Source organism: Acinonyx jubatus, chromosome B4 (genome assembly GCF_027475565.1).
Source record: "Acinonyx jubatus isolate Ajub_Pintada_27869175 chromosome B4, VMU_Ajub_asm_v1.0, whole genome shotgun sequence".
Classification (NCBI taxonomy): Eukaryota; Metazoa; Chordata; class Mammalia; order Carnivora; family Felidae; genus Acinonyx; species Acinonyx jubatus.
Genome location: NC_069387.1, coordinates 118,830,929 through 119,407,644, shown reverse-complemented (window position 1 = coordinate 119,407,644; position 576,716 = coordinate 118,830,929). Strand labels below are relative to the sequence as shown.

Below are 576,716 nucleotides of genomic sequence, written 5' to 3'. Positions count from 1 at the left end.
GAACAGGGTCTAGCATATAATAGAAACTATATGTTAACTACTATCATTCTACTAGAATTCTAACAGGACTGGCAGTTTCCTAAGTGCCATGTTTCGCTCATTCATTACTCAAATAACACATGGTATTATGGATGCCTGGATACATCAGGTACTATGCGAGCTTCTGGGAAACAACAAAACAAAATGCCCATTTTCCATTTCCTTAAACAAAAACACAACCCTAATACACACATCTTCTAAAACATCTTTGTGGCTGGGGTTGGAGAGATCCCTTTATGTAAAGCAGGAATCCTGGGAGCATGACCATGCTCTGTGACTCACCTGTAAAGAACTCTGTCACTTTGCAAGAGTGAATAATGCAGGGAGTGCGTTGAGGTTCCCAATGCCAGCTCTTCCTGAATATGCATCTGTGTAGCTGTCAGAGCTGCCAACATTGTCAGCGTATGGTGACACCAGGATGGGGCTTGGTGTGGGAACATACGGTTCCTAGAGTTTGCCCTGTTGGCCTCCTATGGGGTGGCCTCTGTCCTACTTTCCAAAAATCTTCCTCCTGCTAGTCTGAAGCCAGGGTAATGAGGCTACAATTATTTACTTTGAAAATTTTGACTCTATTCCAGTTAAATCTTTTTTTTTTTTTAAGTTTATTTATTTATTTTGAGAGAGAGAGAGAGAGCGCGCGCGATGCAGGGCTCAAACTCACCGTGAGATCACGACCTGAGCTGACGTTGGATGCTTAACTGACTGAGCCACCCAGTGGACCCCCCAGTTAAATCTTTTGTACATGTTGATAAGTCGTTTACATTATTAGAAGGGCCAAGGGGCTCCTGCAGTATATTCCTTTTCATTTTATTTTTAATTTATTTTATTAATTTTTTCCTTTTCATTTTATTTAAAAGGAATTGATGGGAACTTTTTCACTTTGCATTAAGGAGGAGAATGTGGAAGGGGGAGAGGAGGGTAAAAGAACTAACATTTATTTAGCACTTTCTCTATGTCTGGAAGTTTATGTATGTTGTCTTTGGGGGAACTCAGACTAGACTAAGGTCTGTGAGGCCAAGGCCACGTCTTTACCTATCTATACATGTACTGCAGCAACGAGCACACTGTCTTGTCTATAGTAGATGCTCCATGTGCTGAATGATATGAACATATACACATGACATATGCACATGTCTGTCAGTCTATCTACCTAATCTTTGCTAAAGCTTATGTCACTTAAAATTATAATTACCTTGGTCTCAGTGAAAGACCATCCCATCATTTCCATGTCAAGTAATTGATTTTATACTTAACTACCATGTGATAGCTGCAGAGCTAATTAACTCATTATTATAGTCCTTTGAGCATTTAGATGTCTTCAGTGGTGTAGATTGAATTCATCTGTCGGTTTAATGAAACTAACTTTTTAATTAAAATGGTAACATTGACCTTATTATCATCCGTAAAACAGAACTTCCCTATCTTCTTATGTAAAATTTGGGCGTTGAAGAGCAGTTGGAGATGAAGCATGCATATTGGAAAGTTGAATGGGTGGAGAGGTAAAGTGTGGTCACATTAGGAAAGTGAATTGGCATCTCAGGTTTCACTTGTCTCTACATGTCTTAACTATTTTGGGTCAGGATTCAGAATTGAGATGAACTAATTGGAGAATGGTTTGATGGACCTGTCCCCAAACCTTGGCTCACAATCCTGATGACGTTTCTGGACTTAAGCATTCTTCTTCCTAGAGGTCTTCTAAGCTATTATCTGTAGCTGTCAGTGCATATTCCAAATAGGTCCTGGTAGTTCTTGATGCAACGCACGTCTCTTGTCTCTCTCCTTGCAGTTCACGGATGCTTCAAGTCAAGGGCTGCAGAAATTCATTTGATAAAGGATCGTAGAGTAGAAGATCTCGTTGTTGTATGCTAATAGTGAAGTTGCATTAAATGCATATTTAACTTGCATGAAGGAGAGTACAAATTGGAAACATGCCCAAATTGCCATGGTTGATCTCTAGCACGGCTTCTTCTGAGGCTGCCCTAAGTTCTATTACCTCTGAAAATTTGGGGCACTTTAAAATAAATAAATTATATCCCTTCTTCTCTTAAGTTTCATAGAATGGACAGTTTGTTAGGGGTTTGTGTGTGTATGTGTGTGTATGAATCTCTGTCACCGAATTCTTCCCCAGGTGGGGTTAGTTGAACCTTATTCCAACTCCATTGTTTTACCACCATCAGAATCCTGGTGGGAGGTCTCCATTCCCGAATGGACTAAAACTCTTCCAGTGCTGGCAATGCCAGAATATGCCCTGCATATTCTCTAGTTTATTACTATGTAAGAACATAAATGTACATTCTTATCCATATGTATCTATACCTGACCTCATAAATATGACATCTAGGAGTCAGAAATTTTTTTTTCTTAAATGGGCTTATAAGTGCATTGGTGCATATCATATTCTAATTAAATGCTTTCTAGATGCAATTTTAGATATCAGTTATGGGTTTCCTTTCATGTGCAAAAATTAAAGTGTAGATTACACACTAGCAGAAATAAGAGCTCTTTATCAAACACTTAGAAAGCACTTACATGTCCTAGACTCTTCTAAATTGCTTTATAACTCATTTCAAATTTATCGCAAACTTATGAGCACTTACTATGTGATTATAAAGACTGTTCTTTATTACCTTATTTCTTATTCTCACAATAATCCTTGAAGATACTTAGCATTATTCCCAATGTTGTGACTACTCCTAAGAAACAGGACCTCCACCCCAAGTCGGGTTTGCATGTCAAGACTAATGATGGCACATACATACCAAGAGTGTATGAAAAAAGTTTATTACTCACATAATGAGGCTTTCTGGGGGAAATCAGTGTGACCCCCAAGGAGATTTTTAAAATGGTTTGAGAGAGAGCAAGGAAATGAGACTGGCCTGGGTGTTTTTGTTTTTTGTTGTCCTTGTTGTTGTTGTTTGTTTTTTGGTGGTTAGGGGGTTGGGCCAGGGTGAGAGTAATTTTTCATCAACATCAAAAGAGGGAGTATCTCAGCTTTGTTACCAGTTGTCCCAGATGTAGGGCAGATGGGGAAGAAGGAGTGAGGCTTAAAAGCTGTCAGTAGTCAAACTTCAAAAAAATGGAGTCAGATTGACTATACCAATTTTACCAATGAAGAAACTGGGATTCTATGATATGTTTTGAATTAGGCATGACATTAGATTAATCCTTATATGTGTAATTTAGTCCACATTATTCTGTGGTCACATACTAGGTGCTCATCTTGAAAATGCACACCCCTGATCATTGAAGGGGAGTGAGAGACATAGGAAAGCCAAAACACCATTGCAAATCTATCCATACCAGAGATACTGGAAAAATAATGTAGCTTGGCATGGTGGAAGGAGCGTGGCCTTTTCAATTAGGTTACTGTTTGGCTTTGCCTTGCTTTGCTTTGGTTTTATTCACCTTGATGAGTCTTCGTGATACAGAATACCTCCAGTGACATGGAACTCTAGGAGGCATCTCATTCCATTTTAGGGAGTTTTCTTGGGAAGTTCCTTCTTAAATAATGGCACTTTGCTACCTTACGTTTGGTCTGTATACACATTCTTTGAACACTGGCATATCAAGGAAGGTTGTCAGGAATTCTAAAGTATGAAGACACACTGGCCATCTGGAAAAAATATTGAAGGGGGTTTGGGTGATAGAGAGTAGATACAGGGACAGTAATCAAGCTCTATAGCAAAAGGTGAGAGGAAAGCATCATCAGCCTCTTAAAAATCCAAAACACACTGGAAACTACCTTAAGTGAGGAAAAAGTTGAAGTACCTACGACATTCATTAATTACTAGCAATAGTTTTGGTACAATACTGGGATTTGCTATTCAAATGTTGCTTCAATCCTGTCCCAGGAGAGTTTAATTCTCAGACTGGCTCTACATCCTACGATTTTATAAGCCCTAAAGTAAATGTCTCTTTTGTAATTGTTCTGGCAAAAGTCCCAGGGCTGCCTCTCATTGATCCAAATTGGGTCATGTATGCACATACCTGTCCATGAACCAATCACAGTTTGAATCATAGAACAATCACTCTGACTTGTTAGGCCTGAGCCGCTCATTTGTTCACTCCTGGTGTGTTGTGGTCAGCTTACCTGAACTGCATGGACTGAGAGCATGGGAGAGTAGATGCCAAGTTTGAAAACCAAACTGCTGTTCCCAAAAGAGTGAGAAGGTGATGCTGAGCAGGTACAGCAGCAGAGGCTTATGACAGGTCTCCAAAGAGTGACCTCACTCTTCCAGTTTTCATATATTTCTAACTGCGTGAAAACTCAGCATCTTCCTCAGGTGCCAAATTCACTTGGACTATGATGGAAATGGAGACCCTGGATTTTTGCAATGCTTTGCTCTGCTTCCCCTCTCCCCGCTACAAAATTTTCCCACAAACTTTCTTCAGCTTCTGGTCTTAATAGGTTTTCAATAGATGGAAGGGAGATAGGGCTCAAAGCACAGGCTTCCACAGAGATACTGGGACTTCAGGTATGTCACACTGTTAATGAGTCCCAGTGCATAGACCCTGGTGTCAAGGTCTTTAGGCTGTTGATTCAGACCTTCCAGCACATAAACATGCTTTCTCTATGACAGAAAACTGCTACTAACTATATCTTCAGAATTGTTTCATATTTATCATAGGTCATGTGTGTCTCTGATAATAATAGCAGTCATCATTTAATGAATGCTTACAAATGAGTTTTTGGAACATTGCCTATGCATAAGCTGAAAATTGCCTGTGAAAGGCAGGGTAACATCTAAACTGGAGGTAAGATGGAGATAAAGGTAGAATTTTTAAGCTACAGGGAAAATGATGTGTTCTACCTGTTCGTCATATAGTAAATAATGTAGTATGTATACTATATAAAATATAAAAATCACACACATGCATAAATATACATTATATATGTTATATATTATATATAATGTCCTTTGCTTCCAAGCTTTAAGTTTGTGGTGTGTCTGTGATTTTAACCAATTTATCTTGCCTTTTCTGATGTATCTCTTAAGAACTTACAGGGGAATCCAAATAGATGACTAGTGTAAAGTAAATTTAAAGTGCTTAATGGAAAAAAAACAAAGTACTTGACCATCAGTATTCTTTTTTTTTTTTTAATTCAAAGGGCAAATTATTTTTTAAATTGTATTTATTTATATTCAAGTTAGTTAGCATACAGTGTAGTATTGGTTTCAGGAGTAGAACCCAGTGATTCATCACTTACGTATAACACCCAGGGCTCATCCCAACAAGTGCCCTCCTTAATGCCCATCATCCATTTACCCCCTCCCCCCACCTTCCCTCCAGCAACCCTCAGTTTGTTCTTTGTATTAAGAGTCTCTTATGGTTTTCCTCCCTCTCCATTTATATCTTATTTTTCCTTCCCTTCCCCTATGTTCATCTGCTGTTTCTCAAATTCCACATATGAGTGAAAGCATATGATATTTGTCTTTATCTTACTGACTTATTTCACTTAGCATAATATCCTCTGGTTCCATCCATGTTGTTGCAAATGGCAAGAGTTCATTCTTTTTGATTGCTGAATAATAACCATTGTATGTATATACCACATCTTCTTTATCCATTCATCAGTCGATTGACATTTGGGCTCTTCCCATACTTTGACTATTGTTGGCAGCATTGCTTTAAACATTGGGGTGCATGTGCCCCTTCAAATCAGCATTTTTGTATCCTTTGGATAAATACCTAGTAGTGCAATTGCTGGGTCATAGGGTAATATTATTTTTAATTTTTTGAGGAAACTCCATACTGTTTTCCAGAGTGGCTGCACCAGTGTGCATTTCCACCAACAGTGCAAAAGGGTTCCCCTTTCTCCTCATCCTCTCCAACATCTGTTGTTTTCTGAGTTAATTTTAGCCATTCTGATAGGTGTGAGGTGGTATCTCATTGTGATTTTGATTTGTATTTCTCTGATGATGAATGATTTTGAGCATCTTTTCATGTGTCTGTTAGCCACCTGGATATCTTCATTAGAAAAGTGTGTATTCATGTCTTCTGCCTATTTCTTCACTATTGTCTTTTTTTTTTTAAACATTTATTTATTATTGAGAGACAGAGAAAGATAGAGCATGAGCATGGGAGGGGCAGAGAGAGGGGTAGACGTAGAACCCAAAGCAGGTTCCAGGCTCTGAGCTGTCAGCACAGAGCCCGATGTGGGGCTTGAACTCACAAACCGTGAGATCATGACCCAAGCCAAAGTCGGACGCTTAACCCACTGAGCCACCCGGGCGCCCCTCTTCACTATCCTTATAGCCAAATTTTCATATGGTTTATGATATCTCTTTGATTTCTCAAGGTTTAAGAAGCACAGAGGTATCATTACAGAGTGATTTTGCACTTTGGTTTAGAGATTTATTTTAATTTACTATGTATCATTTCCAAGCTCTTTCACCTTCTAGACCCCCTAGACCATTCTTTTTTTTTTTTTAATTTTTTTTTCAACGTTTATTTATTTTTGGGACAGAGAGAGACAGAGCATGAACGGGGGAGGGGCAGAGAGAGAGGGAGACACAGAATCGGAAACAGGCTCCAGGCTCCGAGCCATCAGCCCAGAGCCTGACGCGGGGCTCGAACTCACGGACCGCGAGATCGTGACCTGGCCGAAGTCGGACGCTTAACCGACTGCGCCACCCAGACGTCCCTCCCCTAGACCATTCTTAATGAATACCAGCTGTGCATACATACCAGGGCAAACAGAGGTGCAGGCAAGCTAATAATTTGGTGCCATTTCAAACTGATGTTATTCAAATTTGTATTCATTTCCCCAGTAAAGCTTTCAGAGGAGATCCCAGCTCTGGCTGACACTTGATCGCAGCCTTGTGTGAAACCATGAAGCAGAATACCAAGGTAAGCCATGCGATTCCTGACTCAATGAAACAGAGAGATAATAAGCGTGCTGTTTTAAGGCACTACATTTGTGGTAATTTGTTACACAGCAGTAGATTAATAAAGTACTGAGGAGGGAAGTTTGCCTATACCTAGCCAGAAGCTCCAGTGTTAACTAGAACTACCCTTCTCACAACAAAATGTGGAAATCAACTGTGTTAACAGAACATCTTTTAGAGTCCTTACCACTCTTTGGGCTGCAAGCAACAGAAACCCCCTCTGACAAGCTTACGTAAAAGTGTGACTTATTGACTGACATACTGAGTGTCTAAGGGTATGCCAAGCACCTTTAACCTCAGATCTACTAAATGATTGACTATTTGGGGTATATATGCCACTATTGGACCAATTACTATGTCTAGATGGATAGGGTTCTCTAAGTAGGTGGCTTGAGTTGTATATGTACACCTGTTAGTGGGGAAGTGTGGTGGAAGGAACACTGCATCTGAAAGTCTCATAATGTAAAAATAGTTATCCAAAGACAAATTGAAATTCCATTTTTAGAAGTGTTGGCCACACAGCAGCTATCTACCATACTGCCTTCTACCCAGCCTCTCACGAAAATATGGCTTCCAAATACATACAAACTTAACTCCAAGAGAAATTTTGGTAAATATGGAATATTAGATCTCTTTATAATTTCAGTGATTTTAAAAAACTTTTTGGAAAGCCTGGGTGGCTCAGTCAGTTATTAAGTGTCTGGCTCTTGATTTTGTCTCAGGTCATGATCTCACGGTTTGGGTTCATGGATTCAAGCACCACATCAGGCTTTGTCTTGACAGCATGGAGCCTGCTTGGGATTCTCTCTTTATCCTTCTCTGTCTGCTCCTCCCCCACTCACATGTTCTTTCTCCCTCTCAAATAAATAAACATTTTTTAAAAAATAACTTTTTACCAAACTATAATATGCATTGTAATATGCACATACATAAAGAGAACAGATGGATGAATTTTCATTAACTGAGTGTGCCCTTATAACCAGCACCCAGATCTAGAAATATTAGCTACACTTCCCTTGCCCTGTCAAAAAGAACCACTGCCACTTCTAACAACATTGATTAGTTTTGCCTATTTTAATATTTTATATAAAAGGAACAATGGGGGCACCTGGGTGACTCAGTCAGTTAAACATCCAATGTTGGCTCAGGTTCATGATCTCACAGTTCATGAGTTCAAGCCCTGCGTTGGGCTCTGTGCTGACAGCTCAGAGCCTGGAGCCTGCTTTGGATTCTGTGTCTCCCGCTCTCTCTGCACCCTCTCCTGCTCTCTCTCTCAAAAATAAATCAACGTTAAAAAAAAAAAAGAACAATAGTATATGCTCCCTTTTGGGTTCAGCTTCTTTTCCCAACATTATGTTTCTAAGATTCATTTATATTGCTATTGTATTTCTAAATTATTCATTAATATTTCTGTATAGAATTTCATTGTGTGACTATATTAGAACTTATTTATCCATTCTACCATTGATGGGCACTTGGAAAATTTCCATTTGGGGACTACTATTTAGAGTGCTGCTACAACATGCTAGTGCATGTCTTTTGGTGAACATGTATGAACTTTGGTAGGTATATACATAGGAATAGAATTGCATATGTTAACTTTAGTGCCAAACAGTTTTCTGGGAAGTGTTGTCAGTTTACACGCCCGCTATTGGTGTTTATGGATTCTGGTTGCTGCAAATCTTTGCCAAGTTTTAGTATTTTTCATCATTTTCATTCTAGCCATTCTGGTGGGCTAGCTGTAATATCATATTATGGTTTTAATTTCTAATTCCCTGGTGACTTATGAAGATGTACACTTTTTAATATGCTTATTAGGTAGCTGTTTGCATATCCTTTTTTTAAAAAGTAAATCTGCTCACTGTACTATTGTCTTTTTCTTATTAATTTGTAGTTCCTTACATATTCTGGATAGAAGCCATTTGTCCAAATGTGAGAACTGAAACCATAAAATTCCAGAAGAGAACACAGGCAGTAATTTGTCTGACATTGGCCATAGAAATATCTTTATAGATATGTCTCCTCAGGCAAGGGAAATAAAAGCAAAAATGAACTATTGGGACTACACCAAGATAAAAAAGCTTTTGTGCAGTGAGGGAGACCATCAACAAAACAAAAAGTCAACCTGCGGAATTGGAGAAGATATTTGCAGATTATATATCTGGTAAGGGGTTAATATCCAAAATATATAAAGAACTTACATAACTCAATGTCCACTCCCCAATAATCTGATTAGAAAATGGACAGAGGACTTGAATAGATTTTTCTTTTTTTTTCAATATATGAAATTTATTGTCAAATTGGTTTCCATACAACACCCAGTGCTCATCCCAAAAGGTGCCCTCCTCAATACCCCTCACCCACCCTCCCCCCCCCCACCCCCCATCAACCCTCAGTTTGTTCTCAGTTGTTTTTTTTTAAATTTTTTTTGAACGTTTATTTATTTTTGAGACAGAGAGAGACAGAGCATGAACGGGGGAGGGGCAGAGAGAGAGGGAGACACAGAATCGGAAGCAGGCTCCAGGCTCTGAGCCATCAGCCCAGAGCCCGACGTGGGGCTTGAACTCACGGACCGCGAGATCATGACCTGAGCTGAAGTCGGACGCTCAACCGACTGAGCCACCCAGGTGCCCCTGTTCTCAGTTTTTAAGAGTCTCTTATGCTTTGGCTCTCTCCCACTCTAACCTCTTTTTTTTGTTTTCCTTCCCCTCCCCCATGGGTTTCTGTTAAGTTTCTCAGGATCCACATAAGAGTGAAACCATATGGTATCTGTCTTTGTCTGTATGGCTTATTTCACTTAGCATCACACTCTCCAGTTCCATCCATGTTGCTACAAAGGGCCATATTTCATTCTTTCTCATTGCCACGTAGTACTCCATTGTGTATATAAACCACAATTTCTTTATCCATTCGTCAGTTGATGGACATTTAGGCTCTTTCCATAATTTGGCTATTGTTGAGAGTGCTGCTATAAACATTGGGGTACAAGTGCCCCTATGCATCAGTACTCCTGTAGCCCTTGGGTAAATTCCTAGCAGTGCTATTGCTGGGTCATAGGGTAGGTCTATTTTTAATTTTTTGAGGAACCTCCACACTGTTTTCCAGAGTGGCTGCACCAATTTGCATTCCCACCAACAGTGCAAGAGGGTTCCCATTTCTCCACCTCCTCTCCAGCATCTATAGTCTCCTGATTTATTCATTTTGGCCACTCTGACCGGCGTGAGGTGATATCTGAGTGTGGTTTTGATTTGTATTTCCCTGATGAGGAGTGACGTTGAGCATCTTTTCATGTGCCTGTTGGCCATCCGGATGTCTTCTGAATAGATTTTTCTAAAGAAGATGCACAGAGAGCTAATAGACACATGAAAAGATGTTCAACATCGCTAATCATTATGGAAATGCAAAACCACAATGAGATATCACCTTACACCTGTCAGAATAACTAGTATAAAAAAGACAAAAAATAATAAGTGTTGGTGAGGATGTGGAGAAAAAGGAACTATCATGCACTATTGGTGGGAATGTAAATTGGTATAGCCACTGTGGAAAACAGTATGGAGGTTCATCAAAAATTAAAAATAGAATTACCATACAATCCAGTAATTCCACACTGGATACTAACCCATAGATAACAAAAACACTATTTTGAAAAGATTCATGCACCGTTATGTTTATTGCAACATCATTTACAATAGTCAAGATAAGGAAGCAACTCAAGTGTCCATCCATGGATGAATGGAAAAGAAGATGTGGTGTGTGTGTGTGTGTGTGTGTGTGTGTGTGTGTGTGTGTGTATACATATATATGTATATATAGAATATTACTCAGCCATTAAAAAGCATGAAATCTTGGGGGGGGGGGAAGTTATGAAACCCTTTGCAACAACATGGAAGGATCTAGGGGGTATAATGCTAAGTGAAATAAGAGAAAGATGGCTACCATATGATTTCATACACATAGAATTTAAAAAGCAAAACAAATAAACAAAAAAAAACCTCAAACAAACAAATATAAAACCAGGCTCTTAAATACAGAGAACAAAGTGGTGGCTGCCAGAAAGGAGGTGGGTGGGGGTGGGTGGGTGAAATAAATCAAGGGGATTAAGAGAACACTATCTTGATGAGCACTGAACAATGTGTAGAATTGTTGGTCATTATATTGTGCACTTAAGACTAATATAAAATTGTAAATTATACTTCAATAGTAAAAAAAGTATTAGAAAATAAAAGAAAGCAGGAAAAGACTATATAGAGAAAGGAGTCAGTGATTTTGTTTTGTTTTGTTTTGCTTGCCAACAGCCTTTATTATTCTGTGGAGTTCTGTTCAAATACCTCCCTATTTCCATAAACTCTGATCTTTTAAAAAAATTTTTAAGTATTTATTTTGAAGGAGAGAGAGAGAGAGAATGCTTGAGCAGGGAATGGGCAGAGAGAGGGAGAGAGAGAGAATTCCATAGCCCAGTTCAGGGCTTGAACTCAGGAGCCATAAGATCGTGACCTGAGCCTAAACCAAGAGCCAGAAGCTTAACTGACTGTCCTACCCAGGAGCCCCAACCTAGAGCTTTCTCAGAAAAAGAAGAAAAAAAAAAGATTGCAATTTTTCAAGGAGAAAGTGAATTTATCAGGGAGTAAACTCATTTGTATCTCTCTAGAGAAATCTTTTTCATATACTTCTTTCCAAAGAACAGCAAAAGACTTTATAGAGTTATATGCAAATGATAAAACTAAGCCAAATATTGAGCCAAATATATAAGAGGTTTAGCAGTTGAATGCAAATCTTTAATCTGACACAAACTTTTGATACTTTATACAAACATGTGGCTCTGTTTTGTTAGTTTCTGCTCAGAATCTGGCTTTCTCATTGATTATTTTGGAAGGCTAAATACTTTTTTCAAAGACTGCCATTGATTATAGCCATTTTGGAAAACTCTAAGCAGAGAGCCAGTTTACAAGGCCTAATTAGAAAATCTTTCTGCTTACTTTTTAATGTTATTTTAAACCAAAAGTGGCATTACCCTTCTTGGCATCACTGACTTTGAAAGACTTTAGACTGTGTCTGAAATCACAATTACCTTTCATGGAAGACTGTCATCAGTTAAGTTGTTTACACAGCAGTGCCCTTGCTGTAGGCTTGTCAGAGTTAGCAAATAAAAATACAGGATGCCCAGTTAAATTTGAACTTCAGATGAATAACAAATACTTTTTAATATAAGTATGTTCCATGCTTATACTAAATTCAGATTTAACTGAGTGCCTCGTAATTTATGTGTTACCCCTACATAGGTGTTGAACATAATTCAAAGAAAAGGATTTTTAAAGCTGTTTTGTACAACAGTGGCATTACAGAACGAGAATATGCATCTAAATTCAAGATATTTTTAAAAAGGGATCACCTTATCTTATTAGACTTCATAATATTATAGCCACGAAAAACAAGTGGCAGGAGGTAACAAATCACAAAAAGTATGTGGATTTCTTTTTTTTTAATGTTTGTTTTATTTATTTTTCGAGAGAAAGATTGACAGAGTGTGAGTGGGGGAGGGGCAGAGAGAGAGTGGAAGACACAGAATCCAAAGCAGGCTCCAGGCTCTGAGCTGTCAGCACAGAGCCTGACGTGGGGCTTGAACCCACAAACCGTGAGATCATGACTTGAACTGAAGTCGGGCACTCAACCAACTGAGCCACCCAGGCACCCCAACAAAAAGTATGTGGATTTCATTAGTGTATGTTGTTTATTACATCTTGACCAGTCTCTTAAATTAATAAACAGTTCCTTGTAACCTCTCTGAAGTCAACCTAAGCTTATTTAATGAGTCAGATTGACTGCTTTTTTTAAAACCATGTTATTGAGGTATGATTGACATGTAAAAAGTCATACATGTTTACTGTATACAATGTAATGAGTTTGGGTAGCTCAACCGGTTTTGTCCCAATATCATAGGGAATAATGAATAAAACAAATAGAAAAGTTGTATTAGCATGACAGTAAATGAAATGGGGAATTCCCCACTGAAGATTGGCTTTAACTTTGACTAGTTCCTGGTCTCAACTGTATCCTCTGACTTCAGTGGTAGAGAGGTACAAGAATTTGTAAGGGAGCGCCCTAATACTTCATGCTTTGTTTAACCATTATCTAGTAATAGCAACTTGTCATTACATAACCCAAGCAGTAAAAAACACCACCAGCACACAAAAGACTTATAGAAATGAGAGGGCTGGTGCTGTGATGTATGAGGCGTACCTTCAGGTATTTTGTATCAAGTATTTTAATAATGCTTTTTGTACAGTCATTGTTTTCCTGACACAATATGCCTTCTGTACTCAACATGAGTTTCCTTTGAATTACATTTCTTTGTGCTTTCAGTAGTTTCCAGTTTTATTTTTAAAAGTGAAAAGTTCCTTTTCTGCAGAAAGAAATCAATAGAAGAATTTTGCCAGAAAGCAGGAAAGGCAATGAAGAGTCTTTTCTTTTTCTGTCAATAGGAAGTGTTTTTTTTAAAAACTTAGACTTTCTTTTGATTAGCCAATTATTTCTCTCAAGAACTGTATCTCACAGAGTACAAAGTGAGATTACTAAAAGTTAGAAAAAGTTGAAGATCGTTACTTCTTTGGCAAATCTGAGTCTTGCAAATCTAAATCTTGCCTGAGGACAGAAAGTAATTGGGACATTAAAGATAAAAGAATTGCTAAGAGGTTTAAAGGAAATAAAGAAATGAAAAAAAAGAGAGAAGCAATTATTAATTCTAGGAAAAGCGAAAGTTTACATAAAAAAGTCAGTTTCTTCTTAATACACTATGTGACTTGGCTATGAATAATTATATAGTTATAATAAAATATATGTTGAATTTTTCTCTAACAAAAAAATTATGATGTTTATCTATTGGGAAAACTTGGGACAGGAAGTGTTGTCTGTGTATGTGAAGATGCAGAAAGGAGGGACCTGATAAGGGCACTAAATCCTCAGATTCCCTGGTTGGAAGGTTATAGAACACACTCAGGCCTTAAAATATCAAGAAATAGCTATAGTACATAGCTACTTAGAAACCTGGGGGTCAGTAATAGAAGAAAGAGCTAAAAGAATATAAAGTGGTTTTTCAGGAATGAGGAGTTGTGGGAGGGGGTATTGCTGTTTTAGTTATAAGCCTTGTAGTCCCGTTTGATTTTTTTTTTTTTACCATATACATGTATTAGCTTAATTAAATTAAAATTTTAATAAAATCAAGGGCCCTTCCCAAATAAAACTAATACCAAATTATAAGAATAATAAAACAAAAGAAGGGGACTGTTTCAGGGCGGGGTGTGGAATATATTCTTAGTTCCAAACAAGTTTTGTAAGTAAATAAGACTTTGGTCCATCGATAGATTATGGATGGCTAGATATAATGTAGATATCCAGATATATCTAGATAGAGAGAGAGAGAGAGAGAGAGAGCGCGAGAGGAATATTATTCAGCCACAAAAAGGAATGAAATCTTGCCATTTGTGACAAGGTGGATGGACCTAGAGGGTATTACGCTAAGTAAACTAAGTCAGACAACAACAAATACTGTATGATATGTTTATATGTGGAACCTAAAAAATAAAACAAACAAAAAGCAAAATTAGAACCATAAATACAGAGAACACATTGATTGCTGCCAGAGGGAAGGGGGTGGGAGGATGGGTAAAATGGGTGAAGGGGAGTGGGAGGTACAAGCTTCCGGTTAGGGAATGAATGGGTCGTAGGGATAAAAGGTGGATCATAGGGAATATAGTCAATTGTATTATGATAGGGTTGTATGGTGACAGATGGCAGCTACATTTGTGGTGAGCACAGCATAATGTATTGACTTGTTGAATCACTATGTTGTACGCCTGAAACTGATGTCACATTGTGTGTCAACTATACTTTAATTTTTAAAAATACAAAAGAAATAGACTTTAGGGACATAACCTGCTCCTGAGGATGGTATTTTCTACCTTTCAAACTCAATAATGGTATGAGATCTGCCTTAGGAGAGTCTAGATACAGCCTGGCTTCCCCCACTCTTGCTCCTTTGTTCAATCTTTTCCAATTACACATTGCCAGTGAATAGCATTGCTTTTTGAGGATTGCAAAGCATCAGTCTTAGCAAAGCTAATGTTTCTAGGACCATCTAACTCAGCTTTCCTAGAAATAAGGATGGGAATGAAGTTTTGAGGCCTAATGGGCCCTTTTCTGATCTGAGAATGAATAGGAAAATTCAAACCTCCTTCCTTTCTTTGCTCTTTTCAAGGAAGTGAAGGGCCTTGTTATGTCATTTCAGGGGGAAAGCTTTTGCCAGATTAAGCACACAGGGTGCTATGGAAAATAAGTAAAACTGACAATAGATTCAGCTTAATGAGACTTTGACAACTTCCAGAATTCTCCAGCCAATCTTCAAATTTGGGGGGACAAGACTCTACTAGATTTACACTTTGGGGTTTAGATTGGGGTGCAGGTGTTTTCCACTTGGCTAGCAAAATTCCTCCAACTGCTAGGGTTAGATTAAGCATCCAGGGCTGAGCTGGGAGTATTTCTCACAACGTGCTAAGCCAAGTCTCCCCCCAGGAACCAATTATCCTTTGGCATCAAATAACCATTGGCCAGTGAAAGTTCCAACACACAACCTGGTCCAGGTGGCTGCACTTTTGGAGAAGAAAGGGGCAGAGGGGATACTCACAGTGCCAGTGAACAAGGCTCTTGTGATGTGGGGAGACATTCCTTCTCTTCTCCATTTATAAGAAAGGAAATTTGGAGTGTTGTTTCTCTGCTGTTGGCCCTTCTCCTCATCATTGAGGCTCTGGGCCCATTTGCTATAGTAAGTTGTTCTGTGCTTGTTCTGTTGCTGAGAGGACAACTATCCTTATAGATGATTTTCTGCTATTATAGATTTTTTTACTTTTTTCTGAAGTCCTAGCTCCACAGTGAGAATATAAGGTCCTTGAAGTCAAGGATTGTGTGATGCATTTCCTTTCTATCTGTTTCTATCCTAGATCTTACACAGTATAGATATTCAATATATGCTGTGTGTTGATGATGACATTTACAAATACTTTCCTCTATTTATACAACATATGGAAGAATACCCATCATAAAAACCTGGATTAGACTGTGAGTATAAGTCTTCTTTTTGCTTATCTGCATTTTCTAATTTTTCTACAATGATCGGGGGGTGGGGGATAAACCTCCACCCTCAACAGCATTCTTCCCTCCTAGAGGAAAAGGGGCCACAAATGTATTTGAATGTCAAACTAACTAAATACATACATATATACATTAAAAACAAACAAACAAACAAACAAACAAACAAACAGCCAAAGGTAGCTTTTATTGAGCCCTTACTATATGCCCGGAACTGCTTTACATGTTACATTTAACACTACATGTGTTAGCTCATTTCATCCTAAAAATGATTCTTCTAATCGCAGATGTCTCACATTGTCTTAAACATCCTGTGCTCCAAAGCTGGGTTATTTCCTGATTTTATGCAAGCCAGGTTATTTCCTGACATACTTACTTTATAATCCTGGTCATCATGATGCGGTAACAACTGTATATTCATTTGAAAGACTTTAGGGAAATGGTCAATACATTGCCACAAAGGTGTGCCTTCACTTCATCATGAAATTGGGACTTGTATGTGTCACAAGTATAAATGCAAACGAACTAAAGAAATTATTTCTAATCATTAGAAATTTGAAACCGAGAGTCTACCAGGTCCCACATCACTGCCGCATGACATCATGAGAGCTTGCTCACCAGATGAGAATTCTCCAAGTATCACTGTGCTTAGCTAATTCATCTTAAGAAGCATGGAATGACCCAATGTGCCTTAAGGTGATTCTTTTAAAGTGAAATACAGCCTATAACATACAGAGTTTTCATGGTTGGCCTTCTAGCTCTGAAGATTCCCCCATCAGATGGGCAGTGGAAGCTACCTGAGATTCTCTAATGTTTCCAGGGAAGCAAAAACCATATGTAATGAAAGCAGAGAAGGGCCAACCCATCACCCCACCCAAACCAGAAAAGCAGGAGCTTGATGCCATGTAATGTGCTAATTCCTCTTGCCAACCACCAGCTGGACTCAGGGTTTCCTGATGTGTTCCTGGAACTTAGGGTAAATGGAATTGAGAGAATAAGTCACACCACCACTGTCAGAAACTGGAACTGTCACTGCAAGCATAACAGAATCTATCACTTTAAAGAAAAAAATAATCATAAAAAGTATTAGTAACGAAAACAATCCTAACTGTTTAGATTGGCCTACTGACATTCTAAAACATTTCTATGCTCCGTCCCAGAGCGAAGAACAGACACTACAGAGGGAGGAAGTAGGAGTAGCTATTGGCAGAAAGCACAATCAGAATTTTGAAGCTGGGAAGCCCTCAGACCTTTCATTTCCCAAAGAAGAAACAAAGGCACAGAGAGATTCAGAGACTTACCTAAGAACACACAGCACAGTCAGTACTAGAATACAGATTTCCAGACTTCTAGTTCAGTGTGCTTTCACTTCAGATATTACCTTTTTTTTTTTAAATAAAGCAGTGTAACGTTTCAGAAAATGCAAAGTTTAGCAAAGAAAAAAACAAAAATTACCCATAATCACAACTTTCCAATAACTATTGTCATTTTTATTTTCTCCTAACATGTTACTATTTTCATTTCTTTAACATAACTATAATCATTAATCATATGTTTCTATTTTTTCAAAACAAAAGAATAAGTGTTTTCTCACTTAAAATTTAAGTGAATTTTTGGGGCACCTGGATGGTTCAGTTGGTTAAGCATCTGACTCTTGATTTCGGCTTAGGTCACAGTCTCACGGTTGTGAGATTGAGCCCCGTGTCAGGCTCCATGCGAGTGTGGAGCCTGCTTGGGATTCTCTCTTGCTCTCTCTCTGCCCCTCTCCCACTTGCATGTGTTCTCTCTTTCTCAAAATAAATAAACATTTAAAAAAATTTTAAGTGAATTTTTTATGTTCATTCATGTCTATTTTATTTTTTTGTTCCAAGTTTTTATTTAAATTCCAATTAGTTAACATAGAGTGTAATATTAGTTTCAGGAGTAGGATTTAGTGACTCATCACTTCCATACAACACCCAGTGCTCATCACAAGTGCCCTCCTTAATCCCCATCACCTATTTAGCCCATCCCCCCATCCACTTCCCTTCCAGCAACCTCAGTTTGTTCCCTATAGTTCAGAGTCTGTTTTTATGGTTTGCCACTTTCTCTCTTTTTCTTCCTTTCCTTATTTTCATCTGTTTTGTTTCTTAAATTCCACATATGAGTGAAATCATTTATTTATTGCTGAATGTCTACATGCACCAATGTACTGTTGTAAATAACACAATCCCTGTGCCACAGGACTAACACTCTAGTGGCATAGATACAGTATACATAAATAAGCGAGTAATGTACAATATTCCTCAACCAATGAGGATAATTTGTTTCTGAATAAAGGCCCCTGCGGGGAAAAATACAGCTGATTTTCTCATAGGCTGAAATGGTAACTAGCATCACTTTCAACAGGAAAAACATTTTTTCTCTGGAGCCCCCCAAATGAACTCCCACTAATGCTAAAAACAAAGCCAATCCCCTTAAAATAGACACAATTCTATCGTAAGTAAATAACTCGCATAGGACGGTGCTCACAAAGCATTCATATGCTACCCAGTGTTTATGTAATTAAATGTTTAAGAAAAAATGAGCATTAAAAATAAAGATGTGGATTAAGAATGGTGCACAAAATGAATACTTCCATAAGTACTTTAAAAGGAGAAACTTAAGGGGCACCTGGGTGGCTCAGTTGGTTAAGCGTCTGACTCTTGATTTTGGCTCAGGTCATGATCTGACGGTTCATGACTTTGAGCCCCACATAGGGCTCAGGGCTGACAGCACGGAACCTGCTTGGGGTTCTCTCTCTCCCTCTCTCTCTCTTTTTGCCCCTCTCCCACTCTCTCTTTTTCTCTCTCTCTCTCAAGATAAATAAATAAACATTAAAAATAAATGAATAAAAGGAGAAACTTAAGACAACCCACACCATTTTCAAGACAGCAAGGATGACACACGGGTGCTTATGCTAAATGTACCCAGTGGCTTCCTAACCCAGGAAGTTCAAATACATCTTCCCCAATGTGAAGAATGATTCATAAGCTTAAATGAAGATATTATGTCTTGTAACACTCCCTCACCCCTATCACAAACACAGTTCTATCCAGGCCAGCAGGACTGAATAAGTGATAGGTAGTGATAAGTGATAAAGAAACAAAAAACAAAAAAATATTTTTAATATATTTAAATAAATAAATAAGTATATATGTGACTTAAGTTTCACTCAGGAAGCGAGCAGATGGTGTGCGCAGCCAAGACAAAGGCATGTACCAAAGAAGAAACATGAGATTCAGGTAATAAGAGATCAACTGGATAAAGACTGGAAAAATCCCTGGAGTATGATACACTGAGATCCCAGGGCAGTAACTGTGTAGCAGTTCTAGAGAGCAAACAGTTCACAGTGATTACCTGATACACTGAGACATATTGAGTGAAGATTTTTACTCTTGGGGAAGAGTTTGGGAAAGACATGAATAGGGGAAGGATGCAGAGGGTCTTCTTTTTTTGAGTATGTAGACATTCCCTTAGTCCCCCAGTTTTCAGTATAAAAGCTAGAATACAGTTGTATACAGTGTCCTCTGTTTAGAGTCTCTCTAGTTTAACTTCTGGGAGTGAAATTCAGTTTTCTGCTGGGGTTGGGGAGGGACTGTTGCCCACCTGTCCAGGGTAAAGATAAAATGTACATATGTAGATTTTCTTGTCTTTTGTGTGTGTGTGAGAGAGAGAGATAGCATGAGTGGAGAAAGGGGACAGAGGGAGAGAGAGAGAGACAGAGCGAGAATCTTAAGCAGGCTCCACACTCAGCACTCAACAGAATGAGCCACCCAGTGGTGCCCCCTCATATACATACTTTCAACCAATTCTATTTTCAGCCAGCATCCTCTTCTCTTCAAGAACTATTACTATCTCCAATTTCTGATCTTTGGGGCTTCAGAGGGACAAATCAGCCTGTGTCCAGGCTGCCTACTCTGTCAGCCTGAATTTCAGCTTCCTTTGGTTTTCTAAGTAAGTGTCTACTTATTCATGTGCTTTCTAGCTTCCAAAAGTTTATTCCTGTTCTTTTGTCTTTCACTCTGTTTATCTTTTATGGTTTGTGTTGTTTTTATTCCACTAAAGTCATGTCAGTAATGTTTGAGAGGGAACAAAATGTGAATATGTGTTCAATCAGTCATGCTGTTTAAAACCCAGTTTTCTTTTAAATTGTAAAATATTTGCATATAGTTTAATGAATAATTATAAAGTGAACAATCATTGACCAATACTCAAATCAAAAATAAAACATTGCCAACACCCTAAAAGCTCTCTATGTGTCCCTTCCTGGTGGCAACTAGCCATCTCTCTCCAGAAATAACACTTCTCTACCTTTTATGATTACAGCTTCCTCCTCCTCCTCCTCCTTTTTTTTTTTTTTAATCGTTTTAACCACTACTTACAATTATTGTGAAACAACACAGTCTAGTTTAGTTTGTTTTGGAATTTTATATAAATAGAGTCATACAGTGCATATTCTTTTGTGTCTGACTTCTTTTGGACAATTCTGTAAAATTCAACCATATTATTGCACACGTCCATTTTGATGATATGGGGATACCACAAACTGTTTATCCATGTTACCATGGATGTACTTTTGGGTTGTTTCCAGTTTGAAATAAGTCTTATTGCTACAGACATTCTTGTGCATACTCCTTGGTGCGCAGATACACAAATTTCATTTGGTATACAACAGGAAGTGAAAATTTGGGATCACAGTGCATGAATATCTTCAACCTTGTATTACCAATCCTTTCCAATGTACTTATATCAATATTTTATGCAAGTTCCCACTGCTCCACATTCTCACCAATACTCAGTATTATGACTTTAGTTTTTGCCAGTTTGGTAGCTGTGCAACCAAACATATTTAGCAGGAAATACTGTTGACCCTTGAACACCATGGATTTAAACTGTGCATGTCCACTTAAATGCAGATTTTTTTCAATAAATATAGAACAGTACTGTAAATGTATTTTCTCTCCTTTATGATTTTCTTAATAACATTTTCTTTTCTCTAGCTTACTGTTTTGTAAAAATACAGTATATAATACATATACCATGCAAACTATGTATTAGTTGACTGTTTATGTTATTGGTAAGGCCCCCTGTCAACAGTAGGCTATTACTCAAAAATTATCTGTGGATTCCCACTGTGCAGGGGGGCAGCACCCCTAACCCCCACATTGTTCAAGGGTCAACTGTATTTTGCTTAGTTTTCCATGTACCTGCCATCACTTTATCACCCTATGTTTTGAAAAAATTTTTAAAACTCCTCTCTCATAAAGTTCAAATTGTAAGGCAGTTTATATATTCCATTGTTTTCTCTTGGATATGTTCCACATGGAACTTCCTTGTCTCCCTGGATCTCCTGTTTCCTTGCTCCCATGTCTTCCTCTTTCTTCATTTTCTTGCTGTTTTCATAGAGCACATTCTCCAGAAGCTACTTAAGAAATGGTGTTTAGAGAATACAGTTTGATCTTGCATATTTAAAAACAGCTTTATTTTCCCCTCACACTTGCTTGATAGTTTGATTGGGTTAGAATTTTAGGTTGGACATAATTTTCTAAAGAATTTTGTAGGTACTTTATTGTCCTCCAGTTTACAATGCTGCTGTTGAGAGGTCTGATGCCATTCTGATTTCTGATAGTTGTATATGACTTTTTTTTTTTTTTTTAAATCTCTGGAAGCATTTAGAATGGTCTATGTATGGAGTTCTGACATTTCAGAATGTTGGGTCTTGAGGTGGGTCTTTTTAAATTCAGTTTCTATACATTTGGTGAGCAGTTTCAATCTGAAGAATCATGTTCTTAACATTTTGGGAAGTTTTCTTGAATTTTCCTTTGATAATTTCTCCCTTCTCTCTCTAGAATTCCTATAGTCATGTTTTTGACTTCCACGATTGAACTTCTATATTTCTTTTCTTTTAGCTCTGACTTTTCATCTCTATGTATTTCTGTTCTGCTTTATAGGAGGTTTCTTCAACTTTATCTTCTGACCTTGCACCAATTGTTAATTTCTGCTTCTATATTTTTTTCATGTCTGAAAGCACCTTCTCATCCTCTGTGAAATTTAATAGCAAACTCCTCAAATTTCACATCATGCAGAAATTTCCTTGTTTTCTCAGAAAATAATAACTCTAGATTTTTAGGGTTTCCCTTTGCTTCCTGCTTTGACTCTGGTTTTGTTGTTGTTGTTTTTTTTTGTTTTGTTTTTAATTTATTTTCTAGTTTTTAATGGGAGGCCTTCACGTTAGGATGTTCAGGTGGGGGCTCTGCTTTTTTATGGAACCCCTAAATGCCAGCATTTTCTTGGGCTACTTGGTTTCTTCAGAAAAAAATTCTCTCCAGTCCTGCCTGAGAAAGTATACAAATCTGGGAATCCACATGCTGGGAGCCTAGTAGGGAAAAGCATGGGGAGGGTGTCTCACCATTCATTAGACAAACTTTCTCTAATCCCTATCTTCTAGGAAAATGCCTCACTCTAGCCCTTAGCCATGATTGGTGTCCTTAGGCAGAGGGTTTTTTTTTTTTGTTTTTTGTTTGTTTTTGTTTTTGTTTTTTTTTACTTTAACCTCTCCAGATGGTATCTGTAGTTTTCTACCAAGGAGAAGGGAGAGGCACTATTGCCAGTCCCCAAACACTCCTTATATGTCTTCTGGTTTTTCTTTCTACCTCATATCCCTACCTTTAGAAGTATATGGCCCCTCTGATTTCTGACTTTTTCTGGGGGTATTATTGCACAAATTGCTTTGTTCTTGTCGACTTCCTTACCTTAAGGTATTTCACAAGTGAAGAAAGCTGAAACCTAAGTCACTTTCCACTTGTCTGTTTGCACTCATTCTTCTAAAACTGTGGTAAGCCTTTTATTGGCAGTCATCCCATCTTGCCTTCTGTCTGTCCTTCTGGGCTGACACCTTTGTTTACTCCTTTGATGCCATTTCAGTGGTGATTTAAGATGTACTGGGGGGATATGTGCAATGAATAGATTTTATTGCATTTTTTCTTTCTTTGGGTGTAACTTTCTGTATCCAAAAGAAGGTTTGAGATTACTTGCAATGAAAGAGACATATGCAGAAAAGGTTGAGATTTGGGGAAAACAACAAAAATCAAGTAGCAAAAGGAGGGAAATCTCTGTGCCAGAGAACCAGGCTAAGGATCTGGGCTGAGATAGCACAAAAGTTGGCCTTACTAAGGTGCTGTGGCAGTTTTGCTAGTAGGAGATATGAGGAGTTTAATAGACCTTATTACTTAGCAGGAAGCAGGCTAGGACATTAGCTAAAACTTTTCCTACTAAATTTATTGGGTTGGTTGATTCCATTATTTGATAAAAGTACCTAGTACTGCAACTCAGAATTGATTACATTGAATTGGTTAGGGTGACACCCAGTTAAGAAAGGAACAAAAGAAGATGTGTGTGCAGGTAGAGATGCTAAGTACTGACTCATATACATCTGTCCTAACTCAAGCCGTGTGATGACAATGGCAATTGTACTCACCTGAAATTTCCAACTTTACTCAGTGCTCCCAAGTGGAAGGATGTTAAGAAAGTACTCTGAAGAGGAATTTGTGTGCTCTTATCTTCCTTTGCCATTTCAGAAGGATATTCTCATGGCCTCCTAGTAACTGTGATCGTGATTTCAAGGTAAAGAATGGGCAGACAGTAAAGACTTGTGTTGGTAGTACCCTTTCCTTTACTTTTCCTCTCAAAAACAAGAGAAAAGAACCCACCCCCCCCAACCTCCTATGGGTAAGCATATGAGTAAATCTAGATTCAGGATCCAAGAAGATCACTCTCAGATTTCCAGATTTCACTTTTAGAAATTTGGGTGAAATTCTCATGCCAACAAGCATTGTCAAGTGTGATCAATACAATAGGTTTAGCATTTTCTTTAAGCAATAAACAGTGCGAGGGTCTGGAGGTTTATAAAGATGAGCAAGCACAGTCCCTTTTTCCAAGGAGTTTATCTTCCACCCACAGGAGATAATAAAATGACACAGACATTTAATAAAGGAGACACCTTTCAGAATTTACCATCCTCCTATGTGGAGAACTAGTCCCCCTTCCCTACCCTCAAGGTGAATCTGTGCAGCCTACAGTGAGAATCTCTCCCTTCTGGCCAGAGATGATTGGATTAAAGGTCTAGGAACATGTAACCAAAACTGCACCAATTGGATTTCTTCTCCCAGTAATTTAAAATTAGAATTCAAAGGTGCTAATGGGTCTCTGCTGTCTACTGAATTAAGTGTAGATAAGCACTGGGTTGGACATTTTTGACCATGTACCTGTGGCAATGCAGAGAAGGCATCTGGAGAAAGAGGAAAAACTGAGGCAGGCATGTAGATGGCTTTCCAGTTCCTGCTTTTGGACTCATGCAATCCTTAAGATATTCCTGCATTAAGAGCCTTGGTCCAAACAACTGCAATACTGTACCACCATAAAGGCCAACAAATGAGTATAAACATGCTAAGAGGGCTAAAGAAGGAAAGATAGCTGGTTGTGAAACAGGTAGGATTAGGAGTAGTAAAACATTTCATGAAAAACTTTGACAATTTGAGTCCACCTTAAATTATGGGTATGATTATAATATGAAGAAACGGGATAAGATCATTTGCAAGTGAAAGGAATCATAGAGGGGAGAGAAAAATTGGGGGCCGTGTTGCAAGATGCACAGGAATGGTTATGTCTTCTTGTGAAAATTCAGGAACTCTTTGACCGGCTTCTATCCTCACATGAGCTATAACAAATAGTGCATTCAAGGTCCTTTATCCACTTGAAAATAATTCATGTATCAGTCCATTCTCGTTGGCTTCCCTCTAGCTATTTTTCTTTAAAAAAAAATTACAGAGGCCATTCAGAAAAATTCCTATATTCGATAACATTACTCCAAAAGCCGTAAAGTAACTAATCATGCAATGCTGTAATTTTCAATATAAATTCCATTCTTGTTTCCTTATTTTAGGATAGGTGGCAAATAAACATTTCCCAGTCGCATGAGGTGAATCATATACAGTTCATTCCCAGGGTGCCTGGGTGGCTCAGTTGGTTGCTTAAGCATCAGATTCTTGATTTCAGCTCAGGTCATGATCTCATGTTTGAGCTCCCCATTGGGCTCTGTGCTGACAGTGCAGAGCCTGCTTGGGATTCTCTCTCTCCTCCCCTCTTTCTGTCCCTCCTGTGCATTTCCTCTCTCTCTCTCTCTCTCTCAAAATAAATAAATAAACTAAAAAAAAAAATTCCATCCTAACTTCAGTCTGGGGAAATCTGTTTGGCTCTGTTGGCCCACTTCTCAATATCTATGTCTATGGCCTTCAGATGTAGCAGGTGACCGATTTTGAGGGCCACCAAATGATTTTCTGGGAGAAAAGATATTTTGATAAATTTTAAAAAACACTAAAAAGGGGATTGGGGGGGAGTATATATGTACCTATTGTGGTTTAAACTACCATTTTTCACAAAATATTAAATGTGAATATACTTATAAAACTTTTATGAACTGTGCAGTTGCAAGGCATTACATAAATAGGCATATTATACACTTTTATGTGTTTATAAGTACAGGTAACTCTTGAACAACACAGGTTTGAACTTTGTGGGTCCTCTTATACATGGATTTTTTTTTCAATAAATGCAGTACAGAACTACAAATGTATTTTATCTTTCTATTGATTTCCTTAATAACATTTTCTTTTCCCTAGCTTACTTTATTGTAAGAATATGGTATATAATGTGTACAACATCCAAAATATGTGTTGATAAACTTTATGTTATCTGTTAAGGCTTCTGTTCAATAGTAATCTATTAGTAGTTAAGTTTGGGGGGAGTCAAAGTTATACGTGGATTTTTCACTACGTGTGTGTAGAGGGGTCTGCACCACAACCTCCTCCAAATGTCTTTGAAAACATAGAAAAAGATGAAATTTGAAACATTAAAAATAGGCCTGAGTCAATATATTTGAGAGGATTTTCTAATAATCCTTTCCTTCGTCTATTCATATATTCAACAATTTTCTAGATGACTATTATGTACCAGACTGTTCTACACCCAGGGAATATAGTGATGAACAAAGCAGATAAAGTCCCTGCCTTCATGGAGCGTCTATTCCAGTGCGAGAAGACAAAGTAAAGACAGAACAATTTCAGAGTGCACAAAGTATTTGGAGAATAAGCAAGGTGAAGGAGTAGAAGGTGATAGATACACTTTTCAGATGGAGTGGTCAAGGAAGACTTCTTGGAGGAGGTGACATCTGAACAGATGCCTGAATGAAGTGAGGGTGGGAGTCATGATAATATCTGAAGGAAGAACATTAAAGGCAGAGGATGAAACACATGCAAAGGTCCTGAGATAGAAACAGGCTTGGCATGTTCCAGGAACAGTGAAAAGATAGTAGACCAAGTAGGGGGGAAAAAAGTGATAGGAAAAGATGCCTGAGAGCTAGTCAAGGGCTAGATAGTGTAGGCTGAGTTGCTAGGAGGTCACATTTAACTGGATTAAAAACATACTTTGTGATCCACTTGAAAAGGAAATGCCTAAAAAGTAGATGGGAAGACTTCTTGTCTCTCCACTACTACCAGAGCACCTCTTTATGTAAGCAGAGCCCATCACCTCTAGAGACCATGTCATCTCAGTCCTCTGGCAGGACACTAACTGGGGTGAGGTGCACTGGTGGTGTTCAGTAAGTCTTGATAGGAGCTGTCCTTGCAAGTAAAGCACCGTAGTTCTGGGCGGAGATGGAAGAGCCCTAGATACAGTGGCTGCTGTACCTTAAAGCTTGTGAGATGCTGTTTCGTGATGAGTTTGAGTGCCAGGCAGTGAGAACAGGAGAAAATCATAAGTGCAAAGACAGTAAATTTCACCCAGTTGGGACATAAGTCCAAGCCACATATTTGTGTAAGTGATTGAATTACTTGGATTTAGCTTCCATTTCCTTCTTTATTTCCCTTTAAAAATATTATACAAACAATGCCAGTTCACAAAAAATAAAACCTGGTATTTTCTTTACATTCTGGGCTGGGCTAAATGCATTTTGTGGATTGCTTATGAAGGATCACCTGGTAAATTATAAAGATGTATGACAATGAACAAGGTTGGCCTGAAATAGACCTATGCCAGGGCACACTTGACTGGAGGGTCTATTTCAGAGGAAAAACCTGGGAGTCATGTTGCTTTACAAGCATGAGTCATGTATTGTTAGTAATATTTCAAGGGAAGCCACTTAAAATATATCCTGAGTACTGATACTGGAAATGACCTTGTTTTCCATATGCTTTCAGGTGTCTTCACCTAAGTGTACATATTTATGCCTATATTTAACACCTATCTACATTTGGGTTCTACAATGCATAGCATTGCAATTAAAAGAACGAATTCTGATATGAGACCTTGAATAAAAATCTTAGTCCCCACCACTTCCTGGCAAGTGTTTTGTTTTTTTTTTTTTTAATTTTTTTTAACGTTTATTTATTTTTGAGACAGAGAGAGACAGAGCATGAACGGGGGAGGAGCAGAGAGAGAGGGAGACACAGAATGGGAACCAGGCTCCAGGCTCTGGGCCATCAGCCCAGAGCCCGAAGCGGGGCTCGAACTCATGGACCGTGAGATCGTGACCTGAGCTGAAGTCAGACGCTTAACCGACTGAGCCACCCAGGCGCCCCCCCTGGCAAGTGTTTTAATCTAACTAAGCCAGTTTCCTCCTTTAAGAAATGGAGATGATTGCTACCTCAAGAGTAATTGTAAGAATTACATTAGTTAATGTATAAAGTACCAAGCATGTTATATGTCACAGGGTTTAAGTCTTCCTTAAACCATTAATACAACAGAAACTATCATATTTAGGAGAGACTGTAGGGATCAGAGATGTTTATTGAATGAAAAGGCACCCGAAACCAATAATATTGCACTGTATGTTAACTAAAATTTAAATGATATTTTCTTTAAAGGAGAAAAAAAAGGAACCAATAGCACAGATTTCTTCCTCTCCTTTGTAATTGCTTACCTGCATAAGGACTGGAACCTCAGCTCACTGCACACTGTCACCTGAAACGCCCATCAAGTTATCAAAGAAGGCAATGTAAAAACCCCAGGTATATCTTCTTGTAAGGACCCGAACTGTTGAACCGGAAAGCGAAAAGTACAAGTGTTACAACTGACCTTCGACCCGCGCTCCCCCATCGGTCGCCTGTTTATTTAAATGGTGCGTCCCCTCGGGTGCCACCTGGTAACATTTAGGCCCAGCGCTCCGGGCGGATTCGCGGGACGCGGCTGGAGGCGCCAGTTCTCCCAGGTGTCCGCGGCGCTGGGCGACCCCGGCCACCCCGAGCCCGGCACCCCGGTGAGGGCTTGGCGTGGCTAGACGAGCTCGGCCGGCTGCGGTGGGTGCAGAGGCCTCCGCGCCTAGCCACGTCCCCCCCTTCGCGGGGCGCTCGGAGCCGGCGGGGACCGATACCTGGAGGACGCCTCCAATCCTCGCGGGCGCCACGCCTGCCGCGCCTGCGGCGCGGGGAATAAGAAGTGAGAGCCCGGCCGCAGAGGTAAAGCTCGGGCTCGGGCTGTGCGCCGCGGGGCCACGGTTGGAACGCAGGACCCGGGAGACCGAGCGACCATGGACGTGCCGCGGGGCATCGGCACCTTCGTGGTGTGGGACTACGTGGTGTTCGCCGCGATGCTGCTCATCTCCGCCGCCATCGGCATCTACTACGCCTTCGCGGGGGGCGGCCAGCAGACCTCCAAGGACTTCTTGATGGGCGGCCGCAGCATGACAGCCGTGCCCGTGGCGCTGTCCCTCACCGCCAGCTTCATGTCGGCAGTCACCGTCCTGGGCACCCCCTCGGAGGTCTACCGTTTTGGGGCCATATTCAGCATCTTTGCCATCACTTACTTCTTTGTGGTGGCCATCAGCGCGGAGGTCTTCCTCCCGGTGTTCTACAAACTGGGAATTACCAGCACCTACGAGGTAAAGGGTGAGGGTGGGTTAGGGGGGGAGCGGAGGGGGCAGGACTTTTCAGGCTCTTGGATTTTTCCTGGGGGCAGACTCACCACCACATCGAAATATCTCCCTGTCCAGGTCCATTACCTCCCCTGTCCTCCCCTTTTGGGGAGAGGTGTCCTGTGAAGGCCACAAAAATCTTGGAATTTACTCTCAGGAGCTCACTGACAAAGAGAGGCTTCCAAAGTAAACGGAGTGATTTGGATTAGTGCTCACTAAGGCGCTTTCTGCTTTAACATCTTTGATTCTGAGTCAAGGAGAAAGATTTAAAAACTTTTTATCTGGGGGAGGGTAAGTTGTTCAAATCTCAGCCTCTCCTCCTTGAAAGGAATCCCCTTGTTCCAGGTCCATAGGCACCACTCACTTTCCCAGGATCGTCTGGGAAGAATTTGCGCACTCTCCCCTCCTTGCCCCTCCACACACACACACACACACACACACACACCCTCCAGAGGCACATGCCCAAGTGGGTAAGGTGCTGTAACTCCTGTCCCAGTACCTACATTTGAGATCAGAGTCTACCCCTTACTAGCTGGGTAACCTTGAATGATTTATTTAACCTTTTGTGCCCATTTCTTTCATCTCAAAATGAAAATAATAATACCAACTACCTCATCTAGTTGTTGGGAGGATTAAATGAGATGATGCAAGGGTAACATTCAGAATAGTGTCAGGGGCTGGGTGAGTGCTGGAAAAACGTGGGCCATAAATATTTGTGGTGACAGTAGCAGACATGGTTATCTTGGGATAGCTGGGAAGATTTGGCTGAAAGGTTCTTAAACAGTTCTGCCTTTTCTCTCAGTGGAAAAATGATTAAGGAAGGCACTTGTTGGGATGAGCACTGGGTATTATATGTAAGTGATGAATCACTGGGTTCTACTCCTGAAACCAATACTACACTGTATGTTAACTAACTCCAATTTAAATCAATAAATAAAACCATCTTTCCTGCTGCACAGCTCCATTGGTTATAGGTTTTCTCCAGTTGTCTGCAGGAAAGGGCTTTGGAGAGGGAGGGAATGTTTGGTTTAATTTAAAGAACTGTTGAATGTGAGCGGGGTGGGGGTGCAGTTCAGCACCCTTAGTGGTCTCTTTATCCAGGCACTAACCCATGAGGCACATGGGCAAACCTGCAGAAGTTTCCTCTTGCACAGGTCATTATCCAGAGGGCTCTGACACTCATTCTTAGCCTTAAGTTCAGGTACTTTTTGCTCCAGTCCAGAGCCACTGGAAGGTGGTTTCCTAGTGAGGCTGGTTCAACTGGTGCTGGCTGCGGGGCCTCAATGGCACAACAAGTGTTAGTGACAAACTGCCTGGGCTGTGGTGATGCCATCCAGGGCGAGGCACCCCTGGGGCAGCAATGCCTTCCACTCACTCTGGTCATTGTGTTTGGGAGAGTTCCGTCATCATCCCAGAAGGGAGCAGAATGGAATTTCTCTGTTTTGCTCAAAATTAACAAACTGGCTGCCTCAGGCCAATCTTAATTTTCTGTCTTTTTTTTTTTTTTGACCCTTAAAGTGTTTTGAAAGAAAATTAATTTAGCATTTATGATGTTGAGAAGTCAAATACAATTCCAGATTCTAGCTTCTTTTGAAAATTTAGAAGCCTGGTGACACTGGGCTCACATTCCCTGGGGTGAATTCCATGATCAATTCCCAGTTTTACAGCCATTGTTCTCACTTCCTGTTAATTCTCGTAGCTGCATGGTTACTTTCTCATGATAGAGAAATCTTTATCTGCATTTTTGTCTTTCTCAAAAATGCAAAAGGGAACATGGACAGGGTGAAGGGAGTACTTGGTTTTGAGAGAGATGTGAGAGGACATATTTCTTAGTGGATGTGAGGAATAGTCCAACATTTTAATATATGAACACCTGGCCAATCCACTTGTGTATATTACTTTATGAGTCCTTAGGCAGTTTGAGTCTGTGAGCTCTGATCTATAGTCAACCAACTCCAAAACTCAGAAAGGGTTTGAAGAACCTGGCAAGAGGACTTCAGTCCCCAGAGATGAATGCTCCTCTCATAAGCACTGACCCATGCCTCCTCGGGACAGCAGCATTAATTCAACCAGAAAGAGATTACCCATACGTTTCCAGCAGTGGAGGCTGTTAGCAGAGTTCCAGCTAAAAATGGCAAGAAGTTAATGTTTACTGAATGCTTAATACATGTGTGGCACTGGGCTGCATGGTTTACACACATACATTATCTGACTCAATACTAAAACAATCCTTATAAGGGAAGTGCTAAGAGAGCCCCATTTTGCAGACAGAGAGACTCAGAGTAAGTTAAGCTACATAAGAGTGTGAAGCAAAGTAGACACATGCCTAGAGGCTGTGCAGTGGTGCATACTGGCTGCTTCTGAAGCCTCTGGTGAGTCTGTTATAACCCTTAAGCAGGGCTTACAAGAGTACAGAGAGAACAAGGGAAGTAGAACAGAACACACAGAGTTGTGGGCACGCTGGCAGCTTGCATGACTGGTGGGTGCCCAGCAGCTGGGGTCAGGGAAGTTAAGATAACATGCTTTGTCCCTGACAATTGGCCATAGCAAACACTCTCCTGTAACTCTTTTCTATTTGTTTTTATATATGCCTCAGAGGGTACCACCTACACAGAATAAGAAGTCCAGCGCTGGGTGATATACCCTGGTATTCTTGCTCAAATATGAAATCTCTTCCTACTTATATTTCTTTAGCTAGAATTGGCTATTCAGAAGCATATCTGTTATCTATTTATCACTGCTTTTAAAGTATAGGCCTGATAGGTGTTAGCTACTTCCAGACCCACAGATAAGAATGTAATGCAGGAATACAATTTCGTTCACCACTTCTTCAGGATCTTTCTGGATCCACAAAATCTGTGTGTTGGAACTGAGTTGTCTAGGTATATATATATAACCTATAATCCCTAAATATATATGTATTTTTGTGAATTATATGTATTTATATATATTATTCATATGTATTTATTTCGAATACATATGTATGTTTATAATTATGCGTTATATTTATCTGTGGATTTGGATGCCAATTTTTAATGTCTTACTTTTGAATAACAAGTTACAATATTTCCCCATCCATTTATATCACTTGATAGTCTCCAAAGCCCTGCAAAGTAAGAGGGGAAAGAATTAGTACTGTGATCCTCATTTTCAAGAGGAGGAGCCTAAGATTTCCAGTGACTTCCCCGAGCTTGTGGAGTCATGATTGGGACTGGGTCAAGGGCTGGAACTCCTCCCCAAAACTATGCTGTGCTGTGTGTTTTTTACCTGTTAGTTGTTTTTTGAAGGTCCTACCATGCGTCAGTGCCACCCGCTCACTCTGAGTCTTAGAGACATGGTCAGTTTGCCTATTTATTTGGAATAATGTAGTGGTTCCCTGCCAAGATTTCGGCATCAAATGGTCCTAGACATGCATTGTGGCTGTGAGAATTGTTAGGTTGCAACTTTGGTGTTCTCTCTGAACCCCAGTGCCCTCTGCTCTGATGGGTAGTACTGGCCTCTGGGAATTGTTGGAAGGACAGTGTATATAGCAAGTACTCTACAACTGTCACCTGTGATTATGGAGCAAAAATATCTGGTGTCCTTGCCTCTGATTATTACTTAATGTCAATTTTTCCTTCCTCTTTATTTTCCCCTGCTCTACGAAAAGACTTGTTTTCAGCTTTAAAATTCTCTCTACATGAGTAATATTCAAGTTAGAGAATGAGAACCTAGCTTTCTTCCAGCTCTAAAATTCTATGACTCTAACTCTATAATATATTATGACATATACTATAGGAGATAAGCAGATTATATTTTAAGATGTCAAGGAAAGTAGGAAGAATTGGCAGTTGTTCATTGGCCCCGAATGGAAACTGACATAGACTGATTTAAATAAAAAATAATTTATTTGGGAGGATACAGGGGTAGCCCATCCGAGAGTGAAAAGATGAGCAAAGAGGCTGTGAAAAGGATGGAAGCCAGGATGGCCTCTTCAGGCCACTGTCAGGATCAGTCCTCTTTTGCTCCAGCCATTTTCTGTCTTTATATTATGCCTCTAAGATTTAAGTATCCATTGGAGAGAGAAGCTGATTGCCTGAACTTGGGTCATATGACCATCCCTTGGTCAGAAGAGGCAGGGCACCTTGATAGACAGTTCCATCACAATTTCCTGCAGTGGGAAAGGTTGATTCCCAAATGGATCAGGGAAATATCTAAAGTACATACCAAGACAAAGGGGAGAATGGCACTTTGCTCATTCTATAAATGCAGAATATAATCCACTTATATATATTCTTGAAAAGTCAAAACAAGGGATGGAGAACAGATCAGTGATTGCCAAGGTTTAGGGGTAGGGGGAGAGTTTGACTACAAAGGAACAACATAACAGAGTTTTCTGGTGGTGATGGAATTGTCCTGTATGTATTAGAACCTAATGGACTGCACTTGAAAACAAGAGTTAATTTTGCCGTATATAAATAAAAAGAGTAGTAAAGTAAGAATACAGAATACAAATCTTATGAGGTTGCTTTAAATTTCTAACCCCTTTACTTCTTGAGCAGCTGATGTTTCACAACAGTATAAAGTTTTCGCGTATTAACCATTTTTCACTTTTTTGGAAACAGTATTTAGAGCTTCGATTTAACAAATGTGTTCGTCTCTGTGGAACAGTCCTCTTCATTGTTCTAACGGTAAGTTACTCTCCATTAGTTTGTTTTACCTTTTGTCATCTGAAATGTTTGAACTAAGGCATCTGGGCCAAGCTTATTTGGTAAATGAATGAAACATAAGAAAGAGATGTTGAAAATAGGAGACAAAAAAGCAAAAACACTTGCTGTTATACAGCATCAACTCTTAAGATCATTAAACTGTGTTTCAGCAAATGCCCCACTTCTTGGAAAACAGAATGTTTCAAGTGAATGCTAAGTATTACATTAATCAACTAACAGTCATGTTGCTTCAGGAGCACATGCTTTTTCCTCTCCCATCTCTGCTTCTGCCCACCAAAGTGACTGAGATGTCATCATTACTGAAATGACAAAGATATTTGAAGGAGCTGTAGGAGCTGATGGTAGGAACTGTAACAAAGGGAAAACAAGTAGTATGTTTCATAGTGTTTTGCAGCTTGTTGAGTACAGGTTTGTAAAAATTAACTGACATAGGAAGACACGAGGAAATAATTTCATTTGCTTGAAAGCATGCTTACAAAAGTGAATCAGTGCTCTCTTTTAAAAAGCAGAAACTTATGCCCCAATTGAAGTGGTCATCGAGTATAAAACAACAGAACTATGCACTCTGGAGTTTTTAAAGCCAAGTACAAGTCAGGTAATATAAGTAAATGCAAATATAGATTTACTGATTGCCACAAATGGAAAGCAAAGATTTGCCAAGCAGTGAATGACAGATAACACTTCCCAGTCTTCATCCAGGTTGCTGGAGGCTTGTCATGATTATTGTCACATCATTTATATGGATCTTCCTCTTGACAGGTAAATGCTTTTTAGAGGGATGGGTTTGTTAATGGAGATCTAGGAAGGAGTTTTCATTCTCATCCCTATTGGTAATTCAATTCTCCAATCACAAGCAACCCTAAGCATTTGCTATAGCATAACAGAGTGCCTTTGTAAATTATTTAACTTGACTCCATTTTTTATCTCTGTAAATTGAATAACTTAGATTGGTCCTTAACACTTCCAGTGTAAAAGGAAGGAGCTCTTTGGGGTCTGGTAGAGATTCCGACAAAGAATTGAGGCCAGTATCTTGCATTTACCAACTGTTTAGTTCCTCTTTGGATCATTTTTAGAAATGCCTACAGAGATGAAAAGTGGGGAACAAGTGTCAAGAAGGTGGCCTGTGGTCATGTTTTCAAATTTTCAAGTTGGTCCGGATAATGACTGTGGAAAGTTCATTACTACAAAAAGAAGAAAGCTTTACCATCTCCCACTTGAAGGACTGACTTCCATTGACCTATCCATGTAGTATAATCAAACATTCAAATACTACATAATATGGCTTTTTTCATCATTTGTCTTTATAGAGTAAACATGGAATCACAGAGAATCATAGAACCATATGTTTTTATAAAATAAATCACATAGGATATATATGAATATACAGGATATGATATACAGTATTTGAAAAATCTAATGCAGTGAAAATAATATCCTGAGAAAAAAAGACCACATTTATCATACTACTGTGCCCCAGATTCATAAATATTTGTTAGATATATGAATGAAAAATAATATAGAATATCAAAAAGATGGAATATAGTTTTTGATGGCTTTCAGGGTTTTTTTAAGTTCAAATTTATAGTTTTGTTTAATTAATTAGCATGCAAACTTTTTGAAACCAGTTTCCAAAATTATTACTGTTTTTCCCAATTAAGTATGCAGTGATTAACAATAGTTTGAAGGCATATGAATGAGGAACCATCTTTTTTTTTTATTTTAGGTTTGTATTTTTTCTTTCCTTTTAATTGTTTAGGTCGAGGAAAATTGATTTCAAGCTTCAGTTGATGGATCAATGACTATCTGCACTGAGCACCATGTGAAAAGCCCATATTTTTACTTTATTTTTTTATTTTTTATTTTTTATTTTTTTATTTTTGAGAAGTCCGTATTTTTAACAAAATTGGCCATTAAAGATTTCCGTAATCTATGACCACATCACAAACGGTAAAGAAGAATCAGCTTCACTTAAATAACATTTTCAAGTTACAGATTTTATCATGTATACTGAAACTACTGTTTTAATTCATAATTGAGTTTATAAAAAATTAATATTTTATTTTATAATTCATACAGTATATTTGGTTTTCTTTTTCCCCTAGATTCTCTATACTGGAATTGTTATTTATGCCCCTGCCCTGGCTTTGAATCAAGGTACATTTTAGAGTTAACAATTATGTCACCACATTTGGGGGTTCATTTTTAAATAGACTTTATTCTCTCCTTGGGGAGGGGGGAAGATGGAGGAATGCCTCCAGTAACCTGCATCAACTTGAGGGGAGCAAGATGGCTTTAAGTGTTTACTCTAGCAGCTTCTTTGAGTTCCTGGGTCAATAGCTCCAAAAGATCTATGATTAATAGGAGGGCAGACCTCCCTGAGGAGTGAATCTTGGATGTACCAACCAGCCACGCTCCATTCCTTCAGAATGAACGCCCCCTGTAGTCTAAGTCATGAATGGCTGCACTTTCTTCCTTGGTAGCTGTAACCAGGAGCCCATAGTCAAGAGGCTTCTGTGTTACTCAGCTCAGTTCCATCATGAAATCTGGCAGGGAGAGAAACTTTTCTTCTTCCCATTTCTAACATGGTCCAAAATTCAACAGAGGGAGATTTGTGTGACTTGAAATATCAAATCTTTCCTAGTGACACAATGAAAGATGGCTATAGTATCCTTTTAAACAAATGTATGAAGATGGTGCTGATCAACAAACTACCCTTTGGATTTGGGCAGATAAAAGCCATGGAACTGGAATAGTTTACTGAACCAAAGATGCCTGTTAGTTAGTCTTATCTGCAAAAGGCTTTTGGGGAACCCCATATCCTTTGAATTCTTATCAATCAGATGTGAATTTATCTCTAAAACTGCCTTGTAAAATGGACAAGTGGACTTTGATGGGAAAAATGTGATTCGGTTCCTGTGAGTTAATATAAAATGGAAGAACCCTGCTAAATCCACACTCTCATTTCTTGATTTCATGATAGACAGATAGTAATTATAACCTAAGTTTATAAAGTATATCATTACAAAGAAGAATTCCATGATATAATGTGCTCTTGAATTCTGAATGACAGGCATGTTCCATGTCAATATTACCAACATCACGAGTGGGTCAATTTCATGTATAAAGAGCTGACTATAAGCTTCATAAGTTACCTATTGGCCTTAAGTGTAACTAAGGATGTTGGCTTTAGGGTTTTAAAGTACAGTTATGGCAGTAAAAGAGTACTGCTTTCCATCTGTGAAGAAATTGAGAACTCAGATCTTATCAGGTTATTGTGCCATTCACTAGGGATTAGGACCCGAGACTGCATTTTGACCGCTTGAATATCAATTGTGTATTTTACTGTGACCAAAGCAGTATATACCAGCATAAATATAGTACTGGATGTGCAACAGATGCTCCAGAGAAACTTGTTTAACTGAAATGGATCTTAACATTCTTTGGGTCTGATCATTTTCTTTTTAATTTTTTTAAAAATTATAGAAAAATTCAAACATATACTGGAAAAAAGAGAATAGCATAGTAAACTCTAGTGTATCCTTAACTCCACTAAAAATGATCAACTTTTGGTTTAATTCACTCTGTTTCACTCACTAGATTATTTTCCTGTAAATCTGAGATATTTTATCATTTCATCTGAATTCAGGGTCTTTTAAAAATAAGGATATGCTTTTTTTTTCTCCACTGAGGTAAAATTGACATATAACATTGTATTATACTATAATGATTCAATATTAGTATGTATTGCAAAATGACCACCACAATGTCTAGTTGACATCTGTCTCCATACATAGTTAAAAAATTTCTTTTTCTTGTGATGAGAGCAAATTGGTATTTATTCTCTTAGCAACTTTCAAATATGCATTATAGGATTATTAACTATAGTCAGCATGGTGTACATTACACCTCCAGGACTTATGTATTTTATAACTGGAAGTTTGTACCAGCATGTGTTTTGCAAATACAACTATACCATTTTCATATCTAAAATATTAAAATCATTTTTTTGATATCATCAATATGAAGTCAGTGTTCAGATATCCCTGATTTTCCCCCCATTTTATTGTATTTCATCATATGCATCTCCAAAATCTGTTTATCCATTCTCTTATTGATGGGTATTGGATTGTTTCCAGTTTTAGGCTACTCTGAATTAGAGCTACTAAGATCACTCTTGTTCAGGTTTTGTTTTGTCTTGCTTTGTATTTGTTACAACCTCAAAGCAGAATGTGACTTGAGCACTACTTTTTCACTCACAAAACTTGCTGAGTTACTTTTTAACAGCTTTATAACATACCTACGTAGGCTTGTAATTTTGCTACCTCAAACAATGTTTTTCTTTGGAAAACAAGCTCTATAGATAGTGACTCTCATCAAGTCAGTTCAGTTTAACATACTAGTTTTTAGAGGCCTGTCACATGTAGTAGACAACCACAGGGGATAGAAGATTTAAAAAGTAGATCCTAGCAGGTGAAAGGTATTTGAACCAATATTTTTCTTTTAAACATCAAGGGATAGCTCAGAACACTTCAGTTACAAAAAGTTTGGTCTTACTAAGGAATCTGCTAGGTAGCCAAACACTTCAGACCATGCAGTTAACGCTAGGTTACTTACATCTTGCAACAAATGCTACCTTGTCCTGTTAAAATAAGCCAACATGGAACTAGATAGAAAAGGAAAACTAGCTGGGTTTTAGTTCCTACTTATCACAGCATCACCCTCAGAAAGTGGTTCTTGTCCTGCCATACAGATTTTTTAAATGTTAACAAAAATGAAGAAAAACATCCTTGGATGTATTATCAGGGGGAATGAAGATAAAGTATTGAATACCTGTACAAGTAATTCTTGGGGCAGCGCTTACTCCAGTTCTTCCATGGGTGACGTGTCACCATCCCCCAGGAGGAGCAGCATCTCTTTGGTTACAGCAGCATTGCCATCATCAGCAGTGGGGTCATTTTCATCAATAACCAAGACCGAGTTTGATCGTCTTGTAGAACCTGTTAGCATGTGTCTGGGGATTCTCTTTTGACACACATTTTTATTTCTAGTGGGTGAACACCTGGAAGCAGTATAGTTAAACATACACCTATTATGACCTAGCTCAGGGCAGGTTCATGTACAAAATTTAAGAGAAACTGGCAAATAGTTTTTCAAAATGATTGTACCATTTTACATGCCCACTCCACAATGAATGCATGTCTGAGTTACTCCAGTTGTGCTCCTGCCTTGGCTTTGAATCAAGGTACATCTTAAAGTTACCACATTTGAGGCTAACTTATTATATAGGAAAACATTGACTTTTGTATATTAACCTTGTGTCCTGCAAACTTGCTATAATCACTAGTTCCAGGAGGTTTTTTTTGATATCAATGATCATGTCATCTATGAACAAAGAGAGTTTTATTTCTTCTTTCCCAATCTATATACCATTTATTTCCTTTCTTGTACAATGTTGAGAAGAAATAGTGAGAGAGGGCATCCTTGTCTTGCACCTGATGTTAGTGGGAAAGCTTTGAGTCTGTCACCATTAAATAGGGTGTTAGCTGTAGGATTTTTGTAGACAGCCTTTATCAAGTTGAGAAAGTTCCCTTCTATTCTTAGTTTATTGAGAGTTTTTATCATGAATGGATATTGGATTTTGTCAAATGCTTTTTCTGCATCTTTTGATATGATCATGTGATATTCTTTTTCAGTCTGTTAATTTGATAGATTCCATTAATTGATTTGAAAATATCAAACGAGCCTTGCATACCGGGGATAAATCCCTCTTGGTCATGGTGTTTAATGCTTTTATACTTTTTTTGGATTCAATTTGCTGATCCTCAATTTGTTGAAGACTTTTGCATCGGTGTTCCTGGGAAATATTGGTTTGTAGTTTCTTTGTAATGTCTTACCTGGTTTTGGTATTAGGGAAATCCTGGCGTCATAGAGTGAGTTAGGAAGTATTCCCTCTGCTTCTATTCTCTGAAAGAGGTTGTAGACAATTGGTATAATTTCTTCCTTAAATTGTTAGAAGTTACCAGTCAGCCTGCCTCGCCTAGAGCTTTCTGTTTTGGAAGGTCTTTAATTACTGATTCAATTTCTTTAATAGATATAGACCCATTTAGATAATTTATTTCTTGTTGTATGACTTTTGGCCCATTGTGTCTTTCAAGGAGTGGGTCTATTGTATCTAGATTATCACATTTGTGGGTTGAGTTGTGATCCTTCCATTTAAAAAGAATACAGTATGCCTCTCCACTTCTTAGGTAAATGGTGGCAAATTATACAACTTTTCTCCTTCTTGGTTCCATCTTAGTAACATGCACAACTCATTTCGAGGAGTGGTAGAATAGTGTGTTTACTGAACCATGATGACCAATACTCTATGACCCCATTCAGTCTAGTTAACTTCCTCACAATACCAAGTTGTTTCTTAGCTTCATTACAATAGAAATGCTTTCTCATGTATTTTATTTAGCCAATGTTGGATCTAGGGATGCTGTCTGAGGGTAGAAACTAGGTCCATTTAACTCATCAAGTAAAATTTTAAACTCCACTTGTTTGGGGACATTTTATGAGATTTGGACCTAGTTTTAGGCAAGAGTAGAGAGGTAGGGAGAAGATAGGTGCTCTACAAATGATATAGACTCCTAATGATGATTTTTTTGAGAAGTATTTTTATTATACATGTTTCACAGTTACTCATGCATTTTCTTTTTTCCTTTCACAGTCACAGGATTTGATCTGTGGGGTGCAGTAGTGGCGACAGGTGTGGTCTGCACATTCTACTGCACACTGGTATGTCAAGGACATTATTTCTCTTTTCACTTTATCCGCTTGCTTTGCAAAATGGAAAATTCCAGTAGTTGTGTTCTGCAAACTGCATTGTTCATGTGTAATATCCTACTCTTATCTCCCACAAGTGTAACTTTTTGTAAGAAATATTCAATCTGGGGAAAAATTTGATTCTTTATAGAACATTGATCATAACTGAAACTTCTTTCTTTTATCTGAACCATTATAGTGGTCCTGAATTTTGTCTTCTGATTCATCTTTACTGTTGCTAAATTATTATAGTTATGTTCATATTATTCCTAGGCTCCAAAACCTGAGGTAGTTTCTCATTGCCTATAGGTAGGAGTTACAGTAAAAATATATAACATCCATATAGTATGGACACTGGTATTATTATGGATGCTAGTTCTTAGCAGTGGTGCAACTCTCATGGCATCCCTGACATACTAGGTCTTAAGACTTTAGTTGCTGGATCTTCTACAAGATGGGGATCTCCGGGAAGGGATGTTTCAGCCAAGGACATAGGAACTGGAGAGAGACTCTTGGCAAGTTTTTGGTAGTGGCTAGTACAAAATGATTTTAGTACTTCAACAACTGGTATGACCTTCTATATGCATACTTGATTGGATATCAGCCCTGCGTATGGGATAAAGTCCATGAAAATGCCTCTTGCAATTTGACTCTGAATTTTCTTCCCAACAATCTACCTATACCATTCCACTTTGCTTCAAAATGTATACCTGGCTACACTCAACATGCTATGTACTTTGACTTTTTATGCTTTTACCCATGCTGTTTTCTCTTCTGGGATGACCTTTCATCTTTGCCTCTGCTTCTGTCTGAAGGCTTGGCTCAAATCTCACCTTCTCTTGAAGGTTCTCCCAAGCTTACAATCTACGTTGAATGTACCTCTTGGCCCAGATCCATGTTTTCATTATTTTTATCCAACATAGCATATAAGCATGTAGATTATTAATAATGTCTGATAAAAGCATTAATCCTAATATACTTTTCTCCTCAAAGGGTGGTCTTAAAGCAGTTGTCTGGACAGATGTTTTTCAAGTTGGGATCATGGTAGCTGGATTTGCATCTGTGATTATACAGGCTGTAGTGATTCAAGGTGGGATCAGCACTATTCTAAAGGATGCCTATAATGGTGGAAGATTGAACTTCTGGAAGTGAGTTGCTATTTACCTCCTGATCAATAGAATTCTCCTTTTTTTTTCTATAAAAATAATCTTTTTATTGAAACAGTAAGTTTATATTAGACCTCTAACAAATAGACCTCTAAGAACATAGTACAAAAAATTGAAGCTGACAAGTTAATGTGTGAGGGGTTTCCACCAAGTCTTTAAGGGGTTGAAACAGTCAGTTGGTTAGTTACATGGTACTTAGAATGGTCCTTCTTCCTGAGAAAGGACTGATAGCAAAAGAGTAATTTTCTTCCAGATATTTAAATCTGGAATTGGTTAAAGGGTAGGGTAGGGTAATTAGAGAAGAAATTGGGAAATAAGAAAAGGAAACCTTTCTTAAGATAAAAACACCAGAAGACCATGCTGCCATTTTCATAGTTTTTTGTTTCAAGCAGCCTAGAGAATTTTTCTATTGATACTGCCCCAACAATATATAGTATATTATTATTATATTTCATAATTGTATATATGTATTAAATGTTATATAAAATTATATGTTATTTCTAGAAAATTTACTAGAAAATTTATGACTAATGTTTCAAGTGTCAGTAGATTGTGTAATATAGCATATCTTAAGCAGTTATTCATGTTTCCTGGAGAAAGACCAGTGGGAAAACTAGACATTTCATCGCAAATATATCACACAACTTAAAACAATATTTAAAATACCTTCCATTGTGGTTCAGTAGTGTCATTCTTGTTATCATGTTCAATGTGGAAAGGGGCTTATTTTGACTTGGACCAGCATATTTCCTCTTTAAGAAGCCCTACTTTGAGACACACAAGCTGAAATCACCGGCAAGAAGAAAAAAAGAAAAGCATTTCTTTCTTGGTGGCTCTCTTCTAGTTTTTGAAAATGGCACTAACGTTTGAGAAGAGATTTTTCAGAAATTGGACAGGGACAGAATGTTAATTTTCAGAGATGAGTTGAATTATGACAAATCAATTTCAACTATTTTCTATTATTACTATGACTACTTCAACATTCAGATTCCAAGGAAGAGTACCTCCAATTGTCCTAGCTTGGGCATGATTCCATACCTTAGTTGGGGCAGAGCAGGACTTTGTATTGACAACCACTTAGACTATTTTATGGGGCAATGGTTGTTTACCAAAGCGTATTTGGGTTGCCATTACTAGAGGATGGGAGAATGGATGCCAAGAAGCAGAAACAATCAGTGGCCACGCAGAAGATCTTGATTATTCCCAAATCTCTTCCTAGTAGGCTTAGATTGAGGGGAGAAGGTTTGGAACCAATAATTTTTTCTGCAAGTTAATTGTCACTGTGTATAAAGGCAACCCATATTGCTGCATTGAAGTGACACCTTTTACATTGATGAGAGATTATTGAAAGTAAAAGATTAGACATTTTCATGATGTTTACTTTGGAGGCTGCCAAGCATTAAATAATAAGAAAAGCATTATTGTGTATCCTTGTTATTCAGATATGTTTGAGAATATGGTGGGCAAAATATCTGCTCTGGTGATGATAAGAGAAGGATTCTGTGTTGGTATTTTCTGTATGATCTATAGTTGTCATATATATTGTATATGGCCTAAAACCACTAAATTGTCTATTCTAAATATTGTCTTACTTCCCTCAAGTAGCTCGCTGAGTCCTTTTGGCTCTTGATTTCCATTAGCTAATATAGTAGTTGCTTTCTCTGTAGGATAAAGGGTCAACACCCTTGAAACTCTTAAACTTTAATATGAAAGTTAGAGAATGGAATAGAGGCTCTTGTATTTCCATAAGAATGCCAGGATATGTATAAAATTAGAATACTTTCTTCAACTAATCTTAAATATAAGATTTGAGATGGATTTGCAGAACTTCACAATTTTTAGAAAGTTTCTTTGAAAGTCAATTTTGCAGAAATTTGTCAAGCTCATATTGTATATCATAGATGAATAGAATTATTCCTTCTAACATAACACATTAAGAAAAGTTAAAAGGCATATCAAATGTGGAAGTTGAGCTTTCTTTGTGACAATAGTTTGGGCTTAAGTATATGTCATAAAGTGACTTTTCACTATTAGCATTTAGCTTGTGCACACAGCATTTTAAGAAAGGATGATTACACTGACATAGTAATTTTAGAATGCAAAAGCCTTTAAACTGCATTATCTAACTGAGTTCTTGATCTTGAATATAAATTAGAAGTCTGACTGTACATGTGCTAGGAGAAGAATTACGTATGCATTGTATAACAAAAAATTTTGTTAATTTTGTGTTCATTTCAGTACCATATCTATTGCTAGGGTGCACTTAGGAAATTCCCTCTCTTTATTGCTTTCTCTTTTTAGTTTTGTATTTTTCTCTAATTACAGCATGGCAGACTTGTTTAAATAACAATTTACTAAAGCTACAGGAGAAAATTTTTATAAAATCTCAGAATAATTAGAACATTCATTTTTCCTCAGTCCCACCCAGAGTTTCCAATTCTCTGAAATTATCCACTTTTATTTCACGGAACTTAAGCTAGAAATATTTCTACCTTTTTTATTACTTAATAAATTTGTACATATTTATGTATGTATCCATATTTACATAGGTATACATTGCTTGCTTCCAAAAACTATTCTAGGATAATTTTCTATAGTTTTTTTTTTCCTGATAGCTCAGATTTGTTTTCTGTTTCTTTTCATTTAGTTTTAATCCTAACCCTTTGCAAAGACATACATTCTGGACAATTGTTATAGGAGGGACCTTCACATGGACCAGCATCTATGGTGTCAACCAATCCCAAGTGCAGAGATATATTGCCTGTAAAAGCAGATTCCAGGCAAAAATGTAAGTCAAACTATGGTATAGAAATCATTAATAACCATCAGTTGTCTTTATTGAAATTCTTTCATTAGTCACACTTTGCTCAGGTTTAAGTCTTATGTATCATGAAATTCCAAGAGATAAATGATACTTAGTTATAAAAGGATCAAGTAAAACAAAGTGGTACTGTATATTTTAAACCAGATAATTTGAAATATTTATATGAATTATTTACTAAAACAAATACTATCAAATAATGCATTTATTGTGTATCTATTTGTATAAGGAATTATGGAGGATAAAAAATTATAAATATATGGCTCTTATCATGAAGGAGCCTTAATATCTAGTTAGGAAGATATATGCAAATATGCAAAAAAGTGAAATAACACTAGAAAAGTATAACAGTTCCATGGAAGGATAAAATGCTAGAAGAAATGGTCAAGGACATTATATTGATGGATGTGTTGGTGTGTTTTATTTTCAGACATAGTCATGGATTTATACCTCTGCTCTAACACTTACTATTTGAGTGATCATGGGAAAGTTACTTAGTCTCCCTGAGTCTCAGTTTCTGAACTTACAAAATGAGCATAAGAAATATTATATATTTCATGAGAGGTATTGTAAAATGCTGTGTTCAGCACACACATGGTAGGGGGCCAGTAAATGTGAATTCCATTTTCTATCTCAGATTATAGGATGTGAAAGCAGAGGATGGGTGAGAGATTCCTCTCAAGCAGGCAGATCCTGAATAATGACCATATGTGGGCGGGTAGAGAATAGTGGGAGAGCATTCCAGATAGACATTGATTTGAACATAGCCCAGAAGTCAGAAGGATAACATGATCAGGGAACTCTCAAGCCCATCATGGCTTGAAAAAAGAGTACAAATGGTGGCTGGTTCTTTCTCAGGAAGCCTCAGATCAGTGTGGTGACCACCATTCCCCATGCTGATAAATAAGGCTAACTGGACCCACATGCATTTAGGAACTTAAAAATTCCAAATAGCTTAAGAGTAGCAGCATGATTAAAGTAGGATGAGGAATGGCAATTCTATTTCTATTCAAAGGAAAACATGAAAATATTGTGATGTCACATGTCAGAACTCAATATATTGAGGGTAAATTGGTGTAAACATGATCTGTCTTTGGAACATTCTGTAATAAAAGATCTACAAGAAAATCAACACAGTAACTGGATATAGAATACCCCAAAAGTGAGCTTAGGGGTTCTGGTATTTTTAGGAACTTTGAAGGAATGTAATTTATACTTCCAGTAATCCACTGGACTTTAAATCTATGCTAGAGCTGATGCCTCTCCCAAATTAATTGTGCACATACTCTTCTGTTTCTTTGGGAACATGAAACTCAAAAAGCCGAATTTTATAACTAAAATACCAGAATTGGAGCTTTAGAGCTTTCTTAATAAAAAACAATTTCCTTTGGAACGGCCCAGTGGGTCTCCTTAACAAGGCAGAATCCCTGAGCTCAGAGGAATCATTTTCTCCTACTTCTTTTTTTCTTTTTTTTATTAATTTGTTTTATTTTTTATTTTTTAAATGTACATCCAAATTAGTTAGCATATAGTGCAACAATGATTTCAGGAGTAGATTCCTTAGTGCCCCTTACCCATTTAGCCCATTCCCCCCTCTCAGAACCCCTCTTGTAACCCTCAGTTTGTTCTCCATATTTATGAGTCTCTTCTGTTTTGTCCCCCTCCGTTTTTATATTATTTTTGTTTCCCCTCCCTTATGTTCATCTGTGTTGTCTCTTAAAGTCCTCATATGAGTGAAGTCATATGATTTTTGTCTTTCTCTGACTGACTCATTTCACTTAGCATAATACCTTCCAGTTCCATCCATGTAGTTGCAAATGCATTTTCTCTTACTTTTTAACACTGACTCCTTGGTAAGAATGAATCCTAGCCAGAAAGTTAAGACCTACTGACATTGATTGACCAGGGGCAGTATTAAATGTTGTTGATAAGAAATCTATTTGAATGGCACTAAAGTCAAATAAGACTATATAGTAAAGTATTAAACCCATGTATGAGCAAGGGTGTTAGAGCAGGAAAGCATCTGTGTAGATTTTCTGATGATTTGGAGATGAGATACACTTATTACACTATTTTTAGACAATAACAAAACATAGAATAAATTTAGTCAATCAAGGGAAAAGGTTAGCAATCTGTGTTTTGGCACCTGTTGAAGGTGGCTTCTCCTGAAACAGACTCTGAGATGGAGGCTGGCATGCTACAGTCTGTTAGGAAATCACCACCTGTAGAAGAAAATGGAAAGGAAGCAGGGTTGACTGGAGGGAGAATTTGGATTGTTATGCATTCTCAGCCAAGGCCTTAGGGGAAGCTCTAAATTTGGGCTGACTCATCAGATTTGTCCCAAATTAGGATGAGGGGACTTGTCCTTTAAACCTCTGAATCCACTAGTCATTGGACACAGGTGCCCCAGGGAAGGAGGCATGATATTGGGTGTTGTACTTCTCTTCAGCCTAGGGCAGCTTGTATCAGTATCCAGTACAGCACCCCTGGGAGAACAATATAGTCACCTTCTGAGAGAGAGAAATGTTAACTATTCAACTGATTATTAAGATATAGAACTCAATGACATTAATATTCATAATATCAATAATTACCATTTAACAAATGTTATTACATGCCAAGCTCTATGATATGTACTATTTCATTTAGTCTTATAACTCTGTGAGGTAGGCGTTGTTATCTGTAGGTATAAATGAAGAAACTGAAGTTCACAGAGGCTAAGTTACTTGCCTAGGGTCACATATGATAGATCGAACTAGCGTTTATGTTCAGGTTTGACTCCAGTGATGTTATATAAGCCTTTATAATCTCCCAGAGCGGTGAACATTGTTTGGGAAGGTACCTGTTCAAGGAATGCAGATTTGCCTTTCACATTTATTAGATGATATTACAAATCACACTTAAACAAGTTTGATGAGTTGCAATGTAGATGCTAACAATGTTTAGCAGTTTAGAATTGCATTACTTTCAAAAGGAAAGTGAGTAATGGTTACTGGTCTGTTGACTATTAAAAATCTTTATTTCATGATAAGAAGTTCTGAAGTAATATATTTACATATGATTATAAAGCTGATAATGCCCATGGAACTCTGACCAGGAGAATATAGTTATTTAATAGAGAAACCCCCATCTATTCCATGTATTTCCAAATATATTGTTGATTGAGAGCTTAAAGAGAAGGTTAGGCTAGAATAAAATAGATAGCAGTTTTGATAACCAAAAGATAATGTACATTTATTGAGTAATCATGAAGGTCTTTTCTGTTTATGTTACAAGTTTCCTAATCTTTAGGATGGAAATTACAATTGTCATTTGCTGACTTCTTTAGGTCTCTCTACATCAATCTTCTGGGACTCTGGGCAATCCTCACCTGCTCAGTGCTTTGTGGGCTCGCCCTATATTCCAGGTACCATGACTGTGATCCTTGGACAGCCAAGAAAGTGTCTGCACCAGACCAGGTTCAGTACCATGTCTTTCTTACATGTGCATTAAGGATACCCAGAAAGCTTATTAGCTGGGAGGAAAGAGTGTTCCTGTTTTTGTAGAGAAATAGCAAATGAATACAATGTAATTGTCTTTAATTTCTATAAAGCATTTGACAAAAACTTATTTTAGCAAATATAGTAATGAAGAATGCTGTATCCAAGATTAAAATAGTGAAACACCTGGAAAAATTTCAAGCCAAGGGATCAATAGAAATAGCTCAAGGCTGGGAATAGAAATGTAAACACAGTTCAAGAAAAAAAAAAATCCATGCACAAACCATGGTAGTGTAGAATATTTTACGGTTATTCTCATATCACTTATTTATCAATGGCTTACCTTCCAGTTTTTAAATGATAGATAAACAGATCTAATGAGTGAACATTTACTAAGTACCAACTATGCGATGAGATTCTATGCTCAGAGCTTTGCATGCTTTATCTCTTTTAATTCTCACAACCCTATAATTCTAATTTTAGAGATGAGGAAATGAGTAGCTCTCAGAGAGGTTATATAACTTGCTCAAGGTTGCATAGCTAATAAATAAGAATAGCTGCAAGCACTTATCATACTGTTATAAGTGCTTTATATAGACTTCAACTCTGAATCCTTACAGCCACACTCTGAGGTAGGTGCTATGATTATCTCTCTTTCAAAGATGAGGAAACTGAGAAACAGACAAATCATGTAACCAGCTAGTAAACCTGGAACCAAAATTCAAACTCAGGCAGGCTGCGACCAGAGTCCTAACTTTGAACCTCTGTGCCATATACAACCTTTCAGAAAGTGTAGCTAGAATTCAAATCCAGGGCGCTAGACTCTAAAGCTTGAGTTCTTGTTCTCAGAGTTCTTGCCAAAAATCTTTTTTCTTTTAAATGTTTATTTTTGAGAGACAGAGTGTGCATGAGCAGGGGAAGGGCAGAGAGAAAGGGGGACAGAAGATCCAGATCAGGCTTTGCGCTGACAGCAGAGAGCCTGATGTGGGGCTCAAACTCACGAACCATGAGATCATGACCTGAGCCAAAGTTGTCAGGAGCTTAACCAACTGAGCCACCTAGACACCCCCACCCCCGCAAATTATTTTCTAAGACTAGTTTGTAAATCAAGTGCCCAGGGGACTCATGAGAAAGAAGATAGACCTGCATTCTATGTTGGTGTAAATGCATCACATACTCCTAGAAAAATGCAACTTTGTGGGATTAGAAAATGACAGCCTCAATGAGCTGTGCATCTCAACCCTATCTTCACGTGTGTCCTCCTGTTAATAAATAGATCTTTCCTATTTGCTCAGAGAATCTAAGAAGCATGTTTCCTCTGAAGATGGAGGCACTCTTCCCTTATGTTCTCTCTAGTGAAGAATATTTTGTTCTTTTTGTCAATGTTTATTGTTTGTAGTTTATATAATGAGGACAGTAAGGATGTTAAAAATGTTTTTCATTTATCTTATCCTACCCCTGGACAATCACAACAGAAAATGTCTACAATCTCCTAACCTTGAGACTCGTTATAGAATGACAATGGGGGTGGAGTGGGGTCTTGCATGCATGCACCTGTCATTTTGAGAGCCTGTGCTGATTTTTTTTTTTTTTTAAGAAAGCTTTCCTCCGAATTGGATGATTCCAGTGTTGTGTTGATTGTTAAGGAGTTAATCCAATTAACAGTTCCCTGGGGATACAATGCACTTAGGCACAGTCAGTAGAAAGTCAGGTCAAAATCTTAACCTGAGGAGAGCAAAGATATATTTCTGTGACACTCTGCTGGACCTCACCGTGAGGAAGCAAGATTAGTGTTTAGATATAGTTTTACTACTTTTCTATCTGTCGGTCTTGCTAGTTCTACCTATACCTGAGGGGGTCATTCAGAATATGAAATATCACCCCAAAAACTTTTGAGAAAGTTGATGATAGGGTAGAGGATTTCAGATCTTGTTATAGCAGTAACAGTGGAAACTTGACTTTTGCTTTATATGGAATACTGCTTAAAGTGACACTTTAAAGATATCTTGGGAAAATTTGGTCTTGATTTCATAGAGAGATAACTGCTATTCTCTCTTTCTGAGAATAAAAATTTAGTAAGCTTTGGATAAAGTGGAGAAATTCTTAAAACAACTCAACACAGACCCTTGTAACAGTGGGTTAATAGTAACAAACTATTGTTAAATGAAATCAAAGAGGCTGATAAGATAGGATATGCCATCCACTCTATACTATCAGAGAAGGAATCAAGAATGTTTCAATGCAAATGAAGGGAATTTTTCCTAGAAAATTATCCTCTTAGTACCCTTTTGATTTAAAAATTAGTGTTGCCAAAAGACTGGCATGTAACATAGTACTGAAGTAATACACTTTCCCAACCTTATTTAATATTTATTTTTTTTAAGTAACTTATCGAAAAGTAAGTTGATATCAGGAACTTTTCAAAAAGAAGCAAGTTTCAGAAACTTCCTGAGGGTACTCTCCACTTGTCACTATTTCTCATACTATATGCAGCTGTAATTACACTTTCAGTTCTGGGTAGTGATTGAAGTTCACAAAGATATCTTTGAGTCATCAAGTCAAGTTAAATTAATTTAACTATGCTGTTTGCTTAAGCATAGAGGTATATAAAGTATTTCCTTTAAATTGTTTTATTATTCTAAAGAATGAGAACAGCTACTTTAAAAAAAATTTTTTTTAATGTTTTTATTTATTTTTGAGACAGAGAGAGAGCATGAGCAGGGGAGGAGCAGAGAGAGAGGGAGACATACAATCCAAAGCAGGCTCCAGGCTCTGAGCTGTCAGCACAGAGCCTGACGCAGGGCTCAAACTCACGGACTGTGAGATCATGACCTGAGCTGAAGTTGGACGCTTAGCCAACTGAGCCACCCAGGTGTCCTGAGAACAGCTGCTTTTTAATCAAGCATTTACCGTATTCCATGTACTATACTAACAGCTCTACATTTAACTTTTATAGCAAGTATATGGGATTCGTATTATTACCCCTCATTTACAGATGAGGATACTGAGTCTTAGAGAAATTAAGTAACAAAAACCACTTCTGTCTGAATCTAGAATCTGTATCCTTAACTACTGTGCTATTCTTTTAAGTGTTAGCAGTTAAATAATATAATTTTTCATATTTAGAAATTTCAATTATGTGGAATAAGTTCCATTAGTTCTTGAAGAACACAAGATAAATGATACATTAATAATTTTATTTGGTAGCAAATAGCACTCAGGAGTAAATTTTGGAATTTTTCAGCTCATGCCTTATTTGGTACTGGACATTCTACAAGATTATCCGGGTCTTCCTGGACTTTTTGTGGCCTGTGCTTACAGTGGAACATTAAGGTATGAACTATGACTCTAACAGTACATGGTTTCCCTATTGGGATCTTTCTTTTGTTATTGGATATTTTGGGGGATAAAGCTGAATTCTGAAAATGAGCACAAATAGGGCCAAGGGAGTAATCTACTCTGTGTATCCTGTTGTTCTCAGTTTCAGTCTTACCTCTGTGGACTAGCAGTCTATTATCCTCAGTCTCCACTTTTAACTTGGTCCCTGCTGTCTAACACATCATCACCTACCCTGGAGGGTCACTATAATAATGATCAGTTGGTGGTAGTTTTCACTGATTATCAAAAATGGTACCTATGGTCTCAGTTTAAAATATATGGATAGATAAAGCATGGTCAAATGGAAAATTAGAATTAAAATCTCCTGTTACATGCTGAATAATATGCACTGCCCAAAGACTCTTGTTCTGTGTTTGAACTTACTTATTGCACTTTCTTCTAGTGTTTGTGCCAGGGATTTTTTTTTTTTTTTTTTGACAGAGAGAGTGAGAGAGCATGAGCAGAGGAGAGGAACAGAGGGAGAGAGAGAGAATCCTAAGTAGGCTCCACGCACAGAGCCCAGCACACGGGCCTTGATCCCATGACCCCAGGATCATAACCTGAGCCGAAATCAAGAGTTGGACGCTCAACCAACTAAGCTACCCAGGTGCCCCTGTGCCAGGAAATTCTTGATTGACATGTACAGTGTATGTTAGTAAGGATCCAGGAAATTAATATTATTGATATTTATGGCATATGTTAGTGAGGATTTATGATAGTCCTTTCTCTGCACAAAGAAAAATAAGTTTTAAAGTCACTATATAACAGTATTGTGTAGTCTGTAGATTGTTTCCATAGACACTGAGAATTTATTGCAAAATGGAAGCAACATAAAATTGTCCTTTCTCACTATTAAGCCTATGGATGTTGACTGAATCATTCTTGGATGATATCAGTTTCCAGAAAGAAGATGTTGTGATCATGAAAAATATAGTAGAAATCTGGTTATATTTCAGCAATGACAGTTTGTTTCCCCCTTTCTTATTCCTACTTAAAGTATTATTAAAGTTAAAATATTATAAATCAAAAGTTTGATTTTCTCTTACAGCACAGTGTCCTCCAGTATTAATGCCTTAGCGGCAGTAACTGTGGAAGATCTAGTTAAACCTCACTTCAGATCACTCTCAGAAAGGTCTCTCTCTTGGATTTCCCAAGGACTGAGTAAGTTTCCATGTTCACAATTCTATTTTAGCCCTGGGAGATGATTTTTAGAGATACCAGAAATTCCTTTCCCTGGAAGACACAGAGTAAGAACCTCTGAGTGTAAGTGTATCTATGCATATGCATGCCTGTCACTAAACACAGTCATCCCATATTTGCAATCAAGATTTGGGAGACCCTTCAAGCGATTAATTGTCAGGGGGCCACAAAGAACAATTTCCTTATTTGGCTGTCCTTCTTTTTGAACTTCTTCTTAGCTACAGAAAAAAATCCAACCCTTTTCCTTTCCAAACTTTAGCCCACGGTTTTAAGAAATACCCTTAGTTTGGAGGCAAGAGCCCACATTTTATTACCTAAGAGCTCACTGTCAGTTTAAAGTACATAGTCTGTGTGTATGAATTGAAGATAAACAGAGTGTTATGATTTTTGAACCATCTTCATTGTCTATTCTGTCTGTACATGTAGACTGCTCTAGAGATAGTCAATAAAATTGTACAGGGAAGGCTCATCTTCTATTTATAGATGTAGGACCTTATGAGGGGTTAAATATCAGTTGAATGGAAAGGTTTAAAGACTCCAGTTCCCAGATGTCCCAAATGTAACAATCTGACTCAAAGAAATCTGGCTAGTGTACTTCATTTTTTGTTTTTGACGTTTTGGTTATATGTGTTCTGGAATGAATGACTAACAAACTTGTTTTTTCAAAAGAATCTTTAACTTCAACCCAATAACACTAATAGACTGCCAAAGAAATAGTAAATAATATTCTATTTTGAACCATAATTCTATATGTAATTGTGTTGACTATCATCTGGAATAAGTACTTAGTTTATATTTTTCAGTGTCCCTTACATTTTTAAAAAAAAATTTTTTTTAATGTTTATTTATTTTTGAGAGAGACAGAGACAGAATGCAAATGGGTTAGGGGCAGAGACAGAGGGAGACACAGAATCCGAAACAGGCTCCAGGCTCCAAGTTGTTAGCACAGAACCCGATGTGGGTCTCGAACTCAGGAGCTGTGAGATCATGACCTGAGCCAAAGTTGGACGCTCAACCGACTGAGCCACCCAGGCGCCTGAGTGTGCCTTACATTTAAATAACATTGCATAATTTTATTAGGTGCCCAATTTTAATCCTGCAGCATAATTTCAGAATGGTACAATGCTTCCCAAAGAGCATTTAGATTGGTTTGTTATAGGATTATCAAAACTGTGTGGTTTTCAATAGAAGCTTTTGAAGGCAGACAGACCTAATCTTGCTCACCAATTTATTAGCCTTAAGCAAACCCAATAACCCAATACAGCTTGAATTTCTTTATATGGAAAATGAAACAAAATGTGTTCACCTTGCGGGTACAATGAGGTTTAGAGATAATGCATATAAAACAAGAGGCACTAGCTTGTGCTCAAGGAAGGATGTTGATAATGATTAATAACAAATCAACTCTGCTAGTGTAGATGAGGTTTTTGTTTACTTTGAAGGGTTATATAAAGTCATTATCTTGAGATATGTACAGTAAAGGTATCATAGAGAAGAACATGGCAAATGATTTGAATGTGTTTCCAGTAACTTTGATACCAAAACCCATAATGGTGACCACCCATGAGCAATCAGATAGAGAAGAATCAAGCTAAATATGTTAGAAATATCATTTACATTAGGATTAAGAGGTATAAAAATGATTGTATCTCAAGCTCTTTGCAAAAACTTAATGTAAGGTTTCCATTCAGGTGCAGAAAGGTCATTTACCCAATATAATTAACAAAGGTGTGAATGCTAGGGTAAGTCAGATAGATATAAGGAATGCACTAATTTTATGATGAGCAAAGCTATCATTCATTTTTTTTGTTTTGAATTTTATGCGTGGGAAATTATATTGACTGATTTCAGGTGATTTGTGCTGAATGGAAGTCTTCAAAAATAAAAATCTGGGTGTGTGTGTGTAAATTTTAATTTAATTTCAAAAGTAAAACATGTACTTGGAGAAAATCTGGAAAATATTGAAAGCCAAAAGAGAAAAAAAAATCCCATAATCTATATTCTGACCAGCAGTGGTGGCTTGAGAATTTCTATAAAGTTGTGGGGAAACAATTTGGTAGAAGGGGTAATATCATACTTGTTCTTTGATGCTATCTTTCTTGGCTAGTTTAACAAGAAAGGGTTGGGTATGTTGATTGAGATAACAAGAGGGCTAAAGGTCCTAAACCACCCCTTGGTGTGGATGAACACTTCCTGGGAGAAATGGACACTTCAAATCAGAACACTCTAATTTCTGATGTTTATTAATCCTCTCCCCCATCATGCTGTACACAGCAGAGCTGGATTGTGTCCTGTTTCTGGCAAACTGAAAACAGAGACCTAAGCCTTCCTTTATAAACAAATGTTTATAGAGGATTAGATTAATAACACAATAGTTCTTAGCTTTAAAGTCCCCATAGTTAATGCTAGGGATTTTTCACTTATATAATCTAATGTAATTAATCCTGAGACACAATATCAGTGTTTTCTTTCCTCTTTGCACTCTGCTGATCTTGTAAGAAAACACCCCTTCCTTTTTTTTTTTTTGTCTGGCTTTGATGTATGTGGCCATTTTTCACCACAATCATCACAATCATATTAATTACTTTGAATCAAAGGTGTGGTAGCTTATTCTATTGAGAATTCAAATCCTCTGGGTCTGAATTTTATACTGGCTTTTATATCATCCATCTAGGTGTGATGTTTGGAGCTCTGTGTATTGGAATGGCTGCACTGGCATCACTAATGGGAGCTTTGCTGCAGGTAAGAGCTGATTCTGGAAGCTTTGAATCCTAATCACTGAATTCTTGTTTTTTAAATGTTGATGTGACCATCCTTCCAGACTTCTCTATTCATCTATGTGTACACATATCAAGGAACAGAGATGACTAAATTCTTTAATTTTTTTAAAATTAAACTTTCTATTTTCATATAATTTTAGATTTACATGCAATTTTAAGAAATAATACAGAAATATCTCATATACCCTTTACCTAGTTTTTCTCAATGGCATGAGATTTAGAATGATGTTCTTTTTTTCCCCATTCCCCATGGATGTCCAGTTGTAAAGGCTATCTTTCTTCCATTGACTTACACCTATATTAAAAATCGGTTAGGGGGCGCCTGGGTGGCTCAGTTGGTTGAGCATCCAACTTTGGCCCAGGTCATGTTCTCACTGCTTGTGAATTCAAGCCCCGCCCTGCATCAGGCACTGTGCTGACAGCTCAGAGCCTGGAGCCTGCTTCAGATTCTGTGCCTCCCTCTCTCTCTTTACCCCTCCTCTGCTTGCGCTGTGTCTCTGTCTCTCTCTCAAAAATAAATAAAACATTAAAATTTTTTTTAAAAAAACAGGCATATTTGTGTGGGTCTATTTCTGGTTTCTTTATTTTGTTCTATTGATCTGTGTGTCTATCCCTCTGTCAATACTACACAGTCTTGATTTGTATGGCTTTATAATAAGTCTAGAATCAGGTAAACTAATTTCCACTTTATTCTTATTTTTAAAAATTGTTTTAGCCATTCTAGTTCCTTTGCCTTTCCATATAAAGTTTAGAATAATCTTCTCTATATCTAAAAATATGTTATTTAGATTGTGATAGGATTGCATTAAATCTGTATATCATTTTGGGGAGAATTGACATCTTTATTATGCTGAATCTTTGAATCCATGAATGTAGTATATTTCTTCATTTAATTAGATCCCTGGTTTTTCTCATCACCATTGTGTAATTTTCAGTATACAAGTTGTGTATGTATTTAGTGATATTTACACCTCAGTATTTCATTTTAAGAATTTTAAAAAAGTTTTTATTTTAATTTCAGTTAGTTAACATACAGTGGTATATTAGTTTCAGGTATACAGTATAGTGATTCAACAATTCCATACATTACCTGGTGCTCATCATGACAAGTGGATACCATAATCCCCATTACCTACTTAATCTATCCTCCTACCCACCTCCCCTCTGGTAGCCATCAGTTTGTTCCCTATAGTTAAGAATCTGTTTCTTGGTTCATTTCTCTCTCTCTCTCTCTCTCTCTCTCTCCCTCTTTCCCTTTGCTTGTTTGTTTTGTTTTAAATTCCACATATGGGTGAAGTCATATGGTATTTACCTTCCTCTGACTGGCTTTTTTCACATAGCATTATACTCTCTGGCTCCATCCACATCATTGCAACTGGCAAGATTTCATTCTTTTTATGGTTGGCTAATATTCCACTACACATACATGCAAATACACACACAACACATATTTATCCTTTCAATGGACACTTGGGCTACTTCCATATCTTGGCTATTATAAACAATGGTGCTATAAACATAGGGGTACAGGTATCTCTTTGAATTAGTGTTCTTGTGTTCTTTGGGTAAATACCCAGTAGTACAATTACTGGATCATAGGGTAGTTCTATTTTTAACTTTTTGAGGAACCTCCATACTGTTTGCCAGTATGCATGCCCAACAACAGTAGAATGCACCAGTTTCCATTCCCACCAATTGTTCATGATGGTTCCTTTTTCTCCACATCCTCATCAATACTTAGTGTTTCTTGTGTTGTTTTTAGCCATTCTGATAGGTGTGAGGTGATATTTTATTGTAGTTTTGGTTTGTATTTCCCTGATGATAAGTGATGATGAGCATCTTTTCATGTGTCTGTTGGCCAATGTCTTTGGAGAAGTGTCTGTCCATGTCTTCCGCCCATTTTTTATTGGGTTATTTGTTTTTTGGGTGTTGACTTTTAGAAGTTCTTTAAATATTTTGTATACTAATCCTTTATCAATATGTCATTTGCAAATATCTTTTCCCATTCAGTAAGTTGCCTTTTAGATTTGTGCATTGATTTCTTCACTCTGCAGAAGCTTTTTATTTTGAGGTAGTCTCAATAGTTTATTTTTGCTTTTGTTTCCCTTGCCTCAGGGGACCTATGTAGAAACAAATTACTACAGCCATTGTTATCAAAATTAACTACCTGTGCACTCTTCTAAGATTTTTATTGTTTAAGGACTCACATTTAAGTCTTTAATCCAGTTTGAATTTATTTTTCTGTATTGTGTAATAAAGTGGTCCAGTTTCATTCTTTTGCATGTAGCTGTCCAGTTTTCCCAACACCATTTGTTGAAGAAAGAGACTGTCTTTTTCCCACTGGATATTCTTTCCTGCTTTGTTGAAGATTAATTGAGCACATAATTGTGGGTTTATTTCTGTGGTTTCTATTGTGTTTCATTTATCTTTTGTCTACTTTTGTGCCAGTACCATATATACTGTTTTGATTACTACAGCTTTGTAATATAACTTGAAGTCTGGAGTTGTGATTCCTCCAGCTTTGCTTTGCTTTTCTAAGATTGCTTTGACTATTTGGGGGTCTTTTGTGGTTCCATATAAATTTTAGAACTGTTTGTTGTAGTTCTGTGAAAAATGCTATTGGTATTTTGATAGGGATTGCATTAAATGTGTAGATTGCTAGGATAGTCTAGACGTTTTAACAATATTTGTTCTTCCAATCCATAAGCATGGAATGTCTTTCTGTTTCTTTGTCTTTCTTTTATCACTTTTTTATAGTTTTCAGAGAACAGGTCTTTTACTTCTTTGGTTAGGTTTATTCCTAGTATCTTATTATTTTTGGTGCAATTGTAAGTGGGACTGTTTTCTTAATTTCTCTTTCTGCTGCTTCATTATGGCTGTATAGAAATGCAACAGATTTCTGTACATTGATTTTTGTATCCTGTAACCTTACTGAATTTGTTTATCAGTTCTAGGAGTTTTTGGGTGGAGTCTTTCAGGTTTCTATATATAAAATCACGTTATCTGCAAATATTGAAAGTTTTACTTTTTCCTTATCAATTTGGATGCCTTTTATTTCTTTTTGTTATCTGGTTCCTGTGGCGAGGACTTCCAGTACTACGTTGAATCAAGTGGTGAGAATGGACATCCTTGCCTTGTTCCTGACCTGAAACAGTTTTTCCCCAGTAGATATGATATTAGCTATGGGTATATGGCCTTTATCTTGTTGAGGTGTGTTCTTTCTAAACCCACTTTGCTCAGGGTTTTTTTTTTTATCATGAACAGATGCTGTATTTTGTGAAATATTTTTCCTGCATCTATTGAAATTATTATGTGGTTCTTATTCTTTCTTTTAAAAAAATTTTTTTTTATGTTTTTATTTTATTTTAGAGAGAGAGAGAGAGAGAGAGACAGAGTGAGAGTGGGGGAGGGGCAGAGAGAGAGGGAGACATAGAATCCGAAACAGGCTCCAGGCTCTGAGCCATCAGCACAGAGCCTGACATGGGGCTTGAACGCAAGGACTGTGAGATCATGACCTGAGCCAAAGTCGGATGCTTAACCGACTGAGCCACCCAGGCACCCCAACTTATTCTTTATTGATGTGACTTACCACATTGATTGATTTACAAATATTGAACCACCCTTGCAATCTAGTAATAAATTCCACTTGATTGTGGTGAATGTTTTTTTTTCAATATATGAAATTTATTGTCAAATTGGTTTCCATACAACACCCAGTGCTCATCCCAAAAGGTGCCCTCCTCAATACCCATCACCCACCCTCCCCTCCCTCCCACCCCCCATCAACCCTCAGTTTGTTCTCAGTTTTTAAGAGTCTCTTATGCTTTGGCTCTCTCCCACTCTAACCTCTTTTTTTTTTTTTCCTTCCCCTCCCCCATGGGTTTCTGTTAAGTTTCTCAGGATCCACATAAGAGTGAAAACATATGGTATCTGTCTTTCTCTGTATGGCTTATTTCACTTAGCATCACACTCTCCAGTTCCATCCACGTTGCTACAAAGGGCCATATTTCATTCTTTCTCATTGCCCTGTAGTACTCCATTGTGTATGTAAACCACAATTTCTTTATCCATTCATCAGTTGATGGACATTTAGGCTCTTTTCATAATTTGGCTATTGTTGAGAGTGCTGCTATAAACATTGGGGTACAAGTGCCCCTATGCATCAGTACTCCTGTAGCCCTATGGGTAAATTCCTAGCAGTGCTATTGCTGGGTCATAGGGTAGGTCTATTTTTAATTTTCTGAGGAACCTCCACACTGTTTTCCAGAGTGGCTGCACCAGTTTGCAATCCCACCAACAGTGCAAGAGGGTTCCCATTTCTCCACCTCCTCTCCAGCATCTATAGTCTCCTGATTTGTTCATTTTGGCCACTCTGACTGGCATGAGGTGATATCTGAGTGTGGTTTTGATTTGTATTTCCCTGATGAGGAGTGACGTTGAGCATCTTTTCATGTGCCTGTTGGCCATCCGGATGTCTTCTTTAGAGAAGTGTCTGTTCATGTTTTCTGCCCATTTCTTCACTGGGTTATTTGTTTTTCGGGTGTGGAGTTTGGTGAGCTCTTTATAGATTTTGGATACTGGCCCTTTGTCCGATATGTCATTTGCAAATATCTTTTCCCATTCCGTTGGTTGCCTTTTAGTTCTGTTGGTTGTTTCCTTTGCTGTGCAGAAGCTTTTTATCTTCATAAGGTCCCAGTAATTCATTTTTGCTTTTAATTCCCTTGCCTTTGGGGATGTGTCGAGTAAGAGATTGCTACAGCTGAGGTCAGAGAGGTCTTTTCCTGCGCTCTCTTCTAGTGTTTTGATGGTTTCCTGTCTCACATTCAGGTCCTTTATCCATTTTGAGTTTATTTTTGTGAATGGTGTGAGAAAGTGGTCTAGTTTCAACCTTCTGCATGTTGCTGTCCAGTTCTCCCAGCACCATTTGTTAAAGAGACTGTCTTTTTTCCATTGGATGTTCTTTCCTGCTTTGTCAAAGATTAGTTGGCCATACATTTGTGGGTCTAGTTCTGGGGTTTCTATCCTATTCCATTGGTCTATGTGTCTGTTTTTGTGCCAGGTGAATGGTTTTTTAAAATGTATTGTTGGATTCAGTTTGCTAGCATTTTGTTGAGAATTTTTGCATCTATGTTTATCAAAGATATTGATTGGCCTGTAGTTCTCTTTATTATGGTGTCTTTATTTGGTTTTGGTATCAGAGTAATGCTGGCCCGAAAGAATGAAATTAGAAGTTTTCCTTCCTCTTCTATTTTTTGGAATAGTTTGAAAAAAATAGGTATTAATTCCTCTTTAAATGTTTGGTAGAATTCACCTGTGAAGTCATCTGGTCCTGACTTTCTATTTGTTGGCATTTTTGATTGCTGATTCAATTTCTTTGCTGATAATTGGTTTGTTCAAATTTTCTATTTCTCCCTGTTTCAGTTTTCATAGATTATGTTTCTAGGAATTTTTCCATTTCTTCTAGGTTGTCCAATTTGTTGGCATATAGTTTTTCATAATATTCTAATTGTTTGTATTTCTGTGGTGTTGGTTGTTATTTCCCTCTTTCGTTTGTAATATTATTTATTTGAATCCTTTCTCTTTTTTTCTTGATACTTCTGGCTAGAGGCTTAGCAATTTTATTAATTTTTTCAAAGAACCAGCTTCTAGTTTCATTGATGAGTTCTATTTTTTTTTTTTTAGTTTTTATATAGTTTATTTATTCTCTAATCCTTATTATTTCCTTTATTCTTCTGGTTTTAGGCTTTGTTTGTTGTTTGCAGGTGTAAGGTTAAGTTGTTTATTTGAGACTTTTCTTGTTTCTTGATATAGGCCTGTATTGCTATAAACTTCCCTCTTAGAACCACTTTTGCTGTATCCCAAAGGTTTTGAACTGTTGTGTTTCGTATTCATTAGTTTCCATGTACTTTTTGATTTTTTCTTTTATTTTCTGGTTGACACATTCATTGTTTAGTTGCATGGTATTTAACCTCCATGTATTTGTGGTCTTCCAGATTTTTTCTTGTGGTTGACTTCTAGTTTCATAGTGTTGTGGTTGGAAAAGATGCATGGTATGATTTCTATCTTTTTGAATGTGTTGAGGTTTGTTTCGTGGGTTAATATGTGATCTGTTTTGGAGGATGTTCCACGTGTACTCAGAAAGAATGAGTATTCTTTTGTTTTAGGATGGAATTATTTGAATATATCTGTTAAATCCATCTGGTAGTGTATCATTCAAAGCCATTGTTTGCTTGTTAATTTTCTGTTTAGATGAACTGTCTATTGATGTAAGTGGAGTGTTAAAGTTTTGTACTATTATTGTATTGCTATTGATTATTTCCTTTATGTTTGTTAATAGCTGCTTTATTTATTTGGGTGCACCTCCAACTGTCTAAGTCTTATTTATTCTTCAAGTTTCTTTTTTTCTTTATTTTTTTTCTTGTCTGTGTATGTTATAATTTTTTTAATATGAAATATATTGTCAAATTGGTTTCCATACAACACCCAGTGCTCATCCCAACAGGTGCCCTCCTTAATGCCCATCACCTACTTTCCCCTCCCTTCCACCCCCCATCAACCCTCAGTTTATTCTCAGTTTTTAAGAGTCTCTTACGGTTTGCCTCATTCTTCTCTGTAACTTTTTTTCCCCTTCCCGTCCCTCATGGTCTTCTGAAAACATGTGGTATCTGTCTTTCTCTGTATGACTTATTTCACTTAGCATAACACTTTCCAGTTCCATCCACATTGCTACAAAAGGCCATATTTCATTCTTTCTAGTTGCCAAGTAGTATTCCATTGTATATATAAACCTCAACTTCTTTATCCATAAATCAGTTGATGGACATTTAAGCTCTTTCCATAATTTGGCTATTGTTGAGAGTGCTGCTATAAACATTGGGGTACAAGTGCCCCTATGCATCAGTACTCCTGTAGCCCTTGGGTAAATTCCTAGCAGTGCTATTGCTGGGTCATAGAGTAGATCTATTTTCAATTTTTTGAGGAACCTCCACACTGTTTTCCAGAGTGGCTGCACCAGTTTGCATTCCCACCAACAGTGCAAGAGGGTTCCCGTTTCTCCACATCTTCCCAGCATCTATAGTCTCCTGATTTGTTCATTTTAGCCACTCTGACTGGCGTGAGGTGATATCTGAGTGTGGTTTTGGTTTGTATTTCCCTGATGAGGAGTGACGTTGAGCATCTTTTCATGTGCCTGTTGGCCATCTGGATGTCTTCTTTAGAGAAGTGTCTATTCATGTTTTCTGCCCATATCTTCATTGGATTATTTGTTTTTTGGGTGTGGAGTTTGGAGAGTTCTTTATAGATTTTGGATACTAGCTCTTTGATATGTCATGTGCAAATATCTTCTCCCATTCCGTTGGTTGCCTTTTAGTTTTGTTGGTTGTTTCCTTTGCAGTGCAGAAGCTTTTTATCTTCATGAGGTTCCAATAGTTCATTTTTGCTTTTAATTCCCTTGTCTTTGGGGACATGTCAAGTAAGAAATTGCTGTGGCTGAGGTCAGAGAGGTTTTTTCCTGCTTTCTCCTCTAGGGTTTTGATGGTTTCCTGTCTCACATTCAGGTCCTTCATCCATTTTGAGTTTATTTTTGTAACTGGTATAAGAAGTGGTCTAGTTTCATTCTTCTGCGTGTTGCTGTCCAGTTCTCCCAGCACCATTTATTAAAGAGACTGTCTTTTTTCCACTGGATATTCTTTCCTGCTTTGTCAAAGATTAGTTGGTCATACTTTTGTGGGTCCAATTCTGGACTCTCTGTTCTATTCCATTGGTCTATGTGTCTGTTTTTGTGCCAATACCATGCTGTCTTGATGATTACAGCTTTGTAGTAGAGGCTAAAGTCGGGGATTGTGATACCTCCCACTTTGGTCTTCTTCAATATTCCTTTGGCTATTCGGGGTCTTTTGTGGTTCCATACAAATTTTAGGATTGCTTGTTCTAGCTTCAAGAAGAATGCTGGTGTATTTTGATTGGGATTACATTGAATGTGTAGATTGCTTTGGGTAATATTGACATTTTAACAATATTTATTCTTCCAATCCACGAGCACGGAATGTTTTTCCATTTTTTTTGTATCTTCTTCAATTTCCTTCATAAGCTTTCTATAGTTTTCAGCATACAGCTCTTTTACATATTTGGTTAGGTTTATTCCTAGGTATTTTATGCTTCTTGGTGCAACTGTGAATGGGATCAGTTTCTTTATTTGTCCTGCTGTTACTTCATTATTACTGTGTAATAATGTAACTGATTTCTGTACCTTAATTTTGTATCCTGCGACTTTGCTGAACTCATGTATCAGTTCTAGCAGACTTTTGGTGGAGTCTGTTGGATTTTCCATGTACATTATCATGTCATCTGCAAAAAGTGAAAGTTTAACTTCACCTTTGCCAATTTTGATGCCTTTGATTTCCTTTTGTTGTCTGATTGCTGATGCTAGAACTTCCAACACTATGTGAAACAACAGCGGTGAGAGTGGACATCCCTGTTGTGTTCCCGATCTCCGGGGGAAAGCTCTCAATTTTTCCCCATTGAGGTTGATATTAGCTGTGGGCTTTTCATAAATGGCTTTTATGATGTTTAAGTATGTTCCTTCTATCCCGACTTTCTCGAGGGTTTTTTTAAGAAAGGATGCTGAATTTTGTCAAATGCTTTTTCTGCATCGATTGACAGGATCATATGGTTCTTATCTTTTCTTTTATTAATGTGATGTATCACATTGATTTGTGAATGTTGAACCAGACCTGCAGCCCAGGAATGAATTCCACTTGATCATGTTGAATAATTCTTTTTATATGCTGTTGAATTCAATTTGCTAGTATCTTGTTGAGAATTTTTGCATCCATATTCCTCAGGGATATTGGCCTGTAGTTCTCTTTTTTTGCTGGCTCTCTGCCTGGTTTGGGAGTCAAAGTAATGCTGGCTTCATAGAATGAGTCTGGAAGTTTTCCTTCCCTTTCTGTTTTTTGGAACAGCTTGAGAAGGATAGGTATTATCTCTGCTTTAAATGTCTGGTAGAATTCCCCAGGGAAGCCATCTGGTCCTGGACTCTTATTTGTTGGGAGATTTTTGGTAACTGATTCCATTTCTTCGCTGGTTATTGGGTCTATTCAAGCTTTCTATTTCTTCCTGTTTGAATTTTGGAAGTGTGTGGATGCTTAGGAATTTGTCCATTTCTTCCAGGTTGTCCAGTTTGTTGGCATATAATTTTTCATAGTATTCCCTGATCATTGCTTGTATTTCTGAGGGATTGGTTGTAATAATTCCATTTTCATTCATGATTTTATCTGTTTGGGTCCTCTCCCTTTTCTTTTTGAGAAGCCTGGCTAGAGGTTTGTCAATTTTGTGTCTTTTTTCGAAAAACCAACTCTTGATTTCATTGATGTGCTCTACTGTTTTTTTAGATTCTATATTATTTATTTCTGCTCTGATCTTTATTATCTCTCTTCTTCTGCTGGGTTTGGGGTGTCTTTGCTGTTCTGCTTCTATTTCCTTTAGGTGTGTTGTTAGATTTTGTATTTGGGATTTTTCTTGTTTCTTGAGGTAGGCCTGGATTGCAATGTATTTTCCTCTCAGGACTAGCTTCGCTGCATCCCAAAGCATTTGGATTGTTGTATTTTCATTTTCATTTGTTTCCATATATTTTTTAATTTCTTCTCTAATTGCCTGGTTGACCCATTCATTCTTTAGTAGGGTGTTCCTTAACCTCCATGCTTTTGGAGGTTTGCCAGATTTTTCCTGTGGTTGATTTCAAGTTTCATAGCATTGTGGTCTGCAAGTGTGCATGGTATGATCTCAATTCTTGTATACTTATGAAGGGCTGTTTTGTGACCCAGAATATGATCTATCTTGGAGAATGTTCCATGTGCACTCGAGAAGAAAGTATATTCTGTTGCTTTGGGATGAAGAGTTCTAAATGTATCTGTCAAGTCCATCTGATCCAATGTATCATTCAGGGCCCTTGTTTCTTTATTGCTCCTGTGTCTAGATGATCTATCCATTGTTGTCAGTGGAGTATTAAAGTTCCCTGAAATTACCACATTGTTATCAATAAGGTTGCTTATGTTTGTGATTAATTGTTTTATATATTTGGGGGCTCCCATATTCGGTGCATAGACATATATAATTGTTAGCTCTTCCTGATGGATAGACCCTGTAATTTTTATGTAATTCCCTTCTTCATCTCTTGTTATAACCTTTAATTTAAAGTCTAGTTTGTCTGATATAAGTATGGCTACTCCAACTTTCTTTTGACTTCCAGTAACATGATAGATAGTTCTCCATCCCCTCACTTTCAATCTGAAGGTGTCCTCAGGTCTAAAATGAGTCTCTTGTAGACAGCAAATAGATGGGTCTTGTTTTTTTATCCATTCTGATACCCTATGTTTTTTGGTTGGAGCATTTAGTCCATTTACATTCAGTGTTATTAATTGAAATATATGGGTTTAGAGTCATCGTGATATCTGTAGGTTTCATGCTTGTAGTGATGTCTCTGGTACTTTGTGGTCCTTGCAACATTTCACTCACAGAGTCCCCCTTAGGATCTCTTGTAGGGCTGGTTTAGTGGTGATGAAGTCCTTCAGTTTTTGTTTGGGAAAACCTTTATCTCTCCTTCTATTCTGAATGACAGACTTGCTGGATAAAGGATTCTTGGCTGCATATTTTTTCTGTTCATCACATTGAAGATTTCCTGCCATTCCTTTCTGGCCTGCCAAGTTTCAGTAGATAGACCTGCTACTACCCTTATGTGTCTACCTTTGTATGTTAGGGCTCATTTATCCTTAGCTGCTTTAAGAATTCTCTCTTATCCTTGTATTTTGCCAGTTTCACTATGATATGTCGTGCAGAAGATCGATTCATGTTACGACTGAAGGGAGTTCTCTGTGCCTCTTGGATTTCAGTGCCTGTTTCCTTCCCCAATCAGGGAAGTTCTCAGCTATGATTTGTTCAAGTATACCGTCAGCCCCTTTCTCTCTCTCTCTTCTTCTTCTGGAATACCTAGGATACGGATATTGTTCTGTTTGATTGCATCACTTAGTTCTCCAGTTCTCCCCTCATACTCCTGGATTTTTTTAAATCTTTTTCTCAGCCTCCTCTTTTCCCATAGTTTTATCTCCTAGTTCACCTATTCTCTCCTCTGCCTTTTCAATCTGTGCTATTGCCGTCTCCATTTTATTTTGCACCTCATTCATAGCATTTTTTAATTCCTCATGACTATTTTTTAGTCCCTTGATCTCTGTGGCAATAGATTCTCTGCTGTCCTCTATGCTTTTTTCAAGACCAGGGATTAATTTTATGACTATTATTCTAAATTCTTGTTGTTATATTGCTTAAATTGGTTTTGATCAATTTGTTAGCTGTCACTACTTCCTGGAGTTTCTTTTGAGGAGAATTCTTCCGTTTCATCATTTTGGCAAGTCCCTGTGGTAGCTCCAAACTGCAGGGCACTTCCCCTGTGCTGTCCAGAGAAACTTGTGTTGGTGGGTGGGGCCTCAGTCAGACCTGATGTCTGCCCCCAGCCCACTGCTGGGGCCACAGTCAGACTGGTGTGTACCTTATCTTCTTCCCCTCTCCCAGGGGCAGGACTCACTGTGGAGTGGCATGGCCCCTGTCTGGGCTGCTTGCACACTGCCAGGCTTATGGTGCTGCTTTGATGGGATCTGGCCAAGGGTGTGTTAGCCCAGGTGGATCCGCAAGGTGAACAGGGGAGGGAGGGGCAGGCTTAGCTTGCTTTGCCCTCCGTGGTCCCCTGTGGGAGGGGCCCTGCAGCATCGGGAGGGAGGCAGGTCCATCCCAGGGATAGATCCACAGAAGCACAGTGTTGGGCGTTTGCGCGGTGCAAGCAAGCAAGTTTGGTGACAGGAACTGGTTCCCTCTGGCATTTCGGCTGGGGGATAGGAGAGGGAAATGGTGCTTGCCAGTGCCTTTGTTCCCCCGCTGAGCTGTGTCCTTCTGGGGCTCAACAACTCTCCCTCCAGGTGTCCTCTCGCCCTCCCCACTCTCTGAGAGTAGAGCTGTTGACTTTTAACATTCCAGATGTTAAGTCCCGCTGGCTTTCAGAACTCAGGCAGTCCGGCCCCTCCACTTTTGCAAGCCAGACTTTGGGGGCTCTGCCATCCTGTGGGCTGCCCCTCCACCGCCACGGCTCCCTCCCACCAGTCCGTGTAGCACACTCCGCCTCTCCGCCCTTCCTACCCTCTTCCGTGGGCCTCTTGTCTACACTTGGCTCCGGAGAGTCCATTCTGCTAGTCTTGTGGCAGTTTTCTGGGTTATTTAGGCTTATGTGGGTGGAGTCTAAGCAATCAACAGGACGAGGTGAGTCCAGCGTCCTCCTACACTGCCATCTCTATTCTTCAAGTTTCAACTTAAACATCCTTTCTGTTCCCTGCATACGTTTAAGTTTCCCTCTGCCACATATTCTTAGAACACTTTGTGTTTCTCTTACCGTATTCTTATTTCCATTATCGTATTATATTGTAGTGATTTACTTCATGTCTGTTTTACTAAATAGTGTATAATTCCATGAAAAAATTTTGACATTGTTGTCTAACACTGTATCAAATATCTGGTGTCTACTGCAGTGTTCAAGACATTTAATAAATTCAGCTTGAATGTACCTATTTTGTACTTGTTCATAAATATCCACTTATCAGATCACCCCAAATGCTCCCTGGACCTTCTCTGGGCACCTAGGCTCCCTGTCTGGGACTCCTGGACCTCCCCATGTTCCAGAAAGTTGAAGATCAATGCTGGACAAAGCAGGTCGTCCAGACTCCTTCTTTAGACCTAAGGCGTGGGTCCATTCTGGTTGATTATTGCTTAAGGCATACCAGTTGTTAAAATAGCTTAATCTCATCTTGACTATATGAGTGAATGAATTATGTCCAGATGCACCAAGCTTATCTAGTACAGTTAAGCCATAACCAGCAAAAGTCCTCTGAATGTGCTTTCCTCCATAGTCTGCTTTATTGCTTATTCTTCTGTAGTCTGCATTATTGCTTATAGCTCTTAATTTCCCTTTTTATCATATATCAACTCTGGCCTGGGTATATACAGTGGGGTGTTCTAGGTATGTCATCATAACTCTAAGCCAGTTTTTGCTTGCTTCCTCTCTAACTTAAGTATTATTTCCTGAGATAGATCTTTTTGGGGATATATTCCTTGTGTCTCCAAAACTGGCTCACAGGTCACACTGTCATAGCCTGATTCGTGGGCCATGTGACTTATTTCACATTATGCACTGAAGTCTATCTCCCTTCCTCCTGGGCTCTGGTTCAAGAGAAGTTGTGAAATGACTCCTTAGGATGATATTCTGAGCCCATATTCTCCTCAAACAATAGTTCTTTGTCATCTGTATCCACACTCCCTTCTATAGTCCAAAAGGTAGGCTTTGTAATTGTTGTTAACCTAAGACTGCCGTCTGTATCCTATAAGATTTTTCTTGACTCAATGTTTTTTCTTTGATTTGCTCATTCTGTTTTATCAAGCCCCTTTACTCTGTAGACAAACTAATGTTTTCCCTAATTCTTCTTATATGGTTCTGTCCACTATTAAAAATTAGCCATTGGATTATTGGGAACTCACATCTCTTGGAATTTTTAGCTATTTGCATATCTCCATTGTTCACATTGTAATTTCTTTTGACATCTATACATCAAAACAAAGGTTACAGTTAGCCAATTACATTTTAAATCTTTCTACATGATTTGATCAATCTTTTTTTTTTTTTTTTAAATCCTGGTTTTCATTCTAATTCCATTCTTAGGGAACCAAAGATGGTGTTGGGTTTCATTGCCATCTCTGTTCACTTAGGAGTACTTATCCACAGTCTTGTTTTGCAGAAGATTTTGAGAATCAAAGCACAAAGGAGTAATGTGATTGATTATTAACACCTGCAAAAACAGTTGGGAGGAGTAGTGTCCCTCTTGTCTTATGCATTCATATAGGTGCTCCCATTGTCTCATGACTCTCTACCTTCTTTATGTTTTGCTTCTTTTATTGAGGTACCTGAATGAACAGATTAATAACTGAGACTGAGAAACAGAAGCTTCTAAGTTCTGATGACCTATTTGCCAATGATAAGGCTGCCATGATTTTCTGGAAGAGGCTGACTAAGTTCTCATTCTGATGAAATTTATTTGAAACTTTTTAACTTGGTATTTGAGATTACTAGTTGTTGACTTTTTGTTATTTTTGTAGGCAGCCCTCAGTATATTTGGCATGATTGGTGGACCACTTCTGGGCTTGTTTGCTTTGGGCATTTTGGTTCCCTTTGCCAACTCAATTGTAAGTATAAAGAGTGAATATGTGTAAAGCTTAATTTCCCAAATATAGTAGTGGCTCAATTTTTTGTCAGTTGTAAAGATATAGTTCCTTTGATATCTGTCATTAGTGACTTGATGACTTAATTACTCATATTGACTTTGCTGGGGTGTACAATAAATTACTATGCACTGGGATTGTGCATATGTATAGCTAAATGGAAATTGCCAAAACAACATATATTATGTAACTAAATATTTATATAATTAATAATATATAATATATTCTATAATTATATAATTAAAATATAATATAGAATATTATATAATATAACTAAAGTATATATGTTATGAAACATATTATATGTAATATATTATGAATATTATATAACTAAAGGAGCAACTTTTTTGTGCATTTATCTTTTTGCCCTTCTTGAAAATTAATCACTAGGCTTTAAAGAAAGGAGATCAACAGGCTCAGATATGAAAGATTTAAGGGCAATAGAGCTGAGGATACTTGTGACTAGCCAGAGTATAGCAAAGAGAAGCAATAAGATAAGATATTCACCACCTTGACCAGAGAGTTTATATTCCTGATATTTAAAGCTATAGCTCCAACACCATGGTTCTGGCCCCAAAGGGGTGATCATAATTGGGAATAGTATCCAGAATAAGGTAATATCTCTCTTCTACATAGACATATCTGTGCTTTGAAGTACTAGATTTTGTTTGGAGTAAATGAAATTGAAATTATTTCTCTGAAAGCCAAGGGAAACTCCATCTAATCAGGCCTGCTATAGGCTGACATTCAGGAAAAACTGATAATGCATGTTTTGTTGTTTCAGACAGATGTAGAATAACCACAAAACTATGACTTTACATTTAGAATTACATTTTCTTCATGAGGCATTAGGGATTGGTAAGGCAGCTACTAATAAAGGCTGTTACCATTATTACTAATAATTCTCAGAGAAATAATTCTCAACAGATGGTAGCTGTACTTGTGGTGAGCATAACATAATATATATAGACATTAAATCACTGTGTTTCAGTACCCCTGAAACTAATGTAACATTGTGTGTCAAGTGTACACAAATAAAAACTTTACAAAAATAATAATTCTAACTAATAATAATAATTCTCAGTGAAATATCATATGAAGCGCAAGTTTTGTAGAAATTAATCACAGTGAAAGAGAATGGTTCATATCAACCTCAGAATGTTGAAGCTTTGGTTAGCCTCTTTGCATTTTGAAATGCACAGTGCTTTTTGAGTGTTTCAAACATTAAAACAGGATTGACTTTTGGTTTTTGACATTTACTGCCACCATGGGGTGCCTCCAGAAAAGCTGTAGCAGACAAGGTCCCACATATCCTTTTTTCAAGAGAAGTATGATATTATTCCTGTCATAGGAGGTACCTCTTTTTACTGCATCCACATTTTTCACCAGAATATCTACCCTTACCTTGGAGTGGACTTCCTGCCTCCCTCTCTTCCTCCTACCTTCTCACCCTTTCTCCCCTTCTCCTTTTCTCCTTCTCTTCCTTTGCTTCTCTTCTTCCTTCCCTTTTCTCCCTTGTTCCCTCCCCTCTTCTTATTCATTCATTGAACATTTATGAGCTGAGTACTGTCCTGGGAATAAAGAGCACTGAATATTTCTGCTTTCACAGGTTTTATAATTTTGCGGATCTTTGAACAAACCGTATACAATGCTGAGAATAAGCAAGTCTGGCCTGTCAACAGATGGCCACACTACTATTCCAATCTCATAATATTGAAAAAATATTTATTGCACTCCTGTATATGTCCAGCACTGTCATAAGTGTCATAAGTTTTGGGGTACCAAAAACAAAGAAATCTAATTCTGCTTTCAAGGTTCACAGCCTAATGAAGGAGCTCACAGTCTTCGTCCCTAACACAAATCCTCTGATCTGGTCATCAGCCTTTATTTTCTCCCATCAGCACACCATTCTTTTTTCCTACCCTATGATTTTGCTTATGTTTTCCCCCTGACTTCAAATATTCTACCCTGTCCTTTCTATGGGGATCCTGAGGCACAAGCTGCATTGTCTGGTCAGTATTATTTTTTTTAAGTTTATTTATTTATTTTTGAGCGAGAAAGAAAGTAAGAGTGGTGGAGGGGCAGAGAGAGAGGGAAAGAGAGAGAATCCCAAGCAGGCTCCACACTGTTAGCATGGATCCTGATGTGGGGCTTGAAACTCCTAGCTGTGACATCATGACCTGAGCCAAAGTCAGACGGTTAACTGACTGAGCCAACCAGGCGCCCTTGGTCAGTATTCTTAAAGGAAGGGGCAAAATTTCACCACAGGGGAAGAGGCTTCCTAGCTCAAGTTTTGCTTTTGTCCCCATCATTTGGAACTAGGGCTTAAATCATTCAAAGTCCAGCAGAACATCTGGATTACTGATGAAAAGCAGAAGTGGGGACTCCCAAGTTTTCCAAGGACTGGGAAACCAGCTGTCTTCAGAGAGGACATCCCTACCTGTCTTTAGAAATACTAAGTGTGGTTATATGCACCATGGCAGTCATTTGTGAAAACTGCTTCCTGGTTTCCCCTAATTACCCTGAAGCACAATTATAATCGTGCATGTTGTTAAGTATAGGAATAAACTCTGTGTATGATTTCTCCTTCATAATCTGTTGTTCATATGGCATACCATTTGTTTACAGACTAAATAAAAATATAGAGGGCAATTGGTCTGGGGTCAGTGGTGTGACTGTTGTAGTTATTTGGGTGTGAAGAAAGCAGGAGGCCAGAGCAGAGTGCTAGCTATGGAACAGAGTAGAAGAAATGGAATTATGAGATCAACTAAAAGAAAAATGGGCAGGAATTGGTGATTGGCTAGGTAGGGTTATGGAAAAGGGAATGGGGTTACAGACTCCCCAGGGCTCTGGGCTAAAGGACTAGTGGCCCCTGCCACTCTTGACAAGAGGCAGGGATCTTGGGAGAAGGATGATTTTAGGAGAAAAGCTGGTAAATCTGACTTGGACCACATTGAGCTTAACCTTCTAATGTTAATTTCCATCTCAAAGCAAGCTGTGTTATTTTTTCTTTTAAAAGCACTCTTGTTTTGCAGGGAGCACTTGCTGGTCTTCTGGCTGGATTTGTTGTTTCTTTGTGGGTAGGAATTGGAGCTCAACTGTATCCTCCACTGCCTGAGAGAACTATGCCACTAAGCCTTGAAACCTATGGCTGTAACAGCACATACAATGTGACAAATTGGGTGACAACCACAGAAATGCCATTTTCTACTAGTGCTTTTCAAGTATATGGTGCTGAAAGGTATTGAATTAAACTTTGTAATGTCATATTTTTAAGAAATGTATGTGACAGGTAGAGAACAGTTGCTTTCTGTCTTGCCTGCAGTGCTGTGATTTTTCTCTGATGTGAAATGGGTAGAGCCCTTGTGGCTTGCTGGCTATGGTATTTTGCTCAGAAACAGCAAAAATTGCTATATGTTCTTAATTTTGATACACTTCTGTCATGCTTACAGATCTGGAGAAGACTTGAATTGTAACAAAAAAAATCTATTATGGGTAAATGCTACCAAATATCAGCTCTGGTTGAATAAAAAATTGTCTTTGTCAACTAAAAACCTTTTAAAATGAAAAGTACCATTATAAAAGAACATTGCTTCTATAGTCTTTGAGGTATAGCTTTTACAGACTAAAAGCTACAATCATCTAAATATGTTAGATTATTGCTATTTGTTTAGGTTTAAAGATTCCAAACCTTTAGAACATTAGCAATGAGTTGCAGCTGTGATATTCATACTAGAGTTTTCTGTATGTGGTATACTTTTAGGCTTGTGGATCCTTATGTTGTCTGATTTAATGAAATGTTGTGGGTCTGCTAATAGGTGAGTGTTTTATTATATAGTGGATGTGAGGGCAAGACTTTCTATAGTGGACAATTATATGTACAGCCTTAAAGCATAAACCCCAATAGAAATGTTCAAGGAGTATGGAGATAAGGTTGTTGCCCCCCAATTATTGCCCCCAGCTCCAGCTTTCTTGGAATGAAGCCATTAAGGACTCATGCCCACTTTAGCTGGACACCCTCCTGAGAGAAGGAATGTGACTGGTACAATTAGTGATTCATGTTCCAAAGAAAATATAACTATGAGAATGCCTGCCAATGGAAGTTCAAGGCTGGCAAATGCTTCATAAATAGAAAGAAAAGGTAGTTCCAGAGCCTGAGGCATATTTGGGGGAGGTCTGATTAGGTGGGGTGCTGTGGGGTGAGGGGCAAGGAAGTGCAAGGAGCAGTTTGGACAAGCATGAAAGCACTAATGTGCATGTGTAGAGGCAAGTTGTTACAGTCAGAAAGGGAGAAGAAAATAATGGAATGGTATGTGGGAGGACATTCAGGATGTACTTGTTTCACAGTTTTGCTTAGCATTTGTCCTGGTTGTGTAAATATCTCTCTTAATTTAAGAGTCTGAGGCAAAATAGTTATTTGGATTCTGAAACAAATAAATTAACTGAGGTTTAGTATACACCTGGTATCATAATAATTACTTTTATAGGTTAGCTTATTTATAAAATAACAGGTAATAAGCAAGAATTTTTAAGAATGAATACATACTCAACTCTGGGCTGGCCATTTCTGTGATATCCCTAGAAAGTCTTCCCCTTTCACTGTGGTTCCTGCCTTCCAGGAAATTATAATTTGGCTGGAGAGAGTATGCTAATGTACACAAAACAATCAATCCAGTAAGCACAGTAAGTATAAAATAAGTATAAAACTAGCAAATGATAAATAGTAATAACTACTTGATAAATACTTGTTAAAAGAATGAATATAAACAAGGTTGGAGTGAGTAGCAGGAAGACTTTGGAGAGGTAGGACTTGAAGGATGCGGAGGCTGGATAGACAGAGGTCTGGAAAGTCATTCTTACCACAGAAAATGACCAGAAGGGAAATTGGACAAGAAGATACACAAACAATGCTTGTGGGAAGGGGAATTCATAGGTGATCAAGAGAGCCAGCAGAAGGGAGAGCTTAACTCTTCCTGAGTGGAGTGAAGGAGACCTTCTTAGAGGATTACATAAATTGGAATTAGTCAGGTGAACAGGTTGGGCAGAGGGACCAAAGGAAGAAGAAAATTGCACAGTGAAGGAATAGTGTATGCAAAGGCATGAAGTTCTGAAGCCACGTGGCACCTTAGGAAATCACACCTAGTCAATGTTGCTAGAGGACAAGGGGAGTAAAGTTCACAGCTGAAGATGAAATAAAATACCCTTTGGTCATCTAGATTCTGCATTTCCATTACCCACAGTCAGTTTTTATTAAGTTCCCAATGCTTGATGTGTATATATTGATAGCTTGTAGTTTTAATTTGCATTTCCCTTATGATCAGTTACATTTGATACCTTTTAATATATTTATTGGCCATTTCCATTTGAATATTTACTTTAGTCACTTGTCTGTTGAAATCTTTGATCCATTTTTAAATGCATTCTCAGTTTTTTTCTTATTTATTTAGGAGTTATTTTTTAATGTTTATTTATTTTTGAGAGAGACAGAATGCGAGTGGGTTAGGGGCAGAGACAGAGGGAGACACAAAATCCGAAGCAGGCTCCAGGTTCCGAGCTGTCAGCACAGAGCCTAACAGGGCCTCAAACTCATGAGCTGTGGGATCATGACCTGAGCTGAAGTCGGACGCTGAACCCACTGAGCCACCCAGGTGCCCCTAGGAGTTCTTGATATATTCTAGATACAAAATATATTTTGAAAATATTTTTCTCCCACTTTGTGGATTGCCTTTTTACTCTTTTAGTGATACTTTTGGTGGCCAGAAATGTTTTCATTTTAATTATGTTCAACTTTATCAGTCTTTTTCCTATATGTTCAGTCTTCTGTGTATCCCAATTACATCTTTGCCTATCCTGAGGTCATAAAGAGATTCTTCAAATTTTTAATTTAAATGCTTTATTGTTAGTTAACTGTTTACATTTATGAATGTAATCTCCTTTGGAATTGATTTCTGTGGGTGCTGTGATCAAGACTCATTTTTTCCCATATGGATATTCGATTAACCAAGTACCACTTATTGGAAAGAACTTCCCTTTACCCCATTACAAAGTACTGTCAACTTTGACATAAACCAGATGATTATTTTCTTGTGGGTCTGTTTCTTGATTCTCTCTTCTGTTCTACTTTGTCTGTTTTTTGTTTTTCTTTTTGTTTTTTGTCTGTTTGTTTTTTCTCCCAGTAATACCACATCTTAATTTCAGTAGCTCACCTCAGTGTGTTTCCATCTTTCTGGGATCTTGGCCCCTCAAGTTCTAATTGTTGTGACTCTCTGGTATCTTAAAAAAAATCTGCCTGCTCTTTCCCCCAGTTTTTATACATTATTCTTGGCAGAATTGTTGGTCTAAATCAAGCTACTCTATTAAAGCTGAAAATGAGATCCTATAATAATCATTTTAGAAACAGATTAGATCATGTCACTCCTCCATTTAAAGTACTTCCCTGAGAGCCACTGTTCAGAGAGTAAAATCCAAACTTCATACAAGTCTAACAACAAAAAAGAAATCCGTCTTCCTCTTGTTTTGTGTAACTCTGTTGCTCACTATGCTTTAGTCAGCTGGTGTTTACCTCTCTCTAGGATGCTTTCCTCAGGAACTTTCCTCCAGGTCTCAGTTCAAATGTCACTTCTTCCTAAAGGGTTTCTCTGACTCCATGTTGGAGTGTAGTTCCTTCTTTCCACTCTGTTAATATCACATTACCTTGTTTTATTTTCCTTACAGCACTTTCCACCAGTGGAAATTATTATATTTATTAGTTTACTTGTTTATTTTATTTCTCTCCCCATTAGAATGTAAACCTTATGAAGGCAGGAACCCTGTCAGCCGTTTTTATGGTAGACTTTTTAATGACAAGAACAGTGCCTGGGACATAAAGCAAAGTTGCACGAATACACATGGACATTTAGCATTATACTGTATGGTCAAGGTTAAGCCAGGGTTTTAATATTTTTCCCTCAGGCTTTTAATTCTTGATCCAATAAGATAAAATTGGAACTGCAGATTATGACATTAAAAACATTATTAAATATTTTATTTTGATTTTGCCATGCATGAAGATTATTGAGACTGCTCTTAGTTGCTAGTAGCATTACATGAAATTTTACAGTTATGCTTTTGTTCTTTCTCAGGACTCCACTGATGGATAACTGGTATTCTTTATCATATCTCTACCTCAGCACTCTTGGAACTTTGGTAACATTATTCATGGGAATGCTAATCAGTTTACCAACAGGTAACTATCTAAACCTTAGTATTGTTGTATTTACCTCCATATCAGTTTTTACTATATCTCTTTTATAGCTGCTGATGTTATCTTACTATAGTCCTGTTAACAACTAATTTAATTACTTGTTCCATTTTCCTCATGGGAAATTTGAGGGCCTACACTTGAAAGCAGAAGATTCTCTTTGAACCTTTGCTCCACCATGTACCAGCTGCATGAACTTAGGGAAGACTGTATAGCTACTCTGAGGCTTAGCTTTCTTCCATGTAAATTGAGGTTAGTGGTGATTGACTTCCCTATCTCACAGGTTGCTGTAAGATAAAAATAAGGTCTTTAAAATATTATACGTAGTTACTACAATGCTAGGGATTTTACACATATTATTACAACAGTCCTGCATCAGATCTTTTCATTGTCCTATGCTGACTTTTTGTAAACTTTAAAGAAGTATACACAGGTAAGGAAAGATCGCTACAATTGTTATATCTAAACATAGTATGAAGCTTTTTTCAGATTCCATAAAGTTTAAAAACTTTATTTAAAAACTGTCAGTGAGGAGCCTGCTTGGGATTTCTCTCTCCCTTTCTTTCTGCCCCTCTTCCACTCATTCTCTCGCTCTCAAAATAGATAAATACACTTAAAAAAACATTATTTTTTAAAAACCAAACTGATAATACACGTGGTACATACACTGCTCTCTGGGATTGCTATAGAACTGTTTTTCTGGAACTTCATGTCCTTATTCTGCGAGTTCCATCTGTCTCCCTCCTGTGTTGTATTCCCTGCTGCCCGTATCCCATTATTCCTAATTCTTGTTTATCCCCTTAATTGAATGGAGCACACCCTTTTAGCATGTTCTTGAGAAAGTGTAGACAAGAGATTTTGAAAATGTGGTACCTCTGGAAAAAAAATGTCTTTAATTCTCCCTTATACTTGATTGATCATTTGTTTGAGTAGAGAATCCTAGGTTGAAAATAACTTTCTTGTTTCTGAAAAGATGTCTTTTTTTTTTAAGTTTGTTTTTTTTAATGTAATTTATTGTCAACTTGGCTAACATACAGTGTATACAGTGTGCTCTTGGTTTTGGGGGTAGATTTCCATGATTCATCACTTCCATACAACACTCATCCCAACAAGTATCCTCCTCAATGCCCACCACCAGTTTTCCCTCTCCCCCACAACCCTCCCACGAACCCTTAGTTTGTTCTCTGCATTTAAGAATTTCTTATGGTTTGCCTCCTTCCTTCTCTGTTTGTAACTATTTTTTTCCCCTTCCCTTCCCCCATGGTCTTCTGTTAAGTTTCTCAAGTTACACATGTGAGTGAAAACATATTATTTATTTATTTTGAGAGAGAAAGAGAGAGAGTGTGTGTGTGCACATGTGCAAGCAGGAGAGGGGCAGAGAGGGAGGGAGAGAATTGCAAGCAGGCTCTGTGCTGTCAGGGCCGACCCCGACGCAGGGCTCAATCTCATTCAGGACTCTGCTCTATCTCACAAACTATGAGATCATGACCTGAGTTGAAATCAAGAGTCAGACACTCAACTGACTGAACCACCCAGGTGCCCCTCTGAGAGGATGTCTTAACTTTCTTCTAGTTCATTGTGTTGTTATTAAGATGCCAGTGCCATGCTACCTGCTGGCCCTTTGTATGTGACCCATTTCACAATGATTGCTTTGCCCTAAGGCCTCGGTAGGATCTTTTCAATCTGAAGACTCATGCCCTTCAGTTCTAAGGCATTTCCCCATATTATTTCTTCTGTAATTTCTTGTGATTTTCTGTTTTCTCTTTATGGAAACTCTTGTTAGTCGAATGTTTGAGTCCCAGACAGTTATTCTAATTTTCTTCTCTTGTCTCTCCTATTTTCCATAACTGTGTCTTTTAGGTCTACTACATGGGATACTTTTTCAATTTACTTTTCCATAATTCTCAAAGGAGCATTCTGATCCAGTTTTGAGAATAATCTGTAAAGGAAGGAGGGCAGGTAGGAAGCTATTACAGTAAGTCAGGTGAACGATCTTGGTGGCTGAAAGGAGGATAGTAGGGTAGTTGGTGAGAAGTGCTGGGCTCCCTGATTTCCTACATTCCCTCACACATGTACTTCCATAGCAACCAGACTGGGGGAAGGCAGCTCACTGCCCCTTTCCTCAAATGTGCAATAACTAGTCAGAAATCCTATACTTTTGTCTTAGGACGTCTGATGTCTTTGTTTGCTTTATGCTGCAAGGCTACCATCACTGTGCCACTTGATAGTAGTAGAAGAAATTCTAAGTAGAAAGTAGTAGAAGAAATTCTACTATCAATTATGATTTTGTAACTCCTGAATAGCACTGCCTTTCAAGCTTCTGTGATACTTGTATTTATAATTAATAAATGATATCAAGTTAGTAGTAATATTAATATATCAACAATGATATTGCAATGTATAATTCTTATGCATTTATGATAAAGTTTGTAGCTATTTATTACCTTTCAAACAGCTGTTTTTAACTATTTTCTTTCTTTTCAAAAAGGAGTGTGGCTTTTTTCGTAAATAAATTTACCAGCACAGTAGATTTATTCTCTTTGTCTGTTTTGATATATTTTAAGACAGATTTTAAACTTTTCTCACAAATAGCTCAATTATTCAGATCAAGAATACACATCAACAGTCTCCTTGTGCTATTTGACGTTAGGTTCTTATTCAACCCATTCCTTTTTCTTTAAGAAAATGGAATATCAATATGATTTCACTCATTTGTAGAATTTAAGAAACAAAACAGATGAACATATGGAATGAAGAAAAAAAGAGAGGGAGAGAGGAAAGCAAACCATTAGAGACTCTTAAAGATAGAGAACAAACTGAGGGTTGATGGAGGGAGGTGTATGGGGGCTGGATTAGATGCGTGACAGGTGTTAAGGGGGGTGCTTGTTGTGATGACCACTGGGTGTTATATGTAAGTGATGAATCATGGAATTCTACTCCTGAAATCAATATTTCACTGTATGTTAACTAATTAGAATTTAAATAAATATTTGAAAAGAAAAAAAAAAAGAAAATGGAGTATCAGAATATTCCCTTTCAACATTCCCTTTTTTTTTTCCTTAAAAGTTTTTATTCTGATAACCATATACAACCATATCTTTTGTTTTATAAAGTAATGCTATACCCAGCTGAGCAGGCATCCAGTGATAAGAAGCAATACAACTTCGTTAATTTCATATGGCTTATTCCCATTTCACAACAGCAGTGAGCACCTTGAGAAAAACAAACAAACAAATTAGAAACACGAAATCCTAACACTTCTGGGGAAATAAATTTAAAGATCTACTGCAGGATACTAGGAATCTGTAACAATTCAGGCCATACAGACTTGGTTGGCATTTCAGTTTCACCTAACCATGTACCCACCATAAGTGGGTCTGTCTCTTCAGTAAGTGGGGTAAATAATACCCTAAGTAGACCGCGAGCTATGAGTACAGTAATTGTTTTACTCATCTCTGTCTCTCCAGCACCTAGTAGAGTCTCTAGCACATGGTGGTTACTCAACAATGTTGACTTGATTAGTTTAAAGTTGATCCCATTTCTGGAAGAGCAGAGGTTCCCATAATTAAAAGCCTAATATTTGTACCAAAGTGATGGCACTCAAATATTAGATAGCATAAAGATCACTTTGGAAATTTGGTAAAAATCAGGATTCAGTGGCCCTACCCCAGAGTTTCTGACTGGGTTAGTCCAGGTTGGAGTTCAGGAATCTGTGTTTTAAGTACATCTCCTAGTTGTACTTTGTACTAAAGTAGTTTGAGGAGCACACAGTTTTAAAAAGCTGTCTTTGATCTACAAATAAAATAATTTGTATCTACAAATAATTTTTGTAAAGCAAAATGTTAGGGAAGAGGAGTTGAATCCAACACAATCATCATACTGATTTTCATTTAACCAATTTATTTGACATTTCATAATTTCCTGCACTTCTTCACATACATCTACATTCACAGCCTTGAAACTGGAGGAGTGCAACTCCGCTGCCTGAAGCAGAGGCAGATGGTTTGATATTTTATTGGTAGATCAGAGAGGATGCTTTTAAACCAGTTTCCCTATGAGTACTGGGCTCTTTCTCAGGTTAAGCACCATATGAGTAGGCAGCTTGCATTTAAGAGCCATCTATTCATTTTTATTTTTTATTATTTAAAAAAAATTATGTTTTTATTTTATTTTTGAGAGAGAGAGTGCAAGCAGGGGAGGGGCAGAGAGAGAGGGAGACACAGAATTTGAAGCATGCTCCAGGCTCTGAGCTGTCGGCACAGAGCCTGACTTGGAGCTCAAACTCACGGACTGTGAGATCATGACCTGAGCTGAAGTCGGACACTTAATCGACTGAGTCACCCAGGCGCCCCATCTCATTTGTTTTTAAACACCAGACTCATATTTATCATAGTGAGAGGCTTGCAGAATCTGAGTGTGACTAAGGGAAGGGAAATGGTGAGCCAAGTCTCCAGCACTGCTTAAAAGATTCTCTTTCTCTTTGTGTTTTATAAGTGCATAGAGTTGAATGCACCCAAGTCAAATGCTTGTATGATGGGCCATCACTGGGTAGTTACAGTGATCTTTCTAACAATGTAAACAATGTAAATGTTTTTCAGGAGGAAGAAAACAAAACTTAGACCGCAGATTCCTACTAACCAAAGAGGACTTTCTTTCCAATTTTGACATTTTTAAGAAAGTAAGTTGGCTTTCTTTCTCCTTCAATTAGTAAGACTGTGCTTTTACCCCCAAGATAGAATACTAGTTAGTCCTTAGACTCTCTTTTGAATTCTGATAGACAAGGAACATATTTGACCTATTCTTTGATGATGTATTTCTGTTATATATCTCGTCCTCAGTAGACTACCAAGCTGATTTAGAGAAAGAAAAACAGTAACAATTATTTAGAATTGAATAGTTACTTTTTTCTAATCACTGTATTAACATTTTCTTTTAGAAGAAGCATACTTTAAGCTATAAATCTCATCCGATAGAAGATGGTGGAACTGATAACCCTGCCTTCAACCATATTGAATTGAACTTCACAGACCAAAGTGGCAAGCTCAATGGGACTCGTTTGTGAAGCAGCTGTGATATTAGATGATCTTAAACAGTGTCCCAATTTGATATATTTTCTAAGAAAATTGGGTCGGGTTTAGATTTTTTTTGAAGGGGTGGTTCTATAATGAGTAAAGTTTGGGGGGAAATTTTTGTTAAAGCAAAGTCTTGACTCTTCAGTTCCTAGACTCAATAATGGATGCTACTCTGGAGTTAAGAGTTTCAGTGTCAGTGTTTTCCTCTATTTCTCTTTTATTTTAATGAGGCTGCAGTTGTGAAAATTATGACCACATATGTGCTGATAGATTAATACGCACATAGTTAATGGTCAAAAGCATATTCTTAAATTTGGTCATTCATAAAAGTATTTTCCATGCATTTGGTGCTAGCATATCAGTTTTAGGATTTACCAAAATCATAAGTAATACTGAAAAGAGCTTTCTCTCTTCTACTACATACTCTATTTTTTAGAAAACAATGGGGTGACAGATCTATGTTATCTAGATCTTTGCTTCACATTGATCCATATCAGCTCTATCAGGGAATGTATTAACCTTGGAACCAATTCTGGCTCAGGAAGGTGATAATCAAGAAGCATCCTGTTTGGGATGGAACGATGATCAAGGTCTTCTTGGTGTTGTGTATCTATTCTTGTGCCTTTCAGCTAATTATCTAGAGCTCCTAACCATTGGGGGCTTATATTGCCTTAGACTCTGGTTCTTTTTTTTTTTTTTTTTTTAATGTTTATTTACTTTTGAGAGAAAAAGAGAGACAGAAGCATGAGCAAGGGAGTGGCGGAGAGAGGGAGACACAGAATCCAAAGCAGACTCCAGGCTCTCAGCTGTCAGCACAGAGACTGTCATGGGGTTCTAATTCACAGACTGCGAGATCATAACCTGAGCTGAAGATGGAAGCTTAACCGACTGAGCCACCCAGGCGCCCTAGACTCTGGTTCTTATATGCAATCCTAGTTTTGGACCCAACTGTGGTTTTGTTGTACAACTTTACTTTGCTTGCCTTCCTAATTTCCTGTTTACTCAGTTACCTTGGGCTTGGGTATATCTTTAGACACCCAATATGAATCATGCTACCCCGGGTTTAGAACCATGCTACTCCTGGTTCACTAAGTCCCAGACTATAAATTATAAACTCCTATGAGCCTGATACTGACTAAAGTACTTTCACTATAGGTACTTAAGGATTTGGTGACCCAAGAACATTTACATGATTAAAATGGTTAAGCTGCATGGAATTACATGATTATGTTGAATGATATTAATTTGAATATCAACTAATTTGCAATCAATTAAATTTAAAAGTAAATATGCTTAGAAGTCTTGTATTGTAGTGTATTCATCTATTTGAAGAGCTAAATTACATAGGCAAACACTACAATTTTTTTTTAATGTTCTGGAATTACTAACTGTATGCTTTGTTCCATGGTTTAAAACTTCAAGTAGCAATCTCAAAATTTATTTTGCTTATGTTGCTATGTTTCTAGCTAAGAGTTTGGTCACAGGCTTTTATCAATAACTTATATTTTTCTACAGTTCCCCCATTAGATCCTGTATAGATTTTTTTTCTTTACAGTGTTTTCAAATAATGTGAGAAACATTTAGGTACATTAAAAATGTTTTATATTTAAATACTTTTTTCTTATTTTCTGATACTTAGGTGAGCATGCTCTGTACGTTTAGAGATTGTCAATTGAAAACATTAAGAAATAAAATAAATAGGAAGTAGCATTTATCTAAAGCAAAGAGATTTATATAACATTTAAATTAATGATGTGTTCATATATTTCATACATGTATAGATGTTATTTTTTCATCAATATATTTGTCAGCATACATCAAACTTTATAAATCTTTCTACAATTTTTTAATGAGTAGTTAGATATGATCTTATTTATTTTATGCAAGTGTGATTTGAACTACTGTTAATTATTTAATAAGTGAAAGTGCATATGTGTGTAGAATGCTTCAAATTTGGAAATCAAAGTCTACTTTTTAAATAATTTTTTCTCTTATCTAACTGCCAAGGGATTATGCAGTATATATTTTTTAATTTTTTTGATGTTTTTATTTATTTTTGAGAGAGAGAGAGCATGAGCAGGGGAGGGCAGAGAGAGAGAGAGAGAGGGAGACACAGAATCTAAAGCAGGCTCCAGGCTCCGAGCTGGCAGCACAGAGCCCGATGTGAAGCTTGAACTCACAAACCACGAGATCATGACTTGAGCCGAAGTCTGACCTCAACCGACTGAGTCACCCAGGCGCCCTTATGCAGTGTATTCTTCATGAGAGATATGGTACTTCCATTCTTGTCCACTTTCTTTAACAAAGTATATCTTTGTGACATTGGGAACTGTTAATATTTTACCTTTATAAATACATCACAGTGACAGACAGGACTCTTAAGAAATCAAAGTACTGTTACTAATTATAAAAAATGTTTTATCTTATCTGAATATTTGGGCAAAACCAAATAGGGGTAAAATGTTAATATAATGTAAATAAAATCACCTAATGTTCTTAATTATTTTGAAACACAACAATCCTAACAGGAGGGAAAAGCCACATAAGTTGTCTATTTTCATTTTGCCACTGACAAGTTGTATATGACCTTGAATTTATCCTTAATCTCCTCTAATGATGGAATTTAACACTAAACTTAACTACCTCACGAAATAATGTGAGTATAAAAGATCAGATAGCACTTTATTAGCTTAAATAGTGTTACTTAAAATGTCAATATGATTGGAAATCAAAATTTGAGACAAAGGTCACTTGCTAGTTTTAAAAAAAGGTGAACTGTTAATAATGTGGAGATAGTTCTTTCTCTAAAAAACGTGTGTCGTTGGAATAAGCAGGATTATTTGAACAGAAGAATGGAAACTTTAAAGAATGCTATGGATCAATCATATTCACTTCATAAAGAAATGAAAATGTTATATGTAAGATGTGAAATGGTACAAGTGTATATGCACCTGTTTGATTGCTTATGCTTTAAAATCCTCTCTAGACCAGTGGTTCTAATGGGGCAATTTGGTATCGGAGGGGACATTTGGAAATATCTAGATACATTTTTGGTTGTCACAGCTGGTGATGAGATGCTACTGGCATCTAGTGGATAGAACTCAGGGACTCTGCTAAATATTCTACGATACGTTGGACAGCCCCTCTCCATGACAAAAAAATGATCCTGCCCCAGATATCAATAGTGCTGAGTCTGAGAATTCTTGCCCTAGAGGCTAAGATTGTAATCTTGATTTTCCCAAAGTCACACATGCTGGTTGTGTTCCTTTAGGGAAATTGCCTTGACTCTTCTATCTGATCATTCTTATCTACAGATGAGGTTTAAAGTGTCACTAGCTTGCAGAATGTTATGATAGAGAGTAATGACCATGTGTTTTCATAGCATTTAAAAAATATTAAGGAATATAAAATTGTGAATAATTGTGAGAATAACTCTTAAGAAAGTTTCATTTAGCAACATGATTTCCAACATTAACACACATTAACGTGAAGGAAATATTAAATCATAAATATAAAGATTTCATAATTTTGTTTTATTTATAAAAACACCAGAAAGTATAGCTTATTTGTTAACAACTTGATATCTGTCCATGATGTAGACACAAGGGACAGGGATAGGCTTGAGGTCAGGGGAGTGACTCCTTATGTTGATTCTTATAGGAGATTCTGAGTTTTTTTCCAGTAACAGTTATTAATAACAGAATCAACTGAGTGCATGCACAGGTACTGAAAATTCACTGCACAATTTAGTTATTATAAAATTTACTTTTATATTTAAGTTGTATGCTATTGTGAAAAATCTTGAGGGAATTGAATATTGCAATGTATAACATGTTTGCATTTCTGATTTTTCAACTTGCTGATTAAATTGTCTACAAGTGTCTTTGCAGTTGTGTATTCTTGGGGAAGAAAATGTCAAATTGAATATAATTAAGTTTATCAACTTTTACAGAGAGTTATTTCCACTCTACCACATAAAGGACTCTCTCTGTATATAACACATAGATTATAAAAGTGTAAGCAAATAAACATGCAGAACTTTTCACTGAAAAATATTTTGTTTTAAGTAATTAACACTGTATTTGAAAATAAAAAGTAACGTCTTTAATACTGAAAATTTCTTAGCCATTATTTCCTTGAATATTCCCCCACTTCCCCAGCTCCTGTTCTGTAACTCTTTAACTCCCATTAGATGAATGGTATACCTCTTTATCCTGTCCTCCAGGTCTCCTAATCTGGTTCATATTTTCTATATTTAAAAATTTCAGGATGTATCACATAAATATAAACAAAAGGACATTGCATTTTATTTTCTTTTCAGCTGTTTCTAATTTGCTATTTAATCTGTCCATTTAATCTTCCGTTTCAGTGACTACTTTCTTCATTTTCTGAGTTGGGTGTGCTTTTTCAAATTTTTCAAAACTTCTTTCATTCCTAATGTTGGATTTTTTTCATTAAGATTCCCAATTATTCTTTTATCTCTAATAATTTTTTTTAATTTTTATTTTTGAGAGAGAGAGAGAGACAGAGTGCAAGCAGGAGAGGGGCAGAGAGAAAAGGAGACACAGAATCTGAAGCATCACAGAGCTATCATCACAGAGCCTGACGCAGGGCTTGAACTCACAAACTGTGAGATCATGATCTGAGCCAAAGCTGGGTACTTAACCGACTGAGCCACCCACGCACCCCTTATCTCTAGTAATTTTAACCATATTTATTGCTCCTTTATGTTAACTGAAATTCTTGATGTGCTAATTCTTCTTCTTGTTCATTTACTTACTCTCCATCAGGGTAGTTTCTTTCCTTGTGTAGTTGACCTTTAACAACGTTTATTTTCAGTAGGGTTTTTGTTTCTTGTTTTTTTTTTTTTTTTTGAGAGAGAGACAGCATGAGAACAAGCTAGGGAGAGAGAGAATCTTAAGCAGGTTTCATGCTGTGCACAGAGCCTGACATGTGCTGAGCCCAATGTGAGCTTGATCCCATGACCCTGGGATCATGACCTGAGCCAAAATCAAGAGTCAGATGCTTAACCAACTGAGCCACCCAGGCACCCCAGTAGGGATTGTTTTTTTTTTCTAGTGAGAGTTTCCTGGGCTCCAGTTAGTGGAAGAGTATTTACAGAGAAGTTTTAAATTAGTTTGGGCTGTGCCCTTGTTTTAATTGCCTTCTACCAATTTACATCATTATCTTAGGTTAGGGCTTCTCTCTTAGGTTCACAGTATCAATTTTCATCCTGTATCCATGCATGGCACAGAGTTTAGGGTTGGAGCCTCAGCTACTTTGTTCTCCATCAAAGACTTGGAGAGAAAGACTTTAAAATTCCCTTTTAAATAATGGAGCAGTTCTTCAAGGCTTCAGGCTTTCAGTGATTTTGGAATAGAGTTCTTACTCTTCTACATTCTGGAAGTGGAAATCTCATCTTTGTCCCCATGAGGACCTAAGAACTCATCAAGAACTATACCTCCAAAGGTTATTCAACATCTGCTGGTACCATTGCTATGGTTTAGAGTTTTTTTTTAATTGAGTAAAATTGGGGGCCGTCTGGGTGGTTCAGTAGGTTAAGCATCCGACTTTGGTTCAGGTCATGATCTCACGGTTCGTGGGTTTGAGCCCTGTGTCCGGCTCTGTGCTGACAGCTCAGAGCCTGGAGCCTGCTTCAGATTCTCTTTGTCTGTCTCTCTCTCTCTGTCCCTTCCCCACTCATGCTCTGTCTCTGTCTCTCTCTCAAAAATAAAATAAACATTAAAAAATTAATTGAGGGATGCCTGGGCGGCTAAGTCACTTGAGTGTCTGACTTCAGTTTGGATCATGATCTCACAGTCCCATGAGTTCAAGCCCCAAGTCAGGTTCTGTGCTGTTAGCTCAGAGCCTGGAGTCTGCTTCAGATTGTGTCTCCCTCGCTCTCTGCCCCTCCCCCACTCATGCTGTCTCTCTGTCTCAAAAATAAACATTAAAAAAATATTAATTGAGGTAAAATTGGTATATATTTTAGGTGTATATCATAACTTTAAATTTGCATACAATTAAAGTGATCACCATAATTAGTTACCATCCATCACCATAAGACTGCCCCTCTTCACCCTTTTTGCCCACCTCCCAACCCCCTTCCCCTCTGACAACCATCAATCATTTTTCTTTCCAATATTGGGACTGGTGTTTCCCTTTTTTTGTTTTTTAAGTTTCTATATTTTGAGAGAGAGAGAGAGAGAGAGAGAGAGACAGCTTGAGTGGGGGAGGGGCAGAGAGGGAAAGAAAGAGAATTCCAAGCAGGCTCCACATTGTCAGCACAGAGCCCAATGCGGGGCTCGAGCTCACGAACTGTGAGATCATGACCTGAGCTGAAATCAAGAGTCAGATCATTAACCAACTAAGCCATCCAGGTGCTCCCCAAGTTTGACTATGTATTAAAATTTTTGTTTTGTGAATTTTATCCAGAATTTCTGTGTGTTTAGAGCAGATTTGTATCAGTATGAACCACAAATTTTTGAAAGTTCTGTTGTTATTATTTTCATTTGCTTAATCTTGGGCTATGGAGACATAAGGAGATATTCATGACACATGGCAATTTCAAAACAAAGTGCAAAATAGGATAGTCTAGTATAAACTGAACAATTGAGTGGTGAGGCACATATTTTTATATAAAACCTTTATCGAGATATAATTCACATACCATACAATCAACCAATTTGAAATGTACAATTCAATGGTTATTATATTTCCAGAGTTATACAACACTTACCACAATCTTAGAACATTTCATCACCTACAAAAAAGCCCCACATCCACTGTAGTCTCTCTCCATTTTCTCCCAGCCCTCTTAGCCCTAAGTGACCACAGATTGTCTGTGTCTACAGATTATTCTGGACATTTCATGTGAGTGAAATTACATAATATGCTATCTTTTGTGACTGGCTTCTTTCATATTGCAGGTTTTCAGTGTTAATCCATGTTGTAGCATATATCAGTATTTCCTTCATTTTTATGGCCTTGTAATAACCCATTGTTTGGCTATACCACATTTTATTTATCTGCTTCTCAGTTGAAAGACATTTCTATTTTTCCACTTTTAGGCTGTTATGAATAATGGTGCTTTGAACACTGTGTACAAGTTTTTGTATGGACATTTGTTTTCATTTCTCTTGAGTGTGTGCCTATCGGTGTAATTGCTGGGTCCTATGATAATTCTATGCTTAATCATTTGCAAAACTGCCAGACTGTTTTCCAAAATGGTTGCACCATTTTACATTTCTTATTTTAGTATATGTGCTGCCGAAGTGAGCACTCCATTTTACATTTCTACCAGCAGTATATAAGGGTTCTAATGTCTCCACATCCTGACCAATGCTTAGCATTAACTATATTTTTTATTATAGCCATTCTAGTGGGTATGAAGTAGTATCTCCTCATGGTTTTGATCTGCATTTCCCTGATAGCTAATAATGTTGAGCATCTTTTTATTTTTATGGGTCATCTCTTTGGAGACATGTCTGTTTAGCTCCTTTGCCCATTTTTAATTGACTTGTGTTTTTATTATTGAGTTGTAAGAGGTTTTTGATATTCAAGATATAAGTCCCTTATCAGATATATAATCTGCAAACATGTTCTTCCATTCTGAGGGTTGGAGAGTTTTCTTTTGATTGGGAGTGTCTGAGTTACAGAGAAAAGTCATGTGAGAACTGAACAGAAGAAAAATACAGTATGATTTTGAAGTAGAAAAACATAAAGACTCCTATTCCCATACTTAAGGCAGAGTAGGAAACATGAAATTTCAATAAATAAGGCATGCAAAATACTGTACCATTTTTAACAAGTGCAGTTGTGAAGGCAGATGGAGGGCAAAAAAGGAGAGAGATGGAGAGACAAAAGATAGGACAAGAGAGATAAATACCTAAATTTACCTTCCTGCTGAGGCCATACATGGCATCATTATGTAACACTGGGTGGAAGCCAAGATACTTAGGCAAAGGCAAGGCTGCAAAAACGTGGTAGGAGTTAAGGAGTTCCTTGATTTACACTGTTGGAGAGACAAGGGGCTGGCTCAAGGAGATTGTCTACAAGGGAAGTGATCAAGTAGAGAAGACAAGCATGTGCAGAAGTTCCAAGGAAAGTATAATAGTGAGATATTTAGAAGATTTAACCAATGACCTCCCACACTCCTTGGAGCAATCTGTTGCCTCCTTAGCTCTTCTTCACATTCAAATAATCAGGTCTTTGATATTTATAGCTCAGGAATGGGAGGGGAACAATCAGAGTCAATACATTGGTGAGTCTTGGAGGAAGGGCCTCCTTGTTCTACTTTACGTGCTGAGCCCTGGATGGCGAGAGCAAACCACCATTGGCTTGTATAGCTTGAAAACCAACACAACCTGTGCTGCAGCTCCTGGAAAGAGCTTAGAGCCACAGGACCCCCGTAAGTACACAGCTGAGTGGTGTGTCTGGGCAGGCATGGGCCTTGGGCTGTTCGAGAAATTTTGCCATGTTCTGTGAGCACCGAAGCAGAAATTGCTGCATGAGGTGTCCAGATGAACTGGACTTTAAATAGCCTCACAATTTCCTACAATCTAATGTAGCAGAAGAGCAACATAATGATTTCTAAGCTCCCAAGGGCACCATGGAGGTAAGGAAGGAACCCCTTATGGGAATTAGGCTCCAACAGGCTGAGATCTGCTTAGACTAGCAATCAAGGATTTTATAGTTTTTGAACAGATCATGAATTTTATAAGCTTAGACAATTTAAAAATTAGACAGGTGAAGCAGTGGTAATGGGAAGCAGACATACCTTTCTCTTTTTATAGTAAGTAGCCCATCAATGCTGTAGCTAAAAATGGATTTCAACCTCTTAATGCTTTTCATGATCTCTTTTCTTAAATTTAGTTATCTGTGTTCATTGCTGTATTGTTAGCATCCAGAACAGAGTCTGGCCCAATAAATGCTTGTTGGATGAATGAATTCATACAATTCCCGCCTCTTAGAGCTTTCATCCACCTTTTGGCATGTTTGTTTGTTAAATGAGTGTTACTTGTTTGATTCCCTGGGAAGGAGAGTCTGAGATAGAGTTTAGTATGTTTAATGTTTATTAAGGAGAGCCTTTAGGAGCAACACCTGTGGAGGGAAGACTAAAGAAGAAGGTTTGGACAGAGGTGGAGGTTGAGCTACAGTGCTGATCCAAGGACAGTTTCCCCAGAGATTCGGAAGTAAGAGGAGCCCTTTAGAGATATCCTGAGTTCGGCCAAGATCATATTCCTGCATCAATTAGTCACAGATGAGGGCTGTCACAGGAAGGGGTGTGGTCAGGGACCAGGTGATCCCCTGCAACGAGGCAATTAAAAAGGGGCCAAGAGATGAAGGCTGTCTGACTTTACCACTCCCAAAGCCGCGTCAAGAAGTCCTTCATTGAAGGAGGAGCTCAGCAGTGTACTATAGTGTCCACTTCATGAGGTAACTGTATCTTAGAGAGGTTAAATCACTTGTCCATGGTCATACACCTTGGATCTGAATTTAGTTTTGTCTGACACCGGAGTGTATAATCTTAATATTTTCACTCTATTGTATATGTTAATGTAAGCTGATTCTTAAATTGGTGTGGTTGAGGGGTTGGAGTTAGGAGAACTTACTCTCAGGCTCCTGGGTTGATACAGAGTGCCGGTCAAGGTGAACGACATTTTGTGGCACACAGCAATCCTTTAAGAGATGCCCAGTGCTCAGCTGGGAACCTGTAGTTGCAGTGTCTTGTAACGAATGATTTGATTAACTTATAACTGTACTAAGATCACAGTTTGAAATTGCTACCCACCTACCTTTCCACCATGGTGATGTTCTCTAAAATATTACACAGACAAAACTCATTTGGTTCAGCTTGAATTGTAGAGTATATTAAAGTAATTAAAAATCCAGCAACATATTGATTAGATCAGCAGTTTTCAAAGTATTAACACCACCTGGGTGCTTGTAACAAAATTTTTGGGCTCAACTTAGATCTACGGAATCAGAAATGGTGGTGGTAAGGTCCAGGTGATTCTAATGCATGCTAGAATTAGTTTGAGAACTTCTGGGCTAGATGATAATGACAATTAGGAAAAACAAACTGGGTTTATGACTAGCAAATAAACTATATATAAATGATTCCTTTAAAAATGGTTCAAATATTTACTCTATTTTGTTCATAGTATTTGCTTTGCATATTTGACCTCAGCCCTTCCATATGATTATAACTTCTTAATTAGCAAGGTCTGAGTCAATGAAAATTAAAGATTACCCCCTTAGGGGCTTACATCTAGGCACACTGAGTGCAGCTATACAGAGGGTACTACTAATAACAGTTTTAATATTTACCCTTCCCTACTAGAAGGTTAATGGAATCCAAACTGAATAGATCAAGTATTTAAAACCACTCATGTAATGAATGTGTTGTTAAGCAAGGCCACTTTGTTTTTGTTAAATATTATAAAATTGGTATTTGGACAATCAATGGGCAATCTGGAGAAATTACTCAATATCCCTGTTGGAAAACAATAGCTATCACTTAAATCAGAGTGACTTTAACTTCTTCACTAGAGGATTAAAGTTAATGTCTTATACTTGGCCATCTCATGATGAAATGTATTTACAGGAAAGTGAGTCGAAATTGATTGCATGCTGTAAACAACGTGTCACCCTTTCAGATTCATTTATTTTAAGAAGCACTGAATGCTTAACTATAGGCATTACACTCTGTCAGGCATTGGGGAAGGTGAAGAGGGGTTCTTGACCTCTATCACAAGCTATCTGAGGATATAAGACAGACATGTATACACTAGCTAAGGAAAAAGTCTAAGTGAGTGGGGCAGATTGTGTAATAGGAGGCTTCCGGCAGGAGGGGAACTCAGGAACAGGACTTGTTGAAAGATGGACGTGTTGAACAGCTAGAGTTTGAGCTAGTCCTTGAAGCTAGAACTGATTTGAACATGCAGAGAAGAAAGGGAGTATGTTTGGCCAGGAGTGTTGGTGCAGGAAGAGTATAAACAAATCTTCAGAAGGAGTGAAGGTGTCTGCTTTTCTGGAGAATGTGAGGAGGTGGACCTGGCTAGCATGGAGTTGGGACTAAGGTGAAGGAAGTTGTGTAAGTAGGGCAGCCAGCTCTGAAGGCCAAGATGCAAAGATAGGTTTTTCACCAACACTTTCCTGAGAATCATTTGAGGCTCTGGAGTGTTGAATCCAGAAGGATCTGCTGCCTGGCAGGGGTATATGCTATATTCTTCCTCTGTCTCTGCTGTACATTAGAATAATATATTTACAGTGCTGACACTGAATCAAGCAAAGGATAAATGGGTTTCAATTTCCTTTAAGAACCCCTAGAAAGTGTATGGTACATTTGCACAAAGATGTTCATTTAAAAAGTCAGCTAAAATAAAATTTTATCAGTTCCAAGATTGACCACCCTTGTGAACTATTTGGATAAATTTATTAAAATCACTACTTTCTTGAAAGACCCAGATGGCCGAAGTTTTAATGAATTACAGTGTTGAAGTAGGATATTTCTAGTATACTAGTCTTATGAAGACTCATAAGATTTGGTAGATCAGAAAATCCTCAAATTATGGCATATTCATTATGCATGATATTTAAAATATTCCACCATCAAGACTGGGAAGAAAGTTCATCATAAATATATGCTGATATTTTGATGGTTAGAGTATTTGCTTTTGTATGCATTCATCCAATAAACATTCGATTTCTTTTTAAATTTTTCATTTATTGAGATATAATTGATGCTGTACAAATTTAAGCCATACAGCATAATGATTTGACTTACATATATTGTTGAAATGATTTAAGTTTATTTAACATCCATCATCTTATATAGATACCAAAATCAATCAATCAATCAATCAATGTTGTTTTCCTTATGAGAACTTTTAAGATCTACTCTGTTAAAAATTGTCAAATATAATATAAGACGGTATTAACTGTAGGGATCATGTTGTGCATTACATCCCTAGTATTTATTTATCTTTGTTTTAAAATTTTTTATGTTTATTTATTCTTGAGAGAGAGACAGAGTATGAGTAGGGGAGGGGCAGAGAGAGAAGAAGACACAGAATCCAAAGCAGGCTCCAGGCTCTGATCTGTCAGCACAGAGTCCGATGCAGGGCTCGAACTCACAAACTTTGAGATCATGACCTGAGCTGAAGTCGGACACTTAACTGACTGAGCCACCCAGGCTCCCCATACTTATTTAATATCTTTTAAAAAATGAGATATACCATTATATTAGTTTTAGGTGTACTCCATAATAATTCAGTATTTGTATGCATTGTGAAATGATCAAAGTAAGTCTAGTTAACATCTATCTCCACATCTCATTATAGTTTTTTACTTATGTGGAAGACATTTAAGACGTCAACTTTGAAATATGCAACACAGTATTATTAACATTAATCACCACAATATCTTTATATTATATCTCCAGGACTTATTTTATATCTGGAAGTTTATACCTTTTGTTAATGTTTATTTATTTTTGAGAGAGAGAGACAGATAGAGTGCAAGCAGGAGAGGAGCAGAGAGAGAGGGAGACACAGAATCTAAAGCAGGCTCTAGGCTCTGAGCTGTCAGCACAGAGCCTGTTGTGGGGCTCAAACTCACAAACCATGAGATCATGACCTGAGCTAAAGTCAGATGTTCAGCCGACTGAGCCACCCAAGAGCCCCTGGAAGTTTGTACCTTTTGACCACCTTCAGTCATATCACCCATTCCCCACCTCTGACTACCATCAGTCTGTTCTCCTTGTCTATGAGTTTGGTTGTTGGGTTGTTTTTTTTTTTTTTGCATTTTTTTTTTTTTTGGATTCCACATTTGAAATCATATAGTATTTGTCTTTCCCTGTCTGACCTATTTTGCTTAGCCTAATGCCCTCAAGGTACACACATGTTGTTGCAAATGATGAGATTTCCTTCGTTTTACAGCTGAACAATATTCTATTGTGTGTGTGTATATATGTACACACATATGTATACATACCTATATATGTGTATATAGATATAGCTATCTCACATTTTCTTTATCTATTCATTCATCGATGGATACTTAGGTTGCTTCCATATCATGGCTATTATAAACAATTCCACAATAAACATGAACTTGCAGAGATCTTTTTGAGTTAGTGTTTTTGTTTCCTTTGGATGAAATCCCAGGAGTGGAATTGTTGGATTATATAGTAGTTGTATTTTTAATTTTTTGAGAAACCTCCCTACTGTTTTCCATAGTGGCTACAACAATTTTATTCCTGCCAACAGTGCACAAATGTTCTATTTTCTCTACATCCTCACCAACTCTTATTATTTCTCTTCTATGTGATAATAGCTATTCTAACAGGTCTAAGGTGATATCTTATTGTGGTTTTGATTTGCATTTCCCTCATAATTAGTGATGTTAAAAATCTTTTCATGTATCTGTTGGTCATCTGCATGTCCTCTTTGGGAAAATATCTATTCAGATCCTTGGCCCATTTTAATTAGATTCTTCATGGTATTCTTTTTTTAATGAAAGTATAAATAATATACACTATTATATTAGTTTCAGGTGTATAACATTATTTCAACAATTCTTTTTTTTAATTTTTTTTAATGTTTGTTTATTTTTGAGGGAGAGAGAGAGAGACAGACAGAGCACGAGTGGGGGAGGGGTAGATAGGGGGAGACAGAATCCGAAGCAAGCTCCAGGCTTTGAGCTGTCAGCATAGTCTGATGTGGGGCTCGAACCCACGATCTGTGAGATCATGACCTGAGCACAAGTCGGATGCTTAACCAACTGAGCCACCCAGACGCCCAGAATCAACAATTCTATACATTATTCAATATCATGATAATTGTGGTCACCATCTGTCCCCATACAGTGTTATTACAATAGTCCCTATGCTGTACTTTTTATCTCCATGACTTATTTATTTTAAAACTGGAAGATTGTACCTCTTAAGCTCTTTTATTTATTTTACCCATCTTTCTACCCACCTCCCCTCTGGCAACCACTAGTTTGTTCTCTGTATTTTGGAGTCTGTTTTTTTTTTTATTTGTTTCCTTGTTTGTTTTATTTTTAGAGTCTACATATAAGTGAAATCATATGGTAATTTATCTTTGACTTTTTTATTTAGCATAATATCCTCTAAGTCCATCCATGTTGTCACAAATGGAGAGATCTAATTGTTTTAATGGCTTAGTATTAGTCTATTGTATATATAACACTTCTTTTTAAAAATATTTTCTTTTTTCCCAAATGTTTTATTTATTTATTTATTTACTTACTTAGAGAGAGAGAGAGAGAGAGAGAGAGACAGACAGAGAGAGAGAGAGAGAGACAAAGAAAGAGAAAGAAAGAGGCAGAGAGAGAGAGAAAGCGGGAATCCCAAGCAGGCTCCATGCTCAGTGTGGAGCCTGACATGGGGTTCAATCTCATTACCACGAGGTCAAACCTGAGCTGATATCAACAGTCAGACACTTAACTGACTGAGCCACCCAGGTGTCCCCAACTTCTTTATCCATTCATCTATTGATGGACACTTGGGTTGCTTCCATATCTTGGCGATTGTAAATAATCCTGCAATAAACATAGGAATGAATATATTTTTTCAAATTAGTGTTTTTATTTTCTTCAGTAAACATTCAGTAGTGGGAATATTGGATCACATGGCATTTCTATTTTTAATTTTTAAAAGAACGTCCATACTATTTTCCACAGTGGTTGCACCAATTTACATTCTTATTAACAGTGCATGAAGCTTCCTTTTCCCCACATCCTTGCCAACATTTGTTATTTCTTGTCTTTTTGATTCTAGCCATTTTGACAGGTATAAGAGGGTATCTGAATGTGGTTTTGATTTGCATTTTCCTGATGATTAGTGATTGTAGTCCAATAGTTAATTTTCGTACTTGTTTCCCTTGCCTCAGGAGACATGTAGAAAAATGTTGCTAAAGCCTATGTCCAAAAGATTATCCCCTGTATTTTCTTATAGGAGTTTTATGCTTTATGGTTTCACATTTAGACCTTTAACTGATTTTGAGTTTATTTTTGTGTATGCCATTAAAAAGTTATCCAGCTTTAGTCTTTTGTATACAGCTATCCAGTTTTCCCAGACTGTCTTTTCCCCATTGTATATTATTGCCTCTTTTGTTATAGACTAATAGACCATATAAGCATGAGTTTATTTCTGGGCTCTCTATTCTGTTTCATGGATCAATGTGTCTGTTTTTGTGCCAGTACCATACTGTTTTGATTACTGTATCTTTGTAGTATATCTTGAAATCTGAGATTGTGATAGCTCCAGTTTTGGTTTTCCTCAAGATTGCTTTGACTATTCGGGATCTTTTGTGGTCCCATACAAATTTGAGTATTATTTGTTCTAGTTCTTTGAAAAGTGCTCTTGCTATTTTGATAGAGATTGCATCAAATCTGTAGATTGTTTTGGGTAGTACAGGCATTTTAAAGATATTGATACTTTCAAGCATGAGCATAGAATACCTTTCCATTTATGTGTGTCATCTTCAGTTTCTTTCATCAATGTTTTATAGTTGTCAGAGTATGGGTCTTTCACCTCCTTGGTTAGGTTTATTCCTTGGCATTTCATTACTTTTGATGTAATTGTAAATGGGATTGTTTTCTTAATTTCTCTTTTTGCTACTTCATTATTAGTGTATAGAAACACAGCAAATTTCTCTTTATTAGTTTTGTATCCTGCAACTTTACTAAGTTGATTTATCAGTTCTAATACTTTTTTGGTGTAGTCTTTAGGGTGATACACACACACTATATGTATATATATATATATATATATATATATATATATATATATATATATGGTATGTCATCTGCAAATGGTTCAGGTTTCTTTCTTCCTTACCAATTTGGATGCCTTTTATTTCTTGTCTTATTGTTGCTGCTAGGTCTTGCAGTACTACGTTAAATAAAAGTGGTGAGAGTGAACGTTCTCATCTTGTTCCTAATCTTAGAGGATAAGTGTTTAGTCTTCAATCATTGAGTATGATGTTAGCTGTGGGTTTTTCCATATATGGCCTTTATTACATTGAGGCATATTCCCTCTAAACCCACTTTGTTTAGAATTTTATTGTGAATGGATGTTGTATTTTGTCAACTGCTTTTTCTGTATCTATTGAGATAATTTTATGGTTTTTAAAATTTCTCTGGTGAATGTGATGTATCACATTGATTGATTGACAAATATTGAACCACCATTCTATCCCTGGAATAAATACCACTTTATTGTTGTGAATGATTTTTTTAAATGTATTGTTTTTTTTGTTTTTTTTTTTCAATATATGAAGTTTATTGTCAAATTGGTTTCCATACAACACCCAGTGCTCATCCCAAAAGGTGCCCTTCTCAATAGCCATCACCCACCCTCCCCTCCCTCCCACCCCCCATCAACCCTGAGTTTGTTCTCAGTTTTTAAGAGTCTCTTATGCTTTGGCTCTCTCCCACTCTAACCTCTTTTTTTTTTTCTTTCCCCTCCCCCATGGGTTTCTGTTAAGTTTCTCAGGATCCACATAAGAGTGAAAACATATGGTATCTGTCTTTCTCTGTATGGCTTATTTCACTTAGCATCACACTCTCCAGTTCCATCCACGTTGCTACAAAGGGCCATATTTCATTCTTTCTCATTGCCACGTAGTACTCCATTTAAATGTATTGTTGAATTCAGTTTGCTAATACTTTATTGAGTTTTGCATCTATTTCATTAGACATATTGATTTGTGTTTTCTTTTTTGTGGTGTTTTCATCTGCCTTTTGTTTGATTCCAGTATAGTAAGTTATACAGTGTTATATTAGTTTCAGGTACACAATACAGTGACTCAACAATTCTATACATTACTTAGTGCTCATCATGATAAGTGTACTCTTTAATCCCTATGGCCTATTTCACCCATTCCTCCACCCACCGCCCCTCTAGTAATCATCAGTTTGTTTCTATAATAGTATAATTCTTGGGGTGCCTGGGTGGCTCAGTCCATTAAGCATCTGACTTCAGCTCAGGTCATGATTCTTGTGGTTCATGAGTTCGAGCCCCACGTCGGGCTCTGTGCTGACAGCTCAGAGCCTAGAGCCTGCTTAGGATTCTATGTCTCCTCTCTCAGCCCCTTGCCCACTCATGCTGTTTCTCTTTGTCTCAAAAATAAATAAACATAAAAAAATTTTAAAAAGGAGTGCCATTCTTGGTTTGCCTCTTCATCTTTTTGTTTTTTATCTTCTTTGTTTCTTATATTCCATATGAGTGAGATCATATGGTATTTGTTTTTCTCTTATTTCACTTAGCATTATACTTTCTCGCTCCCTCGATGTTATTGCAAATGGCAAGATTTCATTCCTTTTTATGATATTTGTGTGTGTGTGTGTGTGTGTGTGTGTACATATGTATACCCCACATCTTCTTTATCCATTCACCTGTTGATGGACACTTGGGTTGCTTCCATAATTTGGCCATTGTAAATGGTGCTGCAATAAACATAGGAGTTCATGTCCCTTTTGGTTAATGTTTTTGTATTTTGGGGGTAAATAGTAGTGTGATTACTGGATTGTAGGGTAGTTCTATTTATAACTTTTTGAAGAACCTCCATACTATTTTCCACAGTGGCTGCACCAGTTTGCATTCCCACCAACTGTGTAAGAGAATTTGTTTTTCTCCACATTCTTACCAATATCTATCTGTTTCTTGTGTTGTTGATTCTAACCATTCAGAGAGGTATGAGGTGATATCTCATTCTGGTTTTGATTTGCATTTCCCTGATGGTGACTGATGTTGAACATCTTCCCATGTGTCCATTGACCATATGTATGCCCTCTTTAGAGAAATGTTTATTCATGTCTTCTGTCCATTTTAAAATTGGTTTATTTGCTTTTTGGGTATTGAGTTGTACCAGTTTTTTGTTTATTTTGGATACTAACCCTTTATCAGATATATTATTTGCAAATATCTCCTCCTATTCTGTAGGTTGTCTTTTAGTTTTGCTGATTATTTCCTTCATTGTGCAGAAGGTTTTTATTTTGATATAGTCCCAAGAGTTTATTTTTGCTTTTATTTCCCTCACCTCGAGACAAATTTTTTTGGCTCATATCATGGAAGTTACTACCTGTGCTCTTTTCTAGGACTTTTATGGTTTCAGGTCTTATATTTAGGACTTTAATCCATTTTGAATTTATTTTTGTGTATGATATAAGAAAGTGGCCCAGTTTCATTCCCTTGCATGCAGCTGTCCAGTTTTCTCAACACAATTTGTTGAAAAGATTGTCTGTCTTCTATTGGATATTCTTTCCTGCTTTGTTGAAGATTAGTTGGTCATACATTTGTGGGTCCATTTCTGGGTTCTGGGTTCTGTACCATTGATCTATGTGTCTGTTTTTGTGCCAGTGCCATACTGTCTTAATGATTACAGCTTTGTAATACAGCTTGAAGTCTGGAATTGTGATGCCTCCAGCTTTGGTTTGCTTTTTGAGGATTGCTTTGGCTATTCAGGGTCTTTTCTAGTTCCATATAAATTTTAGGACTGTTTGTTCTAGCTCTGTGAAGAATGCTGGTGTTCTTTTGATAGGGATTGCATTGAATATGTAGATTGCTTTGGGTAGTATCGATATTTTAGCAATATTTGTTCTTCCAATTCATGAGCATGGAATGTTTTTCCATTTTTTTTGTCTTCAATTTCTTTCATAAGTTTTGTATAGTTTTGGGTGTATAGATTTTTTACTTCTTTGGTTAGGTTTATTCCTAGATATTTTGGTGCAATTGTAAAGGGGATCAATTCCTCAATCTTTCTGTTGCGTCATTATTGGTGTATAGAAATGCAACTGATTTCTGTGCATTGATTTTATATCCTGTGACTTTGCTGAATTCATGTATCAGTTCTGGCAGGTTTTCCACATAGAGTATCATGTTGTCTGTGGAGAGTGAACGTTTGACTTCCTCCTTGCTGATTTGGATGCCTTTTATTTATTTATGTTGTCTGATTGCTGAGGCTAGGACTTCCAACACTATGTTGAATAACATCCTTGTTGAATGGACATCCTTGTCGTATTCCTGACTGTAGGGGAAAAGCTCTCAGTTTTTCCCCTTTGAGGATGATTTTAGCAGTGGGTCTTTGTATATGGCCTTTATGATCCTGAGGTATGATCCTTTTATCCCTACTTTCTTGAGGGTTTTTATCAAGAAACGATGCTGTATTTTGTCAAATGCTTTTCCCGCATTTGTTGAGAGGATCATGTGGTTCTGACCCTTTCTTTTATTAATATGATGTATCACATTGATTTGTGGATATTGAATCAGCCCTGCATCACAGGAATAAATCCCACTTGATTATGCTGAATAATTCTTTTAATGTATTGTTGGATCTGATTTGCTAGTATCTCATTGAGAATTTTTGCATATGATCATTACTTTAAATTTTGTATCAGGCATATTACTTATTTCTCTTTTGCTTAGATCTGTTGTAATTTTGTCCTATTCTTTCATTTGGGACATATTTCTCTGTCTCCTCATTTTGTCCACCTCACAGTGTCTGTTTCTGTGTGTTAAGAAGGTCAGATACATACATCTTCTCTTCAGAGTAGAAGACATATGAAGAAGAGGTCCTGTAGTGACCTCCAGTGCAATGTCTCCTGTTCATCAGAACCTGGCTCTTCAAAGGAGTCTCCTATGTTGCTTGCATCCTGCTATTGAATCTGAATCGCTTTCCTTTCACTCTAGACATCTGCACTGACTCTCTGCCTGTGATGGACTGTGCTTGCTCTCTGTGATACTAGTGAGCCCCAGGCAGGCTGGCTTTGAGGGGCTGTGACAGCAGAAGGGCTCAGGTGCTGGGTGGCACTGTTAGCAAGATTTGCACTGAGCCACTAGTCCTGCTCTATTCCTCACAGCCCAATGGCCACTGGGGGCATGAAATGCAGCAGCTGTAGTGGCCAGCGGTCTGCAGCATCTTCTCCTGCAGTGGCTGGGTGCAGCATCTATGCTCCCAGTGTCTATGTGCACATGGCTGGGTAAGAAGTATGGCAACTGTGGCGTGTCACATCTGTGCATACAGTAGCTGGGTAGGGTGTGCGGGCTTTAGCAAGATTTGCACTGAGCCCAGGGCCAAGGCCAGCAGGCTTGGAGTCCTCAGGGAGAACTCATGGGCAGGCACACTGCTAACAGGTTGAATAGCAAGTCTCTGTTCATTGTTGCCTCCCACACGTGGCTCTGTGTTCATGCTGAGGGGTGGGGGAGGAAAATGTCACCTGCCAGCTACTTTGTTCCCCTTCCCCCAACATGCTCCCAAATCAATATAAACAGAGCTCCTTCCCATTGTGTAAGCTGTTGTTTCTATGTTACTTCTCCTTGGACTACCATTTCTTTAAGGGTGGATACTGGCTATCACTCCCCCTCCTGGCTTGCCCAGTGCTGAGTCAGCTGGCTTGTTTTTCTAGAGATTTTAAAAAATGTTTTCATTATTTTTGAGAGAGGGAGATCGAGTGTGAGTGGGGGAGAGACAGAGAGAGAGGGAGACACAGGATCTGAAGCAGGCTCCAGGCTCGGAGCTGTCAGCACAGAGTCTGACATGGGGCTCCAACCCACAAGTCTTGAGATCATGACCTGAGGTGAAATCTGATGCTCAACGGACTGGGCCACACAGGTACCCCTCAGTCAGCTGACTTTTAAAGTCCCCTGAAAGCAGGGAATTCAGTCCCTTCTAGTTTCCAAGGCCAGACATGGGAATTCATTTTCCCCATGTGGCCTCCCTGGTGCTTTCCCCTCAGCATGACTGCATCCCCCTCCCTCCTGCAGGCAGATCCTAACCACTGTTTCTGCCCTTCCTAACCTCTCCAATGAGCTTCTTATCTACATTTAGTTGTAGAGTTTGTTCTGCCCGTCTTTGGATCACTCTTCAGTTTATTTACTTGGATGTGAGTGATAAATCTAGCTGTAAAGCTGGGATGAGGTGAGCTTAGGGTTCTCCTACTCCACCATCTTCCCAAGCCCCTCTCCAGCATGATGCCAGTTTTGTTTTGTTTTTTCAAGATTGCTTCGGCTATTCAGTGTCTTGTGGTTCTGTACAAATTTTAGGATTGTTTGTTCTAGTTCTGTGAAAAATGCTGTCAGTATTTTGATAGGGATTGCATTAAGTCTGTAGATTGCTTTGGGCAGTATGGACATTTTAACAATATTTGTTCTTCCAATGCATGAGAGTTGCTAGTGATTCTTTATGTTAATTTTGTTTCCTACAACTTTACTGAATTCATTGACTAGATCTAACAATTTTTTAGTAATTGTAGTCAGTCTTTATAGATTTTCTCTATATAAAATCATCTGTAAACAGAGACAATTTTACTTCTTCCTTTGCATTTCTGATGTCTTTTATTTCTTACCTGATTGCTCTGGATAGGACTTCAATTACTGTGTAGAATAGGAATGGTCAGAGTAGTCACCTTTGTTCTTGTTCTTAGAGGAAAAGTTTTTCAGCCTTTCACTATTGAATATGATATTAGCTGTGGGATAGTCATATGTGACCTTTATTATGTTGAAGTATGTTCCTTCTATACCTAATTTGTTAGGAGTTATTATGAACAAATGTTGAATTTTGTCAAAAACTTGGTGTTACCTACTGATATAATCATATGCTTTTTTTCTTTCATTCGATTAATGTGATGTATCATATTTATTGAATTGTGTATGTTGAATCATCATTGCACCCAGAGATAAATCCCACCAGATCCTGGTGAATGATAATACTCTTAACGTGCTGCCGAATTCAGCTTGCTAGTATGTTCTTGAGAATGTTTGCATCTTATTCATTAGAGACATTGGCCTCTAGTTTTCTTTCCCTTATAGTGTCCCTTTTCTGATTTTGGTATTAGAGTAACCCTGACCTTAAAAAATGAGTTTTGAAGTCTTCCATCGTCTTTGATTTTTTTTGGAAAGAAATGCGAAAGATTGGCATTAATGCTTGCTTAAATGTTTGGCAAAATATACCATTGAAGCCGTCGGGCCTGGAGCTTTTCTTTAGTGGGAAAATTTTGATTACTGGTTTAATCACCTTACTAGAAATTGTTCTGTTCACATTTTTTTTTCTTCAAGTTTATTTATTTATTTTGAGTGAGACACAGAGTGCAAGCACAGAAAGGGCAGAGAGAGAGGGGGACATAGGATCCATAGGCTCCACACTGACAGCAGACAGCCTGATGCAGGGCTTGAACTCATGAACCCCAAGATCATGACCTGAGCAGAAGTCAGATGCTTAACTGACTGAGCCACCCAGGCGGAGTCCCTAGTCTGTTCAGATTTTCTATTTCTTCCTGACTCAGTCTTGGTAAGTTGCATGTTTCTAGGAATTTTTTTCATTTATTTGAGGTATTCCAGTTTATTGGCATGTAATTTTTCTTAGTTGCCTCTTATGATCTTTGCATTTCTGTGGATTCAGTTGTAATGTCTCCTTTCTCATTTATAACTTTGCTGATTTGGGTCTTTTCTTTTTCCCTTGGTCAGCCTTGCTAAAAGTTTGTCAATTTTAACAAAACTAAGAGTTGATTTTATGAAAAGATAATCTTTTGAATTGTTTACTGTTCTCTTATTTCTGTTCTAATCTTTATGATTTTGTTCCTCTGTTAACTTTGGGCTCAGTTTGTTCTTCTGTTTCTAGTTCCTTAGGGTGTAGAATTAGGTTATTTGAGGTATTTCTTGTTTATTAATGTAGGCATTACTGTTGTGAACTTCCCTCTTAGAACTGCTTTGCTGCATTCCGTAAGTTCCAGTATGTTGTATTTCCACTTTCATTTGTCCCAAGATATTTTTAATTTCTTTTTTGATCCAGGCTGTTAAGGAGAGTGTTGTTTAATCTCTGTGCGTTCAAGAATTTTCCAGTTTCCCTTTTTTATGGATGTGTAGTTTCATACCACTATGGACAAAGAGAATACTTGGTATGATTTCAATCTTTCTGAACTTGCAAAGACTTATTGTGTAGTTTAACATAGGGTCTATCCTAGAAAAACTTCCATGCGCATTTGAGAAGAATGTGTATTCTGGTATTGTCAGATAGATGTTCTCCATAGGTCTGTTATGTCCATTTGGTCTATAGTGTTATTCAAATCTGCCATTTTCTTATTGATTTTCTGTCTGGATGATCTATCCATTATTGAAAGGGGTATTGAAGTCTCTAGTATTGTATTGCCATTCATTTCTCCTTTTAACTCTATTACCTTTGAGTTAAACTTTTTTTAATGTTTATTTTTGAGAGAGACAGAGACAGAACACAACTGGGTTAGGGGCAGAGAGAGAGGGAGGCACAGAATCCGAAGTAGGCTCCAGGCTCCGAGCTGTCAGCACAGAGCTTGATGCGGGGCTCGAACCCACGAGCTGGAAGATCATGACCTGAGCCGAAGTCGGACGCTTAACCAACTGAGCCACTTAGGCGCCCCTACATTACCTTTGGTTTATATGTTTAGGTGTTCTGATGCTGGGTGCAAATATTTACAATTATTATATTTTCTAGATGGGTTAACCCCTTTATCGTTATATAATGACTCCTTTGCCTCCTTTTACCATTTTAGTTTTTCTGATAAGTATAGCTACCTTTTGGGTTTTGTTTTGTTGGTTACCATTTAATTGAAATATCTTTTTCTTTCTCTTCAGTCAATGTGTGTCTTTTAGGCAGCATATAATTGGATTTTGTTTTTATTCAGCCATCCTGAATCAGGCATCCCACCAAGTTCCCTGGTCATGGCTCTGCAGATAAAGCCACTGGTTGGGATTATTTCTTGGGCATTGCAGCTAGGAACTCAATTTTCCAAGATCTGACTGCTGGTTGTTGCAAGCTCCTCCCTGTCCTCCATCACAATCAGGTTCCCAGTGGTCAAGTTCTGCATGTTCCCCTGCAATTCCTGTGGGGCAAAATTAGAATGAGGACTGCTAAGAAGTGACCCACAATACTGGGGGTGCTGGATGTTCACACTGAGCTCTCTTTTCCCCTTGAAGGAACTGCAGGCTCAGAGGAGACCTCTTGGCATAGCACTGTACCAGCCTGGAAGAGGGGCAATATGGTCAGCGAGTAGCTGCCCCTCTTACCCTTCTAATGTGGTCATTTTTGGTCCCCATAGTACAGGGGGTGCTTCAGCATCACTGTTGCATTCTAAGTTTCTCTCTGTGGTCTTATCCATGAATGGTTGTTAGTTTTCTTCTTGTGAGGGGGAACAAAGAGAGGAAACTATGTCTCCAATTTGGTGATGTTATTCCTAACACTTGATTTCTTATTAAGTACATCAGAAATTCTCTTCTCTTTCTTTGCCTTCCTCCTCCCTACAAGCCTAAAGACATCTTAAGATATTCACCACATTTTCCTTGTACCCCAAACAGGGAATCAGGAATTGTGATTGACAGAAACACTTGGAATAGCAAAGGCAGGACACCACAGGCAGAAAAAGGTTTTGGTCATGGAGTTAAGATCAGTTTATGCTCAGACCAGGGAGAAAGTTGCACTTAATAAATGTTTACTTCTTTATCCTGATCAGTGCCTTTGGTAATCCTCTACCTAGCTGTGACTGTTCATGGCCCATTCCAAACCCAAAGAGGGACTCACGATTCTTTGCCCCCACTGTTCTACCTGCCCCAAGGATTTATTGGGCCATGATGCTTGGGGTGGAGCTTCAGGCATACTGAACAAAAGTGACAAGCTGAGTCAGTATGGCAAGTTGTCTTATTGGAATCTCTTTGCATTTCATCTCTGGAGACTTTTCATGGAAATTCCTTTTCCTTGGGGCTGCTGTGAAAAAGTTCACACACTTCTCAGCCAGTGATTGAAAAGAAAACTCTTTCAATGGCTTTTTGTCTCAGTTTCCATAAAGTGCATCTCCTTAGTTTAGGCCCTGCTAGGGTTAGGACTTCACTCCCAGGAACATCAGGTCATAGAGAAAACTAAGAAATGGTTGACGTTCTACCCTGTCCAATGCCACTCTGACTGCTGGTACTATATAGGCTAAGAAAACACCTAAGGTCTTTGGGAATCAACCGGCTTATGTGAATACGTATCTAAACTAGGACAGTGTTTGATGGACCTGGTAATGGGAGCATTTCATCTCCTTAACTCACATAGGCAAGATGATAACATAGTTCAAGGGCAGGTTCTGCTCTCTTTAGAAAAGAGTAACCACAACAGGCATTGTTTAGAAACCTTTTTTTTTTAAACAGATGTATGGCCTCTTCCAAAGATTAGCAGACCAAACTAATCAGGGCAATTAAAACATCATACGTAAGTGTCATTGGCTATATTTCATATTTCCTCAACAAAGTTATGTCAATGACATTTTCCAAGTTCTTCTGAGACATCTCTAATTAGTTGGCTTGATATTCTAAAAAAGTAGCCTAGAAACAAGATGGAAAAAAAAATGTACTCTGTCTGAAGTGATTTCTCAGGAGTGTGTAGGAGTAATAAACCTTCCTTTAAAGATCTCACTCTAATTTCTCTTATTCTATGAGAAAAAAATATGACAGAATTTCAGAAGACCCAACTGAAAATATTCCATGTGCATAAATTTATTTTAAATTTTTGCATCACATTATACAAGCATTAAACATGGCTTCATGTTGATGACTATTTAAATGTGAAAATTTGTCATTCATGTCAGTACCCTTTGGCTATTTACAAGTAAGGAATTTCTATACTTTATATATCTCTGTATTTGTATGTACATATGTAAGAATACATGACTATACATATGTACACACAGAAATACATCTATGGCCATACACATAGCTATAGATATGTCATATATAATAATCTCCTCGGAAAGATCTGAAATTAAAAAAAAAGAAAAAGTTGTAAACAGGGTCTTGTCTGTATCGTTCAGTGACGTGGAATTAGGACCATATAATGACATTCTAGGAATGTGTGTCCAGGTGTCTGAATACCCTTATTAGCCCAGTGTCTGTAAAATTCACATGGGACAGAATGCAAAAAAGGTAGCAAACAGGCTGAAAAACAGGCCCAGTATACAAGTTCCCCTTGGTTTTAAAAACGTGAGAATGTAACTGCCCATGATGTGCATGCTTGCTTGGTCAAGAATGGTCTATGGATAGAGAGCAATTGTGTGCTGCAACGTGATTTCACAGCAGCATGATTTCCCAGGTAGTCCTTTAAGGGTGCTGACTCCCCTGCTGCTGCCAATGTCTGCGACATGCACTGCGGTTGCATTTTAGTCATTCACTTGAATGTGCTTTTGCACAGCTGGGAGAAGTAAACAGGTTTCAGGTCCTTGGCTTGGAAATGAACTGTTACCTAGAAAGAGGAAAGAAGGCATTGAAACCCCATGTACACACAATGGCTTAAGAACACGGTGTGCAATGGTTTATTTGTACTCACCATGAATCAAAGGCATTGAAAGAATTTGCAACCCCAAACTGAGTCAGGTATGGTATAAACATTATTGTGCCTGCTTTACAGATGAACAGACTGAGTCAGAAAGGCAGTCTGAAGCAAGGTGACATCCTGCCAACTGTTGGAAGAATAAGACAGACAAATACTATGCTTTCAAGCAAAAATTAGAAATGGCCTCTGGGGAGAAAGCAACCCATAATGATGAGGCCAGAAAAAACTCCCAATTGGTTACTAGCCTTATAGCCCAGTGCAGCCCCTAGAAGTGTAGGTAATGCCGCTTACTGCACCTTGGTCTTGGCTACTGGAGCTCCTGGGAGCAATTCTCTTCACTAATGTCTGCCTCCTACCCTAAACAAAGCCATCTGGATAGTCAGCCATTTTCCTTTGAAGGCTGACCAGAGCCAGAGAAGAGGTGATCAGAATGGGGCTTGGAACAAATTCTAGAATCCCAGAGCGTTAAAACTGGATAGGCTCTTGTTTTATTTTTATTTTCTTTTTAAGTTCTTAAATTAAATTCTAGTTAGTTAACATACAGTGTAATATTAAAAACTGGATAGACTCTTAAAGTATTGTTCAGTCCAACTTCTTTACTTCTGTAAATGTGGAAATCAAATCCACATGAATATTCCATTCCAGGTCGTACAGAGAATGGAAAAGCCAGGTCTAGAATCTGGTGGAGCATAACACAACGTTTAACAATACAAATCCCGTGTAGTGTTCTGTAGCACTTTATTGTTTCATACATGTCTCACATACATTGCCTTATTTGAGCTGCATGTTCTGTCAAATAAACAGGCTCAGAAAAAGCAGGCAATTTTCCCAAAGTCGCATAGTCAGATGGCAAATCTAGGAAATGGCAAAATTATTACGTTGCAAAAAACGTCTTACTTTTAGTGAAACCAAGACCTACTTTGGAATTGAGGGAGGGGCATTGTTCAATATCTATATACTATTATCCTTGTGGGCCTGGGGTCTGGGTCTAAGTCCTCCTAAGTCCTCCAAGGACTTAGTCCTTCCTCTAAGTCCACCTTCATATCCAACTCAAAATATGAGTCCTTCCTCTAAGTCCACCTTCATATCCAACTCAAAATAACCTCCTAGACTCTTAACACAGATCTGGGGCAACACAACTTCACTAGCTGAACAACAAATATCCCTGTAGATATTGTCTACATCGTAATCAATATGAAAAATGAAAAACATACTTTTTTCCCCCTGTATATCTCATTTTTCTTTGGAGGCAAAATTTTGAAAAATGTTTTCAAAGTTAGTCTTCAAACAAGTGGAGGGGGAGAAATGAGGGTGAGGAAGGAAAAAGGAATGCTATAATATTAGATTTACAGAGTACCAAAACTGAGAGCTCATCTAATCATTTGTGAGGAAACTGAGGCCCAGAGGTGAACTGAGTTGTCCAAGGACACACAGCCAATATTTGACTTACCTGAGAGAAGGTCTCAGGAAAACTTTCTGATAAGATATGTGGAAACATTATGAAACTGTCTTACAATGCTTTTAGCCTTGATCTACCTCCTTTATTCACTGAATTGCATTTAATGGGTGCCATGTGCTTAATGCTATGCTAACTAGTCGGAAGAATAAAATTACCATCCATAAAGATACCATTCCTAAAGATGCTTACAATTGTGCTGGGGAAGCCTGATAACTATTTGAAAATCATAAATAATACAGTTCAATATATAGGTCAATACACGTAGTAATGATGCAATAACCGGAGAAGTTTCTAAGAAGTGAGTCTCAGCAGGCTGGTAAGTCTGGGAAAAACTTATTAGAGGGTATGGTGTGACATGGACCATCCTGGAAGGAAACAATAAGTGGGTTATGGAGGGAGGGCCATCTTGGGTGAGATAAAAAGGTGACTGTAATATCCCCAAGGCAACAGGACTCTTTTCTGTTGAAAGAGAACTGCCAAACAGGAGTAGAAGGCAGAAAAGAAGGTTTATTTCAGGGAATAATAAGGCCAAGTCATAAAGACCTTGACTACCAGGCCAAGAGTGTCATGGAGGTAGAGAAGAGTTGCAGGAATTATGTGCAAATGGAAGATAAAGTTAAATTGTGCAATGAAGAAATAAGCTGGCTTGAGAAGCTTCTAAGGAGTTTGACTCATATCAGTAGAATGATGGCAAGCTTTGATTCAAGGAGTTTAAAGCACTAACTTCAACCCAAGGAGAGGTTTCAGACCATGGGCACACCTCTCACCTACCTGGTCATGGCCACTCATTGTGGTGTGCTTTTCCATTTTTCTTCCTCTCCTTTCGTTCCTTCTGGAGACGCTCCAGTTCTGCTTCGTACATCATCTCTTGAATCAAGTATTTCTCTCTTCTCATTCGATCCCTTAGATCTTTGGGGAGGTCTGGGATCAGATATGAAATGAGGTGCTTTATACAAAACACGAGATGCTAAAAACATAAAGGAGAATACAACAAGTTAGGTTTATTGCCCATCCTTAGTGGAAAGAGCTCTGGGAATTGGTGCAAGAATGCCTCTCACTCCAGGGACACGGAGCCTCTCAAGTGTCTGGAAAGTGGAATGAGGTCAAGGGAGGTGTGTGTGAGGAAAGAAGACCATAGGGATAGGTGAGGACCAAACTTGGTCTGATGACACTTCACAGGGAATGAGAAAAGGAATAAGGAAAGAATGTGGAGAACCAGTGGTCAGAGAATGCAAAGGAGAGCCAGAAGTACATATACTGTGGAATCAGAAAACCTAGGGTTGCATCTTGGCTCTGTAGCTTTTATTACTTAAGAGCTGTTTGTTTAGCTGAGAATAAGTCACTCTGAGCTTCAATTTACTCATGTGTAAGATGGGCATTATTGTGAAAATTATAAGAAAATGTTGCAAATACAGTTTGCTTTGCAAATTTTAATTGTAAGAATTATCAGTAGGCCTAAGGGAAGTGATCATTTCAGGAAGAAACTTTTTTCAGGTAAACTGCCACAAATTCTTTACCTGACTTACTAATAGCGGAAACTCTAGAATCACTGTCATTTCTATTTGCCTATATGAGGATTATCAGTAAAGTACCAGATGATAATTTAAAGGCTTTCATAATTCTAAAGTATTAAAAACTTTAAAGAGGGACTGAGTCATTGATAAGTGAATTCCCAGGGAAGGACAACTTGTCTTCTCTTAGTTTCCTGGAGTGAAGAAAAAAACAAATGAAAAAGAGGTATAGGAAACTTCCAGTCCAAGCCAAGAGGCAGTCTTGGTTTTTCTTTAATCTGGCTTTTAACATATACAAATGGGTATCAAATTTCCACTTATAAGTATAGTCATAGAAATACAAATGATTTGGGGCATCTGGGTGGCTCAGTTGGTTAAGTGTCTGACTTCGGCTCAGGTCATGATCTCACCATTTATGAGTTCGAGCCCCATGTTGGGCTTTGTGCTGACAGCTCAGAGCCTGGAGTCTGCTTTGGATTCTGTGTCTCCCTCTCTCTCTCTGCCCCTCAGTCCAAGTAATGAATACTTATTTGTGTCTTAAATATAATGTCATGATGACACACAACCAGAGGCTACCACTTGTATAATACCCAGTTCAATGTTTTCCAGACTATAGTCTTTGAACACCTACATCAGGAAGAATCATCTTGGAGAGCTTGTGAAAAGCAAATTACAGACCTGATGTATCTGAATCTCTGTGAGTAGTGATAATAAAACCTACAATTTTCCTAAAGTTGAAGAACAATGGCCCTAGAGTATTAGGACTAATGATTTCTGGTTTATCCATTAACAATCAACAATGGACTTTCAATTATTTCTTGAACAACTCAAGGTAAAAAAGATTTAAAAAAGAGGCTACATAATATTACTCTAATACTTCTGGACATATGTAATCACATTGAAAGTTCTCACAGTTGCATTTATGCATTATTCTCAGTTACTTCATTATGGCAAAGGTAGTAAAGGAATTGGTTAAGAGAAGATACCTCAAACACAATGATAAAAGCCAATCGAGCTGCTAGGACGTGCCAGAACTGCAGTGTGTAGCCATAGGGCACCAGTGAATGAGGAGGGTCACGGTAGTCTCGGTATCTATAAATATATAGGAGAATGAATGTTACATTCCAAGCTATGATTTTCCTGACTCCCATATCTCATCCATTCCCACTATGTAGTCCTCACTCATGACAGATGGTTTAAAAAGTTTCTCTCTTCTAGACATTTGTCACTTTACTTGTCCATCCTTTCTTCTTCTGGTAAAAGAATATCTCCTCTCCTCTGGGAAATTATCCATGTGGCTTAGGCAGGGTTCACCCCCTACCCTGACTCCAGCTCAAAAGATGATCAGTGAGCATCTTCACCAGGACTTCGGCTAGAATGGTCATTTAGCAAATTATCGCTACGTCCACAGAGGGTAAAAGCCCGGAGCTGCTGCTGGCTATCACAGACTATGTGGAGAGAGCTTCTTTGAGAATGGTAATTTGAACAACTCAGAGCCAGGAGAGAGGCATTGTGTTGGTTGACACTGCTGGAGGCTTGAGATTTAGCCATTACTAATGTATCATCCTGCCAACCTCCCAGTTACCTGAACCAATGACTTTTTAAAAGTCAGTTTATACTGGATTTCTCCCACTTGACAATAGAGTCCTTCCCAACATATGCTCCGACTATAACTTATGAATCAGCATCAAATTCCACAAATATATGTTGAGTACCTACTAGAAGCAAGGCACTGGTCCTAAGAACTTAAATCCATGTAACTCCACTTTATCTTTGCTGTAATGACAGGTGGGGAAACAGAAAAATGACTCTCAATATTACAGAGTTTTCATTAGTCTTGAGCCCAGTATTCTTTTCATTAGCTCTAGAAATGTGTAAAGATCTGGAAGTGCTAGTTCTTCTAACAGTTCTGTATGTAAACGTACCAAATTCCATTGTCTCAGTAAAAGTTATTATCATCCAGACTCCTAACCTGGATAGTACCTAACCTCAAGATCAGCACTAACTTATGTGTGAGAATACAAGATAATTCCTATGCAGGGTATCTGTTCTTTAAGTATAATTGACAGATGATGTTATATTAGTTTATATTAGATGTTATATTGATTTGACAATTCTATACATTACTCAGTGCTCATCACAATAAGTATTGTCACCATTTGTCATCATACAATGTTATTAAACATTGACGATATTCCCTGTGCTGTACTTTTCATCACAGGATTTATTTATTTTGTAACTGGAGGTCTATATCTCTTAATCTCCATTATCTATCCTACCCACCACCCCTCTGACAATCAGCAGTTTGTTCTCTGTTAGAGTCTGGTTTTTTGTTCATTTGTTTTGCTTTTTAAATTCCATGTATAAGTGAAATCATATGATATTTATCTTTTTCTGACTTATTTCACCTAGCATAATACCGTCTACGTCCATCTATGTTGCCGCAAATGGCAAGATCTTATTCTTTTTGTGGCTGATATTCCATTATACACATATAAACCACCTCTTCTTTCACCGTTTATCTATCGGTAGATACTTGGGTTGCTTCCATACCTTAGCTATTGTGAATAATGCTTCAATAAATATGGGAGTGCATGTATTTTTGTTGAATCTGCATTTTCATTTTCTTTAGGTAAATACATAGTAGTAGAATTACTGGATTATATCATATATCTAATTTTTTGAGGAACCTCCATAATGTTTCCCACAGTGATTGCACCAATTTACATTCCCACTAACAGTGCATGTGGATTCTCTTTTCTCCACATCCTCTGCCAACACTTGTTGTCTTTTTGATACTAGCCATTCTGGCTGATGTGAGGTGGTATCTCATTGTGATTTTGTTGTATTTCCCTGATAATTAGTACTATCTGTTGGCCACTGGTGTGTCTTCTTTGGGAAAATGGCTATTCAGGTACTCTATTTTTTAATATGATTGTTTTCTGGTGTTGAGTTACAGAAATTCTTTATATATTTTGGATATTAACCCCTTATCAGCTGTATCAATTGCAAATATCCACTCTCATTTACTAGGTTGCCTTTTAGTTTTGTTGATGATTTCTTTCGCTGTGCAGAAGCTTTTTATTTTGGTGTAGTCCCACTACTTTATTTTTGCTTTTGTTTCCCTTGCCTGAGGACACCTACCCATAAATATTTTGCTATTCCTGATGTCCAAGAGAATACTGCCCATGTTTTCCTCTAGGATTTTTATAGTTTCCAGTCTTACATTTAGGTCTTTAAAGCACTCTGAATTTATTTTTGTGTATGGTATAAGAAAGTGGTCCAGGGCACCTGGGTGGCTCAGTTGGTTGAGTGTCTGACTCTTGATTTCAACTCAGGTCATGATCCCAGTGTTGTGGGATCAAGCCCTCCATCAGGCTCCGTGCTGAGCATGGAGCCTGCTTAAGATATTCTCTCTCTCTCTCTCTCTCTCTCTCTCTCTCTCCCCCACCCTTTCTGCCCCCTTTCCCCTGCTCACACTCACACTCTTTAAAAAAAAAAGTAGTCCAGTTTTATTCTTTTGCATGTAGCTGTCCAATTTTCCCAACACCATTTGTTGAAAGGACTACCTTTTCCCTATTGTATATCTTGTCCCCTTTTTCATAGATTGACCATATAGGTGTGGGTTTATTTCTGGACTGTCTATCCTGTTCCATTGATCTATGTGTCTATTTTTGTTCTATGCAGAATATCTTTTTTTTCCAGAACCATATCATTTTATTCATAAATTTAATCATTTATAAACACATTTGGGCAGATTTGTCCATGAATTTCCTCATATTCATGTTGGCTTCCTGCACACTTTGGCGGTTCCATAATCTTTCCTTTTTTTTAATTTAAATATATTAAATTTATTGTCAAATTGGTTTCCATACAACACTCAGTGCTCATCCCGAAAGATGTATGCAGAATATCTTTGAAAAGAAGCAAAGACTACAAAAAATGAGCTGTCACTATTATCACAATTATCATATTAATTATCATTACTGTCTATGGTATATAATAATGTATTACAATTGTTTTGTCAGTAAAATTATGTTTATGATGAGTATCTGGTGCTGAACTTAAGAATGAATCTACTAGTGCCTTCAAGCTGTTGGTTCTCTCTGTAATGATGAGGATTGGTCATTGTCTAAAACACCTTTTTTCTAATATATGATTACATAAATGGTTTCTGTCAAAGGTCCAATTTATTGGGGACTAAAAGTTTGCATGGACTAATCTTTCTAGAAGAAAAATGGCATTATGCTTTTTATTATACATATGGTTGATTATTAGACAAAAGTATATTTATAAAAGGAGGGAAACTGAATTGTTTCAAGAATCACCCTAACTCCTTAAACCTTTTACACAGCAGCATTTGCTAAAACAAAATTCTTTTCAGAACCCACTGCTCCCCTTCCTATTTATGCCTCTGTTCTGCTCTTAACTGGTGCCCTTCATTGTGACTGCTCTATCTCCTGGCTTCTCAGACCTTGTTCAGCTTTTCATTTGAGGAATTTTAATAAATCTTTTTCTCCCCATATCTCTTGTAAATTCATTGTGTGGAAAATTATGGTTTTCCCTTGACTGTTCCCAAAACCACAATATAGATGTATCATTCTTAAATTTCTGCTACAAGTTTGGTAGTATTAAGTGAATTCATTTATACATCAAATATAACCATTCATTAAATATAAGCATGAAAACTAGAAAGATGAAATACTTTTTTATGACCCAAAGATGATTATCAAACATGACTATTTATAAAATTGTACATATATGCAAGTAGTTTTACCCCACCCCCATTCTGCTGTTTTGTTTTCCATGGTTTCAGTTACCACATCCTCCCTACCACAGTCAGGAGGGAGAGGATCCTGTTGCTGGCTATTGTCACAATAGCAATAGGAGCCTAATGCTAGGTCACAATGCCTATGTCATTTGCCTCAATTCATCTCATCACATAGGCATTTTTACTTCACATTATCACAAGAAGAATGGCAAGTACAATGTTGTATTTTCATAGAGACCACATTCACATAATTTTCCTTACAGTATATTGTGATAATTGTTATTAGTTATTCATCTTACTGTGACTAATTTATAAATTAAACTTTCTCATGTATGTATGTATGTATGTATGTATGTATATATAGGAAAAACATAGTGTATATAGGGTTTGGTACCATCCACAATTTCAGGCATCCGTTTGGGTCTTGGAATGTATCTCCCTCAGATAAGGGATGACTACTGCAATATGCAAAAATGAAAACACTTGTTTTTAGGTGGTGGTCTTAAATTTTAATTTGTAGATTTTTATATTTTAAAAATTAACATTCCTTACATTTTTTAATATTTAGAAAACACTTATACTCATGGCTAGGGTGAGTTGGGAATATTTGAGGTAATTTCTATATAGAGATCCAGTTGTTGAGAATATGCATCTATTTGCTCTGCCTCTGTCTAGGATACATCCATTTGTGGGTCTATCACAGAGCTCTGCTAATATGTGTCCAAAGGATTGCGATGTTCCTACATTGGCATTTAACTTCTGATTCTTGTTCTTAGGACCTATGAAATTTTTAAAAGTTTCACTTTTCAGAAGCAGCAGGTTTCTGGCCTTCCTACTCTTTTAAGCTATTGTATCACAGTCAAGTTTCTCTCTAGAAAATTCCTTATTGCTACCCTAAGGCAATTAAGATGCAGTGGTGCTAATGAATTTGGCTGTCATCTGCTTCACTGCCCACAGCTATCTCCAAAACTCTGTACTGGAAAGCACACTGAAACCAAGTTTGGGGTCTGCCTGACTTTATGATCTTGGCAAATTCAGGAAGCTTCTCTAGACATCAGTTTTCCCTGGTAACACAATTAGGGTCTCTTTATCTCACCAGGCCCTAATATTTTGGATTCTCCCTCTTTTCTGGTATGAGTTTGCAGATGACTGTTTCAAGGGGAGCTCTCAGTTGATGTGCCAGCCTACTCCTGATCCCACTGGTCTTTTCAATGAGGCAGAGGTCTGAGAGATGCTCAGATGTCATTTGTGCCCCATGTCTCTGTTTTTTGATGTAGTGCTGTTTATTTGATTTGCCAAATGACAGACTACATGTTTACTTGTGCAAAGAAAACACTTTCCTGGCCCTGCTGTAGAAACAGACAGAAAGCCAAGTTTCAAAGCTAATTGAATCAATGTTTTACTGCTCTAATCTTAATTTAGTATCTTCAAAGACATTAAGTGGTCCAGGAGCATTAATGTTTGGAGGAATTTTTTTGAGTGAGTCACGGTTGTTTTCAGAAAGTAACACTTGTAATTTCTTGGCTTCAGTTTTACATGTGGGAAAGGCAGGATGTTCCCTTTTGACAAGACAGTGCATTCTGTAAAGCTGCTTTTGTTTCTCAGGAAATGGATTATTGGCTTGCAAGCATATTTTTTTTCCTAGTGCCAGGTATAGTTAATTCGTTCCCATTTTTTAAAAATGTAAAAGTGTATGTACATTTGAAAGAATGATAGTGAACTTCACGTAACCCCATCCAAGGTAAGACCTAGAGCATGGTCAGGGGCTTACAAATGCCTCATTGTCAATCCCAGACACCCTGAAAGGTAACTGCTATTGAATTTTCTTCTTTTGTCTATAGTTGTACTACTTGTTCAAGTGTTCCTAAATAAAACAGTGCTTAGTTTTCGTCTGCTTTGAACTCTGTATAAATGAAATCATATAGTGTTATTTTGTGATTATACCTTTGAGTTCTCAATTCTATTCCATTTTCTATTTGATTCTGTAACACCACTACACTAATTACTAAAATTTTATACTATTTCTAATGTAAAGTACATCTCCCCTTCATTATTCAAAAGTATCTTGACTAGTCTTCATCCTTTGCGTTTCCATATAACATTATTTTTGACATTAGGTGCACAGAATTGTCCTACTCCTATATCTCAATTTATAAGTAAACTCATTGGCCCATTTGTGTTTTTTCTATATTTATTTAATACCTTAATAATATGATGAACTCTCATAAATCCACCATGCAACACAAGACTTAAAACATTATCAGGAACTTATCTTACCCTCTGTATTCCTCCTTTTCCTCATCCCCTTGCTTTCCTTATCCTGAATTTTATTCTTATCATGAACAAATGTTTGTATGTATATTCATTCATTCATATTTGTCTGAATATTATACTGTTTAGTTTTGGTATTGAATTTTCTAGAAAGGATAGTATACTGTATGCAGTCTTCTGAGGCTTTTTTTTCTTTTTTTACTACCATGGCTACTAAGATTCATCCATGCTGTTTCCTATTTATTTCCATTGCTATAAAACAGACCCTAGTATGAATATATTGTGGTTGTTCTATGTAGTGCATGTTCAGATATATTCTCACATATTGGTCATTGCTTTATTTTCTTTCAACTTGTCTAACCATGTAAGTTCTTGAAAAACAAAGCTCAAGTTTATTCAGTTTGGATAAAAGTACTTCTACATTCCATTCTGGGTTTCACCTTTTTTTATTGTGAAAAATTATTTTTTCCTATAATGAGAACTTTTAAGATCTACTCTTCTAGCAAATTTAAGATTTGAAATACAGTATTATTAACTATGGTCACCATGCTGTGTATTACATCTCGAGATTTATTTTATAACTGGAAGTTTGTATCTTTTGACTATGTTCACAAATTTTGCTTTGGTAATTACCAATATGTTCTTTGACTGTATGAGTTTCAGTTTTTTGTTTTGTTTTGATTCTACATATAAGTGAGATCATACAGTATTTGTTTTTCCCTATATGACTTATTTCATTTAGCATAATGTCCTCAGGGTCCATCCATGGTATCCATAAAAGTCAGGATTTCCTTCTATTTTATGGCTGAAGAATTTTTTTTTTTTTATTTAAAAAATTTTTTTTTCAACATTTATTTTTGGGACAGAGAGAGACAGAGCATGAAAGGGGGAGGGGCAGAGAGAGAGGGAGACACAGAATCGGAAACAGGCTCCAGGCTCTGAGCCATCAGCCCAGAGCCTGACGCGGGGCTCGAACTCACGGACCGCGAGATGGTGACCTGGCTGAAGTCGGCCGCTTAACCGACTGCGCCACCCAGGCGCCCCTGGCTGAAGAATATTCTTGTGTGTATATGTGTGTATCGTATTTTCTTTATTCATTCATGAATGGGCACTTAGGTTGTTTCTGTATTTCGGTATTGTCTTGACTATGCTACAATAAACATGAGGGAACAGGTATCTTTTTGAGTTAGTGTTTGGATAATACTTGGAAGAAGAATTGCTGGATCATATGAATTTCTATTTTTTGTTTTTTGAGGAACCTCCATATATTTCCATAGTAGCTGTACCAATTTACATTCTCACCGGCCCAGTGCACAAGGGTTCCTTTTCCTATACATGCATTCCAAAACTTATTTCTTATTAGAATGGCTATTATTAAAAAGACAACTGTGAAGTGCTATCTCATTGTGGTTTGGTTTGCATTTCCCTGATCGTTAGTGATGTTGACTGGCTTTTCATGTACCTTTTGGCCAGCTGTATGTATTCTCCAGAAAAATGTCTGTTTAGGTTCTCTACCCATTTTTAAGTTGAATTGTTCATTTTTTCCATTGTATGTGTTTTTTGTATATTTTGGATATTACCCCCTTATCAGATATGATTGGCAAATATTTTTCCAGTAAGTAGGTTGTCTTTTCATGTTGTTGATGATTTCCTTTGCTGTGAAGAAGCTTTCAGTTTGATTTATTCCCACTTATTTATTTTTGCTTTTGTTGCCTTTGCTTTTGATGTCAGATTCAAGAAATCACCACCACAACCACTGTCAAATAGCTTAATGCCCATGTTTTCTTCTAAGAGTTACATTGTTTCGGGTCTTATGTTCAAAGCTTTAATCTATTTTGAGTTAATTTTTGTGTATGATGTAAGGTGTTCGCCCAGTTTCATTCTTCAACATGGGGCTGTCCAGTTTTCCCAACACCATTTATTGAAGAGACCGTCCTTTCTCCATTGTCAATTCTTGGCTCTGTTAGAAATTAATTATGCATGGGCTTATTTCTGGGTTCTCTGTTCTGTTAATCTTTATGTTATGCTTTATGACAGTACCATACTGTTTTGATTACTATAGCTTTACAACATAGTTTGAAATCAGGAACATGATGCCTCCATTTTTGTTTTTCTTTCTCAAGATTGCTTTGGATATTTGAGGTCTTTGTGGTTCTGTGCAAATTTTAGGATTGTTTTTTTCTATTTCTGTGAAAAATGCTATTGGAATTAGGAATTGCACTGAATCTATAGATTAATTTGAGTAGTATGGACATTTTAACAATTCTTTAAAAATTTTTTTTTTTTTACATTTATAGTGTATTCTTGGCTTTAGGAGTAGAACCCAGTGATTCATCTCTTATATATGAGACCCAGTGCTCATCCCAACAAGTGCCCACCACCCATTTAACACATCCCCCTACTACCTCTTCTCCAGCAACCCTGTTCGTTCTCTGTATTTAAGAGTCTTTTATGGTTTGCCTCCCTCTCTGTTATTATTCTTCCTTCTCTTCCCCTATGTTCATCTGCTGTGTCTCTCAAATTCCACATAGGAGTGAAATCATATATCTGTCTTTCTCTGATTTATTTTGCTTAGCTTAATACACTCTAAATCCATCCTTACTGTTACAAATGGCAAGATGCCATTCTTTTTCATTGCCGAGTAGCATTCCATTGTGTGTGTGCGTGTGCGTGCACGTGTATACCACATCTTCTTTATTCATCAGTTGATGGACATCTGAACTCTGCATAATTTGGCTATTGTTGATAGTGCAGCTGTAAACACTGGGGGTGCATGTGCCCCTTCAAATCAGCATTTTTGTGTCCTTTAGATCAATACCCAGTTGTGCAACTGAAAAGATGCTCAACAACACTCATCATCAGGGAAAAAGAAATCAAAACCATACTGAGATACCACCTCACACTTGCCAGAATGGCAAAAAATAACAACTCAGGAAACAACAGATGTTGGTAAGGATGTGGAGAAAGGGGAATGCTTTGGACTTTGGTGGGAATGCAAATAGTGCAGCCACTCTGGAAAACAGTATGGAGTTTCCTCAAAAAATTAAAAATAGAACTATCCTAAAAATTGTTCTAAGCCATGAGCACAGATTATCTTTCCAATTGTTTGTATCTTCTATTTTTCTTTTATCATTGTCTTATAGTTTTTAGTATACAGGTAAGTATTTTACCTCCCTGGTTAAATTTATTCCTCGATACTTTATTCTTTTTGATGCAATGTAAATGGAATTGTTTTCTTAATTTCTCTGATAGTTTGTTATTAGTGTATAGAAAAACAAATGATTTCTGTGTATTGATATTGTATCCTACAAATTTACTTAATGTTTGTTAGTTCTAGCAGTTTTCTGTTGGAGTCTTAGGGTTGTCTATATATAATATAATGTCATCTGCAAATAATGATAATTTTACTTCATTTCCCATTTGGACGCATTTTACATCTTTTTCTTATCTAACTGCTCTAGTTAGGACCTACAATACTATGTTGGATAAAAGTGGCTAGACTGGGCATCCTTGTATTGCTCCTGATCTTAGATGAAAAGCTGTTAGCTTTTTGCCATTAAGTATGACATAGCCATGGGCTTGTCATATATCGTCTTTATTATTATGTTGAGGTACATTTCTTCTATACTCAGGTTGTTGAGAGTTGTTATTGTGAAAGGACGTTGAATTTTGTCAAATGATTCATCTGTTGAGACGATCATATCATTTTTATATTTTATTTTGTTAATGTGGCATATCACATTGATTGGTGGATGTGGAATCACCATCCTTGCATTCCTGGAATAAATCATTGATCGTGGTGTGTGGTCCTTCTAATGTATTGTTGAATTCAGTTTACTAATATTTTGTTGAAGAATTTTACACTTATATTCACCATGGATATTAGCCTGTAATTTATTTCCTTGAGGTGTCCTTGCCTGGTTTTGGAATTAGGGTAATGCCAGCCATGTAAAATGAGTTTGGAGGGGTTTCCTCCTTTTCTAGTGTTCGGAAGATTTTGAGAATTGGTATTAATTCTTTGAATGTGTGGTAGAACTCATCAGTGAAGCTGTCTGGTCCTGGACTTTTGTTTGTTGGGAGGTTTTTGTTTACTGATTCAATCTCTTTACTAGTAATTGGTATGTTCCAATTTCCTGTTTCTTCTAAATTTGGTCTTGGTAGTTTGTATGTTTCAAGAAATTTGTCCATTTCTTCTAGGTTGTCAAATTGTTGGTGTATAATTGTTCACTGGTCTCTTATGATCCATTGTTCTGTAGTGTCAGTTATAATGTATCTTGTTCCAGTTTTTTCCCCAGTCTTCTTTTTCTTGGTGAGTCTAGCTAAATGTTTGTCAATGTTGTCAATTTATTTATATTTTCAAGGAAGCACCTCCTGGTTTTATTGATCTTCTCTATTTGTTTTTAGTTTCATTTTTCCTCTGATCTTTGTTACTTTTTCCCTTCTACTAACTTGGGTCTTCATTTGTTCTTTTTTTTTTTTTAATTCCTTGAGGTATAGTTAGGTTGTTTGAGGTTTTTCTTGTTACTTGAGGTAGGCATTTAGTGCTATGAAATTCCCTCTTAGGATTGTTTTTGCTGCATTCCGTATGTTTTGGTATGTTGTAATAATTTCCAAATGTCTCAAGCTCTGATTACTCCTTGACTTCTTCTTTGATTCATTAGATGTTTAGTAGCATGTTTAATCTCCACATACTTGTGATTTTTTTCCAGTTTTCTTCTTGTAATTTATCATTTATACCATTGGGGTCAGAAAAGATGCTTGATGTGATTTCAATCTTAAATTTATTAAACTTGTTTTGTGGCATAACATGATCTGTCCTGGAGAATGTCTCATGTGCACTTGAGAAGGATGTATTCTGATGCTTTTGGATGGAAAGTTGTACATATGTCTGTAACATGTTGTCTGGGCCAATGTTACTTTATTGATTTTCTGCATGGATGATTTATCATTGATGTAAGTGGGGTATTAAAGTTCCCTACTATGGGTGAATTGCTATGCATTTTTCCCTTAGATTTATTAATATTTGTTTTATATATTAGGTACCCCTTTGTTGGGTACATTGGGAGAAATGTCCTATCTTTTTGTTGGATTGATTGACCCCTTTATCATTATGTAATGATCTTCTTTTGAAAGTCTATATTTAGAACAGACAATATATCCCAACTTTCATTAGGTTTTTATTTGCATGTGATTATCTTTTTCCATCCCTTTACATTCAGTCTGTTTGTGTCCTTACATCAGAAGTGAGCAGCGAATAGATAGGTCTTGTCTTTTTATCCATTCAGCCATTCTATGTCTTTTGATTGAAGAATTTATTTGTATTTAAAGTAGTTACTGATAGGTATGTACTTACTGCCATTTGTTAATTATTTTCTGGCTGTTTTGTAGTTACTCTCTGTTCATTTCTTTTCCAGCTCTCTCCCTTTATGATCTGATGGGGTTTTTTTAGTGGTATGCTTATATTTCTTACTCTTTCTCTTTTGTGTATCTATATATTTTTTGCTTTGTGGTTACCACAACCGTGGTATATGCTGTTACATATAATAACAGTCTATTTTAAGTTGATAATTATTAAAACTTGATCACGTTCTAAAGCTCTACATTTTTGTTCTCCCCCTAACATTTTTTCATGTCGCAATTTGTATATTTTATGTATCTCTTAACTGATTATTGTAGTTATAAGTATTTTTACTACTTTTGTCTTTTAACCTCATACTAGCGTTATAAGTGATCATTCCTCTTTTTTTCCTATATATTTACCATGAGATTTATACTTTCAACTGTTTCCTTGTTACTAATTAGCACCCCTTCATTTCAACTTAAAGAAGTCCCTTTACCATTTCTTGTTAGGCTGGTCTAGTGGTGATGAACTCCTTTCCGCTTTGCTTGTCTGGAAAACTCTTTATCTCTCCTTCAATTTTGAAGGACATTGTTGCTGGGCAGGGCATTCTTGGTTGGCAGATATGTTCCTTTCAGCACTTTGAATATATCATGCCACTCCCTTCTGGCCTATAAAATTTCTCCTGAGAAATCTGATAGTTTTACGGGGGTTTCCCTTGTATATAACAAGTTGCTTTTTTCTTCCTGCTTTTAATATTCTTGTCTTTAACTTTTGACCCTTTCATTATAATGTCTTGGCGTGGGTCTCTTTGGGTTCTCTTGTTTGGCTTCCTGGATCTGGACATCTCGGTTCCACCCCAGAGATTCTGTTTTAATTTTCTAGGTCACAGCCCTGGTCAAGAGGAGTTTTAAAATTCTCCAGTGGATGTTAATGCATGATCAAGATTGAGAACCACTGCTTTAAACTGCTCAGTCAGAAAGGACTGTCTGAGCAAAACCTCCCCATGGTAGAGTCAGCACAGGTTAGGCTGAGTGCTCACCTGCAGTACTTGAGAGGAGTCCCCGAGAACTCACTGCCATCAGACTCAGGCTCAGATCGGTTCTCAAAGTCAGAAATTCGAAACACAGATAAGCTGGCATTCACATAGCCAACCATGCACCTGAAAGAGAAAACAAATGCTATAATTAGATCTCTGATCACTTCTGCATCCAATTCAATAAAGGCTCTACTTCCTAGAAGCTCTTGCACTTGTAAATGCCTTTAGCTGGCTCTGCCTTGTCACAAGCACTCAGGGCACACCGAAAAATCCTGGGTATGTGAAATCAGGAACAAGTCATTCTTTTATTCTAGTACTTTTTGTTCAAAATCATCATATAGAACATCACTGCACCAATCACTACTTCAGCGAAATAGGTGAAAGACAGCATTGCATAATCAGTACAAATTATAGGCAAGTCACTGCTTCTTTCCTTGATGATATAAACACACATGCACATATTCCTTTATTAATGAATATCTATATTCTCTCATAATGTCATGAATGTGACTGGTGTGACCATGACTCCCTCCCAACTCACATCCCTTGCTACAGTCATGATAGACTACATTCTCTGTCATGCTTTTGTTCAGGTTGTCTTTTCTATTGGGATTCCCTATTCATTTCTTTATAAGTGGAAATAGTGCTCCTTTTCCAATGATCAACTTAAATAATTTTATTTATTTATTTTTACCTTGCAGGAGGTCAAAAAATAATCATAGCTTTCAAATTCCCTTCATTAACTTGTCTGGCATGATTACTCCAAGCTGCTGAACACCGAACCAAAACAATGACACAAACACAGTACTGAGACCACATGAGTTCTGTATGTTGTCTTGCTCAAGACAAATCACTGGGGTTTTATCATGGCCTTAAAAAAATGAACCAAGCAGAAAGACCCATTTGTCAAGTCACTCATGGATGAAACAAATGGTCAGTGGGTGTGTAACATGCCTTAATCCAACTGGCAGGAGGTCTCCCCTACAACTCATCAGAAGGACAATTTGGAACTGCCTAGAACATGACATGAAAGAAAATTAATGCCTTGATTATTAGCTGTTACAGAGAGGGAGCCAGCTTTTGTGAGCTATAGAATATAGCAGAGTCTTCTCAAGACCCAAACAGTGAGAAAGGAAAGTTCCTCTGGAAACTGGCAGAAAACAGACCCAACACTGAAATGAAATATTTACAACCCCTCCTGCACTCTTTCTTATCTCCCAAAGCAGCCCTGTGGCTTTATTAAGATTAAAGCTGCAGTTTGATGGCTGCTCTGTCAAAAACTCAATTGAGAAAAGTCTAAATTTAAATAAAATACTGGTCTCATGGACAATACCCAGCCTTCAAAATAAAGAGGCTGTATCTTTGAACTATTTATTAAGCATATTCATGTATTGCCAGTCATAAATCCAAGTTGAAAATATGCCTTTGGTGGTTCTGTACTCCTGTGTATAAAGCATCACACATGGACACAGTCCATGTATGTGTGTGTATATATACACACACATACATACCCCCCCCCCCCACACACACACATATACACAGCTAGTTATCAGCTGTGTAAGTCTCCCTTCCATATCCTTTCCATAATCAGGGAAGAAGAGGGACTGCTAATACTGAACTGGCTAGGCATTTCTCGAAGTCTTTTCACTGTGGTAGGATCTTCGCTATTGTCCATAATAAGTAGTTGAGGCAGTCATCAAATCAGGGAAATGAGATTTCCCACAGTTCACTGTATGAAGTTTAGCCAGTGGCATTCATGTGTCAACTCAGTGACCTACTGTTACAGCAGGGAGGCCACAGGCAGTGGCAGATCCCATCTGTCCCTGTTTGCTAGCAGGAGATCTCTATACCCTCACTGTGACACACTACCAGCTGCCAGTTAGAGGAACAATGAAGCACTGACGTTCAGGCAGAGGTTAAGAGATACAGAGAGGAAGGTATCAGACAAACAAAGAGTTTCTGTGAATATAAAATAATGAAGTTAATTTTCTTAAGGGGTTGGTAGATGGCCTCTGAAGGTACTTCCAAAAAAGGAGATTCAGAAAATATCTTTTTTTTTTTTAATTTTTTTTTCAACGTTTATTTATTTTTGGGACAGAGAGAGACAGAGCATGAACGGGGGAGGAGCAGAGAGAGAGGGAGACACAGAATCGGAAACAGGCTCCAGGCTCTGAGCCATCAGCCCAGAGCCTGACGCGGGGCTCGAACTCACGGACCACGAGATCGTGACCTGGCTGAAGTCGGACGCTGAACCGACTGCGCCACCCAGGCGCCCCAAGATTCAGAAAATATCTTACGTAAGGGTAGCATTATTTAAATTAGGATGCATACCTCTTCCAAGTAACTTCTGCAAAGACCACATTCATTTAAATGTGAGAATAATGGTTTTAAAACCATTCATGACTAATTGTTTCAATCCTTTACTACAAGGAAAAAGATGAGCGAGTAGTAATCACTAATAATCAGTTTTAAGGGAAAGAACAGAACCAGAAATTGACTTTTGAGTTTGTAGATTCCTGACCAAAATTACTGCAGAGTATCTTTGAGTTTTGCTATTCATTTGCCTTTGAGGTTTTACATATAGTGACACAAATGGCATGGGGATAGGACTCAAATGATGAAAAAGCTAGGAGAAATCAGATCTGGTTTACGCATTTCAAGTCAAATGTGCCTTATAGATAAATGACAAATTTATATATTAACTTATCTATAGATACTTAGGCTAATGAGATGATGACAGAGGAAAGTGGAATTCTGACTTATTGCAATAAAAATGCCAGACATCATGAAAAAGGAAGATTCAATCTCTGTACGGTAGGCTTTATGTTTTTAAATACAACTTTGCAATTGGTTATGATGTTGATCTATTGGATTATAATTTGCAAAAATATCTTGCAAACTAAGTAATGTATTTGTGATTCATTCTGTGACAATTTGAGAATTGTGTCCTTGATCAAGTCTCTAACTCCTTATGATACCACTATTTATACACGAAAATCAGCTTTGGTTTAGATCACTAAATCAGATCTATACCTCACAATAGTCCTAAGGCCTGCATATATCTTTAGAGAATGTTCCACAAGTCTAGCCTGATAACAACAGTAATTAGTTTCTCACATTCAATGGATGGGTAGGGGAGCTCAAAATGGTTATTTGTGCTATTTGAAAATAATTTTAGTTGATTAAAATTTAGTTCTGATTAACAGAACAATTTTATAGTATACAACTTCAACTGTCTTTGTAATTTCTGTCTTCCGATGCATACCTGGAGGAGATTTTAGTTCTCTAAGCACTTTTCTAAAAAGGTTTATATGAAGATCTCTTGAAAGAGACAGTGACTTCATTTTACAAACCATAAACAATCTGAGCAGGGGCATTGGTCCAGGAATCCACCTACTGTAGGCTGTAATCAAAAGGAGGGAATTTCTTGAGAGGAGAGATGAAATACTTGAAACATTCTCGTGTACCCACTGTGTGGAGAACATTGCCTCAAATTATGGCATTCCTTTCATGTTCAGATCTGGCTGGAAAAGGAGAATGTCTTCCCCTCTATGCCACTGACGATGCATTCCCTGAACACTCATGACAGTAGGAAGACTGTGGTTGGAGAGCACATCCAGGGAGCAGTTGAGATATCCTGCCATAGGGACAAGGGGCATGTGAACCGAGTGACTCTGGATATATGCATGAAATTATCCTTGGGGAAGCCAGGGAAAGCTGAAAAAATGGTGAGAATTCGGAGAAAGGTAGTTGGTTTGGTTGGAGTACTTTTGATTTAGAGTAAGTTTCAGTTGAAAGATGGCATTTCTACAGGTGCATGAAATCATAATAAGAAACTGGACATACTACCTCAAAAGCCTGTAACATTCTAAATTTTGACAATGTTGCTCCCCTATTAGTTAAATCATTTCTAAAGAATTTTTATCAGGAAAAAAACTTAAAAAGGATAATAGAGTAGTTGGTGGGGCAGAAAATAAGATTCATGAAGAAAACAGGGAAAATAAATGGATTAGAAGATAGAAGGTAGATCTATAAATATTGAAAGTGGCAGAAGACTCATAAGTGAAAGAGAAAAGTTATTTATAAAAAATAGCTCAGGGGAGCCTAAGAAAACTGAAACAAGGAGGCTATTAGGGAAATTTTAAACCCCATGAACACTGTCTTAAATCTAAATTGTCAACATTCTAAAGCTTTGATTCACTATCATAAATGTACATATATGTTTCCACTTTATTTCTGGGTTCCCCCAAACCAAGACAGGTTTCATTCTATTTGGGGGTGGAAAAGAATTTAAATAACCATTGGAATGTAAACCCCTGGGAGTTCTCTCCTGTTAGATGAGCTATTTGACAATTTATCGGCAATGGCCCCGAGGGCTGTTTTGTTCAGGATGGAGAGCACTGTATGAGTCTAGGCTTTGCCTTCATGTGGGTTCTCATAGGTACTCTGCCTTGATATTCTGGACTTAACCTCTAATCTCTTTCTGCTCTTCAAAGTGAGGGTAATAATGCATGTCCCACTCCTAGGGTTGTTTTGAGAGTCAAATGCAAAACAGATGGGAAAGTGGTTTAAACAAAAGCAAGCTTTTCCAGGCTCAGTCAAGCAGAGAATGTTGGCATCAGTTACAATTAGAAAGAATATGTGAGTAGTACAACATAAGTCTTTAAATCTCTTAAAATGGGATGGCATGTTCACTTAAAGTTGCTAGATAATTAGTGTCTAATGTCCACATGGTTATTATAGTAAAGAACTTTATAGAAGCTTCTTCAAATAGCTGGAATGTAGGTTTTATTACATTCAGCTGTCCATGCCTTAGAGTACTTATGTAGGATTAATAATGAAATTGGACCTAGACCAGGGGTGCATAAATTTGGCTGACTTGATTTGGTGGCACTTTACTCCTTGGGGCTAATTGAATCACAGTGGCTATACAGGATTAGTTTAGTTCTGAAAGTAAACCCAAAGGTAGGGCTGCCTGTGCAGGTAATCATAGCCCATGTGGGATGACTTCTGGGGCATTGAAAAGACTCCCAAACATATCCTACTCTGACCTACAAACCTCTAAATTCTACAATTAGAATTGATTATTTTTACTCTAGCCAAACAGGTATTTTTCTCCCACTAAAGTATGTTAAGAAATCTAGGAGCATGCTATAATTTTGCCTGGGCTCTACCTGACGAGAAATACCCAGAAAGCCCTGACTTTTGGGAATCACTTAGGTGATGCCATAGAATTGAATCTGCCTGGGATCATATATACATTGGTTAGGTCAGTAGCCAGGAAGGATTACTTATTCTACAAATACTTATTGAGTATCTATAGGGTATTTATCACGTGGTTGTATATTTCCCATGTAGAATTTGCAGAATCTCCATATGATGATACAAGAGTAATCAGATTATAACTGTCCTCTTAAAATAAAAATGGTATAACTATACTATATTATGTGCTATTTTTTTGTCTACACACATTAGCATACCACACATTTCTCAATTCATAGTGGGCATAGGTCATTGGTAGGGGAAATGATTAATTGCTGCTCTCGCACAGGATTCCACCTAAAACTTGTCTGACCTATATTGACCCCACCTCTTCAGGATGTGTTTTCTTTGGCTAAAAGCATCATCATAATTTCACCTCCCTCCCCTACTCCCCACCATTCTAATCCTGGGTTACTCCAGTGCAGAAGCTTCTGTCTGAGTGAACCAGCATCACACAGTGCATAGGAAATGGGATTTCATGATAGTTTTATGACAAACTTACTTTTGTCCAGCTTCTCCTTGACCTGCACAAGGTCCATACTTATAAGCATACACCAAGCGAGGAATGAAGTCAGATGTTATTGCTATGACAAATGCATTTGTAATAACAGAGAGAATTCCAATGCCTTCAAGAATTCCATACCAAATTCCTATTCAAGGAGAAGTGTTACATTAGTTCCAGACATAACAGTAGAGATAATAAACACAAAAAACAACTGGGGTAAGTAATTTCAATAGTCCTTTCCATGGATCCTTACATCCCAAATACTGACACTTGTAACCAACAGTAAGAATTTGTACTTGCAAATATCTTGTCACTGAAGGAGTTCCTGTGGAAGTACTAATGTTCATCACTTAACAACTCAGTCAGGATCAGACTTAAGTCAGAGAGTTCTGGTCAATGATGAGGCACCAATATGCTAGCCAGTAAGATGGGCACTCACACTGTCAAGCCAATACCAGCCTGGGAGCTCCTGAAGCATGCTGACATCTGTGTGGGCCCAGTCCCTGTTGCATTGGCCCAGGGTAGGTGCTCACTGAATGTGTGTTTGTTTCATATGGAAGTTAAAGAACACTGTGAGCCAAGTGTATCCACATTCAATTCTCTTCTGTACACATTGGCTAAGTGCCTGCTGCCTCTGTACTAAGAACTGGATGCAGAAATGAATCAAAGGTGGTCTCTGACCCCAGGCAGTTCTCAAGAGGCTGCATCTGATTCAACTCAGCTTTTCTCATCAAAGACCAAAGGCCATCTCTGTCTTTAGAAAAACTGGATCATGATTTCTGTGACTAAGGCAAACGTTTAAGGGAAGGGTAAAACAAAGTAAAGCAAATGGAGGATTACTTTAAAAAGGATGTAAGTGATAAGTCAATATTTTAGATTCCAAGTTCTTAAGATAGAAATAACCAAACAGAATCTATTTAAGCACAAATTCTCTAGTACCAGAAATAATAAATTTCTGAAAAGGTAGCTTTACTTGTCTAATATTATTTAAAGCTAACATAATTATTCTCTTGCAAGAATTATTAAGTCATCTTACATGGAAACCATAAGTAAAAATCTAAAGTTGGTATCTGATTTTATCCACTAGATGGTTAATATCTTAAAAAAATTCAAATCTAACTTACCTATGTCTTTGGCCCTTGAAGCTAAAGGTCGTCTCCACTGTGTGACAAATTTGTAAGCATCAAGTCGGATTTCAATTATGTTGTTCAGTAAGGCCAGAAGTGGTGCTAGGGGAAAAGCTGCCACAAAGATAGTTGTGAATCCAAACTGAAGAACTAGAGAATGGAAAAGGAAAAAGAACAAAGAGTATTGGTTTTCTATTACTATTTTCAAAAGGATAATAATCTGAATGTGTCCATGTCTTCACCCATATTTTTCCCAATAAAGAAGCACAGGAAACATCTCTACAGAAAAATGGCCAGGACACTGGAGAAACAGGCACTTCCTGGGCCTGAAAGTAATGACATCCTAGGAGAAATGACCACACCTAAGATGCAGATCTTGTTTTCTAAATACCATTTTCTAATAAATGGAACAGAGGTCCTTGAATAAATGTTTGATTCTAGAGCTACAACAGGGAAAATACAAGGGGAGTCTGGAATATCTCATGATGTTAGGAAGTCCTTGAAATAGAATGGGGAACATATCAGTAGAACACAGGACAAACTTGAAGAAGCTACCAATAGCCAAAGCTGGAACAATATATACAACAAAATAGATAATGATAGTATTGAGTTACAATCCAAAGACTAAGTATATAAGTCCATACTGATATAAATAACTGAATAAATGGGGGAGAAGGTATAGCTCGTCCTTATGGCAGAATTTTAATTAGCAAATTAGAAAACAAATGTGTAAAAATAAATCTAAAGGAATGTTAAAAATAGAAAATCACTAGTGGTCAAAAACATCACAATAGTAATTGTTGCAGGCAAGAATCACCAAAGAATGATAGTGAAAAAATAGGACATTTGTATATTCTCAAAGTATCTCCCTTCATGATAGTAATTACAAAGGGAAAAACATTATCCTTACCGTGGAAAAACCTGGTAGCCATCACCTTCACCAAGTAAATATTACCAATAATAAGACATATTGACATCCCATACCACTATATGATGTACTGAGGTGCGTACATCATTTCTGTGGTGTGGTATGGACATTTCCACCACATTAATTCTTCCAATCCATGAACACAGGATGTCTTCATTTGTGTTTTCTTCAGTTTCATTCAGCAAAGTCTTGTAGTTTTCATTGTACACATCTTTCACTTCCTTGGTTAAATTTATTCTTAGTTATTGATTTTGATGCTATTATAAATGGAACAGTTTTCTTTATTTCTCTTTCAGATGTTTCATTATTAGTGTATAGAAATGCAAATGATTTCAGTTGATTGTATATCCTACAACTTTACTGAAATTGTTTAGTGCTGACAGTTTTGTTTTTGTTTTGGTTGAGTCTTTGAAATTTCCTATATGCAAAATCATATCATCTGCAAATAGTGACAATTTTACTTCTTTTCTGATCTGGATCCCTTTTCTTTGTCTTGCCTAATTGTGCTAACTAGGACTTCCAGTACTATATTGAGTAAATGTAGGGAGAGTGGACATTCTTGTCTTCTTGATCTTAAAGAAAAGCTTTCAATTGTTCTCCACTGAGTATAACATTAGATTTAGGTTTATCATGTATGGCTTTTATTATTTTGAGGGATGTTCTTTCTATACCCAATATGTTGAAAGTTTTTATTTTTTTATTTTTATTTATTTTTAATTTTTTTTTTAACATTTATTTATTTTTGAGATAGAGAGAGACAGAGCATGAACGGGGGAGGGTCAGAGCGAGGGAGATGCAGAATCTGAAACAGGCTCCAGGCTCTGAGCTGTCAGCACAGAGCCTGACGCGGGGCTCGAACTCACGGACCGCGAGATCATGACCTGAGCCGAAGTCGGCCGCTTAACCGACTGAGCCACCCAGGCGCCCCTTGAAAGTTTTTATAATGAGAAGATAATGTATTTTATCCAATGCTTTTTCTGATGCTACTGAGATAATCATATGATTTGTATCTCTCATTCTATTAATGGATTACAGTTGACTTGCATATTTTCAACCAACCTGAATCCCAAAGATAAATCCCAGGTGGTCATGATTTTTGAAGTAAAGAATACATTAAGATGATTAGTTTGCTAATATTTTGTTGAGAATTTTTGCATTTATATTTACCCATTGGCCTTTAGTATCAGGGTAATGTTGGCCTCACAGAATGAGTTTGGAAGTTTTCTCTCTTCTATTTTTTGGAATAGTTGGAGAAGGATTGCTATTATTTTTCTTTACATGTTTAATAGAATCCATTAATGAAGCCATATGGTTCCAGGGTTTGCTGTGGTGGGATATTTTTTATTATCAGCTTATTCTTTACTTGCTAGTGGTCTGTTCAGATTTTCTATTCCTTCTTGATTTGCTCTTGAGGTTGTATTTTTAGAAATATATCCATTTCTTCTGGTTACCTAATTTGTCAGCATGTAATTTTTCATTAGAGCCTCTTATTATCCTATGTATTTCAAAGTACCTGTTGTATTATCTCCTTTTTCATTTCTAATTTTGAGTCTTCTCTTTTTCCTTAGTCTAGCTAAAGGTTTGTAAATTATGTTTACTTTTTCAGCACATCAGCTCTCAGTTTTGTTGATTTTGTCTATTGGTTTTCTGGTCTCTATTTCATTTATTTCAGCTCTGATATTTATTATTTCCTTCCTCCTGGTAACTCTGGGCATAGTTTGTTCTTTTTTCTAGTTTATTGAGGTATAAAGTTAGGTTATTTGAAATCTTTTTAATTTCTTAATATATGCATTTATTGCTATAAATTTTACTTTCAAAAACTGTCTTTGTTACTTCTGGGGAAGAGAGCAGAGTAAAAGGATCCTAAGCTCACCTTGTCCCCTGGATACACCTAGATAACACCCACATCAGCGTAAATAACTGAGAAAATGACCCAAAGATGGGCAGAACAGACTTTTCACAACTAATCATACAGAGGCCACATAAAAAATGGAAATCAAAGAGGAAATCAAAGAATACATGGAGACAAATGAAAATGAAAATACAATGATCCTAAATCTTTGGGATGTAGCAAAAACTGTTCTAAGAGGGAAGATTATAGTAATATAGACCTACCTCATGAAGTAAGAAAAATCTCAAACAAGCTAACCTTAAAATTAAAGGAGCTATAAAAAGAAGAACAAACAAAACCCCAAAACCAGTAGAAATAAAGAAAAAAGATTACAAAAGAAATAGAAAATTAAAACACATTAGGACAAATCAATGAAACCAGGAGGTAGTTCTTTGAAAAGATCAACATAAATGATAAACTTTTAGTCAGACTCACATAAACAAAATCAGTAAATGAGAAAGGAGAAACAATAACCAACATCACAGCTATACAAAAGATTATAAGAGAACATTATGTAAATTATATGCCAACAAATTGGACAACCTAGAAGAAAGGAATAATTTCCTAATATATAATCTCCTAAAACTAGATCAGGAAGAAATAGAAAATTTGAACAGATTGATTACCAGCAATGGAATTGAATCAGTAATCAAAAACTCCCAACAAACAAAAGTTCAGGACAGATAGACTCACAGAATTCTACCAAACATTTAAGGAAGAGTTAATTTCTATTCTTCTCAAACTACTCCTAAAGATAGAAGAGGAAGGAAAACTTCCAAATTAATTCTATGAGGCCAGAATTACCCTGATACCAAAACCAGATAAAGATATCACAAAAGTGAGAACTATAAGCCAGTATTTCTGATGAACACAAATGCAAAAATCCTCAACAAAATATTAGCTAATCAAATCAAATAATACACTAAAAAAAGCATTCACCATGATCAAGTGGGATTCCTGTGATACAAGGGTGGGCTCAAAATTCATAAATGAATCAACATAATTCGTCAGTAAGACACAGGGTAAGAACCATATGATCATTTCAATAGATACAGAAAAAGCATTCAACAAAATAAAATATCCATTCATGATAAAAAAAACCCTCAACAAAGTAGGTTTAGGGGGAACGTATTTCAATATAATAAAGGCTATATATGAAAAAACCACAACTAACATCATACTTAATGGGGAAAACTGAGACCTTTCCCCCTACAATCAGGAACAAGACGAAGATGTCCACTCTCACCAATTTTATTCAACATAGTCCTGGAAGTACTAGCCACAGCAATCAGACAAGAAAAAGAAATAAAAGGCATCCAAATTGCTAAGGAAGAAGTAAAACTTTCATTATTTGCAGATGACATGATACCATATAGGGGAAACCCTAAAAGCTTCACCAAAAAAACCCTACCAACCAACACTGATAAATGAGTTCAGTAAAGTTGTGGGATGTAATATCAATATACAGAAATCAGTTGCATTTCCATATACTAATAATGAAGTAGCAGAAAGAGAAATTAGGAAAATAATCTCATTTACAATTGCACCCCAAATAATAAAATATCTAGGAATAAACTTAACCAAGAACATGAAAAACCTGTACTCTGAAAACCATAAAACTTTGATCAAAGAAATTGAAGATGACACAAATGGAAATATAATCCATACTCATAGATTGGGAAAATTAATATTGTTAAAATGTCTATACTCCCCAAAGCAATCTACAGATTTAATGAAATCTCTATCAAAACACCAAGAGTATTTTTCCTAAAACTAAAACAAGTAATCCAAAAATTTGTATGGAATCACCAAAGACCCCCAAATAGCTAAAACAATCTTGAAACAGAAGAACAAAATTGGAGGCATCATAATCCCAGATTTCAAGATATACTTCAAAGGTACAGTGATCAAAACACTATGGTACTGGCACAAAAATAGACACATAGATCCATGGAACACAACAGAGAGTCCAGAAATAAACCACAATTACATGGTCAAATAATCTATGACAAAGGAAGAACGAATATGCAATGGGAAAAAGTCTCTTCAACAAATGCTGGGAAAATTGGACAGTACATGGAAAAGAATAAAACTGGACCACTTCGTCACTGCATACACAAAAATAAACTAAAAATGGATTAAAGATCTAAAGGTGAGACCTGAAACCATAAAAATCCTAGAAGAGAGCACACACAGTAACTTCTCTGACATTGGCTGTAGCAACATTTTTCTAGATATGTCTTCTAAGGCAAGGGAAACAAAAGCAAAAATAAACTATTGAGACTATATCAAAATAAAAAGCTTTTGCACAGCAAAAGAAACCATTCAAAAAACAAAGAGACAACCTGTTGAATGGAAGAAGATACTTGCAAATGATACATATGCTAAGGAGTTAATATCCAAAATAAATAAAGAACTTCACCAACCTCCCTCCCCCAAATAATGAAATTAAAAGTTGGGCAAAAGACATGAACATACAGTTCTTCAAAGAGGACATACAGATGGCCAACAGATACATTAAAGGGTGCTCAACATCATTCATCATCAGGGAAATGCAAATCAAAACCACAATAAGATATTACCTCACACCTATTGGAATAGCTAAAATCAAAAGCACAAGAAACAAGTGTTGGAGAGGATGTGGAAAAAAATGTACCCTTGTGCACTGCTGGTGGAAATGCAAATGGTGCAACCACTGTGGAAAAACAGTATGGAGGTTCCTCAAAAAACTGAAAATACTATTACCATATGATTCAGATACTCCACTGTTCAGTATTTACCCAAAGAATACAAAAACACTAATTAAAAAAAAATGCATCCCTATGTTTACTGCAGCATTATTTACAATAGCTAAGATATGGAAGCAACCCAGGAGTCCACTGATAGAGGTATGAATGGATAAAGAGGTGGTATTTATATACAATGGGATACTCAGTCATCAAAAAGGAAATGAAATCTTGACATTTGCAACAACATGAGTGGATCTAGAGTGTACAATGCTAAGTGAAATAAATCAGTGAGATAAAAACAAAAACCATATGGTTTCACTCCTATGTGGTATTTACGAAACAAAGCAAAAAAAAAAAAAAGACAAAAAAAATAATCCTGACTCTTAAATACAAAGAACAAACTGGTAATTAACAGAGGGGAGGAAGCTGGAGGGCATGGGTAAAAGAGGTGAAGGGGATGCTGAGTACACTTATCATGATGAGCCCTGAGTAATGTATAGAATAGTTGAATCACTATATTGTACACCTGAAATTAATATAACACTCTATGTTAATTACATTGAAATAAAAAAAACTATCTTTGTCCTATAAGTTTTGGTATGTTGTGTTTCATTTTTATTTGTTTTGGGATACTTTGTTTTCCTTTTGATTTCTACTTTGACCCATTAGTTGTTCAGAAGTATGTTTTTTAGTTTCCACACATTTGTAGATTAGAACTTTCTTCTTGTAACTTTCCAGTTTTATACCACTGTGGTTGGAATATTTAGTTGGTATGATTTCAATCTTCTTAAATTTGTTGATTTTATGTCCTACCATATGATCTATCATGGAGAATATTCCATGTACACAATGAGAAGAATATGTATTCTGCTGTTGGATGGACTGTTCTATATATGTTTAAGTCCATTTGGTCTAATGTTTGGTTCAGTTCCAATGTTTCCTTGGTGATTTTCTGTCTGGATGATTTATCCACTGCTGATAGTGGAGTATTGAAGTCCTCTAGTATTATTGTACTGTTGGTCTATTTTTCTCTTCAGATCTATTAGTATTCGCTTAATATATTTAGGTGCTCTGATGCTGAGTTCATATATATTTATGACTATTATATCTTCTGGATGTATTGCTTCCTTTATCATTCTATAATGACTTTGTCTTGTTACTGTTTTTGCCTGGAACTCTGTTTGACATAAGTATAGCTAATCCCACTTTCTTTTCATTTCTACTTGCATGGAGTATCTTCTTCCATTCCTTTACTTTGGGCCCATGTGTGTCTTTAGAATTGAAACAAGACTCCTGTAGGCAGCATATAGGTGACTCTTATTTTTTAATCCAGCCAGCCACCCTGTACCTTTTAATTGGTGAATTCAATTCATTTACATTTAGAGTGACTATGGATATATAGGAACTTACTACTGCCATCTTACCATAACCAATAACCTTTTGGCTATTTTGTATTTATTTTGTTTCTTTTCTCCTTTGTTTCTTTCTACCTCTGAAGCTGGTGTTTTCCATTGTAATATGCTCAGTCTTTTTTTTTTTTTTATGTTGCATGAATCTACTCCAGAATTTTGCTTTGTGGTTACCATCAGGGTTACATAAAATATCTCACGAATAAAACAGTCCATTTTATGCTGATAGCAATGTATCTTCATTTGCCTATAAAGCCTCCACACTTTTACACCTCCCTTTTTGTATTTTTGATGTTACAATTTACTTCTTTTTATGCTGTCAATTCATTAACAAATTATAGTAGTTATAATTATTTTTAATCCTCTTTTCTTTCAATCTTTATACTATATTAAGGGGTTAATACACCATCCTATTACAGTCTTCTATTTTGAATTTATTTTTTGCCTTTACCAAAGTTTTATGTACTCTCATATGTTTTTATGTCACCAATCAGCATCTTTTCATTTTTAGCTTGAAGAACTCATCAACATTACTTGCAAGGGAGGTACTGTGGTGGTAAACTCTTTTAGCTTTTGTTTGTCTGGGAAAGCCTTTATTTATTCTTCATATCAGAGGGAAAACTGCCAGGTAAAGTGTTCTTGGTGGGTAATTTTTATCTTTCAGTACTTTAAATATGTCATTCCATGCTTCCTGGCCTGTAGAGTTTCTGCTGAGAAATCTGCTGACAGCCTAATGAGGATTCTTCTTAGGTTACTTCCCCCCCCACCCCCCCCCCTCACCTCCTGTCCCTGTTTCCTTTAAAATTCATTATAACTGATTTCTAACAGTTTCATTATAATGTGTGTTGGAGAAGTTTGTTTGTTTTTTTGCATTGAGATAAGAGGGTGTTCAACTAGCTTTGTGCATTTGTGTGTCCAATTCCTTCCCATGATTTAAGAAGTTTTCAGCTATTATTTCTTTAAACAAACTCTCTGCCTCCTTATCCCTCTCTTCTCTTTCTGGTATAGCAGTTATTCTTATATTTGCCATTATAACTGAATCTGAGAGCTCTTATAGGGTTTCTTCAGTTTTTAAAAATCTAAATTCTTTATCCTTTATTTCTCTATTCCTATCCTCTAAATCATTTATTTTTTCTTCCATCTGACTTTCTCTAGTACCTAACTTATGCTCTCCATTGAATTCTTTATTTCATTTACTGAATTCTTCAGCTCCAGAATTTTTTTTTTTATAAATTCAATCTCTTTGGTAAAGAACTCCTTCTGTTCATTCATTTTATTCCTGAGTTATTGAATTGCCTGAGTTTTCTTGTAGCTCACTGAATTTCTTCATAACAGTTTTGAATTCTTTATCAGTTAAATTATAATATTATGTGCCTTAGAATTTTGTTGCTGGAGAATTATTTTCTTTTTGTAATACCATATTTCCTTGATTTTTTCATAGTATTTAATGGTAGGAACCTCCAATTTTGCATTTGAAGTAGCAGACATTTTCCTTTGTTATGAATTTATGTTTACATTTCTTATAACTCAACAGGCTACATGCCTAATAACTTTTATAGTTTGCCAAACATATGGAAACTCTAGATGAAGAAATAGTAAACTATTGCTTTCAGGCCAGTTCCGGCCAGATCCCTGGTTTTGTTTCTTTTTGAAAACCATCTCTGAACTAAACATGGTTTTTTATATGTGAAGTGCTTATATTTATAAGTACTTGTATAATATTTTTCCTCTTGACTCCAAAGCTTAAATTATTTACTATGTAGCAAGGTTCTTGATCTCTGTTATCAGTTATGTTTTTTTCTACAAGAAAATGTTCCTTGTGCTGCTGTTAAGGCAGATAAAGAGGGAGATGATCACTTCAAATATGGTCATTGATTAAGCTGGGCTGGTTTTAGATGGTAGTTTTTATAAAGTGTGGTTCACCTCTGTTTTTTTTTTCTTGTTCTTTGGCTGTGACTGAGAACCTGGTGAGTCTGTATTTTCTTAGTCCTGAAAGACTGTGAGAGGTTCAGTTCTGTCCTTTGGAAGATTTCAATGTTAGCTCCTTAGCTTCTTCCTCATCACATCTTCAAAATATTACATTATTAGAGACAAAAAGTGGTTTTACATAAAGCTAAAAAGGTCAATAGTAAACTAGGAAAATCCTAAACTGTTTACACATAACACATCTTCAAAATGCATAAAAGAAAAGGTGACAGTACTAAAAGGATAATAAATTCACGATCATATGTGGGAATTTTAATATACTTTTCTTAGTGAATAAAATAGTATCTTAGTAGATAATATCTAGTAGAGAAAATAGTAGAGAAAATAACTTAGTAGATAAAGTAGACGAAGTTTAATAAGACCACAGAAGATAAAGACAACACAAACAGTGTTGACTAACTGACATATGTAGAGCATTATATCAAATAATTGCAGGACACACTTGAAGCACTCACCAAAATAGACAATATACCAGGGCATAAAGCAAATCTCATCATATATCAAACAACTGAAATAATATAGAGAATATCCTCTGACCACAATGAAATTAAATTAGAAATCAGTGACAGAGGGATAACTAGAACTAGAAAATTCCCATCTTTTGATAGTAAGCAACTATCTAAACATGTAACATTACTAAAGCAACATTACTAAAGTTGCTTACTTTAGTAACATAAACATAAAAGTAAGCAACATTACTAAAAAAATACATAGATCAAATATGAATGTCAATGGAATATATCTTAACAATGAAAATAAAACATGCCAGAATTTATGGGATGCAGCTAAAGAAGTGTTCATAGAGAAAATTATAGCTCTAAATGCCTATATTGGATAAGAATAAAAGCTGAAAATCAGTGATTTAAGCTTCCCTCTTAAGATACTGGTAAAAGAGAAAATTAAGCCCAAATAACACATAAGAAAGGAAATAAAGATAAAAGCAGAAATGAATGAAATAGAAGGCAAATGAGTAATAGAGAAATAAAATCAACAAAGCACAAGTTGATTTTTTTTTTTGGAAAAGATTAACAAGTCTCTTGACAGACTGTTAAAGAGAAAAAAGAAAAGTACAAACTATAGAATTATAACTGAAAAAGAGAACAATATTACAGGCCTTATATAAACAAAAAGTTAAGAAGAGGGTATTTCAAACAATTTTGTTCCACTAAATCTGAATACTTACATGAAATGGATAAATTTGTTAAAAAACAACTAAGAAACAGCTCTTAAAATGGATACTCAAAATAGAAAATGGAAATAGTCCTATAGCTATTAAGTAAATTAAATATACAGTTAGAAATCTTCCCACAAAGAAAATTCCAAGTCTAGCTAACTTCACTGAGTTCTTCCAGATATGTATGTAAGAAATAATAATCTTACACAAGCTGTTTAAGAGAATAGGAAAAAAGGGGGAAAATTATCTGAATCAGAGGTCATCATAACAATGACACCAAATTCTGAAACATTACAAAAAAGAAAGTATAGTATATGTTTCATGAACTTACATACAAATATTAGCAAATTAAATTTGGCAATACAAGCAAAAAAAGGATGACCAAGTGATTATTTTTTCCAAGTCTGCTAGGTCAGTGGAACAACCAATAAAACTTTAACAACCAATAGAATCAATCAATGAAATTCGCCACATTAATAAAGAAGAAACACATGATTTTAGTAGATTTAGAAAAATGATTTGATAGAATTTAATTACAACTTACGATAACGCTTAGCAACCTAGGGATATAAGTAAAGTTCTTACACTTAACAAAAGGTATGTACATGGCAAGGTTGGGGGATAAATGAGTAGGCAGGGCACAGAGGATTTTTAGGACAGTGAAAATACTCTATATAATATTATAAGGATAGATATATGTCATAGTACATTTGTCCAAATCCATAGAATGTAAAACACCAAAAGTAAAGTAAACTATGGACTTAGGGTGATTATGATGTGTTAATGTAGGTTCATCCTTGGTAAGAAATGTGCCACTCTTCTCAATTTTGTGGTAAATCAAAAACTGCTCTAAAAACAAAGTCTTAAAAAATCAATCAGACTTCCCACCAACAGTGCAAGAGGGTTCCCCTTTCTGTGCATCCTCACCAACATCTGTTTTTTCCTGAGTTAATTTCAGCCATTCTGACAGGTGTGAGGTGGTATCTCATTATGGTTTTGATTTGTATTTCCATGATGACGAGTGATGTTGAGGATCTTTTCATGTGTCTGTTGGCCATCTGGATGTCTGCTTTGGAAAAGTGTCTATTCATGTCTTTTGCCCATTTCTTCACTAGATTATTTGTTTTTCGAGTGTTGAGTTTGGTAAGTTCTTTATAGATTTTGGATACTAACCCTTTATCTGATATGTCATTTGCAAATATCTTCTCTATTTCTGTTGGTTGCCTTTTAGTTTTGCTGATTGCTTCCTTTGCTGTGCAGAAGCTTTTTATCTTGATGAAGTCCTAATGGTTCATTTTTGCCTTTACTTTTCTTGCCTCTGGAGATATGTCAAGTAAGAAGTTGTTGCAACCGAGGTGGAAGAGGTTGCTGCTTATCATCTGTAGGATTTTGATTGTTTCCTGTCTCGCATTTAGGTGTTTCATCCATTTTGAGTTTATTTTTGTGTATGGTGTGAGAAAGTGGTCCAGGTTCATTCTTCTGCATGTTACTGTCCAGTTCTCCCAGCACTATGCTAAAGAGACTTTCTTTTTTCTATTGGATACTCTTTGCTGCTTTCTTGAAGATTAGTTGGCCATATATTTGTGGGCCCATTTTTGAGTTCTTTATTCTATACCATTGATCTATGTGTCTGTTTTTGTGCCAGTACCATACTATCTTGATGATTACAGCTTTGTAATATGCTTAAAGTCTAGAATTGTGATGTCTTCCACTTTGGTTTTCTTGTTCAGGACTGCTTTAGCTATCTGGGGCCTTTTGTGGTTCCATATAAATTTTAGGCTTGTTTGTTCTAGCTCTGTGAAGAAGCTGGTATCATTAAAAAAATTTTTTTAAGTTTATTTATTTATTGAGAGAGAGGGGCAGAGAGAAGGAGAGACAGAATCCCAAGCAGCCTTTGCATCATCAGCACACTGCTCAATGTGGGGCTCGAACTCACAAACCATAAAATCATGACCTGAGTTGAGACTGAGTTGGACACTCAACTGACTGCCACCAGGGGCCCTTGTTGGTGTTATTTTGATAGAGACTGCATTGAATGCAAACTGGTACAGCCACTCTGGAAAACAGTATGGAGGTTCCTCAAAAAATTAAAAATAGAACTACCTTATGACCCAGCAATTGCACTAGCATGAATTTATCCAAAGGATACAAAAATGCTGATTTGAAAGGGTATATGCATCCCAATGTTTATAGCAGCACTATCAACAATAGCCAAATTATGGAAGGAGCCCACATGTCCATCAGCTGGTGTGTGTGTGGGGGGGACACACACACACACACACACACACACACACAATGAAATACTACTTAGCAATGAAAAAGAATGAAATCTTGCCATTTGCAACAATGTGGATGGAATGAGAAGGTATTATGCTAAGCAAAATAAGTCAGAGAAAAACAGATATCATATGATTTCATTCATATTTGGAATTTGAGAAACGACAGATGAACATAGGGAATATAAAAGGAAACTGGACAGCACTGGACAGCAATATGCAGAAGAATGAACCTGGACCATTTTCTTATACCAAAGGAAAAATAAGATAAAAACAAAGAGGGAGGCAAACCATAAAAGACTCTTAAATACAGAGAACAAACTGAGGGTTGCTGGAGGGTGGGAGGGTGGGGGACATTATGGAGGGCACTTTTTGGGATGAGCAGTGGGTGTCATATATAAGAGATAATCACTGGGTTCTACTCATGAAGCCAAGACTACACTGTATGTTAACTATCTTGAACTTAAAATTTAAAAACATTTTAAAAAATCAATGAGAAAAGAAAATCCCAATATAAAAGTAAGCTAAGTGTAGAAATTATAAATCTGATTCTAAAAGTTACAGGGAACCAATTTTGAAGAAGAACAAAGTTGAAGTTTTTGTTCACTTTAATATATCAGCAAGAGAGTAAGAAGCCAAGTCACCAACTGGGAAAGGCTATTTGATTTACAACATAGATACCTGACAAAGGACCCATATCCAAAATAGGTTAATAACTTCTACAAATCACTAAGAAAAAGAAACAATAAGATCATGGATTTGAATGGGAATTCACACAAAAAAGCATAGCCTTATAGCCATAAACATATGAAAAGGTGCTCAGCGTTACTAGTCACCACGAAATTTCAAATTAAAACCATGACATACTACGACATACCAACCAGAGAGGCTAATATTTGCAAGGACTAACAAGTTTTAGTGAGTGTGTGGAATAACTAATACTCTAAGACTGCTAAGTTGTAAATTGGTACAACTTAGTTTTAAAAACTCAGTGTTTGCTGAAGATCAACAGGTGCCTATCTTATGGCCCAGTAACTCCACTCCTACATAAATTCCCTTCAGAAATATGTACATATGTTAACCAAAGCACAGGTACAAAACGTTCACAGCAGTATTATTTGTAAAAGCTCAAACCTGGAAATATCCCACATATCTATCCCCAGTAGAATGGATAGATAAATATTGCTATATTCCTATTTATTTCCAGGAGCCTAGAAGATCTGCAGACTCACAAAATAGTTCATCTATTGGCACAGTGACATCTGCATTTCCACAAGTAAATTTGACTTTTTTTTTTTATTCAAGCTTGACAGAGGCTTTTATTCCTATTAGAAAGCATTTATCTAGCATGTTTATCCTTAGCAGTGCTCATGAAGTTTCATACTCATAAAGTAAATTTTATGATATGGGAGAGGGTTGAAAGTTGGGGGTGGGGTCTATGTGATTTAGGGGAACAGAAGAGAAAATTGGGGACTATCTGGGAGTAGAAACGTAAAAAAAAACCCCACATATGCCTAAAGATGGAGGTGAGTATCAAAGAGAAATTCCACCTGCTTCATAATTTTCCTTCAGGTATACATTCTAAGAATACTATATGGTAACGAAAATAAAATTTTACTACCTGTAGCAACATAGAAGAATTTTATAAACATGGTGTTGAATGAAAGAACAGTATGTATTTTATAATTTCATTCATATGGGAATTTAAAAAAGCTACAATTAATCTATGGCATTAAAAACCAGAAAAGTAGTTAGTGAGGGTGTTATGATGTGGAAAGAAAACAAAGGAGCCTTCTTTGATAATGATAATATTCTGCTTCTTGATCTATCACAAAGAATGGCAAACATTTTCTTTAAGGAGTCAGTAAATATTTCAGACTTGATGGGCTGGGCTATACAGTGTCTGGCACAACTACTCAATTCTACTGTTGTGTAAAATGAACTATAGATAATATGTAACTAAATGGATATTGCTATGTACCAATAAAACTTTATTTATAAAAATAGGCAGTGGGCTCAATTTGGCCTGAGGGCTAGTAGTCTGTCAAACTCTTACTTACACAGATGGGAAAATTTGTAAAAATTTATGGATCTGTACACTTACTTGTATAGTTTTGCATTATCTGTTATACTTTAATGAACACATTTAAAAATATATAAAACAAAGCAGGGAAGTCATTAAGAAAATAAAATGACGAGAATAGAAGGAAGCAGTTAGGATTCTCTGGCCTGCTTGCGATGCTTCCAAGATTTGTTTCTTGTTACAGATACCGCAGTACTTGGAACTGTACTAATTCCAGCCACATAAAAGCTTCTTTTCAAGCACTCAATATACCAACATTATTGTTCATTTCCTTCTTTATGGGAGAAGAGTCCATTAAGAGACCTCAAAGGGGTTAGTTCTCTTAATGAATTCCCTTTATTAAGTTTTATTATTAATGCCCACATTGATTTCTTCTCTGAGTTATATCATTCTGCCCTTCTATAATTGAAACTCCAAAAACAACAGTAGATGCTTAAGACATAAGCAATCTAAAAAACGTTAAGCATCAATTCTGCTATTCCTTTAATTTTCAGATTTTTCCCAGAAAGAACTCCTTTCAGAAGTAATGCTTCTTGTCCATCCGTACCCTCACTTTTACCCCCATGTTACAGAGCATAAACATAATTGAAAAAAACAAACAAACCTATACACACTCAATATATCTGCTAAGAGATTTTGTTAGCTTTTCTCCCCTGGGAGATAAGAACAGGAAAATAATAATAATGATACAGATAACATGTACCAAGTATATACTATGAGCCAGTCATTGTTCTAAGCCCTTTCCATTCATTAACTCATTTAATCCACATAAAGACCTTATGAAGTGGTTACACTCATTATTATCCCCACTTTAGAGGTGAGCAAATTGAGACAGAGATTAAGTTATTATCCAAGATTTCATAGTTAATAAGTGATAGGGCTGGGATTTAAACCCAGGCAATCTGTTTCCATAGCCCATGCTCTTAAATAACATGCTAAGATAAATAAGTAGGGTTTGAATAATAGAGAAATCTAATTCCCTAAATGTAAGTTGCATAGTTTAAGCATTCCTGGCTTCCTGCCATCATCTCCAAGAGAAATGGCTGTTCCCCCTAAGTCTCCCCTGATGCATCCTGCAGCATCTATTATACTTTACTGCACTTATTTTTACATCTCTGACTTTCCCTCCACATAAGTTCTTTGAGAGCTGGGACTATGCCTTATTCCTTCTTGTAGTTCTAGTGCCAAGCATACGGTCTGTCTGGACATAACATGGCTCAATACATGTCTGCTAAATGAGAGAATCAATCATGCCATGAATGATAACTCCTTTTTCTTTGGCCCACCAAATTTTCCAACCCATTCTTGTTTTCTGGTGATTGATTATAAGGGACAGGACGCAATATCATGAGGAGTTTGAAGCGACCAGGCTTTTGGCACCATCTCTATGGATTGAACTTCTTAAAGCAAGAAACTCTCTCCTCTGAAGCACCTAAGAATCCCCACATGCTTCTGGCCTCAGTGATAATGGGTGCATGTCTAGCTGAATTATAGCTTGAGATCTAGAATTTGAATTTAGAGTTAATAGGATAAAATAGGATATTTCCATACTCATTTCTAAGTATTCATCGAAGAGTCCATAGGCATTCATGGGCTGAAGGTTGTAGTCCTTTTCCCACTGTGGGAAACTTATTTTTCTTTCAGGTCCACGTTCCTGTCGTACTTTCCTTCTGGTCCACCAATTCTGAATTAACCTGCACGACAAGATAAGTTCCTTTAAAAAAATATATGGCTGTTCGTAAGACATAAGTAATAAGACAGAATTCAAATATGGAACCATCATTTAAAACTTTTTAGGATCGGCTGCCAAGGACATAAAACCTTGGATTAGGAAGAAAATAACAATGGAGGCTATACTTCATGCATTTGTACTTGCAAGTGAACAGAATGTCTGATGAACTTATTTTAAATATTCATGAAATTGTTTCATGTTTAGTGTTGCCTTGGAGGGTTGGATAGAGGACAGAGAGCATCTATGAACTGATCCTCTGGCACGAAGGCAATACCCTGACCTTGGAGTAGAGGAAGGTTTGGCTTAGCTGATTTAACTCAGGACCCATGAGCAGTCTTAACCATGTGGGTGCTGATCTGCATATTCTGAGGGAGGTCCTGGAAGATCTGCAAACCCACTAAATGTTTCCTCTTTTTGGCACACTGAAGTCTGCATGCAGTTCCACAGTTGGACTTGCCTGCTTTTAGCTTGATCTTGAGACAGGGGCTCTGATTCCCAGTAAAATGCATCCTATACTGGTGAGGTTAGCACATTAATCCTTAGTAATGTTCAGGAGTGCATCTTATGATACGGAATGGGGTTAAGGAAATGGGTGGGGGGTCAGGTCTGTGTGCCGTAGGGGACAAGGAAAAATTGAAGGGTATCCAAGAGTAGAAATGCTCAAAAAACCCCCCTAAAACAAAACCAACCAACCAACCAACCCAACAAACAAAAAAACCCAACCAGAAACAAAATGTGAAATAAAAGAAAAAATGAGAGGGGGTATTGAAGACAAATGACCTATTTCACAATTTTGCTCTATGTCCATAATACTAGAAGATAAAATATAGTTCCCTTGGGGGCACCTAGGTGGCTCGGTCAGTTAAATAACTGACTTCAGCTCAGGTCATGATCTCACAGTATGTGGGTTTGAGCCCTGCATCAGGCTCTGTGCTGACAGCTCAGAGCCTAGAGCCTGCTTCAGATTCTGTGTCTCCCTCTCTCTCTGCCCCTCCCCTGCTTGTTCTCTGTCTCTCTCTCTCAAAAACAAATAAACGTTAAAAAATATATATATATATATATAGTTCCCTTGATGTCTCTGACATTTGATAAATTATGGTTTATACTTTAAAGAAGCATACAATGCTGTTAATTTTTAAACTTTATGCATTTAAAAAAGTTTTATAGAAAACATCAAGCACTTGGAATACGTTTTTTAAAAAGAATTCTAAGAATCGAAAACTACTGGCATTGGCTCCGACAAAGAGCCAAGAGGGGACTTTTTCAAAGCGATCCAAGTTCTAGATAATTGTTCTGGTTGAATGGTCCTCCCTGAAACCTGGAGTTCTCTATGGAGACACCAAGCTGCCATGAGAACCAATAGGTGTGGAAGGAATTAAAGCAGAAAGAGAGGGGCTCCTGGGTGGCTCAGTCAGTTAGCTGTACGACTCTTGATTTTGGATCAGGTCATGATCTCACAGATTGTGGGTTTGAACCCCATGTCGGACTCTGTGCTGACAATAGCTCTGAGCCTGCTTCAGATTCTCTGTCCCCTCTCTCTGCCCCTCCCCTGCTTGCACTCTTTCTTTCTCTCTCACAAATAAACATAAAAAAAAAAAGCAGAAAGAGAAGTTGCTGATTTATGTTCCTTTAAAACTTAACTGACCAGAGCTGAGCAAACACAGCAGAATTCAGTTATCCTTATAAAAGTGATGCATGTTTTTTGCCTATTGTCATCAACATAAACTCTTATCACCAGGTGAACATATTTTTGCTGGTTAGGATATGTTGACTTAGAAATACTCCAGTTTCTTTTCTGCATCTCTAAACTTTTTTTTCCCATAAGTTCCTTTTCTGTAGAGTTTGAATTTAAGATAGTTAAAAAAAAATTAATTCCTGATTTATCATGGGCGTGGGAGAGCAGAGCTCTAGTTAATGTGTCCTAACTAGTGAGAGCCTTGCAGTGCTATGGTATGAGGGTCAGAGGCATCATTTAAAGAAACTTCCAAGCAAGTGTTCAATATTTAGGGCCCCACAGAGACTTTTTAAAAGGATATTCACTATCATTCATACTTCTTATGCTAAATCTTCCTAAAGAGCTAATGTTTATTACTTTCATGACCGTCTTTGAATAACTGAGCACGAACGCTTAGCTCCAGGTACACGCCCTGGTGTAACTGCTGAGTCTGCATTGCTTATCTTACTTGCCACACCTAGAAAAGCCAATAATGAGCAATGCTGCATCTCTACTACACATGTCTAAGGTACTTACGGGTAGCCAAGTTCCATGAAATTATTCCAGGTCTGCTTTAGCACCATTATAATACCCATTTGCATACAGAGATCAATAAGGCATCCACTAGGGTGGCACTGCGAGGTAAGCAAACACAGAAATTCCAGAATCAATGGAGAGGAAGAAAGAGTGTCTCGTTTCTAATCTGCACAAAGTGGCCCTAGGCTGTTTAATAGAAGTCTGTAGCAAACAAGGAAATAGGGAAGAATACAGACCTCTTCTAGTCTCCATCTGTTTATCAGCCTCAAGTAGGCACCTGGGTGTCCTGTAAATCTTTAACACACAGAAAAACAGACTATTAGCATCCTGTAGGTCTAAGCTTTCGGTGACTATTATGTTCAGGGTAGCCTATCCTCCAGTGAAAATTATGGGTACAATCAGGTCTGAGAGAATTAGGAAACTCTCCAGAGCTGTCAAAACTGCAGCTTCTGGAATTCTCCGGGGGATATATCCCTTTCTGGACTGCCTGGCTGCTAACCACAGAGGCCAGCTCTTGTTGCTTGCTGTGACTTTGAACATTTTCTGCTAAGTATCAAGTGCTCTGGCCTGTGTAACAGCATGTTGGATTGAAACACATTCTGATCTTTTTGAATGAACGTTTAATTTAAAAAAATAACCAGCTTCACTATTTGACTAGAATTGCATGCTGAAGTAGCTCGAAACTGAGGAGAGGCTGCTGCATCCATCCCAGCAAAACCCAACGCTCCACCCTCCTCTGGTTCTCATCTCCTGGGAAACACTTCCTGGAGCAATGGAATCCATAGGACAGGACTTCTCCACACAGGAGCCTTTCCAAATCCTCATAACTGCTGGATTCGGAAGTTGCCTACTCTCCTCTGGAGTCCTACGTCAGCCCCTTTCCTGTCTGGATGCCTTTCCCTTTTCTGTGAAGGCCGGCATCCAGGATACACTGCAGATCACTGTCCCCATTACACCACCTGCTTGCATTGGTGTGAGACCCAGGGTCCTGATTCAGGTGTGCATGGAGCCCACAAGTTTTAAATTCATCCTTCACTTGTGCAAATGCTTCTCCTCTGTGTACCTTACACTGAGAAAAGGTGCACAGGTAATACTTGAGTGGAGTGACCATTCCCCACGAGGAGAATAGGAAGGGAAAGGAGGAGGCTGATCTTCTCTTTTTAGCCTTTGTAAAAATTACTCTAAAGGAGGTGCTTCTCTGTCACCCTGGTCAGCGACCTCTGAGCGCTCTGTCCTGGCCTCCAAAAGCGTGGAGAGATCAGGTTCTTACCTTCCAAGGAAGAATGCGATGTAAAATGTGGAGCTGTTCAGATTGACAAACTGAAAAAGAAACATTTTCAGGGTGAAGCTGTTCTCCCATTCAGACTCTGTGCGAGGCTGTTCTGTGGACAAAAGGGGAGTAGAATTTGATAGGCTGCATTTGACCCCTTCTCAACTCCCTCTGCCCTGCTCCCTATACACACAGGAGCAGAGGTGTTCTAAGGAAGCTGCAGGAGACCACAGTGCCTGTAGATGGTATGTGATGGAATGGACCACCCAGGGGATCGAGCCTTAAGCTTGCAGACCAGTCCCATCCAGGTTGTGGTGGAAAGCAGCTACTGACATGTCTGAAGGGATGGAATATCCAGTTTGTTCTGCTGTGACAGGATGCCCAGAGAGCCTGGAGTAGAGGCAGCCAAGCTTAAGGGGCCTCATTCCCAGGCCTGGCACCCTGCAGGAGTCTTTCCGTTGCTCTTAGTTTCCCCCTGTGAGGTAGGGTCTGTGTGGGGTCAGTTTCTCTTCCAGCTCCTAATAATTCCTTGTTCTCAATATCTATTCTGGTGAAATGTCAGGTGCTGTTGGGCAAGAGGGAGTCAGACCCCCCCCCTCCCAGAATGCTGAGTATCTGACTTCTTTGCCTGTCACCCTCATCCATCATTTTTCATTCCCGTGGACAAAAAGGAGACGACCTCATTTTTAGAGCTTTTACTGTATATCACCATCTGCATCTTATAATATCCTGACCTCAGTCATGTGCCAGTTCTCATCTCTTTATATTTTGACTTCCATAAAGCAAATGCTCTTTGGACACTGATATGAATCAAATATAAATCAAACTTCCAACTTGACATCTCATGTCAAATGCACCTATCCTTCCCTCGGAGCTTCAACCTCATCCCAAACAATGTCAAGGAAAATGTATTTAATACAATAGTACTTTTTCTGTTTCCACATTCCCTGAGCTTCTATTGCTCTTTACCATTTCACCCCATCAGTTCCTTTTCCACTAATTATAATTCAAAATGCTTGCTGGAGCATATCTGAGAAGGGAGGGGAGAATATAATTTAACAAGGGTGTACTGCTGATGAGGGAAGAAAATACAGGATTGATGTGGGGGTGGGGGAGAGGGGAAAGTGAGTGATGGGCATTGAGGAGGGCGCTTGTTGGGATGAGTGCTGGGTGTTGTATATAAGTGATGAACCATGGGAATCTACCCCAAAAACCAAGAGCACACTTTACACACTGTACGTTAGTCAATTTGACAATAAATCACATTAAAAAGATAAGGGTGCCTGGGTGGCTCAGTTGGTTAAGCGACTGACTTTGGCTCAGGTAGTGATCTTACAGCTCATGAGTTCAAGCCCTGCATCATCAGGCTCAGTGCTGACATCTCAGAGCTTGGAGCCTGCTTTGGATTCTGTGTCTCCCTCTCTCTCTGCCCCTCCCCCATTCATGCTCTCTCTCAAAAATAAATAAACATTAAAAATATTTTTTAAAAAGATAATAAAAGAGTTTTGGCTTTGTTTCACTTCTGCTACTGAACTACTGGTAACCTAGGAAGGTGTCCCACGTTGTTTGCCAGCTGGGTGGGTTCCCAGGTATCTCAACCACAGATGGACCAGGACTGTATCACCTCGGCATCTTTGCCAGCCTGGATCAAGGTGCCATTGGACACAATCTGCCAATGCAGTTACCTCTTCTGTGGATATGAACCTCTTTCTATCTTTTTGGGGAAGGAGAAGTAAGGATGGAGGTTTCAATGACATTAAAGGAGATATGCCACATGCCTACCCCTGTACCTGGTACATAGAAAAGCTCGATACATGGCATCTTGTATTATGATTATTATAAATGAAAGCGCTTTTGTGATTTTTCCCCCCTCTGGACAAGCTATATATGGGAATGTATTAAAATAGGTTACTTGTGGGAGCATGTAATTTTCTGAAATTGTATACAGTAAAATGACTGATGTTTCATTAACAAAATTGGGACAATTTTTATACCTTGAAAACATGGAAAATGCACAGTATATAGTAGGCTTCCAGATTGTTCTAATGCTTTATGGAGTCAGAGACATGTTCTTAAAGGTGACTTGTCCAGGTGAGTGTTATTTCTACAAACATCAGTAGTAGTGGTCACCTACATTCCTGGTAGAAGGCTCCCAGTCTCCAAAACAGCTAACCTTGCTGTGGTTTTATATATACCATGAAAAACTTGATACATTTTTATTTAAATGAAAATTGTACGCAATAGCAAGTGAACAATTTTCTAAATGATTCTGGGCACTTTATTCACATGTACTTTTGTGACGCTATATTTTTTGTGCATTAAGAGAAAACCTGTCTAAAATTACATTACCTCATGATAGATAATATTTATGACAAGCTTTAAAGCTTTAGACAGAAAAGATCCCTCAATTGCTAGACATACTTAAAATGTTCCATTGAAAGCAAAGAACTTATTGTATGCAATTTGAAATAAAAAGAATATTTCTTTTCAGCAGTATTTCATAAATGAATCTTTGAAAGGATGCTTTACAGACCACAGTACTGTACCATGAAATAAGAAGGGTCTCACTTACCTAAATTCGTCAGAAGAAGTGCAACTTTTTCATAGAGCTGTAAAACAAATTTCATACATTTAACAAAAAGACCCTAGATGCTACAAAATATGTAATTATAAAGGAAATAGGTAATCAAGTCATGAGTGAAAATAATTTCATTAACCGCCCATTACTTGAACAATGAAAACATTGTAAACAAACATTGTGTCCTTTCTGGGCAAGAAAGAAATGCACAAGGTCCCATTTTACTATTTTTAAAATTTCACTTCTTATGTTGGAGTGAATAATTCTGTGGCAACAAGACTAGCTGCCACTGATGACCAGCTTGCTATGTGATGGCGGGCAAATCACAACATTCTTGGACCTTAGGATCTCTAAGACTGATTCTGATGGTAAGATTCTATAATCTCAGGGCACCTGGGTGGCTCAGTTGGTTAAGCATCTGACTCTTGGTGTTGGCTCAGGTCATGATCTCAAGGCTTGTGAGTTTGAGTCCCCCATCGGTTTCTGTGCTGATAGCATGGAGTCTGCTTGGGATTCTCTCTCTCTCCCTGTCTCTCTGCCCTTCCTCTGCGTGTGCTCTCTCTCTCTCTCTCTCAAAATAAATAGATAAACTTAAAAAATGTAAAAAATTCTGTAATCTCACTGTTTATGGACTGCTGTATTTTCTAGATTAGAGCATTAATAAATACTAAAGTGATGAAACCTTACTGGGAACTCCTAAGTTTATACTCTGCTTTTCCATTAGTGGATTGGATGCATCCTTCACTTACCCAGCTGTTTGGTAAATAGAGGGTCCTAAGAGGGAAGGGATAGTGTGTGTGTGTGTGTGTGTGTGTGTGGTGTGTGGTGTGTGTGTGTGTGTGTGTGTGTGTGTGTGTGTGTGTGTGTACATGATTTATAAAAGTGCAGGGTACAGTTCAGGGTAAACCCAAGTTTGCATCCCCAGAGAGGGTATAAATTGAGAAAAAGAAAAAGTGCCTTCTCTAAAATAAAAGATGATAAAATGGAAATTTCAGAAAACTAGTGAAATATATTTGAACAACATGAAAATTAAGATCCTATTTAGACTGAAATGGTGAAAATGCACTGGTTAAAATTCCCCTGGCTGGAATTATAACTTTACCAGCTAGCAAGCTGTAGGGCTTGCGCATGTTACCTTATCTCTTCTTCAAACCATTGTTTTCATTTTATGTGGTTGAGAATGGGTATAGGACTCATTGATCTTAAGGTCCTTCAAGCTTCTCAATTCCCTTATTTGGGATTTTGGCTAACTACAGAAATAGATAAAATACTGGCTGTATGATTCTAAACTTTCAGCAATGACTATGCTTTGCTATAGTAAGATAATTAATATGGCCATAGTATCAAATTTTGTGTATAGAAACTTCAGACTCTTGGAATCCAGTGTTAAAAGAGATTGGTGCAGTTTTTCATAAGAAATCCTGTGGTGTAGTCATACATTTTAATTTTATCTTAAAAATACTGGTTAACCACAGATTAGGACAGGTGTTTTTTAATAAAATATATTTTACTGTTAACACATTTTATCATTAAAGTTAATTATGTAATTTTCAAGGAAAATTAGATTTGACTGAGACAACCTTTCTCAAAATACAACTTGAAAAAAAAAGTTTATTTGTTGATTTTGAAAGAGAGAGGAGGAGAGGGCAAGAGCGAGCAGGGGAGGGGCAGAGAGAGAAGAGAGAGAGAGACAGAGACAGAGAGAGAGAATATCCCAAGCAGGTTCCACACTGTCAGCGCAGAGGCTGATGCAGGGCTTGATCTCATAAACTGCAAGATCATGACCTTAGCCAAAATGAAGAGTTGGATGATTAACTGACTGAGCCACCCAGGTACCCCTCAAAATACAATTTCTGATTATCTAGTTTATCATTTGTATCTTTAATGTTTGTTCAAGTGCTGCACTTTGCACTCCTGTCTCAAAGGTCTTGATAGCTGGTGACATGCCAACATTATTTTGGTTTGGACACTGAAAAAAAAAAGGAACTTAGAGAAAGAACAATGCAGGAGTCAAAATATGATTAATATTAACCTTGTGAAAAATAAGGCAAAGTGTATGGGGACACAGTAGGGATCCATGGCATCTATGAACATTTATAAAACATTTATAAAATGTTCACAGATGCAAGGGGATGGACACTGAGGTTTTGAACAGGATGCAGCTGGAAAGGGCACATAAGCAGAGGGTGTGGCGACTAGCAAGAGACCTTCAGATGAGTGGTTTCTGGAAAAGGTCTGGTTTCTCATTAGGCAGTTGAGATAGAAATAATGGATGATTTGTTCCGATAAAAGCAGTAGAAAATCTCTTCTCAAACTGGATGCCACAAATTGGGAAAGTTAAAATCTGTAACTGACAGAAAGCTTTCTGACCTTAAGTATATTTCCAAAAGAAACTATGAGTGCTTCTAATTTGATCTTGTCCACCTGATCAATGTAGGTGGGCATGTTCTGATGCAAGCCATGTTTTATGGTTTACTTCTTTTTGGAACAAGACATTGTGGTTTTCACTGTTTAGAGTATAATGAAACATCTGATTCATATTGGTATGCCTGAGTAAAAAGGATGGCAATAACTTTTAGTCTCCTCCTGGGATATATTCTAATTGACATCTTTTGTTTGTAACCATATTAAGATGTTCTTTGGTCACAATAGAAACAGAATGAGAGTGAAACAGTATGACAAGGAGCAAGAAAACCCATCCTACTCACTCTATCGTTCAAGTATTTATTTTTCAAGAAGAAATAAAATGAAAACTAATAACTGCCACTTAAACAGTTAGTAAGAAGTAAATACATATCATAAAACCTAGAAAATAGACATCCCTTATACATCTGCTTCTTCAGTTAGGGTTGGAGAACTCTAGCATAAAGTCAGAAACAGGGTATGTGATCTATAACAATATTATTTAAAAATTAGAGGCTGTAATGAACATAAGATAAAAGCCAATCTAGCTCTCAAGATTTTTATATTCAATTAATGTAAAGTAGTAATGATTCATGACTAAATGATGATTTCTTTTTTGCAAGACAAGTATGGCCAAAATTTTAAGTAGTTGAAAATAACTTATGTAGCCATAAAAATGCATATGAAAATGTGCATGAAACTATCTTAAGTTGAATAATTTCAGAAGCCAGTAGATAGTTGAATTCTGAACTGGTCAAAGCTACGTTATAGTTATTAGTCTGTCATCTGTCCTTTAAGTGATATTTGCTTCTTAAGGACTTACTTGTTAATTTATTTTTTGATATTCTGATGAAAATCTTTCCAAACTATATTACACACTTGGTTGCCTTCATAATGGAATGTGCAAGGCTTCAGGGAATAAGATAGGACTGTAAATGTGTGTGCTCAGATGGGGATGTCATCAGAGATGGCTGAGGAGAGTAAGGCAACTGCTTCCTACACAAAAGGGTCTTGGATGCTGCTGCTTTGAGAGTTTTTACATATATATTTTTAAAATTTTCCTTCCTTCCCCTTGCTATGGCTTGTCATTTCTTGCTCTTGTCAGAATTCTTGCCTTAGTAACCTTCTGTTTTTCTAGTTTGATGTTGGTGAGAAATCAGAACATCAAAGGTGTTCACATGTACCTAAAATAAATGAAAATATACCTTAAAGGCATTATAAAAATACATATTACCTTTAGTGAGTGGACTCTACATCATCCATTTCAGTGACTCTGATGTGCTTGTTAGATAAAACATATAAATGCCTAGTAGTCTAGCTCCCAGCACATAGTAGGTGCTTTGCAATGTCCACAACTATATAGTTTTCCTACCTCCTATGCTCCCTCCTTCATTGTTTGTTTACTTCCTCTTTTCTTGGTGTGTCTCATGAAGTAGAGATTGCAGGGTAACTGATTTCTAGTTAAACAAAATGTTACACTGACAACATTGGTATCTGCTCAAAATGTATGAGCAACCATGTATTTATAGACTCATTACATGTATACAGGAATTTATTAAGATGTACAAATTAAATTTTAATAAGACATTAGAGAAAAGAGAGCTTTAAGTCATTGCAAACTACCTAGACATAGAATCTTTCACTGCCCTGGCTGTTTGTTTAATTTCACTATGAATCACTCCCCTTCACGATGTGTATGTTCCACAATTAACTTGGAGACCAGCTAAGTCCTAGAGGAGGGAGTGCCAGGGGGTACCACATATCTACTCTCAATCTCCAAGTTCCTGTTATTAATCAATAATAATAGTAATATTAGTAGCAGTAATAATACTAAATCACCTACATTTTATTAGCTCAGTGATTACTAATTCACTTAAGAATCATAAATGAAGTTTTTCAATATTGGGTGGGTTGAATTCTCTTAGGGATCACTCTGAGTATATTGGTTATAGAATTTAGAATTGTTTAAAGAACTAGAAACGATAATCCAAACAGATTAAACAATATTGGCAACAGTAGCAAATTGCTTGGCCTTTGGAAAACCCTTTTTTAATGATGAGAGCATTTCAGCATTATGGCCCAGATTTAAGATGCAATATAATTAAGGGTGAGGGCACCATAATTAATTGAACAGCTACTCCATGCCTAACACTGTGCTTGGCACTCCAAATACATTATCTTATTCACCCCCTGCCACAAATCTCTAATGTCAGGATTTTTATGTATAGGTTGACTTCAAATCTAACAATGTCAGCAAATAATATTATTCATTCTGCAAATAACAACAACAATTTACTGAGAGCCTACTATGTGCCAGGCCCTGATCCAGGCACTGGAAAATAAAAACAGTAAAAAAAAAACATAGACAAAAGTGTCTGCCCCCATAGGCCTACATTCTAATAGAGAAGACAGATAATAAAATAAGTTTTAAAAAGCATACTATGTGGTGATAAGCACCACAGAGAAAAACAGAGCAGGTAAGAAGATAGGAAATTGTCAGAAGCAGGAGTGGTTATAATTCTAAAACTGAGTGACCATGGAAGCCTTATATTAGAAGAGTGACATTGGAACAAATACCTGAAGCAGGTGAGGGAATAAGTCATGCAGACCCCATGGGGAAGAATATTCCAGGCAGAGAAAAGAGCGAATAAAAAGCCTAGGGTGAGAGCATGCCTGGCACATCCAGGGAACAAATGGAACAGGAGAAGCAGGGTGAGTAGGGAGAAGACAAGGTCAGAGATGTCACTGGGGCCAGAAGAAGAGTCCTGGAGGCCACATGAAGATGTGAACTTTTATTCTGAGCAAGAGGAAAGCCATCGGACATGGTGAACAGAGCAGTGACAGAAGCTGGCTTACAGGTAAGAAGCTCACTCCAGCTGCTGTGATGAGTCTAACTGAAGGAGCAGACCTAGCAGCCAGGAAGACCAGTTAGGAAGGCACTGCAATAGCCCAAGAGGGAGATATTGGGGTCTTGGACCAAGGTGGGACTTGGAAATGTGTGAAAAGCGATCAAATTCTGGAAGCAGTGAGAGAAACAGAGGAATCAAGGGTAATGCTGAAAGTCTTCAGCCTGAGCAGCTACATGGGGGAGATTGTGGAGGGGCTGATTCTGGAGGAAGGAGAGGGGGTTTGGGGAGGACAGTGGAGCAGACAGTTGGATGTATAAATTTGGGGTTTAAGGGAGACATCTGGGATGAAATACAGAACTGAAAAAAGCATGAAATTAACACAAGTTACATGTGCCATCCCCTTGCAGGGCTATTCCAAGGAATGCTTTGGAAACTGACCACTTTTCTATCATTCAGAATCAAAAGGAAATGGGAACCAACACTTCTGAGCTATGTTACAGATTCTAAGCTGGGCCTTTAAAGTATCTTCTTTCTTTAAGTTTCCCCAAGGCGTATATACACAGTGTTATCTTATTGGGTAAAGAAGGGAACTAAGATTCAGAGAGAGCAAGTGCCTTGCCTAATCTTACACTAAAAAATCCTGGAGCCTAGATTTGACTCAATCCTTCTCAATCCTCCTCATGCCAGGCAGTTTGCTGCCCAGCCATCAGCACCACGTGACAGGCTAGCCCTTCTGAAGCTGGGTCCCTTTTAGCAGCAGCAGAAAACTGCGGGCCACATATTTTAACCATTGGGCTAGTTACCGTGCAGCTCACTTACCACATTCAGCAGCATAATGATGCAGAAGTTGATGCACACGGCAGTCCCTGTTGTTGCAACCTGAGAGTTATTCCTGATTAACGCCCACTTAAAGGCAGCAAAAGTGCTGACCGTCACCACCCGGTAAATGACGATCCCGAACACGGCCGCGATCACCACGCAGATCTGGCAAGAAGACAGAGACCCCGTGAGCACCTCAGTAGAATGTCTCAGGAAAAGGGTTCCCACCACTGTAAAATCCCACCCCTGGAAAATGAGAAAAGGATATAAAACAATGGTGATACTGACTCAAGCAACCACAACAAAATGCTTGCTTTTTATTGTGATTATTACTTTCTCTTGCCTGTATTTTCTTTGTTATTCAAATAGAAAAATCATAGTGCTTTAAAGCTGATTAACTGTGTAAGCTATGGAGTAACATTAGCAGAATATCAGATTGAGCATATTTACTATGGAAATCTTATGATGTCACTCTTCTATGTAAATCTATTGGTTTCTTTCACTCTTAGAATAAAAGCAAAGTCTGCATGGTGGCCTGCAAGACTTTCTCCACCTTGTTGAAGGCCATTTTCCTTTCTGTCTAGGGACTCCAGAACCTCTTTCATTGTTTCAAATGGGCTAAGCACCCTTATTCTTCAAGACCATTTGCTTTGCCTAAAATGCTGACCCACCCCCTTCCCCTGCCAAACACACATATGTGCACACACACAAGCAACCTAGTTAACACCTACTCATTATTCACACCTCAGCTCAAGAACCACTTCATAACTAAAGCTTTTCATGCCCTCCAGACTTTTTTGTAATTGTTACATGGTACCTATACTCTTCTTTTAGTAGCCTATTTATAATTTCTAATAGTTTGTCAGTTTGATTATTGCCGGTTTCCACCACTTAGAAAGTACACTATCCACACCCCCCTTGTCTGTGGGGGATATTTCCAAGACCCCCAGTGAATGCTTGATACTTCAGACAGTATGGAATCCTGTATATATTGTGTTTTTTCCTATACACACATACCTATGAGAAAGTTTAATTCACAAATTAGGCACAGTAAGAGATTAACAACAGTAACTAATGATAAAATAATAATATACTGTAATAAAGGCTATATAAATGTTTCTCTCCCTCAAAATATCTTATTGTATTGTACTCTTCTTGTGATGATGTGAGATGTTAAAATGCCTGTGTGATGAGATGAAGTGAGGTGAATGATGTAGGCATTATACTGTTAGGCTACTATTGACCTTCTGAAGATATGTCAGGAAAAGGATTATCTGCTTCTGGCCTGGGGTTGACTGTAGGTAACTAAAACCCTAGAAAGCAAAACTGCAGATAAAGGGGTGGGGGGTGGGGGAACCACTGTAAGTTCCATTAGGGCAGGTATGGCATCTGTTTTGCATACCACGGTTTCCACGGCACCTTAACTTAATTACAGGTGCACAGTAAGTGTTCAGCTATTTGTTGCTGAATACACCAACTACGTGATAGGTACATAATCTTTTATTAATCATTTATAAACACTGAAATGAGGAATCTTTCTCTGAAGATTTCATTGTATTTGAGAAGAATATGACATGTCTTCTATCTACTGGGAATCTGAGATTCCAAAAGGTTTTTTGTCTTTCATTAGGTGATTCAATATATTAAAGACCTTAACCTACTTATTTATTAAAACTTTAAGCTGGGCCTCAGGATGGGCGTTGCTGAGTTACAGACTGCTTTCTTTATAAAAGCATTCCTCTGTTTTACTAAAACTTATTTTGGCTTCCTATAGGTGACATGCTCTAAAAGCTTGGGCATGAACCCTAGCTGCAACTGGCCAAAATACAACAACAACTGCCCACATCTTAATCCTCGAGCTATGGATGGGAACATAGGTGAAATCTACATTGACTTTCAGACAAGGGTGGCAATGTGGTGGAATGGAGAGCTTGTTGGACTCAGTCAGTCAGAAGTCAGGTCTGAGTCCTTACTCTACATCTATAGATCTTATAAGAAACTTAAAAAACAAGACGGTAAATATGACTTTGCTTATGGAAGGCAAGGCAGGCACAACTGCTTACAGAGCAGTGTCTGTAGAAAGATATGGATCTGAATCTTGGTCTGAGCCAAGAGATTCCTGGGCATGCTGCCTACCCTTTCATCTTCCCAGTTTATTTCCGGCTTAAAGGGGGTCAAGTGTCTAGATTTGCTGTCATCTTGTTCTTCCTGATATAATGATCTATGATACTTATTTACACACTTACTATTTGAAAAGAGGAGAGGAGAATCCTAATAACCCCTTACTGTTCTAAAATGACATTTCGGAAAATATGAGTAAGTTTTGTTCAGTAATTAACAGGGTCGAAGCTGATTACTGAATGACTTCTTTTCAGGAAAAGTCAACAATGCAGGTTCAAGTTAGTGTTTTTCAAATTGACAGAACCATTAGTGAATCTGGAAATCAATTTTAGGGGGTTATAGCTGGTATTTAAAAAAAAGACCATAGTAAAACAAACGAAAAATCAGTGTTCACTGCATATTGCAAAGGTGAGCATTGTTTCAGTTACTCTAGTTCTATACATCTACTGGCACAGAATATACTGGGTCATGACAGATAATGTATTTCTTACACAGGAATGAGAAGCAAAAAGCCTGACCAACACTGCTTCAGGTCCTATCTCAAATTTACTTCCTTTTGGCATGGAATAGGGAGGGGAGCAGAAAGAACTGGAGCTCTGGGTTATTTACTGCCTGACTCCGAACAAGCCCTTCACCTTCTGGAGTCTCAGTTGCTCCATCTGTGACTTGGGGACAGCAGTACCATCTCCGACTACTCACGGAGTCACTGTATTACACAGCAAGAATGTGTAAAAACGTTTTGTGGAATTATGCAAAGGCCTGCTATGATTATTGTTGTTACCACGCTATAGGTTTGTACTTTATGAAACAAAGAGTTTTGTAGAAAAATTTCGAACCATAAAAAATATCCCAGATGCAGAAACGATAAGTCGGCTGCATTTATCTGCAAATGCCTGATAGGGTTCTGGCTTTCCCGAAATGGGATTCATCCGCTCTTTCTTGGAGTACTTGGCTTCAAACTGGGGCCGTATTTCTTCCTAAAGAACAAACAGACATATTTTTATGCAATGGAGAGATATGCACACAATAAAAAACTTTTTTATTCTACTGTAAAACTGAATCAACAGCTACCACACTAATCAGTCAATCAGTGAGGTGAGCTCAGAGACCCAGGTTTAAATGTTTGGAAATTGGCCACCTGAAGAAAATCTAAAGGATGGTGATCTAGACTTATTATCATCAAGGCAGTGTAATTTATTTTATTTTTTTCAAGTTTATTTGAGAGAGACAGTGTGCATGTGAGTAGGGGAGGGGCAGAGAGAGAGGAAGAGGGAGAATCCCAAGCAGGCTCCATGGGGGCTCAATCTCATGAACCATGAGATCAGGACCTGAGCCAAGATCAAGAGCTGGAAGCTTAACTGACTGAGCTACCCAGGTTCCCCAAGGCAGTAAATTTAGACTAATAGTTAAGTGCCTCTGTTATCATATTAAGCTGTGCTAGAAGAAACAAACAGAATGAGAAAAGGGACCACTTCTCTTTGTCCCTAGTAGTATGAAATAACTATTAAGCTTTTACTTTTATTACCAGGGAATGAGACAGACACAGGACAAAGAAAATTTCTTAACATCAAAGTGTCCACAATCCATGTTGTGAGTTATAATGGCAATATAATTTTTAGTTTCCTCCTACAATTACAAAAACATTTTTGGGGGGGGGGGCTCCTGGCTGTCTCAGCTGGTGGATCATGCAACTCTTGAACTCAGTGTTGTAAGTTTGAGCCCCACATTGGGTATAGAGATTACCTAAAAATTTTTTTCAATTGAGGCAGCCCAAAACATGGTGAATCTATCTTTTAATAAGCTCCTATAAGAGTCATTCACCTTTAATCAGTAGATTTTAAATGTATTAATTGGTATTGAATAGCAGGTAAACATCTTTCAAATCCAGCTAAAATCAAGGCAACTCTAATTCGAAATCAAGCTGAGACTTTGTTTTATTTAGTTGAGACCCATCTAATGTGAAAAGCTTCTGACTAAAAAGCAATTATGGGATTAGAAACAGGAAATCAGCAAGAGGGTATCCTGAAGTGGTTCCAGTTAATTAAGTACCTGTTCTATTTGAATGTCTTGCAAGAGGAGGGAAAATGAGTGGCAAGTCTGATAAAATAGAGATTGAGTTAATCCAGAAAGAAATGCTCAAGACTCCGATGGAGGGAGAGACAGAAAGTGAAGAAGGAGCTGACAGAAGAGTGGTTATGGATACTGGGCAGAGTTTGGCAGTAGCCTACCTGTGTAGGAGGAAGGGCAGCCTTGCTCCTGCTGCAGAATAAGCCCAAGGCTGGCCTTCACTCAGGGGCAGGTAATGGGGAACGACAGGGGGAGATACAATGATAAATACGTTCTGCCTTCTTTTACTTATTTTAGGCAGTTACACTTGAGGATATAAACAGAACAGACCTAGAATCTTCTGCTTCTTTGGGAAACTCTGAGTTTATAAGTCTGTGTCATCTAAGAGTCACTGAGTTAATTATCCAGAGGCTGAGGCCAATCACTGAGCCAGACCTGTGTCTCTGGGTTTTATGGGCTAAATTGTGTCTCCACTCCCAACCCCTGCAAATTCATTTGTTGAAGCCATAACTTGCAATACCTCCGATTGTGACTGTATTTGGACAGAGTTCTTACGGAGGTAATTAAGGTCAAGTGAAGAGTGGCCCCCTAATCCAATAGGACTGGTTCTTTATAAAAAAAATTTTTAGACACAGACATGCACAGAGAGAGGACTATGTGAAGACATAGGGAGTATATGGCCATCTACAAGCCAAGGAGAGGAGCTTGCAACAGATCCTTCCCCCACAGCCCTCAGAAGAAATCAACTCTGCCAATGCTTTGATCTCAGACTTTTAGCTTCCAGAAATGTGAGCACCTAAATTTCTGTTGTTTAAGCCACTCAGTATGTGGTACTTTGTTATGGCAGCCCCAGCAAATGGTTACCCTGGGTTATCCATGAAGAAGTCATGTAGCAAGCTGGGGATTTTCTGCACAGCTATCTGAGCATGACAGGCTAGAATAAGAGGCATTTAGCCACTTCTACCCATGAGGCCTCTTGAGGAGTGGTTTCTGCTCAGTGTTCACCGACTTGAGGTAATATTTCTGAGTCTGTGCAGCTCTGGGCACTGTGCAGGGCTCTGGAGAGCTCAAAGAAACATTTCCTTGGAGTTCTCTTATGAGGGTTGCTTCCATGTACCTAGAGTTGTAAAACTAATACTCTCTGCTGAAGTAAAGAAAATGGATACTGTTTAAGAAAACTAAACAAATCTTACTACTAATTATTCTGATGTCTCTACCTACAAGTAATGCTTTGCAACCAAAATGTTTTCTTTCTTTCTTTAAGTTTATTTATTTATTTTGAAAGTGAGGGGGGAGGGGCAGAGAGAGAGAGAGAGAGAGAGAGAGGAAGAGAGAAAGAATCCCAAGCAGGCTCCATGCTGTCCGCTTGGAGCCCAATGCAGGGCTTGAACTCACAAACTGTGAGATCATGACCTGAGCCAAAACTAAGAGTCAGATGGTTAACCAACTGAGGCATCCAGGCACCGTGTCTTTTCTTTCTTTTAAATTCTGCTAGTTTTTATACTACCTGAAGTTTTTTGCAAAGACAGGTATTGAAATGCTTTGTGAAGAAACCTAACTTCTGTCAGCACAGAGTGATATACTCAGGGGGACTGTGTGTTTGTTGATTGGCTTTTTGAAAAATTCTGAGGTAAATAATACAAACCTCCTCTTCTTCCCAGTCTATCAAATCCCAGTCATAAGCAATTACTGCTCGCCTTCTTTTCCAAAACTCCAGGAAAACTGTTGCTGGAACAAGCAGAGAAAGACAAAGACGTTTTTGAATAAAACATTGCTGTTAACTGTCACTGAATAATGAAGTCATTGCAGAGAATGACAGTTGTTTGTGTAAGCATCCTTGAATATCAGAATTTCTAGCTAGCCCCCATTTAACAAGGACCACTTCTGAGAATTACTAAGTTTGTGTCAAACATAATGAAAAATTAGCTATTTCATTTAGAATTATATTAAGCTGATTTCCAAGTTGAGGCAGAACAGACTTATTAGAATGACAAAGCTCCTGGTATACAAGAATACAGAAAACTAGTTTACCAGCATCTCTTTTATTGATAAGAGTATTTATTTTTAAAAGTGAGGAGCAGGTAGGGGCATAAAAGCAAAAATAAAACTTAGCAGTTCACATGGATTTGACTGGCAGTGATTTCTTGTCTGCCAAATCATCCTCACCACAATAGCTATGTAAAATGTATTTTGCTGTTTTACTGAAAGAAGCTCTTTTACCCTTTTTCTCCAAACTATTTCTTGGTTGTCACATTAAAGGAAAAAGTGTGCAAATTCTAAGAACCTTTTTCAACAAGGTGTGGGGTAGCTGGCCTTTCCACCCAGGGAAATCTGGAGGTTATCCTCATTCAACCAAAGTAACTTTCTACTCAATTCAGTTAAAAATTATCTGCCAAAATCAATTATTGAGCATTATACAATGACAGAGAGGAAAGAAAAATAATCAAGACATAATCTTGCTGCCTTGTAAGTCATAAGCTAAATGATAGGAGACACACACACACACACACACACACACACACACACTCAAACTTTGAGGATGAATGCAACTAAGGATATTACAGAGACACCCAGGACACAGAATTGGTAGATCTCTCTCTCTCTCTCTCTCCCTCTCTCTCTCTCTCTCTCTCTCTCTCTCTCTCTCTCTCTCTCGCCTTGCTGTGTACTTAAGAATTACAGAGGCAAGGGCCAAGAGCCAAGCTGGTGAGCAGGATTTTCTAAAGCAGGCCTGTTATGTTAACTATTTTCTCTACACTTGTTCTGCCTTATACCAAATTATCTTGTCTTTGCATGGGGTCCCTGGGACAATTCTTTTATTAGGTCCTCTGGACTCTCAAGCAAATGGCACTGGCTAAAGACTTTATCTCTTTTTTTGTCTCCAGAGTGTCCCCTGGTCTTGAAGAGAAAAAGCAGCCAGTCCTTGAATATGTGGTTATTCTTCATTAAAAGTCAGGACTGTATTCTGTGGCCTCAGAGAGGCTTGATGGGGGACAATTCTGAAAAGCCTAAGGCCACAGGATACATATCCAATCTGTCTTCCTGGCTATTGCTACTCTCACCAAAACCTACCAACTCATCTGTGGTTCTCACCTAGAGGAACTGACTTCTAAGACACACCAGTGGCTGTCAGAAATATTCCACCACCTTTCTTCCCCCCAGTATGTGCTGAACTCTGCATGGAGGAGAGAGAAACTCTAACAAGGAATTCCCTTTTGTGGCTAATAATCCTCTCCTCCCTTCCATTCTAGAACTTGGGAGGATTAGAAGAAGTTAGTTGCTTGCACAATTGCCAATCTTTTGTGTTTTTGTGTGAAAATGAATCTGGGGAAGAATCTGCTTCTGCATTTGAGGAATCTGCATCTGAGGAAGAACTTCTTACCATGAACTACGTTATAATTGAATATTAGGTTGTCTCCTTCAAGGAAAAGCTTCAATTTCATAACGTCCCCCTCTTTTTTTAAATCCCATATCCTTACTATTCCATGATTTAAATCGCTTTGTCTAAATACTCACAGCCCTGGGAGCCCAATGTACTTTGATTGTGTCCAGTTATATGCTGCCTTACATCAGAGTGCACATTTTCCTCTTTGTCTCCTTTGAAGCTGGCTTGTTGTTAATATATCTCTTTTGTCTTATACTACTATAGCACTCAGTACTATATGTTTGATTAAGAAGTATTCTTGGAGGATACTCGGAAGATGGCGGCATAGGAGGACGCTGGGTTCACCGCGCTTCCTGCTGATCACTTAGATTCCACCTACACCTGCCTAAATAACCCAGAAAACCACCAGAAGACTAGCAGAATGGAGTCTCCAGAGCCAAGCGCAGACGAGAGGCCCACGGAAGAGGGTAGGAAGGGCGGCGAGGCGGTGCGGGCTGCATGGACTGGCGGGAGGGAGCCGGGGCAGAGGGGCTGCACGCAGGCCAAGTAGAGCCCCCGAGTCTGGCTTGCAAAAGCAGAGGGGCCAGATGGAGTGTGTTCTGACAGCAAGTGGGACTTAGCATCTGGGAGGTCATAAGTTAACAGCTCTGCTCGGAAAGCGGGAAGGCTGGAGGACAAAGGGAAGGAGAGTTGCTGAGCCCCAGGACGACAGAGCTCAGTTTGGCAGGGAACAAAGGCGCTAGCCAGCGCCATCTCCCTTGCCCATCCCCCAGCCAAAATCCCAAAGGGAACCAGTTCCTGCCAGGGAACTTGCTTGCTCCACGTAAACACCCAACGCTGTGCTTCTGCGGAGCCACCCCTCCAGCAGCGGGTCTGACTCCCTCCCGCTGCCACAGGGCCCCTCCTGAAGTGGATCACCTAAGGAGAAGAGAGCTAAGCCTGCCCCTCCTGCCCCCGTGCACCTTGCCTATCCACCCCAGCTAATACACCAGATCCCCAGCACCACAAGCCTGGCAGTGTGCAAGTAGCCCAGACGGGCCACCCCACCCCACAGTGAATCCCGCCCCTAGGAGAGGGGAAGAGAAGGCACACACCAGTCTGATTGTGGCCCCAGCGGTGGGCTGGGGGCAGACATCAGGGCTGACTGCGGCCCTGCCCACCAACTCCAGTTATACACCACAGCACAGGGGAAGTGCCCTGCAGGTCCTCACCACTCCAGGGACTATCCAAAATGACCAAACGGAAGAATTCCCCTCAAAAGAATCTCCAGGAAATAACAACAGCTAATGAACTGATCAAAAAGGATTTAAATAATATAACAGAAAGTGAATTTAGAAAAATAGTCATAAAATTAATCGCTGGGCTTGAAAACAGTATAGAGGACAGCAGAGAATCTCTTGCTACAGAGATCAAGGGACTAAGGAACAGTCAGGAGGAGCTGAAAAACGCTTTAAACGACATGCAAAATAAAATGGAAATGACCACGGCTTGGACTGAAGAGGCAGAGGAGAGAATAGGTGAACTAGAAGATAAAATTATGGAAAAAGAGGAAGCTGAGAAAAAGAGAGGTAAAAAAATCCAGGAGTATGAGGGGAAAATTAGAGAACTAAGTGATACACTAAAAAAAATAATGTACGCATAATTGGTATCCCAGAGGAGGAAGAGAGAGGGAAAGATGCTGAAGGGGTACTTGAAGAAATAATAGCTGAGAACTTCCCTGAACTGGGGAAGGAAAAAGGCATTGAAATCCAAGAGGCACAGAGAACTCCTTTCAGACGTAACTTGAATCGATCTTCTGCACGACATATCATAGTGAAACTGGCAAAATACAAGGATAAAGAGAAAATTCTGAAAGCAGCAAGGGATAAACGTGCCCTAACATATAAAGGGAGACCTATAAGACTCGTGACTGACCTCTCTACTGAAACTTGGCAGGCCAAAAAGGTATGGCAGGAGATCTTCAATGTGATGAACAGAAAAAAAATATGCAGCCGAGAATCCTTTATCCAGCAAGTCTGTCATTTAGAATAGAAGGAGAGATAAAGGTCTTCGCAAACAAACAAAAACTGAAGGAATTCGTCACCACTAAACCAGCCCTACAAGAGATCCTAAGGGGAATCTTGTGAGACAAAGTACCAGAGACATGGCTACAAGCATAAAACATACAGACATCACAATGACTCTAAACCCGTATCTTTCTATAATAACACTGAATGTAAACGGACTAAATGCACCAACCAAAAGACATAGGGTATCAGAATGGATAAAAAAAAACAAGACCCATCTATTTGCTGTCTACAAGAGACTTATTTTAGACCGGAGGACACCTTTAGATTGAGAGTGAGGGGATGGAGAACTATTTATCATGCTACTGGAAGCCAAAAGAAAGCTGGGGTAGCCATACTTATATCAGACAAACTAGACTTTAAATTAAAGGTTATAACAAGAGATGAAGAAGGGCATTCTATAATAATTACAGGGTCTATCCATCAGGAAGAGCTAACAGTTATAAATGTCTGTGTGCCAAATACGGGAGCCCCCAAATATATAAAACAATTACTCATAAACATAAGCAACCTTATTGATAAGAATGTGGTAATTGCAGGGGACTTTAACACTCCACTTACAGAAATGGATAGATCATCTAGACACACGGTCAATAAAGAAACAAGGGCCCTGAATGATACATTGGATCAGATGGACTTGACAGATATATTTAGAAGTCTGCATCCCAAAGCAACAGAATATAATTTCTTCTCAAGTGCACATGGAACATTCTCCAAGATAGATCATATACTAGGTCACAAAAGAGCCCTTCATAAGTATACAAGAATTGAAATCATACCATGCATACTTTCAGACCACAATGCTATGAAGCTTGAAATCAACCACAGGAAAAAGTCTGGAAAACCTCCAAAAGCATGGAGGTTAAGGAACACCCTACTAAAGAATGAGTGGGTCAACCAGGCAATTAGAGAAGATATCAAAAAATATATGGAAACAAACGAAAATGAAAATACAACAATCCAAATGCTTTGGGATGCAGCGAAGGCAGTCCTGAGAGGAAAATACATTGCAATCCAGGCCCATCTCAAGAAACAAGAAAAATCCCCAAAACAAAATCTAACAGTACACCTAAAGGAAATAGAAGCAGAACAGCAAAGGCAGCCTAAACCCACCAGAAGAAGAAAATAATAAAGATCAGAGCAGTAATAAACAATATAGAATCTAAAAAAACTGTAGAGAAGATCAACGAAACCAAGAGTTGGTTTTTTGAAAAAATAAACAAAATTGACAAACCTCTAGCCAGGCTTCTCAAAAACAAAAGGGAGATGACCCAAATAGATAAAATCATGAATGAAAATGGAATTATTACAACCAATCCCTCAGAGATACAAACAATTATCAGGGAATACTATGAAAAATTATATGCCAACAAATTGGACAACCTGGAAGAAATGGACAAATTCGTAAACACCCACATTCTTCCAAAACTCAATCAGGAGGAAATAGAAAGCTTGAACAGACCCATAACCAGCGAAGAAATTGAATCGGTTATCAAAAATCTCCCAACAAATAAGAGTCCAGGACCAGATGGCTTCCCAGGGGAGTTCTACCAGACATTTAAAGCAGAAATAATACCTATCCTTCTCAAGCTATTCCAAGAAATAGAAGGGGAAGGAAAACTTCCAGACTCATTCTATGAAGCCGGTATTACTTTGATTCCTAAACCAGACAGAGACCCAGTAAAAAAAGAGAACAACAGGCCAATATCCCTGATGAATATGGATGCAATAATTCTCAATAAGATACTAGCAAATTGAATTCAACAGCATATAAAAAGAATTATTCACCATGATCAAGTGGGATTCATTCCTGGGATGCAGGGCTGGTTCAACATTCGCAAATCAATCAACGTGATACATCACATTAATAAAATAAAAGATAAGAACCATATGATCTTGTCAATCGATGCAGAAAAGGCCTTTGACAAAAATTAGCAACGTTTCTTAATAAAAACCCTTGAGAAAGTCGGGATAGAAGGAACATACTTAAAGATCATAAAAGCCATTTATGAAAAGCCTACAGCTAACATCATCCTCAATGGGGAAAAACTGAGAACTTTTTCCCTGAGATCAGGAACACGACAGGGATGCCCACTCTCACCGCTGTTGTTTCACATAGTGTTGGAAGTTCTAGCATCAGTAATCAGACAACAAAAGGAAATCAAAGGCATCACTATTGGCAAAGATGAAGTCAAGCTTTCCCTTTTTGCAGATGACATGATACTATACATGGAAAATCCGATAGACTCCACCAAAAGTCTGCTAGAACTGATACATGAATTCAGCAAAGTTGCAGGATACAAAATCAATGTACAGAAATCAGTTGCATTCTTATACACTAACAATGAAGCAACAGAAAGACAAATAAAGAAACTGATCCCATTCACAAGTGCACCAAGAAGCATAAAATACCTGGGAATAGATCTAACCAAAGATGTAAAAGATCTGTATGCTGAAAACTATAGAAAGCTTATGAAGGTAGTTGAAGAAGATATAAAGAAATGGAAAGACATTCCCTGCTCATGGATTGGAAGAATAAATATTGTCAAAATGTCAATACTACCCAAAGCTATCTACACATTCAATGCAATCCCAATCAAAATTGCACCAGCATTCTTCTCGAAACTAGAACAAGCAATCCTAAAATTCATATGGAACCACAAAAGGCCCCGAATAGCCAAAGTAATTTTGAAGAAGAAGACCAAAGCAGGAGGCATCACAATCCCAGACTTTAGCCTCTACTACAAAGTGTAATCATCAGGACAGCATGGTATTGGCACAAAAACAGACACATAGACCAATGGAATAGAATAGAATCCCCAGAACTAGACCCACAAACATATGGCCAACTAATCTTTGACAAAGCAGGAAAGAACATCCAATGGAAAAAAGACAGCCTCTTTAACAAATGGTGCTGGGAGAACTGGACAGCAATATGCAGAAGGTTGAAACTAGACCACTTTCTCACACCATTCACAAAAATAAGCTCAAAATGGATAAAGTACCTGAATGTGAGACAGGAAACCATCAAAACCCTAGAGGAGAAAGCAGGAAAAGACCTCTCTGACCTCAGCTGTAGCAATCTCTTACTCGACACATCCCCAAACGCAAGGGAGTTAAAAGCAAAAATGAATTACTGGGACCTTATGAAGATAAAAAGCTTCTGCACAGCAAAGGAAACAACCAACAGAACTAAAAGGCAACCAACGGAATGGGAAAGATATTTGCAAATGACATATTGGACAAAGGGCTATTTTCCAAAATCTATAAAGAGCTCACCAAACTCCACACCCGAAAAACAAATAACCCAGTGAAGAAATGGGCAGAAAACATGAATAGACACTTCTCTAAAGAAGACATCCGGATGGCCAACAGGCACATGAAAAGATGCTCAACGTCGCCCTCATCAGGGAAATACAAATCAAAACCACACTCAGATATCACCTCACGCCAGTCAGAGTGGCCAAAATGAACAAATCATGAGACTATAGATGCTGGAGAGGATGTGGAGAAAAGGGAACACTCCTGCACTGTTGGTGGGATTGCAAATTGGTGCAGCCACTCTGGAAAACAGTGTGGAGGTTCCTCAGAAAATTAAGAATAGACCTACCCTATGACCCAGCAATAGCACTGCTAGGAATTTACCCAAGGGCTACAGGAGTACTGATGCATAGGGGCACTTGTACCCCAATGTTTATAGCAGCACTCTCAACAATAGCCAAATTATGGAAAGGGCCTAAATGTCCATCAACTGATGAATGGATAAAGAAATTGTGGTTTATATACACAATGGAGTACTACAGGGCAATGAGAAAGAACAAAATATGGTCCTTTGTAGCAACGTGGATGGAACTGGAGAGTGGGATGCTAAGTGAAATAAGCCATACAGAGAATGACAGATACCATATGTTTTCACTCTTATGTGGATCCTGAGAAACTTAACAGAAACCCATGGGGGAGGGGAAGGAAAAAAAAAAAGAGGTTAGAGTGGGAGAGAGCCAAAGCATAAGAGACTCTTAAAAACTGAGAACAAACTGAGGGTTGATGGGGGGTGGAGGGGAGGGGAGGGTGGGTGATGGGTATTGAGGAGGGCACCTTTTGGGATGAGCACTGGGTGTTGTATGGAAACCAATTTGACAATAAATTTGATATATTAAAAAAAAAGAGACTCTTAAAAACTGTGAACAAACTGAGGGTTGATGGGGAGGGAGGGGAGGGTGGGTGATGGGTATTGAGGAGGGCACCTTTTGGGATGAGCACTGGGTGTTGTATGGAAACCAATTTGACAATAAATTTCATATATTGAAAAAAAAAGAAGTATTATTTCTTTTATGGGTTGATCCTCAAAACACTTAAAACTCTGCTATACGGAATCCTTCCTATAAAAATTTGGTCTAAAAATATCTCTTTTTTTTCAAAGCATCAGAAGGCTTAACTTTACTTCTAGCATTTTGAACTCCTTAGATTCCTATCTATATTTCTATGGAGATAATGGTTTTTCTAAAACAAGGTATGACCAGTTTTCCTGGGTGTCAAGGAGTCACACCAACTATAGAAAAAGCCCCCAATACCAGCCCAGGATGCAAGGCTCCTAATGACCCTGCCTGTGCCTAACTCTCTCTGCCCTAACTTGCACCCTAGACTCCAGGGTAACTCACCAGCAGTTTTCACACCTGAGCTATTGCATAACCTTCTTAGCTTTGCCCACACTATTTCTTCAGCTTATAATGTTCTTCCCTATTTGAGTCTACTTAGCCAACTCCTACTCTTGCTTCCAGATTTGGCCCTATGTGTTCTGCAACCACTCCCTTTGAACCTTCTCTAAACCCATGCTGAGTTGTGCAGATAACTCTAGGTCAGTGCTGAGCACAGGATTCACCACTTAAAAAACAATAGAAAAATTGGATAGTTTCTACCACTAGCTTGTGGGCTTCTTGAGAATAAGGGCTAAATCTTTGCTGTCTTTATCTCTATATCCCCAGGGTTCATCACAGTAACTAAATCTACAGAGGCACAGTAAATGTACAGTTGACATGCTGTCATGAAAATGAGAATAATATGGCAAATTACTCTTATTTATCTAAACCTTTAAGGCATTATGGTATATGTTTGAAAAATATGCAACTATATCTTGTGAGTGTTTTTATACATCAGTGTCAGTTAAATAAATAATAACTTACTAAGATGAAAAGTTGAAACTTTTGTGTTTCTCTTTTGCCTTGAAATAAAATATCATTCTGTTCTAATTAGCACTCTCACTATTTGGTTGCATGGACCCTGTGGCAAAGACTACCTATTGTCCTCTAAGACGCATTCTTGCCTTGTTCCACAGTAAAAGGACTGCTGCTGATGTCATGGCTGCCCATTATACTGTATTTCCCAGATGTCCTTGCTGTTAGATATGGCCAGAGAACACTTCTCACTGGTGGAGTGTGAACAGAAGTAATGTGATGTATGTCACTTACCTGTCGATATCTTAAGATATTCTCTTTACCCTTTTGGATAGGTGGAACCCAAGAGACTCAGCTGAGACCATGCAAATGTTGCCAAGGCCTGGGGGATGACCAACAACTTGTGTGCAGGACTATGAGTCCCTGAGTGACCATGTAGAGCTATCTGCCAGCCTGGAATGCTTCTCCCATTTAATCACTGACATTGCATGAGGCACGAAGATGAAAAAAAAACTTATGAGTTACTTCCCTTACAGATTTTAGGTAGGGCAGTATCAAGCCACAATATCTGAAGCTTTATTAGTTTTAGTTATAAGACAGACTTTTGCATGCTCTCTTCTCTCTTCTACTCTGTAATACTCTGTACTACTATCTAACCTACCCACAAATGAAACTCATCTGAGATATTAACATCAATCCCAAATAACAATCTTCTCACAACATTAGTTGACACATTAGAAAAATCTGAGACTTCTGCCTTTTAAGTACCAGTAGGGTCAAGGTTAGTGTTCAGGTAGGTTTGTTTTCATATAGCAGAACACCATTGGCTTGGAATTGTACACAGTTGAGAAGGTTGTCACATGAGCCCATAAAGGACACAAAAAGGATGTAACAGTGTTCTGTGGGCCATGTTATGATCATTTCTTTAAATAGAATACTTATTATCAATTTCAAATCAATTTGTGTCAGACTTCTATGCATTTACCAAAAACCATTTCTTATCTTTCTAGGCATAGTTAGATTACATTTCCTGGCCTTTATTACAGTTAGATGTAGCCAAATTTTGGAAAATGGAAAGGAAGTAGAAGTGACATATGTCAGCTTGGGACTAAATAATTAGGAAGTAAGTTTATCATCTCTATGTTTCTTTACTCCTTTTGCGGGATGAATGGAGAGGACTCTAAGGATCCCACCCAGGATAGAGCCACAAAATAAAAGGAACCTGGGTACTTAAATGACCACATAGAAGGCTGACAACCAGAAACACCTGGTTGGGCTTCATGTGCATGGGTTCTATTAAACATCTAGGTTTTGTTTTTTTGTGTATTTTGGCAATTAACTTTAGTCATCCTGATACAGGTTTTTTTTGAAAGTATAACCATGGTAAACATTTTGCAAATAGGAAGAAAAAACCCACTGAGTTTCTATTTTTTGTCACCTTCTTAAGGCATTTAGAGAGTCTTATGCAGGAAAATCTCTCCTTTAAGCTGCATACCTTGGGTTCCATAACAGGGTTGAAATACTATACTATTTAGTCACTGTACAGTAAAAATTTATTACATGTTAGGTACTATGTTTTATTTTCTAAAAAGTCTGTCCAGGTTGGTATTATTTTCATCATCCTATGAATAAGAAATCTGAGGTTGAAGAGGAGTCACATGGCTAGTAAATGACAGAACTGGGATTTGGCCCTAATATGCCTTTTTTTTTGTGTGTGTGGGGGGGAGCTTAAAACAGCAAATTTATTCTGTTACAGTTCTAGAGGTTAGAAGTTCAAAATCAGGTGTTGTCAGGGTTAGTTCCTACTGGAGGCTCTGAGGGAGAGCATCTTCTATGCCTCTCTTCTTAGTGCCTGGGTAATCTTTGGCATCCCTTGGCTTGTGAAGGCACTGTTCCAATCTCCCTGCCTGTCTTCATATGGCATTCTACCCTGTGTCTGTCTTTACATTTTCTCTTCTTGTAAAGACACCAGTCATACTGGGAATCCATTATGGCCTTCTCTTAACTTGATTATATCTTCAAAGACCCTATTTCCAAGTAAAGTCACTTGCACAGGTTCTGGGGGCTAGGACTTAAATATATCTTTTTGGAGAACACAATTCAACCCATAGCAGGGTTATTTGGGCTATCACAATGACTAGGAGCAAGTGACATTTAGGGTAAGAGCCAGGGGTGCTATCTGGTCCGTTAGCTAGAAGGTCACAGTCTAATCTGGGACTTCTAATTTCTATTGAATCAAGAAGAGCCAAAAAGAAAGCACTTTGCTGAAACCATAGGATCACTTTGCTGAAACAGTTATAAAAACCAAAGTACCATACCTCGGGTTATAGCTTTACTGTGAGAGCCTGGCATTAATCTCTATCCTTCCTGTAGATCTATTTTTTTCTTCTGTAGACCTGAAAAAACCCACATTTATTCCCAAAGCTGCTAGGGAAACATGCTACCAGTATTTGCCCTTTGGTAACATAACAGGTATACAGAGGCATAATTTGATTCTTCATTTTGAAAATTTCTACCCTGGAAGTCCAGAGGAGAATTGTGTCTAATGCCACAATATAATTATAAAGGCATGTTTACTTCTTTTTTGAGAAAAACAAGGGCTTAAACATCCTAGAGTCTAACTTCCTTCCTTAACTTGTCAAAAGATTATTATATATTTGTATAAAAACAAGAAATGAACTGTGGTCAGCAATAAAATTGGCAGTAGATAGGGAAAGGAAAGAATTATTTTTTATTTCAGAAAAGCGACCTTCTGTCTGATGACTCAAAGCATTTTCAGAAACCTGGTTAACGTGATTCTCTTCCTAGGAAATTAGAATGAACTTCCTTCATACACATAGTCATTTTTCTCCAAATTCTAATTTCCTTCTTTTTAAAAAGTGAAGTGGATAATACTAACAGATTTAATTATCTCTGTCCTTTATAACTTTCTGAGAATGTTCATTTGAAGAAGGTACAGAGGAGTTACAAGGATGCTTCCCAAGAATTTAGAAGTAGAGGAATGAGGTCATCTCCTGAGAACTTAACTCGTAAAATCTACACATATTGAATGAGCTTAGTGAGGAGTCACAAACTCAAATGCTAAAATGACCAGACCATTACAAAACCTACAAGAGTAAACCACACAATTGGGAGTGGTAGGGAATGAGACCAGTTGGAGTGTGTGTGCACCATATGAAGTGGTAGGTGTTCTTCAGTTTCCATTGACTACACTGTGGCTAGATTTTCAAATTTTTCAAAAGTTCAAGGATCTGGCCACAATGTTTCTTCATGTGAACTATCTCAGTTTCAAAGTAATACTTAATTTGTATATTTTTAAAATTGGTGACCGACCAGAGTATTTTTATCGGTTGCTAATTTGCAACATCTGAGGTGGGTCATTGGCAATAATAATGCAAGTGAGTGTAAACAAGTGACTAGAGAATTTGTGAAACTCCCCAACATACAAGATAAGGTTAATCTCAGAATCCAGGAAAAACAGGAACGTGACTATATTTTAAGAAGTTGAAGTTTAATTATTGGTATTAGAACCTTTCTGGAGAAAGTCAATGTATCCAGATAGTCAACCTGTAAGTTAAGAAAAACAAGGGTCTAAGAATATAAATTTTGCAGAGTTTGATCTAATGGAGGACATTAGAAGGGTGTCCTGACATAAACCAGTCTCTAGGGGTGTTTTTTGAAATGGAATAAAGATGACTAATTCAGCAGAAAAAAATAGTTCTTGTGTCCCTCTTCCATTGATTTAACAGTTATTAATTGCACTCTTTTGATGTGCCAGGGATTTTGCCAGCTGCACTGATTTCCAAGCTCAAACACCATATAATGATTAATCTAGCTTCCTAAGTATCCTGATACAGGAAGAAAATGCCCTAGATGGTCATTATAAAATAATATTCTCTATAATATACTTGCATTTTCATATTCTGGATAATGTACTAGTGCTTGCAGAGTTTATAAGAGGTGTCTGTTTGTCCAAGTGCAATTAGCTCTGGGTAGTCCAACAGTGTTTCTGAACTGGTAAAAATGAGGAGACACCATGGATAATGGCAGTTTTCCAAAGTAACCAAAATTCTCTGACGCCCTGCCTGAGTGTATGCTTCCCTTCTATAAAAAGCCATCAAGCTACAGGTGACAGCGATTTTTTGTTTCTACCCATTGGACTAACTGCTTCAATATAAGAAACAACTTTTTTCAGCACTGGACAGCAGATAGTGCAGCACTGTGATCTCTGAGAAAAAAATAAATGAGGTAAGCTTTAGGATGGCACCAGCTCATTGTTTGGAGGCCATTTTCAGGTGGAGGAACCCAAACAAAGCCTAGTGGTCTTACTGAGCTTGAGAGATTAGAGTGGAGAAAGTGAAGTGGCACGAGTTTGTGGGGCACAGTACCAGAGAGAAAGGAGCTGATATTGAAAGAAAGATCAAGGTATCAGCAATGAAGTCCCTTCTGCTCTTGACATGCATGGGGTGAAACTACATGACGTGGCTTGTTGGTAGATAAAGAATCCTCAGAATTCACAGAGGGCTAAAAGAAGTTTACCATCTCACTAGTCAGAGTACAGAGATGTTGCAACACATAGAATTTTATGAGAGGCCTCATAAAGGCTGTCTCCTAGTAGTGGGTCTCTGGATCTATCCTAACAAGCTAAAAACAAATCTCAAGAGAATCTAACTGGGATGCAAGTAAGTTAACTACATACCTGAATAAAGTCCAACGCTAAAGAAACACAACAAAAAAACAAAATTCAACACTTCTCAGTATTTAATAAAACCAACAGACAGGGGTGCCTGGGTGGCTCAGTTGGTTAAAAGTCTGACTCCTTCATTTTGGCTCAGGTCACGATCTCATGGTTCATGAGTTGCAGCCCGGCATTATTCCATCAATGTGGAGCCTGCTTGGGATTTTCTGTCTCCTTCTCCCTCTCCCCCTCACCCACTCACATATTCTCTCTACCCCCTCCTTCCCTTCTCTCTCTCTCTCTCAAAAATAAATGAACATTTAAAAAAATTTACCAGACATACAAATAAGCAGGAAAATAAAACCTATAAGCAGGAGAATATTCAATCAATCCCAGGGAAACAGCCCAGAACTGACAGAAATGATAGAACAAAGATGATAAAACAACTGTTATAAGTATACTTTGTCAAGAAGGGAGATGAAAACATGAACACAATGAGGAGACTAATACCAGGCATACAAAGACCCAACTGACTGAGATATGGGATGGAGAATCTAAGTTATGGAAAGAAAAATACACTGGATAGAATTAACAGATTGGACCGTTCAGAAGATTCAGTGAATCTTAGGACAAACCAATAGGAACAATCCAAAAAGTATAGACAACACAAAGAGTAAAAAAGACTGGAATATGTGAACAACGCATTAAGTGACCTGTAGGACAGTATTGAGTGGTCTAGCATACATTCACATAATCGGAGACTGTGACAATATGATTCTGGAAAAATTTAAAAATTTGATAAAAATTACAAAATTACTGATCCAAATTAAATGAACCCTAATTATAAGAAAGACAAAGAAAATGACACCAAAACACATCTCAATCAAATTCCTGAGAATAAAAAATAAAAATCTTTAAAGCAAATACAAAGGAGGAAAATCTTTTATAGAAAAAAAAAAAAAAAAGAATGTCAGCGACATCTTATAAAAGACTATGCAAGCCTTCATACGATGGAAAGGCATCCCTTAAGGCAATGTTTTTCAATCTGGACACAACTGACACTGTGTCAACTGTTTTGAAAATGTAAGTCATTATTCTACATCAAAACATTCCATATGTTAGTGGTACTTTAATCTTCACTTGTAGATGAGAATGCTGAGATAGAAGTGTCAGATGACTTTCCAAAAGAAACTCAAATAGGCCATGTGACTTCAGAAAAAGAAAGATTATAAATTTAGCAGTGTTTCTCAAACTCACCATCAACGATGTCTTAGAACATTTAATTCCTCCTTGAGGGTGGGGATTGTTGTTCTGTGCATTGTATGATGTTTAGCAGCATCCCTGGCCTCTATGCATTAGATCAAAATGCCAGTAGCACTCCCTTCTGTCAGTTGTGACAACCAAAAATGTGTCTGCACATTGTCTAATGTCTCTTGAGAGGCAAAAATAACTCCTAATTGAGAACATGTGCTCTAATGTATTTAAAGGTAAAAAGAAAACCCTTCCAACTTAGAATTTTACATCCAGCAAAGTATCTTTAAAAAGTTAAAATGAAGCAAAGATATTTTTAGACCTTAAAAATCAGAGAAAATTCATCACTAACAGCCTTGCATTATAAGAAACTTTAAAGGAAGTTCTTCAAGCAGAAGGAAATGACACCAGATGGAAATCTGGATTGATACAAACATAGGAAGATCACATAAAACAAGTAGGGGCTCCTGGGTGGCTCAGCTGGTTAAGTGTCCTACTCATGAATTTGGCTGAGGTTACGATCTCATGGTGTGTGAAACTGAGCCCTACATCAGGCTCCATGCTAATAGCATGGAGCCTGCTTGGGATTCTCTGTCTCCCTCTCTCTCTGGCCCTCTCCCACTCTCTCTCTCTCTCTCTCTCTCTCTCAAAACAAAAAATAATAAAAAAAACAAATAACTATATGGGTAAATAGAATTTTTTCCTCATTTCAATATCTTTAATAACTACCTGATGAAAGCAAAAATAATAACAATGTATCAAGAGGTTTATAATATGTAGAAGAAAAAATATAACAAGAATAGCAATAAGATGTAGGACAAAAATAGAAGTAAAATATATAGCAATAATACAAGGGACAGAAAATAAAAGGTAAAGTATACCTTTTTACAGTTCTTATACCACATGTGAAATAGCATTATACTATTTGAAAGTAGGCTGCTATAAATTAAAGGTGTATATTATAAATCCTTGAATAACCATTATAAGATTAAAACAAGTATAGCTAATAAATCAACAGAGACAAAACTAAATCATGAAAATATCTAATTAATTAAAAAGGAGAGAAAAAGAAAATAAAACAAAGGCTCATTAAACACATATAAATCAAATAAAAAGAAGGCATATTTAAACTAAATGTATTCATAATTATATTAAATGTAAATGGCATTAAAACTCTAATGAAAAAGCTGAGATTATTGGATTGGATAAAAAGTAAGACCTGTCTATATTTGATTTGATTTTTTATTTTTTAAAATTTACATCCAAATTAGTTAGCATATAGTGCAACAATGATTTCAGGAGTAGATTCCTTAATGCCCCTTACCCATTTAGCCCATTCCCCCTCTCACAACCCCTCTAGTAACCCTCAGTTTATTCTCCATATTTATGGGTCTCTTCTGTTTTGTCCCCCTCCCTGTTTTTATATTATTTTTTTCCCTTCCCTTATGTTCATATGTTTTGTCTCTTAAAGTCCTCATATGAGTGAAGATTTTTGAGTAAGACCTGTCTGTAAAAATAACACTGCAAATATAAAGACAGAGATAGGTAAATGTAAAGAAAATAAAAATATACCATACAAACTCAATTTAAGAAAGCCTAGGATGGCAATATTAATAGCAAAGTATACTTGAAAATAAGAAATACTATCAGGAATAATGAGGGAAATTACATAATGACTACGGGGCTTCAAGTAAACATAAAAATCCTATATTTAAAACACATGAAACAAAATCTGATATAACTGAGAGGCAAACTAGATAAATCCACAAATAAATTTAGAATTAGTATAAATGTAGAAGACTAAAACAAGACTAATCACCCAAGTGGACCCAAACAAAACTTACAGAATGTACAACTTAACAACAGCATAAAATGTAGTCTTTTCAAATGTGCAGGGGACATTTGCTGAGATACTATACTGTGGGCTATAAAACAAATCTCAGTAAATGTAGAAGGATTTAAATAATACAAGATATGTTCTCTTAATTAAACTAGAAATCAATAGCAAGCAGATACCTAGAAAATCTCCCAAATATTTGGTAAGTAAACTATATACATCTATATAACTCATGGATCAAAGAGAAAGTCAGAAGGGAAATTAGAAAATATTCTTAATTCACAAAAAATGAAAATACAATGTGGAGGATGCAACTAAGGCAGTACTTAGAGGAAATTTATAGCATTAAACTCTTATATTTGAAAAGAAGAAAGGTCTTACATCAACAAACTAGGCATTCACCTTAAGAAATTAAAAAAGAAGAGGAAACTAAACCCAAAGTAAGCATGAGAAATGTAAGATAACAGCATAAATAAAAAAAAAATAAAAACAATATAAAGACATCACTAACATTGAAAAGGTTCATTAAAAGATGAATATAATTGATAAACTTCTACACAGAATGAACAGGAAAACAAAAAAGACATGAACTACAATTTCAGGAATGAACAAAATGTAGCACAAAAGATCCTACTGAAGGTAAAATATAAGAAATTATTAAGAACACATTTATGCCAATAAATTTGCAAGCTTAGATAAAATTACAGAGTCCTTGAAGACAGGAAGAAGTAGATAATCTAAAGAGCTCTCTATCTGTTAAGGAGATTACGTTCATATTAAACATTTTCCTGCAAAGAAAACTCTAGGCCCAAGTGGCTTTACTGGTGAATTCTATCAAACATATAAGAAGTATTATCATTTTTATATACACCTCTCCACAAACAGAAGAAAGGACACTTCTTAATTCACTCTTTGAGGCCAACATTACCTCAAAACTAAAAAATACACTGGAATAAAATTAAAGACAACACTTACAAAAATAGATGCAAAAATCTTAAAAATATTTTAGCAAATCAAATACAGTAATATAGAAAAAAAGATAATACAGTTGACCCTTGAACAATATGGATATGAACTGTGTGGGTTCACTTATACATGGGGTTTTTTTTTAATACCATACAGTACTCTAAATTTTTTTTCTATTGCTTATGATTTTTTTATTTGAAAAAAAATTTTTTAATGTTTATTTATTTTTGAGAGAGAGACAGAGTGCAAGCAGGGGAGAGGCAGAGAAGGAGGGAGACACAGAATCCGAAGCAGGCTCCAGGTTCTGAGCTCTCAGCACAGAGCCCAATGTGGGGTCCAAACTCATGAACCGTGAGATCATGACCTGGGCTGAAGTTGGAGGCTTAACCAACTGAGCCACCCAGGCACCTCATTTCCTTATGATTTTTAAATAATGTTTTCTTTCTCTAGCTTACATTATTGTAAGAATACAGTATATAACACATATAACATACAAAATTATTTATGTTTCTGTTATTGGTAAAGCTTCCAATCAACAGTAGCTATTAGTAAAGTTTTTGGGGAGTCAAAGATTTTCAACTGCATGGAGGTTGGTAAACCTAATCTCCACACTGTCAAGAGTCAACTATATATACAATAAAATAGGTTTATGCTAGGAATTCAATATCATTGTAGGTTTTGAAAGTGAATCAATTTAATGAATATATTAACTACCTTTTAAGAAACAGAATTATTGGGGCATCTGGGTGGCTCAGTCAGTTAAGCGGCCAACTTCTGCTCAGGCTTCATTATCTCATGGCTCAAAGGCTCATGAGTTCAAGCCCCACATCAGGCTCTGTGCTGACAGCCCAGAGCCTGGAGCCTGTTGCAGATTCTTTGTCCCCCTCTCTCTCTCTGCCCCTCTCCTGCTCATGCTGTGTGTGTCTCTCTCTCTCAAAAATAAATAAACATTAAAAAAATTTAAAAAAGGATTATCTTATTAATACAGATGACAACTTTTAACAAAACTCAATACCCATTCATGATAAAATTCTTCAGCTTGACAAAGGTATTTACAAAAACTTATATTTTCTAGCATACTTAATAGTATAACACTTAATGCTTTTCCCCCCAACACAGAACAAAAAAAGGGTGTCTGATATCACAACTTCTATCTAACATTATTCTGTCACTGTAATATGGCAAGAAAAAATTAAACCCATATGGGTTTGAAAAGAAGAAACAAAATTTTATTTATTTATAAATATCATAATCATCTATATTGAAAATCCTAAGGAATCTACAAAAAAGTAGCTTTACAAGTGAGTTTAGACAGGTCATAAGATATGAGATAAATATACAAAAGTCAATTGTATTTCTACAGAGTAGCAATGAACAACTGGAAATTAACATTATAGAAATGAAACTATTTATAAAAAATAAAGGAATATTAAATACATAGGGATAAATTTAACAAAATATCCAAAACCGCACATTGAAAACAGTACAAAATTGCAGAGAAATTACAGATCATTTAAATAAATAATGTTCACAGACAGACATATTTGATACTGAGTTTTTCAACCTTCCCAAAATGATCTCTTGATTCAACTCCACCACAGTCAAACTATCAGCATCTTTTCTGGTAGTAACCGACAAGTTGATTCTAAAATATAAATGGAAATGCACAGTCCCTAATATAGCCAGAACAATTTTTAAAAAGAATAACACTTCAAGGCTTACTATGCTATAATAAGTGTTATTGCCATTAAAGTACACATATTCCAACAAACAAAAGCCAAGGACTAGACAGAATTCTACCAGATATCTAAAGAAAAATACTACTCCTTTTCAAAATTCTTCCAAAAATAGAAGAGGAGATATCATTTCTAAATTCATTTTGTGAGGCTAGAATTATTATGATACCAAAACCAGACAAGGATGCCACAACAAAAGGCCAATATCCTGATAAATACAGATGCAAAAGTCCTCAACAAAATACATTTGTTCTGGAAACAAGCTTGTAATCCAAAGCACCTGTATTTCAACGCAAAGTTCAATAACCGTTGATTCAGTTGTGATCATGTGATGTTCCGCATCACGTACTATTTGTATTGCAACACCTCGCTCATTAATCAAGTTAAAATTTGTTAGAAATGCTTGCTTGTCTTGTGGAGCACTCGCAGAACAAGTTACTCGCAATCCAAGGTTTTAATGATTAGCAAACCACTGGTGTTATATATGTTAGTGATAAATCCCTAAATTCTACTCCTGAAACTGATATTACACTATATGTTAAGTAACTGGAATTTAAATAAAAACTTAAAAAAATAGAAAAAGTAAAAAAAATATATTAGAAAATTAAATTCAGTGTGACACTAAAATGATCATTCACTAGGATCAAGTGGGATTTATTCCAGGGATGCAAGGAGGTTCAACATCCATAAATCAGTCAACATGATAGACCACATTAACGAAATGAATGATACAAATCATATGATCCTCTCAATAGACACAGAGAAAGCATCTGAAAAAATTCAATATCAATTTATGATAAAAATTCTCAACAAAGTGGGTATAAAGGGAATGCACCTCAACATATTAAAGGTCATGTATGACAAGCCTACAACTAATATTATGCTCAGTGGTGAAAAGCTGGAAGCTTTTCCTCTAACACCAGGAACAAGACAAGGATGCCTACTCTCACCACTTCTATCAACACAGTACTGGAAGTCTTAGCCACAGCAGTTACGCAAGAAAGAGAAATACGAAGCATCCAAATTAAAAAGGAAGAAGTAAAACTGTCACTACTTGCAGATAACATGATGTAATGTATAGAAAACCCTAAAGACTCCAGTAAAACAACTGTTAACCAAAAACCATTAATAAACAAATTCAGTAAAGTTTCAGGACACAAAAAAAAGAAACATAAAAAATTTATATAATACATAATTGCATCAAAAAGAATAAAATAGCTAGAAATACATATATCCAAGGAGTTTGAAAGACCTATACACTGAAAACTATAAGACATTGATGAAATAAATTGAATAAGATACAATTAAATGGAAAGATATTCTGTGCCCATGGATTGGAAGAATATTGTTAAAATACCCATAACCTACAGATTCAGTGCAATTCATATCAAAATTCCAATGGCATTTTTTCACAAAAACAGAAAAAGCAATCCTAAAATTTTATGGAACCAAAATAGACCCTAAATTGTCAAAGCAATCTTGAGAAAGAAGAACAGTTATGGAGGCATCACTCTCCCTGACAGAACCACATAAAGAACCTTTGAATTTTCATTTAAATAAGTTTATGATCTCATTTATACATAGAGTCTAAACACAGACAAACAAACAAACAAAACCTCTAAGCTCAGAGATACAGAGACCAGAGTGTGGTGAGGTGGCGGCTGAGGCTGGGTGAAATGGGTGAATGTGGTCAAAAGGTACCTATTTCCAACTATAAAATAAATGTCAAATAAAAGAACAAACTACTTACGTATGCTGACATGTTGTTACATAAACTAATTTCAATCACATTAAGCTTAATGAACAAAGCCAGACACAAAATGCTAAATTGTGAATGATTCTATTTGCATGAGATTCTAAAACAGGTGAAAGTACAGTGGTAGAAAGCAGGTTAGAGGTTGCCAAGGGTCTCAATGCAAAGTCATGGGGAAACTTTCTGGAGGATGAGAATGTTCTATATCATCATTATGGTGATGGTTACTATATACATTTGACATAACTTGTCAAATTGTACACTTAAAATTGCTGGGGGGGTGCCTGGGTGGCTCAGTCTATTGTGTCTGACTCTTGATATCTGCTCAGGTTGTGATCACATAGTTTGTGGGTTTGGGCCCCATGTTGGGCTCTGTGCTGACAGCATGGAGCCGCTTGGGATTCTCTCTCTCCCTCTCTCTCTCTCATTGCTCCTCCCCCACTCTTTTGATCTTTCTCAAAAATAAATGAATAAACTTCAAAAAAAAGAAACGTGAAATGTCTGACCAATATTTAAAAAAACAAAATAAAACTGCTAGATTTTATGTAAATTATACCTAAACAAAAGCTGACAAAAACTTCTCATAATCCCGTCACATGGAGAAAATCACCATTACTATTATGACATAATTTGTTTTCATTAGTATTTAATATACCTGAAATCACATTTATCTGTATACTTAATATATATTTACCAGTTTTTAAAATATAATCTTTGTGCTCTATTACCTACTTTGAAAGACTAGTTTTTAGTGGCTGCTTATAATTTTGTAATTCATTCTTCTATCATTGGATATTTATTTTGCATATCATAAATAACTAAAACTAGGAAAACACATTTATGTATAAGGTTTTTACTCTGTAATTTAGATCTTTTCTAAAGACCAATTCTGCATAATATTTGGACTGAACACTGGAACAGCCTTCTAAGTGGCCTACCTGCTACCTACTGGTCCCCACTTTCACTCCTCCCATGCTGTTGCCAGGGTTACTTCCCAAATACAACTGATGACATCACTCTCCAGTTTATAACTTCAGTTGGCCTTCTGTTGCCTATAGGGTGAAGTCATGGTTCCCTGTTGCAGCACAAATGTCCTACAATAAGTAAACCTCAGCCCCCAACATACTGTCTGTTAGGGGTTGAATTGTGCCTTTCATAAAAGAGATGTTGATGTTTTAACCTCAAAATGTGACCTTATTTGGAAATAAGGTAACTGCAGACTAACTAGTTAAGATGAAATCATACTGGAGTAGGGTAGGCTCTTAATCCAATGCATTTTAGTGTCCTTATAAGAAGACTGCCCTGTGAAGACACAGAGACACAGGGAGAATACAGGTGAAAATGGAGACAGAGATTCAAGTGATGCATCTACAAACCAAGGAGTGTCAAGGATTGCTGGCTGTCACAAGAATTTAGGAGAAATACATGGGACAGATGCCCCCTCAGAGCCCTCGAAAAGAAATGACTCTTTTTATACCTTAATTTTTTACTTTGAGCCTGCAGAACAGTGAGAGAATAAATTTCAGTTGTTTTAAGCCATCCAGTTTGTGGCACTTTGTTACAGCACTCTAGGAAACTAATACATACTATATGTTCCTATCGCACTGAACATCCTCTCTTTTCAGAGCTTTGCCCACACTGTTCTCAGTTCAGAATATTTTCTACACCTCCCTCCAACCCCTCTCCTTTGCCTGGCAAATTTAAGACTTGGTTTCAGGATCTCCTTTTGTATAAAACCTTCTCTGCGCTTCCATTTTGCTTCAGGAAGTTGGCAGCATGGACCCTCATTGTCCGATTGTAAACTGTACTTAATATCGTACGTTATAATTACCAATCTCAATACACTATGAAATTTTTGACAGCTGAGATCACATTTTACTCATTTTTGTACTCCCATTGTCAAGTGATAGTGAGAATGTATTGTCTGGTGAGTAATGAAATCTTAATATATCCTATCAAAGGTACATGACATGATATACAAACTTTAGAATGACTTGAAATAGGCAGACCAGATCTGGTTTAAAATCTAGACTCCACCACTTAGCAGTTACTGGGTAATCTTGGTCAAGTTGCATAACCTCTCTGAACCTCAATATGTTCATCTATAAAACTGGAGCCGTAATTTCTTTCTGGTGGGTTAGGAGAAATTGATGAGGTGTCATAGGTGATTATACCTACACACCTAATAGGTATTCAGTAAATGTATACCATTTTTTTGAAAATGCAACCACTATTTTTTTTTGTTGGACATATAGGTAAGACTATAAAGATAAAATTGCTGTAAATATCTACAAATAAAAGGAAATTATTATAAAATTTATTTTAAAAATAAGACATACTTCACTAACAAATTTTTGACAGAAGCATTTATTTATTTTTTTTTAACTTTTTTTTTTTAACGTTTATTTATTTTTGGGACAGAGAGAGACAGAGCATGAACGGGGGAGGGGCAGAGAGAGAGGGCGACACAGAATCGGAAACAGGCTCCAGGCTCTGAGCCATCAGCCCAGAGCCTGACGCGGGGCTCGAACTCACGGACCACGAGATCGTGACCTGGCTAAAGTCGGACGCTTAACCGACTGCGCCACCCAGGCGCCCCTTGACAGAAGCATTTAAAGAATCTTTGAATTTCCATTAAAATAACCACAATTCCGGTATTCTGTTTTGGAGAACACTAAGGACCTTGATTTATTTACTGAGGGCAAATAAATTTTTGGCAATGAAAGTAAAAAGAAAAAAAAGAAAAATGATTTTAAAAAACCCAAAAATGAAGAAAAGAGAAATATAATCTGCTTCCTGACAAGTCTCTGCCAACATCTAGTTCCCTAGTGACTCATTTTCCCCCCTAGGGAGAGAAGCTAATTTAGGCCATAATTGTTCTGTTTCTTCAATCTTTCTGCACAAAAATGAGCACTGAGGAAAGAGCGACACTGTGGTTCAAGCCCAGAGCTGTAGGCTCACAGTGTACCTTGAGGGTCCCCGGGAGGCCCTGCTATCACAAAGGTAGTGGGGTTCTGTAAAGCTTTTTAACCCCACACAAAGGCCCTTCCCAGCTGCTGCAGAATGATTCTAAATGGAGCCCTATTGTTTCTGTCGTGAACACACAAAGCAAAGGGCAACAAAATAAACACATCAGCCCCATCCTTTACAGGTCTTGTAAACCACTTATATCTATTCTCAGCATCTCTGCATCTAGCAGTTTCCCAAAAATAAAGTGCATTTGTTTTCTTAAATGTAAGTTGTCAGTCATAAAGGATACGCCTGACACCACTAAGCTGAGCTCCATTAGAAGTGACACACTTTTATGGAACATCACCGTCTCAAAGCAGTATAAATGGGGCTTGGGAGGAGTTTAACAGTCCTTTATCATAAAGTTTATATCTCTGAAGCAGAAGCAAACAGGGCTACAAATAGTACATGATCTAGCAATAGACTGTAGAAGCTAAGAGTGCCCTGTTTAACTCCTGGGTTTGCCACTTTCTAGCTACTACCCCAGTTCCCTCATCTATCACATGAGGATAATAACAGTACCTTCCTCAAATGCTGCTATAAAAATTAACTGAGAGGATACTGTAAAATTCTTAGGATGGTGTCCAGCACATAGGAAACCAACAAGTGTGTGCTATTATTATAGCTGTTATTATTGGCCATTCCAGATTTCTGCGAAAAACATCTACAAAGAAACACCTGGGGTAAGTCATTCTTCTTCTCAAATGATTACATTTCTGGGAACCATCCAATATTTAAGCAGTAAGTTGTCAACTAAGACAAAGCAATTCAGACAATGAATTATTCCAGGCTTGCCTTGCCTGAAGTGGTCCTAAAATGTTCGCTTCTTCCCAAAGGTTATTACAATACATCTATCAGATTCTTACTGGGTACCCTCCAAAGCCCAAGGATTGTCAAATCTCCAATCCACCCACTTGGAACTCAGAAGTTTCTCAGCTTCGTGTTCCAGAAAGCCACCCCCAATCAACTGAAGTTAGTAGGGATAAAATACACATATTTGTTATCACCAGCATAAGGCATTCCAACTTGCAAAGAAGGGATGCAATCCCCTTTATAATGGTGGTACTGTGTGAGGGGTAGAGGAGATGACGACCTCTGCACTTTAGACAAACATTTTAATACCCCAGAACTTTACTTCTCTATAGTCTCAGTGGATAAACTAGGAGAAGAAAACATCATTTCAGTAAAAATTGGTGAAATACTAAAGTAGGTAATGTATATTTACGTATTAATTCTTCCAGAAAATTACTCTCTATGCAGAAGAATTAACTCATTACATAGTAGACTCATGGCCCAAAGCAGAGCAGACCAGTGGATATGCCAGGGACAGATTATAGGTGTGCATGAGGTAATAATCCCTTCAAACCTTCAGGCAGGTAAGGTGCTGAGGGAAGTATTATCCCTGGCCATGAGCAGACTCATTCATGTACATCAGGATGCTGTGCAAATAGTATTTCATATGTGTGCCACAACTGAAAAAGTTTGAGAACTCCTGGTTTAATAAATGAAGACATTTTGTAAAGTATCCTCATTTGTAACTATGGCATAGCTTAAGCACTGGATGGCTTATTATACTTCCTGATCATGGTTACCAATTCAAGTATATTCTAGAAAAACCAGATATACAATTCTTGATCTAAGAGTTCAGTCCCATAACCAAAATTCTGTTATGATTAGATTCTTTTGTTTGCAAGGGACAGAGATGTACTAAGGGGTAGAACAAATAATGAGGGCTTTTCACAAAGCCCTCCCTGTCAAGGGAGGCAGGAATCCCATGGGGATTAAAAGACTGAGCCTATTCAGAGACTGGATACAGAAGCCAGCAGTTCAAGAGACTTCAGCCATAGGAGATCCTAGGTCTTTACCCTGATACTCCACTAATAACACAGCTTGGCTATATTCTCCCTGTTTCTCTTTGGGGGATTGTCTTGCATTTCCTCCTAGTTGGCTACCAGTTAGCTTCTGGACTCTTTGCTTTCTATCGTTTCCTCTAGCACTTTGCTTTTGCTTATTCCAAGGTTCTGATTTCTCATAACTTCAACATGCTCATAATTCTTCCTACTTCCACCTTATGTTCAATCTCAATTTCCTTCTTCCTCCCTCCCCCCTGACCTTTCTGCACATTTCAGTGTCAATTCCTATAGCTAACTCCCTGTCTCTCTCCACATTTTTCAATCCATATTCTTTAGAATAAGACTGTGGGTGACCTTGCTAGTTCCTCTTTGGACAGAACTTCAGGTCTTCTGCCAGGCCACTTACTAACCTATGGGTTTTGGGTCCAATGCCCACTGACAGAGGGGCTAGAGTCACAGGTTTAAAAATATATCCCTTCAGGGGGCCTGGGTGGCTCAGTTGGTTAAGTGTCTGACTTTGGCTCAGGTCACAATCTCGCAGTTTGTGGGTTCAAGCCCTGTGTCAGGCTCTGTGCGGACAGCTTGGAGCCTGAAGCATGCTTCAGATTCTGTGTCCCCCCCCTCTCTGCCCCCCACCTGCTCTCTCTTTCAAAAATAAATAAACATTAAAAAATTTAAAAAAAAATATGTCCCTTCAACAGATATGTACTGGGAGAGACAATTTTTTCTTTGAATATCTCTAGGTAGGGAAAACAGAATATATCTAGAACAAGTCTCCTCAAGAGAACAAAGCTTTTGTATTTCCAGTTGTCAAAGAGACTATTTAAATACATTCCTTGTCTTATAAAGAAACTGTTTTGATAATTTGCTTCTCTTTCCCTTCTCTTTTCTTTTTCCCATCCATCCATCCATCCAACAAATATGAATCTCTGTCTTCAAAAGAAATGTATGAATCTTCAATCACTATAATGATCCTTGAGGAACATGAACCTACTAAGGGAAATAATGTGTGTATGCAGCTCATTTTAAGTGTCCAAAGAAGGCTAGAATTCAGTCAAATGTTGTGAAGTTCAAAGGAGGAAGATGACAATTCAGTTAGCCTCTGAAAGATGGAGAAGATCTGATATTCATTCCAGACACAAGGAACAACATGAGCCTAAGTCTTGAGTTAGCAGAGTTTTGTAACATCAAAACTGAGATTCTGGAATTTTAATTTCTAGAAGAAATGCATACAAATTGTGAAAAATTCAAACCAAATTGAAAACATATAGTGTAAAAACCTGTCTTTCATCACTGCTCACTTACCCTTTCCCTTACCCATCACTGCTCACTTAACCTCTCTCCAAAGATAACCACAATTGTTTATTATGAATCTGCCCAGACTCTTCTATACTACCAAATTAAAACTTTATAATGATTTCATGAGAAAGATACTATGAAACTCATTTTACAAAGAAGTAGGTAAAGTACTTTCTTTGGGTTAAGAAAATATTTAAGTGAATGTTCCATCACATCTTGTTATTATGGAGCTGTTGACTTAAACTGATATAGAAGGACTCAATTCAGCTTTATAAGGAGCTCCGTTTATAGGGGGTCTTTTTAACCAGAACTGAAAGAAACCCAGAGGTGGGTACTCATACATTAGCTGGATGAAATGATTCCACTCACAGCAGAAAGTCCGATATATACTTCTGCGAGTACTTAGATCTCACTAGAATTTTTGAATATTACAAGCTTTATTTTTGTCTCCAACAGAAGGTGAATTTTATGTTAATAATGAAATGTTGATGAAAATCTTGACGGTGTAAGAGAAATCAGACATATTTCTTCTCTATAACATTATTTTTTAAATAAATAAATGAATTATTTATCAGCTTGTGTCTAATAGAATGGCCAACTGAATTTATGCAAGCTTCTTCCTTTCACATCCACAGGACAAAGTCAGATTTCTGAAGGAACATATTATAAAGCATATAAGGGGAACTCAAGTTACATGGATGCAGGACACTTACCCCAGACTGCCATGAAAACAGCAAAGAATACAGTAGCTCCGTTGTCAAAGAGGTGAGTTACCTGGGAACATTATGAATCATAGTTAAACTAGTTTCTCATATACTATATTTCAATTCACATTTGTTTCAATCCTATACAAATAAATGAATTTTGCAGGGTTTCTTTGGGAGATACTCATTTTGGATCATAATCAAGAAGGGAGTTCCTCCTACTGAGAAGTAGTTTGGATATGCAAAAGAGAATCTGTACCCTGTATATGGGTATCATCTAGTTGGAAATTAATTAGCAGCCCCAAGAGTGCTAAGAATTTTCTTTTGTACACCATAAAAACTATTATATGTGCACATATGTATATGGAAAATTTATATTTAAGACCAGAAAGGTGTGATTATTGCTGCATTAAAGTCTTCTGATTTCTATTTTTAATGCCTCATTTATTCACTTTGGAAACATGGATATTTTGTTTGTGTAGTTTTGGGCAAACATTTTTCTGGGTTGCCCTCTGGATTTTAATATTACAAAGAAGAGAGAGCAGACCATTAACAAAATCCACTTCCACCTTTATTAAAGCCTTGGGTAATCATTGTATTTATCTATTACACACAACACAAATACTTTATCTAGCAAATACTTTATTGCTAGAATAATATATTCTATCACAAATACCACAGCACAAAGCAAAGATATTTGTCTTGCAAAACTGCTATGCTCATTTCCACCTCCAGGATAAATCACACCAATGTCATGCCAAATTGAAATGATGACTGATACATTCATAAAGCATAACCTTTTTTGGGGTGCTTTATAGCTCTGTATAAAATATAGTTTACTGTTCCTTGGAGAATGCCCCAACTATAAACAGGTCTTTTCCTGTTATATCATATTGTGAAGTATTTCAAAATTTTCCAAAAGTTTATGCTTTCTTTTTTCTTTGAACATAGGCGAGATGAGCAGCATTCAAATACTTAATGTAGACAAAAGGCAAAAGCCATTTTATTCATACACCAGAGGGACTGTTAAGTTGTATATTGCATATTGTATAATGCACTGAGAACTAAATCAAACTTGAGAGTTCCAGTTATATGCGGCTGGTCTGTGCTATTAGGGTATTTATAGGGAGTTGGTGGAAGTTGTAGCCTGCACCATCAGTGTAGATTCTGGAATGAATTGTGGTGGTCATTGTTTTTGGCTGCTCACATGATCTTTCCTCCCTTCTCCTGGTAATAGATCTTTCTCATGTAGGTCACTAGGGGGCATGTGGTTGAAACAGAACCAAATAGAGTCCCTCCCTGGGACTGGATGTACAAACATGTGGAGAGAGACATTTTTCGGCTGCAGTTATTTGGGAACATGTGAATCAGGAGGGGTGAGTTAATATCGACTTCTGGTTCCTACTAAAATATGTTAAGATAGACTGATGCCTCCCTCTGCCAAAATCAACCCTGGAGAAGCAAGATAGTAGATTCAGGGAACTAACAAAACACAAAAACAAACAAAGACTCTGAGAAACCCCAGGGGAGATGGAAAGTTGCCTTGAGTTGGCGTGTGTGTGTGTGTGTGTGTGTGTGTGTGTGTGTGTGTGTAGGTTGTAGTATATGGTGGTATATGGAGACAGTTAGTGGCAGTTCCCAAACAGCGTGGGAGCTCAGCTTGGAGAAATACATAATTTCTACTCCAGCCTCTCCCTTCACAGTCCCTGGACAGTTAGTTTCCCCCATCAAATCACCTGCAACAGGGAGGACAAGCTGCAGGTGTTGGTTCTTGGGGTAATATAAGGGTGCTCAGAGTTCTGCCTGGTTGAGGAGATGAGGAGGTGCTCCCTGGCCAGCTGTCCTTACGCATTCTCTCCTCAGTCCATTCCTCTTAAACTCCAGGGCTAGTGGATAACAATCAAGGGAGAGTGGCTCCGCCCAATTCTCTTTTGTTCTAGGAAGGCTTAAAAAAGAAACTCTGACCAAAAAGTCCTCTGGAAAAGTGCAGCGCATAGTGGTGCCTAGGACACATTGTCCTCTCCTTCTGTAAAATCGCCAGGACTGACAGCTGAGTGCTTGTCCTATGACCGTTACCCAAAGTAGTTGACACCTCCAAGAGACAAACATGCACAGGCCAAAACAATGAAGTATTTGGAGAAGACATCTGCCTCCAAAGAATTCCAAACTAGACAACATACAGGTTCTGAAAGAGACATTCTGTAATGGCAGACCAAGAATTTTTATAAAAATATGCCTAAGGAGATAAAGAAAGGAAGATATAGGCCTTGTGTTGTGGCAGTCAGCAGCCACCTTCTTGAGCATGTGATGAGAACTTGTCTGCAAAACGAACATGTAGACAGGTAGCTGAAAAGAGACATCTGGGGGCCTGGAGGCCAAGTTCTGGGCTGTGAGGGCTTTCTTCCCAGACAGTGTGGGCTTCCAGTATCTTTTCCAGTGAAACAAGCCAATAAGTCCTTTCTGCTGACCTTGCGAATGTAAAGGTTGAGAATGAAGCATTCCTGACCAGCAGAACAGCCATTGATTACATTGGATCGGGACTCTGATTTGATCCAATATTCCAGTGTATCCTCAGTTCTATGAAATCAGTTTGGCATTTCTAATAAGAATTTCTAAAGGAAACTCTAGTTATTTCATTCTGTAGTGTTTTAGCTTTCATTTTATTAAGTTTTTAAAGGCAAGACCAAATCTGAAATCCAGAATCTAAACATCTTGTAGCCTCAATATGGCACAATGATATGTTTTCCAGTCAGATAAACCAAGGCCTAGCTACTACTGCTGTGTGACCATGGAAAAGTAATTTTTACCTGAGTAAAATCAGAGTAATAACATCTACCTTGAAGTTGCTGTAAGAATTAGAAATAAAAATGTAGGTTGCCTACCTACTTTGATATCTATAGCCTAGCTGTTATTATAATTATTATTGTTCTAGATCTTATGTTCAGTAGGATAGCTGCTCACCTAGCTCCTATAAAATCTGAACACTCTAAACTGTCCATTATGATCCTTTTAAGGGATTGTCATGGATCTCCTAAAGAGAGAACTTCGCTCCAGTCATATTTTTCCATTTGTTTTCCATAGAAAACAAATACTCCCAAGCAACAACAACAAAATATTGCTTTCCTGAGACTCCCAAAAAGCAGACTTTTTACACCTGAGTCATTCAAGCTTAATTCATGATCTTTAAACAAATTATACTGCTGACAAACCTCTTTGGGCCTCAACAAATCTATATTTCCCAAGCTCATTCTGTTAAGTTTGTCTCACTTTCTGGGTCTATCTGTATGTTCTCCAAAGACAGGGAGAATATTTTGTGCTTTTTTGGTCCCTTGCAGCACTTAGCCAAATCTTCCTAAAATCACACCTCGCTGCTGTGGTTTGGGCTCCACCCACATGGACTGGCCACCTGCACTACTGATGACATCATGGATGGGCAGGCTCCTGGGCTGTCTATCAAAGGTTCTCGTTAAAAATGAACAAAACCCTGCCATGCCAACAGTATAATTAGATAGATCCAAGCTACAGGGATTGCAGACATTCAATAAAGTCTGCCAACCCTCTTTGTATCTGAAGTCTGGGCACGTTGACAGGCAGTGGTGTTTGGAAAGTCTTCAGCAGCCCATACTCCAGCTATTGCTTTGCATTAGTGAGACTGACCGTAAGTAAAAAATAAGGAATTCAATGAATGTGTCTAAAGTTTAAATAAAAGCATAACATGGGAAAGGGACATGCAATGATATATAATAGACATAATGATGCTATGTATTTGTTCTTTTCAAAGCACTTTTCCATATAAGACTATCTTCTTTGGTCTTCAGGACATTCCATGGGGCAGAAAAGGCAGCTATCACTGTGTGCATCTTAGAGATGAAAAAGTTCAGCTTCAAAGAGACTGTCCATGTGCAAGATCAAGGAGGTAAGTAGCTGAACTAGTCTTGAATCTAAAATTTATTTGACAATAATAATGATGAAGGAGGAAAATGACGGCGGCTCTCATTTACCAAGATCTTACCATTTGCCAAGCACATGGCTCAGTATACATTTCAGCTTATTTCTTATAACCATTGTATGAAACAAGCCTCATGTTCTCCCTTTTACAGATAAGAGAACTGCGGCTCAGAGAATTAAGTAACTTGTTCTTGGACTGACAGGTGGTAAAGAGCAGAGTCAAGATTTGAATCTTTCTCTGACTCTAACAACTGTACTCTTTGCAGTTTGCACACTGAAGCTTCTTGTGATGATAATCAGAGCTAATACATTTGAAATACATATACAGTAAAAAGCATATTTGAATTAGAATACCAAGTGATAGAGGTAACTCTCTCCTACAACATAAACTTGAGAATCAAGGTCCAGATATTACAAAGAGAATACAGTTACCCTCTGTTCCTCAGGAAAATGTATGAAAGATTCAATCCACCTAAAATGCTGCGGATGTGAAATTACCTTGGCATAAACACAGCTGTCTGACAGCCTCATGAATGGACAGTATTTATCACACACAGGACACATGATGATATCTGTAGCTTGGCAGACTTCTTTACTGGAAAAGAGAACAGAAAAGGACCACTTTTTAATGACATAAGAGCATGTTTTTCCATCCAATTTCACCAGAATATTCAACCACTAAATAAGACCCAGTAGACCAGATTTTTGTCCTGATTATATTCCTAGCCTTATCTGTTATTAATGTAAACAAATGCCTGAAGATTTTAGTAATTTGATAAACCTACTTATTTATGAGGCTGTTTCTTGGCTTTAAATATTAATAAGTTAAACTCTGAAAATACATGAAGCAAAACATTGGATGTTATACCCTAAATTACACAAAAGTCATTCACAACATTGCACAGATTTGAAACAGTTTTGTATTGAATTTTAGGAACAACAAGGTACCTAAAAGTGTCTGCCTCAAACTCTATGTGTATGGTAAGTGAAAACTAATAATGGAGTAATAAATAAAAATATGATGCATTAGTTCTGGGGGGAAACTACATACCCATTAACAATTTCACCAAAAAGTAAAATATTTTTATAGGCAGGAGAATCAATCCCTTTTACTTTTGTAATCACTTCTAAAAGGCACATTTATTATTTAGGATCACTGTTCAGCCTGGCAATAAACTCTGTACAAATACCTTAAACTATATTATGGTGAGAGAGCTAACAATCCTCAACATCAATCATTCTCAAGGCCCAACAAGTTGGTAAGATGTCTTTCTGGTTTAGGTTTAAAGGGTCCTTACAAAAACACAGAATTCATAAAAAGGGATTGTGAACCTGCCACTTTGCAATATTAGAAGAGAAAAAGTAAAAAGTCAGAAAGAGAGTAACTTTTAGCCAGTGAATGGAAGTGATATTTTCTGTGGATACAGAGTGGCTTATATGCCTACAAATGTAAACCCTGCTTCCCTTGTATATGAAGACTACAGCAGCATGGATAATGGATGGAAGATCTTGTGAACTGAGCCTTTTGATTTCTTTTAGGAGTGACTGAGAAGGAGGTTAGAAGGAAAAGTGGGCCCATGATCTGGGAACATCCCCAAAGTACTACCACCCATCTCTAAATAGAAGCAAAGGTAGGTTCACCCAGAGCTCCCCATACCTGACTTGGCAGTGATCCAGAGTAATGACTCCATACAAAAAGACAAACAATCCAATGAAGGCAGCTGGGAAGAGCATGCCGGTATACCAGCCCAACCAGGCAAAATACAACCCAATCTTCTCTCCAAAGTACCGCCTGTGTAAGACACAACAGCATTTTAACCACTTTACTCATTAAGTTTACTTTGTAGTGTCCTTGCTGATAAACATGCATCTAAGAGAATAGATACTTGCCCAGACCAAATTAAGGCTCTGGGCTTCAATTTCTTCTCCTATTATTATATATTGGAAATAGAATAAACTCTTCCATAAAGGAACATGATTATACACAAGCTTCTGTAAGAACACAGAGCAAAACCCATGTGCATTCAGGAAGATATGACATTTCTTACTACAGAACCAGGAGAACTTGAAGTGTTGGTGACAACACATCATCTCATCTTTGCCATTTCCAAGCGTATGCTTGTTTGTAGCACATGTATTATAATGACGTATATTTTTAAAAACAGGAAACAAAATTACTGTGAAAAACTTTAAACACCCCTCTCAATATTCTGTAGCCTTATAAGATGTTTACAATGCTAGAATTGCATGATATTATAAAGAAAAGAACTCTAATTACTGAGATTCAATATGAAGGGACACTGAGAGCAACTTTTCCTCTTAAGTGATGATTTTTCACAAGTTTCAACATGCACCTCTAAAAATGTTTTTCAGAGACTAACCAGTCTGCCTAGTGCCCTGCAGTCTGTGAAGTTCAGAGGTATCCAGGGAATTCCTTGTTTGTTTTTTATTTTATTTTCAAACACCATTAATAACATAATTGACATACACTAGAATACAACCCAAACTGTACTTTCTATGCCTCTCAAATGCTACATGCTATTAGTTAGAAGTTCATTATTTTGTTTAAAGTTTATTTTTATTTATTTTTGGAGATAGCAATTGGGGGAGGCACAGAGAGAGAGGGAGACAGAATCCCAAGCAGGCTCCATGCTGTTAGTGCAGAGCCTTATGTGAGGCTTGAACTCACAATCCGTGAGATCATGACCTGAGCTGAAATCAAGAGTCAGACACTTAACCAACTGAGCCATCCAAGTACCCCAGAAGTTCATTACTTTTTAGTTTAATATAAGAATATTCTAATTATTTTTTTATTCTCATTCTAAACAAATGTTGTTTACCACCTATTTCCAAATACTGGCTTCTGCTTTCCTCTTAGAATGTCCAATGGTTCCTAAAAGCTCCTAAAAGATGGAATAAAGATTATCCCTTTTATCCTATCTCCCACTGTTTTCCAACAGAAATTTTTCACTCCCTGAAGGCTTCTTTAACATACATTCAAATACACAGATAAATATTCTTTTATTCATTCAACAAATAGAAACTACCTTCCAGGTGGCAAATATTGTGCTATGAACTGAAGATAAAATGATGAACAAAATAAGCATGGTCCCTGCTCTTGTGCAGCTCACAGGCTGATAGAGTAGATATACATCAACCAATTAAAGAAATAAGTTTATAATTAGAACACTGGGAAAAGGGAGTGTTCTCCCTTTCCTTTTGTGGAGTCCTTTCCACAAAAGGAGAGGAACATAATTCCACAAGTATATAAACTAAGACCATGTGATCACCTTAATTAGGGAAGACTTCTCTGAGGAGGTGACTATTAGCTAGGAAGGACTGGGGACAGGATAGAGTATTTCCATCAGAGGAACCATAAGTACAAAGAACCTGTAGCAGAAGGAACCAGATAAAATAAGGGCAGTGTGTCTGGAACACTGATAACAAGAGGTGGGCTGGTAAGGTAGGTGGAGGCTGGACCTCAGAGGGTCTTGTAAACCATGCTAAATGCATTGATCCTTATCTTGGGAGAAAGGGAAAATCATAAGAGAGTTTTAACATTCGAGGGACATTATCAGATTCATATCCCAAAAATATCACTCTGTCTGCCGGTTAGAGAATGGACTGGAAGGGACCAGAGTGGGAAAAGGAAGACCAAGTGTGGGACAACAGCCATAGTCCAGGTTGTAAGGTGAAGGAGGCAGTATGGTAGAGGAGATACTAGGGTGTGGCCAGATTCAAGAGACATGGAAGAAGCAAAATTTATAGGACAAGAGCTATTTAAGAGATGAGATTTCCTAGATACTCCAAAACTTCATACTACTCAAATCTTGCTTGTGCTTTTCCTCTCCCTTCCTTTTGGGCAATACAAATCCCAATCTCTTCCAGGCTCAGCTCTACAGAGCTTTCCACAGAAGTACCTACCCATATCTATCCTTCCCATTTTTCCAAATTGTTGTAAAACTTATAATACATTTTACCTAACTGTGCATAGTCTTGTACTGTTTTCTAGTTGTTTCGAGTATGCAGAGCCTGTTTTTATGAAGGAAACTGAATTTCTTAGACATGGTGGCTTCCAACTGTCTTTGCCAAAGGTATTTAGCATCATACTAGAAACACAATGGGTTTAACACAATGATAAACTGCAAAGTCTTAACCAAAACAATGTCAAGGACAGATATTTTGCCTGCAGTACTTTTCTGTAATTTTTAATCAGTGTATTCCTGTAATATTGGGAGTGAGGCTGGGAAGAGCACTTACTTGTATCCTCCCCACCCCCACTGTTTTAGCATGTATTGAGACTGGTCAAAAGAAAATGATCTCATCTCAGAAAATATTTTCCCCTCATCCAGATCATCTGGTTTATTTGTTACTGATACATAGAATAGTACACAATTCGTCAGTGCCCTTGGGTCAATAGGAGTAAATACTTAGTAACAAGGACTCTGGCAGGAAGAATGGCTAATTGCCCAGGGAGACAAAAATATAAAGTGAGTTGTCTTATTATTTCATTTTCCTCTGGGCTCAATTTTTGAGGGCACTAGTCAGAGTAAATCAAATCAAGCTAATCTAGGAAATGAGACATGACTTTCTCTTTTATAAGGAATCCACAAAGTGTGGACTGTTGGTACCCAATGTTAATAATAACCAGTCTGTAAATAAATAATGAGATGTCAGAGAATAATGCTGCCATGAATGCTGAAAGTTGAACATACATAAACAGTTAAAAAAGCATACATTTCCAATGTCATCACAAGTTAAAAGCAGATGTACTGATTTGACTTGCAAAATCAAAACAATCTTTAAAATTTATCAGTTGAAAATTAAAATAAGCCTGAAATTTATTACAATGACAGAATCCATATTCCCTACTTACACAGTAACTAATATTCTATTTGTCACTAATATATGTAAGCATCTTTCTGCAGTCCTTATTGATAATTTGTCAATAACAGTCACATGGATGGGCTGCTCCTTATAAAGTCCTGTGGGAGGCCTGGCCAAGTTGCCTTTTTGAGATAAAGCCAGATTTGATCAAGAGCTATGTAATTCAGACTTTTCTCTTGTCCCAGCTGACAGTCTTCCCTAATCATTCTGTGCAAGCTTTATATTTGCAGCTGGTTAAAACTCACCTTACAAGATCCAAAGGCTGGTATTTATACCACACGCCCCAGGAGGCCCAGCATTCATAGAGCAGATGTCGGTGGTTTTCCGCTCCATGGGTTCTAATGGAGTTTTTACTTCTGTAACTTCCCTGGGATAAAAACACCACTGCCAGTGAGGTAATACCCAAAAAAAGTCATAAGGAAAATCTGACAGTAATACTAGTCTATTATGGCAAGAGTAGTGATAGGGGTCATATAGGAAAGAAATGGATACATATTATTGAAGGCAAAGCAGTTATTGTGGACATAATCTTGTTGATGGTGCTGTGTAGTAAAAAGCACATGCTTGTTAGAATCAGGCAGGTTTGAACTGAGTTCGAACTCAGTTCTGCTATTTTTTAGCTGGAAGACCTTAAATTCTCTGAGCCCTGGATTCCTAATTCATAATGGAACTAAAATATCTGCCTCATTAGATGTCTTTCATGGTTTGAATGAATAAAGTGTCTTGCCCAGAACACATGCCTAAGACTTAGTTCCACTTGTCTCAAGACAGGGTAGTTGGTAAACAGCCATAGCTGTTCCCTTGCCTTGTCCACACAAAACCCTAAAATATAAAATCTGGATATAACCTCAAAATTACAACAATTCAAATATAATTCAACCACTTCATGGAACAAATGACGAGACAAAGGGCCGGGACAGGTGCAGGTTTTTCTGAGTTCAGTTAATGGCAATGCTAGTTTCACAAACAGAAAAAGCATTTTCTGGAAGTGGACTAATTATTAACGTTAATCTGAGAAGTTCTTTCTTGTGGAAGGTGAACCAGGCTGAAAGACAAGAAACTCAGGTTCTAGTCTCAGGTCAACAAGCTCACACAGTGACTAGAGGTGGGTTAACCTTTCTCTAAACCGCTATTTAAAATTTTAACATGAAGCGTTGGCAACAATGTCTGCTCTTCCTGCTTTCCTGCCTTTAAAGGTTATTATGAGGTTAAATAATATAAGCTAAACTGAGAGTAAAGAGTCAAAAGAGCAATTATCTTATTGTTGTTGCTATTACTGATTTGGAAGTTCTCTTCTCATAGAATACAGGGCTTTACCAAGATATGGAAGCCACAAAGACACCTTGAGTTACTCCATGGGGTTTCAAAGCTGCATCTTCTTAGACCTCCTCATACCTGCCACCTACTCGCCTACACAGATACTTCTGCTCCCCTACTATTGCTCACTACGGACAAGGGCTTGGCTGTGGGAGAATGCAGTTGTCTTCGAAACCTTTTTGGGGCCATGCCAACTAATAACTACAGGAGGCCACATGATGTTTTCTGGGGAAATCTGTCTTTAGAGTTCAGAATCACCTGTGTGTGGCTCTAGAATACCTCTGGGTCAAAATGTTTGCTTTTGTCATACTGAAAGAATCATTCCTAAAATGTTTCATGGCAGTCTGTAAACAGGGTCTCAGACTAAAGCTTCTAGTTTTCTTAATGAATAAGATTTGTAAAATTCTGTATCACCTTTGTGTGCTTGTAGTATTTAAAACAACAGGGGCAGTACTCTAAGCCAAATAATAAAAGGTATGTTTTGGAAAGACTTGCCATTCATGAACTGTTGGAACAGTTCTCCAAAGTTTATTGGCAAACTGTTAACATCATTGCTAGTATAAGGCTTCTGGAAATCACTCCCAGGAGTTCCAGCCTGGCTAGTTTGTGAGGTCCTACAAGGCATGGGCTGTGATAGTCATCTTTCTGCTGTGTCACACCGTGACTGGTACAAAGTAGGGGCTCAATACCATGAAGATGAGAACCATCTTTCAACAATCATGAGGATTAAGTCCCTGTAAACCTATGTGTAAAAGAGAATTCTGGGTTAAATAACCCAAAACAGAGTTAAGGGTAATCACAATTACATTTACTAAAATCCTTATAGATGACAAAAACCATGAAGCAAATAAAGAGAATATCAAAATTTATGTAACTTAAATGAGCAATAATATGTACAATACTATTCATTTCCATTCATCACCCTCTGGTTACCAGAGACTTTTCAAAATGGCTCCCCCCCTACTCTCGAAGAAATAGCTATAAATTTCTTTGTTGCAGAGACTATATATTTCAGCAACATTTTCCCCATGGGTGTGGTGCCTCATGCAAATTTTCAATGCTTCTCTAATTTTATGACTTGGAGTCCCTCAGCGATTCCTCTGAACTCATGCTGAGTGACTCTTGACTCAAGTATTCTTACAATTACATAAAGATACATAAAATAAATCTGTGCTGGGGGAGAGACGTCACAAGGCAAGTAGGCCCTCCCTCATTATCCATTGAACAAATTAATTTCACTCTGAACAAATGTCGTATCAGCAAACTCAATTAATGACTATTCCCAGAAGGTGATTTAATAACAAGAAATTGACAGAGGAGGAGGAAAGGCAGGACAATACCTCGTGCAAAGGAAATGCAGCTTCATAGGAGCCATTGGTAAGCAAACGATTCAGACCTAAAATGATAAAAAAGTTGAGTTTGAACTAATACTGAGTTTGAATCCTCACAATGTTCAAGACTAATGTGAGGGTGGTACTTTTTTGGAGCAAGCAATCTAGGTTTTCAAAAATGATTTGAACCCAGTTGGGGACTCAGTTTGGAAAGTTTTGCTATGTGCTAGCAAATTGGAATCAAGGGCTGGGAAATCAGATTTTCAGATAGAAACCAAACAGTGACGCATACCTGGCACAGAGACAAGAATGTATTGAGAAAAGTGGATACATTTATCATACCAAAAAATGATTTTCTTCCAGGAGCTCTTTTTATATTTTGATCTAGAAGCTTCAATGTAGATAAATCTAACCCTTCTGCATTGGACTAGTGGTATGACTTTGAAAAAGTTCTCTTGCCCTCAGGCTTTAATTTTCTCATATATAAAATGGGGGAAGGGTGTTAGGTATGTGGATTATTTTAAAAATAGCTTTATTGAGGCATAACTGACATACGACAGATGACAGAGATGTAAAACACACAATCTGAGAAGATTTGACTTACATATGCACACCTGAAACCATCAGCACCAAGAGAGCAAATATATCCATTACCCCAAATACCCTAAAGTTTATCATGCCACTTTGGAACGGCACTCCTCCCTATGCCATCTCCAAGGCAACACTGATCTGCTTTCTGTCATTATTGGTTTGCATTTTCTAGAGTTTTGTATAAATGGAATCATCTAGCATTTACTCTTTTTTTGTCTGAATTCTTTCACTCAGGATAATTACTTTGAAATTCACCCATGTTGTAGCTCATTTTCATTGTTGAGTATTCCATCATACGGATATATAACTATTTGTTTCAATTTTGTGGAAGAGTTTTTTTAAATTGTTATTATTTCTTGAATGGCTCATAGAATTCATATATAAAATAATCTGGGCCTGCAGGGGTATTTTTGTGAGAAGATTCTAAAGTACAAATTCAATTTCTTTAATACATATGGGGCTAACTAGGTTATTTCTTCTTTTTTTAAGCTTATATACGTAAGTTTATTTTTTTGTTTTTATTTAAATTCCAGTTAACATATAGTGTTATGTTAGTTTCAGGTGTACAATACAGTGATTCAACATTTCCATACATCAGCTGGTGCTCATCACAAGTGCACTCCTTAATCCCATTTATTTAACCCATCCCCCACCCATCTCCCTTCTGGTAACCATCAGTTTATTCTCTATAGTTAAAAGTCTGTTTCTTGATTTGCCACTCTCACTTTTTGTTCCTTGGCTCATCTGTTTTGTTTCTTAAATTCCACATATGAGTGAAATCATATGGTATTTGCCTTTCCCTAAATTATTTTGCTTAGCATAATACTCTTTAGCTCCATTCATGTCATTGCAAATGGTGAGATTTCATTCCTATGGCCGAGTAATATTCCATTATGTATGTGTACCACATCTTCCTTACCCATTCATCAGCTTGTGGACACTTGGGTTGGTTACTGTAGATAATGCTGCTATAAACATTGGGATGCATGTCTTGTTTTGAGTTAGTATTTTTGTATTTTTTTGATAAATACCTAGCAGTGCAATTGCTGGATTGTAGGGTAGTTCTATTTTTAACTTTTGGGACAACCTCCATAATGTTTTCCATAGTGGCTGCACCAGTTTGCATTCTCACCAACAGTGTAAGGGGGTTCCCCTTTCTCCACATCTGTGCAATCTACACATTTAATGCAGTCCCTATCAAAATACCGACAGAATTTTTCACAGAAATAGAACAAAAAAAATTTGTATGGAACCACAGAAGAACCTAAAGAGCCAAACTAATCTTGAAAAAGAAGAGCAAAGCTGGAGGCATCACAATTTTGGACTTCAAGTTATATTACAAAGCTGTAGCGATCACAACAGTATGGTACTGGCACAAAAACAGACACAAAGATCAATGGAACAGAATAAAACACCCAGAAATGAGCCCACAATTATGGTCAATTAATCTTCAACAAAACAGGGAAGAATATCCAGTGGATAAAAGACAGTCTCTCTAACAAATGGTTTTGGGAAAACTGGACAGCAATATGCAAAAGAATGAAACTGGACCACTTTCTTACACCATACACAAAAATAAATTCAAAATGGATGAAAGACCTAAATGTGAGACAGGAAACCCAAAACTTCTTTGATATCAGCCATACACAGCAACTTCTTTCTAGATATGTCTCCTGAGGCAAGGGAAACAAAAGCAAAAATAAACTACTGGGACCACATCAAAATAAGAAGTTTCTTCACAGTTGAAGGAAACAATCCACCAAACTACAAGGCAACCTATGGAATGGGAGAAGATATATACAAATGACATATCTGAGATACACATTCGAGAATATATAAAGAACTTACACAACTCAACACCCAAAAAACAAATAACCCAATTTAAAAATGTGCAGAAGACATGAATAGACATTTTTCAAAAGACATCCAGATGGCCGAGAAACACATGAAAAGATGCTCAACATTACTGATCATCAGGAAAAGTGCAAATCAAAACTACAATGCGATATCACCCCACACCTGTCAGAATGGCCAAAATCAACAACACAAGGTTATTTCTTCTTGAATGGGTTTTGATTATTTTCATCTGTCAAGAAATTTGTCCCTTTAAGTTGTAAAATTTATTGACAAAAGATTATTCATAATAAAAGATTATTAAAAATATTCAGAAAATTTTTGGTGAGATCACCTTTCCTATTCCTAGAAATTTAGGAATTTGTGTTTTCTCTCTTTACTACCTGATAAGCCTGGCTAGAAGTTTGCATTAGTGTTCTATCACTGTGTAACAAATTATAAGATATATTGTAGCTAAAAACATTATTATCTCACAGCTTCTTTTAGTCAGAAGTCTGGATATGCTTCACCTAGGTTCTCTGTTTTGGGTCTCACAAAGCCAAAGCAAAAGTTTTGGCTATACTGCATTCTTACCTGGAAGTTCAGCTAGGAAAGGAGCCACTTCCAAGCTGCCTTACATGATTGACAGAATTGATTTCCTTGTGGCTACAATATTCATGGCAACTTGCTTGATCAAAACCAGCAAAGGAGAGAGGGAATCTGTGTCACTGCAAGTTTCTGAGCTGGGGACAGGCCTAAACCTGATTAGGTCAGGCCCACCCAGAATGATCTTCCTTTTGATTAAGTCAAAGTCAAACTGATTAAGAACTTTTCCACATCTGGAAGATCTCTTAAGCTTTGTAATGTAACATAATCACAGGAGTGACACAATCACCTTTTCAATATTCTATTGGTTAAATTTAAGCTACAGTTTCTGCTCACACTTAAGGAGAAGGAATTACACAGGGCATGACTCACTGGGAAGTCACCTTGGGTGTATCCACCACAAGGTTTATAAATTTTTTTGTTTATTTTATATTTTTCCCCAAAGAAACAGCTTTTGGTTTCAATGATTTTTTCTATTGTTTTTTCTGTTTTCTATTTCACTGATTTCTTCTCTTTTATTATTTCCTTTCACCTACCTACTTTAATTCCCTTTTCTTTTTGTTTCTTAAGGTGGAAGGGGAGATCATTAATTTGGGCATTTCTTTTCATATACAGCCATATAGTATTATAAATTTCTTCCTAAGTACTGCACACTTTTTCATATGTTGTTTTTTCATTGAATACAACACACTGACTTCTCTTTTGATTTCTTCTTCCACTGATGAGCTATTTAAAAGTGTATTAGTTTTAAATATTTGTAAAATTTCCAGAAATTATCTTATTAACATATAATCTACTTCCTCTGTGGTCAAAAAACATACTCTATAGGACTTGAATCCCTTTAAATCCATCAATCATGTTTTATTCCCCCCCAAATATGCCAATCTTGGTAATGTTCTAGGTGTACTTGAAAAAAAATACATATTCTGCTGTTGTTGGTAGTGGACTGATCTAAAAGATCAATTAAGTTCACTGGTAATGTTATTCAGGTCTTCTAACTCCTACTGATTTTCTGTCTATTTATTCTATTAATCACTGAGAAAGAAGTATTGGAAATACATGACTATAACTGTGAAGTTGTCTATTTCTCTTTGCATTTCTGTCAGTTTTTGCTTCGTGTCGTTTGAAGCTGTAGGCTTTTAGGATTGTTATGTCCTTCTGATGAATTGACTAAATTCATTTTTATCCCTGGTAATATTCTTTTCTCTGAAATCTATTTTTATCTGGTATCAGTATAGCCTCTTCAGCTTTCTTTTGGTTGGCATGGTATAACTTTTTTGAACCTTTTACTTTTAACCTATTTCTGTCTTTATATTTAAAGTGTGTTTCTTGCAGGCAGCAAAGAATTAGGCCTTGCTTTTTTTTTTTTTTTTTACTCGGTGTATTAACTTCTCGATTTTGGATTGAGCTCTTTAGAGCATTTATGTTCCATGCTCTGCGAATGATGAGGTGTTCCAATAACACTGGAAATCCTTTGTGGTTGTTCTTTCACTGACTTTGGATAGTTTCCTAATACATATCCACTAATCAGTAGTCAGCTAAATACTTGAGGGGGGACCTGCTGCTGATCTTCAGAGTTCTCTCTTGGTGGAACTTTCTACTTTATGGTACTCTGTTCTGTGAACTCTAACTGCCTTGGTCTCCTTGGACTCTCAGCAACATCTTCTCAACTCAGGCAGGCTACCAGGTTCTGCCTGGGTTCTCCTTCCCTAGACTGCTATCTAGAAACTATGTCAAAGTAGCAAGTGGAGACAATTATGGGGCTCACCTTATTTGTTTTCTGTTTCTCAGGGATCCCTATTCTTGGCTGCCCAACATTTGATGTCTTGAAAATAGTAGTCTCATACTTTTTTTTCTGTTTTCCCTTTGATCGTTTCAGGTGGGGGAGTAAATCTTGTGCCTGTCACTCCTTCTTGGCCATCAGTGGAAGTTGAATGTGTTGACCTTTGAAGTTTCTTTCAGATCAAGAATTATGCTACTTCCTAAAATGTACCTCAAAGAAGTTGACTAGAACAATGTCTCTCAAGTGACTAATAGGGGAATGCTCCCTATGCTTTAGATCCTGATTAGAGTGCATAGGCTTAGCCTCAGTGGGAGATAGAACATACACTGATTCACTTTTTACTGATGGAGGGTCAATCAATGTTCAGGTACTTTTAACCACCGTAACATAGTACTGTGTTTTAAGATGCTTGACATTAACACTAAATGTCTAAGGAAAACATGTGAAGTACAAGTATCTGTATTGCTTTTGTATTTTGTCTAGCAGGCAGGAGGCCCTCAATAAATACCTTTGCAACAAATGAATAAAAATGATTATGTGGAAAACTCTGATTCCCTGGAGTCTCTATTGAGAATTCCACATATCTCAGCAACCAACTTTCAAACATCCCAGATATTAGAAAAAACAGAATTGACAGGGACCTAATAAGAGACTCTGTTGATGACCTCTGTAAGCGTATCATAATTTATCAAAGTCCTGCAAAATGAGAAAATAGTTCCTACTTGAAGTCTGCTACTCCACTAACTTCCCCTTTGAGTACCAATTTTGAAAATACAAGTCAATTTCAAAAGTTATTTCATGTACTTATATTGTTAAAAAATCTTAGTTGATCTATTAATTGCTCTATTTTGAAAATGGATTTCAACAGGTTTGATTTTCACAGTTGTAACAAATTCAGAGTGAATCAGGAAAACTTACATAGTGTAGTTTACACTCCAGCAAAATATCCTTATGAATCATGTTTACAAATCAGTATTTTTGTATTATTTTTGGTCACTATTAGCTCATGGAAGATGTCACTTTCAGAAAGAGTTTAGGTAGAAAATAACATTAGATAAACATTCTATCAATAGATTAAAATTTCTTCTAATATGTTATTTCTTTTATTTACAAAACCAAAGATGACAATGAAACACTGAGTCAACCGAGCATTTGTACTTTTACTCCATGTTTTTTAGCACAATGCCTGACTCTGTGTTAATAATTTACTCTCTGATTGGTCATTTCTAAATTAGATACTTCTCCAGGTCATCATTACCAATTTTCAAAGCACTGACCTGATGAATGAATAAAGAGTATGTGAGATATATATGTGTGTACCACATACACACATATATATGTGTACACACACACACAATGGACTTTTTCCTCAGTCATAAAGAAGAATGAAATCTTGCTATTTGCAATGACATGGATAGAGTTAGTATTACGCTAAGCAATATAAGTCAGTCAGTCAAAGACAAATACCAAGTGATTTCACTCATGTGTGGAAGTTAAGAAACAAAACAAATGAGCAAAGGGGAAAAAAAGAGGGAGGGGCAAACCAAGAAACAGACTCTTAACTATAGAGAACAAATTGATAGTTACCAGATGGGGGGGGGGGGTGGCGATGGGTGAAACAGGTGATGGGGATTAAGGAGTGCACTTGTGATGAGCACTGGATGTTGGGTTGAAGCGTTGAATCACTATGTTGTACCCTTGAAACTATTATTACACACTATGTTAACTAACTGGAATTTAAATAAAAGCTTAAAAGATAAAAAGCATTGGGGTTCTTGAATAGAATTCTCCTTTTAACAAATGAGAAACTTTTACAAAGATCATTTATAACTGGTAACAATACATTTCCCACACTCCTCCAGAATATTTACAAATCACTGTCTCGGTCCTTTGGTCTTCATCTTGACTATTTGTAAAAATAGCTCACATTTTGAGATGCAAAAGTTAAGTTATTGATGAATGGCCTCATTGTACACAATTTTTTACTGTCTAAGGATGCTGATGATTAGACATTGTGTTTAAAACATTTTCAATTCAGTTCAAGAAGCACTCATACTATGTGCCAGAGAGTGTGCTAGGCAATGATGATACGAAGATGAATAAGGCAGCGTATTTACAACTAAAGAGCTTACTGTCCAGACTAGCAGTTTTTAGCTACAGTCTCAATACACTAGCATGTTATAATAAATTGTGAGATGTGTTGCAAGTTATAGCACCAATATTAGCGAAGGCACTGTTTTTAAAAATTTGTATTTTATGAAATAATTCAGAATAGCTACTATCATAATCATTTCACTTCTGCTCATTTCTTTCCTAGCATTTTTATGATACAATGTTAACTGAAAAAGTTATGATAAAAGGGAAGTGTAATATATCTTGTTTGTTAAAATTACATGAGCAAATAGGGGATACATATTTAAAAAGTAATTAATATTTATGTTGTTGAGTTTAGCCATTCTGACAGGTGTGAGGTGGTATCCCACTGTGGTTTTGATTTGCATTTCCCTGATGATGAGTGATGGTGAGCATCTTTTCATGTGTCTGCTGGCCATATGTATGTCTTCTTTGGAAAAGAGTCTATTCCTGTCTTCTGCCCATTTCTTCACTGGATTATTTGTTTTCTGGGTGATGAGTTTGAGGAGTTCTTTATGGATTTTGGATACTAACCTTTTATCTGATAGGTCATTTGCAAATATCTTCCCCTATTCCATAGGATGCCTTTTAGTTTTGTTGATTGTTTCCTTTGCTGGGCAGAAGCTTTTTATTTTGATGAAGTCCCAACAGTTCGTTTTTGCTTTTGTTTCCTTTGCCTTTGGAGATGTGTCTAGTAAGAAGTTGCTATAGCTGAGGTCAAAGAAGTTGCTGCCTGTATTCTCCCCTAGGATTTTGATAGTTTCTTGCCTCACATTTAGGTTTTTTAAATCTATTTTGAATTTATTTTTGTATATGGTATAAGAAAGTGGTTGATTTCATTCTTATGCATGTTGCTGTCCAGTTTTCCCAACACCATTTGTTGAAGACACGGCCTTTTTTCCATTGGAAATTCTTTCCTGCTTAGTCAAATATGAGTTGACCATATAATTGTGGGTCCATTTCTGAGTTTTCTAATTCTGTTCCATTGATCTGTTTTTGTGTCAGTACCATACTATCTTGATGACTACAGCTTTATAAAATAGCTTGAAATCTGGAATCATGATGCCTCCAGTTTCATTCTTTTTTGGGATTGCTTTGGCTATTTGGGGTCTTTTGTGGTTCTATACAAATTTCACAATTGTTTTTTTTTCTACCACTGTGGAAAATGCTGGTGGTATTTTGATGGGGATTGCAGTAGATGTGTAGACTGCTTTGGATAGTATAGACATTTTAACAATCTTTGTTCTTCCCAGCCATGTGCATGGAATGCATTTCCATTTCCTTGTACCCTCTTCAATTTCTTTCTGTAGTTTTCAGAGTACAGGTCTTTTACTTCTTTGGTTAGGTTTGTTCCTAGGTCTCTTGTTTTTGGTGCAGTTGCAAATGGGATTGATTCCTTGATTTCTTTTTCTGCTGCCTCATTACTGATGTATAGAAATGCAACAGATTTTTGTACATTGATTTTATAACCTGTGATTTTGTTGAATTCATGTATTAGTTCTAGCAATTTTTGGTGGAGTCTTTTGGGTTTTTTACATAGAGTATCATTTTGTTTGCAAATAGTAAAAGCTTGACTTCTTCCTTGCTGATTTAGCTGCCTTTTATTTCTTTTTGTGGTCTCATTGCTGAGGCTAAGACTTCCAGTACTATGTTAAATAGTAATGGTAAGAGTGGACATCCTTGTCTTGTTCCTGACCATAGGGAGAAGACTCTCAGTTTTTCCCCACTGAGGATGAGATTAGCATGGTCTTTTATATATGGCCTTTATGATGTTGAGGTATGTTCCATCTATCCCTACTTTGTTGAGAGTTTTTGTCAAGAATGGATGCTATACTTTGTCAAATGCTTTTTCTGCATCTATTGAGAAGATCATATGGTTCTTATCCTTTCTTTTAAGTTATTTAATACACCAAAATATTAATGGTGGTTCTTTTTGCATGGTAGAATTTTCACAATATCATTGAAAATAAAGAATTCAAGATAATGAAAGAAGAGTTGTACATGGTTGCTTATTAAATAAACATTCCAGAAGTAGTTGCCATAGGAATTCACAGGAAGAAGAAAGAATACCTTCAAGCTGGAATGGTCATGGAGGACTTTATGGAGAGGATGTGTCTCAAGGATGGTTGACTGTTGCAGAAAATATAAAGATGTGCTAACCCACAACCCCACTGAAGTTAATAAAGACCTAAATCAGGTTCAATTTTACGATACCCACCTACATGGACTCTCACTGAACTTATTATTTCAGGTGTTTTCAGATTTGGACTAGATAGCTCTCATTTTCTCTGTATTATATTTTAATTTATGCAGCTTGGGATCAAAGCAGTTTTTGGCAGCTTCACCATACTAATGACTCACTGAGCTTGCATTCAACTAAGCCTCTCAAGTCTGTTCCTCTCATGATGTTGTTGAGCAACATTTCTCCCACACTGTACCAGGGGAGTTGTTTTGCTGAATTCGAGTGTAGGACTTTACATTTACAAACTATTAAATGTCACCTTGTTGGATTTGGCTAAGATTTCCAGATCACTGAGATCTCTTATGCTCTGGACTCCAAAGACAAACATATTTAATGCATCCCTCCAGAGTCTACCCGACCTGAAAGCTTGATGGGTAGGCTGTTTAAGCCATATGCCAGGTATCAATTTATTTGCCTCTTAATTCCAAATATATTTTCATTGCCTACTTTGCAATAATGGAGCTGGACCTTGTAAATATTTTTTCTTTACCAGGCTGTACAATGTTAGGCTTTGTCAGTAAAGGGCACTGGAAGGACTCTGGAAGAGTAAGGAGTTTGCCTTCCTGGTACCAGTATGCTCCTCTCAGCAGGCTTCTGCAACACATGGCTTCTACGGCACCAACTTCCTGCAGTGCATGGTGGCCGGTAGCACATGGTACTGTCCCAAGCGCAGGTATTTCCTTAAACAGTTTCACAGAGCAGTGCTGTTGGTGCAACACCTCCCAATGAATGGCTTCCCTGGAGCCCCTCCAGGCAATTTCTGCCAGCAACTCCAGAACACTGCTCTGCCACCTAGTGAACCACAGCCGCACCATTTCCAGCAGAGTCTGAATCACAGCTTTGCTGGGGGGAGTCTTCCCAAAAGTGGCAGATGCTCTTAATATCTGCTATTTCTTTATCCTTTAGAGTTCTCTTTACCCTTTACTAGCCAATCCCTGATTACTCCAATCCTCTGTCATAGTTTTTATATTAAATTTTCCCTATAAAAATTATGTGTGATTTTTGTCTCCTGACTAGATCCTGAGTGATATAGGTCATTATTCAAACTACTGATAAAAAGCTTGTTTGGACAGAAATAAGGACAAAGCCACCCAAATCCTCCTGATAGATGATAATCTGTTTAATAATGTAGAAAATGTGATAAAATAATATGGAAAGATTCTCATAAAAAAGTCCCAAATATGAACTGTGAATGTCCATTGATAGATGAATGGACACAGATGCGTTGTGCGTTTATATATTTACACACACACACACACACACACACACACACTAGAATAATACTCAGCCATTAAAAAAGAATGAAATCATGCCATTTGCAACAACATAGATGGATCTAGAGGGTATAATACTAAGTGAAGTCAGAGAAAGACAAAAACCATATGATTTCACTTATATGTAGAATATAAGAAACAAAACAAAGAAATAAAGGAAACAAACCAAATGATAGACTCTTAATTACAGAGACAACTTAGTAGTTACTGGGTGTGTGTGTGTGTGTGTGTGTGTGTGTGTGTGTGTGTGAAATAGGCAAAGGGGATGAGCACTTATTATGATGAGCACTGTGCATAGAATTGTTGAATCACTATATTGTACACCTGAAATCAACACCACACTGTATATTAATTATAGTGGAATTTAAAAATGAAGTTAAATAAAATGAAAAATAAAATACATATATAAGAATATGCTAAGTGAAATAAGTCAAACAGAGAAAGACAGATACCATGTGTTTTCACTCTTACGTGGATCCTGAGAAACTTAACAGAAGACCATGGGGGAGGGGAAGGGAAAAAAAAGTTAGAGAGGGAGGGAGGTAAACCATAAGAGACGCTTAAAAACTGAGAATAAACTGAGGGTTTATGGGGGTGGGAGGGAGGGGAAAGTGGGTGATGGGTATTGAGGAGGGCACCTGCTGGTATGAGCACTGGGTGTTGTATGGAAACCAATCTGACAATAAATTTCATTTAAAAAAAAAGAATAATGGAAGTTATTTAATGGAGGAAGTGATTACTTGGAGAATTTCCTTATGTGTGACAGTTCATCTCTGCACTTGCCTAGAACAACTCCCCCGCTATCTTCCCATGTTGTCCCCTTCTTGTCATCAGGTATCAGTTCAAATCCTGGCTTCTCAGTGAAGCTTCCTTTGACCACTCCATCTCATCTTGATCTCCACCCTCCACCCCTTGCCAGTCTATCTCTGTAAGATCACCCATTTCAATTTCTTCATGTTATTCACTGTATTTACTTATTTGTTTATTGCTGGCTTTTAACTTCTTGAACATATGCTCCATAAGATAACCATGCCCATCTCCCCCAACATCTAGCCCACTGCCTGGCACATAATGGGAACACCATAAATATTTATTGAACTAAGAGAATTTTTCCCTGATCTTACATACATGAGATAACATGCTATTTTTAAAAGATCTAAGGGTGCTATCAAGGTTTTACACTTGTGAGTTATCCATCAGGGGAGTAGAGGTTTTATAAATCATGAGAAGTTATAGAATTGATATACACTTTATAAAACCAAAGGAAAAAAAGTCTGTAATCTCCCAAATCAAATGTAGCTTATTATACTAATATGCTACTTACCAATTTTGTTTTTTCCTTCTTCATACTTTATTCTTTGTAAAATGTGATGTACGATTCTACTTCTTGTGGCATTGTTGAAGAAAGTGTCTTTGTTGTGTATGATGAAGCTGCACACACATATTGAAAACACAAGCTGAAGGTTAATTGGAGGTGATGAATCTAATCTTTGACATAATTTGGTGTTACTCATACAGAGGTGTCTTCAATCAGTCACGGAGGGTGGGTCTGGAATAGCATGAGAGAGCCCAGAAATCACACCAGAGGTAGGAGGCTCACAATCTCAGTAGTTTCAGTTCTTAGTCTCCTGAGCATTAATATAATTATGTCAGGAAGGAGCTGGAGCTAAAAACAATTAAGAATACTTAAAATAAACTAGCAGTAAGTCTAGGCCTCATATCTTGTTTTTTTTGTTGTTGTTGTTTGTTGTCATCATTGTTTTTTTCCCCTCAGTAAGGTCATTAGATAAATTCAACCAAAAATTTATTTTGTTTTTATCTCCTCTTGTCTTCTAACCCACCTCCTTCCCTGTCAAGTCAACCACCTGATTTTTCAGAAATTTTAAGATCTCAAGCTGGTTTGGGTGGTAGATATGGAAGTTAGGTAATAAGCTCTGGTCTGGCTCAGGGCCTCTGTTCCATTCCCACACGCCTTGCTGGATGGGACTCCTCTCCTAAAGCAATACTTAAAATTGCTTTCTTTCTCAGCCAGTGGCTGACCCAGCCTCTAAAGTTTCTTACAGGCATCACACACCAAGACACTGGGTTTTCCAGATGTCCCTACCCTACTGAGAGGTTTTTCAGGTGACAGAGCTTCTAAAACCACATAATCCAGCACGAAGTGGCCATGTCCTCCCTTCCCAGGATGTGTTAAGTGATAAGTGGTACAATATTAGAGATACTATAAGTATAACTGCTTCATAAATTGTAAAGTTTATTAACTCAGAAAACTTTTATTGGGTACCTCCTCTGAGTCAGACACCATGCAAGGCATATCAAGGTTGGCAGCCATTACCTTCAGAACCAAGCTCAGAAGTCACCTCCCCCAGCAGGCCTCCTCACCCCTCCAACTCCACTGCTCCCCGGCAAGAGTTCAGTACTCCCTCCTCTGTGCTCCTTCTTCTCTTGTAAGCACATCAATTTACTGATTATTCTCTGTTGTAATTCATTTGTTTTCATTCATTTATTCACTCATTCATTCAACAAATGTTTATTGAGGGCACTATCCAGGGTACTGATTACACAGTAGTAAACAAAACAGATAAAAACTTAGTCTTTGAGAGGCTTACAGTCTAGGGGGGGGAGACAAACCATAAAGGAAATGAACATGATTGTATGGCTGAGATAGGCAGAATCAACCTCTCTTTGCAGGTCTGTATCTCACACAAGACTGTGAACTCATTCAGGACACAAGGCTTAATCATACTAATTTCTGTAGCCCCAGGATCTATTGAGTGGCTGGTACAAATACAGGTACAGGTTTCTGAATTGTAGTAACTGAGGGCCTTTGGGGTTAATGTTGGGGAAATTTGCCAATGTTTTTCTTCAAGTGGATAGATTTCCAAGAGTTGTTCAGATGGTGGAAGGAAAAAATAAAACTGGCCTACAGAAGATAGTCCGGGCATAGGGTTTAGTTTGGGAACAACTGGGAACATGAATTTGGGATAACATAAAAAGGGGAGAAAGGCCAAAGAATATGAAGATAAAATATAAATCATGTGAGCTGATTCCCTGGAGAAGTATTTTTCCTCTCACTTTCAACTCCCCAGGATTATGTTATAGAAAACTGTTCTCAGAAAAAGTAATTTGACTTGGTGGATGACAGATAAATGCTATGTGGGTGAATTAGAAAGCTGCAGAGCTTATCTTGTATTTTCTTCAAGGTTTTCTGAAAACATTTTATCGCATCAAAGAGGAAGAGAGGAAACCAAAAGTTACGTTGAATGCAGTTCCTTTTATCTTATCTTCCTCTGCTTTTCCACCTTCTTTAAGACAGACTATCTCATTTTAATACCAAATAAAGATGCCATAAAGAAATAGACAAATAAAAAAGCCCATTTTTGACTCACAATACTAGATGATAACTGAAAGCTGATAAGCATGACCATCCTTGACAGGACAATTCTGGCCTAAAAGCCCATGTCCCTCCTCCATTAAACAGTTTTCTACTTTCTCCTCCTTTTATAGTACCACATTACATTTTGTGAGCTCATGTAATAGTTCTCTATAATAAGCACCACAGATGAGCTTCAAAATTTTGTTTTCCTCTTCCTTATATCTAGGTTGTACCTGGAGCTTGGAGATTCTACAGTGGGAACAAATATATAGGGCATGTGCCAAGCACTATTCTAAATGTTCCAGGTACATTAACTCATTCAATCCTTACAATAACGCAGGACATAATATTTTATAGATCCATCTTACAGGTGAAGAATCAGAGAAGGTGAATGATGCACCCAAAGTCACTCAACTAAGGGGGAGAGCTAGGATTTAAACTCAGGCAGTGTGGCTCCAGAGGCTGCCCTCTTACCCACTCCACTCATCTCCCTTTGTCAGAAACCTCCTGATTCCTGAGGGCTGACTCTTGTGATCAGCCCAAGAGCTGCTTTGCCTGGAATGCTTTCCTTGCTTCTAGTCATTCTTTGAGCATCGATTCAGGACACATCTCCAAGGGTCTTCCTTGACCCCCTCCCCCCTCCCCTGAAAAGTAATTTGGTGTCATAACAAGAGAAAGGAGAAAAACATTTAATAGAAGAGGAAGATGAGCATTAAGTTCTAATATTACCCATTATTCCCTTTAAGACTTTGAAGTGAGACAGTCCACAGACTAAACCCTAGCTCTGTCACATACTATGTGGTATTGGGACTCTCCCTCAACTTCCCTGAATCTTGGTTTCCTCATCTGTGAAATGGGGATAACACCGTAATCACTCTCATGGCATTTCTGTAGAATCAGGTGAGATGACGAGCATTGGAGAACCTCACTGTCTGGTGCTTAATAAGCTCTCAGAGTTAGCTGTCATCATTGCTGTTGCTTCTATGACATCATAGAGAATTTGCCTGCCTACATGCCTGACTTCTCTGGATGAACTTGAGGGCAAGGACTAGCCATGCTCATCTCTATACTTCCAGCACTAATACAGGGGTTGACAACTGGCTCAAATGAGCTGACCTTCTGGAGAACACTTGTTAACATTGGGGGCTATGAGACTAATTATCACCTCTTTATAACTTGGCAGCTACTGACTGCTTCCTGGAAATATTTCCACCCATTTAATCTTTCCAGCTACCACCTGAACCATTCTCTCTATGCTGCAAAGGGTTTTCTTACAGGATGTGGAACAATCTCATTTTCTATGTCACCCTTTCAAACTGAAGGGCTAAGAGAAGGCACAATGATGTTTCTTGACATCATTGTTCTCAAGTCTTCCTTAGTAACTTAGCCAAAACAACTTTCTTCAAATAAAATCACACACATACATGCATGCACACATGCATGCATTATGTAAGCTGAGCTGTTACAGTAAACATAAAACTTGGGAGCTCAGTCTCAGAGGTATCAGGGATCCACAAAGGCTTAGAAACTCTGCTTTCATACATTACTGATGGGTCAGAAAACTAGTACAAATTCTACAAGGGTCATTTGACCACGTCTATCAAAATTATATATAGGCTAATTATATTAATAGCTATATAATTATGTTATATATAATATATACATATCTTCTGACCAGCAATTCTTTTAGAAATTTATTCTACAAATACACTTTACCCATGTGCAAAGTGACATATAACCAAAAACATTCATTATGGCATGGGTTATAACAGCAAAATTCTAAAAATGACCTAAACAATTCATCAGTGGGCGTTAAGATAAATAAGTTATTGTACAATTCTACAATGAAATACTCTGAATCTGTGAAGAGACTGAAGGTGTTCAGGGTAGATATAAAAAAATCTTCAAGATACTATAGGGGAAAATAAGATTTAAAATAGTCACACAGCTATTTGTATCAAAGAGAAAAACACATATATAAGGAAGATATAAGTGTAATGACGTATTTATTTGCTTGCACATGCACAGGATAATATGGAATGGACACATAGTCATCTGGAAATACTAGCTGCCTCTGGGAGAACTAGGTGCCTGGAAAGGAAGGAAACTTCACTGACACACTTAGGAAATTTTTATGTAAGCACCACCTATAAAAAACATGAAATATTTTTTATTAAAAATTTTTAACGTTTATTTATTTTTGAGAGACTGAGACAGAGCACGAACAGGGAGGGGACAGAGAGAGGGAAAGACAGAATTTGAAGCAGGCTCCAGGTTTGAGCTGTCAGCACAGAGCCTAAAACAGGGCTTGAACCTATGAATGGTGAGATCATGACCTGAGCCGAAGCTGGAAACTTAACTGACTAAGCCACCCAGGCACTCTTGTTAAAAAAATTCCAAAGGGAAAATACAATTTCTTTCTGGGTTTATTCTCCCCTTCACCCTAAAGGGTGAGAAGAGGAATAATTATGTGATCAAGGCTCTACACATACATCTCCTTCTCCTACTCTTTAGAGTGTTTATGTAATATACCTGAAGTCATACAACTGAGGAAGGATTCAAAACCCATCGTCGCTTCCAAATTTTCCCATTCATTTGTGAAAGGAACTGCTGAGAGCACATGCCTGCCTGTATGCATGTGGGTGTGAACGGGATTTTCTGGACACTTTCATCTTACCATGTGAGGAAGGCCCTGCTCACCTCTTCATCAAGTAATAGGCAAATCTCAAGTTCCCACCATCTCCCCTCCAAGGTCCCCACCCTCCAGAGATAAGCAGCCTTCAGTTTTACCTGATGAGCCTCCCAATCTCCTCCCTGCTAGAAAGGGCAAAAACTTGGAATAGAATATGCCATGAAATTAGGTTTTAGCTATAGACTCCCTAAAGCTGTGGTTATTTGCACTCTGTTTTATGTTCTCCTGAAGCCAACTGGCCACAGCAGTGGCTGGTTGTAAACATTCTGCTTGTTCTGTGCAAAGAACTGTTAGCTGAGGGTGTTATCTGTGAGGTGGGTGGTGGGTAGGAAGCGATGTGAATGTTATGCATGTATTTATTTTGAGTGAGGGTAATGCAAAGGTGGAAAGAACCTAGCTTCTCTCCTCAGAGAAGCCTCTATTCTTATTAGGAAAAATGAGAAATACACAAAGAATCAAGGGTGTGAATTGGGAAAAGGTGTTCATTACAGCTGTGTATGAAATTAAAGATTATCATGAAATGTGTTACTTTTAAAGCAAATGCCACCTCGTTTTTTAAAAAACTTTCTTCTTAGGCAATAGCTATTGGAATATGACTTTTTTCACAATTAACTTGGTATGAATTATGTAGAGTCTAGTATTATTGAATAGAAATTTCTGAGATGATGAAAAATATTCTTTAATTATGCTATCCAATATGGTAGCCACTAGTCACATGTAGCTACTGAACACTTAAACTGTGGATAAACAAAAAGGAAGGTAAATTTTTACTTTAACTTAATTTTAACTAAATAAAATCAAAATATAAATACTCACATGTGGCTAGTAGAATATTGCCTCAAATATGGATGACAATTTGAGCATGTGGGCAAAGCCTCAATAATGGTATCCTTATCTGGCATCTCCCTTTGACCACAAAAACTGGAGCAGGAGATTGGGCAAGGGATAAAAATGCCCTACAGGACTGTATACAGGTCTTGGGTTCAAGTCTTCATTTCAGCTGTGTGGCCTTGGGGAAGTCATTGAGTTTCTTTGGGACACAGTTACTTGTCAGGAAAATGAGGGTCATTATGTCTTAGTTGCCCAACGATGGGGTTAATCACAAAGCGACACTATAAAGTACTGAGGTAGATCATCAAACCTAGTTGGTAGATGACAGGACTCCATATGAGTCTAAGAGACAATTCAAACCCAATATATCCCAAAAAGAACTCTTGATCTATACCCTTTTAAGTAAAAATCTCCTTTCCTCCTCATCTTTTCCATCTTAAAAAATGGCACTGACACATCTAATTTCTCAAGTCACAAACTTGAGATGCATACTCTATCCTCTCTTTCTTTCATGTGCAATCTCCAATCAAGTTTTTGTTCTTCCCAAATGTCATCCTGAATCTGATCCTTTACCACCCTCACTGTGCTGAAGTTGTTTCTAAGACCACTGTGAGAGTTTCCTGACTATTCCAATTTCACTTCCTCCCCTTAGTTCATTCTCTACATAGCAAGGATATTTTAAAACATAAATAAAATCTCATCTCTCTTCTGCTTAAAACTCTTCACCAACTTCCCACAGATTTGATATAAAGCCTAACTACTTTCCAAGGTCTACTGCTTCTCCTATGGTCTGGTCCTCCCTATGCCAGTGTACTTATCTCTTCTCTTCCTCTTGTTCATTATAAACCGGCAACATTGTCTTTTCTTCTGCCCTTGAAAAAACTCAACTTGCCACTACCCGGGACTTTAGCTTATGTGACCCTTAGATTTTTGCACAACCTGTTTCTTTCCAACATTTGGGCCTCAACTTAAATGTCACCTCCTGAATATGTTAGCTAAGACAGTTACTCTCGTGCCCTGAAAGTCACACTCTCTCTTCCATTACCTTGTTTTATTTTTTTTTCTTGTTTTACTTTTTGAATTTTGGGGGGTGGGGTGAGGAGATGTATCTACATGTTCCTTGTCTAACTATCTTTCCTTACAGAATGACTGCAACCACATATTGACTCTAAATGGAACCAGTGGAAGAACTGACCAGCTTAACCCAGCATAATTGCTGAAACAAAAGAATCACGCACAAGTAAAATGGGTTTTAAGTTACTAAATTTTGGGTAGATTGTTATGTAGCAATCCGTGACCAATATGCCAGTCTTTTCCGATGGCTAGTTGTATTAATTCATAATACAAAAAGAAAAGTGAAAGCTAATGCCTTAAAATAAATATTTCAGAAAACTTTCTCAATTATACTTTTAAATAGAGATTTCTTTTTTAACAAGGAGATGCAAAGGTTATACAGTTAACTGTCACTTAAATTATGTCCTCAAATTAATGAAAATCTAAGTAGGAACAAAGAAACCAATTAATTTTTTTATGTGACAAGGCCTATTTTGAGAATTTTTTTTTTGGCTTTAGGCACCATAATGCAATAACTAACTTCTTAAGTGTAATTGTTAGGAGTAAAAGGAGGAGATAATTATCAGACCAAATATGTGATATACATAATATTCAGAGTTCTGACCATTTGGTGAAGATTTTAAAGCCTCTTTGTAGGATTAAGGTGATAAATGGGTGAAATCTAAAGCAATGTGAACACATTTTTCTTATTCCATTGGTCATTTCTAATTGTACTTCATAAAATCATTTTTTCTATTTGAACTTTAAACACCAATAAATATGAGACTTTCAGGTAAAATGGAAAATTAAACACTTGCATTTAATTTGGCTGTCTCTCAAAACCCCATGCAAATAACAGTAGCGTATGTGTATGTGTGTGTGTGTGTGTGTGTGTGTGTGTGTGCATTTACATACAGGTATAAATCCTCAAGGAACAAAGACAGCAGAAAGCAACAGCAACAAAATGCTGGAATGTGAAAAGCAGACAGACAGGTGGTAACAGAATCCTAAACCAGCTCTGGACAAGACCAAGAACAATCATATTTATACTCTACAAAATCTCATAAAATCTTAAGAACTGGGGCATCAGGGGCCTCTAGAAGTGGGGCGATGGGGGTGCTAAAATAAGTATTGGTTGAAAGCCATTTAGGAAGAAGGTAGATCCTCAGAGCTTCACTTGTATTTTCACAGGAACTTGGAGAGTTTTTTTTCTTTGCATAGGGTAATAATACAACCCTTGAACTGTAAGATACCAGAGATGGTTTGGTTAGGGGTAGGGGAGCCATCCTGACATCTAGAGGACCAAGTGAATACTTGCATCCTGGAAGCTGAGATTCCCAGCTGTCTTCATTCACTTAGGCTCCAGAACATTGGCAACCAGGTTTTGACTTTCCAGAGAGAACACTGGCAGAGACTTCTCTGGGGAATCTGACCAGCTTAAAGATGAAAGATCTGAAGAGGAATAGACTGCAGACTCCAAAATTGAAACGCCCCAGCCATTTCCCTACAACAAAGCTACAAGTTGATAGGCCCCACCCATTACTCTGAAATTCTACTCGAGTTTTGCATTTCCTATTCTTTAGCATGGACAGTCAGCGAAAGATAACTGGGTATCTATAAAAGATAGAGAATAATAAAGAAAGTAAAAATAATCAGAAAGTAATGTGTTAGAGTATATGAGGCTATGTGGAGTGAGGAAACATTGAAAATAATAATTATGCTCAGAAAGTTATTGTAATTCTGAAAAAATACTCAAGATATGACTGAAGCTCAGAGTCATACAGTTCGTGAGTTGCAGGGCTGGGATTTGGGACCCAGGTCTCACAGACTGCAGAGCCTATGTGGGCTCAGCCACTAAGCCTTAAGGACAGAAACTGGGATTCATTCATCCTCGTCCAACCCTACACAGTGCCTGTCACAGAACGAGTGCCTGATGCCGACTGAATGGAAATGGATAATTCAGAAGGAAAACATGAAAGCACTGCGGTATTTAAATTTATTAGAGATCACTGTTATTTCCCATTGAAAAGTGAGACAGAATGAAGAGGAAATCATTTGTTTTAAATCCATAAAAACAAGTTTGGAGACCTAGTGATTTCATAATTAATCCTCAGAGCAGAAAAATCCAATTTAGAATAACCCAGGCCTCAGCTTTATACTAATTAGGGTGCTACTGTAATTGAGTCGATAGTAAGGTTTTGCCTGAATTACTGAGGCAATTGTCACTGCATAAATTGATCATCCAGTGATTCATCTGTGGCCACTGTCTTAGTCTGGTCTTGGTGATGGGTCTTATTTTTATATTCCCTTATTAGAGCTGAGCAGGACTGAGTGCTGACCAAAGGGACAGATCTGTCTTTCTTGTGGTTCATCTATATTGCTGTAGTCAGCAAAGATCTAGAAACCTGCCAAGCATCCATAAAACTTCAAAGTTGGTAAAATTTATTTTCCATAATTCCCCAATCTTTTTTTCTTTTTTGACATTTTCCTCCCTCTCCCATCTTAGTGAGATCCTTTGTCTATTCCTGCTACAGCCAAAGTACCCCCTCTTAGCTCTTTCTTCCTCCCCTTCTTTATTTTTGGCTCTCTAAAAAAGAGTTGATAAGCTTACTCATTATGGGGTATAAATGAAGAATAACATTGAAACTTTTAATCTTTCCCAGGGACATTTAGTTAGTTAATTAATTTACCTACTTACACTTACTTATTTATATTTGAGAGAGAGAGAGACAGAGACAGAGAGAGAGTGGGGGGGGAGGGTTGGGTAGAGGGAGAGAGGGAATTCCAAGCAGGCTCCTCCCTGACAGTGCAGAGGTGGGGCTCGATCTCACAACTGTGAGATCATGACCTGAGTCGAAATTAAGAGTCAGATGCTTAACCCACTGAGCTACCCCCGCCAAAAGGTACATTTATTTCAAATACAGATGACTTTAGCCAAAGGATTAAAGTTCACACTGTAAAATTCCAGATATTAGGGAGATGTTCCAGTCCCTGAGTTCTCTCCTAGCTTCTCTCTTCTATACCCTCCTCTATAATGCTGGAGCAGGGACTCTGCCAACTACAGTCCTACTCTGTGGCTGGCTCTCTGATAAGGTTCTGCCAGTAGGGGGTCCTACGAGGAGACTGGAAGGGGAACAAATGGAGTGAAAGGATCTGGTCTTTCCTGTTTGCCCATTGTCCTGTCAATGTTGCTCCAGCAGTGATTCTTCAACCTCACAGTGGCAGTTGGTTCCAGTTTCCATCTTAAAAAATAAACACCCCAAACTGGACTCACTGCATTGCCCTGTACCCCAGAGGTACTAGCACAGGCAGGGCAGCATTTTCTCCTCAGAGGCATGGGGGGTCAGCTCCAGGGGGCAACCTTCTCTGAGCTTCAAGGTTCTGATAAACCCAACCTCTTCCTCTGGACCCTCTAGCCCTAGGGGCAATATGCTGCTTCCTGTACCTCCTGTAGTTAATATCTGTGTAGACTCAGTGCTCGCTTTGTGACATTTTAGTTCTCCAAGGCTTATGTAACAGATTCCCCACATTAATTTCTGCTAAAATAACTGCTGGGTTTCAGTTTTCCCGAGGGGAGCCTGAGAGGTCCAGGGAGCTAGAAAAAGAAAGATTCTTTGGGAAGGGACCCTCTCTCTCTCTCTTTCTCTATCTGAAATCACATACCACATAAACGACCACCCACCTATCCTGCTTGTTAATCTGACAGGAATATCACCTTGGTATCAACATGGTTTGTGAATTTATATTTCAAAATATTTAAATTCCAAGTCTGATTTCTACCCTACAGAATTTTTTCCCCTTTCTTCTGCTTGTCTTTGCTAATTTGTATGGAAACTTTCTTTCCTAAAAATATGGAAGGTATTTAAAACAAAGTAAAACAGTGCAAGATATCTGCACCCTAGAAGAGCTCATAGACTAAAGTGTTATATAGGTACAAAATACTATTAACATAAGGTATTCCTCGGTGGATTGCTTTATTATTTCCAATTTGCTGTTTTTCTTTGTGAAGATTATATATCACTACCCATTATCATGGACTTGCAGTCCCTTTTCCTGGGGAGAAGTCTAATTTCCCACCCCATTACCATGCTTGGCCATAAGACTTGTTTTGGCCAATGGAATATAAGCAGAAGTGATTATGGCATATGTGAGCAGAACTTTGAAGAGCTAATGTGTGGCTCTACCATTACCGTATCCCTCTTCCATGAGAATGCATGTCTTAGGTACAGGCTGCATCATCAGCCAATGTTCCATGAGAAGACATGGAAAGCAGAGCTTCAGCTGACCCACAGCTAGTATGCTATGTGAACAAGAAATAAATCAGCTGCTTTGAGTAAGACACTGGGATTTGAGAAATGTCAGTGCAGCAGAACCTAGTGTAATCTGACGGGCACAGTCTCTAACCCAACAAAGACAATCCTGTAATCTATGGCTTAATTTACTCTGTCCTGAAGAGGATGGATTTTTTTCCTCCCTTGTGAATAAGCTATGCCAGTCCACATAGCAAAGTGATGGCAGAGAGGGAGGAGGTTTGTGGGGAGGAGAGGAACTTTAGGCTGTGGAGGCTTCAGTGGAGGAGGGATGTTTCTGTCAGAGGGTGTGAAGACAGGGTATGAAGGAAGAAGAAATGATGATAGCCAATGGTTGCTGAGACCACGTACTTGGCTTCTTTCTTGTGTCCTTTGAGAAACTTGAGTAAAAACTGGAAATCCCTGCTAATTACTTCTGGCTGCTGAACTGTGCTTTGTGCAATATGGAAACAAATAGTTGTGGTACAATATAATCACTGCATAATCACAGTATTTACAAAGGCTAATGGGCCCAGAAGTCTAATGCCATCTGCATGAGACACGAGGGGTTTAATAAAAATGACAACATCCGGGGCACCAGGGTGGCTCAGTCAGTTAAGCATCCGACTCTTGATTTCGGTTCAGGTCATGGTTTCACAGTTTTTGAGTTCCAGCCCCACATTGGGTTCTGTGCTGACAGTTTGAAGCCTGCTTGGGATTCTTTCCCCCTTTTTCTCTGCTCCTCAACTGTGCTCTCTCTCTCTCTGAAAAATAAATAAACGTAAAAAGAAATGACAGCATCTGAACTAGATCCTGAGAGAAGAACTGGCTTTCACCAGATAGTGAGAGGAAGAGCACACTTTAGAAAGATAAAACATCAGTCATGGGATAGTTAGGTATCCTCCACTGCTACGTAGTAGAGCATTTGGCCCATTCAGCCTAGGAGACTGGTGGGGAGGGGGAAATAAAGCAGTTTTGTGTGCCACGTGCTAAGGACTTTGAACTTGATCCCAAAGGGCCTAGGGAATCTTTGAAGGCTCTTAAGCAAGGAAGCAATGCTACATGTGGCAGTGTGTTTTATTCACTGCTAAAGGTGCTTGGCAAAGGGATGAGGAAGGGTGGAAATCCACGATATTCTGCTTGTCAAACTGTGGGCTGTGAATTCTTAGAGGAAGGGTGTCCTTCTAAGGTGCCATGTAGGCCCATGGTAGGAGACTTGCATGTGACCCAGCTACATGGGTGTGATGGATAGATATGGGAGTAGGGAAAGATGAAGGAGTTGAGCAAACTTATAATTGTTTATGCAAGAGTTGGTGGCTGCTTTGACTAAGGCAGTGGCAGTGAGGTCAGAAAGGAGGAGCTAGGACCAAAAGGAGTGAGTGGTGATGGTGGGTGCTGAAAAAGATGGTAGTGTCAAGGCTGGTCAACATGTAGTGGAAAACACAAAGCTTATGGTGTTGGTGTAGTATTGGGGGTGAGTGAAGTGGGAAATGAGAAGAATCAAATTTATCTCCAGGGATAAAAACATTTCTAAGACATGGTTCTGAATTAGCAGTCATCTGAATAAAATACTATTCACAAAAGCCATAGATTTAACTCTGGTCGTTGCCCCTCGCCCAACCAGTACCATTCTCAGATATAAGATGCACCCTGCCCAGGTCCTGGATTTTAGAGGGCTCATAAATCAGCCTCCCAATGGGTTGCTTTCCACAGGGTGAGGTATTGGCCAGGCAAAGAGGAAGTGACCACCTAGAGTCTGACCCCAAAATCACCTAGGCTACTTTAGGGTCTTTGTGGGCCTCTCAGGTCTACCTGAGACAATTCTATGCCTACCAAGTATCCAAGCTGTTTTCAGGGGACGAATGACATGTGGACATGGGGCCAGGGTGTACACACACATGAGCCTGAGGCCCCTCAGGGCGGGATGGGGCTGGGGACAGGAAGAGAAGAGGGCAGGCCATGAGTGTGGGTGAAACCATTTTTCCACCAATGGAATGGGTTTCCAAGAATCCTGAGAACTTAGACATTCAGATCTTTATGCAGGTGTATTTGTCAAGATAGAAAATCTGTTGTACTTGTTAACATGATTTATTACTTCTAATTATTTAGACATATGGTCTATAGGCTTCACTTGTACTCTTGCCCCAAGCCTTACAATTCTTCTAAGCAGGTCTGCCCTTCCTTTAGATTTAAGAGTGTGGATTTAAAAGAGATAAATCTATTGTCTTTCATCCCCAAATCCTAATGAAGATAAATATGAGAGCCTGGGTTTGAGTGTGCTAGCAGAGTAAGAGTGAGCTTATGGAATCTGACTGTCCAGGAGGGTTTCCTGAACTGACTTATCTTCTCTGTTCCATTCCTCCATTTCTAAATGGATATAATACTACTACTGGTCTCATGAGTAACCTGATATCTAGTGATTGCTTGATGAGTGTTGGCTGTGTATCACGGAAGGGGCATGGGTTTGAAGTCAGGCACATTTGGGTTCTAAGCAGACCCCAAAGTCTGCTTGTTACTGTGTACCCTTGGACAAACTGTTTAACTTTTAGGACCCTGGATTCTACCTTCTGTAAAGCAAGGACAATGAAATGATGTTGCAGGGTTGTCGCAAAGGTCAAATGAGACAATGAATGAAGGAAGAACAGGCAGCACAGAGCTCCCCACTGATCTCCCTTGTTCCTACTGACCATTGTTCCAGATGATGTAATGCACAGTGTAATTACACAGTATGCAATCCATCCACAGATGCAGTCCTAGCTCCCTTTCTTCCCTTTATGTTAACCCTCGCTTATTTTATTGTATGTAAATTTGGCAAATCTTCCCTTTTCCTATAAATGCTTTACATTGCCTTTCTACCATTTTGTGTGTAAAATGGTGTCTTTCCCATCAAATTTAATATGCTCAAGTTAAAATTTTAAATTAAAAATATGCACACATAAATATATTTATGAACACAAAATCACATTCTCTACTAAAGTATTATACTTAGTACAAAATATATTAAAAGTATGTGTTGAATGAATTGATGAAAGAAATTGAACATGACACCAACAAGTGGAAAGATATTCCATGATGATGGACTGGAAGAATTAATACTGTTAAAATGTCCATACTACCCAAAGCAATCTACAGACTTGATGCAATTCCTATCTAAATACCAAGAGAATTTTTCACAGAACTAGAACAAATGATACTAAAACTGTATGGAGCCACAAAAGACCCTGAGTAGCCAAAGCAATCTTAAAAAAAGAAGAACAAAGCTGGAGGTATCACAATCTCAGATTTCAAGATATACTACAAAGCTGTAACAATCAAAACATTATGGTCCTGGCACAAAAACAGACACATAGATCCATAGAACAGAACAGAGTGTTCAGAAATAAGCCCATGCTTATATGGTCAATTAATCTACAATAAAGGAGGCAAGAATATACAATGGAAAAATGACAGTCTTTTTCAATAACTGATAATGGGAAAACTGGAAAGCTACATGCAAAAAAATGAAACTAGACCATTTTATTACACCATACAAAAAATGAACTCAAAATTGACTAAAGACCTAAATGTGAGATCTGAACCCATAAAAATCCTAGAAGAGAACATAGGCAGTAATCTCTGGATATCAGCCATAGCAACATTTTTCTAGATATGCCTCCTCAGGCAAGGAAAATGAGTATAAAAATAAACTATTGGGAATACCCCAAAATGAAAAGCTTTTGTACAGCAAAGGAAACCATCAAAAAAATGAAAGGACAACCTATTGAATGGAAGAAGCTATTTGTAAATGATATATCCAATAAGGAGTTAATATCCTAAAATATATAAAGAATGGATTCAACCTGACACCAAAAAACAACCAAAAAACCCCCAAAACCGAACCAAATAAAAAAACTCCCTAATCTCATTTAAAAATGGGCAAAGAACCTGAACAGACATTTTTCCAAAGAAGATATACAAATGGTCAACAGACACAATAAAGGGTGCTCAACATCACTCATCATCAAGGAAATGCAAATCAAAACCATAATGAGACATCACCTCACACTTATCAGAATGGCTAGAGTCAAATGGACAAGAAAAATACATGTTGGAGAAGATGTGAAGAAAAAGGAACCCTCATGCATTATTGGTGGGAATGTGGAAAATAGTATGAAGTTTCCTCAAAATATTAAAAATAGAAATACCAGATGACCCAGTAATCCCACTACTATTTAATAAAAATAAAAACACTAATTCAAAAGATATGTGCACCCCTATGTTTATTACAGCATTATTTACAATAGCCAAGATATGAAAACAACTCAAGTGCCTATCCATGGATGAATGGATAAAGAACAGGTAATAAATATATACAATAGACTATTACTCATCCATAAAAAAGAATGAAATCTTGCCATTTGTGACAACATAGATGGACCTAGAGGGTATTATGCTAAGTGAAATAAGTCAGACAGGAAAAGACAAACACTATATGACTTCTCTTATATGTGGAATCTAAAAAACAAAACAAATGAATGAAGAAACAATCCAAAAAACAGACTCTTAAATATGGAGAATAAACTGGTGGTTGCCATAGGACAGGAGATGAGGGAATAGGTAAAATAGGTGAAGAGGATTAGGAGGCACAAACTTCCAGTTATAAAATAAATATGTCACAGAAGTGTAAAATACAACATGGGGAATATAGTCAATAATATTGTAATAATGTTATATGATGACACATGGTGACTACACTTACCATGGTGAGCCCTGAGTAATGCATAGACTTGTTGAATCAACATGTTGTATACCTGAAACTAATATAACATTGTATGCTAATAATACTTCAATAAAAATTATTGAAATAATGAGTTAGTAAATGAAAAAAACTATTTACAGATGGATAAATGACAAAAAAATAAAAGGTTTCTAAGTAACTGAATTCATAGTTGGTCCTACAAGTACTAAGAGAACACAGCTAACTAACTACTGGGTCTCCAGACACCCAATGGTGCATTTTACCCACATGACTGGGTGCATCTTTTGCCTCTTAAACTAGATGCATTAAGTTATGTTCTATCTAAAAGAAGCCACATCATCTTCAGAAACACAAATCTCAGGCTGTGTGGCTGGTTTCATTTTCATTTCAGTATAAAACTTTCCAGGATATAGATGGGTTTCCCCTGACTTTACAGATCAATAGAAAACAACCTGCATATTGGGTATCCTAATGCTGAATAAGTGATTGCAATAAAAAAAATTGTTCTGAGACAGCTGTAAGTCATGGGGGCACTAAAAGAACATTAATCCTACCTAAATCAATATCAGTATCTCTGCCTAAAGGACTCTCTAAAGATTTCAGATCAATGAAAACACCAGAAAAACTTCAAACAGAAAATAAGAAAAAGGTACATGCTGGAAGAATGCATGGCTTTAGCTACCCATGTTGACAGGGTTTAGAAAACACATGTGCATACATTTCTGATAAATGTGAAATGGCAATGTGTCCTGCCTTTAGAGCTGCTGTAACAAATTACCATAGACTGGGTGGCTTCCCAACAACTGAAATTTATTTCCTGGAGACTGGAAATCTGAGACCAGGGTGTTCGTATGGTCAAGGTCTGGTGAGGGTCCTCTTCTGGTTGCAGACTTCTGATTGTATTCTCCTATGGTGGTCAGTTATCTAGCTCTCTGGTCTCTTCTTTAAGGCACTAATCCCATTCATGAGGGCTCCACCATCATGACCTAATCAGCAACCTGAGGTCTCACCTCCTAATACCATCACAGTAAGAATTGTCAACATATGAATTTGGAGGTGGGGAACATAAACATTCTGTCCATAACATACCCACAACACTGAACGACATTTAGCTTAAAAGGAATGCTATGCCAGTTCAGGTCAGATATTTAATTTTGCAAAAATTAGTTTTTGTCACCTCAAACTTTTTTACACCAACTACAACTTTTTAGGGATTTTTCCCAAGAATTCTCATTGTACTTATGGTCATCCTCCTTCTCCACGTCCGTCACCACCACCACCACCACCACATCTATCAATTATTGAGTGCTTTATCTGGGCCAGGTAGTGGACTAAATATTTTACACAACTCATTTCATTTAATGTCCTTAAATCTTATTACCACAATCCTTTCTTCCTTGCTTCTTTCTTTTCCTTCTGTCAAAACTTACCTATCCTCTGTTCTAGACCCTTAGGGCTCTGTAGATTGGCCAGTCTATAAAGACGTGCTAGGCAGAATAATGTCAACATCCTAACCCAGTATTAGGGATTTTAAGCCATATGTCAAAGGGGAATTAATATTTCAGATAGAATTAAGGTTGCTTGTCAGCTCACCCTAAGGTAGGGAGTAGGGAGGGAGGGAGATTATCTTGGACCATTCAGGCAGGCTCAGTGTAAGCATAAGGATCCTTAAAAATGGGAGAGGAAAGAATAAGAGTCAGAGAGGGAGGTAGGATGACAGAAACAGGGTCAGAGTGAAATGATGCGATGTTAGAAGAATTCAACCACTGTTTCTGGCTTTGAAGATGAAGGGAAGGGCCCGGGGCCAAGAATGTAGCAGCTTCTAGAAGCTAGACAGGATAAGGAAACAGTTCTCCCCCAGAGCCTCTACAAAAGAATGCAGCACTGCCATACCTTGACTTTAGCCCAGTGAGACCCATGGCAGACTTCTAACCTGCAGGGCCATAGTACATTTGTGTTAAGCCATGAAATTCATGGTGATTTGTTATAGTAGCCATAGAAAACTGATATATAACGTTAAAAGGATAAGACTGGAGCCATAGTGCCTTATCTTAGAATCCACATCCTACCACTTACCCTCTGTGTTTCCTTGGGCAAGTTATTTAACCTCTCTGTGCCTTTCCTCCTCTGTAAAAATGGAGATAATGACTATACCTTCCTCATAGGTCTAACATTCAACAAACTCCCTACTGTTGTATTGAACTTCCTCTGAGGTTGTCTGAGTTTTGAGAGGGGCCTTCTGGAAATACAATGCTCCAATGAAATGACTGACCCTAATGGTAACAGCCTCGGGCCCCACAGCTGTCTAGTGCAGGAGAACTTTCTGTGGGGTCAGATTCTTAGGCTCCCATACAATTATGACTGGTAAGCAACTTGTAGGCCCAGTCTTGGTGATACCATGTAAAATGACCAAATGGTATCATACACTGATTTATAAAAATATGTACCCATTGGTTGCTTTTATTACTTCTCAAACACAAATATACATTGAAATGGAACATGAGGCTATTTGCTTTTTAATCAATCCTCAGCTATAATTTTTGCAGAATGTAGTTTAAATAACAAAGATTTACATGAGGTTAGTTTAGGATATACTGCTGAAGACAAGTCTAAATTCCTACAAAACATTATAGCCATGAGCAATTAATCCTCCAGAACCATGCTGAGGGACATACCAAAAACAATCCCTGGAAAAGCCTACAAGATGTTTGCTATAAGGAGGTTGCTAAGGAAATTGTTCACTGCTTTATTTACAGCCCTCCTCCCTTTCCTGTGCAAGAATTTTATTTCTTGCAAATGCTAGGAAAATGCTAAGAAAGGCTCTGCTTCACTAAGAGATTGGTTTTCTTCCTCTCTGACAATCAGAACCACGTGACTTCCTGTGTTTCTCCCTCTGCTTTACCCACTATGATTAAAGCCCAATTTACTGGCTCATTGATCAACCATTACAGATACATAGGCCATTGAGGCCTGCAAATCTGAGCCTTTCCCCCGCCTAAACTTGAGTGCCTACTCTAAATGATATTTTCCTTGGTTAAGAATATTTACTTACATTTTACCATTTCATTTGTTTGTTTACATCCGCCCCCAAATGCTTTAACAAATTCCAAAGGCAATCAGATATGTTTGTATGCACCTGTTCACACTAGTTTAATGCGACTGGAAAATAAAGTGTACTTTGGTTCTGCACATGTGGCACGTACCTGAGGTGTCAGCATTATAGAGAAAACACACTTTTCTCCTGTTCATTCATCTGCCATTGACTGGAGTGACTATGAGCAAACCACTCAGTCTCTGTGACCCTCATCATACCACTGCATCCTCAGAGTTGTAATGAGTCTATGGTGCAACTCTGGAATACAGGAGTTGTTTATAAATGGTGGCCACTATCACCTTTTATCCTTGCAATTGTTGCTACCACTACTTGAAGATGACCTTCAGACAGTTATTTGACTGACTACCATCCATACCTCACTGCCATGGTTTTCTGGCTTATGCAGCTGAGAGGGTTAACCAATAAGAAGGTAATCAAAGGGAGGTTACAGAGAACCTCCCACCAACAACCCTTCAGCAATTTCCTCCTGTCCTTAACAGCCCTCCTTGGCCCCAGCACCAAGATTCCCATGGTCAGTGCTTTCTTAGCACTAAGAGCTGTGTTGTTTTGTTATTCTCTAGACTTTTTTTTTAATTCCCTAGCTCATAATTTATAAGGGGAGAAAAAGGCACGTAAGCCAATTTCATATCAAGTGGTCTTTTATGTACACAATTACATTTCACATATGCACATGACACATGAATTAAAATATATGATACAGGATTTCAGGATCTTGGGGTCAGGCATTAATCCTGATAATAGAATTTAATAGCCAAAAAACTTGATAGGAAAGTCTATTAGCAAAATTGAGACTAAAAACAAATCAATAAGCCAAGGGTAAATTCAAGTAGAACATGGAGACCACAATTGACTATTTGACTATGGTTTTCAACTTCTCATGTGGATATTGCAGGTTTAGATAAGAGAACCAGACTCTAAAGTCCCATCTCCATCCTCCAGCAGTGGCAATAGTGCCAACTCCGCTGTGCCCCTTTCCTATTCTGTTAGGTCTTATGATCAAAATCATACCCTGAGTGCCACTGGCTGTCAGGCAGGAACTTCCTGCCCTCAGTAGCTCACAGTCTAGCAAGGGGATAAAGGCATGTAGGCAAATTTCATTTCAAAGGGTCTTTTTATCATGTCTATTTCATATATGCACAGGACACAAACTAAAATGTTTTGTGTACAACCAACCTTTGCAAGGAAATTGGTTGATACTGAGTTATATGTGATGTGATTTTCACTGTAGACTTTCAAAAGCTAGAAATTCTCTCACTGGGATGTCTGCAGTTGCCTTACTGGCTCCTGCTTCTACTCTTTGCTACAGCCTGTTCTTAACAAAGTAGTCACAATGATACTTTCAATAGTTAGGTTAGACTATCTCTTTCCTTTGTAAAAGCCAAGGTGGTATATAATCAGCCTCCCTCTTTCCTTTCTAACTCATCACTGTTGACTGTATCATCATTTTTTTCCAGCCACAGGATCTTACTTTCCCCCCAAACACACAAATGTGCTCACAGATTAGGGTCTGTGCTTTGGTTGTTCCCTTACCTGGAACTCCCTCTAAGTACTTCCCTCTTATCTCCTTCAGGTCTTTCTTTCCCATTTTTATTTAAGTTTTATTTAAATTTTATTTAAATTTTAGTTAGTTAACATACAGGGCAGTATTGGTTTCAGGAGCTGAATTCAGTGATTCATCAATTACATACAACACCTAGTGCTCATCACAAGTGCCCTCCTTAGTACCCGTCACCCATCTAGCCCATCTTCCATCCACCTCCCTGCATCAACCCATAGTTTGTTCTCTATCATTAAGAGTCTCTTGTGGTTTGTTTCCCTCTCTCCTCTTCCCACCGCTTCCAATATGTTCATCTGTTTCTTAAATTCCACATGAGTGAAATTATATGGCATTTGTCCTTCTCCGATTGATTTATTTCATTTAGCATAATACATTCTAGCTCCATCCGTATCACTGTAAATGACAAGATTTCATTCTTTTTGATGGTTGAGTAATATTCCATAGTGTGTGTATGTGTGTGTATATGTGTGTGTACACACACACACACACACACACACACACACATATATATGTATGTATATATCACATCTTCTTTATTCATCAGTTGATAGACATTTGGGCTCTTTCCATAGTTTGGCTATTGTTGATAATGCTGCTGTAAACACTGGCTTCAGGTGTCCCTCCAAATCTGTATTTTTATACCCTTTGGGTATCCTTCAAGTCTTTCCAATCACGACTTCTATGAGGCCTCCTGAAGAATATAAACACTGTCTTTTGAAAATTTAACCTGCATCCACCTCCCCAGGCCACTGTTCTTCATTCTCTAACCCCTACTCCTCTTTTTCCTTTTCCATAGTACTTATCACATTCTAACATGTTTTACAATTGATTTTTTAAAAATGTTTACCTCAGCACTACTGACATGTGTGGCTAGAGACCTCTTTGTTGTGGGGGTCACCTGTGTACTGAGGGATGTTTAGCGGCATCCCTGCCCTCCATCCCCTAGATACCAGTGGCACTCTCTACTTCCACTGTGACAACCAAAAATGTTTCCAGATCTTGCCAAATCATGCCCCTATTGAGAACCACTAGTTTATAGTTTGTTGCCAGTTAGCCCCAACTACAAGCTAAGCTCCAGGAGAGCAAGGATCTTGGCCTATTTATTCACAGTTGGTTCCCAAGCACACAGAAAAATAACAGGCATGCAGCGTGTGAATGAATGAGTACCTATTTAAACATATCCACATACCACAAACATAAATTTCAGAATATTCTATTAGGAAATGGTCAATATTTAATTTCACCTCATTTTTTACAGGTTTTCATAAAAATAAATTAATGGTAATAACAGGAATCAAATTACAGGGAGAAACGGTTTTTTCTGTGTATATCTAGCACAAACTTTTTCCTGAAAGGCACTTCAGAATTGATCTATTTCTTGAAAGTATATATTATATATCTATTATAAAAAGTGGCATAAATCTTTTCTACATTTCCTTTTCTCGGTCTACCAGCAAAAACCTTTATTATAAGTACCAACCTTAACAAGTAATTGCCTCAAGGATATTACTGGTAATGCCATTGTAAAAATGAAGGGCAATGATACTCAAGGAAGCCAACATTCACAGGCAAGGAGGTGCTGAGGAAAAAAATTAAATCTTAAATAGATTTGTCTATCATAATTATCAGACGCAACTAGAGTTTAATTGATCTAGAGAGTGGGTGGTCCTGCCTGAAGGATGTCATGTAACAATAGTTCTCAAGTGGAGAGAGTGGTGTGATTTTGGGCCCATCCATCATCCCCACCCCTCCAACCCTGGCAAGGAAAATTTGGCAATGTATGGAGACATTTTTTATTATAATAACTGAGCAGGGAGGGAGCAGCTGCTAGCATCAAATGGGTAGAGGCCAGTGATATCCTAACAATCCTACAACACACAAGACAGCTTCCTACAACAGAGTTATTCGGTCCAAAATGTCAACAGTACACAGGTAGTAGAGTGTAATGCTTAAGAGTGTGGAGTCTGAAGCCTCCCTGTCTGAATCTGAATTCCTACTCCATCACTGAGACAGACTGCCTAGTTGTTCAGCAAACCTGTTTCACTTTCCCTCTTGGGCATACAGATAGACTAGTTACGTTAGCATTCCTTGCGTTTGGGGTAACCATATGACTGAACTCTGGCCCATGAAATGTGGGTATAAGTGCAGTAAATCACTTTTAAGCCTGGCCCATATAAGCTTCCTACAAAATTACTCATCTCTCTCTTCTCGTGTGTCAACCAGATGCAAGGGATCCAGGGGATGGCAGTTACTAGAAAGAAGCAGCCTGGGTACTTGAATGACTGCATGGAACAGAGACACTGCGCTTCCTTCCTCATGGTAGCCTACACTAGACAATGATGCGAACCACACATAAACTTCAATAGTGCTAAAGCATTGATATTTGGGAGTTGTTTCATTGGGTGGACTAGCCTACCTATGTGACCTACTACAGATTCCTTAACCTGCTTGTGCTTTACTTTCCTTATCTATAAAAGGGTGGCAATAATACCTCCTCTCTTATAGGGTTGTTGTAAAGATTAAGGTCTTAAAATAGTGTTTGGCATCTAGTAAGAGTTTTCCTATGTGTAGGTCCACCTTTGGCGATATATAAAATGACTGATGGCATCATGTCTCTTACAGACATGTATACTCACAGATTTGCTTTTATTGTTTCTCAAACATTGATAGATATTGAAATAGAATGCTAGGCTATTTGTTTTTGAATTTATTCTCAACTTTAATTTTTTGTACAAGGTAGTCCAGAGTATAAAGGTTCATGATTAGATTATCCTGTGTTGTTTTTATTACTTTCATCCTTACCCCATTCATTTAATGGACAAATACTGAGCATCTATGGTATGCTAGGCATTGTGTTAGGTATTGTAGATATAATTATGAGCAAAACCAGACATAGCATATGCCTCCATGCAGTTCAGTTTTCTGGAGAGGTATTAATCATATTTTGCCCAAATAATTATATAGTTATGGAATTGAAAATTAAAAAAATGCTCCATAGGAAACATGTGACTAAAAGAGAATACAGCAAGGAGACCTGGTCTTTGGGAGGAGGAGATGAGGGCTTCCCTGGGAAGAGTTCTGGAGTTAGTTTTTGAAGGATTAGTAAGAGTAAACTAGGGGGAAAGGGAAGAAATGGGAAGAGAATTCTGAGAGAGAAAACCGTGTGTGCAAATGCCCTGAGGGAGAGTGCATCTGAAGAACTGAGAGAGGCTCTATGTATCTGGATCATAATTGCAAATATCTAATTGCAGAATTCAAATCATGTCACTAATATAACAAATAAAGTATAGTTTCATAAGGGACCTTGCCAAATGCTCAGTAGGTCTGGTTCAAATCAATTTGGGACAAGCAATCAGTCCCATTTACACATCAGAAATTAGCTTGTTGATAATCCAGGTCCTAGAACCAAAGTAGTGTGAGACGATACTGGAGTTGCTTTATTGGGGGGATTTTTTTTGGAACCAGCAAAGACCTTGTAATCCTGGGATAATGACAATATAAACTACTATAATTTTAAGTTAAATTAAAAGTTTTATTGTAATCCTACAAAGACATTTAAGAATATTTATCAAAATAGTAAAGAAATCAGAGCATCAATAATTTTGAATAGTTTTGGTATAAAGTGACAAATTTAGAAAACATTATAATTATAGTTATTTTGCCTACTCTTCAAAGTATAGTGTTCAAGAGTTTTAGTCACATTAAAATTTTAATTGTAATTTGCACTTTCTATGAGCGTTTAACTTACTGCATTTGTAATAAATTTTAAATGTTCAAAACATAAGAAGTGAGGGTGGGAGACAGCGAAGGGAGACGAGGTTAGAGAGGAATTGACCACGTGGCCAGGCCATCCAAGGCCTTGTAGGTCACTTCAGTAATTTTGATATTTATTCCAAGGTTTTTAAACAGGGTCAAGTGACATGAGTAGACGTGTATTTTGAAAACATCCTTCTGTTTGCACTTGGGAGAATGGATTGAAGGTGGGCAAGGATAAAACCAGCGAGATCTGTTATATTACCTCTAGGTTTTAGAAGCGAGATAATGATGGTGGAGATAGACAAAATTGTTAGATTACAGAGACACTTAGCTTGTAAAATCATCAGCCCTTGGAAATGTAGTGGATGTGGGAAGTGGAAGTGAAGAAGAGGATTAGAATAGGTTCCTGACTCTGATTTCAGCAACTGCACAAATATTAGTGCCATAAATTGGACTGGGGACAATGGAAGTGGACCACACTAGAGGAGAGAATGTGTTGAATTGAATTTGGTTTGAAATGAGTGTGCAGTGATCTAATTGTCTATATATACCATCTATATTCTTTGCTCACATAATTGTTCTATTTTCACTTTTATGTACTCACTTCTCATTTAATAAATCATTATCAAGCACCAGCTATGAGATTCAAAAAATGATGACACAAATATAGTCTTTCAAGGACGTTATAGTCTATATGATAATATATTAAGAACTATGATAGAAAAAAGAAATATTATCAGATATAGAAGAATGCACCTCACCCAGAATTGGGGGTGGAGGTAGGAAATCTTGGAAGGTTTTCTGAAGGAAACACATCTACTTAAACCTGAAAGAAGGGAGCCTAAAGGTAAGGGTACACCAAGCAGAGGAAGACCATGTGCAACAGGAGACAAGAGGGCATCATGAGTTAAGAAGGTCAGAGCAGTGCATTATGGCCAAAGTGCTCAACAGGGGAATGGAAGCAGGAGCTAGTGAGCCAACTTAGGAGTCTGGGTTTTATCCTGACTGCAAAATATTTTTAAGACATGTTTTCCACTTTGAGCACATTAACCTCCTAATTTTTTTCTTTCTTTTTCTGCTACATTCATGTGTATACACACACACACACACACACACACACACACACACACACACACACACAAATATCTATTATTCTCTCTTATTCCTAGACAAACACAATATTAAATAGTCTGCAAAACCAAGAAGTCACATGGGATTCTGGACTGCATTTGGAAAATCAAGAAATCATATTATAACCCCTACAGCCCATTTATCAGCTACTTCTAATTACTTTAAACCCATTAATGTCACCTTAGGGAAGCATCTTTGGGGGATTTTTTTTTTCTGATTGTACCAATCATTTCATTATTTAAAAGTTTATTGAGAAAGAGAGAGAGAGAGAGAGAGAGAAAGAGAACGCACAAGTGGAGTGAGGGGCAGCGAGAGACAGAGAGAAAGAATCCTAAGAAGACTCTGGCTCTGCACTGCCAGTGTGGAGCCTGATGTGGGGCTCAAACCCACAAACCATGAGATCATGACCTGAGCCAAAGTCAGACACTTAACTGACTGAGCCACCTGGGTGCTCGTGTACCAATCACTTCTAACTTGACAGTCAGTGCTCTATAAGTCTTACTTTTACACATTTATTAAAGGGATGTTGTTTGTCTGTTAGTTATGCTAACTAACTTGGATGTAAATTAAACAATAAATAAATTAAAAATGGGTAAAAAAAAAGACCTATCTGGAACATGCCCTCATCTTTTACCTGAGTTCATACACCCCACCCCCCCCCCCATCTCCGCAAAAGGGATGTTGGCTGTGTGGCATGACAATTCTCAAGAGGAAAGAAATCCCCACTGCCCAATGATGTTCATAGACCCTTGTTTAATCCTTCATCTCCCAACTGCATGATGGAACTGCCTAAACTACCCTTTTGGTGCCACTGAGGCCTGGTTCATATGTTTCCTTCATTCCAGCAGTCCCTCTGCTTTTTCCTCCTTGGTTCTCCTATCTTGAAAGCTCATCTTCCACTGATCACTCTCTTTTTTCAAACAATAACACCAAGTTTTCTCATACTCTTCCCATTCACAGAAAACCACCTGTAGTTCTTCAAACACCCCATTGTTTAGTGCTTGTTTACTTTTGTACACACGTTATTCTCTCTCGAGATATGCTTCCGCCCCTCCCCCCCTCCCCCCACTTACATACCTGGACGTAGGTAAGACCCACCTCAAGCATTATTTTGTGTGTTCAACCCTTATTTCTTAGAACCTCCCTCCTAATCTGGAGCATGGAGCACTCTTTCTTTTAAGGCACACCCATCATACTGTTTACAATTATTCAAAATCGTCTTCTATCTTTACTAGGCTGGGGTAAAGACTCTGTATTTATCTTTATATCCTCTGTACCCAGATGGTGCCTGGCAAGAAGTAGACATCAAATAAGTGACAGCTAACTGAATCAACTACTCGGTGAATCGATGCCCAAACATCAAAAAGGCCTCTCAAATTTGTAATAGAGATGGCTAAATACCTCTGTGATCCCACAAACTATTATCCTTAATTTATCATGTACTTTAAAATACTTATAAAGATAGGATTCTTGGTTCTATTCCCTAGAGATCCTGATGGGTGCCCAGGTGCTTCTGACTTTGAGAACCCTGCTAAAAATTTGTTCTAAAGCAAGAAAGAACATCAGGAAATGTAACCAGCATGAAGATGAGTAGTGACAAACCTTCCTCTTCTATTTAACTATATCCCTTTGAAGTAAAGCAAAACCCCAGGCACATACCATGTATTTCATTGATTCTTCCACTCATCTAGCCACCTACGTATCCATTCATCCACCTATCCATCCAAAGACCATGAGATGTTCCTGAACTGTGCTAGATACTCTCTTAGGCAGGTGAGAAGTAAAGGGAAAATTCTGCATGTAAATCAGCCTCTACTCCAGAAGATTTAAAACATACAACCACTTGTCTAAGAAACTTCAAGATGAACAGAATAGGCATAGCAAAGGTTTAAATTAAGAGCAGGAACATGTCCACTTTCATCTGTCTTTTGCTCTTAAAAAAACCCATATGTTATAATCTGTAAGTTAACATGAAACCCTTTTAATTTCCTATTTCCTGTGGAAGATTTAACTAGGATTCTGAGGCCAAGTTGTGAGTTTTAGATCTTCTTCAAAGTCTTTTAAATGTTCACATAATGTGGCTGGGTTGGCATCAGTCTGACTTGTGGGGATCCAGAGTTTGGCTATTTCAGAGGCTTACAAAGTTCCTTCCTTTGCATTAATACATTATATATTTTGATGCAGAACATTTACTCTTGTTCTTTTCTCCTTCACCCTCTTAAAGTCCAAAGACATTAACTGATTTTCTGTTGCTGAAACAAACCCCCAATTGTATGTTCCCTGCAACTTGACAATTGCCCTTTGGTTTATTATCTTTTTTTTCCTCAAAGTTAGCAACCTATTTTTTAAATTTATTTTGAGAGAGAGAGAGAGAGAGAGAGAGAGAGAGAGAGAGAATATGAATGAATGAACGAGCTAGGGAGGGATGCAGAGAGAGGGAGGGAGAGAGAGAATCCCAAGCAGCTCTGAGAGCGCAGAGCCTGACACAAGGCTCAATCTCATGAACTATGGGATCATCACCTGAGCCGACATCGAGAGTCAGGCACTCAACTAACTGAGCTACCCAGGTGCCCTGAAAGCTATTTTTTAAAGATGTCATCCTTTCCCTCCACTTGGGTAAGTCATTTTTACTGAGGCTGTCTCTATGGCTGGAGAAGGGAGAGCCAGGAATTCCTGATGTCGAGCTGAGAACAAGGCTATGCCCAACTTATCTATTTGCCTTCTGAGAGACTGTTTTTGCCTAGCTGCTTACAGTCTTTGGCATGTCTTCTTTCCTACCACTGACCCTACCACCTGATTTCTTGCCATCTCAGAAACTTCAGAGTCAACTCTCTATCACTTTTACAGTTCCTCAAATGCTCAATTACTTGGCCCCCCTCCGCCCCTGCCCCCTCCCCCCCCCCCCCCAGTATATCAAAAGTGACAAATTACTGTTTGGAGACTGTCTGACAGATGAGCCAGCAAGTGGGCTGCTAAGGGATATGGTTTTTCCTGGGGCAACTTGGTGGGTTGCTGAAGAAAAGGAAACTGAGAAGTGAATGGAGATTGATTAAAACAAACAAACCAGCCCTCTTTTCAATAGGGCAAGGGGTAGACCAGTTTCCCTGTCTGCTGGTTAGTTGTTGATGAGCCTCTAGGGGCTCTGAGCAATAGGGACTGGCAAAGCCACAAAACAGAAGAAGCCTGGGTCTTGGAATCACCAAGAAGAAGGTTGTTCACCCAACACACATATGAATGCATGTTCTATTGTGTCAAGCCACTGAGATACAGGGATTGTTTGTTAGAACAGTTAGCTTACCCTAATACAAAAGGATATGAACACTCACAGGGCTTTCAGGGAAGAAGGGCACTAAGCTGTTCCTTCCACATGCCAAGGACTCAAAGGCGTGCAGGAGAAGGCTCTACCACAGTTGCATGTCCTTAGTAAGACAAAGGCTTTCACACGAAACACTCACTGGTGGATCCTTTGCTGGCTGAAAGGGGCAGTGTAGCAGTCATTCTCCTCCAGGTCTGGCAGTGTCTCCTTGTCCAGCCTCATGGGCTTCTTAGGTAACCATCTCCGAAACCTGCTTATTTGTTTATCGATCCTGTACATGAAAGGCAAAAAACCAAAGGGTACAGCATATCAGCATTGTCCCAAAACACAGGATGGAAGTCTCCATAGAGCTGTAATTATGACACCACACACCTTAGGCACTCTCACTGTACTCATGATACCCCCATTTTATACACAGAAAGAAGAAAGCCTCAACTCAAGTGTTTTTTAAGATCTCACTAAGGGGCCTCAATATCATTGTCTATGAAATAGTAGCCGAGAGTTAATGCCAATAAATGACCAAGACTGAAGGCTCTGGGAAGGAAGTGGATAGCCCCTTAAGCAAAGCAGCAGAGACCTCAGCTTATTATGTTCTGTAGGTTCTAGAAACTTATTTTTTATTTGGAAAGTTTCCTTGGTTAGGGACGTGGTCAAGCTGTAGTTAACTTTTGGCAGGGAAGCTGACAGCACATCCCAGTGGGTTGACTGTGTGCAGAGAGTGTGATGTCATGATTTGTTTCCTGCCTCTCACATCATCCCTGAGCTGCCTCTCAGCAGACAGCAGACTGTTCAGCTTTCGTATCTGTCCTTCAAGCTGACTCCATGGCTCCCAAGATACTGGGACATGATGACCCACACATACGTGTCATTTTGGCCAGAGTGCACAATGATGCCAAGTCACAGGAAACAGAGTTGTTACAGGTGGTCTACAAGCCACAGACTTCCCTTGGCCCCCTCCCCATTCCCTCTGACTTCTGCTGATGAAAACATCTGTCTTCCAAGTGACCAAACTGTCAATCATTCACAGAAAACTACTAGAAGGAGCAAAATCCACAGCACACTTTAAAACAACTTTGCTACCTGTGGTATCTATACCACTAAAGAAAGTATTTTCCAAAAACGCATATCAAGTAGCATCTCCATGAGGTAGAATGAACAGGAACCATACTCATTTTACACATCCAAAAGAGACCCATGGTGAGTAAGTATCAAGCTCAAATTACCCAGCCAGTGAATAAAGCCAGGAACAGAATTCAGGTTTTGAATTCTTGATTTTAGGGATCATCCTATCAAAGTAATTCATACTAGAAATCTTCACTTGAGGGCTACAGAAGGAATAGACTGCTCTACAGAAGAAAATATCTAAATGCCTTTTCAGTCTAGTAATTAAAAACACATGGAGTTTGGGCAGGTTTTTTTTTTCTAATTAAAAAAAATTTTAAATGGCAATTTATCCTTTTCAATGAAACTCCCAGGTGAAGGAATTACTTTTTACATAGCCAGTCCGCTCCAAGATGAAAAATAATGGTTAACTCTTTTGCCACTTCTTTTATTCTCAGCAGAGTTCCAGCCTCACTACAAGTCCATTGTGCCTGGTGGCTGACCTTTCTTTGGAACCCTTCAAAGTTCAAAGTAGAAAGCATCTCATAGCTTCTCTAGGTCCTTCCTCTCAAAGACAACTCATACCTACTGTCTATACACACACAGAAATAAAGATTCTACTCATTGTCATGTACCCAGAAAAGAACAGTACAGTGGAAGGGCTCAAGGCTCTAAGAAGGGGTGAAAGTTCCCATCTCCTCTATCCTTTCTCCTCCTGGTCCTCTCCTCCCTCACCATCTCTTTAAGGATACATGAAGTATAGTGACATGATGCTGAGAGGTAGTATGATACAGTAATTGAGAACATGGGGGTGAAGTGCCTAGATTCAAATCCTGGTTCTGTAAATATTAGCAGTGTGACCTTGGCCAAGTTATTTAACTTTGCTGTGCCTTAATTTCCTTATCTATAAAGTGGGCAGGATAATGATACTCAATTCATAGGGTTGTGGTGATTAGCTAATCACTATGTATATAAAGTCTCCAGAAGAGTGTCTGGTGTAAACTAAGTACTGGCTCTTATTACAGTCTTTTCCCCCCAAAATAAGAGTTTGAACAACCTGCTTGTCTCTTAAGATTTCTTTATTTTCAATTGAAAGTTAATTGTGCTTCACCAGCATCTACAACTTGTCCAAGTTTAATGATTTAGTCCTTAAATGGACTCATAAATTATACTTCCTAGGCTAAGCTGGTGGCCTTCCCCATAACTCTTGGCTTTATTTCATCTGATTGCCTTTAAATTTGTTCAAGAAAGAGGACATTGGCCCAGAGGCTTTTCATAATAGAGCTTTCACCTCCCACACATCTCTAGTCTGCAGCACTAATCAGATTACACTTTGCAAAGTTCACATTCTTATAGAATCTGGGCTCTGCGTGCAACAACTATGAATTAAATCCAGCTGGGTACAGTGCTCAGCATGGATAAAAACAAATAAAGCTGTGAAAAATCAGGCATAAATACTCTATGGGAATGAAATGGCAGCTTTCAGCAACAGCTTGTAGTAGTACAATTTAAAAGAAATGTGGAAATGGTGAAGAGAGAGTAGAACAGGGTAATGAAAATGATTCATTGAAAAATGAGGAGGGGCCAGAAGAAGTGGAAGGAAGAGAAGAGAGACTCCTGAAAGAAGCTGGGATGTGTAATTGGGGTGCCTAAATCCTGGCTCTGTTGCTTATCAGCTGTGTGACCCTCCACAAATCACTCACCTTTTTAAGGGTTTTAAAATGGAATAATCATCACGATCCCCATCTTACTGACCTTGCAGGGTGGTTAGGAAGCTTACAAAAAATGGTGTGCATGAAATGCTTTGGAGAAGCTGCCAGGCAAATAGAGTGTTATTAATAACTTCTTGAGTACCATGGAGGCTAATCTGAAAGTGATCAAAAGCAGAGGAACTGTACTTTAAAAACATTAGGATGGAATAAAGATATTCAAAAGATATCTTAAAAACAAAACACCTGAGACACCAACTGGGGTGGGGAATGTGTGAATCGGTCTTCACTGGGGTAGCTGAGCAGAAGCAGAAGAACAAAGCATGGACTGGATAGCTTCCATCACACAGGCTGGTCCATATTATACGCTGTTAAATGATATAAACAAATCAAATGTGGTCAGAGGTCTGTGCTCTTCTGGTTGGCAGAATGTCTCCTCAAAGATGTATGCACACTAATCACTGGAACTTGTGAACATGTTATGTGACATGGCAAAAGGGACTTTGTAGATTTAAGCAGGATTAAGGAACCTTTAGAGAGGAGAGCATCCTGGTTTACTCAGGTGGACCCAACCTAGTCATATGAGCCATTTAAAAGGAGAGAACTTTCTCCAGCTAGAGATAGCAAAGATGAGGCAAAAGGTAGGGGGTGGTCAGAGAGACTCAACAGGCTATTGCTATCTTTGAGGATGAAGAGGGAGGGCCAGGATCCAGGAAGTGCAGGCACCCTCTAGAAGCTGGGAATGACCTTTGTCTAAGAGCCTGTAAAAAAACTGCACTGAACTAAATTATGCCAGCAACCTGAATGAACCTGGAAGAAGATTCTCCCTGAAAGCCTCAAGAAAAGCCCAGGACAACCAATACCTGGACTTTAGCCTTGAGAGACCCTGAGCAGAGAAACCAGTTAAGTCTCCTCCCTTGGACTACTGGCCTATAGAATAAACTTGTGTTGTTTTATGCAGCTAAGTTTTCAGGAATCTATCACAATAGCAAACTAATTAGGAAACTAATATACATCTTAAAACAGTCTTGGTCTGATCTTCTCCTTGAGAAGACCATGGCTGGTCAGGCTCCCAATGCTGAGGATGATGTACCACATGCTACTCCACCTGCCAGTCTGGTGGCTCTGGGAACAAGGGTCTCTTTCTCTGTGGCTGGATGACAACTGGCCATTCTTCAACAAACACTCCCATCCCAGACTGTGTTTAGACATCACTGAGGATCTTCTTCCACAGTGCAAGAAGAAATACATAGTGCAAAATCCACCAGGCTGGAAAACATGAGACCCAAGTTGGGTTTCTGATTCTGCTGCTTCTTAGATACTACATGTTTCTGGTGACTTGGGAAATAATACCTTGGCGATATCACCCTAAAAAAACTTGAGTTAATAAAGAGCTTTGCTTTTCACAATATAATGGGTAATTTTTCATATAGAATGATGGACTCTGAAGTTGAAGTAGGTTCACGTCTTAGTTGTACATCCCCCTAGTGGTGGGTGCCATGCTGAGCAAATGACTAAACCTCTCTGAGCTAACACACTTGCTTCATGAGGCATGGTGAGGACTACACAAGATAACAAATATCAGGTATTTGTTCAATGTCTTCAATGTACAAAATGCTCAGTTCGGTGGTAGTATCTAGGATGAAGAAGAAGATGATGATGATAAACTTTTATGTAGAATTATTGATGGGAATTCAAGAGCTAAGATTGTATACTGAAGCACAGATTGAGGTCTGTGCTCTCATCTTCATCTAATAAACTTCCCTAAATTGTCAATCTTGAAATCTCTTAGATACAGGAGTCGAGAAACCAACTAACCAGAAAGTATCACATTTGTGTCTTTAGTATACGAGTTGAGCCTACTTAACAAAATCTCTTTCCACTGACATGGAATAGCAAAGAGAAAATGTTAGCTTAATGATTTAGTATTAATTTGGGTTGGACACATTGCCACTCTCTTCCATTTCTGCCATTTGCTAAGCAAAAGCCCTCTTACAGAATACATAGGTAAATCAATAGAGACACAATGAACTGAGCATCCACTTGGGCATTTCTGGCCTAAACTGTCAAGTTAATATCTGAGCTAAAAGGTGGGCACTTTACAGAAAGTTGATATTACAGTAAGTTCAGCCCCGTCCCCCCCCCCACCCCCCGTAGATTCTGGTTCATGGCAGGTCAGGTCCTGAGTAGCTGCAAAGAGCTGGCAGCACAGCACAAGCAAATGGGCAGGAAGTGCCACCTCTGATGTGCTGTGCCCTCCCAAGGTGTGCATTAGAAATGTGCTTTGGGAAGGCTCTGCTTAAAGCTGTTTGGCCCTTGGTTTTGCTGAGATGTAAAGGGGAGACTATCTTACCTACCTTAGGAGTGGTGAGAATTAAAGAAAAGGCCACAGGCCAACGGACTTCACTCCCCACATACTAACCTATCAGTAGGTCTTCATAAATTACCTACTGCGTGCAGAGTCCCCACCTGGAAGCTGTGGATATACACTGAAGAAGACAAAGGCCTTTACCCTGGAGCCACTAACAACCCAGGAGGGAGCCTGTACTAATGACAACTTAATTAGGCTAAATTAAATGAAATAGGCTACTTCAGAGACACCTACTTTTCCCCAGACCAGAATATTATAATAGCATCACACTTCAAACAGATTACATTTTCAGGAATGACATATCTAGAGGGAACCTACAGATAAATCTTTTTTTTTTTTATAGTGGAGGTACCACACAGAGCCCGACATTGCAATAAATGAAGCCCTTCTGGACTGATAACAGACAACAGGAGCCTTGGATTTCTTTTTCCTCTTCTGAGAGCCAAGTCTCCTGTATTTATAGCCTCTCCTTGGATAGGAGTTAGGATTCTTTTAGGTCACAAGGCTACTAACTGGGGCACAACCTAAGTATCTTATAGAAGAGTCTAAAGGCTTTGGAACATTTACATATATTAATTTTTTAAAACAAGGATGGAAAATACAAGTCATTTTGTCATGTGCCTGTATACTCAACTGATAAGATTACAACTGCACTGAATGTATAATGTAGTAGGGGCAACATTCTGCCAAAGAATTGCAAAGGATAACATCAGGCAGGTGCGTGTGGGCAGTGGATGGAAAAGGAATGAGTAGTAGTGAGACTTCAGCTACAAGCCACTCACAATTATCAAATTTGTTACTTTGTAATCACATTTTCTACAGACTATATTTGAATTATTTGGTAAAGGCAAAAAAAAAACCAGGCAGAAGATAGATGATAAATTTCCTCTCTTTATTTGATAGGCAATTTATAATGCTTTTAAGTTTGCCCGAAAAGTCAAAGGAGCATTTAATAGACCAAGTACATGATGAAAATAGCATTTACCTCCAGAATATATGTCTGAAATGCCTGAGTGCACTTTATGGGAGTCAGGTGACTTTTAAAAATAAAGTTATTTGTGAAAAGATGCTTAATTCTCTGCCTGCTCAACACAAGTTTATTATAATTTATAATTTCTCTTATCATTAAAAGAGATAAATGTGTTTCAGGGATTCTTTCATGAAGTAATGAAATTAAATACCATTTATGTGGATGAAACTAAAAGCTAAATTAAATACCCATATCTAGGATGACATGAGAATTTTAGAATATTGGAGTCAGTGTTTTATTAATGGTGTACAATCAAGATAGTAAGATATAGATGCACCTTCAAGAAGGCATATCAGAGACACTCTTCATAAGAGTTAAAATAGATAACAACATTTCTGACAAACTGCATTTTAAAAATTACACCAGATACTGGGCTTCACTAAGGTACACCACTACAGGAATGTGATAAGCAATGAAGCTTAAGAGGCATTCTGAATCAGTGCGTCATACTACCAGTTAGTTAGGGTTTCTTTTCCCTTCTCTTTGTCGGAGTCTTCCAGTGACTTTCAATGCCCAAATTCTTCTATGATTATGACTTATGCAGTTGAAGTAGCATCGACTTTTTCAGGCTAAAGATTGATGTTTAGTAAGTTGTTCAAGAAACAAGGATTTCCCAAACCCTTACTCACTCAAAACCTCTCCTCTACACGCATGGAGAATATGTGGTTGGTCACCTGTCACAATCTCTTCTGCTTCCTTCCTCTTGGCTACTGTTCTTAAGCCTAGCCCCTTTCTTTTCCTCTATCTCAAAATTTACCAAGGTAGTAGTGAATCCTCCCTGCTTCTGATTTATCAGGGCCTTGTCCATTCTCCACCAGCTATAATTTGGTTTCCATTATCCTCCTCTAATGTGGTCATCATTCTCAAAATATATTCCCAGACCAGCCGCATTAACATCACTTGGGATCTTGACAGAAGTGCTAATTATTGTGCCTCACCTCAGAAACACTGGGGATGGGCCAAATAATCTCAGTACTAAAAAACCCTGAAGACAATCCTGATGTCTGCTCACATTTGAGAACCACCTCTCATAGGACAGCTATCATGGCAGTTATCACTAACTTCTAAATTATTTTAAATGTTTATTTAATTTTGAGAGAGAGAGATAGAGACAGAGTGTGAGCAGGGGAGGGGCAGAGAGAGAGGGAGACATAGAATCTGAAGTGGGATCAAGGCTCCGAGCCGTTAGCACAGAGCCAGATGCGGGGCTCGAACTCACGAACTGTGAGATCATGAACTGAGCCAAAGTTGGACGCTTACCCGACTGAGCCACCCAGGCGCCCCTAACTCCTAAATATTCAAAATCGATTCTCATCTCTCAGCCTTCATCAGAAGTTGAAGAACACCCATTCTTATGGGAACTCACTCCTGGTACCTTTGACACAGTCCTCTCTTGTGTCTCCTCCTTAAATTGTTCGTTTTCATCCTTCTTCCATTTCTTCCTGCCTCTTTAATACAGATTCTCCAAGGAATTGCCCCTGGCCCTCTTTTTGTACTTTGCCTCCTTCCCTGGGAAATTCCATCTACTCCCCTCATTCAAGTCATGACTTCTATATTTATGAGTCCAAAATTGGATTCTCTAGCTTTACCTCTAAGCTCAACTGCTTTGCCATCATTTCCAGAGGCCTTCAAGACACCTATGTGTCAAAGACCTACTGTGAGTTATACTACAGAATTATTAAACAAAAATCATCATCTTTCTCACCTGTACCTCTTCTGGATTTTCATTCTTCTTTTACTTCCAACATTTTCCCAATCCCTTAGGTATGGAAACCTCTTTCTCTCCCTCAATTTCCAAATACTTGCTAAGTACTTTTGCTTATAATTTCACAATCTTTCTCATACACTTTGCCTTTCTGCTGTAGATTATTTTTTGTTTGTTTATCCAGGGAGAAGAACTATAATCTGAACAGTTTTTTCAAGTAAAAACTAAAGACAGAGAGAGAGAGAGAGAGAGAGAGAGAGAGAGAGATTATGACTTATTTTAAGGAAAAACTTTTTAATAGTCAGGTGCCCACAGCTGTATCCGGAGACTCCCTATCTCCACAGATATTCAAACATGGGCTGGCTGACCCTATAGCAGAAGTTCAAGTATCAATTGAGTGGTTGGACTTGATGACATTTGATACCCAATCCAACCTTGAGATTTATGGTTCCTTTTATCACCATTTTCTTTTAAGTCCTCATTGCTCTCTCCTCCCCCACAGTGTAACTGTTTCAGTTCCAAGTCTGTGATACTTTTGGCAGATCTGGTTTTCTTGTGCTTTTTTGGTGTGACCTCCTTTTTCCTCACTCAAATCCTCTCACATGTGTAAAGAAATTCATTTGCCCATTCACTGCACCTACTATGTGCTAGGCGCTCGAAATATAGAATTGGACAAGCCATCCTTGCCTTCGCACACCATCCAGGTGGATAGATGGTCACCTACATCATAGGTTACAGCACAGGCCCAGAGGTCTTGTGTTTTAATAAGCTTTCCAGATTTGCTGGTTAAAGTTTGAGAGCTATTGAGAACTAGTGATATAGGCTAATATGTTACCATCAGAGTTTTATAGAAGGTCATTATATGACAAGGGACTAATCTAAATCATGGTAAATCCAGGGCACCTGGGTGGCTCAGTTGGTTAAGTGTCTGACTTCGGCTCAGGTCATAATCTCACGGTTTGTGGGTTCGAGCCCTGCATGGGGCTCTGTACTGACAGCTCAGAGCCTGGAACCTGCTTCAGATTTTGTGTCTCCCTCTCTCTGCCCCTCCTCTGCAAATGCTATGTCTCTCTCTGTCTCTCAGAAATGAGTAAACATTTAAAAACATTTTAAATCATGGTGAATCCAAATGCCATCACTACTGTCTAAGGAAAGAAGAATTGCTTGTAAGGGTACTGTGCAGGGACATTTATGGAAACCACATCTTAGTTTCTTTGGATGTCAAGTCTTATACCCTACTTTGTTGAGCGCACATGCATTTGAGTAAACCCACTAAAATATATCAATTTATCTTATAGTTATCATTCTGTATAGCACATAAACAGAGTAAACTTGAATCCTAACTCTCACAGAACAATAGGATTTTCAGAGAAATGCAATGGTCTCCAAGTTTAATAGTCAGCTCAGCTCAGGGTGAATGGTCACATAAGACTAATTAAAATTTTGAAATTAGGTTTCTAGTTATCACAACAGTATCAAATTAAAGGACTCCATTGATGCCCCCCCCCCCCTCCCCGTCTCCCTGGCTTCTCAAAAAATAATAAGAAACAAGCTTTGGAAGCGTATATAGTACACTGAAGGCAATTTTTAGCCAGTAGAATTTTGGGTGGGTGGGGAAAGGTTAAAGAAAAAAGGAAAGTAGGAAGGGCTTCTGAGTAAGGTAATACATCTACATATTTTATAAACAAAGTCTTACTAACATAAGAGGGCCCCGCCCATGGGCTGCTGAACAGCTATCTGCTTTTTGACATATTTATTGTCTGCACTTCAAGATTTCAAGTTACTTATAGTGGAGGGTGGGATTTTTGTGGAAAAAAAATAACATTCAGACCAAAGATGCACTCAACAGCTGGGGATTTTTGGTAATTTATCTAATAATAGAATGGGCTATAAATTCTGTTCTCCTAAGTGTGAAGAAGTTACAGGGAAGATTCTGAGAAGAGCATTTTCATCTTTTCTCTTATCTTTCCAGGCTAACCTGAAATACCTATTTTGGAATGTTCATGGCAGTCAGTTTTGCCATATGAAAAAGGTCCCCAGCTTGTATTCCTTGTCATTGTTGGAACAAACAGGCCAACAGATCAAACACATCATGACAGAGCATGCTACTAACCTGCTCATGAACTTGTACCGGCGGGGCAGGTAATAGATTTTTCTCCTGGAAGAACAGCAAAAATGAAGCCAGTCGAGAAGAAAACCCATCGTCAGTTACAGTTTGAACTAGCAAGGAAGGAAAGGAGATTGAAGATAGAAGCCTGTAAGAGGTGAAGAAGAAAAAACTAAAAAGAGATTAACAGTGAGAAATGTAGTAGGAACACAGGGCATGCATTTTTGAGTCATGAAATCTTATGAAATATTTTCCATTGGAAAATATTTCCATTTTCTTCCTCTCATTATCATAATTTTTTATGGTTGCTCTTCGCCTACACAGCCTGTGCAGAACGATGATTTGGAGCAATTGGTATTCGTATGAATTTAGCCGAGGTCAGCCTTTTTTTTTTTTTTTTTTTTTCTTTAGGAATGAAGAAACGGATTGCCAGCCTGCTGGCAACATGCACAATTTAATGGGCATACTATTATATTAACTAATATTTATATAGCTCTTGAAGTTTACAGAAGACTTCTCTCATTTGATTTAGCCAGGGTAATATAAAAAGTACGTATTTTACAACCAGTATGGGAAGAACAGTAATCAGCATCAACATCCTACTGCAAATAACCGCACTAGGGAAACTGTCTAACCACTGGCTCTGACTGGACATGAATTAAAGAGGTAAAACAAGGAATCTTGGAAAAAAATCTTTTAAAAGTCAGACTTAGTAAGGGTGTGTTGTACTTCTGTGTATCTGTATTTTTTAAAGCACTCCAGATTAAAATTCTGGGTGTAATCTGAATGGAGAGTGTATGGATTAGATGCTTTATAAAAAAAAACAATTAGCCCTTTCATATTTTGGGCCTCAAACAATGGAGTAGTAATGAAACTGATGTGGTTTATATATATTCTGAACTGTTACTAAGCTATCTCACTTATGAAAAATGAGAAGTTTATACACAACTTTGCCCATCTATGAAAACTGATAAACATATTCATGTTTTTAGTAGACAGAACTACTAAAATAGAGACAAGATCACAAGCTGCTAGGGGTTTGTATTGAGGTAGAAGGGATGAACAGATGGAGTAAAAAAGATTTTTAGGTCAGTAAAACTATTCTGTGTGACACCATAATGGTGGATACATGACATGGATTTTTCAAACTGCATAGAACTATACAACCCAAAGAGTGAACCCTAAAGTAAACTGTGTACTTTAGATAATAATAATGTATCAATATTGGTCCATTAAATATAACAAATATACTACACTAATGCAAAATATTAACAATAAGGAAACTGAAAGTGGGGTGAGAAGGCATGTATGAGAACACCATACTATCAACTCAATTTTCTGTAAGCCTAAAAATGCCCTAAAATTAGTCTATTAATTAAAAAAAATAAAAATAAAAGAGACCATATCCATGGACATATAAGTACTTAAGCAAATTTTGTTCACAAATTCCCTTAAGAAAATTATTCAACTTTGCTTTAAACATTGCAGGAGTAAAAAACCCAAGGAGACTAACCCAGGATTCAGAAGCGCAATCTACAGAAAATAATAAATACACACACAATTCTTTGAGGCATTTACATTTAGTCAAACTGATGTTTGTACATTTTGTTGAAGTGATATGGCAGGAAAATTCCTCCTTTGGAAATACATAGATCTCCTTAGGCTAGAGTTATTTACCTGAAACACTGGACAAAATAACTGCATAAAATTTAAGTGCATCAGGTTCTATCTAGTGAAGCTATGCTTAAGTAAAATCACATCAATATTAGTGAGGCTAATTAGTATCCACTATTAACACTATTTTGTCCTAACATTGTCCTTCAGGAATAACTACATTTACAAAGAAGATTATTATTCATAGTTATTACAGTTTTTCATTTATTCCCTGGATCACAGTCTCTTAATACGGCATAAGGAAAGTATTAATGCTGCTTCCAGGCTGCACTTTTCTGCTATATAATGAGCATGTAGAAATGTTAGTTATGATACAGTCAGGCCCTTCATATATGAAATGATTCCACGTACTAAGAACTTGCTGTGCATTAACACTGCTCAAGTTTCCACAATCTCCTTGGGTTTTTTGCTTGAAAACTGTGTTCTGGTAGAAGGTTTTGTGAGATTGCTAGGGAGGAACTATCAATTTCACTAAGTTTTACTATCTCACTTTTATCAAAACACAGACTTTTGACTGTTGGCTGTAAGATGTTGGTCTGATACACGACTGTGTCTAAGCATAGATTTCTTTTCCTTTTGGTCTTTATGAGTTATATGGTATTAATCCGTATTAAATAGTTATAGCATTGATAAATAACTGGCTTTAATTAATTATAATCATAGTATAACAAGTTTCAATAGAAACTAAACTGATAAATGACTCAGTGATTTTATATAATTTTTTTAATCTTTGGGTTCTCAGATTTCCTTTGTCACATTTTAAATACAAAAATAAGTCAAAAGTTTAGAACTATGTTTATCTCAATTCCTTTGAGAATTTTGCCTTGAGGTAAACAGATACTAGAAATCCCAGCCTCTATTTTGACTTGGTATTAGAACAAAAAGGCCAAGAAACAAAGAAAGTAAGATGCACCAGGGATATACATTACAGATCTCTGAGTGGAAATTGCCCTTCTCTAAATGTGTCCCTAGTGCCTCTGTCTCTGTAATTTCCCACAGCTCATTAAGAGGTATATTTTAGAATTGGCACCAGTTTGCTTGGTTTCTGTCATCTGACTTGGTCTTATTGGCAAATTGTGAACGAAAAGGTTTTAATTTTTTATTCCCTTTGGAACTTCCCTTGGTACTAAATCTCTCCATCTCCTTTAGGATATTCCATTATTTACTTCCTACATATTTTGGCATTTATAATTTCAAGTTTAAAACTTTATCTAGCAAATGTAGATACCTTTTCCTTAATCTATATGGAAAATAAGAATATCCACTACAAGATGAAGGTAAATTAATCCTTTAAATAACTAAGCAATCCACATGAAGTATTTTCTATTCCCTTTGGAATAAATATCAATGATTATGCTTGCACAGTACTTATGAACTGACTTTTTAAAATTTAAAAATGATTTAAAAAGTAGATCACATTTTCATGAAATTTCTTGAACTTGCTCTAATGGAGGCAGATTTTAATGTCAGTAAGAACCTGCACCATTGATGCCTGGGGTCTGGCCATTCAAAGCAGCAGTACACAGGGCTTTTGAAAATGACATTTTGGAAATGAAAATGCCACTTGGAAAATTCTTATTTCTCAGAGGCAGTTGACATATTTACCTGCTAAGGACTGAATTAGCCAGGAATTTTCACAAAAAGCCATGAAGTCATCATAAGCCATAAAGACTGTATTTCCTAAGCATTTTAAACACCTTCTCTAATAATGTTTCAGTCTGCATTTCGGTTTTATTTGTTTCAAGAGAAGGGTACATTAGTTTTACAGGGAAGCAGTAGAGAGTGGGAAAAAATATATTTACACCTACCTGAAAGGCATTCTTACATTCATTTGTTCTGCATATCTTCCAAGCACTTCCCATGGGGCATGCAACTTCACAAAGATAATGTCACTATTTATTAGAGAGGACTGAAACAGAAAAAAGAAAAAAAATTGAAAAGTATATCCAAATTTCCTATGGTTTAAATTGAGCTGGAATTTAGAACAGGAGTTTAGGATTTGGGGCATTTTCAGCCAAAACTGGGTCCTTGTGTGTGCATCTATTCATTCAAAAAATATACCAATATGTGTCTGGCACTGGACACCCAGCTGTGAACAAAAGAGACATGAATGCCATTTACATTCTACAAACATACAAAAAAAAAAAAGAAATAGGCAAAAACAGGTTTAAAAGAAAGATATAAATTTAGATAGCGATGAATATTCTGAAGATAACAAAATAATGCGAGAAATTATAGGGAGGGGGGCACACACTACTTTGGGCAAGGGGTCCAGAAAGGCCCCTCTGCAGAGGGGACATGCAAAACTGAGACACAAAGGAGCCAGCTGGGTAAGAGCATGGAATAAATGTTCCAGGGGCAAAGGCCCTAAGCTCAGAACTCGCGTGGTATGCTCTGTGTTTGAGGAGCAGTTAGGAGAGCAGAGTGGCTGGAGTGTATTCATCATAAAGATTAGCGTGAGTAGAGGTTGAAAAGGTGAGTGGGAGCCAGCATGTGCAGTGCTTCGCCAGCCATAAGACAACTGGACTTTATCCCAGGAACACTGGGAAGTCATTTTGATTGAGATTTTCAAAGATCACTGTGGCTAGTGCATGGAGAAAAAAATATATCAGGGAGAGTTGCAGAGAAAGCAAGAGAAGAAGAGATGCTCTCAATCATCCAGGCAAAATAAAAAATCGGTGGTTGTGGAGATAGAGGGTCTTCAGTGAGGTGAGTTTTGCATCTGGATCACTATCAGGGAAGGCTTTTTCAAAGGTTTTTAACTCCTCTTGGGCTTTTTATCAACACAGCACATAGACAGGAAAATAAAACCAGGACTTCACATTTTAGTAACCACCCAACAAGTTTTGGTCTATGTCTCTGGCCAAGGGATATCTCCAATTTGGAGACTTCCTTTGGAAGTCATCTCCCAGGGCTGGGTTGTGGAAGGAGGTAGAAGAAAAATGAGAAAACAGTGAGCCAGACCAGTTTAAATTAGCAAAATGGTCTATTGTTTATCCATATCTCTTTCACACAAGCTCATTCTGGATTGCATGCCATTTAAATTTTTATAGTGTAAGAATGTTAACAGATATTTTAGGCTTGTGTGGCTAAGCTCTCCTTAAAACAATATTTATAAACAATCCATTACTTTTACACAACTGACAAAAATAGAAGCCCAACTTTATGGGATAAATTTGTGCTACAGGGAATTGTTTTTAAATTGCAGATGATGTGCAGTTGCAATTCATTGCTCATATTTTCATTCAGAGTCTTCTTGCTGGGTTTATAAATATTGTACTTAATTTATAAGAATTCCCCAAGATATTATGAAAATCAAACTGGTATCAACTACAAAGTTCCCAGGAACTCTGATGGTGGTGAATTTCCCAAAGGTGAATTTCCCAGAGCCTGGGCCCAAATCCACAATGATGGAGGGCAAACTTTGATATTGGTCTGAAAACCAAACTTTCTAGCAATTCAGGCTGAAATGAGGTTTTATATTCTAGGTTGGGACAAGGAGACCTCTGGCTGTAAGCCCCCTAAGCACAAGGAACATTTCTGCTATTCACAGTCGAATCCTCCGGGCCTAGCACAGTGCCTGATCCAGAGGGAACACACAATCAATACTTATCTAGAGTATGGTTAGTGAAATGTGAGCAGTTAGTCCTGGTCCAAGTGAAAGTTGCTTGTCCTGTGAAGCAAGAAGGATGAAGTGATTCTTGGAGCCACATAGCTGGTAAGCTGCAAATGAGGTACCCATCCAGGGAACAGACAAGCCAATATGCACTGAAGATGTGACAACCAGCTGTTGGATCTCTTTGCATGAACTGGTTTTCCATTGAGTAACCCATTATATCCAATCCTCTCTAGATTGGATGCTTATAGCTACGTAGCCAGGGGGAGTGTAAATGAGCTCATAGGTAGCAATGTCCATACAGAACACGGAGAAAGTACACATACCCACAAAAATCTCCATCCTGTCCCATTCACATCTGTAGATGCAGATATGAGATGGTCTCAGCTTATCAGCTGAGCAGTTTTTGCACTGGAAAAGACTGCCATTTGTTTTCCAATATATAGTACAGTTTTCCAAGTTATAAAACAGAAGACTATTTTCTAATAAATGGATCTTTTTGTTTATATTAAAGACATACATCAGACTCTGGGTAGGTATTATGGCTTTCCCACTTGAAAATGTTAATTTTGACATTGGGAATTCTTTAAGTTCACTTAGCCTTCCTACAAGATTTTACACTCACCTGCTTCTTCTCTCATCTTCCCAAGACAGAGTGAAACTGTGCATCAAGGAATATGGAATGTAATTGATTCACAGACTCAACCAAACTCTGATTTATAGCAGAATATAATCTTTTTTTTTAATTAAAAAACATTTTTTTACATTTATTTATTTTTTAGAGACAGAGAGAGACAGAGCACAAGTTGGGGAGGGGCAGAGAGAGAAGGAGACACAGAATCTGAAGCAGGTCCCAGGCTCTGAGCTGTCAGCACAGAGTCCGATGTGGGGCTCAAATCCACAAACCGTGAGATCATGACCTTCGCCGAAGTCAGACGCCTAACTGACTGAGCCACTCAGGCAGAATATAATCCTAAGATACACTCTGTTTGTGAAATTATTGTAATTGCTAGATTTATAGAAAATAAATACAGTGGAAGAAAAATCATTTTGTAGAACTCCATGAATATGCGAAAATATTAAGGAGACTACATTAAAATATTATACTTAGGGCACATTTTAAATGCCACATTTCTGGGGCATCTGGGTGGCTCAGTCGATTGAGTGGCTGACTTTGGCTGAGGTCATGATCTCATGGTTTGCAAGCCTGAGCCCTGCGTCAGGCTTGCTGCTGTCAGTGCAGAGCCCGCTTTGGATCTTCTGTCCCCGTCTCTCTCTGTCCCTCCCTCGCTCACACTTTCTCAAAAATAAAATAAACATTTATTTATTTATTTATAAATAAATAAATAAATAAATAAATAAATAAATAAATATCTGTCACATTTCTGTGTGTGGAAAAGCCAAGTTCATTATCTGAATACACATGGAGTCAACTAAAATTCTAATGTAGACTCTACCATTTTCTGCATAAAAGCATAGCTGTTTTGACTCATTCAAGCGGGATAAAAATATCTTCATTTTTCTTATTTCAATTATAATAATAATTATAAAACCATCACTTTATTATTATTTTTAGAGCTTAATACTTTTGGAAACAATTTCACATTGTTACCTCATTTTATTCCTACACAAACCTTGCAAGGGAGGCTTTCCTTCCACTCCTTAAAGGGGAAAGAGACAGGCCAAGTAATTCACTCACAGCCAAACTGAATGTTTATCCCAGATAGAACTAACACTCATATCCCTGGACTCCCTTGTCAATTTTACCTAATAAATTCTGAGGTTTAAATAAATCTATGGCTTTGTACATGCATTGAAGATGTATAATTTCTGAATTGTTTATATAAATTAATCTGTTTATTAGTTTATACAAACTATACAAACTAATCTGAAAAGAATTCTGTATTTTAGAAAACAAAGCAACAAAAACAAGGCAAAAGTAAGCTGCTAATGAATTAAGATTTGATTTGAGACTATTAAAAGTTACTTTCATAATCTTGAGAAAAGTCTTAGCTGAATTGCCTTGAATGATAATGAATGTTTAGTCATAGGTTGTATGTGTGTGTGTTGGGGGGGGGTACTTATTACTTACATTCAGTTTTTCAAGGAGGAACTGAACATCATCCCAGAAAAATAAATATGAACCAGATTACTGCTAATTATATGGTTCATATATCACTCTTTTCTCTACTGCTGAATGATTATGCTACTGTTTCTAAATAGGTTTTTCCTCATTATTAAGTATTCCTTTCCACATAAATCCAAGAGTGCAAGTGACAAAGCGAGGAGAAATGAAATGGTTTTTTGAAACATAGAGTTGTTTCATTAATATCCTGCCCCTTAGGTTAGAACCATGGGAAGAAGAAAAATGGCCATTTAAAGGAGTTGGGAAAATATCTCTGGAAGAATGGCTGGAGAAATTAAGAAGTAGCATGGAAACCACCTGAACTGGAAACAGAAAACATTCCTTCTTTCTTTCCTTCATTCAGCAAGATCCCATTCAATACCCTGTATGCACTAGATGCTAGAATGCAAGGATATGTAAGTCATGGTTCTTGCCTGGGTATGTCACAATTTAGTAAGGGAAGGCTAAATCAAGCAGCACTACAGAAAAGTAGTGTGCCATTACCTAAATCAAGCAATCTCTCTCTCAAAGACATGCATATGAATATACACATCATTATATCTCATGAGCACCAATACCATTGCTGAGAAGGGGATACTGAGTGAAAAACAGGTTTGGATGTGGGGGCATGGAGGTAGTGCATAAACTCAGTTTTGGAAATGTTAAGTTTCAGCTACCCATGAGAAGATGCTTTGTGGGTAATTAAATTAGTCTGGTACTCAGGGGAGCAGTATGGGCCAGAGATACAAAGTAAATGTGGCCAGGACATAGACGGCATTTAAATCTATGGGATTGGAAGAGAGCACTTTGAGAAAGACTATAGGTGCAGAGCCACCTATGGGTAGCTGAACTTCAGAGGTTAGTTAAGAATGCAGACTCCGAGGTCAGACTATACATATTCATATTCCTATGTCTCTTTTACCAGATCTGTGATCTTGGGTAAGCTATTTACCTCTCTGTGCCTCAGTTTGTTCAACTGTGAAATGGAAAAATGATAGCAACATCTAGCTATGGAATCACACTAAATGGCATAATAAAGATAAGATGTATGTAAAAACATGTTAGTTGTCATGATCTCCAAGATGGGCCATGCCATACTGGTAGTGTTGGGAGGAACATAGCTTTCCTACTCATCCAAGTTACAACCTGTGAATATGACCAATAAGGAACCAGTATCTGAAGAGAATTTTCTAGTCTTTGACTACAAGGCTGAAGAAACCTTGAGAATCAAGCCTCAATTCCTGTCTCCTGTCCCTCCATGGTCCCCAGGTCTCTTATATGTTAAGGACATTCATTCATTAAGATTCAACAGACATTCACCGACGACTATATATCAGGTACTCTGCTAGGTGCTGAATATCCAAGATAGCTAGAATTTATAGTATAGAGCAGGGGACAAATATTAAACAACAAATAAATATGGGATTTAAAATTATGAGAAGTAGCCAAAAGGAAAAAATATATAATGCCATAAGAGAGAAGAATTGGGGGTACCTGCCTTAGATTTCCTGGTTAACCTCTGAAGGTATGGCATCTAACCTGAGATCCAAAAGATGAGAAGGTGCTAGCTGTGGGAGAAATCAAGTGAAGAGCATTCCAGACAGAGGGAAAAGAAAGTATTAAGACCCAGAGATTGTACTAGAAACTAAAAGGCTCAGGTGACTGGAAATTGTTAAGTTTGAGGTAGGCAGAGTTACCTGAGATGGAGTTGGAGAAAATGGCTGTGGACAGACCATGCCAGGCCAAGTTCAATGTGGTAAGGAGTTTAGATTTTGTTCTGTAAGGTCAGTGAGAAGTCACCAATGGGTTAAAAGCAGGAAGGGAACATGAAGCTTGTTTTAGAAAGTATACTCTAAATTGCCTATGGAAAATGTTCCAGAGGGAACCCAGGACTTGGAAGTTCAATAGGAAAGTTATTCCAGCAAGCCAGGTAAGACAAGATGATGGCTGAAACCAGGAGGCAGATGTAGTAAGGAAAAATGGGACAGACTTGAGATCAATTTGGAGGCAGATTTGAAAGTATTTGGGATTGGTCAAATGAGGAGAGAGAGAAAAAAAAATCCAGTGTCCAAATTAATGTGCACGTTGTTTCACCTGGAAAACTGGATGGATGGTAGTACCACATAATGAGTTAGAGAATAATCAGGGGAAAGATGGCTGTTTGCTTTAGGATATGCTATATTTGAGAACCTGGGAGATATATACATACAAGTGTGAAGTAGGCAAATGGGTATGGGAGTTGGCCTCAGGGCTAGTGGGGCTTATTAATTTGAGAATTACAGACACATCATTAATATTTAAAAGCAGAGAACTTGATGTGGTCACCTTAGGAAGTAGCAAAGACTAGGCACTAGGGCGCAACAACATTTAGAAGGTTTGGAAGAAGAGAAAGCAACCATCAAAGGAGACTAAGGAGGAACCACCAGAGAGGTAGATGGGAAACAACAAAGGAGACAAAACAGAAGCTGCAAGGAATGGGTGTTTCTAGAAGGATGAAGTGATGAGCTGTGTCAAGTAAGGAGCAGCTCAGGGAACCCTTCCCACAGCTAGTCCGGGCTGATGCTTAAAGTTAGTGCCATTTGTCCCATCTCTGCTGCTGCAGCTGTCTCTTAGGGCTTGCTGACACTGCCCTTGGCCCTGGCTTTGAAGCTGATGCAGAGCTGAGATGGAACTGCTCCCAGGAGTGTTCAGCTTGTTCCCTGAAGCTAGGACCTTCCATGAGGAGTCAGAGTGATTTCAAGGAGGACTCGTGGGTACCAAGCTATGTCTCTCCCAAGTGCCACTCCCTGCCACATGCAAACCAGCAGCAAAGAATGAAGCCCACACATGAGTCCCTTTGCCCATGCTGGGGAGAGACAGGAGTGCCCTCAGAGCACTTTGTCAAGGGGCAGAAGTGGCTCGAGTCTCTGCTCTGCACCTGGAGTTCCCTGTCTCTGGCTGTATGTTCTCCAACTTTTCCCAAGAATTCTCAGGTAAAAGCTGCTGGCAAGCTCCCAGAATTTCTGAGATGGGCATGCAAATCAACCTCCCCTCTACCTCAAGGTCTCCTCACAAACACATATGCTAATTTCAAAGAAAAAGCTCATTGCAATTTGAGCTTCATTTTACATCTATGATATAGGTCTGAATGAGATCATTATCTTGTACACAGTCACACGTGGATAATATGTTTGTGTGTGTGTACATAAAGACAATATACCAGAAAGCACATGTGCCACAGAAACCTTATTCTGGGAAATTTTTATCAATCTATTTTCACCTCAGATACATTTTCAGTGACTAGGTTATACTAAAACAGGACGGTAGCAATTCTTTAAAAAGTAGCAAAAGAAGGGAAAGCAGTTTAAAAGGATTTGGTTAATCCCTTGTTATCAAACATTTATTGTATGTGTATTCATCACTAGCTTTGTGCTGGGAAAGGGTCATTTGTGTTACAATAAGGCAACTAACTCTGATGTACCTTGGACTACACAAAAAAAGAAGACAGTTATAATAACTGTATATGCAATTTGAGTAGAATTATAAAACAACAAATAAGTGCATGACGTGTAACCTTTCTTAATACATAAAGAAAATAGAGTAAAAACATGGCGTAATGATTAAAAGTCCTAGCTTTGGAATTCCCAAGCTTTGGAATTCAAGGTTCAAGGGCCAGATGTGCTACTTAGTAACTGATGACCTTGAGCAAAATATTTCATCTCTATAAGTCTCCATTCTCTCATCTGTGAAATGTGAATTACAGCACTTCAGATTTCTTCTGAGGACTATGAGGTTTAATACATGCAAAGTATTTAGCTAGTTCTTTGTGCACTAAAAATGCTCTTTAAATGGTAAAGAAGGTATGTGATTTATCAAGGCATATGAAAACATTTTCAAAAGTTAAAGCTTTGATCAAAGAATAAAAATGATTGATTGCTTTCTTCAACCAGGTTTGCAAATTTTTGCCATGAAAATATAGTGATGGAACATTAGTAATGAAGAGGTATTTGCTTGGAGGGACTAGGAAAGGCAGCTGCATGTGAAAATTGAACAGTGTTCCTCTCCAAGGATATTACAGAGTGAAGGTCTGGCTCAAGGGAGCCTGCCTCTCTCACTTTCAAGCTCATTGGATTCTGGTTTCATCTAAGAGATAAAAAATAAGAAAGTAAGATTGGGGTTATGTTTGTGCTAAATAGGAAGAAGGAACAGGTGGAATGGGGGAATGAAAATGGAGGTCTATTTGGAAATAGTCCTCCCATTGGTCTAGGTTTATCTGTAGCAACCCAAAGAAGTCTTGGGGCCCTATAAGAGGATATCAAAGTTAAAAAGGCCTGTCCATCATCCCTAGGCCAACTGAGCTCAAAAGATGATGCAAATCCATTTTTTAAATTTGAAAGAAATGGTCTTAAGAGAGCTGGAGCTTAGGAACAGAAGACTAATGAAAACCTAGGCATAGATACTTCCCAAAAGTATCTAGAAGTATCCTTGGTTTGTCTTGAAAGGTAACCATTGGCCAACAGACAACTGGGTACTACTGTGCAGTAGAAAGAACGCGTGGGAAGGTCCTCCCACAGCTCACTGCACACTTGGGTAAGTCACTTCCCTCCTCTGACTCTCAGTTCCTCACTGACCACACAGAGATAACATGGCCCCTGAGCTGCAAATGTCTATGGCTGTTTTGAGGCTCAAATTGGAATAACATGTAAAAAAGCGTGTTGAAAATTGCCTGGTCCCAGCCTGGTCTCTGAGTGGACCTTAGATTTGCTAACGGGCCTTTCCTTTCTGACTTAAGTTTCCTCACCTGCAGAAGGAGGGGCTGGAATAATTCACTTGGTTCCAAACTTATTCAGTGGAAGTGTACCTTGGAAATCATGGTGTTCTCTGCAGGTGACCATGAATCTCATCCTGTGAACTATAATTTAACACTCACTCACTTATCTATTTATGTATTCCACAAACCATTATTGAGAACCTACAAGGTGTTGGGAGGACAGCTGTGAATAAAACAGACTGAATCTCTGCTCCCATGAATTCTACTGGGGAGAGAGACTTTGAATAAATAGGTATATAATATTTCTGATGGTATGCCTTGAAGAAAAATAAATAAGGCGAAGAAAATAAAAAGTAATGGTTGGAAGATTTTATTTTAGATAGAGGGGTATGAATAGACTTTTTGGTAAGGTGACATCTGAGCAGACACCCAAAGAAAGTGTATAAGAATGTGGTTTCATTATCCAGGGACAGAACATTCCAGGCAGCAAGAAGAGTCAAAGGCAAAGGGCCTGGGGCATAAATATGCTTCACATTTTAATTTATTGAGCACAAAGGGTCAAATCAGGGTAGTTACTTGCAACTGTTCTGTATCACCTTAGGCAAATAGCAGGGTGTCACTTTCTTATAACTATATTGGTAGAAAAACAAAGAAAACTCTTAAAATGCTGCAGCCAAAAAACATTAATTTCAGCTAGGAATTCAGATAAGCCTCTTGGAGAAAAAAAACTACAGTGCTTCAGACCTGAAGACACATATAGATTGAAAGTGAAGAAATGAAAAAAGATATTCCATGCAAATAGAAATGAAAAAAAAAGGCAGAGTAGCAATACTCATAAAAATGTAGACTTAAAAAAAATACTCTGACGAGGAGTTACTAGGAAGATGGTGGCATAGGAGGACGCTGGGTTCACCGCGCGTCCTGCTCATCACTTTGATTCCACCTACACCTGCCTAAATAACCCAGAACACTGCCAGAGGATTAGCAGAACGGAGTCACCGGAGCCAAGCGCAGACCAGAGAGAGGCCCACGGAAGAGGGTAGGAAGAGCAGAGAGGCGGTGTGCGCTCCACGGACTGGCGGGAGGGAGCCGGGGCGGAGGGGCGGCCCGCCAGCCAAGCAGAGCCCCGAGTCTGGCTTGCAAAAGCAGAGGGGCCAGACGGAGTGTGTTCCGACAGCAAGTGGGACTTAGCGTCTGGGAGGTCATAAGTTAACAGCTCTGCTCGGAAAGTGGGAGGGCTGGAGGACAACGGGAGGGAGAGTTGCTGAGCCCTGGACGACAGAGCTCAGTTTGGCGGGGAACAAAGGCGCTCGCCAGCGCCATCTCCCTCGCCCATCCCAAAGGGAACCAGTTCCTGCCAGGGAACTTGCTTGCTCCGCACAAACACCCAACGCTGTGCTTCTGCGGAGCCACGCCTCCAGCAGCGGGTCTGACTCCCTCCCGCTGCCACAGGGCCCCTCCTGAAGTGGATCACCTAAAGAGAAGAAAGCTAAGCCTGCCCCTCCTGCCCCCATGCACCTTGCCTACCCACCCCAGCTAATACGCCAGATCCCCAGCACCCCAAGCCTGGCAGTGTGCAAGTAGCCCAGACGGGCCACCCCACCCCACAGTGAATCCCGCCCCTAGGAGAGGGGAAGAGAAGGCACACACCAGTCTGATTGTGGCCCCAGCGGTGGGCTGGGGGCAGACATCAGGGCTGACTGCGGCCCCGCCCACCAACTCCAGTTATACACCACAGCACAGGGGAAGTGCCCTGCAGGTCCTCACCACTCCAGGGACTATCCAAAATGACCAAACGGAAGAATTCCCCTCAAAAGAATCTCCAGGAAATAACAACAGCTAATGAACTGATCAAAAAGGATTTAAATAATATAACAGAAAGTGAATTTAGAAAAATAGTCATAAAATTAATCGCTGGGCTTGAAAACAGTATAGAGGACAGCAGAGAATCTCTTGCTACAGAGATCAAGGGACTAAGGAACAGTCAGGAGGAGCTGAAAAACGCTTTAAACGACATGCAAAATAAAATGGAAATGACCACGGCTCGGACTGAAGAGGCAGAGGAGAGAATAGGTGAACTAGAAGATAAAATTATGGAAAAAGAGGAAGCTGAGAAAAAGAGAGATAAAAAAAAATCCAGGAGTATGAGGGGAAAATTAGAGAACTAAGTGATACACTAAAAAGAAATAATATACGCATAATTGGTATCCCAGAGGAGGAAGAGAGAGGCAAAGGTGCTGAAGGGGTACTTGAAGAAATAATAGCTGAGAACTTCCCTGAACTGGGGAAGGAAAAAGGCATTGAAATCCAAAAGGCACAGAGAACTCCCTTCAGACGTAACTTGAATCGATCTTCTGCACAACATATCATAGTGAAACTGGCAAAATACAAGGATAAAGAGAAAATTCTGAAAGCAGCAAGGGATAAACGTGCCCTCACATATAAAGGGAGACCTATAAGACTCGTGACTGATCTCTCTTTTGAAACTTGGCAGGCCAGAAAGGATTGGCACGATATCTTCAGTGTGCTAAACAGAAAAAATATGCAGCCGAGAATCCTTTATCCAGCAAGTCTGTCATTTAGAATAGAAGGAGAGATAAAGGTCTTCGCAAACAAACAAACACTGAAGGAATTCGTCACCACTAAACCAGCCCTACAAGAGATCCTAAGGGGGATCCTGTGAGACAAAGTACCAGAGACATCGCTACAAGCATGAAACCTAGGACATCATAATGACTCTAAACCCATATCTTTCTATAATAACACTGAATGTAAATGGACTAAATGCACCAACCAAAAGACACAGGGTATCAGAATGGATAAAAAAAACAAGACCCATCTATTTGCTGTCTACAAGAGACTCATTTTAGACCTGAGGACACCTTTAGATTGAGAGTGAGGGGATGGAGAACTATTTATCATGCTACTGGAAGCCAAAAGAAAGCTGGAGTAGCCATACTTATATCAGACAAACTAGACTTTAAATTAAAGGTTATAACAAGAGATGAAGAAGGGCATTCTATAATAATTACAGGGTCTATCCATCAGGAAGAGCTAACAGTTATAAATGTCTATGCGCCGAATACGGGAGCCTCCAAATATATAAAACAATTACTCATAAACATAAGCAACCTTATTGATAAGAATGTGGTAATTGCAGGGGACTTTAACACTCCACTTACAGAAATGGATAGATCATCTAGACACACGGTCAATAAAGAAACAAGGGCCCTGAATGATACATTGGATCAGATGGACTTGACAGATATATTTAGAACTCTGCATCCCAAAGCAACAGAATATACTTTCTTCTCGAGTGCACATGGAACATTCTCCAAGATAGATCATATACTGGGTCACTAAAGAGCCCTTCATAAGTATACAAGAATTGAAATTATACCATGCATACTTTCAGACCACAATGTTATGAGCTTGAAATCAACCACAGGAAAAAGTCTGGAAAACCTCCAAAAGCATGGAGGTTAAAGAACACCCTACTAAAGAATGAGTGGGTCAACCAGGCAATTAGAGAAGAAATTTAAAAATATATGGAAACAAACGAAAATGAAAATACAACAATCCAAACGCTTTGGTATGCAGCGAAGGCAGTCCTGAGAGGAAAATACATTGCAATCCAGGCCTATCTCAAGAAACAAGAAAAATCCCAAATACAAAATCTAACAGCACACCTAAAGGAAATAGAAGCAGAACAGCAAAGACAGCCTAAACCCAGCAGAAGAAGATAAATAATAAAGATCAGAGCAGAAATAAACAATATAGAATCTAAAAAAACTGCAGAGCAGATCAATGAAACCAAGAGTTGGTTTTTTGAAAAAAATAAACAAAATTGACAAACCTCTAGCCAGGCTTCTCAAAAACAAAAGGGAGATGACCCAAATAGATAAAATCATGAATGAAAATGGAATTATTACAACCAATCCCTCAGAGATACAAACAATTATCAGGGAATACTATGAAAAATTATATGCCAACAAATTAGACAACCTGGAAGAAATGGACAAATTCGTAAACACCCACATTCTTCCAAAACTCAATCAGGAGGAAATAGAAAGCTTGAACACACCCATAACCAGCAAAGAAATTGAATCGGTTATCAAAAATCTCCCAACAAATAAGAGTCCAGGACCAGATGGCTTCCCAGGGGAGTTCTACCAGACGTTTAAAGCAGAAATAATACCTATCCTTCTCAAGCTATTCTAAGAAATAGAAAGGGAAGGAAAACTTCCAGACTCATTCTATGAAGCCAGTATTACTTTGATTCCTAAACCAGACAGAGACCCAGTAAAAAAAGAGAACTACAGGCCAATATCCCTGATGAATATGGATGCAAAAATTCTCAATAAGATACTAGCAAATCGAATTCAACAGCATATAAAAAGAATTATTCACCATGATCAAGTGGGATTCATTCCTGGGATGCAGGGCTGGTTCAACATTCGCAAATCAATCAACGTGATACATCACATTAATAAAAGAAAAGAGAAGAACCATATGCTCCTGTCAATCGATATAGAAAAGGCCTTTGACAAAATTCAGCAACATTTCTTAATAAAAACCCTTGAGAAAGTCGGGATAGAAGGAACATACTTAAAGATCATAAAAGCCATTTATGAAAAGCCTACAGCTAACATCATCCTCAATGGGGAAAAACTGAGAACTTTTTCCCTGAGATCAGGAACACGACAGGGATGCCCACTCTCACCGCTGTTGTTTCACATAGTGTTGGAAGTTCTAGCATCAGTAATCATACAACAAAAGGAAATCAAAGGCATCACTATTGGCAAAGATGAAGTCAAGCTTTCCCTTTTTGCAGATGACATGATACTATACATGGAAAATCCGATAGACTCCACCAAAAGTCTGCTAGAACTGATACATGAATTCAGCAAAGTCGCAGGATACAAAATCAATGTACAGAAATCAGTTACATTCTTATACACTAACAATGAAGCAACAGAAAGACAAATAAAGAAACTGATCCCATTCACAAGTGCACCAAGAAGCATAAAATACCTGGGAATAAATCTAACCAAAGATGTAAAAGATCTGTATGCTGAAAACTATAGAAAGCTTATGAAGGTAGTTGAAGAAGATATAAAGAAATGGAAAGACATTCCCTGCTCATGGATTGGAAGAATAAATATTGTCAAAATGTCAATACTACCCAAAGCTATCTACACATTCAATGCAATCCCAATCAAAATTGCACCAGCATTCCTCTCGAAGCTAGAACAAGCAATCCTAAAATTCATATGGAACCACAAAAGGCCCCGAAAACCCAAATTAATTTTGAAGAAGACCAAAGCAGGAGGCATCACAATCCCAGACTTTAGCCTCTACTACAAAGTGTAATCATCAGGACAGCATGGTATTGGCACAAAAACAGACACATAGACCAATGGAATAGAATAGAAACCCCAGGACTAGACCCACAAACGTATGGCCAACTAATCTGTGACAAAGCAGGAAAGAACATCCAATGGAAAAAAGACAGTCTCTTTAACAAATGGTGCTGGGAGAACTGGACAGCAACATGCAGAAGGTTGAAACTAGACCACTTTCTCACACCATTCACAAAAATAAACTCAAAATGGATAAAGGACCTGAATGTGAGACAGGAAACCATCAAAACCCTAGAGGAGAAAGCAGGAAAAGACCTCTCTGACCTCAGCCGTAGCAATCTCTTACTCGACACATCCCCAAACGCAAGGGAGTTAAAAGCATAAATGAATTACTGGGACCTTATGAAGATAAAAAGCTTCTGCACAGCAAAGGAAACAACCAACAGAACTAAAAGGCAACCAACAGAATGAGAAAAGATATTTGCAAATGACATATCGGACAAAGGGCTAGTATCCAAAATCTATAAAGAGCTCACCAAACTCCACACCCGAAAAACAAATAACCCAGTGAAGAAATGGGCAGAAAACATGAATAGACACTTCTCTAAAGAAGATATCCGGATGGCCAACAGGCACATGAAAAGATGCTCAATGTCGCTCCTCATCAGGGAAATACAAATCAAAACCACACTCAGATATCACCTCACGCCAGTCAGAGTGGCCAAAATGAACAAATCAGGAGACTATAGATGCTGGAGAGGATGTGGAAAAATGGGAACCCTCTTGCACTATTGGTGGGAATGCAAATTGGTGCAGCCACTCTGGAAAACAGTGTGGAGGTTCCTCAGAAAATTAAAAATAGACCTACTCTATGACCCAGCAATAGCACTGCTAGGAATTTACCCAAGGGCTACAGGAGTACTGATGCATAGGGGCACTTGTACCCCAATGTTTATAGCAGCACTCTCAACAATAGCCAAATTGTGGAAAGAGCCTAAATGTCCATCAACTGATGAATGGATAAAGAAATTGTGGTTTATATATGCACTGGAATACTACAGGGCAATGAGAAAGAACGAAATATGGTCCTTTGTAGCAACGTGGATGGAACTGGAGAGTGTGATGCTAAGTGAAATAAGCCATACAGAGAAAGACAGATACCATATGTTTTCACTCTTATGTGGATCCTGAGAAACTTAACAGAAACCCATGGGGGAGGGGAAGGAAAAAAAAAAGAGGTTAGAGTGGGAGAGAACCAAAGCATAAGAGACTCTTAAAAACTGAGAACAAACTGAGGGTTGATGGGGGGGTGGGAGGGAGGGGAGAGTGGGTGATGGGTATTGAGGAGGGCACCTTTTGGGATGAGCACTGGGTGTTGTATGGAAACCAATTTGACAATAAATGTCATATATTGAAAAAAAACAATGTGGGTAGAAAATTAAAAATACATGTATATGCTAAAAAAAATAACAAGACACAAAGAAGGGAATTACAAAATGACCAAGTGATCAGTCCAACAAGAGGATATAACAACTGTAAATATCTAAGCACCCAACATAGAGCACCTAAATACATAAAGCAAATATTAACAGACATAAAGTTAAAAACTGAAAGTATTACAATAAAGGTAGGAGACTTTAACATCCTACTTACATCAGTGAATAGATCATCCACAGAGAAAAATCAATAAACAGTGGCTTTTAATGACACATTACAACAGATGGACTTGAGATATATACAGAACATTCTGTCCAAAATTGGCAGGACACATTTTTTTCAACAGCACATTGAAGATTTTCCAGGATGGCTCATGTTAGACCACAAAACAAGTCTCAATAAATTAAGAAGACTGAAATCATACTAAGCATGTTTTCTAACCAAATGGCATTAGACTAGAACTCAATTACAAGGAAAATAAACTAGAAAAAAACCCCACAACCACATGGAGGCTAAACAACATACTTCTAAACAACCAATGGATATATGAAGAAATCTAAGAGGAAATAAAAAATACATGCAGACAAAAGTAAATGGAAACAAAGTTGTCCCAAATCTTTGGGACAGAGCAAAATAGTTCTAAAAGGGAATTTATAGTGATACAGCTTACCTCAAGAAGCAAGAATAATCTCAAACAATTTAACCTCACACACAAAGAAACCAGAAAAAGAAAAATAAGTAAATCCCAACGTTAGTAGAAGGAAAGTAATAATAAAGGTCAGAGTAGAAATAAATGAAATGGAGACCAAAAAAAAAAAAAAAAAAACAAACAAAAAACAAAAAACAAAAAACAAACCAATAGAAAAGATCAAACCAAGAACTGGTTCTTTGAAAAGATAAACAAAATTGTAAACCTTTAGCCAGACTCATCAAGACAAAAAGAGAGGATTCAAGTAAATAAACTGGAAATTAAAGAGAGGTGACAATGAATACCACAGAAATACAAAGGATTATGAAACTACTATGAAGAATATATGCCAAAAATTGGACAACCTAGAAGAAATGAATAATTTCCTATAAACATTCAATATTCTAAAACTAAATTAGGAAATCACAGAAAATCTGAACAGAATGATTACTGTTATGAAATTCAATTGGTAATCAAAAAACTCCCAAGAAGTAAAACTCCAAGACCAGACGGTATCAAAGGTAAATTCTACCAAATATTTAAAGAACAGTTAATAACTATTCTCAAACTTTTCCAAAATATTGAAGAGGAAGGAAAACTTTAAAACTCATTCTATGAAACCAACATTACTCTAATACCAAAACCAGAAAAAGACACTAGAAAAAAAGAAAACTATACTACACATCTCTGATGAACACAGATGCAAAAACACCCAACAAAATATTAGCAAAGTGAATTCCACAATACATTCAGAGGATCATTCACCATGATCATGTGGGATTTATTCCTGGGATACAAATATGGTTTAATATCCACGAATCAATGAATGTGATATATCAAATTAGCAAAATGAAGGACAAAACCATAGGATTATCTCATTACATGCAGAAAAAGAATCTGACAAAATTCAATATTAATTCATGATAAAAACTCTCAACAAAGTGGGTTTAGAGGGACCAAACCTCAACAGATAATGGCCATATAAACCCACAGCTAATATCATATTTAATGGTGAAAAGCTTAGAGGTTTTCCTCAAAGATCAGAAACAAAACAAGGATGTCCTCTCTCACCACTGTTATTCAACATAAAACTGGAAGTTCTAGCCATAGCAATCAGACAGGAAAAAGAGATAAAAGGCATCCGTATTAGAAATGAAGAAGTTAAATTGTCACTATTTGCAGATGGATGACATGACACTATACATAGAAAACCCTAAAGACTCCACCAAAAAAACAAAAACAAAAACTGTTAGAACTAATAAATTAATTCAGCAAAGGTGCAGGATAGAATATTAATATACAGAAATCTGTTACATTTCTATATACTAATAATGAAGTAGCAGAAAGAAAAATTAAGAAAACAATATCTCATTTGCAATGGGCACCAAAAAGAGTAAAATAGCTAGGAATAAATTTAACCAAGGAGGTAAAAGACTTACACACTGAAAACTGTAAGATATTGATAAAAGAAATTGAAGATGATACACCATGGTTATGCATTGGAAGAATTATTACTGTTAAAATGTCCATACTACCAAAAGCAATCTACAGATTCAATGTAATCCCTATCAAAATACCAATAGTATTTTTCACAGAACTAGAACAGAATCATAACATTTGAATGGAACCACAAAAGACCCCAACTAGCCAAAGCAATCTTGAGAAAGAACAACAAAGCTAGAGGCATCACAGTCTCAGATTTCAAGATATACTACAAAACTGTGGTGATGCAAGGTGCCTGGGTGGCTCAGTCAGTGAAGCGTCCAACTCTTGGTTTCAGCTCAGGTTGTGATCTCATGGTTTTCATGAGTTTGAGCTCTGCATTAGGTTCTGTGCTAACAGTGTGGAGCCTTCTTGGGATTCTCTCTTTCCCTCTCTGCCCCACCCCCACTCACTTGCTCTTTCTCAAATAAACTTCTAAAACATTATAGAAAAAACAAAACAGTATGGTGCTGATGCAAAAATAGACACATGAATCAATGGCACACAACAGAGGGCCCAGAAAGAAACCCATATTTATACGGTCAGTTAATCTATGACAAAGGAGGCAAAAATATACAATGGGGAAAAACAGTCTCTTTAATGAATGGTGCTGGGAAAACTGGACAGCCACCACAAAAGAGTGAAACTGAACCACTTTCTTACACCATACACAAACATAAACTCAAAATGGATTAAAGACCTAAATGTGAAACTTAAAACCATAAAACTCCTAAAAGAAAACACAGGCAGTAATTGCTTGGACATCAACCTTAGAATATTTTTCTAGATATGTCTCCCCAGATAAGGGGAACAAAAGCAAAAATAAACTACTGGGAATACACCAAAATAAAAAGCTTTTACATAGTGAAGGAAACCATCAACAAAATGAAAGGTCAACCTGCTGAATGGGAGATGTTTACAAATAATATATGCAATAAGGGGTTAAGATATTTCCACCATTGGTGGAAATATAAATTTGTGCAACCACTGTGGAAAACAGCCTTGTGGTTCATCAAACAATTAAAAATAGAAATACCTTACAATCCAGTAATTTTACTACCAGATATTTACCCAGAGAAAATGAAAACACTAATTCAAAAAGATATATGCAGCCCTATATTTGTTGCAGCATTATTTATAACAGCCAAGTTATGGAAGCAACCCAAGTGTCCATCGATAGATGAATGGGTAAAGAAGGTGTAGGCTGTGTGTGTATGTGTTACCCTATATTATACCCTAGAGGATATGATGCTAAGTGAAATAAGTCAGACAGATAAAGACAAGTACCATATGATTTCACTTATATATGGAAACTAAAAAAACAAAACAGAAATAGAATCATAAATACAGAGGACAAATAGGTGGTTGCTGGGGGGGGGGCGCAAAATAGGTAAAGGGGATTAGAAGGTACAAACTTAACAGTTATAAAATAAAGAAGTCATGAAGATGAAAAGTACAGCATAGGGAATATAGTCAATAATATTGTAATAACGCTATATGGTGACAGATGGTAACTCTATCTATGGTGAGCACAGAATAATGTATAGAATTGTCAAATCACTATGTTGTACACCTGAAGCTAATATAACATTGTATGTCAACTATAGTTCAATAAAAAAACATAGTGGTAGAGGTGGGAGCAGTTACATAGTCTACCACATGCTAGGAAGTATTTTAGGGCTTTTACATACATAATACAATCTTCACCAAACCCTATGAAGCAGGCATTATTGTTATCCTAATTTATTGCAGACAAAAAGAACCAAAGCACGAAGAGGTAGGGTACCTTTTCTAAGATCACACAGAAGGAGTGGGATCTGCGTTCTCATCAAGACAACTGGACTTCAGAACAGCTGCTCCCCAAGAGGACAGCTGGGGCTAATGTGAATGTATTGTCTCATGGATTCAATTCCACTGTCGTTTTATTTTTTTGGAAAAATGCTTAGTTACACATTGGAATCCAGGGTATAATGCATACAGTTCCCTGTAAACATCCTAAAATGAATGTAAGGCCAGTAGTAAAAACAAATTTGAAGTCTGGTTGTGCTACTCACATTACTGGGTACATTATTTAGTTCAGGAGCCCCCATTTCCTCATTTGTAAAATGAGGATTAGTAATACACACCTTCTAGGGTTGTTCTGAAACTGACAGACTTGTATTGCTCAAATGGCTTAATAAGCACTTCCTCTTCCTCCCAGAGTTACTGAATGCTTGGTGGACATTCTACTAACCCCTAACTGATGCTACAATTTCTTGGTGGATCTGGAATCTACTCTCTGAAACTTATGAAGAATTGCACATTTCTGGTGGGGTCAAGGGCTGGAGGTAATCACTAAGCAATTTCTGCTCCTCTCAGCAAGGCTGCCTTCTAGCCAGCTGTGGGTCATGGGGGAAATCACTTGTACTTTTCTAAGCTTCCACTTTCTCTGAAAAATGAGGCACACATCTCTAAGGAGATTTTTTTTCTTTTTTTCATTTTTATACTTTATTCCCATAGGGACACGTGAGAATTTTAAGTGTAGTTCAAAAAAGCTCTTCAGCCGATTCTGATGTAATTCTCTCTCTACAATTCATGCACATACACATTCTCACTGTCTCCTGGTGGAGAGAAACCTCTGCAGTACTGTGCATATTCCTAAATGGTCCCAATGTTTATTCCCTGAGGATGATATTAGCATCAGTGACAGGAAATAGATGTGTGAAATGACCACTCACTCCTCTTCAGCAAACCTTTAAATGGGGTTGCTCATTCAGGCTCTAGTCTCACCTGCCTGTTTTTCCTAGATGATCTTATCCTTTCCCAATGGCTTTCAATGACACCTATCATCCAATGTCTCCCAGATTCTCATCTTTGGCCCAGACCTCTCTTCTGAGTTCCAGATCAGCGTAGCCAATGATCAACATCATATGTGCCTTTGGCTGTCTCAGTGGCACATCAGTCTCAGTGTGCCTAAAACAGATTCACTTCTCTGGCAAAACTGCTTTCCTGAGTGTCCCTGGATTCAGGGAATGGCAAAACCACCCAGCTAGGTGCTCGAGTCCAAGAGTTGTCTTTGACTTATCCTTTTTTCTTACCCTACATATAATTATTCACCATGTCTTATTGATTCTACCTCTTAAAATGCTTTTGAATCTGTCCACTTCTCACCATCCCCACTGCTATCATTCTCCTTTGAGCCACCATCATCTATCTCCTCAATGATTACAACAGCTTCTTAGTTGGGCTCCTTTCAATTCCATTCTTGCCTTGTGTATTCTCACTAACATCAGAGAGATCTTTAAAAATGCATTGTCATCTTGGTGTGCCTGGGTGGCTTAATCAGTTAAGTGCATGACTCTTGATTTCAGCTCAGGTGATGTGGGTTCAAGCCCCACATCAGGCTCCATGCTGACAGTTCAGAGCCTGCTTGAGATTCTCTCTCTCCCCCCTTTTGTCTCTTCGTCCCCTGCCTCACGCGTATACATTCTCTCTAAATAAATAAATATTTAAAAAATGCATTGTAACCCATGGTTTCCTATGGCTCTCTGGAAAGTCACTTAAGTGATTATTTTGTCCCACCTTTTCCTTCTCTAGGCTTCAGGCATATGGACCTTCTTTCTTAATCACCAAGTCTCAGGGGTCTCTCATGTGCTATTTTCTCTGCCTCATGAATTCCAAGCTCTTTCAGGTCTCAAGTTACATGGCAGGCAGAATTTTAATATTATCCCCAAGGTTCTCACCCTTCTGGTGTCCTGTATAACCACCTCTTCTTCAGTGTGGGTGGAACCTGTGTATATGAGGGGCTATCACTCCTGGAATCGGGATACTGATCTGTTTATTTTTAATTAATCACAAGCACAGATTATCCTGGATTGGCCTGAACTAATCAGGTGAGTCATTACAAGAGTCTTGAGATCAGAGAGATTCTCCTGGTTTTGAGGAAATGAGCTACTGTATTGTAAGAGGGTCTATGAGGGCAAGGAACCACAAGTGGTTCTAGGAGTTGAGAACAATCCCTGGTTGGCAGCCAGCAAGAAAATGGGGGTATTGGTCCTAAAACCTCTAGAAATGAAATTCTGCCAATAGCCACGTGAGAGGAACTTAAGCTCCAGAAAGGAACGCAGCCCGGCTGACACCTGATGGCAGTCTTATGGGATGCTGATTGAAAGAGACATACCCGGACTCGTGACACCTGCAGAAACTATGAAATCATAAACATGGGTTATTTTAAGCTTCTAAGTTTGAGGTAATCTCTTATGCAGCAATATAAAACTAATACAGGTCATATTTCAATGAATTAATCCTTTAATTATGTATTACACTGTTGTCTCTAGGAGACTATTCAGCTTCTGCACAGCTGTGTTCCCAGTACCCAGTGTGTTATTAAGTACATAGTCATTGAGAATGAATGTTCCCTAAATTAATTTATGAACATCTTGGAATCGAGACTGAATAGCTTTTTCATGTTGTTGATTACCTTGTTAAAACCCTGTTAGACAGAAAAAAGTCATCTTCTTGCCACCACAAAGGTTTCAATATGGCTTAAATTTATGATGAATTCAAGCAAACATTCCTCTAGGTCACAATCAGGACAGGTTCAGTGCTAAGGAGCTAATCTTCACACAGTTCATCAAAGGTTCCCTATCTTGCCATTAAATGAACAACCTGCTCTTGGCTACTATGCATCAGGATATGTGAATAAAATCAATGTTTGGTGTGTCAGCCAAGATGGGTTAAGTTATGCTGCAGCAACAAATAACTCCAAATATCAGTGACTTAAAATGGTAGAGCTATACTGTCAATATGGTAGCTACCGGCCACATGTGGCCACTGAGCACTTAAAATATAGCTAGTCCAAATTGAGATGTGCTTTCTGTAGAAAATATATACTAAATTTTGAAAACTTAGAATATCTGAAATAAAGAATAGAAAATATCTAACTTCTATGTTGATTACAGGTTTAAATAATTTAGATCAATTGGATTAAATAAAGCTATTAAAATTAATTTGATATCCCTTTTTACCTTTCACATGAAAAGTAGAGTATTTAAAATTACACTATGTTTATTGGCTGGTGCAATGATAAAGGTTTATTGCTTTTTTTAAAAAAAAATGTTTTTAATGTTTATTTCTGAGACAGAGAGAGACGGAGCATGAGTGGGGGAGGGGCAGAGAGAGAGGGAGACAGAGAATTGGAAGCAGGCTCCAGGCTCCAAGCTGTCAGCACAGAGCCCAACGCGGGCCTTGAACTCATGAAACGTGAGATCATGACCTGAGCTGAAGTTGGACGCTCAACCGACTGAGCCACCTAGGTGCCCCAGGTTTCTTTTTTATTTATGCTACCTGTCCATTGCAGGTCAGCTCATTTTAGTGAGCTCATTCAGTGATGCATGATGATAGGTCACTGTGCCAGAGGAAGAAAGATCTCAGCGGGTCTCATAAAGACACATGCCACTTCTGTGCCCATCCCACTGGACAGATATAGTCATATGGATCCATTTGTTTATAAGGCCATCAGGAAGAGGGATTATATCCAATGAGTAGTGCTAACTAATCCACACTGATATAGAATAGTCTTCTTCCATCACCTACTCAGGATCACAGTAGACCTAGTGTGTAAAGCAATGGTATTTTCTTTCTAACAACATAACCAATCATAAATTCATTCAAACAGACAACGTTATTAAAGATAATCTTAACTATATCCTAAGCACTACATTGGCCCCTAGGGATACAAAGAAAGCTAAAACATTGTTCCTACACCTCAAGGAACTCACATTTTAGCAGATCCACTATGATACTAACTATAAATGATGCAATGGATATGAACAGAAGTTAGCTTAATGTCCTATGAGAGCACAGGAGTGAAAAGAATTCCTTTGTGGATGCTCTCTCTGTGCAGCATTAAATCTCCCCTCAGAAGTAAGCAATTTCAATTCTGATCTACACACACGAAAAGTCCTTTCACTTGTTACAGATCATAACATCTCCCTACTCCTTCAAGGTAGAAGTATGGAAGTTGAATGTGGGGACATCTATATCATCACTGGTATGCTTTGTATTATCATAAATGATCAACCCACTGATAACTATTTACAGTTATGACTCAGTCAATAACCCATGTGTCATTATGCCCTTACTAAACTGCAGTGATTAACAGCCATAAAATAAGCATGACCCAGAAAGGACAGATGAACAGGGTGGCTGCTGCCAGGGAAGAAGCAATTTAACTTTGGAAATACTTTCTAATGAGCTTGGAAAGGTTATGACATCCTTCTGAGGCCTATTCTATTTATCTTTTGGTGGAATGCTGATCAAAATTGGAAGATGCAATAACAGGGCACATAGTTGTATAGCTTACAAAGTGCCTTTTACCTAAAGATTATAAAAAAGCTGTCAAGAATGGGACTCATATGAGTTATTATAACAGAGAAATGCAGCTGATAGACTATACATAACTCATATCAGCATTATACTAGTGAGAAACTGATATATCTCCTTTCCCTACTTTAAAGGACTTAGCTAGCTACCTATATATCAACAGACATAGATATATAGCTATATATGTTATTATATGTTATATATTATATACATATATTAAATATATTAGATTAAATATTATTAGATAATATTATAAGTGTTAATATATATTAGATAATGCTAATGTTGTGTGGGTTCCATTAATAGGTCCCTGGCATTGGGTTCTCTTCACCTTCAGGAAAGATGGACTTCTGAGTTTCCTGGCCCACTGTGGTAGGCTGGAACCATATGATGAGCTCTAGCCATTGAGTTGTGAGCAGAACCTTGAAGACTGCTGTGTGATTCACCTTTCCCTGCCACGGTGGCAGGGTGAAGCTTCGGTAATGCTGGGTCCCTGGTAACTATAAGAGCAGCCCCCTTCCCCTTCCCCCTCCCCCAACTCTATTATCCTGAGATGGAAAACTAAACCCTGTTAAGTCCCTGAGATAACAAAGCCTTGAGTGGCAAGTGGAAGTAATATAAAGATCTGTATGGAACTTCATGAGATCATAAGGAGATTTATAAGGAATAACTCAGGAGCAGGAATGAGGATGCTCTAGTATTTGGATATCAAATAGAAGAGGTGGGCCAGCAAGGGAGATTGAGAAAGAGCCAATGAAGAAGGGAGAAAGCTAGGAGAGCATGACATGCTCCAGAGTCAAGGAAAGAACATTTTTCAAGGAACAAATGATGGACCGTGGGCAGCGATGCTGCTGACCATGTCCGTAAGATAACAGAGATGTCATGACTTTTGGTTTTGGTCATGGCTGACCTTTATGAAAGCAGTTTCTGTTGAATGATGAAGGAGAAAGCTGAGCCTGAGTAGTTTAAAAAGAAAATGGTAGGTGAGAAAATGGAGACAATAATGCTAGACAAATCTTTCAAGAAGATTTTCTGTGAAGCAGAGAAAAGAAAGGAACAGTTGTTGGAGGAGAACATAGGGGATCAAGGGATTTTTCCTTTTAAGATGTTAAGTTACAGGAAGAAAAAAAGATGTGAGTTACAGGTGCATGTTTGTAATGATTGATAAGAGAGCAAAAACTGATGATGCAGGAGACAGAGGAGACAGTTAAAGGAGAAATGTCCTTGAGAAGGTGAAATGGGAGGGGATATAGCACATAATGGAAGGGCTCCTGGGATAGCAGCAGACATTTCATGCACAGTGGCAGACACTTCATGCATAGTAACAGAGGGAAGGCAGGGATGGGGATAGATGCACAAGACCCCGCCTGACTCCTTCTATTTTCTGTCACAGCATGGGCAAGGTTATCAGCACAGCCCCTTTATATGGTGGCGGTTAGGGAAGGTGCAGATAAATATGAGACAGTTGAGGGGTGAGAAGAAAGTGTGAAAGACCAGTTGGCAAACTCTCTCACCTGTGTAGTCTTTGGTCAGATGTCACCTTCAGTGAGCCCCCTACTCAAAACCCTTTTTACAATAAAATCCCTTCACCCCCAGTACTCTTGTATCCTGTTTCACTTTTTCCTTTGCTATCTCATTTGTCACCTTCTAACATACTAACTATGCTATTGACTTATTCATTATGTTTACTGTTCACTGTCTCCCCCATTAGAACGTGAGCACCATGAGGAGAGGGCCTCTTTATTTTGTTCACTGATATTGATGAAATTATGGCTAAAAGCATGGTTAGGACAATTATCCCATATCCCATCCCAGACTCATTATCATAGTCAATGTACTTCTCAGTGATATTTTAGAGTATTTAAATTCATTCAAAGCAAGTTTCAGCTCCAAATATTCAAGGGTTTACTTAGACCTCTCTTTCCCTAAAGAGACTTCATTTTAAAGGGAGATAGAGGTACAGCTTCACAAAGCATAAACAGAAAAAGAAAAAAGGAAAATCACAAACTAAAATTCAGCACTGACTTGCTGATTGCTTTGCTTTGTTTTGCCAACCAAATAAAGCACTATAAGACATAATGAATCAAGGCTAATAGTTTTTCATTCTACTGGAGTTTGTACAGAGAACTGCAGGGTGGGAGATCCCTTCTAGCAATCAGAAGTAACAGTAGATGCCTCAAACATAACACATTCAGTGTTATCCATGAGTTGCCAAATACAGACTAGATTTCAGAAGACCCACAGACATTTATTAGTCTGAAAAGCTGAATCAAGGAAGCCTCAAATGAATGCCAAAGTGATTTACTGCTGTGTGCTTCAAAATAATATCCTGGCTAAACCAAGGAACCTACAGACTGTGGAGGAGGAGAGGCCCCAAGAGGAGACATAATGCATTTTTGAAACACTAATGGACACAAGGTCTCACCGTGTGTAATATTCTTTCCTGCCTGCTAGACTGCTAAGGTCAAGGAAAATAGCAAGCAATACGTTTCATTCTTTGCCTGCTCTACTCCCAGCCTTCCATAAAGCTCTTTTTAATTTCAATACATGTAGGAAAAGTCAGAATTAGAACAGAGATGAAAAAGAACTCTAGTGAGCAATAAACATCATCTTCTTGGAAGACCCTCACAATCTTGGTTAAATTTGCAGGTAAGAGCTCATATGGTTGATTTACTAAAACTCTTGGCCTGAAAGAAATGTAGCAATGAGATGACTAAATAGAAGCACAATGGGATGGATTTGGTTGCAAAGAAGCTAAATGGTACTAGGTTAGACCACTTAAAAAATAACTAAAAAATGCTTACCTGGCTAGTATCAGTCCAGTCATTAAGGCCTAGGAAAACAATTACATCTGACATGAATTATATTCATGGGAAATTGCTGAATGAGCATAAACAATGTGAAAGTCAAGATGAAGTGATTATCCAGGCAATATGGTAGGTTCTGTGAGGAAGCCCCTGGTAGTCCTATAAGGATTTCCATGAATGAATTAAATGGGGAAGCAGAGATGCACAGAGGAGCCCTGAGGCCTCAATCAGAAGTTATGCCTTTGCTCATACTGTTTCTTGTCTAGAATGCCATGCCCTGTACTTTCCTGCTCAGTACATATCCATTCATCCTTCAAGACCCTGGTCACTTCCTCTACCTTCCTGAAACCTCTGGACATTCCCTTAGTGCCTTCTAGGAACTTTTCAGGTTGTACACTAATCATCGGTTTCACACCTACTCAATGAACTCCTCAATATACTGAGCGTATTATGGCAGGTTGTAGATTCCAAAGATGGCGCTGATGATAGCTTTCATCCCATACATCTTCTAGAACCTTGCCACTCTCCATCAAGAGGTAGAATCTGTCCCTTCCCTTTGATCCTCTCTCTACCAATGGATTGGGTATAGAAGACACGCTTCTGTGTCTAGGTCATAAAAATGTACTTCTGCTTTGTCCTCTTGGAACCTAGCCACCATGTCATGAGGAAGCCTGAAGCAGAGCCACCTCAGAAAAGCCTGTGGAGAGACCACATGGAAAGGAACCAAGGTCCACAGCCCACAGGTCAGATTGAACTCTCTGCTGACAACCAGCACTAACTTTCCCGCTCTGTGAAGCAGCCATCATGAAAAGGGGTCCCCCAGACCCCTAGAAGAGTTGATGCCCTATGGAGCAGAGAAAAGCTGTTCCTGCTGGCCCTAGCCGGTTGAGATTTGAGAGTAAAATAAATGAGCATTATTTTAAGCCAGCAGTTCTGGAGTTGTTCTGCAACAACAGATAACTAGAACACTTTTTTATGTTTGATTCTCCACTGCCTGGCAAAGTGCCTGGAATATGATAGACACTCAATACACGTATGCATGATGATTGATACTCTAACACCACAAGAGCTGGAAGTGGTGGAGAGGACCTTCCTCTTTTATTCCTCTTGTGGGAAATTATGGGGGAAGGAGTTTTCAGCTTGTCTTTCCTTTTCCCCTGCATCACAAATACATCAATGTCTCTTTATGCAGGCTGTGACTGTTACTGCCCCTCAAAGATTTTGTCTCAAAGAATTAAGCTCTGCTTTGAACAAGGAGAACTGCTTAGTGTCAGCATCTAAACAAAGGTGTAGGTGTTGAGAAGGCACTGTGATTGTGGGCAATTTTCTGAGCCACGCCCATGTGAAACACCAGAAAGAGCCATGATAGGAGGAGGGCTGATGGCTGCCCTACACTGTCTGTGTTGCTGTTGTTTTATTTTTTTGTTTTTTGGTTGGCTTGGTATCTGTGCCCTTTCCCAAGGCCTCCTCCCTGTTGCTGAGAAGAAGCTAGGACTACATTTTCCAGAAACCCCTTCCCGTGGAAAGATGAATGGTACTCAGATGAAATCTGGAAGGTGGAAAAGAAGCTATTTTTCCACCTCAGGTAGGCAGTTAGAGACAGTTGTGTAAGGTATCTGATTAAGTTAGAGACAATTTCAGTAACTTTTTTTGAGAATCATCTGTGCCACAGTCAGACATTTTTGAGATCCCTAGTGGCTTCCAGGCCAGCTCCTGAGACCCACCCTGATAGTCCCTGAGGAAGTAGCTGGAGGTAGCCTCCCTATCCTTCACATGTCAGCCTTTTCAGCAGTGGCGTAAGCCTCTACATTGAACTCTTCATTCTTGAGAGACACAGAATGGTTTGTCCTCATGCAGAACCCTAATCCTAAGCAGTTACATGCAGTAGGGAAGACTTGAAAAGAAGAAACGTGAGGCACCTTGGTGGCTCAGGTGGTTAAGTGTCTGACTTTTGATTTCAGCTCAGGTCATGATCTCAGGGTTGTGAGATCAAGCCCTGTGTCTGGCTCCACGCTAGCCTCCCTCTCTGCCCCCCACACTCTTTCTCTAAAAAATTAAAATAATCATAACTTAAAAAAAGAAAAAACTTTGGTGTATGTGTAGACAACAGCGTGGAGTAACTCTTTTCTGTTGTTGGTGCGGTTGCACCAACAGAGGTGGAAACTAAACTGATGAATGGCAAAGAACAAATTAGGGAGGGGGGTTGTAACCAGATCAGGTCTCCTCAAAGAGAGACTGCTCAAGCATTTGATTTGTCTCTGCTCCTTACCCCAGGAGAAGTCATTTAGATGCAGAACACCACAGTCCTCCCCACCCCTTCCCCCAGCCAAATCCACCTAGTTCCCCCTCTGGTAGTATACCCTCCCTATTCAGTTGTTCTACTTATTCTTCCTAACCTCATCCCTGCCCATATAAGCAGAAATGCAAGACGAAAGTAATCCAATAGTGGAAAACTCTACACTTCCTTAGAGAGTAAGGTTTACAAATGCAAATTCCAATTTCTCTCTGTGCTTAGTTTCCCCATTATTTTAGAGATTTCTTTGAACTTCTGGAATGAAACAGTGACTCCTTCCTAGTATTCCTGCATGTTTTCTCCATAACACTCATCACATCTGACATATTATTTAATGCCTCTCTTCCCTCAATAAGAGCAGATTCTCATTAGATATTTTACGAATGAATAAAGAATGAATTCATCTGGAAATGGAGTCATCAGACACCAAGGACTGCTCTTAAAATATGCCCAAAACACAATAAGAAGTGAGTTAAGCCTTGGTCCCTGCCTCAAGGGTTAGTGCTGCATCATCACTTTTGCAACCAAAGTATATCAGGCTTTGTTAATAAAATTCAGCTTACAATTCATCTTTTTCAAAGTTTCTACTTGCAAGGATTATAAGCAGAAGATCATAGATTTATAGTTCTCTGGACTGCCTCAAAGCTTCAAAATCTCTCCATCTCATTAACGAATAGTTAGTGCCATATCCCTAGTATGTACTTTGAGTAATCGTCAGCAATTTAATCTAACATGTAGTAAAAACAACAGGAACAAAAATACCACCATAAAGAAAGGACTTCAGTTCCTTTCAGAGCTACAACAGTGCAACGCCTACATTTGGTATATAGTAAGTTACGATAATTCAGAGTGTGTTACATATCAGACAAGTTCAGTTTAGACCACTGAGAACGTCTTTAACTGTTTGTCTCATGGGATGGTAACAATAGTTCATAATATCACTTCCGTTCTTCAGCTGTGTCTTGTATAATGGGTGTTTTTTTTTCCCTTAATGTTTGTCTGTCTTTAGCAAAGGAATATGTGTGAGTCATATGAAGTATGTATTGATTTAGAATAATCTTTTGAGTAAATCAATGTAAGATAACTTTGTACTGGTCATCTTGACCTGGAAACAGAAATGTCTTCCTAAACAAGCAAAAGCAGTGGAGGCAATAATAATTAGGCCTACAGAACTTTAACTGGTCTCATAAATTATAGTGAAAGTAAGGGGATGGGTGGGGAGAAGGAGAGAGAGAGGGAAACAGAAAGAGACAGAAGAGAAGGCAGAGAATGAGAGAGAAACAGAGAAGGAGAAAGGGGCTTTCCCACAATTTGATGAAAATGCCTTAAGAAGATGGAAGAGGGAGAACCGGGAAGTGATTCTGATAGACTGATATGGGGCAGTGGTAGGTGACACCAAAAAGGATTAAGCACTGGCAATGAGATAAGACTTACCATTACTATCTCTTGCTACCTACCAGATCCCTTCAGCTTTCCCTAGATACAGGGCAAGGACCTGTGGGCCAAGAGGTGATAGATTGAATGCCTGAGATCAGGAAACAGATAACTAATGGTTGAAGCCTCTCCCTTCATTATCAATACCAGCAGCAAGCATTTATTGAGCACTTAATATGTGCAAAACTCTAAGCACATTATAATGTATTAACTCATTTTATCCTTATAACAGCCTCATTAGAATTATCTGCCACTTAATAAATGAAAAAACTGAGGTATTCAGAGGTGAGGAGCCTTACCTAGTAAGTGATAAAGTAGTAAGTGGGTCTACATTCCCTGAAAGGCCAATCTTACCTGATTTTTCTCCCAAAATACATAGGCCTCTTTCTGATTCAAGAGTCTGAGTGTTTAGAGTTAAGAGTCAAGAGTTAAGAGTGTTTAAATCAGTTGGTGTTTTAAAGGTCATCAGACTTGGCTAGGACAGAGGTCTGGGGGCAATGTCCTGCTCCTAGAGATAAGGCAGGAAAACTACTTGGGGGCAGACAGCATGGAAGCAGGGATCAAAGGAACTCCTGGGACACACAGTGGGGAGAATATTCACTCACCTCAGAGAGCATCTCTGGGGGGCAACGTTCATGGAGAACCTCTCCAGGAAGAGGGGAGTTGACTGGTGCCATTTCCCTCCCCCACCCCTCAGCAAAAATGTAGAGCCACTGGCAGGAAGCAGGGAAGCAGGACAGCACCAACACCGGCTGATTAACTTGCTTATACCAAACCCCATCCCCCACTGCACTCTGGCGGGGACTACCCTTCTCAGTCAAGGTTGTCACAGTCCCAGCACAGCAGACCCTCCCCCAGAAGACCAGCACAAACTCTGGCCCACACCATATCCCTAAAGCCTGGGGTTTTAAAGGTCAGCAGGCCTGGCTGGCATAGAGCCAGGAGGGTACTGTGCTGCTCCTGGAGAGAAGCCAGACAAATAACTTGGGGAATAGGGGGGCCAGACAGTGTGGAAACAGTGATCTGAGAAACATCTGGGGTACAAAGCCGGGAAATTATTTGCTATTCTAGGAGGCTTACCTGAGAAGCAGTTTTCAGGGAGACTCTTCTCTGGAAACAAAGGAGCTGTCTGGCACCACTTCCCTCCCCCATCCCTTAGCATAAACATGTAGCCACCTGAGGGAAGCAGCTCAGTCCAGACACTATTTGCCTAACATGCTTACATCAAGTCCCCCTCCCCCTGCCACCACCACCCCTCAGCTGCTGTGGAACTGCACTTCTCAGTCAAGCTTGTGTTATGGCAGGTGTCATGGTGGACCCTTCCCCCAGAAGACTGGCACAAACTCTTGCCCACACCTCATCTCCCAATCAGAAAGTTCTGCAGGGCTTCAGTTTTGGTGAAGGTGGTGTCACGTCTCATTTCACAAGCAGACCAGAGCACAAATAGTTAAAACTCACCACACTTTGCCCAGGGACCAAACATTGCCCACAGCAGGCAAAGAGGGCCTCTATGGATGACTGGCCTGAAGGACAAAACAGCCAAAACACAATAGCGAGCACACACCAGAAACACTCCCTGAAGCGCCAAGCCCTGGGCACCACGTGACCTCTTTCATAAGGTCATTACTTTCAGGAGCAAGAGACATAACTGGTTTTTTGAACACAGAGAAGAAGGCAGAGACTTAGACAAAATGCTAAGATGGAGGAATTTATCCCAAATGAATGAACAAGGCCATAGCCAGAGATCTAAGTGAAACAGATATAAGTAACACGCCTGATGGAGAATTTTTTTTAATGTTTATTTATTTATTTTGAGAGAGAGAGAGAGAGAGAAAGAGAGGAGGGGCAGGGAGAGAGAGAATTTCAAGCAGGCTCTGCACTATTAGTGCAGAGCCTGATGGTGAGCTCATGACCTGAGCTGATATCCAGTCTGAGGCTTAACCAACTGAGCCAACCAGGCACCCCCTGATGGGAGAACTTAAAGTAACAATCCTAAAGATACTCACTGGGTTTGAGAAAAGAATAGAAGACATCAGTGAAACTCTTACAACAAAGATAAAAGAGTTAAAAAAGAATCAATCAGAGAGGAAAAGTGTAATAAACAAGATTAGAAACAGGCTTGATGCAATGGAAAGGAGCAGAGGAACGATTCAGTGACCTAGAAGATAAAATAATGGAAAATAATGAAGTTGCACAAAAGAGAAAAAGAACAATTCCACAACATGAGAACAGACTTAGGGAACTTAGTGACTCCATCAAATGTAGTAACATTCACATTACAGGAGTCCCAGAAAAAGAGAGAGTAAGAGGAGGGATACAGAAAATTTATTTCAAGAAATAATAGCAGAAAACTCTCCTAATCTGGAGAAGGAAACAGACATCCAGATCCAGAAAGCACAGAGAACTCCAACAAAATCAACAAAATCAGGCCAACACCAAGACATTTTGTAATTACATTTGCAAAATAGAGTGATAAGGAAAAAAAATCTTAAAAGTAGTAAAACAAAAGAAGGAAATTTTCCTTACTTACAAGGGAAAATCCTTAAGACTAGCTGGAGATTTCTCACCAAAAACTTGGCAAGTCAGAAAGGAATGGCACGATATATTCACAGTGCTAAATGGGAAGAATCTGCAGCCAAGAATACTCTATCCAGCAAGGCTATCATTCAAAACAGAAAGAGATAAAGCGTTTCCCAGACAAAAACTAAAGGAATTTGTGACCACTAAACCAGCCCTGTAAGAAATATTAAAGGGGACACTTTGAGTGCAAAGGAGAGACCAAAAGTGACAAAGACAAGAAAGGACCAGAAAAAAAATTTCCAGAAACAACAAAACAAATAACAAAATGGCAATAAATACATATCTGTCAATAATTATTTTTAATGTAAATGGACTAAATGCTTAATCAAAAGGCACAGGGTATCAGAATGGAAAAAACAAACAAACAAAAAAACACAAGACCCATCTATATCATCTATATGCTATCTACAAGAGATTCATTTTTTCTTCTCTTTCTTTTTTTTTTTTTTTGAGAGAGAGAGAGCGGGCGAGCATATGCCCTTGAGTCGGGGAGAGGCAGAGGGAGAGACAGAATCCCAACCAGGCTCCATACTCAGTGTGGAGCCCATCACAGAGCTCCATCTCGTGACTGTGAGATCATGACCTGAGCCAAAATCAAGAGTTGGACGCTTACCTGACTGAATCACCAAGGAACCCCCAAGAGACTAATTTTCAACCTAAAGCTTGAAAGGTGAGGGTGTGGAGAAACATTTATCACACAAAGAGAGGTTAAAAGAATATTGGAGTAGCAATGCTTGTATCAGACAAACTATTTTTGTTCTTGTATTGTTTTTATCCCACTTTAGTATCAGGGTAGTACTGGCTTCATGCAATGATTCTGAATGTGTTCCTTCTATTCCATTATTTATAAGGTTCAATAAAGATTGTCATTTTTAAAAAATGTTTGGTAGAATTCACCAATGAAACCATGTGGTCTTGAATTTTTCTCTGCTGGGAGATTTTTGATTCCTAATTAACTTTCATTCTTATTATTGGTCTAAGAAGATTTCCTATTTCTTGGATCAAGATTGATGATTCAATCATGGGTGTGTGTGTGTGTGTGTGTGTGTGTGTGTGTATGTGTGTGTGTGTTTAGGAATTATCTGTTTTTTTCCCCTAAGTTATATGATTTGTTAGATATAATTGTTTAGACGAATCTGTTATCACACTATGTATTTCTCTAGTTATCTGTTGTGTTGTTTCTTCTCCCATTTATCATTTTTGTTTTTGAGACTTCTTTTTCTTAGTTGATATAGTTAAAGCATTGCCAATTCTATTTTTTTTTAAACTGATAATTACTTTCAACGTTATGTTATTTATTCTGGTCTCTATTATTCATTTGATTTTTTTATTTCCTTCCTCTAATAAAATTTAGCTATGTTTCTTCTTTTTCTAATTCCTTGTAATGTTGTTTATTTGAATTTTTTTTGGAATTTTTATAAAATTTTATTTGAGAGAGTGATAGAAAGAAAGAGAGTAGAGGGGCAGAGAGGATATGAGGAGGGGGCAGAAAAAGAGAGAGAGAGAGAGAGAGAGAGAGAGAGAGAAAGAGAGAGAGAGAGAGAGAGAAAATCTTAAGCAGGCTCTATGCTCAGTCCGGAGCCTGATTCAGGCCTCAATCCCATGACTGTGAGATCATGATCTTAGCTGAAATCAACAGTTTGATGCTCAACTCGCTGAGCCATCCAGGTGTCCCTGAACTTTTTTCTTACTACAAGCATTTATAACATAAATTTCACTCTAACATCTGCTTTTGCTGTATCTCTTAGGTTTTGCAATATTGTGTTCTCTATTTCTTTGGTTTTGAGACATATTTTGATTTGCCGTTTGATTTCTTACTTGGCCCATTGTTTGTGCAGTAGTGTGCTGTTTAATATTTACATATTAAATATTTAATATTTACATTGTAGATTTTCCAGCTTTATTTTACTGTTGATCTTTAGTTTTGTACAACTGTGAATTGAAAATATACTTCGTATGATTTCAGTCTTCTTAAATTTGTAATATATGTTAGTTCTCTTTTTATGTGATTTAATCAGGGGATTCTTCTCTGTGTACTTGAAGACAATGTGTATTCTATTTTTCTTGGATGGAATGTTTTATGCAGATCTTTAGAACCATGTATTCTGAAGTATGCTTCAAGTAAAAAATGTTGTTGAAAAAAATAACTTTAACTGAGGTTACTTGTTTAAAAGAAAGCATATCAGAGGGGAGGTGGGGGGATAGATGAAATAGATGAAGGAGATTAAGAGTATACTTGTCTTGATGAGCACTGAGTAATGATGTATAGAACTGTTCAATCACTATTTTGTACACTTGAAACTAATAACATTGTTAACTATCCTAGAATTAAAATAAAAAACTTAACAAAAAAACAATGGTAACCCCTGAAAGACACTGTTATGGTATGAATGTTTTATGTCCCCCCCCAAAATATGTTGAAATCTGAGTGTGATGACATTAAGAGATGGGAGCATTTGGAAGGTGATTAGGTCACAAAGGTGGAGCCTTCATGAATGGCATTAGTGCCCTCATAATATAAAAGATCCCCCAGAAAGATAGTTCACCTCTTCCGCCATGTGAACACACAGTGAGAAGGCAATGACTATGAACCACAAAGTGGGGCCTCAGCAGGCACCAAATCTATTGGGTTGCTTGATCTTGGACTTCCCAGTCCCTAGAACTGTAAGAAATTTCTATTGTTGTAAATCATCCAGTCTGTGGTATCTTGTTTAGCAGCCTGAATGGACTAACACAGATCTTTAAGGAATCTCCAGGCCTTTGATGTTCACAGAAAACCTGTTTTCTTTGCTCTTTGCTTATGATTGTCTTAATTTTCTTTTCTCTTCTCCTCACCCTGAGACCCTTGGTAATACTACTTGTGACATAAGAAAGTGGAGATTATTAAGTAAAGTCTAAGTCTCTCTTTTAAGGCCAGAAAGCACTAGAGGACAGGAATTTGGATAGTTCATTTTGTCCTGAAACTCATTTATTTTAGACACTCATCCTCATGGATTTTAACTGTGAAGGAAGGGAGAAGTCCCTGGTTCTCTTCTCCTCATATCTCAGTGCTCTGGATCCAGCATCTACAGCAACTAGCTGGATGTGGACACAGAAAAAACAGAGGTGAAAAATAGAAAGGGTACTATGGGCAGGAAGCCTGTGTAGGCAGAGAACATCTGAGTAAAATTAGAACTTTAAATGGAGAAATCATTGCAAAATTTTCCCTTGAATAGGGGTAAAGCAACACCGAGATGGGCAACAGAGTACAGGGTTTTTAAAACTAGATTAATTTATAATTTCATTCCCTGATTAATCCAAAACCAAATCCTTTGGAAGCAGACAAATACCTGAACCTTGACAATTCTAAACTTGTTACCTAATGTATTCTGAGTTTTTCCAAGGGCATTAAAGATAACCATTAATCTCATTAATGTATATATGGATTAGCAACATATGGTCAGCAGACGTTGCTATTCCTGATGGTTACATTTTAAGGGATTTGTAAACTATATGAAAATTTTTCTAAAGTTTGCCTTGAAAAAGTATTTTAAAAATGTGTTAATATACTTTATTTAGCTGGTGTAACTATAATGATGATAATATTTTAAATGCTTAATATATGACAAGTATAGAGATATGCACTTGATATGACTTATCTCATTTAACTATCATAAGAGCCAGGCAATATATCTCATTAGTCTCATTCTGTAGATGAGCCAACTTCCCCAAGAATACACAGCTTTAATGGTGGAAAAAAAAATGAGCACTCATAACATCTAGCCCCGGATTCCTAACCCACTCTATTAGCTACCTACAACTGTATAACAGATTACACCATGAATTTAGAGGCTTAAAACAACATGCATTAGTGATCCCAGAGTTTCTGTATGTAAGAAACCCAGGCACAGTTTAGCTGGCTTCTCTGCTGTGGGGTCTCACCCGGCTCCAGTACAGCTCTTGGTTAGGGCTACAGTGTCATCAGAGGCTCAACTGAGGAAGCTCCTCTGGTTGTTGGCAGAATTCATCTCCTTGTGGTTGTGGGGCTGAGGTCCTGGTTCTCCTGCTGGCTGTCAACCAGGGGTAACTCAGCTCCTAGAGGCCACCTCATTTTCCCTTGTACCTGGCCCCCTTCATAGACTATCTTGCAACATAGTAGCTCATTTCCTCAAAGCCAACAAATGAGTCTCTAGTGCCAGTTGGCCAAAATGGGGTCTCATACATCATAACATAATCACAGAAGTGGCTTCCTACTACATTTGCCATAGTCTATAGGTTAAAAGCAAGTCACAAGTCCTGCCTGCATTCAAGGGGAGGAAAATATACCAAGGTGTGAAAACCACAAGGCTCACTGACTTTAAGGTCTTTCCACCACAACCACTAGGCAAGTAACAGACTGGAAACATGTTTGTGTCACCTTCTTAATTTTTTTTTCAAATTTATATGTCATCTACAATATTTTAATTTCCTATGTTTCCTTAAATTGGCTCATTCTTAAAATAATTACTCTATAAAGAACTTTTATAACATAGGCATACGGGGAAAATCAATATTACTTTCCATAAATAGAAGGTAAAACCAAAGCAAAATAAAAAGTAAGGTAATATAAAAAACAAAGATTTACACTGTACCATGTGTTTACCAATATGGGCTCACTTAATCCTCACACAGTTCATGGTAAGCAATATCATCCTCCTTATTGAAAATATGGATGGGGCCCCTGGGTTGCTCAGTTGGTTAAGTGTTTGACTCGATTTCGGCTCAGATCCTGATCTCAGTCATGAGATCAAGCCCTGTGTCAGGCTCCACACTCAGTATGGAGCCCGTTTAAGATTGTCTCTCTCCCTCTCCCTCTGACCCTTCCTGGATTGCTCGTGCTCTCTTTCTCATAAACAAACAAACAAATGGAAGCTGAGTTCCAAAAAGGTTTGGTAAAACATTCAAGACAACACAGCTTATAAAGCAATTGCAACAAGATTCAAATCCATGGCTCCTGGCAGCCAAAATACACAAGAGCTACAGTCTAGACAGCACCCAACTGCATTATGAGTCCCAACTTTCCTGGTTCCTTTTCCTTCTCATAACTCTGCCTGCCTTCTCAGCCTGTCTCCTAACTCTGCAACCCTGAGATCCATCTTCAAATACCAGAAATCAACACAGTGTGAGAATGAAGAGCAAGTATGCTCAGGTTTTAATCCTAGCTTTATCTCTTATAATGGCCTTGTCATGGGGGTGGGTAGTTATTGCTTTGCCTCAGTTGTCCCATCTATAATACGAGGATGATAACAGTAGGGGATTAATAAATGCAAGGGTTAAAATTTCAATACTATTTTTACCATAATCTCAAAGAAAAATGTCCAAGATACCTAACCTTGAGTGTTGTGTATGTGTTTATTGCAGCTAGGTTTTCAATCCTTCTAGAGGAAACTAAAAAAAAATTTTGACAGAATGCATTATTTTGCAGTTTTTTGTTTGTTTTTAAAGATTACTATAATTAATCTCTTTGTGGGGGGCAATGTCCTTGAATAGGAGTGACAGGATGGAGTCTTGTGCCCAAAGCAAAGGGTTGGACTTAGCTAGGAGCATGGTCAGTATGCCCTTAGCACCAGAGAGAAGGTTGCCTTTGTGGGCACAGATGCAAGCAAGTAAGTCCCTGTGATGGGAGGAACTTGTAGTCATTCTTTTCTTATTGCTTCAAGGACATTGCTCTGTAAAGTCTTCCTTCACTCTTTTACATCAATTTTGACTCTCAAGTAAGTGATTTCTATTAGCATGAAAACATGCAGTTATTTCTCCCATCTTAAATAGAAAGAACTCTTTCTTTTAAAATTTTTTTTTCATATTTATTTGTTTTTGCTAGAGAGAGAGAGAGAGAGAGAGAGAGAGAGAGCGAGCGAGCAGGGGAGGGACAGAGAAACAGAATCTGAAGCAGGCTCCAGGCTCTGAGCTGTCAGCACAGAGCCCAATGCAGGGCTCGAACCCACAAGCCAAGCTGTGAGATCATGACCTAGGCCAAAGTCAGATGCTTAACTGACTGAACAACCCAGGTGCCCCAGAAAGAATTCTTTCTTGACCCAACTTCTTACTGCAGTTACCACCCCATTTTTCTCTCTTTTGAAAGAACTGTTTATATCTGCTCTCTCCACTCTTCTCCTCCTACTCTTTCTGACCATATTTTGGGCATGCTTTCACTTCCACCTCTCCAAAGAAACATCCCCTGCCCAGTTTACCAAACCCCACCACATTGCTAAATTCAATGGTTGGCTTTGGTCCCGATCTTAGTCCCTATATAAGCAGCAATTGACTCAATCTCTCTCTCCTGAAACACTCTCCTCCAGGCACCACACCCTCTGGGTTCCCCTCTGGCTCCTTTCAGCTGACTCCTCTATCCTCCAAATTCACAGCATGGGTATGTCCCACAGCTCAGTACTTGGATCTCTTTACCATTTGCAGTCATTCCTTTGGTAACCTCATAACAAAGTATATCTCCCAGCCAGAGCTCTCCTGTATTTGAGACTCTTCTGTCCTACTCAACATCTCCACCACTGGGACACATCAAGCTTAACCTGCCTATGAGAGGACCCACTCCTCTCTTCATTCCTGTAAACAGCGACTCCTTAAATGAATAGCATGTAACAGATAAACAGCCTGTGACTCTTCTCTCTTACATCCTCATCCAACCTGTCCGAACTTTCCATAAGGTCTCCTTTCTACTCTTCTCATCATCTCTGCTGTGTGCTTGACCAACCCACCATCCTCTCCTTCCAGGATCCTTGCAACAAATCTCCTTAACTCATCTCCCTGCTTCTTCCCTTGCCATGTCTCCCCCTCCCATAGTCCAAAATCACCAGGCAATTCTAGTGACTCTAATAAAACAGAAACCAGATCTTGTCATGCCTCTGCTCAAAACTATCCAAGGATGTCCTTATCACTCAGAAAAGCTAAAGTTTCCCAGTGACTACAAAGGCATGATGTCATCTGGCTTCCACTGGCTCTCTGGTATAATTTTTCTTACTATTCTTCACCTTGCTCAGCAACTCCTGTCATCCTGGCCTCCTCACTGTTCCATGAACACACCAGGGAAACTTCTGCCTCAGGGCCTTTTAACTTACTGTTCTCTTTTCTTGGAATAGAGGCCTACCCTTGCCAACTTCTACAAAATTGCAAGCCTCTTCTGAAATTTTCTGCTTTACTTTCTTCCCCATAGCATGTATTGACATTTTATATATATTTACTTATTTATTTTGTGCTTAAGTTCCAACAGAAAAGGGCTTTTTGTCGGTTTTATTTACTGCTGAGTTCCTAGTCCTGGAAGCAGTGCCTGGCACACAGGAAGTGTGCATATTTGCTGAATGAATTAACTATCGTTGAAATGTTACGATTTACCTAATCATAGTTATTTTGTAATGACTAATGAAATAAGTTTTCCACCATGTTCTGTGTGACTCTAAAGACAAAGAGTGCTTCATTAATACAACTACTCCTCACACATTCCGAATAATTCAAAAGTCATCCATGATTTGATTACTTACATGAAGGAAAAGATAAACTTATTGATAATAATCATTTCAAAAATAGATACCAAAGGGCCAACAATGGACATTTAATTTGAAGTTAAATGTAAAGTGGAAAAAAATGTCTGAAATAGAAAATATAAATAAGTAAATATAAGTTTACCTTTAAAAAGGTATTTCTTTAAATAGCCACTAAGAAGCAGATCATTTGGGCTCAATGATACTTTATTTGGGAACTTTGCTGTGAATTGCTTTCTCTAGGCTAATTTGAAAGATGAGTTACAGAATATTAAAGACCCAGGGTGCCAAAAGCAAACACTTAGCTGCTGACTAATCAGGCAGGGGCAAAGTTTTTAGGAAAGATTAAATTTGACTGTGTCTTCACTTTTATAATGAATTAAAGATTCTCCTAGTTGTTTCTTGAAATTCAATGTTAAAAGAGATAACGATTATCTTACTGTCAAAATGTTCAACTACAGAGCCTGTCTTTACCCATTTGAAAGCAAAAACCTTGAAGTCTGTGAAACATGTTTTCTATAATTGTTGGACATCATGACACACAGCTAATGAAGAAAACATTAACCATAAAATGTATTTAGTATTAATCATTTCAGACATATATGGATTCATAGTAGGCTTTCTGGGTTTTCCTTTTTTCTTTTCTAACTTGAACTAAGTTCTTTGTATTCTTCATAAAAGAGTAAAGTAACTTCTGGAAGATGCAATAGCTATTAATATTATTGTCTCTCTGTAGCTGTTTACAAAATGATTTAAATAAGGGTGCTTTTGATAATTTCTAAATCTAATAACACAAGGTAGATATAGGTCTATTTTTCAACCAAGGGACATTTTAATTATTTGTGACGGGGAAAAATCAATTTATCTATACTTTCCTACTGCCTCCCAAGCAGAGGAGAACCTGTAAAGGCCCTCTTGCTGAGTCTGCTGAGGCCATGAGAACACAAAGCAGGGTTAAGAGGCTGAGTTAAAGCCCATTGTGCCACATATGCAAAGGGTGTGGGCCTTTCGAACTGTTTCAAAAGGAAAGAGCAGAGACAGGCAATGGGAAAGGCTGCTTAGAAAAAAGGGTCCACCTCTTGCACTGTTGGTGGGAATGCAAACTTGTGCAGCCAGATTGGAAAATGGTATCTGGAAAACGGTATGAAGGTTCTTCAAAAAGTTAAAAATAGAATTACCCTATAATCCAGCAGTCGCACTACTAGGTATTCACCCAAAGGATATAAAAATACAGATTCAAAGAGGTACACGTACCCCAATGTTTATAGTAGCATGATCAAAAATAGCAAAACTGTGGAAAGAGCCCAAATGTCCATTGGCTGATGATTAAAAAAAAATGTAGTATATACATACACTATGGAATATTGTTCAGCCATCAAAAGGAACGGAATCTGCCATTTGCAACAACGTGAATGGAGCTAGAGTGTATTATGCTAAGTGAAATAAGTCAGTCAGAAACACAAATACCATATGATTTCATTCATATGTAAAATTTAAGAAACAAAATGGATGAACATATGGGAAGGGGGAAAAAAGTGAGGGAAACAAACCATAAGAAGCTTTTTACAATAGAAAACAAATTATGGGTTGATGGAGGGATGTGGGTAGGGAATGGGCTAAATGGGTGATGGGCATTAAGGAAGGCACTTGTTGGGATGAGCACTGGATGTTATGTGTAAGTGATGAATCACTGAATTCTACCCCTGAAAACACTATTACACTGTTAACTAATTAGAATTTAAATAAAAATTTGAAGGGAAAAAACCCCAAAAACATAACAAGATTCCAGAAAAAGGAAAACCTAGACGTTGGTAGTGGATAGAGGATTGTGGGGGAAAAGAATAGGAAAGCTGCCACCCAGAGAGGAAGTTCTGGAGGGAAAAGGAGAAAGAGATATTTACATAGGTCTTTATAAAGTTTTCAATATGGTAAGATCACCTTTCTTCTACTGCTATTTCTTCTAGTATCCATTAAATAAATACCTCGCTATTAAAATTTTGAAAAATTATAACCAAAAAAATTACCTTGTATACAATCATATAGCAATCATACGGCACACCACATCAGCATAACTGGGTAACAAAAGTCAGAACAATTCTCTGCTGCATGCTTTAATTCTAATAGATAAATACTATAGCATACATGATATTTAAGGAGACACATATGAATTTTGCCATCTTCATAGTATTGGGTATTATTGGAAAGTATTGGGCTTTTTGAGTTTTAACCACTAAGTCATAAAATGGCATTAACCAGGGAGGGGGACAAAACAGAAGAGACTCATAAATATGGAGAACAAACTGAGGGTTGCTGGAGGGGTTGTGGGACGGGGGATGGGCTAAATGGATAAGGGGCATTAAGGAATCTATTCCTGAAATCATTGTTTCACTATATGGTAACTAATTTGGATGTAAATTTTTAAAAATAAAAAATAAAATTAAAAAAAAAGACCTAGGCAGAAAAAAACCCCAGGAATGGAGAACATAGCTATGAAGCTTAAAATAGAAATCACTCAGTAATTGAACAAAGCCACCTAGTTTTGATGGGAATTAAGACTTTGACAGAGTCAGAATAGACAAGAAGGACTTTCATTATTTAGGATCATGTGGAACTTCACATTTCTGTATATACAAATTCTGAATACAGAAACAAATTCTGAATAAGGAATAAGAATAAGAGGTGAATGATTTTTAAGGATAAAAATACAGTTGTCTCAATAAGAACTTAAAGAACAAGATTTATCAAAGATATGTTCTATGGGTATAGCAAAGATTTCCTGAAACCCCGCCAAAGTGGGGAAAAAAACACAACATATTTAATTCTGTGTGTTGTTCTGAGGAAACCTCCAACCGAGACAGCCTTCTGAGCAACCCGGATTTACTTACCTGAGAATGAGAACCTGTTAACTTGAGGCCACAATTTCCATCTTGCCATTTTTCTAATTCTCTTTTTGGAGATGCTCGAGAAAAATACTACTTCTGTTTCATAAATAGCTCACAAGTTCAGGTCAGTCTAACAGATCTGGAAAAATCCCATTTATTCGTGTCCCAAGATCAGGATGCAACCCATACATACCATATAGAGAAAAATCTGGATGTCTGATTTCAAAGATTTAACCCCTCAGCCTTGAGGAGCAGAATCAGAAGCAAACATTTTTAACTGCCAATATGTTCTTCTTATTGACTTTGAAAAGCTCCAGAAGCTTTGCACAATGTTTAAGGAAAATCTAAGAAGAGTTACATAATCCAGCTAACAGGGCCAAGTTTTTTAAGTGTGCATGGTATTTTGGGGTACACAATAATCTCATTGTGGTTTATTGTCAGAGGCGTGGCTAGGCCTCTTGTATTTTACTAATTTGTTCCTTAATACTCCCTATGCAGAGAAGGAAGGAAAGAACAAAACACTGGTAAAGTAACCCTTGAGTTATAGAACGTGTTAAAAACCTTGAGTTATAGAACGTGAGTGTCTCTTAAAACTGGAATCATTTTCTAAGCTCCAGCTGTTTTTGGCCAAATCAGTCAACAGTCTCTCCTGGTAGGTGAGGATACCCAAAATCATTATGTTTCCTGAAATGTAAAAAGAGGCTCCAGAGTGGAATGATTGCATTTTATCCAAAGTTTTCTTACATCCATGCAATAGAACCTTCCATTCACATAGAGAAACAGTGGATGAAGGAAGTCAGGGAAATCAAAAAACTTTGAAACCATTCATTTAATTGGAATAGAGTATTTTGATTTTCTTGGAACCTTTTGGCATTAAAATGCTCTCTAAGGCAAACTGTGCTTCGAAAAACTAATTATTGGAACATTCCCCAAACACTGCAGACTGGAAAGTCTGACCAAATGAAATGTTCAGTTAACATAATGAACAAAAACATCATGGCTTATTTTTTAACTGCTTCTCGATATGAATAGACGCATATTTGTGTTTCTTCTCACCCAAGCAAACTATTTACCTCTTTCTCCATTTGTAATCCTTCTGCTCTAATATTTCTTTCAAATACTTCTCTCTTTTCAGTCTGTGGGTTGGATTTTCTGTACACAAGAATGTAGTCAATTCGACACTTTCCATCTCTGAAGTAAAGTCCATTTGATTTGTTTTTTTCCGGCACTGTCTGCACACAACGAGAAAGGAACCAGTTTAAGACACTCATAAAAATGAGTCTGCAGTGAGGAATGTTAAAGAACAATGAAAAGTAAATGAATTTTTCACTGTTTTATCAAAACATTTTTATTAATGAAAAATGTAAACAGTAGAATGTGGAGCAACCGAGAATGATCACATTCTAAAGGTGAGAGTGGAAATTGATATACTTATTCTGAAAAACACACTGGCATTAAAAGTGAACATTTGATGGGGCACATGGGTGGCTCAGGTCATGATCTCACAGTTCGTGAGTTTGAGCCCCAGGCCGGGCTTTGTGCTGACAGTTCAGAGTCTGCAGCCTGCTTCAGATTATGTGTCTTCCTCTCTCTGTCCCTCCTCCACTCGTACTCTGTCTCTCTCTCAAAAATAAACAAAAACATTTTTTAAAAAGTGAACATGTGCATAACATACAACCCATAATAAGAGATATCCTTATTAAAGCAACTGGGAGACATGTATATGACTACAGAAGCACTGTTCATAAGAGTAGAAAATAAAAAACGTGAATCAATTCAAATGTCCATGGACTGGCAAATAGGTAAATAAATTGCAGAACAGTCATACAGTAGAATATTATACAGCAGTAAAAATGAATGAACTATAGTTCCATAAAATATGGAATCTTAAAATTGTATTGACAGAAAAAAAACCAAGTCACATAAGACTTCATGCTACATGATTTTTAATAAAACAAAAATAAAATGAATCTACAAAGAAGCTGTTAAGGCTATAAATGTGCATGATAAAGCTATTTTTAGAATAAGAGTATGAAAAAACCAAGAATTTAGGAATATGGGACTTTTGATAAGGTAGAGGGATGAGATTAAAAGCAGCTTTGATGGTTTTAGTATTATTCTAGTTCAATGTTTCTCAAAATTTTTGCCCACTATAAGAAAAACATTTTGCTTTGTGATATCTGTATACATACATAAACATAGAAAGGATCTGAGACAAAAGTTTCACAAGACAATACTTACCCTTTCTACTTACATACATGCTAATATTAATTTTCCATTCCCTTAAAAATAATTGAAGTTAGTAACCTAGTTGTAGATTTGAAATTTGAAAAATGACCATTCTAGTTCATATGTTGGATGGTAGATTAAGGTGTTCATTTTGCTATTATGCTTCAGGACTTACAAGTAAGCTACAAATATTATTTTGTAGTGAGTACACATATAAAAATTAAAGAACAAAACAGTAGGTATAATTTTCATCAGGCTTCATGGGCTTGTTGTAATCATGTACAATGCTGAAAGAGACCATCAATTACAGGGTGGTTAGGCTAGAGACAAATTTCTCAGGCTGATAGATTTCAAAAACATGTCTGTGAACCTAGCAAGTGGAAATGGGGGAAGAGGAGTTGGCTACCTTTTCTGTAGGTCACAGTTTACATCAGTTTTCAAACAGTGGTATATGGGAGGCAAACATGCCAGACTTCCAAGGTCATTGCACCAGACTTCTGAAGTCACTGCTAGAACCTACATTCTTGTACAAATGCCATGCATACACCCTCATACAAAAGGGAAAATATCAGCCAGGAGGGATAGAAATGTCACATCACTTTGTCTTGGTGCAGATATTTTCAATTGATGACCAATCCTTACTATTTTTTTTTTTTTGGCTTTGCTTTAAGAAGTACTCAGAAGTCCACCCAAATAAGCACTTTCTTAACAATTATTTGCCAAGTAAGAGAGAACTACTTTGTAGATTTAGCATGTCAGCATCTACCTGCAAAAACAAGGTTTCAGCATGGCATCTGGAGCAAGGTTATTAGCAAAGCCTTAACCCTCCTGGGACTGTTTCCTTGTCTGTAAGTTAAGGAGAGGAGACTAGGTCTTTTGAGATCCCTCCTTTATGCCACATCATGGCATTCAAAGTAACTGTGTGAAGAGATGACAACAGAAAGAAGTTTTTTAGAGAAAAACAATACAGGGGCACCTGGGTGGCTCAGTCGCTTAAGTGTCCAACTTCAGCTCAGGTCATGATCTCACTGCTCATGAGTTGGAGCCTCGTGTCGGGCTCTGTGCTGACAGCTTAGAGCCTGGAGCCTACTTCGGATTCTGGGTCTCCTTCTCTCTCTTCCCTCCCCTGCTCATACTCTCTCTTTCTCAAAAGTAAATAAAAGTTAAAAAAAAATTTTAAATACATGGATGGTAGCATATGGTGTTTGTAGGAAGAGGTCCAAGGAAGCTTGGTAGAAATAAACAGTTTTCCCTGTTCAAAGGTGTCATCCTGTCAAAAGTTAACTGGCTCTGGAATAATAAAAACAGGAGGAATGTGCAGTAAATAAATGATTCTGATTCTGTGTTCCTATTACCTATGCGTATACAAAGCTAATGCATATACAAAGAAGATATTAAACTCCACTGAGGTGCAATCTGAACAAGAGTGAATGTCCCTAACAAAAGCCTTTTCTTCCAAAATGACATATGAACAGATGGATCTATTAACAACTGCAATGAGTTTCCAGATTACATAGGCAAGTGGCAACTCAAGGAGGCTTTGGACAACACAATCTACTGAGAGCTGGTCTATTCCGTGTCACTGTTCTATGCACTGGGGGATGTATACAAGGAAGTCCTTTCTTGTAAGGCTTTCTATCTACTAGGGACACTCAGAATGAAGATTATCACAAAATGACAGGTAGTTTCAAGAATCTCCCTTTATATAAATGAAATGTCTCTGGGTATAAGAAGGAAAATACATGACTCACTGAAAAATGTTTTAAGCATAGGTAGATTCAGGATTCCTGAAATGTGCTAGACTTGTGGGGGAAATAAAAGAATATAAGACCTGTCCCTTGTTTTCTGGAAACCTACAGTTTAATGAGACGATGACTTTAGACAATCCATTGGAGGCATATTCCCAGTTCCCACCTGGATGAAAACCAGTATTTTTAAAAAATTACACACTTACCTCTCCCCCTGCTTCCAATCTGCTAGCATCATCTGAAGTACTGGTCAGGTTTCCAGGGTGAAGCAGAGAATCATCATCTTTGCAAGGACTGTTGACAGCTTCTAATTCATCAAAAAGAATATTGACATCCTTGGCCACTAAAACCAAAATAAAAACATTACAAGTGGGGTTAAGAATTTTGGATCTTAAAATAAATACCGAAATAGAATGTGTCTCCCTTTGGCTTCATATTTTTTTCATTGTTTCAAGAACACCTTGAATGACAGGTGTATTATTTCCTAAGAGAAAAGGAGGTCAGATGTAAAACATGTTTTATCCAACAGTGTCTTGATTAGGCAAGATTAAGGACAATGTGAAGCAAAGTAAAGTACTTCCATAATATAAATATAACTTACCTTCCATGATAAGAGAAGGCATTATGTTTGTTTAGTTTTCCTTCATATAGTTGTTTAGCATAAAGTACTTTCACTTAAGACTTCTAAGAACTCATTCTCTGTGTTGGAGATAACCTTTTAAAATTTTATTTTATTTTTCATCAAAGTGTCATACAACTTGCTAAGTGAACCCATACATGTGCCAATTGCAAGATGCAGTAAGATCTGTAATTTTATTCCTTCGTTACTTCCTAAGGTCTAATAAAGAAAACCTAATACAGTAAGAAAACATACAGATAGGTTTTCTGCCTTTCTTATTTCTCTAATCATGAACTGAAATCATGAAGTTACCCATTCAGGGGCTTTCCCAAAAGATTGCTGATGCCAATACATGAAGCACTATATATCAGAGTTCCAAATAAAGAATATCACATTCAAATGCATGGTGCCTTGTAGCATACCAGAAATGACAGTTCAGCACTAGTGGCTGAAGAAATATGGTGCCAGGTCCAGGACCCTTCCTTAGCAACTCAAATGAGAGACCAATATTGAAGCTCACTTTTTCCTTTGATGCTTTAGAAATTGCCAAGGGTTTTTAACCTGCCACAAGCTGTTGCGCAGAATAATTTGTAGGTGATATGGTACTATTTACATAGCACATACAAGAATATTCATCCTTTCATTCAAAATATTTTTAGGGATGTGCACACTGTGTTGTGCACAGAGTTGTGTGATAGCCATACCTTGATGAATAAAGGTGAGTAAACAAAACAGTCAAAGAAATATAAACTGCATTGAATGCTATAAAGAACAGAACATAGTTTGGATATAGAGAGAACAGATATCATCTACCTAGAGAGTGTGACCAGGTTCTATAGCTATATCCAAATTTGTGACTTTAGGCAATTCATTTAACTACTCAGTTTTTTTTTTCCTGTAAAATAAAATGGGTATGGCAATAAAATTAACATTTATTGTTTACTGTGATAGGTTGAATCATGGTCCCCAAAGGTAATCTGATACCTGAAACGTGAATATCTTACCTTCTATGGCAAAAGGGATGCTGTAGATGTGTTTAATTCAAGGATCTTAATGTGGGAGATTATTTTGGATTATATGGGAGGGCCCAAACTAATTTACAAGGCAGGCACGAGGGTCAGAATCAGAGAGATGGATTGGAAGATGCTATGATGCTGGCTTTGAAAATGGGGGTAGAGCCAGGAGTCAAGGAATGCAGGTGTCCCAGAAAGTAAAGAAAGGCAAGAAAGCAGATTCTCTCCTAGAGCCTGAAGAAGGAACACAGTTTTGCTGACACCTTTATGTCTTCTGACCTCCAGAACTGTAAGATAATAATTTTGTGTTGTTTTAAGTCACTACATTTGTGGTAATTTGTGACAGCAACAAAAGTAAACCAATACACTTACTATAGGTTTTTAGACTCTGCAGCTCCAAAGAAAAAAACCTCATGGTCTTGTTATACAACCAGGATTTAGGGACACCTATGTTGTGCCATGAACTCAAGGAAAGGAACAGTTCTGAAGGGACATGGTATGTCTAGTGTTGTGGAAGACATCAAGGGGAAAGGCAACTTCCCTGACAACCCTACATAAAGAGACTCCTTCTCGTCCAATTATTCTTCACCTCCTCTCACTGCTCATTTCTTCACAGCACTTATCACAATGTAATTACATTGCTTATTCATTTGTTTACCTGTATACTGAATGTTTACCCTATGAGAATATAAGTTACATAAGAATAGGGAACTTGTCTGTCTCGACTGGTGTACAGAGGTCCTGGCACAGCCCTCAAAATGTATGTTTAATGATACAATGATGACCTCAAGGGGGACATAGTCTAAGGATGTCTGGGAGCCCCCTTTTCTCAAAATCCTATGGTTCTAGGACCTTGCATGTTCATTTTTCCTAACACAATTCTTATTCACAAGCCAGGCACTCCATAGTTTCAAGTAGAGACTGATTAAATTTTCAAGTACATAGTGATTACATTTCAAGTAGATATTGATTATATTTGAACAACAGGATAAAATTATTTTAACAAAGTATAAGATTTACTATTAGTTAAAAAATATTTTTTAATGTTTATTTATTTTGAGAGAGAGAGATAAAGAGTGTGATGGGAGAGGGGCAGAGAGAGAGGGAGACACAGAATCCAAAGAAGACTCCCAGGCTCTGAGCTGTCAGCACAGAGCCTGATGTGGGGCTTGAACCCACAACCACAAGATCATGACCTGAGCTGAAGTTGCACACTTAACCGAATGAGCCACCCTGGTGCCGCCTGCTTACTATTCTAGGCTCTACCACTCATCTGCATGAACTTGTGCTCTCATTTCCTCATTGATGAGGCAGGTATGGAAAACTTCTTTTTCAGGATGGCTGAGAGGATTCAAGGAGATCATATACATGTTAGTCAGGGTGGCTGACGCATGGTGGATCTGCAAGAAATGTTGGTTTATCGATTTTGGACACTGGGGCCTTAAGTTACCACTTAAACCTTATCAACACAAGGTGTCAAAAGAAACATTTGCAAGTTGAACTGGTTGTTATGAGGGGTAGATTGGGGTGAGGTGTGAAATAAAGGGGGAAGCTAAAGAGGACACTAAGATTCACGTCTAGGTGACTTACTGACTCACCATGGGGACAAACTCTTGAATATCCATTCATCCATCCATGAGAATTGCCCCTCTGCTTTTGCCAAAGATAAAAAATTACCAGATCATCTTCTGTCGGTACCACCTTCTGGTGTTGGCACAATCAGTTCAATAAAGCCCTCTATCTTTTGGAGTTCCCAAATGGAACGATGCTGTCACCCAGGAGATGTCTGGAGACATTTTTCATCGTCCTGGCTAAGGAGAGAGGGTGGTGCTAGCATCTAGCGGGGTAGAGGCCAGGGATGCTGCTAAACATCCTACAATGTGCAGAAGAGCCCCATAAAAAGTTGTCTAGCCCAAAATGTCAACAGTGTTGAGGTTGAAAAATTTTGCTTTATATTAAAGGACCCACTAATTGATTCTAAAGGGACCAGATAACTTGGGAAAGGGAAGAGAAGTCCTTTGTTTTTCATATTGCTGCCCAACAGTATTACTATCTGGAAGTTGTTATGGAGCTGATGTTACCTGAATGCTCAAGAGAAATAAGTATGCTGTACTATCTGATTTTTAGAGAATTAAGTTATATTAAGGCACCACTATCACATGCCAGTCTCTCAAGAGCCTTAGCAGAGATTAAAAATGCTGATCCGTCAAAAAATGCTGAGCTGAACACACGGTCAATAAGAAGACTGTAGAACATGTAGACAACTACACAGACAGAAGAAACATGTGCCCTTCATCAATATCTCACCATTGTTACTGATAGAGCAGCTTTACATGCTAAGATTTAGAAACAAAGTACAATATCCTTTGAAGCAAATTTATATCATTTCTTTAAGGAAAAAATCCCCAACTTCCAAAGTTAATCAATTTTAAAAATCTATCTATTCAACAAGTACTTAGTGGATGCCTATCTTGCCTGGACACTGTGCTGGGCTAGGAACTGGGGTTCAAGCACTGGATGTGCCAGCCATGGCCCCTGTCCTCACAGAGCTCACCATCTAGCAAGGTGGCAGCTTTATCCATGGCATGGATATCACAGTGATACTGTACATCCAAACAAGGTTACTTTTAAAGGATCCCCTCACTTTCCTTATACTTTTTTTTCCTCAAAATAAGTTTGATAATTATCTACTTATTAGAATTCTGCTATTAGACCCATTAAATAAAAAAGAGCCAAATGTTTTGAGAAGTCAATTAAGAATAATAAGATGAGAATGCAAAAAATTCTATTCAACCCACGTAAGAGACCTACACTGCATAAACTCAGGAAGGGCTGTGTGAATAGAAATGGAAAGCTGAGTCAGTATAGGTAGATACCATACATTTGAAAAGCACAAGAGACCCAAATGACCTCTGCAAAAAAGCAGGCATTCAGCCTAAAAAAAAACCACGTACAGCAAAGAGTCATGTACATCAGCTACACAAAAGTCAAGAACCTTAAATTGCCTGGGAGATCAAAAATCAGAATCTTGAGTAAATCATCAAACAGCATAGGAAAGAGATTTCTGTAGGCTGACTTGCTATGCTATTCCAGAATAGAGGCAGAGCAGAGAAGTCAGAGGGCTAGGAGGCAGGTAGATCCTGACATTCTTTATATGATGGAAAGGCAAATTTACCTGTATAGTACTGAATCTACTCATTAAATATTTGCAATTATTTAAATATTTTTTCAATGAAAATCGTTTAGGTTATGAGCCATTGTTCATTCTCTAGGGAAAAGAGACCACAAATATATTTCAAGGGCTCAAATAAAGAAGCAAACAAGTTAATTACCTTCTACCATTTGCTCACCGAAGCAACACTTAAGTTAGGTGCTAGAGGTACAAACATGAACAAGAGATGAGTGGAAGAAATCAAATCAGTGTTATAAAAGCAAGGGAAATCAAACAGTGTGTCTTTTAGAGAGTAAGAAATAAATACCAAAAAATCAAATAGCTCCACTCACCGCTGTTTTAACTCTATTCCTCAAATGCAGCAGGAAAACCCCACACTGCTATGAAAGTACAGTAGTACTTTAAATCTCAGTATTTTCTGATGCAGAGAAAATAAAGTGAAATTATAGGTCACTGAAGACAACATGAGAGGACTGTGTAGTGTAATCCAGGTATCTATATTTGTCCTCCAGAGCACCAGCTCATGTTACTATTTTTGTCCCAAGTTCCAATGATTACATCTGATATTCAGAATTCTGAAGATACTGTGTATTGGCCTCAAATCCTCATCAGAAAACACGAAAAAAAGGACACCTTTGGGAATTATTTAGAATGTGAAAAAAATTGTTTAAATCTTAATTTGAGGGGCGCCTGGGTGGCTCAGTTAGTTAAGCAACGAATTCGGATCAGGTCATGATCTCACAGTTTCCGAGTTCCAGCCCCACATCAGGCTCTGTGCTGACACCTCAGAGCCTGGAGCCTGCTTCAGATTCTGTGTCTCCCTCTCTCTGCCCCTCCCCTGCCCGCATCTGTGTCTTTATCTCTCAAAAATTAATAAACATTAAAAAAAAATCTTAATTTGAACATAGCTGGCTGTTTTATAAGAAGTTCACCTTCACATCTAGCCCCAGGGTCTCTTCCAGGGAAAAGCCCATGGCATCTCCACAACTGATGTAAGGACTAGCAAATAGGAGGCGCTCAATGCCCATTTCTAGATAAGTAAAAACTAGTTGTAAGGTTCTATCAATTTTTTTTCTTATTCTAGTTCTCTTAGTGTGATTGCTTGGAAGTATCTGTTTCTCTCTCAGACCCAGAAATTAAATATGAAGGAAGTGGGAAGGGAGACATACGCAAGAGCATTACAATGTATTGAGTGCCGACTGTGTATTAAGGATTTTCAGGTCTGTTTTCCCTTTTCATCCTCAAAATACTTTAAGAGAGGGACATTCTGAGAAAGAAGCCAGGCTCAGAGACACAAAGTATGGCCACACAGTAAGTGACAGAGATGAAATCTAACCCAGTTCTGACCCCCAAATCCACGATGTTTCTAGCTGGCTTCCTGTTTCTGTGGAAAGAATCCTACTGTTCTTAAATCATGTTTGGCTTTCAAGTACACAGGAGGTCCTTTAACCACCAACCAGCTATCTTGCCCTAGTTCTAATATTTATCTGAAGAGAGCTAGACTTTACATCTGTCACCTGACAGGTCTGACACTTTTTAAAATTTAACAAATAGATCAAATTAAATGTTTTTAAAAATTCAGAGAAACACAAGAGACTCAGTAAAACTTTGAGTACCTGAAGGTGGGATTTTAAAAACTAAACACTACTTAACATTTGTATGATACCAACAAACCTAGGACTCTCTGTTCGTTACGCTTCAAATGAAATCTTATGGTGTTTCTGAGGCAGAGACGGCTTGGTGTACAATGAGGAGGGAAAAAAAGGCAAATTTGGAAAACTCAAAATAAATACAGCAATTGGAAAGGACATGAATCTTCCCTTAGCTGGCTTTACTTCTTGCCAAAGGTCAGCAGTTTTCAAAGTGTGTTCCCTGGAACCCCAGGACCCTTTTGGGGGAATTTCATGGAAGGGACAATGAGGAAACTGAGTGGGCAAAGCCCTACACCCTCTACCCCCAGCTACTCCCAACAACTCAGTTACCTGTTTTATATATTGAGATTATACGTGAAAATACATGTGAGGAAGAAACAACAGCTTCTACTGCTTTAAAAAGTTTATAAATCTCTACTAGTGTGTTATAGCAACAATTAAATGGCTGTGTTAACATCTCCCCAAAGAAAACCTGGGGTAAGAAAGCTGGGGTTCTAACTGTTACAGATCTGAGAGTAGGTACTTTTTTCTGCCATGGAAAGTTTACTTGAAATACTTTAAGATTAAAAATAGGTCTCTGAAAAAAGAAGTCATAAAAATTTTTTTAAATGTGTAGTCATTAAAAAAATGTCATTTGCATTTTCTGGCTCAGTAATGATGCGGTTTATATAAAACGGGGCATAGACAATAGCATAGGGTACCCACAGGGCACTCTGCAATGGGGCCAAGATCATTAACTTGTTCCTGGGACAGCATGTTTCTTATGAAGAGCTTCTCTTGCCACTACTTCATTCTAAAGAAACGGACAGACACCGTGGTTACTTCTACAGCAAGGCAGATAATAACAGCACCTCTTAAAATCTGAGAGTGATACTTAGAGAAGAACTGAGTACCTAATTCTAGCTTTGCTCAATAGCCTTGGTTACCTTTTAGCAACTTTAAAGGAGGTCAATGATGTTCTACATTAAAGATCCTGAGTCTCCTGACCATAATTTCCCTTTCTTTGGAAAGAGCATGAGCTTTGGATTCAGACAAGCCTGGATTCAAATGCTAGTCTTCACACCTACTAGCCATTAGATTATTTAACTTATTTAAGCTTTAATATATTTCTCTTTTCAGTGAGGATAATACAAATTACCATACAGGATTATTGAGAGGAATGAGGACAAGGTAGCAGCCAACACTTGCCATGTGCCAGGCACTACATTAAGGGCTTTATGCAGATTTACTATAACTATTCCCCTTTATCAGATGTGGAAATTAAGGCAAAAAGAATTTAAGACTGAATACAATAATACAGGTAAAAAGCCAAGCGAGAGTTGCCAGGCAAGATTACATGTGCAATATATGTCAGCACCTCCCTCTTCCCCATCTTCCCCTTTGAAACAGCATGACCATACAGATTAAAAATAAAATTGGAAATCAGGGCTCAAAAAATTGGATTCAAAATGACTCCCTGGATGTCACTGAGAAATGACTCAGTCTCTGCAGGCACAGAAGCACAGAGGACCACCAGTGCAGGAACAGCACTGTGATTATGTGGGCACACGTGCAAGCACAGAGGGTCAGACTATAGGATAACAATGAGCCTTCCAACCTCCAAGTTCTCATTTCAAACATTTTGCTTTTTGCTCTCTTTCCCTCACAAGAATCTAATGGACTACGACACAATAATGTGCCATGGTGTGAATGCCACTCTAGAGTCCCCACAGTCTGTTATCTGTATATGCTGGGAATCAAGAAAACAAGAACCGAGGACAAAGCAGGAGAAGTGGGCAACAAAAAAGTGGGGGGAAGGAATGATCTCTAGAAAAGGATGGGCATTGATGATAATTTAAAACAAGAATTAAAAGGTTCAGCATAACCTTTGAATGGTATATTTTTTTAATGGCTTTCTAATGTAATAAATTCTCATTCACAAATACACACACATATGCTTCATGGACCGCAGATCTTTAAGATGGGATTCTCAATCGAATTGCAGAATGAAATATATTATTTTTCTAAGTGATCCTTCTCAAAAAAGTCCAGATTTTAAAAATTTGGGGACAAAAAAAATCAGAATAGTTTTGTTTTAGTTGCTACTATTATATATACTATAGTAGGCACTAAAATCCTTTGACTACTAGGGGTTATGAATCTTACTGGACAAATTCAAGACTAAGAATTGCCCCCATGATCTTGTCATCATTACATCAAGTGAAATCTGTCTCTCAGTCCCCACCCCACTGGCCTGGTAGACAATTTCAGTTCAGCCATTGCTGACATTCCTCTACTTCACACATGTAGTACTGTAAAAGGTTACAGAGGTTTTGTAAACAGCAGAATGTTTAAAGAGACCGCTCAGTTCTCCAAGCCACACTGCTACTCATGAACCACCCCCTTTGCAAGTCTAGAATAGAATTCATTCATTCACTCATTCATTAACAAAATTTGTTGAGTGGCTACTATACTCTATTTTCTGCTCAAGATACTAGAGTTACAACAAAGAAATAGGAAGAGAAGACTGCCACCTTCCAGAACCCTCAAAGTTCCCTGAATGCTAGAAGATCTGCTTCTTCCTCAGGCTAGAGAATCTCAGCCAAGACTGGCAGTTCTGGTGGCTCAGGTGCAGGCTCCCAGCACACAACCCAGTCATTTCCTCCCTTTCTACACAGCGAAGGGAAGCCATGCTACCACTGCAGGACAATCTAAGTGAGCTGGACAGGAAATTCCTTTTCTCTGTCTCTGGGTATCTATGTGTGTTTCTTTCTCCCTTTACTAAGCTTTAGTCACTCAGAAGCCCAGGCTTTCAGAAAACAAAAGCCAGGAACTTCAGGAACACAGAACTCTACTGAAACAAAGGATGGGGATGGGGAACAAAAGGTTAGAATAAAGAAAGAGGGGAAAATGATGAAGGAAAACACACACATACACCCTTATGTCATACTGCCACATATAAATGCTTTCTTCCTAGAAAGCAATCAAGTTTTCATTTTGAAAAATAAAACAAATGTGATCTGTGACTGTTTTAATTTTTCTTGAATTTAACTGTGCACCAAAATGTTCACCAGTGCTTTAAGATTATGAGGAACATAGTGTGTGGCACATGACAGGTGAGATGGATAGATGGATGAATGGATAAAATGACTCTTTTCTTCCTTAGAAGCTGTATATCTGATATGGGGAAGCTGAGAAACTTATAGGTGGCCAGCCATTCTAAGACATCTTTTGGACAGATGAAACTATTGTTGGACAGATGTAACTATTGTTAGGGCGTAAGTACTATAGGAAAAAAAATGTAAATGTATTTTATAATGTAGAAGCATGGAGAAGAATTCTTGCATCAAGACATAACAAAGTAAGAATAATTTTTTTTTTAATTTTAATGTTCATTTTTGAGAGAGAGAGAGAGAGAGAACGCACAAGTGAGGGAGGGGCAGAAAGAGAGGGAGAGAGACAGAGAAACCCAAGCAGGCTCCAGGCTCTGACCTGTCAGCACAGAGCCTAACATGGGGCTCAAACCCACAAACTGCAAGATCATGACTGGAGCTGAAGTCAGAGGCTCAACCAACTGAGCCACCTAGCTGCCCCAAAATAAGAATAATTTTTTTTAATCTGGAGTTTATTTTTCCTAATTATTTTTAGTTAATCTTTTATTTATCAGAACAAGGGCCAACATATGTTTAAACATTGACTATCAAATATTAACCATTTAGCCTTAGGGAGGTATACTCCATTTTTTTCACCTTTAAAATGGAAAAAATAGCATCTATTACTTATAGGGTTGTTTTAAGAATAGGAAGAGATAGAATGGAAGAGCACTTACTGTAACAGTCAGCCTACCTTTGACACTCAAAACATGTTTCAAATACTCTTTCTCTCTCTTTTCTAGCTTGTTTTTAAAGGTCATATATGTATGTCCAAGAAATTCCAAGAAAATAATGAAATCTTTCTATCATCTCGAAAAATACTTGTAGGAGAGAAAGAATTTTCCTGATGTCCAAATCCTATATATTTTTACATTTTTGTAAGTTGGTCTCTTAAAGCTTCCTATAAACAATAATCTATAGTACAGTCCCTTGAAGAACCAAATTATGTATTTTTATACTTAGAAATTTCAATTAACTTGTTAAATATCTGAATCACATTTGAAATGCAGAGAGAAACTGAAGGGAGATAAAAGGTTCAAATCCCTCCTACCAGTAATGACTCAGGCCACATGGGCAGCTTCTCAAACCTACTTAGCATAAAAATTATTATATTTTTAAGTTTATTTATTTATTTTGAGAGAGAGAGAGAGAGGAACCAGCAGGGGAAGGGGCAGAGAGAGAGGGGGCCAGAGGATGTGAAGCAGGCTCTATAGTGACAGCAGAGAGCCTGATACAGGGCCCACAAAACACGAGATCATGACCTGAGCTGAAGTCGAAAGCTTAACAGACTGAGCCACCCAGGCGTCCCAGCATCAAACTTATTTTTTAACAAGAAAACAGATTAGTTACAAAGTATTAGAAAATTCTTAAACCTATAAAAAGTTTATTTTCATTTTAAAGTAAAATATTTCCCTTTTCTTAGTTTTACATTTAAATATTAACTACTCATAAGCCTCCACTCTTCTACTTGTTCACAGTGTTATCATATATAAATGTCTGTAGTAAAATATAGTAACAAAAATTACTATAAGTATAATCTCATAAACATTTAAATTTATGTAAGTTCACGCAGCCCTAAAAACTTTTAAGTTCATCTCCTGCACTTGCATAGAAGTCAACTTTTATCATTTATTAAAAATTTTTTAAAATCCTCTCAGCACTATATAATCTATCATCTTTCAAATCAGATGAAGTAATTACAGAATTTTATAACTTCCCATGAAAAAATTATTTTCTCTCCAATGTCTATTAATTGGATTTTTAATCTCTTGGGGAAATTTTTCTCTTTTATTCATTAAGCTAATATGAAGGGACTGCCCAACCAGAACAAATAACTGGTCCTCTTGTATTCTTCATTAAAAATATTTCTCTTAGTACCAGCCTTATCTTCAATTTCAGGATCCTTCCCCTTGATGTGTTTAAACCCCATACTGAGCACATTCAGAAAGGAATTAAATGAAGGGTAGGAGACCCTCTATCCTCCTCTGGTTTCCAATCTTGATCATATTACCTCAACAGGTAACCTCTGCCACCCTCAGCTGTCCTACCTATGAAAGGAAAGTATTAATTATCTCAGAAGGTCAGGAGGGCAGTATAATAACAAAAGAGGATAACTGCTATGAAAATGCTTAAAGCTGCTCACTAAAAATTTAGTATAGAAATGCAGTGTCACAAAACCAAAAGTAGCAAAAAAATTATAGTGGTTCTTTCTGCAGTGCTCTTCAGATCTAACCCCTTCAAACGCGAAACTGTACAATACTATTGGATCTTAAAAGAGGAGTATCATTATCTCGAATTAGAGCTCCAATAATGAGACACAAATGTTAATGATTTAGTATGTGATACTACATCATCCATCCTCAATGCTGAATCTACAACTTGAGTAAATGTATGGTTTATGATCAAATTCGTAGTGACAACTACCAAACACAAAGTAATGTAAGAGTAAACCTTGATTAATCAAAATGCTTACAAGAGAGGGGTCATTCCTGGGTCACAGCCCATCCTTAGAGATTCAAGATACGCGTTTTGGAGAATAAATTCCTGATTTCAGTTTATTGCATCAACATTTACTTCTTACTACTCTTACATTTGAGCAAAGGAATAATATTCTGGTTTCTCAAAGAGTTTTATTTGATTATGATTAATCAAGGAATCTAAAAATTACAATTCCTAGATACTGGTTAAATATCACAGAATACTAAATATATAGAATTTATAATTCCACTCCAGTTTTCCATCAGGCTTCTTCAAACACCCCAATACTATGTGACTCAGTTTCACAAATTAAACCTGCAGTTCAGTAGCCATCTTTTCTGGTCTCAAAATTATCTTACACAGTATCTCTTTTAAGACATTTTTTAAAGCATGGCATCTAAGTTTCTAGTTTTATTATCCCTCCCAAGTATTAGAAGAGTTTCTCCTTTCATGGTCAAATTAAAATTTGAGTGAAACTTACTTTCTTGTATTGCATTAAGAATCTCTGAAAAGTCCACATCACTCTTTGGGCCGTCAGGTAGTATTTGCATATCCAGCTGGTAGCCTTGCAAATCCACACCTCCTTCTAGAGAAATGAAAGATATTCATGGAGTTTGCACTGGTTATCAGAGAGCCCAGCATTAGGGTCCCAAGGAGAGGCAACGTCAAAATCTAAAATGAACAGCCAGCTGGTTTGCCAGTGATCCTCCCTCTTGGAAAAATTACTTAAAAAAAAATGAGAAACATTACCAGCCATTTGATCCTTATGGGACTAAAAAGGTTTAACTGTATTTCCAATGTAAAAAATAAGGCAATTATTTTTTTAAAATACCACACACTTCATAGTATTTACTGATAATTTCCTAGGTGAAGAATGAAACATGTTAGCCTCCACCCAAGGACATTTAAAATTATTTTTAGCTTCACATGGCTCAAAAGTGACATTCAACACAAATACTTTATAGCATCTTCTCTAAAATTATAATACATTCTTAGAAAAGGGTTTAATATTCTTGATATCACAGGAAAAAAGATATCATTTTCCCCCTCACAGTTGGGCTTCCCTACTACATCACTTATTTTTCAATTATACCAGAATGCTTTTATTTATTCTATGAAATAATTAAACCTCTTGTACTAGATTTGCCTGATGCATTTCTGGTGTGTTCTAAAGAAAGAGGGTTATTTATGCTGCTCCACATCCTATAGAACATTTAAAGAAGTCAAGGAAACCAAGATATCAAAAAGTAGCTTAATTACTACTAACAAACCTTTAAATCCTTCTTAAAATAATTACAAATAACATCTCCAATTTGAGGAGTCTGGTAGGGTTAAAAGCCAGTGCTAAAAGGAAAAGATAGCCTGATGAACAGAGTAGGCCATGCCCTAGCTTCCAATACTTTTGTAAAAATAATTATTTCATAAGCCCAGAAATTATTCTTAGCCTTCAATAAATTTGTTATGTCCCTAAAACTCAAAAAGAATATGACATAGTCATGATTGCACAGGGACACTCATTCTAGGAGGGACAAGGACATAAGTAACATAATAGAAGGTGAGCTTTAGAAGGGCAGGAACTTTTATCTGCATGCTATCACTTGGTGCTTAGAACAGTGCTTAGCACAGAGTAGGCCCTCAACAAATGTAGGTTGAATGAATGACTAAGGCTGTGTGGTACTTATGAAACATAAAGGCCATAGAGCTACAAGGCAAGCTATAAGCTCAGATACTAGAGTCCTACAACTGAGCATTCAAATTCTTATTAGGAAACATTGAATCTCTCTAAATCTTGGTTTCCTCATCTATAAGATAGGGGTGATATTAATAACAATCTCACAGAATAGCCATGAGGACTAGATGAGATAATGCATGAAAAGCTCTTAGCTGTCAAACAGTCAGTGCTCAGTAAATTGGAAGTCATTACTATTATCATCCATAATAATGTTTCAAAGGAACACTGACATTTGTATAGAACTATCTAGCTATGAATAATGAGAAGCCACAAGTCCATTTTTTGTGATAACAGCATGCATTTCAGTGACTGTCAAGCACTGTCAAGCACTGTAGACACAGTGAACTTCTTAAATGCATGCATGCGGTTGCCTTACTGAAGTTGAGACTAAGCTTCCAAACAGGAATTAAAATGGGTTATTTGGTTTATTTCCACCAAGTTCAGCCACTGTGAATAAGGAGAAGTTCTGATGCTTTTCAACTTCTACTAAGTCCTTTGTTCTGTTCAATAACCAAAGACCTTATAATAACAATGATAAAAAATAAAGAACAAGAATATTCACTACTGCCTCTAGGCTGGCTCTGGGCTATGTGCTTGTTCATTTCATTTAGTCTTTACCTTTGAAAAGAAGGTGCAGTGAGAAGTAACTTGCCCAATGGCACACAGCTACTAAGTTGTAAAGATGCAATACCAATCCATGCTCATAACTACCATTCTTTAATAGCCCCTATATCAAAGCAGTTACAAATATAGGCTGTCAGAAATACGAAAACTGGATTTACCAACAGTCCCATGTTCTAGAACTTCAGACCAAGATAAATACCACTGCATAACCTAAAAAGCAAAGGACTTGCTAAATAGACTAATCAATAGAAGCCCAACTTATTTACCTTTGTTTGCCTTAGTCAGAAGCTCATAAATTCATGTGGAAGTAGTTTTGACTAATAGCCACAAATTTTAATAACTAAAATTACACAAATTTTTAATATTTTTTTTTGTTAAAGAACAGTATAGGAGTATAAGAAGTCACAGAAGCAGCAATATAAAGGGGGCATTCAGGTCATTAACGTCTCTTTAAAGAACATTTAATGCTTAAGATAAAATTAAAATGTGAGGAAAATGAATACAGAGATACAGATAAATAGATTTGTCTCAAGTATATTTAAAAAAACACCCTTTTATATAACTAGAAAAAAAGACAGAAAGAAATTAGTCCAAATGGGTACACAGGTTATATCTCACCTATAACATTATGGGTATATTTTGTTTTATTCTTTATCTTCTCTATTTTTTTTATAATAAACAAAATACTTTTATAATTTTAAAGTCATTAAAAAATTCAGATTGTGTCAGTAGAGAACATTAAATATTTAGAATTCAGGATTCAAGTCTTAAAGACTATAGATGTTAAACCAGTAAGGGAATAATTTAATTTAAGATTTTCTAAATTAATTCAATTCTTTAAATGTATACGTTAAAGAGCTCAAAATTGTAGGATGCAGCATTCTCTTCATGGAAAACCTTAAGATCACATTTAGAATCCTTAACATTTAAGGTATCTTTCTTCATCTGCTCTAGAAGAAATAAAAAATATACTTTCATAAAGTGTAATAATATAAGGGTCTGGAACTTCTGACAGGAAGTCATTCATTAAAGTCCAACATGACAAAGTAGGGCTTTTGCAAATTTTCCTAAATAGAAAGTGATCACTTGCGCAAGGACATTTTCAAATAAATCCTTCAAGGTGACAATCTTCACCTTTAGCACATACTGTCAACTGAACAAGACTAAATTACTTCAATACAAAACATTCTATGTCTACTTTGAATGTCTGGTATTTATTTATTGTTAGTCCTGTAGCTTCAATGTGTTCTCTAAAATGTTGAGAATCATATCTTCTGTAGTCAAAGAGGCCTCTGACTTGAGTCAAAACACAAAGGTCTTTTTTCAGAGGCAAGATGGTGAAAATGTCATAGTTTCAAACTGATCACGTTTTAAAATAAAATATAACGCCCATTGTTGTTGACAGTAACTGACATGCACACCAAATGCAATCCCAACGAAACTAAACCAGTAAGTTACATTAAAGAGGGAAGCTGAAAACTTTCCTAAAGATGTGGAGAACATAATGCACAATTTTAAAAATCAAAAATAGCCACAAAATTCATGTGATCTCCAATTTTGCCTTGAGATTCTCTCACACTTGATTGATTATACTCAAATCTTAATTATGATTCTGCAGTGTGAGAGTAAAGTTGAAAGTAGTTTCAATAAAAAGTAACCTTGACAGCAGTGCTTACATTTAATAAAAGATCTTCGCTGGGCAAACAATAGGTTAAAAATTCATTTTAGATTCATAACTAGCTTACACAGATTTAGCTAAATGCTTACATACAAAAGGAACCAAAAAAAACAAGCTCTAAATAGGAGTCTCAATTAGCAAATATGTCAATGCCTCTCCCATTCCATCTCTGTCTATAGAAATCCTTTTCTACTTCTAAGCCCCATCCTAAATACTCTGCTTCAGAAAACATTTCTTGATCCTAATAAGCAAACACCACTTTCTACTATTTCTATTTTGAACTTTATGGCTACCTATATTTTATCTTTTCTGTGGTACATTTTTCTATCAAAAATAAGGTAGGTAAAGTACCTAGCACAGGATAGAGTAGACATAGACATGTGAGCTCTCATTTCTCCCCATCTAGGTTTTTTCTTCATCTCTAGCACTCTCAACTAGAATGTAACATGGTGGAGGCCCGATAACAAACTTTACTCACTTTTATCCCCTAGAGAATCTAAAACAAGGCCTTGAACATTTTAATTGCTCAATTAATGCTCTTATACTGCAATTTCACATTACTAGTAACAGTGGATACAGACTAAGAAAACATCCCAGTTTTCTTTCCTCGTCCATAATTTTAAGGCATCTTGACAGGTTATCTATAGATAACTATGAAAGACACGTTCTAGATCATACATTTACTTTTTGTGAAGTCTTCTCAAATTTTGTCAAATAATAAAGAAAATGCTGAGGTACCAAAATCTTAAAGCTTATAATGAAAGTCAAGAGTTGCCAAACTTACCCCTTTCTCAATCCAAACCTATCCCCTGAATACACTCTCAAGAGTTTGTTTTTACTTCTTTTGGCTATTTATGTGTAGGTGTTCCATTGTTTCTTGATCCATTTTATTTATTACTTATTATTTCCTGCTATGATGTAAGACAATATAAGTTATATTACTGCCACTTCCCTTTGTCCTCCACCCTCCCATCAAATCACTATTCTTAGTTATTCTGTTACATTTAATAATATATTATATAATATATAATAATATTCTGTTATAGTTTAATAATTTTAAATGACTTAAAATTCAATTTCCTGTTCAACCGAATTCAGACAGATCTTATACTTGCAAATTAGCACAAAATGGTACAAAAAAGCAGATTCTGACATTACATTGACCTGGATTTGAATTTCGTTTATATGTGACCCTGAGACATTTTATTTAATGTCATTATTTTGAGCCTCATTTTTCTCATTTATAAAATGGAAAAGATGAAATTTTTGGAGGCTCCATTGAAAATTATGGACAATTATTTATATATATATGCAAATATGGCTCATAGTGTTAGATCACCAGGTGAGTATCTATTTTCTATGTTTTATCTAATTTTATATGGCATATTCCTTCTCTGGAAAATGAAGGCCAATTCCAGGTTTAGGGTATAGACTAAATAAAAACACTGCCTTAAAAAAATTCTGTAACTTGGACTTGGAATACTTATTTCACACTGAAAGAGAAATAAAGAGAAGTATGACAAGTCAAATCTTACCTTCCCCATGCAACACAAAAGAATGGGGGACTCTGTAAAGTAGGCCAGAGGGGACAAATGGTATTTTCTGTGATTTCCTCATAATTAATGATGCTAGATGTGAGCATGTGTCTACATTTTACTTATATTCTGTAAATAAAAATTGGTAGTTCCTGTCCTGAGAGGCATTTTTTAATACAAATTGTCAAATGCAGTATTTTTACAATATAGGAAGCAGTGATATACCAAAATTTTATATAAATATCTAAAATAAATCCTCATATGTAATATTTTTGGATTTAATAGGCTGCAAAAATACCCTTTTTTGTAATTGAGAGTTTGTTTTCAATTCCTCATAGTGAATTCAGTGTTTCTGAATTTCATCTCTAGCACTCTAGAGACAATGTTAAGATGAAGAATGGTATTAAGGAGAGGGAGCAGTACATTCTGTCTTCTTTACAAACTTTTCCTGCATCAAGCCAGTGTTCAAAATGTATCTTTTAAGAAGGAAGAAAATGATTTCAGTTCTTCTCAAGGATCTGAAGTCGGAAACCCTAGATTCACATGTGGGATATTCCGCTGGCTCTAAAAAAACTTTCCATCTCCGTGTCTTACCTTCATTTATGGTGCTTACCAAAATCTATTTAATATGCCACAAGCTAAAAAGACTTTACAATAGAGGATGCTCCATAAGTACTATTGTGAAAAGACACACAAATCACACTCTTTCATATTAGTGTTTCATAACTATAAATCTAGTAATGTTGGAAGATTATTCTCTTCCAAAAGAAAGCTCAGCATTGTATTAATAGGAATAAACAGACTGATTCACCCATACCAGTCACTAGCTAAAGATATTCTTTCAAATGTTTAACATTGAGTAGTTCTAAGGACTCAATTCTGGACTGGATCCTGACTGGAAAATCGCATTTAATTAATAGCGGGTAGAAGTTTCTCAGGTCTAAAATGGAAATAATAATCCCAGTGCTTTAGCCAATAATGGCTGACTTTCAACAAAACTGTTTCCATGTTTCTCAGGACTGGCAAGACTGCAATCTCCTAAATTATAATGCATCCTTGCACTAGCAGTTCCAAAGAGAGTTTGGAAACCAGAGCTGCAAAGCTACAAAGCAGGAAAGATTTGTGAGTTCTGTAGGCAGGGCTTCTTGGTGGGTGGGCAGGGGGCTTTTGCAATATCCTAGCTGGTGAGTTCTGTTGCTATGATGACAGGCATTCTTTAGAGGAAGAGAAGACAGTATTTAGGATTAGGAGGGGTTGCAGAATAGAAAACATGAGACCTTCAGCATTACTATTATGTTGTTTACTTTCTTGCATGATAAATCTATAGATGGGCTTGAGATGAACGTATGAAAGAGTATGGCCTTGCAAGACAGCAAGCTTCATGAGCGCTAGGGTTCTGCCCATCTTGTACATGACTCTTACCTCTAACTTAGGAAATTAAGCAGAATAGAAGCTTACTATTAACTACCTACCACAATTATGGGCTCAGGTAACTAGTTATAGTTGTATGATCTTTAAAAAAATTTTTTTTAACGTTTATTTATTTTTGAGACAGGGAGAGACAGAGTATGAACGGGGGAGGGTCAGAGAGAGAGAGGGAGACACAGATTCTGAAACAGGCTCCAGGCTCTGAGCTGTCAGCACAGAGCCCGACGCGGGGCTCGAACTCACGGATCGTGAGATCGTGACCTGAGCCGAAGTCGGCCGCTTAACCGACTGAGCCACCCAGGCGCCCCTATAGTTGTATGATCTTTAGTTAAATTATTATTTAAATCTCTCCAAGCTTCTTAAAAATTTTTTTTTAATTTTTTTTCAACGTTTATTTATTTTTGGGACAGAGAGAGACAGAGCATGAACGGGGTAGGGGCAGAGAGACAGGGAGACACAGAATCGGAAACAGGCTCCAGGCTCCGAGCCATCAGCCCAGAGCCTGACGCGGGGCTCGAACTCACGGACCGCGAGATCGTGACCTGGCTGAAGTCGGACGCTTAACCGACTGCGCCACCCAGGCGCCCCTCTCCAAGCTTCTTAAATATAAAATTGTTTCAAATAACCTCAGGCAGAAGATACAGTTTTATACGGCACAAAACACAATCCTTGTTCCAGAAATTAGTCATTTTGTTTTCCCTGGGGCTGCCTTTTCTGTAGCTTTTCTTCACTCACTTTGTGTGTTCAACTGGTTGTGAAAAGACTTCAGAAAATTCTCTCTACATGCATCATATAAGTCAAAATATGTGCATATGTCTCTAAGCAAAGGGAAACAAAAATGCAAATATCTAAGGGAAGAATTTGGTACATATTTTTAGAAAACACAATTCTGTTACTCAGCAAATGAGAGCAAAGAACACAGATACCAATGCCCAAAATAGCTTGTTTTCCTAAGCACCCCCTGTTTACTAAACTCACATCACACATCACAAAAAAAAACACTTAAAGAGGAAGAGATTCAAATGAAGGATAATTAGTGTTATTTCCAAATCCCACCACTGACTGTTCTGAAAGATACCACATTCACCTTCAATTCAATGAGAAATAAAACAGAAGTCCAAAGTAACTCTTATAAATTTTTTACCACATAATTTCAAAGCCATGTGGAAGATCTTATCTTCCAGTCACACCCAAAATCCATTTCACAAATAAAACAAATATGTAATTTCACCCAAGCTTCAGATCTATTCAAGGAGAGCAGCCAGGTTCCTCAGGTTCAGTAAAAAAGTTTCGGCCACAATTCTCAATTTTTTCTTTCCAGATAAGATGATGAGAAAAACACCAAAATTTCACACTCAAGTAATTCTCATCTTCAAGGGGAAAAAAGTGTCACAGTTTAAAACACACACACACACACACACACACACACACACACTCATAAGAAATACAAGACGTAGGTTTTAGTCAGGGTGCATCAATTATTAATTTTGTACTTTGGGACAAGAAATTTCATTTCCTGACCCATAGTAAAATCAGGATAATTCCACCTCATAGACTGCTAAAAGAACTTAGCAAGATGTAGGAGAAATATTTATGAAAGCCCTTTGGAAACAATGGAGCATCATCTAATGTGAGGTAGTGGTATCATGATTATTATTGTTGTAAAGAATGGCCATCCATTTCCTTTTTTCCTTATTTTTTTCTCTAAGGAATGAGCTGAATCTTGACTTTCATCTTGGCAGAACTAGAGACAAGTCAGCCTTAGTGTGGCTTCTTAAGAAAGATATAAGTCTAGGGGCGCCTGGGTGGCTCAGTCAGTTAAGCATCCGACTATTGATTTTGGCTCAGGTCATGATCTCATGTTTGTGAGTTTGAGCCCAGCTTCAGCTCTGCACTGACAGAGCTGCATTAACAAATTCTAATAATAAATAAAGACACAAGTCGTTCTTGGCTGTCCATTTTTAAATCTCTCCCTACTTGCTCCTTGTCTCTCCCTGTCCCTTTCACTGTAGCTCCTGCTAAACATGAAAGGCAATTCTAAGTTCAATCTGTTCCCTAATTTGAGACCAGACCTTGACATGAGGGCCAGAAAGTAATCACTAAAACTCAAGGCAATGGTTATGTGTTTTATAATATTGGAACTAGAAAAGGGGAGGATAAAAAAAACCAAGTGTAATGCAGAGTACAACAAAAAAGAAGTTAAAAAGTAGAGCATCACTTAGATAAGTTTCCAATGGAATCCTACTGGTCCCTTTTTCAGTAAGTTCTTCTTACATCAAGGTTTTAACTATTACAGGTCTTTTAATTTAAATTTTCCAAGACTTTGCTACACTAACTTGCTAGAAATATATAGCCACCAAGTTGTTTGAAGAAGAAGGTAACATCACACACTGAATGACAAAATCAAACTACCTGATTTGGAATCTTGCCTCTACCATTTACTGTCTGTATCTTCTTGGGCAAATTACTTAACCTTTTATGTGCCCCAGCCATAAAATGAGGATAACAGCAAGAGAATATTAGGGGAATTAAATGAGATAAGGAATTCAAGCAGTTTAACAGTTCTTGAGGTTGAGAATATGATACAGTGCTTAATAAATTATAGCTATAATTTGATTTATGTCAAACATTTAACACCTCTGTATACAGACAGAACTACAGACATTCTAGATCACTGGAAACAACAAAACCCTAAAGTTCCTCTTGTGTGAAATTGACTTGTCCCAGCATTTAGATACCATGTCTACATAATCATGCATAAAGGGCTGCTCAGGTTTTAAAAGATAAAAGAAATTGTGTTAGAAATTATTTGGAAAACCATGAAACGTATCAGCAAAAAAATCATTTCACAAATTCTAAAAGAGAATATAGGACATATAATGGGATCAATAATATTTCTCTGGGACAGTATGATAGGCCTAACAGATTAAGGGAAGGCAATAGAAATATTTCAGATTGCAGAAGGCTTCTAATTCTATTTTATATGGCATAATCATTAAACTGGGATAATGTGATCTATACTCACACCAAGTTTTATGGTTTCAAATTCAATAGATTGCAATCAATGCTTCAGTTTACTCTACTCTTGACCCTTAAATTATAGTCCCAAGCCCAGTGCCATTTAATACTTCTATTATTTGCCTATAAAGGGGAATAGAAAATAACATGCATTAATTATGAGTGGCTGAAAGATAAGGTCAAAATAAAATCAACACACAAGAACAACATCTGAAACAATCAGAAGGAAAGTGAAACCACACAATACAAGATAGAGGTAAAGGGCTCCTGTGTCAGTACAGCACAGTGACAAGCTGTCTTAACTGATATTCATTCCAGCATGAGTTAACTGGAAAACTGCTCTATGGTAGAGTGACCAAGCAAGAGAGGGTTCTGGGACATATTCATTTTCAGGCTTCTGAACTGTGTCTGTGATGGTGAGAACAAAAGTGATCACTACCATTTATTACTGAGCACCTACTATGTGCCAAAAATCATACTGAACATTTTACATTAATGAATTTATTAACTTGTCCTAACAGTGCTACATAGAGTTGCCAGATATAGTGCATAAAAATACAGGGTGCCCATTTATATTTGAATTCAAATAACAGCTAGTAATTTTTTATTATAAGTGTACCCCATGCAATATTTGGGGCACACACCAAAAAGTTTTGCTGTTTATCTGAAATTGCTATGAGTCCTGTATTTCATCCGGCAACCCTAAGGCCATGAAATAGGTATTAATATCCTGGTGAGAAACCTGAGATTCACAGAAATTAAGTCATTTGCCCAAGTCTGCATAGCTGTCAGGTAACATATCTGGGTTCAAAATCTCTAACAACAAAGCTTGCATTCATAACCAGTATAATGCACTGTCTCTTTTATTATGCTCTTTCCTATATAGGAATGGCCATCCATCTATCCTCCTGTTGATATTCTAATTGACCTTCGAAGTCCAATTTGTAGATTATATGCCTTGTGAATCCTTCTTAGATTTTTCCAAATAAGAATATTCCTATAACTTTACTTTTATCTTTGTTCCAGCCCTTAAAACAGTTTGACTTCTATTACAGCAGGTTACATACAGGTCCCTGTAGTGGACATTCTTTTATGTGCATTTCTCTTTTCTAACATCACCTCTATTTCCTTTTGGGACAGTGTCTTTCCCTTACTACATGTAGCCCAGGCGGGAGGAGAAATCAAGGGGTCCTACAATCCTATTATAAAAGCTGAAGGGAGAAGTCTCCTTCTGTCCTATCCTTTCTTTCATCACCACCTCCCAACCAAGGAAAAGGTGCATGGCCAATAAGACTGTCTCTCCTAAGTCTTGAAAACTAAGACAAATGGTAATAAAAATAATAAATAACTAAGACAGATGGTAAGGGTTCATTTATTTCAGATAATTAAGTAATTTATTTCTTGGTTTCTGTTCCTTTTCCAAGGCTGGTTTCTATAGGCTTTCCATCCATATCTTCCAGATTTAAATTCCTTCTTTGCTTGGATTAAATAGTTTCAGTTGTTTATAACCAAAGAACTCTGACTGATTGTTTCTTTGGACATGAGTGTAAGCTCCCTAAGGTCCAAGTGTAATAGAGTTCTACACCATTCCAGTCCCAAGAAGTTATCTTCCAAATACATATTTGTATATAGTAGGCACTCAGAAATGCTTATAAACTCAAAGGGGGATAAATTAACTGAAATTGTTCAGAGCTGATAGCACAGAAGATCTACAAGGCTCTCTTGTTTTTTCTTTTTGTACTTCACAACCAGTCTGAGTGAGCTTTTGGAAAGCACTTTGAGAATTGTGATTATTAACTGTGAAAAAGTGGATGAATCACTTGATAGGCCTCAATAGTACTAAAATGTCCATGATGCTTCTAAAATCTATGACTCGCTAGAAATAAGTTTGAGAGCTCTTCTATCATCTCTCAACAGAGAGCTAGGATGCATTACTGCTAAGTACACTAAAAATAAAAGGATGTAACTGAAGTCACATCTATCTTGCAGAAGAGGAGTTTTAAATATATGTATTTGGGTTTTTAATTATAACTTATTTGATATAATTTTAATTATAATTCTATGCTAAAGAATTGGCCTTATTTATATTTTCTACCATTATCCAATGCAAGTAGGGTTCAATATCTATGATAAAATTATGGATAAACATAGTGATGTGTTCTTAAGGTGATATCAGTGACATGAGATATGCTAAATTATCCCACACTGACATTACACCATTAGCAAATAATACTTCTTTAAATTTTTATTACATTAATTTCAGCATAGGATGTCAAGTAAACACTGACTCAACTCTACCTGGGTCAGAGATGAACAAATATTCTATGTAATTCTGGGCACTGTAAATTCAAAGAGGCAGAAGTGGGTAGAATGGTAAACAATCTTAACACCGTATCATTGAAGGAAGAACTGAAGAAACTAGGAAATGTTTCAGTTGGCAAATAGCTCAAGATGAGTTTTTAAACAACTAAAGGAACATCATTTGAAAGAATTTAGATTTATCCTGTGTAACTTCAGAATGCAAACCTATACCCAGGGGGTGGAATAGATTTCAACAAACAGCAAATAATCATTTAATAAAACCTTCTCTGAATTATGGAGAATACAAAGATAAATTGAATACAGTTCCTGCATTCCAAGAGAACTATGAAGTCTAAAAAACATACTGACTTTGATAAGGCTTCCAATTTGTGTGAAGTACTGGAAAGTGGGAGGTCAATTCTGACTAGTGAGATGTAGGAAGACTTTTGAGAGAATGTGGTATTGGGTTACATTTTGAGTAATGATAAGGGCTGGGTAGAGATTTACTGGGGAAAGGGGCATTTCAAAAGTGACATGAGCTTATGTGAGAAACAGTGAAGAGCTGTAGATGGTTAAAATAGAATAAGACAGGTTATGGAGTACAAAAGATAAGCCAGAAAAACTGGGAGAGGTTAAAGAGCAGAGGGCTTGAAAAACTGGACTCACAAGGTTGCGCTTTCTTCTGGACAGCCATAAAGATTATTAAGTAGAGGAGGGATATTATTAATGGTCTTATTTGGAGGAAAACTTTAGACGGTCCAGAAAAATAATTAAAGAAAGTTGTGGAAGGCAATTCCCCAACATCCAAAACCCTTCCATTGGGCCCTCCATAGTTCTCCTCCTATAATCAGTCTTTTCTCCGAATGTTCCCTTCATTATCTTGTTCTTATGAAAGTCTGGCTCTTCCACAGGCCACTGCTTCCTTGTGGCTCTCTCCTATGGTACTCTTTTTCTCCTATGGTCCTCACACCAATGGACCTGGAGGGGAGGAAATATCCTCATTGAGTCTTAATGCCACCTTTAGACCACAGTTCTTTCCTTTTCTCTAAGCATCCCCAGCCTTGAGTCTCAGGTTGTTATATGAACCTTCAATTCTTCATTGCATTTACTTGCTGCCTTCCAGGCCATGCTCCCTCATTTCTTGATGAGGTAAACTCCTGGCTTATTATCACTCTTCCAAACACTATTTAATTCTTGACCATTTCAGTATCTATACAGGTGATCTTTCCCAAACCCTGGCCTCTCAAGTCTCTGAGAATTCTTTCCTCCAATACTCTTGCCCTCCACCCTATTAGAGCCACTCATTTCATACCCTAGTCTAGACCCTGTTATTACTAATAACAGCAACCCCCTCCATAATATCAGTGCCAAGCATTCCACTCTCTCATAACCACCTCTTAACTTTCTAGCTCTTCTTCCTATCCTAACCTTGACACCCTTCCAACCCCTCTGAAACCTCCAACCAACTGATCTATCAACTTTCCACTGTTCCTTATCCCCTTAATGGCCTCACTCCCCACCTTACCAAGCGTGAATCACATAACTGATTGCTCTCATTCCCTCTTATGCACCTTTGATACCCCCTCTCTTTTCTTAATTCCTTGGCAAAATCACAACCCTGACTAAATATAACTGTCCATCTGTTCTATGTCTTCACACATGTCTCTAAACAAGGTTAAAGAACAACACACAACCATGATGACCTGTACTACTTTAATTTCATGACCATGAATCTCAAATGGGCTTTTAATGTGGATTGGCTGGCAATCGTATTTCCCCTGCCCATTCCACACATCATCATATCATCTCCCTCTCCCTCCCTCTCTGAACAAGGCTTTATTCTCATTCTTAGTAATAACCTTGCTTCCCACATTACAGATAAAACTGATACAGTAAGAAAGAACTCTTAGACCCTCGTCACCCTGTCAACAGCCACACATACTCTCCCTTCCCATCTGTTATCACAGATAAATTATTCATGATTCTATTGTGCATAGCCCTCATCTCTCACTGACACCCACATCATGAATTCTCCCTTATCCTGAACATCATAAATTATCTGCTGGAGATATGCTATTTTGAAAAAAACAAAATGCTCTCTTGACTTTACCTCTTCTCTAGCCAGGGCCTTATTTCTTCATTAGCCTTCACAGAAAAATGGCTTTTAAAAAGTTGTCCATATTCACAATGTCTAATTCATATCCTTCCATTCTCTCTTACACTTAACTCAGGGGTTCATCCCTACCACTGCACCAAAACTGTTTTTATCAAAATCACCATGGATCTCCACTTTACTCAAATCAATGGCCAACTCTTAGCTCTCATCTTACTTGATTTTCATCAACATTTAAACTACATAATCACTCCTCAACTCTTGATTAACTTTCTTTACTTCCAAAACATGTAATTTCTAGTTTCTCAACATCCTTTACAGTCATTCTTTCTTGGTCTTTGTTCTCACCTACCTTTATTATTGGGGTCACCCAAATTCCAGCCATTAATTCTCTCCCCTTCTCCATCTTTACTTCTTTCTGTCATCTCTTTTCATTACATGGCTTTAAAGCCCATTTATATGTCAACAACAGTTGATTTTATATCTCCTTCCCAGACCAATCTCTCAAACTCCAGACATGCTTATTCCACCACTCACGTGATCTGGCCAGTTCTGGATTATTATCATGTCCATAACCAGACTTCCAATCTTGGCCCTACTTCTTCCCTAAAACTCACCAAATCTTCTTCCCCTGCAGCCTTATCCATCTCAGTTGATACCAGCCCAATTTACTCAGGCCAAAAATCTTGGAGCCATCCTTAGCTCTCCTTTCTCTCTTAATCCACATCTAACTCATTGGGAAATCTTGATGACCCAACATTAAAATACTTCCAGAATCCAAATTCTCACTACCATTTCTGTCACCCCTAGTTACAGCTACCATCATCCCTTGACTTGACTATTATAGTGGCCTCCTATTTGACCTTTCCCCTTTCACCCTCTCCATCTGTAGTGTATTCTCACACAATAGCTAATGTAGTCCTCTTAAAATTTAAGTCATATAATGGGATTATTCTGCTCAAAAACCTGTAAGAACTCCCATTTTGCAAACAGCTCTAGGACCTTATAATAGTCTACAAGGCCCTGCTCCATCTGGTCTCTATCTACGCTGATGTTTCCCCCTCACTCTAGGCTCAAGGGTCTCTGTAATGTTCCTCAAACTATCAGACTCCTTCCTCATTCCATGAGGTATGCCCAAAACTTAAAGAGTACCTGGCAACCTAAGAGTACCTTAAATAAATATTTGTTCAATGAAAAGCAGGTAGAACAATTATAAAGGTATTAAAATTTGTCAATGATACCCCAATAAAGCTGGAAAAAAATTAAGAAAAACTATTGTAGTAGTCTGAAAAACAGCTAATGAAGGTTCAGTTCAATCCTCCCCTGCAAATATTTATTGAAAGTACAAAGATAAATAAGCCAGAATCTCTGTCCTTGAAGACCTTATGGTAGAGAGACAGGTAGTTTAAAAATGTTAAAAGACAAAGGAGCAAAACCAGGGCATCCTAGAGAGAGCAGCATGAACAAAGGTTGGGAGACATGAAATAGCATCATATGTTGGAGAGTTGAAAGCAAGTCAGTCTGATTAGATGTGATGATCTAGTAGATGCAACCACTTGGGTAAACTACAGTCCCCAGTTACTCAATGAACACTAACCTAGGTGTTCCTGTGAAGACATTTTGTAGATACAATTAAAGTCCATAATCAGTTGCTTTCAGTAAGAAAGATTATCCTAAATAATCTAGGGAGGACTGATTCAATCAGTTGAAAGATCTCAAAAGCGGAGCTGAGGCCTCTCTGCAGAAATTCCTCGTATTGACAACAGCTTCACCTGTGCCCAAAAGTTACAGCATGCCATTCATGATGGCCTGCTCTGTGGATTTCACACTTGCCTATATACCTTCCCAATTATGGAAGCCAATTCCTTGAAATAAATCTCTAAATATCCATCTTCTACTGGTTCTGCTTTTATGATTGAACTGGGACTGATATACTAGAATATAAAGTTTCAGGCAGAGGGAGGACAAATGAAGGATGAGAGGCAGGAGGACTATATCAGCAAGGGCATTTGTTTTTAACATGCTCAGAGGTTGTAACTTTACCTCATAATCAGTAGGACCAACAAGGTGAATGGCATTATTAGGAGTAGAGATGAATCATTTTGGATTGATATGAAGAATGTACTAGGACAGGAAGCAAGGGGAAGAGAGAGATGCTAGTGACTGGGAAACCACCCATGTTACCTGTCAGGGAGGTAGGAGGAGAACCAAGAAAGAAGGCTATCATGGAAGACAGGGAACAGTGTAGTGGGGAAGCAGTGGCAATCTGAAGCACCCAGTCTGGTGTATCAGAAGAGTCTGCCATTCAGCACACTACGATAAAAGGAGGTCACTAAGGAGGTCACTCAAGAACAGCTATGATCTACAAATCAGATTGTACTAGGTTCAAGAGTGGCTGAGAAGTGAGAGAGAAGAGAAAATAAAACTATTCTTCTACAAGGGTGGCTTAAAAGGGAGGAGGAAAACTGGCAGTAGAGAGAAAAGGACAGTGTCAAATAAAAACATTAGAATGAGAGAAGCTTAAGCCTTCTTCATAGACTGAGGAGGAAGAGCCAACAGTAAAGCAGGGGAAAAGATGAGAATGAGGGTACACACCCTCCTGAGAGAGGTTCAAGAGAAGAGGGGTGGCCAAGCCCACAGGGGAAGGCTTAGTCAAGAACAGTGGGAAGACCTTCATTTTCTGAAAACTAGAGGAAAGAGAAGTCTGATGAAAGTAAGTAGAGATAAATTTGGAGGTGGAGAGTAAGGAATCCTCAGTAATTAATGCCCCACAGCCCTGGGGTAGCTCAGTGAGGTTAGGAAACAAGGTCATCAGTTGAGACAGAGATGGTGTGACATATCTAGAGATGGAGGCTTGGCTTTAGTTGAGGCTGGGTAGCCACCTGTCAAAACATAACACAGAGGAATAAGGATCACATGACAGTTATACTAAAGGACTTCTGAACTGCCTCACAATTCAATCAATGTGCCTATGAATCAGACTGTCAGAAATGTTGCCTCAGCACCCAAAACAATGCCTGGCATAGAGCAGGTACTCATTAAATTCACTGAATGAATGAATGAGTCAATGCTTAGATGAGCTCCTCATCCACACAAGCAAATAAAACCTTTTAGTTGAAATTACCTATTTTAATATCGACTCATTTTAACATTTTAAAGAAATACAGACATTTTCCAGAGCCTTGAAACTTAATACAGCTCCAGTATGCTCTCCTAATCTCCAGAGAATATAGCCAAGGCAAGCCAGATAACTTACAATTCAAAGTGGGCATTTTTAGCTTGGCTTTTTCCCTGGAGTATCATAGAAAAAATGATCAAGAAAGTGGTCAAATCTCTCTTTTGTTTTATTGTACAATATGGTTTTTTTGAACTGAAAGTTTACTCACTTGGATTTTTATTTAGATTCTACCACTGTAGGTAGAATGTAGTCTTAACCTTTTCTGACACGTCAAGCTCTTTCTCTTACTGGTCTTGGTGACATTTACCACTGACCAAAGAGAAGACAAGGAAAAAAACAAAACTGTTTAAAAAGGCAAGTTTAACTGGAAGTATGGCATAATTAGGTAACAAGATATAATGCAGGCAGCATTAAGTTGCTGCTAAAATGGGTGTCTTGACCATTCCCCATGCCTTACCTGGGCGGAAGACTTTGGTTTTCCCATTAGTGATTCCAGAAGAGCTTGCCTCCATTTTTACTGACCTTCTGCCTGGTGGAAGTGAGGAATGCCTGACCACAGGCAGGCGACGTGACCCTGGGCGGCTTGCGACACTTCGCCGTTGATGGATTTGCAAACGCTTTTCAGCCCCATGAATAGATAAACTTAAACCTGGAATGAGAAATAGAAGCATTATATTAAATAAATCAGTTCTGAATGGCTAAGATGCCAAATTATTTTCTGGCATGAGATACAGGCAGCATAAGTAACTATGGTTCAACTTCTTAAGGGATGCTAATGACACTACAATTTTGATACCAATTGATTTTCACATTGCATTATATACTGAACATTATTTCATTCAAAAGTGGACATCCTCAGTTATCATGACAAAAGCTTTATGAATGGAGACCCAAAAAAGTCAAATATTAAAATTCTGCCCAAAATCCTGGGAAAATATGCATTTATTTGGTTAGAAACTGTTGCTGGGTTATTTGGATTTTCAATAAAAATTGAGAAACTTTTTTTCTTTCTTTTTAAAAAATATTTTAATTACAGTAGAGTTAACATATAGTGTTCTATTAGTTTCAGATGTACAATATAGTGATTCAACAATTCCACACATCACTCAGTGCTCATCACAACAAATGTACAACTTCATTCCCATCACCTTTTTAACCTATCCCCCCACCCACCTCCCCTCTGGTAACCATCAGTTTGTTCTCTATAGTTAAGAGTCTGTTTCTTGCTTTGTCTCTCTTTTTTTTTAGTTTTGCTCATTTGTTTCTTAAATTCCACATAAGTGAAATCACATGGTATTTTTCTTTCCCTGAGTTATTTTGCTTAGTATCACTCTCTAGCTCCACTCATGCTGTTGCAAATGGCAAGGTTTCATTCTTTTTTACGGCTAAATAATATTCTACTGTATGTATGTATATGTGTATATATGTATTCCACATCTTCTTTATCCATTCATTCATTGATGAACACTTGGGCTGCTTCCATAATTTGCCTATTGTAAATAACGCTGCAATAAAGGTGCATGTATCCCTTTGGGTTAGTGTTTTTGTATTTTGGGGGTAAATACCCAGTAGTGCAATTCCTGGGTTCTAAAGTAGTTCTATTCTTAATTTTTTGAGGACCCCCATACGGTTTTCCACAATGGCTGCACCAATTTGCATTCCTGCCAACAGTACGAGAGGGTTTCCCCTTCTCTGCATTCTTGGCAATACTAATTTCTTGTATTGTTGATTTTAGCCATTCTGACAGGTGTGAGGTGCTATCTCACTAGTTTTGATTTGCATTTCCTTGATGATTAGTGATGTTGAGCATCTTTTCATGTGTCTGTTTCTTTGCAGAATGTCTATTTATGTCTTCTGTACATATTTTAGTTGAATTATTTGTGGGGTTTTTGGTGTTGAGTTGTATCAGTTTATTATGTACTTGGGATACTAACACTTTATCAGATATGTCATTCACAAATGCCTTCTGAAGTAGGTTGCCTTTTAGTTTTGTTGATTATTCCCTTCACTGTACAGAAACTTTTTATTTTGATGTAGTCCCAATAGTTTATTTTTGCTTTTATTTATATAGTGTTCTTCTCTGCATCTTTTTATAGATTTTGTTTTAAAATCTATTTTGTCTGATTTAAATATTGCTACTACTGTTTTTATTTTTTTTTAAATTTACATCCAAATTAGTTAGCATATAGTGCAACAATGATTTCAGTAGATTCCTTAATGCTCCTTACCCATTTAGCCCATCCCCCTCCCACAACCCCTCCAGTAACCCTCTGTTTGTTCTCCATATTTAAGAGTCTCTTATGTTTTGTCCCCCCCTCTGTTTTTGTACTATTTTTGTTTCCCTTCCTTTATGTTCATCTGTTTTGTCTCTTAAAGTCCTCATATGAGTGAAGTCATATATTTGTCTTTCTCAATTTTGCTTAGCATAATACCCTCCAGTTCCACCCATGTAGTTGAAAATGTCAAGATTTCATCCTTTTTGATCACCAAGTAATACTCTATTGTGTGTGTGTGCGTGTGCGTGTGTGTGTGGATGCACACACACACGCACACACACACCACATCTTCTTTATTCAATCATCCATTGATGGACATTTGGGCTCATTCCATACTTTGGTTATTGTTGATGTGCTGCTATAAACATTGGGGTGCATATGTCCTTTTAAAACAGCACACCTGCATCCCTTGGATAAATACATGCAGAAGAATGAACCTGGACCACTTTCTTACACCATACACAAAAATAAACTCAAAATGGATGCAAGACCTCAATGTAAGACAGGAAGCCATCAAAATCCTCGAGGAGAAAGCAGGCAAAAACCTCTTTGATCTTGCCCGCAGCAACTTCTTACTCAAGACGTCTCCAGAGGCAAGGGAAACAAAAGCCAAAATGAACTACTGGGACCTCATCAAAATTAAAAACTTCTGCACAGTGAAGGAACAATCAGCAAAACTAAAAGGCAACTGACAGAATGGGAGAAGATATTTACTCCAGCTTTCTTTTGACCCCCATTTGCATGATAAATGTTTCTCCATCCCCTCACTTTCAATCCGCAGGGGTCTTCAGGTCTGAAATGAGTCTGTAGGCAGCATATAGATGGGTCTTATTTTTTTTTTTATCCACTGTCACCCTATGTCTTTTTTGATTGGAGCATTTAGTCCATTTACATGCAAAGTAATTATTGACAGATATGTATTTATTGCCATTTTGTTAATTATTTTGTGGTTGTTTTTATAGTTGTTTTCTCTGATATTTTCCTTCTTTCATGGTTTGCTGCTTTTCTTTAGTGATATACTTGTATTCCTTTCTCTTTATTTTTTGCATATTAGGAGGTTTTGCTTTGTGGTTACCAGTAGGATTATGTATAACATCTTATGTATATAGCAGTCTATATTAAGTTGACTGTCACTTAAGTTTGAACCCATTATTTACTTCTCTCCCTCCCACCATGTTTTAGTTACATGGTGTCATATGTCATATTTTACATCCTTTTATTTTGTGGATCCCTTGACTGATTACAGAAATAATTTTTTTTAATTTTTAATTTTTTAAAATTTACATCCAAATTAGTTAGCATATAGTGAAACAATGATTTCAGGAGTAGATTCCTTAATGCCTCTTACCAATTTACCCATCTCCCCTCCCACAAACGCTCCAGCAACCCTCAGTTTGTTCTCCATATTTATGAGTCTCTTCTATTTTGTCCCCCTCCCTGTTTTTATATTATTTTTGTTTCCCTTCCCTTATGTTCATCTGTTTTGTCTCTTAAAGTCCTCATGTGAATGAAGTCATATGATTTTTGTCTTTCTCTGACTAATTCCACTTAGCATAATACCCTCCAGTTCCATCCACATAGTTGCAAATGGCAAGATTTCATTCTTTTTGATTGCCGAGTATATATATACCACATCTTCTTTATCCTTTCATCCATCAATGGACATTTGGGCTCTTTCCATACTTTGGCTATTGTTGATAGTACTGCTATAAACATGGGGGTGCATGTGTCCCTTTGAAACAGCACCCCTGTATCCCATGGATAAATGCCTAGTAGTGAAATTGCTGGGTTGTAGAGTAGTTCTATTTTTAGTATTTTGAGGAACCTCCATACTGTTTTCCAGAGTGGGTGCACCAGCTTGCATTGCCACCAACAATGCAAAACAGATCCTCTTTCTCCGCATCCTCACCAACATCTGTGTTGCCTGAGTTGTCAATGTTAGCCATTCTGACAGGCGTAAGGTGGTATCTCCTTGTGGTTTTGATTTGTATTTCCCTGATGATGAGTGACGTTGAGCATTTTTTCATGTGTTGGTTGGCCATCTGGATGTCTTCCTTGGAGAAGTGTCTATTCATGTCTTTTGCCCATTTCTTCACTGGATTATTTGTTTTGTGGGTGTTGAGTTTGATAAGTTCTTTATAGATTTTGGAAACTAACCCTTTATCTTCTATGTCATTTGCAAATATCTTCTCCCATTCTGTCAGTTGCCTTTTAGTTTTGCTGATTGTTTCCTTCACTGTGCAGAAGCTTTTAATTTTGATGAGGTCCCAGTAGTTCATTTTGGCTTTTGTTTCCCTTGCCTCTGGAGACGTCTTGAGTAAGAAGTTGCTGCGGGCAAGATCAAAGAGGTTTTTGCCTGCTTTCTCCCGAGGATTTTGATGGCTTCCTGTCTTACATTGAGGTCTTGCATCCATTTTGAGTTTATTTTTGTGTATGGAGTAAGAAAGTGATCCAGGTTCATTCTTCTGCATGTCGCTGTCCAGTTTTCCCAGTACCACTTGCTGAAAAGACTGTCTTTATTCCATTGGATATTCTCTCCTGCTTTGTCAAAGATTAGTTGGCCATATGTTTGTGGGTCCATTTCTGGGTTCTGTATTCTGTTCCATTGATCTGAGTGTCTGTTCTTGTGCCAAGAAATACTTTTCTTTTTTTAACTGCTTTTGTGATTTTTCCTTTCCATACTTTTACTTATGGTCTTTCCTTTTTTAAGAGTCCTTTTAACATTTCTAGTAGGGGCATCTGGGGGGCTCAGTTAGTTGGTTAAGCAGCCAACTCATGGTTTCAGCTCAGGTCATGATCTCACAGTTTTGTGATTTCGAGCCCCATGTTGGGCTCTGTGCTGGCAGTACAGAGCCTGCTTGGGATATTCTCTCTCTCTCTCTCTCTCTCTCTCTCTCTCTCTCTCCCTTTCTCTGGTTCTCCCAACCTCACGCTGCCTCTATCTCAGAATAAATAAATCAACTGTCAAAATTTTTTAAAAAATATTTCTTACAGCGTTGGTTTAGTGGTCATGAACTCCTTTAGGTTTTGTCTGTGAAACTCTGTCTCTCCTTTTATTCTGAATGATAGCCTTGCTATAAAGAGTATTCTTGGCTGTAGATATTTCCCTTTCAGCATTTTGAGTATATCATGCCACTTCCTTCTGGCTTGTAAAGTTTCTGCTGAAAAACCCACTGATCGCCTTATGGGGATTCTCTTGTATGTAACTGTCTTCTTTTTCTTGCTGCTTTAAAATTTTTTTCTTTATCACTATTTGTTACCATTTTAATTACTATGTCTTGGTGTGGACTTCCTTTGGTTGATTTTGTTGGGGGAATCTCTGCACCTCCTGGATCTTGGATATCAGCTTCCTTCCCTAGATTAGGGAAATTTTCAGCCATCATTTCTTCAAATAAATTTTCTTCCCCCACTTTTCTCTCTCTTCTCCTTCTGGGATCCCTATAATGCAAATGCTCTTATGCGCGATGGACTCACTGAGTTCCTTAAGTCTATTCTCCTTTTGCATAATTCTTTTTCTCTCATTTCTTCAGCTTTATTACTTTCAATACTGTCTTCTAGTTCATGAATTCACTCCTCTGCTTCTTCCAGCCTATTTATTCCATCAAGTTTATTTTTAATTTCATTATGTTCTACACATCTCTTATTGGTTCATTTTTTTTTTATGTTATCTATCTCTTTGTTAAGGGTCTCATTGATGTCCTCCACCCTTTTATCAAGTCAAGTGAGTATCTTTATGATTAGTATTTTAAATTCTCTCTCAAACATGTTACTCATATCCATTTCACTTAGGTCTCTTGCTGTGGTTTTGTCCTATTCTTTCATTTGTGATATATTCCTCTGTCTCCTCATTTTGTCTAGTTTCTCTGTGTGTTTCTCTGTGTTCAGGATGTCAGCTACATCCCTTGTTCTTGAAAGTAGACCAGCTGTGCACTTTTAACTAGGTGGTGCAGGTCCTCCTCCACATGAAAGGCACAGCTGAAGTGGAGACCTGGCCAGCTGGCTCACTCCACAAAGAGTCCCCGGGCAATGGGTACAGTTTTAACAAGGTGCCCACGTCTTTCATGGAAGGTGGGGAGATACAGTGATGGCAAGGTTTACATGGGTCTTTTGGGAGAGGGGATCCACAGACCGAGGCAGGTCTGGCTGGAGAGGCAGGGTATGGTGTAAGCAAATTAGGAAGTGAGTGCAGGCGCCACACTAGTTCTCACAGGTGGCTGTGTGTTTATGATGAGAGGTAGGGGAGTGAAATGTTCCTAGAAAAGGAACATTTGTTTGTTCATAGAAAAGCTTGTTTTTTCCTAGAAAAGTCTCTCAGGGAACTCAGATTAGTAACTGACTTTCCCTCCTGTAAGCTCCACGTGACTTTTAAACTGCTGCTTCAAGCTGTATATCCACAGGCTGTTAGCTATGCTCTCTTTAAGGTCAGGGGCTCAGCTTTCTATCACCCTCTAGGCTCTCTTAGAGCTGAGCCCGCTGATTTTTAAAGTTCTAAGCTTTAAGTCCTGTTATTGTAAGTACTCATGAAATTCAGCCCCTGATTTTCAGAGCCAAATGTTATGGGGATTTCTCTTCCCCTTATAGGCTCCCCAGTGTGCTAGTCTGTCTCTCACCACTCTGCACCTGCAGCTACCTCCCTCCTGTGATTAGACTCTAGGGGTTTAGGTTCTCAGAGTCCTTGCCCCTCCTACCCTCTTCTATGTGGCCTCTTCTCTACCTCTACTTGTGGAGTGTGTTTGGCCAGGCTTTGAGCCCTTTTCTGGGTTGTTTGCTCTGAAGCAAGTATTATCTAGTTGTATCTGTGAGACAAGGTAAGTTTAGGGTCCTCCTTCTCTACCATCTTCCCGGTAGTCCCCAAGCAACTTTTTAATTAAGAAATAATTGAGAAGTTTTTCCACAGGACTCATGTAGAGAACAGTTGAAGACTGAACTTGGATTTACACCTCTGATAACCTTAGAATTATATACCTTTTGAGACCTATTTTTTCCAGGAAAATTTCAAACATACCAAAAGCAAAAAGAATAGTATAAAAAAAACCCATGTACCCATCACCTAGCTTTAACAAACATCAAGATTTTTCTATAAAGCTGAGGAGAATAAAAGATTTTTCTAATCTTTTTTCATCTATTCCACTCCCTTTGTTGTTGATTTGTTTTTTAGGTGCTGGAGTATTTTAAAGCAAACTCTAGACATCTTGTTAATCTGATCAAAAACAATATTAATTGTATTGCCTTACACATTATATCAATATGAACTATACCTACTAATACATATGAACCACATAAAAAATTCAAGAGAGTTTTAAAAATATTAATAACAAATTAATAATGAAAAGATTTTCTTAAAGAACACTCATTGATCACCATTAGAGGTTGCTAAAATACCAATTACTCAGAAAATTGATAAATAAAAGGAAAGAAGTATTTATCCCTGCCTTTCCTTTACTAACCACATTTCAAGGTAACCAAATAGTTGATAAGATAAAGTTCTTCACTGCAGATTTCCAGCTAATAAATTACCGATGGAAAAGAGAATTGGAAAATCATTTTAGAAGCTACAGTGACTATAAAAGTAAGTTTTGTCCAAAGAAGCACCATGAGGAAAGAGCTAGAATTCAAGCACATGGAAAACTAAATCCAGATCTTTAAAAAAAGAAAGCCAAGGAAAGGTGTTAGCCTTATTTAATGCCAACCAGTCAGGGAAACATGGTCAGGAATGATGCCATCTGATGGAGGAAAGCTGAGTTTCAACAAATTGCAAAACCTTTTATTAAGAGGAGAATATCTTGAATTTGAAGGTAGAAATTTAGTCCTGAAAATTACCTTAGTGGCTGGCATTTAATCGGGTGCTTTATACAGATGACGAAACTGACCCTGTCAGGGTAAAACAATCAGTCTACTTATTAGTCCTGGAAGGCCACAGTAAGAAGTCTACCAAAAACTCAGAAATAAGGGATATAAAAGCCTGCTCAGAGGTAAATTGTAAATCAGCAATCACGAGTCACGTCAGAAATATAAAGAGTCATCTTAAATTTTCCCAAGGGGAGGAAAAAAGACGTGACTTGGGCCAGACTGTAAATTCTAAAAAATTTTAAGAAACCTCAAATCAGAATGAAGTTTGGTCAGCCAAGTATAAAAAGAACAACAATAACAAAACCTGTAATAAACAAACATGAGCAGTGCCCATCCAGGTAACAGCCTCTAAGTTCAAGAGTTCTAACAGCCAGGAGTGCCTGGGTGGCTCAGTTTGTTAAGCATCCAACTCTTAGTTTTGGTTCAGGTTCTGAGCTCATGGTTCCTTTGAGTCCTGCATCAGGCTCCACGCTGACAGTGGAATTCTCTCTCTCCCTCCCTCTCTCTGCCCCTCCCCCTCTCACTGTTTTTCTCTCACTCTCAAAATAAATAAATAAACTTTAAAAAAGAGTTCCAACAGCCAGACAGTCCTGAGACACAGTTTTACTCTCCTTTATCCATTTAACTGCCCTTGCTCTAACAGCACTCACCAGGCAACCTTCAGATTAAGATTTGGCTTCCATTGCAGGAAGAGAGTAATCATACTAATGTTCCTATCTACCCAGGAACCAAGGTTCTCAGTGTGGGCTAACAAACTGGCATCCTTAGTTTCTTTCTATACACCAATCTCCTCATGATTGCTTAGAATGAATCTGCCCACAAGATCTGGTTTCTAAGCCCTCAATGCTTTAAGTCTGAGATTTGTTCTTGGGAAATTCACCCAGGTAAGGCCAGCCATGCTGGGTGGTCCCTTGGGAGACAGCCTGGCAGCTTCGCCCTCACAGTACATGTCCCACTCTGATGCTCAGACGCCTGGGCAAGTGTGGACCTTCTACTCCTAGGTGTCTCTCTGTGGGCAGGACTAACACAGTGGCATCAAACTGGTATTTTCACCATGTCATGCTTTCTATCATGGTTGTATGTTCCACATTTCCAGAAAGATGCAAAATGAATATCTTCAGACCCATAAAGACTCCAGAAGAATGCAGACAAATTTTTAGGTGTCAGATGAAGGGGCTGGGAGAGATGTTTTAAGTCAACATCAGAGAGTACATGCAGTCTGAGTCTGCAACCATGAAACAGACCACTCTTTCAACATTTCTTGTCCCTTTTACAGAGGATTATTGGGCTAAAGGAACTAGAACTGTGACTCACTGTGGCACTTCTAGTTCTTATAGAACTCCTGTCAAGGAGGTATAAAATGTTAGAAATGAGAATAAAAATCACACTGTGGAAATAAACGGCACAGATACTTGGAATTGTTGAACATTACATGTTAAAAATATAATAATGTAGATCATGTGGTATGATGTCAAAACGTAAAAAACAAAAAAAAATTCATGAGTATGGCCAGGAGAGAATAGAAATGAGGAAGATGGGTATGTTACAGGGAATTGGGAAGAAACCCTTACTGCCTCAGCAAATCCATACAGTCCTCCAGAAATTAAGATTTCTCAGAGTTGCAGATAAAGTACCTGGCCCATCAGAGCTCTCCTCATACAATGGCAAAGTCAATGGCAGAGAGATATGTAAACAAATAGCACACAAAACATCAAATATACTCCAGACATGAAAAGTTAACATTTATAGAAGACTCAGCAGTCACATCTTCAGAAATGAATTATCAGTCAATAAGTTGCATCATCCAATTTGGTCTTAACTACTTTGAAAGAAACATTGATGATTATCTATTAAATGCCAGGCACTGTGGTAAATACTGATAATTACCCCATTAATGCCTCACCCCAATCCTACAAGACAGAGAATTGGCATCTACATTTTACCAACAGGAAACCTGAGGCCCAAGAGGCAAAGTTACTTGTCCAAGGTCAAACAAGTAACTGAAATTTTAACCCTAATCTTTTACACTATTGCATGTAGCCTGGTGAATGTAATTAAACTGATTAAATTAGCTATATACCAATACATAGACAGTTTTAAGTGTATAATGGTTCTAAATAATTTAACAAGGCAGGGTTGGAAGGTATGGTATGCTGACATTCCTTTAACCCAAACTCCTATCAAACCATGTCTTCGCCCTCTTTTCCATCCATTCTGAAATGTCTTCCTGGTTCTTGAACAGCTACCAAATGCCTTAGTAAGAATGAGCTGAAACTGCACCTTCTCCTTGAACACTTTCTGGTTCCTCTGGCTCAGAGTCAACACTGTCTCTAATCTTGCAGTTAGCCTTTACCATGCTATGCTCTTGTACTCTCCTTCACCCATCAGCACATGGCTGTCCCATTTCTCCAGCTATCCCAAGAGTCTCTAAGGGCAAGGATCACACTATGTACTTCAATTCCTTCCTCAGCTCTGAACAAAGTACAATCCATACAGAGATGTGGGATGACAATTTGCCTTCATCTCCTTCTCCTTCTGCACGCTGCATTCTACATGGTGCAAAGACTCCTTCGGCATAGGCAGAGCAGAGTCAAGACAGGCAAGGAAATGATACTGAGTATGTTGACTCATGCAACTTTTAATTTTATGCTTCCTGTTTCACTATACACTCATTGCCTTTCCTAGACTTCTTCAGGCCTGAAACTTGGCTGCTTTCCTCAGCTTCAGCAGATAGCTTCCTCCCCAACTCAGCTGAAAAGGTGGAGCCCAGGCAATGTAAAGCTTCTAGTCTTCCTACTTTTCTACCTTAAGATATCTTTAAAAAAGAGTATCTTTTTCTCTTGAGACCTATCATCTACCTTACTTGATAAAAAAAAAAATCTGTAGGCAGAACCTTGAGAAACACATCTTTTTAGGAACGAAGACAGCAAGTACAGTAGGTATTAAAATGTGAGTACTGGAGTCAGGGTTTCTGGGTCCAATTCTTGGCCACACCTTTTTCTACCTATTTTACCTACTGCAAGTTACTTAATCTTTTGTGCCTCAGTTTAGTCATCTGTAAAATGAGAATAATAACAGTTTTCTACCTCAGAATCATGAGAATGAGTTAATATCTACAAAGTGCTCAGGGCAGTGCCCAGCACACAGCAGCTGCTCAGTGCAAGGCAGAGGTCATCATTGCCTTCTATCATATCAATGACTCCACTGAACTTTTCAATCTCACCCTTTAGGCCCTAGAATTTAACACTGTTGGCTCTGCTCATCTGCTTTTAAACAATCTCTTTGGATTCTAGGACACCCTTCTTACCGCTTCCTCTCCTAACTGTAAACTCTCCTCTCTCTTGTTCTCAAGGGTGAAAGTGTTAGTTTCCTCGGGCTACCATAACTTATTACCACAGCTCTGGTGGCTTGAAACAACAGAAATTTATTATCTCTCTGTTTGGGAGGCTAGAAGTCTGAAATCAAGGTGTTAGGAGGACTGTGATTCCTCCAGAAGTCTCTGGGGGTGACATCTCCCTGCTACTTTCAGCCTCTCAAGGGTGCTGGCATTCCTTGGTATTTGCCTTGTGACCACATCACTCCAATCTCTTGTCTCCATAGTCTCATCACCTCCTATCTCCATCTGCCTTTTTCCTACAAGGACAGGCATGGTGGCATATAAGGCCCACCTGGATAATACAAGATAATCTCTTCACCTTAAGGTCTTTAATCACATCTACAGACTCTTTTCAAAAAAGGTCACCTCTACAGGCTTTGGGGATTAGAACATGGATGTATATCGGGAGGCCATTATCAGCCTACCATAGCAGGTGTTCCCCAAGGTTTTGACTTTGCTCTTTTCTTTCTCTCCACCCCTTCTCCAAGTGATCTTCCAGACTCCATGTCTTCAGCTGTGTGGACATGTCCCAAAGTCACTCTTGTTCTACACTGTCTCCCATATTTCAAACCCATCTTTCCTACTTGGCCTGAATCTCTTCCCGAAAAATTTGGTGAGTCCACAGAACACAAGAAATGTTTAATATTTTGAGAACAGAAAACAAACTCAGATTTATTTTAAGCACCTCCTTTATTTCTCTTAAAATCCTATCTCACATGTGAATATTGTTCTCAATAAAATAATATTCTTTGGTGCTCCTTCTCTCTGGCTCACTTCCAAGGTGCACTAGCTCCAGCTGCATTGCGCAGTACAAGTGCGCCCGTGGAAAAACGATTTGCTTTCATCTAAATGTCACTCCTGTGATTCAGAAGAGCTCTGTGCCACAGGAACATCTGCAGTTCTGTTGGTGTTTTACAACTTGCAGCCATAGCACCTCTGTGTTCGATCACACTCCTAGTCATTTCTTAGATAAATTATTTTTCAAAACACTGAAAACCTATGTTTTGAATGTCACTACCATGAGCAAAACAAAAAACTCATCTATTCCTGATTAAGGAAAAAATTAATTTGTGCAAGGGGATGTTTATTTCTAGTTTTCTCTTTTTCTTAGATTTAACTACAAAGTGGAGAACAAATCCAGCATTTCCTCTTCCCAGAACACTTATGAGAATGGAGGTGAAAATTCTCCTGCCTGCTCCTGAGGCTTAGAATTACTTCCCAAACTTCTGGAGCTTTTCTAATATCTTCTCTCATTTGGCTCAAAATACAGTTTACAAAATATTTATAAGATAGCTGATACCCTTCAGTCTCCTAAGGAAAAAAAAAAAGACTCAAACATATAGAATGCATTTGGCCAAGAATGCATCCCACTTATCGTAAGCTTAGGCATGTTCCCATTACAGGGGGCAGAATTTGTGCAATCTCAGTCAGATGAGCTCAGGTGGACCCAGAGCAAACATTCTGAGGAGATTTGAGTGCCAGAAATGGTGGGTAACTGAATGTGGGTGCATTCCAGGGAGCAGTCACAGATGCTGAGATTTAACCCATATGAGGCCCTCCTGGAGGGCTGAAGATGAAGCACTGTTTGGCCTCAGTAGGCCTGATGAGAAGATTTGCAACAATCCAACCTTCCTCCATCACATCAGGTCTTTAGGTGTGTCATGCCTCCTTCTGTTTGGTCTGCATTGTAACAGGGATTACCATGGCATCGTAAGACGCTCAAGCACTTTGAAAAAAGACCAACATGCTAAAGACTAGGTATATTACCGAGATTTAACTTTTGGCTCAATGTCTACATGAAGAATTTACAGTATGGAAACCAATTTGACAATAAATTTCATATATTGGAAAAAAAAGAATTTACAGAACCAGAGAGTGATAAGAGCCTATAAGAATATTTAACCAGGGGTGCCTGGGTGGCTCAGTCGGTTAAGCGGCCGACTTCGGCTCAGGTCATGATCTCGCGGTCCGTGAGTTCGAGCCCCGCGTCGGGCTCTGTGCTGACAGCTCAGAGCCTGGAGCCTGTTTCAGATTCTGTGTCTCCCTCTCTCTGACCCTCCCCCGTTCATGCTCTGTCTCTCTCTGTCTCAAAAATAAATAAATGTTAAAAAAATTTAAAAAAAAACATTAAAAAAAAGAATATTTAACCAGCATTACTAAATTCAAATAAAGTGCTGGATATAAATTACTAGGGTTTCTCTCCTTCAAACCCACCACTAGATTCTAAATAGCCTTTTTGTAACTTCTTTATTTCCTGTGGCTGAGGCAGATTTCAAGTCTCCTTTTTTCCCTTCTGCTACAGAATTCTACCAGAAGCACTTCATTTCAGGGAACCACAGTGACACAGTAGATTACTGTCCCCAGTTCATACCTCCTCTCTGCCATGTGGCCCATCAGTACTTCCCAGTTGGGAGGGAAAGTGTGTTCCCCGCTCCGGTGATTTTCCACTTGGTGATCGTGACTTGCTTCAGTCAATGGGATGTTACTGGACGTAATGAAAGCAGAGACATGAAATGTGCCTGCACAGTTTTGCCTGAGTTACTTCTTCCCTGCTCCCTCCCTACAGTGGCCACATCCATTTCCATGTCTCTCATTCTACTGGGCTCTAATATTACCCTTGCCTCTTTACACATAGTTAAACTTCCCACTGTTGCTAGACCCTGAATTCTTCACTACTTCTTTCCTTAATGCAACCCCTCCTTTGCAACAGAAGAATCCCCTTTATTAAAATCTCTTCATTTGTTAGAATTCTGTTTTATCTTGAACCTTGATTATCATAGATTTGGAAATCCATCCCTTTCAATTTTAACCCTTAAAGTCTCCACATCTTCATCAGTGAACAACAGTATCACTGAAAATTTCCTTGGAAGTTTCTCAAAAACTCCATGTGTGCTATCTTTCACCTTTATTCTCCCAAGTTGTCTTGTTCTGTGTCATTTTGGTCAACTTTTTTTCTTCACTACTCTGAAGGCTAATCTAAACCCTGAATTTCTCACTTCACCTCATCCTGTGATATTTAACTTATCCTAAATCTTTACATTCTCACTCAGGAAAGCACTGAGAAAATGGCTATGGAATTCTTGTTACTCCATGAAAGTTTAAGGGTTTTCCTTGTGTTCTGTGGCCTTAGGCACAACATATTCCCGCCACCCCCCACACCAACACATATTAAACTTATAACAGAAAATTGTCGTAGATGATATTTAAGGATGTAAATAAGATGGAAGTAGGCAATTACATGAGTATGGTTTAAAATTAATACCTTGGGAAAGAGCTCTTTTGGAGATCTTCAGTTGTTAACTGATCGGTTCATGGAAGAAACATTTGTTAAGAGCTCACTCCGTGCTAGGCACTGAGGATACCGAGATTAAAGGATAGAGTCTTTACAGTTCAAAGTGCTCACAGTCTGACAGAGAAGGCATACCCTAGTCCTAAAGTAGCAAAAAGCTAGGGTTTCTAATGTAATCTAGAAAAAGATATCAACACTTCCTGGGTTTAATAAAAAGAAGAGAGAAAGATCAGGTCATTTGGTCTTTCCTTAAGCAGCCAGTGAAAAGGCATCTCTGCTATTCCTGAAACAAATTTAATTTATTTGGCATTTTTCATAATAGAGTGGCATGGTCAAATGTTATCAAACCCCAAGCACATACAGCTGGGGGTAGGCAACAAAAGTAACCAAGAAGCTAGGTATCTACTTCACATGGTAAAACCCACACACTGTGAAAAAGTACACAATGCAATTCCTAAACTTCAATGGAACCAATGATTAAGTGATATCACCAAGTGAGCAACTCAAATAGCATAAGAACATTATTTCTTAAAATCCTTGGATTCAACTTTAACTTATCTTGGCAGTCAATAAAATGCTTCTAGAAGTTACCAGTAACCTCAAATGATAATCATTAACCCTCTAAAGGGAACAATGCTTTATATAAGATTTTGTTCATTTAGGCAAGTGAGCACAGTTTAGTTGAAAAGAATTCTTTTTTACAGAATGGTTTATTTCTATTGAAAACTACTAAGCTGTACATGCTCTTGGGCCCAATGACAGAAACAATGATGATGAAGGCAGAATCTGTGTTCTTGCAAGGAAAAAAGGTATGTAGAAGTAACTAACAGTAGGGAGAGGTGAAAGCCCACAAGGGAGGGGAGATCCAGACTACATACACTCCAAGGGGTGAAAGGGGTCAGCACACCTTTCCTATAAAGGGCCACAGAGTAAATATTTTTGGCTTTGCGGGCCATATGATCTCTGCTGCAATTACTCAACTCTGCTGTGGTAGCCCCAAAGCAGCCATGATAATATGTAAATAAAGGAGTGTGGCTGAGTTCCAATAAAGCTTTAATTTCAAAACCAGGCAGTGGGGCAGATTTGGTCCATGGGCTGTAGTTTTCCCCACATAGAGTTGTGGGGAAGACTATCAGGCCTCTTGAAGAAGGCAGTATGTCATGTCACTAAGTCTAGACTGCTGGGTAAGTTTCTAATAGCAGAGAAGGAGGAAAAGAGCATTCTTGGCAACAGAGGCATGAGGGTATTAAAGAACAGAGCCAATTCATGGAAGGAAGAGGTGTCCAATTTCAAACATGTTTAAGATATGTGAGAAGTGGGGGCACCTGGGTGGCTCAATCAGTTAAGCATCTGACTTCGGCTCAGGTCATGATCTCATGGTTCATGAATTTGAGCCCCATGTCAGGCTCTGTGCTGACAGCTCAGAGCCTGGAGCCTGCTTCAGATTCTGTGTCTCCTCTCTCTGCCCCTCCCCTACTCATGCTCTGTCTATCTCTCTGTCTTTCTCTCAAAAATAAACATTAAAAAATTAATTAATAAAAGATATGTGAGCATTGGGGCACCTGCTAAGTCAGTTAAGTGTCTAACTGCAGCTCAGGTCATGATCTCGTGGTTGGTGAGTTCAAGCTTCGCATCGGGATCTGTGCTCACAGTTCGGAGCCTGGAGCCTGCTTCATATTCTGTCTCCCTTTCTCTCTGTCCCTCCCCTGCTCACACTCTGTGTCTCTGTCTCTCAAAAATAAACAAACATTAAAAAAATTTAAAAAAAAACACAGATATATGAGCAGTAACACTGGCTCTTTAGCCTAAAAGTAATGATAACAACAACTGACTTTTCTATGGAATTTTAAAATTTTTAGACAATTTGTCAAGAGCCTTGAATACTGAACTTAGAGTATAATCTTCATTTTAGGACAGTGAGGAATCACCACAGATATGTGAGCAAGGTTGGGAGGGTGCATCATCAGAACAGGGATTTAAGAAGAGACTGCCTACTTCAACTGGGGAAATAGATCAGGGTAAGAGCCATAGGGGCCTGGCAATAACGATACAAACAGATTAAAGGGAGATTGAAAGTAGCTTCTGTAGATTGGATGACCTATTTGAGATTTAGGAGTGTGAGGAAAGAATCAAAATTAACTTAGGATCTGAAGATAGTAACAAATAAAAACACAGATGGGATATTTGATAGGTAAGATGTTAGATATGCTAGGTCTCTGGCTCCCCCTGGAAGTAAAAGTCTTTTACAAGGTATTAATTTTAAGCCACACTCTTTGGATTTAGACATCAAAATAAAACGTTCACCCAGCACTGTCAGAAATAGAGGTGTGGAGTTTGGAAATGTTTCTGACTGGAGTTCTTTGCCTAGAACTGCACTGAGGGGACCAGTGAAGGAGACAGATTAATGATAAAGCTCTGAGGGATGCTGTAATTTCTGGAGAAAAGAAATGAGATCTTCTAGATAAACTTGAGGGAACTTCCAGAAGGGGAGTAAACCAAAACAATAGCAACAATAGTTAGTATTTGTTGAGGGTTTACTATGTGTCAGGCATCATTCTAAGAGTGATAAATACATTAACTCATTTAATCATTGTGTCAGGCATACATGGTACATACACACTCTTTATCTCCATTTTACAGAGGAGGCGAGTGAGGTACAGAAATAGTGTGTAACTTACTGAAGGTCACACATAGGTGACTCAGCCAGGATTTGAACCCAGGCAGCCTGATTAGCCTACACAGCAATACTTGCTTTCAGTAGGAGAAAGGAGTCAAGGGACTAACTGCATGCTAAAGGAAGGTGGAAGAAGTTGAGAACTGAGAAGAGAAAGGGTTAAAGTGAACTGAGACAGAAATAGATGCCAAAACACAAGAAGCTGGAGAATGAAAAGATGGGCAGTGAACACAGGAAGTGCAGACAGTGAATTCAATACATTGAATTCAGGTCCTGTGGCAGGCAGAATAATGGCTTCCCTAAAACGTCCAATTCCTAACCCCTGGAATCTGTGAATATGTTACCACACATGGCAAAGATGACTTTGCAAATTTGATTAAGGACTTTGATATGGGGAGATTATGCTGGGTTATATGGGAAAACCTAATCTAATTATGAGTCCTTAAAAGCAGTCTTTTAAATCCAAAATAAAGCCTTTTGTGGCTGGGGTCAGAGAAAGATGCTCCATTGCTGGCTCCTCGAAGGGGCCACAAGTCAAGGAACGTGGCAGCTGGAAAAGCAAAAGGAAGAGAAAAACATTCTCTCAGAGAGCCTTCTAAAGGAACATAGCTCTGCTAACAATTTGATCGCAGGTAACTGAGACCTGTGTCAAACTTCCATCTTGCAGAACTTTAAGATAATAAATTTGTGCCATTTTAAGCCACCAAGTGTGTGGTAATTTGTTACCATAGCAACGAAACAGTAATCCAGGTCCCCATCTCTCCTTAATCTAATTGATATTTTTGCTAATGATTCCAAGCCCCTGGTCTATCTCAGGCCACCACTACTGACAATGAACCTTCCTCAAAGTCAGCGCAGTCTCCCAGATGTTCAAGGCAGTGTACTTTGGGGACAGGGAAGGAGACAGATGGTGAAGTTGGCTCTGTCTGAATGTCCTTAATCAATATTTGATTTAACTGACCATAAAACAAATGTTAATTTAGAAAAGTTTAAAAATTTATCAAAACTAAATTCAGAATACAGCCCACGAATTATTTACTGTTATAGCTCTATGCTAATAACAATGCAATTAAATTTTTAGCCATATAATGTGCTTCTATAGACACCTGATGTAACAAATGTTTGAACAACAACAACAAAATGACATTAAATTACATGCACTTTGAAACTTTTTAATCGAATATACAATGATTATTTCAAAGGAACAATGAAGGTTATTTATGCAATTTGAGTTATAAAGTTGATCTTGACTAATTTCAGTGTTAAATTTCTGATACTGTTAATAATTAATAAAAATTCATCTGGCAGACAACTGTTATATTGTTAGGCCCATTTGAGAGATCTTAAATTATAAATATATATTTTTCCTTCCTTAAACATTTATTTAAAATAATTTATCCCTTACTTTGCAAAAATATTTACCAAAAGGATTTGAGATAACTCAAAACAAGGCATATAGTCACACATTTTTACTCTATATGATTTTTTAAGGCTATTTTGTCATCTGTTATATAGTGTTGAAAGCCTGTTCATAGGAAACACTGGCCTAAACAACATGCCAGATCACATGGACTTAATAGATATATACAGAACATTTCATCCAATAGCAGCAGAGTAAAAATTTTTCTCAAGAGGTCCTGGAACATTATCCAGGACAGATCATAAGTTAGGCCACAAAAATATCCTAATAAATTTAAGGATATTGGAATCATATCAAGCATCACTTCTGACCACAATGGTATAAAACTAGAGATGAATTGCAAAAAAAAGGAATATTTGCAAATACATAGAGATTAAACAGCATGCCCCTGAACAACCAACAGGTCAAAGAAGAAATCAACTGGGAAATAAAAATATGAGCCAAATAAAACAGAAACACAATATACTAAAATGTACAGGATGCAGCAAAAGCAGTTAAGAGAGCAGCTTATAGTGGTAAACACTTACATTAAGGAAAAAGAAACATCTCAAACAACCTAACTGTACACCCCAAAGAACTAGAAAGGGAAAAGCAAACTCTGGCCAAATTTAGCAGAAGGAAGAAACTATGTTACAAAGATCAGAGTGAAAAGAAAACAGACTTGAAAGATCAATGAAACTGAAAGCTGTTTTCTTTTTAAAGATAAAATTGACAAACCTTTAGCTAGACTAAGAAAAAGAGCAAGAAAAATGAGAAATGAAAGAGGCATTACAACTGATAACACAGAAATACTAAGAATCAGCAGAAAACTAATATGAATAGTTGTATGCTGACAAATTAGATAACCTAGAAAAAAATGGATGAATTCCTAGAAATGTATAACCTACCAGGACTGAATCATGAAAAAACAGAAGATCTGAATAGACCAACTGCTAGGAAGGAGATAAAAATCAGTAATCAAAAACCTCCTGGGGAGCCTGGGTGGCTCAGTAGGTTGGCAACCAACTCATAATTTTGGCTCAGATCATGATTTCAGGGTTCATGAGATTGAGCCCTATGTCAGGCTCTGCACTAATGTCAAGGAGCCTACTTAGGATTCTCACTTTCCTTCTTTGCTCCTCCCCCACTCATGCACTGACCCATGCTTCACCGCCCTCCCCAATAAAGAACTTTAAAAAAACACCTCCCAGGGAACAAAAGTCTAAGAACAGAAGGCTTCATTGGTGAATTCTCCAAATATTTAAAGAAAAATGAATACCAATCATTTCCCAACTCTTCAAAAAAACAATCGAAGAGAAGAGAATACTTCTCAACATGTTATGAGGCCAACATTACCCTGACACCAAAGCCAGACAAGGACATTACAAAGAAAGGAAATTTCAGGCCAATATCCCTGATGAACATCCTCAAAAATCCTCAGACAAAATACTAGAAAATTCAATTCAACAATACATTACAAGGATCATACACCATGATCAAGTGTATTCCAGGATTTCTTCCTGGAATTTAAAGATAGTTCAATACATGCAAATCAATATATGTGATATACAACATTAACAAAATGAAAGATAAAAGTGATGATTACCTCAATATATGCAGAAAAAGTATTTGACAAAATTCAGCATCCTTTCATGATAAAAAGTCTCAACAATCTGAGTATAGAAGAAATGTACCTCAACATAATAAAAATAAAAACATATGACAAGCCTATGGCTAACATCATCCTGTAAGATCAGGAACAATATAAGGATGCCTATCCTGGGGCGCCTGGGTGGCTCAGTCGGTTAAGCATCCGACTTCAGCTGAGGTCACAATCTCACAGTCTGTGAGTTCAAGCCCCGCGTTGGGCTCTGCGCTGACAGCTCAGAGCCTGGAGCCTGCTTCAGATTTTGTGTCTCCCTCTCTCTCTGTCCCTCCCCTGCTCATGCTCTGTCTCTATCTTAAAAATAAATAAAAACATTAAGAAAAAAAGGATGCCCATGTATTCAATATGGTGCTAGAAGTCCTAGCCACAGCAATTAGGTACGAAAAAAAAAGAAAGACGTCCAAATTGGAAAGGAGAAAGTACAAGTAAAATTCTCTCAGTTTGCATGATGTATCATTTATAGAAAACCCTAAAGACTCCACACAAAAAAAACTGTTAGAACAATATATTCAGTAAAGTTACAGGGTATAAAAATATGCAAAAATCAGTCACATTTCTATACATTAACAACAACCTATCTGAAAGAAAAATAAAGAGAACAATCTCATTAACAACAGTGTCAGAAAAAGTAAAATATTTTGAAGTAAATTTAACCAAGCAGGTGAAAGATCTGTACACTGAAAACCACAAAACGCTGATGAAAGAAATTGAAGAAGACCCAAGTAAGTGACAAGATATCCCATGCTAATGAATTGGAAGAATATTGTTGTAATGTCCATGCCACCTAAAGTAGTCTACAGATTGAATAAAATCTGTTGCAAAATTCCAGTGGCATTTTGCACAGAAACAGAACAATCCTAAAATTTGTATGGACTCACACACACACAAAAAAACTCCAATATAAATAAAGAAGGCCAAAACTGGAGGCATCACAATCACTGATTTCAAACTATATTACAAAGCTATAGTGATTGATACAATATGGTATTAGGATAAAAATCACACATAGATCAATGGAACAAAAAAGAGGGTACAGAAATAAATTCATGCATATATAGTCAGTTAATTTATGACAAAAGAGCCAAGAATACACAATGGGAAAAGGAAGTCTCTTCAATAAATAAATGCTAGGGAAACAGAACAGCCACATTCAAAAGAATGAAACTGGACCTCTAACCTTACACCATACACAAAAATCAACTCAAAATGGATTAAATACTTGAATGGAATACCTGAAACTGTAAAACTCCCAGAAGAAAACATAGGAGCTTGACAATGTCAGGTAAGCTCCTTGACATTGGTGTTGGCAATGTTCTTTTAGATTTGATATCCAAAGTAAGGGCAACAAAAGAAAATAAATATGTGTTACTACATCAAACTAAAAAGTTTCTGCACAGCAAAGGAAGCTGTCAACAAAAAGAAAAGGCAACCTATTCAATGGGAGAAAATATTTGCAAATCATGTATCTGATAAGGGGTTAATATCCAGAATATATAAAGAACTCATACAACTCAATAACCAAAAAGGACATGATCCAATTTAAAAATGGCAGAAGATCTACATAGACATTTTTCTTAAGATGACACACAAATGGCTAACAGGTACATGAAAAGATGCTCAATATCACTAATCATCAGAGAAATGCAAATTAAAACCACAACGAGGTATCACCTCACACCTACTAGGGTTTCTGTTATCAAAAAGACAAGAAATAACAAATGTTTATGAGAATGTGAAGAGAAGGGAGCCCTTGTACACTATTGGTGAGAATATAAATTAGTACAGGAACGACAGAAAACAGTATGGAAGTTCCTAAGAAAACTAACACTAGAACTACTATATGATCCAGCAATCCTATTTCTAGGTGTGTATCCAAAAAAAATTAAATCATTATCTTGAAGAGATATCTGTACCCCCACGTTCATTGCAGCATTATTTACAATAGCCAAGACATAGAGGCAACTTGAAGGTCTATCAATGGATAAAGAACATTTTGTAATTATCTGTACAATATTATTTAATATTATTAATGTATTATTCAGCCATAAAAAAGAAGGAAATCTTGCTATTTGCAATACATGGGTGAACCTAGAGGGCATTATGCTTCATGAAATAAGTCAGACAAAGAAGACAAATACTGTATGATCTCACTTGAATGTATAATTTAAAAATAAACAAAAACAAATGCAAAACAAAAAACAAAAAAACCCATTAAACTCATAGAAACAGAATGATTGGTGATCACCAGAGTCAAGGGGTGGGGAAATCTGGGTGAGGTTGGTACAAGGGTACAAACTGTCAATTATAAAATGAATAATGTCTGTGGATCTAATGTATAATATGCTGAATACAGTTGATAATACTATATTATACAAGTGGAATTTGCTGAGAGAACTTAAGTGTTCTCACCACACACACATACATATATACACACACACATACAAAGTAATATATGAGATGATGAATGTGGGACTCTTTACAATTTATACATGTATCTAATCATCATGCTGTTTAAATATATTATTATTTTGTTTTTAAATTATACCTCAATAAACCTGAAAAAAGAGAAATAGAGTTGTGTATTGAATCATTGTTGCTATGACAACTGCTCTTCTCCCATTTAAACAACCATGTTGGATTATAAAACTCCACAAGCAGATAACATCAGAGTTGGGAGAAAGCTGACAGATCATCTATTCCAACCACCTCATATTCCAGATGAGGAACCTGGGGTCTATAACAGTTCCATGATAGGTCCAAAACCATACAACAATTTCATCAGCAGAGTAAAAACGAAAATCAGATCTTCTTGTCTCAAACTCTTCAATCACGATGACGGCTAGGACTTAACAACAGAAGCCTAATGAAAAATCATTTTACATTGTGATCTACTTACTAAAGAGTGGAGAATGTGATAAGCAGAACCAATCAATACTTGAGTATATTCTGCAAATAAACTCTGATGAAAAGGCATACTTGTCCACAAAATCTGAGTCCTAAGAGTGCACTGGGTGGATGCATGACAGGTGTAGGGGTATAAAGAAGTGAATTTCAGAGCAAATGGTCACATAGATAAAGATCTTCATAGCATAGACAGACCAGATACTCTTGTGGCACAAGGCCTGGTTGTAAGTTGCACTAAACATACCGACCCGTTTTACTGAGATCTTGCATATGGGCAATGGTGGTGAGGATCCACTGGCAGTGACTCTGACTTGCTCACCTCACAGAAAAATCACATCATTAGGAACAAATATAGTTAAGGCATTTTTTTAAAAATGCTTTAGCAGGGAAGCAGTGATCCATGCTGCTCTTTGGATATGAAATGAGAATTAAGTTTTGAGGGCACCTGGGTGGATCAAGTCAGTTAAGTGTCCAACTCTTGATTTTGTCTCAGGTCATGATTCACACTTAGTGAGACTGAGCCCCACATCCAGCTGTGTGCTGACAGTGCAGAGCCTGCTTGAGATTCTCTCTTCCTCTCTCTCTCCTCTCTCTCTCTCTCTCTGTCCTTCCCCTGCTCTAAATAAATAAATAAATTTTAAAAAGAAATAAGAATTAAGTTTTGATGTGACTTTTTATTTCACAAATTAACTTCAGACTTACAATACCATACAATATATTTTCCACATTGCAGCAGAGCATAGTGATTAAGAACAGATTCTGGAGCCAGATATTCTGGATTCAAGTCTGGACAAGACCTGTGACCTTGCATATGGCACTTCTAGGCCTCAGTTTCCTCATATGTCAACTAAGGATAAAGATAAAATCTACCTCAAAAGAGTTATCATGAAGATTAGATGAGTCATGTACTTAGAACAGTACCTGTTGCTAACAAGCACTCAATAAAATATTAGTCATTGCTCGTTACTACTAAGAAAGACCTAAAGAATTTAGTCTTCTAGAAAAGCACATACACCATTCAATTTTTCCTATTTTGTTAGGTTCTTCAGGATGTGACCTCTAATAACCTCTAAGTACTATCTATTTCTCAGCTGTCTATCCACAACCTTTCCCCGTTACCACTCCTGCCTCTAGCCATTCTAAACTATCCCCACAGTATGTACTGTGCTATGTCACAACTCCATAAACATGTGTATGACATCTTTTCTACCTGGAGTGCCTCCTCCACCCCTCAATCCTGCTCCATTAGGACAAGCCCTACTCTCCCTCTTCTAAAAATCACCATTCTGGATCCCTTCCCCAATCCCCAAGTGGATATAGGTTCTCCTCCCTCCATGCTTCACTGAGACTCTGCATACTTTTATTATAAGCCTTATCCTTTTATTTTGTAATTGTCTACATATGTAACTCTGTCCCCTCTAGACTATTCTTTCATTGGTGTATCCCAAGTGTCTAGCACTTAGAAGGCATTCCATAAATTTCTGGAGAAGAATGAAAGAAAAAGAGGGAGAGAAAGGGTCCATGAACAATTACTGAATACCTACTACGTCCTTACTATTTTATATGATGCTAGAAATACAAGATAAAGAAATAGTATCTGCCTTAATTTTGTCCCAACTTCACTGAAGAATAATTGACAAATAATGTTATATATATTTAAAGTATAAAACATGCTGATTTGATTTACATATACATTACAGAACGATTACTAAGGTCAAGATAATTCACACACCCAATACATAGTTAATTCCTCTTTGTGTGTGGTGAAAATTCTTAAGATCTCAGCAACTTTCAAGTATACAAAAGAAGTCTATACACATCTTTCTCCAAACAGAATATTTAGCATTTAATTCAAATATTACACATTTGCAATGTGCCTAGCACTGTCCTAAGTGCTGAAATAGGTGTAAAAGGAGACAATCTGCTCTCAGCCCTGAGGGATGCCTGATCTCATAGGCAGACCACAATTACAACCACAAGTTCTACTCCAATCCCTGATCTCCAAGTGAAACTGGGGCTCACAGTTACCCAAAGCTATCAGTTCCACTACTGGAGGAGGCTGAGACTAATCTACAGGTCTCCAAACTTAATTTCTTATTCCCTTATCTACAACATGATTTCCACTTGGAGAAGAGTGATAAAAAATAAAAAGTTAAGTTGAGCATATGCTAATACATCTAATATTGACAAGAATACGTTTCAATGGTTTGCTTCACTATCAGAAATTTTAATGGTACTAGGAAATTTAAAAAGTGAGATTTATGGTACTAAACTCAATGTATTAATACCAAGCAAGCCCTTTTCCCTACTGTGGGTCCATTTCTTCATTCATTTTACAAGCTTTCCTGCAGTAGACCCTTTGATGCAGGGATGAAAGACAAAATACCTCCTCCTCCAGGAGTACAAAATCCACTCTCATTTGTGTTACAAAACAAGCATTACCCCAAGGGTTAGCTTCTTGGGAAACATGAATTCAAGCACCATAGATGGAGCTTTCAAGGTCTGAGGCTCAGAAATAAATATTGATGGGTGAATCACAGCACACATCAATGAGAGAGTAAAATTTTAGATCTATCGGTGGTTGAATCATTTCACTCAAAGAATTCTCATTGGTTTGGGGCACCTGGGTGGCTCAGTCAGTTAAGTGTCCAACTTCAGCAGGGGTCATAATCTCACAGTTCATGGGTTTGAGCCCCATGTTGGGCTCTGTGCTGACAGCTCAGAGTGTGGAGCCTGCTTCAGATTCTATGTCTCCCTCTCTGTCTACCCTTCCCCTGCTCGTGCTCTGTCTCTCTCTCTCAAAAATAAATAAAAGTTAAGAATTCTCATTGGTTTTAGAAGTCAAATAAAACCACAAAAAGCTGATGATTCTTTCATTATAAAATAAAATACAATAAAATAAATAACTGCCAACTATACAAATAGCACTACTCAGGGATTATGACAATAGACAATCATGTTAACTTGTGTTCATTCCTATTGCTTTAAGAAAATGGCATACACACACACACACACACACACACACACACACACATGCCTCTTGTCTCTCTCTCCCTCCCTCCCCTCTCTCTCCATATATATATTAGAATATAAATAAAATATATTTAATATAAATATATTATATATTTTATAATTTTTTTATATTTTATATTTTTATATAAATATTTTAAATATTTTTATATTTTATTTATATATTATATATTTTATATTATATATATTATAATATAAATATAAATACAATATATACAAATATAAATAATATATATATGGAGAACCAATTCAGTAGGAGTCTTTTCTTGGCTCCAAATTGTGGATTCTGATTTTGTTGGCTAGGAACCAATATTTAAATAGTAATGCAGTTGGATATTTATATATAAGTGGGACCTTCACTTAGTATCTGATCAAGATACTAAGTTGTTGTTGTTCTCACATGAAGTATCATCAGTTACTTGAGGACAACTGCATAAAGAAGGCAAAGAGAATTAACACCTATCAAGTGCCCAACTTATGTTGAACACAACATTGTACATATATTATGTCACTGAATTCACTGGAGTGTAATTCCATTGGAGGTAAGACTAATTCACTACTATCTCCTTAGTGTGTTCCATATTGCTTGGGATACTCTAGGTGCTCAATAAATGTTGAATGTATCCTTATACAGCCCTGCAAATCACATGGTCGACAGGTGAAGTGGTGCTCAAACTTGGTGAAACTTTTTCCACCCCACCAGCATATCTTTAATGAGCAATATTCCTTTGGGATTCTGAAGGCCATGATTTGTTGACTAGCTGAAAAACATGACATTTTGGACAACAACAACAAAAAAAATTGAGATACAAACTATGGTATTACTCACCTGCTTACCACAGGGGGAAGGAGCAGAATATCACAGAATCTATACTGATTAGTGCAATATCAAGAACAGCTCTGAAATATGACATAGTACTCAAGAAGTTGGTGTCTACGGTCAGAGAAGATTTATGTTCAAATTCTGCCAATTACTAGCAAGTTCTCTGAACCCCAGTTTCTTCCTCTGTATAACAAGGACAGTATAGAACAAATTCTGTCTAAACCCCACTATTCTTCTACTCTAGACTTGCACCAGAGCAATTGAAAGATGCTGGGAAAAAGCCACTCAACCATGTTGACTGTAAATGAATGTTCACAAAATCTCAAATGGGAGCTTAGCACAAGATTTCCCCAAAGTCCTACCTTTTTATAGTAAACTGACCTTTCAATTCTCCAAAGTAACTCACCAAACTCAAGACACCTTCTTCAAATATTAACTTCATCTCATATTCCATTTCTAAAGAGGCACTCAGGGGACACCTGGGTGGCTCAGTCTGTTCAGCATCGAACTTCAGCTCAGGTCGTTATCTCAGGGTCATGAGTTCAATCTCCACACTGAGCTCATTGCTGTCAGCACAGAGCCTGCTCAGATCCTCTATCCCCCTCTCTTGTGTTCGCTCTCTCTCTCTCTCTCTCTCAAAAATAAATAAATAAACAAAAAAGAGGCACTCAGCTTAGAACCAACTCCAAATCGCCAACCAACCTGAACCCATAGCTTCTGCCTTCTCTGCTTTTGAAATGAAGATGTCTGTTCTTACAATCACCCCTTCACATATCCCCTTTCACCCACTCAAGGACTTTCCCCTAGAATTCTTCCCTCTCTCACTGCATCAGCAGTGTCTCCCTCTCTACTGAGTCACTCACATTGCAGATAAACATCCTTTACTTTCAAAAACATTCCTCAACTCAGAATCCCCTTCCAGCTACTATCACATTTCCCTACACCTGCCTACCACAAAACTGTGGGTGGAGTCAGCAATAAAACCATTCTCTTTTCAACAGATTCGAGTGGGCTTTCTGCCCTTTCCATTCCACTCTGTACCTCTTGTCAAAGTCACCTGCAAATCCCCATCTTGTCAAATCCCATAGTTATTTCTCTGTCTTTATTTTCCTTGGTTCTCTCACTACCTCTTCCATCTTAAAATCTTTTCCATACCTTGCCTTTAGGATACCATACTCCGTTTCCTCTGCCTCACTAGGAACTTCTCCTAGGACTGATGGATTTATATATAATTTACAGGATCCACTGAAAAATGAAAATGTGGGGCCCTTAAAAAATTATGAATTCCAAGACAGCAACAGTAAACCATTAAACTGAATCCTGTGCACACACCTGTGAAAGTTGCATGCCCATGAAGCTAGCTCTGGTTCCTCTTTGTCTCAAGGTTAGAGGATCCACAAGCACAAATTAAACCATTTTCTTCTTTCTGTCTATGCCTTCCCCCTAATGCTCTCATTTGTTCTCCAGGTTTAATAATCATATCTATGCTGATGATATCTAAATTACATCTCTAGTCCCAACTTCTCCTAAGCTCCAGATTTCTTTATCCAATTGCCTCCTTGGCATCTCCACCAGTATGTCTAGGAGATATTTCAAACTTGATAAGACCAAAAAATAAAAATAAAATAAAACAAAAAAAACTTTTGAGTTTGCCCACATCCGCCGCACAAAGCTGCCCCTGCCTTGGTGCTCTGATTTTGGTAAATGACATCTTCATTCTCCCAGTTGCTCATGCCCAAACTTGAAAGTCATTCTTGATTCCTGTTTATATCAGATGCAATATATCAAAAAATCCTATCAAAATATATCCCTAACCTGATCAACTTTCTACGTTCTGCTTGCACTCTAGCTTGATACTTGGCACATAAGAGGAACACAATAAATATGTGCCAACGAACCAATGGGCAAATGGGGTTGTTTGAAAATTATTAGGCAATTAGTATAAAATTCTTATTACAAGTTGGTTTTCAATAAGTGGTAACTGTAAATAACGTGATTAATAATAAAGTACATCATCATTGTGGCAGAGACTAGCTAGTTATTCATCAAACCTAGTTGTTTTGTTTTTTTTCCCCTGGGCACACAGCTAGACTGTCATTTCCCAAGCTCCCTCTCCTGCAGTATGTGTGCCCACATGCCTGAATTCCAAACAGTAGAGCAAGTGATGTGTGCCTCCCTGGCTCATAGAAACTTTCTCTGCATGAAATCATTCACTCTCTCTTCAGGGTCTGTCAGTGGGTTGATATACCCCAGGCTGACCTTGGAAACCACATGTTGATGATGGCAAAGCTGAGCCTTGGGTCCCTGGAAATGGGGCAGAGTTTGACTTCCTCCCTGAAGGGCAACTGGACTTGACCTGAGTGGGAGACTTCTTTTGTGTTCAGCCCCAGGAATTTTTATGTTTTTTGATATAGCAACCAGAGTTACTTTAATCAACACAAACTCATCACTTCTATGGCAGCAGGTCTCTGAGATATGTGCAGTTTCAAAAGGAGAGCCCCACAAAGGACTGGCTTAAGAGTCCCAGTTGCAGGATGTTGGAAGTAGATTCTGAAAGTATCCTTTCCAGTAATTATTCTATGTGACCTCAGGAGTCAGGCCAAAAGTAATCTTAGGATTTTTGTCTTTTTGTTCTCTGGCACATAGTGGGCACTCAGTAAGTATTTGTTAAATAAATAGATAAGGGGGAGAGAAAGCCCTTGGTACTTAGAAGTGCATATTCTTTACTTCCCATGGGAATCTCAGGGAAGCATTTGGATTATAGGACAATTACTTTCAATGACTTGTAGAAATTACATAAGTGCTTTGTAGATGGCCAATGTGTCTCATTTTTATAAAACTACAGCTGCTTAAATATAAATAAAAGTGCAAATCAGGTCATTTTTGTGGCTTTTTCCTATCAACATACAAATTAACAAGGTTCTTATGGTAACATATTAGTTTATTAAATCTAAAAGGTAGCTAAATTGGACTTAAATTTATTTTTAATGACTTGCTTAGCTGAAAATGTATGTTAATTCTGCAGCTAATCCCCATTATCATTTAGCATCATCAAGTTAAATGCAAATGGTTACCTGGACACATGAACCCCTGTTCCTGACTATACTGGCTTGCCAGCGTTGCTCAAAAAAATGAAGCTGATCTCACAATCATGCATTCACTCTCCTTTGTGGGACTGGTGAGCATCCTTCAGCTGCCCTGCTCCATTTGATCCCCTTTTGCTTCCACTCTGCCCTGTGACAGCATCTATAGTGCTATGATGTAATTGTTTTGTTTTTGTGTTTTCTTCCTAACTGAATGAAAGGTAAGGCAGCACAAGGTGTTACTCTTCTATAATTCTCAAAGTTCAAGTCAGAACTTGCATTTAGTAGGTGCTTAATAAATGTTGAATGAATGAATGAAAAAATATTGAAAAAGTTCATCCAGTAGTCATTTGGAGACTAAGAAAACAGCATCATCAATGCATCATCAATTCAGTTACTGGGGTTCTTAGTGGCAATCTCACATAAATGCAAAGACGTCAGCTAAGCTTGCTGCTCAAAATTTACTCAGTTGGCCATCATGCACTCAACAGCCCTGTGTACACAATGGTAAATAATTAACAGTCTGTGCTCTCAGGGTGCTCAGTCTACAGGAGGCAAAAGACTTGTAAAAAGATACATTAACAAGCCAAGAGGTGTTTCATGCTATAACAGAAGTGCATACAAAGTGCATTGGGGCACAGCTCTGGGAACAGTTAATTGCCTCAAAAAAAAAAAAAAGGCACTTGAAAGAGAAGCAGACTTTCAGTTTTATATGGAAAGATGCTAAAAGGTTTGGTGTGGAGAAAGAGGGGTTTCTCATAAACAACACCCCATTTATTTTGTACAGAGTTTGATTAAAGAAATCCTTATTGATTGAGGAATATGGCTTAGAAAGTTTCATGGACATAATGGATTATGTAGCACCTCTTCATCTTGTCTAGTTCTTTCAATAAAACAGACATGATAAATGACCTTCTTTCTTTTAGCAACAGTTCATCAAAATTTAAGGTGATATAAAAACTCAGTAATCACAAAGTGATGGATGGAGATACACCACTAGGAAGAGCCCTAGTGAAATGATTTCCAGGGAATAATTAATAACCCCATATATGGAGACAGTGATGTTAAGAGGCATGTATGCCACCTAGTAAATGAGGTTTTTTGTCATCTCCTAGTACTGGGTAGGAAAGATGCAGAGGAGTGAGGAACCATTCTCCAGATAAATAAGGACACATCCCAATAATACCTGAAAAGTAGCACTGTGGAGAAAGAGACCTAAGAACCAATGAACATACATCCTCCACTTACAGAATGTTGTATAATTTTGTGCTTGGAAATCTAAAGTAATTTCAAGAACAAATGAGAAAACAGTTCTTGAACTAATGCATATGGAAGCCTGGATATTGATTTCCTGGACTATGGATCACCTTGCCACACTACCAAAGTTTATTTATTGTCCTGCAGTGTCTAAAAGAAGGGCTTGAAAACCCTAATTAAAATTCAAATGAAGGCAATCATCAGATAAAAGTGACCCACTGGCTAAGGAATTAAAATAAATTATGCTATGATGGCATTTGAAGAAAATAGAAGATCAGGATGGTTTTCTAAAAAATAAAAAAAAGTCAGACAAATATATGGAATGACAAACTGTCGTGTTTCAAGGACTATGCTGTAAAAAAAAATAATGAAAACTGAAAATAAATCCTCACTGTATTCATTTCGTTTTTCAATAGACAACTGAGTCTGTTTAACTGAATTTCATCAGCTGAAAAACATGATAAAGATGTCTAAAGAAAGTGAAATAATTACTTTGTGGACTTTTAGAAACAGGAGTCATATGATGCTCTGGAGTTATAAATAAGGTACATTTAAAATGAGATTGGCTGCATAACTGCATAAAATACTACAGGAAAATGTCAAAAGTGCTGATTGTGTCCCTGAACTTGGGATCTTCTCAGCCCCTTTCTGGCAACTCTTCCTACACAGTTATGTATGCCTTGCATCTCATCAACTTGTCCCTCCCATCACTGCTTCAGGCCACTCTATCCCTTTATGAAATTCTCCTCAAAGTATCCTAATCTGAACATGCTTTTTGCTCTCTACTAAGACTCTAAAGTGGGATTCTGGCATCGGATTGCTCATGTGTTTGAGAAATACAGGCAAAACCTCTTTGCCAAGAGGAAAGGGAGGACCCATGACCCAGGCCAAGGGTGACATCAGTTACTCAGGTTGTAACCAGTGGTGGCATGGAATGAAGGACAGCTGGAAGGGAAGGTGCTGGGTGGTTAAGTGGCCAAGGCATTTATTGCTATGGTGATGGTAGTGATTATAAATAGCACCAAGTGTCTTGGCTTCTTCTCACAGCCCTAGAAGGTGTACAAATGGAAAATGAGAAATTTAAATCAGTGAATATACAATTAAGAGCATGCATGGATAAGCGAGAAAGTTCCCATAGCTACTCATCTCCTACAGTATAGGCATCTCTCATCTTCTAGAATCACAGAGCAGATATGGCCAAGGACCAAGCCCAGAGCCAGACTGTAAAGGCTGTAGAGCTTTAGTGCAATCACACAATCAGTTTCATCAGGTGTAGGATATTAAGGTATGGCCACACCCTGATAAATGGGCAGACACAGACAATGCTGAAAACTCTGAACCCAGAAAATCCTCCTATACAGGGGGCTAGGCATTTCCTAAGAAAATCAGATAAACCTCTCCCTGCATAATAACCTGTTGATGCTTCATGGCCCTCACCCTGCCCCACCCTCAGGACCCACTCCTACCACCTCTCATTGCCTCTAGGTCTATACCCTAAAATTAGGTCATAGTAAAGCCCAGAGGGAGGAGTATCAGACAGCCTACACACCTTAACATTTATAGAACCTTGCCAATCTGCATTGTCAGGAACCAGGAGATTTATGAGTTTCCAATGACATCGGTCAATGAATTAATTCATTGACGGTATACACTCACCCAAGATTTAGGATTTAATGCTTTTGCTCGGGCACCAGAGAGTGGCATCAGTGATCTGACAAACTGTCAAATTAAAGCTTGAACTCAAAGGTGGCTTAAGTTTATGACATCAGACTGAACCTCCCTGCCATCCTGTACAGTAGGGGTCAGCAAACTATGGCCTGTGGGCCAAATCTGGACATCTATCTGTTTTGGTATAGTTCACAAACTAAGAATAGTTTTTCAGTTCTTTTAATGTTAAGAAACAAGCACACAAACAACAACAAAAATTACCAGTCTTTGGCAAGAACAATTGTTGAATTTTGTCTCCTGACAAAATATTTACCATCTGGCCCTATATAGAAGTTGCATGAGTGGACTTCTATTTTAGGAGAAAGAGTCTAAAGACTTAGAGAGATGGGATGCTGAACTGGATCTATTATGAGCAATCATCACTCCGTAACCATAACTCCTACTCTTCATGAGGACTAAGGAGGGTGGCACCCTTGAAAAGCTTGCAGTGGCTGTCCTCTGCAGGTAAAGATGGTACAGGGCAGGAAGGATGCTGAAATGAAATTGAGTTCTTTGATTTCAATGGAGATAAAAGGATCCAAGAATGGTAGGAGCCAGCCAGTGGTACTTGACTGTCAGTGACAAGATGAATGCAACCAACCACAGGGATGAGGGGTAATCAGAGCCTTGATCCAAGGATCTGTGGTGACAACTAAATTATCAGAAGATTTGAAGAAATGAAATAAAAATAGATTATCTATCTATGAAAGTGCTACTTCTGGACACATATGAGAGGAAAAATTCTATGTGTGATGGGCCAAAATCTAATGCAGTCACTATAGTGGGGATTCTCAGCCTCTTACCAAGTTTCACTGACCCACAGCTTCTCAACAGAGGGAGAGGCTGAGTCCTTTTGAGGATGACCCTACAATGCTGCCTCAAGCATCCCTCAAGCCTTCCATGGAGGATCCTGTGGCTGTTTCTAGGGTGACTATGTACTAGAGAAAGGAAAATACTCAGAACTTCCATAAACTAGATACTGGATCTGAATTTACTCTGCTGTCTGAAATACTGCTTTGGTGCACCATTCAATGGGAGGCAACTAGTGGAGACAGGTGATAGGAGTCTTGGCTTGAGTGCACCTCACTACAGATCCAGTGAACCCAGAGATTTACCTCAGGGTTATTTCCCCACTGCCAGGATGTACAGTGGAAATAGATATATTTATCAATTGGCAACCCTCCACATTGGTTCACTGATTCATTGAGTGAGGGACAAACGGATACTCCTAGAGCTACTCCATCCAATAGAATAAACTGAAATCATTGCCACACGTAGGGGAATTGCAGAGATTGGTGCTACTATCCAAGGCTGGAAGAATTTAAGGGTGGTGATTCCCATCTTATCTTTATTTAACTCAGAAAAGGCCAGATGGTTTATGGAGACTACTGGGAGACAATCACAAACTGAATCAAGTGGCATTGCCAATCACAACTGTGGCTCGAGCAGCATTTTTATTGTAGAAATCGACAGACTGTGGCATATGGTATGCAGCTACTAGCCAGGCAAATACTATTACCCTCTATCCCCATAGTAAAGAAAATCACAATGAAAATGCTTTCTGTTACTGGGGAAAAAAGTACACCTTTACCGTAGCATCAGATCTCTCTGACATATCATGCTCTGGAGCATTTTTGCCAGCACCACTATTCATGGACATGCAGAATGCCTCATCCATTTGCTGTGTTATCTCACTGAACATTGCCTGTGTCCAGGGAGTGTATTTTAAGACAAAATAAGTGCAGCATTGTACTATCATCATAGAATTACTGCTCTTACCATATTTCTCATGTAAATAGCACTTTATGTAATTTATCTCCTCTTCCACCAAAATATACTGGTCCAAAAAAAAGGAGGAAAAGTGAGTGTTCCTATCCTAACTCTCACCATAACACTTAACAACCCACTTATAGAATTTTTGCTTTTCATCTCAATGACCTTGACCTTGACATGGGCAGTCTTACTGCCTTAGTACCTGGTGACATGCTTCTAATTAGTAAACACAGCCAGAGTTCCACTGAGTTGGAAGCTGAGATTGCCCTGGGTAGTTTGGGTTGGCCACATCAATAAACCAAGAAGGAAAGAAGGGCTCACTGACTAATCCCCTCTACCACAGAGAAACTGGATTGCTAATACAACATGGAGGACTATGCTCCTCCATGGAACCAGGGAACACTGAAGCAACCCAATAAAGAAGGGACTGTCAGGACTGAGATTCTGCAGGAACAAAGGTTTGGGTCACCCTCTTCCAGCCCTACCTAGCTGAGAAGCTAGAGCAAGTAAGGGGTACGTAGAGTGAGGATGGAGGAAGACAGCTTGTGCAACAGAATCCAGGGCTGCGGTAGCTGGGCTTTTCACTGTTCTTTATTCCCTTGTTACTGGTTTGAAGAGGGAACACCACTCTAGTGACATTATTCAGCAATGACCCATAGCTGATGGGACTTCCTGACACCCCTATAAAGGCAACAAGAACATTTCACTTAGACAAAAGATAAATGCATATACTAAGGGGCAAAAGGGGCAGACTGTGCCAGGTATCAACCCCTGTCCCTCCGGATTTTCTCTCTACCTTCTCCATGTTGTCCTATGAACTGAGAGGCTAAGTAGGATGGATGATATCAGTGGGCTCCTCTGCTCTGTGGCTTCTGGTTGGGTCCTGCCAACGGGAGCCACCAGTGAAAGACAGAAGAGCAGAAGGAGAGTGATGTCAGGGTGTTAATGCCCCTGTGTTAATTGCTTCCATCTGGAGGCCAATTACATAGTTGGCCTGGACACTTCAGCAGATGCAACTATGTATCTCCATTTCCAGCAACAACTGGCCATGTCTCCTTACACAAGTCTGCCAGAGGGTTCTATCTACCTCTACCCCTTCGGCCTAGGGGAAGTAAACAGAGCTGCAGTTACTATCCCCAGAGTGCTGTACTGTCCCTGTAGTTTCCTTACACCCTGCCCACACCTTTGCAAATGATCCCTTTATTACATTCTTCTCAAATTATCCTAATTTGAGTGTTCCATCTGTTTCCTGCTGAGACCCAGATTTATATAGCATCAACAGGGTAAAACAAAATGCAGCTTTTGTAAGGCATTAGTTTGTTTTTCTGAACACAGACACACAAGAAATCTGATAAGGTCAGCTCACGTTCTTGAGGCAAAAGCACAGCATATGAAACGTGAGTGTGTGAGAGAGAGATACACAGACAGACGGCCAGACAGACAGGGAGAGAGACAGAGAGGTATTGGAAAGGGGATTCCCATTGAGAAAACTAACCCTAAAGGGAGAGAAAGCTGTAGTGAAAAGGGGACAAGATGCCCAGGCCTCTCTGGCCAGTTAGAGCATCACATCCTCTTGGCCATTGGGATTGGCTTGAAAGTGAGCATATGACGGTATTAGAGTCATATTTTGGGACTTTGGCTGCAGTGACCTGGAGCAAGGCATCCATATGGCTGGAGCCACTATTAGCCACCTTGCAGCTAAAAGCGAATACCACGCCTGAGAATGAAGCCAACCCAGAGGAAAACTGAATCCCTGGATCAAATCATGCCTGAAGCTAGATATTCCTTTGAACTTTTCTTCTGCTCGAGGCACTCTGAGTTGGGTGCTCCATCACCTGCAATGAAGAAAGTTCTTACTATCAGTGACAAACCAAGGACATGGTGGTAGGACAAACCCACCCTGTGTGCAGGTATTAAAAGGGTAAATTATAAAGAATTTAAAAATAATAATAGAACCCATATGAATCAATCTGTTTTTTATTATTACCATTCAATGGTAACTTTAAACATCAAAGTATTCCTCCCCCAAAGTTCTAAATAACTGTTGCAGTTACTGTTAAGTTTAATAACATACTATACATATGTTTTAAATTAGCTTATTTTATTATCTTTAAATAAACTTCGTATTCTAATTGGAAATTAATTCAGAGAACTCTCAAGTCTATAGTTGACCTCCAGACTTAAGCAAACTCAACTATACACATTTCAAAAATAAATTCATTATGGGAGCTCTGAAGTGGGCCCAGCTCAGCCTAGGGAAATTAGGAGAGGCTTCCCAGAAAAGACAACACTTGAGCTGAATATTACATACAACACCTAGTGCTCATCATAACAAGTGCCCTCCTTAATACCCATCCCCATCTAGCCTATCCCCCACTCACCTACTTCCATCAACCTAGAGTAGGCTGTTAATAGATATTTGAGAATAGATGAATGAACCCAGGGAATGGTTTTTGGGGACTAGAGAATCTGCCTAAACAAAAGAGACATGAAAAAGTGTGCTCTATTTAGGGAATTTAAATTTAGGGAAGACGGAGAGAATGGAAGGGTAGGCAAGTAGGGACCTGATCACAACAACTTTGTGCATGCATGTTCTCTCCGATGCCTGAAATCCTTTCTGGGAAGAAACAAATAAAATGGAGGCTGGTGGGGCAGAGGAGGGATTGAGACAGAGCTTTCACTGGACCAAGGCTAGCACACAAAGCACCTATGCTGACAATTCTTCAGCATTCAGAATAACATGTATTAAGCACTTTTTGAACCAAATAAAATTCTTCACAATCCTTGGTGAAATAATAAACTCCGAATCAGTAACTATGCACCAGCCAAGCTTTAGCATCAGGATTTTCTCCTAATTATAATGCCCAGTGGAAAGATGGTCAAGATGCAAGCTCAGCATCCAGCTCCAAACAAGTTTATACGCAAATACATCATCCCTCCAGCCAAAACACTAATGGTACTTCTTTAAATAAAGCTTTTTAAAGGCCCTGATGGCATGGAAAACACAACTTGAGAATCCACATTAAACTGCTACTTTGTGCCTCGAAAATTAGCCAAATTAGTTACTGACAAAAAGATGGAATGTCAACCATGCATTTTGTGCAACCACAAACATTAAGATATTTAACACCAAATAGTTATTCATCACCTGTTAAGTGCCAAGGAATTTTTTGGACCTTTTCATTAATCTATCATCATCTACTGCCCACTAAACATCACACATAGTGTTAGGTGCCCAAGGTTAAGATAGAATGAGACATCAGGGTACCTGGATAGCTCAGTCGGTTAAGCTTCTGACTTCGGTTCAGGTCGTGATCTCGCAGTTTGTTAGTTTGAGCCCTGCATCCGGCTCTATGCTGACAGCTCAGAGCCTAGAGCTTGCTTCAGATTCTGTGTCTCCCTCTCTCTCTGCCCCCTCCTTCGCTCACTCTCTGTCTCTCTGTCTCTCTCTCAAAAATAAACATTAAAAAAAAATGAGACATCACTCTGCCCCTAAGAACCCTCCAGTATGACAGCAAATCTATAAACACAAAACTATTGTTCAATATGTTAGGCCCTACTATAGGGATGCAGAAAAAGTACACTTCAGAGTTAATGCTCTAAAAACACTTTAGATTTTCATGTCTGCAAATCATCTGTGATCTGTATGTAGGAGGTTTTTTTATGGGCCTAAGATGCTAGAAGAGTTCAGTGTATTAGTCAGGATGGATTAGGTTTTGCCACACAAACAAACAACCCCCCAAATCTCACTAACTTAAAACAACAAAGATTTATTTCTTGCTCAGGTTACATGTCCTGTTGTGAGTCAACTAGAGAACTGTTCACATCATCACACAGAGAGACTCAAGCTGATGGAGTAGCTACTGTCAAGAATTAGAATATATCAAAGCATGCATTGGTTCTCAAATATTCTGCCCAGAAGTGATGTCTGTCTCTACCACTCACAGTTAGCTGGCTATGACAAGTCATGGCTATATCTGAGTTGAGTAGGGAAGAACAACTGTACGATACTGTATCTCAAAAGGAAGGAATCAAATAGTTGTGAACATCCTAGAAAGCTGCCTTAAAGATGTGACACAAGTGGAAGCAGGAAAGTGCTATTCCTGAATACGTTTATCATGTTACTTTGTGCCCTGAGGCTTGACTTTCCTTAAGAGTCCTTGCTCTTTTTCTTTGCGAGATGAAAATCCAGATGCACAATGACTACTTTTGTGGAATTCCTACTCCTATTTGGCAACTATGTGAATCTTGCTTCTAATACTTGTTTGAGTCACTGCTGTTGGGAGTAATTACAAAATGAGGAAACAGGGTGGAAATAGAGAAAGAAAGCAGGGAAGATGGCAGAGGAGAAGTGGTTTCTGCAATGAAATTATTGGCAAGAAACAGGAAGCTAAGGGAAAATAGACACCAAATCCTGAAACTTTACTCAGATTTGTAAGAAGAGGGAAAGCTAAGTCACACAGGCGTCGATTATTTTCTTTGCCTTATTCTCCATTTCAAATAAGACAAAAGCCTTTTTATGTCCAAATTAATGTCAACAGAAGAAATTAAAAGGGATCTTCTTTAAGCTACGAAGGAGAATAAAGTTTCTAAGAAGCAAGGGATGATGTAGAAATTAATTATATAATCCACACCCATATAAATATAGGAAATGTCAGTTTTCTATATTTAGTATGATGTTTATAGCTTTATTGTAGCAAATATAAATTATATGTGGTTTTCATAGGCTTAGTTTTAAAAAAAAATTGCTCTTCCCAACCCATGAAGTCCTCAATCTCAAATTCTCCTACCTCTGATAATAGAATGTTTTCACACATATATCCCTGCCAAGAAATTAAGGAATGGTTACCTTTAATTTTCTTTTGTGGCTCTAATGGTTTGATTTCAAATGGAGGCCTTTAATATTTAATTTGCTTCATTTTATCTTCTCATATTGACCTATTTAGTAAGAATAATCTTTCATAAGAGAAGCATTAACACAGATTATTTTAGAATTTTGTTTTAAGGAGGTTGTAGTAGTGTTACAAACTCAGCTTCAGAGACAGTCTAATTTCTTTCTTTCATCTCATATCTACCACTTCTCAAACACAGCTGATATGATATAAAGCCCTCAACCTCTAATTTAACATGGGTGATTCAATGATGCTATTGTTTTGACAGCTGAACCCTGAAAATCTTCATGTGGCACCATACCTGTCTGCCTATCAGCTTCACAGGGAGGCAGGATGGCCTGGAGCTTATGAGTAAGGACCTCAGAGTTGGTATCCCTCAGCATTTGCATTAATTAGTGACCTGGGGCACGCAATTACTTCTCTGTATCTTTGTTTGCTCATTTAAGGGTTGTAGTGAGGATTAAGTAAGATCATGAATGTAAATTATTTAGCACCACATGTGGAAAATAAGGAGTACCCCATAAATGTTAGTTATATTATAACCACCTAGTATTGTCATTCTGTAATGAGGAGGTCCTCTACCCATCTATCCGTAAGAATGTCTGATTCTGCTTTGCCTGTTGTACATTTGAGATTGTCCATTTAAGGTTTTCTGAACCTTACAATTTTTTTATACACTGTGCAATTTTTTTTCACACTTCTTAGCAATAAAGAAGGGTTATTAAAAATGTGACAATGTCCATGGACCCTGGAAGTGACCTCCAAATGTACCTGGACATCCTCTTAAGCATTTCAAGAATGCTTGAATGCCCATCACCTACCCTCCCCTCCCTCCCACCCCTCCATCAACCCTCAGTTTGTTCTCAGTTTTTAAGAGTCTCTTATGCTTTGGCTCTCTCCCACTCTAACCTCTTTTTCCTTTTCCTAACCTCTAACCTTTTTCCTTTTCTCATCTTTTGGGATGAGCACTGGGTGTTGTATGGAAACCAATTTGACAATAAATTTCATATATTAAAAATACATATAAATAAATAAAACTAGCATTTTTTATCAGTAAAAAAAAAAAAAAGAATGCTTGAGCCTCCAAATGCCCAATAAAGTCTTCTCCACTGTCACAGACACCACACTGCACTGCTTCTACAGAAACAAAAGCACCATCACCTTAAATCTTGATGAACCCAATTAACTAGAGAAGAAAGGTATGTTGACCTGAGAATCATATTTTGTTCATCTCTCCTTCAGCCTTACCCGCACCTCCAATCAATCAGAAAGTCCTGCCAAGTTTCCCTCTTAAATATTTTAAGATCGTCTGTTAATCGTAAAAGATAAAACCCATACTGCTTCCCATGTAAAACATGATCTAGCCATCTAGCCCCTGATTTAGATCCTGGCACTCCCCCTCACACTTGATTCTCCTATAATATGAAACTGCTTTGGTTCACACATTCACCTTGCCGTTTCCCACCTCATGCTTTTGTTCATGCTAGAATGCCTTTCCTTCACCATAGTCTTTGTATAACTGGCAAAATTCTTCCTGCCCACTCTTTATGATACAATATAGACATCATCTTCCACAGCTTCTCTCCTACCCCCTTTGCCAAGCTGAAATAGCTGCCCTTCTTCTGCATTCGCCGAACACCCTCTATCCATCTCTATCATTGTCCTCACTCTGCTGTTTTACAATTATTGATTTTTCTATTTTCCCCAACTAGCTTTGACAGCTGACCATATACTTTATTCATCTTCTCTTCTTCCAGTGTTCAGTACAGAGCCATGAAGAGATGTTCAACAAATAATTCCTGAAAGAGGGAGCAACTTTACCCTCAGATACACCTCAACATATCAGTGTAAACTTGGAAAAGTTTCCTAAATTCCATGGCAATCATCTTCCTCATTTATAAAATAGAGAACTGGCTAAGTCCTCTGTCAACCAAAAGGTACCATGATTCTACAATATGTGCTTTTCTAAAACCAGCATTTGCAATTAGAGGCAGAAATGAAAACTTGCTGATTATGTACAAAACCATTTAGCATACTTAAGATGTACAACCCAACAACCTACCTTCAACTTCATCTGCCACCTGTGCCTTTCCCTCACCCATTGTTTCAGCCACACCATCAATTTCAATGTTCTCTAAATGCACTGTAGACTTTTCCATGCCTCTGGTTTTGTCCATTAAGTTTTCTCAGCATGGAACATTGTCCAGCCTCTCCTTGCTCAGAGAGATCCCACTCTCTTCTGTACCCATAGCTGTAATGCAAGCTCTACTATGACATTTCTTCCTTGATTAGATTTGACATAGCACTTGTTCCTTTTGCCCTATTATAAAAGTTAACACAGCTACATCCTTGACTTCACTATAAATCACTTGAAACACAAAGTAGGTCTTATTCATCACTATTAGCATTCAAAATGCACAGAGCTGCCCACACAGTAGGTGTTAAATAAATCCTTTTGGTTGCTATGTAAACATATTCCTGATGTTACTATAAAATAAGAAAGTCCACTCAAAGGACAAATTGGCAATGCCAAAACAAGATTATGAATGTATATATGAATAAATGTATGTATGCGTTTAGTTATTTATTTATTGTGAGCAGGGCAGGGGCAGAGAGAGAGGGAGAGAGAGAATCCCAATCAGACTTCATGCTGTCATGGGGCTCAATCTCACGAACTGTGACATCATGACCTGAGCTGAAATCAAGAGATGGATGCTTAACCAACTAAGCCACACAAGAACCTCTAAACAAGAATTTTTAATTGAACATCTTCCTTCAATTTTAGCCATAGAAAATAAGGTAAAAGCTATAAATGCAAAAAGATATTCTGGGAAAAAATTGTTTAAAATAATAAAAAACTGAAAACAGGAAACTCTCTAAGTATGATAAAGTACATCAATTCAAGAAACTATCAGAGACATTAAAAGTGATAATTCAAGGATTACTTAGAAATGTGGAAAAAATGTAAACAAGACAGTTAGAACACAAAATTAAATATGTGTCACAGTTGTAACTGTAAAATCCTATGAATAAAGATTTGAAGGATATCCAGAAACCACAAATAGACCCTTCTACCACAATTATGGGATTTCTTTTTTTTTTTAATAAGCCTCCTTCAATGCCAATATAAAGTTGTTTTAGTGAATAATGATAATAATAAAAGCTTATGGACAGAAAGTATAAGTTAATGAAAATAACAGAAATAAAGGTGAAAAAGCATGTGCTGAACCAATCTGACATTACTAACACAGAGAAATTATACATACAGATATAGCAAATAAAGTGATCAGAGCCAAGTTTGAAAATGAGAAATGGAATACTCCCTACTACAAAAACAAAGAAGGAACTTAATTCCTGATAAGAAAGCAGGAACTGATATAAGTGTGGTCCAAATGGGTTTCAGATTAAGACATAAGAACCTAGGAACTTGGGGCATAGGACATAGGAGGAGGTAAAAGAAATGGGCTTAGGACCACTTGAGGTAAGAGTTAGTATTAAGACTCCCTAAACAAAGTCCAAGAACTCAAAATGTCACCCAGTCCATGAAAAAGGCAGTAAATAAATTGCCCACTCACTAAAAAAAAAAAAAAATAGCATAAAATCTTGCTGATTAAACAATGCCATGAGGAAGGAAAAGAAAAAACCACCTATGAGAAATCCAAGCCCTAGACTTGACCATGTGTGGGTAAAGAATTCAAACTTGTATTTGCATGAAGAGAGACTCCTGAGTTGAAAAATTAAAATAGGAACCATCTCAAGATCTAGGAGATTTAGAGGCAGACATGAAATGTTTCTTAAAGGACCCAGAGGCACCTGGGTGGCTCACCTAGTTGAGCATCCAACTCTAGATTTCAGCTCAGGTCATGATCTCACGGTTTGTGAGACTGAAACCTGTGTCAGGCTCCATGATGACAGCACGGGGCCTGCTTGGGGTTCTCTCTCTCCCTCTCTCTCTGCCCCTCCCCTGCTTGTGTGTGCTCTTTCTCTCAAAATAAACAAACTTAAAAAAAAGAAATGTTTCTGAAAGGACCCATGTAGGAGCCAGGACACATGGAACTCCATTCACCAATGCACAAGTAAACAACCACAATAATCAAAATTCCTGCAGAAGGTCAGTTCACAAAGGAAAGCTACAAACTATACAAGAAAATGGAATATGATGATGAAGATTAAGCATAATAAAAAATAATAATTGTGCCTCAAGAACTAAAAATAGAAAAGTCTTTTTAAAAAACAATATTTTACTGTATCACAATAGTAAAAAGGACTAGGACATAATTCTATGGGAACAAAAGGTTATTTTGAAAAAGAACCAACAAAGAAGCCAACGTAAGAGAGAGTTAATAAACTAGAACACAGAACAAGGAAAATCACACAGAATGCAGCACAGAAATGATATAAAAAACATGCAAGATCCATTAAGAAACATGAAGCATAGTCAAACCTGTCTATACATAGTTTTAAAATGAAAGAAAGAATAGCAGGGGGGAAAATTCAAAATAGTGGTTGAAAAATGTGCACAATTGAAAGAAAACATACGTCTCTAATACTTCTTAACCTGACCATAGCTATCACAACTGAAAACTGCACTCCTTCAAAGGAAAGAGCAAAGAGCTAAAGCAAATAAAGACAATTGCCAACAAAGAAATCATAAGCAGACTGATAGATTTCTCATGAGCTACAAAAGATGCAGGAAGCAATGAAAAAATATCTTCCAACAGCTAAGAAATTATCTTCTAAGAATTGAGGAAAAATAACTCACCTTAGAATTCTATACTCAGCATCACTATTATTCATGAATGAAGCAAAATAGACATTTTCAAGAAACAAGGAAGATTTTACCACGCAGAGAGTCAAAAAGATGTTCCTTGTTAAGAACCACGCTGAATCCAGAAGGAATAAGTGAAATGCAAAAAGCAATAATAAGCAAACTGGTTATTGTGTTGGCAAATCTATGTAAAACTACTGACTAAAAAAAAAAAAGTAATGGTTAATACAGAGAAGACCAGACAGCAGGTATAAGTAAAATATTAAACCAAAATACTACATAAAGGTGTGCAAAGATGGTTAAGCAGTATTTGGATCCTTGTGCTACTGGGGAAAAGGACAGATATTATCTTTAGCTCTTGACTACTATACATGTTCAAAACACCTATGGATACTACTACTAACACCAGACTTTAATAAGTCAAGGAAAATGCTATGATTTATAAGGAAAAGGTAAGTAAAAGACTATAATCTTGAAAGTTTGAAAAGAAAGACTATGTCTTTTACTAACAGAAAAAAAACCAGGTTTTTTTTCAATGTTCAAATCAAAAGGAAGAAAAAAAAATACAGGAAAGAAAAATAGAAAGTACATAGTAAAAGAGAAGACAAAGAAAAGTTGAGGTTCCAGTTTAAAGAAAGCTAAAAAGATAAGTCAACTAAATACAATATCTGAGCCCAGATAGGAAAAACTTTGCTGTAAAGGACATTGGGACAACTGGGTAAATTTGACTATGGACTGTATATTAGAAAATAGAATCAAATCAGTGTTATAGTTCTTAAATTTTACCATTGTAGAGTGTTATAAGAGGATATCCTTGCTCTTAGAAGATACTTAGGATTACAGGGTCATATAACTGCAGCTGACTCCAAAATGTTTCAGGAATAGTTACAATAAAAATATGAATAGACAGTGACAAAATAAATGTGGGAAAACATTAACTATCAGTGAATCTAAATAGAGTATTAAGAAATAGACTGCATTCTTCTTGCAACCTTTCTGTAAGTTTGAAATTTTTCAAAATAACAAGTTTTAAAAGTGAACAGAATAAAAGAGAAAAGTCATATGCACATTAGGGGAAATCTTAATCTAATGATTAATCTGTTACAAACATCATACTTAAATGGTGAATTACTGAAAGTTTTTCTTTGAGATAGGGTACAAGGTACATATGCATACTATCACCAGTTCAACACTAAACAGATGAAATTTAGTAAGGACAGTAAGACAAGCAAAGTATGAGGTTTGAAAAGAAATAAATACAACTATCATTATTTACAGATGATATGATTATGTTCATACAAAATCAAAGAGAACCTACAAATACATTTATCCATGTTGCTAAAATAATTTAAACATTAATCATATTTCTAATGCCAGCAATAAAGAGAAAATTTAAGAAAATGTCATTGTATCATCATCGAAATAACAAATATCTAAGACTAAACCTAAAAGTAATGTTATGCGTTATTTTGTACGCAGAAAACTGGAAGACATGATTAAGTAGCCTTAAAATAATGAAGAGCTATACTTTGTTCACAGATTTAAAGTCTCAATATGTTTAAAATATCAATTCTCTCCAAACTGGTCTCCAAATATAAAACAATCTTAGTCAAAATCCTAACAGGTTGTACATGACAAGCTTATGCTAGAATTTATATGTAAACAGAATAGGCAGAACACAAGACACTCTTGAAAAGAATAAACAAGAACCTTATGTTGTTTGGGAGACAGACACTATCTTTAGCCTTTAGTAAGTACATATATTAAACATTTATGTGTACCTCAATTAACATTAGATTTTAATAGGTCAAGGAAGTATGCTATAATATCTACAGTAAAGAGAGATGAAGGACTTTGTAGGTTTCAAACAGAGAGGGAAAAAAACATAGAAGAACCTGCCAAATCTTGGATATCAAAAGTTATTTTAAAACTACAGCAAGTAAGAAAGAGTAGTCTTAGTGCAGTGATTGATAAATAGACCAATGCAGCAGAAGCAAGAGCTCAGAAGACAGATGCAAATAAAGGTATTTGAATTATGGGAAAGATAATAATTAAGAAAGGCAAATCTTTTAAATAAATGTGTTTAGATCTAAGTATGAAGGTAAAAATACTAAATTTTCTAGAACATCTTATTAGAAAATATCTTTATGAACTTGGGGTAAGGAAAAATTTATTCAACAGGACATACAATGTGCTAACAATAAAGACAAGACTGATAAATTAGACAACACTGAAATTAAGAAATTCTGTTTATAAAAGACATTATTAGGAGAGCTTAGCAAAGTCAAGCTACAGATTTGGAGAAGGGATTTCAACACACATTCCAGACAAATGGTCTGTATCCAGAAATTATAAAGAACTTCATATTAATAAGAAAAAGACAATAATTAAGTAGAAAAATGGGCAAGAAACTTGAACAGGCAACTCACCAAAGAGGAAATTCAAATGGTCACGAAACCTATGAAAGGTGCTCAACTTCATTAGTCATCAGGGAAATGTAAAACAAACCCTCAGTAAGATACCTTTATACACACACCACATGTATTATTAAATTGCTTCCAGAAAGGTTATACCAAGTTATACTTCCTAAAGGAGTGCTGTTTCACTTTATGCTTGCTAATTTTGAGTATTATCATAATTATTTAATTTGCAAAATTAATGAACCAAAGTGATAACTGTTTTAACTTGCATTTTTGGAATTTTATAGATTTTGTAATTTTTATGTATATATTGACTAGACCATATATATTTTTCTTTTGAGACTTATCTTATACTGCTTCTACTATAGGCTGTCCATTGTGGCAAACACAGTTAGTTCTTTCTTAACTAAGAAGGTGCAGATTGTGTTCAAGGCAGCAATGTGCTCAGTTCAAAATACCTGCTCCTAGAGACTCCCCTAAAGATAAAAGCAGTTATGTGACCCCATTTTCACTATGAAGTAATCAGATGCTTACTACTGGAGGTCCAAGAAACTTATTTGTTTCCTAATGAAAAAGGACAGTCTTAGCTGCTCCCTGTCCTTCCTCTTTTTTGGAATCAGAACTTCCCATCTGGAGGACAATTTTGTGAATAGCATGACAGCCACATATATGCATAGTATGGTGGAAGAAGCCTATATCCTTGGCACCTTCCTAGAGACTTCTGAACCAGCCTTGAATTACCTACCTACTGACTTTAACATGAGAAAAATAAAGCCCCATTAGGGTCAAGCCTCTGCAGTAGGGTTTATCACATACATTTGAATGCAACCTGATACTACAGATGAATAACAAAGGGATAGGTAGAAGTCATTTTTAAGTATACTATTCTTTTCATGATTTAATGTTGCAAATGGATTTTAGTACATGTATAATCAAGAAAATACAAATTTCAAAAGAAAAGGGTATATATGGTAAATACAGATGGATGAAAAGTTCTTAAGAGAAAATTAAACAGTTGAGTACTGAAAAAAGTAGAAATGTAAACAATTTCTTCTAATTTTTTTATATGTATTTTTGAGACAGAGAGAGAGAAAAAGAGAGAGAGCACGCACAAGCAGAAGAGGGGCAGAGAGAGAGGGAGACACAGACTCTGAAATAAGATTCAGGCTCCAACCTGTCAGCACAGAGGGGGCTTGAACTCATGAACCATGATATCAATACCTGAGCCAAAGTCTTACGCTTCATCAACTGAGCCACCAGGCACCCCTAAATAATTTTCTGATAAATTATCAACTAGCAAAATTAACCCAAAAAGGAGTAAAACAAGATAACCAGTGAGAAAGAAAAGGAAGAACACTTCCCCACCCACCTCCCACATTTTCTGACCTCGCCCTTCACCTTCCTTTCCCCCACCCTGTTCAGTCATTCCTCCCACATGTCAGGCTGCTCCCATCCAGGGTTGCTGCTGTCGTTTTACCTTTCCTGGATGTGTTTCTTTAGGTATCTGTGCTTTATCAAACAGCTAGAGCAACTTTTAAAAAGCAAGTCATGTCAGATCACTCGTCTATTTAAACTCTTGCAATGGTCCCATGTCATTAGTAGGAGTAAAAAATGTACTCAAAATGGTTTATGAAGAGCTGGACTACTGCTTCCAGCCCATCCTTTTTCAGATTTCATTTCCTGCTGTGTCCTCTTCACCCACTCTGCTCCACCCACACTAGCCTTCTTGATGTTCCTTCAGTATGTTAGGCATGCTCCCATTAATAACCTTCACACTTGCTGATCCTTCTTCCTAAAACATGCACATCTACATATCTGCTTGGCTCACTCCCTGGTCCCCTCAAGTCTCTGCTCAAATGCATAGGGAGCAGTGAGGTGTTCCTTCACAGCCTCACTTCAAATATCCTCATGGTTGGTTTACTTCACCTCTTCTGTTACTACACCTGATGCTTTATAGACTTACTCCTTAAGAAATTTCAATTTTGGGGGGGTGCCTGGGTGGCTCAGTCAGTAGAGTGTAAAAGTATATAGGAGAAAATATAGGTAAATTTCTGTCTACATTGTGGATGTGGAAAGGATTTCTAAATACAAAAGCAAGGAAAAATTCACAAAGGAAAACATCAATAGACTTGATCTAAATAAAATTTCCTGAATTTGCCTAGTTCAAGAAAATTAAAAGGCAAGCAAACTAACATTATCTGAAAAAAATATCTGTGACCATAGAAATACAGTTTACATAGAAATGGCATTAAAATCCACGAAGAACAGTGAGTCTCCTAAAGACAGAAATACAAAAGGAATAGATATTTAATAAAAAGGGAGAGAAAAATGGGTAACAAAATTCTAATGTATTCTACTTCACTAATCATAAGATTAAAATTTTAATAAGGAAAATATAATTTTATGTGGTTTTAAAAAATAACAATGCTGAAAGAATATGATGATAAAGGGAATCTCAAATTGATGGTGGAGCTATAAATTAGTAGAGTCTTTCTGTAAGTATTTTGGTGTTCTATATCAAGAGTTTAAAAAATATTTATACCCTATGATCCAGTATTAAGACTTCCAGATACATACACACACACACACACACACACAGTAATCATATATGCAGACTAGCATTAAAGATAATGTCACTGCAGCATATTTTATAAAAGCTAAAAATTGGAAACATATCCCACAATAAGAGGATGGGTGAATAAATTATGTTGTATATATAAACATGGACTATTAATGCCCCATTAAGCTAATTTAAAAGAATTTAACAACCTGGGAAAATGTATATTTTAATATTATGGTAGTTGAAAAATGCAGGATGTCACATAGATTACACAGAGTAAACTTTTGAATACGTTACAATACCTGTATCATCAAAAATGTCAAAGTAAAGAAACCAAATATCAATAACTTCTGCATTATAAAATTAGGGCATTTTTTCCTCTTTAAAATATATTTCTGTATTTCCTTAATTTTTATCAATGGGAAAAAACGGAATAAATGAATCTTATTTAAAAGAGAATAAAAATGCACATTTTAAAACACAGTGCTCATGGTCTAAGTTCTACCAGTTTAATTACGAGTTACAGTGAATATTAATCATTCTAACTGGGTATTTCTAATCATTCTAATTAGGCAAAATTTATGCCTATCATTTAGATATAAGGAATAATAGACTATCATTTTCTAATGCCAGAAAAACTACCTAAGGCAAAAATCTATAGCTCCAAAACAGAAATATAAAAGAAAGTGATGCTGAACCTGGCACCGGTACTATGGGAAATTCTGCCAGAAAGTGCTGTCCATTATCATGATCCCTTATTGAAATGGAATGAATAGGAGAATGATGATTCTCCTAGGAGGTATGATAGTACATATACAGGAGAGAACCATGCCCATCTAGGTCAATCTGTATTTTTTTAACTAAAAATAATTTTTTAATATTCATTTTTGAGAGAGAGAGAAAGAGAGAGACTAAGAGAGAAAGAGAGAAATTGAATGTGAGAGCAGGGAAGGGGCAGGGAGAGAGGGAGACACAAAACTCGAAGCAGGCTCCAGGCTCCAAACTGTCAGCACAGAGCCTGACATGGGGCTCGAACTTATGAACCGAACCGTGAGATCATGGCCTGAGGCAAAGATAGACGCTTAACCCGCTGAGTCACCCAGGCACCCCAGAGCAATCTTTAAACTGTTTTAGTCAATGGTCATGTTTGCTACTACTTACTACCATTTCCAAATTCCTTCCTTTAATCATACACACACACAAAGTCCCCTCTCCAAGAATCCATGGCAGAATACTGATGAAATTCTGATGGGAACATGTTTAGATTTTTATTAACAATATTTAATCAAGTATTCCCAATTAACCATTATTTATATTTAATCTATAAACACAAACATTCTAAAACCTCAGCCTCCCTGGTAATTTACAGGCAGCTCCCCAAGTTCCAGCTGCCCCCAAATACATTCAACTCATTTCAACCAACTCTACTTAAGAAAAGACCAGCTGCTTGATGCACAAAGCCACAGGTCCTAGATATTAAAGACACCACCATAGTTCTGTGAGGACAATTAAGATAATCCCTATTTTTAGCAATCTGCCAATATTATGAGGCATGTACCAAATAATCTAGGAAGTATAACTCTAAAAATTTTCCTGAATATACAAATGCACATCCAAAATAACATGTACAAGGAAACTAATTCATAGATTAGTTTCACAGAATTTGAATTAGGAACCTAAATTTCCATCAATAAGGGACTAAAATGAATGAATGGATTGGGATACATTAATACAGTGGATTACTTTAAAGTTGTAAAAGAGATAAAAAGAAGATCCTGTGTATTCATTTATATCAGATGTTTACTGAAACTAGCAGTAAGTAAAAAATCTCAGAGTAGAACAAGTGTGTAGCATATGGTACCATTTCTTTTAAAAGGCATAAAACTGAAACACTGATTGCTTTCGGTTGAAGAAACTGGTAGCTGGGAAAGAGAGGCAGGAAGGAAACTTTTCTGTATACCTTCCTATATATTTAGAATTTGTGACAGGATATGTAGGTGTTGCGGATATAAAAATAAAACACATTTGAAAAATACATACAGGACAATTTACCTGTATGTTTCTATTTCTCCAATATTCACAATAACAGCCCAGGTCTTTTTTATTCTACTAAAATATGTGTCTATTATAATTGACAAATGTTCTCCAACTCAGAACAATGACAACTAGTATAATATCTTTCTAGCCAAAGGTCAGGATTCTTTTATTTTCATTATCAGTTAATTCATGCATTCATTGATTTAACTATGATTAGTAGAGTACTCTCCATGTGCCAACATCCATGCTAGGATTACAAAGTGGAAAAGACACAGGCCTTATTTTAAGATGCTCACTATACAGTAAGGAAGACAGGCAACCCATTCAGTCGACAACTATTTATTTAGCACTCACTATGTGTAGGACAAATTAATACAGTGTGTTAAGTATGGAAAGGAAGGCAAGAGCAAAGGCCAAGGACAGCCCAGATAAGGGATGCCAGCTCAATCAAAAGAGGTAGGAGAAGTCCAAGAGGTAAGTGGGAATTACCCAGGGCATGGAAAGGGTAAGAACTCTCCACCATGTCCAAAAGTGGAGAAAATCTGTGGTACATTCTGTAACCTACCAGTGGTTGGCTTGGTTTGAAAGTATTGAGGGGGTTATAGGAGAAATGAACCTGGGGGCAATGGACCAGAAGTGAGATCATAAAGGACCATGTTCATGGGTTGAGATTAAAAATTTTTTAAATGTTTATGTATTTCTGAGAGAGAGTGAAGTGGAGCGTGAACAGGGGAGGGGCAGAGAGAGAAGGAGACACAGAATCTGAAGCAGGCTCCAGGCTCTGAGCTGTCAGCACAGAGCCCAACATGGGGCTCGAATTCACGAACTGTGAGCACATGACCTGAGCCAAAGTCGGATGCTTAACCGACTGAGCCACCCAGACGCCCCTCATGGGTTGAGATTTTAGCCCAAAGGCATCAAAGGGACAAAAATGTTTTCAAGCATTTGGTATTCCTATAGAGTTTCCAAACATGATTGTACATCAGTATCACCAAAAGAGTTTGATTTTCAGGTTCTACTCCAGACATACTGGATGAGAATTTTAGAGCATTAGGCCCTGAACTTAAGTTTTTAAAGATGTTTGCCTGGTGATTTTGATGGTAAACCAAGTGTGAGAACCCTTAGTATCTAGGATCCACTGGCTGAGGTTCAAAATACCCTGTTGATGAATGAGAAAGAGACACAGAGAGAGGTCTTGGCTCCTCCCTCCCAATGTAAGTGATAAGCAAGCACAAAGCTGGCTTCACTGGGGTGTTCCCAACACCTGAGAGAAAGAAAATGGAAAGCAGGAACAATGAGATAAATCAAGGCCAGTCCCCCAGAAGGTAACGTTTATAAGTCTCCTCTTACAAGGAAAAAAAAACAACCCAATGAGACCTCAGTTGACAGAGACACAAAAATTTCTTTGATTTTTTTCTTAAAAGTCAGTACAAGACACCAAAGCAGACAGCACACTTTAACATTATCTTTATCTCAGCAACATAGTTAGAGGTATAGCATCATATTGGACATTCAGATGCACCTAACACATAAAACCTCATTTGACCTGAAAACCGCAAGGTATTTTCACCATCTGAGGCAAAATGAGCAGCAGTGATTTGCTACCGTACATGCTTTCCTGAGGACTGGCAAAAGCTTGACACTCACAACTCTTTAATGCATCAAAGTAAACATTCATCTCTATTTTGGGCTTGTCTTCCTTTTTAAAATTCGTCTTGGCCACACTTTGGGGTATTTTGCAAGATAATTACACAGCAATTTGGAGGACATGAAAACAAAAGAAAAGGGAAAAAAATAAGGAAAACCAAACCACCCCACAAAGATGTATTTTTAAACATCTAATGGTCTTAAATCTAGATAGATGAATCACATACTAAATAAATACCACCCACAATTCCACCTGACCTGCAAAGTATTTTCTTCCAAAAAGCTAAGCATATGTTTATTAAATTTATTCAGTCACTCATTCCATGGGTGTTTATTGAGCACCCACTCTGTGGCAGGTACTGTAATAATTGTGATAAAGTAGTGATCTAGGCCATACTCTTTCCTGCCTTTAATTCATATACTGGTGAGAACTGACACCAGACAAAGCAGAGCAAGGACATGGGATAAGTCCCATGAAATGAAGGCACAGAATGCTAAGAGACCATACAATGTGGGAACGTAATCCAGCCTGGAGGTCATGGAGAGCTTCCCTTATTGACTTTGCTAAAGATGTGATCTGGAAAATAAGTAGGACTGAGAGCAGAGTGGGGAAGGAGGGAATATATGTGAGAATAGATTGGGAGGAATGGCAGGAAGGGAATGAGGGTATATTCCAGGGAGAGAGAAGAGCATAAGAAAATGGGAAGAGATGAGACAGAACACGCTATGCTTGAGGATTATGGCCAAGTACAGAAGGCAAAAGGAGAATATCAATAAAGGAGGCTGGAAAGATAGGCAGGAGATAAACATGGTATCTGATTCACGCAGAACATTCCCATGGATTAGGCAGAGCTATGTACTTTTGCCCCAGTTTACAATTAACTCGATATAAAAGTTAAGTGGCTTGGCCAAAGTCACCCAATCAGAGTAAAATCAGAAGTCTGTTGCACTACATCCTCTTGACTAATTGGTCTTTCAAATGCTCAGATCAGACACTGCTTTAGCTCCAAATTATGTAAAGTTAACATAACTTTAAAAAAGAGAATCAAAATGCATGCTATCCATACTTCTATTTGAGCAATGATATAACTTAGAAGCTTCATAATTTTATTTTCTATTGAAGTTATGTGTACTAAAGAATAACTTCTGATGTTTTAATAGATATTAGCATCAATAAAAAATTTTCTTTATAACACCAAATTACTGAGTGATATTATAGCTTTTTTCAAAATGTTTCCATTGGGGGAAACTGAGTGAACTAAATGTGGGTTTTCTCAGTAATATTTCTTATGATTTCATGTGAATCTACATTCATCTGAATAATAATTTCAACTGAAAAATCAAATTATTGGTTTACCCAAAACCAAAAGGAAGAAGATAAAAGTATGACCCTTATTATCGTGATCTGCAATTTTTCAGTGTTTACACTACTAATTCATTCGAGCTCTTGGGACTACATACAACTAACACTTAACAAGGATACCTAGGTGCAAGATGGCTTACTAATTAATTTGCAGTCTCATTTATACCTCATGATAACTGTAAGGTCAATGTATTAACAACTCACATTAAATATTAGAAAATAAACAGAGAAGTTAGATAATTTTTATAAGCTCCAGACTTCCAAGGGGCAGTGCCAGGATTCAAACCCCTGTCTGTATGACCCTAAAACCTGGTTTCTAAGTTACAACCCAGGTGCTAGGTTCTTTCCTTGCATAGGTCACTCACTTGCTTCAGGAATCCATGTCTTCTGTTCAGTGAAGAATCTGAACCAGATGGTGTCAGATTTCATTTCCAGTTCTAAATATCTGGTAACTTACATTGAAATGGTAAAGTCAATGTTACATATATGCTATCTAACAACAGCTCTGTAATAAAATATTACTTTTTCCCCATTTCCTCCCTTCTTTGGTCTGCATGGTTGTTAGAGGGAGCTACACAACATGCTTTTTAAAATTCTTTGAAACCTCATCATGTAGACATGCATTCTATATAGATGTATCATACAGACAATAAAAAGAGTCTACAGCAAGTATGTTAAGCCATGAAAAATGGAAGCAAATTTATTGGCTCATGTTACAGGCTAGCTTCAGTCACAGATGGATACTCAAAAAGCCCCTGGCAAGAGACAAAGAGGGAGAAAGACTGCCTTAAGCTGAAAAGGGAACAGAGACCTTGACTCCAAGCTTTCTCTACCCTTTAAGCTCCAGACTAATTACCATATGCCAGCCAGTCCTCTGCCTAGATGAACTTTTCTTTTAGGTTTCATCTCAAATGTCTAAGATTCTCTTAACTCACATCCCCCTCCAGGTCCTACTCTCTCTGGCCCCTCCACAGCTTAAAAGAACTCTATGCACCCACCATCTCCATCTGCTTTCCTCTCCTTCTGTTCACTGTTTAATCCCTCCAATCTCCCCCCTACCCCAATCCCACCAAAACCACTTTTGCTTAGGGAATGAGGACTTCCATCTTGCCAATACGATTGTACCTTCTGTGCTTTCAGCTTTTTAATCTTCTAGTAGAATTTGACATGATAGACAACTACCCTCCTCAAATTTCTCTTCTTGGATTCAGCAATAAAATATTCTCCTGGCTTTCCCCCTTCCTCTCTGGCTGTTCCTCTTCAATTTTTCAGCTGTTGTGTAAGGAGTTCAGATCCTCAAGGCTGCCATATGGAGAGACCTCATGGAGAGAGAGTTGCCTGAGGAGCCCCAGCCACTGGAGTCTTTCCAGCCAGGCAATCTTCGTGGTATTAAAAAGTTTTGAGAGGACCCCAGCCCCAGCTGCTGAAATCACAAATGAGAACTACCTAGATGAGGCCCCTCAACCCCCAGAATCATGAAGGGAAAAAATGATGCTATTGTTTAAAAACGTTTTATTTTTAACAATTTCCTCTTCCTCTACCCACCAATTAAATTGGATTTCTCCTGTTTAGAATAGGTAAATCCATAGAGACAGAAAGGGAATTAGTGGTTGCTGGTGGGGTAGGGGAAGAATGGGGAAAATAAGGTTAGAGAGTGACTCAATGGGTACAGCTTTACTTTAGGGAATGAGAAAATTTTCTGGAATTAGTTGTGATGAGTGCACATCCTTGTGAACACACTAAAAATTTCTAGAGTGTGCTTTTGAAATGGTGAATTTTATGGTCTGTGAATTACATGTCAATTCAAAAAATTTATCAGAGAATTATATGAAATTACCTGTCAATGAATGAGTGTTGTATAAGGACACATATCAATCATGCTGTGCAAACAGAAATGCAGATGATTCTCAATTCTTTTTCTCCCTGTGCCCCAATAAAAATTTATGTGAAGTAAAATAAATAATAAATAGATAAACAAACAAACCAACAAACAAACCGAACTTCTCCAAATTTAACTTCTCCCAAATTTAACTCTTGTTTTGACTGTCCCACTTACCAGCTGTCTATTTATACCTCCATGTGGATGCCTCACAGGCTTTTCAGGCATAACAAATCTCCAACTCCCCTCTCTTCAAAAAGCCAGTTTCTCTTCTGCTTATACTAGTTAAGGGCTCGCTCCACCATTCACCCATTAGATAGGCCAGAAACATCCTTCCACACAGCTGGTCTACTGGCAAGTCCTGTTAACTCATCTCCCAAAATATATCTTGAACATATTCATTCTCTCCAAGCCCACTTCCTGCATCCAGTCCAAATCACCATCCTCCTTCCTATGCACCCAGCTCTTAACTGGTCTCCTCACATCAAGTCTAGTCTTTTTCTAATACATTATTGACAAGAGACAGAAGAATTGCTGTGAAATGAAATTCAGAGCATATTACTCTTCTGCCCAAACCTATAAATGGCTTCCCAATCCATGTAGGAGAAAACCAAAAACCCAGTTTCACCTCCAAGTACCTCTCCCCAGACCTGTAACTTTTTATCCTTCCTGCTCTTTCCTACGTATCTCACTTCTTTCCTCTTTCACCACCCCCATTCCATTATACTGTTTTATGTTCTTCATAGCCCTTAGCACCAGCTGAAATTATCATTCGGATTTACTTAACATATAATTCCTGCCTCTAGAATAGAAGCTCTGTGAAGGCAGGCACTCGTTTATCTCGTTGTTATACCTCTGTAACTGTAAGGCACAAAACAGTGTCTGACATACAGTGGACACTCAATAGGTAACTGCTGAATGAGTAAGTGAGTTAATGAATGAATGAATGAATGAAGCACTGACATCTTTGATGTGCCTTTTCTTGTCTCTGACTTCAAAGAAACAGAAATAAAGTAGTAAATGTATTAGCTTGATTTCTATCTGAAGAGAAGTGTCTAATAAACAACATTCTTCCCTTCTGGCCAGTTTTTCAATATGAACAATATATTTCAGACTAAACTCTAAACTCTAAACTCCTACCACCACTCTCAGAGTATTCCATGCTACTCTATCCAGCATGGTCTAAATATATATCCAGTCATTTTACCCTAAAATGACTACAGAAGCTATTCCTTTCTCCTTGTTCAAAACTCTAATCAAGTCAAAAGCAATCTGTAAATCTTGTAGGACTGGCAGTCATTCCTAACACTAACAGAATTTTCTTTTATCTCCCAGCCTTCTAACTTACAGGCTACTTTTTTGATACTGGTAAGGCCCTTTCCTTCTGTTGGACACCATGATGAGGGTTTGGATATATACGTATGGAGCCTGAAGTTGAGGAGAATTAAACTGCTCTATAAAAAGAAATTGAAGTTCTTAGGAACAGAAGGTGTGAAGGATATTTTTTCTTAATATAGATGAGAAATAATTTTAGAGAGTTACAATATCATAGTGATTGGGAACATCACCAATCCAGACACTTCTTTAGAGAACCTACTAATTCTTGACTGGCCTTGGAAATTCATTTTCTCAGAATCATGATTTGATTATGATGATGATGATGGTGGTGGTGGTAGTGACCATTAAAATTATTAAGCAATGATGATGTACCAAAAACTGTCCTAAGCACTTGAAGCGTGCTATTTCGGTCTTTCTAACAACTTTCCTAGAGTCACCCCAAGAGCAAATGACAGAATTAGACTTGAACACATATTTGCCCTTGCTCTTAATCACTATGCTAACAGAAGAATAACAGCTCCTTTAGCATAATTCTAACAAGGAACCACTAGCTGGTGATGCTGGTGGAACAGGAATTTTGAGAAAAAGAAATTGTGTCATCTCGGAGTTTGTCCACAAAAGAAGAGAAAGGTTGAGTTAAGACATGAACTTAGGATTTTAATAAATTAACATGAGAAGTAAAGCAAGCATGATGTTATGCTCAAGAGTTTCTAAATAGAAACCTACCTACCTCAAAAGGAACTAAAGACTCTATGAATGATACCTACATACACACATGTGCACGCACAGGCACAAACAGCTCTAATGAGGAGGTCAAAGAACAAGCTTCTAGATAAAGTAACGTAGTTTCTGAGGGGGTCAGGTTTAATAATAAGCATATAGAAGATGGAAGGGGAAACAACTAACAGAATGAGATAGAAGACAAGCACTGACCTGTAAGAATGTCAGTAAAGTTTAAAGCCAGGAATGAGATGGAGCCTGTGAAAAATGCCAAAGATGATAAAAAGGTTAGGCTGTAAAAACAAAGACATTAAGAGCCAGAAAAGGAATAAAGAATATGATGTCCTTGACGTTGGGTTGGGGTGGGGAGTTGGACACTGCAGTATTAGCATTTATCAGAGCTATATAGGATATCTGGCTGAAATCTATGCCAGTGTTGGGTCCATCTATCTGGTTGACTCAGCTGCCAGGAAGATTCTAGACACCCACAAGGAGGCAATGCACCCTTCTTAAAACATACTAACAAAAATGTCATACAAGATATACAACCATCAAACTTCAATCACTGTCTTCTACAAAGAGCAAGCAGAAAAAGACTAAATATAGTTAAAAAGTACTTGAAGCTAAGAAAATGATAATAAGAAATCTCTAAACTATTTCGGTCATGTTCAACCTTCAGGCTCTGATAAATTATATTCTAAGTTTCTGAAGGACTAGACAAACTGTCTTGCAGAATTAAAAAAAAATGGTTGTACATTAACATGAAACGTTACAGTCCAAATTCTTCCTTGCCTGAGGGCCTTTGCACTTGCTATTTCCTCTGGCTGGACTACCTTTCACCCTGGATCGTCTTATGGTTTGCTTTTTCACTTTGTTCATGACTCTCCTCTCACCTCATCCTCAGCCTTCCCTGACCAGCCTATTTGTACAGTTTGCAACCTCCTATCCATTATTCCCTATCCTCTCATCCAGCTACATCTTTCTTCATAGCATTTACCACTTCCTCAGAGATGCTTCCACTTATTTGTTGTTTGCCTCTGCATTGGAATATATGCTCCATGGCACTATCTATTTTGCTCATTCACCACCTTATCCACCACACCTAAAACATACCAGGCACTTAATGTGTATTTGGTGAATGGACGAATAAATAAATGATTATGTGCATGAGTAGGGAGACCTAGCTCAGTAACAGTTTTTGTGAAAAAGTCATAATGGTATCAAATAGTGGTAAGATTAGATGAGCCAATAAAGTTAGGTAGGAGTATTTTTTTAATGTCATTTTAGGCCTTATTAGTATAACAGTTATATCTCAAGGATACATTAGAATCTCTCACATGTATTTACTTTCATAATATCTATCTTTGGGCTGCTCTCCCCAAATTTCTGTTCCAGGAAGTATGTGATGAGGCATGAACATTTTTTTAAACAAGTTTCCATTGCTCACTTTCCTTTAAGAACCAGTAGCTAGACAAATGGTCATTTCACTGGATTTTGTCAACCAATGTTGCATGCATACCTAAAAGATTCTGGCAGGAGCTGGGGATCCAACTCAAAAATAACATGATGTGGTAGTTTCGAAAGTAGTTTTATGGTATACTGAGTGGAAGCTAACCAAAGACAAATGCAGGAAATAACATTCTATAGCCCAACGTGCCCCTTTGGCCAATTCATAGTTGAGTAAAGCTGACCTTTTACTCCAGTAAATGTCTTTACCTCTGTCAGTTCAAGGGTCTTTGGGGGAGTTCCTATACTGCTACAGTCTAGAAAAGGGACATTCTTGGTCTAGATATCAAGTGACAACTCGTAAGAGCTGCCTTCACATACCTGGGAAGCTATCACTCAGTAAAAAAGGGGTATAGTTTTGTTTTGCTCCTAAATCCAACCTCTGGAATGACTCAACAGAAACAAGTAAAAAGAAAAGAACACTGAACAAGAAGCCAGCTAACCTCCATCTATCTCTGTTCTGATACTTACTAATAACCAGCATGACCTGAACAAGTCACTTACCCTCCCTTGGGTCTCAGTTCCCCAATTCTACGTGGCGTAATGCCTGTTTTTTGTTTTTGTTTTTCTGAACCAACCTCATAGTACAAACTATTTCAAACTGGGTAAGTTGAAAGTGCAACTAAAAATGCAGGTTATCAATGTGGCTGATATCATTTATCTTTAAGAAGTCACTTATCCTATGCTTGAGAGCCAAAAATTCTATGTAAAAGTACTATGGTATCCGTGTTCATATGAAAAACAGTAGTGTAATTATGTGTAAGGCATTATTTACTCAGGCTTCAGAGAAGATCAAGACACATTGTAAACTACTGCAAATTTTACAATAATTCATTAATTTTCACAGAGTCTAAGTTCACGGACACAGAATCATTGTTTCTTGCCACCCTAAATTAACCATGGACAGCATCCAAATCTACTCCACCTATATAAATGAAACAAAGTTCTGCCATCTCTGAAATGCTTGTTTGTCTTAATTCCTCAGCAAGCAAATTTCAAACAAACAGTGGGTTCTGGATATTTTACCTTATCTCAATGAATGGAAGATATCTGATTTTAAGATCCCCATTATATGTACGGAGAATTAAAAACAACCAATCAACAAAAAACCCCACAACTTCCAAATTATGAAATGATACGTTCTTATCACTTATAATTTTTATTTTATCTCTATTGCTCTTTTAAACCTACTTAGATTGGTATTTTATCAAATATCATTCTTGTACACAAGTTAAAAAGAAATAGATTGGTTAAGGTATCCCTAAACTTTTTTCATTTGCAGAGTCTGAATACCCAAAGCTAACTGTGTTTCCAGTCTCAGTGCTTTCCACACAAAATCATCCTCTGTGCCACTGAGAGGGATCCTGTGTTGTCTCCATGATTTTCTGAGTCACTAACACCAACTCTGCAAGTTCTGATACAAACCCACAGTTAAAGGCAAGGACATCATAACTACAGACTGGCCAACAGCACATATAGGATGCATCTTGATCCCAGAGAGATAAAGGCTTGCATCTTGGAGTCAGTAAAATATAGTATATAATTCCTGGGAGAACCAATTCCAAATAATCTTCTAACTATTAATGCCATAGGTTTATTTTCTCTGGTACCTCATTGGTGATGTTCTTGGTTTCCCATTCCTCAAGGCTAGATTTGGAACCTACTAGTCATCTCCCTTCTCTTTCATCTACTCTAATTATATCCTTTTCAAATCCTCACTTCACACTGCCCGATGGACTTACCCTTTGCTCCGTAGTCCCACAGCCACATCCTCTTCCAAGTCTCCATCCATCTCATACACTACAGGAGCTCAGTATAACTGCCCTTCCCTCTTACAGTCTCTCTGCAATCCAATGTATTAGAAACAATGACCTTCCTTAAAACACCTCTGTATTCATCAATTCCTTGTTTCACGCATCTCCATTGGCTCCCTTTTATTCATGGTTCAAACACCAAACTCCCTTGAAGGCTCCCATAATCTGACCTCTACTCAACTTATTTCCCACCTCCTTCATCACACATGTGGCTGTTCTCCTAAGTTTTGTGCCCACCACCTGCATTCCCAACCAATCTGCTCAAGCTATCTCCTATTCCACTTATCCAGTTCTAATCCTTTTCTCTTGGTAAAGTCTTCCTTGACTTTTCCAGGCCTTGTGAACTTCCCCCTTTTGCTGTATTCTTGTTACACTAATGGTATTTCTTGGTTTTAGACCGAATGTGCATTCTGTTCTTCTACCCTATGAGACTGCCAGCTTAGAATCATCAAAAACTTAACCAATCTTGGGGCTCAGTCATCTATCAAGTTGGCACCCAATTCATTTTTAGCCCATACCCCTTCCAGCCATTTGCTACTATATTCTTTCACCTTCACCACCACCAACCTCAGTCATCTGGCACCACTGTATCGTACATCCCATACTTAATCACAAGGATCAGCCATGCCCCCTACCTGACCACTAACAGGCCAGATATGTTTCTGTGGAATGAGTACTCAAGGCTCACTCATGTTGAACAGAATCAGCTGGTGTGTTAGAAAGGGAGGGGTAGTTACAAGAGGCATTAGGGTTTTCTAAGAAGTAGAATTGCTTCATCAATATGTCTATGATACTTATATAAGACAATCCCATGCTGACTTGGAAATCTGAAGAAAAAACTCTGTTAAAGCTATAGTTTTATGTGACTTAACCACGAAAATCTTTGGGCCCTGACTTTTGGCCATAAGAAAACAATTTTTATCTGTAATACTTCTCCCAAACAATGGTTAGGCTATTTAGCGATACAATATGGCAGCAGGTTGAGAGTATAGACTCTGGAGCCAGCCTGCCTCTGTTGGAGTCCCAGACCCACTGCTTAGTACCTGTGTGACTGTGGGTAATGACTTTAAATCTGTTTCCTCATCTGTGAAATGGGAATGACAATATTGCTTGTCTCATAGGATTCCAATAAAAATTAAATGAAAAAATTTTTAGAACAGTGTCTGGTACAGAGTAGGTGGTCAATAAATACTAGCTACCACTATCATTATCATTGTTTTTTTATATTTTATTAATTTAAAAGTAGCTATTCCAAACACAAGGTAAAGCCTGACTCCTCTGGCATCCTTTCCTCAACCCATCCATAAATTGTACTTTTTTCTAACCTCCTGTCACCAGTCCTTTTCACTTTCAACATAAATTCCTTCTCTGGTAATATCAACCCTACTTCCCTCGTGACTTACGGTCTCTTAATGGTTTTCTGACATCTTCACTTAAGCAATCCTTCCTTCCATAAGAACTTCACATATAACATCTCTCCCTGGCTCTCCATTACCAATGGGATAAATCCAAATCCTTCAGCCAGCCTTCTTGTGTGCATCCACTACTAACAGTGCTTATTCTTTTCAGTTATCTAGGCCTTGGCTCATGCTGTTCCCTTCACTTGGAATCTCTTTCCCTTTTTCTTCATTTCAACAAAACTTCTCAGAAGCATTTCCTCTGCCTTGCTACAACACCTTCTCTTTCCTTTAGACTCTCAAAATGTGCTATTCCAAATATTCTAGCATCATAGCTCTTAGCACATGGTATGTTAGTTACTGGCTTCTCTCTTTCTTATTAAGAGTTTAAGGAAAGATTTCACATTTAAAGTCATTTTTGTACCCCTAATGCCTAGTACAGTACCTGACACAAAATGTTTTTCAAATAGATTAATAGGCTTCGGAGCTCAGGCAAGCCTTACTAGGCATTTTAAATACTTAACACAAATTTATATTTCTATTTGTGGGGACTCCAAAAACTTACTGACAGATAGAATATAAAGGGAAGTAAGCAAGGTGTATGTACAAAGATAATCAACTCCAATAAATAGTAGTTTAACAGACAGAATGTTATAAGAAATGCATTTGTTTTTCTGGCTTTGTCATATTTTCATCTGATGAATGAGGGCCCTCGGGCAGTGGTCCTGCTGTCACTAATTGAAATGTGTTTTCCTGATTTCAGCTCGGGTTGTTTGTTGATTCATGTAGCACCTTGCTTAATTAAATAATACAAGTGTTGGGTTACATAAGGGCACCAAATTTCCACTTCACAATTCAAGAGGCCATGGTGGAAGGAGGCACTCAGCATTAAATAACACTAAATAGCTGAATATACTGGCAGCACCAGTTGCAACAGAACAATTCAAATTATCAGCTCCCTGATAGCTGCCTGCAGCCATACAGGATGTGTTCCATTTTACATTTGGGTGTTCTTTGGGTACACTGCAGAGAAAAATTACAATAACAAGCACAAAAATTTCCACATGGAGATAAAACAGCACAAATAAACCAATAAATCAAATCCCAGTATTGGAGTGAAATAATCAACTACAATGGCATTACAAACCATGCAACTAATACAGATATTATGTTTATCTCCCCCAAATATTTTTAGCAGTTTTTGTTTTCAGTATTTCACAACATCGAGGCAATCATGCCAGGGACAGGAAAAGTACTGGGTAGAGAGTAAATTGCAGAGATTCAAATCCCAGCTCTTCTATCCTCTGTGATTTTTCCTTATTTTCTGTCATCTCTGTAAGCCTCACCTATGTGTGATTAAGGAAAATCTGCTTGTCCTTGAATATTGCGCCCAAACTACTCATTGTTCCATCACTCAAAATAAATGTAAAAATATATAAACGATATGTGCCAGGCACTCTACAAACTGTTCAGGTTGCAAAATGAGTAAGATAAGTCTTTCCCTTAAAAAGCTCACAGGAGGGGCGCCTGGGTGGCTCAGTCGGTTGAGCGTCCGACTTCAGCTCAGGTCACGATCTCGCAGTCCGTGAGGTCGAGCCCCGCGTCAGGCTCTGGGCTGATGGCTTGGAGCCTGGAGCCTGCTTCCGATTCTGTGTCTCCCTCTCTCTCTGCCCCTCCCCCGTTCATGCTCTGTCTCTGTCTCAAAAATAAATAAATGTAAAAAAAAAAATTAAAAAAAAAAAGAGCTCACAGGAAGGTAGAAACCTAGCCAGTCCTCTCCTACTGCCTGGGTGCATTGAGCCCCATCCCCAAGCCAAATGTGGGTACTCACTATAATGTACTAAAGTAGGTCTTCACACATCTGTTCCTATTAGACCACAAGGCCCATGGAAACAGAGGTAACATGTAGTTCATGCAATGACTCCATGGTGGTCTGGTTCTCTCCTACAGCTCTGATCTCCTCTTGCTCTCCTTCACTCCACTCCAACCAGACCAACCTCTATGCTGGTCCTCAGCATTTGAAAGAAACACATGCCTTGGGGCCTTTACACTTGCTGTTCCCTTTGACTTGATCACTCTTCCTTCACATATCTGCATTGCTTGCTTCCTGTGCAAACCCCAGTTTTTTGTTCAAATGTCCCCTTCCTAGTGAGTCCTGCCTTGACCACTTTTTAAAACTGCAAGTTCTACACCACAGCTTTTCTACCACCCTGCCATGCTTTATTTTTCCTCCAAAACCAACATTAAAAACACAACCCGAATTTTCATTTTGCTCATTGTCTCATTCCTTCACCGTAAGACAAGCTTCCAGAAGAAAGGAATGCTTATGCGTATACTGCTGAATACAGCATATGCGGCACCTAAAATTGTTGCTGGTGCACACATAAGGATTAATACATATGCAATAAATAAACTATAGGAGCTCTAAAAAGATAGTATGATACACTCTATGCCTTCAAAGAATTGAAAGTTTCTGGAGACTGAATGGCATAACTGGGAGGGAACATCTTGTTTGGTCACTAATCACCTATTTCTCCTTAACAGCACCACAGTTTTCTTTTAGGGGAGTTATCTGTCTCCCACTATGTGTAGCCTTTGGAGATGCCACCTGGCCTTTTTCCAGGGCAATCAACAAGGCAAATCTTTCACTCATTGCTTTGGTGTGGCTGGGCCAAGCCCATTACATGATGTCTTCCTATTTGCATCCTGAGAAACTGCCACAACAGAAGAGGTGGTTGGAGTTCATTCATCTCAGCAGTGGCCTGTTGATCAGACTGCTCCAGCTAGGAAACCATGCACCGGATTCCTCACATTCCTCATCCACGTGATACTGCCTTGTTCCCATCCATTTCCAGCCCTGGTTCTCCAGGCTCTGGTGAATTTAGTGGGTTACCCACAGCCTTCCCATAAATTTTCTCTTTTCACTCATGTTAGCCAAATCCATTTCTAATGCTTCTAGCCAAAGAGCCCCAACTGATACAGAATGAAAAAGAAAATAATTCAGATGGTATCTATTTAGTGACAAATAACTTTCCTTATTTGGCTCAGAGAAGGATACAAGTCCCACAGGCTCCATGTAAGAGATGTGACCAGACCTAGTCTTTGAAGAATAGACAGAATCTGGATGGTAGAGAAGGGTGAGACTCTGAGGCAAGGGAAACAAAACCAAGATTTTAAGAACTCCTGTGAGCCAGGTACTCTGTTAGACACCTGACTCCAGAATCCACAACTAGCAAGAGAGTGGTGGAGCTCTCAATCAGAGGCAATATCAAAGTGGGGTTTCAAGAGAATACAAGATTAAGTGACTTAGAAAAAAAACTGCCTAACTTGTACCCCAATGTTTATATCAGCACTCTCAACAATAGCCAAATTATGGAAGGAGCCTAAATGTCCATCAACTGATGAATGGATAAAGAAATTGTGGTTTATATACACAATGGAGTACTACGTGGCAATGAGAAAGAATGAAATATGGCCCTTTGTAGCAACGTGGATGGAACTGGAGAGTGTGATGCTAAGTGAAATAAGCCATACAGAGAAAGACAGATACCATATGGTTTCACTCTTATGTGGATCCTGAGAAACTTAACAGAAACCCATGGGGGATGGGAAGGAAAAAAAAAAGAGGTTAGAGTGGAAGAGAGCCAAGGCATAAGAGACTCTTAAAAACTGAGAACAAACTGAGGGTTGATGGGGGGTGGGAGGGAGGGGAGGGTGGGTGATGGGTATTGAGGAGGGCACCTTTTGGGATGAGCACTGGGTGTTGTATGGAAACCAATTTGACAATAAATTTCATATATTGAAAAAAATAAAAAATTAAAATTAAAATTAAAAAAAAAGAAAAAAAGAAAATCAACTGCCTAATTAGAGAGGAGCTGAAAAGGTCTGAGATTAAGTATGAGGTAGTAAATGATAGAATATCTCAATTTAAATCTTTAGGCTATGACTATTCAACTCTGAATATGATTCAGGAATGAAAGTGACACTAGAAACAAATTTGGTAAGAAATGCAAATTTGAATATGGAATAGTAAATGAGCTATATAAAATAGTAAACTAATGCATTTATGTACACTACTGATGATATAGTCCATTTGCTTATTATTCTTTTCATGCAATGTTTTCCTTGAGCTGCAATAAACCCCAACGACTATCATCAGGTGCTGTAAGAAGGTGTTAAATGTTAGTTTTCACTTCTCAATTACTTAAAAATGGAGAGAGACTGGGCACCATAAGTTTGATATTCCATTTTCATCACAGTGAAATGGATGAACACCCAGTTCTTCAATTTTTTGAAATCATGTATTCTTTCCCCCATGCCCTTCCTATGGGCTAAGTTCTAATGTTCACAAATAAATGGAGAAAATAACCTACAGAAGTATTTTGGAAAAAAAAGATTTTACTCAGTTAGAAGTGTCAGTCCCAGGTAATCAATCTGCTAAAAGTCTAAAAATCAGTTGCTTACACACAAGTTTAAATATTTACTGAACTTAAGTGTTTAAAGCATTAACAGAAAATAAACATTTAATATATTAAAGGTGATGAAATAGATCTGGGAAAGAAAGCAGTGATTGAAATCTTGTTTCCTTTACTTTCTCTTCATTTAAGATGGTATCTTTAAGACCAGGTAGCCCCAAACGGTCCAGCAAATTCATTTCTACTGTGATGAGATAAAATGAACTCAGCACATCTGAGAAGCAAGTGGTTTTGACATGGCAGGAGACTAGCTGAAATCATTGAGCAGTAGGTCTATGTGCATGCTCACGTGCATGCTCATGTGCATACACACACACACACACACACACACACACACACAGCACAGCAAGGAAAAGAATTATTAACTGAATATTCCTGACTAAAGCTAATACTCTAACATCAGCAACATAAGATAACGTTAACCTAGTGGACACTACACGTTTCTGAGAAACCAGAATGACTCCTGAGGTCATGAGTAAAAGCTGGCAAATGTCATCAATTCTTTGTGGATTGGAAGACTGCATTATTTAAAGAGACATTCTTTTCTCACTGCTATTTCTAATAGGTGTTTCAAAGAAATTATTGGACTTGCCTCTTGGCCAATTGACCCCAACACCAGCTCCTACCCACCCTTTAGCAAATAAAGTTTGGGTCATAGATTTTATAGAAAAGATTGCTGCATTGAACAAAAAAGATAAATATGGACCTTACCAGATCCTTACCAGGTACCTGTTGGGCACCCTGAAATATAAGAAACATCACTCTCCTGAAAAGGTCATCTGTGTTCTTTCATGATAGGTGGAATCTTTCAGAGGGACCTTCAAGACTTACTCAGAGGATCAAGGGAGGATAAGCCTCCCTGTCTTCATCAGACTTCACTCACAGGCTTTACAGCATACCAGGTAAGCATAGGGATAGCTGAGACTAATGAGTCTCAGTTCAAATCCTGACTCTGACACCAGAGCATATTAGAAGATTGTTAACTTACAAATCATATCATTTGTAATATGGGAATAAAGATGGTGACGTCTATATTTTAACTTCCCGATAAATATTAACAATGTGTTCATTAAAATTCAGGGTGTATAGGCTTAAGAAAAGATATTCATTTTATAAATTATTTAGTTCTACTCTATCACTCCACTAATAAGCTGTAGCCCAGAGAAGTGAAGCGACTTGTTCAAGGGGTCATAGCTAAATGGCTTAGTGGCTGACAGCCATTCAAAACCCATGTCTGCCTACATCTAGGCCAGTAGGCAGTCCACTATAGGATGCAGCCGGGATTACAGATTTATTTCACCAACTACATTTAAGAATTTACTAAACATATCCTATGGTCAAACTTGCACATACCCTTTCCTTGTGTCAGCCCTTTATTACTAGACTCAGGAGCCCAGTGTTTTCAAATTGTTTTCTTCCTCCCCAGTCCCATTGAAACCAGCTCATTGTTTTATCCCCAGTAGAAATGGTACATATCACATAGAAGTGACTGATTGTGGTACATATCACATAGTAGGCATACAGAAATATTCACTGAGTGACTTTACTTATGAAGCTATCTGTTCAAAAACAAAAACTCAAAAGGAATCAATCTGGAATTTTAGCACACCTCCATCAGAAAACTGCTAGAGAAAATGTTTTGTTTTTGTGAGGGGCCCTCTTCAGATACCTCTGAAACATGAAATTCACAAGCATCAATATACTCAGAAGACACCTGGCATCAGGGAAATGGCTAAATATCAACTATGGGATGTCTGCAACAACGTCAAAGAAAAATCACCCAGTATACTGTGGCAATGTGTTAAATGTCACAGTGTTTTCTACTTACATACTTTTATCAATAGCCACAGGATCTTTATACACTTTTAAGTATCAATTTAAAATAGCACATTTAGCCAAGTTACAATGCAACAGAAAAGGCACTGTAACAAAACAAGTTGTAAACACATTAAAATTTTAATATGTGCTATCTACATGTTAAGCTCTTCATGAGAGAGAAATATATTTTTATGCTACTCACTAATGTATAGGTCTAGCTTACTTTCCACAAGAGACAGGTTTCTTATAAAAGCTTTCTTATAAAAGCTTTGTTATCTCACTGAAACAGCCAAAAAAGAAACAAAAAAACAGTTTCAAAAATCTCTTTAAAAAAATCCACCAGACTTTTGGGCTCAAAGTAGGTGCATAAAGTAAAAGCAAATTCATGGCAGAGCCACCAATGAATATAAGTCAGATTAACTATGTCTTAAGATAAATATGCTGTAGTAGTGAAATAAAACGTGAGAAACATCGTCTCAGTAGCCAGGTCACAACTGATGGCAGAAGAAAAACATTGTATGGAACCCTTGTTTAGTCAAAGAGGATGACGAAAGAGCCCTGAATGAGAGGCTGGAGGGCCTACATGATGTTCATTATTGCCCAGGAGGCAGCCCCAGGGGTGACAGAACCTACCGTAGTGTTATCCCAAGTAAAGGAAAAGGCATGTTGGGATTAGATAGGAGAATCTGTTTGGGTCCTACACAAAAAAATATACTGAAACACATAGAAAAATGGAGTAAACTCCTGCATATTGTTAAACTTCCAAAGCATCCTAAAAACATCATTCATTTTCTGTAGCAAATATAGAATCATCCCCTAATTAATCCCCTGGTTTTCCATTTCAGACTTCTTACCACTGCCATTTGAAAAAGAAAGCAGAGAGAGATGGTTTCCCCACATCATCTGGGGCCTCTTATATATTCTCTACTTTAAACAGCTACTCTATATTGCTCCGGAAACATGGTTGACAAGTGAAAGAAGAAACCACCAGTCTGGCAATAAAAAAAAACATCTTACATTTAGAGAGCATTTTACAGTTTATAAAGGCTCTCATGTCTATATTTTCACATAAGCCCCAATACAAGGATATGCAATAGGCAAAATTACACTCTTATTTTTAGACAAGAACCGTATTTCAAGCAAATCAATGGACTTGTCCAAGGTCACACAATTATAGAGCAGAAGAGCCAAGAAATATAGTACTGTGATCACTCTCTAACATGGGGCAGTATCTTAAATTGTGGACACGTGACCTGTGAAACCTATAGAAAATATGGAGTGACATACTCTTACATGAACAGTGCATCACTGAAAGCTATGGCACCGATTTCATCAAGGACTAGGTCTTGGCATTCATTGAGCCAAAGAAAGAATGGCATACAAAGTTTTTTTGTGCAGCTCACTATACTTAAAGTTGATTCTTCCTGTGATGTTTCAATCAAGCATAATTCTATATGCACGACTTACTATTGAGTGAATTACCTTGTACTGATTTCTTCTGTGAATTCCACCCAGGAGTAATAAAGACATCATCTTCATAAAGCAAAATATTGATTTTTGCTTACAATCTAAAAATTCTAATGACAGAATTCCTATACACATATTGTACCATGCTAAGGGAGAACAAAGTCAATTTCTAACTTTTCCACTAGGACTGGAATAATCTAACAACTAAATTAAAAAGTGTGATATGAAAGTGGAAGGGAACTAACTTCCACAGAGCAGCCACTGCATGCCATACTTTGTGCTGTTGGTCATTATACATACACATGTGCACGTGTATTTTTATATGAATATATAAAGAACGGCACAAGTACTACTGATGATACAGATATAGATAGAAAAATCTCTAGGAAACCTCACAATTACTTTATGGGGCAGGGATTATTAAATTCATTAGATAAGGAAATTGAGGATCAAGAGAGACCTAATAAGTAACTTGCCTGAAGTAACTCACCTAACAAACAGCAGAGTCAGTTTTAAACCAAGGTCTGTAACATCAAAGAACTTGACTTTAACCCCTACATTATGACAACATACAATTGACTCAGTTTTTCCATATGGTAATATATTCCAAAGAAATCAAGATATGTTTTTTTTGCACGTGGATCTCTACCAGCAGAGTACTCTATAAGGGTACTTTTTCCTAACAAAAGAAAAACAAAATTTAATTTAAGGATCTAGTAAGCTATTTAGGTTAGAGAGAAGAAAATTATTTGTATATGTATTTCTACTTCCACTTTTTGCCCCTTGTTTTTACCTGATTCCTGCTTAATTTTTGGTAATGGAATACTGATCCTCCCATTACCTTTACAATCAATCATTACAAAAATTATAAAGAATAAGGTGGTGTTGTGTGGGCTATTTTCCTAAACTAAAATAGCATAAAACCAAAAATTTGAAAAAAACAAGGACTCATAAGTACAAATACTAGTAACAAGTACAAAATACAAGTAATTTTGAACATTTTTTTCCTTAAAGTCTGTTACACACATCGGCAAAATCACTTAAAACACTTTTACACTTTTTTTAATGAAAGTTAGGGATTGCTAAAGGTGGGAAAGCAATAGCAGGGCTGCAGTGCCATAACCCCCCCTGCATGAGTCACTGCCCCTTGGCAAATGGGAATGAGGTTATCAATAATTAAACACAGTACTTAAAGGTGAGAAACCAAAAGCTCCCATAATTTCCCTCTCCAACTGCAGAAAATATTGGGGAAGAGGTGAATGAGGAAAATATTAAATATATGTACGTTTTGTACAAAATGCTAAAGGGGACATAAGTAAGGAAATGGTATGAAGTTACAGTAGACATCCTAACTGGCCAAGCCAAATGAGACTGTGGACCCTACTCTGAATATAAATGCCCAGCACCCCCTTGTGGCTGGTGCTCATTTATAAAAAAAAATTTAATCAGGAACACATATTCAATATTGTTTCTAGAAGTAAGATAGATACAACCTACCTCTTTCCATCCTTAATAGTTTCAGGGTAATACCCTTCTCAGCCCTACACCCCTAGAAGCCTTCAATGTCTCTAAGACACATATGTTAGAAGTAGGGTTAAACAATGAAGGCAAAATATATAGGATAAAGGGACTTCATGTAAGTTTTCTCCTGGGGAACTCACCTGCACTGGAGCTTCTGCTAACGTCCCCTGTATCTTAAATGGATGGACTTCATACCTATTTTATCAATACCAATACTAGAATCCAAACTATAAAGCAACCAATGCTAAAAATATTTTGTTACCTCACAGTTTTACAGAATGAGACGTGTCTGTACATATCAAATACTGACATTTAACTTCCCTCCAAATCAATCATTTGTAAATTAGATCCATTCAGTTAATATTTGTTGAGCTCCTACTATGTACAAGGCATTATTCTTGGCATAGAAGTAGAGAAAGCAGAAAAATAAATCCCTACTTTGAGTTTACATTTTAGAGAGAGAAACAAAAAATAATACATTTAATTAAGATACATAGTTTGTTGGATCATAGACATGCTAAGGGAAAAAGTCAAGGAAGGGGTAGTATAATTATTAATGGGCAGGGGCTTCTTGTGATTTTTTTAAACAAGTTTAGATAAGAAGACCAGAGAAAAGTCAATGAAAGAGATTTTGAATAAAGACCTGAAGAAAGTGAGGAAGTGAGCCATATATATAATGATGAGAAAACAACCCAGGCAGAAGGGAAATCAGAAGTTCAAAGGTCTTAAGCAAGAACATAATTGGGTGAGTTCAAGGATCATCAAAAGGGCCTAGGTGGCTGAAACAAAATACGTGAGGACATGAAAAGTAGTAAGTTCAACACAGAACAGTAAAGAAAGCCACATCATGCAAGGGCCATTATAAAGCCTTGGCTTTTATTCTGACTAACGAATGAAGCAATCATAGGATTGCAGAAAATAAGTTATATGATAGGACTTTAACACTTTACAAAATGACTCTGGTTTCTGGGTTGAAAACAGACTTTGAAAGTCAGATGAGGTGGGGGCAGGACATAAGAGGAAGACCAGTGAAAAGTCTAACAGTGAGATAATGGTGGCTTGCACAGGATGGTCACAGTAGGGTGGTGAAAACTGGTTAGATTCCGAATATATTTTGAAGGTAGACCCAATAAAATGTGGGTGAGATATGAAAGACAGTGCAGTAAAGAATGATATCAAAGGTGTCTGCCTGAGTAACACAGAACAGAGCTGCCATTAACGGAGATGGGGAGGAATTCGTTTGGGGAATTATCAGGAGCTCAATTTTAGCCAAGTTTGGGACCACTATTGAAATCCCAAACTTGGAAATGGCAGTAACAAGAAATATTACTGAAATATTATATATTGCATTTATAATCCAAACACAGTGCAAGGTAAGGAAACAAGGCACGCAGTAAGGAAACAAAGCACCCTTTTCTTCTGAAAAGAAAAACATTGCTACAACCTTTCACAGGCAACACTAATTCAGCACCAAGGACAGCACCCAATATATTGGTAAGAGCAAATACAAAAAGAATAAAAGAGAAAAAGAGAAAGGTACTCATTACAGTACATCCATGAGTTAAATTAGTGAAACTCAATGTATCAATATTAACAGAATATCTTGGTTTTCTGTAGCCATTTTATTAGTTACTTCTATCAAATCATATTGTACTGAATGAATGAGCTCTGTGAATCTTCTGGAGCCAATCACCATTTTCCATATCTTTATTTTTCTTTCTCAACTGCATCTTCACACTTATTTTTCTGTTTTTAAGCACATATTTCAGAAAATCTGCTTATACATTTTCCAAAGTTGTCCTCTTCAGTCATTTTTCGTGTTCCAATTCAAATTTTCAGTCTCTATTACATTGTATTTCACTTCTAAATGTTACTCTTTGTCAAATCATCTATGTTCATCTTACAAAATATCACATCAACCACAGCAGAGCATGGTGCAACTAATCTTCCCATCATTAGTGCACGCCTGAGGTATGGATGATTAGATTACACTTCTCTGCCTAATGATTTGACCAGTCCAAATTTCTCAATGATATATCTTCATAAGATGGTTAATTTTGGTAACAAGTCTTATGATAAAATATTTTGTACAGTTTAAGCTTTGAAATAATATGTAATATTTTAGAAAATAACACACATGTTACAGGTAAACATCTGAAAATGTCCAGTCAATAGGCTGTAAATAATCAAAAATCCAGAATCACATCATTCCCTTTAAAAAAAAAACCTGAAAACAAAGGCAGGCATACTTTGGATCATTTGCCAAAGTAGCATTAGATAAATTATGTGGAAATATGTTCGTATGCATAATTGAGGGTTTCCAATTTTCATGTAAGGCTCTAAATATGGTTGTCAATATTTAACTCCATATCTAACTTGGCCCCTCACTTGTGAGGCCTGGACATTATCCTAGTTCTTCTTACCACACTCTTTATCCTATCTCAGACACATCTTATTTATCATAAAATGTCCACTCTGTCCTTAGATAGTCGTCTCCAGTTAATTATATGTGACAGCATGGTGCCATTATGGAAGTCAACTGGGTTTAAATTCCACCTTACCCTATTAACTTATGTAAGATCTTGGCCACATCATTTCATATCTCTTAGCCTTAGCTTATACATCAAAACATAAAAATACGTATTACAAGGTAGTTAGAAGATTAAATGGGAATTATGTACACAGAGAGTCTAGCCTAACCAGACCCATAGCAGGCCCTCAATAAATACTGCTTCAGAGATCATCAAGTAATTCAGTATTTGCCTATTTTCCTAGATGGCTGACTACTGAGTGGACTGAAAAACTTACTTTTTATTTGTAAACCAGTAACAGCTACCATCTGATTCCTTAAGTAAAAGATTTAGGATCTTGTGTATGAAAATACAGACAGTTGGTACATATTCCTTCCCTATTTCATTAATTGATACCAGTGAACTTATTTTGATTTCAAGTAAAAAGATAATTTATGATGAGAAAGCTCACCATTTTGTAAAATAGATTCAATATCATATAGCTTTTCAGCAAAAATCTATGGCAATTTGCACAAAAATATTTTACTCCATTCTAGATATTAACCATCTTTTTGAAAACAGACAACTAAGCAAGTTAAAAAGTAAGGGCAGAATACATTTCCTTTGTTTCTGACTTCACTTTATGTATCAATACTAGAATTAAAATATCTGTTATAGGAGTTTCTAAGACAACGTAGTTTTCTGGTCTCTGAAGCCATTTCCTGTGTGAAGTAAACATTCACAGTTTTGTGTACTTCATTGATAAGATCTTTCCCACAGGCTGCCAAAGTTGCTTTATGCATCACATACTTGCATGTTTTGGACAACTAATTCATCCCCATCTGTGATAACTTGGCATTATCCAGAGTTGTATTTCTGTAGAATACAAGACTCTTTCTCAACCAGTTAATACGGCATTGTATTCTGAGACCAGAAGTCATTTTGTGCCCAATCTAAGAAAATGTATTCTTTAGAAAATCTGTAAATATAAAAATTTAAACTAAAAATAGAATGTTTGGCTGGAGGTTTTTTTTTTTAAATCTGTGATGCTGTCTTTTTTGTTTATTCTTTTATTCCTAGTGAAATTTCCTAATCTTGGAAAGGAATTTAAGTTTCATTCATTCAATAAGCATTTATTAAGACCTTGCTCTGCAGTACAGAGCCCTTCTTTTTAATTTGAGCAATTTGAGACTTGGAGGAACAAGTGACATGACTAATTTACATGAGAGCCAAGTCCAACACCAGATCTTCCTGCTCCTGTCCCAGTGCTCTTTCAAAAGTGCACAGTCTCCTACACAGCCTCAAAAGCTCCCAATTGTGAAAAATAAGCTGTTTTGCAGTTCCGTTGATGCTATTTTTTCAATTACTCATCTGCCCACTCACACCCCCCCAAAATTCTCAATATTAACAAGAGCTAGATCTTTTAATGACAGTCTTCATAAGTAAGTTTTATAGCGTTTTTATTCCTATAGTCTAACTGGTTGGTTACTGTACAGAAAAAAATCCAATTATCTTTGCTATATATGAGCTATTCTAAAATAGTACATGTTTATGTAAACTTTAATTGCCTACCGTTTCATCAAATCCACACTGTGGGTGTATAACAGCTCATTCTCCAAATAGATTTTGTTGCTACCTGCAGAGTCATCTCAAACTACAAAACACAGCTTTATCATATTTATAAAGTACTTAGGAATTGTACAGTTTGTAGTTCCATTCCAAGCGGCTTACAGGGGGAAAAAAATGGAAGAACTTTATGGGGGAAAAATTCTTGATTTATACAAATAAACTGGTTTTAAAAATTGCCTAATATAAAATTGTTTTTAAATATCTAGATCACGGTTTTAGTCAAGGATGATACCACAAAAGCCTTTAATTTTCCAGAGTTCTATCCTACATGTGAAAGTAAAAGGTAGCAGAAATATATGTCCCAACTGTCTTGTAAGCAACCACAGCAAATGAGGGAAAATGGCAAGTGCGGAAGAGAGGTAGGTGTTTAACAAAAAGGAGTGACCCTTTAAGTAATATAACAGATTTTATCAATTCTTCCTCATGAGAATCTACTTCTAGATGACTTCCTGAATTGGTATGGAAGTTGAGCTGGCTTATTTTAGAATTTACTGTGTATATGTACGTTAATTTTTAAAGTAGAAGACAAATAATTTGGCTGCCAATTTCCTACTAGGGCACAGTTTTAAAAAGTATTTCTATGCTTTTAATAAACTGAATGTTTATATAATACAGGAAGTAGGTGACAAAAATGACAAGGAACCCAGATATAATTGCAGCATACAATTACTTCTGTGTATTATGTCTTATCCATACATATGATTTTTTTTAAAAAACACATACTTGAATGAAAAGGTTAAGGTTGGACTTTTTTCAAGTGGATTTGTTGTTATAGAGCAAATAACGCCTCAGGAGATGCATTAGGCAAATATAAAGCAAAGCAAAATGTAGTAAATAATAAGATCTGAAAAGAAATAACAAAATAGAAATATATCGAGTTTTAGCTGTAAAGGAAGTATGGGCAAGAACCCAAAGATAAGGGGTGCACATCTAATACAATGTGTAACAATTCCTACTGGAAGTTTAAGGTTCTCCTATCACCTGCCCCTCTACCTCTCATTCTATCAAGTAATAGGGTACGGCTGATCAAGATTTAAGACTTTTCTTAAGAGAAATTCACCCCACTCAGTAGCTGGGATACCATTCAGTTAACACTCTTACTCATTCTCCTTGCTCATTTTTTGGACTCCCTTGGAAAAATGTTTCCTTCTGTCTTGCTCTGTCTCTGTGCATATGTGTACACGGGGTTGGGAGGGGGTGCTCCTTCTACCAGACTCTCTCACACGCTTGCTTCCAGGTCCAGGGGCTGCTGTCTTGCTTGAGAAGATCTGAGAAGGGTGACTACTAAGTCTCAAAGCAAATGCTCTCTATCACTTGAACACTAGTAGGTGTGAACTTTTTCTTCAAATGGAAGTTGTTAGATCCAAGACTCAGGCTGGGAATTTGGAATAAGAAGTGGAAAAAATCTTTTACTTGCCAACTGTTTCAAGACAATCCAGCTTTGGGCAGGAGTTCTTCATGTGATCCAGCCTGTCTGCATGTTTAGCACAAGGGTGAGCAGAAGACTCTGCTGATAACAGTCACTTCATTTGCGTAAGTTTGGTTAAGCTGCTCAAAAGATATCTATCCCCAGAATTTTCTTGTTTATTTTTATGCTCTCCATGGAGTGCAATAGGAATCTATTTGGTGAGTACGGTCAGGTTGGGGATTATGGGCCCAAACACCAAAGAACCTTAAAACTTTTTGCCATCAAGGAAAAGTACTGGTCACTGAGTGGGGTGTGGGGGAAGTAAGCACGCATATTCAAAGCTGTTGAACATGTCAATTACAAGAATATCTGGGGAGAAGCAACTTGAGAATATCAAAATCCAAAATATGTATCACTATTGAGTGATAAATTCCATTTCTACATATAAATCCTACAGAAATGTCAGCCTATTTACTCTAAGATATATATACAACAATGTTAACCAAGTTGCTATTTATAATGATGAAATACTGGAAAGAGCCTTACGTTTATCAATAGTGGAAGACTTACCTAAATTATGGCACATTTTATCTACGATCCATAGTACCACACTGCTGTTAAAAAGAATGAGATGGACCTACATATCCTGACGTGTAACATGCTCCAAGACCTATTAACTGAAAAAACAAGCTGAATACATAGATAGATAGATAGATAGATAGATAGATAGATAGATAGATAGATAGATGATAGATAGATGATAGATACATAGATGATAGATACATAGATGATAGATACATAGATGATAGATACATAGATGATAGATACATAGATGATAGATACATAGACGATATATTCATTTTTTTAAAATTTCATATATATGACTGACTCCATTTCTATTTCTATGATTATCTGAAAGTATATTGCCAAGAGCAGTATAAGGGTAGCAAAGGGATAATTGGAGTCATTTCATTCTTATTCTTCGAGTCCATACTGATTTTTAAATAAAATAACTATAAAAGCAAAGAATTTTAAAGTACTATACTGGACATACCTGTTTAAAAACTGCTATCTACCAAAGAGCTGAGAGAAAGGCAAAATCCTTCTCAGTGTCCCAACTACTCATGTCTACTATCCCAAATAAAGCTCATTCTACATATCACATTTGTTTTATTAGTTCTTGGAAATTAGTCCCTAAGCTTTGATTACCCATTTGATGGCATACCAAGGTACCACATGGCAGCTTACTAGATAAGCTGAATAAACCATTTCTATAAATAAAACAGTTGACAATTTCCTTCAGAGCATCAACAAATTTTGGAGCCAATCAGAAATACAGGCATGTCCATTCAGTTCTGACAACCATAAGCATTTTTATTTGAAAGTATGCTGGCTAGGGCATAGTTAGAGCATGCCAGGTAAGTGAGTTCCAAGACTACTCAATATAGTGCTGACCAATAAAAAGAAGGATATGAAAAATGATGCCTATCTGGGAACAATACAGGTAAGTGGACCTTGCATCATGAATAAAGAAGTCAATCAGCACAGCCAGGGTCAGGATGACAAAGCAGAGGAAGAGGAGCATCCATTCCTTTATTATTTGCCTTTTCAGCACATGAAAAAAGAGATTAAGACTACAACTCTGAATTGTGAACCAGGGATGAACAGACCCTTGGGAAACACTATGGAGTTAAATCCAATGATGGAGGTAGCCCAGAATCTCAACTGCTAGCTTAAATTTTTCCTATACACCAGTTCTATTTTGAGGGGGATAAAACTAATTGACATAGCAGTAGAGAAAGAACTGTACAAGCACTACTGACAGCTCTGACACACTCAATTTCTTTTATCATGGGGAGTTAGAGATCAGCTTGCTAACTCACATTTTTCTCAATTTTGAGCCAAGTGTTTGGTTTTCCTTAAGACAGTAATGCCACAAATGTATTTCAACACAGAGTAAAGGAATTATTCTGTAATCATCTCCTTTCTTTGCTCTGTCAAATCTCATGCTACATAATAATCAGGGTAGGGAAAGGGAACATTGGTTTTGGAAACTGATCTTCTTGCTGGGGTGGAAAGAAAACCAGGAGACCCATCAGTTAGCTGTTTGAGCTTCTTTGGTAATAAAATGAAAGTGTAATATTTTAACAGACTGAAGGATGAATGGGTTCCAACAGTGTGGCAGGATGAGGTAAGTTGGGAAGGCTTCTTTCCTTCTCTAAACAACTACAAATGCTAGGCAAAATGTGGCTACACAACCACACAAGTTTTAAATACCAAGCCAAGTTGGAAGGAAGGGAGAGGGGGAGCAGGAAGAGGGGGGAATGGAGAGAAGGGACTCAATGACAAAACAAAAAGCAGAAACTATTCCAGGGCTGCCTAAGGGAAAGAGGCTGAGGACAGGAAAGTAATTTAGAACCAGCACAGGCCAGCCAAAAGAGACAGACAATTAAGACATGGCACCACCATCAAAGGAACTTGGCATGGGCTTCAGCAGGAGTTCCATGCAGGGTAAGTAAGTGTGCATGGGGTTGGAATAGGCAAGCAGAGAAGGAGAAACAGGGAAAGGTAACAAGGCAAAAGACAGAAACCCATTCCAACTTCTTCCGTAGGTACTTCAAGTGTTACATGCTTTCACCACAGCCTTTAAAAGCCCTTGTAGACAACAAATGCTGTCAAATGCTCCACCATTAGACAACAAATGAAAAACTATCTTATGCTTAGAAAAGTGTACTTGGTACCTATATTGTTGCTTTTGAAACCTCTTCTCAGGTTCCTTAAATCAACCTCTAGATCATAAAAATATGGAGCCGATAGGTTATAACCATTAATCGCCACCAAGAATTTCAAAATACACATTTCCTCCAAAATAATTTAGAATTCTACTAGCATTGATGGTCATTCTTAACTGTCCCATGCCATAAAATTCAGTATACTAAAATATTTTTATACCACTGATGAATCTTACTTTAAATCATAGGGATGTATATCCACCCCTAAAGCTATTTACTGAAATATGGTTTTCAAATAAATTATAGTACTTAAGCTCTCCAACATGAAACAGTTTTCTCCCCTTTTTCATAAATGCTACTAGTACCTATCTGACAGTTAGCATTGGGAAACTGTCACACTACTGAAAAGATAAAACATCCTCCTCTATCCTGGGTTTTCTACAGTTATATTGAACTTTAACATTTGAGTATGCTGAATCAGAAAAAGGGAAGGGCAGAGTAGTAAATTCTGACTTTTTCCCCCCTCTGCTTATATTATTTAATTAATTCTAAATCACTAAAACACCACTTAAAGACCTATTGAACAACTGAATTCATTGAACGTCCTCATCTTTATATTACTCAGGTCATTTAAAGCAAGAAAAAAAATACATGATCAGCCTAAGTTTTAGAATAAGAGACACTTAGGTTGGAAAAGTCAGTCCCTCATAAGATAGATGATCTAACGTAGGATGTCTCAGTCTTGCTACTACTGAGATTTGAGGTGGGTAATTCTTTGTTGTTGGCAGCTTTTCTTTTGCTGTAGGTAGGTTAGCAGTAGATCTGGTCTCTATCCACTGAATGGCCAGTAATGTCATCCAAATCATGATAATCAAAATGTCTCCAGATGCTGCCATATGTCCCCTGGGAAACAAAATCACCCACAGATGAGAACTACCAGCCTGCATATTTGGAAGTTGAATCACAGAAAGTTTCAGCAATTTACTCAAGGCCACAAAGTTAGAATAAGGCATCACTGGGAATAGAGCCAAAGTACTGGATTCTTTGGTTAATATTCTTTCAACAATGCCTTTGTTTCTCCCATTAGACAGTACTATATTAGATAATTAAATTATCAGTTTATTACAATGAAGCTGTAATAATGTAAAATGTAATAATACATTTTTTTTTACGACTTAAAAAAAATCAGTTAACTGTTTGTGCTGCATGAAAACTTCCCCCACCTTCAGTTTTCTTTAGCTACTTGAGGGCAATCTAAGATTTCCAAAAAGTAGTCTGGGAAGATTAAAATGCTCAACTGTAGATGAACATATTTAAGCTTCTACCATTTGTGTATTTACTGTAGCTGACCCAAACTTTTCATGGCCTAATATGACAATAACAGTATGCAGCCAAGATAATAAATCTATTATACTAACAGCAATTTTAAAATGCAATTTTCACATTATCCTGTTTTTACTCCTTTGCCAAGTGTCTGCTGTCTAAAGCCAACCTTCGTAAGGGCAGATCATAAAGATCTAGACCCGCATGGTTGTTTTGAACTTTGCAAAACATGAGCTTCAGCACATGGCTCTTCAGTTGAACAAGCACTGAGTGTCCAGCATGTTCACCTTGATGAGTCCTGTGTATAAAGTTAAATGAGACACAGTGCTTACCTTTCAAATATGTACAATCCAATGTACAAATATACACAGTTAAAAGGGTGCCATGGTATCAAAAATCAGGAGAAATGAGCCCAAACTGGGTGTTGCCAAGAGTTTCCTGAAGAAAACCACACATGAACGGAGTTTTTAAGGATACTATATTAGAAAGCCAATTAATCAAAAGTGGAAAGATCATATCAATAAAGGAAATGGCCACAGCAAAGGCAAGACAATGAAACAGTGGGAACAGCAATTTGTCATTTAATCTTTCAAACCATGAAATGAATGACCAAACATTAAGTTAGGGAGCTAAGGAGGCCAGGAGTCAAGGGTTTTCAAAAACTGATCATTCATAAATATGTTCCAAAACATAAATTTCTTCATTTAAAAATATTAGTTTTTAACACACATGAATTATATTTATATTAAGTATATTATAAAACCCACACACGGTTATAAAGTAAAAATTTTAGTTTTGCCTATGAAGCACAGTCCTATGTTCCAAGTCCCAAGTTATGACGGAGGCTTCTATGAAGGAGAAGTTAGAAAATAACTTGGATAATCAATCATATTGCAGGGAACTAGATTATCCTATCAGTTTCCCACAGGCCAATCATGTCAATCAAAATCTACAAGGTTGTGATTTCTAGACATTGCCAACTGAACCAACTTAACCTCAACTTTACCAACAATATTCAGTCTCTCTGTAAAATGTAAAGACTAATACTACAACTCACCAAAACTCATAGTTTAAATGGACTCATCTTTAGCACACTCATCTACTTCTATTCCCTTCAAGTTGTACAATTTTCAAAAATCAGTTGTGCTTGTTCCCAAACCTTCTTACACCATTTATAATTATTGTAATTTTGTGAGTTTTAATTAAATAATGTGTAAGCCAATGAAATTTAAGTATTTATTTAAAAACAGCTGGGGGACACCTGGGTGGCTCAGTTGCTTGAGCATCCAACTTTGGCTCAGGTCATGATCTCACAGTTCATGAGTTTGAGCCCTGCATCAGGCTCTGTGCTGACAGTGCTGAGCCTGCTTGAGATTTTCTCTCTCTCCTGTCTCTCTCTCTGCCCCTCTTCCACTTGCTTTCTCTCTCTCAAAATAAATAAATAAACTTTAAAAAAAATACATGAAAAGAGCTTGTGTTTCTATGAAAAATTTTAAATAAAAGCTTTGGAAAGGGGCGCCTGGGTGGCTCCATTGGTTAAGCGTCTGCCTTCAGCTCAGGTCATGATTTCATGGTTTGTGAGTTCAAGCCCTGCACGGGGCTCTCTGCTGTCAGTGTAGAGCCTACTTCAGATCCTCTGTCCCCCTCTCTATCTCTGCCCCTTCCCCACTCACACCTTCTCTCTCTCTCAAAAAAAAAATAAAAATTTTTTAATTAAAAAAAAAGCTTTGGAAACATTTGATAAAGCTGAATCATAAAAAATTGCTGCTATACAACAAGAAACTACAGTAATGACAAAAAAAATAAAACACTAAATGAAGTATGCACTTAGATTATTTTCTTAAGTGTCTAAGTCATCATAAGTGATGAATTACAGGCATGGTTTATATAAGAAGGGATAGTGTAGAGGGGCACCTGGGTTGTTCAGTCAGTTAAGCATCTGATCTCAGCTCAGGTCATGACCTCACAGTTCATGGGTTCCAGCCCCATGTCAGGCTCTGTGCTGACAGCTCAGAGCCTGGAACCTGCTTTGGATTCTATGTCTGCCTCTCTCTCTGCCCCTCCCCTGCTCATGTTCTTTCTCTCAAAAATAAATAAATGTTAAAAAAATTTTTTTAAAGGTAACATAGAACAAATTAAAAGATTAAAAGAATAAATTAACAGATTCTTACTTGAAGAAAAGCCCTTAGTCCCACACAAAATATTAGCAAATCAGACTAATTTGTGTTTTCAGTTAAAATGTTTAAAAAATGCATATTAAATTGTCTTAATTATTTTCTTATTTAAACACTTTTTTCCGTTGATCAACAAAATTTATCTTAAGCAATTTAGAGTAAAATGTCTTCTAACTATTTCTGATGATATTAATAAAGTTCACTCCATCATAGTCATCAGGGAAATGTAGACTAAAACTATTAGATACCACTCACACTTAACAGAATAGTAGAAATCCAGAATATTAACTGGTGAGGATATGGAGAAACAAGAAGTATCATTTAGTGCTGATGGGAATGCAAAATAGTACAGCCACTTGGCTGACAGTTCAGTTTCTTATAAAACTAAAAATACTTTCAATCATCCAGCAATCATATTGCTTGATATTTACTCCAAGGAGTTGAAAACTTATGTCTATGCAAAAACCTGCACACAAATACTTATAGCAGCTTTAGTCATAATGGCTAACACTTAGAAGAAACTAAGATGTCCTCCAGTAGGTGAACAGATATCTAGACAATGGAATATTATTCTGTGCTAAAAAGAAATGAGCTATCAAGCCATGAAAAGACACGAGGGGTCGGCAGTAGAGGGAAAACGTTAAAATCCATATTACTTGCTGAATAAAAGCTGATTTGAAAAAGCTACATACTGTGTAATTCCAACTATAGGATATTCTGGAAAAAGTAATACTACAGAGGCAGTAAAAAGATCAGTGGTTCCTAGTGGTTGAGTGGAGAAGGGATGAACAGGCAGAGAATTCCCATCACAAAGGATTTTTAGGGCAATGAAAATATTCTATCATACCATAAGCATGAATAATGTCACACATTTGTCCAAATGCACAGAAGGTACAACCCCAAGAATAAAGCATACTGTAAACTTGGAATTTGAGCTATTATGATGAATCAACATAGGTTTGTCAATTTTAACAAATTTACCACTCTGGTGGGCAATGTTGATAATGGGATGGGCTGTGCATGTGGGGGGGTCAGGGGTATATAAGAACTCTCTATACTTTCTGCTCAATTTTGCTGTGAGCTTAAAACTGCTCTTAAAAATATTAAGTCAATAAAAAAAAGTCTACAATATGAACGTCAATGGTCAGTTTAGCAGATAAAAACACAGAATCCAACAATTGAACCTCAAAGTTTCCTTTGTCATTCATGGCTATCAAGTTTATCCACCAACTTTAGTAAGGAAATATAGTGATCATATCATAGTAAAAGCTGCATTTCACATATAATTTGTTAGACACATGATAAAGTGAGTTGCTCAGTAAACCTGCTTTTAGCTTCACTATAACACTGGTTTGATTCTTCTCAGGTATTTCGTTTTCAAATTCTCAAGTCATAACCAAAGAAGACCTAAACCAGGCTCTATGCTATGTGCAAATAGGATTATCCTTGGTTCTGTCTGTTGGAAACCAGTTAAATTACTAAGATACAATGATTACTAATGGAACTTAAACTGTGTATCTTCCTGTTTGAATCTTACCAAACAGGCAAGTTCTATACATATACCCCAGAGTCAGATAATCAAGTACGATTTACCTTTTTAACATATCTTTTGAAAGGTCTCTATGGCATACACGTAAGGAACTATGTGAAAGAGCAATCATGCCCTTTAATTGAATTTTGTATTTTCCCCAATCCCTACAAAAAATAACGACCCAAAGGCAAATTGGCAAGTAATTACATTTTATACCTCTGCCTTCAAGAAAACTCTAAGTCATTCCCCCCACCAAATGAATACCTAAGATTTTTTTTCTCTAAAATTAAATATTTCTTTCTCTACATAAAATTGACTCAACTGAGTTTAGAAGGCTAAAAACTCTGAAGATATACCAAGAAAAGAAGTTAAAAAATCTCATTTCTAAGAATCTTACAATTGAAAAGCCTAGAAAAAAATTAGTACACTTAGCACACCATCATAAGCACACAAACTGCCTTGCCATGTTCATAGATGATAAAATATAACAATAACAGTTTAATCTGATAGATTCCAATTCACCCATTTTTATCAATAGCCCCATTTTGTCAATACCTCCTTTTCCCCTTATACTCAGTTCATCCCCAAGTCATAGTTGATTCTATCATTTATGTATTTCTTAAAATCCATTCACTTGTAACTGTATGGCCACTAACCTCATCTGGTCTAGTCTCTAGACTACCTCATTTCTAGACTGAATTACTCCCATAGCCTCCTAACTCAGCTACCCATATCCATTCCTTGTCTCCTCCTTAAATGGTTCATAAACCTTCCCAACACAGAGCTTCTGCAGGTGCTATTCCCTCCATCTGAACTACTCTTACCTACTCTGGACTGAATAATGCCTCCTCATCTATCAGATCGTGATGTAAATACCATTTTGTCAGAAAGGTCTTCACCAATACCACAAATTAAGTTATACTTCCCCAATTATCCTCTCTCACGTCATTTGCTTCTTACTATTCATAGCAATAATCACAATTTATTATGTCGTCATTTGTTTACCTCATATATACCACTGAACTCCAGATTCTTTAAGGACAAAGATCATACCATATTTATTCATTATTGTATGCCCAATATTTAGCAGTTTGCCTGGCATACAGTAGATGCTCAGTAAATACTTTAAATAAAAAAAATTTTTTTACGTCACGTAGTAAGTGCTATCAAAGTTACGTATTTTAAATGCTTTGGGAAGATAGTTAAAGAACGCTGAATTAAACTTATTTTAAAAATTAACTTCTCTTCTAAATCTTACCAAACTTTCCTCTTAACATTCAAGGATCCTATCTGCCAATCTGCAAAATAGGTTTCTATACACAAATTGCCTTAATAGTTAATTGGTCTTGCTTATTTATTGTAATAGCCAAATATGCCACATTTTTCAAATGTTTACAGTTTTATGGTTGTAAATACTCAATCTTGTCCTCAAAACACTCTTCTGTTGGTTGGGAAAAATATGCATTCAAATTTGCAACACACACATATTTATATGATGTTATCTGCTAAAAAAAAAGTCTTATTAACAATAATGCCTAAAATAGGCTTTATTTTAAAATTAGTAAGTCTAAATTTTAGTCTAGGATAAAAGGTGAATTACCATTTATATTCATTTCATTTCCACTTTCAAGGTATATGAAAACAGGCTTATAAAAATTTGTAACAAATTTAATGCAAATAAGTAAATGGCAGGACAGTAAGTGAAATACTACAAATTTAGCTAAATAGTGAGTTATAGGCTGAATGCTCAAATTATCTATTAATGACTATTTCAGATCTCTAGCTAAATCGTGGACATTATTTATATAGAATATTTATATTTGTCTTTCACCAACCAATGTCACATATCAAAAACTTCAATATTTGAAATCCAAGTTTCAGGATTATAAGTCAATGATTACATTATTACAACAAATTTTGGTGATAACTCCTGAAAGCTTGAAGTAACTTGCTAAGGATCATGGAGAGACTTAAATCCAGGCTTCTCAGATTCCAGAGTTCTATACAATGGCCATACTGCAAATGGGTCACTTGCTGGATGATCTGTCTACATTCCTATGTTTTCCAGAATATTTAGGGAACCAATAATCATTCATATGCACATTTTCTCTCTCTCTCTCTCTCTCTCTCTCTCTCTCTCTCTCATTCAGCCTCTCAGGCAGTCCTCCTGAATGCACTCCCTTTTTAAAATAATCCCAGACCATCTACTTGATTCATAAAAAAATTCTCACAATCCTGCCCCACCAATTTACAGTCCTGTCCATGCAGTCCCTTCTCCCCCTCCGTTCTCATGGGAACTCTACTCACAGCCTTTCACATTTTCAGGTTTGGGATGTAGAGGAGATTCCAGAACCTCATGCCCCCCAAATTCCAGCCATTGGATACATATTAAGCTCAATTAGGGTTGCCCTCACTTAGTGTGGAGTAAGGATGAGCACACTCTTTCTACCCTCACATGCTCAACAGGACCCAACTTCAATCTCATGCCACACAGTAACAGAACGATAATTAATTATTGCGCAATGCTTAACATCTTCTGAATGGGTAACTGATATGGGCAAACCTATCATACTAGTCTTGGCCTTTGGCATCTCTGGCAAAAGTGAGATAAACAGAGCCTGCCTTAATATCTTGTTGCATTTACAGCAGTAAAAATATATGAAGAACAGGGAAAAACATCGTGGTTTTTATTTTTTTAATGTTTATTTATTTTGAGAGACAGAGACAGAGCATGAGCAGGGGAGGGGCAGAGAAGAGGGAGACACAGGATCTGAAGCATGGTCCAGGCTCTGAGCTGTCAGCACAGAGCCCAATGTGGGGCTTGAACCTATGCACCATGAGATCACGACCTGAGCCGAAGTTGGACGCTTAACCGACTGAGCAACCTAGACACTCCATCATGTTTTTTTTTTTTTAATAAAAATAAGAGATGCTATCATTCATGCTCTTATAAATGATGAAATTCTGGTCCTGCACTTCTTGCTTTCTTCCATCCTTAGCTTACTGTTCCTGAGGATGTTGTCATGTGAACTTGCAGTCTCTTAAAAATTAGAAGAAGGAAAAAAACCCACAGGATTAATGTAAATGGATGTGATGAATCTTCTTGGGGGTGATGAAAATATTCTTTTTTTTTCTTTTTTTTTTTAACGTTTATTTATTTTTGAGACAGAGAGAGACAGAGCACGAACGGGGGAGGGTCAGAGAGAGAGGAAGACACAGAATCTGAAACAGGCTCCAGGCTCTGAGCTGTCAGCACAGAGCCCGACGCGGGGCTTGAACTCACGGACCGCGAGATCATGACCTGAGCCGAAGCCGGACGCTTAACCGACTGAGCCACCCAGGCGCACCAAGGTGATGAAAATATTCTAAACCTGGCTTGTGGTGATTTCACAACTTAAAAGTTCACTAAAAATTATATTGAATTCTATATAGTTGACCCTTAAATAGCACAGGTTTGGACTGTGTCATTCCACTTATATACAGAATTTTTTTCAATAAATATGTTAGAAAATTTAGATTTGTGGGGCGCCTGGGTGGCTCAGTCGGTAAAGCGGCCGACTTCGGCTCAGGTCATGATCTCGTGGTCCGTGAGTTCGAGCCCCACATCGGGCTCTGTGCTGACAGCTCAGAGCCTGGAGCCTGTTTCAGATTCTGTGTCTCCCTCTCTCTGACCCTCCCCCATTCATGCTCTGTCTCTCTCTGTCTCAAAAATAAATAAACATTAAAAATTTTTTTTTTAAAAAAAAGAAAATTTAGATTTGTGATGATTTGAAAAACTCGTAGATGAACTGCTAGCCTAGAAACACACACAAAAAAGAAAAAATATTATTTTAATAATATAGTATATAATACATATAACATACAAAATATGTGTTCATCAACTATGTTATAGGTAAGGTTTCCAATCAACATTAAGCTACTAGTAGTTGCAGTTCTTAGAAGTCAAAGCTATACCCAGATTTCTGACTGTGGAGAGGATCAGTACCCCTAATCCCTACATTGGTCCAGGGCCAATTATCCTTGAAATGGATGAATTATAGCTATGTACAATATATCTCAATAAAGTTAATTTTTTAAGTGTGTCTTTCTATATTACATAAGCCACCTCTCAAAAGATCCTGGGAAATGTTATCCAGTTTTCTAGAACTAAAGATATTTCTATTTGTAGAAGAACTGGGATAGACACAATCTAATCTGTTAGAATTTATATTCAAGTATATAATTCATTCAGGTGCCGATAGGAACAAAAAGGAAAATTATAGGTAGAGGCTGACCTGACATTCTATATTGGTACAAAAACTAAAGAACTGACCTAGAGCAAGGATTTGATGACCCCGGGCAAGGAGCTAATGCTGAAAAGGAGGATGTTCCCTTCTGCTGTCAGAAGGAGAGGATGAAGTGGAGTCACAAAGGATCAGAAAGGAAAACCAAGGCTGATAAATGGATTAAGAGTTACAAGACACAGGTCTTTGTCCTGATTCTGTTTGGGATTTACTGACCTGCGTCATTCATTTTATCTGAGTCTTCGTTTTTGTTATCTATAAAATGAACCCTCAAATGACATATAAACATAATAACAATCCTTGCCTAACTCCCATGGCTATTGTAAGGAGATAATGGAAAAGAGTATGTGAAGTATGCTGAAAAATGCATTGTAGAATCAAGATGCCAATGCTGCTAATAGGCTTAATAGGAAAACAAAAGATTTGCCTTTGCCTTGAAGGATGTGGGATGCTAACAGGACACTGGGCTGAAAATGTCTTACTCTGACAGGGAACCCATAGGAGTTAGAGTATGTGTGCATGAACAACCATCAGTCAAACAACTCAACTTGTTAAAGGCTGGAGTCCAAAGGATCACAAATAGAAAACTGGCCTTAACATTCTGACTCAAAGAGGTTTCTAGAAATCTTTGAGTTTCTTGAAAGACATTAAATTAGTCCCTTTCTTAGAAAGAATAATGACTACTTTAGACCTATTCATTCATATATATATATATATATATATATAATATATATATATTGAAAATAATTGTATTTAGTTAATATAGCTCAAAAGGTCTTAATATGGATTGGTAGAGAAAACTCTGCATATCACCAGGATCTCCTCCTTCACTACCACTGGCCCCATCAAACAGTCATCAAGCACCACTACCAACAATTCCAACACCATCATCATCACCATTCCCAACAACCCAACACCACCAGCAATGTAGATAGACACACCCTTTGGCTATAAATTCCTAGTTTACTTAAACATAGAGAATTTACAGGGGTGGGGGGAAGGTAGTTACACCAAATGGAGGGAGAGGCAGCATATCTTTGCATACAGTTTCCCTTCTTAACTCCCTATGGGGCTTGTTGGTGTCACCAATGACCCTCCCTCTCTATGTAGGGCAGGTATTGCCAGAATTTAGAGAGAAACCTAAATCTCACCATATTTCTTCCTTTTCCTTCTCAGCCTTAGTTCACTACTCTGGAAGAACTTATGCTAACATTGCTTTTCCTTTTGAAAGGGTGCTACAAACATCTCCTGGTTCTTGAACCTAGCTGAGCATGAGCAAGGTCATATTCCCAAGGTAAATAGGTGGGGGAGACTTGGAGAAACAGAGTCAACACTGAAGTATCCCTGAGCAATATCTCCTCTTCTGGCATTGCAGTCATCGAAAAAGCCCAGCTGAGCATGGTTATGTTCACCTCAATGCATTCTAAAATGGGTTTGACAGTTTAAGAAATGCAGGCATTCAACCAAGATTTCAAAATAAACATTTTTAGGTTAAAAATTCAAACAAGACAAACACATAAAAAAAATAAAATTGAACTTAAACAAAATCAATATCAGGGACAAGGGAAAACTAGGGTAAAGAAAAAATTTAGTAAAACAGTAAATACTTGTGTCTTTTCAAGATTCTATACTATTTTTTGTACTACTTGTTATTTGTTAAAATGTAGATAAAACACTGAACTTGATTTATGAACACAAAATGTAGGCCTACTCATTGGATAAATATGTACTGTGTGCCTACTCTGTACTTTTCTAGGCACTGGGGAATACCAGTGAACAAGACACACAAAATCCTTGCTTTCTGGTCAATGTGATAATATCATGGCAAGTGAGTAAATTCTACAGTATGTTAGAAGATGGGAAGTACTATGAAGAAAATGAAGCTGCAAAGGAGACAAAATATGAAGTGGTTGGGGGTGCAGTCATAAATAGGGTGGCTAAGCAAGACTTCACTGAGAATTGCCCAGACTTGGGGGGTAGGGATTGGCTAAGAAGACAAGCAGAGAAGAGTATTCTCAGGCACAGGAAGTAACAGTGCAAAGATCTGAGATTCTGAATGGCATGGTGACATGCTGCAGGACCAGCAAGGAGGCCACTGAGGCTGGAGGACCGTGATCTAGTTGAGTGTAGGGGAAAACAGGATAAGATGGGGTGAGGAAATCATCTAGGTCCAGGGGAAGTCAAAATAGGATTTTGAGCAGAAGACAGACATGACGGGACTTCTGTTTTAACCAGATAACTCTGGACATCCGTGCTGTGAACGCAGTGTAGCAGTCAAGGTCAAAGCAAGAAGGCTGCTGTGATGATCCAGTCATAAGAGGGCTGTGGCGGTCGTGGAAGTAGTGAAAACTGCTGAAATGACCTATTCTGAACCTACGCCCTTTTCGTAAAGAAGGGACTAACCTTCTAACTACCTTTCAGATTTTGTTTTGGGTAAAGCATGCATCAAGCTAACAGTTATTTTGGTAATACTATAGGGAGTAATTTATGGTCTTCAAACACTTTTGCTAAAAAAGTAAAAACAAAAGACAAAACAAAAACCTATGTATCCCCTCACAAAGTTTTGACTTGGACTCCCCAGTGAAATTTTAAGCTGACATCATCATAAAATTATATAGAATACAAAGAATATAATTTCTGGAATATGTAAGTAGTATAATTTTAAGACATAATTTCTATTTCCCACCATGATTGTTAATTTTATGTTTCAACATTACTGGGCCACAGGCTACCCAGACTTTTGGTCCAACATTAGTCTGAATCAGGTGTTTCTGGATGAAATTAATATTTGAATGAATAAAGCAGTCTGTCCTCCCTAAAGTAGATGGGACTTAATCCCATCAACTAAAGACCTGAATAGAACAAAAAAGCTAAGAGGGAATTCCCCCTTCTTGACTGCCTTGAGTTGGGACTTTGGTATCTTCCTGCCATTGAACTTGAACAACGGCTCTTCTTGGGTCTCAAGCCTGCTGGCTGTTGGACTGAAGTTTGCACCATTGTCTGTAGCTTGCCAACTTCAGAACTTGGGACTTCGCAACCTCCATAATCACATGAGCCAATTCCTTATGATCTCTTAATCTCTTTCCCTCATCTTCTTTCTCTTTCTGTCTGCCCCTCCACAACCAGGTGTGTGTTTGTGTGTGTGTGTGTGTGTGTGTGTGTGTATTTATGCATGTTATTGGGTTCTGTTTCTCTAGAGAACCCTAATATAAGCATCATCATCCATTTTAAAAATAACTAAATCCAAGCTCCTCCTCACCAGTTGGAAAATTTATACTGTTTTTCTTCTTTAACTCTTATATTCAGTCTGCCTCCCCACAGAAGTTTATCCCAAGATAGCATATGTTTATGTTAGGAAGTCTTTTATTGCTCACATCGCCATACTACTTTGTAAGAAAATATTTCAAATTGCTGCTCTGTTCAGTGCCCAGGTGGATTCTAAATCCATGCACAATACATTACAGCAGCAAGATTTAGGACAGATAAGAGAGATGCCTTTCTTCACTAAAATGGGGAAAGAGTAACTGTGAAAGGGTGGAGAGAAATAAGCCTGAGCACAGTCCAGATTTTGGAAACTGATGCCCTTAGAACCTTCCATAATTTGCTGTGTGTTCGGGTACACCCCAGGAATACCTGTTAAAAGTCCCTGGAGTAGACCACCCATTTGTCTGAGTACTAAAGAACTTTCTACGTATAATCATGGCCTAGCTCTTTGGTTCCCCCTGTGCTGCCCTTGGAAATAAGGAGGGCAGCCTGCTATTCAGGCAAATGTCTTTGTTAGCAACTCAGCTCACTCTAAGGGAAGCTAACCCCAGCTTTAATTTGACACTCTGCTAGGGCACTGTGTCTCTCCTTAACTGGCCACACCAAATAGCTGAACTCTAGGTCTATGTAGGAAGGAGTAATGCCACCTTTAAGTTCAATGCCAATGAATAATTCTCAAAACTTCAGCTGTGAAAAACAATACACAGGGAAAACTTATGGACAAGTAGTCCATCTACTCTTCAGATCTCTGAGCCAAACCACATCAGCAGAGAATGGAGTACCTAAACAGAACCCTACTGTCGCTTTTACAAAAATTTGCTTTGAAGCAATGCTATTAAAATAAAAGTGTTTTAGGAGAATCAGCCTTACAAGACTTGATGATTTTCAAAACAAAACACAGTGTACTCTTTACGGGGACTCCTGGGAGAAATTCTTGTCTGATGTTGGTGCCAAGAATAGTTATAATCATCCTGAGCAACTGGCTTCTCTTTACTCCTACAAGAGCTTCCTCTTCCTGCTGGCTGACAGAAAGCTTAGAGCCAAAGTTGTGGCCTCTGTGTCTTAAGCTTAGGTCATTCTGACACGCAATTTAATTGTATACCTAGTTCCATTTTGTTCCCCACATTTCTTCCTTGCTTTTGAACTTTCACTGTGTCAAATATCATCTATTCCTATCAGCAGCCTAAATTCCTTCTAGTAGGAGATAATAGACCTATAAATACTTACATATATATATATACATACACACACACATACACATATGTATGTGTGTGTGTGTATATAACACATATGTATATGTGTGTGTATATATATACATGTATATATATGTATATGTATACACACACACACACACACACATACATACTGGGGTTTTGTCCTATAATCTCATGATCCTTCCATATCCTTCTAAATTCATGTACAAAGCCACTTTCTGTTGCCTATTTGGGGGCTCCTGGGTGGCCCCAGTCAGTGAAGCATCCAACTCTTGAGTTTGGTCATGGGATTGAGCCCCACGTTGGGCTGTGCACTAAGTGTGGAGCCTGCTTAGGATATTCTCTCTCTCTCTCTCCCTCTCTCCCTCTCCCTGACTCTTCCCCACCCTCAGCACTTGTACACTCTCTTCCTAAAAGTAAAATATTAAAAATAATTTAATTAAATGTTGCCTATTTTTAAAAAATATTTAGAGTCATGAATATGCCATAGACTGTCAAATAAAACCAAGTTACCAGGTACAATCATTAAGGTTTCTAAAATTAATTCAAAACTAAACAGGGTACAATAGTATTTAATCAACAGAACAATAAAAAAATGTTTCTAGATTTGATCATTGATCATTTTTTGAGCTTCTACCTTGTGCTAGACACTAAGCTAGATGTAAAGAATTAATGTTTTATTTATTTTTGAGACAGAGACAGAGCATGAGCAGGGGACGGGCAGAGAGAGCGAGATACAGAATCCAAAGCAGGCTCCAGGATCTGAGCTGTCAGCACAGAGCCCGACGCGGGACTCGAACTCATGAACCGTGAGATCATGACCTAGGCTGAAGTCGGACACTCAACTGACTGAGCCACCAGGCACCCCTATATGTAAAGAATTAAGAGAAAAATAACATGGCTCATGTTTCAAGAAGACTACTATAGTATAGAGAGGAAAAGAGGAATGATGTATGTATATATGTCTACATATATGTATGTATGCACACACATATACTATATCCTTAACACAATGACATAAGTCTATATAAGCCTATATGAAGTTATGAAAAACAGTGACCAATTAACAGAAGAAAGATTTCATATTCACTGCCATGGTTTAAGGGATTCTTTCTTACCCATCACTCTGGCTATAACTGAAGAGTTCTTTAATTTGTGACTTATGATGGACAACACTGGTGAACTCAAGAAAGAATGAAACACGCCTCCTCCCGCAATTCAGTGAGGACTGTGCATAGTTTACTATACAATTAACTGGAAAAGATGTGTCAAACTACATCCCTTGATCAGTACAGCCATGAGAACAGTCTCCATTCCTGTCCAGTTTTTCTCTCTAACTTGCCTTATACCGTGGGAATTTACCCAGTCCAAGGTGACTGGAACAGCTTTGAGCATGGTTTTCATCCTCAATTTTGCAAGGGAAATCTGAATTCTTATGATCAGCCTAAAATCCTTCAAAAGGCAAGGTCTGACAAAAGGGGTACCTGGCTTGGATCCATAAAAAACCTTCAGGAGTGTATTTTCAGTTTCATAATAGAACACACCACATGATTTACAGAAATATACTTACTTTTTGGAACAGATAGCACTGCATCACTCAAAGGTAACTTCCAAAGATAAGGGAACTAGCCTTGACTCAACTTCCTGGAACATTTTATAACCTTTTGCTAATAAAAAGTAGCTAGGCTTTAGAGAAAACTCTTAGCTAAAAGCACTTGGATAAAATGTTAGGCGATTTATAATTTTCAGCCACACTTAATTCATTTTCCCCACATTCCTAAGATCCATAATATGTGGCTCCTTTTCTGTGCCCCTCACATTGTTCCTCTGACCCATGTCAATGCAAATGGCTGCCAATTTCTTATATTATGAGAGCCCTGATTACTGTTTGCTGAAAATTCTCAGGCTGTGAAATTGCTTAAAGTTCAATTTAAGTGTAGTCTTTTTATCAATTTTATTGCCCAGGAAAGTAGACACCATTCATATACTTCCAATTAACCCTATTTAACACCACCTCTTAGAGTAAGGCAATTCTGGGAATTCTCTATTGAATCATCTCACACATTCCAGTGTGGCTTACAAGTCTACAGAGGCATGAAAGGACCCTGCAAGAGCTCATGATGGCCCACTCACCATACCAGCCGCGTTGACTGCTCTTGCTACAGCGGCCCTCCCCGCTATTCTATCCTTGCCTTCCTTTAAAATATTGTTTTTCACATGAAAAGATGCTCAGCGTCACTCCTCATCAGGGAAATACAAATCAAAACCACACTCAGATATCACCTCACGCCAGTCAGAGTGGCTAAAATGAACAAATCAGTAGACTATAGATGCTGGAGAGGATGTGGAGAAACCCTCTTGTACTGTTGGTGGGAATGCAAACTGGTGCAGCCACTCTGGAAAACAGTGTGGAGGTTCCTCAAAAAATTAAAAATAGACCTACCCTATGACCCAGCAGTAGCAATGCTAGGAATTTACCCAAGGGATACAGGAGTGCTGATGCATAGGGGCACTTGTACCCCAATGTTTATAGCAGCACTTTCAACTATAGCCAAATTATGGAAGGAGCCTAAATGTCCATCAACTGATGAATGGATAAAGAAATTGTGGTTTATACACACAATGGAATACTACTTGGCAATGAGAAAGAATGATATCTGGCCTTGTGTAGCAACATGAATGGAACTGGAGAGTGTTATGCTAAGTGAAATAAGTCATAAAGAGAAAGGCAGATACCGTATGTTTTCACTTTTATGTGGATCCTGAGAAACTTAACAGAAGACCATGGGGAAGGGGAAGGAAAAAAAAGTTAGAGAGAGAGGGGGCCAAACCGTAAGAGACTCCTAAAAACTGAGAATAAACTGAGGGTCGATGGGGGGTGGGAGGGAGGGAAATGTGGATGATGGGCATTGAGGAGGGCACCTGTTGGGATAAGCACTGGGTGTTGTATGGAAACCAACTTGACAATAAATTTCATATTAAAAAATAAAATAAAAATAAAATATTGCCTTCTTCCTTAGCAGCAGTTATCCATACTTGCCCATTTTACTTCCTAGGCATATCTTCCTGCATCCTTTTAGTTTGAATTTGGAAATAGATCCATAATCCTGCCACCCCTCAATCACGTCCAATGCCAACACCCTGCTCCATCATCACCTCTCCTAAATTCCTGGACCAGCCTCCTAACCAGTCTACTTACACCCTGACTCCCAATGGTCTGTTCTCCATGTAGCAACAAGTGAGATTCTTTCAAGGCTACTAGATCAATCACTACACCCCTGTACTCAAAACACTTTCCTGACTTCCCATCTCACCCTAACATTTAGTTAATACCTACTATGGCCACTGGCTCCCAGCTGCTCTTCTGTCTCTCTGTTCTAGTCCATCTGGCCTCTTTGCTATTTAATCATGGCATGCACAATCTCTTCTCAGGGCCTTTGCACTAGCTGTTTCCTCTTCTTGGACACTCTTTCCCATATATCCTCTGGCTTACACTCTCCCCCCTTCCTCCTCAGGTCTCTATTCAACTATCACCCTGCTGAGAAGACTGCCTGAGGAGCATGCTCCACACCACTCCCCCTCCTGTTCCCTTTAATCCTGCTTCATTTAACTTACCAGCACCTCTCACATCAGCTTATTCATCAGCTTGTCGGTCTCCTCCCACTTGAATGTCACCTCTTTGGAAGCAGACAGCATACCTATCTTATACACTGCTGCATCCTAGAAGCCAAGTACAAACCCTGACCTATAGGTGAATGTAATGAATGATTGTTGAATGATCTTGCATAGGACCCCTCTCTATCATTCTTAGTGCCAAAGCCCTAGTTTAAGAGAAAATAGCCTCTCACTGGGCTTAGCGTTGTTACCTCCATACTAGTATTCCTGACTGTTTACCCCTGCCCTTCATTTAACTTCCATATGGCTACCAGAGTGATTTCATCTACAATCTGACCTTGTCTTTTCTGCTCAAAATCTTTTCCAATGCCTATAGAATATAGGAAAACTTCCTCTGTCATACAAAGTCTTTTGAAATGTGGCACCTGCCCATTGGCTAAGCATCATCTCCTACCATAGTCTCATAAACTACATTACTTGTAACCCACTCATGTCCCAGTGACTTTGTACTTGCTAGGTCTGGTACAACCTCCTCTGCTTTGCCCTCCTGGTAGCAACTCATTTAAATGGTCCCAGTTCAGATACCATCTCCTCAGGGAAGCCTTCCCTGATTGTCCCAGGATAGCCTTAAGCACTCTTCTCCCGCAGCATTCAGTTCCACCCTTAATATAATTTCAAGAAAGTACATTATTTTATTATGATTTGTTTTCAGGCCAGTCCCCTAATGAACAGCAAACCCCTTGATGAAAGGGACATTTTATTAGCATATTCCTAATGCTTGGTCTATAGTAAGTACTTGTTAAAAGCCTCCTCAGTTAATTTATTAATAGGCAAATAAATTATTCCAAGACAATGTTACAAAACACCGTGCAAAAGGATCTGAGCAACTGGTGCTCTCAATCTGACAGTGAGAAAAACAGGCATTAAAACTAATTAGAGATTTAAAGCAAATACGAATTTATAGTTAGGTCAACAATTCAAAAGATGGGGTTTTAACATAGGGCTAAAAGAAAAATGAGTCAGTCATATCCATCCATGCAAATTTTCACTATTCTTCCCCTAAATTATTCATTCATCCTATGGTGCCTGAAGAACACTCCCATTCCCATCTCATCCCTCAATACCTCTGGAAATATATGAAGGCTAGACAAAAACCTATCATAAAAGGACAAAGTATTTAAACAAAAAATACTATCAAGATACATGAAAAATACTTTAAAAACACTACTTAGATCCATAAAAAGTTTGAGTAAATGGGAACATATACTCTGTTTGGGGAAAGGTTGATTCAATTTCATAAATTCTTAATAAATTAGTTTATAAGTTTAACCCTTCCCCCAAAATATGATTTTTTCAGTACTAGACAATATCTAAAGTTTATACAAGAAAAACAAGCATGTAAGAAGACCCAGGAAAATTCTGAAACAAAGGAAAATAAGAGATTCTGGCCACACCAGATATTAAAACAAACAAAAAAGGCCAGGGGCGGGGGACCTGGATGGCTCAGTCAGTTGAGCGTCCAACTCTCAATTTCAGCTCAGGTCAGATCCCAGGGTCATGGGATTGAGCCCAGCGTTGGGCACTGTGCTGAACTTGGAGCCTGCTTAAGATTCTCTCTCTCTTCCTCTCCGTTTGCCCCTCTCCTGTGCTCATGCTGTCTTTCTAAAATAAAAATGTTTTAAATAAACAAAAAGCTAGAGAAATCAGCAGTGTAGGCTAGCCAACAAACTAACAGTTAACAAAACAGAGCAAACTCCCCAAACAGTTCAAACTGTATAAGGGAATTTAATAGATGATGCTACCCTTTCATGCCACCTCCACCCTGGTCTAAGTAAAGATCATCTTTTTCAAAAATCGACATATGACAGGCAAAGAAAAGATACATCATTCAAAAAATATTTGGGAGCAAGTAGGTAGTTATTGGGAAGAAATAAAATTGAATTTCTATTTCATTACTTAAGTGTGAATAAGAATAAAATCATTAAAATACAAAAAACAAATTGTTGAATTAGTTTTATAATCCCTACATGTTTGGCTTTGTTACTATACAAAATCTATACAGAAATAAGAGAAGTAACATGACAATTTCAATTTCATAAAACTTAAGAATTTCTTATCCCCAAAATACCACAAACAATATCAAAAGGCAGATGACAAAATAGGGGCAAATCATAACGGAAATTTTAATTTCTTTAATATATAAAGAGCTCCTAAAAATCAAGAAGACCAAAACTCAAATAAAAGTGTACTCACAAAGAACATTAACAGAATGTTCACAGAAGAGGAAAATATAGGTGAGCACATGAAAAGATGCTCAAACTAAACTATGAGATACTACTTTTCACATAGCAGATTAGCAAAGATCAAAGTGTTTGCTGGTGGGGGCACCTGGGTGGCTCAGTCAGTTAAGCATCTGGCTCTTGATTTTTGGCTCAGGTCATGATCTTGGGGTTTATGAGATCAAGGCCCACACTGGGCTCTGCACTGACAATGCAGAGCCTGCTTGAGATTCTCTTTCTCTCCTTCCCGGAACCTCATGCTCTCTCTCAAAATAAATAAACATTAAATAAAATGTTTGTTGTGGGCTTAGGAATAAGAAAACAGGCATTCTCGTTCAGTGCTTGTGGAAGTATAAATTGGCACACTTCTGTCACTAGGAATTAGGTAGAGTTATCAAAATTTTAAACTCACATGTCCTGTGACCCAGCCATTCTGCTTTTAGAAATCTTTCCTACAAACTAACTGCCAGGTAGCAACTCCTCTCTAACCACCCTGCCCTTGTCTACAGCAATCCCATCTCCTTGGTTATTCCCCCCGGGAAACTGCTAATGACATTATAGCAACAGCTTGCTTAGACCACACACCATCTAAGGAGCAACCATCCCTAAGCCCTCTGTCAGAATCAAAGGAATTTCATTTTAACTGCTGCCACCTTGCTCCTTGTTCTCTTCCATCTCAATTTCTCTTTTCCTGCCAGAAAGTCACTTAATGTGTCTAGTAGGTCCTCCTCCATAGTCCCCTGTGGTCATTCACGTCTCCAATTCCCCTGTTTATATGTCACTGTGATACAGACTTGTAATTCAAGTGAACTGAATAAGCATTTAAGAGTCTGATAGCAAAAACTGAGATCGTTCCAAAAAGCTTCATCATAAAATCATTCATCCAAGAAAGCATGATCATGAGCATTAGAAGAAAGTCTGCTAAGGAGGTCAATATGTCCACACAAACATACATATACATAGGAAAATTCCTCCAAATTCCTAACACTAGGGACAAATAATGGTAACATTAACAACTGTTGGTCAACGTAACCATCTTGCAGGCACTGTGATGAGTGCTTTCCATGTACTATCTCATTTAACACTCAACAGCTCTAACTATGAGGCAGGGGTTGTTAGTTACTCTCATTTTTATAATTGAGGACAATGGTATACAAAAAGACTATGCAACCCATCCAAGGCCCAAAGGTGAATAAGTGGCAGAGCCAGGATGGGAACTGAACTGCTTATCCCAGAGCCCAAGCTCTCCACCACCAGGAGAGATTTTTCTTTAAATCCAAATTCTTTTAGAAGAAAGGTAGAAAATATTGACCAAAAGTATGCTTGGAATAAAATAGAACATGAATACTGAATTAAAGATCACAAATAGGGTAGGAATTTTTAAAAATTCATAAACATTTCTTTTTGTTTCAGGACACCACTTCTATTAATGGACTCATCCAGATGTTCTACATTAGGCAGAACCTTTTTTGTAACTGTTGCTCATTGATACATATGTGCCTCACTGGCTTTATGCTTCTTCCCTCCCAAAATGAAATAACTTGCTAAATTTCTTGTATGTTTACTTTCTATATCATCTCATCTCTTCCTAATGAGCTGTGCTCACTGGTGATGTCCATCATTTCCCTGCCCCCCTCCCAGGGCCAGAGCTCCTGAAGCTCAAGCTCTCAGTCTCCCAGAAGAACACTCCAATCCGCTCCCCTCAGACTCAACTGAGAGACTGGTCTATTTCTTTCCTATATTCTTCATCTAAATTCTGACAACTTTACCCTGGAGAAAAATACTCATGAGCTCTGGTGTCCATCTTACTTCTCCTTTAAGTCAATTCAAGAGCTAAATGCCCGATTATAACTTTTGTTCCCAGTACCAATTGTTTCAATAGCTGCACTTACCTAGGGGAAAAATCTGTCAAGATTGTGGCTTATGGAGACTAATTAGAAAGTAAAATATCATAACAGCAAGCTATAAAAACAATGCATGGAACAAAATAATTTAAACACAACGAGTAAGTTCAATAAATGGAGAACCCAAATATGAAGATAACAGTAGCATCAACAGTCTTCACTTTCACCATTGTGCATATCACCATCTGACATGCTTTGTGTCTGCTAATGGTGTCTGTTTGTTTGCTCCTCCCATTTCTACCCAACTGTTGGCTCTGTGAAAGCAAGATATAGATGGTTTTGTTCACTGTTGTTTGTCTAGTGCCCAGAACTATGCCTGAAGCGTAATAAGTGCATAATAAGCACTTGTTTACTGAGTGAGCAAATGACGTGAGCTTCTTTTCTACCTCTAATCTCTCACTGAAAATCTATTTGCTTTCATGCTCTGGCCAAGGTATCTAGAGACTGTCCAACTCCATCTTCTTAGGTTACAATCAAGGTGGAGAGACATCTGACCAGGTCCAATTCTCAGATGCGCAAAACTTAACTTACCAGTCCCTAAACCTATGTTCCCCAATTCTTTTAGAGAAAAGAAAAGTAGGAAAAGGCACAACAGAAATCATACCTTGGGGATGAATGGAATTGATTACAGATAGAAGTTTCTAATAAGCTACTTTTTCACATATATGAACACAGCTTATCCATGCATATATACACTGATTTATAAAATGATTATATTCTTTGTCAATAGCACTAAGCTAATTGCCAAAGAAAAAGAAACAGAAGTTATGGGCAATAAAGCACCAAAGGACCATGGGATTATTTACACTCTGGACAGTATTTTCACAGGAACTTCAGTGACCTCCATCCTAAATTCTCTCTAGGTCTAAACTGATTGATTTAGATTAGATTTCCTGGCTTCATTTCCTTGTGATGACTCTGAATGTCAAAGTGTACCCTCAAGGGTAAACGGGCTGGGTGAGAAGCAAACGTCTTATGTGCTTATGTACTGAGCAACTGCTCTCCTTCCCTGAACATAGACTTCTGATTAATTAAACCTGAGGAGAGATTCCTTTTTGGCTTTATCCAGATCCTATTAATTATCTCCCATCTTTCAGAAATAATAAACTGCCCTTACTTCTTCTGAATACCGTCCCCATCTTCACCCAAAGGTCCCTGGACTTTCTCTGCCTTTTCCATTTCCCTCCCACCACCACTCCCCAAGCCATCTTCTTGTTGACCACACCATCAATCTCTAAGTCCTTTTTTTGTTTTTAAATGTTCACTTATTGAGAGAGAGACAGAGAGACAGAGAGACAGAGAGAGAATGTGAGCAGGGGAGGAGCAGAGAGAAGGAGAGAAAGAATCCCAAGCAGGCTCCACACTGTCAGCACAGAGCCCAAGTGGGGCCAGAACTCACAAAACATGAGATCATGACCTGAGCCAAAACCAAGAGTCAGATACTTAACCAAGTGAGCTACTCAGGCACCCCAGATCTCTAAATTCTTGCTCAAGCCAGTTACTCTGTCCCTCTCTAAACCCAGCTCCCTTACCTTACCTGCACATCTACAGCCTATTAGAATCTCTGTAATCATCTGCCTTGTAACCAGATCGTTTACACATGACACAAATCCTTACTAGTTTCTGGCTTTTTAAAAAATCTTGCATTCCTGGAGACCTAACACAATGCTTTGCTTATAGAAGGCTCTTAATAAATTCTAGTTGTTTACCTTGTTGAAACTCTTTTGGAGACAAACATTTTCTGGGGGTTTTCCAATAGACTCCATCAGGATGACTGCCTATCTCTTTATCCTTCTCAGTATAATTCACAGTCAGATTATTTTGAAAAATTAATTTCTCCACATAGAGCAGTAGCTACCAATACCAGCACCATGGGTTTTTTATGGTGATTCCCAGTCTAGCTTGTTCAAGGATTACTGGGTATTTGCTATTGGTATCTGCAGTCACTAAACTATGCCTTGGGATATAGAGATGAAAATATAGTCCTTGTCCTCAAGGAACAAAATGTCTATTTGGGAAAGAGAACCAATAGACAAACAATCACAGTACAGTCTATAAAATCCTATGAGATCTTTGTACTAAGGGATATAAGAGGATAGACATGATCTACCTACCTCAGCTTTGCATGACAGGGGTTAGTAAAGGTGTTAAGTATCACAGAGCTTCCTTAAGAGATGATATCTGAACCTGCCTTGAAAGTTAATCTGAAGACAGCAGAGACATTTCAGAGGAACCAGCATATGCAAAGGCACCGAGGCAAATGAGAGCACTGCAAATGGTTTGATACTTCTAAAAATATTCCATAGGAGCTGCAGAGCAAGAGGCCAAACAAACAAGGGCTGTATGTAATAATGGGCTTGCCATGCAAGGCCAAGGGATTTGACTTTAACCGGCAATTAGTTCCACAAACACCTTGCTATCTAGACTACACATTTAGGATTTCCAGGGAATAGCTAATTTTTCCAAAGAAGGAAACAATCATTTTGTGAATCATAATAGTATAAACAAGTTTAGCCAATCAATCTCTTTTTTTCAGTCAGGTAACAGAACAGGAGCTAAGAATATTATTTTGAAAACTGGAAGATACATGTTGCAATGACAGCAAAGGTGCCTTTGTGGGGAAAGAACTTGTCAGTGGAATACTCCCAGGCAGAAACTGACCAAGCAAATGGCTTTTCAAATGGATTGAGAAACCATGTGAAACAGTAACATCACTGGCTGAGAATCAAGACAAACTCCATGAAGCATAACTACACTCTGAACACTCTCAGCAATGGTGGCATCCAGCTGTTTCATCACTGGATCCCTGCTGCTTGGCATATGGATGGACATAATAGGTGCTCAATATGTATTAGGTGAATGAATGGATGAAAGAATCCATCGATAAATATATCAACCCCTCTACAAAACTGATCATCAAATAGTTGAAATGCCAGGGGAAAAAATAACTGAGCATAATGTTTGTAAAATTCTTGAAATGTTCATAAGAAAAGCAAAACTTCAATATAAAAAATGCATTTCTACACAAGCATGAACAAATTACCATAAACATTGGCTTGATGTGACTCACTCTGACTGGTACAGCCACGTAATCTGCATGAAATGAACCCAGAAATAATGGACACCAGTGAGTTGGATGCCACAAAGCAGTTTTGTGAGCAATGAATGACACAGTAAGTGTCAGCTGTGTATTGTGGAAAGGGTCCCACACCAGGAATAGAACAAGGGATCTGAGTAAATCCACGCACACTGCACTGAAATGTCTTCCCAGGTGCTAATCAGGTCTCCAACCCTGGGGAGGACATTTAACTTCCCTGAGAGTCAACTTCCTTATATAGGAAATGAGAGGGTTGATAACACATGCCTTAAGGTCCTTTTCTATGGTTAGGAGGAACATTTCAAAATGTCCCAGGGTAATCAGGCAGTAGTCATACACACAGGAGCTCTGTTCATGAAGGCTCACCATTATCACACTTTTCTGAATCTGATGTTCACGTCATGGTTATAGTTCCAGGGAAGGTTATCAAGGGCATGTATAGCCCACCTCCTAAGAATGTCTAATCTGGATCCATTGCCTTAAAAATTACCATCCATCTAGTAAAAAATAGAGGTAAAATAACAGTTCATAATTTTCAATGGCTGGGGGAACCCAATGAGATTATCTGGCCCAAGCCCAAGGGAGCTGTTAGGAGTAGGAGTCTCATAGCAGTTGGTGCCTGAGGTTGCACTGGAACCCTGGGGTCCTGAAGACATCCCACTGTGACTAGCTGTCTTCTCTGTCTCCAGACGCTGATTCCCTCTGACACTCACAGGAGGTCCCCAGTGGGAGACCAACAGGAAAAATGTAAGTAAGTAAATTCCTACTGCATGACAGTATGTCTGTTTTCTATAAGAATGGCTGCTGGTTCACACAAGCCTAAAGAAAGGCCACTCAGCAGATGCCTAATTAAGGGTCAAGGATTTCTATTAGAGACAAGGTCCACAAAACGTGTTATTATTTGTTTTTAACAATTTCTTGGATCTTCAGACTTAAGGGCCAACAGCTTGACTGGAGAATTAAATGCTACATAAAGGGAAGAATTTCCCCTTTCGTCTTACATTATTTTGGGGCTGTGATTTGGTTCTGCTCCAAAATTCTGCCATCTCCCTCTACCACCCAAGAGATATAACTTGCAACATAAACATTTATGACAGTCTGGCTAGATTATTATGCTACTGAGGACATGATTTTTTTTTCCTGCAAAGCTGTCTAGTGACTATAGTCCTAAATGAATTCAATAGGGAAGCACAGATCAAAAATGCAACATTCAACACAGCTCATGAAGCATTTCTCCTATTTTATACAATGTAAGTTGCCAACTGAATAGCAAGTTCCTTTCAAAGTAGACCACCATAGCTGGTGTTAGAAGTGGTCTTGAATCTCTGTTAAAGAACAGTCCTCTCCCTAAGCAGCTTTATGTGGGAGTTGTACATTCCTCTTCTTTTCCTCTGTTTAAAAAAAAAGGCTCATGGAGACATGGTAAAGGGACTATATTAATTGTACTGGAAAAAGCAACAGAAAACAATCAGCCAACATCCTTAATGATATGGTTCATCCAATTCCCCCACACCCCCCAAAAAAGGCTGTGTTATAGAATCAAAGTTTTTACTTTGTAAAAATAGACACCATCAACTCCCCCTCTAAATACAAAGACCTTTTGGGTAGTAAACATGTCAAGATTTGAGGGCAGTCCAACCTAGACAGATCTAGAATGTCATTAATTAAAATGCAAAACTGATTCTATTTCTAGTCCTGGTAATCAACTATGGAAAACAGTTTCAATGACAAGAATGCCTGTAGAAGCATGAGGTTATATTTGTATTAATGGGGGCAATTTCTTCCCTCTGAACACTGAAGTTCAGCTACTAAACAAGTAGCTGTAACCAACTCTTCATTAGTTGTCAATTTTCACTGCCTGAGTTTCTAAGCATACACATATGAGTGCTCACATATAGCAACATATATAAAGCACAAGTAGGAAAGAACACAGAGAGGAACAGGATAAAAATGGAATACTGATTTACAGTAGAAGCTGCAGATTTCAAATTAAACCACCCCCGAAAGAAACAGTAAGAGCACGGGTTTTAAGGATGGCTGTAATTAACAAGTGTGAAAAATGAATAAGTGCATCTACACCAATGTAGGTGCTTCTAGACCTATTTCAAATAACTACAATTTGCCAGAGTGGCAAGCAAAACCAGTTGCAAGGTACAGCAGCTGAATCAACACACAAATAAAATGTTGTGGTGACTTCATCACAAGAGGCTACTGGCTCCACTCAGCACAGCTTTTATCAGTTTTTCCTGCTGTAGTTTTCTATGCTGCCTTCAGAGACCCTGCAAAGGAATTAACATGACACCCTGCTGTGAGACAAGGAAATGCCTTAGAATTCTCCCAATTCAAAGAAATTCCCAAAGGCGTTATCTGGAGGAGGGGTGTGAGAAGTGGGGAAATCCCTACAATAACAACAACAACAAAAAAAGCTAGCTAGAGAATGGTAAGCAATAGCTTAGGAATTTTGTTTCAGTCCTCTAAATGAGCATGCTACAACTATTAAAAGTATATTCACATAACAGTCCTAAGTAAACATTTGTGTATATACTTGCATATACCACACACACACACACACACACACACACACACACACACTTCTGGCTGTATAGGCAAACATTCGGCTCAGCAAGATAAAGAAGCCTAAGGAATTCTCTTCTCTCAAAGCTGAAGTTGCTAATTAAAAGGAAATATATTTTTTCCAATGCATGCAAAATTGCTTGCAGTGTGAAATGCAGAGTCTATTTCCTTGACATACAAGCCGATTCTAACGCTTCCCATCTTCAGTACCTCAGGCTGTGTTGCCAGGCACCTGATAAAAATCCTTGCAATTGGAGGAATAAAAGAATAAGCAAGGTAAGAAAACACCGTTAAGGATGTAAGTAAACAGGGGCGCCTGGGTGGCTCAGTCGGTTGGGCGGCCGACCTCGGCTCAGGTCATGATCTCGCGGTCCGTGAGTTCGAGCCCCGCGTTGGGCTCTGTGCTGAAAGCTCGGAGCCTGGAGCCTGTTTCAGATTCTGTGTCTCCCTCTCTCTGACGCTCCCCCGTTCATACTCTGTCTCTCTCTGTCTCAAAAGTAAATAAATGTTAAAAAAAAAAAAAAAAAAAGAAGTCAGGGAACTTATAAAAAAAAAAAGGATGTAAGTAAACAAGTAAGAATGAAAGAATGATTCAAGGAAGCAGAGAAGTCTACCAGTCAGACTACAACATTGCTATGAGCTATAACTGAGTGTAGGAAAGAACGGATATTAGAAGAGCTAATCCAAACAATGCCAAAAGTATTTCAAACATTACTTAAGGATTCAGAGTTTTCAGTCTGCAAGGATCCTAATTTTTTGTTGTGTTGCTGTTAACCTATTTGCTGGTTTCACTCTGAAACTGGACTGTCACATAAGCATCTACAAATTCTTGCTCTTTATTTAAATGTATGCTTTCATATAAGAACCCTCCACCAAATGTATCTACTTTGAACCCAGGGAACAGAATGAAAGCATATGCCTGATGTCATCACCACTATTTTAAGAAAAATCCACACAGGCAGTAGAAATAAAAGTAGTGAGAATGAGCAAGACAGTTGAGGAACTTTATATTCCAATTCCCAATCAACAGGGGAAAGACCAGAAATTTCACCCCACCTTTTCTCTCTCCTTTGTTACCAAAAAATCACATTTATTAGTGCAGTATCTTACAAATCACAGGCTGAATTACATCGATCAGAACCCTCCCTAGAGTGAAATGGACCAGAATTAGAAATCCCATACAAAAATCAAATAAGACAACCCATCTTCCAGCCCAAGCTGGAAAAGAACTAAGCAGAAACGCCACTGCGAAGCTTATTCTCTAGAATGCCAAAATAATTCAACACACCTGCTACCAAAAACAAAAAGAGAAGGACATCTCCCTGTGAAGAGAGGTACTCAGTCAACCACCAGTGAGATCTATACCAAATGTTCTCCGTTTCCTTTGGGCTACAGGAGGCAGCAAGCCAGTAATAGACCTCAAGTTGTGTTTCTGTCTGCAGCAAGGCTCAGGAGACCAGGTGAAAAATTAGGACACTATTCTCAGAGTGATGTCCTGGAATAAACAATCTGCCTGTGGATGCTGCAACACACATGTTCTTCCTCGGAAACCTGCTTATTTTCACTTAAAAAAGTCTAACCATTCCAGTAGCCTCAAAGCATTTTCTCTCCCAGCAGGAGGATGAAACTGTGTTGCCAACTCAAAAATGTTCCTGTCATCACTGCCCCACCAGCCTCTGAAAAGGATGTAAAATATGGTTTGCAAAGCAGGCACCCTGAGATTCCAAAGGAAAAAGGAAGCAATGAGGTCATGAATCACTCCATCCGCCAGTGCAGGATTCCTCCCCCTGCGAATGTTACTGCCCAAGTTGTGAAGCCCACAAGACACAGGGCCGGTCTGGACTCTCGGGGGGCAGGTGCTCCAAGTGCCACTGCCCACGGCAGACTCCGACCTAACTCACGCGGGTGCTGTCTTCACCTGGAAAGATGGAATAGTTTGCTATGTGGGCCGCCCAGCCCCCGGCCCTTCCGGATTCTGAGAGTGAACCTCAGCACACCAAGGATTCATCTTGCCCAAATTTGTCAGTCACCCTCCACAGAATCCCTACACACTGCTGCAGTTTACCAGTGTGAACACATTCCCCTGGCTGCCGCTTCAAGGACAAAGAGAGAGTGCTTATGTTTCCATCAGAGCTGAGAAGCTCGGGTTTATGAAAAAAAGAAAAAGAAAGAAAGAAAGAAAAACAGTCCAGACAAATGAGCCCTGGCATTTTAGTTCTCTGGTTCACCCCAGACAAGGGATCCATGAAAAAAGGAGAAACGCAGAGAGAAGGTCACTAAAGCTTAGCTGGGAAGAGAGGGAGCAAGCAAGCAAGAGCCTTCAGTTCACTGCAGCAGAGCAGCTCATTCAATGCAAGCACTTACCATAAAAACAGAAAGAGTCAAAAGAAGGAGAAGGGATCCTTCCTCAGTCTTAGGCAGAAAGAAATCCAGGCAAGTGCCTCGGGATGAGGCCAGCAAAGTGATGAAAGACGATAAAACCGCCACACAGAAGTCCGTTTCAGCCTCCCCTCGGCCCGCATGCAGTTGTTTGTGCTGTAAAAACCCTGAGAAGTCTGGAGCAGGACTCTCCCGAGAGCGAGCTGGAGTGAAAGCAGCCTGGTGGATTTCACCGCCAGCTCAGAGCATCACGCCCAGGACTTGTCCTCCCCCGGGTGAAGGGGCGTCACGGTCGGGGGTGGCTGGGCACCAGGCTGGGGTTGGGAACGTGGGAAGAGGGGAGGAAAGGAGCTTCTTTGGAGTGGAAGGAACTGCCCGTGAGAATATCAGTATTCCATATCAGTTATTGCCGGCGACCAATCAGCCCAGCCAGCGAGAGCCCTGTCAGTGTGACAAGAGAGCATCAGAGACAGTGGGTTGAGAGACACAGGACAGCCCCCTGCTTCCAACAGAACTTTGGCAGGGTTGGCATCTCACTCTCCATTCAGTTGCTGATAATATTTGCTTGTTATTAAAAACAAGCTCCAAAGCCCCATAGTGACACCAGAAGGCTCAGGAAGTTTTCCTATGCATCCCACAGTATCTCTGCAAGAAGCCAGACTTGGAACCCACCCTAAATGAGGTCTGCTGGCATCTCCAGACCAGACAGCCTGATACTGGGCATGGAGAGATCACCCTGAGTACAGTAGAAGCACTTTGGACATAAGCTTCTTTATGGCCAAGACACAGGATGTGAGGACCAGGCACTAGTCTCCCTATTTCACAAGTGAGAAATTGAGGCAGAAAAGGGTTAAAGGTCTCTCCAGAAATTTCTCCCTTAGTTTTATCATTTTCTTGTGCACTATATGCACAGGAGTCGTTGTCAGAGATGAATTCATCAAGATAGCTAAGAGTTCCTTTTGAGGTCTCTTAAGTCACCCGTAAGACAGGGAAGATGTGGTTTTGGGCATACAAACCTGTACAAAAGTTCACAGGCACACTGAAGTATGCGAAACTGTGCTAGACTAATAGAAGAGGCACAGGAGTCAGGGTGCCAGGGTGGCTCAGTTGGTTAAGCATCTGACTTCAGCTCAGGTCATGATCTCACAGTTCATGGGTTCAAGGCCCTCATCGGGCTCTGTGCTGACAGCACAGAGCCTGGAACCTGCTTCGGATTCTGTGTCTCCCTCTCTCTCTGCTCCTTCCTCTCTCCCTCTCTCCCTCTCTCTCAAAAATAAATAAAAATGTTTTTAAAAAATTTAAAAAAAAAAAGGAAGAGGCAAAGGAGTGAATCCCTTCGTGGTGACTAGAGACTAGAGAAAGTGACACTTTTCCTTCTTGCCTTTTCCCCCATTCTAACAATGAGCCTAAAAACTTAGCACATATATCTGAATTAATCTGTTTTTGGTCGTGACAATTAAATTAGATAGGGGCATAGGTTCTAAAGTTAAATGCCAGTCAAACTGAACTTCACACTAAAACTTCAGAACTTTTGAATCTGGAGAGACAGTCTTGGGTAACCTTTTTATCTCTGTAGAAAAGATGAATTCCCTTGCAGTAGCCAAGAGTTAATGGAAAGATACAAATGCTCCTAGGTTTGTTTTTCAGATGGCTTACATGATACAGAGTTTTTAATTTTAGTTCTGTCTTTACCTAGAAGTTGAAGTATTATTTGGATACTTTGTTGTGATTTCTACCCAGAGGCAAACTACTTTGGGGGACCTGAATACCACAGCTTAAAAGGAAGGGCTGGGCTCCAAGGAAGCAGTTAACTCATTACCCAAATGAGTCACAGCAGGAGGCCATAAAAATGTTCCACAAAGATGAACATAAGAAGATGAAATTTTTGAGAAGAAGTATGGTTTGCCAGGGTAGTCCTATGTACATAAAATAAGGAAAACCTGGGACACAGAGTCCCAAATTCAGTTTCATTACTCACTTCAGTTCAACCACCAAACATTTAAAGAACAGCCAACCATGTTTCAGAGCTACAGAGATCTGTAGTGGCAGGCCCTGCCTTCAAGAAGTTTATAGTCTCATGGGCCAATTTAAATCTTCTTTTCGATGTTTCAACACCATGGTTCTGGCCAAGACTGAAAATGTTCTATTTGAATGTCCCTTGAATAAAAAGCCAAGCCATGAGTTGGACTCTGGACTCAAAGTTCTATATTTGCCTAACAAGGTGTTTTCCATAACCAAAACCTTGGGAAATATAAATGTACACATTATTTTTTTAATCTCATTAAAACATGAAAAGGTTTTTAAACTAAATGTTTGCTTTTATCAGCATCAACAGCTTCTGACACTGTAAAAACATGGGCAGCATAACAAAGAATATATTTAATAAGGGAATATTATTTAAAGCTCACAAAGTAATTGAGATTAATACTGTTTATGGAACAGGTTCAATACCTTGAATATACAGGGTGATGATGAAGCATGAAAATGATAAAACTGCAGAAGTACAAATTACTTAGATTAAATAATTGCACATCTATGTAGCAATTAGGTCAATGAAAACGGGTACTCCAGTCACTTACTCTAATGCAATTAATTTTTTAAAGTTTGGCCACTTCTCCACCCCTCCCTCCTGAAAAGACAAGAGAACCACCTTACATTCCACATAGCAACAAACGCCCACTGAATTTTGTAAAGGACAAAATATCCAAGTCAAATAAACTTGGGACAATTTCTGGGACTATATTTTGCTCCCAGGTATAACACCAGTACTTAATGCATAAAAGGTTCTCAATAAATGAGATGCGGCCAAATGTTAGACGGCTATTTGACTGGCCAAGATAATTTACCTAAAGTTATACAACAGCATGATTTAACACTTCTTTTCGAAGACTAGAAGGTAATTTGAATTATGTACCTATACCTGTCACTTGTTTTAAAAGAAAAAAAAAAGAGGGGCACCTGGGTGACTTAGTTGGTTAAGCGTCCAACTTTGGCTCAGGTCATGATCTCACAGTCCATGAGTTCGAGCCCCAGGTCGGGCTCTGTGCTGACAGCTCAGAGCCTGTAGCCTGCTTCAGATTCTGTGTCTCCCTCTCTTTCTGTCCCTCCCTGTTCGTACTGCATTGCTCGCACGCTTTCTCTCTCTCAACAATAAGCATTAAAAAAATTTAATAAATAAAAAGATAGTTTTAGTAAATTTGCTTCAGAAAAGCATGCTGACAGAGTTTTATAAAGTCTGAAAGACAAGGATTTGTAAAGCTCCATCTTTCAATGCCAAAATGATTCTACTTTCTGTAATCACCCTGAAGAGACAAAGTAAAAATACACCTATTTTCTAGATCATCAAGAGGGTACATGGCCTTATACTTCCATTTTTAAAAAATTTTTTAAGTGTTTATTTATTTTTGAGAGAGACAGAGCATGAGCGGGGTAGGGGCAGAGAGAGAGGGAGACACAGAAACAAAGCAGGCTCCAAGCTCTGAGCTGTCAGCACAGAGCCCAACATGGGGCTCAAACTCACAAACCGTGAGATCATGACCTGAGCCAAAGTCAGAAGCTTAACCCACTGAACCACCCAGGCACCTACATATACTTCCATTTTTGACATCAGGATCTATTAATGGAGATATGAGAATCAAGAAATTTTAAGGAACATGCTGCCAACCAATGGTTTTAAAAACAAAGTCAAAATCTCTCTAAAGGAAAAGCTTGTCTCTGCCCTAACTTCTATCAACCAGTATCTAAAGAAACTAATATATACTGAACCCTACCTTGTGCCAGACTTTTCTCAAGTGGCCTCACATGTCTCAGCCTTCACAGCACTCCCAGAACACAACTAGGATTATGTTCACTGCAGTAACTGGGGCTCAGAGAGGTTGAAGGTGCTTGCCCAGGCGGCAATACCAGTATATGAACAACCAGGACAGCCTCAAAATGCCTCTCTAATCCATGGAAACACAGGACTTGGACATAGAAGAGGACCCCAAAACCTTTTTGAAGGTTTTTTTTGTTTTGTTTTTTGTTTTGTGTGTGTGTTTTAATGTTTGTTTATTTTTGAAAGAGAGCGTGCCAGAGCACGAGCAGGGGAGAGGTGGGGGGAGGGAGGATGGGACAGAGGATCTGCAGCGGCTCTGGGCTGACAGCAGACAGCCAATGTGTAGCTCAAATTCAAGAACTGTGAGATCATAACTTGAACCAAAGTCAGACACTCAACCAACTGAGCCACCCAGGCACCCCTGTGTTTTGTTTTTTGCTGTTGTTTTAAGAGAGAGAGCTAGAAGGTAAGGGGCAGAGGGAGAGAAAGAATCTTAAGCAGGCTCCACACCCAGCATGGAGCCCCAATACAAGGCTCGATCTCACTACCCTGAGAGCATGACCTGAGCAGAAACAGAGTCAGACACTTAATGGACTGAGCCACCCAGACGCCCCCAAAATCTTTTTGACTAAGCATGTCAGATTACTTGGGGACTCTTCCCACAGTGTTACATGAATTTGGGTGAAGTAGGAATGAGGCAAATCCATATTAAAGAAGAAACACTCATTTTTACCTCAGATTAAATTTAACCCTTTATACAACAGAAATGAATTCTTGATGCTTGTAATTTGAAGAGCAAGCAGTTGGTATTTGTTGGTTTCTTTTTCCTAACTCTACCTTGCATTACATTGAAAGTCAGGATGAGTGATCCCTAATTACTAGAAGAGTGGAGAGGATTCCAGAAAAGTGTGGGATTGGACATAAGCACTGCAGTGTAATCCCTTGTCTAATACCTCAGCTCTCCTTCAGCATGAAATGAAGGGAGAATAGGTTGCCCTGCCAATGTTTCCCTATCAGAGGTCACTCGATGAGTGAGAGTCATTTCCCCAAAGTGCTTAGTAGGCGGGCTTTCAAATAGGCAACAACAGTTCCAAATACATAAAAGGTAAATAATCTGCAATACATATAGTCATCGCATCCAAGCCTTCAAAACTGTGTTTACACTCAGCATTTCTCAGCCAGAAGAATCCTATGGGGTCAACAATCACATCACACAGAAAGGATCCTTAAGATCACAGACCTAAATTTTTTCTCTCCTTCTTGAGGATAGAAAACTACAGAAATGGTTAGCTTGAAGAGTCAGAATTGGGCTGAATCTGGGGAGAGCAAGGTGTGTGTGTGTGTGTGTGTGTGTGTGTGTGTGTGTGTGTGTATGTGTGTGTGTATACCAATGGAAAACCAACCAGTGTGTGCATCCAAAATCCAACTGGTGTGTCTCCACATCCAATTGGTCTTTAAGCCTCACTAATGTTGTTGCTACCATTCTCCTCAATGTATAATTAGGCATGATGGCCGGGTGAGGGCCATCTTCCTTCTCCTAAACTATTACAATAATTTCTGACTTGTCCCTTGTCCCAACCTGACTTTCCCTTACCAACCCCATTTGCTTTCTAAAACACAGCAAGTTTAATCATGTCACTGCCTCACTAACAAACCTGGCATGCTCAGGCCAAATACAGCACCTCCTGAGCCAGGCACTCAAGGCCCTTTGCAACCAGACTTCAATCTACCAGCATCATTTCCCACCATTCCTTCCCATAGATCCCACGTTCTGTATACACCCAATTACCATGACAAAGGAATAGGGTATCTGAGGAAGAATATGTTTTTCCTAGAATAACCTTCTCTCCCTAGAATAATCCTTTAAAGCCCAGTTTACTATTATCTTCTTGGTGAAGCTTTCCCCAAATTCCCCAAAGTGACTTAATCACATCTTCCTCTCTATGTATGTAAATACCATTATTTCTAGTCTTTTATTATAGGTCAAGTAACATTGTGCTAAAATAATTAGTAGCTTTTAACATATTTGAGATCCTTTGATAGTCCCTGGCACACAATAGGTCAGAAGAGTCAGAATTGGGCTGAATCTGAGGAGACCAAGGGGCGTGTGTGTGTGTGTGTGTGTGTGTGTGTGTGTGTGGTGTGAGCTCAATATATTCATGAGAGAGTCCATTTTTTATGCCTCTTTTTCACCATCAAAAGCACTCTGAAGAAAGCACAAATTTGTTTTCTGGAAGTCTGAAGAACTATAAGCTTATGAGCCATATAGATCTCCTCCTTCAGGAGTTTCTGTGGTTTAAGGCAAGGACCCTGAATTAGAATCAGTGGAGCCAAGTCTCAGCCCAGTCCCCTGTGTCACCTCAGGTCATCTCTTAACCTAAATGAGAAGAATAAAACAAGTTCTGCCTACCTGTGAGGGCTCTTCTGAGCCACAAATGAGGAACCATATAAAGTACTTTGCAAAGTATAAAACTATATGTTAGTAGGCAGAGTTACTGCCACTATCACTGCTTGATGATTGTTAATATCCCATCAAAGCCATCACAAAATTCAAGACCCATATCTTCTGAAAGGCTGCCTAGGAGGCCAGTGACTCAGCACTTCTTCATTGCAAGTGCCTTGTTCAATCCTACAGGTCTGCAGTTAGGGGCAATGGAAGAGTCAGAAGTCCCAGGCTCAGGTCCTGGAGACCCGGTCCCACATAGCCAGCTCCCTTGTCAAGGAAATGGGAGTCACCTCACTATGTTGTTGAACAAGATGGGGTATGATTTATATGCAGTATACATAAATCTATTATATTTACGAGTCTCTAATAAGCATTCCGTTGCTCATTGGGAAAAGTGAGCCATTTCTTCCTCATTCTACAGTATATGCATATACCCCAACTACTACCCTCCTTCTGTTTCTTGAACTCACAGAGCTCATTCCCACCATGTGGTCTATGTAATGTGTCTCCTTATTTGATTGCTGATTTAACATTTGTCCTCTAAACTATAAAATATGCTCCCTTCAGGCAAGGATGGTCTCTTGAACTCATTGTGTCCCCAAAGCCTAAAGTATCCAGAATATGATAGGTACTCAGTATATATTTCTTGAATATTTACAGGACAACCAATGCTTATATTAACTGTTCATATGCTTTCTACCATCTATATAAAGTTCCAATAATCCTTGACTATTGAGGAATTAAATCTCGGAGGTCACTTAATATAGTACTCAGGACCATACCACAATGTTCAAGCTTATATAGGTATTTAATAATGTATAACAGACATTAAAGTGGTATCCAGGGTCAGGGGGTACCTACATGTAATATGCCAACTCCTGCCCCATGAGAAACAGGAATTACCAAGAACTGCATGCTGATCCTCACCTATATAACAGGAACTGAAAAACTGAGCAAAAATGTTAAATTATGTTTATTTAATAAATCAAGAGATTTTATGGATCCTTATTTCACATTTCCTTCTCCTTTTTAATGTTAAAATTGCTCTGGCCCAAACTTATCCTGAGAAGAAGTTGACAAGGTCCTTGATCTCTGAAGCATCAACTAGAACAAATAGTTTCAGAATACTAGGAGCCCAGGAATCTAGGCAATTTCTCTCTCCTCCCAGGGAGCTGCCTCGAAGGCAAGATATAGAAATCCTCTGGGCCTGACCACATCATCCCTGTTTCTGATTACCCAGCCTGAGAGGAGGCTTAATAAATAAATAACCATGGCAATCCTGTATAATGTATGAAGGTTATTTTCCAGTGGTCATCTGGAAGGACATAGTTTTCAATTAGAGTATTTTCAATTAGCAATAGCACGCCAATCTACAAAACAGGCATATGGATTTGTCATTGGCAAGAAACAGAAACAGGTAGTTTTGTTAAAAAAAAAAGCCACCAAAGGAAAAAAAATCCTAGACTCAATACCAAACATATCTTTTTCTCCCAAATCTGTTCTTCCTCTGAACTTCCTTTTCTTCCCCCTTTTTTTCCATTTAAGAGCATCACTATCTACTCTGCTGCCCAAATGAAAGAACATTTATTGATTCTTACATGGAAGACTATTTGGGACCCTTTATAGGGTGTCTAGAAATCTCAGCATCATTCTTTAACTCATCTTGCCCATAGTCCCTCCTAAACATTTCTTCCATCCATCATCTCCCCATTTCCACCACCTCAGTCTCATTACCAATTCTCCGCTGGTCTAATGTGATGGTCTTAGAAGCAGCTTTCTTTCTTTTTTAATGTTTGCTTATCTTCAAGGGGGGAGGGAGGAAAGGGCAGAAAGGGAGGACAGAGAGAATCCCAAGCAGGCTCCACACCATCAGTGCAGAGCCCATCACCGGGCTCAAATTCACGAGCTGTGAGATCATGACCTGAGTTGAAATCAAGAATAAGACGCTTAACCCACTGAGCCACCCAGGTGCCCCCCTTTTTTAATGTTTATTTTTGAGAGAGAGAGAGAGAGAGAGAGAGAGAGAGAGAGAGAGAGTGCGAGCGAGCACATGTGCTTTCCTGACTCGTGTCTCACTCAGTTCAATCCATCCCTCACAGCCACCTAAGAATTTTTAAGTGAAAACACCATAATGCCCTCTCCCACTCAACACTCTTGCCTGATTCTTACCATGTACAGGATGAAGGATACCCCATAACCATCCTCCTGTCATTCCTCTTGCCATCACTCCCCACTTGCCTCTTCCCATTCATCCATGTCCTAATAGCCTGGTTGGGATTCTCTCTCCCTGCCTCTCTCTGACCCTCCACCCATGTGTGCATGCTCTCTCTCAAAATAAACAAACTTAAAAAACAATTCCAGGGTCCTGGCACAAGCTTTTTCCATTGCTTAGAATTTCTTCTCCCTGCCTTCCTCCTGAACTCTGAGTTCTCTTGAGACCCAACTCAAGCATCTCCCTCATCCTTGAAGCATTTCTAGATACACACTCCCTACACTCTAGAGTTAACCATTTCTACCTATGGCACTGATCACGTGTTATTCTAATGGTCTTATTATTGGATTTCTTCAGGAAAGTCCTAGTCCTGAGTTTTATTTACCTTTGTATCCCCAGAGGTGAACTCTCCCTGGACATACTCAAATAAATGGTAATAGGGAGACTGGGCTCCCCTGTGTATCTGTCTCATTAGAGCCTGTGTTCCTTGAGTGATGTAAGAGTATCTTGTCCATCTGTCTAACCTCTCCACTTGTTGCAATGCCTGGTACATATGGATGCTCAGTGTGTATTTGTGGAATTGTTTTTAATATGATTGGGAAAAAACTTTCAGTTCAAAAAATTTAAAAATCCCTGTGAGCTTATTTTTAATTAGCTCACGTTTTTATTTAAGAATTTTCCTTCTCCTTGAAATTACAGAACACCGCAAGCATTAATTTACTCCACAAAGATTCAATCTCTGCAACTCCTGGCTTTCAATGGTAACCCAACTAATTGGGGCACCTTGGGGACAATAAGGCATTCCAAACATACTTTCTACTTTGAATTGCCTGGCAGATGAAAGGCTATTGATTTTCTTGAGCAGAAGGGCCTTCTTGGAGAAATTTCACCAGCATTTAACTTTGGAGGGGACAGAGCCCTGTGTTTCTATGTGCAGAATTTTACTCTTAAGAGCAGGGCTACCAATGGGCTGTGGCTGTTACTTGGAAATCCAGTGCCCCATCCAACATACAGGACCATTACAAGAAGGGATATGGATTGAGGAAATAGGGCAAGACCTAGGGCTTATAATAGACCCTCTATACCAGCCAAAGGATTATCTAATTTTCTCACCCACTCCCCCTACCTCACAGGAAATTAACTATGATGGACCTAAAGAACAGGAATAAAACTCCTCTTCGTGCATAGCTGCAATGGCCATTAGCACCTAAAGAACAGTCTCCCCTTGGTATGACTAACTGGGGAACATCTTCATTGGCAAGGAAGCCCACCAAAGCGATTGCAGACACCTGGCCAAGTCAGCTGGGGTGGGCGTCAGAAGAATACCTACACCTCCCATTCTCCCAATGTTGCTGATCCACAAGCAAAAAAAAAAAAAAAAAAAAAAAAAAAAAAAAAAAAAATCAAGAATGAACCATAGTATTAGTGCTACAGATGTGGTTATCCTGCCTGCTTTTTTTATAAATTTCTCCTCATTTCTCTGTAATCAATTTTGAGTTCTATTATTTGAGTTGAGAGGAGAAACAGAATGAGCATTTTAAATAACTAACATGTTCATATTTTGGTAAAATGAAAGTAGGCCATACACTGACCATTCTACACCTTCTTAGGAATGGATTTTTCCTTTTATGAATTTTTAAGAAGTCCTTGAACCTGCAACAAAAATAAATCTGTATCTCTGTAAGGAATGCAAAAGTCATACAGCCACGTTAGAAAACAGTTTAGTGGTTTCTTTAAAACACACTCTTATACTCTTACCATACAATCCAGCAACTGTGCACCTGTTTTTTCCCCCCAAAAGAGTTGAAAACCTATGTCCACACAAAAACCTGTACACAAATATTTATAACAGCTTTATTCAAAATTGTCAACACTTGGAAACAACCAACATGTCCTTCAGTAGGTGAAAGCACAAAAACTGTGGTACATCCAGACAATGGAATATTATTCAGCATTAAAAAGAAATGGGCTATCAAGCCATGAAAAGACATGAAAGAAACTTAGATGTATATTACTAAATGAAAGAAGTCAATACTAAAAGGTTACATATTGTATATTTCCAACCATATAGCATTCTAGAAAAGGCAAAACTATGGAGATAGTTAAGATAAATGCTTGCCAGGTCTTAAGTGGAAGTAAGAGATGAATAAGTACAGAACAAAGGAATTTTATGGTGTAAAAATTCAATACTGTAATGGTAGATACACCATATATTTCATGGGTTTTGACAAATGTATGACATCGAGAGTGATCCCTCATGTTCACTATGGACTTTGAGTGATTAGTATGTGTTAATTTAGGTCCATCAGCTTTGAGATGTACCACTGTGGTGTGTTATGTTGACAGTGGTTGAGGCAATCAATATGAGGGAAAAGGTATATGTGAATGCTCTGTACTTTTGCTCAGTTTTGTTGGGAACCTAAAACCTCCAAGACAAAGTCTATTTAAGTAAACAAAGAAAAAAAATCTCAGTCTCTCTGAATAGGTAGTTTGTTTTTTTGTCATTGTTGTTTTTGTTTTGCTTTTCCAAATTTCAGTTGTCTTACGAGATAGATACTTCTGGAAAATGAACTTTAAAGAATAAGAGAATGCTCCTTACCCCAAATAAAGTGAAGTTCTAAGAAATTCACTGTGACAAACACAGACAAATCACATAGCCCTGTCTTTATACCTCAGAATCCCAACTATGAACATGATAATGGCTGTCATGTTCTGCTAATACAGTTTCTATTATCAAGGCCTAGAAAACCCGAACACTGGGAACATAATGTGAATTCCACTGAAAAATTTAAAAGAAATTTAAAATCTGTCCTTTCTTTCTTTCTAAGGCTCTTCCCTTTTTAGGTTTATTCTGTATTACTGCCTGGGAGTAAAACAAGACAAATGTGTTAGGATAAGAAAAAATTGGCATACAGGTCTCCATGAAGGACAAGAGAAAAGCAGTTAAAGACTAAACCACACCTACAAATTATCAACTTTGAATTGAAATTACAGGAAAATAAGACAATTGAAAGGGATGTCTTTACAAAATAAGGGTTTTAGAGTGGTTATGTCTGGAGAAAAGGAGGAGGAAAGGAGACAGTGGTGAGAAAAGCTTAATGGAGGCATGGTGGGAAGGGTGCCATGTCAGTGAATAAAACAGTCACTCTTCTCCTGAGGTTCACAACATGGTAGGTAAAAAAAAAAAATGTGAGCACATAGCTACATGCAATATAGGCAGTCGGTGATAAGCTCTATGACACAGATGCAAAGGTCAAAAAGAAAGGGGGGTGGAGGCAAGCAGGGCCATTTTAGAAGACCTTCTGAGGAGGGCAGATTTGGCTGATCCTCAGAGAAATGGCAAGCCTCCTGCAGGTAGAAGTGAAGACCAGCCATGAAGGTCGTGCCTGATAAAGTTATGGCCAGAGGTAAGACAGAACTGGGTCAGGAATAAATGGATTCATTCATTCATTCACATTCAACAAACAGCTCTTTAGCACCTGCCAATGGCAAACATTGTAGGTGGTGGAAGAAGTTAGGCAAAATACGATGATCAGGGTGAAACTTCACACAAATATGAACATTAGGTTACATTTCTTAGAGGCAGCAGAGAGCCTGGTGGGATGGATGCCATTGGTGCCTTGCTCCCCGTGGATTCCTCCCTCTTTCAGTGTCCCTTCCCATACAGAGGCTGGCAAATTAAAACCTACATTTACCACACTCCTTGAAGCCAGGGTTCTGAAGGAGAATTAGGTTCCATCAATTTGATGCATTTGCATGAACTCTGGAAGGTGGAAATTAGAAGGAGACCATTTTCTTGACTTCTTTTGGCTGCTCTTCACTTTGATAAGATCATAAAGGTACGATGTTTTCCTGCAGCATTCTGGGGTACAAGGTCTTGCTGGGTGAGGAAAAGCAGTTGAGGGGCAGTAGCACCATGGATTCCTGATCCATGAACAACTAGGGCTGGAAGTTCTTATAAATTCCAGGCTTTTAGTAGACATTGGTGCATCCTTCCTGTATCTGTTCCTCTAACCCTCCTCTGATATTATCATTCCTAACCCCCATGTTAAATCCTTTCCTGATTGAATACATAGAGTGACCTCTGCTTCCTACACTGAATTTTGATGAGTATAGCCAATAAAGAGTTTTAAGCAAGGGAGAGATAGGAGATTTGTGCTTCATGAAGGGACCTTGGTGGCTGCTTCAAAAACAAACTGGAGACAGATTTAGGAAACTCTTAGGAATGTCCAGCCTAGACCAATGTGCCTGGGATACTGGGACTGAATAAAACAGTTGTAGTGGGAAGCGAGAAGGAATGGAAATACGATACTCCCTAAGTTGAATTTATAGGATCTACTGAAAATGGAGATGAGAGAGGAAATTTAAACTTTGCCCTACTTCATCCCAACCCTGCCGGGGTCCTCTGCACTCTGTTCTTCACCATCATAGGACCTGTCATACTTCCTTAAAAGTCATCCTTCTCTTCAGGCTTCAGACCTTTCTGCTCTTTGCTGCAGCCTAAGTGCAGAGCACAGCAAATAGCCCCTAATAGAATGCTCAGTAGACACTGGTTGGGTGGATAGAAAGGGAGAAAGGAAATCTCTAACCTCAGAGACACTGTGAGGATTGAGATTCTATTAACCAAGGAAGTAGTCACAGGCTGAGTACTGCTTGAGTAATACTGAATCTTGGATTACATGGGGAATCCAGGTGAAGAATATTAGCACACCAGTAGACATAAGAGTCTGGTGGTTGGGAAGTAGGAGCTTTGACACAAATCTTAGAATTACTGCACAGAATGAAAGCTGAATACTTCCCAGGAAAAGATGATGCCTCAATAAAGCTTGGGTGATACCCATATTATTATAATTACACAGTGAAGAGAGTCTAAAATGCCAGTCACCATTTGAGACACTATATGTACACTGTCCTTTTAATCTTACAACAACTTATAAGTGAGGTGTTATCATCCTCATCTTACAGAGAAGGAAACTGAAGCTCAGCAAAGTGAAGAACTGCCCAAGGTCACATAGCTGGTGAGGACAGAGCTGAGGTTCAAACCCAGGTCTCCCCAACTCTAAAACCTGTGCTCATTGTTCTCCCTCAGCTGACATGAGAAGAAAGAGTTAGTGACAGTGACAAAGGACTGGTCAGAGAGGAAAGAAGAGAAGTAGAGAAATGACAGAACAAAAAAGCCAATTAAGCAGATAAAAAAAAAGACTGTAGACTAGAAGATGCTCACAGGAATCAGAAGTCAATCAGGAGTTTCTTTAACAAGAGCAAGATGCTTATGGGCCAAAGAGAACAGTGAAAGGTAGAAATCAGAGATGTAAGAGGTGAAGGCAATGAGTAAGAAACGTCTTAAAAAGATGCAAAGAATGGATAAGCAGCCTTTGAGAAAAGAAGGACAACAGACAAAGTTTTAAAATTGAGTTGTGGTCCCCCACCTGATACTGACAAAGCAAACGTTGAGTACCTAACAAATTACTTTGTTTGCCAATAAACCTAACAGATGTCAGGCATATGCACTGATCAGGCTACATGCAAAGAGAAACAATTTTCCTTTTGATTGGAATTCTATCAATCTATTTCATAGCACTGATTAGCTCATGCGGATAAGAAGCTCTGATAGGAAGTTAAATTTGTATTTGGTCAGCCAAAAGAAAGTGATCAGTAATTATCATTTATTAAAGATGGTCTTTTTATTTTCATAGTCTTCCAAAATCCATGGTAGGGGATAATGAAAAGGGTCCTTCATAGCAAAACAATTATTAACTGTCACTAAAGACTGTGTCAGCAGAACTACAGAAATACACAGAATACAATCAGATATTATCTAAATAGCTACAAACATTGGAATGAGAAAAGAGAAAATGGAATATAATCAAGCAGTAAATAGATTGGATTTAACCAATCTAATAGTGAAGCAATCCGGATGGATGATTATAGACCTAAATCAGACTAAAGATATAACCAGAATCCATCTGATGAGGACTAGAAGACCATTCCACGTGGACATGTGGATTTGGAGACTTCCCTGGCATTGCAACCTTGGAAGAGAGGTCTATGTGTCCCCCACAGTTTTAAGAAAAATCCACCTGGACACGAGCACCTCCTGACCTTAAAGCCTAGCAGAATGGTTGATGGCAGAATTGTTTTCTTGGTGGGTAAACATCTGTTAAGCCTGGGAGTATCTAGAAATAAATGGAAATAATGCTATAAATTAAATCTATCATATCAATATTTTTGTGTTCAATATTTAAAGAGTATATAATGTTTATGAGAATCTGGCACATTGGCCTAGCTAGCAGATGACCATTTCAATTCCAAGGTAAATTATGTGGTTGAATAACTAAGCCCGGTGACTTCAAGTTAAGATGTATGGCAGAACTTTGCTTAAGTTTGTCACAATACTGGGAGGTTTAGGAGAAGTTTTACCACGTTACACATTTATTGTATTTGTAAGAATCATGAAAAATTTTCTTCATTAGGAAAATGAGGTCTTAAAAAGGAAACAGAATATTAAAACTATCAATGCATTAGAACGTTTAGGAGACTTTAAATGAGGCCAAACTGTAACCAGATTGCTTGTGACAATTAACATTTATAGATTTAGAATTAAATAATAAGGTGTGTGTGTTTAAAAGTTAAAGGAAAAACTAGAATCTTGAATTTGTAACCTTAATAAAATATTAATGTTTAAATGGCTGGCAAATACAAAGTCCTTGGGGAGCACAAGAGCCCCATCAAGGATAGCAAGAAGCCCACATTGACATGGTCACTGATATAGAGGGACGAACATCTGCAACCTACATACCAGGCACCTACTGTGTGCCACCAGCTGAGAGAACAAAGACACTGAAGACAGCATGGTGGGGAAGACAGAAAGGAGCACAGAGGAGCAACTGCAACATGGAGAAAAGTACCTCAGAAGGAGGAAGGGCCAGGATGCCTGGGGAGGTCGGCACAGCCAGCCCTGATCTGAGGGAGATCTCCCTGGAGAACTGAGCCTGTGGAGTGGAATAGGGGGCCACCTTGAACAATGGCTGATAATGGTCTCAATCACAGCAAACCAGGCAATAATCTACAAAGAAAAGAGGCAAAGGAGGTGGTTCTAAAGGCTTTAAAGAGATCTCAAACAGTTCCATGGGAGAAGCAGGAGAAAAAAAAAAGGCAAAAAGCTAGGCTGTATTGCCTGAAACTGAGGTTTTCTCTGCTTACACAAGATGTTCTTCTTTCTGCTGGCTGTAGGCTCATCATTATGACAATAGCAGCACTCAGCTGCCTGTCTCTGAACCAGGAAGAATCTGGAACCAAACTAGAAGAAACTGGAACCAATCTACTATAGAAGAGAATTTCTGGTTAATAGAAAAGGAGAATTTGCAGCCCCTTAGAATATTAAGCCTCAGTGGCACTTTAGAGACCGCATACTTCTGCATTCTCAATCCTAGCTACATTTCAAAAAACTAAAAATGCCAAAGCCCCATCTGGGACCTGCCGTATCACTCGTTGGAGGGGGGAGTCCCAAGAATGTGTATATTTACTTTGTTATGGTGGTTTTTAGTAATAATAGCAGTATTAGTAATATATATTCACTGTTTAACAAAATCTCAAACACCACAAGTATATGAAGTAAAAAGAGAAATTTCCCTTATTCACCTTTTCTAATCCCAGAGGCATTTATTCCATAACATGTAGGAGTATGTGAGGGAGTGTGTGTGTATTTTAAAGGCCTCCCAACTAACAGATAATGTGTTAACAGTAGAATCTGGGTGGTGGGTGTTCACTATAAAACTCATCCTACAGGGGCACCTGTGGGTGGCTCAGTCGGTTAAGTGTCCAACTCTTGATTTTGTCTCAGGTCATGATCTCACAACTCATGAGATTGAGCCCCAGGTCAGGCTTAGCGTTGACAGACAGAGCTTGCTTGGGATTTTTGGTCTCCTTCTCCCTCTCAAATTAAATAAACAAACATTAAAAAATTCATTATATATTTCTGTTTTAAGATGTTATCATTAAATATCCAGGAAACAAAAATTCTCCAGCTGATAAGAACGCACAGCCAGGGTTGACAACCACTGGTTTAAGCACAACCCAAAATTACAAATGAGAAAACTTTGGACAACAGAGGTAATCCTATCTGCCCCAAATCTAACAGGGTAGGGGTCAGAGTCAGCCCATGAACCCGGATCTTCCAGCTTTCTGTCTAGTATTCTTTCCAACATACTATGCAATCTCTAACAGGAGAGGCAGCCCCAGAGCAGACTAGGCAAGGACACATAGAAGTTGCCTTTTCTTGACTTTAAATGACCAAGACTCTTGTATCTTGACTCTTCCTTGTGGCAGAAAACAACACTAGAACTCAGATGCTATGATCTTTATTTTGTGTATGTTCATTAAATTACACTTCTCTACCTTACTGATTCACACTGCCTTCAAGGACTTTCAGATTCCACAGAAAATTCCAGCATACATTCACCTTCATTTGTCTTCTGAAGTATTAAAGCCCACTGAAACTCCTTGCTGTCGCAGAGAGGAAGAAAAAGGACATTTTCAAAAATGTTAAGCATTATCCTCTAAAGCCAACGAGGAAACGTCACAACAAGATGACGGTACAAGAACATTCCTGATCATAAGTGAATAATAAGACAGTAAATTGCAATTGCCGAATGGGGGATATTAGCATCAGTAAAAGGTTGGAAAATAACCTTTATAGATGCTAAGATTCATTTTGTGGAAGGAAGTGGAAAGACAGGGATTAAATTAAATTAGTCTGAATTCCAAGCAGTATCGTTACAAAATAAGGGCACTGTTTATTGCCAAATTTTATATGCAAGAAAGGCAACTTTTTCCTGTTCCCACATAAAACTTAGGAAAAGTCTAACTTACGGAATCTCTTTGTGGAAGAGCCCAAACATTAGGGATAAATATTAAGGCTTCATCTGCCAGCCCAGGGAGAACTCATGGCTTTTTGTTCTTCCTAGCAGTCAGTTCAAAATATAAGGATAGGGACATATAAATCAGGAAACCTGGTTTCTAGTCCCAGCTTTGTCACTAAATTGCTTTTTCTCAGCTTCCTTACCTGCAAAAATGGTGTCTAAATGGCCTTTCAGGTGTCTTAGAATGCTAAAACCCTGGACTCAATACCTGTGTATTCCATCTAAGACATTTGGTAAGCAGTGTCCCAAAAGAGTTATCTTAAATACCACTACCTGCATATTTTTCTCCTATCATTCTTGCTCATCCTCCACTCATCCCCAACCAGTTCTTAAAAATGTAGTCTGTAAGGAAACATTACCCCAAAAGGAAAAGGCCAGGAGTTATTTGAAAAGACATGCCCTTTTTCTCTTCTGATTAGTATTTGTAAAAGAAATAAAAGCAAAAAATTCAAGTGACCGTGAGTAGGCCCTGCAGATGAAAGCAATTTTCTTCAGTCTTAAATTAATCCTTAAAAACAACTCTTAAAGGCTACAATTATTTTTATGACAGATTCAAATAGCCCCTTCACGTTAAAAGTGTTCCCAAAAGGTATATCATCAATAGATTCCAGAAATTATACTCGAGTCTACACTCTTTGACCTCCATAATGAAAGGTCTAGAAAGAAAAGTACACTGAGGCATCAGGGTCTCATCTTCCCTGGCAGGGAGGGCCCAGAGTCATTTCTGGTGCAGAATCCCTAGGGTGGTTTTTGAACCAAACCATTAACTTACACGAGTTCTAACATGGTATAGATCTCTGTAGACTGCTCTCAGGAGTTCGTTCTGATAGCCTCTCCTCCACCAACCACTCTACTCACTGCCAACAAGAGGTTGAGAAAATCTCAGTATCCAGGACACAAGGATATGCCCAGAACAGGTTTGGGAGCCAGACTGCCTGGCCTTGAGTACTGGGTCAACCAGTTCCTGGCTGTGTAACCTGGACAGGTTACTTTACCTCTTCCTCCTCTTCCCCTCCTGTATAACAAGGATAATAACTGCTACCTTCTATGGTTTTATGAAGATTAAGGAAACTAGTTCACAAATGAATAGCACCAGGCATTGTAGCAAGCACTCACTGAGTTTTTCCTATCGCCATTTAACATGTTGGCACCTTAACGTAGTGCTGGTTTTTGTTGTCGTTATTGTTTATTTTAGAGAGAGAACACTCAAGCAGGGGAGAGGGGCAGAAGGGGAGAGGGAGAATATTAAAGCTGAGCACAGAGCCTGACATGGGGCTTGATCCCACAACCCATGGCTAGGATCATGACCTGAGCCAAAAATCAAGAGTTGGAGGCTCAACCGACTGAGCCACCCAGGAGCCCCATTCAGTGCTGCTTTTAATCATTGATTGGTAGGAAGTCCATGGTTTCAGTACAGATTGCAGATTTTTTTTAATGTTATCCATTTGAGAGAGCGCACATGTGCGCAAGCAGGGGAGGGGCAGAGAGAGGGAGACAGAATCTAAAGAAGGTTCCAGGCTCCAAGATGGCAGCACAGAGCCCAACACAGGGCTCAACGCATGAACCATGAGATCAGGAGCTGAGCCAAAATTGGATGCTCAACTGACTGAGCCACCCAGGCACCCCCAGACTGCAAATTTTTAAAAGACATAGGTGTCTAAAAACACAGTTGGAAGAAAGCTACTAAATGTTTTCCTTAACAAGCAAAAGGCTCTTATCTCTATGATATCAGAATGGCAATCACACACACACACACACACACACACACACACACACACACACACACACACACACCATCTACTAGCTGTCAGTAGTTTCACCCCTGGAGCAGCCACTAATAAGCACATGAGTATCCTGCTCATTTCTCTCTCACCCCTTTACTATATTCTAGGTACTACGTTAAGCCTTTTTATACATATTATTTCATTTAACACTTAAAACAACATTTTAGTGGAGATTAGTACCATTTTCATTTTTCAGGTCAGGTACCTGTGATTGAGAGGACAAACAAGTTCCCCAAGGTCACACAATCTTGGATCTAGGAAGTGATCCCAGGTTTGATGACAAACACTGAACTCCCAAGCACTGTATCTACCCCACTGCCACACATCATTTACACCCTGCTTCGATGAAGCATAGAAAAGAAGAATATAAGAGCTATGTATTCATGTGCCCATGGATCATTCTTAGAGGGCAGGGTTTCAGTCTGGGTCTGTGGCCTCCTTCCAATCTCCAACTCACCTACGTTCTACACATCATTTTTAAGAATGCATTTCCAAAGGGCAATTACTTTCTGGAGGAAGGAAAAATTATTTTATTTGAGAGGCTGCTATTTTAAGGTGTTTAGCTTTTCACTTAGAAGCCCCAAACATTCTTTAAATGCAAATTTGAAAAGTGAGGCATTTTTATATACAATCATTTTTTTAATTGGAGAGGGGAGGAAGAGGACGGTGGTGTAATCAGGCTTTGAACTGTATAGCCCTTTCTTAGACTACAACTCACTCTTTGCCTCAAAGCAGCACAAGAGGTACCCCACTCTCAACCTATCAGAACTTTAGACCGACATACAGCTTAGAGGAAAGATTACACTGGATATTTTTTCTTTTTTATTTAATGTTTACTTATTTTGAGACAGAGAGACAGAGACAGAGACAGAGAGAGAGTGAGGGATGGAGAGAGAGGCTCAGAGAAGGAGAGAAAGAATCCCAGGCAGGCTCCACACTGTCAGTGCACAGAGCCTGACGTGGGGCTCGATCTCACAGATTGAACTGTGAGATCATGATCTGAGCCAAAATCAAGAGTCCAAGTTGGGTTTTTGTTTTTTTTTTTTTTTTTTTGCTTGCTTGTTTTAATGAATTTGATACAATCTTTGGGTTTCAACTGCATTTCCCCTGTAGGCAGGCAAATTAAAGTTATTACTTACTTTTTCTTTTCACTTGTGAGATTGCCCAAAGAAAATCAGATTGATTTTGCTATAGTGAAAATGACAATTGACAATTTGAAAGTCAAAACTTTCTGTGTTCAAGTGGAAAACAGGCAGATAGGGGTCATCTCATTTTGGTTTGTATTTGACTAAGCATCATTGTGTGTGTATGCAGTGTGGGGAAGGATTTGGTGTGCACGTGCACTTCTCAAATGTCACTTCAAGAATCATGTGTGCTCCAGCTCTATTTCCTATCAAGTATTTTCACCTGTTTGACTGTTTAACCTCTACTCACTAAGGAATAACTTAATCAAAAAACTCAATCTGTTTCAGGTGTTACCTTCTCCAGGGATATTATCTCAAGATGTTGATCTCTTTTTCTATTCAATTAGTTATACCCTGTGACCTAAAAAATTATTGGGTTGCTCCAGTCTTTTCGTTATACAATGTTGTTGGTGCAATTCAGCACACTCTTAAGGAGGTCAAGACTGAGAGATAATTTTCTTTGGGTTTAGTTTCTGGCTATTCTTAAGATTTCATTAAAATAGATCCTAGAGTTTAATGTTTTTGAATGTTATAATTATTTAACTTGCTTTTCTCAAACAAAGATTTTCTCAACTACTTTTATTAAGTAGAAACCACACGGGACAGAGGCAGTTCTGTTTTTCCAAGTCAGACTCTAGAAGAGCAGTTGGCAAACTTTCTATGAAGGGCCAGAGAGTAAATATTTTCTGCTTTGCAGACTATGCAGTTCTTTCTACAACTACTCAACTCTGCTACTGTAGCATGGAAATAGCCATAGATGATATAGAAACAAATTAGCAGGACTGGGCTCTTTTTTTTTTTTTTAGAGAACAGGTGTATGGAAGCAAGTGGGGAAAGGGGCGGAGGGGGGCAGGTGGGGGGAGAGGGGGAGGGAGAGAGAGGGAGAGAGAAGGAGAGAATCTTAAGCAGGCTCCATGCTTAGCACAGAGCCTGACTTGGGCTTGATCCCATGACCCTGGAATCGTGACCTAAGCCAAAATCAAGAGTCAGGCACTCAACCAACTGAGCCACCAGACAACCTAGCATGACTGTGTTCTAGTAAAACTTTATTCACAAAACCAGGCAGTGATGCACATGTGGCCCACAGGTCATCGTTTTCCAACCCTTCCTGGAGCATATCAAAAGGCTAAATTTCTCAGGGTTGCTGATCTTCTACCCAAATCCACAACATAGGTTGTTTAACAAATTTAGTGATTGGGATGCTATAATTATCCATGTTGTATTTTATGCACTTGTCTGCATATCTGTGTTCTATTTCATAATGAAGTTTGGGGATTTTTTGATTTTTGTTTTTTTTAAGTAAGTGATCAAGTGATCAGGAAGGTTGGTCAAGGTTTAGAAGGAGGATACAAAGGGAACTTTTCTGGATGGGTCAAAGATTTTTACAGAGACTGAGAAAGTTTGGAGTTGGACGAAACGCACTATTACACAGTCCAATCTCCTTCCCAATGGAGGAATTTCTTTTGCAACACCCCTGGCAGGTATTCAGTTAACCTCTGAGGGAAAATGTTTTGGGCTACATTGGGAGGAAGGATTACCAATCTATAAAGCAAAACTGGTCCTCTCTATTTCATTCAATACATATGCTTATGGACACAAAAGCAAAGCCAAAAAAGCAAAAACAAACAATTGGGACTACATCAAATTAAAAAGCTTCTGCACAGCAAAGCAAATTAGCAACAAAATGAAAAGGCAACCTGCAGAATTTGAGAAAGTATTTGCAAATTGCGTCTCTAATAAGCTTTAATGCCCAAAATATAAGACTCATATATATAACTCAATAGCCAAAAAAAAAATCTGATTAAAAACTGAGATGAACTAAATAGACATTTTTTAAAAGACCTACAAATAGCTTATAGGGATATAATACTTGAAAAGGTTTTCAACATCACTAACTGGGGAAATTCAAATCAAAATGCAAATATCACCTCACCTTGTTAGAATGGCTACATCAAGAAGATAAGAAATAAGTGCTGGCAAGAATGTAGAGAAAAGGGAACCCTTGCGCACTGTTGGTAGAAATGTAAATTGGTACAGCCACTGTGGAAAACCGTATGGAAGTTCCTCAGAAAATTAGAAATAGAACTACCATATGATCCAGCAATCCTACTTCTGGGTATATATTCAAAGGAAATGAAAATAGGATACTGAAGAGATATCTGCACTCCCATGTTCACTGCAGCACTGTGTGTGTGTGTGTGTGTGTGTGTGTGTGTTTCCTCACACCAACAAGCAATTCTCAGACACTAGCATGGTCTCCAAGATTTCAACTCAATTTAAGTCAATTTTGGTACTACCTACACCTGGAGATTACATCAGCTTCCACAGACTAAACAACTCAGCCCCACAAGACCATCCTCCACTTCAGGGGCCATTTGCAAGCCCCGTTATTTATTACCTGTGCTTCTCAATCAACTAGCTAAGTGAAAATCAGAGATTTCCAAAACTCCCTCTCTGGATTTGATTAATTTGCTAGAACAGCTTACAGAACCCAGAGAAACATTTTACCTACTAGATCATTGGTTTATTACAAAAGGATAGAACTTGGGAACAGCCACATGCAAGAGAAGTATAGAGCAAGACCTGGGGAAAGGGCAAAGAGCTTCCATGACCTCTGTAGGTACACCACTCTCCCATCAACTCCGTGGGTTCACCAACCTGGAGACTCTCTGAACCCTGACCTTTTGGGGCTTTAGGGAGGTTTCATTACATAGCCATGACAATTAAGTCATTGTCCATTGGCAACTGATGAACCCTCCAGTTCCTCCTCCCTTCTAAAAGTGCCAACCCTCTAATCACATGGTTAGCCCCACTGGCAACCAGCCCCCTTTCTAACCTGCTTAAGTCACCTCATTAACAAAAGAGCTTTATTGCATTTAGAAAATTCCAAGCATTTTAGGAGCTCTGTACCAGAAACAGGGACAAAAAACAAGCATTTCTTATTATAAATCATAATATCACACACACACACACACGCACGCGAATATTATTCTGTAATAACTATGAAGGAAATTCTGCCATTTGCAACATGGACGACCTTGAGGACATTACGTTTAAGTGAATAAGCCAGACAAAAAGACAAATACTGCATGGTGTCATTTATAAGTGGAATCTTAACCAAAAAAAAGAAAAAAAAATGTCAAACTCATAGAAACAGACTAGAAGAGGGGCATCTGGGGGAAATAGGAAGAGGTTGGTAAAAGGGTACAAACTTTCAAAAATAAATCTTCCTGTGCAATGACCAGGTTCCAGTCATAAGGCTTGACCCTGTGAGAACACAAACATCCCTGACACTGTCAGTCCTGTAGGGAGCTCACAGTCTAATGAAAGAAATAAGACAGGATGCAAATAGTTACAACAGAAAGTAGAAGTAGTAGAAAGTTATTATGACTTAAAGATGACCACAGACAACCCAATTTAAGAATGAGGGAAGGGGGGCCCTGGGTGGCTCAGTCGGTTAAGTGTCTGACTTCAGCTCAGGTCATGATCTTGTGGTCCATGGGTTCAAGCCCCGCATCAGGCTCTGTGCTAACAGCTCAGAGCCTGGAGCCTGCTTCGGATTCTGTGTCTCCCTCTCTCTCTGCCCCTCCCCACTCGCACTCTGTCTCTCTCGCTCTCAAAAATAAGAAAACATTAAAAAAAATTGTTTTAATGAGGGAAGGATTTGAACAGGCACTCCACAGACCTAGGAAGAGATGCTCCATGTTATTAGTTACCACACAAGTACAAAGTAAAAACCACACTAAGGTACCATTTCACACCCACCAGATCAGCAAAACGTACAAGCCAGACACTCTCAGGGGCTGGCAAGGATATGGAGCAATGAGGACACGCAGGGCTATTGTGGGGATTGAATGAGTTGACATGAGTGCAGGCACGCAGTAAACTGTGTGACTTAGCCATCAGTCATCATCATCACGGTTGTTGAAATTATGTACAGATGGTCAAAGTGTAAATGGCTATAACCAATTTGGAAACCAATTTGGAAAACAATTTGGTCTTTAATATAGCCGAGCAGGTTTATACCCTATGGTCCAGCAATTCCACTCCTGGGTAGATCCCTAGAGAACCTCCTGCACCTGAACACATACACAAGCGAATTCAGAAAATTCTTAATAGCCCCAAACTGGAATCACACAAGTGTCTGTAAATGGTGGAGTACAGATAGTAGGTATACTAATATAATGGAATACTACACAGGAGCAGATAGGAAGGAACTACTCCTGTCCATAACACAGATGAATCTCCTCCAACTTACCTTCAGGTGGAAAAAGTCTAAAAGAATATACTGTTTGCTCCAGTTTAAATAAAATTTAATAAAAACAAAACTATGTGTAATGATTCATGCTAGTTATACTTGAATTTTAAGAAATACAACTTTTTAAAAGTTTTTTTAAACTAAACTATGTATAGTTTAGGGATATGAATGTGTAATAAAACTATAAAATAAATCAAGAATATGAAAATTCCCAAATTTAGGAGAATGGTTACCTTTAATATGGGGGAGAGAAAAAAATAGGATAGGGGAGAGGCCACAAGAGCACTGAAAGGCAATATTTATGATCTTTTGTTTAAACCTCGTGGTGGAGCCCTTTCGCGAAGATGGTGTCAAAGGCGAAGAAGGAAGCCCCTGCCCCTCCCTAAGCCGAAGCCAAAGCAAAGGCTTTGAAGGCCAAGAAAGCAATGCTGAAAGGCATCCACAGTCATAAAAAAAAAAAAAAAGAGGAAGATCTGCATGTCACCTACATTCCAATGGCCAAGACACTGCATCTCTGAAGGAAGCCCAGATATCCTCGAAAGAGTGCCCCCAAGAGAAACAAGCTTGACTACTATGCCATCATCAAGTTTCCCCCGACTACCGAGTCAGCCACAAAGAAAATAGAAGACAACAACACTTTTGTGTTCATTGTGTATGTGAAGGCCAACAAGCACCAGATCAAACAGGCTGTGAAGAAGCTCTAGGACATTGACCAAGTGGCCAAGGTCAACACTCTGATCGGGTCCGATGAAGAAAAGAAAGCGTATGTTCAACTGGCTCCTGACTATGATGCTTTGGATGTTGCCAACAAAATTGGGATCATCTAAACTGAGTCCAGCTGGCTAAATCTAAGTTTTTTCAACGTAAAAAAAAAAATGATAATAAAAAAATAAGTAATTAAATAAATAAACCTTGTGGTGGATAAACAGGTGTTTGAAGCTGCGTCATCCTTTATCTTATGTACACTTTATATTTTATATCTCCTCAAAAATGTTTTTAGGTCTACTCAACAATTAATATTTTTAAAAAAATATTAAAGGAGAAGGAGAGATTACTTCTGACTGGGAGGAACTGGAAAAGCTGGTCATCATGGCCACCAGGATTCTTCTTTCTTATCAGCCTCACTGGTTGATGGCATGGCCTTGGAATTCTGCAGCTGTATCAGGCTCCAAGGTGGGGGAGGGAGGTGGCCACCAGGGATCTACAATCAATTAGAGGCATGTCCTGGTCACAGGTCTCGAAGTGTCAATACCCCTGGAGGGTTTCTCACCCATGAATTGAGGTGTTCCTGGCCTAGAGTCACTCCATTATGCCACATGGTCTCCCTCAAATGCCATCTGTGTTTGACACTGAAAGAGATGCAGAGATTTGGGAGTGAAAGAACAGGGGTCAGGTAGAGAGGAAAGAATAGTACACATATTTAAAGAAAACCAAAGAGCATTTTGGTTTTGGGCCAAAATGTTACTTCTAATTTAATCCATTCCTTTTCAATAGAGTCCACGGTGGGGAGAGTATTACAGAGTAAATCATATTGTAAGATCACTTAAATTTGACTCTAAAATGTGTATTTTTAGAGATAAGCATATCCATGGGGCACCTGGGTGGCTCAGTTGGTTAAGCATCTGACTCTTGATTTTGGCCTCAGATCATGATCCCAGGGTCCTGGGATGCAGCCCCACATTGGGCTCCATACTGAGTGTGGAGCCTGCTTAAGATTCTCTAACTCTCTCTCTCTCTCTCTCTCTCTCTCTCAATTTGGATTCTGGACACCCATCAGCACCTCTTCCCCTCCTGATGGTCTTAGTGCAGGCTCTGCGCTATGCCCAAGAAACAGAAAAGGTCCCTGACTCAAAGATCTTAGTATTGCACTAGCAACAGTTAAGTTAATGCAACGTCCACCCCTCTTTCTGAAGACAGAGCCTCTTACGCTGTTAACTCTGAGCTCTATAGATCTCCAGTGCCTTTTTATATCTCTATGCCATCACTCCTGCCAGGGCAAAGGAGTCAGATAGGAGCTCGCAGTTCCGGGCCACAAGTCCTCTTTCTCACCTCCTTCAACACAAGAGCAGATCTGAAGACCTTACTTACACTTAAGGAAAGGGAATACAAGGGAACTGGCAGAAAGTGCTTTATAAGACAACCAGAATCATCTTTTCCAAATGGACATAAATGTTTTTAGTTATTCTGCTTTGCCTATTCCAAAAAGGCTATAGGTGATTTTAAGATATAAATTATGGCTATTTAAAGTTCACTCATATAGTGGAAGAATCAAGATTCTAAAATCTTAAGCCAGTAATTTTCAAACTTTAATATGCCCAAGAATAACTAGTGTTCTGTATAAAATACAGATTATTAAGGCCCAAGGTCCAAGAAATCTACACCAGTAGGTGAGTTCCAGAATCCATATGAACAGCACTCCAGGTGATTCTGATGCCAATAGTCTAAGGAGATCCCTTTTTTTAATATTTATTTTTGATAGCGTGTGAGCAGAGTAGGGGCATAGAAAGAGAGCAGTACAGAGGACCTGAAGCAGACTCCCCACTGACAGCAGCAAGCCCAATGCAATGCAGGGCTTGAATTGATGAACCCATGAAATCATGCCTTGAACCCAAGTCGGATGCTCAACCGACTGAGCCACTCAGGCTCCCCTAAGGTGAACCCTCTTAAACAAAACTGACTTTGGCCAGAATATTCACTATAACTGAAAGCTGAGCTTTGAGTTTTCTGGTAGTCAAAGCAAAAAGGGGAAACATGGTGCATCATATAACCATCTCTATATTTACTCAGGGAGATAAAAATTTTATAAATTCTAAAAGTAATATAACATGTGTTTTTATTACTATCTATGTAAGAAACTGAATTACTTAAAATATGTAAATACCAGCTCCTAAAATTTTGGATAATTTGGCTGAGAAAAAAAAATCTATAAAAATAGTCAATAAAATTCTAAGTTCATTTTACTCCTGGAAATAATATGTTAAGCCAATATCCTATAGCCATTATACTTCTGTCTCTGGCTCATAAGCCTTCACAAAAGATGGCTTTCATGGTATGTAAGTTCAACAAATTTAATGGAGCCCTACCATAGCACTATGGGGTGGGAAACAAAAAGGTCCTATTAGACATGGGAATTAGAATGTATCATTCTAGAATGTACTTGTACTTTATTATGTCCACAGAACAAAGATTTCCTAGGAGTAATCCACAATCCAGATGGCCTGCCCTTCTATGATAATTCCTTGTATTTGTATATCCCTTTAGAGTTCATACCAAGATTTCCCATATTCCTTTGAACACCACAATAACACTGTATATAAATTTCTAGGAGCCTCACATCACAAATTGGGAAACTAGGCTCAGAGATGCTAAGAGAGTTGCCCAGGGGACAATAGCTGAAAAGGGCAGAGGCAAGAATGAAATCCCAGGGTGTCTTCTTCCATCCTGGTGGGATGACCATACTAGAAACTCTCATTGTTACGGCATAACACCAAAGTAACAATTACATTATTATCTTCATAAATATCCTGTTAATCTTTCTGCATTATTTATCAAGAGGTCAGATCAATTGTAGGAACCAGCTAGATTACTAGCATTTTTCCTTTGTATAAAACTCACAGCTGCATACTTCTCAGGATATCCTTGCATCTTTGATGAGAAAGGTGAGATTGATAAGGAAGCATAGTTTTGTTATTAAATGAATGCCAGCCAAGAAAATTGATTTCAGAAGTTCTGTGAGAAAGCATGGATGTTCTGTGGGTTTAAAAATGACTGTATGAATAGGTTTCTCTATCTTGTATTTTGGTTGGTTGTTGGTTTCAACAGAGAAGCTATTTGTCACATTGTAAATAGCTACCTAAACAACTGGTTCCTCACACATTAGATGCCATCATAAGCACAGAGATTCACAACACAACATTTTTAATATGTGCTACTTATTTAAGAGTCAAAGTCTGAGATTTTATAAAAACAGTTGTGCCATCAAAATTAATGCTACTCCCACCCACTCCCCCTGAAACATCTAAACATAATGTGAACTCAGTGTGGGGAAACTAAAAATTGGGGGAAACTACAGAATTTTAAGTTACAGAAAAATCTATCTCCTGTCATTCAAAGATACTAGTAAAAACTAACTTAAAAGTACAGCATTTACTACTCAAAGCTGTAACAAACCAAACAAAGTAATTTGATTCAATGAATGCATTGAGGATCTATGATGCCCAGGCCCTGCATTAAAAATACATGGAAAATGGAGCGCCTGGGTAGCTCAGTTGGTTGAGCATCCAACTTGAGCTCAGGTCATGATCTCACAGTTTGTGAGTCCAAGCCCCGCATCAGGACTTTGGATCCCTTGTCCTCCTCTTTCTGCCCCTCCCCTGCTTGCACATGCCCATGTGTGTGTGTGCTTGCTCTAAGATAACAAACATTTAAAAAAATATACTGAAAATACAGGAATAAGATGAAGTTCCTGATTGAGGGGCACTGCAAGACCCAGGAGAGGGATGGATATGTAAGCCCGTAAGTTAAAATGCAGCATGATGAGAGCTGAAATAAATGTAAAATGTACAAGGTCAGAGTCCTAACATTTTCCATGGGTTTCAAAGAATCTGTCATCTCCATAACCTTCATTCCACCCACCATGTGAAATATGTGTATTACAAAGCATTAAGAACTTGTCTCTTTTCCCTCTGGTTGGTTTTGACCTTATTTTCTGCTGAGCTAGTGGAGAGAAAGGCATTTATTTATTTATGTATTTATTATTGATTGATTGATTGATTGAGAGAGAGAGAGAGAGAGAGAGAGATTGAGCAAGGGAGGGACAGAGAGGAAGGGAGAGGGAGGGAGAGAGAGAATCCCAAGCAGGCTCCACACTGTCAGTGCAAACCCTGAAGCAGGGCTGGAACTCACAAACTGAGATCGTGACCTGAACCAAAACCAAGAGTTGAATGCTTAACTGACTGAGCCACCCAGCAGCCCCTGGAAAGACTCTTAGGTGAGCACTGTGTGTACTAAGACTCATCTTCCATTGCTGTGATTCCACCTGGTCTCAAGCAGCATAGGTTCTGGAATTCCTCAAATCTTACCTGAATACCTCTTCCTACTATTTTGTTAAACAACTTTATTATATTAACTCAAATTTACAGCATAAAAATGGTACTCCTGGGCAGTGTAATATGCAATTCAGTGCAGCATTATCAGACCAGAACTTAGATGTAAGATCCTCTGGCAAATCTGTTGTAGAACTGATACTTAGAAACTTAGAGCCTGACTCAAAATCCAAACCTAGCAGTCCCCCTCCAGAGTCTACTTTGCTGTTTCATCCAGGATATCAATGTTTCATTCCTTCCATTGTTAGAAAAACAAGGTTTTGCCACATTTTCATTCCTTCTCAGTACATCTAAGTAAATAAAACGATTTGACATTTTTATTCACTTTAACTGATGTCTTTCTCAGGCAGCTTTCTCCTTGTAAATCCTAATAGCTAGAATGACCATATAATCAAGCAAGCAATACCATTAACTCACCTATAATCACCATGGCTGCTGGACTCACCTCTTGTCATCCTCAATAAGATTGTGACCAATATTATTAACTTTCACTTTATATATTACCAGCACTATTCCTTCCAGAACACATGCTTGATTGAACGATGCACTGAGGAAGCATATGAACAAAAATGGTCACCTGGTAATTAGCCCAGCTGTCCATGAGTATCAGGTGGCCTTCTATAGTTTAGAGGTAGTCTACAGCTAAACATATTAGGTCTCCTTAGAGGCCACTCTTACCCAAATATGGTCCCCGCCCTGTGTTTTCTCCTTGAGATGCTAACAGGTGGTCCTCAGTTTAGGAAAGAGGTAGTTACTAGGCCTTTCGTTTAGAACACAGAAAGGAAGCTTGCCATGTGACTAAAGAGTATGTATGCCTCTCATATGGTCAGGGTGAAACACCAATCCTGGCCCATGCTCAATAAATGTGGGGTAGACTGGTGAATGAATGGAAGAAGTGGGGTTATTATAAGTCATGGTAAAATTCAAGGCCAATTCACAAAAGCCCACATGACTAAAATGAAGCACTGAAACCCACGAACTGAGGATGAATCATGCTGGGTGCACCAGCAGTTGCTCCTGTACCAGGGCTGGAGGGGGCACAGGAGCCATCTGTTTAGAAAAGAAGAAAGACCAGAGAGGTCAGGAAACTCATTCAGAGTCACACAGCCAGGCTCCCAACTAGCACCCTGTATGAAGAGAGGAGCAGCAATTTGAGGGAAAACATGGTGCCATCAGGTAGGTATTAACGGTTAAACTTGGACAGGCAACTACTTCCCATCTCGGTTCCTGGTGTCCATGGCTGCAAAATAAGGAGAACAACTCCAAATGCTGATGGTTGACGTCAATGCAGTCAGTGTCATGAGTGCATGGAAGACACCTGACACAGAACCTGGTACACAATAGGTACCAAATAAATATTAGCAACCTATCTCCCACCTAAACATCACCAATGGCCTTCTTCAAAGCCCAAAGAAACTCTGCATTCCCTTGGGAACAAGATTTTGTGTCACGTAGGGACAGAGGCAATGGCAGAACAGTATAAAGAAATACATGGCAATGACAAACCCCAAATTCAGAATAGTGGTTGCTTCTGGGAGGAAAGGAAAGGAACATGAGAGCTTCAAATGTACCAGCAATATTGAGGTCTTCAGATAAGTGGCAGGTGTGTTTCATATTTTAATGCATTTTCTCATATCTGGAATATTTCATAATAAAGTATTTAAATAAAAGCAAGACAAAAATCCTTGAAGAAATGGCACATGGGACCACAAAGTCTTTATAAGGGGGCAGACAAGGGAACACTTTGGGAATATGCGGCAGTGTCCCACGAGAGAGGTCCTGAAAAACGGCAGGATGCTGGGGTGGTCCCTGGGCAAATGAGCTCAAGAAAAGCACATCACAACTTTGACCTCCATCACAGTTTCATCTGGCCCTCCTAAGAAATGTACAGAGAGACAGAAAACATTGTTTATATTTACATTTCCTCTCAAGCGTCAGGTATGAAATTTAAGTGCCTTTTGTCCAGGGACAAAAGAAAAAAAAAAACCCTAGCCACAGTGAAGTGGTCACATGTCCTCATCGAGTCAGCTCAGCCACATTGACCACAAACCTTAGGTAGGCTCTGCCCAGCCCCTCCTGGTAGCCCTATAAAAGATGCGGGAAAGAGAAGAAGCAGGGGAGAAACACAACTGAGCCAAGACAGAGGAATCCATTATGAACTCATTCTCTCCTCATTCTGGTCTCAGCCAAATTTTAAAAAGCTCTTAAATTAGTCTGTTCTTAATTTGACAAAGATATATGCATTTCACAAAGCAGGCAGTAGGTTCTCAATACACAGAATGAAAGCAGTACCCCCACTGCATACAGATGCCCACGTTTGGAGAGACTGAGGACTAGTAAGACCCAGTGGAAAGAAGAGATCTGTTGTCCAAAGACTTAACATGCTCCAATGTCTCTGAGCAAAAACGCCCTCTTTAAGAGGTGCCTGGGTGGCTCAATTGGTTAAGCATGCAACTTCAATTCAGGTCATGATATCACAGTACGTAGGCTCAAGCCCCACTTCGGGCTCAGTGCTGATAGCTCAAAGCCTAGAGCCTGCTTCAGATTCTGTTGTCTCTCTCTCTGCCCTTCACCTGCTTGTGCTCTGTCTCTCTCTCAAAAATAAGTGAACATTAAAGAAAATTTTTAAAAAACACCCTCTTTAAGTTTCCCCATCCTCAAGTGAGTATACTAATATATAATTATAGTAAGTTGAATAGTGCCCCCTAAAATATACGTTTACCTAGAACCTCAGAATGTGACCTTACTTGGAATAAAGGTCTTTGCAGATATGATGAAGGTAAGGATCTTGAGATGAACTCATCCTGGATTAGAATGGACCCTAAATCCAATGACAGCTGTCCTTATAAGAGATGGAGAAGGGGAAGACACACCCAGAGAAGGTCATTTGCAGCCAGGGACTGGAGTAATGCTGTCACAAACAAAGGGGAGTCACCAGAAGCTGGAAGAGGAAAGAAAAGTTCTTCTCTAGAGTTTCTGGACAGAGTCCAGTCCTACTGGTATACCGATTTCAATTTTCCGGCCTCCAGAATTGTGAGAGAACAAATTTCTGTTATTTTATTCCATTAAGTTTGTGGCAATTTGTTGCAGCAATTATAGGAAACTAATACATGCCTTATAGTGTCAATGTGAACATCAAAGAAGAGCATGCATGTGAAAGCACGTGGTGAACTACTTACAGGGATAGAAGTGGTAGCTGTCATGAGTCACAAAATTTAGAAGAGTAACTTATCTGTGAGGAAACAAATTCTTGACCTGCCCCTAAGGGCACATACCCTACAGCTCTCTCCAGATAGGACTGTTAGAATGCTGGCATCTGCCTCCTTGTCTTGCCGGCTCCAGACCCACTCGCTCCACTTGTATGGTGTGCCTTTGAGGAGGACTCAAGTGTCAGCTGGTAAAGAAGGGCCCATCTGCTCTCAGACACTGACCACATGGCAAGTATCCCACTCTGAGGTCACCATCTGCACTAACAACTCACCTCCAAGTACAGTTCAATGTCAACCTGCCTCTAATCCTGAATGAGCCAGGAACAAGGGCAGGTGACTCTGGGGCCAGGGTCTTTCCACAAACAGAGCAGTTCTGGGACAAAGAATTTCAGAGCAGATGAACTCCAGGCTGAAAAAGGAAGGGTCCAAGGCAAGGCCCTCAACCATCAATCTCAGATCCATAAAAGCCTCATCTAGGACATTCCCAGGTATAATGTGATCTGAGGACTCTTGGGTGTTTTATTATTTTCCTTTATACAAAAATCCATAGTCCTTGAGGGAGTGGAAAATAGATATGCACTGATTGAAGTACATGGACAGTGCAAAAGAGCAAAAAGAGTAAGATCCTAGATGGATAAAGACACACAGGGAAGGAAAAAGTGTGGCATAAACCATAAAGAAAAAGGAATGGAAGAGAAAGGTGAGATGGTCCTCTTTGATGAATTTAAGGTAATTTTCAACTTCACAATATGCTTGTATAAAAGCTGGTACTGTTCCCATTTCATAAATGAGAACAAAGAACAGGGGGCAGGTTAGGGATCTGTGTTCAGAGAATAGACATCTACTTATTAGGAATTAATGGAGTAGACTCAGTGGCCTTCAATGGCTTCTTTCAATTCTGAAATTCACCTTCCTCACATGCAAAGTTTGTAGTGACCCCATCCTCCATAAGGTCAAGGTTCTTGGCATACCACACTCAAGGCCCTCACAATCAGGCTTACCTTCATAGCTAAACCAGGGGAAGAAGAGTATAGGAGTAATCAGAGATAAGATTGAAAACAGACAGGCAGAGGCCCAATCATGAAGGGTTAAAGAGATTGAACTTTATTCTCTAGACAACTGGGAACCACAAAAGTTACAACTGGAGTGATATAACCAAAATCTGCACTTTAGAAAGATTAAGGCAACAGCCATGTGAGAATGGACTGGAGAGAATCCAAGGAAGACCAGGGACTAAATATGGTCCAGACAAAGGTAACAAGGTTTGGACCCAGGCAGGGAGAGTGGGGATGAGGAGGAGACAGACTCAGCAAGACTTACCACCTGAATGTGGGCAACAGGACAGAGCAAAGAACCTAGGATTAGTCTAGTTTTCTGGCTTAGACAACTGAGAGCATTCAACAAGATAGAAAATACAGAAAGGATGGATAAGAATTTGGGGCAAAAAGATGGTTTTTGGTTAACCTGAGTTATGGTGCTGTGTGACATCTATATGGATGTGTCAAGAAAGAAGTCAGAAAGGGTCAGGTGAGAGATTTGAGCCTAAAATACAGGCTTCAGGTGAAATAGGAATTGTGGCTACAGACCAGGAAGGGCAAATGGAGTAAAAAAGGAGGCAAAGGGCAGACTCTTGGTGTAGACTGTCTTTTAAGGGACATACAGAGGAGAAGGTCTAGTGATGGACAGAGAAGTAGAACAGAACTCATGGCTAATGAGCTTTAAGGAGGAGATCTCCCAAGAGTTGAAATATCCCACAGAGAGAGGAAGAAAGATAAGTATGGGAAAGTATCTACTGGGTTTAACAATTAGGTGGTCACTGATGACCTGAGAATATATCCCATGCAGGGGTAAGGGGAGATGACAGGTACAGAGTTAAGTAATAAGAGGTTAAAAAAGAAAGGGGAGGGAGGAGAAGGAGTTCTATTTTCTCTTGGATGAAGTTTGGCTGGGACACTGGGCAGTAGCTAGAGGGGATTCAAGTTTTGAGTTGGGTTTTGCTTATTTTGTTGGGTTTTTTAAATTTATTTTTGTTATAGATTGAGAATTGAGTTTTGTCTCTTTGTTTATAAGATATATAATGAATGTATATTCTCACTGTAAAGAAGGGGAACTAAGAAAGTAAAGTACCTGAAAAGGCCAAAGGGACAGAACCCAGTATTATAAAGAGCAGCCACGAAACAAAGAAGGGGTGTGAGGGAAGGAGGTGATGAGAGAGGAGTGTATTCCAATGAATCATAACAATTTATGTAATAATGGTCTCTTCTAGAAGCTTCAAAGGGGTCAGGGGCCCTACATTTTCATTTTATTTGACACAATGGCAGGTGCATAAGGGGTACTCAATAATTATTAGATGAATTAAGCACCCAACTAGAGTTATGGTCATGAAAATAGCAGTAATTAGGTGCCAGCCCTTTCTAAGAACTTCAAGTTGATTGACTTTTTGAATCCTTACAAAAACACAATGATGGTATCATCATCATCCCTACTTTATTTTTAAATATCCAGAGCAGGTAAGTAAGACCAAATTGAAAATTCAGATTTTTTTTTTGGCTACTATTCTGTTTTAGTCAAATGGTGAAAATATTTCTAAGTAGTACAACTGAATTTACACAGCGATTTTTTTCCCCTCAAGATGCAAGACAGTCTTAAAAAAAAGAAATCAAATGTTGGGTGGAGTGAAAAGAGGTATCACCTAACTGCTCTCCTGCCCCCTGTTAAGTTTTGGGCCTCCTGGTCAATTCCTATTCCATCACTAAACCACATTATAAAATAATTTTCTTGCACAAATTAAAGTGACACCTTCAGTTTCATCCTGAATCTTCAACTCAAAAGTATTAGCTACAATAGCCTTTACTATGTTGAAAATTCAAAGCTATGAGTACAAACCATAACATTTCTTGAAAAAAAACCATGAGGGGTGGTAAGGTCCTGAACAGTCTTGACAATGACCGTTTCGGGTTTTTGGATTTGCAAAGACAACAAAAGCAAAAACAAGTGGGACTACATCAAATTAAAAGCTTCTGCACAAAGAAAGCCATCAACAAAATGAAAAGGCGATCTACAGAATACATGTAACAAATTCTTATGTCATACACCTTAAACTAATGCAATGTTATACATCAATTATATCCCAATAAAACTGGGAGAGAAAAGCTAGCAGTACAGATGGATAATGTAAAATACCCAAAATCACTTAGATGGAACTTTCAAATCTTTGTGGTTGCATTTTATTTAGTAAGGAAATGGCATCTAAGGCTTCATAAAATGGTAACAGTAGTACTAATGACACTTGAAACCCTGACTTGGGATTAAGTGGCGAAAACTACCCTATTTCTTTTCATGCTTTGCCACTCAGACTCCTCTTAGCAAACTGACATTCTAGGACGAAATGATCCTCTGATAAAAGAGTTAGAGATTAAAATAATAAAAGATTTGTCCTCTGCCACACTTTCCCCAGAAAAGGGAAAATGGGTAAATGTTAAGGTTTCAAAAGACTTCTCTGCATAGGGAAGGGAGGTACATCAGCTGCAAAATCAGCAAATTTGAGAGCAGGCAAGAGCAAAGGGAGTGTTCAAACAGCCAAGAAAACAAATCATTGTGTTGAGCAGGTGCCAATAAACTGGGAAGAAATTTAAGGTTAGGTCTATTAATTGTAATTAGATGAAGATGATCAAGGACGCTTGTAATCCAAGTATTATGATTGTTATAAAGAAGTTTTAAATTAAGGATTAGGGATACAGCCTTAGCTTAAGGACAGAACTAAGACTTTAATAACCAAACCATTTAATTTGACAAATATTGATCGACAATTATGTATCACCTACTGTCCAAGGCATAGGGATTCCAATCAGACATTTTCCCCTCATGCATGGCTCAGGGTGAGGATATACACTCAACTAGAAGTCACTGTGGTTAACTGTCTGAATAGGGCGCTATGGGAAAACAGAGGAAGGAGCATGGGGTAGCCCTCACAGAGAAGTGGTATTTGATCCAGATTTTAAATTTTATCAGGGAGAAAAGAAGGAAGAACAGGGCACTCCAGGTAAGAGTTCAGCATAAAAAGGCGGGAAGACATTAGAGTACACCAGCAGGGCTGGAACACAGGATCTTTGGAGGCAACACAGCCAAGAAGATAGGCCAGGCAAGAGCATGAGAGTCTTAAACCCCACACTCTAAAATTCAGACTCCAATTATCAGTGGTCAGGGACCACCTATACTTTGCATTTTTTAAATTTATTATTACAATAGATTTATCATTAGAAACATTTAGTATATTCATAATTTTGTGCAACCATACTATCCAGTTCCAGAAAACTCTCAGCCCTCCAAAAGGAAACCCTATATACATTAAGGAATCACTCCTCATTTTCCCCTTCCCCGCAGTCCCTGACAACCACTAATCATCTTTCTGTCCCTACAGATTTGCCTATTCTGAATATTTCACGTAAATGGCATCATAAAATATATGGCCTCTTGTGTTCAGCTTCTTTTGTTTTTAGCACAATGTTTTCAAGGCTCATCTATGTTGTAGCATTTATCAGTACTTAATTATTTTTTATGGCTGAATAATGTTCCATTGTATGAGTATACCATATTTTGCTTATCCATCAGTAAATTGACATTTGGACTGTTTACACCTTTTGGCTATTGTGAATATTTTGCTGTGAGCATTGTTGTACAAGTTTTTGTTTGAACACCAGTTTTCAATTTTGGATATGTACCTAGGAGTGGAATTGCTGGGTTATATGATAATTCCATGTTCTACTTATTGTAGAAATACAAAATCCACTGATGGTTTTCAAGTCAAGTAATGGAATGTTGGGATCAATGTTTTAGCCAATGATAATCAGTAGCTGGGAAAGAGAACAGATTGAGAAGAGAGTCAAGGCCAGGAGGCCATCCAGGAGGCTACTGTCCCAGTCAAGAGAGCTTCAATCCATGGCAAGGAAAGTGACAAGAGTGAAGAGAAAAGGGTAGATTTGAGGTACATTTCTGAGGCAGAATGAGCAAGAATTAATGAACAATATGGGAAAAAATGGAAGAAATTTTGTTCATAGTGCTATGTCAGATCATGGACTATGTGTTGACAATTCACCTCCTTCTGAACTGATGCTGTGCTTCAAAGAGGAGTCCTGTCTTAGTGACTCCTACATCCCTGGTGCTTAACAGGGAACCTGGTCCATAAGTGATCCAAGAACAATATTGTGTCTGATTGAATAATGATGCCTGCATTATTATTCACGAAAGAACAACTGGCAGATCATGACTGTAAATGAGGCGTTAAAGAGGACTTTTTACTCTTTGAGAAACAGGATGGAGAGTGATGAATTTTGTTGAAACAGGAAGTGGTTTAGACAGGTGTTTGTGGAAACATGAAGGTAAAGATGTCCAGTAGACAGCAAGAAATTCAGAATGAAGTCTCAGGAAAAATTGGAGACAAAAGACAGTATTTCGACATACACTATTGGCAGCTTTGCTCATTAGAATCTCTCATTGAGATCCCTAATTTCATAAATCAGCTCAAAATACCATAATACAATAGCATAAATATCTTCCTAGGAAGAACTGGGGAAAATGAGCAAAAACAGTGGTGTGCATTGTAGATTAATCTCAGTTATGCCCACAGCTAGGACTCAGCCCCAGGCACATTTCATGTTGGCAGAACATGCAATCTTCAAGCATCTACTTTCTTAAGGTGGCACTGGAAAGGAGGAGCTTCTACAAGGAAGTTTAGGTAAAAGGAGAACAAAATAACCAGGGTATGAGGAGGACAGCATGGTGTCTCTCTCAAATATCGCTAGCTCAGCCCCAAGGACTGAGATCTAAGACCTACTTGAGAAAAAAAGCCTCCTTTGAGTCAAGGAAACAATGTGTGTGAGATCAACTGTGACAAATGGTGTCATTGGCTCTAATTCTTTACCCTTCCCTAAGTCCACATTCTTTTGCTATGTAACTTTGCAGTGCCTCCCAATGACAGACATTCTGCCCCATCCTTAACTGGGCTCAGCCATTTAGCATGGTTTGGTCAATGGTATATGAGCAAGTATGTTGCCAGCATAAGCTTGCCTGCAAAGCTTTCTCTTGCATGACTGCATTCCAGGGCTAACCTACTGGAGGATAAAATACTTGTGGAGCAGAACAGAATCATCCAGCTGATCCAGCTCAGGCCAGCCTGGATCAGCCAATAGCCCTTCAAGACACTGAATGAGGCCCACCCAGATCAACCGAGCCACCGAATCCCAGATGCACAAGTAAATGCTTAGCATCATATGCCACTGAAGTTTTACAGTTGCTTGATATACAGTATTATTGTGGTAATGGTCAACTGAAACACGATTCTTTGCCACAGTTCTTTGTTGACTCAACACTGTTGGAAACTTCAGGGAACATAGAGCCCCTCTGAGGCATCCAGCTTTGAGACAGTCCCCTTGCCACAGGCATCATATAGGATTGAAGGTACATTATTAACCAGTCTTCAGAAAGAAATAATTTCTTTGTACAATAGACCTCACACATACCCCAGAAAAAAATTTTCCTACGATCCCTATATTGTTTCAGAAGGATTCAAGATAATAATATTGTTCAATGTAGAAGTTGTAACTCATTAGTAGGCAATAACATCACTTTAATGGATATTGATGAGCACTTTTTGGGGGACGAATGGAATGAAAAACACCTGAGCTTATGACAAATAAGGCTAAGTATTTTCTGTAACATTTTTCACGGGAGATGGGGGGAGGGGGAGATCACAATACAAAAGTATTTCTCACTTTAGGTAAGAGTCAAAAAAAAAAGCCACAAGTTCAAAGAAAGTAGCTAAATAGCATTTTACAACCCATCAAACTCTGCATCCAAGCACACCCCAGGAGAAGTGAGGAGCCAGGTAAGAAAAGAAAGAAAAGGGGCACCTGGGTGGCTCAGTTGGTTGAGGGTCAGACTTCAGCTCAGATCATGATCTCACCCTTGGGGAGTTCAGCCACGCATCCGCTCTGCACTGACAGCTCAGAGCCTGGAGCCCACTTCAGATTCTGTCTCCCTCTCTCTGCCCTCCTCCTGCTCACACACTCTGTTTTGTCTCTGTCAAATATAAATAAACATTTTTAAAATTTTTTAAAAGAGAGAAGAGAAGGAATCAATGGGCCAGAGTAATTAAGAGCAGCTTTCACTCACGTTTTCGGATTTTAAACACTTTTGTCTACCGTACCTCATTTGAGTCTCATAAGAGCACCGTTGCACAGATGAAGTCAAGGCTCAAAGAGGTCAAGCCCTTCGTGGGAAGGTAGGTCATACGTGACAGCGTGGGAGAGAAGCCAGGTCTTTGGTCTCCATATTCCCGCTATAATCTCCACCAGTTCCAACGCATCCTAGAGATGGCGCTCAACCTGCTGCCACAGAGACTGCACCCGTTTCCAAAATTTAAAGTAAACACCCTCTTGATAGACTTCCTAGTAAGGTTTCGGTTTTGTTTGTTTGGGGCCAGTAGGCCCAGCACCCGCTGCAGGAGCTGGGATCCAACTGCGCCGCCAGGTGGCCGGGCTCGCCCTCGGTGGCCCTGCAGGGTGCGCTGCGCTTGGGCGCCCGCCTCCGCCTCCGCCTCCGCCGCCGCCGCAGCCTCCCCCGCGGAGCCCTCGGCGCCGCCCACGCCACGCTTCCCCGCAGCCAGCCCGCCGCAGCCACCACCGAGTCCCCGAGTCCCCGATGTCGCCCACGCTGCCTGAACACGGGCTAGCGCTGCGCTGCACCCGGCCAACACCGCCCGCGAGAAATCCCTAATTAGTGTTTTTTTTTTTTTTCTTTCACTGAGCTAACCAAATGTTATTTGTATGATTCTTTAATATCTGTTGCATCCACTAGCCTGCATCACTATCATTCCATAAAGAAAGGGACCCTATCTGGGTTCAGCACAGTATACCCAGCACCTGATGCAGTGCTTGGCACGTGGTAGGCACTCGATGAACAACTGTTGAATAAATGAATATGAATCACTGCTTCTGATGAGAAAAGAACAGCCAACTCTCCCAGTCTCCAATTACAACCTTAAGTCAGCTGAGTCATTTTCCCGAAAAAGACAAAAACTGTACAAAGTTTCCAAACATATACCCTCATAACAAGGTGAACTCATAACAAAGTGAATCTGAATCCAGGTGCTCAGAAAACCTGCCCAGATGCTCGCCGTCTTTATCCACAGAACTGAGCCCTGACCCCTCTACCTGGGTCTTGGCTTTTAAAATGATTTACAAGTCTCCTTGTGTCCACAAACTTGCTAGATGAACTCTGATGAGCCATATCTCAAAACTCCTAACCGACTTCAACTCAGCACTCAAACAAGTAGCCAGTTATCTCCTCCCCTTCCCCACCAAGGTATGAGGAGACTTACCCTTCCCAGGGCTTGAGAGTTCCAAGGTTCCTCCACCTCGCCTTCCCATTTATATCCTCTTCCCAACTTCATTTCAACTAGCCAACGTGGTGGATGCTAGCCTACGCCATGTCACTCTCCCAGCTGCTGCTAGTGTTAGTGCTTTATGGCTCTCAGCTGAGTCTCCCTCTGGGCCTTGCCGTCAAAGAGAATTTCTCCAGGTCATTCCCTGCCTTCCCTGTAGCAGGTTACATTCAGGCCATGATGGGAGGCTCCAAAAACCCCATGGTGGGACAATTTTGAAGGGACATCCCAGCTCTGCATTTCCCTTTTGTGATGGGCTGAGGCTGTTGTACATCGTCACAGCCCAGATCCTCTCTCTGCCTAATCCTCCACCTTTCCATCACCGCCCCCCTTCCCCCACCAACCACATACACACATACACATTGATCCCAAGGGCTCTCCCCAATAAACTTCTTACATGTACATCTCTGGCTCAGAATCTATTTCCCAGGGAACCCAAATCAAGATAACTAAGCTCCCTCCCAAGTCAATACCATGGTTGTTGGGTTTTTTGTTTGATTTTTAGTATCTAAACAATGTATATGAAAAAATTAGAACATTTATACCTCAGAGGTATAAATAATAATTTTCCCATCACAAGCAGACCTTCCACTTACAGCTGGTGGTAAGGCAAATGTTTTTGCAGAGTGCTCTTTTGGGAACTCAGAAGCATGTTTTCATCAAAACAATACTACCAACGATCTTTAAGATCACTTTCCTCCATAGTATCCGCCTGCTGGTAACCATACATTCTTCGGTATAATATTGTTATCTGCATCTCACACTACATTCCAAGCTCCACAACCACCACACAGGAACTTGTTAGAAATGCAGAATCTCATGCCACACACACCCCTCCTAAATGAGGATCTGCAGTTTAACAAGATCTCTAGGTGATTTTTATTCACATTAAAGTTTAAAAACCACTGGTCTAAACCATAAAGCTTCATCATATTTTGACCTTATGGAAATACTTGGGATCTCCACTCACTCACATACCACATCCATTAATCACAAGTCCCACTGAAGCTATCTCTAAAATGCCCATCACACCCACTCCTTTTGAATTATATTTCTCAATTTCAGTCAAGCCCTCTTATCTCTTGAGGACCACACTTTGAGTAGCAAGAGTTTAGATAACTAGATGAATGGATGACTTTATTCAAGTATCTGAATGCCTTTGATTCTAAAATAGATCGTTCTTTATAAATCAGATTTAATACAGCTTTAAATCAAGCTTTTCAATTTCTTGTATCAGAAATCCTCCAGTAACTTCAGAGCTGCATCATTTAATTGACTTTGTCCTCATGTGCCATTAATCATTCCCTGATTCACTGGTGTCTTCAATCTTCTAAAGCTAAATAACCACCACACGCAGAGAAGGAATTAACAGGATTGTGCTAGAATCACAAATTAAATGATGGATATGGCCTTGAATTCTGAAAAGAACAATATAGCCAAATTTAAGAGAACGAAGGGAAATTAGGAAACTTGAAGGAAGTTCAGTGATTTATTTATCTTAGCCAATTCTCTTGTCAAATGAACATTTCTGATGATCCTCTTTGTTCTAAAGTGCAGGTGGTCCCCTAATGATGTCAGTTTTTCTCGGAGAAGTGGCATATATGTGGTGGTTAAGGTTCTGGACCTGATCACAAATGTCAATTAGCTCATGGAATGCCAAAACAAACAAACAAAAAACAAACAAACAAACAAAAACCCTGGAAATACCAGAGTAATAGCCCAAGAGAACCCAACTACCACATGCAAGAGTATCTCTGTGGATAATGCATTCTGTGCTCAACCTTGAATATGAAGGATACAGCTACTCCCAGCTGCCCTGGAATCTGTACACTGCCCACTGCCTAAAACACTGGTCCCTCACCTAAACAACCTCTACTCAAATGGCTGCTCTTTTTCTGTGACATCCTCTATCCAGCCAGTATTCACATCACCTTCCAAAAGGCCAGAACAAGTGATTTTACTTGTTATAACTACCCAACTTAAGTAGGTTAACCATCAGACCCACATTTCATATAAACCTTACCAGGAAATTTTTTCCATAGCTTAAGATTAAAGTTAAAACACTTCTTCAGGGACATTTTAACAAAAGGAAAGACTGTTAAGGCAGAGACAGAAGCAGGTAGATTCCCATTCCACTAAAAAAGATTCATATGGTGGGGTGCCTGGTGGCTCAGTCAGTCAGATGAGCATCCGTTTCTTGATTTCAGCTCAAATCATCATTCCACAGTCATGGAATCGAGCCCCACATCTGTGCTGGGCTCTGTGCTGGGCCTGGAGCCTGCTTAAGATTCTGTCTCTCTCCCTCTGCTACTCTCCCCAACTTGCATGCTCTCTCGCTCTCTCTCTCTAAAATAAAAAAAAAATCATATAAGAAATTCAATTAAAGCCAGAGATGCAGAAAAAGGGAGAAAAAAGAAACAATGAACAAATGCAATGACTAGAAAGCAGCGTAAACATGGTAGATATTAATCCAACTATATCAATAATCATTTTAAATGTGAATGGTCTAATATATCACTTAAAAGACAGATTGTCAGAATGGATAAAAACATAAGACCCAACTCTATGTTGTGCACGAGAAATCCTCTTTCTTTCCTTCTTTTGTTCTTTCCTTTCTTTTGACCTCCTTCACCTTTTCAAAATATAATAGCTTAGAAACTGGTGTCTAATCTATATTGTCCTGTTTTTTGTAGATGTCCTCCCATTACTCTGTACCATGAATTGAGCTGGACTAACACTCAAGCAGACATTTTGGCTTTAGACTGACTGGGCACACAGTATGCAAGCAGGAGCAGGCCAGTGAGCATTTCTGGGCATCTCTAAAAGGGAGACCACTGATGTCCCAGCTGCGTCAGATTACTCTCATGGTCATACCAGTAGCTCAAGTTGCAGGGTCACTTTTTGTGGCACCTTACCTCTGAAATTTAGAACTCCCCTGTTTCCTTCAGCATCAATTCTGAATGTATCTGGTCACAATTTGTTGAAAGAAATTAAATTCATGCTATTAAATAGAGAGCTCTTCTAAAGTACTCTATAACTTCAGGCAAATCCTTGGCATCACCATAGTTTGTCATATCTCAAGTTTTCAGAGCTCACACATACAGAAGCACTGGTAAGCCCTACGAGGTCACTGGGAAAGGTAAGAGAACACCTTCCATCCTATAGCAAGACATAGTGCTGTGCTTAGATTATAGGTACACAGGTAAAAGCAAGACCCTTGGGAAATGATCACCAATCTGAAACAGAAAATAGTCATTTCACATCTTCCTTTCCTTTCACAAATGAGGAACATACTTAAAATCCATAAGGAGTGTTTGGAATTCATTAAGAATCTCTTTCTAAGACCCAACTCTACCAGGAGACCACTAGGGGGAAAGTGGCATAACATAAGAGGGGAAGAAGGAGGCCACAACACACAAGGAATGAGTTCTTGCTTATTCCTGTGTGTGAAGGCAGATTACCAATGGTCTTGGACAAAAATGGAAAAGTTCTGATTTATGACATAATCTCAGAGGACTGCAAACTGGGAGCCAGTAGGCAAGTACAAAGGTGTCACCTTAAACTTGGGGGTAAATCTCCTTCTTTGGAAGGAAATCCCCTCCATGCTTCTGAGTAGGATACAGTTCGCAAAAGGCTCTTGTTAAATATAAGCTAAAAGTCATTATAACCTACAAACACATTCTCAACAATTAGGTTATCAGAATACTCCTACTAAGCAGAACTCCAGAGAACAGGACCAGATTAATTGGTGTAAATCAGTAGTTCTTAACTGGGGGCAATTTTGCACCCTCCATCCGGGGACATTTGGCAATGTTTGGAGATATTTTTGGTTGTCACAACTAGCAGCCATTTGAGTAGAGGCCAGCGATGCTGCTAAACATCTACAGTGCACAGGACAGCCCCACAGCAAAGAATTACTCAACTCTAAAATGTCGATAATGCCAAGGGTGAAAAACTGATATAAAGGAACAAAAAGAGAAAAGGTCTAGGTTTGGCACGAGATAAGATTTAGGAATAGTTAAAAGACACAAAGAAATATGGAAAAGGGAAAATCAAAAATGCCAAAGGCATACTTTATCAAGGATAGGCCCAGATAGAGCAGAGAGAACAGAGCCCTGGAAATGCCACAAAGGCAGGGCCCACTGCTAGGACAAGGTGTAACACACAGGAAGAGAAACTCCAAGGGAGAAAGTAGCATTAAGAATTAGTGGTGAACATGAAACAATGAGTTCGGGACCATGTCACACGCACTGCAGGGTGCTTAGCAGCATTCCTGGCCTCTACCCACTGGATGTCTGTCATGCCTCCTGCCCACTTGTGTCAACCAAAAATATCTCCTGAAATTGCCAAATGTCCACCATGAGGTAAAATCATTTTTGGTTGAAAACTATTCAAGAGGTTCTAGAGGTATCTTTTGGAATTAAAAAAACACAAATATATATAGACATAGATATAGATATAGATATAGATATTTACATATATACATATATGTATATATGTATATATGCATTTTCCCCTTATTTCTTTCATCTTAGTCCTTTCTTCTAGGTTCAGTTTCCTTCTTTTCCAAAATAGACTTTTCAGTCATTATTTCAGTAGGTGTGCACTGGGTACACTTTCCTAATCTTTTCCCAAAAATGTTCTTATGCTGACCTCCTTCTTCAATAATCACTTAACTGGACTTAGAATTCTGAACTGACTGTTATTCCTTCAGCACTTTTAAGATACCCGTCCATTGTCTTCTGGCCTTTAGCATTATTATTGGAAAGTTTATCCTCAGTTTATTTCTCATTTACAGGAAATCTGTTTTTTTCCCTTAGAATTCTAATATTTTTCTCTTTGTGTTTTGCTGACTCACCATGATATGTTTATAATATGTGGATTTAGTTTTACTTATTCTGCTTGGCACTCATTGTGTTTCTTGAATCAATTCTGGAAAATTCTCATTTTCTTTTTTTTTAATATTCTCTCTCTCTCCATTCTTTCTATTCTCTTAATCCAAAACAGGATTTCTATTAATTTTATATTGGACTTTCTCATTCTGTCTTCTATATTTCAACCTCCCCTTTCTTGTTTTTCCTACCTCCTATCTCTGTATCCTGCACTTGGGGGTAATTGCTTCGGCTCTATCTTCTAGGCCTAATTCTGTCTTCAGCTGTCTAATCTGCAGTTGAAATGGTCATAGAAAATATACTAACTACATTTCAGGCTCTACACTGACCAAACAAATACATAATTAAGACACTAATTCTCAATTCAAGAACTTTACATATAGTTGGCCAGCCATACATGAAAAGAAAACTATTTTGCAGTCTAACAAGAGCAGAATTCAAGATGTCAATAGGAATTGCCAATGGAAATGGAAAGAATAATTAAATATGCTGAGGGGAAAAGGAAAAGAACTCACAGAGGAAGTCACCTCTTAGGTAGGTTTGAAGAAAAAAATTTCTAGGAGAGTGTAAGGAAGGGTATCCACTCAGATGGCACAGCATGTGCAAAATCAGGATCTTAATGGAACAGTAAAGAATTATGTATAACTACTGTGTGGATACATCTGAAGACAGTGGTGAGATGTTAGGGGGTCAGTTAAAGCCAGTTAGGAAGGCCCTCAAGTACCATATATGAAGCGTTTAGACTTTATTCTGTTGCCAATGGGGAGGCAACAGAGGTTTTCATGGGTGGCAGGGGAGGGTAGTAATGGAGGGAGGGAGGAAGACAGGAAGACAGAAAGAGAGACAAAGAGATAAATTTGGAAAAGTGAACCTTGTGGACATGGAAGAATTAAGATGTAGGGAGGCTGGTATAAGACTGCTGTACTAGTCTAGGTAGAGATGAGGAGAGTTTGAGCTGAGATAGTATTAATAGGGATGATGAGGATGTTCTAGATTAGAGATATATCTAAGGTAAACATAATGAATGTGTTAGCCAGCTGGCTGTGGAGGCCGATAGCCAGCACAGTGTTGAGCATGAGGACACTGACTTTTTGGCTTGGGAGCCTGGACAGACTGTGACACCATTAAACAGAGTAAGAAATTCAATTCAGAGAGCTATCAGAAGAAAGTTCCTTTTGTAGCGTGTAGTTTTTAGATGTCTGGGATATATCCAGGCTGAAAGTTCTGGAAGGCAGTTGTAAATACATCTTTAAAGCCTGGCAGGGAAATCAGATATGGCAATGGCACTTTGGAGTCATGAGCACGCAGCTAGGATATGAATACAATGGGAGAAAGTGACTGAGAGTCAGCTGATGCCAGGGAATGACCAAAAATGTAAGTCATGTGCTGGTGGTAAAGAAAATTGTAACGCTTGATCATCAAAAACGGGTATCAAACCTACATTGAATATCTGAGACAGAACCAGTTTCCAGACTTTCCTCCTATGGTTCTCCCCAATTGATCTTCTTTTAATTAAGGAAATAATTTAATAACATCTTTTGTACTCAATGTATTTTTACTAATATATGTTAATGTTACATTTTTTTGGAATAGCATATTTTAATACTCTATTATTTGTACCTTAATAGTATATTAATAAAATAATTCAATAACAAAAATGTGTATGTGATCACCTAATGTGAAATTTTCTATCTTAGCAGTTACTACACTGAATTAAAATACTTGATTTACTTATATACTTCATCCTGTAGACTTTGAGCTCCCTAGGAGTGATGCCCTATTCAGTTTTCTATTCCGAGGACTTATCATAGTACACAGAACAGAGTGGGATCAGAGGGATGTATGGATAGAAGGATGAATGGTTAAAGCCAGCCAGACAATATAGACTGTTTTTCCAACTGAACCTGCTACAATTTATTTACTGAGTAAAACATCCTCTACCATGAGGAAGGAGTGCCATGTCCAGGGCCACCATGCAGTTTCGCAGGTTGTTCACTGTGCAAGGTGGCAGGTAGGGTTAAGTGTAGTCAAATCAAGAGAACCTAATGTGCAAGTTAGCCATGCAAATGAAGGGAAAGGATGATAGCATAGTGTGGTGGCAAGAGTAAGAACAGCTCAATAAAATGAGAATTCTGGGTTTTTTTAGTTGTTTCTAGAACTGTAGAGTGGTGAGGTTTATAAATGGAACGTTATTTTTAAATATGTTTGGTGAAGGGGCGCCTGGCTGGCTCAGTTGGTTAAGCATCTGACTTCGGGTTAGGTCATGATCTCATGGTTCATGGGTTCAAGCCCTGCACTAGCAGTGTGGAGCCAGCTTGGGATTCTCTCTCTGTCTCTCTCTGCTCCTCCCCCACTCGCACTTTGTCTCTCAAAATAAATAAACTTTAAAAAAAGAATAGTTTTTTTTAAATTAATAAATAAAGAAGTCTGGTGAAATTCTTAAACATAAGAAAACAACAATCAATAAACAAGTACAGAGTGATTTTGTGACTAAAATTTGTGAGCTCCTCCACATCAGACCTGCCGTTTGCACAGAAGAAAGATATCTTACAAGCGTGAAGAGAGGTCTGGCAAAATGTGGAATCTTCAGGAAATTCTGGTATAGCTGAACTGTTTACCTCACCCCAGAGATCTCTTCAAACTAGTAAGAGAAGCAAAAACTAAAATATAGATAAGTAATAATATCAACCTTATTTAAAAAAAAACAGGAAGGAAGGAGAAAGGAAACTGGGTGCTTTCACACTGAAAAGACACATTAAAATCAATAAATTTCTGTAAAAAAGCAAATAAATATAATAATTAACCCACATATAATCATAACTGAGACTTACAGGAGGTCCCAGCATCTACAATTTTCTATAATAAAATACTACATGCTTGTTTAATATATCTTTAAATGCTCAGGCTAACTTTATAAGTATACAAATAAAAATAATAAACAGTTGCTTGGAAAAACTCAGTATTTTATTGCTAATGGAAAGTTCCCAGGAATGAAGAAAACTATGCACTTTTAATTTGTTTTTGAAAATCTGCAAGGTAAAAATAGAAACCTCTTCTAGAAATTGGATTGCTTCTGAGTATGGTGCTCTGTGGAAAGAAAAAAGTCAACTCACAGAGAAACGTGATAAAATGTTAATGTGGCAGCTGCCATTTCACACTCCTCTTTGCCAAGAAATGCCAGAAGCCTGCAGCTACCCCGGCCAAAGGCAACAACACTTCATTTCTTAACTTCAGATTTTATTAAATTTTAAAAGCAAGCAGAGTCAGTTTTCATTCATGATAATATCAAAACCCTAGAGATTTCAAAGTTCAGCCCAGATCATGATTTTTCTACTCTCAAATTGACCCTCAATCAGGACAACTGGAAAGATAGTTTGCTTTGCCATGGCAGAGCTAATGGAATGCAAATATTATTCAATGCTCTGTAATACCATCAATCCACTTAACCAAAGACACTTTGGAGGGTGTCCCCCAAGGTATATATAGGAACCTCAGAAACCAAAATCTCAGAAGAGAGCAGCCTGCCCAGCGCAGACGGCTGAAGCCCACTTTGTGCCATGGACACGGCATCCCCTGGAGGGGCCCAGGAATCCTCATTTTTAAGAAGTTCAATGGTGATCCTTCACATTTAGTGAAGTCCGCATTTGCTGCTTTTAGAGATTGCTTTTGATAATCTGGAACTTCTGCAACATCAGCATCTCACCTCTAGGTGGCAGCATCTGTGAATTGTTCAGTGTCCTTGTGACTGTTAAGGTTCAAAAGACTTATTCCCAGAACAGGAATTACACACTGGATTTGTCCAACTAAACCATTACTTCTAAGTGCTATATCTATAGAAGAAAAATGTAGCATGATAGATTTTTCATGATTTAAACTTCCAACTTAGACTTTAGAAATAAAAACAACTGGCTATCCTTGCATAAAATTTTCTGTAACTCATTTCAAGTGATGAATTTTAAGGCAATATGTTGTGAGCATTTTTCCTGCCTTTATTGTTTAAGTCATGACTCCCAAAGATCACGTAGATGAGCAACTGGCAAACATTATCTGCAAAGGGCCAGACAGTAAATATTTTAGGCTTTGCAGGCCATACAGTCTCTGTCACAATTACGTCAGTTCTGCCGTTGTCACACGAAAGCAGCCAGAGACAATACATAAACAAATGAGTGCAGCTATGTCCCAATAAAACTTTATATATGAACAATCAAATTTGAATTTCATGTAACTTTTACATGTCTCAAAATACTACTATTCTTTTAATTTTTTTTCCAACACACACACACACACACACACACACACACACACACACACACCAACCACCAAATTCATATATTGAGATCCTAATACCTGATGTGATGGTATTAGGAGATGGGGTCTTTGGGAGATGCTTAAGTCATGAGGGTGGAGCCCTCAGGAATGGATTTAGTGTTCTTATAAAAGAGACCCCACAGAGATCCTCCACCCCTTCCACCATACGAGAAAACTATAAGAAGTCTGAGACCCGACGAAGGGCCCACATCTGACCATGTTGGCACCCTGATCTCAAACCTCCAGCCTCCACAACTGTGAGACATAAATTTCTCTTGTTTATAGGGGCACCTGGGTAGCTCAGTCAGTTAAGTGTCTGACTCTTGATTTCAGCTCAGGTCATGATCTCATAGTTATAAGATTGAGTCCTGTGTCTGAGTGTGGAGCCTGCTTGGGAATCTCTCTCTCTCTCTCTCTCTCTCTCTCTCTCTCTCTCTCTCTCTCCCTCCCTCCCTCTGCCCCTCTGCCCCACTCACATGCTCACTCTCTCTCAAAATAAAAATAAAATAAAATAAAATAATTTCTGTCGTTTATAAACTACCTGGTCTGAGGTATTGTTATAACAGCTATCACTAAGTTAGACTTAATGACTGAACAATGACACCAATAATCTTTAAAAAGTAAACACTATTCCCAGTTCTTGAGCTGTACAGGTGGCATCTCAGATCTGGCCCATTGGTAGTGGTTTGCAGACCCCCGACATAGACCAATTTGGTGAAGCCACATGAATGGGTAGTAACTAAGGTGTTCAAAAATGACTGACTGATAACTCTTCTGAATACATTAATCCAAGAAAGATGCCTTGTCACTAAGCAGAGGATTCAAGAAATTAAACAAATATTCATAAGACAAAACTTGGAATTCTGATTCAGAGTTGATTTCCAGATGACATTTTACCAAACAGAACTAACACGTAGATCAAATATTTCTAAATACGTCTAACCTTCCTTCTGGCACAGCGACGCTATGAAAGGCCAGTGAACATGGGGGAATTGTTGGAATCTACAGCATCACACAAGCAGAAATGCAGATGTAATTTGTTCAACAGGCAAATGTGTGAAGGAACCTTTAAATACACTGAGTTCTGAATCTCCAACAGGGAGCCAACACTGTTACCTGTCGTGTCTTGACTCAGGGTTTCCTGGCTGCTGCTGCTGTAAGAAGGCACTGGAGTGATGGACAGTGAGGCTGGGCAAGACAAAGGTGTAGGCAGCTCAGTCTTGCGGGTGAGGGATCGGTGATACACAGGGATGCCCGCATCTTTGGAGATGAAGAGAGGCAGATCTGATGGGAGGGTGGGTCTGCCTTGTGCGTATGGATTTTTCCAGTGGGTGAGCCCAATTGCAACAGGCCCAGCAACATCATAACCTGGCGAGACACATACCTTCGGTTAGAAACAGCAAGCAAAGCCTCATACCATATTTGTTTTTGTATTCCCCAAAAGTCTTAGCTGTGAGTCAAATTGAATACCACTTGAAATAAAGATGCATGTTACTAATAAACAGGGAGGAATCATTACACTTACCAGATCATTCACTGCTCAACATACGTTTAGTAAGCACATGCTATGTGCGGTTGTCCAGCTTTTGCCCTTAAGGAGCTAAGAATCCAATAAAGGAGATAAGTCATGTGTTCATAAAGAAAAATAACTGAAAGCCTACTATGTGCTAGATACAGTACTTTGCATAAGTGATTCTATCCTCACAGCAACAGTACTAGGAGACTGTTACTATTTCACTTTCACAGATGAGGAAACTGGATCTCACCTTGCCCTAGGTCAAGTAGCCAGAAAATGCCAGAGGCAGAATTTAAGCCCAGATCTGTCTGACTCCAAAATCTATGTTCTTTCCCCCAAACCACAACTAACTACAGTACAAAGTAAGATGAAGGAAATAGTTTAAAGCAGGACAGAAATGTCACCGCAGTCTCACGGGAGAAAGCTCCTCTGAGTGGAGAGACTAGGTCACGGAGAAGGTGGTATTGGCCTTATAGGCAATGGTGGCAACCTAGCGGCCAGAGGAAATAGAGGGACAGATCTGTTCTGCAGATATGTTTTATTTAACCACACTTTTCTTAATTTGAAGTGAAACTCAAATTAAAAGTGACAACAATAAAAGGCTAGAGAATTCTCAAGAGAAATCCAGCTTTCTGGCTTATCTTGAAAAATTCTCTTGATCTTCTCCTTAAGAGAAGACCACATCCCCACATGGCAAATGTCAGCTAGAGTAGCTGTCCTCTTCAGCCAGAATAAGGGGATTCCCATCTGCCACAGTCCCCACCACTCCCTAATATCTTACCCCCAGGCTGCTTCATTCATTTGTCTTACACACCTGACTTCTGCAGGACTTTACATTTGCAACATAGATACAGAATTTAGGAATATAAGTATAATCCAGAAAAAAAAAAAACCTAGAAAGGTAGGTTGACACAGGACAGTGTGGGTCTTAAATGCCAATGTAAGAAAACTAAATATTTTGGCAAGCAAAACATCCCTGAGAGTTTGTGAAGTGAGCATTTCCATAATCAAACTAATGGCAGAGAAAGCAGCCAGAATCTGTCCCTTCTTGCTCCAGTCGTTATCTCTTCGAGGAGGCCTCCTCTGACATCTCCAAGCTTTCTTAACCATTTGTGAAGGAAGGCTCACTAAAGAGTATTGGTGTCTGGGGACTGAGGTGTTGGAAGAGAAAGTCCAAATTGGGGACGGCAGGTGGAGGAATCAAGAAAGCCCAAAAGAGGTAACGTGAAGGACACCTGTGTAGATTCCGAAGCCTGGATGAGGGTGCCTGGGGCAGCCTGCCCACACTGTGCTGGAGACCACCTAAACACAGGCATATGTCAAACAGTCCCTGCCTACATTTAATGAAAACTGTTTTTTTCTTTCTATGTGTGGCTCCCTCATGAACTGAGCTTCCCTCAAGGTTAGAGGGTGTCTTAGTCATCTTTGAAACTCCTCCCAACATCTATTTCACTCTTTCCCTCCCTCATCTCCCATCAGTACCTAGCACAAGGCGAGGCTCAGAGCTGGCACTCAGTAGATACCCACTGTTCACTGAGTTCCTAGATGTCAACAGCAAGAAGAAGATGCAAAAAGCTGAGAGGCAGAGGCTAGGGGAGCATTATTAAGGGGCCACATTGAAGTGTTGGCTGCAAGAAAGGAAAACAAGTCCAGAGAAATACATGACATTGACAAAAGAAAGGGGTTTGGGGCCACCAGGGAGCTCTGTCTCTCACTCGCAAGATGTCAGAGAAGACTCACTGCAAATAGAATGGTGCATTTCCTCAGCCTAACTGTGGCAATCAGGATGACCAGCCTTGCAAGGGATCAGGAAGATTGAGCGTGTTTTTAGAAATGAGGAGTTTGAGCCTTGGTGGAAATATCTATATGGAGATGTCTGGCAGGTAGCTGGGAAAAAAATGAACATAAGGATCAGGGGAAATGGGACCAGACTCATCAACATGGTAGTTACCCACGTAGAAGTCATGGGTGAGACCTAAGAATAAACAACCGGCTTCACTGTCATAAAATAATAAATCTGCTAAAAATTACAATACTGTCTAATACTTAGTGGCATTGTGCTAAGGGATCTACCAGCACCACCTCATTTAAACCTCACAATAACCATGTCAGGCAGATGCTAATATTCCCATTTGACAGATAAGAAAACTGAGGCCAAAGGACATTATTACTTCCCCAAGGTCTGAGCTATTGCTCCACAGAAGTTAACAGTCAAGATTCAAGCCCAGGCTCACTGAAGATAAGTAAGACTCACGACCACTAAGCCGTCCCGTCTGGCTAATAGAGCAGGTAGCAAGAGGGATTCTGGGCCTGAAATGGGGCCCATTCCCCTAGAAATCACTCTTAGGTGATTTATTCTTTTCTGAACAATGTTTCACAGGCAAATCCTAATGGACCAGAATACTCCAGGAAAGGGAAATGGTGACAAACCTGAGAACTCACCTACTGGATTGTTTAGACTCTTCTTGGTAAGTCACCTTCCTAAAAGGTGAGTTCCACTACATGGAATGTTGTGACGAAGGTGAGCATCTCTCTTGAGTGAGAGCTCTTGGAACTGCAATGGAGCCAGAGTCACCTAAGACTAAACTGAATGCTGGTGACCCCAGAACTGCCCTGACCATGTTTGTTGACTAAATCTCTAATGCAAATTTGTTTATTGTGTGATCAGTACTCTCCCACAGCTCCTACTACTGGGCCATAGAATGCAATTCCAGAAGTCTCCATTTAACTTGATGTTCCATTATGTTTTTATTAAAGACTAGAAGACGTATTACCTTCTATTTGCACCAGAGAATCCTTTTACCAGAATAATAATAGGACCATGTTTTTCCTTGCCTTGATCCTTCATTCAGAAACTTTGTTTAAATCCCTCTTCTCTTTCCACATTTCTAAGCTCCTCTGGAGTCATTATACAGAATAGAGCACAGTGCAGAAATGTTATGTTTAAAAGTCCCAAGGAACTCTGCACTCTCCTCAACTTCAGATTTTACCATTTCTTTTCTAAAATGATAGCTGACTAATAGTATACATTTAATTTTGAAAAGGCATCATTCACATAGCTAACAAGCCTTTTCTTTTTTTTAGTTCAGAAAATCACCACATCATTTACTCCAGAAATGGAGTTCATTAGCAAATATTTTAATTCATGCTATTGATACAAATTAGCTATGATCATTTCCGCATGATTATAATGGAGTATAAATGGATCAGCCTAAATTCGCAATGAGGTCAAAGTATTTTGAGAGGATAAGGAACCATCCAGGGGAACAGCTGGCACCCAAATGTCTAAGAGGCAAGTAATAGAAAATGTCCACATTGGTAGCCAACCCATTCTCCCTCACCCATTATCCTATCCCTTGGTGGACAGTGGGGTAGGAGCAAAGGTCTCAGTTCCCTTGGAGTTTTATGTCAACATATCACCCCAAATTGTGAAGAGAGACATGTAAGGAACACTCAAAAATTATATACTATTTTGAGGAAACAATGTCAATTAACTATGAAGTTCTTAAATCTCTCAATTTAATCTCTCCAGGAGTTCACTACCAGAATATAAGGAATTATCCAAGAGTCTCATGGATAAATAGAAAGATTTCAGAAGGAGTCTTTTTCTGTTTCTTAGTTGTTTTTGTGGTTATTTTGTTTGTTTGTTTGGCAATTTTTCTTTTGGCAGGACATAGGTTCCTACAAGGAACTATTAACAGGGAGTCCACGAGTATGCTATTTTCTTAAATGGAGTATTCTGTAGGAGAAGGACTGTAGTGCAGGAAATGAAAGAGAACAAAAAGAGCTTTTAAAAAAAGAACATCTCTGGATGATCCAGAGATCTGTCCTCCCTCGAGTGCTTTGGAATCTACGGTTGTTAATTATTTTCTGCCTTTACTATACATATTGCAAAGTGCAAAAAGCATTTTGTACTGGACAGACTGTGGGAAGTGAACACTGCCTGACGCCTGTGCAGAATCCATCCCCCTCCTTCCTCCCAACAGAGTCCCACTTTGGCAACTGAGGGTACCCCTACCCAGACATGGCACTCAGGGCAAGCTGACATCCTCCTCTTTCCTCTGCATGAACTCTGATTCATCTAAAGAGATGCTCATCTCCTCTGAATAATGATTGGTTCAAGGGTGGTCATGTGACCCAATCCTGCTCAATGAGATAGGAGCAGTCTCTGAGGGCTTCAGGGGGAAGTTGCAGTTCCTCAAGTCAAAGCCTGAGGAAGGCACCAAAGCTCCTCTCCCTCTGATCACTGTTGTGTCTGAATGCAATTCCTGGAACTGTGGTGGCCAGATGGCTGCCACACTAAGATAAATTCTCCCACGAAAGCAAAGGGGAGAAAGTCTTTCACAACATCACTGAATAGCTTAATCATTTGGTCCTAACGGCAGGCCTGCATCTGGTCATCCTGTTATGTGAAATAAATTTCCTTATGGTTTCAGCCACTTTGAGTCAGGGAACCGAAGCAACATTTAAAAGCCTTTCAGTTACCCCATCACCTTCTGAGAAAACTAAGTGTCATACCCACCTCCCCTTCAGAAGCGACTCCCTAGGGCAGTAAGACTTGCTATCTTAGTTTCCTAGGGCTGCTAAGGAAGTACCACAAACAGGATGGCTTAAAAGAAAACAGAAATTTGTTCTCATAGCTTTGGAGGCTAGAAGTCTGAAATCAAGATGTTGACAGGGCTGTGCTCTCTCTGAAGTATCTAGGGGAGAATCTGTTCCATGCCTTTCTCTTAGCTTCTGATGTTGCTGGCAATCCTTAGTGTTCCTTGACTTGCAGATATATCCCTCTAATCTCTGCCTCCATCATAACATAATGTTCTCCCTGTGTGTCTCTGTGTCTCTCCTCCTCTACTTACAAGGACACCAGTTCTACTGGATTAGAAGCCCACCCTAATGGAGAATAACTTCCTCTCAACTTGATTGTATCTGCAAAGACCCTATTTCCAATAAGATCACATTCAGAAGTTAGGACTCCAACATATCTTTTCAGGGGACATAATTCAACCCATAACATGCTGACATAGTGGCCGAAGCTGACTAGACTAGGTGCAATATGATGACTTATAATAAATATATACTTGGTCATTGAGATGGCCAAAATATATTTTCCAGATATATTTGGTCTTCATCCACACACAGTACCTGAAAATGCTTCAGAGCCATAAAATTTAGTGACAAGGATGTCTTGTTACTAATGAAGGTGACTTTTTGTGTAAGAATTGAATTGAAATCTCAGACTGGGCTGGTGTCTAAAAATCGCTTTGTACTGTGGAGGTGGGGGGAGGGTACCCACACACACACTGAACTTGGGTCTGGGAACCCAAAAAGACCAGGAAAGGGCACTAGGCCCATGGCAAATAACAAGAGTGTCATCTAATGGGAGCTAGATTACCTGGGTTCAAATCCCAGCTGTTACTACCCATGCATCTTCCAGGAACTTTTTAACTTCTCTAGAATTTAGTTTCCTCATCTGAAAAATGGGGAAAATAACAGCATCTAACTCGTAAGATTTTTGTGAGGATTAAATGAGTAAATACAGAAAAAGTACCTAGAAGAGAGCTTGGCATGGAGAAAGCTCTCATGTGGTCCTCCCTATTTACCCTCCACTTTCATTGACAAGTGTCTTAAAAGATAAGTTTCTATTCATAGCTCTTCACTCTTTATTCCAAACTTTGTAACCTGACTTCCCTCCCACCATCCATTGCCGTGGCTATCAGGGATGTCCCCAGGGCAGTCCCTGAATTCTAACCCTCCTCAGCCTCTCCTAGAAATTCCCTAGGCTTTCCAAAAACCATGCTCACTTGGTCTTCCTACCTCTGTCATTATTTCTATTAACTATGCTTCCCTCCAAGACTGGGAGCTGGCCCTCCACTCATTCAATATACTGACTCTTATAATCTCATCCTCTTGGAAAAATTCTACTGACTCCTCTGTGCAGAGAATGCCAATATCTTCATCTCCTGCCCATTCTCTCCTGTGGGTCATTCTGAGGTGGGAGTCTCACAGGCACCTCAAACCCACCACATCCAAGCAGTAGCCATCAAGTCCTCTTCCTGACTGCTATATTTCTAGAGATGGCTCAGACTCCCTGTCACCCTGAATCAAAGTCTCAGGGCACTTCTGTCTTTCCCTCATCCAGTCAATGACTAGTCCTGCCAGTTCTCCCACACCTCTCCCTCCAGACCTGCTCTTTATCGCACCTGCCAAGTTCATTACTGTCTCAAGTCAAAATTAAAGTCACAGCTACTTACTCTATTATGACGTGAGATCCTCTGCCCGGCATGAAATCCACCTTGTTCACCATCAAAATCCCTTCTTTCATCCATGCATTCATCTTGTCATCCTCCTGCTCTGAACCTCCCACTACTCAACAAATGTCTTTAGGAATGTCACTGTAGGTTGTTTGGTGTTTTCACACCATGGTCCATGAACTCTCCACAAGAATTTTTTTAACTGCTTTTATTTTTCATTTAAAATCTAATTTAATCACTTAAAATTAATAGATGCATATTGCAGACCAAGTTCTACCACTTAATTTTAGTGCCTAGATTTGTTTTTGTGTTTCCATCAAGTTGGCACCAATTGGTACACTCAATGAGAAAACGAGACAGATGGATATGTCAAGGTGCATCCATACCAAATGAAGATCCAATAACCTCACCAGCATTAGCAGAGATTTCACAGTGAGTTGAACAGAGAAAGGTGGGGGCAGACCAGAGTTATCATAAATACGTAGCAGTAAAGTTGTACTCAACTCAAAGATCCCATGCTGCTGCAGCCAGTCCCACATTGCATTACAAGAAGTGATTGTATTTTGGCAAAATAATGATGTCTATAATATTAATGTGATAGATTTGTAATTTTTTGCTTTACAGTGTTTTAAACTTTATTTATAAATTCAATTTGATTTGTATGGCCATTGGTATGGCTATAAGGTATTTATACTTAGTTTTATGTTTGAACATACTTAAGTATTATTATAATAAAAATAATTTAAACCAATTTTAGAGGTTCATAATCATTATTTGCTTTTATAGGTGTCCACATTACTAAGGTTTGAGAAACGATGATATAGTGTTTTAGAGCATGAACGTTTAGTGTCAAGCACACCTGGATTGAAACCATGGATACATTAATTATTGGCTAGATGGTAAAGATCGAATTTGTCATCTGTGAGATGGAAAAGTAATAATACCTTCCTCATACAGTCCTGATTAAGCAAAATAATGTATGTCGAAGGCCAAGAGCAGCAATAGCTAAATATAAATCTTAAAAAGTCAGTTTTAATATCAAGTACATAATAATCAGGTGATATACAAGTTAAAGAGTTAAAGTAAATGATGAAACGTTGGGAAAACGTGGGGATTTTTTTTTTAGCTTTTCCAACCACATTGCCTCCAGCAATATCCATGCAAAAGCACTAACAATCCACAAGAGGGTGCCCCAGCAAGAAAGTCCGCAAGCATTTGCTCTGATTCTGGAAACACAGACTCCTGCTATTATACTACCCTGGGCCTTTCCAGGCAATAATAATTTTTATAAAACAAAATGTCACAATTGCTCACCTATGGTGATCTGGCTGACACAACTGTAGTAGCTGCCTGTCGTTGCGGAGGAAAGGTTATAACTCCCACTGCTCACATCTCTGTCTGTTAAGAAAATAAGAGACAGTGGATTACATCCTGATAGACACCACGAACACAGTGTAAATATATGACCGTTGGTAGATTAACCAGCTCCCTGTTCTGGGCAGTCTCATACTCCTTTATCAGTTCATTCATTGGTACTTACCTAGTGCTCAGTGCCAGGCACTTGAAACGTTCAGCCAACAATCCAGACAGCCCCACACAGGCAATTTCAGTTGGATGCCACTATTATTGTAAGGGGGGTGACAAAGGATGCTGAAGTGCAGAGACAGTCAAGAGAACACTTGATCTAGAGAGGGTAGCAGGGAAGGCTTCCGGGAGGAAGCGACATATAAATTAAACCTAAAGATGAGTACCACCTCACTAAGCCAAAGAGGGAGGAACTGAGGGGAAAGATCCAGGCAGAGGCTTCATTATGTCTGGAGGCTCAGAGGCCACAAACAGGCTCCTGAGTTAGCAGCTGAGCACAGGAAGAGAAGGAGAGGTGCACAGCAGCTAGACTACGACAGGTCTTATAAACCATGTTAACAAGTTTGGATTTTGCCTAAAGAACAGGATCCCATTTTCACTTTAGAAAGGTCACTTTGAGGCCATGTGGAGAACAGACTGGAAGAAGCAAGATGAGAGGCAAAAGACTCCTTTCTGAGGCCGCTGTAATAATCCTGATGAGCAGTGAGGGTGGCCGAGCCATGGGAGATGTCCCAGTGGATACCACAGACGTGGATGCAGCTCCCTTCAGAGCTAAAAGTACAACACGCTGTACCGAATTCCTCACAATTGTGAACAGAAAATGTTGTAGGAACAGGAGCCAAAGAAACCCAAAGCTTCCGCTGACATAGCATCTTAGCATTTTCATCCACATCACCTCACGCATGAGGTTGGACAGGGCAGTCATCACCCCCCACCCAGCCCAACCCTATTCTCTGATGGAAAGGCTGAGACTCTGGGCACCAGGGTCACACGACAGTATGAGGCAGAATGGAGCCCACATCGAGATCAGAACATTTCAAATTGTTTATGAAACACAGCAGGGCACAAATAAGTGATTTTCAAATATCAAAATAAATATATATTTTCTAATATAAAACTTTTCAGGTTACGACAGTTATTATGATCATGGTTACAAAACTGACCTAAAAGAACTATTTAAATACGTTATGTAATAACGTATTTCCTAGTATGTAATACTAGGAAAACTTTGAAACTCTGATCTACAAATGGTCTCAGGGAAATAAATAATTACTAAGAATAAGTCAGTTGTGCTCCAAGAGAAGGGTTTATAGAAACATTCTGAGAGTCGGATTTTAGTGAGAGCACAATATGGATTGGTAGAAAAGATAGCTTTATATGTAAACACTCTTGGGAGGAAATAATAGCAGGTACATGGATGAAAAGAAGGAAATGAGAGGCTTCTGCAGGGACGTCCCTATATGCCTGGGGTTTGAAAGCACTTGGGGAATATTAAAAAAGCAAATGGTGAGCCAGAGGGCAGAGAAATGGTGGTGGCCCTCAGAAGCCACATAAAGGCCACTGTATGTCCACAAACAGGGAGGTAAAATTTAAACTAATTTTAACAGGGGAAAAATAATTTTAGTAAGTGCATGTGGCCAACTCATCCTCTAAGAAACATTCCCAGACCATCTCCATTCTGTAAGTTGCTTCCTGAGCATCAGACACGCCCCCAACAGCACTGAGCAGGCAAGACTGCACTGGTTGACATGGACCCTAAACCATGGGCTTGTCAAGAGCATACCCATGCCTTATTCAATTTGTAATTTCCAGAATTTAGTGCTGTGCCTGTCATCAGGTGAATCTTTAGTACATGTTCATTGGTTGCAAGAAAGAAAAAAAGATTCATGAAATTAAAAAAATAAAAAATGACCATTTCCCCTTCTTGTTAGCATAACTTCATTAGAGGTGGCTGGGATCAAAAAGAACACTGGGCTGGGAATCCGCAGGCCAGTGTTGGCCCAGTTCTTCTGCATATAAACTCTTACAACTTGGTTGAGCTGTTGACTGTTTCTACCTGACAGTGACAATAATGCTTATCTCACTTTTTTTTTTTAGTGGTGGTTGGGGAGGTGATGTGATATGGTTAATAAAAATAAATAGGCTACACAAATGCATAGTTAGCAAATAATTCAGTATATATTTGTGGAATCAGCTGAATCAACAAAATCCAGACCTAACAAATACCTAGCTACTCTAAAGTTGTCATTCCTAATTCTTCATAAACCCTTAACTAATGATCTGTCCTTAAATGATTTTTGGAAGGAAGGAGACCTGCAAGGGATAAGGTCAATGGCATCAAAGGTGATATATAAATAAATATATACAGAGAAAGAGATTCACAAGCCCAGAAGTAGCTATGCATGGGGAGAAGAGAAAAGAAATGAAGGAGAAAAGCATACTTAGAAATTAGTACTCAACAAAGAAGCAGGATGCCTGAATAAGGAATGAATGCATGGAAAGAGGCTGTAAATAAAACTTAATGGTAAAACAACTGAAATTTGAACAAAAGCTGAATGGTAAAACTAGGGCACAATTTGGTGGCAATATTTTGAAGAGACTCAAAAGGCAAAAGTAGAAAGACCTGTGGCAGTTATGGAACAAGATGACTCTGTGGAAAGGAAGATGTTTCCCCTGTACAGGAATTAAAACAAAAAAGCTAGATTTTTTTGGAGGGCTAAATATCCATTTAATCCTTTAGGAACCAATTGCAGTTAGAGAAAAGAATCAGGTTAACTAGTGGGAAAACTTGAGACTATGAATGAGATTAATAAACCTTGAGGGTTCTGGAGTCAGTATCTAAATTAGACACCTGGCTCCAACCCTTGGGCACATTACTGCATCTCTATGAGGCTCTGTTTCCTCATATGTATGATGAAAATAATAAAAGCACTTACCCTATAAGGCAACACACAGAAAGTGTTCAATTAGTGTCAGCTAATGTTTATTTTATACTGCAAAAGAATGAGGATATCCATAAAATGGAATGCCATATAGCAAAGAAAATAAATGAAGTAAAGCTACACAAAATATTATAGATCCATCTCACAATACTGAATGAAAGAAGCAACCAAAAAACAATTCGTGATTCTATTGGTGAAGTGTCAACAACAAAACTAAATTGTTTACAGATGCATATGTGGATGGTAAAGATAAGTAACATGGATGGTAGAGGGACGCCTGGGTGGCTCAGTCGGTTAAGCCTCTGACTTAGGGTCAGGTCACGATCTCATGGTCCATGGGTTTGAGCCCCATGTCTGCCTCTGTGATGACAGCTCAGAGCCTGCATGCAGCCTGCTTTGGATTCTGTGTCTCCCTCTGTCTCTGCCCCTACCCTGCTCACACTCTGTCTGTCTGTCTCTCTCTCAAAAATAAATAAAACATTAAAAAAAAAGAAAAGTAACAAATTAATTAGCATTTGGTGGTTCCATTTGGTGGAAAAGAAGCAACTTAGATTTGGGAGAGAGTATGGGCAGCAGGGGTGGGTTCTGCAGTACTGAAAATGTTCTGCTTCTTGACTTAGGTGGTGGTCACATGGTATTCATTTTGTAATTATTTGTTAAATTATAAATTTCTCTCCCTCCCCCCTCCCTGTACATATACTAAAACTCACAGTAATTTTTTTTAAAGAAATAAAGAGGGGCAGAAATTATGACAGGGCAAACCAGGAATGCAAATTCTGAAAAAAAAAATATCTAAGAAAATGAGACAGTGGTAGAATCAGATAATACTAGTTACTGAGCACTTGACCTTTACCAGGCACTATGCTAAACATTGATTATTTCATTTACATCCCTAGGTCATTTAAGCTTCAAAACAACTCTTATTACGTAGGTATGATTATGCCACTATACAGATCAGGAACTAGAGGTTCACAAAATTACAGAACGTGCAGAACTCACACTTCTGAGAGGTCACAAAGCTGGAATTAAAACCCATGTTTGTCTTACATGAGAGCAGAGGTGAAGACAGAAGGAGAACAGATTATTATTGCAAGCTGGGTTAGGTAGAGTCCTCTGGTATCTGGTGCTATATCTGTGATAGTCATTTCTCTGATGTGCTAAGCACTGAGGTTCCCCAGGGAACAAGGTGGACATCATCTTATGTACTTCTGTTATCAGAAACGTGTGGCAAAATTAATACACTTTTTTGATCTCAAATTATTTTGGTTATACTCATAAACAGAATGCTGTTACAACAAAAAGAAAACCTCACCCATTTCAATACGCAATCTATCTTACTTTCATCTTAACCACAGGGGGAAAAGAAAGCACTGAGCCTATTTATATCTTTCCACTGACTGTGGAATTCTAGGAAATATGTATGCAAACCTAAACAAAACTCTCAATATAAAATCATAATTATAATACCTAATTTGGGAAATTTAAAAACAAAGAATAAAACTAAAATACTGAATAATAATAGTATAGGAGCCAGGAGTTGGGTGCTCAGAACTATTCAGGAGAGAGGTCAATACATTAAATTCATAGTTTAAAAAACTATGATGAATAAGTGTAGAATTTGTTAAGTATGGTTTAAGTGAAACTAGAAGAGCAATTATTAAAACAACAGAAATAGACTATATTTCCAAACCAGTTTGTTGTGTTGGAGGGAGAGACAGATGGTGGGGAAGAATGGGAGAGGGGATTTAGCACAAAAAAAAAAAAATTAATTAATTTAGAAAAAGGAAATTGGAATAAAGCACAGGAATAAAAGATAAGACAAAGAGAAAATACAAAGTAAAATGGTAGAATTCAGTTCAAATATATTTGAATCACAATACATGTAAATGGTCTAAATTTGCTATTTAAGAGATTGTGAGAAGAATTTCTAAAAAAAAAAAAAAATTAAATGCTGTTTACAAAAGAAATGCCCCAAATATAAGGGCACAGACATGTTAAAAGTACAAGATATATATAAGAAAAAAATAAAGCAAGCAAATACTAACCAAAATAAAGCCAGAGTAGCTATGTTATTTTTAGATAAAAAAGCATTAAGGCAGAAAGCATCATTAAGTATACAGAGTCAATAAATAATGATAAAAGGTTCAAGGTTCAATGCTTCAGGAAGAGATAACATCTGTGTGCTCAAAATAAAACAACCTCAAAATATATGAAGCAAAAGTTAATAGCTGCAGGGAGAAACTGACAAATTCCACTATCATAAGGAGAGATTTTAACACACAATAATTGATTGGTGGAGCAAACAAAAATTTAGTAAAAATAAGGACAATTTAATATTGCATATCACTTGGCATCTTATTAAAATGAAGAACTTTAAAAAAATGAAGATCTTGATTTCATAGGTCTGGGGTGGGCCTTTAAATCTACATTTCTTTCTTTTCTTCCTTTTTTGTTTTAAGTTTTACTGAGATATAATTGACAAATGCATTTTGAATAGACTTCCAGCTGGTGCCAGCGTTGCTGGTTGAGGGACTCCAGACTGAGGTAAAGCCCTCCCCTGGAATCCACAAAGTCTGGGAAAGCCTCTCTCCAAAAAAAAAAATAAATCAAAAGGAAGGGAATTTTTTAAAAAGGAAAGAAAATGTTTTCACTAAACCCTTAAGTTCATATCATAAATCTGCTTATACACATGGACAGAGGAAACTCAAGAATTCACCAAACAGTTAAATGATGCATAGCTACTAATCTACAAAAACAAACTCACCATACAATTCCATTAATAACTATCCATGCTAGTGCACTGGAAATACTATTTAATTTACAAAATACATATTCATTGTGTAGCAGGAGCTACAGCTGCCTACTGCAGCTGATTTTTTTTAAATCACTTTAAATTGTTTATAAAGCGTTCTACAGAACGTACTATTAAAAATATATAATGATGGGGCACCTGGGTGGCTCAGTCAGTTAGGCATCTGACTTCAGTTCAGGTTATGATCTCACAGTTCATGAGTTAGAGCCCAGCGTTGCGCTCTGTGCTGACCGCTAAGAGCCTGGAGTCTGCTTTGGCCTATGTGTCTCCCTCTTTTCTGCCCCTCCCCTACTCGTGCTCTGTCTCCGTCTCTCAAAAATGAATGTTAAAAAATTATGTATAAAATGATACGTGTGTGTACATATCCATATATCTATTCCCCAGAAATAGTGCTGTGATTTATTCCATGTTTGCTGTATATTTTATAGGCTTACAGAAAAGTTAATATTCAGGACCCACTCTTTCCTCCCAGCCATATAACCACCCAATCTCCCTGGGCTTCAATTTCCTCCTTTATATTGTGACTGAAATTCATTCATTCGAAAAGTGTTGCCTGCCCACCACATAGAGTAGACAGTCTGGTCCCAGGTAGGAACCGGTGTCTTGGGAGGTCTTGCTAAGGTGCTGAGGAATCAATCCAAGTGTAGAAAGTATGTTTCCACTCAACACAGTGTTTCCCATAAAAACAGATTTCTTTATTACTGCAATAAAAACAACACATCATAGTGCTGTATACTAAATTGCCATAGGGCTTTCTAGGTTTTCATAAAATGTTTGCATTTGCTCTTTCATGTGACTTTTGCAACAGCGCTAGGAGGTACTAGTTGTAACAATACTCGTAGTAGCAGCCTCTACATCCCCCACAAGACCTGCGCTAGACCCAAACTCCTGGAGGGCAAGGCCATCCTTTATTCATCTTGTGCCCACAGGCCTGGCTCTGCCTAATGCATAGAAGACACAATGAATGTCTGCCAAAGCCTCTAGTAAGCTTTCAAATACATTAATCACCATTCCTGAATTTTAAACACTGTGCCTGATACTCATTAGCTCAGCTTCCCTTTGATTCCACTCACAGTCTCCACAGTGACAAAAGCCCTTTCATGAACCCTAATTAGAGAAAACCTTTCCTTTCCTTTCTTTTCCACATTACCTATTTGATTCAGTGTTGAAAAGCCTATATTCTATTTTCATTTTTTCCAGAAGGTAAAGATCCATTTCTTATTAGTACAATGTAAGATTCATGAAAACGGGCTTTTTGTTGTTGTTGTTGTTTTGTTTTTTGTTTACCTCCAGAACCTAAAACAGTGCCTGGCACATAGTAAGCACTCACAAAACACATCTATTCTAGAAACTTCCTTAGTAGCTGTGAACTATTTGTCTAGGACTATGTTCTAATAGAAAACTCCATGTGGCTATTACAAAGAACATAATGTTTTAAAGGAAAAGATTAAGATGTTTCTTCGCAGGATCAAAATAAAATTTTAATTTAATCTTACCCTAGAAAGAGACTTTTAAAATGTGAAGGCTGAAGGTGAAAGAATAATGCGTACATGCTTTGCTGCAGCTTTTTAATCAAAAGGATCCTAATCAATGTTGACCATGAGTGTCTGGATTGCATAATAACAAGCATGCCAGGTGGTGGAGGGCAAAAACAAGAGAAGTCATCAAATACCTCCTTGGATTTATTTTGTAAATAAAGCATGAGTTCCAGTTAGCATGCATCTGATTGTACCACATGCTTTTGGTGTGGACGCTTTTGGTCTTTTGCTTGTTCCTCTTAAAGTTATTTTGCTTGTTATTTGCAATAGGAAAATGAGGTTTTAAAAACTTGTGCACAGTGTATTGCCCCCTGACACAGTCTATGCAGTTATTCAGACACCCCAGTACTGGTCACCTACTATGTTTCAGGCATTGTGCTAGGCACCAGGAATTCAAAGATAAAAGATATCATCCTTGTCCTTTGGGATTTTACAACCCACAAAGGGGAATATTCACAAAACAAAACGGAGAGCTGGGTGGAAGAGGACTTACCCTGAGACATCCCCAAGGGAAAGGGGAGTGAGTGTTGTAAAGGAGAAGGGAGGTGTGTTTCAGAGCATGGGCCAAGGTCCAGACACCTGAGAAAGCCTGATGTAATCAGACATGCTAAACCACTGGTGTCCCAAAAAAGGTGGGGTGCTGGGACCACAAGAGAGAAGGGTGGTCAGCTCCTTAAGGGTCTTATTTGCCAAACAAGGAAGGTTAAATTGTGACTTGTAAGCAGAGGGGAGCCACTGAAAAGTTTTAAGCTGGAGAATACAGGATCAGATTTGCAAATGGGACCAGAAGGGATTATAACTAGAGGTAGAGAAACCAGATGGGAGGCTGCTACTGCAAAGGTGGTGGCCTCCACTAACATAAGAACAGTGGGCAGAAAGAGGAGAAAATAGAGTAGAAATATGTTAACGAAGAAGAATCAACAGGATTTGGTGACTGAGAGTATATCAGCTGGAGGAGAAGCCGATAGTAACAGCTCATGCTTACTGAGTACTCACTGTGCACCACACATATGCACCTACAAGTACTATTGCAGTGACCCCATTTTACAGATAAGAAAACTGAGACACAGGAGGTGAATCCCTTTGCCCAAGGTATTATGGTTAGTATGTTCCAGAAAGAGAGGAGTCAAAGAGGATTCCCAGGGGTCTGGCCTAGGTGCCTACATAGAACACAATGGTCCTTGCCAACCTTTCCAGGTTGTCACACTCTAGGAACATGTGGTCCTGACAGCTACCTTTATGCGCCCTGCCATCTCTCCCCTTTATCTTTGTTCATGTTGTTGTCCTTTGCTGGAATGTCCTCCTTCTCCCAATTAGCCTCTTAACATCATCCCCTCCAGGGAGCTATTCCTGACCTATCCCTCACTCCTCCCAGCCTCCCCCCGCCCACTACAACAATACTGCATTATAATTTTTGTTTAGAAGTCTGTCTCCTCTAACTGATCCTGCCATCTATGAGAGAAATAATGAGATCTCACTCATTCAGGCCCTCCTAGGTCCAGGCTAGAGCCTGGCACATACTTTGAGCTCAGCAGCTGGAGAGCTGGAGTTATTCTATGGGAAACAGGTAACGGCCGGGGGGGGGGGGGGGGGGGGGTTGGGGGCGGATTCTCCTTTGGACACATTGAGCTAAGCTGAAAGGCCAGAGAGGCATACAACTAGAGAAGTCTAGCCAACAGCTAAGTATAAAAGCATAGCACACACAAGAAAGAAGTTCTGAGCTGGTGAGTTCCACTGGGGAGTCACCGAAATAAAGACGAAGTCGCACGAAGGGAAATTATGTCGTATGCTCTCTGCCCCATTTAACTTCCATGTTGCATGGTTAGGCTTGGCTTCCTCTTCTAATTACCAGTACTGAACGTCTGCCCCCCATTGTCTTTTGGCCTTTGCTCAAGCCATGCTTTTTGCCTGGAATTATCCACACATTTGTTCATTTCCTTCCTCCTCCTAATTAACAGTAACCCCAGGCTCCAGAGTCAAACTCTAAATCTGCACTGGGGTTCCCCATTCATTATGTGAGGTTAAATAAGTTCCTCAACCTATCTATGCCTCGATTTCTTCAAATGAATATGGGGCTAACACTGGACGAATTTCTTAAAAGTTGTTGTGAGATTTAACTAAGGTAATTCACATAAAGTACCATTATTATGTCCCAGCATACCCCACACTTCTACTTAAAATACAAAAAACTTCACCACCCCAGTTTAAAGGCATCCCACCAAGGGACTGACTCTGCACTCAGGGTCATTGTCCAGCATTTGGTAGGTGGCTAATCAATGTCTTCCAAATGGTTGAGAGTAAGATTATAAACTCAAGGACACAACCCAGGCAAACATCAATATAAACAGAACTCCAAAAAGAAGCAACTTAAGAGATAGGAGGAATGGGGGGGGGGGGGAGGGAGAATAATTATAAGAACAATACTGGCTCTGATTACATTTCCTTCTTGTCTTCTACTTGCTCTCTCTGCTCAAGCCACACTGACCTTCTAGCTAACCCTGAACATGACAAACTCATTCCTACCCCAGGACCTTTGCTCTCACTATTCCCTTTGCCAGGATTGCTCTTTCCCCACATAAGGCAATGGTTCATTCCTTTATTTCATTTATATGTCTGCTGAAATATCTCCTCAGAGACACCTTCCCTAAAATAGCCCCCACTGTGCTCTATAAGCAACTTGGGCCCCATATTAAGCCTCTTCAGATACGAAGCTGACAGGTCCAAACATAAGTCATCTTCCTGGTTCAGACTAGAACATAGCCCCTCTGCCTTCTTTTGCATGGCCAAGAACAAATCAAGTCCCAGCCATTTCTCTCTAAAGGAGACTTGTCACCCATCCTTGGTGTCATGCACTTGGTTATATAATGAGCTAAAAGTGGATAAGAACCCAAACCATTTAAAAGACAAGCAAAGAAAAATCAGTGGTGAGCTCAAAAGGTTGAGGCATTAAAAATCCAGGATTTTAAAAACTGCATCATCCACTGAACATATATTTGTTAGAGTGCATATTACAGTTACTGATTACCTGAATCTCATTTCACATTTCCAGAATATATAAGCCTAGACGGCTGTCTAAAAGTAAAAATTCATGCTAAAATACAGAACAAGTTCCAATACAGGATCAAAAATGCATATTTGGATGGGAAGCTAATGAGGTTTACTGGAGGCTGCTGCTAATGAAATGCATACATAAGCCAAATTTCTCTCTCAGGAACCTAAAACACACGGTCTACAGTATAACTGTTCATTCTGTGCTAAAGATAGGACTAAGGCATTTATTAAATCAGTCAAATGAATACAAAAATTGAACCCTATAAGTTCCAGGAAAGAATCTTAGATCATCCCCCATCATGATATCTAAATCCAAATCCAACAGAACCAAAAGGGAACATTTTTAAAGCAGTTCAGTTGTCAGAGAGATGATTTGTAGAAGGTTCCAGACTGGGCCAAGCTCTCATCAGATAATGATCTTGACAACATTCAGCAGGTGAGGAATATATTGAATGTCCTCAAGTTTGTTTTTCCTTAACTTGTTCACTAGAATGGAAACCCTGATGGACTAACTTATCTTGTCATGTCTTGGGTCACTTTACTATGGGCTGAAGAACTAATGTGCACTTTGTGGCCAAGTGTATTCACCACATTAGGGATGGAAAGAAAGAAGAGCGTGTCAAGAATATATTTAAAATAGCACAAATTCTAATTGATATATATATATATATATATATATATATATATATATATATATATATTTAAGTCTGTTTTAGTTCCCTTAAAGGCCCTAAAGAGAAACCTGTGTAATTCTTTGTTGCCAAAAAAGAAACAAACAAACAAAAGGTCTGCCACCCTTTTCCTTTAATTACTGAAATATACTTGCTTTTCAAAAACAATTTCACTTCTTCTGATTTCATTTTCTCTACCTAGGTGCCCAATTAAGCTTTTAAAGTTTCTAGAAATTTAAAGAACTGATTATTATTAACTATCACTGACAGTATCCACAGAGTAGCATGTGAAATCCAACACGATGGATCACTGATCAAAAAAGGTGTAAAAAATAGATTCCTGACAATGAATATGCCTAAAACACCATCAGAATGTTGGATTATCCCCAGATGGTAACCCAAGAATGACAATGTTCTGTGTTAAATGTGTGGCAGGAGTAAGAACAATTCACAGCCCAGCAGAAGATGCATTAAGTTAAAAAAAAAAAAGTCACTAGTATGCAATTGGTAATCTTCTCACAATTCCTTATCAGTTCACAAGGATCAACTGCAAACCCTCAGAGCCACCTGAGTGATCCCTTTAAACAGTTATATCCCCCGTTAAAAAAAGACACTGACTCCTTTAACCTTGGTAAAATGAGCAGGGGACATCACTGGCCTGCAGAATGAAGCCTCCATACCAACCATACCAAAGATCAGCAAATCCACCGCCCCCCGCCCCCCCAAATCCGAGGCTTGGGAGATGTCCCTGCAAAACATTTTCCAACAATTGCTCATCTGCTTCACGTTTAAAACGCGTTTAAAACGCCAAAACTAGATGTTATCACAGCAACTGATTGCCAGGGGAAGAGGGGGGAGGTCTACTTGAGTTTCTCCCTCCTATAACCCAATCTCGGCAGCATCTCTGACAAAGGTCTACAGAGAATTGCTTTTTCCACGCAAGCAGGAATGTTGATAAAAAGCCTTGTTGGCTTCCCCAGTGCAGTGGGATTTCTAGCTGAGTTGGAAACCTTCATACTGTGATTTTGCTTTCCTCAGAACTCTGCAATGCCTTTAAGAAATAATAATAATAATAATAATAATAATAATAAATATATATATATTTTTTTAACCCAAAACGGTGGGGGGGGGGGGAATGATGCCTTCTATTCCCATGGAACTTTTATTTACAAGCTGATTTTTTTTTTTGCATTAAAAGCATATTTTGGTGCATATTATTTTAACCCCACAGCATCTGTCAGGGAGATGTTCTCATCTCTAATTTACAGATGGAGAAATACAGAAACAAAAAAGTTTAAATAACTTGCCCAAGGTCAGTCAGGGACAAGGCAAGCGCTGACTGAACGCAGACCTCCCAACTCCCAAGCCTCGCACCACTAGAAACGAACTTAACACCCGTTCCCTTCCCTTCGGTGCTCTGAAGCTAGTGGGATTTTTCTGGAGACACAGAGCTCCCAGACACCTCCCAAATTTTGGGCGTTTTTACCCCCACCGACTCCTTTTGCACATACTCCCTTCCCGGGTTTCGGGCAGCTCCAACCCCGCAGAGCTTCGGACCCCCAGCCCCACGCAGTGCGCGCTGCAGCCCCCTCCCTTCCTTCCTGACCCTCTCGGGAGCCGAACCCCGAAGTTCTCCAGGATGCTCTGACGGCTTCCCGGCCCCGCCCGCCCCAGCCGCCCCGAGAGCCCGTGATCGCCCGCCGTTACCGTATGCCGTGAGGGAGGCCATCCTGGCTCGCGTCCTGCCCAGGCTGGCCAGGGCGTCGGCCAGAGCGGCCGCCTGCGCGCCGCGCCCCTGGACGGCCGGCGCCTGGCCCCGCGAGTGCATGCGCTTGGCTCCCGCGGCGCCCGGCCGCCCCGCTGCTGAGCATGCCCAGTCAGCCCGCCGCGGTCGCCCCGAGAGGTGCCCGCGGCTCGCAGGTGCCCCTGGCCGGGTCTCGGCTGCAAGGGCAGACGGTCAACCGCGCTTCGGGTCCCCGTGCTCCGGGTCCCCGCGGGGATTGAACCTGCAGCGGAGGACTGGCGACCCGGAGAGAGGAGGAGCGAAGCAGGCGGTGGGAGGTGCTGGGGCGCGCGGCGGATGTGGCCCCAACGGGCGGACGTCGGGCAGGACCCGGCTGGGTCCACTCCAAGCAGGGTGCCCCTCGGGGTGGGGGCTACAGGGTGACGCGGGCAAACGTGGGATCGGGGAGTCCCGAGGGCGCCACAGCCTCCGGGACCTCGAGCCTCCAGCTCTTTTCCTAGGGAAGTTCCACTGGAGAACACGACTGGGGACGCAGGGGGTGGGACCGGCCGCCTGTGACTCTAGGGCGCGATTCCCAGCGTAGGGGACAGTCTCAAGAAGGGTTTGCCTCCGAGGCCGAAGCCCAAGGGAGAGTGGCAACTGTGTCCCGTGGATTTTTATTAATGAAGTCCTTGACCTCTAAGTACAGACTTCTGACCCCAACAGCCCAGACCTGTCCTAGAGCATCATCCTGTCACCTTTATTGGTGTGTCTGTCTCCCCGTGAGGCTGCGTCTAGTGTCCTATTCTGCTCTGACTGCTCGTGCTTCAATCAGGGCGTGAACTCAATATTTGTTGAATGACTAAAGACCCAACCCCCTCCCAGCTCTCTCTACCTGGAAGCCCACCCATTCTGTCGTGCTGGTTCTCGACTTAAGAATCAGCTCCCTGGCAAATGGGAGGAGAAAGAAAGAAATGGGAGGCAAAGGGGAGTGGGGAGAACAGGAAAAAACTAGAGGCCGCCTAACTACCTCTTGGGGTCAGGAACACCTGGAGTTTCGCAAATCCCAAGAGTAAATTAAATTCACAAGCTCCTGAGCGCTGCCCAGGGCTTCCACTGGCCTGATGACCGGAGAGTCTCGGCCTTGAAAAACGCCAGCGTCCAACAAATTGGGGGGCGATGCTGTGGAGCCTAGTAACTGCGTTTGGGGTTGTGCCAGCTTCGGTGGAGGTACTGAGAGGGCTCAGTTGTCTTCTGACTTCCAGATTTTCTCTCCCTTTACCTCCACATTTTAGCTCAGGTAGGGTCATGAAGAAGGACAATCAAAATGAGTTCCAAATTGCACTTTAATTCTTCTTGGCAGCTCTTTCTAATTAGCAGGAACTAAAATGTGGTGTCTGATTAATTAACCTCTCTTAAGGCCACCTGAACTTCTGCCCACATAATACCACTCCAAGTCCTTGAGATATTCAGTGTCCTCAATAAAATTAAGATTGAAAATACTGGGCCTCTGGGTTGAGGAATTGTTGGTCAAATACACCTCAGACTTGCTAAGAGCCCTGTGCTGTCAGTTGACACTGACGTCTTTAAGCAGTCTCATGTCTGCAGCAGAAGGGAGTGGTCTCTCTGCCTCACATTCTTGAGGGGAACAAAGGCCAACAAACAGTTGCGACAGTATCCTGGAACTCAGGCTGTTAAACCTGGCCGCCAGGAGCAAGTGGTTCTGTCTTTGCAGGATTCACAGATGACTTCACCGAGGAAATGACATTTGAAAGATGAGGTTCAAGATTTGTGTGGTTGCCAGTAAGACTTCTTAAAGGCAAGCTTGTCATTCAAATTTTCTTATGTTTTATTCATTCACAGTGTTTTCAGGAGTAAAATATGAACTGCCACAACCTTGATGAAAGCTGTATTCAAAATCTTTCCAGGAAAATGCTTTTTTCAGATGGTAGACTGAGGAAAACTGGTTCTCCTCTTCTCAGCATGCTCTAAACTTGATCTATTTGACTTACTATTAACTTCCTAAATGTGATTATAATGCATTTGACAGTGAAAGAGTCTCTCTGTGATCAATATTTTTAGCAAATTATTTTAATTCTGTAGGTTAGTAACTACTCTACAAATACTCATTCCTTAAACTATTGCATGTGAAGAGTAATTTAGTTTTGATTTGCCCGTGATCAACTTGACTTAGGATTTGGTCCATTATAAAAGATTTAACAAATTGAACATTTTAAGATATTGCTGCTATTGACAGATCAAAGCTTTTATAGCCCTACGTCCTTGGTATTCCTGTAACACGTAACATCTCTATTATAGCATTTATTACATCATGTTATAATTTGTCTATTTATCCATACACCTCTCCACTGGGAAGCAGGGGCCATGTCTTATATCTCAGTGTATCACAACACCTAGCACATTATTTGGCCCATATTAAGTATTCAATTAATATTAGTTGAATCAATTAGTGTGAGAGAAAAAAAATGTTTGATTATGGGGGAAGGATAGTTGAGAAATGGTCAGTGCTTAGGAGACCTGAGTTGTGGCTAAGTTTATTCTATAGATCTCAATCATCTTCCTCACTCAAGAAAGATTATTGCACCAAACTATTCTACGCAACACTTAGGCCAGGCCAGATAACTCTGTCAGAACCACAGTGTCTGTTCTATTGAGGCACAAATGGAGTTCTTCCTGGACCTGGAAGATTGGAGAAAGAGTCTATGGGTGGGCTTCATGGGGATCATGACTTCTGAAATACATTCAGAACTGGGTATGTACATACATTTTTTCTGGGATGGGGAGAGGATCCATAGTTTTCATCAGATTTTTAGAGGTAAGCCTGATCCAATAGAGATAAAAAATTAATGGCATAACAAATAGTTTGCATCCAAAACATAGCCTTTAAGGAAAACTAATTACAACAATGAGGAATTATAGCTACATATTAGATCCTTTCACTATAACAATAATGGCCCCCTTGGATCCATCCTTTAATTTCCTACACCTGAAAAAAATTTATAGCTAAAATGAAATGACAATCTTTGTTTTTCAAAATTCCAAAATTAAATAAATTTAAATTATATAAAACATTTAGCCCTTCATGATTAAATCTGTGTTTTTTTAATTTTTTTTTTTAATGTTTATTTTTGGGAGAGAGAGAGAGACAGAGTGCAAGCAGGGGAGAAGCAGAGAGAGAGGGAGACACAGAATCCAAAGCAGGCTCCAGGCTCTGAGCTGTCAGCATGGAGCCCGATGTGGGGCTCGAACTCATGAACTGTGAGATCATGACCTGAGCCGAAGTTGGACACTTAACCAACTGAGCCACCCAGGTGTCTCAAATCTGGGGCTATTAAATGGAAATGTAAAATCCCCAAAACTATTTTCCTGAAACAAAACAAAAACAAAAACCCAATAACATAAGATGTCAAAGAAACAACTATATCAAGTTCATGTTTTAGGACTTTAAATGAATGTTTACAACACATTTCTATAAAATTTGGCAGATTTGTAACAATGAATGGTACACTTATTTACATATCTTACAATTAATTACATATATGCAAACATTTATTTTAATATATATGTAAGCACATATATAAAGTCTTATATATTTATATATAATAATATATATAGTCTTAATATTAAGATAACAAAATAGATACTATTGATGATTTGATAGTTAGGGAAACTGAGTCACTGAGTGACTAATTAACAGTCAGTAAGGACTGGAGCTAAGATTTGAAACCAGGTTACAGAGCTCATGATATCCTATTCCCAAATGTTGTTGAATATATATAAACCATCTGGTTATCTTTCTTTCTAAATCTTTAATTTAAAATGTTATTTTATTTATACTTTTTTTCCTTAAGACAAAATAGGAAAGTTGCACCGAAAGGTGTAATGGTCAAGAAGAGGCTAAGTGAGGGCTTCCTAACTACATCAGGGCCAGCCAGTTGAATCACACTGCAGAAGTAAACATGAACTGTGAGTTCTTATCTCAGAGAAGAGAGTAGGTTATTTAATTTCTGGCTTCCTGGTCTCCATTTCTCAACTGTCATGAAAAATCTCTCTTCAATTTATAACAGAAAAACTTTTGCCAGTAATATGTGTTTGGAGTCAGCTTCGTGCATTCTGTCCTTGTATGAATGCCTTTCATAACATATCACACTAATTATTGTCATGGCAACTTAACTGAATATATGATAAAATAGAATTTGCTTTTTAGAGGACACTGCCTTTTTATCAAATACCATGCATGAATACGAAGAAATTTATTATAGGATCCAATCACATTTACCTTAAAAATGCTTTATGTTGTTATACAAATGACATAATTTTTTTTTCTGAAAACAGAAACACACATCTCATCCTAAAATTCTGAGTGTTGCAATAGTTGTACAGGTGAAAAATGCTGTATATTCAGATCCATTTGGTTGGGGAGCAGGTTGGTCTACCTTATTCTAAATTCATATTCTAAATTCATATTCCATCTCAATGGGAAAGCCAAAGCGTTTACATTAAATGGTAAATGACTATTTCTCATGTCCCAGAAAGCAACCTATGAAAACATTACTTTTCTGATCTTCAGTGAACACCATCAAATTGGAGTCCTATGCACCCAATATTTCCCCTGGAGTTTGTTTATCAAATGGTCCCTCTGGACCATCAAATGGAAAGGGATTATGTGGGACCTATGTTGTCCATGTCAGGAGAAAAGGAACTTGACCATTAAATTCGCAAGATGATGAACTATGGAAAGATAGAATTTAGGTCTTGTTTTTCTTTATTTCACTCACAGTACTTTACATGGTGCTCTACATGGCAGAAACCCAATAAATGCTTATTGCTTATAGTCTCACAGAAGGTCAGAGCCATGAGTAGACTTAAAAAAAAAAAAAGTACTGGTTCTGGGGTCAGCCTGAGTTCAAACTCCAAATTCCACCATGTATTAGTTACGTGACCGTGGGCAAATAACCTAACCTGGGCCTCAGTTTCTCATCTACAAAATGCAGGTAATAATAACAGCCACAGCAAAGGATTCTTGAGGGTGTCCAGTGAGTTAATATCTATAAAACCTTTCGAACAGTTATCAGTACATATTAACCCCTATGATTATTATGTCCAGTTTTTCAGGATTCCCTTAGGAATGCCAATCAAGCAGTAAATCCTTTCCATTCCTTTCACCAAGGGGTGCTTTTCATAATAATTAAACAGACAGTACTGCACCAGTCACCACCAATCAAACAGGCACCCCAGGCTTGCCAGGCTTAACCCTTTAGCTGCTGGGGAAAGTCTTCAAGAACCAAGGTGTCAGGCAATGGGGGTCTTAGAGCAATGCCTATTTATTACCAACCAAGTATGGAGGTATTTTAATACTTTGTGACTGGTATCGTGTATCCTGGCTGTATATCCGCCCTGATTCCCACCTTCCCACCCTAGACATCCAAGCCACTGAACTTCCAGGTCACTCAAAAGAGCAAACTAGACCTCATCTGAAACATATTTAAGTTTCTAATTCCCCACCGAGATAAGTAAAAGTGAACATAATGGGTTATCAGAATGCACATAAGAAATTGATATTTTGTTTTTTGTTTTTTTTTTTTTCAACGTTTTTTATTTTTTGGACAGAGAGAGACAGAGCATGAACGGGGGAGGGGCAGAGAGAGAGGGAGACACAGAATCGGAGACAGGCTCCAGGCTCTGAGCCATCAGCCCAGAGCCCGACGCGGGGCTCGAACTCACGGACCGCGAGATCGTGACCTGGCTGAAGTCGGACGCTTAACCGACTGCGCCACCCAGGCGCCCCTGAGAAATTGATATTTTGGGGAGATATTTAAACCATCTATGAGCAGTTGTTAGTAAGAGATATTTTAAATATCTGTTTGATACAACATTTATGGGGAAAGGTGGCTTAAAATAACATCAACCCAATCAAAATTTAAAAAACTCAATACCAAGAGAATGCTGAATGAATTTTGCTAGCTGTCTACTGAAAACAAATTTCATGTGAGAAGAATATGGTCATTAGGGAGAAAAATATCTGCCTCCACTGCAGAAAAACAGACCAAGAAATAAAAAGTAAACAAAACCCACAGAAGATTTAAACAATAATGGCAGTAGAATCCTTAAGTGAAAAGAACATGTTACATGAAAGAGCTCCCCAGTTCTCCACTCACTGACTTGAACTAAGGGTTCTCCATTTGGTGAAACAACCCAAAGCCCCCAGAATTAATACTGGGTCACAATAACCTTTCTTGCCAAGTTGGGCCTTTCTGTCTCTTGTGGGGACTTTTGTAGGTTCCTCAGAGATTTCCCTTCTGGGAATATCCATCTAGACTTCTCAGGACATAGGCAATCTTCTCCTCTCACTAGCTGTTTGTGTTTCATCTCTCAGCCCTCAAGACTCTGATAGTTCACCCTTCTCATTTGCAGTACTATATTTTTAAGGTGAGTGTAGGGCTGGGGGTTGCAAAACCAGTGTTTGACCACCTTGTTTGCAAGCTCTGGATGAGGAAAATAACATCTCATTTTGGAATGAAACATTTTTCATTCATTTTGCTTTTGGTTTTGGGGGCACTGGCCAGGAAAAAGGAAAGGAAAAAGAAAAATAAAGAAGAGAATTTCTTTTTTTTTTTTTTTACTAAGACTTTATTTTTTTAGAGCAGTTTTAGCTTCACAGCAAAACTAAGGGAAGGTACAGAGATTTCCCATATACCCCTACCTTACTCATGCATAACCTCCCCCATTACCAACATTCTCCACCAGAGTGGTACAGTTGTTACAACTGGTAAACATACATTGACACATCATAATCATTCATAGTCCATAGTTTACATTAGGGTCTCTTGGTATTGTACATTCTATGGGTTTGAACAAATGTATAATGACATGTATTCATCAATGTGGTATTATACAGAGTATTTTCACTGCCCTAAAAATCCTCTGTGCCCTGCCTATTCACCCCTCCCCCCAACTTCTGGCAACCACTAATCTTTTTATTGCCTCCATAGTTTTGCTTTTTCCAGAAAGTTATATAGTTGGGATTATACCATGTGTAGCCTTTTCAGATTGGCTCCTTTCACTTAATGTAGTAAAATGCATTTAAGTTTCCTCCATTTTTTTCATAGCTCATTTCTTTTTAGTGCTGAATAATAGTCCATTGTCTAGGTACACTACTGTTTATTCAACTACTGAAGGACATCTTGATTGCGTCCAAATTTTAGCAATTATGAATAAAGCTGCTACAAACATCAATGTGCAGGTTTTTGTGTGGACATGAGTTTTAAACTCCTTTGGGTAAATTCCAAGGATTATCTAATAAGAGTGTTTGGCTTTGTAAGAAATAGCCAAATTGTTTTCCAAAGTGGCTATACCACTTTACATCCCCACCAGAAATGAATGAGTTCCTGTTGCTCCATGAATCCTCTCAAGCGTTTGGTGCAGTCAGTTTTCTGGATTTGGGCCATGAAAATAGGTATATAGTGGTTTCTCCTGGTTGTTTTAATTTGCATTTCCCTAATAGCATATAATGTGAAGCACCTTTTCATATGCTTATTTGCCATCTGCATATCTTCTTTAGTAACTATCTGTTAAGGTCATTGGCCCAGTTTTTAATGAGGTTGTTTGTTTTCCTATTGTTGACCTTTTTTAGGAACTTTTTTTTTTTTTTAATGTTTATTTTTGAGAGATAGAGAGGGAGACAGAGGATCTGAAGCGGGCTCTGCGCTGACAGCAGAAAGCCCAATGTGGGACTTGAACTCACAAACCGTGAGATCATGACCTGAGCTGTAAGTCAGACAAAAAACCGACTGATCCACTCAAGTGCTCCTCTTATTATTGACTTTTAAGAATTCTCTGTATATTCTTGGATAACAGCCTTTTATCAGTGTGTCTTTTGCAATCATTTTCTCCCAGCCTGTGGCTTGTCTTCCCATTCTTTTTTTTTTTTTCTAATTTTCAATGTTTATTTATTCTTAAGAGACAGAGAGAGACAGAGTGTGAGCAGAGGAAGGGCAGAAAGAGAGGGAGACACAGAATCCAAAGCAGGCTCTAGGCTCTGAGCTGTCAGCACAGAGTCTGATGCAGGGCTAGAACTCAGGAACTGTGAGATCATGACCTGAGCCAAAGTCACCCAGGGGACTGAGCCACCCAGGTGCCCCTTACAGAGCAGAAGTTTTTAATTTTAATGAAGACCTGCTCATCAGTTCTTTCTTTCATGGATCATGTCTCCAGTGTTGTATCTAAAAGAGTCATCACCGTACCCAAAGTTATCCAGGTTTTCTAATATGTTACATTTTAGGAGTTTTATAGTTTTGCATTTTATATTTAGGTCTGTGGTAAATTTTTAGTTAATTTTTGTGAAATGTGTAAGATCTGTGTTTAGACTTATTGTTTCATTTTGTTTGTGCATGTAGGTGACCAGTTGTTCAGCACCATCTGTAGAAGAGATTATTTTTGCTCCATTGTATTACCTTTGCTCCTTTGTCAAAGATCATGTGAGTCTATTTCTAGGCTCTCTGTTCTATCCCATTGCTCTATTTGCCTACTCTTTCATCCTACAGCTTTCTTGATTACTATAGCTTTATAGTAAGTCTTAAAGTCAAGTAGTGTCAACATCTAACTTTGTTCTTCTCCTTTAATATTGTATTGGCTATTCTGGGTCTTTTGCTTCTCCATACAAACTTTAGAATCAGTTTGTCAATATCCACAAAATAACTTGCTGGGAAAAATTGACATCTTGATAGTATTGAATCTTCCTATCCATTATCATGGAAGAGCCTTCATTTATTTCTTTGATTTTGTTCATCAGCTTTACGATTTTTCTCATATAGGTTTTGTATATATTTGTCATATTTAAACTTGAGTATTTAATTTTTGGGAGGTGCTAATGTAATTGGTATTGTGTTTCTAATTTCAAATTCTATTTGTTCATTGTTGGTATATAGGAAATGATTGATTTTTGTATATTAACCTGGTATCCTGCAACCTTGATACAATCACTTATTAATTCCAGGAGTTTTTGGGTGTTTTGTTTTGTTTTGTTTTTCTTTTTGTTTTTGTTTTTTGCTGGGGGTGGAGAGGGGTGGTTGTCATATTTTGGATTTTTTTTTGTAAGGTAGGCTTCATGCCCAACACAGAGACCAGTGCAGGGCTTGAACTCATGACCCTGAGATCAACACCTAAGCTAGGATCAAGAGTCAGATGCTTAACTGACTGAGCCACCCAGGTGCTCTGGATTTTCTGCATAGATGATCATGTCATCTGCAAACAAGGACAATTTTATTTCTTCTTTCCCAATCTGTATAGCTTTTGTTTCCTTTTCTTGCATTAGTTAGAACTTCCAATATGATGTTGAAAAGGAGTGGTGAGAGAGACATACTTGTCTTGTATCTGATCTTAATGGGAAAGCTTTGAGTTTCTCACCATTAAGTGTGATATTAGCTGTAGGTTTTTATAGATAATCTTTATTAAGTTGAGGAAGTTCCTCTCTATTTCTAGGTTACTGAGAGCTTTTATATGAATAAGTGATGGATTTATCAAATATTTTTTCATTTTTTGATATAATAATTTGATTTTTCTTTTTTAGCCTAATGATGTGATAGATTTACATAAACTGATTTTCAAAAATTCCATTTAAATATTTTCTGCTAATCAATGTTCTTGATATAACTTTATAGTAAGATACTTGTTCTATATGTCATAGATTTCCAGGAGTGCTAGGCAAAACAGAGAAATTATACCCCTGCAATCCATAAAATTAATTGCAACCCACATAACAATGTATTGACATGTGTGTTACATAATAATGATATTAAACCATACCAATGAAACCTAATAAATCAAATCACACGGAACTGATCCTTCTTAGAGTGTGTCCATGTGAGTTTCTACTGGATAACAGCCACTTAAAGTAGTAGAGCCAAACCCATTAAAAGTCAGTAAGTAAATGACTTGAGCCAGTGGCCATTGCTGGTTACCTAGACCACATCAATTACTTCCTTTCCCCTTTAAAACAGAACAAAATTTGTTTCTTCATGTTTCTATTGCTTCTCTAAAAACCCTATGTTCTTCAGGAAAAGTGTCCAGTTTAGTGTTTCTATGGGCCTTAGTGGTCTAAGGACAAATCCATCCCCCTTGCACAATGATCAATTCAGTTCATCAGACTTGAGTAAATCAACTCATGGCATTCAGCTATTCATGTGGTAATTTGCTTAAGGATGAGATATATTTTCTTAACTACAACTAAGATAACTAAAGTAAAAAGTAATAGCAATATATTGTAGGATTTATAAAATTTATAGATATAAAATATGTAATAGAAAAGAAAATAAAAGGTGATAAGTAGAACATACAGAATTGCAAGATTTTTGCATTATATGTGAAGAGGCATGTTATTAATCCATACTAATATATGAGTTAAAGAAGCCTGCTCTAATCCTCAAACAAAAAGTATAACAAAGAGTGATAGCTAATAAACCAATAGTGGAAATAAAGGGGAAAAAAAATAACCCTCAATTAATCCCAAAGAGGACAAGAAAAGAAGAGAGGAATAAAAAACAGGTTGAACAAATGAAACAAATAGCAAGAAGTTAGAAATAAACCCAGCAATAAAAATAATTGTGTTAAATATAAATGTTATATATGCCAATTAAAAGGAAGAGATTTTTACATCAAACAAAAAAGACCCAACTATATACTATTTACAAGAAATGTGCTTTAAATATAGACACAGATAGGTTTAAAGAGTGAGAAAAATATAATATGAAAACGCTACTAATAAGAAGCTAGAAGGGGTATATTAACATCAGATTGATTAAACTTTAAAACAAGGAATGTTGCCAATGATAAAGATGCACATTTCCTATTAAAAGGATTAATTCATCAAAAGAGCACAGCAATCCTAAATATTTGTGGACCTAATAGCAAAACTTCAAAATAGATGAAGCAAAAAAGTGACAGAACTAAAGAAATAAATTAACAAATCCACAATTATAGTTGACTACTTTAACATTCTCTCTCTCAGTAACTGATAAAACAAGTAGAACAAAATAATTTGGGTAAGACTATAGATTTGAGAAACATTATGCATCAACTTTACCTAAGTGACATTTATAAAACATTTCACCGAACAATATTAGAATGCATATTCTTTCCAATTGCATATGGAACAATCACTGAAATAAACCATACCTGTGCCATGAGCAAGTCTCAACAAATTTAAAATGATTGAATCCTGTAGAGTGTGTGCCCCATTACAACAGAATTAAATTAGAAATCAATAGTTGATAGATACCTGAAAAATCTTAAAATACATGGAAATGAAACATACACTTCTAAATAATCCATAGGTCAAAGAACAAATAAGTGAAATGAGAAAATATTTTGAGCTGGATAAGAATCAGAAAAAAAGTATATCAAAATTTGTGGGGTACACTAAATTAGCACTTAAAGGGAAATGTATAGTTTTGAATGCTTATATTAGAAAATAAGAAAGGTCTCAAACCAATGATCTAAGTTTCCACCTAAATATACTACAAAAAAAGAATAAATTAAACCCAAAGCAAGTAGAAGAGAGGAAACAATAGACATAACAGTTGCAACCAAAGGGACAGAAACCATAAAAGCAGTAAAGAAAGTCAATAAAACAAAAAGCTGTTTCTTTGAAAAGATTACTACAGTAGAAACCATCCAGCCTGACTCATCAAGAAAAAAATGTCTTATCAAGACACAAATCATCAATATTAGAGATGAAAGAAGGGCCAATACTATAGATTTTACAGATATTAAAAAAATAAACAATATTATGATAACTTCGTGCCAATAAATTTGACAACTTAAATGAAAAGGACAAATTACTTTAGAGACACAAATTACCAAAACTGAATAAAAGCCATTCTATTTCTAATACCAGCAACTATTTTTTAAAGTTCCATTTACAATAGCATAAAAAATAATTAAGAATAAATTTAATGAAAATTGCACAAAATCTGTATTCTTAAAACCAGAAAACATTGCTGAAAGTAAAGATCTAAATAGATGGAAGAATATATTACGTTTGTGGATTCAGAGACTCAGTATTGTTGAGCTGTCAATTCTCCCCAAATTGAACTATAGATTACATGTAATCCATATGCAAATTCCAGCAGGAAAAAGTTAATAAGCCAATTCTAAAGTTTATATGAAAATGGAAAACCAAAACAATTTTAAAGGAGAAAAACTATCCTGGAAGATTACACTACCTGATTCAAAACTTACTCTAAACCTACAGAATCAAGACAGTGTAGTATTGGCATAAGCATAGACATGTAGATCAATGAGACAGAATAAAGCATCCAGAAATAGATACACATTTATATGGCCAATTGATTTTCAACAAACATGCCAAGGTAATTCAATGAGGAAAGGATAGTCTTGTCAACAAATGGTTCTGGAATAATTGGACATTCATATGCAAAGAAAGGAAAGAAAGAAGGGAGGGAAAGTAGGAGGGGACAGGGAAGAAGAGAGGTAGGAAGAAAGATGAACTTTGACCTTTATCTCACACCAAACACAAATTTAATTTGAAATGGATCATAGCCTTAAATGTAAAAAGCCAAAACAGTAAAAATTTCCAGTAAAAAGCAAGTAAGAACATCTTTGTGATCTTGAGTTAAGTAAAAATTTCTAAAATACAACATAAAAATCATGAACCATTTAAAATATTGATGATTTAGACTAAAAATTATAAAATTTTCTGTTCAGAAAACACCATTAAGAAAACAAAGAGGTAAGCCCCAGATTGAAAAAAAAAAAAAAAAAAGCAAAACAGTATTTGCATCTAATAGAGGACTTGTATCTAGAATATGTAAAGAATTTGTACAACTTGATCATAAGATGAACTATTCCCCCTGACCCTCCCCCCAAAAACAAGCAAACTATTTGAACAGACACTTCCCCCAAAAAAGGTTGTAAATAGTCGATAAGTGCATGAAAAGATAATCAACATCTCCACAGTTTCCCGGATTCCTAAAACAGTCAGCATTGGAATCAATTCTGTGGGCTAAGACATTGTCTTTTAAGTCCCCCTATTCATTTCGAGCATTTATTTAGGGAATAGTTATTGAGCACCTACTTACACAATCATTAAACTACCACAAAAATTGCATGTTTTAAAAAGGTTAAAACAAGGGGCACCTGGGTGTCTCAGTTGGTTAAGCATCTGATCTCTTGATTTTGGCTCAGGTCACAATCTCATGGTTCATGAGATCAAGCCCAGCATCAGGCTCTGCACTGACAGGATAGAGACTGCTTTGGATTTGCTCTCTCCCTTTCTCTCTGCCCCACGCCTGCTTGTGCTCTCTCTCTCTCAAAATAAATAAATAATTTTTAAAAAATTAGTAAAATAAAATAAAGAACAAGATATAAAAGAAAGGGTGCAGCAAATAGCACCCTTTTGTTAGAAAATGTATCAGTCAGCTTTTGCTGCATCACAAACCACCCCAAATTTTATTAATTTAAAATAGCAATCATTTATTTGGCTCATGATCCTGCTGGGAAGTTTTTCAGGTCTGAATGAAGCTTGGCTGTTCTCTACTGAGCTTTTTCATGTGTCTGTGGTTAGTTAATAGAATGGCTGGGTTGGTTAATCTAAGATAGCTCAGCTAAGACAATTCTTCTCGGCTTCATGATCTCTCAGAACTCCTCAAGGAGGTGACCTACACTTATTCACATGGCAGCAGTGATGAGGTATCTAAAGAGCATCAAGAGAGGAAAAACTCTGATGTACACATGGTTTTCAAAACTCTTCTGTATCATGTTTGTGGGCGTCTTTTTCCAAAGCAAATCACCTAACCAGGTCCAGAGTCAGTGTGGAAAAGCCCTCAAAGTTGTATGGCAAGTAGGTATGAATACAAGAAGGGGAAGAATTTGTAGCCATTTTTGCAATCTACCACTGTAAGTAACACAAATCAACCCAAGTTAACCAAAAGGAGAAATTACTCGTTCAAGTTATTGAAAATACCAGAGAACCAACAGTGGCTAACTCCAGGGGTTCAAATGCTATCAGCAGAACTCATTCTCACCACTCCTTGGCATTCCTTCTTTTTTTATTTCATTTCTGGAAGGCTCTCACTTTGGTCACAAGGTGAACTTCAGCAGGTACAGACTTTCATCTTAACCTCTCAACACTCTAAGAAAAAAGTGGGGTTTTCCACCCCTTTCCAGTGGAAGTTTTAGGATGGAGTATCTCTGGACCAAGTTAAGTCAAGCACCTGTCTCAGTGAACCTGTCTCAGTGGCCAGTAAGATAGGAATAAATTGATTCTTTAGGCCTTTGTCATATGCCCAGCCTTAGTGGTAGGAGGGCAGAAGCAGTTCCATCTAAATCACATGGACTAAGATGAGAAGAGGTGAATTCCCTAAGAATTCTCTAATAAGGGGACTTGGTATTTAGCTGCCAAAACAATGGGTGTCTTGAGCTATAAAAATATTCTGATGATAAAGATGTTGCTATGTTATAACATGATTGAAAAGATAGTGCTACTGCTGCTGTTGTCAACCTACTCCTCCTGATTACTAGTCATAATGAATTCGTTCTGTTCCAGGCACTGAAGCCCTTCACGAACTTTATATCATAGGGCTCTGGATTAAGAGAAGCAAAATTTGGATCTGAAGTATGCTTCATCCTGGACTCAGAGAGATAGAACTGCTGGGTTGTTTCCTTGAGAAAGGGTGAATGGATTCTGTGTGCAGAAAAGAGCACACTTGGTGATGAGGAAAGCAGGTTGGGGTAGATATACGTGGTGCCTACCAACATTTCCAGTTCTTCCAACCTACACGTACAGAAGCACTGCATTTCTTTAGCTTGTTGAAATCAGGTATTTCCGTGAAACTGTTTATTAGTTAAAAAAGAAATGTGAGCAGAAATGATACATGTCACTGGTAGGCTGAAGTATTTTTTTAATGTTTATTTATTTTTGAGATAGAGACAGAGTGTGAGTGGGGGAGGGACAGAAATAGAGGGAGACGCAGAATCTGAAGCAGGCTCCACGCTGTCAGCACAGAACCCAACACAGGACTCAAACCCACAAACCGCGAGATCATGACCTGAGCCGAAGTCTGTGCTTAACTGACTGAGCCACCCAGGTGCCCCTAGGCTGAAGTTTTTAATTCCTATGGTGATCATACAAGAATATGTTAATATGCAAATACCATAAAATCGAGGCAATGTGGAATGTTGAGCCTGGAGTCACCCAGACCCATAGCAGACTTTGCTTGAGTAAGAAATAAACTTGAGTTGTTACTGCAGTAGAACCAAGCTTAATTGGACCATTGGGCACTAAATACATGTAAATCAATTTTATAGATGAAGAAACTGAGGCATAGACAGTTTAAACAAACTGCCTAGAGTCGTATATCTTGTGAGTGGCAGACCCAGGATTCAGATCCAGGTCTGTCTGATTCCCAAGTCCCTGCATTAAATCTCCTGGTCCCTCACCTGGCAGGAAGGAAGGAATGAAGGGAAGTAGGAAGGAAGGGAGATAAAGAGGAGGGAGGAGAGAGGAAAACAAAGCAAGAAATAAGAGCATTATATTAAAATAGTTCTATCTCCTCAACATATCTTCAAGCACATCCAAAATATGAAAATATAGAAAGAGGACTTTGTAGCTGGATAGACCGACAGTTCACATGCATGATCTGAACATCCAGTTTTAGAGAGACAACTCATTAGTGGAAGGATAAGAAAGCTCAGGCAGGTTCTAGTTCTAGTTCTAGGTTCTAGTTCTCTGTCTCTCTGTCCTGCTATGTCACTTAACTTTTCTGGTTATATGTATTTACATATATTAAATTAATGAGTTACCAGGGCTACTCAGAGTGTGATATATGATAAGATGCCTCATTCCCATTTTCAAATTGGCCTATAAATTGACTGCTGTCACCAAATGCATCAATTAGTACATTGTTGGGAGGGAGGGGAGGGTACGTGATGGGTATTGAGGAGGGCACCTGTTGGGATGAGCACTGGGTGTTGTATGGAAACCAATTTGACAATAAATCTCATATTTAAAAATAAAATAAAATAAAATAAAATAAGATGGAAAAAAAAGGAACATGATTTTATTGGTATGTTCCAGGAATATAACATCACCGTGTATCTTGTGTATGTCTTAAACATCCTGGACACTGCATCAAGTGGTCAGCAGGGGTTGAAACAAATAAATACATATAAATGTGTCTTAAATATGATGTTTTCTTTTTTACTTTTCTGTAGTTTTCAAACTTTCCATGAAGAACATAATGTAAAAATATCACTAATTTTTTTAACAGGAACATATGAAGCCTAAATGACTTAAAGATGTTAGAATAAAGATGTCAGAGAAGAGGAGAATTATTTAAGTAATATAAATATATGCTACAAGTCAAAAAGATACATTGATTTTACCTGTGACAAATATGTAATTAATTTTAAGTAATATTTAAAACATAAATGAAAACTATATATACATCCATTATCATTTCTGATAAAGGTAGCAAATATCATACAAATGAATAAAGAGCACAGATAGGCACTTGCCCACCTTTCACACTTTTACCTATTTCCGATGATGGGTAATTTTTGCAGAATCAGAGTCCAAAAGTTCATATTGCAGGCATCTTCATAAGAAACTCCTGAGGCATGGCCTATTTTATATTGCACACCTCAGGACTCTAAGATCTATTTATATTCTGCTTAAGCTCCTGATGTAGTTTGAATCCTTTTTGTAGCTCAAAATTAAATTGTGAATTTGGGGACAACTAATTCCAGTGAATTACAACTGCCTCTCAAACAGATTCCAGAATGTATTTCCCCCTAAATATATCTTGTTGTTTCAGAGAAATCAAGACAATTTCATAGGAATCTCTGTTATATTCTGAAATTCCAGTAAATCATATTGCCATGACATGGTCACAGCAAACATTTCTTCATTACTAAAAATATGATTAGTAAGTTCTACCACAAATATTTCTCAGTAAGGTGCAAGTTTAAATTCAATGCAGTTGACACCTTTTGAAGTTTGTTGTGATCTGTTTTGATCTCCAGTATATTCACTACAGCATTTCTTACTTTTCTCATTCTTCCCACAAATAAAACAAGGTGGATCCAAGACATAAACACCAATTACATTCTTAGGCTTGCCGCTGAGAGCAGATTGAATCATAGCCCTCTCAATATACTTGCTTCACTTTTCTTTACTAATAGGATCCTGATTGTTTACAAGATAGCAAGGTGCCCAGCTAAATACTCCATTTCCCAGCTTCTTTTGCAGGTGGGCAGTGGCCACATGCACAGTCCTAGCCAATGAGTCGTAAGCAGGGGTTTGCTCATCCTGATGGTCTGCTGGTGATCTGTAGGACCTGCTCGTTCCCCCCTCCTTCCTCCTTCTTCTTGCCTTGAGTGTGAGCATGATGACTGGAATTCCTATAACCATTTTGAGACAATGAAGGAAAGGCCAAAAGAATCTCAGAGAGATATGCATAGACATTGTTGAGCTAATAAACCAACAAAAGCAACTATCTGCACCCTGACTTTGTTTTACATGAGAAAAATAAACTTGTTTGTTTAAGCCACTGAAGTCGTGTATTTTATTACCTTCAGCTAACAACATTCCTAGTGGTTACACCTCCTCAGCCCAGTCTTTTTGTGTAATCAGGTAGATAGCAAAGCTTTTCACTAATCCTTAATAGAAATCAAGAATGGGGATTCCTAACACATTAATTAGAACAGCTGCCTGTGCACCTGTCCCACTAATGAGCCACCCCAGATGACTTTTTACTGTCAACTGTAAAATCAGATTAGCAATTATTTATATTATTCCAAAAGCTGCCCTGCTCCCGAACCTCAAATCCCTGCATCTGCCTGAAGTTGTCATCTATTTGTGATGGGGGTGTGTGAATGATAGATTTCCTCAGTCCTCCATGTTACTATTATGGCCAATTCTGAGCATTAAAGACAAATCGGCTGTGAAGGGAAATCACATGAGGGGAAAACACAAAGGTCCAGATTATCCCAGATGATTAAATCAAACCTCAATTGGTTACAAAAGGTCTAAGCTCATGCAGCGGGGGTGTATTCAACATGAGATGCAATTTCTTTGGAAGGATGAACCATGTAATCTAGGAAGATAAGAAATACTATCTCCTGTTCTCATGAAGTACGAGTTAAAGACTACGAAATACACCATAAACAATCTTTTGGTTAGAAGTAGTTAGAAGATGAATATATAAAATGAAACTAAGAATAATTAATGATGATAATTCCAGTGGACTTTTATGAAGCACTAAGCCAGGCAAAGTATTTTACATTGATTTTTCTCATTTAACCCTTACAACCATACCATACAGAAGTCACTATTAAGATCTTTATTTTATAGATGAGGAAATAAAGACTTGGAGAAGTTATGCAATTTGCCTGAGCTTACACAACTAGTGAGAAACAGAGTAAGGGTTCATACCCACGTCCATCTGGTGCCAAAGCCCATGCTTTTAGCCCTTTTCTGCAACCACTGTGCTGTACTGTTGTCAAAGCCACTGCCAGGAATCAAAGGATATCTGTCCTGAGAGGCCCTGAGTGGGCATCCAGCATGGTGGTTTCCAATATTTTCAAGCATGAAGACCTTTGTTATCTCTCTTCTAAAATTCACTGGTTGAAAATGTGATAGTGACAAAAGTAGCTGTAAATTCAATAATGCTCTTATATGACTCTACATTGTATTTGTCACCTATATTCATTTGGAGAGTAGTAATTCATATAAATGTGAGACTTAGAATTCATAGAGTCTAAAGACATTGCTTACTGAACATGGAATTTCTAGACTCTAAATATTTTCCTGACCTTCCCACCCAGGTTGGAAGTTGGTCCTTCCAGATATCAAGCAGATATCAAGACTGCATTAGCTGTGCAAAGGATTTATTGAGGAATATTTCAGTAAAGGGTAAATGGGATATAGGCTGGAGTAGGCTTGGAGAGGCTTCAGATCATGATGCTGGTTCAACCCCTGGGAAGGAGGTAGGGAAGAAAGAATTAGGTAGGGAGAGGCTTGGACTGCAGTGCAGTTCTGAGGAACTCTTACCCAGCTGATGGGGAATCCCTGAGCCAAACCTGCCTGGCAGGGGAAGTCCAAATTAGGCCAGCATTGGTACCCCTCCCATGTTCAGTCATTGACTGGAAGCAGCCTGGTATAAGTGTGGCCTCAGGCTCACAGGGTAGTAGCTGGGGGCAGTTAGTCAACCATGTTCCCCACCAGATGGGTCAGCACATTTCCAAGGCAACCACAGGTTAGGCATCATGGATATGGTCCAATATCCCTACTTCACAGATGTGGAAAGTGAGGCCCAACTATTAAACCACATAATCAAGGTAAGAATTTACTTGATCGAACTTGCATGCCAGAAGAGTGCTTGAACATTTTGACTCTGAAATTAAATTCATCTGCAAAAGTCCTTGTCTTCCTAAACAGATGTTGTTTAAGGGTACATACTTGCAATTAAAATATAAATAAGTCTTGGAGATCTAAAACACAGTACAGTGATGAGAGACAACAAAACTGTATTATAAATATTAAACTTAGTAAGAGACCAGAACTTTAATTATTCCCACAAGAAGAAATAATAGTTCTGTAATGTAATAGAGGTGTCACTTAATGATACAGTACCCATCATATTTTAAGTAAATGTACCAAACCAATATGCTGTGCACCTTAAACTTACATAATGCTATATGTCAAGTATATCTCAATAAAAAAATGATAATAACATCTAACTGTAAGACTAATGTGAGTTTCAAAAGAGAAAACACATGTAAAAATGCTTAACACTGTACCTGGTACATATTAATCATTCAACAAATGGTAGCAATTATTATTTCCAATCCAGGGTTTTTTCTACCAGATATGGATACACTAAAACTGCAGAGAACATCTTATTATATGTCTTTATACTTTCCAATTTAGTCTTTCATAGATACTCATAGAAAAGTAATCCAGTCCTATGGGAATGGGAATTATTCCTAAATTATCTTCCATGTATGCAAAAATCTCCAATGTTTAAGAATATTACCAATATTCCAGATCTTATATCAATATCAATATCAATATTCCAGATCAGGTGCCCTCTGTGCTCAAAGAGATATATTACAAATAAACGATTTAAGTAGTTTTAAGAAGATTTACTCAACAAGTATTTAAAGTTGAATCATTTAGTGCTTTCAATATTAATTCAGTTAAGTTTTATTCAGGATAAAAATAAGCCTCTGATATTTAAAATCCAATTCAATGCCTTAAAATATTTACTAAAGTGGAGGAGAACAAATCAATGCTACAAGGTCAAGGAGGAACGTCCACATTCTTGGAGAGTCACCACTGCTCCTCAGACCTTTCATGGAGCTTGGCAAGGGGTAGTGTGGCTGCCTCTGGGGTCCTACTTGACAATAAGAAATGAGAGTCTTATTAAAGGCCATGAGCTCTCAGTTCTAGGGAGGGCACAACTTTTTTTCTCCTTGGCTTAAAATACTATTCTCCACCTAAACTTTTTAAAAAAAACCACTGGAATATAGTTGACTTTATTGAAGTGTACATTTTAAAATGGCTAAGATGTTAAAGTAAAAAGTAATGGGGAACTCTGTAAGGAGTGAGGAAAGAAGGTACAAGAATTCTCTATTTTCTGCTAAATTTTTCTGTACACTGAAACTGCTCTAAAAAAATAAAATTTATTAATTAAAAAAAGAAAAAACACATTATGCTAAGTGAAAGAAGCCAGATACAAAATGACATATGTTTGATTCCATTTATATGAAATTCCCAGTATAGGCAAATCTATACAGACAGAAAGTACATAGATAGTGTGTATTGGAGGATGGGAGGGAAGTGGACGAATAGGCAGAGCACAGAGGATTTTTAGAGAAATAAAAATATTCTGTATGACATTTAAATGATTGATACACGTCATTATACACTGGTCCAAATCCATAAAATGTGCAACACCGAGAGTGAATCTTAACGTAAACTATAGATTTGGGGTGATCGTGACAGGTCAGTGTTATGATGTGTCATGATGTCCTCAGTAAACAATGTTCCATTCTGGTGAGTGATGCTGATAATGTGGGAGACTATGCATGTGTGGGGGCAGGAGGTATATGGGAAATCTCTGTATATGCCTGTCAAATTTTTGTAACCTAAAACTGCTCTAAAAAAATTAAGTGGATGTTGGTTGCCAGCAGCTTGAAGAGAGGAAGTAATGAGGAAGAACTGTTAATGGATTTGGAGTTTTTTGGGGGGTGATGAAAATGTGCTGAAATTAGATAGTGGTGATGTTTGCACAAGTCTCTGACTATACTAAAAGCCACCAAAGCCTATACTTTGAAAGGGCTGATTTCATATTATGTGAATATCTCAATAAAACAAATCAAAACCTTGTACTGAGTGGAATGAAGATCTTATCTTTTTTCATTTGACAAGGAGACACTGGAATACAGAAGAGGGAAGGGAAACAGCAAAGATGTTTCTCTCTCCTGCCTTGCAACCTTGCCCATCACCTTCTGATGTACAGCAAGGCCAGCCGCTGAACCAGCTGGTAATAATCTTACTCTTTCGTTGTCCAGCCAGTTACAGGTGCTGAAAGGTGCATGTGGCTTCTGCTACAGGTAACTTCTCTGTGCTTTTTTTCCTGTTTTCCCTGATTAGCACCACAGTTATCTATTCTCTCTTGGCTTCTTCTATCCCTTCCCATTCAATGCATAATGTTTCCACTTCTCCTCTATCTATTGTTTTCACAGACAGACAGGTAAAACCCCTCTGGCTGCCTGGTTATTCATCCATCCATTCTTCCATCCACTTGTTCACCTATTTACCCATTATCTATCTCAGGAATCCCCATCATTTTGGAAGGAAAGGGCTCAATTCCTGGCAACACCAACAGGAAACTCCCCTTCCCACCCACCCCCCACCCCCAGCCAAAGGAAACAACCATTATTATCTCCCAGTTTCTGTGACCAGGAACTATTGAGTTTCTTCACTTCATAGTATTTCTAGCTGCTACTACAGAAAAGAGAATGAAACAACTTTATCAAAGCTATGGTCTGTCCAGATGACTTATAGATGGATTGTTTTAGTACTTTGACAATGATTATTTACAGAGGATGGTTATTTCACCACTTACTGGTGATGAAGTTGAAAAAATAACTTCAGTGTTGTCTTAGCATATTCCTCAGTTTATTGACAGACACTTATTGACAAACATGTGCAGACAAAACTAGAAGTTTCCTTCCCCAAAAGTCCCCCCTACAATTCCATCAGTTTTAGATTTATGAAAAATAGTGGACTGAAAGTAATTTGGTAAGCAAATTGCTACTTTTAGTTTCAAATACCTCCTTGGAGGAATATCTTTATTAGTGATTCAAGTATTATTATCTATTAATTTAATGATATCCACACCTGGATATAATCAGCCCAGATTGGAGCTTTATCTATGAGAAAAGAAAGAACTGATGTAGGGTTGGGACACTTTTTAGTGCCTTTGAGAAAGTTCCATCATGGTGGGCTCACCTACCCACTAACTCTTCTTCTTTCAAGTCTGAATTCAGAAGCCACCTCCTCTTTCAGAAAGCTTTTTTTCTTACCTCTCATTTGGGTTCATTTTTTTTTTCTGTCCATCAATAGCACTCTGTGCAAGACACAGGCTAGGTGAAAATATTAGCAATAAATGTAGGTGACAAAGGATTTGTATCAAAAATATTTCTAGAGAGCTCTCTTACAACCACAATAAGGCAAACAATCTCCCATTTGTAAGTGGGCAAAAACTATGTAAAAGACATGTAAGTACCAATAAACATATGAAAAGATGCTAAAATAATTAGTTAACAAGGAAATACAAATCAAGACACCATTAGAATGTCTAAAATTAAAAGAATAACAATACCAAGTGTTGGTGAAGATGTGGAGGAACTAAAAATCTTATTTATTGCTGGTAATAAATATATAATAATAATAATAATAATAATTAATAATAATAATAATAATAAATAATGTAGAATTATTACAGCCACTTCAGAAAGCAGTCTGGTGATTTCTTATAAAGTTAAACATATGCTTACCTGATGACACAGAAATCCTACTCCTAGAGAAAGAAGAGAAATGAAAACATAAGTCCACACAGAGACTTGTATATGAATGTTCATAGCAACTTTATTTACAATAGTCCCAAACTGTAAACAACTCAAATGTCAATCAGTGTGTGAATAGATAATCAAATTGTCATCTACCCTTACAACAGATAAATAAAAAGGAACTAACTCCTGGTATAAGCAACATGGATGCATCCCAAAACATTATGCTAAATGCAAGAAGTGTGTCACCAAAGTATAAATACTACATGAGTCCATTTATGTGAAACTCACAGGAATTTTCAATTTAATTTATATTTTCAGAAGGAAGGTCAGTGGTTGCTTGAGTCCACGAATGAGAAGGGAAAAACGGGAAACTTTTGGGGGTGTTGGAAACATCTTATATCTTGACAGCAGTGGTGGGTATGGGTATATACATTTGTCAAAACTCCTGAAACTACACTTCAAATGTCTGCATTTTGTTGTTTATAAATCATACCTCAATCAAGTTGGTTTAAAAATATATGAACTCTTGGGGTATTTAGGTGGCTCAGTCGGTTAAGCTTCCAACTCTTGATTTCAATTCAGGTTACGATCTCACAGTTCATGAGATCCAGACCCATGGGCTCCATGCTGACGGTGTGGAACCTGGTTGGGATTCTCTCTCTCTCTCTCTCTCTCTCTCTCCCTCTCTCTCTCTCTCTGTCTCTCTCTGCCCCTCTCCCACTCATTCTCATGCTCTCTATAAACAAACAAACAAACAAACAAACTTTAAAAATATATGAACTCTTATGTACCTGACTCTTAATCTTCTGTAATCCACCTGCACTATCTTATTTCTCTAATTTATTATAGGCCCTGGTGTTTACCTTTGTAACCTTCAAACCTATAGAAATATGGAAGCCTCAAGTATCATTGCCTGTGGTCAGCGCTTAACCTCAGATGGAAACTATGTTTAGTCATTTCTGACCTCTGCTTTAGTCAAGGGACTGCCTCAGAGGGTAGCTGTTTTGCATCCTTCGTGAAAAAAAGCCCTGAGTCATCCATTTTCCTCCATTTTCAACCCTGTGTTGATTTTTGGCATGATTTCTGAGGATAGTCTAAGCTTAATAGAGACACTATATTGTATCTTTCTTCCTGCCTATGAGTGAAAGTGGTTTGTAAACTAGAGATGTATGCTCTCTCTCACCTTACTTCTTCGAGAAGGTGATTTTCAGATCAATAGGGAAGCTAGTGAGGCTTTTCTCCCCCCTTAGTTTGCTTGGCCAACTTCATTTGTGGACAGAGCGCATTCATCTTTCTCTTTACTTGAGAAGACCATGCTGCCAGAGAGCCAATTTGATTCCTTGCAGAGTAGTTTTATTCCAATTGAGGAAAATGATTTTTATTTTCCAAAAATCTTTGTGTCACAGTGTGGCAGGGTTGATCACTCTGCACTAGCCAAACAATTCCAATAATTCAATCCCTCTTGCATTTAGTGGTTTGGTTTGTTAAATGAAAAGTTTTCAGGGACACCTGGGTTGCTCGGTCAGTTAAGCATCTGACTTTGGCTCATGTTATGATCTCCCAGTTAGTGAGTTAAAGCCTCACATCAGGCTCTGTGCTGACACCCCAGATCCTGGATCCTGCTTCAGATTCTGTCTCCACCACTCTCTGCCCCTTCTCTGCTCATGCTTTGTCTATCAAAAGTAAATAAACATTAAAAAAAAAAAGTTTTCAGCAGGGAACCTCTTAAGGAGAATTGCTGGACTTAGTAGCCAGTCTAGATCTTGAGCAGAGTTCAAGTTCCTTTCTGAATAAAAGGGAGAATAAAAGCAAAAATTTAAAAACAAACCATGGGGCACCTGGGTGGCTCAGTTGGTTAAGCGTCCAACTTCAGCTCAGGTCATGATCTCACAGTTTGTGATTTCAAGTCCTGCATCAGGCTCTGTGCTGACAACTCAGAGCCTGGAGCCTACTTTGGATTCTGTGTCTCCCTCTCTCTCTGCCCTTCCACTGCTCACACTCTGTCTCTCTCTCTCTCTCTCTCATTCTCTCTCTGAAATAAATCAACATTAAAATTTTAAAAATAAATAAATAAACGAAATTAAAAATAAAAACAAACCACAAAATCAGCCAAGTGAACAGACTCATGAGACTGTAATGTCTGATACGTGTAGATGTTATTCTGTTAAGCCCCATTTTCATTCCACAGCTCCTTTTAGGCTTACTGTAAGCAGAAAACAATTGGAGCTTTATGTGACCACTTTGGACATCTTACAAAGTTTATTAAATGATTATACAGATGTTACAAGCTGCCCTCGGGCAGCATTAATAATCTTCTATGTGAAACATTCTGCTCACGGGTTCTAACAGCATCAGACAAGATAGTTCATGCGTATAATTGCAGGGATTCCCATATTTTCCAGATTAACAATACTATCTTTGAAACTGTTCTATTTCAACAGTGCTGCCCTTATCCTTTCTGAGGTTTTCAAAATCTTTTAGGATCAAATAAGATGATTTGTGAAAGTCTTTTGAAAACCTCAATGCTATAAATAGAATTTGATGATTTCTAAAATATCCATTGAAAACCTACCAGATAGTAAAAGGTGTGAGCAGACAGTTCATGGAAAAAGATACACAAGTGGCTCTTAAATATATAATAATGCTCAATTTCACCCATAATAAAAGAGACACAAATTAAATTACACTGAGATGCCATTTCTCTACTATATGATTGGCAAAAAATTCAAGACTTGACAATACACTTAGGGCAAGACTATGGGGAATAAAAGAGGACTTTCATATACTGATAGTGAGAGAGAAAAATGATACACCCTATATGGGGGGGGGGAGGGTGGGATTTGGCATTTTCTACCAAAATTACATGTGTATTAACCCTTTGACCCATCAATCCCATTGCTAGAAATTTACCTTACAAAATACACCTTTACAGATGCAAAAAAATATGTACACATGGGGTGCCTGGATGGTTCAGTCAGTTAAGACGCTGATTCTTGGTTTCTGCTCAGGTCATGATCTCAAGTTTCATGGGATTGAGCCCAGCTTTGGGCTCTGTGCTGACAGCATGGAGCCTGCTTGGGATTCTCTCTCTCCCTCACTCTCTGCCCCTCCCCCACTTGCTCGCACGCTTTCTCTCTCTCTCTCTCAAAATAAATAAAATGGACATTTGAAAAAAATATGTACAAGTTATTTATCATTATATTATTTGTAATAACAAAACATTAAGATAATCCAGATACATATCTATAGGACATTAGAAATAAATTGTGGTATATCCAAATACAGTGGAATACTATGCAGCCATCCAAAAGAATGAGGAAGACCTCTATGAAGGACATACTGTCAAGTGATAAAAAGCAAAGTATAAGAGTGTTCATAGTATGCTCTTTTGTATAAGAAAGAGGGAATTAAAATGTATATGTACATATTTTCTTATTTTTGCACAAAGAAAGTCAGGAAGGATAAATAAAAAACTAATGAGTACAGCTGGCATGCCTACAGGGGGCAACCAGTGGGGTGTAGGGAATAAGGGTGCTACAAGACTACTCTGATTAGAAATTTTTTTTACTAGTTTTAACTTTTAAGCTGTGTAAATATTTTATATAGTCAAACCATAAAATTAAATGAAAGGAAACCTTAAAAATGACTAAAGAAAGAAGTGAATCTTACTGTACATCAGATAAATAACCTAGCCACATAGAATAATAAATGAAGTCAAATAACTTTTTGTACATTCTTTTTTTTAAAATTTTACATTTGTTTGTTAATTAATTAATTAATTTATTTATTTATTGAGAGAGAGTGCAAGCTGGAGAGGGGCAGAGAGAGAGGGAGAGAGAAATCACAAGCAGGCTCTACACTGTCAGTGCGGAGCCCAACTTGGGGCTCGAACTCATAAACTGTTAGATCATGACCTGAGCCAAAACCAAGAGCCAAATGCTTAACTGACTGAGCCACCCAGGTGCCCCAAGACTGTACATTCGTAACAGAATATATTTTAAGATAAAAACTTTGAACTTTACTTCATAGGTTTATCATTGACAGTATTTATTGGTTGTTGTGTTTCTGAAACCACATTGTGTTTATTGCATAATAGTATAAATGAGTAAATATATTGATGTTGAAAACCAAAGTTTTCACTGTGGGATAAGGAAAATACATGCATATATGGAATGGGGGATTAAGATTTTTATGTTATTTAGTTTTTATTGGGTCAGTTTTTATCTTAATTGAGGAATCATTATTAACTCATATTTAATTTTTTTCTAGCTTTATCTATAAAAAGGACCAGAAGCAATGATACTCCAGTAGTAGTAGGTATACCTCACACTGAGCTCTTTGTTTGTAATTCCATTTCCCACTCAAGGAAATTAGGGTTTCTTATCAACATGGTTCCAGGTATGGAGCAGGAAATGTAAAAGGTAGTATCGAGACATCTTGTGCCAGATAGCAAGGAAATGCTTAAAGGTTACTGGGGCTGTGTCAAAAGGACAAAGAAGCATTGACTTAGTTTTAAGAAATTAGGATTCCATGGTGATACTCATAAAAGGTGGAGGGAGAAGCTTTTTTTAAAAGAATAATGTCAGCAAATAAAGAAAGAAAAGAAAGTAAAAGGAATAATAGAATAAGAAGAAAAACACAATTTTTCCACCTTCCATATATTAACTGATTAAGGCAATCATCAATAGATACTAAAACCATTGGATGAAAGATAGTTGGGAAGTAGAAAATTCACAAAATCTCAAATAATCACAAATTATTAATTACATGGGGAGAGTAACCTTAGCAATGAAAAGTTCTGTGGCCATCACACTAACCAAGAGATCAAACATTGTACAACCAATAGTGGGACAACCTGGTGTGAGGTACCTACTGATCAGATGCAATAAAACATCACCTATGACACTTTCCAGACAAAAATGTTTAACCAGAATCTAATCATGAGTGAACAACAAAGCAAACCCAAAATGTGGGACGGACTACAACACAATTGGCTCAGACTCTTAAAATGTCCATGTCACAGGATAGCAAAAGAAAGCAGAGGTTGTGCTCTGATTTAAACAAACTAGAGACTCAGCATAAGGAAATGCAATTCATAAAATGTGATTGGATCCTGCATCAAAAAAAAAAGAAATGAAAATAGGAATAAACAATATTCTTAGGAAAAACTGGAGAAATTTAAATACAGACTGTATATTGGAAAATAGCCGAGAATTATTCATTTTCTTATATGTGATAATAGTATTGTAAATGTAGAACAACCCTTTTCTTAGGAAATGCATGCTGAAGAATTTCAGAATGAGATGTCATAACATCTGCTACTTATTTTCATACAGTTGAGAAGAGATCTATCTGTATAGAGAAAGCACAATTGTGCCATATGCTAACAACTGGTGAATTGAGATAAAGGATGTGTGGATATTCATTGTATGATTCTCCCAACTTCTCTGTAGTTTGAAATATTTCAAAATAAAAAGTTGGCAAGGAAAAAATATCCTACCTGATAGCTTCAAGTTTCTTCTTTGTGATCCATACTCTTCTAGCCTAAAGTTAGAAAAAGAAAGAGGATCCTCTTTAATTTTTTTCTTTAAATTTTTTTAATGTTTATTTATTTTTTTATTTTTTCAATATATGAAATTTATTGTCAAATTGGTTTCCATATAACACCCAGTGCTCATCCCAAAAGGTGCCCTCCTCAATACCCATCACCCACCCTCCCCTCCTTCCCACCCCCCCATCTACCCTCAGTTTGTTCTCAGTTTTTAAGAGTAAGGGGATCCTCTTTAGATGTAAAAAAAAATCTATTCAAGGTGGTAATTAAATGCTTCTTGGGCTTTAGAGTCAGACACACACAGGCTGGAGGCCGATGCAAGTTACTCATACTCTGTAACCTTCACTTCCCTCAACTATAAAATGAGGTTAACAACAGTATCCACCTCAAAGGACTGCCAGATTCAAGAGATAATCCACATCGAGTGTTGGCATGGAACCAGCATATGGTCACCACTTGCAGATACCTGCTCTGATTTCCAGGATGCAATTATTTTTGCATGACATACCCTATGACCCAGATCAGAAATAATAGTTTCAAGGTTCTTTCTCTCACCACAGTTTGTTGGAGACTCAGTTTTTCTCGCTCTTTCTGGGCTATCTCGTTCTCTCCAGGCTACTTTGCAGCTAGTTGAGCCCATCACTTTCCACTGGAATCCAAAAGTCTGCGACTTGGCTTTCGATGGATTCGCCAACGAAGCCTTACCCATCCTGTGCCCCGGAACCTTCTCAGGTGGCCAGTGAAGAAAATTCCCAAGGAGGCTCCGCTGCCTCTCAAACTATCTCTGAAGTATTAATAAAGAACCTTAGTAAATTGATTCTTGACCCTAGTATCAAACTTCCTTCCCCTCTACCAGAATATCCACCCCAACAGCAGGACAGGGAGAAGAAACCACAGCCACTTGTGGACTGAACACTCAGCAACAGGAGGGGGGGTGGAGTAAGGACTTTGTTAACTACTCGGAAAGAAAGGATGGAAAGGCTGATGTGGTTTATTAAAAACCTTTGTTACTTCAACCAGTGTTCCACGGATGAATCCAGAGTAGAAAGATTTAGATGTAGATGTTATTATTCCTTGTATCATAGACCTCCTGAGGATACCAGCATGGAGAATAATTATGACATGGAGTCTATGTAAACATTATTATATGGTGTTTTTCTTGCTAGTAATTTTAGAATCAGTTTGCAGCAGCTTGGGAAAGTTGCTCTATTAAGACAAACTATAATATTTTGATAATCTATGATATTATCTCTGTCTTGTCTTTTCTATCTTGATACCAATAATTTGTGAGAAATCCTGTAGTTTGCATTTGAATGACTTCAATATACTTTAGTTCCACTTTTTGATATGACCCAAGGAAGCACTAGTAGGTTTTGAGTGTTGCCTGGGTGTTTGAGAAGCCTGAAGTCATGAAAATCTGTTAACATGGGGCTCCTGGGTGGCTCAGTTGGATTAAGCATCCAACTAGAGCTCTGTAGAGTAGGGCTCTGTGATGGCAGCTGGGAGGCTGGAGCCTGCTTCAGATCTGTGTGTGTGTTTCTCTCTCTCTGCCCTTCTCCCACTCATGCTCTCTCTCAAGAATAAAAACATTAAAAAAAAAAAACCTAACATCAAATTGGAAGCCAAGTAACTTGCACAGGAGGAATATATAGAGAATATTCGGTGGTTTGGCTAGAGAGCATAATTATAATTATGGCAGGGTGCATAGGCTAGATTTTCTGGTTTTCAAAAATTAGAGTTGTAATAAAAATTTTTTTGTGGTAGTTCAATTTTCAGTAGCAAATGTGTATGTAGAGGATCTTATTAAAATTGAGGCTTATTGGATACCAAAAAAAAAAAAAAAAAAAGAAATACCAGTTTCAAGATCACCCATTTGTTTACTTACTTTTCAAAAGCCTTCTCTAAAAAGCTCTAAAATAAAATGAATAATAATGAAGAGAAGGAGGACAATGATAGGAAGATCATGAAGAGAGAATGCAGAAGATGACAACTCACATTTCTAAGTTTAAGAAAATGCCAATGAGGAGCGGGAACAAAAAGAGGACATAATTCAAAGTCTCATGCTCACATTTTTCAAAAGGTAGGAACAATTTCAACAGATCTTAATTGGGTGGGGGGGGGGGGTCACAGAATACTTTTAGAATCTGATAGACCCATTACCCTGAAAAACAGACATAGTGACACGACGCATGCAAATTAAAAGTCCATGGCCCCTCTGAGGCTTGTTTATGGACTAATAGGTGAGCACTATTGCCTCATGAATAGGGACCTGGTAGGACCAGAGGGCAAGATCCTCACCCTCCAATACCTGCTTGTAAGATGTCTACAATCCTGTCACTAGACAAGCACTGTGCCACCACTAGAAAATTGAAATTTGCAATTCAACCTTGGGAGTGATAAAACGATTAGAAACAAGTGAGCTGGATCAAAAACACTGGGGCCTTGGAACAGATTCTGTTAAGGAGCCAAGGGATGCGAAGGATAACAGAACTAGGTCAAAACATCCAGTTTACATAACACAGAAAGACAGGATTAGGCCTCAGTTGAGCTACAATCCTAGGAGGGGCTGATGGCCTTGTTCTGTTCATGTGGAGAATCTCTCATCCTCGAGTGGGGGCCTCCAGGTCTGGAATCCGTATTCAATGAAGCTGAAGAGCTTCTTCAACTCAGGAATTTGTGTAGTTAACAAAATGATTTATCGAGTGTGACTGAACCCACTCTGTTAGAACTATTTTTAGCTGTGGCATAAACTCACCATCCGCATACCACAGAGGATGTACAGTGGGTTCAATAACAGTTTTCAGTCTTCCTCCTAAGGATGTGGTAAGTAAGAGAACTTTCTCGGGGCAAATTTTGTCCAAATCCTCATCTGTGTGCCCTGCGTTGCCCTTGTCACCACAGACACCTTATTAAAGAGTCTTCATCTTTCTACTCAACACTTGCTCAAATTACAGCCCTCATTGAGCTATAGCCCTCCATTGATTACTGGAGGAAGAAGTGCATTCCTCCAACATGTCCTGCAAGATGTCAACTGTGGATCTGTGACAGCAGAGCTTTCTCTCTCTTTCTCTCTCTGTCTCTCCCAGGCACTGTGGTCCTGCTTCTCTCTGCAGAACTTCAATTCTTCAGCTCCAGCAATGGCATTGGTAGCATTTTGTCAGCAGGAGGAGTATTTGAAACTCTTTTTGACCAGAAGAGTAACTTGCTACTTGTGATCTCTCTGAAAATGGATTGCCCATCAAAAAGAAACAGGGAAGCCAGGACACTTCCTATGCAGCTCCTCAGAGGCCATAAGCCAAGCCTTTACTCTTTAATCACTTCCCATCCAACATCACGAGGGCTCACCAGGTGTTCCACTGGCTCTGGAATGCTGTTATCCTAAATAGACCCAAAGCCACAAAATCTGGGTTTTAGGCAGGACAGTTGGAAACATCTTGCTGTTGCCTGGAGCTTTTTCTCTTAGGCTCAGCTAACAGCTGAGAGGTGTTCCATATGAGAGCTGACTCATATGGGCTCATAAGGGCAGACTGTTAAATTTTCAGGAATTTTGCAAGTCAGTTGTTCAATTATTGGTAGGTTAAAATTGACATGGTGGGAATATTTACGCCAAGGAAATAGGCAAACACTAAAAATAATGGTTTTCTCTCCCACTCACAGCTGGTTAATTGTTTACCAGTATACTACTATTAGTGATGATAAACTATGCAGTCTACTTACTGGTTAAGCCCACAGGTTTTTAGAGTCAGGCTGAATTGAACCAGAGTCCTAGCTTCACACTTACTATATTACTTAACATTCGTTTCACCAAATAAAATTAAGCTTTAAAAAAGTACTGTGCTGTGTAACACTTACTTCCCATTCTTCATGTTTCCATTTGGAGAACTTCCATTAGAGTCACACTCCTGGCTTTTCTCTGATTTCCAAGGGAGGAGTGACTTGGGTGATTGGTAAATTTAGGAAAAGCAGTTCAGCATGTGTGACTCTGCCATCCTAGCACATGGCATCAAATGTCATGGGCTAAGAGAGTTGCTTGAGCATTTAAAAGTTCTGCACCCAATTCCAGGGGTGAGGGGAGGCAAGGATGGGTTCCCCACACCACTAAGCAATTCTCAGACACCAACTGGGTGTCCTACAGTTCGGCTCAATTCTGACACTGTCTGCTAGGAGATAGCATCAGATTCCATAGGTTAAGGGCTCAGTCCCACAAGACTGCCCCCACCTCCACTTCAGATGCCACCAGCTGAGTCCAGGTTGTCACCTGTTCTTCTGGTCAGCTGTCTATGAATCAGAGGTTTTCACAACACCCTCCTCAGGTTCAATTAATTTGCTGACAGAACTCAGAGAAACATCTTAATCACTGTTTTATAAGAAGATGTAACTGAGGAACAGCCAGACCTGGGCAAGGGGTTGTAGATTTTCCATGCTCTCAGGAAAAGTGACATTCTCCCAAATCTCCATGTGTTCACCAGCCTAGAAGCTTTCCAAACCCTATCCTTCTGGGGTTTGATGGAGGCTTCATACGTAGGTATGGCTGCTTAAATCATTGAGTGTTGGTGATTGATTCAACCTCCAGCCTCTTTCTTCCTGAGAGGTCACAGGGGTGGGACTGAAAGTTCCAACCCTCAAATCACAGGATTGGTTCTCCTGGCAACCAGCCACCATCCTCAGGTGCTCTACAAGTCACTTATTAACATAACAAAAGACACCTTTATCACTCTCATCACTTAGGAAATTCCAAGAGTTTTAGGACGTTTGTGCCACAAACAGCACCAAAGACCAAATATAGATTTCTTATGATTAATCACAATATCCAACATCCCTATCAGGTACACAATACAGTCTACAAGAAAGAGGCAGGCACAAAGAAGGGCATGCCTCCTTCCTTTAGGGACAATGTGACACATATTTGCACCCCATTGGCCAGAACTGAACTGTATGGCCATTCCAATTGCAAGGGAAGCTGGGGATTTTTATTTTATTCCAGCCAGCCACATGCCTAGGTAAAAACTAGGACTTCTTTTAATATGTAAGAAATGAGTAACAGATATTGGGAAGAAATTAATAGTCTCTGCCACAGCATATAAACATTAGACAGAAATTGCTCACAGTAAACATTTAGTGAATATTACTTATCATTTTTTTCTTATCAAAAACATTCAAGAGCTACACTATTCTGTATCTCTATGCCTATAATTATATGGGAAGTTAGAAGCCAAAGTATTCTTTTGGCTAAAGGCTTTGGTTTTTGTTTTTTTCAAATGCTTACTTATTTTGAGAGAGAGAGTGCAAGTGGAGAGGGGCAGAGAGAGAGGGAGACAGAATCCCAAGCAGGCTCCACACTGTCAGCGAAGAGCCCTACTCAGGGCTCAAACTCATGAACTGTGAGATTATGACCTGAGACTAAATTGGACTTAACCGACTGAGCCACCCAGGTGCCCCTGGCTAAAGGTTTATATTCCTATTTTCTGGAGCCCTCTAAACCCAAACACCTCTCAGGGCACCTGGGTGGCTCAGTCGGTTAAGCATCAGACTGCAGCTCAGGTCATGATCTCACCCTTGGTGAGTTTGAGCCCTGTTTCGGGCTCTGTGTTGACAACTCAGAGCCTGGAGCCTGCTTAAGATTCTGTCTCCCTCTCTCTCTGTCCTTCTCCTGCTTGCACTCTGTCTCTCTCTCTCTCAAAAATAAATAAACATTAAAAAAATGTTTTTAATCCAAACACCCCTTGGAAGGGGCAACCACTAAAAGGCAGAAGTGACTAAAGCATTAGGATTCATTGCTCCTGTGTGTACTAGGTGCCCTGGGGAAGCAGGGAAGGAAGTGAGACATTTCAGTCAAGTGTGAGACTAGAATCACAGGTGTGGCACAGACACTGCCCACAATATATATACATAGAGGACACTGGAGTGTTAGGGAGCCATGAAGGTACCTGGAGAGACAAGGACCACTGTGGTGGGACACTGAAACAGGAGGTGCATAGGTACAAATTATAAACATCTCCTAATTCCTTATTTTGCAAACAGCTGGCTCTGAACTTTTAAATGAAACAGTCTGGATCTTTGAGCTTTTTTTTTTCCCCTATAAAATTAGCCTCTCCCTTATATTCTTCTCCTTCTACTCAGCTATGACATTTTCTAGGTAACTTTCTTGACTCACACTCTACCAGCTTCAACTGAATCCTTTACTTCAGGGAAGGCCTGCCATGTGCTCTGTGTGAGCTTGGGCAAGTTGTAAATACCTTTATGCCTCTGTAAATAGAGATAATAATAGTATCTATCTTATAAAATTAAATCAGTTAATTCATGCAAAGCACTTGAAATGGAGCCTGATACATAGTAAGTACCATATAAAGGTTATTATACTTAATTTTGGCCCATATCACATGCTACTATAACTTTCTGAAAGCAGGGATTTTTATCTCTTATCAAAAGAGTAGTGTCAAAATGATAGATGTGATCATTATAACAATTTTCCCAGAGGTTCTGAGGGTTATACCTATTCAAGTCAATATCAATATGACATAAAGGTATTAAGCGTGACTCAGAAAGTACCTGGGATTCCCTATGTCCATCTTAAGTTCTGTAGCATTCTACTATGTTGGTATGTAGAGAAAGGAAACAATTCATTCCTTTTTTCATTCAACAAACACTATACTACTATGTACACTGAGGCACAAGACGTGCTCCTTTCTTAAGAACCTCACAGTTTTGGGTCATCTGGGGGGCTCAGTTGGTTAAGCAAGCTACTTCACCTCAGGTCATGATGTAATGGTTCGTGAGTTTGACCCCACATTGAGCTCAGCACTGACACTGTGGCACCTGCTTGGGACTCTCTCTCCCTCTCTCTGCCCCTCCCCCACTTGCACGTGCTCTCTCCCACACAATAAGTAAATAAATTAATTTTTAAAAAAATAACTGCACAGTTTTGTGGGAAAGCAGATATCCAGGATACCAAAATTAATGCTGTTATTGTCCATAACATTATCTATCTTTCTATCTATCTAGTCTATTGATCTGTCAAATAATAGCGAGAAAGGGACTATTTAGTAGAATACTTCCTGTTGCAAATGGCTGAAACCCAGCTCAGACTAGTTTAAAGGAAAGGGAGAATTTATTAGTTCATTCCTTCATTTATTCAACAAAAAATTGCTGAAATATTTACTGTAAAACTCTCAAGCATTTCAAATTTGAATCTGCATCTCTAGAAGTCTTTCTCTGTGTACCTCTAAACTCTGCTTTCCTCTGTGTTGGGTTTATTCTCAGGCTCTCCTCACATGCACCCAAGAGAGCCATCAGGTTTGTCAACTAGCTTAGCAACCTCTGAAATCTGGAGCCTCTTTCTAAACAATTCTAACAAAAGTGCTGAAACCAGTTCTCAGTGGTCTGGGTAAGTCACATGCCCATGCTTGAGCCACTCAGGGACTCTGGACTGGGACTTTAAGCTCAAGCACCCTCTCTGGAGGGCTGGAGGTGGGATCAGTCCCACATAAACATTATGGACAAAAGAGTGGGAGGAGTGGCTTCATCAAGACAAGTGGGTCCTATTACCAAATGATGGGAGACCGGACACAGAGAAGGCAAAACATCCATCACTATAGATCAGCTCCTGATCCCATCGGAAAAGGTATGGGGAGAGTTGAACTTACAGCATTGAGAATTGAGCTGACAGACCAGAGAATTCAAAGCAAAGAGAAGAACATGTATAAAGACCTAAGGATGTGAGAACATATGGCTTATTTAGAAAAATGAATAGGATTAGGATATGATTTCGTGGAGAAAACAGACAATGAAGCAGGGAAAATAGACAAGCATGAAGCCAGCATGAAGGTCTACATGTGCCCATATGAAGATAATGTGGGCACATGTGTCTTCATATCTATGGAGACTTTTCCATGCTATTTCATTGACATAAAAGAAATTAATCTAGCACGTGCAAAAAATTGAAGACAGAAATTGCAATTTATTTTTGTATATTCATAACCTGGCATAAGAGCCTTTTAGTGTTCATAGATCTGAAACTGAAAAGATTTTTGAGCTAAATTAGATGATTTTGGTCAACCATACCCACAGTGCCTGGTACATTTTAGTGCTCAATAAATGTCATAGTGGTCATTAAATCTATTTTTGATGACACATACCTATTTTTCATCATTTCTCAGACTTTAGCTAATTTGTTGTTACTTAGTTCTCAGAAAACTTGGAGTAAGAGATTGAGATGTGTTTAACTCAGAAGAATTATTTTGCAGAATTATACCTGAATCAGCCACACACACACACACACACACACATCTTAATACTGTTGTCTAATGAGTTTCAAAGTAAGAAATATATGTCAACTGTTTGTATTTGGAAACTCTAAGACCCACATAGAAAGTGGGTCTTCAAGACTGGTAAGGATTATTTTTTATTTGACTAAGACCGGGGTCAGTTCACCCTTTAATGAGTTTCTCAGGGAATTAATTTCATATATTTACTGGCCTACCTTGCCTCCTTTCTCAGAGCCCTAGAAACATATAAAATAACATAATCATCCAACCACTCCTCTTAGGGTTACTGTTATTATATATACTATCTACTATACTAAATATACTATATTTCCCACCACTCCCTTCTGGCCTGCAAAGTTTCAGTGCACAGGTCAGCTATTAACCTATGTGTCTACCCATGCAGGTTAAGGACCTTTTGTCCCTAGCTGCTTTCCGAATTCTCTTTATCTTTGTATTTTGCCAGTTTCACTAAAGTATGTCATGGTGTTGACCTGTTTTTGTTGATTTTGAAGGAAGTTCTCTGTTCTTCTTAGACTTGGATGCCTGTTTTCTTCCCCAGATTAGGGAGGTTCTCCCTAATATATAGGGAGAACTATAATTTATTTAAATATTCCTTCTGCCCCTATTTCTCAATCTGCTTCTTCTGGGACTTCTGTGATACAGATACTGTTTCATTTCATGGAATCACTTAGTTTTCTATTTCTCCCCTTGTGATCTAGTAATTTCCTTTCCCTCTTTTTTTTCAGCTTCATTATTTTCCATAATTTTATCTTCTTTTTTTACCTATTCTCTCCTCTGATTCTTCAATCCTCACTGTCACTATATCTAGCTTTTTTGCATTTCAGTTATAGCATTTTTTAATTCATCCTGACTAGTTCTTAGGTGTTTGATCTCCCCAGCAGGGGTTTCTCTGGTGTCTTCTATGCTTTTTTCCAAGCCCATCTAGTTGTCTTATGACTATTGTTCTAAATTCTTGTTCAGCTACATTGCTTATATCTGTTTTTGAGCAATTCTCTGGCTATGATTTCTTCTTGACCTTTCATTTGCAGAGATTTCCTCCATCTTGTCATTTTGGCTAAGTTTCTGTCTTTTGCATGTTTTAAAAGCTTGTTATGTGTCCTGTACCTGAGAGTACCACTGTATTAAAAAGGAGTCATACACTGTCCAGGGCCTGGCACTCCAGGAAGTGTTTCTGGTATATGTTGCATGCACTCTGCTATTGAACTTTGCCTGCTTTGTCCCATTGGTCAGTCCTCTGCAGAGCTCCTCATTGCTTGCAGCAGTGGAGTGTTTGTTCCTTTAACTAGGTGTGCTTTGATTTGTTTGTTGAAGTAACCCTGGACAAAAGCGGGGGAGTTTGATCCCACAAAAAGGAGAGAAAGGAGAGGGGAGAAAAGAAAACAAAACAGAATCAAAAAAACTATAAGGCTAATTCCAGAGAAAGAAAAAGGGAAATAAAGAGAAAAAGATGGAAAAGGAATAGAATAAATATTCTTGATCTATCTATCTATAAATTATAATAAAAATTGACCAAAAACCAAATCAGTAATTATGAGCCTGATTCCAAAAGAAAAAAAAGACGAGGGGAGAAAGAAGAAGAAAGAAGAGGAGAGGAGAGGAAAGGAGAGGAGAGGAGAGGAGAGGAGAGGAGAGGAGAGGAGAGGAGCGGAGAGGAGAGGAGAGGAGAGGAGAGGGACGAGACAAGACAAAACAAAGAAAACAGGTATCTGTGCCTGGGGCTGGTGGCTGTGCTGGTCTGGACAAGAGGCTGGCTGCACTGGGTCCGTCAGTATTCTTATTCTTATTCTTATTCTTATTCTTATTCTTATTCTTATTCTTATTCTTATTCTTATTCTTATATACTAATATTGTTATAACCACAAGGTTATAAAACTGAACTTTAACAGGAATCAATTAAAACATTGAGAGAGTAATGGCATATAGGAACCAGAATTCCATGCCTTGCCGGAATCCCCATCTGCCTGTGGCTTCTCCGTGTGTGCAGTGACTGGAGGAGCAGAGAATACTCTGGGCATATTTCCTACAGAGGCCTCTGCTAGACATCCTCTATCCCTCTATTGCCTGCCCTTGGACCTCATTTTAAGCTTGTTTCTCTGGCTCATTTTGAAACCTGATGTTCAGAGCTGATTGCCTTAATGGAGAGAAAGGGGAGAGACCATTCATTGTTCATTTGATAGATATTTATCAAGCACCTATGATGTGTCAGGAGCACTCTAGAAACTGGGGTTACAGAATCTCTGCCTTCATGGAGTTTTTATTCTCAATGAAAAAACACATATATTAAGCAAATAAACATATAATGGTAGATAGTAGACAACATCCAATATAAATGGAGATAAATGAAACAGGAAAGGAGGGCAGGAAGTGAGGGGACATGATGATCAGAGAAAGCATCTCTTGGAAGGTGAAATTTCAACAAAGACCTGAAGGAGGTAAGGAAACAGCCATGCTAATGGTTGAGAGAACACTGTTCCAGAAAGGGGAACTGCAAGCACAAACATACTGAGGCAGGAATGTATCTGTGTGATGGAAGAAAACCAGTGTGTCTGGAGAAGAATGAACAAAAGGGAGAATAGTAGGAGATTGACACCAGAAGAGAACAGACACATTCCACAGTTCCTGCAGATAGCTGGGAACACTGATACTTGTTTTTCTCTATAGAATGCCTTATGTGTCTCCTCTGTGTGCTGTTATTTTCCCCTTCTCTTGCCTTTCTTTACTCAACAGTAATTTTCCTTTTTCTTCCTCAAGAACATTTATCATTTTGACTGCCCAGAATCCCACTCCTCATTTTCTAAAGCAGCAAGATGACTTTTTGCAGGGAAAACAGCATCTTCCCCATTGCTTGTGTCAATCAAAATGCTCCCTAACCCCTGTCTCAGCTCAACCAGTCCCACTTTTCCCCCTGGAATTAGCGTCTTCACCAAGATGGAGAATAACGGAAGCTTAATCAACCTGATCATAATACCAAAAAGATTGTAGTCTCTGGTTCCCCAAAGCTGCCCTGGTTTTTCTATCCTTTCTGAGACTTGACTGTCCAGCTTTTCTCTCAATCCCATAAGCTAACCAAGACCTTCCAGAAAATTCAGTTTTAACTTAACAAAAGACTCCTGACTCATCATCAATCAACCCTGGATCTTGTTCCTGTCATAACTCACATCGTACAGTGTCCCCATTAATGCTAGGTTGCGGACTTGTAGAAACTTGTCCTTTCATAGCTAAAATAATTTTGTCATTATAAACCAAATTTTCAATCTGAAGAATATGCTAGCATTTTCCAGTTGGTTTATCAAGATAGTTTTTTTTTAACCAAAAGCTATTGTTTACTATGATTTGACACATTAGAAAAAAAAAAGTTAGGACATTGTGATTGAGCACAGAGGCTCTGGCATCACACAGCTTGAATATGCAGTGTAGCTCTACTCTGGGAGCTATTCAAACTTAAGCAAGGACTTGCCTGTGGTTCCCTTAGAAGCAGACATTGGGAGGAAGATTCCATTGCCAGTATTTATTTAGGAAGTAATCCTAGGAAACACCAAGGGGGGAGTGAGAGAGTTTTCCCCATGTATAAAGTGGGAGTAATCATAACAGCTCACAGGATAGCTATGGAATTAAATGAGATGATGCATATGTCCTGCATCGCACATGGTGCAATAAATGTGAGTTCACTAAATGTGAGAATTGTGAAAGAGACAAGGAGGGAAGCACATGGAAAACCCAAGAGGAATGAGTAGGGAGAAGTAGGAGGTGGTAAATAGGAAAAAAAAATAAATGTTATGAATTAAAAATACTAAACAAAACTTGTGAAAGAAGCAATATTCTTCAACAAGTTTCAGCAGCAAACAGCGTTTCCCACAAAGACCTTTCAAGAGATTTGCTTCTTGGCAGTCAGGAAGAAGGTCTGAACAGCAAAACTCTTCATTCCCTGAAGGTTGATAAATACAGTGGCAAGAAAGAAGAGAGAAGAGAAGGATCTTTTTTTTTCTGAAATTATTCTTCTAGCTTATTTATGTCTTTACTGGTGAGAAAATTAGTTCTTTCAATATGACAAGCACACAGGGGTTTCTGCCTTTTCTAAAAGGGAAAGGAAATTGGTTCAAAATGGGGTTAGCTCTGTTTTTTAAAAATGAAATTAAAGTGCTTTTATTAATTTTAAATTAACTTATTTTATTAATTTTTTGTAATGGGTCTGGACTCTATCTTTTTTTTCCTTCCAACAACTCCTATAGTTCGGACCTTCTTACTGGGTCTTATATCTGATGCTCCCTCCTTAGTTTAGATTCTCAATTCAGATTGCTTCATTCAACATTTATTTTTTTAAAAAGTGTTAATTTGTTTTTTGAGAGAGACAGAGAAACAGAGAGCGAGTGGGGGAGGGGCAGGGAGAGAGAGGGAGACACAGAATCCAAAGTAGGCTCCAGGCTCTGAGCTGTCAACACAGAGCCTGATGCAGGACTCAACCCACAAACCACAAAATCATTACCTGAGCTGAAGTCAGATGCTTAACTGACTGAGCCACCCAGGCGCCCCTCATTCAACATTGATTTATCCCACAAATATTTGTTGTACACCTATATTGGCCCAGATACTGTTCCAGGCACTAAGAGTACCTCATGAAAAAGCTCCTGCTCTGATGGAGTTTACACTCAAATGTGGGGTGGCGGTGGCAGGGGTGGGGAGGGGGAATAGAAGAAAAACAATAGAAAATTCACCATATGTGACTCACGAGGTATCAAGCACTAAGGGAGAAAACAAACAGCCTTCACTTGTGCAAAGCAGGGTTTGTTATTTTCTTTGGGTGTGGGAGAGAAGGCTCTCTAGTAAGAGACATTTGAGCTATGACCTGCAAGAAGTGAGTCAGCCATGCAAATACCTGGGGAAGAGTATTACAGACAGAGGGAAACAGCAAGTACAAAGGCCCTGAGGCAGGAAAGGCCCTGAGACAGGAAAGTACCTAGTGTGTTTGAAGCACACAAAGGAAATTTGTGGGCTGGAGTGGAGTGAGCAAACTTCAACTGGAGGCAGTTGGAGACTGTTCCCAAAGGCTGAGGTGAGGGGTGGGGGGTTGGGAGTGGCGGGCAGAGAGAGAGAGAGAGAGAGGGAGGGAGAGAAAGAGAGAGAAGACCAGGATGAGACTTGTAGGTACTGGGGCTTTACTGAGCATGAGACAGGAAGTCAGTGGAGGAGCATGAGAAGCAGGACATGACCTGACCCATTTTAACAGGTTCTCCTGGCTGCTGCTTTGAGAACAGACTGTCCAAGAGTGAAATAGTAAGGCTGCTCTTGCAATAATCCAGGTGAGCGATCATGTGGCTTAGACCAGGGTGGTGGTGGGAGTGGTAAGAAGTGGTTATGGTTCTGCATGTATTTTGAACAGACAACAGAATTCGTGGAAGAGTCGGATACGGGATGTGAGAGAGGAGAGCAGAGCCAAGGAGAACTGGATCGATTCGGGAAAACGACATGTGCTGCTTGGCAGACGCCATCCTAGGCACAGCTAATAGAACAAACAAAAATGCCTGCTCTCATGAAGGTTCTTTGTAGTGGGGAAGACTGAACATAAAACATATAAATATGAAGGATGTTGGATGGTGGCAAGTGCTAAGAACAAATTCAAAGCAAGGATAGGGATAGGAAACAGCAGGAGTAGGGGTTGCAGGTATAGAAGAGCTTTGGGGAAAGACTCATCGGGAGAATAAGACTGAGTAGGGACCGGAAGGAGGTGAAGGGGTGAACTATCTACGAGGTATGTGGGGAACAGCATTTCCAGCAGAGGAAACAGCAAGTTCAAAGGTCATAAGGTTTTAAACACACTGATTTTTGAGATACCAGTTAGACATCAAAGTGGAGCTGTGAAGAGGGTAGCTGCGTGCATGAAGACTCAGGAGTTCAGGGGGGGTCACTGAGCACACCTTCTACGTGGTTCTCTTGCTTTGAGCCTACTCTCCTCCAGGTAGGATAACCAACTGCCTTGGCTTCCCTGGGACCGAGGGGTTTTCCGGAATGCAGAACTATCAGTTCTAAAACCAGCAGAGTCCTGGGTAACAGTCGGTCACCATAATTCCAGGTCATCCTACACCCTGCTGCCCAGGGGATGTTTGCAAAATATATGCCTAAAAAGGGGGTCCTAAAAATCCTTCAATGGTTCCTTCCAGCTTGGAGGGTAAAATTAAAGCTCTATAGAACTCAGCACAAAAGTCCTTTCCTACACTGGCCCCCAACATCTTTCCTGCCCCTCCCCCCCAGCACCCCGTTCCCTACTGGCCACCCCCACAGTCAACACATCTTTCCTGACAACCATCCAGCTCATTGCTTCCTGAAAAAATTTATTCTCAACTGGTCTCTTTGCCCACCCCCTACCCAACCTCAACTTCTTGCTGTAGCTAAAATTCCTCTCTTACTTAAGTCTCATTTCGTGTGCCAGCTCCTGGGAGCCTTCCTGGCTGATAACAGACGTTTCATCTCCATGTCCCTGGTGCTCACTGCATCCTACCAAGGGCTGAATCCAGGCTTAGTGGGTTCTGAAGCTTATACAATTTGAGGGAACCGCTTTAAGAAAAATACTACAAAATTACGAATACAGATTTAGGCATAAAAGTGGGTATTTATTTAGAAGGGACATATAAAAATGAGGAGTCCTAGAGTCCTAAAGATTAAGATTCACAGAAAATCTCCTTCTGAGCCTATTCTTTCCACCTTGTATGGTAATTGTAGCTTCACTTGTCTGTTTCTCTCCTTAGACTGTGAGCTCCTTGGAGGCAGAGAACTTATGTGGCGTGTCTTCTCATCCTGGGTGCCTGGTACATAGAAGCAGCTCAGTGGATGTTTGTTAACTAACTAACTGAATGGCCAGGCTGGGGGTGAGGAAGAACATTGGACTTTGCATCTGATCCTGGTTTTAGTGACCCTAGCCACTGACCAGTTGTATTACCGGAAGACAAGAAATAAGGAACTTAACCTCCCAGAGATTAAAAGACATTAGGTGAGCCACCTGTGTGAAGCATCCAGGTAGGGTGCCTGGCCAGAATAGGTGCTAAGTAAATAGGTATTTACTCTCTTTTCCCATCCTGGGTTCTGTTTGCCTTCCATCAGTCAGATAGCCCCACGGCTGGGATAAAAGCCAGAAAATGATGCCACTGCTTGCGAACACATGAACTTATTTAACTCTGCTGTCTCACATTTCAGAACCAAGATCAATGTTTTAGCTGAAACATTGCCCCTGCCACTCACTAGTTAACATTACTTAATTGATCTTTTGACCCTGATATTTGTCTTCAGGTCAGGAGGTAGGTCTATAATGTGCCACTGCGTGTTTGAACTCAGTCCAGGGTCTGTAAATAAGGATGGGAGAGTGCTGCTTTTGCCATTTAAGCCAATCAATGCTATTGTTTTAAAGAAACCAATTTCCTTCCTTGCAAACCCAAGTATATAATAAATAAATAATTCAGCTTCCCTGAAATATTTATTACAGGCAGGTGGCTTTTCTGCTCTCTGAGAAAAGCAAGTTGTCTAAGAATTAGATGCCTTTGGGTAATAGCACCACCAATGCTAATCATAGCAACTCCATGTCCGTTGTGTTGGTCATTTGTCTAATGAGCACAGCAACCTTGGGTGTTAAGTAGAGCATCTCCATTTTAAAGATGAAGAAACACAAGAAAGAGTAAATAAGGTTACAGAGCCAGTAAAGCTCAGGAGACAGTATTCCAACTCGTCTCTTTTGGACATGCTGCTACTCTCCACGTAGGGCAAAAATTGCAGTCCACGGGGACAGTTCTTACAAGGGGCAACAATCCCTAGAATGTCTTTTCAGATGAGCCATTCTGCTTGTCTGTACTACCTGGACAGAATGCAGCATTTATTATACCCAGCACAGTGTTCAGTTTGCTGAGGGGGTTCAGTAGCCTACATCCCAAACCAGCCTCTGATCTTTCAGGCTGAGTCATGTGTTTGGATCAGTGAAGATCTTCAGATGACATCCCTGTGTATTTCTTTTGGAAATCTCTGGTTTTAATATGACTTAGCTTACTTTGGTGTTTGCTAAGTGTTGTTTGGGTGGTTGTTGCAATCAGTTGCTGCTTTTTCTTGAGTGGAAATCACCTGTTGATGATGGTGATGATGATGATGATTAAAGCTATCATTTATCCAGTGCTTACTACATGCCAAGGACTGTGCTAACAGCCTTACAAACTTTCATTTCATTCTTTGAACAATCTTTGAGGTAGATGTTAACGTCCCCATCTTTTAAATTGAGACACTTGGGGCCTAAGAAGTTGCAAGAAATAACTAGTTTTAGACCACACAGGTAATAAGCAACCAGCATGGCCAGGATTCAAATTGGAGCCTCGAGGCTCTGAAAAACAATGTGGAGTTTCCTCAAAAAATTAAAAATAGAACTAGCCTACGACCCAGAAATAGCACTACTAGGAATTTATCCAAAGGATACAGGAGTGCTGATTCATAGGGGCACATGTACCCCAATGTTTATAGCAGCGCTTTCAGCAATAGCCAAATCATGGAAAGAGCCTAAATGTACAACTGATGAATGGATAAAGAAGATGTGGTTTATATATACAATGGAATACTACTTGGCAATGAGAGAGAATGAAATCCTGCCATTTGCAGCAATGTGGATGGAACTGGAAGGTGTTACGCTAAGTGAAATAAGTCAGTCAGAGAAAGACAGATATCATATGTCTTCACTCATATGTGGAACTTGAGAAACTTAACAGAAGACCATGGGGGAAGGGAATGGGAAAAAAATAGTTACAAACAGAGAGGGAAGGAGGCAAACCATAAGAGACTCTTAAATACAGAGAACAAATTGAGAGTAGTGGGCATGAGGGGAAAATGGGTGATAGGCATTAAGGAGGGCATTTGTTGGGATGAGCACTGGGTGTTGTATGGAAATGATGAACCATGGGAATCTACCCCCAAAACCACGAGCACACTGTATATACTGTATGTTAGCCAATTTGACAATAAATTATGTTTTTAAAAAATTGGAGCCTCAACAATCATACAATGGGTATGCCCTTAGCCACTATGATGCTTCCAGTGGGAGAAGAGTCAGTATTAGCTATTATGTAGCATAAGCCCCAGTCATATATAGGAGCTACCTTTACTTTACTTCTAGGCAAGGGTATCCACCCATCAATCCATCCATCCATCCATCCATCCATCCATTTACTTATTTGCTCACAGTGACTATTCCCTTTGCCTGGAATGTTGCTCTGCTCTCCCCATATTGTGGAGCGAACCCCCTTCTCATCCTTCAAATCTCATTTATAAGTTTTACCTCCTCCTCGTGATGCTCAGCATATCCTACCCAGGGGTGGATCCAGATTTCATGGATCCTCAGTCACAAGGTACAGCCATGGAGAATGACTTTAAGGTTGATCAAGTGTAGAAGCTAGAATTAAACAGCACAAGTAGAGCTCAGCTCCATTCCCCCTTCCAGTTTTGGATTTTCTGGATGCTTGATATAGCATAATCACAGTCCCCTATAGCTTAATGTCTAATCCAAGTATCCGAATGACATTTCTATAAGGTATTAAACCATTCTACTTCTGTAGATAAACCAAGGTTCAAACAATTTAAAACTATAACTGCTGTGACTCAGATTTGAGTTGCTAAGCTTGGCAGTCAGCATCACCCAACATTGCAGTCAATAGAGAAGCAAGAGCAAGCAGAGGGACCTAAGCTGAAGCTCTGGATGCTAGCAACAGTCATCACCATTTTGGTGGTGGGATTAATTTGCAATGTGTTTCTTAGAGCTATTTTTGCTTACACACACTTTGTTAACAATCAGATCTCAATAAATGTTACACCGTATTAATGACTCATGCTGAAAATGAAAAATGTTCCTTTCTTATACACAAGAACGGGAACCCAGCAGATGTTATTACCTACGTTTTCCCAGTACTACAGAACTGAACCTGAGAGGTGTCATGTGATCCTCTCCAGGGCACACAAGCTGGTGAAAGTAAAGCAAACCAGGTTAGGAGTACAATGTAAATGTCCTTTGTACTGTGCCATACTGAATTTCCCAAGAACCAAATCAGAAAACAATCAGAAGACTCAGTTCTGCGGCTTCAGCAATCATGTTGTACATTTATGCTTCTGCGTACAAACTAGTCTCACCAGAGAATAAAAGGCAATCCAATATAGTCACTGTTTTTGCAAGTGGCGTTTCCAAAGAGCCTGTATTGGAGCCATATGAGTGTTATTCCCTCCCCTTTAATTCACTTTATTGTCATTATGGAATTGTTCCACTATTGAGACTGGAAGGTAGATGATGCCCCAAAATCTGATTTAGATGTGATCATTACTCCTATTAATACTTCAGCTTGAACCTTCTCCTGAGAAGCTTTGCTTACAAATCCCTGGGCATTCCTAAATCTACCTCTAAATTCTGGGTCCTCAGGGGTAATTAGGAGAAAGCCACAAGTTGATCTTCACAAAACCCTTTTATGCTGTCCAGAGCACAATGGCACCAAAGCAGGTTTCCTCCAAATTCTGCTTCCCAGCCAATTAAGTAAAACAACACTGTATCGTTTCTCATTTCTCCCTTTCTGTGGACCAGCTCTTTATCATTGGAATAATCAAACTTGAAATTACAGGGAGAACTCGTGTCTGCCTCCCCATTTGTTACAGCAACAAATCTTATTTCTGTCCCATACATCTGTCCCCCGTCCCAATTATTTCTAGGAAGCCGGGGCCAGGGGCACTCTTGAGCTCACCAATACAGGATTCTGTGCTTCCTCCTGCCCCCCACCATTTCAGGCCCCATCACTGATGTCTTTGTCCAGGTCTTATCCATCAAGCAAGGCCAGTGTGATACTCCCTCTGGTGCCCACTGGGGGCACTGTCTCCATCATGCCACTGTCTGCCTTGGCTTGCCAAGGCATGGGGACCCACAAAAACTCCACCCAGATTCCTCCTGATGGCCACCATGGCTCCCACCATCTTTCATGCTCCCTGCATTGAACCCTGAAGTCTCATTGTGATGCTCACAGCTATGCTACTAGAAGGAGGAAATGCCCTCCCCAAAGCATGGCCCAAAGTAGTGCTGACTTGTGTTCCAGACACTCACAGAGATGTGTGAGAACAGCTCTTGGGTTTTTAATTGTAGCTTCTCCTCTAGGGCTCTCTTGGGAGCACCTGGGAGGTAGACTGCATTGTACTCAAACCACTCCTGCCTCAGACCATTAGGACATTGTTCTTGGGCAGAATTTGTGTGCTGGATCTCTGTCCTAAGTACCAACTCTTTCCCAGGAAGGTCTAATAGCCCCTCAAGCAAAGAGGTTCTGCCAGGCTCACCTGCCCTTTTCCTATGCAAGTAAATCCAAATAGCAGAAAGAGATTGCTCTTTAATCAGTACCCTTAGAACCAAGGTCTGATCAAATCATCTGCTTCTAACCCTGGGTTTACCATCACTCAACCGAAAAATATACAGGAAGTTGCCGGGAAACTGGATTGGTTGATTTCTGCAAAGCATGCCCTGCAGATTCTCCCCACATGAGGTAGATTGTTCAGGCATGAGAGGTCCCTGCAGCACCCTTGCTCCCTGCTCCAGACACAACACAGAATGGGCAGAAATACATGCTGTGGGACAGCTTGCCCCAGCCAGCAATTCTGTGTCACCTCCACTGGTCTCCCAGGCCTGAAGTAAGCAAGGATATCTGTTCTTTCCTGCCTGGGGTGACCCCTTCTTAATGGTTGCTAAGGTGCTTTAGAGCAAGAGCCAAGGAAAAAAATGCAGCAATTGTGAGGGTCTTTGCAATTCTGGAATCCCTGTGATATGCCTGAGTTGTGAAGGTGCTTCAGAAACTTCATGATTTCTTCTCTGAGAAATTTACTTTTCTGAAAGACTATTTGACACTGGTCCCTTTGACAGCAACAAATACAAGGATATTATGGGTTTTGACAGAACAAACTTGCTTCTGGAAACCATTGCAGAAAGACAACAAATGAGACCAAAACAAATACAAATGGTAACCAAAGCAAACCAAAACACAACAAAAACAAAACCAAAAACAACCCCAAGGTTTCTTTCTCCCTGCCCCTCCCCTTTCGCACCCCCCCCCCCCCTGACCCCAGCCTCAGGTTTAGCTTATCCTGGAAATGCCTGCTGCCAAAAATGTCAGTGCAATTAAGTTCTGCTTAGCCTCACCCATGGCTTCTCTCTCACCTGGAAAAATAATAACCTAACAAACGCTGGATACCCTCAAGACATATTCAATGCTCTGTTCATGTTGCTGCATTTATAGGACAAATGGAGAGAATATAACCAAGATGATGACAGTGAGCAATGAATACTACCTGACCAAGCACTGTTCTCAGCAAAGTCTGACTTAGTCTGCACAGAGTGAAAGAAAATTCAAGGGCACAGAGCAAATGACAGAAGCCTGACAGATACCCTAGACTTTTGTACATGTGTCTAGCATTCATCAGTTCCCTAATATGAGGCAGGCACTGTGAAGTACTTAGCTCTCTCCTTAATCTGCACAATGGGTACCCCTGAAGTGGGTATTAACATTTATGCATAGCCCAGGAACCGGGGCTCCTTGGTGATTTGATACGGCTTCCACAATCGCAAAGAAAAGTATCCATGAGATTCTGACCAAGTCCTTAAATCATGAGTGCATTAGTCAAAACTCAGTTGCAAAAGACAGAACCCCAACTCAAACTAGCTTGGGGGTAAGGGGGGCAGGGAATAACTTTTAGATGATCTAACTAATTTCAGACACAGCTAGATCCATGATTTAAAAAAAAATGTCACACGGACTAACTCCATCTCTCCATTGATCTGTTTATCCCAGCATCTTGCTACTGCTTCATATAGTGTGTGTGAATTTTATTCTCTTCTTCTGTAGAATCTGCCCTTTAAGATCAGAAAGATGGCCACAAGTGGGTCCAGCCAGTGTTATAGTTTATCTCATGATCCCAGGGGAAGAAAGAGACTTTGTTTTCCAGAATCCATAATTTCTCAGGGAAGATACCAGTTCTGTTCGGGTCATGTCCCACCTATCCTCAAACCAGTCACCACAATAGGGAGGTTGAGACCCACAATTGACAGCTGACCAGGGCCACGTGGAGAGGGAAGTGGTGGCTCTTTGAAAGGAAGGTTGCTGGTCAAACAATTCAGGTATCCATCAGAAACAGAAGTGAAGAGAACTAGTTGGGACTTAATGTAGAAGCCATCCCCTATGAACTTGGGCCTGCCAATTTTCATGGTGTTAATTTCCTTTCGTTTTATGTGCTCTCCATAATTGGTGATGTACTTATGAAAGTGGCAGGCAATGACAAACTTGGAAGCACCAATAAAGTCTGTGTGTGTTTAAAAATTAATGTAGAAGCCAATAATTAGTGGTTTTCTTTCTAGAACAAAAAGTTTGTCATTAAAATAGAGTTGCTGGAATCTTTTAAAAACTGTTTTTAAGAGAATGCAGCATCACCTTGCAGTGTTCTTGCCAAAAATATTTAACCCAAATTTAATCATGAAAAAAAATCAGACAAATGCACAAAAACTGGCTTGGACTCTCCAAAGATGTCAATTTCATAAAAGACTGGGGAAAAAAAAGGCTGAGGAGCCATGCCAGATCAGACTTAGGAGACTCAAGAGTCGTGACAACTAAATACAGAGTGTGATCTTTGATTAGATTCTGAATATATATATATATATATATATATATATATATATATATATATGGCATTACCAGGACAATTTAGGAATTCAGTACTGAGATCTACCTATTAGATAATAATATTGTACCAACGTTACATTTTCTGAGTGTGACTGTTGTGTAGAAGAATGTCTTCGTTCTTAGGAGACAGTTTGCTAAAGTATTTAGGGATGAAAAGTCAGGATGATGAAACTAATTTTCAAATGGTTCAGGGGGAAAAATGTACCCATAGATCTGAAGAGAGAGAGAAAAAAAATGTGCCAGTGAATCTAGGTGGAAGGTATATGGGTGTTCATTACATATTGTACTGTAATTTTTCTCCAGGTTTCAAATTTTTCCAAATAAAATATTGATGGGAAGGGGAAAAAAATTAAGGTAAAGTCTCATAATAATGTACTCCCCACCCATAATACAGAATGAGAAACAAAACAAAAACAAAAACAAAAACAAAATCCTAAATCGAACAAATAAGGGGTCATTATTGCCAGATTGATTAAATGAGGCAAGTTTTAACAGAGCTGCAAGAGCCAAACCTGTTCTAGTCCAGGACGCTGCGCTTGGCGCCACCTGGCGGTAGTTGTCTGCTTCTGTTTATTAAAAAAAAAAAAAAAAAAAAAAAAAAAAAAAAGAACGGTGGTATTCTGGGTCCTATCAGTATTGATTCCAAGAATCTCTAGGTAGTAGCCCTCATTTCCCTGACTCGATTTGGGAGTTTGGCCAGGAGTATTTTGGGAACAAGGATTGCAGGTTGAAGTGAAGATTATTTGGGTCTTCCTTTTCCTACTTCCCAAGCAGGATTGCAGGTTGAGGTGAAGATAATCTGGGTCTAGTCCACATGGAAGGTGCGGGCATCCAGAGGCTGCCTTCTGTGATAGTGGGTGTCAGGCTTAGCTGCTCTGTAACAAAGTCTCTCTAGATTCAGAAACCTAATGTCCATCAGTTCAATGGGGGAAGTATTTGGAAGAGTTTGATGCAGTGATTAGAAGTTTCCATTCTAGAACAAAAATTATCTTGTTAAAGTTGCTGGAGCCTTTTAAAAACTGTTTTTAAGGGAATTCAACAGCATGATGTAGTTCTAGGTGTTAATGACTATATTGTTTTAAAATATTTTTCATATCACCTGTGCATACGTGTATATTTGAATACCGACCTGTACACATACATATATGGGTATATATACGAATACAAATACAAATACACACACACACACACACACACACACACACACACACAAACACACATACCCAGAAGGTGTTCTAGCTTGTTTCCTGAATGGAAAATTAATCATGTAGTAACATTTTTACATGCTGTATCCCTAAATACTTCATCCTCTTTTTTTATGAGGGGGGCTGGGCAGATGGAGAGAGAGAATCTCAAGCAGGCTCCATGCCCAGTGTTGGGTCCAACATGGGGCTCAATCCCACAACAATGAGATTATGACCTGAGCCAAAATCAAGAGCTGGATCCTTAACCAACTGGACTACCCAGGAGCCCCTCATCTTTTTTTAATGTTGTCAATCTAAATAGTGTATATGGTATAATTTATTTACTAGTTCTATTAGCTAATGATTTATATCTTGCCTATCTTTTTTAAAGATTTGATGTGGTTGATGATGCTGAGTCCCATATAAAACAGAACAATAACAAATTATAAGACTGAAAATCCATCAAAAAAAGAGACGAGCATGAACCAAGTTAAAGAGTCACAAGTTTCACTTTGGATTTCTTAGGCAACAAAGGAAACAAGAGGGGCTATTGCTTCTGGATCCTCACCAGGGCATAGTCTGGCTAGAAGGATTCTCAGGTGAGCAGGATACACGGAGACAAAGAGTCACTCAGTGGGGAGCAGCTGGAGATATCGCAACAAGGAGAGTGGCATCGTGAGGACATGGGTGAGAGATCACACTCTACAAGCCACAAGAGCATTCTGATCAGGATGACCATGCCAAGGGCCCAAAGCAGAAACTGGAACACCAAGAAGACAAAAAGTGCATCCCTTTGTAACAGCTGTTGGGCACAGCTGGAATTTCAGGGGTGGCCAAGGGGCGAGAAGGAAAGCAGCATTTCTAGGACCAGGGATATGAAGGACATAGATATATCTCTTCACCCAAAAAGAATCCTATGTTCATCTTTCATATGAGGGGCACTGAGACACATGGTGACTCTGGATTTTGCAAATGATACAGAAATGTTCTCCTCACAAATGCTTCCCCTAATACTTGCCTACAAAAGATAGAACCCATGGTTTTAAAAAGGCAGGATGAGAGCTAAATGCATTTTGTGAAAATCAATAGCATTTCTACATACCACTGAGAAGCTATTAGGAAATATAATGAGAATGAAATCCTAGTTGCAGTAGCAAGAAAAGAATTTCTATAAAGAAATTCCAAAATTTTGCTGAGAGTTGAAGTACCTGATTAATGGAAGGTATACCATATTGAAAAAGTAAATAGCATAATATGTCAATTCATCACAAATTAATTCATAGATTAATGACATCCAAAAAAAATCCAACAGGACTATTTTTATGGAGGGGGGAGGAGAAATCTTTTAAAGTTTGTGTGAAGCAATAAACAAAGGTGGATATAAAATAACTTTCAAAGAGCAGTAGTAATGTGGGTGGGGTAGACATAGGGTGGTGAAGAGTCCTACACAGAAGATTCTAAAGCAATATTTGAAATAGTGTAGTAATCTTTCAAGATCAGACAGATCACTGTACTAGATCAAACTTAAAAGATGTAGATCCTATTACATATAATAATTTAATATGTGCTTTTTCACAAAGCATCACCAAATAATATAGAAGAGAACAATAATTCAGTTAATGGTATTAAAATCCTTGTCAAAAATTGGCAGAAAAAATATTATTTAGATCTTTATCTCACACATACATCCCAATAAATTTCAAATGGATTCAGTCTTTATATACAAAACTCAGACCATTTTTTTCAAAGCAGAAGAAAATAAAATATTTATCAAACTTCGGCAGTCTAAACTTGCAAACTTGCAAAAGTGAGAAATTGCAAAAGTGAGAGATTTCACTGCACACAATTTAAAACTTCCTCACATAAAAATATATAACCGAGCAAAAGACAAATAGACTGGAAAAACTATATCTGCAATAAGCACAAAGGCAGGGGATACTAGGTTTTACTTTTATGAGTAAAATTTATGCAAATTAGCAAGAAGGCCACTAAGACTGCTAAGGGTAAAAATGAGGAGGGGACATTAATAGGAGAAACTGCTCAGCCTCAGTAGTAGTCAAAAAATGAGAATGGAAAGCATAAGAAACTTTGTATTTTTAATTTATTAAGAGAGTAAAACTTAAAGAAAAAAAAAAGATTACTATCCAGAGTTGGGCAAGTGCTGTGAAAGGTTATGTTCTTATCCCTCTATAATAGTGCTAGAAAACAAGAAAACTTGTTTCAAAAGCATTTGTGATATTTATCAAGAAGTATAAAAACATTTTTTTAAACATTGACCAGTAATCCTAATAAAATTAAGGCATTTTTGACAAGTAAAAATATTTTTGATTAGTTACACTAAAGGATTCCTCATTGGTTTGCAGCCACTAGCACGTACTTATTTATAAGTTGATGGGAAACTTTTTAGACATCTAGGAAAAAAATTCCTGCCGCCACCACTTGTGTTCCCCACAGCAAGACATCTTTATTCTCCATATGAATGCATTCTCAGAAGTATTGTAAACCTGAAGGGAAGTTAGAGTAACAAGTAAATCTCAGGGTGGCTTAGAGTTCTTTCTTCTAATGTGGCCAGTCTTCCATCTAGCAAATATTTATTGAGCCCAATCTGTATGCACACCACAGGAGGGCTACATAGATTAATATGATGCAGTTTCTGCCCCCAAGAAGTTTAGAGCCTAGTAGAAGAGTGTAGAAGTCATGTTTGGGAGCATCCAAGCAAAAATCCAAAGTAGAAACGAGGACATCACTATTAGAAGGTACCAAATGCTTTTTAACACATCTATTTTGAAATATCTACTGTATATGCTCAACATACCATATTTTCAAAGCAGGTTTCCATAAGGATATAGTGCTGGTCTCATATTACTACATTAGTAAATGAAAAAGCAAAAAAACAAAACAAAACAAAACAAAACACCTCAAGGGAAGTTCTTTGTAGATAAGCATCCTGAGGTGAATATCCTTCTCAGAGGCTCAGATGTAGTGAGCAAAAGATGAGCGATTGACCAAAAACTCTTGACAGTTCCAACAGAGAAGCAGGAGAGGTGGAAAGATCCAGAGAGATACCAAGCTCCTCCCTTCCTTCTGGGGTTTGCTATGTGGTGTCTATTCTGGCCTGAGCAGCAATACGCTTGGTGTTCTAACGTTTGAATCTATATGAACCAAGGTCTGCAAATACACATTCATGGTCTCACCAGCCCTGGTCCAAAGCACAGAGTCTTCTTTCTCTTATAAATTCTTCTCCATTCCCAATTGAGAAGTTTGCTAAACTTCTTTCTTCAGTAAAGAACCACATTCTGCCTTTATCTGTATATTTGTGTACATTTGTAGGTGTCCAGAGGTATCTAGTATATAGTAAGCACTAAACAACAACAACAACAACAACAACAACAACAACAACAAAAACAGTTGGGTAAGGTTAATTTGGGCAGGCTGCATGAAGGAAGCAAACCTTAAGACGATTTTTAAGTGAAGAAGTTCATGCACAAACTGGTTTTTCCCTAAAGCCTAATGCTTCACCTTAGTTTTCATTTCTGATGCTATTTCTTAGAACCACTGTATGTTGGTACATATTGATTTTATTTTTGCTCCTAGAGACTTAATGCAGTGAAGAGAGGTTAATTTGTTATCTGGTCCATTGATTTTTGTCCTAAGAGAATGGGTTTCATTTTCAGTATTTCCATCTATTAATTGCTACTCATATCACCAGTGGATTCTCCAAGCTGACTTCTGTTGACATCGAACGTATCTTCTGAGTCACACAATATTCCTGTGGTTATTTTAATGCCTGGTCACAATTGTTTTATTCTAATTTCCAAACTCTTTAGAGTGTTGTAGATACGTAGGAGGTCCCCAATAAACAGTAACCCTATTCTTGCTCTGAGCAAATTGGGAAGTAAAACTATGAGTAAAGATAGAAACCAAAATATTGGTGTTATTCATAATAGAAACTCAACATGAGGGTAATGTTTATGGTATTAACTGAGGGGGCCTGAGGACTGAATTAGATCAATTCAAGCACCAAAGTCCAGACAGAAATGAACCACAAAAAAAAACCCTGCGCTCTCACCCACCCCCTTGCTACCCCACAGCTCCTGGAGTGGCAATGAACAGAACTTTGCTGCGGAAGGCAGGCTTCCTCCCAAAAGGAATGAGGGGAGAATTCTTCCTAAATTTAGCAATCAGGTAAGGTGCTACCTCCCCAGGGTAGAGTGGGGAAAGGGAGACAGGCCCGGTGTTAGAATGACTGAGCGCCTTTTATTGGGAAAGAAACATCAGGAGATGAGGAGTCCCCGCTAATAAGACGCATATTGAAAAGCAATAACAGGAAATGAAAACCAAGATATTTGGCACTAGTGCTGATTCTGTCTGTTTTCCATCCATGAGGACCTGAGCAAACAGCATCTCCCTGAGCCTCAGCGTTTTCACCTGAGAAATGGAGATGACATCTACCCTTCTCATCCCTCAAAGTTTTTACAAGATAGCATAATGTAATGCAGCATAAAAGACTTTTAGCAGGAGGGTATCATATCAGCAGAGAAAAACACAAACTTCCAACTGAAACTCATAGGATCAAGAGTTTGATCTCTTACTGGATGGCTTCTTTCGCTCAGCTTTTAAGCAGCATGGAACTATTTTTAGACTTGTTTCTTAAAATGCTCCCAAGTTCCTTCACCTTCCTCCTGTGCATTTCTCATTGTAACTCTAAGATGACAAGGGAGTCCCCAGGGAACTCCTGGACATTTCTGACTCAGGCCCCCCCACTTCTCTGCCTGCAGTGTGTTAGGCCTCTGCTTTCCCACAGGCAGGGCACAGGTGAAAAGTTCTGTGCTGGTTCCCTAATGAAGCAAATGACAAACTCCTCGGAGGCCTGTTATACCTGCTCCTTCACAATAGCTTGACTCTTCTTCATTGATGGGCCGGAAATCGGAGGCAAATCTGTTTCTCTGCCAGCATCGCTGGCTCCAGAAGTGGCAACAGCAACTTCTCAGATGCTAAACCAGAAAAATCTGGGCTTCATTGCTGGCTCCTCCAGCATCTTCCATTCCCCATATAAAAATAATAGTTATCATGTATTGATACTTTCTATGAATTAGGTGATCTTTTAAATGTTTTATGTGTCTTGTCTCTTTTAATGTCCCATTTCCTTTTTTTTTTAATTTTTTTTTAACGTTTATTTACTTTTGAGACAGAGAGAGACAGAGCATGAACAGGGGAGGGGCAGAGAGAGAGGGAGACACAGAATCTGAAATGGGCTCCAGGCTCTGAGCTGTCAACACAGAGCCCGACGTGGGGCTCGAACTCACAAGCTGTGAGATCATGACCTGAGCCGAAGTCGGACGCTTAACCGACTGAGCCACCCAGG

General features: G+C 38.4%; 2 protein-coding genes and 1 pseudogene across 8 annotated transcripts; 2 read left to right on the top strand and 1 right to left on the bottom strand.

Annotated features, from left to right (window-relative positions):
- The first annotated feature begins 28,221 nt into the window (after positions 1-28,221).
- Positions 28,222-83,310, top strand: SLC5A8 (solute carrier family 5 member 8). Its single transcript, XM_015070863.3, has 15 exons — positions 28,222-29,022; positions 33,660-33,725; positions 35,867-35,918; positions 40,477-40,544; positions 41,565-41,719; positions 44,385-44,525; positions 47,887-48,016; positions 51,282-51,370; positions 52,464-52,576; positions 55,290-55,357; positions 69,583-69,669; positions 72,741-72,946; positions 76,827-76,930; positions 81,544-81,623; positions 81,882-83,310. The coding sequence occupies exons 1-15, from the start codon at positions 28,672-28,674 to the stop codon at positions 82,005-82,007; spliced, it is 1,836 nt and encodes a 611-aa protein (XP_014926349.1). The 5' UTR covers positions 28,222-28,671; the 3' UTR covers positions 82,008-83,310.
- A 24,225-nt stretch (positions 83,311-107,535) lies between these two features.
- On the bottom strand, positions 107,536-520,006 carry ANO4 (anoctamin 4). Of its 7 annotated transcripts, XM_027071002.2 has the most exons (30): positions 519,489-520,006; positions 506,717-506,800; positions 498,752-499,003; positions 336,875-337,066; positions 319,292-319,396; positions 306,952-307,088; positions 303,842-304,000; positions 259,246-259,346; positions 255,770-255,814; positions 245,880-246,011; positions 217,210-217,316; positions 205,433-205,488; positions 203,021-203,142; positions 199,546-199,680; positions 198,387-198,483; positions 193,950-194,010; positions 165,878-165,960; positions 163,002-163,142; positions 160,045-160,209; positions 153,968-154,004; positions 151,396-151,507; positions 150,362-150,419; positions 150,126-150,223; positions 147,694-147,836; positions 131,664-131,816; positions 130,537-130,684; positions 124,776-124,895; positions 112,340-112,445; positions 110,614-110,809; positions 107,536-108,293 (listed from the first exon to the last, which is right to left on the bottom strand). In XM_027071002.2, exons 1-29 carry the CDS (start codon positions 519,607-519,609, stop codon positions 110,618-110,620), a joined length of 3,462 nt encoding a protein of 1,153 aa, XP_026926803.1. In that variant the 5' UTR covers positions 519,610-520,006; the 3' UTR covers positions 107,536-108,293; positions 110,614-110,617. The 7 variants fall into 7 exon arrangements, with proteins under 7 accessions (XP_026926803.1, XP_026926804.1, XP_026926805.1 ...); XM_027071003.2 differs by lacking the exon at positions 255,770-255,814; XM_027071004.2 differs by lacking the exon at positions 319,292-319,396.
- Positions 472,026-472,508, top strand: LOC113602771 (60S ribosomal protein L23a-like; annotated as a pseudogene).
- Positions 520,007-576,716: the final 56,710 nt, after the last annotated feature.

What these genes read in the sequence shown, in the direction of transcription:
- SLC5A8 (XM_015070863.3), top strand. Translation starts at nt 28,672, where the DNA reads ATGGACGTGCCGCGGGGCATCGGCACCTTCGTGGTGTGGGACTACGTG. An exon ending in TGCCCTGGCTTTGAATCAAG is followed by an intron (nt 35,919 to 40,476) that starts GTACATTTTAGA and finishes TTCCTTTCACAG; the next exon opens with TCACAGGATTTGATCTGTGG. An exon ending in GGAAGATTGAACTTCTGGAA is followed by an intron (nt 41,720 to 44,384) that starts GTGAGTTGCTAT and finishes CTTTTCATTTAG; the next exon opens with TTTTAATCCTAACCCTTTGC.
- ANO4 (XM_027071002.2), bottom strand. Translation starts at nt 519,609, where the DNA reads ATGCACTCGCGGGGCCAGGCGCCGGCCGTCCAGGGGCGCGGCGCGCAG. An exon ending in AGAAGGAAAAAACAAAATTG is followed by an intron (nt 205,489 to 217,209) that starts GTAAGTAGCATA and finishes TTATCATTTTAG; the next exon opens with GTCTGAATCGTTTGCTTACC. An exon ending in TTCAAGGGCCAAAGACATAG is followed by an intron (nt 130,685 to 131,663) that starts GTAAGTTAGATT and finishes CTCCTTGAATAG; the next exon opens with GAATTTGGTATGGAATTCTT.